At 40.8% G+C, this 576,716-nt stretch overlaps 2 protein-coding genes, 2 non-coding genes and 1 pseudogene across 16 annotated transcripts; 2 read left to right on the top strand and 3 right to left on the bottom strand.

The window, feature by feature from the left end:
* Positions 1 to 137,272: 137,272 nt before the first annotated feature.
* LOC131819059 (U4 spliceosomal RNA) lies at positions 137,273 to 137,415 on the bottom strand. Its single transcript, XR_009349043.1, has one exon. It is a non-coding gene; the product is annotated as a U4 spliceosomal RNA (small nuclear RNA).
* Positions 137,416 to 144,839: 7,424 nt separating this feature from the next.
* LOC131817624 (large ribosomal subunit protein uL1-like) lies at positions 144,840 to 326,442 on the bottom strand (annotated as a pseudogene).
* On the bottom strand, positions 326,084 to 328,371 carry CHD9NB (CHD9 neighbor). 2 transcript variants are annotated; one of them, XR_009348811.1, is made up of 2 exons: positions 327,601 to 328,371; positions 326,084 to 326,133 (listed from the first exon to the last, which is right to left on the bottom strand). XR_009348811.1 is itself a non-coding variant. In XM_059152860.1 (1 exon), the coding sequence occupies exon 1, from the start codon at positions 328,249 to 328,251 to the stop codon at positions 328,093 to 328,095; it is 159 nt and encodes a 52-aa protein (XP_059008843.1). In that variant the 5' UTR covers positions 328,252 to 328,371; the 3' UTR covers positions 327,212 to 328,092. The 2 variants fall into 2 exon arrangements, 1 of the variants encoding a protein (XP_059008843.1); XM_059152860.1 differs by lacking the exon at positions 326,084 to 326,133 and having other exon boundaries at positions 327,212 to 328,371.
* Positions 328,372 to 337,039: 8,668 nt separating this feature from the next.
* Positions 337,040 to 562,666, top strand: CHD9 (chromodomain helicase DNA binding protein 9). Of its 12 annotated transcripts, none has more exons than XM_059152724.1 (40): positions 392,770 to 392,872; positions 415,581 to 415,791; positions 416,959 to 417,203; positions 461,991 to 462,322; positions 473,983 to 474,094; positions 477,833 to 477,979; positions 478,874 to 478,942; positions 479,026 to 479,081; positions 479,714 to 479,831; positions 482,945 to 483,031; positions 483,238 to 483,375; positions 486,491 to 486,612; positions 489,930 to 490,173; positions 494,067 to 494,243; positions 495,487 to 495,630; positions 495,750 to 496,005; positions 497,305 to 497,515; positions 499,552 to 499,747; positions 502,206 to 502,373; positions 503,077 to 503,256; positions 509,709 to 509,819; positions 514,575 to 514,771; positions 515,348 to 515,547; positions 519,479 to 519,638; positions 520,077 to 520,166; positions 525,673 to 525,776; positions 526,272 to 526,389; positions 527,186 to 527,243; positions 530,319 to 530,361; positions 531,545 to 531,764; positions 534,771 to 534,973; positions 537,751 to 538,659; positions 539,676 to 539,839; positions 540,760 to 541,032; positions 541,775 to 541,943; positions 548,354 to 548,493; positions 548,797 to 549,018; positions 552,825 to 552,953; positions 555,624 to 555,728; positions 559,170 to 562,666. In XM_059152724.1, exons 2-40 carry the CDS (start codon positions 415,746 to 415,748, stop codon positions 560,031 to 560,033), a joined length of 7,527 nt encoding a protein of 2,508 aa, XP_059008707.1. In that variant the 5' UTR covers positions 392,770 to 392,872; positions 415,581 to 415,745; the 3' UTR covers positions 560,034 to 562,666. The 12 variants fall into 12 exon arrangements, with proteins under 12 accessions (XP_059008700.1, XP_059008706.1, XP_059008704.1 ...); XM_059152718.1 differs by adding an exon at positions 408,433 to 408,499 and having other exon boundaries at positions 415,581 to 417,203; XM_059152717.1 differs by lacking the exon at positions 392,770 to 392,872 and adding an exon at positions 337,040 to 337,144 and having other exon boundaries at positions 415,581 to 417,203.
* On the top strand, positions 476,119 to 476,255 carry LOC131819047 (U4 spliceosomal RNA). The gene has a single exon (XR_009349040.1). It is a non-coding gene; the product is annotated as a U4 spliceosomal RNA (small nuclear RNA).
* Positions 562,667 to 576,716: the final 14,050 nt, after the last annotated feature.

The following is a 576,716-nucleotide window of genomic DNA, read 5'->3' as shown; positions in this document are numbered from 1 at the left end:
TCCTAATGGACTGAGCCACGCCGCCTGGGTGGCTCAGTCCATTAGGCATCCAACTCTTGTTTTCTGCTCAGTCATGATCTGAGGGGGGGTGAGATCAAGGACTGTGCTGGGTCCCATGCTCTGCACACATCTGTGTGGGGGATCCTCTCCTTCTGCCCCTCTCTCTGCTCATGGGCTCTCTCTAAATCTCTCAAATAAATAAATAAAATAAATCTTTAGTGTGTATATTACGAAGGCATAAATACAAGTGGGGGGCATTGCTGAGTGGGCCACAGGCTCACAAGAAACACAGTTAATCTCTTGGTCATGTCTTTAGGACATCCCTGGAAAAACTGTGGAATGACTATAATTGGGAACTGACTTTTGGAACAAGGAAGAGTGAAGAGTTTATTTGCGGACTCCGGCTATCTTTTTTCTCTCGCTGGGTAGAGTTTGCCTCACAAGGGTTCACTCATCCACACTTCTGATTTGGGTTGCACTTTTGGATTCTGTGAGTCCAATCTCATTAGACCTGGGCTTGGAGCATAATGGGGTCACGCTGAAATGCAGCCTTCTTCCCAGGGGAGGCTGAGATGACCAATCACATTACAGGATGAGCTGATGGTGGCGGTGGCTGAGACAGCTGCATTTCCTCTTCTCTACAGTGAGGCAAACAATGCAGGAGATCCCATCCTGTGTTGAACAGAATGAGAAACTATTACATGAAATGCGGGGCTCTCATCTCATGACAAGGTTCTGTGGATCAGACTGGCAGGAAGGGTAAGGCAGGTCCAATGAGGTACATCCTACCTGTTTCTACACTGGTATCCATGGAAGTCTACCAGCTATCATAAAGGGATATGAGAACTCATGGTAAGAGGAAAGAAGGAGAGACATAATTAGGTTTATGTGGCAAATTATGACTTGGGAGAAGGACAATATCCTTGCTTTTCCATAGTCGTCTATAACTGGAAGGGACCGCCAAAATCATCTCCTCTAACACCTTCATTTGGGGGGAGGGGTAGTGGAGAAGGGTGACATTAACAAGATGTCAGAATAAAAAGCTCTTGACCCTCCTTCCCCATACAAATACAACAAGTCAACAATAATTTGTAAACAAATTCCTTTTAAGAGAAATCCGTTGAGAGGCTCCTGAACGCTGATTGAGCACAGAACCATCCACACTGAAGCTGGTAGGGAAATTCAAGACCTCTTCTTGAATTTCCATAATTCCTCCTTCAGCACAATGCCATAGGATTGGGAGGAAATCCCCCAGCTCCTAACTTCTCCCAGGGGATGAACAGAGTTGAAAAGAACATATCCAATGATGAAACTTTGCTAGCGGCTCCCTGATGAACCAGCTTTAGTCTTACTTGTCCGAGAGAGCTGGCAGGACCTAGTGTTTTCCAGATGCCTGGAGGCAGCCAAGAACAAGTCACTTAGACTAGCACAAAGGTTAGAGACACCTCCAGAATCTCTGGCCAGCCTGATTAGTGCTGGTCTTTTGTATGCGGCCAGTCCATGAAGACTGGGAAAGGAGGCTGTTTTATCTAATACACAGATATCAACAGAGAGTCAAGGAAAGCCAAGAAACAGCAAAATACATTCCAAGCAAAAGGACAAGCTAAATCTTCTGAAATGAACCCTAATGAAATGAAGTTTATTAGACGGAGTATTCAAAATAAACATCATAAAGATGCATGCCAAAGTCAGGAGAGCACTTTGCACAAGCAAAGTGAAAACTTCAATAAAGAGATAGAAAATATAGAAAGTACCAAAAAGAAATCAGAGAGCTGAAAAGTACAATAACTCACATGAAATATTCAATAACTCACGTGAAATGTGAAGATCTGTGCCCACATCTCATCCAACCCTAAGCCCAGGGCACAAGTCACTCTAGTACACTGTGGCCACATGATAAATCACCTTCTCTAATCACCATGAGATGACATAGCACTCATCGGAATCACATCTCTAGCTTATTACTTCGCTTAATAGTGTATTTAATGTGGATTTTAATGCTAAAGACCCATGATATAGAAGCAAGAAATTAAGGTAGCAAACCTGTATTTACTCTGTTCCCAGCCCACCATTCTAACCCATATACTGCATTGGTTTAAATTATATTATATTGTATTATATAATATTATATTATATTCACACATATACCTCTTAAATGATCAAAGTGTTCCTGGTCATAACCCAGTCACTCTCACTTTCAATGACACTGGAAAATCACTCTTTAGGCGACTTGGCATTATACTGATAAAAACAAAAAATCATATGATGATCTCAATGGAGGCAGAAAAAGTATTTTTCAAAATTCAACATCCCTTTATGATTTATAGCTCAACAATTAGGTATAGAGGAAGGTGCTTCCACAGAATAAAAGATATATAGGAGAGTCGCACAGTTAACCTCATAATCAATGAAGAGAAAAGCTGAAATCCTTCCTCTAAGATCAGGAGTAAGACAAGGAGTATCTTGGCACTCCTGTTCAAGATAATCCTTGAAGTCCTAGTCAGAGCAATTTGGCAAGAAAAAGAAATAAAAGCCATACAAGTCAGAATGAAAAAGCAAAATTGTCTCTGCAGATGACATAATCCTGTATATACAAAATCCCTAACAATTCCACACCCAACTGTTAAAATAAGCAAATTCAGTAAAGTTGCATGATATGAAATCAGCATACAAAAATAAGTTGTCTTTCTATATGCTAACAATGAACTATGCAAAAAAGAAATTAAGAAAACAATATTATTTACAATAGCACAAAGAAGAACAAAATGTTTAAAAATAAATTTAACCAAGAAGGCAAGAGACCTATACACTGAAATCTGTAAAACATTAATGAATGAATTGAAATAGGCACAAATAAATCAAAAGATATTTCATAGTTATGGATTGTAAGAATTAATATTGTTAAAATGTTCACCGTGCCTGAAGTTATCTGCAGACTCAACACAATTTCTATCAAATTTCCAATGGTATTTTTCACAGAAATAGAAAAAAAAATCATCTTAAAATTCATGTAGAATCATCAAAGACCCTAAAAAGCCATAGCAATCTTAAGGAAGATGAACAAATCTGGAGGGATCACGCCTCCTGATTTCAAACTATATTACAAAGCTATAATAATCAAAATAGTATGGTACTGGCATAGGAACAGATGTAGAGACCAATGGAGAGAATATCAACAATGGAGATGGAGAGAATAGAGAGCCCAGAAGTATACCCATGTATATAAAGTTGACTAATCTTTAACAAGGGAATACAAAATGAGGGAAAGATGGCCTATTAATAAACAGTGTTGGGAAAACTGGATATCAACATGCAAAAGAATGAAATTGGACCCTTGCACTATATATAAAACTCAATTCAAAATGAATTAAAGACTTCAGTGGAAGACCTGGAACCATAAAACTCCTAGGAGTAAGCACTGGGGGAAAGCTCCTTAATACTGGTCTTGGCAATGATTTTTTGGCTATGACACCAAAAGCACAGGTGACAAAAGCAAAAATAAACAATTGGAACTGTTTTCAAACAACAACAAAAAATTCTGAACAGCAAAGAAACAATCAACAAAATGAAAAGGCACCCTCCAGAAAGGGGGAAAATATTTGCAAACCATACATCTGGTAAGCCATAATAATAAGGAATTCACACAACTCAATAACAAAAAAAAAATTAAAAAATTTTAAAAATGCCAAAAAACCTGGATTTAAAAACAGGCAAAGGACTTGAATACACATTTCTCCAAAGAGGACATGCAAATGATCAATAGGTAAAAGTGTTCCACACTTTTTACCCAAAGGAAAAAGTGCTCCACATCACTAATTATCAGGGAAATGCAAATTAAAACTGCAGTGAGGCATCATTTCGCACCCAATAGGATGGCTCCTCTAAAAAAAGGAGAGAAAGTGTTGGCGAGGATATGAAGAAAAGGGAATCAAAGGCACACTGTTGGTGGGTACATAAATCGGCACTGCCATTTGGGAAAATAGTATGAAAATCCCTCAAAAGTTTAAAAAGAGACCTACCATTTGATTCAGCAATTCTAGTCCTGGGTATTTATCCAAAGGAACTGAAACCAAGTTCTCAAAGAGATACCTACACTGCCCTGTCCATTGCAGCATTATTCACAATAAACAAGAGCTGGAAATAATCTAAATGTCTATGACAACAGATGAATGGATTAAAGAAATGTGGTATTCACATACAACGGAATGTTATTAAGACTTATAAAGTCCTGTCCTTTGCAAACACAGGCATGGGACTGGATGATATTATGCTAAGAGAAGTAAGCCAGACACAGAAAGAGAAACACTGTATCACCTCACCTACATGTGGAATTTTAAAAAGCTGAACTCAGAAGCAGAGTGTAGAATGGGCAATACCAGGGACAGGAGAAGGACGGAACAGAGAGGTGACAGTCAAAGGACACAAGGTTTCAGTTATACAAGGTAAGTCTGTAGAGCTGCTACCGAGCACCGCGCCTATGGTTAATGCTGTGCTATATACTCGGAAGTCGCTAAGAGGGTAGATCTTATTTTGTGGTCTTACCGCAAATAAGGATAATATTATTAACAATAAGAAGAATAAGAATAATTAAGATGGGAAGAAACTTTTGTATATAGAAAATATATACAGCTCTTTAAATGTCAATTATACCTCAATAAAGTAACTTAAAATAGAAAAAAAAAAAAAGCAATTAGGAACAACCAAAGTGAACTATTACAAAAGGTAGAAATAAATGTTTATTGTGTTAAGCCAATAAATAGGATTAGGGCTATGATCTGTGGTAGCGGCTGACATGACCTAAATTAATATCACTTTTGAGCAGTTTGATGATTTCTTTTTGGGAAACTGCTTCTCCCGTGTGTGTCCCCTGCATGGCATGGTAAATCAGGTGCCCATTTTCCATTGTGGAAGCAAAAGAGTCTATGTTTCCTGCCCCCTGCTCAGTACCGCCAGGGAACAAAGACAGGACTTAAAGCTCCGCTAATCAGATGCTTTGTCCTGGGACAGAGTGAAATAAAGGGAAGGTATTTTCATGGTTGGAGGTGGTGGTGACATTCTGGCCACTCTTGTCCCCTATAAGGGACTTCCTGTAAGTCCTATTTTCCTGCCCTCCAGAGTTGCCCTGGTTCCTGTCCCTCCTTGTTCAAGCTCAAGGCTCTCGAAAATTCTGGGAGCTCCTGATATCCTGTCAATAAATTTCCTCTTCTTGACTTAGTTGACATCAGTTTCTGCTGCCTATAATCAAGGAATGCTAACTTATATTATCCCCTCAAAGGAACAAACATTGAAAATAAAATTTACAAGAACCCCAGTTCTGATAGATACTTTGAAGACTGGTTTGGGTAAGCAATGTCAAAAGCAAATCCAGATCTCTTAAAATGTAAACATGCTTTACCTAGATGTCCCTGAGATTTGCAGAAGTATGGGGGGGGGGGTGGTCAGGGAGGGAAGAAAGAATTAATGGTATGGTTTTCCATAAACTGCACTAAATATAAAAACACTACAGTCAAGACAGAGGGACTGTGATTGATTTGTTACATTAGGGTTCCTTAAAAATGTACCACTCATTGTCTTTTTTAAAAACATCCAGTCATTAAAAAAATCTTTGTGGATACTATTTACAACATGGTTATAAGAGATTCTTGACAGGTCTTCATTTTTAATGGCAATGTTATAAACAGGACCCATAATGATTCTGTTTGGGAGGATGGTTTGGAGGCCAGCGACCAAGGGAGCCCAGGCTTCCGTGGTGGCCCCGTGCACAGACCCAGTCTGAAGTTAATTTGTATAGAGGAACTGAGGAATTTGGGTTTCGCACTGTGATGCTGCCGGTCCTTCTTAAAGGGGGCTAGAATACCAAACAGGGCTCTGAAATGTGTTTTCCCTTTTAAATATGAAAGACAAGGAAAAACAACTGAAGTGTCAGATTGTCCTTAAACATCCAACAGGAAGAAATTGTGCTTATATGCAATTCAAATTGGAAGAGAAAGATTGTGCCTCAGGCCAACTGAAGGGAAAATGCTGGTTTTCTAATTTGTAGCAAATGGAGATGAGCTCTCAGCTGGGTTGGCCAGGGTCCCCAAGAGACCTGGCAGCAGGAAAAAGATCTGGGGGTGTGATGAGGGCTGCGTGTCAGCCAGTGCTGTTCCTTTCTGCCCACCACCCACCGTAGAGACTAGTGTAAGAAATCCAGACTCCCTCCCCCACCAGGGTACGGAAAATACCCATAGTGTTTTCGAAATAAATGTATTATGCAAGTGCTTATACCTCAATTCGATTCCACATTTACTGAGTGCTTACTTGGTCCCTGGTCCCCTGCCAGACATTGTTGGGATATAGAGGTGAATAAGGCATAATATTTCCTGACAAGTCAGGACCACAGGGAAATAAGAACAAGGCAGATAATAGAAGGGCTAGAAGGGGGAGAGGAGGCATCTATTGTTTGTACCTGCCCAGCATCCCCTGTTCTTGGGACAAGTACCTTGGATTTCTTTAGGTAAATGGCCCTTCTGTTCAGGTGAGGCTGAGCCCGGCCCTCCTCCACTCACGCTTGGGTTCCGGGGAAGGGTAACGCGAGCATTCCACTCTCTGGGGCCTCGTGGTCAATGCAGGCATGGATGCTTGACCCACGCCAGGCCAACAAAACTCAAGCCTGGGACTTGGGTGGCTCAAAGTCTTGAGAAAAATGTGCTGAGTGCTGCCCGGGGCTGCTGAACCAACAGGAGATGTGAGCCTAGAGCTGCCGGTAAGCACCTTGCCGCTCCGTGGAAATTGACCACGTGTGAAAAAGATAGTGGGGTGCGCAGTTCGGAGATGGACAGAGACAGTTCTGCCTGATGACCTAGGTGGACACCTGCAGCCATCTCTTCCTGATGCCTTCTCAGTCCAGACGTTTAAAAAAGGAAACACCTGCAACTGAAAGTGGTCCCAGCTGTTCCTAGTTCAAGCAGCGTCCCATGGAAGGGAGCAAGTCAGACCTCCAGGAATCGGGCATGGCTGTAGGGCAGGTGGCTTGTGAACTGGTTGAAGGGCCATCTCTCGGATGCCATGTGCCTTTCATGGCCTTGAGTCTCTTCTGGGCTAAGTGGTCACAGGGGATCCTGAGAAGTGATTTGCCTTGGTTTGTGTCACAGGACCCTACGGGCTGCTCACCTGCCCCATTTGCTCTCAGGTCACTTAGCTGCCTTGGCCTGCCCTTTTCATCCCCCATAATTTGACTTCTGCAAATTGCAGTATCCAAGCTTCCTTAATAAAAGGCTTTTGCTAAGCGTTTCTCCTGGGAAGATCCAAGAGGAGACTGAGCAGAGTGAGAGAAGGGGAGGAACTAAGGCATTTATGTTTCATGTCAAGTATTTATACTCCTCTCTCCCTTGGACTTTGTCTTTGGCAGCAAAGTTCTAGCTCCCACAGGATGTCCCACTGTGGCCACGTGGCCCTGGCTCGTGGGCATCCTCTTTGTCCCTCCAGTTCTATCAGCAGAAGCAACGTCCCACCACTACTAATTCTGGGTGGCTTCTCTGTCCCTTGAGTCTTGGGCGTTAAAGACAAGCATCCAATGGAGATAATAAAAAAGACCTAAAGAGGATTTCTTCTGGTGATAGAAGTTGGTGGTGATGTTTTGAAATGGTTGTAACCTTGCACCACATGAATCACGTCTGCTGCCTAAATATCAGTTTGTGTACCCTGGAGGTACACATCCTAGCTTTGGGGAAGCAGTTCGGCTCAGGACAGGGTTGCTTGCAGAGAACAGAAACCCAATTAAACAAGCTTAAATTAAAAAGACTTACTTTTCAGAAAGCAGAGGCAACCCCTTTACCACCCCTCTCTCCAGAAGAGCTTCTCTGCTGGGCCACCAAGCAGCTATCCCAATTGCCCTGAACTCTTATCCTTCACACCCAGATGGCAGGCTCTGTCTGATGACACATACTAGACACCCAATAATTCAGTCCTGAACTTGGAGGAAAAAAAAAATCCTATTGGCCCTGCTTGGTGAGGCATTCAGCTCTGACTCAGCCAGCCGTCCAGCTCTGGAGGGGTGTGGCCCCTATGGGTAGCCACCCTGAAAATACTGAGCCCCAGCCTTGGAGGGAGTCTCTAGTGGTCTGGAAAGCCACTGTGGAAATTAGGAAATCAGCTCTGTCCAGGGTACTTTGCAAAGCCACTAGCAATATGGAGAGAGCCTGAGGCACTGTAGCTGCTGTAGGATTCAGAATTATGATGACTAAAGCTTCAGGTCCCCCCTAAGGTCACTTGCGTCCTGTAATCCGTTGTTGATGGAGTTAGGGTTTTGCGTATTGTTGCTCACCTCTGGGTAAACATACCAAGAGGAATGCAAATGTTCTCTTTTGCAGCTACTGAAAGTTTATTTTAAAATGCATTCTCTTTTTGTTTGTTTATTTGTTTCCCTCTACATCAGGTTGTTCTTATATTTTCACTACCTTAAATTCCCAGGAGCAAAAAGTAATAGTGTCTTACACTGTGTCTTGTTTTGACTTGTCAGACTGTTCAGTTCTAGGCTCAGCAAGGGATGCTTGGAGGAAAGTAATTAGAGTGATTTTAGCTAACCTTCCTGCTCTCTGTTATTAATGATAGCAAAGATGTTTCAACAGCTAAAATGACAACCCCTTTCTCGTAACCCCTAAATTCCTGTTTATGTTTGCCTAAAAGTTACACCACTTTGTCCTTTTCATAGTGGTTGGCAACATATCATTATATCTTTATCCCTCCCCAGCGATTAGTTGGAAAATTGATCCCCAGCCTGCAACCATTCAAGAACCTGGATCAGAGACCCTTAATGGGTTTCATTTTACATACCAGCTCGGATCAGTGGTGGAGGCCACCCAGAGAGTTGTGTTGAGAAAGACTTTGAGGTCACAGCCAGGTTAAGGAAGAGTGTTAGCATCGATTGGTGATGTCTGCCACCGGCCAAGAATGAGAGTGTAACTTCATTAGCGCCTGTTTGCCATATCAAATAGACCCACATCAACATCAGTCCAAATCCAACTCCTTAGAGTATATGAATCACACTGACTTTAAAAGATCCCATTAGGGGTGCCTGGATGGCTCAATTGGTTAAGTGTCTGCCTTCAGCTCAGGTCATCATCCCAGAGTCCTGGGATCCAGTCCCACATTGTGCCCCTTGCTCAGCAGGGAGCCTGCTTCTCCCTCTGCCTCCTCCTCCCCCTGCTTATTCATTCTCTCTCTCTTTCTCTCTCTGACAAATAAATTTTAAAAAACTTAAAAAAAAAAAGAAAAAGAAAAAGATCCCCTTAGGTCCTCACAACACCTCAAAGAAGTTGGGAGGGCTGAAATTTTTATTCTGACCCTTTGATAGGCGGGGGTGGGGGAGACTGAGACACTGAGCTCCCCCAAAAGAACAGCCAGGGAAGTGGAATTCCTGTGCACTTGACTTCTGAGAAAGAAGTCCATAGGGGTATGGGACAAGGTCCAATGCTGAGCGTCCCATAATATCTTGTCATTCTTCTCTGTTCTATGATACTCTCCTGAATTAATTAATCATTTAAACAATTGAATCAGGCAACAACAATCATGGAAGGTACAGAGTTGCCCTTCCTCCTCTTCCACACGTGGTCTCTGCTGCACCCTGCCTCATGCCCCTGCTTGCAATAGATCAGAAATATTCTCTGGGCCACCTCCTCATGTAAGTTGGAGTCATGGACCACAGCCCCATTCTCTTTTACTCCCCAGGAAAACTGCCTGGGGCTGTGCATGCAGTGGGGCTTAATTAGTGCATAGTGAAAGTCAGAACCATCACCTCTGGGGCTATTTAAAGGGCAACGGTAACATAGGACAGTCCCTGGCAGCCCCAGATTCATTTCCAGGATCTTTTTACCAATGAGGAGAACATGGAATGAACTTCTTCCCATTTATCCCAGCATATGTTTATTACTTTCTGAGCCATCCCTCCCAGAGGTGTTGATGATTGAAGATCATCACGGGAAGAGGAGGAGTTAAATGTGTATTCTCACCCTAGTTTGGGTCACACAAATCTGATGAAAACTGTGGATTCTCTCCTTTCAAGATTTGTTTCTGCTGTGGATGACAGGTACCCAGTAGAATTAACATACCCAAAGAAAGGCTATTTATTGACTCAAATATCCAAATTTAGAAGGGGCATGAGTGAAGCGACCAAAGGGATAATCAGATCATTGAGTGCCATCAGCATGCTTTTGTGCTCCCTCTCTGGCTGTCCCCCTCCCTTCTGCTTCTGAATGATACCTTTATTCCCTCCTATAGCTGATGGACTTTTACCACATGACGGAGACCATGGCTGAATCCTCTTACCACCACCCAGAGAAGGAGGTAAACTCTGCCTCCAGATCAGTTGGGAAACTCCCAGGGAAGAACTCTGATGGGTCCAGCTGGACTCAGGTGTCCACCTCTTGAGTGTGACCAGGATGGTGATGATTGGTTTAACCATGCCCAAACCTCTGCTGGCTCAGTCATCAAAAGGTGGGGGTGACCTCTCCAAAAATTGCTGTCAACTGGGCAGCCAACCCCAAATCTACCTATAACAGATCCTTACATCCAAAAACACACATGTTCATATATATGCAATTGTTCACCCCAAATTTCAGGGAGTTGATAGGCCCTTCAAACGAACCCTTCAGACCCCTAAGTTAGCCCTGTTTACACACACACACACACACACACACACACCCACACACACACACAATTTGAATTGCTAGTGGAAAAATTCCAAATCTGACAATCTGCTAAGGGAGAAGCCCCCCAGGTAGCCCCACCAGTCCCATCTGGTTCCATTCCTCTAATCTGCTCCCTTTTCAGCGTGCCCTGCATTTTCATGCCATTTCCTGTCTTCCTTTCCTCCTTGCCATCAGTCTCTGTTCCACCCCTGCTAGGACAATGGGAAGCCATTTCTGCACAGGGACTCCTGGAAAGAACTGCGTGGTATCTATCAACTTGAAGCATCCCCAGGGAGTTATAACAATGGCACCAAATTACAAATTATAGAGGTAGAAAGACAGAGTTTTGTTTTCAGAAAAGAGGGTATGGGTTCTTAAAAAAAAAAAAAAAAAATGTAGAGGAATGTTTCTCAACATTTCATAAATAGTCATTTGAAAACTGCCCTAGAGCAAATTGGAAGTCAACACAATGCCCAGACATTCACTTGTGAGACCCCGAAGAATGTGCACACACGCTGCATTCTTTACACACACATATTTACACACACTCTACATAAAGAATGATCTTCTCTCACTCCTCCCTTCCCGTGCCCGCCATGGTAACATTTACCAGAGATTTTATTACAAAAGCCACAAAATGAAATTCTAATCAATAATAGTTTGCAGGATGGTGGGGAAAAGAAAGGGACTGAATACATTCCTAGGTAAAAGATGTTATTATCTCAGTTCAGTGACTATGAAAGAGAAATAGATGAAAAAATCTGGGTTTTATATTAAAAACCGGCACAGCTGTAGAGTTACATAATAAAGTATTGCCTGTATCCATGGAAATGGAGAGTAATTGATGTACCACAAGTTATTTTTATAAACCCAAACAAAAAAATTCAATCAGAAATGTCTTTCCCCGTTTGGGGGGCATTGTATATTTTGTATCTGTACATAATGCACACATTCAGAGTGTGAATGCACTCATTATTGATCAGCCCTGTTGAATAGGACATGCTGCTTTCCCTGAATATTCAAGATTAGAATCCTGCGGCCCAACTCTCCTTCTTGAAAGACTTCCTCTGCATAAATTGTGCGGGGGAGGGGGGGTTAAAATTCAGGCAATTCCAACTCAGATGAATAAAGGAGCCCCTCTCCTGGTTTTGGAGGTAGTCTGGAGGGCCCAATTTCGAAGACGGGAAATCTGCATAATGCAATTACTTCACTTGCCCCAAATACAGACTGTCCCCTCTCCCACTACCCCAGCACACACACAGTGCTGAGCACAGAGCAGGCCCTCCAAGAAAGCCAGGACACACAGCTCCGTGCGATTTTCCCTATTTGCTTGTTAATTTTCCATTAAAACACAGATCCGACCCCAACCCCTTGTACAGGATTCTCTGGGGCAGAGATGTAGAAATCTACAAAATCTATGTACCTCCCCCAGGAAATTCTGGTCATTAGGCCAATTGGAGAAACAGAGATACAGGGCTATCTTCCTAGGTACGTGAATCTGTGCTGCCCAACTGGGCCCCACACTCAAGAGGTTTTATTCTTTGCTGAATGCTCTGCTGTCTTCCCCTGGAAATTCTTAATAATTTTTTAACAAGAGGTTCCAGATTTTCATTTTGCACTGGGTGCTACAAATTATGTGGCTGACCCCACATAAATGGAGTGGTTCAAAGCATCAATTTAGCAAATAGACTTGGATAAAAATTTCAACTCTGCCACTTAACTGGTTAGGAGATCTTCAGCAAGTTATTTAAACACTGTGAGGGGCGCCTGGATGGTTTAGTTGTTTAAGCATCTGTCTTTGGCTCAGGTCGTGATCTCAGGGTCCTAGGATTGAGCCCCAGGTCAGGCTCCCTGCTCAGCAGAGAACCTTCTTCTCCCTCTTCCTTGTGTTCTCTCTCTCTCTCTCTGTCAAATACATGAATAAAATCTTAAACAACAACAACAACAACACTGTGAGTTTCTGTATACTCATCTATAAGATGGGAATGATAATCATACTGATCTGCTGATCTCCAAAGTGACACAGTGTTTGTTGAGTTGTTCACTACTGGAGGAGAAGCAAAGCTTCACTCAATGGACACCATTAACATTAGTTGAGCTTTGAATTATTGAGTTGAGTTGAGTTGAGTTGAGTTGAGTGAAATAAAGACCCGGAAGAGAGGGGACAGTGCAGCTGGTTGCTGGAGGAGGGTACTAATTAGCCTTCCTGAAGTTGAACCACTGTCCAAACTGCCTTACTTAAAGCGTCTCCAGTGAGCATCAAGCTTTGCTGCTACCACCAGAGGACTAAACTCTAATGGTATCACCTTCATCTGAGGATCTGCTCAATGTCTTGCCAAGAATAATAGCCCCACCAGAATGAAATCTACTCCACCAGCCCTTCTAGATCCACTGACCACAGCTGGGACTGAAGCTGGGGTAGAAAGGGGTGCTGTGACGGTGATAATGAGTGGGGGGCTAGAGTCCTATGAAAGCTTTTCCATCATCTGTCTCAGATCTGTCCACTTCTTTTCATCTCCACAGCCACCCCCTCTTCTATGCCACCATTATCTCTCACCAGGGTTATGGCATTCGACTGGTTTTCTGCTACCATTTTGTAAAGTTTTAAAAATGGTATTATGTACATAGGATTCACGTATCATGAAGTCCACCACTGGAGGTTTTAATTCAGTGGCTTTTGGTATATTCATGATGCTGTGCAACCATCCCCTTATCCATTCCAGAACATTTTCATCAACCCAAAAAGAAACACTATACTCATTAGCAGTCACTCCAAATTCCAGCCTCCCTCTGACCACAGGCAACTACTAATCTACTTTCAGTTTGTACAGATTTGTCTATACTGGACATTTCATACAAAGGGAATCACACGAGGTATGGTCTTTTGTGTTTGGTTTCTTTTACTTGCATAGTGTTTTCAAGAGTCATTCATGATGTAGAATGTATCAGTACTTCATTCTTGTTTTATTGCAAATAATATTTCATTGTATGAATATATCACACTTTGTTTATCCATTCATCACTTGATGAACATTTGGGTTGTTTCTATTTTGGGACAATTTGGGGTCTGTTTTTTAAAGATTTTATTTATTTATTTATTTATTTATTTGAGACAGAGAGAGCAGGGGGAGAGACAGAGTGAGAGGGAGAGAGAGAATCTCAAACAGACCCTGAACCAAGCATGGACCCCGACATGGGACTTGATCTCACCATCCTGAGATCATTTCCTGAGCCAAAACCAAGAGCTGGATGCTTAACTGACTGAGCCACCCAGCCACCTCATCTGCTTTGGGGCTATTTTGAATATGGCTGCTATGTGTCCTTATGTTCAAATTTTTGTGTGAACATGTATTTTCATTTTTTGGGGGTTAGGTACTTAGGAATTGAATTACTGAGTCACATGATAATTTTTTTTTTAATTTTTAAAGAATGGTCAACTGTTTTTGCATTGTAGGTATGCTATTTTACAATTCCTCCTCAAGGTATGAAGGGTCTAGTTTCTCTATATCCTTACCAATACTTGTTATTGTCTGACTTTAAAATTTTAGCTATCCTAGTGTGTGTGAAGTGGTATCTCATGGATTGTGGATTTATTTGTTGTTGTTGTTTTGTTTTTTACACTTCCCTAATGACTAATGATTTGAACATCTTTTCATAAGCTTAGTGGCCATTTTTGTATCTTCTTTGAGAAAATGGTACATTCAAAACCTTTGCCCATTTTTTTTTAATTGGACAAAGACTACTCTTCGTTTAAAGAACTATTTGTTAAAAACTTTTCTTTCCCCATTGAATGATTTTGGCACCCCCATCAAAAATCAATTGGCCATAATATAAGGATATAAGATCAGACTCTCAGTTTTATTCTACTGATGTGTGTTCATCCATATGCTAGTACTATCTTGATTATTGTAGTTTTATAGTAAGTTTTGAAATCAGGAAGTGTAAGTCCTCTGACTTTTTTCTTTTTCAAAATTGTTCTGGCTATCCTGAGCCTCTTACATTTCCATATAAATTTTAGGATCAGCACGTCAATTTCTGCAGAAAAAGAAAAGGCAGCTGGAATATTGATAGTGATTGCATTGAATCTGTAGATCTCTTTGGAGAGTATTGCCATCATAACCATAGTAAATCATTCAATCCATGAACATGGTATATCTTTTGATTTATTTACATCATTCAATAATGTTTTATGATTTCCAGTGTAAAACTCTTATATTTCTTTTCCTTAATTTATTCTTAAGTATTTCATTCTTTTGGTGCTGTTGCAAATCGAGTTGTTTTCTTTAATTCATTTTTACAGCCTTCATTGGCAGTGTAAATACAACTGATTTGTGTATCTTGATCCTGCATCCTGAAACTTTCCTGAACTTGCTTATTAATTCTAATGTTTTGTTTCTTGTTGTTGTTGTTGTTGTTTTTGCAAATTCTTTAGGGTTTTTAGATACAAGATCATGTCATCTGCAAATAAGGATAGTTTATGCCTTTCTTTCCAGTATGGATGCTTTTTAATTATTTTTCTTGCCTAATTATCTGGCTAGAGTCAGTACAATGTTGAATAGAAGTGGTAAAACAGACATCTTTGTCTTGTTTCTGATCTTAGGTCAAAACATCCAATTTTACACCAAGTATGATGTTAGATGTGGATTCTTAGTGGATGCCCTTATCAGCTTGAGGACAGTTCCTTCTATTTCTCATTTGTTGAATGTTTTTCTAATGAAAGGGCTACTGCCATTTTTGTCCAAACTCTGCCCATTCTCCAGAGGCACTCAGAAGAATCTTTGAACTATAAGTCTTATCAATTTATTTCTCTATTTAAAAATGCTCAGAAACTCCCAAGAGTCATTGGGATAAAGTCTAAAGCCCACAAGATAATACATGATTTGGGGCTTCTATTGTCTTATCCTATCTCTCTCTCTCTCCTTCCTTGTGCTCTGGCCACATTCACCTTCTCATCTCACTGCCTTTGTGCCTGCTCTTCTCTCTACCTGAGATTTCTAGACACTGCCCTTTCAGCTTGGTAACTTCCTACTCATCTCTCTATTTCAGTTAGTTATTTGTGAAGGCTTCTCAGGCCCTCAGACCCAGTCAGACCACAGTGCCATGTTCTCAGACCTCCTTTTCCTTTATAGCCCTACCACAGTTTGACACTGTGTAGTCATGTGATTATTTGACTGATATCAGTCTTCTCACAGAACACATGCTGCGTGAGGGCCAGGACTGTGTCTCTCTTATTAACCACTTTATTCCCCATTGTTTTAAGAGTACCTGGCCTAAGAAAAGAATGCTTTCAGGAAATATTAAATGAACAAGCTCAACCAAACCAGCCAATCTATATAGAGGTAAAATGGGGGTGGTAATCTCCAGACACAGCTCTTAGCTATGAAGACCCTTAATGTTTCATTCCTTTTTTTTTTTTTTTCTTTCCATGGCCTAGTCAAGAATGCTTCAGAAGAAAAGACCTATTTTATATGCTAAAGTGGCGGGGAAAAGTCTCTTTAGAGATGATTTTTAAGCTGAGTCGATGCTATAAATCCTTCCCATTCTCCATGAAGCCTTCCTGATTACTGCCAGTCACAGATAATCTCTTCCTTCTTTTCATAATATCTCGGGTTCTTTATCCATATCCCTTTGAAGAGCATTCATGATTTTCATTGTGTTATCGTTACACATACGTTAGTCCTGTTTTTCCTACCATTTGAAGCTAAAAAACCATAGATGGTTTAATCATGGTATCCTCCCATCTCCTGACTTAGTTCTTGGCAATGTGTTAAACATACAAAAGAATGACAATCACTGTGAAGTACAGAACTTAAAGACTGAAGAAAAAGATAGTTTTGTTCAATCCAGTTTTATTCTCCAGTATATGTTTTTGTGTTCCTTTAACATTTAAAATGTTATTGCATTTTAATTCTTCATAAAATCAAAATTTGAGCAAGTCTATTAACCAAAACTTCTAACTATCCACATGTGGCCATGGTAAACCTTATACTTTAGTCAGATGGGTCTATATGCCATCCACATCTGCCAGCATCACATTTAACATTTCCATCTTGCTTGCTTAAGGCTTTTGCATCCACCCCAAAAGTTTGCCTGCCTTTCTACCCATCTTTTGAGGACCATTTGAAATCCTATCTCATCCTTAAAAACATTTCTGATCACCCTTCCACTTACTTAGCATTTGCTTCTTCTGACTTTATTATAAGCCCCTTTTCCCTGCATGTTTAGTGGCTCTTCAAGCCATCTGCAAGCTCCTTGAGATCACAGGCTCTGCTAAAGTCTCTTTCCATGGTCTTGGCACACCCATGCCCACAGTTATTGGAAGCGGAGATATAAAAATCTCCACAACCACAGTTCCATTCCAGAATTATCTCATTCCCCAGACTTCAGTCCTAGAATATCTAGGTCCAGGTTCCCACCATCTCCACCAGACTTCCTCTTGCATTGGCTTTTCTTGATGCATACCTTCCTTGACTTTAAATCTTGTCTCGTGTTTTTATTCTAGCTCTACCTAAGTGGCTGACTCGGGCTAACCTATTGCTTCCTATGGCTATTAGCCCCACACATCACAGTAACAAGCCTGAATGCCCATGCCCAGATTCTTCCATATATTAACCTCTCCTCCTTTCAGAAGAGGACTATCGGACAGTGTGAATTAGCTCTCAGTCATGTTGAATGCGCTCTATCCCTGGCAAAATGCCCGGTGCACTACAGGGTCCCAAAATGGATATCAGAGTATTAATTCTAATGTGTTAAGAGTCAGAGTATTAATTTAAAGAGGGAAGGCAGTGTGAAAAGAGTGTAATACTCAATAAAGTTGAAAATGTGTTCTTTGTGTAGACATAAACTATATGACAAGGGCCTACTTATGCTTGGAAAATTAGGGTAATGTCTCTTCACACATATTGTAAAATAATTTTATTGATGAGAGATGGAGTCCAGAGTGAGTTCCAGGCAACAAAGGACAGAATTCCAACTCACTTGGTCCTATAGCATTAGCTTAGGATTTGTTTTCTGTTATTTCTGCAAAATAGAGGTTCACAAATTCTCGAGGAACCAACGTTTCCTGGGTACTGGATTATATGCAGAAAGCCAGCACTCACTCAAACAACAACAAGAAATAACAGCCTTGATTTGTTGTGTTTGTCGATTTCCACCAACTATTTCCACCAGGTCCACCACAGCCGATTTCAAGCTATCAGGAATGTTACAATTGCCTTACAAATTTCCTGCAGCTTGCCTAAACCTACAAGTTAGTTCCAGCACCCCATGAGGCAAGTCATTACACCTGGTGCTGTAAGATACAAAGCCCCTCTCCTGACCTCAGTGAGCCTATAGCCTAGTGGAGACACAGACCTCCCCCTTTGACCAATTGCTTTGGTTTTTTCCAAAAGGAATCTGTATCAGCCATGTTATTTATTGTTATTTGGAGCCCATCAAGGTAAATACAATGAGTTTCCCAAAGGCTTAATTACCAAAGACTGATAGGCCACCAATTTGTAATAATGCAGCTATAAGACCATCTACTCTAAATGTTCTACCTAATTACATTTTCAAGAGCCACCCTCTAACAGAATTCTTGGGTAATTTCTTTTACTCAGCATTAAGGCATTCGTGGCTAGACACAACTAGTCTTTCAAGATATTTAAAGATCATTACCAGGAAAAAAAATCCCCACTCCAACAGAAATTGTTTTGATGGAACAAGATAAAATTCCTCCATTTACTCTCAGATTTTGTATTATTTATGAACAAATTACCAATCACAGGGAGAGGGCAGCAAATAGAGATGGAAACACATTGCAGGAACACATGCTGATGTCATGTACAACACATACTGAAAATACTTCCCCAGTCCTTAACAGGACATGTGAAATATCCCTGTGGTAATACAGTTCACTCAAAAGCGAAACTTGTAAAGAACCTGCAGAGATTTCCATCTCTGGTAATGGGTGAAGTTTTCAAGGTTTAGATTTGTTTTGTAAGCAGATTGTAGGAGAAAAGCAAGACTAAAAGTAAGAATGGAGAGAGTCTTCCCTTAGTAGGTTTCATTACAAAGGATCCTTTCTCTGATAACACCATATATGGATTCAAGGGACTGAACAAGTAAAGGGAGAGAACATCATGTTCCACACAGTCCATTTTGAATTTGGTCACTATATTTTTCTTCTTTTGTGTTGTGCTCAGCTATCCTGTTGTGGCCACCATATCCTCTCTCTTTCTAGATCATCTTCAGCATCTGTCCCTCTGGGACTGGATTCTCTTGGGAGTCTAGAAGTCTGGAACACTTGCTCTCACACAACTTTCATACAGATGACGATAAGCGGACATTTATCAACTTTCACTCCCCCACACTTCCACAACTTCTGACTCCCTCTGAGAACTTCCTCAGCACCCTTTAGCATCTGCCTGGGAAAGTGGACAAGTCCATGGGACTTTGTTACCAGGTGTATATGTCTGGATTAAAGTCCCTTCTCCCACCCTTTCTCCATCTCTTGTATCCCACTCCTTAACATAACCTGGAGCAATTTCCTCAGCCTTCTGAATAGTTTTCCCATCTCTAAAATGGGTACAGAGTCATACTTAATAAATGTTGTTTAGTGTTGTCCATTTAATGAGTTGGTGAAGGTTTATGTAATCTCCCCAGCTAGAGGGAATCTGTCCCATTTCTTGGCTTCTGATGGACTCAGTTAGGTATGTGCCTCCTTGTTCTCACTAAATAGGAGCCTACTTGAGGTGGCCCCTATCCGTCATATTCATAGTCATTCATCACTGTCACCTTCAAGTGCCTGACAATGCCTAGTAGAGTGCATTGCCTGGTGGCCCCTCCTTAAGGACAGATGACATGGCAGTCTTGCTTGCCACTTCTGTGTTTCAGCACAATGCTAATAAAAGCTCCACATGCAAGAGATGTTTGTTAGAGGAAGAATGGGCACATAGGTTTCAGCTTAATATACATGTTTTGTAAGAGATGATGCATAAATCAATGGTAGCCAACTACAAGTTCTTGAAAGTTCTTGTTCACCATGGTTTGACTGGAGTTCACTAGAAACGTGCTCAGTAAATGATTAGTGAGTGAATTATCCAATGAACCCATTGATCTGGTGACATAGTTTCTCCTATTGCACCATGGAAGGCGACTTGCTGCCTAAAAATACAACTGGGTAGTTTGAGTAACATTTTGCTATTAGAACCAATGGGACAAATACCACAAACACAGATGCGTTTTCCCTAAATCAGTGATTCCCAAGCAGGGAGGTTTTTGCCCCCCACCCTGTCCCCAGGGGACATCTGGCAACGTCTGGAGACACTGTTGGTTGTCAAAACTGGGAGAGTACTACTGAGCCTGCTAAATGCCCTATGGGATGCACAGGACAGTTCCCAAGACAAAGAATTCTCTTCCTCAAGTGTCAACAGAGCAGCACTTGAAAAATCCTGCTCTCAATGATCAGCAAGGGGGAGATTCCTTTTTTCCATAACAACATATTAAAACGTGGGTCAAGATTACTGAGATGGTCTGTATAAATCCCACCTCCTTCACAGAATCACAGAAAGTCAGGATTGAAGGGAACACAAAAGATCATTAAGTATCAACTCCTCACTTTACATCAGGGACCTGACAAGTCCAGAAAGGGAAGCGAAAGCTTGAGGCTGCACAGCTGGTAAGCCAAGAAGCCAAGTTCCCAGTGCCCAGGATTTTCCCTCTCCCTTTTCAATATATCTGCAACTGAGCTTCCTTTTAACTCCCATCAGCAGGTTCAGCTCCAGCCCATCTGGTAAGATGGGCGGCTCCAAGCCAGCCGCCCATTTTACCCCTAGATTAAAGCACTGTTTTCACTCAATTTCCATCATTCCCATCCACATGGATGACTTTTGCCAGGTCCTTGAACCATCAATACTATTATTTATATAATAATTGTATTTAAATGGACATTGACTTTTTCCCTAAATAAGTTTAATAAGGAAATCTTTTATCGGTACTGTAAGTAAAAACTGGTCGGATTGCCATGATGAAAAGGGACCTAAAAATTGGCACCACGCAAACAAAAATGTTCAGCATTCACTTGCTTCTGTTGCATCTTTAAGGATCCAAGCCTGAGCCTCTTTGTTAAAAAGGGAGATTCTCAAGTGTAGGAGGTGTTAAGGACATATTGGCACCAAACTGAGACTTTCTCCTTAATGTAATAAGAAGTATTAAAAAAGAATTGAAAAGGGAATGCATTTCTCACTGCGTGCTTCAATATTATTTATTACGTACTCATGCACCACTGGAAATCATCTTGTATTCCCTCAGTGGTATATTTATTTTTGGAAAGCCTGGATTAGAGGAATGAAAGCGACCCTGATCACTTCCGCCCTCTTTGATATGAGTTCCTTCTTTAGCTTCCCAGACTGAAGGAATGCAGGCATCCTGAATTCTTCTGTGTTTCCATGCCAAATGCAATTAAGTAGGGAAATGAAAGAGAAGTTGAATGAGGAAGTGTTCACTGCTTTGCAAGCTTGGACAGGATACATTGAGGTTGTTGAAGGTTGTAATAGAATTCTAAGATGATCCCCAGTGACCTGCACCTTTGTATCATTCCCTCCCCTTTGAGTGTGGGTTGAACCTATGACTATGACTATACCACACCTGTGATTGTTACCTTACATTGCAAAATAGTGATTGCTCTGGGTGGGCCTGGCCTAATCATGCAAGTACATTAAAACCATTTTTCTTCAGCTGGTAGCAGGCAAGGAGGTCTGAGAGATGGACTGCAGGTGGCTTGGAAAAAAGTAAACCCCTATGTTGTGCAGTGCCACTGGAGGCCACTTGGCAAGGACCTTGGGGCAGACTTGAAACTGTAAGCAGTTCCCAGCTGACAGCTAGCAGGAAAATAAGAGTTTAGTTCTATTATCTGCAAGGAAATGAATTCAGCCAACAACTAATTGGCATACAAGAGGACCCTGAGCCCAGACTTCTAGACCTAGGAACTGTGAGATCATCCCTTTCAGTTGTTTTGAGCTCTGAAGTTTGTGGAACTTTGTTATATAGCAAGAGAAAACTACAGTAAAGGGATTCAGAGATGAGTATGATAGATTGGCTGGCATCAGGAGGCTTATATTCTAGTCCTGGAGATAAGATACATGTGGAGGCAACTGAAATATTAATCAGGGTATACAAGCTGATGTCTGCGAAAGGTACAAACAATGTGAAGAAAGAAATGTGGGTTGAGAAGAATCAGAGAAGGCTTCATGGAGGAGGTGACATTTGCGCTGGCCTTAAAGGTCAAAGACAATGTCGCCAAACAGAGAGGTGCACCCAGTGCAAGCACCTACTGGACTGATCAGGTTCCTGCTCAGCCTTGCACACACAGCCATGCAGAGTACCAGTCCTAGGTTTAATTGCTTAATTTCAGTTCTGCCTTCGCCACTTAGAATAAAGCCTCCACTCCTCATTGTCCTCATTGGAGAAAGAGAGGACACAGTGTCTACCTACAGTTGACAAAATCCCATAGCCAGAAAATGGCAGAGCCTTCTTTCCTTGCATGTGTTACCTCCACAGCTAGAATCTCCCTAAGTGGACTTGAAGCTTCTGACATTGAACACCTTCCCTGAGGCTGCCTCCAGCATTTATAGGGCCCAAGGCAGGACTACAAATAGAAGCCCACGTACCGTATGGCTGGATATTGACAAGTTAGAAATCAAGCTAACGGCTTGTAAGTGAAATAAATTCTCTCCTTCTACTTTGGCAAATACACTTTCATAGTGACAAAACAGAAGGCAAAAACAAAAGTTTTAAAAAGATGGGATCATCATGCTGCCTTGCCTCCATTGGGGACACTTCTGAAGGGCCCCGCGAGCTTCAGAGTTGTGACCTTATAAAGGACCAGCTTCTCCCTTTGCCCAGTCCTACCTTCCCACTTGATGACCAAAATGTCTCCTGAGAACATTCTCCTGGAAGCCTTCTGCGTGACGGTATGTTTCCCGGGGACCCTGTCGAAGACGGCTGCTCTCTCACACCTGATCGCTTGGGGATGTCGGATCTTTCACCTGTAAGAGAAAAACCTTTTTCTAAAAAGATTTATCTATTTATTTTAAAGAGAGAGAGAGAGAGAGTGGGTGTGTGTGTGTATTAGAGTTGGGGGAGGGGCAGAGGGAGAGGGAAAGAGAATCTCCAGCCCAATCCCATTGAGCGAGGAGCCCAATGCAGGGCTCAATCCCACGACCCATGAGATCACAACCTGAACCGAAATCAAAAGCTGGATGCTCAGCCGACTGAGCCACCCAGATGCCCCCGTAGGAGAAATTCTAACCTGTACCTTTAGCTCCTGGACCCATCTCCCTAAGGCACTGTGGTCTACACCGGATGGTTCAAAGGCAGGAGCCATGGTTAGGGAGGGAAACGTTGTTGCTGTTATCACTTTATGAAAGCAAAGCAGGGCTCCCCCTTTGGCAGTGTGCCCCGTGAGCGCTCCCCCCCTTGGGAGGACCAGCTCTGTGTGCCGATCGCATTCGGCATTTGAAAAAACATTTAATTACGTGCAAAGAGAGAGTCTATGTGTCAGTCTTGGGCTGGGTTTGTTTGGGACTTTATTATCATACATACCACTGTAGCCTATTATTCCCGGACAGATTGGACAAGTTTCAAGGTTAATAAAAATGTTCTGGCAAATTGTTATTTTGAAAGTGATTGAAGGAAATGTCCCACTTGGAGCATATGTTTGACCTTTTGGGGGAGGAAAAGGAAGAAAACGCTCACAGAAGCCTCGTGCAGCTTGAATCTTTTGACAGCTCTAAATTGTTTGGTGCGTGCCGAGGGGCTCAAAGCACCACAGGGACTGGCATTTCCTTCCCAAGTCTCTTCCCTCCACTTGGACGCGTCACTTTAGGTAATCATGATAATAATCATACATAAGTTGCATTTTTTCCGTCAGGCCCAGTGCGATGCGTTCCATGGGTATCATCCCATTCAGCGTTCACAACCCTGGCAAGTTAGGACCCCTTCCACGTCTTCTGTGCCGAAGAGGGAAATGAAATAACTTGTCCAAGGTCACAGCAGAAGTGGTGGAATGTGGACGGAAACCCGGGTCTGTCCATCCCCAAATGGCCCAAATACTACTTGTCTTTAGCCAACCCTATAGGATGCCACAGGCCGTGGTGGCACCCAGACTGTCCACTACTATTTTGTGGCTAGCTGCCACCTGCCAGCACCTGTGCCTCTGTGCCTGAGGGCTGGCTCTCCTATTTTACTGGGGCATCACTGACAAATAAAAATTGTATGCACTCGAGATATACAACATGATGATTTGGTATTCATGTACATTGTGAAATGATGACCACAACTGAGCTAATTAACACATCCATCACCTCACATTGTTAACTGTGTGTGTGTGTGTGTGTGTGTGCGCGTGTGTTGAGAGCACTTAAGATCTATTCCCTTAGTAACTTTCAAGTTTTCTATACAGTATTCTTAGCTATAGCCATCATGCAGCACATGAAATCCTCAGAATTTACTCATCTTCTAACTGAATGTTTGTACCCTTTGGCCAACTTCTCCCCATTTCCTTCTCCCCCGAGATCCTGGTAACCACCATTCTACTTTTGGCTTCTGTGAGTCTGATAGCTTTAGATTCTACATATAAATGCAATCGTGCGGTATTTGTCTTTCTGTGTCTAGAGTGTTTCTATTAGCATCCTATCCCCCAGGTCCCTCCAGATCCGCAGAAGCCACACTCCCTGCACTGAGCAGGCCAGAAATGGTAGGGAATTAGATCCCCAGCAGAAGCCATAGAATGACAATTCTTGAGCGCTGGTGTATAAATATCCCAGCTCCCTCGTCCCTTGCAGGGAGAGGATACTCCCACTGATGTCCTTGGTACCTCCCAAATAAACTACTTGCACTTAAATCTTTATCTCTCTTTAAGATTTTTTTATTTATTTGAGAGAGACAGAGAAAGTGGGTGGGGGGGGAAGAGTGGGGAGGGACAGAGGGAGAGAATCTCAAGCAGACTCCCTGCTGAGTACCAAGCCAGACACGGGGCTCCATCCCACAACCCTGAGATCGTGACCTGAGCCAAAACCAAAAGTGGGATGCTCAACCCACTGAGCCACCCAGGTGTTCCTTTTTAGTTCTTTTGGAGTCATTTGGAGTAATCTAAACCAAGATAGGGAATCCTTAAAAATACCCTTGGGCATTGGAACATCTGTGTGCTGTAGAGACTGAGGAAAGACAGGTGTTGGATGGACCTCTGCTGCTCCCAAGATGATCCCATGGACTTTTGAAGATTCTATCCCTGGTTACTTTGGTCCTAATACTAGTAACTGGAAGTTGACACTCAATATGCATTTTTTTGGCAGGAAAATTAGATTCCAGATAAAATCTTCCCCAAGGAAATGTGTAACGAGAAGTTATACATTTAAGACTTCCAGAGATGTTAAAGGACACAGACAGCTTCAGGTAGTGTGCAGGTGGTAGAGTCCATCGTGCTCACATCAACAGGCTCTGCCCTCATGCTCTGTGCCCCCTGGGTTTGCATCCTGGCTCCAGTACTTAGAGGCTGTGTGATCTTGGGCAAACATCTTCATCTTTCAGTGACTTAATATCACTGCAAAAGCATGACAATAGTACTGTCTACCTCATGAAGTTGTGAATATAATTCATTTCCTATGAAGAGTTTGGACAGTGCCTAGAACATAGTAAGAGCAACATAAATATTGCCTATTGTTATTATTAGAACCTTGAGAGGGATGTGGGATTGGCACCCAACGAATGTGAAGTTATTTTTCCAGGTTTTCCTAAGTCTCCTCTTATAAGCTTCATGTTTATATGTATAAAACCACAATTTTAAATTTTAAACTTTAAAATCCACAATTTCAAGTCATCAACATGGGTAGGTTTGCTGATGGGTTTGGGTCCCTCTCTGCCACGCATTTGTGCACACCTGTCCATGCAGGATATTACAATGGTATCCCAGATCTGCTGCAAAAATAAGCCAAGGAAGTCACTTTTCTAAAATAACTTTTATTTTTCAGATGATGACCCTGTTCTGTCTCACCAGCCAGGCCCACCATGACTAGGTTTCACCTCCGCTGTTCAACCTTGATCACAACTGCTTTCTGCTCCCGGGATGTTATGGGTGCCAGTACCCCAGTAACATAGCACTCTGTCCAGCTGTACCTCTGTGCAGTTGTTCTTGCCATTTCTCATGTGAAGGCCAACCATTCCTGGAAACTCTATTCGAGGGTGCCTGAGAGTTTCCCTTTCTGCAAAAGCTCATTCATTCCACTTGACCCACGCCCTCCATGATGACTTAACTCCTCATTATCCTCTTCCTTCCTGGCTTATCACCCATACACATTGGCCATCCATTATATTTTGTCTCGTGAAAAGGGAAATGTTCTGGGTTTGTGGTCAAAAGACCTAGGCACAAAACTCTTGTAGCTTGGCCAAGACACACAAGCTCTCTGAGACTTGGTTTCTGTACCTGTTGCCATCATTCCTTCATCCCTCAGTCAACAGACATCTCCGACCAGATGTTATATGCCAGCCATTGTGCCAGGCACTGGAGACGTGACGTAAGTGAGACCCCCACCTTTGTGGAGCAGGGAGAGAAGCAGGGGAGACAGGCCCTAACCAAATAATAACACCATCCAACAGCTACGTAATCAACTCTAATTTTGCTAAGTAGCAGAGTAGGTGCTATGGATGGTATGTCCACAACCTTTTTCCACCTGCAGATCACCTGTAACTTTGAGAGACAGCTGACGGCTGTCTCTCAGAGAAGAGAGAAAAAGGAGTCTGTGAACAAGTACCCCAACTTCCTTGCCTATTGATGAGACAGTTCTGAGGTATGTTCTGGAGCAGGGTCAAGCCAGCTTTTTCTCAAAGAGCTAGACAGAAAATATTTTAGACTTTGTGGGCCATGTGGGCTCTGTCACGACGGCCCTACAGCGGATAGAGCATGACAAAGGAGCATGGCCATGTTCCAATCCAGCATTACAGAAATAGGCAGGTGGCCCTCAAGCCATAGCTGGCCAATCCCCATTCCAGACTCTCAGAGAGGGGAATTGGGTCCAATTACCTATAGCTGTAACTTATCCACTAACACACTATTCGTCTGGACTCCTTTTCTGCCTCTCCACACCTCTTCCTTACCACGTGGGCTGAGATCACCTCCCAGATCACGGTTTTGGTTCTGCTTTGGAGGAAACCCAAATTGAGACCAAGGGCCATGAAGGAAAAGTCTAAGAAGTTATAAGGCCACATAACAGAAAATTCATCCAGTCTGATGGGGTCAGAGAGAATATTCCAGGCAGAGGGAATAGCTTGGAGCAGAAAAGAATCATGGCTGCTTTGAAGAACTCAAACAACAGCAGTTGTTGTTAGAGCTTTGGAGGAAATGAGAATAACAGAACCAGAGAGAACAGTGGACAGAGAGAGAAAGAGGAGGAGCTGGACCCTACAGGACCGTCTATGCTCTGCTGAGGCCTCAGGACTGGACCATGGGGCAGTGGGGAGCCACCAAAGGGGTTAGGCAGCCCAGCAACATAATGAGCTATGCATATGCAGGTGGAGCTCAAAGGGGCCATGAGAAACTCCACCCCCATCCCCGTGGCTCTGTGAGTGACCTTCTCCCCCTGTGCCACTCACCCCCATTCACTCAGAATTCTAGGCAGAAAATCAAAAGCATCACCCTTAAACAGGACTCATAAACAGTTGAGTACCTTCTATCAACAGGGAATAGAGGGGTAAATACCCAATAAAAATACATAATAAAACAACTACAGAGCAAACAGAGCTGCCGCACTCAGGCCCTGCCAGGTTATTACTTAGACTAGGAGGAGGATTTTGTGGCAATATTATTTGATTTTTCTGGCTCCTGGCCAATTATTTCACAATGCCCTTTATTCCTTCCTACTTGGTATCTTTGTCTTAAAGAATTGATGCTCTAAATCTTCCATGGGAAGTCCTGGAAAAATAACCCCCCCAACCCCATTACACAGATAAGAGGGAAGGAAATGTCACTGGGAGTTTTCTATGTCTTTGTATTTCTTCCAGATAACCCCCTTCTTCTGGGGCTGCAAGCACTTTAGAACAGAGCAGTCTCCTTAAGAGATAACCCTGTGTTTCTGGTGGGCAGAAAAGACTATCTACTATCCTTCTATAGAAGATTCCACTCCAGTATTTGGAATTTGAGGGTGGAATAAGTACACAGAGATCTAAGGAAGCTCTTAGAAGCCTCTTGGCATGCTGACCAGGTTGTCAGGGGACTATTTTCCCAGGAGAGATTCAAGGGGCAGCCACTTGGTCCCTATGGGTAGACTCTGTAATAGCAGCCAGGCCTTCCAACAGACTTCAAGACAAACTTCTGCACTTCTCCAAGACTGAACTCACTCAGCCCCAAGCCATATCCATGCTTTATAAGCATGTGCAAGGCATCCCCCCAATCTCTGAGCCCCTCCTCGCGTCTTGCCCCAGCACGTGAACAGGTATTTGTGCGCATGTTGCCTGGGCTCCTTCTGGGTTGTTCTGAGGAAATCGTACTGCTCTTCGAAACAACATCAGGGTTGACATATTCATAGACCCAAAGGAAAAGCCAGTTCAGATATCTCCACCAGAAGTAGTGCTTGCGTTCTGACATTGGATAGACCTTTCCATTTTTTCTTTTATTTCTTCCACTATTCTTTTGACAGTGGTGAACTGAATACATTCCCAGGCCAAGTAGTTAGGGAACCATACATTCCCTAAGGGTAGGAGTGCCTTTTTTGGCTGATGTATTAGATTTCTCTTGTGTTCTACTGAAAGAAAATCCAGCTCAGACCTGCTTAAGCAAAATGGAAATGAAGCAAACCCAACGGAAAAGACCAAAGGTAAGGCTGGCTACAGGTGCCTCTTGGTTCCTTCTTTTCTTTTCTTTTCTTTTTTTTAACTGAAAAATATATTGTTTAGTTTCTCTCTTGTTAATCATCAGACATGATAGATGTCAGTCATTATACATGAATTTTTAAATCACTGAAGGATCTAAAGAAATAGTTGTTCTCTATACAGGAAGATGTTACCAAAATTTTTCACTGACTAGCTGCAACTTTAAAACATTTTTGATCCCTGATAGTAAATGCATTTCATTGTAACCCAGTTATTCTTGCTCATTCTCTCTCTCTCTCTCTCTCTCTCTCTCTCTCCTCTCTCTCCTCTCTCTCCTCTCTCTCTTTAATGCTGGTAGTGATCCTTTGAATTTATTTTTACAACTCATTAATGGGTTATGGCTCAAGGTTTGGAAAGCATCATGTTAGGATATTCTGCTCAAATTTTTTTTCTTTCTTTATTTTTTTTTAAGATTTTATTTATTTATTTGACAGACAGAGATCATGAGTAGGCAGAGAGGCAGGCAAAGAAAGGGGGGCAAGCAGGCTCCCTTTTGAGCACAGGGCCCAATGTGGGGCTTGATCCCAGGACCCTGAGATCATGACCTGAGCTGAAGGAAGAGGCTTAACCCACTGAGCCACCCATGCACACACTCCCCCCTTTTTAAAGGTTTTATTTATTATTTATGCTCAAATTTTCTACTGAACTCTCTGGACAGCTAGGAGAAGGGACCTGAGTCGTGGGGACTCAGTTTCTCTCTCTTTCAACCGAGTCTTGCCTATGTTGGCTTCATCCTCTGGTTCTAGATAAGACCAAAATGGCAACAGTTGCTCCAGACTCTATGTCCTTTCTGCTTGAATGCTGGCAACCTATGGCTCTCCCAGCCTTTATTAGACCAAGCACCATTCCTCAGCCAATTACCGTGTCCAGAAGAATCCTATTTGCCAACTGGCCTAATGATGTGCTCCATCTATGACCATCTGTGGAGCTCTATTCAAACACATGAGCTTAAAGTTGGGGAGAATCAGAGCATGCTTATAGAGGAAGGGTAATAGGGAACAGAACTGCAAAAACAATAGATGTCCTCTACAGGGTTACTCCTAACCACCTAGGGAGGGTGAAGCTAGCAATGAACTTGTGATTGGCAAATGTGGGTAACTGCACCAAGTGTGGCCCTTCCTGACTTACCAATGCTTGGAATAACTTTAACAGAGGTCTGAAACTTTCATTTCACAATAGAAGATAAAGCTTAAGGTACTAAAGCGACTAAGAAAGAAGAGTCAGTTCAGACAAAAGTGTAAAGAGCTGATGCAAAAATCTTCTTTTGAATGGGGTGGAAGGGAAAAGTATTATAGGAGAATTCATGCCATGGAGTAGAAGAGCAGCATAGCTAAGAAAGGTGCAAAGAAGAAGAAAAATATCTATTTCCATCATAATTTAGCCTAAAGGTATCCATACCCTAGTGTACTGGGTAAACCGTCATATCTTAAGTCCAAAAGGAGCTTCCACATTGTGCAAATAAAGCTCTTCTTGCTACTAGGAGTAGAAGGAAGAAACGGAAGATATATTTTCAGAAGAATTACAATTTCCTTGGGAAACAGAATCTATGATACAAAATCAGGATCACCATTTGTGGTGGTGAGGTTGCACTGTGAAGGGCAGCCCCTGAGATTGTGCCTGGGACAGCCAGGGAAACCACACACTCTGGTACTGTAGGAAGATTGAAAGTAAGTCATCAACAAATCTAAATCAGCTCAGGGAAGCATTCCCCAATCTGTGCTCTCTGGAATACTAATTCTTCAGAATTTTCATAGGTATTGGTTCATGGAAAGTTCATGGAATTAAGGAGTTTGAGAAAGGCTAAGTTCAAAAGGACCTTTGCCAGACCTTTCAGAGTTGTTGGTATACTAACATGGGTAGTAAATCTCTAAGAGGGAAGTACAGAATGCAACACTATCCAAACATATTTGATGATAGAATTCCATGCACAATTTTGTGCAGTGCAAAAAGGAGTAGCAAACATTTTTTCTTTTTCAAAGATTAGTTATATTCATTCATTCTTTGAAGCCTATTGCTTGGTATCAGGAAATATACCAAGTGTTGGAGATACAACAGTGAAGAAAGACATAGTCAAATTTCATGCCTCTGATACTTACAGTCCAATGAAAGGAAAGATATTAAACAGATAATCGCACAAATAAAAAATATATGATGTTCCTATAAATGATATAAATATGCATTGATTGAGCTGACACATATATATGTATCACTATGCATATTCACATTACTATGAATATGTGTATGTATTACTATGCATATATATGTATCCTTATGTATATGCACATATGTATACACAGACACACATATATATGCATATAAACATGGAGTTATTTTTTAATTTTTTATTAACATAGAGTTATTTTTTAAAGAAACTAAATCCAGTACATCTGATTCATTAGAAAATTCCAGTACTGGCACAGATTGCAAAGATGATCTGGTCTAACTACCTTCTCCATTTTAGACATGCTCATTTATCCAACAAATATTTATTGAGTACCTGCTATGGCACGATTTAGACACAGGATACAGTCCCTGTCCTCAGGGAGCTTATAGTCTAGTTGGAAAGACAGACATGGATCAAATAATCATACAAATTAATCTATATGAAATGCATCTTTTCAACAACAACTTATTGAGGTGAAGACCAAAGCTATAGGGAAATAGACCAAAAAGATTCTAGCCCAGCCCTCCAAAAGCTTACGGCAACATGGATATCTGGATAACGATTGACATATAAAAAGAATAAGCACTGAAGTGGAAATTCATGCAAGAGAAACTGGGAGCAGATAGAAAGAGGATATACCTCGGTGGCTCTTAAGGGAGAACTTGGTAGAGGAGGAAGCATATGAACTATGCTTTAAGAAATGACAAGATAAAGCCCTAAAGAAGTGAAGTGACTATGAAGTCACATGATTTAATCATGGCAGATGCAGAAGAAAAACACCGGGACTCCAGAGCTTATAAAAACTATGGGAGGGCCAGCAGCCAGAGCTGACTTTTCCAGGGTTCTGGAGGAGAGTTTTGGACCCGTATAGAGTGAAAAGCATTAAGAGAGTAAGTTTGAACCAACTCCCCCTCCCGTGGCAGCCGTCTAAATCTGTGTGCATCTGGTAAGCCCCTGCGCAGAGCTGAGAAGCTCTAAGCCTTGTTGGTCTTAGCCAAAGAACAATCTGGCTTCAGAGGTGTGTTTGCTAGTAATTCAGATTACACCTTCCACTTGAAGAGAGAAGCTGGGACAGATGCCAAACCCACTGCAAGCCACTCTGGTCCTTAAAACGGCACTTACAAGGGCTGCAGGAAATGTAAACTGGATCAATCACTCAGGATAGAACAATCATAATGGTAAAATTCTCATTGGGCTTGATTCTACTGACAGTAACAAAGGGATGAATCTTTATCAGCTCTGCCACCAACTAATTAAAAGTATTAAGTGTAATAAAGATATAGATAGAAGTAGATATAAAGATACAGATATACAGATATGATATACGTATTTATCCAAAACATCAATATACAGTTCAATAAATTATCTCAAACTAAACGTACTCACGTAACTAACCAACACCCACATTAAGGGGCTCCTGAGTGGCTCAACTCGTTAAGCATCTGACTCTTGGTTCTGACTCAGGTCACAGTCTCAGGGTTGTAGAATTGAGCCCTACCTGGGGCTCTGCATTCAGCATGGAGTCAGATTATTTCCCCCTCCCTCTCCCTCTGCTCCTCCCACTACTCAAGCACTTTCTCTCAAATAAATAAGTAAACCTTAAAAAAAAAAAAAAGCAGCACTTACATTAAAAAAGACAGACCATTACCAACATCACAGAAGCCCTTATGCTTCTTTCTAGTCACTCCCCCAAGGTAGACTATCTTTACAACAACAGCATAGATTTGTTTTGCGTGTTTTGTGCTTTTGGAAATGGACCATGAAGTTATCACTTTTGTATGGAATCTTCCTTTAACCATCGTGTACGTGAGCTTCATTCATATTGTTGCATATGGTTGTATAGTCTTCACACCCAATGCACAACGTGTCCATGCTGCCGCTGATGGGCATTCCAGTAGCTTCCACCTTACAGCCGTTACAAATTATGCTCCTACACATATGTTAGTACATATCTTTGGTTATCATGTATATGAATTTCTCTTGAGTCCACACCCAGGTGTACAACCGCCATGTTGTGGGATATAAGCAAGTTAGGCTTTAGTACAAACTGCTGAAGACTTTTGCAAAGGGGGCATCAGTCGGCACTGTGATTTACAGTGTTCCAGTTTCCCCACGTCTTTACCAGCTCTTGGTATTCTTTGTCTTTTCCATTTTCGCTCTTCTGGCTGGTGTGTAAGTGCCATTGCATGGTAGTTTTAATCCTCTAAACTAGATGCTTTAGTGAAATGTACTACTTTCTCATATGCTGATTGGTAATTTAATATCCTTTTTAATGAAGTGTTTGCTCATTTTTTTTATTAGGTTATCTCTTTCTCTTCCATGTTGATTTGTAGTTTTCAGTATATTTTCGGTATATTTTTGGAAAAGGGGTTTTGTGAGTATACAAAATGTTTTGCCTTTTCATGTTATTGTGACTTTTGAAGGATGGAAGTTCTCAGAATTAACATACTCCAATTTATCAATTGCTTTTCCTTAATGACAGGCGATTTTCATGTGCTATTTAAAAAATCTTTACCTACACTAAGGTCATTGATATTTTCTCCAGTTTTTTTCTAAAGGTGTTATTGTGTTGCCTCTCAGACCTCAGTCCACCGTGTATGTGGAATTAATTATTTTGAATGTTGTGAGGCAAAAGTCAAAATTCATTTTTTCCCCCACAGCGATATCTAATTTGCACTTGACGGGTGTTAATATTGAGGTAAAATAAATACAAACAAACAAACAAAATCTTAAAAACAACGAACAAATACTCAGGTAAGACTAGAGGATTTTTTTTTAATAAACATATGATATATTTTTATCCCCAGGGGTACAGGTCTGTGAATCGCCTGGTTTACACACTTCATAGCACTCACCAAAGCACATACCCTCCCCAATGTCCATAATCCCACCCCCCTTCTCCCAACCCCCTCCCCCCAGCAACCCTCAGTTTGTTTTGTGAGTTTAAGAGTCACTTATGGTTTGTCTCCCTACTAGTCTCATCTTGTTTCATTTATTCTTCTCCTACCCCCTTAAGCCCCCATGTTGCATCTCCACTTCCTCATATCAGGGAGATCATATGATAGTTGTCCTTCTCCGCTTGATTTATCTCGCTAAGCATGATACGCTCTAGTTCCATCCACGTTGTCGCAAATGGCAAGATTTCATTTCTTTTGATGGCTGCATAGTATTCCATTGTGTATACATACCACATCTTCTTTATCCATTCATCTGTTGATGGACATCTAGGTTCTTTCCATAGTATGGCTATTGTGGACATTGCTGCTATAAACATTCGGGTGCACGTGCCCCTTCGGATCACTACGTTTGTATCTTTAGGGTAAATACCCAGTAGTGCAATTGCTGGGTCATAGGGCAGTTCTATTTTCAACATTTTGAGGAACCTCCATGCTGTTTTCCAGAGTGGTTGCACCAGCTTGCATTCCCACCAACAGTGTAGGAGGGTTCCCCTTTCTCCACATCCAAGACTAGAGGATTTTTTTTTTAAGAAGCCAGCATGGATGTAGAAAGAAAACCTGGTTAATCTGAAATACATCATTAGTGCAAAAGGAGAAAAGTCCATATTTATATGTTTGTACTGAAGGCTTTGTATAAGGGTTCTTTAATATGAGATGAGTCTGTTTTTTAATCTAATGTCTCACCATCTTTCTCACAAGGCCAAAGATCCAGGGACCAATGTGGCTGCTCAAACACACCATGCTTACTGATGCTGCCATGCTTTTGCACATGCTAATCTCTGTATGGGATGCTTTTCCTAGTTCTTGTTTACTTCCTCCTACTGTTTCAAGACTGTCTCCAGTGCTCCTTTGTCTGTGAAGAGGTCCTTGATTCTGTTCCCACAACAGTTAGTATCTCCCATCACATATTTTACCTGCTTCTGTGATTGCAATTATCTTACCTGTTTTAATTAATTCTATGACTCATTTCCATCATAACACAAAATCTTTGAAGACAGAGCTTGTGATTTATCTTAGTGTCCCCACCATTCAGCACAGTGATTGGTCCCTATAAGATAGCTTAATTTGTTTTGATTTCACTAATGTTAAATAAATCACACTAATAGGAGGAATGCCTTTGATAGAGGTATGACAAGATGGAAATGGGACCATGTCTTAGACAGTAGAAGAACATGGTAAATATAATGTTATAACAATATCACCCTTTTTGAATAGGAGAGGAAGCCAAGAAGGGCAGAGGAGATATAGCAGAAGCAAAGGAGGAAAACAAAAGAAAGAGTAGCTAGCACTCATCAGAAATTGCTATAAAGCTGAATAAAATGGTAAGACAACTATTTTCAAACATTAGGCAAAATGCAGCACAGGAATGTGAGAAAGAAGAGATATACAGGAAGTGAGCCCCATGTTTACTACACTCTCTGTATGGGGACAGTTTCCTGACTGTGACACAGGAAGGTGAAGTCCAAGCAAAACAGGATGTTCCTCCTAAGCTGAGGAGACAGAATCTAGACTTTAAGACCAATAATGCAGTTGGAACTTACAGGATGGGGCTTTCTCACAGAGAAAGCATCTCCAGAAGTTTGTATAGAGGAACTCCATGTGTGGTTGTTTAAGAGTTTTTTTTTTTAATTTTTTATTTTTTATAAACATGTAGTTTTATCCCCAGGGGTACAGGTCTGTGAATCCAAAGGGGCACGTGCACCTGAATGTTTATAGCAGCAATGTCCACAATAGCCAAACTATGGAAAGAACCTAGATGTCCATCAACAGATGAATGGATAAAGAAGATGTGGTATATATACACAATGTGTGGTTGTTTAAAACCTGGACTGAAGAGGGTAAGATTCCACAAGATCTAGAAGAAAACAATAACTGTACCATTGAGTCGTATTCAGGTTGGACTGGACATCCTCAAGGTCACATGTAAGTTAACTGCCAGGAAGAAACCAAACATTCTTTAAAGAAATACATCATAATTCAGATTCCTTGAAATATATTATCTACCATGTTCAACATACAATGAAAGATTATTAGACATGTGAAGAAACAGGAAAATGTGACCATGATCAAGATGAAACCCATCAATAGAAAAGGCACTGCGATGACACAGTGTTGGAATAATAGTCAAGGACTTCAAAGCAGTTATAAATAAACTCAAAGACTTAAAAGAATATGGTCTTATAGAGTAAATAGTAAATTTCAAAGGAAAACAGAAGCTATTAAAAGAACTAAAGGGCTATAACTTAAAAGTATAATATCTGAAATGGAAAATTCACTGGATGAGCTGGATAATAGAAAGGGAAGAAAAATAATCACTGACCTTAAAAACAAGGTAATCACAATTATCCCATAAGAAGATCACATATTTTTTTTTAAAGATTTTATTTATTTATTTGACAGAGAGATAGATCACAAATAGGCAGAGTAGCAGACAGAGAGAAGGAGAAGCAGGCTCCTTACTGAGCAGAGAGCCTGATGCAGGGCTTGATCCCAGGACCCTGGGACCATGACCTGAGCTGAAGGCAGAGGCTTATCCCTCTGAGCCACCCAGGCACCCTGAAGATCACATATTTTTAAAACTAAAAAAATTGGAGAACGTCCATGATCTGAGTGACAGTAATGAGACATGTGTGATTTCAGTAGCAGAAAGATGGGAGAGATTGAGAAGATGTGGTGTATATATATACAGTGGAATATTATTCAACCAGAGAAAAGAATGAAATCTTGCCATTTGCACAACATGAATGGACTATGGAAAAGTATTTTTGTTTGTGTGTTTGCTTTTTAAACAATGGTATCAACAAATGGTGTTAGGAAAACTGGATAGCCACATGCAAAATAATGAAATTGGACCTCTTTCTTATGCCATACACAAAAATAAATTCTAAATGGATTAGAGACCTAAACATGAGCCTGAAACCATAAAAATCCTAGAAGAGTACACAGGCAGTAACTTCTCAGCCACAGCAACCTTCTTTTTCTAGATAGGTTCCTGGGGCAAGGGAAATAGAGGCAAAAATAAACTATTAGTACTACCTCAACATAAAAACTTCTGCACAGCAAAGGAAACAATCAACAAAACTAAGTGACAACCTATGGAATGGGAGATTTTTGCAAATGACATAGCCAGTGAAGGGCTAGTATCCAAAATATATAAAGAACTTATACAACTCAATACCCCAAACCAATTAATCCAATTAAAAATGGGCAGAAGATGTGAACAGACATTTCTCTGAAGAAGACATTCTGATGGTCTATAGACACATGAAGAGATGCTCAATATCTTTTATCACCTGGGAAATACAAATCAAAACCACAATGAGATATCATTGTAAACCTGTCCGAATGGCTAAAATCAACAACACAAGAAACAATAGGTATTGGTGAGGATATGGAGAAAGAGGAACCCACTTGTGCTATTGGTGGGAATGCACACTGGTACGGCTGCTCTACAAAACAGTATGGAGGTTCCTCAAAAAGTTAAAAATAGAACTACCCTGTGATGCAGCAATCACACTACTGAGCATATATCTAAAGAATACAGAACAGTATTTCAAAGGGACACATGCACCTCTATGTTTATAGCAGCATTATTTACAATAGCCAAGATATGGAAGCGGCCCAAGTGTCCATAGATAGATGAATGGATAAAGAAGATCTGGTATATACAATGGAATATTATTTAGTCTTAAAAAAATGAAATCTTGCCCCTTGCAAAAACATGGTTAGAGCTAGAGAGTATAATGCTGAGTGAAATAAGTCAGTCAGAGCAAGACAAATACTATACGATTTCATTCATATGTGGAATTTGAGAAACAAGACAGATGAACAAAGGGAGAAGGAGAGAGAGAAATCAAGAAACAGACTCTTAACTACAGAGAACAAACTGAGGGTTACCAGAGAGGGGTGGAAGAAGATATGGGGGTAATAGGGGACTAAGGAGGGGATTTGTAGTGATGAACACCAAATGATGCACTGAACTATTGAATCATTATTTTGTACACCTGAAACCAATAGAACACTGTATGTTAACTAATTGGAATTAAAATAAAAACTAAAAAAATAAAGGTGTAAAATTTAATGAAAAACAGATCTAAGAAGCTTGGCGAAACTGACACAGGATAAATTCAGAGAAACTGCAACTAGGCACACCATTCTTAAGCTCCTGAAAATGAAAAATAAAAAACAAGAATCCCAAGCAGCTGGAGAAAAACCAACACAGTACATAGAAAGAAATAATGATATCAACATTAGCCAACTTCTTATAAAAAACTAAAATAAGAGATAATAAAACATCTTTTCAGTTGTGAAAGAAAATGCAGCCAAGAAAGGAGCAAAGTGGCAGAGGTGTAGGAGACCTAAATTTCATGTGGTCCCAGGAGTTCAGCTAGATAGTTATCAAACCATTCTGAACACCTACAGACTCAACAGGAGATTGAAGAGAAGAAGATCAGCAATACTAGGAACAGGAAAGTGACCACTTTCTGGGAGGTAGGATGTGTGGAGAAGTGAATCTGAGGCAGTATTTGGGAGGACAGACTATTTGGGGGAGTAGGGGAAGGAGGCTCTGTGACCTACTTAATAGCAGGTGAGAAAGCAGCAGGGCACAAAATCAGAACTTTCAGAAGTCTGCTCCATGGAAGAACATCACTCCAATGGCTAAGTGGGGGGTGGAATACTCATGGGGACAGTGTGGTCTCAGAGCCTGTGGGGTCACAGAAAGCCCGGGGGTGTCTGAGTGTGGCAGAGCTCCCAGGTATGGGAATGGGGAAGCCGGTTGCAGAGATGGAGCCAAGGAGGGTCTCTCAGCTTGGGGTTGCCATAAACCATCATCCACAGCACAGTTGGGCCACTGCTCTTTGAGCATGGGCCCCATAAGTGGCAGTCCAGGGAGGCCTTTCCCCCTTCCTCCATTGGGAGAAGTGGTGCGGGAGCACGCGGCAGGAATCTGCTGGGTTTGGAGACTCCAAATGGTGCCATGCACCACAGACAGAAACACCTGATCACAGGCCAGGTGAGCTATGAGGCAGCCAGAGACCAGGGAGATGGGAGGGATTGACTGGCTTTCTCTGAGGGTGCACGGAGGAGTGGCGCCCCGAGCTCTTGGCTCTCCAGGCTGGAGACTGGCAGGCCACCATTTTCATTCCCGTCCTCCAGAGCTCTACTGAATATTCAGAGAACAAAATCTCTGAAAGCAAACCCAAGCAGATGACTTAGCCCAGACCCTGGCAAGGGCAGTGTAATTCCACCTCAGGCAAAGACATTTGAGAATCATGCCAGCAGGTCCCTACCCCAGAAGATCAGCAAGAACATCCAGCCAAGACCAAGTTTACTGATCTATGAAAACTGAAAAAAAATCAGTGTTAGGGGAATAAGCAAATAGAATTCATGGATTTTTTTCCCATATTCCTTTGGTCTCTCAAAGGTGAATTTTTAAAATTTTCATTGTTTTTTTTTTTCTTTTTCTTTTTTTGAATTTTCTCTCTTTCCTATTTTAACCTATTTTAACTATTTTATCTTTTCAATACCTTTTTAAAAATCTTTTTAAATTTTCTTCTATAGTCATATTCTACCCCTTAGTTGTGTTTATTTAACCTTATTTTTTGTATACATATAAGTTTTTCTTTCTTTACAATTTTGGGATACAGTTTCTTCTAACAGACTAAAATACACCCTAAATCTAGCATATGGCTTTGTTCTAGTCTCCAGCCTGATCACATTCTCTCCTTCTTCTTTTTTCAACTAACTTTTTATCTTATCAATTCCCTTTTTAAAGTCTTTTAAAATTCATCTTTACACTCCTATTCCCTTCATCATTTTACCCTTATTTCTGTATATATAAAAGTTTTCCTTTCTTTAAAATTTTGGAAGATAGTTTCTTCTAACAGACTAAAATACACCCAAAATCCAATGTGTGGCACCATTCTATTCACCAGTCTCACTATATATTTTTTTTCCCTTACTTGTCACCCCACTTTCAGGTTCTTTCTGATTTAGTTGGTGTACATTTTTCTGGGGTCATTGTTACTCTTAGCATTTTATTCTCTCATTCATCTGTTTTTCTCTGAACAAAATGACAAGGCAGAAGAACTCAGCTCAAGAAAAAGAACAAGAGGCAGAACTAAACACTAGGAACTTAATCATTATGGACATTAGTAAGATCTTAAAACTAAAGTTTAGAATGATGATTATAACGATGTTAGCTGGGCTTAGAAAAAGCATAGGAGATACTAGAGAATCCCTTTCTAGAGAAATAAAAGAACTAAAATCTAACCAAGTTGAAATCTAAAAAGCTATTAATCATGTGCAATAAAAAAAAATGGAAACTTTTACTGCTAGGATAAATGAGGCAGAAGAGAGAACTAGACAGAATTAGTGATATATCAGACCAAATGATGGAGAATAAAGAAGCTGAGAAAAAGAGAGATAACAACTACTGGATCACAGGAGGAGAATTCAAAAGATAAGTGATATCATAAGATGAAACAATATTAGAATAATTGAGATACCAGAAGAAGAAGAAAGAGGGAGAGGGACAGATGGTATATTGGAGAAAATTATAGTAGAGAACTTTCTAATCTGGGGAAGGAAACAGGTGGGAAAATCCAGGAGGCACAGAGAACCCCCTCTCAAAATCAATAAAAATAGGACAACACCCCATCACCTAACAGTAAAACTTACAAGTCTCAGAGACAAAGAGAAAATCCTGAAAGTAGCTCAGGACGAGGGGTCTATAACTTACAATGGTAGAAGTATTGGATTGGCAGCAGACCTATCCACAGAGACCTAGCAGGCCAGAAAGTACTGGCATGATATATTCAGAGCACTAAACAAGAAAAATATGCAGCCAAGAATACTATATCCAGCGAGGCTGTCACTGAAAGTACAAGGAGAAATAAAAAGCTTCCAGGACAAAGAAAAACTAAAAGAATGTGCAAACATCAATCCAGCTCTACAGAAAATATTGAAAGGGGTCCTCTAAGCAAAGAGAGAGCATAAAAGTAGCATACCAGAAAGGAACAGAGAAAATATACAGTAACAATCACTGCACAGGCAATACAAAGGCACTAAATTCATAACTTTCAATAGTTACCCTGAATGTAAATGGGCTAAATGCCCCCAATCAAAAGACACAGGGCATCAGAATGGATTAAGAAAAAAAAAGACCCATTGATATGCTGTCTGCAAGAAACTCATTTTAGACCCAAAGACACCTCCAGATTTAAAGCGAAGGAGTAGAAAGCCATTTGCCATGTTATTGGACATCAAAAGAAAGCTGGAGTGGCAATACTCTTATCATACAAATTAGATTTTAAGCCAAAGACTATAATAAGAGATGAGAACACTATATCATACTATATCATACTTAAGGACATTATATCATACTTAAAGGGTCTGTCCAACAAGAAGATCTAACAGTTTTAAATATCTATGCCCCAAACATGGGAGCAGCCAATTATAAAAGCCAATTAATAACAAAATCAAAGAGACATATCAACAATACTACAATAATAGTAGGGGACTGTAACACCTCATCACTGAAAGGGACAGATTATCTAAGCAAAAGATCAACAAGGAAATAAAGGCTTTAAATGACACACTGGACCAGATGGACATCACAGATGTATTCAGAACATTCCATCCCAAAGCAACAGGATACACATTCTTCTCTAGTACACATGGAACATTCTCCAGAATGGATCACATCCTGGGTCACAAATTAGGTCTCAATCAGTACCAAAAGACTGTGATCATTCCCTGCATATTTTCAGACCACAGTGCTTTGAAATTGGAACTCAACTACTAGAGGAAAGTTGGAAAGAACTCAATTACATGGAGGCTAAAGAGCATCCTACTAAAGAATGAATGGGTCAATCAGAAAATTAAAGAAAAACTAAAAAAATTTATGGAAACAAATGAAAATGAAACATCTGTTCAAAATCTTTGGGTACAGCAAAGGCAGTCTAGAGAGGAAAGTATATAGCAATACAAGCCTTTCTCAAGAAACAAGAAAAGTCTCAAATACACAACCTAATGCTACACCTAAAAGAGCTGGAGAAAGAACACTAAATAAAGCCTAAACCCAGCAGGAGTAGAGAAACAATAAAGATCAGAGCAGAAATCAATGAAATAGAAACCGAAAGAATAGTAGAACAGATCAATGAACCTAGAAGCTGATTCTTTGGAAGAACTAATAAGATTGATAAACTCCTGGCCAGACTTATCAAAAAGAAAAGAGAAAGGGCCCAAATTAATAAAATCATGAATGAAAGAGGAGAGATCACACCCAACACCAAAGAAATACAAATAATTATAAAAACATATATTATGAGCAACTATATGCTAGCAAATTTGACACTCTGGAAGAAATGGATGCATTCCTAGAGACTTATAAACTACTAAAACTGAATCAGGAAGAAATAGAAAATGTGAACAGACTGATAGCCAGCAAACAAATTCAAGCAGTCATCAAAAATCCCCCAAAAAACAAGAGCCCAGGGCCAGATGGCTTCCCAGGGAAATTCTACCAAACATTTAAAGATTAATAGCAATTCTCCTGAAACTGTTCCAAAAAATAGAAATGGAAGGAAAACTTCCAAACTCATTTTATGAGGTTAGCATTACCTTGATCCCCAAACCAGACAAAGACCTCATCATAAAGGAGAATTACAGACCAATATCCTTGATGAACATGGATGCAAAAACTCTTACCAAAATACTAGCCAATAGGATCTAAAAAAACATTATAAAAGGGTAATTCACCATGCCAAGTGGGATTTATTCCTGGACTGCAAGGTTGGTTCAACATCCACATATCAATCAATGTGATACAATACATTAATAAAAGAAAGAACAAGAGCCATATGATACTCTCCATAGATGCAGAAAAAACATTTAACAAAGTACAACATCCTTTCTTGATTAAAACTCTTCACAGTGTAGGGATAGAGGGTACACACCTCAATATCATAAAAGCCATCTATGAAAAACCCACAGTGAATATCAATCTCTTCCCCTAAGGTTAGGAAGACAGCAGGGATGTCCACTATCACCACTGCTATTCAACATAGTACTAGAAGTCCTAGCCTCAGCAATCAGACAACAAAAAGAAATAAAAGGCATCCAAACTGGCGAAGAAGAAGTCAAACTCTCTTTGCAGATGATATGATACTTTATGTGGAAAACCCAAATGACTCCACTCCAAAACTGATAGAACTCATGCAGGAATTCAGCGAAGTGTCAGGATATAAAATCAATGCACAGAAATCAGTTGCATTTCTATGCACCAAGAAGACAGAAGAAAAAGAAATTAAGGAGTCGATTCCATTTACAATTACACCCAAAACCATAAGATACCTAGGAAGAAACCTAACCAAAGAGCCAAAGAATCTACTCAGAAAATTATAGAGTATTCATGAAAGAAATTGAGGAAAACACAAAGAAATGGAAAAACATTCCATGCTCATGGATTGGAATAATAAATATTGTTAAAATATCTATGCTACCGAGAGCAATCTACACATTTAGTACAATCCCTATCAAAATACCATCAACTTTTTTTCAAAGAAATGGAACAAATAATCCTAAAATTTAAATGGAACCAGAAAAGACCATGAATAGCCAGAGGAATGTTGAAAAAGAAAACCAATGTTGGCAGCATCACAATTCCAGACTTCAAGCTCTATAACAAGGCTGTAATCATCAAGACAGTATGGTACTGGCACAAAACCAGACATATAGATCAATGGAACAGAATAGAGAGCCCAGAAATGGACCCTCAATTCTATGGTCAACTAATCTTCAACAAAGCAGGAAAGAATGTCCAATGGAAAAAGGGCAGTCTCTTCAACAAATTGTGTTGGGAAAATTGGACAACCACTTGCAGAAGAATGAAACTGGATCATTTCTTTACACTGCACACAAAAATAGACTCAAAATGGATGGATTTCAATGTGAAACAAGAGTCCATCAAAATCATTGAGAAGAACACAGATAGCAATCTCTTCAACCTCAGCTGCCACAACTTCCTCCTACAAACATCACCAAAGGCAAGGGAAGCAAGGGCAAAAATGAACTATTGGGACTTCACCAAGATACAAAGCTTTTGCACAGCAAAGGATACAGTCAACAGAATCAAAAGACAACCAACAGAATGGGAGAAGATATTTGCAAAAGACATGCCAGATAAAGAGGTAGTGTTGAAAATCTATAAATAACTTATTAAACTCAACACAATAAGAACAAATAATTCAATCAAGAAACAGACAGAAGACATAAACAGACACTTTTGCAAGGAGGACATCCAAATGGCCAACAGACACATGAAAAAGTGCTCAACATCACTGAACAGCAGGGAAATACAAATGAAAACCACAGTGAGATATCACCTCACACAAATCAGAATGGCTAAAATTAACAAGTCAGGAAATGACCGGTGTTGGGGAGGATGTGGAAAAAGGAGAACCTTCTGCATTGTTGGTGGGAATGCAAACTGGTGCAGCCACTCTGGAAAACGGCATGGAGTTTCCTCAAAAAGCTGAAAATAGAGCTACCCTATGACCCAGCAATTGCACTACTGTGTATTTAGCCCAAAGATATAAACATAGTGATCTGTAGGGGTACATGAACCTGAATGTTTACAGTAGCAAAGTCTACAATAGCCAAATGATGGAAAGAACCTAGATCTCCATCAACAGATAAACGGATAAAGAGAAAGTGAATATATATATACATATATATATATATATATATATATATATATATATATATATATAATGCAGCCATCAAAAAACCCTGAAATCTTGCCATTTGCAATGATGTTGATGGAACTAGAGGGTATTATGCTAAGTGAAATAATAAGTCAGAACAGTACAATTATCATATGACCTCACTGATATGAGGAATTTGAGAAACAAGACAGAGGATCATAGGGAAAATGAAAAAAGGTGAAACCAGAGCGGGAGACAATCCATAAGAGACTCTTAATCTCAGGAAACAAACTGAGGGTTGCTGGAGCAGAGGGTGATGGGAGGGATGGGGTGGCTGGGTGATGGACATTGGGAAGGGGCATGTGCTATAGTGAGTACTATGAATTTTGTAAGACTGATGAATCACAGACCTGTACTCCTGAAACAAATGACACATTATGTGTTAATTTAAAAATAAGAAAGAAAATGTTGTCAAATCAGAATTTTTTCTCCAGTAAAATATATCTTTTGATAATTTGGGGGAAATTAAAGGCATTTTTGGATAAGCAAAAATTGAGGCAGTTTGTCAATAACTATCTGTATTATAATAACTAAAGAAAATTCTTCAGGCTAATGGATTTGATCCACATAGAAACTCAGATCTACTCAAAGAAATGAGGAGCATCAAAAATGTTGACTATAGGGGCGCCTGGGCGGCTCAGCGGTTAAGTGTCTGCCTTCGGCTCAGGTCGTGATCTCAGGGTCCTGGAATCAAGCCCTGCATCGGGCTCTCTGCTCAGCGGGGAGCCTGCTTCCCTCCTTTCTCTGCCTGATTCTCTTCCTGCTTCTCTGCCTGCTTGTGATCCCTCTCTCTCTGTCAAATAAATAAATAAAATCCTTAAAAAATTATTTTAAAAAATTTTAAAAATGTTGAATATAGAAGATTAGATTTCTTTTTCCTTCTCTTTGTTTTCTTAGAAATTAAAAGTGGGAGGAGGAAAGGAACAGAGGAATTTAGAATCAAATTTTGGCTCTGCCACGTACAAACCATATGATTGTGGATCAGCTGTTAAACATCTCTAATCTACTTCCTTCATCCATTCCTGGGTTAACTCTTACCTTTGTATAGTTGTTAAGAAATCGGGGAGAATATCCACAGAATGGCTAGCACAGTGGCCAGGGTATAGCAGGTAGTTGGGGAGAGGAAATGTTGCCATCGTGAATGTTAGGTATTACATAAGAAGACTCAACACTTGACACTTGGTATAGTGATCAAGTTTCTTAATCTATAATAATCTATTATGGTTTCTTAAAACCAAGACAACAGTGGTTTTATACTATGAGACTGTTGCAGGAATTAGGTGTAAAACATATTTAAGACATTTAGCAAAATCATTGACATATGACATACATACATACATACAAAATGATTAATAAATATTTGTTACTAAAAAAAATGGAAGTTCAGACCTGTCTTGGCTTAACCAAGGATATGTAAAGTTTTACATTTTCTCTTTCATGTTCATTTATATTTCTCTTTCTTCCTAAAGTAAAAAATCACAAATGCACATAGAATTCATGTTGGTTTAATCAACTTAGGTCTATATAGTCAAAGATATTGAATTTCAGAACCATCAGTTATTGCCAAGCCCAGTGCTACAAACATCATTTAAAAATCTCTGGAAAATGTGTGCCTCAGATGCAAGTAGACTTTAAAGTGTGCACAAACTTTTATCAATGACTAAAGCAGCAAGCCGTGCTGCTTGTCTCTTACTTTCCTTATAAATATTACCACTATTTACTCATAACCTTAAATGAATCACTATTCTTCTACTTAAATTAATTTCAAAAGGCAATTTGGGCTATTAGTAAATATGGAATACTAGTATCCCTGAAACTATACAGTAAAAATAGAAATAAAACAACACAATGTTGTTACAATTTATTTACAGCTTATTGCTTTCCAGGGGCTCTGAACCTGGGCTTTATCTTTGTTGAGGGTAAGAAAGAGAAAGCTTGGGAAAGAAATTGATTAGCCAATGTTGCAGAGGTGTCAAAAACATACTAACTCCTGAGAGTTCTTTGTTGAAATCACAAGGAATGAAACAATTTAAAAGAGAATAACTTTCTCCATGGGCAATTCAGTTTTATTAGTGATCTGTTTTTAGGCTTTTATGCTCTCATGTATTAAAAAAATTGAAATAATCATAGCACCTACTTCACAGGTTTGTAGTAAATGATAGGGAAACAGTATATGGAAGCCTCTTAGCCCTGTGCCAGACACAGACGATACTGAAGAAATACATGTGGTGACTTAAAATAGTACATACACATTCGTTAGCCATGTATTTCTTGTCCATGGGAAAAACACTGATGGGCTTCTTGATAGTCATCTTTTCTATTTACATGTTGAAATTGGTGGAGATACGGTGAAGGGGGGGACCCTGGCAGGGGAAATCACCATGGTCTAGAATTTTAACTTTTTTTTTTTTTTTAAGATTTTCTTTATTTTTTGTCAGAGAAAGAAATCACAAGTAGGCAGAGAGGCAGGCAGAGAGAGAGAGGGAGAAGCAGGCTCCCCACTGAGCAGAGAGCCTGATGCAGGGCTCCATCCCAGAACCCTAGGATCACGACCTGAGCTGAAGGCAGAGGCTTAACCCACTGAGCCACCCAGATGCCCCTAGAATTTTAACTTAATAGCTTTGTTTAATTTTTAAATTTCTGAACTAAATATAGAAAGGAGCTATGTTACTAAAAGATATTAAGACGAGCATTCCCTGCCACATGGGTTTCTGCATTCATCACTCTATGCTATTACTCTACTTTTTCAGCCTCTCTCTCGTTCTCTCAGTCCATTTGTCTGTCTCTCTTGCCCCCCCCACAGCCTACCATCACAATGATTACTTAAGCGCTTAATTAATATCCGTATATTGTGAAAATCTTCTCAAAGATGGAAGCCCCAGGTCTATCTCATTTTCAAAAGACTTTCTAAAAAGGAAAATGTGGCAATGTGACAATGGTTATTTCCCAGTTTAATAATAAAATCTTTGATTCTGCTGAAAGTAATTTCTAGGAGCAAATTAAAGAAAACTTTTTTAGTAAAATTTGAATCCAGGAAACAGGAATTTGAATTCCAAAACCCATAAACTTCTAGAAATAATGGTGTATTTATTCCTGGTAGAAGAATCTAAAACTCACTACATCTAAATACTACAGCTTTTTCTTCCACTGACACAAGCTGTTAATTAATTGTACCTTTTGCTATCAAAAACAATAAAGAACAAACAACATAAAAGGAGAATATTGTCAAATGATCACCATATATCAGGCATAATTTTTTTTTACTTTCATCAGATCGTTTCAATCCATCAGATATGTTAATATTTATGGAGTGTTTATAGAAGAAATCTGTTAGAATTAATAAATAATAGAGCTAATGTCTTTTTAAAAAGTAAATCAAGAATTCCATCATAAAGTTGCTCATAATTTACCATAGCAATATAAAATCAGAAAAGCCATAAGCAGGCAGGATTATATTCCATTACTCAGAATAACTAACACCAAAGTGTTTTTGTTGTCCTTTTTTCTTTTTTTTTAAATGAAATAAAATACTTTGACAACTCCAACTTGTAGGACTTCTTTTCATCAAACTGTGTGGAGCCATTAGTGATTATACAGACATAGGAATTCATGCTAAGGGATTTTCTTTTCTCCTGATTTGAGCCTGAGACATTATATTATATTTGCTAATACATTATTCAGGATTGTAGTCTCTGTATTCCAAACTAAGACTTCTTTTCTTATTTTGTGCTCTTTTATCAGTTTTTAGTATTAAGATTATGCGAACTTCTTGATTATGTAAACTGCTATTTCTATAACTAACATATTGATAAAATATTCCCTGACTTCATCATAGTGATACAAATAGTTGTATTGCTCAAAAATTCCTGGAAGAGGAAGGGGAAATATAATGCCTTAAAAAATTCTTTTCCCATCAAAAGGGAGTAAAAACAGTTCAAGTTTTTGGAGCAAACATTTTTTTTTTTCCATAGTAGAACAGTGATTAAAAAAAAAAAAAAAAAAGTATTTCGGTACATACCAATAGACCTGAGCTCTGGTTAACTTTTATTTTTTTCACTCCTTTAATTCAAATATAATCTCTCTTTGTTTGGGCAATAACCATGTTCTTGGGGGTAACAGTGTTAGTTTTCTGTGTAAAATGCAATATTTTCAAATCTCTATCCTAATAACTGAATTGGATCAATTGCAGAGCTGATGTGGTGTGAATACACTGAAAAATATCCCAATTTGATCCAAAATATTCACTTAGTAAACACATGCTACCTACAAGTTACTGAGATAGAAAGCGTCTATGTTGCTTTCATTTTATTTTTGTTATGGATTTTCGCCTTTAATAAGCAGCTTGCCAAATTACTTTACAAATGTATTAGATAAATTTTTACTGACTTGAGCAAGATATATGTTTTTCAGGGTTTTATTGTTTCAAATGTTTACCAGTGTCAAGTATTTAAAATGAATTTCTTATAGACAGCATCTGTTGAATGGTGTTTTTTAATCTACTCTTCCAATCTCTGCTTTTTAATTGGTGTAATAACATGTATTTTTAAGGAAGTTGTTGATATGTCAGGACTTAAGTAAGTTCCAAATAAGTTCATGAATGTCTTTTCTCAAGATACTAATGTGACATGAAGGTTAGGAGAAATGGCCTTCTGACCAACCAGATAACAATTTCAAGTTGAGCAATAAATCACGCTGTACCTCTCACCAGTAGAATAGCCTTCACCCTGGCTTGGGTTTATATTGTGAGATGTTTTAGGAAAATGATAAACAAACCTACTAATTCATTTATTATAGAGAGGGTGGGGTTTTTTGGTTTGTTTGTTCATTTTGTTTTGTTTTGTTTTGTTTTAGTATACTGTCCACTATATTCAGGGTCCTGTCCAAAAATAGCAAATCAAAATTTTATTTTAGCCCTCACAAAAAATGTTTTATTCTCTTGAGGAGTAAGAATAGATTTTTCTATGGACACATTGACTTTGGAAATAGTAATATTTCCCTATTTTGCTTTGGCTTCCAGGAAGCACAACACCTATTTTACCACCTTAAAACTATAGCCTTATAATTGACTAACCACCCCTACTCTTTTTGTTATTGTGATTTTATATTAAACTTCATATGCTATAAATACCATAAGATATGGTTATACTCCTTTAAGCAATCAATAATCTTTTGCATGTACTCATATATGTATCTTTTCAAGAACACTTTGTGACTTCCTGCAGTTCTTTCCTTTCAACTGGAAATAGTTCCTTTAGCCTGAGGAACTTGATTATCCCTTCACCTGCTGAACATTTCTAGGTTTTGCTGCTATGAACATTTGTGATCTCTCCTGGGACACGTTTATTCTCTTTTGGTTAAATACCTGAAAGTGGAGTTACTAGGTCTTTTGGTAAGTGTATATTTAACTATACAAGACTGTATCAAACTGTTTTCCATACTTGCGCCATTTTACATCTCAACAAGCAATGTATGGCAGGTGTATGGGTGTGTCTGTTTCTATTGGCTATTTTTTCTCTTGATTATGGATTGGAGTTTCCTGTGTCACATTTTTATTGAATGTTAGACACTTGAGTGAAAGAAATTAGAGACTATAAATTAATATTTACTTTCCAATGCCAGAAAAATTGGTTGAGAATCCCCTGACCTTGATTCAATCAGGAATTATGAAGACTGGCAGTTGGGCTATAACTAAGTTACTTTTAGTCTACCTGTAATTTCAATTGTCTTGGGGGTAGGAGACTACTATGGTCATTGCTAGCCCCTTTCTTTGGCAGATTTATTACTATTAAGTACGGAGACTAGGTGATTTCACTTTCCTTTCAAGGGTTCTTTTGAAAGAACCCAGTCCTTGGGTTTTCTTGCTGTGCTAATTCTCAACAGAAGTCCTGTGGAGGAAAACTGACAGATGGAGAAATTCAATTCCTTGACCCAACTCACTTTGGATAACTATATTATGTTAATATGGCTTATTCATTTTAATTTCCCCCAGTTTTTACACCCTAGTCTACCTATATTTCAAGGTCCTGAATTTTTTTCTATTTTATTTTATTTCTTATATTCTTTTAAGTTGCTTCAAATGGCTGCCAACCAAGATAGACAGGACTTATATATAAATAAATAAAGTTAACCTACATTTATTGCATTAATTGTATCACATCACCATATTTTTAAAAGTGCTCTTTAAGCTCTTTAATCTGCTCTAAAAAACCCACAACAGAAGATTATTTTTTTCTTCATTCAAACTTGGTTTTTTCTAAAATCCTCACTGTGTTCTCAAGGGTGCTATAAGAACCAACATACAATTTACTAGCAGAATCTACAGTGGATGGGCAATTGTTGGCTACTGAATTGAATTCATTTTTCTAACCAGTCTCTTTAATGAGAAAAATGAAGGAAATAAAATGGGACATTTAAAAACTAATAGAAATCTTGAATATAATAACTACTGACAAAGGCAATTAAGGAACACTTTTAAAATTTTTAATAAAAAAAAATGAGTGTTCAAATGAGAGGCACCCAAAGGAAAGAAGGAAATTTGTTAAATTTAACTATTGCATTACTCCTAATTATTTTCCCTAAATCAAAGAAAACATTTTATAATTTTTTAAAAGTACTATAAATATTGATTCCTGAGTTTATCAGCAAATAAATATGAATTAACATTGCTTCTTGTATGTTCCTAATTAAGCAACATTTTACCATCAGACTGTCCCATATTGTATTCAGAATCACATGGCCATGTTTTGTGACATGGAGAAATGAGGAAAAGTCAGATTTGAAAGTTCTTTTTTTTAAAGACTTATTTATTTTAGAGAGAGAGAGAGAGAGAATAAGAGAGAAGGATCAGGGGGAGGGACAGAGGGAGAAAGTCTACGAGTGGACTCTGAGTTAAGCTCCACACAGGGCTCGACTTGGGGCTCAATCCCATGGTCCTGAGATCATGATCCAAGCCAATACCAAGAGTTGTATGCTTAATCGACTATGCCACCCAGGCACCCCTGAAAGCTCTTTTCAATTGATTAAGGAGGTTTTTAAAAGGGAGAAGGAATCCTATTTGAAACTGTACAACCTCCATCTCTTAGACACCTCTTTTCAACCGCCATTTTACACTTCTATATAGCATATAGAAACATAGACTATGTAGAGACCCACATAGTCTAATGATACTTAGAAAATTTTCAAACATCACATACTAAGAGGGAAAAAACTACTCTAAAATGCAGTCAGGTTCATTTAAGAGCAAAGAGAGTTTGCCATGAATTTCCAGTGATACAAAGTGTTTTCTATACTGGCCAAGTAAAAATTTCTCCAGATTTTCCATTTCAGAGTAGGAGAAAGGAGAGTTGCAGGGGGAGGGAGACTGTATAGGGTAATGTTCTTGAAAATCATCTTCATAAAGGTCTTCATGCTCAATGACCTTTTTACTTGCTTGAGGTTCAAACACAGAACAGTAATACCTTCCCTTTAGTCAATAATTACTGATTACAGTCATCTGCCCATATTGGTGGGGAGTTCAAGTACCTCTTCTAAATGCTTCTATTTAGCTGTCCATGAAAACCATGTCTTATATTGGTAAGCATCAATATCCTGCCACATGGAAAGAGTGTCACTCTTGAACACCAATCTTACACAATCACATACCTATCTTGCAGCCAGATTGTGCAGGACATAACATGTGAACAAAGCACCAAGCCAATACAGACTCATCACAAGGCAAGATCACCTAGGTCTTGTGTTGGATTATCTCAGTCTAGCTGGTAGGTTCTAATAATGCTGCACCTCAAAGGGAGTTGTGTCTATGAGGTTTTCTAGAGTATTTTCCCAGGAAGCTCAATGGGCCCTCTGCCAAACTCCTACTCCTTCTCCACTATGAGTTCTTTGGGAGAGGCACTTTCTGACAGGCCAAAAAAAATCCTGCAGTATTTGTTCTAGATTGTGTTTACCTTACGCTTACGTGAATACAGCAAGTCTTCAAGAAGAGACTTCATCTGCCCCAGAAAGGGTAATTACTGAATGTTACACATAAAAAAAAGAAGCCCAATTGTCCATTCATACTAGGGATGGCTGCTATTAGGGAAAAAATGAGAAGAAATTTGCCTCCGGTGTTCCCATTTCTCCCAGTGCAATATTTTCATGCCAACAAGGCTTTGTTTCTGTAGGGTTCCATCTTGGTCCTCTTCCCTTCACAGTCTAATTAGTCCTGCTCAGTTCCATGTAGTCTCCTGCCATCTGTGTGTGTCTGGATAACTCCCAAATCTGATTCTCCAGCCAAGGTCACTTTCCTCAGCCTCACATGTGCACACCTAACCCTTCCAGATACTTCCACAGAGATAACTCACAGACATCTAAAACTTGCCATGAAGGAATACATCATTATCAATCCATGCATCATGGTTAACCCACTGCTGGAGCACAGACATGGCTGGAAGCCATTGTTGCCTCTTACCCTCCCTCACTCCACATCAACTATTTCCTAAATATCTCTCAGGCCACCACTCCATGGTCAGATTCCAGCCATTATACTTTCCTAGGTCACCAGTTGCCCCTTGTTTGGATGACTCCAACTGCCTCTTAAGCCCATTTGCCAAATTACCTGCTCTGCCCTCTTTAACTGATCTTCTGCATTGCAGCCAAAATGACCCTTCCCAGAGGAAATCTGACCTCCCACCCTGAAGCAATCCCCATGATACCTAAAGCTTGTTCTGATTTCCCTAAGGATAATGTCAAAAATTTGTAACAAGTCTTTGCAAAGCACATGTTGATGTGGCCCCTGCGACTGTGGCCTTCTCCTCCTCTTTTCCTTCCTCCTCCTCTCCTTGCCTTCATGCTTCTCCCTCCACTATCCCATCTTTCTGGCCAATTTATAATCCTTTCACTTTTGCCTCCAGGCCTTTGCACATGTTGTGCCTCCTGTCAAATCCCTCTTCCTCACTCTCCTGACCTAAGAACATCTTATGCTTCTTTCGAAGCTCATTTTCAATGCCACTGGCTGGGGAAGCTTTCTTTACCCTCTGAGGTTAGATTAGGTACCCTCTTAGAGGCAGGTACTCCCCCTGATCAAGGTATTTTCTATCTTTTATTAATTAAGTCAACAATATTTGTTAGGGACCTACTACAGGCTGGGCACTAGAGAGATAGAAGGCTCATTATAGAGATATTTATTTATTTATTTATTCATTGTAGAGATTTTGGAAGCAATAATAGAACTAACTAAAACTTGATTTTCTTTCCACCATCACCATGTATTAACAATTCTTTGTCAGCAATAAATACTCCTGCCTGAAGGTCTTTTTCTTTTTTCAGTAACAGCTTTATTGAGATATAATTCATGCACCATACAATTTCGCACAATTCAATGGTTTTTAGTATATCCATGGAGTTGTGTGACTTTTACTACAATAGATTTTAGAACATTTTCATCATTCCCCAAAGAAACCCTGCACTCTTTAGCTATGGTCCTTCCAGTTCTCCATTCCAAGACAACTACTAATCTGTTTTCTCTTCCTATAGATTTGCCAAATCTGGACATTTCCTATAAGTGAAAACACAAAATATAAAGTTTTTTGCATCTGGCTTCTTTTTCTTAGCAAAGTGTTTCCAAGGTTCATTTATATTGTAACATGAATGAAGTCTTCATTCATTTTTTAAATAAAAATTTTATATATTGAAGGCATACAAGATGATGATTTGATATGAAGATTTACTACATAGTGGACTGATTACTGAGTCAAGCAAATTAACATATCATCTCCTCACATAGTCAACCACTTTCTTGTGTAGTGACAGCATCGCAAATCTATTCTCTTAGCAGGTTTCCAGTGTTTATTTTGTACATTATTATTAACTATAGTCATCAAGGTACATTAGATTCATAGATTTATTTATCCTACATGACTATAATTTTGTAGCCTTTGACAAATATATTTCCCCATTTCCCTACTTCGTCCTCACCAGCCCCAGATAATCACCATTCTGCTCTGTGCTTCTGTGATTTCAACTTTTTAAAATTCCACATATAAATGAGATCATACAGTTCTTGATTTTTTTTTAAAGTTCTTGATTTTTTTTTCATTTCACTTTTTAAAAAATTTTTTATTTTTTATAAACATATATTTTTATCCCCAGGGGTAAAGTTCTTGATTTTTTAATGCCTGGCTTATTTCACTTAGCATAAAGTCCCCCAGATCCATCCATGTTGTCAGAAATGGCAGATTTCCTTTCTTTTTAAAAGCTGAATAATATTCCATTGCATGGACATACCACATTCTTTTTATTCATTCACCCATTGATGGACATTTATGTTGTTTCAACATCTTGGTCATCATGAATGATGCTACACTAGAACATGGGACCGAAGATATCTTTTCATCATCCTGCTATTTCCTTTGAACATATACCCAGAAGTGGAATTGTTGGATCATATGGTAATTCTATTTTTAATTTTTTAGGGAACCTCTATACTGTGTTTCATAGTGGCTGCATTAATTTACATTCCCACCAATATTATACCTAAGTAAGTCCCCCTTCCATATTCTCACCAATACTCATTATCTTTTGTCTTTTTGATAATAGCCATTTTAACAAGTAGGAAGTGATATATAATTGTGGTCTTGATTTGCATTTCCTTGATGATGAGTGATGTTGAACACCTTTTTATATATGGGCTGGTCATTCGCTGGGTCTTCTTTCGAGAAATGTCTGTTCAGGTACTTTGCCTATTTTTAATTGGGTTCTTTGTTTTCTTGTTATTGAGTTGTTTGAGTTCCTTACATGTTCTGGATATTAACAACTTATCAGATGCATGATTTACAGCTATTTTCTCCCGCTTCATAAGTTGCCTCTTTATTCTGTTGATTGTTGCCTTTGCTGTGCGCAAGCTCTGTAACTTAATACAATCCCATTTGCCAATTTTTGCTTTTGTTGCCTGTGCTTTTGGGGTTATATAAAAAAAAGCATTGCCCAGACCAATGTCAAGAAGATTTTTCCCTTCTGTTCTCTTCTAGTAGTTCTACAGTTTCAAGTCTTACATTTAAGTATTTAATATATTTTGGGATTAACTTCGTATAGGGAGTGAGAAAAGGGTCCAATTTCATTTTTGTCTGTGGATACTCAGTTTTCCCAATGCCATTTATTGAAGACATTGTCCTTTCTCCCTTGTGTGTCCTCTGCTAAATGTGTGGATTTATTTCTGGGCTCTCTTTCTGTTCCATTGGTCTATATGTCTACTATTAGGCCAGTACCATGCTCTTTTGATTACTATAGCTTTAAGGTATATCTTGAAATCAGGTGACGTGATTCTTCTACTTTTAATCTTTATGCTGAGCATTGCTTTGGCTCCTTGGGGTCTCTTGTAATTCCACATGAATTTTGAGTCTGTTTTTCCTATGTCTGTGAAAAATGCCTTTGTATTTTCTTTTTCATTTTCTTTTTAGAGAGAGAGAGAGCTGGGGATAGGAGGAGCAGAAGGAGAGGAAAAGAAATAACCCCAAGCAGGCTCCATGCCCAGCATGGAGTCAGACCTGGGGGCTCGATCCTACGACCCTGAGATCATGACCCAAGCTGAAATCAAGGGTCCAATGCACAACTGACTGAACCACCCAGGCACCTGCATTTGTATTTTTGATGCGGATTGCACTGAATATGTAGATGGGTCTGGATAGTATAGACATTTTAATAATATCAATTCCTTCAATCCGCAAACATGGGCTATAACTCCATTTATCTGTGTGTTCTCTGGCTTTGTCCCACAATGTTTCACGGTAAAAAAAAAAGATCTTTTCTTAGTCTAAATTCTAAATAATTGTTGCATTATCACTTGAGTTAACAATATATATGTAAGCTTCAAATTAGCACATTTTTATCACCTATGGCCTCATAAATATTACATTCTAAACATGAGGTAATTCAGACCAACTCTGCTTCTGCACCCCCCTTCACGTTGGAACTCAGCTACAGGGTATATCTCAAGAGAATAATTCTGTGAAGTTTCCGAATTGCTCCAGTTTGCTTCTGATGTGGCGTGTGTCTCTAACCCCTAGAGTGTGACACATTCCAACATTTATATGGTAGACTCAAACTAAACAATGATATAATGAGGGATGCAAAAATGAGGAATTTCAGTGACTTCAGTTTTGTCATTCCTTGTGACAAATAGTTTTCATTTGTGTGTAACATGGTGAAACAGTACAAACAGCTAGGTGTAATTCTTTGATTTGGTAAAAACAAAGTTTGATTCACATGTGAAATATCTCACAGAATTGGAATAATACTTTGAAATTGAAATCTAATCTTTTAAAATTCCTTATTGTTTTAGAGCTAAAGGACAAATACAAGAAGGATGATTGTAGCCATTTCATTAACTGTTATGTAATTATTACTGAAAATAATTTTGCTGTATGGAAAAAAGATATATAAAAGTGATCTACTTCATATTTTTAAAGATATTAGGTGTGCCACTAAATATGAGACTTATGCTTACAACAAACTGGAAACTATTGGCTGCTTGCTGTGTACCTGACACTAGGTACTTTGTACTTATTAAATCATTTACATCACATAATAACTTTACAAGGTAAAAATTTCATTATCACTATAGTTCCCATTTGTAAATAAAGAAATGGAGCCGTGTGGGGCATCTGAGTGGCTCAGTTGGGTAAGTGTCTGCCTTTGGCTCAGGTCATGATCCCAGGGTCCTGGGATCGAGTCTCCCTACTCCATGGTGAGCCCGCTTCTCCCTCTCCCTCTACCCCCCAATCCCTGCTTGTGCTTACAGGCTATCTCTCTCAATCAAATAAATAAATAAAATCTTAAAAAAAAAAAAAAAGAAAAAGAAACTGAGTCATGAAGATGCTGTATAGGAGGTAAAGGTGAGAAGAGGACCCAGGTGGTCTCAGTCCATAGACCCTGCTATGAACCACAACATGGCACTGCCTCTCGTTAACTCACTCAAACAGTCATCACAAGCCACCTTTTAGTGAGCTCCAGTTTTGTGCCAAGAGCTTTGCCTACATTATCTCATTTAATCTTTTTTTTTTCCTAGAGAAAGAGAGAGCACAGATGGAGAGCAGGTAGGCAGAGGGAGAGAGAGAGAGAATGCCAAGCAGACTCCACGCTCAGCATCGAGCCCAACATGGGGCTCAAGCTCATGATACTGGGATCATGACCTGAGCCAAAATTTAGGATTCAGCCTCCCAGGAGCCCATAATCCTTTAATCTCTATAACAACCCTATGGAGCATTTATTATTTTCACATTAGAGATTAAGGAAACTGAGATTCAGAGAAGTTCACTAACTTACCTAAGGTCTAAGACGTACACCTGGCAGAGAGGGTATTCTGATTCTGCCATGCCTGGCCACAGAACCCCTCCCCTTCCTAATGTTCCTTCCATTCGTTGTACCAAAGAAAGGACCACAGGCTTCCAAAGGGCTAGAAAGGGCTTCCAGATCAGCAACTGCAACCTCCATGGGAGGATCAGTGTTTGCTTACTAAGTATAACCCTATTGTTCCTTTCCCCATAGCCATAGGAGAAGGAAAAAGTAGAAGACACATCTTGTGAGTAATAATGTCCTATAGAATCAGGGGTTTGACACTCAGGCAACCTAAGAAAGGAGCCCAGGTCAGAGAAGCCCAGAAGTTAGGGCAGCAGGGGGAAACCAAGCCACACATACTGAGCTTCAAAGTGCAACAGCTAGAGAGATGAGTAAGCATTCTCTTGATTCATCAGAGAAAAAGCTCTGCCCAGCAAGATAACGCAATGCCCAACCACATGGAGACAAAGGAGTGGGGCCCAAGGACAGGAGCATGAAGTGCAGCTCTGCGTGGGTTAGGCATGGCTGGAGCACGCCACCACCAACAGGTCTCTGTATCTCCCCTTCCATCTAATGATGTTCGTCTTGGGCAGAGTCTCCTACAGCGACGGCAAGGATGGCCTCCTGGAATTCCTGGCCGCCATCCTGCCAGCCGTATAACCCTAGCAGAAGGAGGGGTTGTTCTTTCCAGTAATGACCGCAAAATTCCCAAGCCTGCCATTTCCTGTCCCAGCTTTGGTCACATGCCCACCCTGAAACAATCAGAGAAAGGGACATGAAAACCCTCATATGTCAAGTCTGAATTATGGACCTCCCCCTGGTTCCACGGTACGGAGTCAGCCCACCTGAACCACATGAATTAAGTGGGAAAAGACATTCTATTGTTTCCAGAGGAAAAGAGAACAAAAGTGTGCAGACAAAAATATGAAAGCAAAAACACATGTTCACCCTGACAGTCATCTTAACTGCCAAACCTATTGAGTCTCTCTCAGTCCTTTTCTGATTTGTCCTTCTGGTGATACGTCACCCTGTTGGCCATCTTACACTTGACCTCTTGCTCACAGCTTGATCTTGGGATCATATCAACCATTAGAAATCAAGGCACATGCCTGTCCAGTGGCTACTGTTGTATCTATCAGTCACCCTTCCAGGCCACACCAACTTTATCACTCCAAAGGCTTCATCCCCTCCGTCTATTTCATGTGATGGAAGCCATTCACATGGTGACACATCTCCCATGAGCATTATGACTGAATTAGCCATAGCTATAAGCTACTCCTCTTCTCTTACAAAAGTATACAGAAATGCAAGCCACAAAAAGGATCATCATTACAGCGGTAGTATTAATTCTTTCCTTGCTTATTTTTTCAAGGCATTTAAAAATTACATTTCATGGGACACCTGGGTGGCTCAGCTGGTCAAGTATCTGCCTTCAGTTCAGGTCATGATCCTGAGGTCCTGGGATTGAGCCCCACATCGGGTTCCTTGCTCAGCGGGGAACTTGCTTCTCCCTCTGCCTCTGCTGCTCCCCCTGCTTGTGCTTCTCTCTCTCTCTCTCTCTCTCTCTCTCTCTGACAAGTAAATAAAATCTTTAAAAACTTTTTTCATTTCATACTTATCAGTCACTTTTTAAGACATCTCTGAAACAATTGTGACAAATAGGAATGTCCAGGGAGCCAAGTCATATCCAGGTAACTTTAGTCATTTTGTCATTCCACTCATAGCTTTTATCTGTAGCAGACATTTGATCATGGATTCATATCCTGTCCTGCATTTTTATTTGTGTGTGTGTCTTACATAACGATTCCAAGGGTTATAAATACAAATTCCTACTGGAGCAAAGCAAGTATAGCCAGTGGGAGCTCTGATGAATTGGAAGCTATTATTTCTCAATAAAAGGATGTAGCCACTATTCAGGTCCGGCTGGTTGTTGGCACGAGGGAACACGGGATCTGTGTTTCTGAATCATCTGATATTTTTCAAGAGGAGTCTGTACTTTCAATTTTCAAGTGAAACATCTCAATCTCTACATTCTGACAACAACATCCAAATTCAGTTTTCCTGTTGTGTATTTACATATTAATGTAAGACACTATCTACCAAACCAATTCTACCTACCACCTCGCAATGTTGGGTCTCTGTGCCTTTCCCCTCATGAAGAGGGTACATTTCAGGAAAGATAGAAGGACTAAGTATTTTTCTGCAAAGCTTACAGCACTTTTCACATGATGGAGCTCATGGCAAGCAGTCAATAAAAAAGAGAAATAAAGTAAGTCTTGCTGACAAATGTTAGACACACACAAATGCTGTAACAGCAATTGTACAGAGCATTACGTCAATGTGGATTTGGTTTTTTTTTGTAGTTGCTGTTTATTTATTTGAGAGAAAGAGAGAGAGAGTGTGTGTGCACCGGAAGGGGGAGGGGCAAAGGGAAAGGGAGAAGCAGGCTCCCCACTGAGCAGCAACCCTGAACTTGATCCCAGAACTCTGGGATCAGGACCTGAGCCAAAGGCAAACACTTAACCAGTTGAGCCATCCAGGCACCCCTGGATTTGTCTTCAAAGATGTCAAGTGGCCTCACCAAAACTTTCTTTCAAACAAAGTTGGTAATTCTGAAGAAGTTCCCTCTCCAAGCAGATGAACTCATTTAAATCAGAGTCACTCTAACAGTGCCCACAATGCGGGGTCCCACTGTCTGTAGGCTGCAGCAGGACTGTAGGCTCTGAATCAAAACACTCAGCCTCCAAAAGCTGCTCATGGCACCCACCCCATATTTCTCCCAGCCTTCTCTCATTTTCTATAGAGCCCCTAATCTGTACACTATACATACCAATGAGATTTACATATGATTTTAGCAAATTTCTAAAGCTATTCTGCTACTGAGTTTTATGTGTCAAAAGCAGGTTTTAAGGAGCTAAGATTCCCCAGCCAAGCACAGATAAGGAAGCCCAGCATGGCCTTGGTTTCTGAGTCTATATCTGGAAAGGCCTCGGTGATGATTCGTTTAGGTGACAAAGGTTTTAAATGCCCATTGATCGAGCAGTATTTGAGAATCGCTTGAAAGGAAATGGCACATAAAATCAATATTTAATTGATTAATTTCCTTTATGCGTCAGTGACTGGCAGGTCGAGAGATGGACATAAATGGAAGCCTAATGCCAAACTTTACGCCAGCCGGCTGCTCCACATCCACCTCCAGGCTGAGGATTAAAGTCAGCGCAACTCCTGAGAGTGTTTAAGGGCGCCTGGGAAAGATCTTTGGTGGAGGGAAAGTCACAGACGTCCCTCTCCCTGTTCCAATCCTCTGCTCATGGATCCTTTCAAGAGAGTCAGTGGGGATGCTTCTGCTTTTGTACCCTGCAGGGCACGTGGTGCTCTGCAGGCTCCGCCCACTGGGGAGAGGGGCGGGGTTGAGGGCAACACCAATAGTACTCAGGGGGAAAATGTTATTAAGAAGTGCATGGGGGACGCCTGGGTGGCTCCGTTGGTTAAGCAGCTGCCTTTGGTCATGATCCCAGCGTCCTGGGATCGAGTCCCGCATCGGGCTCCTTGCTCGGCAGGGAGCCTGCTTCTCCCTCTGCCTCTGCCTGCCATTCTGTCTGTCTGTGCTTGCTCTCTCGCCCCCTCTCTCTGATAAATAAATAAATAAATAAGTAAGTAAGTAAGTGCATGGGTGGGGCGCCTGGGTTGCTCAGTGGGTTAAGCCTCTGTCCTCATCTCAGGTCAGGATCTCAGGGTCCTCGGATAGAGTCCTGCATCAGGCTCTCTGCTACGCAGGGGGCCTGCTTCCCCTCTGTGTCTACTTGTGCTCTCTCTCTCTGTGTCTAATAAATAAGTAAAATCTTAAAAAAAAAAAAAAAAAGAAAGAAAGAAAGAAAGAAAGAAAGAAGTGCATGGGTGAGGAGGGAGAAAAGAAAGTCAGACGGCCCAAGGACAGGGTGAAGAGGCTCATTCTTAGGAAATGACAAGAGCAGTAGCATGATCACGTCTCTTAACTTATTTACTCTTTTCTTGCTTATTACTTATATTCTCTGCACTTCATTTGCTATTTTATTTTATTTTATTATTTTATTTCATTTGATTATCAACACAGTTTGAGAATGACTATATACATATATTTTTATGGATGAGAAGCTACCTCAGAGGTGACGAATGATGACGGACTTGCTGAGTTGGAAGGGTCTTTGGATGTCATGAATCTTATCCCATTTTACACACATGGAATCTGAAGCCCAGAGAGAATAAGTTACCTGCCCAAATCCAGTGGGTGAGTATTAGCAGAGACCAGATTAGGACCCAGACTTTCAGAGCTTGCCTTATTTGCCCTGGGGCCAACGTTACTCAGGACCCTGCTCTAGTAGTTAGTCTTTCTGTTGTCTCAACGATAAAGGTTTAGAGGTAACAGGGGCAAAGTCCAAGGAAGGTTCATCTGGAGGTCTTCAAAGTCTTACAAAACAAAAGTAAATCACAAAAGAAAAGGCAATGTAAATCAACCCAATGCCTTAAATATGAACTTTTAAGAACTCCCTGCTTGTTCAATTTCATCCCTCTAATACGGACAAAATTTTGCTAAGTATGGATACCCAACAGACCAATATTAATGAATAGACCAGGATTACTTATAATTGACCTATTCATTGTTCCTATGCAGATGGTTCTACTAAGTATGTGAAAACAATTTGTTCTCTTAAATAGGTTATATATTCCCTACCCTCGATCTTGTTTACACTATTAATTTGCTTAGCAAACCCTTTTTTCCATATCTAGTACAAAGGTAAACTTCAGCTCAGCTAGAGGGTCTGAATTATTCATACATTTTAAATTAGCAGGGTCCAGATTAATGAGGTTTTACTCTACTTTTTATCCTCAACTACCTTCCCTTGGGGCATAGAGTCATTGCTATCCTCTCTTTCCTTCCCTATTATCATAAGCTATATCCCCCAAGTGATACTCCTTTAAAGGGGCACCTGGTTACAGTCTCTCTAGAGTGGCTCCAAAGGCACAATGCAAGAAAGACAAGCACAAGCGGTCATGTGCTGCAAATTTCCTATTGCCCCATCCTTGGTGCAAATTCTTTGTGGTAAGTAGCTACTGGAAGCTAGCAACTGGCTTAATGTCACTTTCTCCCAAATAAAATATTTTTAAAAAGGACTTGGGCACCATGAGGCCATTAGCCAGGAGGACAGAAGCAGAGAAAGCCTTGTGGGACTTCTCCAATGGCCCCCCTGGTGATCATGTACTTAGAGAGAATTAGAACTCCAGCTCCACCGGATAGTATGAGAGGGCTGGCTGGTTGATGACCTGATGACCATACCCTGCTCTTTGGTGTTAGATGGGTATATGCATTTTAAACACTCATCTCCATGCACAATTCATGAACAACAAACACCCTCCTCCCCACCCCCCCAAAAAAAATTACTGCAGGAAAGGAGCTCACTCTCTCTCTCTCTTTCAGCTCTGCCAATGTCATCTTTATGATGTGAAAATAACTATTTTGAGATTGGTGCAATCTGTGAAAACGAAAAGCAAAGAAATTATGTGTGTTTATCCAAGGTAAGTAGGCAAGCACCGGGAACATAAGAATACGGACACTGTTGAGGGTTAGCCGAAAGCCAGTCGCAGTATGCACGCTCATTTCCTCTTTTACTGTTTAATTCCCCCATGATGCCATCTGATCAGTTCGCGAATGTCCCCTGTGTCTTTGCCTTAACAATCGAGCCTGGTAGGCCATTCCACACATTTGTGATTCTCCGCATGAAAAAAATGCTTCCTGACATCTGTTCTGAATTTGTTTCTCTTTAATTTCCATTTATGCTTCCCTTATCCTAACATCTGTGTCATTCTGAAAACAGTAACTCAGACTGACGTTATCTGTGCCATTTACAATTTTATATTCCCCAGCTAGAAGTTCCTCTTAACCATGTAGTGGATGTGGAATTCTGGTTGATGTTCAATCCAGCGAGTGGGGCTCAGCTGTGATTTCAGATGGCTCAGGAGATGTGTCAGCCCCCAATCCTTTCTCGATAGCTGTTTTGAAAGAGAAGCTGGCGGGGGGTGGGGGGGGGGGGTCAGACCTGCATAAACAGAGTCTTTCAGCTGGAAACCTTTCTGCCGAGGCTTCTCCCTTGGCCCCTCAGTGCAAAGGTGGACTTTACTCTTAGTTTCCTAAAGCTTACCTGCCCTCTCTTCTAAGTCACTTTCTAGCATAATCCACACAGAGCCTAGGGTGTTGCATACACCCAAGAAATGTTTGTTGGATGAATGCACAGACCAAAGAAGGTAGGTAGGTGGGAAGGAAGAACAGAAAGGAGGTCGACTGTGTCTTAGAAAACAAAAGGGGGCAAGATCTAAAACTCAAACCCAATTCCAAAATAATCATGTTCTTCTGAAATATCATCTGCTTCTCAGAGCTGTTATTTGGATGGTCAAAATTCCACCACCACCACCACCCCACCCTGCAGTCCCCACTGCTCAGGTAAATCTCTCTCCAGTGGGCTTGACACATCCATTCTGTGCCCTAGTCATTTACATAAATTCATGGCTGCAGAAGGCTGTTTTCTGGAAACTGCCGCCATATTTGGGCTCACAATTCCCACATGGGCTTTCCCCAATGTCATCTCTTTCCCTAAGCTTGAAGCATGCACCTGAAACATGTCCTGAGATCCAAGTGCTCCCCCAAAGAGGTAAACATTCTTTAGTTTTCAAAAAATAATACAGTCATTCAAGAAATTTTTATCTGTTGCCCGACTCCCATGTACCAGGCACTGTGCTACATGCTCGGAATACAATGGGGAAAACCAGACACAGTCCCCAGCCTGATGGAACTTAGAGCCCAAGGAGAGAGGCACCCCAAAAAAAAAAAAAAGGCACAGATAAGCAAGAAAATCAAATTAACCTCCAACTGTGCTTGCGTCCAATGTTATGGAGGAGAGGGAGGCATGAGAGAGAATAAGGGAACAGCTGTTTTTAGACTGAGTGATGGAGGAGTGTCACAAAATGTAATATCACAATACGCGTGGCCCCAAAGTAGCCAAAGTCATCATGAGCAATGAGCTGGCCAAATGGAGAAGTTCATAGGAGCTGCATGTTGCTGGAGAAGAGACAGGAGCCAAGAGAGGATGGCGTCCTCTAGCATGGCTACAGATGCATACCCCTGGAGCTGTGTTCATGGGCGTGGAGAAGCAAAGTCTTCGCTTGTTTTCAAATATGGAACAAATGGCAAAATGCCGCCATTAGAGCTCAAGGAAAGGAGAGCTCCGTGAAAGCTGGAAACGTCAGGGAAGGTTTTAAGAAAGAGAAGAGACGTGGGCTGGGCCAGACAGTTATCCTACATCCGTTCTGGTCCAGGACACCACCATCTCTCACTTCAGTGACAGCTCCAGCCTGTACTGCTTCCCCTGATGAAGCCAGAAGGACGTTCCTCATGCATCAATGTGACCCTGTCCCCTCAAACCCTTCCATGACCCCCACTGTCTTCAAGATAAAAGCTGACATTTTTCATGGGGATCCCAGGAACCCTCATCATCTGGCCCCTGCACTTACCTAGTCACACCTCTTGGAAGCTTCTACAACCCACTCTGCCCCCTCAATTTACATTCTACTTCTATCAACTTCTTTCAACCCCGTGAGTATGTGATGCCCCATTTGTTCCTTCCACCTGGCTCTCTCTCTTCTTAGTTCTCCACTCGACAACCTGCTGCTTGCCCTTCAGAGGCAAGTGAGGAAATTGCCACTCTGGGAGGCCTTCTCTGAGCCCCCCCATGTCTGAGTTGGGGGGCCCCTGGTATGTGCTCTCACAGTCACAGTCCATAGTGGGATAGCATGACCCTATCTCACTATTATAACTTCTTGTTTAATTGGCTCCCCAGCCACATCGTAAGTTCTGTGAAGGCAGGGCCAGTATCAGGTTTGTTCCCCGCTGGTTCTCAAGAACCAGCACAGTGCTTTCTAGAAACAAATAATGTGTGAGCACTGGTAAAACTGTTGAAACCACGTTGCTGAATTGAAAGAAGCTTTGACCAACAGCGCATCTAAATCTTCCCTGGAAAAAAGAGGATATTGACATCATTGACCAATTCCAAGCTTCCTCATGGAAATCATCCCCATTCAGAGATGAATCAGCCTCCCCAACATTTATCTGGCTCAAACTAGAGAGCCCTGATGCTAGGGAGCCCAGAGTTCTGCCTACCTATTAGTGTCCCAGAAGAAATTACTGGGAGATAGGGGGATAGAGGAAGAGGGAAGAGGTGTTTCAGCCCCTCCCCAAATGACACCGGCCTTGACATCAGAAAGTCCAAGAAAAGCACAGCTGCCTTGCTCCCCCTCCCCCCAAGTTATGATGAACTCCTTGCGTCAGGATTCCATTTCCCCCTTTTGGAATTATTTATGTGTCACTGGGCTTAAATAAAGAATCCACTCTTTGGAGGAAAACATTTCATTCCCCCCCCCCCCAGTTTTTTTTAAACATTTGATATACTGATCCTGTTTTTAACTAAGCTCCAGTCTGTGAGTAATTGGTAAGTTTTCTTTCCTGGTTATATCATACTAAAGCTTATTCAGATGTGATAACGTTTTTGCTGCTGTATCTTGGCAACATGATTTATTCTGCAAATGCTCAGTGTTACCGTCTCACAAAGCTGTACCATCTGGGTTGAATTAATAGGCTACCCAGAGAAATAAATGAGAATGGTCTCCCATAATTAACATGTAGGTAAAGTATATTTAACAGATTATTATAATTAATATGTCAGTTACTGATTTCATGCTAAATAGAATTGTGAACACAAGATATTAAGATTAGTTACCCTCTCTGTGCGTGCCTCTGAAAAAAAAAAAAAAAGGCAACAGGGAAAAAAAACAAGGGCAGGGGGTTCAGTATCAATAACATTGACCTTAACATTAAGAGCATCAGATACCCAAACTCTAAGCAAAGAGTGACAATGCCAGGCATTATAAGCTGGGAGCAGCAAATTACTGGTTTCATCAATTCAGAGTTTATACCAGAGATGTCCAGAATATCCCAGATGTGACCTGCAAAAAGCACAAGAATGTGCTTAATTTATACACAGCTGAAGGCGGCTATCTAAAGGAAGGGGGGTGGGGCGTGGGGGGAGGGAAGACAAAGAAAGAAACCAGATTTGCGCCTAATGCCAGTCTGCATTCCCTGCTACTCAGTACTGTATGCAGAATGCCAGTGTGAGAGAGAAAAACCCACAAAGGAGGCCTCGAGGCGATGGGAACTCAGGGAATAGAGGCATCTGTGCTGCGCGCTCATGGGGAGTGGATGGGTTTGAGTCGCCGGGCATGGATGGCCATGGACGGATGGACGGGTCGCTGGGAGCAAGGCAGCGGGGGCTGGGGAGACGAGCGAGGGTGACTCACTCTCTAATATGCCTTTCATGACAAATTCCTCCATCGAGATTTTTAAGTTCCATTTCTTTCAGAGCTTCTGGGGAAAGGAGAGATTCATCTTGGCGGAGATTCTCAAGGGGATACTGAACTGAACTGTTAAGTCACCCAACCGCAGAAGCTACTCTTCCTACAGGTTCAGCCAGGTTTCCCCATCACGGGTGTGTCCCTGCCGCACACCGCAGTGAGGCAACAAGAAATTGGTTTCAGTGTGTGTGTGTGTATGCGTATGTGTGTGCAACTGAAGAAAGAATGTGAATTTATTCCCTTCTGCCTAGCTTTTCCTCGTCATTGGAAGGAGGTGATTTTTCCCGACAGTCCCACTCTACCTTACGCCTCCCTAGGACCCAGGGATTGGAAACTCATTGGGAATTGCCTTACTTTCTCACAGATCTTGAGATTCTAGGCCTGGGTTAAATTACAATTCTGATTTCAACTGGCATGTCCAAGTTGTGCCTTCCTTGGCCTCCAAGGAGAGACCACATTTTGAGGGAAGTTTCTACAGGGGGTGTGGGCCACAACTCCCGACGCCCCCAGCAGGGAACCATACAGAAGGCCCCACTCACAGAGCGTCTGCTTCCAGAGCTCCCTAATTGATGAACAAATGGATTCATGAATCCTCCAAGCTGAGCCTTCCTTAGGGAGTCGCTGAGGATGGAGTTCAGCACGTTTCCAAAATAACCAGGCCATCAGAGAAATGACAGATAGAGCTAAACAAAATCACCTCCCAAGAATGTGTCTGTGTAGGCCTTAGGAGCAGAATGCAAAGAAGTTTCCCCATTGCCCTTTTCCTCAACAAGGCAAAGGAAGGAGCAAACATTGTCATGATGGGAGGGGGACAGGGAAGGAAAGGCAGAAAGAGGTTAGTTTAAGGGAAAACAGGTTAGAAAAATACAAATCCAAACCACAATGAGATAGCACCTCCTGCCTGTTAGAATGGCCATTATCAGAAAGACAAGATAACCAATGCTTGGATGTGAGAAGCAGAAACGGGAGCTCTGCGGCATGGTTGAAGGGATTATCAACCCGCACCCGTCACTCTGGAAAACAGTACGGCCCTTCCTCAGAAAGTCACAAAATACAGCTACCCTATGACCCATCAATTCCACTTCTGAGAATACACTCAAAGGAAATGAACACACTGATTCAAAAAAGATACCTGCGCCCCATGTTCATAGCAGCGTGATTTACGAGAGCCAAAATATGGAAATAACCTAAGTGTCCGTTAACAATGAGTGGATAAAGAAGTTGTTCTATATATCGATAATGGAATATTATTCAGCCATAAAGAAAACCCAAAAGAAACCCTACCATTTGTGATAACATGGATGGACCTTGTCGGCATTATGCCAAGTGAAAGAAGTCAGATAGAGAAAGTCAATACTGTATGATCTCACTTAATATGTGAAATCTTAAGCAAACAAACTAAAACTTAATAGAAAAAGAGATCGAACTTATGGGGACCAGAGGCTGAGAGGTAATTGGAGGAAGGGGATCAAAAGGTACAAACTTCCGTAAGATAAAATACTAAGGGATATAGTGATCAACGGGACGACTATAGCTACCACTGCCGATTCATATGTAGGAAGCTGCTGAAAGCATAAATCCTAAGAGTCCTCATCCCAAGAAAAAAACATTTTATTTATCCTTTTTCCTTTCTTTTCTTTGCATTGTATCTATATGAGAAGACGGATGCCTGCTGAACCCACTGTAATCATTTCATAATATATGTAACTCAATCCATGACGTTGTACGCCTTTAACTTACATGTGATGTTTGCAATTATTTCTCAAGACAGCGGGGGGATAGAACAGGGATCTGTTCAAATGATCCAGGAAATGTTCAGAGCACCCAAGAACAGGAAGTGATCTTGATCTCAGGAGAGAATTCTAACATAAAAGGAGAGACTCTTAACTGTAAGGAACTGTGGGTTGCTGGAGGGGAGGTGGGCGGGTCACGGGGTGATGGGCATTCAGGAGGGCACGTGATGGAATGAGCACCAGATGTTGTATGCAACTGGATGCATCACTAAACTCTACCTCTGAAACTAACAATACAGTATACACTAATTAAATTGAATTGAATTTTTAAAAAGATTTTATTTATTTATTTAACAGACAGAGATCACAAGTAGGCAGAGAGGCAGGCAGAGAGAAAGGGGAAGGGAAGCAGGCTCCCCGCTGAGCAGAGAGCCCGATGCGGGGCTTGATCCCAGGACCCTGGGGTCATGACCTGAGCCAAAGGCAAAAGCTTTAACCCTCTGAGCCACCCAGGCGCCCCTGAATTTTTTTTTTTTTTTTTTTTAAAGGAGTTCACCTCTCCCGCTCTCTCTCTCAGGACTACATTGTATCCTTCTTTGCTTTTTACCTTCTCCTTACTTCCTTCTCTCTTTCTTTGCAGAGTCAACCCTGTTCCATTCATGCATGGGCTGTGACAGACTTCCACCTTTTAAATTCACCCCAAATTACACCCTCCCCAGAAAGGCTGACTTAGGTTCAGCGCTATAATTGCAACTCCCCAGGAGAGAATCTGATTGCTGAGCTTGAATCAGGGCTTAATCCTACCTAGTCCATCAAAGGTGCTGGTGCCCAGAGTAAAGTGGCCCAAGTGGTTCCCTTAGCAGGGGTGAAGGAAACAACCCTGTGAGGGAGGGGGGGGGGATAAAGGCTAAGTGATTAACGCCATGTGATTTAATGTTTTATCTTATCAATACCCTGTTGACTTACCACTGCAGAGTGTCACGTCCTTTGTTGGTTTCAAGGGGAGTTCATCTTCACTCCACCATGGGTTGATTCGTTCTGGTTTCCAAAACACCTTCTCAAACTCAAGTTCTGTTCTCCGCGTTTCTGAGACAAAAATCCAAAATTGCGAGGAGAAGAGCTGTACACCTCTCTATTGTTAGAGCTGCTATGAATAGGGAGCCATCTGCGGTTTTGGTGACTTATTATATCCCTGACTCCTGTCTCAGTGCTTGGCTCATGGTAGATACTGGAAAAAAAAAAAAAAAAAAAAGAGAAATCTGTTAAAAGAAAGGAAACAATTAATGAGGTTTTGCCAGAAGCTGTAAGCCTCCAGCATCCGTGTCCTGAGGAGCCAGTCTTAGGAACCTCCCTTTCATTCTTAGCAAACAGTGGCAGCAAGATGGTTCAGATTTTGGCCATGGGCATCACTGAGGTATCACCAGTCCCTGTCTGTCCGGGCAGCTGCTCCCAGCCTCCAGTGGGGTCTGCAGGTGGGCAGCGTGTGTTTGGAGGAGAGGTGTGCACAGGCTGGGAAGCTGGCCCCCAATTTGCCACAAGACACATAAGCCCAGGAAGCACAAGGGGAAGACAGCACTCAAGACGAGTTCTTAAATGTAAAGGGGGATCCAGAGGGAGTAGGACAACCAGGGCAACCGAGAGGGCACACCGTCCCCATGCCCAGATGATCCTAAGCACAGGAAAAGGAGCTAAACCCAGCCAGCTCTAGGGTATTTCACCAGAATCTCTTTAATAATGCCCAAAATGGTGTCTCGTGCCTTTACTTTCAATTACAGAATCAGGTTTGACCCTGCCATTCTACTTCTAAGGACCTGTTGCAGAGAAAGATCCAGAGTTGTGAGCAAAACTACATTGACAAGGGTATTCACTGCAGCAGAGTTTAAGGTAATAATTTTTTTTTTTTAATTGGGTGGGGAGGGGTAAAGTAGGTGAAAGGGATTAAGAGCTACAAATTTCCAGTTATAAAACACATAAGTCATGAAAAGTATAGCATAGGAAATATAGTCAATAATATTGTTTAAAAAAAAAAAAGGAAGCAACTGAAATGCCCATTAGTCAAGGAATGATGGAACAAATATATATGTCCGTATCTGTAGATTAAATGTAGCTGCTCATCCACAACACTCAGGAGATAGATCTACAGGTACCTCTGACATGGAAAGGTGCCGAGATAAATGATTCTATTTTTGTTTAAAAATAAACTCTACACATGTGCTTCAGGAAGACTAGAAGTCCACAGAAAAGAGCCAAGAAAACGCACACCCAGCTTGAAAACTGGTCCCCTCTGGGGACTGAGAGGGTGAGAGCCAGTGTTACAGACTGCTGTCCATTTCTGGCTTGAGAGTTTAAAGCATGTTTTGCTTTTGCGATTTTCCAAAATATTCGTAATAAGGAAACTGGGAAAAAATATGTAAATGTACCAACCACATTCCCCACATAAAGCAGCAGCTTTGGACACTAAGTAACTTTTAAGTCATTTGTCGCATGTGAGATGGGAATCGATGTCCTCCTGTGTCACCTCCATGAAACAATGTGTTTCAACTGTGTCATGATGCATTTAAGTTAAATGTAAAGATTCAAGCCATTATAGACTGGTATGCATTGTGATCCATTAGAAGAGTAATTTATAAAGTCAGCGAAGTGATTTAGAATGTGGCCTCTTGTGTCTTCTGGACCAAGGTTTGGCTTTTGCTCCCTTAAAGCTTTGTGACCTTGAGCACAGAACCCAACTTCTTGTATTTTTGATTACTCACTTGTAAAATTAGGATAGTAATAGCATCGACCCTACAAGTTGTTGTAAAATATAAATACTGTATGTTAAGTACAGTGCCTGAGGCAAGTCCTTAAATGTCTTAGCCAGTAAATATGTATCACTCACAAGAGATCTTATAAAATAGAAAAGATAAATCATTTGCCTTGGTTCATCAGGTGTGATCCAGAATCCTTGGGGGGGGGCGTATAACTTTTCTGTGAATCTGTGAGCCCCCCAAAATTACACAGAGAACTCTGTGGGAAAGAGCATCTTACTAGGGAGGTTATAATCTTATCACATCCTTAAAAATATCCCTACTGGCTAAGGATCCCTGGCTGATGTCTACTTCTTCCAAACAATCTCCCACCAACACAGCTTAGTCCCGGATAGCAGTCCTTGGCACCAGCCTATACCCACAGCTCCTCAGATCCACCCCTCATCCCTGCTGGGGGCGTCTTATGGCCACCCTCTTTCATTGGAGGGTGTCTGTCCCAGGCTGTCAAACCAGCCCGTCTCACTAGGTTGGAATAATCTAGTCTAGCAACAGGTTGATACATCCATAAATACATTTTATCACTGAATTGGCCAGTTGGGCTTAATTAATCAGCTGGACTACTGAATTAATCAGAACCATTTCAGTTTCAAGCGATGGAAATCCAACTCACACTCGATGAGACAGAATGGAACTTCCTCACCCAGACAAGTCCGGGAGTGCCTCTGATGTGAAGCAAGAATGTATCCAAGTGCTCAAACAGTATCATCAGGAATCATTCTCCACCTCTTATCTCTACTTTCTTCTGGGTTGGCTTCAATCTCAGGTGATCCAATGGCAACGATGAAACCCAGCAGCTCAGAGCCAGTAACCCCAGCAAAAAAAAAAAAAAAGAGAGAGAGAGCTCGTCTTTCTCAACAGTTCCAAACACGCTTCCAGACCCTTATGCATTGGCACACCTGGTCATTGGTCCACCCCCGAACCAACTGTTGCAGCCAAGGAGATAGACAGCTCTGATTGGTTAGTCCCGGCCCCTCCTCTGGAGCTGGGCGATGGAATCACCCCCATAGAACCGCATGGAGTAAGAGTGGGGGAAGGATGGTTTCCAGAGAAAATGGGTGTGTTGTTATCAAAAGAAAGAGAGATGGATTTTAGTTGGACCACTGTTTGCTAACCTGTTATCAGCCATCTCAAAAACACAGCCACTGTGTTGGTGTAGCCGAGTCTTTTCTGAGGGAGACAGCCTAGCCCAGTCCTGACTCAGCAGCACCAAGCCATTGGTGTGGGCAAAAAGACGTCCCAGCCCAGGGATGGCTGCTGTCTTCTCCAACAGATAAGCCACACAGACGGGCTTCTGCTACTTACCTCCACTCATTGTCTCTCCACTGAGGTTTTCGAGCTCCTATTATTAGCCTGTCAGAAGGAAAGGATTAACATGTATTTTGATTTCTGTTGAAAACACGTTGTTTCAGAAATAAAGTTGGCATGGCAGGCATCTTGGTTGATTTAATCTCTGACACAGAAGCTTATTTATAGCATCACAGCCTTTTGAATGTTTAAAAACTCGAGCATTATAAGCCTGCTGTGCTTTTCCTGTGAAGTGTGGAACAGCACTGAATGAATAATGCCACCTGAGCCAGGCGCGCTCCAGAATCAAACACAGCTTTCATGGGCTCCTGGTGTGCGCGCACTCCCTTCTGCTGACGCTGGGTCCGTCCTAGGGGATGTTTCCCGGGGCCCCAGCCTGCCACCTGGGAATGGAAGTCCTGAAGGGAATGGGCGGTCCCTGGACCCCCCCTTTCCAGCTGGCTTCCCACCCTTCTCTTCTGAATCCTCTCCGGGATGGCTGGGCACATCCCTGGATTGGATGAGCTTCTCTGTGCTGCGTCTCCCTTCAAGAAAACCCCTTCCTCCTGGCCGTCCAATTCCATCAGTTCTAGCGTATCAAGAATATTGTTTGAGAAAATGGTATTAAAGCACCTGAAGCCACTCTCCTCATTTTGCAGGTCAAAGGGAATCTCACCCAATACATTAGCCACGCCCACAACTAAATCTCACTAAAAGTACCTACCGGTGGTAGACCTGGGTTAATTTAACCCAGTCTTCCTGTCACAGGAAAAACTGATCATACTCAGTTTAAAAGGTAGGTTGTTTGGTGTGTGTTTAAAACTGCCAGGCAATGACATCCTTTGGCCAGAGGATCCCCAATGGCTATGACAAGCATAAACCTTCTATATTAGTTTATAGGCAAACACCAACAGCCTCGATGCTCTGACCTGTGAAGGCTGTATTTTAGTGATCAAGGATCAGAAGGGTTTTTTCTGTTTGTTTTTGTTTTGGGATCTCAATTGTCAGAGGTTATGGTTTTGACATGAAGACAAAAAACAGACTGCGTACATTTTAGATCAAGCTCACACCCCCTCTCTGTGGAATTTGGATATAAAAATAGGTATTGCATACCAGGACTTTTCTGTAAGACATAGAATACAAAACAGCTAGAAAATCTCCATTCTTAATCACAGGTTGATTACAGAAAGTTCTCATCAGGGGAGGAAAGTTTTTACAGCCACCCAGGCCAAGAACTTCCTGGAAGAAGCACGTGACCGCCCTGGTGAATTACTAACACCGAGTATTATCACTACAGTGGCCACGCTTCAGAGCCAAAATTCAGGCAAGTGCATTGAGAAGCATAAACGTTCTTATGGGGTCAATACTGAAAAGAGGACCATCACAGAAAATGCTGAGAAGACACAGAACAGCATCTACAAGAGCATCAGTTATGTGACCATGAGCGAGTCCCTCTTCCCCCAACAAACGTCCATTTCCACATCCGTAATGTAGAGTCTGTAATGGCAGTAATCCTCTTACTTTCTTCCTGAGGTTGTCATGAGATACCGAGTGGTAAATAAGGTTTCTCTGTGTCATGGAAAACCCTAAGATTTAAGACAATAAGGGGTACCTGGCTGGCTCGGTCAGCCACGTGGCCGACTCTGGATTTCAGCTCAGGTCATGATCCCAGGCTCCTGAGATCAAGCCCTGCTATGGGCTTGGAGCTCAGCAGGGAGTCGGCTCAAGGATTCTCTCTCTCCCTCTCGCCATGCCCCTCCCCCGCACTTGTACTGGATCTCATTTTCTCTCTCTCTCTCTCAAATAAACACATCTTTTAAAAAAAATTAAGATAATAAAATAGATGTCGAATCACCCCTGTGGAACATGCTTAAGAAACTGTAAAACTGATTTTTTAAATACCATTGGCTCATCAACAACCTTGAAGAAAGGCAAGAACTGTGATTGAGAAGGCCAGTACTGAGGTTCTAGAAAAATCTCTAGTGTGCACTAAAAATATTGAGCATCAAAAGCTGTGGTACCAACAATTTTCACTAGAAAGAGCAACCCATAGAAAGATAAGCAATGGGTAGTTTTGGAGGGCGTCACCAGCATGGCTGCCTTTGGGTCATCTCTGGGGATGGACAGTATGGTCCCAGTAAGACACAGCAGAGAAGAAAATGGCTGGTACACAGGGCAGGGGTGCCCAAGAGAGCAAGCTCTTGGATCTCACAGGATTCCTCCTAGATAGCTGTTTAGGAGGGCTATGATGGGGCTGGATATCCCACAGGGCACATCCATTTAGAGCTAAAGCAATGTGGTTGTTTGGAAACTGACTTTTTTCTCCATGCTAGTGTGGCCCAAGGAATGCAGATTCCAGTGGGTGTGCAGATGCTCGACTTACAGAAAATGTTCTGAGATGAAAGGGAACAGCTCACTGAGGTAACCAGCTGGCAACATCTGTGTAAGCAGGGGCTGTGACCCACAATAGGACCCAAAGCCTGGAAGGGGAAGAACGGGGATGGAGCCCCCTTGAAAGAATCAATATCACTTGGAGGCAGCAAGTCTCTTTCAGAGGCGATAATGATATGGCCAGAGATGGAACCTGGAGAAAAATGTGGCTATCAGCAGTTGCCAGAGTTTTCCATGAGAGCACCAAAAAGAATGGGGAAACCCATAAGACTTAAGCTTCTTAAGAGTTTAGCCCCTTTCACAGACGCTCTCAGTGCAAATATAAGCGGAAAGAAATTTCTCCAAAGGAAGAAAAACCTACATGCAGACTCCTCCAAAGCATGAGAGAACCTGGGTAGATGAAGCAAGTCAACCAAGAATGGAAGAAGACAAGAAGAGGAGGTGAAGACAATTAAGAGGCTAATTCCTGAGGACGGGAGAATGATCATCGCAAGGACCCAGGCTCTCTCAATGACAGCCTTGCCTCAAGAAGCCCAAGGACCTTCATGGCGACCACATTGCTGGGGAACTTAGAAGGTCTCTCTCCCAGCCACTCAATATTGGAAGCTCTAGATCCAAAAGGAAGTTCAGCCAGGGGTTTAAAAGAACATGCGCAGGCATGACCGCTCCCAACCCTACCTATGTGCAGGTGGCTGGGGGGTGGGGGGGTGGGGATGGGAACTGCTGACGCTGTGCTTTACAGAAGAGAACCCCACCATTGGTTCTTTTAAACCCCTGGCTTGTGATGCTTGTTAAACAGAATATCAGGACTGGAGAGGCTGATCTCACAATCTCCAATTCGAAACCAGAAACAAAAATGTGCTTGGTATTTCCTTTCCTTGCTAATGCATCAGTGCAGACACTTTTAAAAGCACCCATCTCAGAGTTGGCCAAGGAGCCTTTTCCTATTTGCGACTTCTACTGATAAAAAGTCTGACTGTCACTTATTCTAAAAAATGCAAATTTTATTAGACCAAGGAAGCCTTAAAATACAGTTCTGCAGCTCCATCTCCTAAATCAGGGGTCAGGTAACCAAATCCAGCTGCCATCTGTTAATAAAGTTAATAAAGTTTTATTGAAACATCGCCATGTGTATTCATTTCCATATCGTCTGTAACAGTGCTAAACAGTTATAAGAGAGACCATATGGCCCACAAAGCCTAAAATATATACTCTCTAACCCTTTACCAAAAAGCCTGCTGGCCTCTGACCTAAATCATGCATTTAAAGTACAGTCAGAAGATTTGTTCACTCTATAATGAAAGACGTGATGGAGCAGAAAAATTACAAATTTGTGAGTCAGATAAAGCAACAAAAAGGACACGTGACCCCTCTTAAGTGCTCACCCTATGCCTGGCAGTAGCTAAGTGTCTAGTGAGCATGACCTCCCTCAATCTTCATAACAAGCCTGTACATTAGAATCATTCCCATTTTACAGATGCAGAAACTGAGGCTCAGAGAGGTCAAGTAACTGGATTAAGGTCCCACAGCTGGAAAACGGAGAAGCCAGAACTTATACCCAGATCTGAAGCACTTTCTACTAACCCTTCCAGCTGCTGCCTCCAGGTTTCAAAGCCAGCTTTGTTCCCTCCCAGCCAAGCAGGGAGAGTAACTCGAGTCCTTGCTCTGGCTCAGGGTAGCTTCAGGAGCAAATGAGTACTAATGGATGTCATTGCCAACTTCAAAGCATCCTCTATTCTCATTTGCCCTTCCCTTTTCCCACTTTTCTTTTCTTTCCAAAGAAAAAGGGCAAGCCAGTCCCTCCCCCACCCTCCCACAGCCAGAGCCCTTGGTGTTATAGGAAAGCAATGGAACAGATAGGAAATCAATATGTAGATGGGGGACGTGTTTTTTCCCCCAAGTTTGTACTTCAAAGTCACTTGGGTCAATTGTCAAAATGTCAAGTGTACGTTTTCTCTCTTTTTTTTCTCTCAGTCCCCTTCTCCGCTTCCTTGCATTTCATGGTGTACGATGTTTTTGTTGGCCCTGGCTCCTAAGGAGGGAGAAATCTACCGGTTTCATTAGCTCTTTGAAAAACGAGGTGGGACGAAGGTGGCGAGGTGACAAAGGTCACCAAGAGTCATTTATCATTTTCGATGAGGCATAATGAACTCCTTGAAGCTGGGCTCTAATTTAATTGTCTTCTACTTAATTGAGGAGAAGGAAGCCAGTTCCAAGGTACTGACTGAAGGTGTTTTTTATTGAAACATGGACCGTTCTTACTTGTCTCCTTTAGGCGACAGAAAAAACAGCTTCTGCTTAGGAGGACTCTCTCGTATTCAACACAATCTGTATTTCGTGTCTAGTGGAGTCTAGATTTTCCTCCCCAAACTGATTCATCCCCTTTCAGTAAATGGCACTGCCATCCACGCCACCAACAATAAAGGAGTCGACCTTGATCTTCCACACCCCGTATCCTCATCAGAGAGTCCATCAGCAGATAACATCAGCTTCCCCAAAGCTGACCATGTCTCACTATCGCCGGTGAGAACTTCCCCAATTCATGCAACACTCACCTGGGTACCTACCAAGCTTTCTCGATGTTTCCCTTGTTTCCAAAACTTTTACCCTCCAACGTTCTCGGTTCACCCAGCAGCCCAAGTGTGGAAAATCTACATCAGATGATACCACTTGAATTAGTTATCTATTGCTGTGGAACAAATTACTCCAAAATTTAGCAGCTTAAGATAAAAAATAAACATTAATTATCTCACACAGTTTCTGAGGATCAGGAATTTGAGAACAGCTTAGCTAAGCCATTCTGATTCAGAGTCTCACATGAGTTTCCAGTCAGTAGGGTGGGCTAGGCTGCTGTCATCCGAAGGCTGGACTGAAACTAGAGGGCCCACTGCGAAGGTGGCCCGTGCACAGAGCTGTTGGCTGGGGGGCCTCAGTTTCTCACCACGTGGACCTCTTCTAAAGCTGTTTGAATATCCTCACAGCATGGCAGCTGGCTTCCACAGAGTAAGTGAACCCAGAGAGAGGAAGGCCACTGCTTCAGTGTCTTTTATAGCCTCACCCTAGAAATTACCTATGCCATTTCCACATAGCCTGTTGGTTACACACCAGTCTTATTCAATGTGGAAAGGAATAAATACCAGGGAGCAAGGATCCCTGGGGGTCACCTTGGACAGTAGCCATCAGATGCCTTCCTTACTTAAAACCCTCCAATAACTTCCAACTATAATTAGAATAAAATCCCAACTTGTTATTATGGTTTACCAAGCCCTGTGCAACCTAGCTTCCCCTTACCTTCCCCTTTCCCACTGGGCGCCAGCTACTGTGGACTTCTTCCTGACTTCAAACACATTCCTGCCTCAGGGCCTTGGCACTTGCAATTCCCTCTGCCTGGGATGTTCTTCTTCCAGATTTTCACATGACCAGCTCCCCGTCATTCAGGTCTAGAAGCAAATGTCACCTCCTGAGAAGCCTGTCCCACCTTTCCTGGAACTCTAACTAGAGTCACCTTCCCTGTGCCCATCCTCCTATTGAGGATTCAAGAAGGAAACCTACTATATGTCAAATTTGGTTCAAAGCATATCCTGGCCTGATCATTTAGTTGGAATGTACATTTCCAAGTTGAGCTCAGATGCTTGGGTGTCTTCCCTTTCCCCCGTGTATCTCTGAGCCTCTCACCAGACTCTCCAATGAACTGAGAGCCCCCCAAAATGAACAACTCCTGGGAGCCAAGTGGATAGCTATAAGCAGATTCCTTCCCCCAATCCACACGAATCTAATCCTTCCAAACTCTTTGCAAGTGTATGTGTGTACACCTGTGCTCTTACAGTGCACACAGGTACATCAGGGGTGATGCAAAGCACTTCATAACTTCAGAAACAGTGTCTCACATAATTCTAACAATAGACACGTTTAAGTCTTATCTCTGCTTCACGAATGAAGAAACTGAGGCTCGCCTGAGACTCTACATTGGTTAAATGGCAGGAGCCAGAATTCAAATCCTGCTTTGACTACAAAGTCTATAGTCTTGACATTTCATTACATTACCTCTCTCAAGGTTTACAAAGGCACTGTGTGTAGTCATGGTAATCTAATCTACCGCATTTCTCTAATCAATTTTATATTACTACTGCCACTGACTCACAATAGCGTTGACTTACAATTTTTTTTTTTTTACTTTATGATTTTTCAACTTCATGTCAGTATGCAAGTGACAGGCATTCAGTGGAAAGTGTACTTTGAATTTTGATGTTTTGATATTTTGATATTTTCCTGGTACCACCCTCTCCTGTGATGCCAGACAGCTGCATTGAGCCTCGGCTCTCAGTCAGCCACGGGATCACAAGGGTCAACCACTGATAAACTTGCAACCATTCCATACCCAGACAACCACCCTGTCTTTCACTTTCGATATAGTAGTCAATACATTACATGAGATATTCAACACATTATTATAAAATAGGCTCCATGTGAAATGATTTTGTCCAACTGTAGGCTAACGTGAGTGTTCTGAGTGTGTTGAACGAAGGTAGGCTAGGCTGAGCTATGATGTTTGGTTAGTGAGGTGTATTTTGTGCCTTTTCAATTTCCTATGTTTTCAACCTCTGATGGGTTTATTGGGATGTAATCCCATCATTGTCGAAGAAGACCTGTATATGAGTTTTTCTGAACCTTAAACAATATTTATCAAACATCTGCTCCGCAGTCAGCGCTCCGCTAGTTACTATGGGGATCTTGAAAAACCTGACAACTCCAGCCCTCAAGAGGCTTGCCATTATTCATTGGCTTCAGCCATTTCCCTAATATTTGGAAGAGTGACAACATTCCTGAGATGGGTTAGAAAGCGGGGGAGGGGCACTTCAGGTCAGAAAGCAAATGGAGTTTGAATCAAGCCTGGAAGAAGAAGCAGGAAACAAACAGCAGAAGGGAGGAGAGCAGGTATAGCAGGCACAAGGACATGGACGGGGGAGAGAAAAAAAGCAGAAAACAGTGAGACGGCCAGGTTGTGAGAACCTAAGGCTGCTTGCCAAAATGCAAATGGTGTAAAACCAAAATCTAACATACAAAGAGAAGGATGTGAGGATAATTAACTTACTAACTGGGCAGGTGTCAATATCTGTTGAGTGAAGAAGGAATGAGACACGATAGAGAACCAGTCCTTTCCCAAGACAATGTCATTGGATAATTAGCCTTACATCCTATTTGCCTGCTCTTAAGTAACCCAAATATAAACTTGAGAAAACTGAATAGCCACGTGTTTTCAATCAATCATGTATTTGGAGTCAGATAAACAGGGTACCCACATTCTTTCAAATTTTTCTGTCCTAGCACAGTCCCGGAGAAGAGACTCCTCCCACATCCTCAGGACTTTGAACGGAGTCCAACAGAGCTGGTTTCTAACCCTGGCTCAGCCACTTCCTGGTTGACTGATATGATCGAGGTAAATAGCTTTTCTAAGTTCATCTGTAAAGTACGGATACCAGTGCCATATTTACCGGGCTATTGTGGTGATTTGTCTGAATAATATCCATATTTTATAGGTACTCAACCCTGACCTTTTATTCTATAAGGCAGATAGTTCAGGGATAGAGAGATAGGAAGGGATGACGGACACGGGCATAACAGGTGGGCGTGACCTCATAAACAGGCATTATGGCGGACATCAATTATTTTGGCTGCCCAGAAAAGCAACACCACTCCTTTCCTGGCTCTGCTCCATGCCCCTATCCTAATCATGGGACAGATCCCACCTTCCTGGCCACAATTCTCATGGGAGGAGCTTATCCTAAACCAAAATGGGCCAACCACAGGCTCAATCTCTTTGCTACAACCACTGGGCCCGAGATGAGTGCTTGATAACAAACCAGATCAATCAGAACTCTTTCTTGGAATTCTTGAACCTGGGGTCCGGAAAGAGTGGCTGAGTTTCAATTTCCATCCTCTGAAATTCCCTACCCTAAAGAGGAAGTAGTTCCGCAATAATAGAGAGTCTGAATATTCACATCTAGAGTAGAGAAAAGACCGAGTAGAGACCACCTTGGAAACACTTTTGGTTCCAAGGTCTTCCTGAGCCAGATATCCAGCTGTCCCTACCTTCCTGCATCTGGGAGTCAAGAAGTTTCCCCTTTCTGCCTAAACAAATCTGAGCTGGGTTTCTGGCACTCACAACCCAAAGAACCCTACACCAGAGCAAAGAAGGAAACAAGCTCGTCATGTCTGAAGAACACCAAAAAGACAAACTTCACTGGAACAAGAAGCTTATTTTACAGAATCGTGAGGTTGGAACTGCCACACCACAAGGACTCACCAAGGCTTTTGAGCATGGAAGCAACTTGGCGAAAGCAGTCCTTGAGGATGAGTACAGGGGAAATGAGTGGTCCATAATGAATAATAGCAGGTAGAGGCTGGAGGCAGGGAGGCTGGCTGGGAGGCTGTTGGAAGTATGGCGGAAGAGCAGGTCACATTGTGTCAACCTGCAGCAAGCAGTGGAGAGATCCTGGCTTCACCTTTTTGGCACATGAGCAGAACGCTGTAAGCTGCCTCAACCTTTGGAATTTCACTTGACAATGGCCTCATTAGGGAAAAGCTCTATCGACAGTCCCATCAATAACTAGATGTGTAATTAACTTAGATTCCCACCCCTCCCCCAGGGGGTCGCAGGGGGGCGGGCTGAGAATACAAGAGCTCCCTCACATAGTCAAAGCTTTTATGGATGTGTCTTCCTCCAGCGGGTGCCACACTGACAGCACGGCTAAATGTGGCTTAATTTGACAATCCCAACAATCCATTGTTAACGACATGCCATTGTTGTAATTTGCATTTCGTAAATGCAATTTTTAGGCTATTTGCTCTCCCCTAGCTTTCTCTTCTGGGTTCCTGGCCCACCGAGTTCCTTGTGGGGGGCGAGGGGGTAGGCAACACCACAAATACCATCTCTGCTATTGGGACACAACAGTTAAATAATGTGAAATTGCACTGATGCCAGTGAAATAAAAGTGAGTTTTACAAAACCGAGTTCCTTCCCTGAACATAATAACAGTAAATTTCTAGGGTCCTATAGTGTAATATCCATTAGATTTATTATGTTGCAATTCCCAGTCCCACTAGTTCTGCCTGAGGGTGAGTATATTACATTTCATCACAGTTTCATTTTCTCCTACAGATGAGAAATGGGAATGCGATTGCAGTTATGTAGCATGCATGTGTTAAATCTGATCTCTAATAAAATCAAACACATCACAACTCAAAGCACTTTAGCACAGTGTCGGCAAAATGAAACACCATCTGTCATCATGTAGAGATTGCCTTATTATAACACAAAATCAAACTACTCAGTGTGAACATTGTTACTTAATAAATGGGTAAATGAAAACTGATAATTATGATCTTATTTATTTTAAATGATTACTTAAAGCCACCAAAAGTGCAACATAATTTGTCAATTAGATGCTCTGGACCCCATAACAGCAAATAGAGCAAACACCCCTCCGTAAAAATGGTAAATAGACTTTACGAGAAACAAAAGAGAGGGACTGAAAGGAATTTTCGAGAACGGCCAGACATGGAGATGAGGAAGGGTTGAGAAACCATGGCCAGTTCTGCTCAGGTGATTACAGTCACTACCCCAGGATTGCCCAGGATTTTCACTTGGAGAAAAAACAACAACAACAACAACAAACTTTCGAAGGTGCTAGAAGACATGGTGGCAGACTGGTGGCCCAGGTTTGGTTCCCATGAGGCTCACGTAGTCGTGATGTTGTTTCCACCTGCTGGGTACAGTAGGCTGTAACTTGGTTTTCATCTTTCATTTGAATAGAACTCTATGAGTCTAGGGGTAGTCATTTCTAAAGCAGATGTTAAGGTAGGTGGGAAATACACAATTTGGAACAGAGGATTGTAAAAGTTAAACGAAATCAAGGGCACTGGGTATTGTGACTCTGCTATAATCTGTGGGAGGACTTTGCTCTTCTCTGGAAAAGAGAAAATGGAAACATCTAAATGACTGGTTGTGATTGTAGATACACAGTGATGTCTCTTCCTAATGCTTTTACCTATAATCCTGATTATCTTCCCTGATGAAATCACAACCATTCCTGGGATCTTGTGAGATGAGACAAGAGTCTGCAAGCCCAAGAAGATACAGAAACCCTTGCTGTCCCCCTGCTAAGCAGTTTGATGGAGGTGTACTATGCAGGAATTAACAGTTCTGGATTCTTCCTTTGGCACGACATACAGGTTTTTCAAAGAATCTTGCAAATACTGCAAATTCTCTTAGTGCCCAAGCAATTGATAGAAGAGTTTACAGATCTCCCTAGGTGTCTCAGACTTCCTCCCATCGCAACCTCCCCAAGACCTGGAAACAGTATCTTATGTGTCAGGGAAATAAACTGAATCTGAAAAAAAAAAAAAAAAGAGTCTACTGCCATTTTACCATGCCCTCCCCCACCTCACACCCCCACCAACCCCTCCTGGCATTTTAAAGGGTGGTTTCATAGAGAGTTTGTCTTACTCTCCATCCCAAATGATTTAATTTTCAAATTTCAAGAAAATGTTATTACAAGGTAGTTTTATCTCTAATATTCAATTAGGTAAATATATTTGGAGCTCTTGCTATATTTAAATCAATGAGGTGATTTAAATAAATAAGCAGTTTGCATTAACATGTAATTTGCAACCCAGTTAGAGCAAACTTGTAACAATAATTAGAATTTGTTTTAAGTGAAGGTAAAGTTAAAGTTATATTCAAAGAAAAACAATCTTGGTAGCAGTTTAAAGGTGGGAAGTATGGCATCTGGAATGGACTTTGAAGGACTCAAGAGGTAAAGAGGATGAGGCAGAAGGAGAGGCATGGCTGGCAGATGGTAGTCAGATGGCCTTGTGGTATAAAAAAGTATTTGCTCTTTGTTTCAAGGTTCCTGGCATAGAGCTTGAGACTTGAGCTAATATAGTCACCAGAAAGACCAATGATATGAATAGAGAGGGTCAGGACTTTGAGTCAACAGTAGAACTTTGGACAACCAAGGAGTAGAGGGAGATGGAGATTGAGTTTGATCACATGGTCAATGATTTAATCAAGTATGACTACACAACAAAACCCCAATAAAAACTCTGACCACGGAAGTTCGATGGATGTTCCTGGTTGGTGAACGCATGGATGGGCTGGAAGGATGACATATTCTTGATTCCAAGGGTAAGGGCATAGAAGTTCTACAGTCCCTCTCATACCTCATCCTGCATGTATCCTTCCTAATAAAACTGGAATTGGAAGGGTTGCTTTTTTCCAAGCTCTGAGTCATCTTCGTGAATTACTGAACTGAAGGAGATGATAGAAAACTCCGAGTTTAAGCCAGTCTCTCAAAAGGGTGGGTGGCCTGGGACTTCACCTGCAGCTAATATCTGAAGTGAAATCAGTCATGCAGAGGATTTTGACTTTAATTTATGGAAAATATTCCCGGTGGGCCTGACCTGTTCAGGTGATCCCTTATAAGGAGTGAAGCTCCAAGTGGCAAGAGAGCTGGAAGCATCAGAGGGATTCAACAGGAGGGACATTCTCCATTGCTGGCTTTGGAGATGAAGCAGGTCATGTGGCAAGGAACATGGCAGCCTCTAGAAGAGTCCCAGCCGACAGCCAGCAAAGAAATGGGACCTCGGTCCTACAACTTCAAGAAACTGAATTCTGTCACAACCATGTAGCCTTGAAAGAGAACCTTAAGCTCAGAATGAGAGCCTGGCTGACACCTTGGTTGCAAGCTTGTGAAACTCTAAGCTGAGAACCAACCTACGCCACACCCAGACTCTGACTACAGAAGCATGAGCTAATAATTAGGTTTTGCTTTAACCCACTAAGTTTGTGGTAATATGTCACACAGCAATAGAAAACTAATAAAAGAGGGCCGTGAAGACGGTGTCATGAACCTCATTGTCGTACTGTACAGCCATATTGTTTTGTCTGCTCAGCTTCTCTGATTAGCTGGGAGTGACTCCATTTCTACCCACCCACTCAATCCTCACAGCCATCATGGGAGCAGTCATTTTGAAAATGTGGCTTGCCCCTTGGACACAGCTGCTTGGTCCAGAAGGGAGACCTACATTGGCCACAGTTCTAGAACGCCTCTCTGAAACCCAGTGGGGAGAAACCCCTGCAGTGAGAGAACAGAATGAAGTCAGCACAGAGAGAAGCAAGGACAAGAAATGTTGTGGCCATATTTGAGGTCTCGATTCCTGTTGATCCTTAGGTCCAGATACAGCCCATCTTAAGGTTCTGAGAGATAGTCAAGTGTCTTTTACAATAAATTCCTTTTTGTTTAAGCCAAATCAAGTTGGGTTCTGACTGTTATGATGAAAACAGTCTTACTTAATGCTACGGTATTAGTAAAAATTCATCGTTTTCTGATTCCTACTAGGCCAAGCCTAAATTCTGCTTGTTCTAAGACAATGTCTCTCTTCCCAGAGTATTTTCATGAATACCTCACAGATAGTATATCGGGCTCCCCAGACACAAATCCAGAACGCCTCAATTTTTATCTTTTGGACATTGTTCCCACAAGATGCCAAAATCATTGATTTATTTGATCCATGCAGGAAACATGTTAATTATATCTACATTTGTTAAAACATAATTTTGCCAAAATTGGTGCATTGAATTGGCCTTGCAGATAAGCTACAAACATGTTGTTAAAACAAAAGATTTGCCTGAGTTACCACATAGCCATCCTTCACAGGATGAAGAACTAAGGGGCTGCAGAGATTCTAAGGGCAGCACTTCCTTTATATTTCCCTCATTAGCTCAAAACACTGAACGCAGTCACTTCTCCCAGACTCCCTCCAGTAAGTAGGGGTGTTAGCCAGCAACTCCCTTCTTTCATCTGTGATCATGTCTACAGAAGTCCAGGAGAAGTTCAAGACAATTGTAGAGAGTCAGAGAAAACAGTGGGTGTTGGGGGAAACTTGGCATTTTAGACCTCCTTTCCATTTTCACATCAAAATCAAATAGAAATGCCACAATCATGGAAGGAGGAGCAGAGTCCTTTCCCTGTTGCAACAGATCAAAAAACAAAACTCAACTTGTCTTCAGAAAAAGGAACTTGAGTAGCTGGAAATCTGAGAGGTTCGTCAGCATTAAGCGGCGACCTCCCTGACCCGAGACTCCAGCAATGGCTTCTGGATGTGGGGTTCCTCCCTCTCTCCCCTCTTTGGTTCAGCTTTATTCTTACTCAGTTGCCCTTTCACGTGCCGACTCCAGACCAGTCCAGATATTGTCCTCAGAGCTTTGAATCCGGCAGAAAGAGAGATTCTCTTTTTCTCCAACTGTTCAACAAAAGCACACAACTTGAATACCGGTGGACTGACTTGGGTTACGTATCCATCCCAAGCCACTGTACAGGATTTAAGAAAGCGTCAATCGATCAAGCTGAAATTCTGCCTCAAGTCACTCTTGCTGGTCTTCTGGCTCTGACCCCACTTCATATCCCAGGATCCCTGTTCCCTAGGCCTCCTTGCCTTGGCCACCTGCCTTGGGGGTCTCCATTCATTCAAGACATGCATTGATCCTGCCTTGCTTTTGAGAATTTTGTCCCAGAGCCTGGGTTGGAGCCCCAGTCCCTTGTGGGGCTGCATGTGGATGGACTTCCATGATGCCAGAATGGACGTCAGCCAGCTTATTATGTATTCCTAAACTCTCTGCTATCATGGTCCACTTGCCTATTCTGTCATCCCGTTATTTCCTGCTGAACCCTCAAAGTCTATCCCTAATCCAGACTACCCCCTATCCTCTACTGACTAAGGTCTGGTTGCTGGGCATAACATTGTTCAATTATTCCCAGCTATGTCTGTTTCAAAAAAAAAAATTCCTGCCTGTATGATGTATTTTTTTATATTTCCCACCAGCCGCAAACTCCCTTTTCTACAATACCCCAGTTTTCCTCTTGGGAAACTACCCCATCAATCCCCTGGCTTGTTTGCCCTCAGATCTGCTCCTTACCTTTCCCTTGATCTAGTCTGCATTTCAGGAGCACTGATCCCTACAAGCTGCATTTCCCCGGCCCCAGTGCCTGCTGGTTTCCAAATGGATTAAGCGAATAAGAGACAGTGACAGTGGAGGAGGGGAGAAAGGAGGGGGCAGGGCATTTCTCTCTCTCCCTCTCTGCTTGAGTGATGTCACCAGCGTTAGGGAAGTGGGGGGGGGGGGGGGGGGCTTCTCCGTAGCTTCAGTTCCTGTGGTTCCTGCTTCCACCAGTTGGACCTAACCCCAGAGTTCTGGGAATGCCACTTCTTCCTCCCTCTGTCCCTCTAGCCAAACTGCAGTTAACCTCAGGAACGCTTCGCCATCCGCGCTTGGCTACACCACTCTGCCATCACATGTGTAACCAATCTCCCGCATTAAATTACCTCTGCTTTAAATATTGAGAGTGGTTTCAGTTTTGCTAGTTGGGCCCTGACTGATCCTGCCCTTTCCCCCATTCTCCGTCCCTTTTTTGCTTCCAGTTAAGTTGACTCCACCCCCCCACCCCCCCAGATGCAAAGGTGGACAGATGACTTAGAGCTGGCCAATCAGAAGATCTCATCCTCTCGGCCATGGTGATTGGTTGAGGAATTTGCATATAACACAATCACAGCCAGTAAGAAAAACCGTCAGGAATGATGCTGGGACTATGGGGAAAGAGACAGATTCTCCTTTTTCTCGTGGACCAGCATGCGAGCCCAGATGCTCCAATAGGCCTCTTGCTGCCTTATGGAGAGAGCCGTGCCAGAGAATGAAACCAACGTGGGTGATACAGCAGTGTTGAGAGACAGAGGGAAGAAAACTGTGTCTTCATATCTTCATATCTTGAGCCCCGAGAGTATGAAGACAAAAGAAACTGCCTTATGGGGAAGGGGTAGAGAAGGCTGTATCAGTGTCAATTTATCTATATCTATCTGTCTACTTACTTATTTTTTTGTTTGTTTGTTTTGTTTTGTTTTTTAAGTTGCTGAAAAGGCTAGTCAAGGCTAGATCCAGGGGTTCAAATGATCATCTCAGAGCAAAGTCTTTTTCTTGGCTCTCCACCATCACCTTTTCCTGGTTCTTATCGGCTTGGTTTCATTATGTGCCCAGATCTAACCCACTGTGACGATGGGTATATGAAACTTCATTGCCCTGCATCTACCCCCCAGGAACCTGGGAGAGGAAGGGGTCAGCCCCACCCAAAACACATGGAAAGAATTTGGGGTAAAGTGGCTCCCCGAAAGGGTTGCCAGTGTCCTAACTTCCACACGAGCAGGAGGCCATAGCGTCTCTGACCCATGTCCAGAGCTGTCCTTTGGTAGACAAGAAAACTGAAGACAGATGAAACGAAGTGCCCTAGGCCACACAGCCCCAAACCTATTTCCTCGGTCTAGCGTCATGGCAGCTAGAGACCTCCTTAGCCTCCTTCCACGACAGTTCCCCCAAAACACCCTCCATGATCTTCAAGCAACACCCAGAACGTTCCCAAACCTCCCCGGTTCATGGTCTCTTTGGAATCTCAGTAGTTAATACCATTGCCTTGAGGCCAAAAAGAAATAAGTGACAGTTTCATTTATTTAATTGTTAGACCCAATCAACTCAATAAATATTTATACTCTAGTGATAGTAACCACTTGAAAAAATAGTACTGCAAATACCTTTCAGTTCATTCTTTTCATACCTACAGCCACTTCTTAATGGAAGCCAGGTTCCCATGGGACACTGTACAATTTCTCAAACTTTGGAAACAGACTAGGCACCACCGCCCTCATTTCCTATTCCATACTAATGTTCACAACCTTCTTGCTTTAGATCATAGTGACTGTCAAACACACACACAGAGCTGCACAAAGATATGACATCACAGAAAGAAATGTAGCGCCATTTACTACTAACTACCTCGAGGTAGTATTTTAGAGATGCCCACTGTCATTGGTTTCCTTCAAAAATGTCACCATTTCCTTCAAAAATGTCAAAAGTGCCACCACAGTTTGGCCACAGCATTCTGACACCCCTCGACAGTGTGGGAACCACAGCTTTAAGCTAGAGGCCCATGGCCTGCCCCCAGGGTAGTCCTCCACAACCTTCAACAGCAGAGGGAAGCCATGGAGAATGAAGGAGCTGCTAGCAATTGGCCAAATTTGAGGAAATCCCATGCCCTCCGATCAAAGGAGACATCCTCCCTGAGACTAGCTGATCAGAGAAAAATAGCAATGCCACCCCCAGTTCTAAGGGATCAGGGTGGCTACCTTTGGCTTCTTCCTCAGGACAGTGGGAGAGGACTTCACTGCCCTCAATTACCATTTGCAACATGACGAATTGCCTCTAAGATGTTTGTTTGTCCTTGATTTATTTTCCTGTTTCATTTTGCATCTCTGGCCTATAATCTCATGACAAACAGAGCACTTGTATTATAAATGCCTTCAGAAAGAAGCAAACCTGTTTAAAAATTATATTTTTCCCCCAAGTGAAAATGGATGCTGTTTATTTTCCCTTTCAATGTCCATTCACCTAGAAGCATAGCGATCTGTGCTCTCAACATGCCTCTGTCATCCCCTTGCTGTGTGATGCTGGCACAGATATACACCCAGAAAAATAATTTAAAAATAGAGTAGGGGGGGTGTGGGGAGCAGATTTTGAGATTTTACCAACAAACAAAATTGATAATGTTTTGGTGATTGAACCGATGGCCAAGGTTTAATTTCACCAAAGATGAACCCGAAGCAACTGCTATCTACCATCACCATTATTTTATAACACAAAAGTCATTTGTTACCAAAAAAGGAGGAAGCAAATATCCCCAAATAATCTCCATTTTAATTTTAAGATATTTTATTTATTTATCAGAGAGAGAGGAAGAAGCAGACTTCTCCAGGAAGCCTGATGTTGGGGCTCAATCCCAGGACCCTGAGATCATGATCTGAGCCAAAGGCAGTTGCTTAACTGACTGAGCCATCTAGGCGCCCCGATAATCTCCATCTTGAAAGACTGTTTCCTCTGTTTTGTTTTTTGTCTTTTTTTTTTTTTAGAAGAACTCATTTTTGTCCTTTTCCCATTTTGGTTCAGACTGGTGAACACATCATCACAGATCAGCACAAGTTACAAAGGAGGGTTCACATACATTCAGGATCTCCAGCTGCCCCCTGACTTTACAGACATTCACTGCAATAACTTAACTTTCTGAGCCTCGCTATCCTCCTCTGTCAAATGGGCACGGTGAGACCTGTCCTGTTTCCTTCCCAGCGTTGCTAGGAATGTGAAATGAAAAAGTCAATGCAAACATGCTTTAAAAAGGAAAAAAAAAAATGAAGATATCAACCCCAGCACCATCTTTTGGAAAACTGTATGTCCCACCCAGAATTAAGGCTGAAATTATAGACCTCCAACTTTCCCTCTAACTCTCCAGCCTTGGCTGGTTTAAGTTAGACCCTAAACATTAGTTTAACAAAGTGCTTTCATGTTTATTATATTGGATTAGCAAATTATAAACTATCATATGAGGCTTTCAAGAACACCCAGACAAATGGCCTGCACATAGGGAACAGTCATACAGTCACCATATGGGTTTCATTTATTAAAGCTTTGGACCCCGAGCTTGGGGAGAGCCAACCTCTTTACAGAGGGACTCCTGAGGATTGGTTGCTAGGAAGCTACAAAAGCTAGTGTTTTTAATGAGATTTAAAGTATCATAAATTATATATTATTTTCTGCACTTAGGACATTCATAGCTCTTTGGTTTATTTTGTATTTCATTTTGCATTGGTGACATATAATCCCTTTACATAGAAAATGCCTTGCATAAGAATTCCCTCAGAAATCAGAGCAAAATTACATTTCGAAATTATTTTTTTCCTCCCTAAAATAAAAGTTCACGTTTCTTTGTCTCCTTCTGCATGTCCAAGGCAGGCAATTGCTAAGAATTTATTTTCTCCAGTTAAAAAAAAAAAAAAAAAATTAATCCCAGCCTTTACCAATAATAATTACTCAAGTGAATACTGTGAGTTCAGTCTGGAGCTGCTGTTAATAAGAATTCTCATAATTCCATTTTCTGATGAGAGTTAATGTGTGTTCTGCGGGTTTAATTCCACAGATAATTACGAAGGCAGTATTTAAAAAGCCTGTTTAGTCGGTACTCTTCCTCAACTGCTTCAGTTTTCAACATTAAATAAAGAGGCAGCCATTCCACAAAAGAAATTAAAAACTATTTGGTTTAACTGCCCATCTTTAAGGAGGCGAGGCATTATGCAAATACGGCGCCCAGAATTGGCTTGCCGGGCTCTGCCAATCTGCATAATAAAAGACAGCCCACCCCCCCTCACACACCCCCGCCCCCGCCGGTCGCAAAGAGCTGGGGGCTATTTCTACTGACACTGGCCACTGATAAGACAAATTAAGACAGTGGTTTTGGATTAAGAAATCATTTTGATCAGGGATGCTTTGTGAAATGAGATTTTAAGATCTTTGGAAAACCGTGCTCCCTGAGAAGCTCCTGTTTTCTCTTCACTTCCCCTTTGAAACTTTTCTCCTTCTCCATCAGCTTCTCTCACTGGAGGCTCTCCGTAGTGTTCTTGAGATTTCTCTAGGCTGCTTTCGGGAACATCTCCGTGATTTAATTAACCAGGCTCTATTTTTTCACTTGTTAACAAAAATTAAGGACTCTAACAAAGTGCAATTAATCATCTCCAGGGAAAGTTTTAGGACATTTATAAACTGAGACCAGGCGAAATCTGTGAAGCAATGAACAGTATAGACGGACATCAGCAATTGGACCCAGGACCATGGGGCCCAGGCCTTCTTCAAGTGTTGAAGGTCATCTTTGTCTTGTCGGTACACTAGCCGGCCTGCACACTGCTCCCGATAGCCTTCCCAGAGAGCAGGCGGTTTGACAGAGCTAACTCTCCCAGCTTCAAGTTTCTGATCTCCCCTTTTGATTGCTTGATGTCTGGATTCAGTTTACCCTTCCCTTGGCTCATAGCTGACCAGTCAGAAGCCTGGCCTCACTTAGCATCCAGGTCCCACTTTCCTTCTGCCCTACTCTATACCAGAATGCCTTTTCCGGCCGGTTGCCCGTTGCTGCTCCACTTAGAAAGTATGTCCTTTAGCTATGATTTCAAGAAAACCACGAGAGAGTGGAAGGATGACATGGAAGGCTGGAACAATGGAAAAATGGGAAAAAATAAGATCTTGTTGACAGAATCAAAAGGCACTGGAAATAGGGGAAAAAAAAGAAAGTCTGAAAAGAGATACATAGAATGATTGCAGTGGCTATATGTGATGAGTTTTGATGGTTGATATGTATTTTCTTTTCTTTCCTTTCCTTTTCTTTTCTTTCTTTCTTTCTCTTTTGTTGTTGCTTATTTTTTCTATATTTTCTACAATGATCATTCATTACAATTACAAATATTTTGAAGTTTGGTTTGTTTGTTTTTGTTTTTTTAAGCATGTACTGATTTCCATTGCGAATATGACTAAGTTGAGCCATCCAGGTCAGCCAAGCTGAATGCCTTAAACAAATGTCACTCTCCTGACTTCAGTTTCCTACTTTGTCAATGAAGAAGTTGATTCCAGGGCTCATATGTTGAGTTATCTAATAAATACGTTTCATCCTAAGGACAAAATAAGAATAAGGAAGCATAAGGATAAGGAATCAAAATAAATCTTATTCCTACAACTCAGCAATACTAAACCTGGAGATCTTCCAAAATGTTCTTGTGAAAGAATTGTTTGGAAAGAAACATTCCACTAAAGGGAAAAAGTGGTTGGGAACCTCTGATCTATTTTCATGCCTTAGATAAGAAATCGGTGGCTCAAGGACATGCTGGAAGGACACAGAGCTAGGATTAGAACTTCGGTGCCTTAGATCTGTCTAGAGCTCCTTCTGACCAAATGATGTACTATCTTTAATTTGTGATATTTCCTTACTTGACCCTTGAATATTTCCTTACTTGACCATTCATTGCAATTTGCCCGGAATCAGCTGGGTTCATGGCTGTGATCCCAGTGTAATTATTAATAGCATCTCTTTTGCTCTCAAAAATGTCTTAAATTATAACTTTTATGGTCGTGTCATACCCCTTAGCTGGATCTTTGCCCCTCACACGGCCTGATACTTCACCTGTGACAGAGCTTGACCTGGGCTTCCTCTCTGCCATCTGTCTTTGTCAGAGAGAGGACTGACCCTAATAGCTCAGAGTCCATATTCATTCATGGGTCAGCTTATGATCTGGATGACAAAAGCGATCCCAGGAGACATAAGCAGGTGTTTGGCCTCCCACCTCAGGAAACAAACTCCAACAAATCATGAAACACTGTGCAAAGAAAAAGCCAGCCCTGTTTAAAAGGACCCCACAAGGCCTTCATGTGGGACAGACTCTCTCTACCTAAAAGGAAGGATATTGTATATGAAATGGCACAGATCCCCATAGGCAGTCTTCCCAACCAGCCTCTTTTATTCATTTCTCTGTCAATCATGATGTCAGTTTCCATGTTAGCTCTTGAGGAGACACAGAGATTGCCGAGGCATCATCTATGTTCCCTAAAAGTTCACGGTCTGGTTGAAGGGTAGAAGGTAGGAATGCAGGTTTTACGGATCACCTGCTTTTGTGATACATAATTGTGTACGTAATATGTAATTACATAATACGTAATACGTAATACCTAATATCACGTGTTATGACCCACTTCATTCCTTTTCATCTCTTCCAGACAATGTACCATACAGTAGGTATGCAAAAAGACGTGTTGAATGTGTGCATGCATGAATTGATGCATTCATTAATATCTTCTTTTCTCTAGTTGCGTTGTATGTCTATTTCTCATGTCCCAAGAGAGGGAACCAGATTATGATAGCATGGTAGACTGAGAGACACAGTAATCTGTCACAGGTGAGAGCGGAGTTCCTGGGCTTGAATCTTGGTTCTGCCTTCTGTTAGTTGCACAATTCGGGGCAATTCACTTTACCTCGCTGTGAGTTTAGTCTAAAAAGGAGGATAATAATAGTAGCTGAGGGGATTGAGCTAATGTGTAGTGACCGTGCCTAAGCACAGTGTTGTGCTGGTAGATGTTTAACAATCAGTTCTCTGTTGATGGAGGGCAGGCCCGATTTGTACCATTTGCTGACTTCAGTGGTATAAATGTTCTCGCCACCAGTATGGAGTCACTGAATCCAGGGATGGGAAAAAAAATGTGTCCCACCGGTTCTGAAAACCAGCGCTCCCTTGACTTACGTCTAACGAGATAGCCTATGTGTAAACTTTATACATGTAAGTTTGCTCTACTAATCCTTTTTCCAAGTTTGGTCCCCATTGTGTTAAACAGTTAGTAAAGACATGGAAGCAATGTTCTGAATAATTACCCAACTACGCTCTCCAAGTCTGGCTGAGCACCGATGAATGAGGGAGGTCCCCTTCTCAGCATGATCCACTGTGCACAGAATTTCTTTAGAATGATGCTATGATAATAACACACCCTTTTAAAACACTCAGTATATTCTAAAAATATACTGTCGGGTGCCTTCAATATATCACTCCATTTTATCCTGGCAACTTGGTGAGATTGGAAGTGTAACTTCCAATTTACAGATAGGGATACTGAGGCTCAGAGAGATAGACAGCATTCTCTGATTCCGCCATGACTTTTTCAACCACTACTACGTGATAACACTGGGATTCCACCCCGGTCTGTGTGATGCCAGAACTCACATCCTCCAACACCACGCTCAACTGCCAAGACTCCTTTGAAGTTGAGTTGAAGTTCTAATACCATTCTAATTTGTCTATTGATGCAAGTAGGCAACACATCAGAGTGGCTTAAGGGGAGAGACTCTAGAGCCAAACTCAGTTCAAATGTTACTCCGTTCTCTATCAGCCATGTGACCTCGTGCAACTTAACTTCTCCGTGCCTCAGCTTCTTCATCTATAAAATGGGGATACATACAGGATTGACTTTAAAGGGTTATTAGGAGGATTAAATGAGCTACTATGGATGAAATATCTATAACAACGCCTGGCATGAAGTTCTATGGATGTGTTTATTAAGGGAAAATAAAGTTCTTTTAGATAAAGTGAGAAATTCCTGGAATTTCAAGACAGAAAGGGTGTGAAATTGACTCTTAGATCCAGTAGCCAAACTGCTTAGGGAAGATCTAGTCCAATGATACCAAACAACATTGGGACCAAATATGGACAAACACTAGCTCTATGACTCCCTGTGCGCTGATTTTCCATGTAAACAGCCTATATGGAAACCACAGGCATCACAGGTAAAGCACAGCTCCCAGTTTTCTAAGCAGATTCTTTAAAGGTGACTATTAATGCCCCTCAGAGGACACAGGATGGCAAGAAAAAAGAGGTTTTTATATGGTGATAAACTCAGGACTCCAGCAGCCTTCCCTGTGATAGGGAACCCCGCTCCACTCAGCTATCTAACTCTGAACATGGCTCTCCTTCACAGCCCTCCAAATAATAAACACTCCTGTTGAAAGGCAGAAGCTTTTGAAAAATCTAATAAGGATACAGACCCAGGTGAGTGTGCTCTATCTGCCAAATGAATGGCTCACCAAAGGTTCCTGGAGGGTTTTTATGGAATTCTTCTATCCCTTCCAAAAGATGTAGTTCAAGGCAGGGGCAGCATTACGAGGCTGGGTGACCCAAACATGCCCCCAAAGGACACTTAGATTGGACAGTACCCTTCGAAAACTTACCCACATGTATACCCACTTAGCCCCTCACCCCCAACACTGTACTTAACACGTTCTCCAAAAAATTACGTTTTTTTAGGGATCACCCCTTTTATATTGAAATGTATAATGGGATTTAACAATTTATAAGATCAGTGGTGAGAGGAACGTGGTAAGTGATACCACCCAGATGCGACCAGCAACACTGGGGGATTCCATAGGATAAATGACCTGGTTTCTCCAATGAAGAAAGAAGGTGGTATAATGGTCGGGGAATTATTACAGATTAAAAGAGACTTCAAAGCCTTATCAACCAAATGCAATGCGAGGCCTCGGTTTTGGATCCTACTCTGAGCAACCCAATCACAGAAAGTCGTTTTGACACCATCTGAACACTGACTAAATATTTGATAATGTTAAGGAACTCGTGTTAACATTTTTTGGTGTGTTAAAGAGATTTATGTTTTTAAACAGTTCTTATGTCTTAGAAATACATACTGGAGTATTTATTGTTGAAATAATGGCATATCTGGTATTAGCTCTGAAACACTCCAGGTACAGGTGAGGGGTGTAGGGTGGGAAAATCAGTACTGATAAGCCAAACTAGTTCTATGTTTATAGTTGTTGGAGGAAGAGTACATGATGGTTTATTACACTGGTCTCTCCACCTTGGATATGTTTGAAGATTTCCATGATAAAAAGTCTTTCCAACTTTCTGAATCAGAAACATAGGAATCTGTTCTGATTCCTCCCCTGCCTTCTCGCTTCTTCTCTGCTGCATTCTGCCACAGGGCTGGGGTGTTCTACATACTACAGACTGCCCCTCCTCTTCATCCAACGACAGCTGCCTTTGTCAAACCCTCCTCTTTCCTGCATCAACGCAACTTCCTCCTCACTGTCCGCAGTCTCCACGTCCCAAAGCCATCATCCTCCCTCCTACCAGAGTCCTCTTGCTAAAATGCAGAGCTGATCAAGGCACTCCCCTGCTGACAACCCTTCAATGGCTCACCTTCACCTACTAGGGAGTCTCCAACCATGATCTTCAAGGCTACTCATGATTGCTGCCCTGCTTGCCACCCCAGCCTCTTCTTCTCATCTTGCCTTCAAATATGGCAGGTTCCAGCGATACTGGGCTACTTGTCATTCATTTGACAGAATGTACGGGGCCCCTATGATAAGATGAGCCCTGTGCTCATCATCAGGAAGACAGTGGCAAACACAACAGAATCCCTCCCGCATGGAGCTTCCATTCTAGTAGGGAAGACAAACATTACATCAACAAATGAGAGATGGTGGTAAACAGGGGATGTACTCACTTACCATGCCCTGAATTTGCTATGCTCTTAATCTTCTATGTCTCTGCATATGCAGTTGCTTTGATTCGGAATGCCTTCCCACAACCAGCTGCCTTCCATCTGCTAAAATATCCACCCATCTAATGACACCATAAGATTCAGCCAAAGCATTGCTCCCTCTGGGAAACCATCCCTACTTCCCTCAGGCTGGGCTGTTTAACATTATATCACCAATATCTTGCACATTGCCTAGGTCAAAGTCGGTGTTTAATAATGTTTATTTAAAAAAAAAATGAAAGAATGGGTCGGTAGTTGGATTTCTGCCTTCCTTAAACTGGTTTTCTTGGGGGGGTTTTGAGTCCTGAGTGTTAAGAGTTTGTATCTGAGAATGATTCTATATCCTGAAGCACTTGAGGTCTGGTTCACTTTGTTAACCAAAGTCATTGAAAATGGATATTTGCCTAAAGCAGATTTTCCCTACATGTTTCCACTGAATCGTGTTACACGTGAAAGAAGTTTCTTCCGGGAAACACATCGAGTTAAACAAAAGTTAGACTGGGTTGTTGTTTTGTTTTGTTTCTTTTTTTAACTCCAGGATTTTTCGGAACCTTTAATATGCTCATTTGCACTGTGACCCTCCAGAATGAGACTTTATGCAGTTTTCCAAAACATAATTGGCCAACAGACCCTTTCGTTGTAAAGGTGTCTTAACTGACGAATGTCCTCAAGGGCATCTTTCAGGAAACATTGATTTGCCTGCTGCCCTGCCCATAAGTACGCCTTTACTTGCCCATGTGACTTACCTTATATCTTCTTTTCTTTTTTTTTTTTTTTAAGTAATCTCTACATGTATCATAGGACTCAAACTCATAACCCCAAGATTGAGAGTCACATGCTCTACTGACTGAGCCAGCCGGCACCCCATGATTTATCTTAAAATAAGATAATGAACGGTGCTATGACTCAGGACCTGTGCAACAACAGGAAAATGCTGACGCTCTCTGTTCCCTTGCCTCCTTGTCGGTTAAACTACAGTATTAACGCATGTTGTGACAGATGCACCACAATGATGAGTACCTTACACGGATAGGACAAAGAGATTTCATTGTGGTCGTGTGTCATTATCATTATTCGCCAGCTTTCACCTTTCTGTCTATTTCTCAGCCTATACACTAAAAGTAACAATGTCTTAGTAATTGAAACAATGGCATATCAATCGATGCTTGTTAAAACAAACATACAAAAAGGAAAACCTCTAAGGACAAAAATCAGTCGCTTCTAAGGCTGCTTCTAGATATGTGAGAAATGAAATAAGAGTAGACAATATGCCATTTGGGAGAAGGGAGTTTCTTTTAACACAGTGGTTTACATTGTTTTCAAAAACACAAAGCACGCAATAAAAGACATGTGAATGTGTGATTTTACACATGTACATGAATCGCCATCTTCCACTATTGCGTGAGAAAATAAAATGGACAAGGGTTTTCTTTCCAGCCTAGGTTTTGGTAGCTTAAATGATGACTAATCTCAGAGATTAAATCCGATCACTGGATTATTGATATTAATTCTTTGTTTGGCTTGACAGCTGTAGGATGGAAATGTCATAGGAAACACACTGAAATTGACTGAGCCCAATTAAGCAGGCAGGACCTGAGCGGACACATAAAAAATACATCAATCACAGCTCACAATTTTATTTTTAAGTCAGAACATTTTTGTAACCAAGGAAGTATATTTAGAATGGTATATTAATAATAGTCTTATTTTACCTGATGATTTATGTGATGATTTCAACTTTATTCCATTGTTTTAGACCTGATCTGTAATCAAATAGTAAAACATTTCTTAAGCCCCTTTAAAGCACGGTTTGACCAAGAAATGTTCAGGCGTGGAGGGGGCTTTACCATCTTCGGGATTTTAACCCTGCTTTTAGTTAAAGCTTTTAGTTAAACAAAGACAAATCTAATCTGGCAATTTGCAAATAGGCTCATTTCTACACCCGTTCATTAATGTGCTGATTAGAATCATAATGTAGAGTTGGGGGCATCTTAAAGTCAACTCATTTATGGAAATGCTCATAAATTTAGCACATGATTGTTCAAATAGAAACACTCCATGATTATAGAATGTAGAGAAGAGTGATTTTAAGCAATCGAGGATGAAAGAGCATTACAAAGTTATCTATACTGCAGTGATAAAACGTAAAATCAGAACTGAAAGATATTCAGTATCAGTAAATGGTAGAACTGGCAGATTCCAATAAGATTGGTCCCTATCTGAGTGCAGAAAGCAACAGGAAAGAAGGACAGGGTTATGAAGGGTTATAATAAGACAACAAGAAGGAAGTCATCAGGCAGGAGTAAGGTTGGCCATGAGCTGATTATTTTTGAAACTAATTAATCAACACGTGGGGTTTAAGACTTCTATATCTGTGCAAAACTTTTCATGATAAAAATGTAGAAAATATATATTTGACTTCTAGCAAGAAATAGACAAACTTGAATTGCACACAAAAAAAATCAAAGGCAAATCAAGAACTATGAAAGGAATATATTAAGAAGAAAGAAAGACATAGAACTTTCTGGAGAACAGAATAAAGATGGTATTAGGAGTATTTGGGGGGAAACCAAAGTCACCACTACCACCAGCACCCCAACCACAACAAAATGGTATTTATGTGAGGTGAAGGACCAGTTAACTAACCTTACCGCAGTAAACATGTTGCAATGTATATGTGCACTGAATCACCACATTGTACATCTTCGACTTACACAGTGTCATATGCCAGTTACATCTCAATAAAGAGATTTAAAAGAGAGGGGGGAAAAGGAAAAGAAAACCAGAATGCAGCAGAATGATTGCAGATGTGTTTTGATAGATAACACATTTTTCAATTTCAAGAAAAACAATCATTTTTTTAAAGATTTTTATTTATTTATTTGAGAGACAGACAGAGACAGCAACAGAGATAGCGAGAGAGAACATAAGCGGAGAGGGGAAGGAGAAGCAGGCTCCCCACTGAGCAGGGAGCCCAATGTGGGGTTCGATCCCCAGACCAAGCAGAAGGCAGACTCTTAATCGACTGAACCACCCAGGCACCCCTCAAGAAAAACAATCATTATTGATCGTTTATATATCTATATATTGTTTAATATCTATATATCGTATATATAGTTTATATAATATATGTATATTATATATTATATATCATTCTTTATATATCTGAAAGAATACTGAGGAAAAGTGTACAGGCAGAAGAGTACATCGGTGGGACAAAAATTATAGAAAGTACTTCATTAAAAATTTTCCTGAGAAGAACTAAAGTAAGAAAAATAAATTAAAATGTTTACTACTGAAATAAAAAAGAGGGAATATAAATTTCCACATGTGAAGCACGGGACTTGTGGAGGCAAAAAGGGTACTTCAGAAAATTCCAAGAATTTCTTTCCTCTCTAGGATGGCATGAATGTCAACCCTTGGCCAGCCACCTACCCCTGTGCAGCCTGTGCCTGTGATACATCCCTCAGTGTGATTCTAAGTGATCACAGAGTAGAGCCCGGGGGGGGGGGGGGGGGGGGCGGGATGATGTGCACTTCCGGGTTCTACCTCACGGGGGTGGGAGGGGGGATGCTGGGGACAGGTGCAGGTGTGCCGCTATGCTGTTGGGAGCCTTAGAGATCTTTTGCTATTCACCTTTTTTTTCTGAGCTTTCAGCATATTCCTTGTGTCTGGCAGAATGCCTGGCATCTAGGCATTATTTTCCAGTAAATATCTGTTGGATGAATAAAGAATGGGTGGATGTATTAGAACGAATGAATGAACTGTTGTACTTCCCCTGCAGGACGCTGTCTCCACTAGACATCCGGGTCTCATGAGCTGTCAGCCGCCTCCATTCCAGCTCATCATGGAATGAATGCATCAGGGAACTGGTGGCTCCGGAATCCCCCTCAACACCTCCCTGTCCCTTGATTTTCCTATCTAATCAGTCCCCAGTGTCCATGCCACTTCCTAAATATCTCTCCCATATACTCCCTGTTCCATTGTCTACTTGGATCTTTATCATTTCTCACTTTGTCTGTGTCAATGGTTTCCTACCTAGTCCTCTCTTCAACCTTTCTTTGCTCCAATGTGGTCCTGCATAGCTACAGGTCCATCATGCGTCTTCCAATTTTTAAAATGTCCACAGCGGGATGCCTGGGTGGCTCAGTGGATTAAGCCTCTGCCTTTAGCTCAGGTCATGATCTCAGAGTCTGGGATCGAGTCCCACATCGGGCTCTCTGCTCAGCGGGGAACCTGCTTCCCCCTCTCTCTCTGCCTGCCTCTCTGCTTACTTGTGATCTCTGTCTGTCAAATAAATAAATAAAATCTTTTTTTTAAAATAGTTTAAAAATAAAATAAAATAAAATAAAATGTCCACTGCTTCCCATATGTGATAGGATAAAACCAAATGTCCTCAGCATAGCAAAGGCTTTCCATAGTCTGGGCGGGCTTTTCCTACCTGGGCTTCCTCCACCCACCCACCAGTTCCCTCTTCCCTCTGCTTCCATTCTATAGAGCTCTATTTGTGAGGGGTCACTCTCCCCTTACAAATGTCTTCTTTTTTTTTTCCCTAAGCAAACTCGACTCCCAATGTGGGGCTCAAACTCACAACCCAGGGATCAAGAGTCACCTACCTGCTCCACCAACTGAGCCAGCCAGGCAACCCTCATGCACAATTTTCTTATCCCAGAAATGCTTTTCTCTCGTTTTCTCCAGCTAGGACACTATAGAAACTTCTGGGACCCTTTCAAATGTCACCTCTGAAACACTCACCAATCATCCTTTCCTCCGCTCCCTTCTGCATTCAGGTCACGGGCTCTTACAACACCTACCTGTTTATCCTAGAACTATTGGTTGACTTATCTTTTTTTACCCACTTAAACAATGAGCTCCTAGATGGCAAAATCGATGCTTATTCTGGTCATAGCCTGCCATGCCCAGCGGACATCTGACATATTGTAGGTGTTCAATATGTGTTTGTCATATTAACATAATTTACATTTGGGAATGAGGTTAAGGACAGAGAAGAGAGTGGCCCAAGAAAGAGTCAAGAGAATGCTGTGAAAAATCCCTAAGTTCCTTGAAAAGAACTTAAGGGAAGGTACTGAGCACATTAAGTCCCTAAATTAGCAAATGTTAAGAAGGTAGCAAGCCTTCAGGCCAATTACTACTCTACTATTGGGAAAAATAAGAGCTGTTACCTGAGTTCTCCCTCTGTGCAATATGCTTCCGCCCCAAAATAATTTTTTCCCTCATCTGGCCAAAAAGAAAAAGTGGATCTAAGAGGAAGACCGCACCAAGATGTGAGATTTGAGTCATGTAGGGGAAAGGGGGGAAGAAAGAAAATAAAGAAGTGAAGGAAGAAAGAAGGAAGACAAGGAAGATCTAAAAAGATAAATGCAACGATCAGTTCCATCCTTGGTTTTATTTACCGAGTTTTGGGGACCCAGTATTTTTCATGGCCTGCTAATAATAAACATCAGCCTGGAACACAGACACCAAATTGCAGTGATGTGATCTGCTTTCTTCCTGTTTCCTTCTTGGCTAAAATGGCCTTGATTCCTGCCCCTCCCCCCCATTAATTGCACTCTGGTTCTTCTAACATGTAGAATATCTTCTAAATTACGCGTTGGTGTGAGCGGTAATGCAGTGTGTGAGATGAATGAGACACTCAGCTCCTCAAAGCTCCCCAAATTCTTTCTTTCAAAAATGATGCACTATTTTCTTAGCTTGAACAGTCTTTTCATACCAACCTCAGTGACTACCAAAACAGTTTAATGTTATTAGAATATCATCAAGTTTCATTATGTTTAATAAGAGATGGTGACAAGAGATCATTTTAAATACATTTTCACCAAAATTAAAATCACAAGTTGTAAAATTAATCCTAGAAGCGTCAGTTATAATGTGATGTAATTTCAATCTCTTTAAACTTATTCTCGTTAACTGCTCTGGTATAGAGCTCTAGCAATAAAATTATAAATATGGCGAAGAAGCCAGGAGATCTCAAATACCCATCTTCATTCTCAATAATGAAAATTGTGGTTCGCTTCATCAATTTATTTGCCACTTTAAATGGATTATCTAAAGGAAATTGATTGGCATGATCAAATATCTCATTGTCTATTCATCATTCAGTGTGTATTCATTAAGTATTTATATGTAGAACATTACTGGGAGGCCCAGCGTGAACTAAGCAAGGCAAAAAAAACACTGCATGCTCACTTTCCCCCATTCTCTGTGATTAACTCAGAGACTAGCTTAGAACAGTATACAATTAAATGTGATTTGTATTTATTTATTTATATCCACTGTCATGTCAAAAAGATTTTTGAGTTTTCTTTAAAAAAAAAAAAAACCTGAAATACAAAAGTATGAAACAAACAGAAGGTTAAACTAGGATGAAAGGAAAATGAAGGGGAGCCAACGGTTAGGTGAGCATTGAAAGAGGTGGACTGTAGGGGCACCTGGGGGGCTCAGTCAGTTAAGCATCTGCCTTGTGCTCAGATCATGATCCCAGAGTCCTGGGATCGAGCCCTGTATCAGGCTCCCTGAAATGGGGAACCTGCTTCTCCCTTTCCCTCTGCTTGCTTCTACGCCTACTTGTGATCTCTCTCTCTCTGTGTCAAATAAATAAATGAAAAAGAAAGAGGTGGACTGTAAGTGAGGCACAGCACTTGCTGAGGGCCACTGCAGAGAAACACACAGACATGCACACATGCCCTGAACTCTTAGAGAAAGCCAAGCTTTTCCAGAACTAAAACTTAAGCCATGCTTTCATGGAACATACAAAGAGATGCTATAGTGTTTCCTTAACATGAACATCTCTGTATCTAATGGCATGTGAGTTTCACGTAACCTAGCTGATAGCAAAATGGTAACAAGAGGCCAGAGCAAAAGGGCTAAGCTTGGTGCCTCCGAATTCCCATCTCTCCCCATTGTTAGGGTCACCGAGGGGTGCATTCAGAATGACCGTCCACATGAGAAGACATCATTTCATACGTACAACGTATCAAAAAACCACAAAGAAAGAGGGGACCCTTGAGCAAAATTCTAAAGGAGGAAGAGGAGGGAGAATTGGCTTAGACAAAGGGGAGCAAACTAGTGGGGCAGAGATCAGATCTGACCCTCCACTGTATTTTAATAGTTTAAAGAAGTTGCTAATATTTTAAAACTCAGATTTCCCATTTCTCTAAAAAATACTGGAAGAGGGTCAGCACAGAACCCATATCCCTGAAGTATAAAAGCTGAGACTAGCAGCAGCTTCCTCTTTAGACACAGCGAGCTCTCTAGTTTCTCCCAAAACCCCACCCAGTCGGCTTCATTCATATGGTTCATTGTCCTTAGCCCCATGGACATTCAAGGAATAAGTGAAGAAAAGGTATCTGGGTTTAAAAAAAAAAAAAAAAAGGAGTAACAGAACATGCAAAGGTATGAGACAGCATGGTACCCTGGGAAAACTGGAGTGAAAAGTGTAGTTGGATGGGGAGGAAGCTAGGGAGGCCAGTAAGAGCCAAATCCCATGCAAGACAGTATTTATTAATGTGTTACACGTGTTCTTTTGCTCATGTGGTCCACTGACTCCACTTGCTGGGAGAAGCTCTTAGGGTCTAATGTTGCTCTGGTTGTAGAATTATTTTCTCAAGATTTTATTTATTTATTTGAGAAAGAGAGTGCAGGCCCATGCATATGAGCAGGGGGAGGGTCAGAGGGAGAAGGAGAAGGAGACTCCTCACTGAGCAGGGAGCCCGATGCAGGGCTGGATCCCAGGACCCTGGGATCAGGGCCTGAACTGAAGGCAGATGCTTAACTGACTGAGCCACCCAGGTGCTACTGGTTGTGGATCTTCAATGGAGAGGCTGGATTAGGTATTTAACACACTCTTCTATGAGGAGTTCCCTAGGAACATTGGCATTCAAACACTTACTCTCAGTCTCATTTTTGCAACAGGGTGAGTTCTCCACTTTCATGGGACAATCATAAACAGTCCTCAGGAATCAGTGTCCTCGGGACATTTCCTCTGTATCTGGAAACCCATACTATGGACAATCTTCCCCACTCCTCTCTGTAGACCCAGTAGGCAGTGCAAAGGCTGCCTCCTCCATGAAGCCGTCTGCCTTTTACCTACCTGGAGGTGAGTTCTCCCTCCTTTGAATTATTTGTGGCCCTCAGTACTTGCTTTCTTTGTATCAGCAAACTATGTCCCAGAGATCAGATCTAGCCCACCATTCATTTCGTAGGGCCATGAGCTAAGAAGGACTTACATTTTTCAACTTAGTAGGGAAAAAAATCGAAATCAAGTAATATTCACGGCATGTGAAAATGATATAAAATTCAAATTTCAGCTTCCATAAATAAAGACTTAATGGAATACAGCCACACCCATTCACTTACCAGTGGCCTATGGTTGCTTTTACCCCACAGCAATAGTTGGCAAGTTGCAACAAAGACTATAATGCCCACATAGCCTAAGATATTTACTGTCTGGTCCTTAATAGAAAAAGTTTGCCAGCTCATCAACTAGGCTGTAAGCTTCCAAAGGTCCATTCATTTATTCAACAAATATTTCCTGAGGGCCTTCTCGGCCAGGCATTATGTTAGCTTCTGGGGAAACATGGCAGGCGAAGTCATACAATGGCAGATTCTGAATTCCAGTAAAGCTACAGTAAATACTTGGTGAGAAAGAAGGCCGTTTTCTTTGAGATCAAGGATTTACAAAACTCTTGCGACCTGTGGCTCCTTTCCAGTGAACAAAGGCATCTGGCCCCATTGTTATCAACCCAAAAAAGAAGAGAGAAGCTGGATCCTGAAAAGTGACCAGCTTGTTATAGAAATGTAGCCAATCAGCAAAATCTAAAGGCTCTGAAATATGTTGAGTCAAACTTTTTTTCTTCGGAGAAATTACGAAAAAAGAAAATGAAGTCCTCAGAAACAGAATATTATTTAGCAAGCGATGGAAAGTGTTCTCACTGCACTAATGAGTCATTAAGTGAGGCGTTTGGGAACTGGGGAGGCGCTATAATTAGGTTATCTGTATTTTTAACACAAGAAAAATAATCCAAAGCGGCATTAACCAATGCAGCTGTATTGGAAGGGGGACAGCTCTCTGCAAGTCTCCAAACAGAGGGGAATCATTTTTAACAACTCAGAACTCAGCTGAGCAGTTAATTTAACAAAATGCTTAAGAACAAACCCCCAGCCATTGGTAGCCATCCTTAACTATCTCCTAGCTAGAAAGCAACACCCCATTCCAAAACACCAGGCCTATACAGATATCAGTTTAGATGGAGTGGAAACAGCAAATCTGATCACAACAAAAGGGGAACAGAAATGATGTGAGTGACGGGTTAGGGATTTCACATAATTAAATTGTCAAAGGCCACAAAAGGAATGTGAAAATCAGGGGATATCACCATCATGGGGGAAGAGAGAGGGGATTTAGTTATAAATACATTTCTGAGGAAGATGAAGAAAAGATAGATGTCCAGATTGCTCATTTTTGGCCTAATGAATAAATCATCTTGCCCCCACCCCCACCCCCAATGCACCTGCTGCTTTGAAAAGTCCTTCCACACCAACCCAACAGTAAATGCCTCACAATGGTTCCAAGGAGGCTGGAGTCCCGCCAATGAAAATTACCACTCTTCAACCAAGATAAACATCATATTACTTCATTACCCTTTTAAAACATATGCAAATTAAACCCATTATTCTTTTTTCACCCAGAAATGAAGTTCGTTTGGCTGGAATTCAGCGATTCCTTTTGTTGCACTTGACCATGAATGGATGAACTTCATGTAGATGGTGCCCACTCCCCATCTTTGAATCAAACATTAATACCATTTGACAGTAATAAATAACACTTATCACAATAGGGATGGAATAATGATTTTCCCACTCAGCTGGCTCATCAGAGCCTATCAGCTGACAACTGCATAAATGAGATTAGCATAACAGCTGCCTATGACAAATGTATCTAAATCCTTCTAATGCCAGCTAGTGCTTTGATCTCCCTATCAAGTCGATGCCAAAACCCAAATCCATTTCTGCAAAATACATCTTGTTTATTATAGATACATATGTATGTCCCAGCACAGTCTGCAATCCCAAGACATCCTTAATTAAAAGAATTTGGAATATTGATTGAAAATTGTCACCTCTGGCTTTGTACTTCCTCCCATGACTTTGCTGAATATTTTAAGAAATGTGTTTTCAAAATGGAGTTTATGCTTCGCCTTCCCATACTTCTTGAGTCGCTCACCGGAATGTAATGAGGTACCATTCTGATGTTTTCAAATGAAAATAATTACCGTGGTTTCATTTTGATTATTGCCTTTCAGAGGTATCAGGTTCATAAAAATTTAAATCAACTCCAAGTAACATAAGCCACGGTCCTTTACTTCCTATTATACAATCACAGTGAAACACAGACTCGTTCTTTGTTAGGGAATGCAAATGGGGAATGAGATCAAACCTGAACCATAATGTCTTCATTTATCCTCCTCAGCAATCCACACTGCTGATGAGGGTAATATGAGGAGCAGTAAATACACATTTTCTGGTGTCCAGGTCCCTGCAAGACTCAATTTGTTTCTCTTTCTGAACTTGAAGTGGAAGCAAGACAGAAAATCCAGTGTCCAGGGAATAACACATTAGATATTAGGGAGATTAGAATGTAAAGAGTTGGAGATTTCCTTAAGAAAAATGAGTCAGTTTGGAAAACAAGGCAAACCCATGCATCAAATGTGGGTCTCACTATTCTATCGTGGTGGTGCTAATGGCAATGGCTAGTAATATGTAGTTTAATTCCCACTCCTCTGAGCATTTTAGTTGTACGCCATATCATAACCCTCCTCCAAACAATTATATTAGTCAGTCGGTCAGCAGTCATTCATTCATTCATACTAGAAATACTTATCAGGGGCCTGCCATGTTCTATTATCGGAATATCACAAAAGCTAGGGAAACAAGGTCTTGGCACTCATGGGATTTCCATTCTAGTGAACAGGTATCAGAAGCTGTTGAAAAACCAAAAAATCTATTGAAAAACAACTGTGTAGCAATAAAGAGGGTCAGGACACTTTTCATATCACACATTATCAAATGTATGAATCTATTTCAACATTTGCTTAAGGATGGGCAGTCATCAAAAAAAAACAGACATCAGGGCGCCTGGGTGGCTCAGTGGGTTAAGCCGCTGCCTTCGGCTCAGGTCATGATCTCAGGGTCCTGGGATCGAGTCCCGCATCGGGCTCTCTGCTCGGCGGGGAGCCTGCTTCCTCCTCTCTCTCTGCCTGCCTCTCTGCCTACTTGTGATCTCTCTCTGTCAAATAAATAAATAAAATCTTAAAAAAAAAAAAAACAGACATCAGTGTTTTAGGCAAATACTATAAAGACTACATTTTAGTTCTGACTTTTGAGTAATTTCTGGAGTGAGGTCAAGATTCCTCTACAGCTAACGAATCAGTGCAATATGGAGAGCTCAATAGGAAATAACATAAGTACTCATGAATTTATTGGACAAATATGTGTTGACTAGGCACTATCTGTGCTGAGGATACAAACACTTACATACAATGCTGAGTCTCTGCTCTGTGCCATACCATCTTCATAGTTAAAATTATGAGCCCGATCATGATGTCAGAAAAGCAGATAACTACCAGGCTGGGCGGAAGCAAGCAAGGCCTCCATGAAGAAGTGGTCCTCAACTCAGACTAAAGGATTTGGGCTGGGATAATGCTCAAAAGAGTATCAGTGTGATGTAGGTTGACATCAGACAGTAACAACAAAAGGCAGACAAGTCAGAGCAAGAGCTTTACCAAGATCCAGTCAAGAAGGCCTTGGCCATTAACACCAGACACCATCTAGTTGTCATCAAATTACTTGTCGTTGGCTGAATACACATTCTTCATGAACTCTTGGTAAACCATCTTTGTTTCACAGTATAAAGTAGGTACAACCATGAGTGAGCGACTCCCCCAAATATTACAAGGGCATGACTTCATATCCTGCCCAGAGAAGGCAGATAAGAAAAGTAATCCATTCAACTGGAAGGTGTTGAAATGGGATCTAGTCCTTTGTTTTGCTGCATAAAAGCAAGACGTCGGAAAGATACTTGTTAGTCAATTGGAATTTATAGCCATCGGAAAGAACCCCCAAAATCCTATATACCAAACGCATTATCTGTTGTTGGAATAAATAGTATGTATCACACAACCAAATTCTGCTGTTTTTCCAAAATACATATGTAGAAGGTGTTATGACTAATAAGATAGGAGAGATTTTTAAAGCATCGCTGAATTAGTCATAACTCTATTATTGTGTATTTTCTTCATCTCCAAACACAAAAGTACTACTTTCATAAAATTAACATTAAAAATAAGGTGGTCAAACTGTGAGAAATGACAAACTTTTGGTCTACGTGATAAAAATGCCATATCGAAAAATGATCAGTTCTGTGTTATTGGTCTTAACTAGCTAATGATTCAGAACAACCAAGCCATTGATCCACTTGAGTTCAGTGAATTCCTACCTTAATGTGACCCCAGAGACTCCTATTTGATTCATATCAGCATGCCATATATCCAAACTTGAAAATAAAATAATGGAATCAATATAGCCAGTGTTATTAAGAAGCTCATACGTTTCCGTTTCAACCTTGATTGAAAACTCTGACCGTGTTTTTGGTGTGTTTATCTGCATTCCAAGCACTTGCTATGTGCCTGGCACTTGGATAGTGTCATAGAAGATACAGTAACTTTTAAATCATGTTCCCTGACTTCAAGGAACTTGCAGTATAATTGGGAGAAAAGATTTATACCTAAGTTCCAAGATAAGACAGGAAGAATTGAGTACCACAAGAAATATGGGCATGCAGAATGGGAAAATTGTCCCAAATACTGGTATGATGAAAGTCTGCTGGAGAACCTGGGTGAGTCTGGGAGACTGGGCTGCACACGGCTTCTGCAACACTAAGTGGTCTAGATTAGCTAAAACTTTCAGGGACTGAGTGGCAAATGGGAACCCAAATTTTAAGACGAGTTGCTGGAGGTCAGTGGGCTTTGGGGAGCCTTGATCTATGTGTATGTTTAATAAAATGACTGAATAAGACTTTTTATTAAAAAGAAATCCACATACCAAGAAGTCTGGAGGTGGGCAGTCAAGGACTGGTGCCACTACGTACCCTGCTGTCAATTTCTTCCTATCTTTTTGTCCCAACATCTTTTTTTTTTAATTGTGTTAAAAAAAAAAAAAAAGCCTACATAACATAAGCCATTTTAAGTGTACAGTTCAGGAGGATTAACTCTACTCACATTGTTGTGCAACAAATCTCTAGAACTTTTTCATCTTGCAAATACCGAAACTCGTATTATACCTGATGGGGGATGACTCCCTCCTTTCCTGATAACCACACTTCTGTTTTTTGCTTCCAGAAATTTGACTACTTTAGGCACCCCATGCAGGTGAGATTTTGCAGTATTCGTCTTTTTGTGACTGAGTTATTTCACCTAGCGTTGTGTCTTCAAGGCTCATCTATGTGGTAGCAGGTGTCAGGATTTCCTTCCTTTTTAAGGCTAAAGAACATTCCATTGTTACATATACCCATTTTCATTGTTAACAGACATTTGGGTGGCTTCCCTCCACCCCACCCTTAGCTATTGTGAATAAAGCTGCTATTAACCTGGGTGGGCCATCATTCAGTTTTGAAGTGGGGAAAGTTATCACTTTCCAGTAACCACATAGACATACAGACATCAAGATTTGAGAATTTTTACTTTTCTCAAGCTTTCGTCACCTATTAAATAATAATATGTGAACAGAAGTTAACAATATGTACAACTGGCTCTTGCCCAGATACATTTGACTGGAAATACCCCGGACAATAGCCTGTCCAACCAACTTTCTCCTGCTTCCTTCCCACACCCAGTGGACAGAACTTTCCAGATCATGCCTACTGATCAATGCCTACTGATCTCAAGGTCCAGGCTGGCTGGATTCACATGACTTCCCCACTCCCTTCTTCAAGGGTGAAACTTAGAGCTTATCTGTTTGTTTGTTTGCTTTGTTTTCTCCAACCAATACTGGCATTGCCATTATTCAATGTTGACATACAAGAAACATGATTTGTAACTGGGATCCCTGATTACAGACACTCGAGATAGTTAGCAAATATAAATGTTGAATGAACAGTACTGTTCCTACTTCCTAGAAAAAGAAACTTCTGCCATGAACTTCAAAGGAAAAAAAATTTTTTTTTAAATTATCAGCCTGTTTTTTGGGGGAGGGTTCATAAACTCAGATATAAGCCTGCAATATCCACCATTTCCTCCATGGCTTTCTTCAGGACTTTGCTCAGGTAATACCTGCTCAGAGAGGCATTCTTGACAAAACCCTTTAAAATTGCCCCTCTCCAACCTCCTGGCCCTCCGCTTTCCCCTCCCTGATTGATCTTGCTTCATAGTCCTAATCACCTTCTAATCTCCCTATTCTTTTTATTTATTTTCTTCTGTCTCGCCACTCTAGAATGTTCCACAAGGATGAGAATCATGTCTGCTTTGTTCTTTCAGTGAAACTCTGTTCTCTGCTGTATCCCTAGTGCCTGAGGCACAGTCAGTACTCAGTAGATACATGTTGAATAATGAAGGAAGGAATACATGGGTTATCCTCTGAAGACAAGTGAAGTAATCATCTTTCCTATAACAAGCCCTTTTCTCACAGAACTAACCTGATCCACAGGCCTGAGCCCTGGCAGTCATGCCTGGAGGACATGAGTAGTCCCCCATGGTATGGCCACCACTATGTAGACCAGGAGAAGATATGACCCTAACTGTACTTATCATATAACCTCTCCTTGAATTGACAAGGGGAACTGAAGGATGCTAACCTGAAGCTGTACATATGGTCACGATTAGAGTGGCCCAAAGCAAGGCCACAGGGTAGACCCATGAAGAGAGAAGAAGCAAAAAGCACCCAGCCTCTGCCAGGGAGTGAGGGGGTTAGAGAGAGCAAGGCAGAGATGAGAGACCGCAGGACCCTGAAGGGAAGGAGACCGAAAGAATCAGTCTTGATTCTGGATGGTTTTCTCAGTTTTAATCCCAGCCCCTTATATATTCTCTCCCGTACCCTGTGCACTTCTAGTAAATTCCCCTTCTTGCTTAAACCAGCTGGTGGTGGGTTTCTATGTCTTAGTGCTAAAACAGCCCTTATGGGGAGATGGACATAAAACATCTCCCAGTGCAGATGATAATGTTTTGCATTCATCAAAGTGATTTTCTGGGGGTTCGTGGTCAAGTAAGTGCCCTCACCCCTTTTGCACTTGGTCGCTTTTTCATATGATAATGCCGAGTAAACTTTCAGCCCAACCCTCTATCAAATGGACATCATCTTAAGAAGATATAATTGTTGGGACACCTGGGTGATTCAGTGGGTTAAAGCCTCTGCCTTCGGCTCAGGTCATGATCCCAGGGTCCTGGGATCAAGCCCCACATAGAGTTCTCTGCTCAGCGGGGAGCCTGCTTCCGCCTCTCTCTGCCTGCCTCCCTGCCTACTTGTGATCTCTCTCTCTGTCAAATAAATAAATAAATAAAATCTTTAAAAAAAAAAAAAAAGAAGAAGAAGAAGAAGATATAATTGTTGCAGCTAATTTGCTGGCTCTTAACTGAGGACAAAGTAAACTGTGTGCTAAGAAATTGTATTCCAGTATGACACTTAGGACAAGTCAGGGAAGAGGGTCAGCCAGCACAGAGGCACTGAACAACCCATGTGTGACATTTTACCCCCAGAGGAACCCCACACATCCCCCCTTACACACACTGAAGGTTCACAAGAACTGTTGTGTATTTTTTTTTTCTTGCATTGGGTGGATTGTGATTGCTTTAACAGGTTGTGGTATTATTAGTGCTGGCATATCCAACAAATCCTAATAAAATAAGAAAAAAGAGTTTCAATTAGCGGTGAATTATATTCAATAATGGCCACTTAAATACACTAAAGCAAACTTAGGTAAAACAATTGCTTTGGGATTTGTTTTATTTTTGTCTGATTTTTTTTTCTTTTAATTCAAGTTTAACCACCCAAATTCACGCTGGAAATTTAGATCTGCCAGTGAAGATTGAGTATTTTGGTAACCTTGACCCTTTTCTTCTTTTTCTCCTTTTTGTAGTTTAAAATTGCACAAATGTTACAACATGGCAAAAATGACTAACCACAGTAATGTATTCTCTCTTAACGCCATGATCAGCGAATGAAACGTAATTAGAGAACAGTTGGTCTGCCGTCCAATTATTTATCCATCTCTGTTTGATAAGAGAGCAATGGGACTTGATTCATCCTAAAACCGGCCAAGCTGCATTACACATGTTCCATCGTAAAATAATTGTGTTTTGAACTGCAGTAGATGGGTTTGAAAACTGGGACATGAGAGAGAAAATAATTTCAAGTAATACAAGAGATGTGTGCCAGTGGAAAACACTCTAGTTCTCCTTCTTCTTGCCTTTTTTCTTACCTCCTCCTCCTCCTTCAACTTTTTTTTATTTCAAACACGACCAAAGGTTCACTCACACAACTGGGTTTGTAGGTAAACACAACCAACGGGTTCCCATCGAAAAGACACTTTTCCCACTCTTCAGCTAATAATATTTCCCTTCTGTTCTACCTCATTACTTTCAGCTTTTCTCCACTGGTCTCAGTAAGCTAAGTAATTTCTCTCCCTCTTCATTGTCTGCACCTTTACAAATATTTGCAAATGGTTATCATCCCCTATCCTGCTACTTAACACAAAGTAAAAATCTTCAGTGTCTTAGATACTTAATAACTGGGCCAGTGTCTTAACTATTTTTTTCCCCTACAATTTCAACTGTCTCACATGTAATGCTAATTATCTCATGCACTCCTCTGTCACACGATGTTGAATTCAAAATTTAATTCATGTCGCTTTTTCTTAGCCAATGCTGTCTTGGATGACACTGCTTTAAGAGGTTCTCAGGGGCAGAGAGCAACACTGCCTAAAACAGTGTTTTAGTTCAGTCCTAAACAGAAGATCTAGGTCATGAGATCTCTTTCACTGCAGTCTTATCTCTGCCACTCTGTGGCTTTGGGCAAGTCACTACTTTTGATGGATCTCACTTTCTTTTCCTATGCAGTAAGGGTTCAAATAGCTTGTCTGTAAGGGGTCTTCTAAATCCTCGACTTGAGGGCTAACCTACATTTCAAGGTCTACTTTTTAAAACCTAAATCTGATCAAGCCACTCCCTTAAGAGCATTCAGCTGCTTCCTATCATATTTAGAACGAATTCAAACTTCTTTACAGAGCGTACAAAGCATGGCATGGTCCGGCCTCTGCTACATCTCCAACCTCAACTTCTACCACCCTGTCCATTGGCCTGTGGCTGGGTTCCTCCAAATGAGATGCTGAAGTCAGGATATGAGTTCAAGTAGCTTATTCAGAAGTGAAAGGATGAGGAAGAAGGGGCAGAAGGCAATCAAGGGAAGGAAGCCAATATAAGGCATGTTATCAAGCAACTTACTACAATGGACCGAGGGTCAATCCCCTGGAGGGCTCCTGAGAGATGGGGAAAGTACAGAATATGCCTCCTGGTAATTCCTCGCAAGGGATGGGAGGCTGGGAATTTCATCTACCAGGTCTCCTTTGCCAGAGGTTGAGAACAGGTCCTGGGACATCAACTTCCTGGACCCTCACGCCCACCCAGTGTGTTGACCTAACTTTCCTGGGGAAGTGAGTAGTATGTTGACAAATCTGATGCTTTACTAGTCCCTAAAAGACAGCCTTGCAGGCCTTCCAGTTCCTCAGACTTATTGCTCCGTCTCCTCTTTTAGGGTCTCTATGCAGACCTCCCCCTGTGACTCAGACCCTTTGCAAGGTTCCCTTCTTCTCAGTATGAGCAAATTTTTTCAAGCTCCCCTGAGATCAGTCACCCCAATCACCCTAATGAAGTTCCCCTCCCTCCTTTATTTTGTTAACACTCCATGTTTGTTTCCATCATAGCATCCTTCATATTGTGTAATTATGTTACTGTTCTAGCTTCTTTTACAACTGTATACTCCACTGGAATATGTGTTGTCCTCAGGTATAGGGACCACATCTACTTTATTCATCAACATAGAGCCAACATCTAGCTCAGTACCTGGTAAATAGCTGTACTCACTCAACTGTTCTCATGCAAGTAAATTTTTAAAAGCCCAACGTTTGCAAAAACTATTTATGCTCAACAGCCAAACATGTTTTGGTGAGCTAGAGAGAAATGTTCGGATGCATCATTCTTGCACTTTGCAAAGCCCTGATTTTGAGGACCTCCTAAAGAGGACCATACCATAAAGTCCCACAGGCACTTTAACTTTAGTAACTCATACACACACCGTAATAGATAGGAACAGGGATTCCACATTCTAAAGCAGCCAGAAGACAAAATTCCAGTCTTGGCCTCCAAGGCTTATATGCTGCAGGCAATAATTGTGACTTCCTGAGCCTCTGGTGTATTTGCTCTCTGTTTTGGAGTTTTTAATATTTTTAATTAAAAAAATAATAATGAAAAAATCGGATTATCTCTTAAGTCTCCCCTTAAGCCTCAATATTCTCTCCATCTGTTAATGAGAAACATAAATATGGTCCTTGCATATTATAGATGTTCAACAAATATATTTTTTTTAATGCTTGGAATATGGATAGCTGAACCACAAGTACACTGATGTGAAATTCTCCTAACTGAATCTGCTTCCTTATTTGCAAAAAGAGGCAGTTTTATATTAGAGTTAGGGATGGCAAATACTTGCTGTATCACTATTACTTACACTGTGCTCCTCACAGACATCACTAATCGATTGCCACACTCTTTACCAATGATCCAAAATGTGGCCTGGGAAACCCCAGAAACCTGACAGATATGACTTTAGCAGAGAGATCAAGGTTCACACTGCCAGTGATAAGTCACATTGAAAGTGGGATAGCATCATATGCCGGGAGGAGAAGGAACTACACCTCTGTGGTATTCTTCCCCAAAACCCAGAACCCCAGTCTAATCATGGCAAAACCATTAAGACAAATTCAAGTTGAGGGACACTCTACAAAATACCTGACCAGTACTCCTTCAAACTGTCAAGGTCAGAGTGTCAAGGTCAGATAAACAAGGGAAACATGAGAAACTGTCATTCATGCAAAAAACAAAAACAAAACAAATAAAATGTGAGTAAAGTCTGGAGTTCAGTTAAGAACAATGTGCCAGGGGCACTTGGGTGGCTCAGTGGGTTAAGCCTCTGCCTTTGGCTCAGGTCATGATCTCAGGGTCATGGGATCGAGCCTTACATTGGGCTCTCTGCTCAGCAGGGAGCCTGCTTCCCCCTCTCTCTCTGCCTGCCTCTCTGCCTACTTGTGATCTCTCTCTCTCTCTGTCAAAGAAATAAATAAAAATCTTAAAAAAAAAAAAAAGAACAATGTGCCAGTGTTAATTTCTTAGTTTTAACAAATATACAATGGTGATATACAAACAGTAGGTAAAAAACAGCAGGTTTATGGGAACTCTCTGTATTGTCCTGGCGACTTTTCTGTAAATCTAAAATTATTTCAAAGTAAAAGCTTATTTTTTAAAAAGTCAGTGAGCCAGACCCCCTCACTATTAATATGTTTACCCTCTTTCTGAGATTCCATTTTCTCATCAGAGTATCTTTTATCTTTTCAGATATGTTAATGCAGATACAGAAGATTGGAATTAAAAGCTAACGGTGAAATGGTTGCAGTTTGAACACCTTGCTTAGGGCATACAATAGGAGATAAATGATCCCACCAAAACCAGTGTTGCTTTTTTCCCACTTCCAGGCAAGTTGAATTGCTATGCACATGTAGACTTTCCTAAGTTAATGCATTTTTACGTTTTTCATTAATGTTCCAAAGCATCTTTTACTTACATCCAAATTTAATTGCCAAGTCTGAGATCTGGGCACACCAAGAATTTGTTGAATGTCTTTTTTTTTTTTTTTTAAGATTTTACTTGTTTATTTGAGAGAGAACACATGTGTGAGGACAAGGTGAAGTTGCAGGGGCAGATGGAGAGGGAGAAGCAGACTCCCCGCTGAACAAGGAGCCTGAGGATATGGGGCTCGATCCCAGGACCCTGAGATCATGACCTAAGCCAAATGCAGATGTTTAACCAACTAAACTACCTAGGTACCCCTTATTGAAAGCTTTTATGCTAAGGAACCACTGTCCCTAATGCTAACAATCAACTAATTTGCTACAAATCTTCTCATAATACCCTCCAGATGACATCAGGACCGTGGCTGGCTTTGTTCGAGTCATACAGCTTTTCCCTTGAAGACATATTCCGAGTGCAGGATTCATGCTTTTTATGTACTTATAGATCCCATAATTCATTGTCTAGGTGAAATGGGCTGCTTTTGAAAACTTGGAGACTACAGCCTTCACTTTTCAAATTGTGTAGCTAGCAGATTTCATTTACAGTATATTGCAACAAGTCCCTGGGAGTTTCCACTGAAAGCCATAAATCAGAATCAGTTAAGAAAAATGTTCAAGAGAATTTCCCATTTCTGCAGATAGACAAGGTTGAGAAATATCAGAGGTAGAGTTATATGGTGTGAAATGACACTTTCTAAAGGGCTCTTTTGAGCAATTTATTAAGAATTTGTCAAAGACATGCCAAGTGCTCATCAGTGAATTAGGCATATGTTATAATGCTTATTGTAGCATTTAAAGATCATGATACTTATCACTTAGACTGTACTTAACACGCTCAAAACATTTTCAGTTCTAATTAAATATTCTCCCACATGTATCTGTGTAGAGAAATAACCATTTGTAGGAGGAAGAAGTACCCAGGCTCACAAATAAAAAATCCATCAGTGAAGGCTTGGGAACTTGTGTACAGTATTAAATATGTAGGCAAATGTATAACATCTTGAGTTTCAGCCAGAAGTCTAAGCTGGTTCCCCAAACAACCATTTGGAGTTCAGTCTTCTCATCAAAATGAGTCTTCATGCTTTTTTTTCTTTTTTTCCTGAAGTTTTAGCTGCCCTAGACGGAGTCTTTTGAGGTTTAGGCTAATTATATGGAGCCAAACAGGGAAACCAAGTGATTCCATTTTCCCAAATGTAGGGTTTGTCTTTTCAGAAACAAAGCTCCAAGAATATGGGTTAAACATATTCCAGCTTCATGACCTCCTTTTCCTCAATTTTTCTCAAGTTTTTTTAAAGGACATTACTATTTCCCAATGGGATCTACATTTCAGTAGGGGGAACACCCAAAAAGAAAGTCTGTCTTCACACGTAATAATTTTGCTATTTGAAAATATGGGGCAAGATATTTTGCTGAGTGAAGTTTGAGATTCAAAATTCAAATCTGGCTACTCAATGAAAAGCTTTAATTTTAGTGTTCAAACCAGGAGCCCCAGCAGTAGGCAAGATGGCAGCATTTATCCAAAAGGAACAACACATATTCTTTGGTCCAGGGATGGAATTTCTAGGAATCTACCCCAAGGCCATTCCATAGATGAAGTGTATGTACAAATGTGTTTATTGAAGACACAAATGTGTTCATAATAGGACAAAGCTGGAACTCTCCAGAATGCCCCCTGATAGTGAAATGTTTAGTTTTTTTTCATTTACTCCAATACAATCCTGGAGAAGTGTTAAGTTAGAACTAGGGTCCCACCAGCTGGCTATGTTCCTATCCTTCTCCTCCATGGACATCCAGCTACCACAACTTTAACCAGAAGGGGAAAGAAACAAGAGTTAGAGTTTTTCAAAAGCTAAATTACTTAGGGTACGACAGAGTGCTTTCATTACGTTGCATGTGAACAGCAGAGCCAGATGATACGAGTTCAAATCCCAGTGTTCACCTTTATGTGACCTTAGTCTAGTTATGGATAACCATGATCTTTGGTTTCAGTACCTATGACATGTGGGCGATATTAACAGTATCCTCTCCGTAGAGGTGTTCTGAGAAGTAAATGAGACAACACATGTATCTTAACACAATGCCCATCACACAGGAAGTACTCACTAAATAACACCTACAGTGATACTATTCAGATAATATTCAGCTAGAAGGGATCTTGGAGCCCTGTTACTCAAAGGGTAGTTTGTCAACCAGCAGCAGTAGCACGTGGGAGCTCGTTAGAATGCAGAATCTCAGGCCCCACTTCAGATACACTCAATCAGAATCTGCATTTTTAACAGATGATTCATGTGCACCTTATAGTCTGAAACTAGTTAATTCTGGAACAGAGTCTGAGATTCTGCATTTTTCCCACAAGCTGCTTGAGGAACACATTAAGTTTGAGAAGCCCTGCCTTAAAGATCGCCCAGCTCTGCCCCCTGGTTTTATAGGTGAAGGAACTGAGTTCTGTTGACTGACTTGTTCAAGTCACACACCAGTCAAAACTTAATCTGGGACCCAGACCTAGCATTCCTCACCCTGAACCTTACACCCTGAACAGAGGTTTCGAATTGTAAATGATCAGACCAGCCCACTTCCCCCAGCGCACAGTGGATGGTTTGAAATGGGCTCATGATCCATTTCTGAGAATCTGTACGCATGTCAAGGAACGTGAGACCCTAAATGGTTGTTATAATGAATGCAATGTTATAATTCACGCAGAGTCACTGTTGTACCTAGCAAATTCATAATTAGAGGTAATTTTGCACCTGCTGTCATGAGAAGATGGCATTTCCTTTAATTTAGCTTGATGCCTTGATTATACTGTGGGAGCGGCAGGAGACAAGGCAATCTCTCACTCGACTCCTGGAGAAAACACACAGCCTTTGGTTTACGGTTATGATTAATAAAGCCATTTAGCATCTTTGGAATCATCAGCTGCTGTTTCTTGTCATATTGATGCAGAATCTTCCATGAGGCAGGAGCGCTTGTCACCATCCAACCTGTTGCAGAAACTGTGAGAGGCTACCGGGTTCTTTTTAGGGTAAACTGTCCCTTGAATCCCCTTCAAAGCAACTTGGAAACATCATCATTGAAGTGGCTATGAATCGCAGGCCACCGCATCAATGTCAGAACAAACATAATGTGAACTTCCTATAACTGAACCTTTCTAGTTCAAGACCTTGTGTCAGGATGTTGGGGAGTACCCCCCCCACCTTTTTATGGGCTGCTTTAGATTTTGAGAACTGATCTAGAGCCAAGTTGTTAAGGATGCAATAGTTAACTGTAGTGGTCAACTTGACGGAGCTAATGGATTCCCAGCTAGCTGGTAATAGATTATTTCTGGGTATGTCCATAAGGAAGATTCTGGAAGAGATTAGCATTTGAATTGATAAACTGAATGAAACAGAAGGCCCATCATCTGATTGTTGAGGACCTAGATAGTACAAAAAGGCTGAGCAAAGGCAAATTCACTGTCTGCTGGAGCTGAGGCATCCATCTTCTCAAGCCCTTGGACATCAGGGCTCCTGATTCTCAGGCTTTCAGACTCAGATCAGGATTTATACCATCAGCCCTCACCCCCCAATCCTCATGCCTTTGGACTCAGACTGAATTACACCACGAGCTTTCTCAGTCTCCAGCTTGCAGATGGCAGATTACAGGACTTCTCAGTCTCCATAACTAGATGAACCAATTCCTATAATAAGTCTCCATGTAGGTATATCTATATAGATAACCTATTGTTTTTCTGGAAAACACTAATGCAAGAGGAGAGCAGCATCTAGACATGCTGACATCAACTGGGAGGTCCCCATCTGGTACTGATCATTAGTCCCCTGGGGTCCCCATGATGTCCCTTTGGAAGATTTGCCCTGTCTCTCAGTCATTCTCAGACCCCCAGACTTCATTCTGCTCATCTGTGCCAGCTGGAAGACGAGGGGCTAGGTGAAGCTTGCCCTTTAGAGACACCACAAAGCCACCACATCTGCCCTCCTGTCGTGCTGAGAGAGTATGGAGAAGTATGGAGTCTTGCCAGCTTGAGATTCAACTCCAGCTTTAACTAAGGCCAAGTCGTGCCTTAACCACCACATTACTGAGCCCCTCAGTTTTCCCTTTAGTGCTGATCACAGCAGGAGGAATACCAGGGTCCTGGCTATCTATAAGATACACAAAGCCCATTGGGCATTCTAGGGAGGAAGGAGGACTGTCAGATTCGGGAGCCAGGAAAAGATACCAGTATGATCTGGCACGAGTCCCTTCCTTAACCTGTCTGACTACCCTTCTTTGGTCCTGACATTTTTCTCAGTGGTTGGGACACAGTCTATATGGGCAGGTGCCATCCTTCATTGCTTTAACCCCATGCTGATGAAAAACTGGGTCATTGGCATTTGTTTTCCATTTTATACAAAGCTGTAGTGGACATTCTTTATCAGATATCTACTCAGTCCATGCTCTGATCACCAGGGTTTGGAACTGAACATGAGGTGTCACAATTAAAAAGCTGGAACCATCTGGAACTGGACGTCCTTCCACATTCATACAACCCATTCCCCATTCCCACTTGGCTGTCTCTTTTGAATGACTGTCCCACAGTGGTTACAAGAGCATACTTTAGGAGCTGGAAGATTCAGGTCCACATCCCAATTTTTTCACTTTCTTGACCTCTCATAGTCATAATGTTCTCACTTATAAAATAAAAATAATGCCTTCTTCTCCAGGTGGTGCTTTCAAAGGCTATAAGAGATATGGTAAGTAAAATACATTCGAAGAGTTTAGCACTGTGTTTCACTCTTGGCAAACACTCAAAAAAATGGTTTGTGTATTATTATTTTGACTCGGATGATGGGGGGAAAGAATATGAGCAGGAAACCATTTAAGGAAGAATTAATTCTTCATGGACACACTCATCAGGTAGTGCTGTGCATCTGCTCAAAAGTAGCCACCAAGTAAGACCAATAGCCCCTGCAAGAGAGTGGATGAAACTTCACCTTCCTGGCCAGATCCTCTATTCATGCCAACATCTCCTCACCTCCAGGAAAAAGGGAGTCCATCTGGGATGACTTGAGAAGACTCTGGACACACCCAAGGAGGCAAATTACTACTCAAGTATGTTGAATTCATGATAACTTGCTGGTGTAGACATATAAATTCAATGTGAATTCTCAATGAGATCCAATGAACTTAATGCTATTTGAGTAAATAAGAGATTTTGCTCTACGTGAAAAAAACTCATGTTGACTTAAAGCCAAGGTACATTCCAAAAGAGTATATCTTGTTTTGGGCTTGGGGTTTGCTTTTCAAGTTCAAATAGTAAGGTGGGATACAAAATTAGGGGACACATAATTAAAGGGTAGAATTATTGGGGGTGGGTTTTTATTAGTTTCTACTTTTTTAAAGATTTTCTTATTTTTATTCTATTTGCCTCTCATGAGATTCAAACTACAATTGAGACTGGTATTAAAAAACAATCATTACCCCAAGCCCAGAGGATGGAAGACTCAGCGTGTTGCCTATGAGCCACTTGATTTCAAGTGGTGTTAAGAGGGTTTTTAATTACTCAGCTTTGGACTCAGGTATCACCTTCCCTGACAAAACAGCAAGAGAAGAACTACTTCCTCACTGGATTACTTTCCCCGCCACCAGCCCCATGACCGGGAGCCATTGTGCCACACAGGAGAAGCTATTTTAAACCAGCTCATTAGAGAGGGCAGGAAGAGGTGCTATTTAGAGTTCCTCAAGGCCTATGGGGACAAAGAGAAGAGGAAAGTAGATAACTCTTCACATTCCCCCCCCCCAAAAGTCTGCCTCTTTCAAGGACGTTACTGAAACCCTATAGAACACCTCAAACCCTACAGAATACAAAGACCCGAGTGCCAATGTCAGCATGGGCACCTGCAAGTTTAGACAAGTTTCTCCGGGATTTTAGACTCACTTTCCTCCCATATAAATATTAACAATTAGTAATATTATTTGCCCCCAGAGAATTTTTGTGAGAATAAAAAAAAATTTTAAGTATGTAAAGGTCTTGGCATAGCACTTGGTCTCCAGTAGTTGTTCATAGGTAGCGATTTTACTTAGGGTTATGACGATGGTCCATCTCGTCCTTGATCTACCAAACCAGTGTCATACAGTAACTTCATTCTTGTCATATCCTAAATTATCCTTCAATGGAGCACGTCTACCTCCTACTCAACTTCACCATGGCACCTCTGAGAAGGACCCCACACTCACACAATCCATGATCACCCTGCCTCTTCATTCCTTTCTCCACCCCACATTCCCAGTGCAGACGTCCTTTCTAACTTGCCCGTCGTCTTTCAAGTACCTATACCTGGAACACAAAAGACAGCAGCAAGTTCGAAGGATGGAAAGTCAAACAGGTGCTACATCCCAGAAATCCAGAAAGAGGCAAGTTTTCAAAGTAGGTAGGCCCAATGGTTTGGGCTCGATTTCTTAGGATGGGAAGGGGTCATAATGACCAAAGAGGAAGGGGTGGCTTCATAAGCATGGTACCTCTACAGTCACATAGGACCCCATACTTAGAAATATCCCACACTTGGTTTAACATTGCATTGTAGCCATCCTGACATTTTAATTTTTTTTTAATAGGGGACCCCATGTTTTTATTTTGCACTGGGTCCAACATCTTCTAAGGGGAAAGAAAGTGCAAAGATGAAGGCTGAGCTGGCTCCCTGTACTGGTTCTACTATTCTACTATATTCTAGACATATGACCTTGCATGAGCTCACCTTTTATTCTACACATATTTCATTGATTATCTCTGATCTCAGTGTTCTCATTTATAAAATGGGTATGATGATATTTACACCAGGGTTGTTTTCAGAAACAAAAGTGTGCCTTAAGGCACTTAGCATTAGGTGGCACATAGTAAGTGTCCAATAAATACCATAATTATATTAACAAGAAAATTAGTCCAGAGATTGGGGTAGGAAGGAAAAATGGAGCTTCCAGCCAACTCTGAGAATGAAAGAAGTCCCATCTTCTTTTTAAATCAGTGTATATCCTTTGAGGCACTGGAAAGATACAAAACAAAATAAAGAGAGATGTAATGGATACAAATAAAGGGAATGAATGAATCCTTTCTTCCTATGGGTCATAGGTGTTTGGGTGAGTGCCAGAGGAATCACTTACTCACATCATGATGCTACAAGATAGAAAGTAGTAAAACTGTGAGCAAGTTACCAAAAGGTTTAAGGATGATTAGACAAGGAAGGTGAGAAAGGTTAACCTTTAGAATAGCTAAGAACTCTTGAGATTTGAAGAGAAAAGAATGGCTTGGACTTTGAAAGTAGAAAAGGTACAGAGAGCAGCAGATCGTGGAGGGAAGAGTTTACACAAAGCCCCAGGGTTGGCAGGATGAAAATGGCACTTGGGGAATGGCAGGTAGGCTGCATATAATGGGTATACATCTCCTACAAGATCTGGCATGCTAGAAAAATGGTGTTTTCTTTCTTTCCTTTTTTTTTTTAAATTAATTTATTTATTTGAGAGGGATGGAGAGCTCAAGCATGGGGGAGGGGGAGGTGCAAGGGGAGAGAGGAAAAGAAATTCAAGCAGACTGGGCACTCAGCACAGAGCTGGATGTTGGGCTGGATCTCACAACCCTGAGATCACAACCTGAGCTGAAACCAAGGGACATTTAACTAACACACTGCACCACCCACGCACCCCCTTCTTTCTTTATTTTCTTTTAATCAATTGAAATGTGAGTGACTACAAGACCCCATCCCAGCAGGCCAATAGGAAAGTCAATCTCACTCATTACTGGGGCTCTCTCTTCAGCCATCAGAGTGTTCCAAAGCCCAGGAGGTTTCTACAGCACTTCTGCCCATGGTCCTTGATCTACACTGGTTCCTACTGAAATAGCCCACCCCATCAGACTCACTAAACTGCCTGTTTTGGGGTGAGATCCATGAAATGCATGACCCGTAGAGCGGGGAGAAGCCCATAACTCCAAGAAAAGTGGAGTCCATCTATTCATGCTTCAAGCGGCCACTGATGTTCAGTCATTCCTGATTTCAACTTAATTTAGACATTGAGGGTACATTCATGAAATCCCTGAAGCTGGCTAGCTGCCCAGGAGGCCATTCTGTTGCAATTTCACTATGTACCATCTGTGGAACTTTGGACAAACTACTTCATATCTCTGAGGCTCACCTTTCTTATCTGAAAAATGGGAATATGAATTTTATGGCCTTCTTAGGGTTGTTGTTAAGATTACATGAGATAATACAGGCAAAGAACAAATTGGCAGAAGCCAGAAGCAGAAGCATCTATCATCGTGACCATCTCCATCCTGAACCCAGGATAAAATTATAAAATTCTCTTAAAAGAGATGACATCCTCCTAACTATGATAACAATTTCTGAACTAAATGACCTAGATTCAAATCTCAGTTTAGCCACCAGTTAGCTCTGTCATCTCGGGCAACCTACTCATTTATCCTCTGGATTTTGGTTTCCTTATCTGTAAATTGAGGTTTATATCAATACCTTCCTAACAGTTCTGGTCACCAATTCCAATGTGAAGAGGAAGATCTCCCCACCACCCAACCAACCCCACTAAGCAATTCTCAGACAGCAGCTGGGTGTCCTACAATTCAACTCCATTCTGACACTATTTGGCGATGGCATTAGATTCTGCAGTCCTATAATAGTGCACTCCATGGTAGTCACCAGTCCCAAGGCTAGGCTGGCTTCTGACAGACTGGCTATAAACCAGAGGTTCCCATGATCCCCGCCTTGGATTCCATTATTTTGCTAGAGCCATTAACAGAATTCACGAAACTCATTTACTCACTGGATTACCGATTTATTACACAGGATATTAAAGGATATGAATCAATAGGCAGATGAAGAGATACTTAGGGCAAGGACCCAAACAAAGGGGCTTCTGCCCTTGTGGAGTTTGGGGCCCAGCCTCCTAGCACCAGGAAGCATTTTGTTTCTCTAACCTGGAAGATCTATGAACCTCGTGCCTTGGGGTTTATATGGAGGCTTCATTGTATAGGCATGATTCATTAAATAATTGGCCACTGGTGATAGAACTCAATGTTCAGCCCCTCTGCCCTCCCTAGAATGGGGGTGGAGGGAGGTGCTGAAAGTTCCAAACCTCTGATCCCATGATTGGCTCCACAGGCTACCAGCCCCCATCCTTAGGTGTGCTCTAAAAGTCACCTCATTAACATAACAAAAGACTCAGTCACTCAGGAAATTCCAAGGTTTTTATGATTTCTGCACCAGAAACAGAGCAAAGACCAAGTGTGTGTGTGTCTGTGTGTGTGTGTGTGTGTGTGTGTATCCTACTATAAATCACAATGTTTCCCTACCTTACAGGACTGTTGGGAGAACTGAATGAATTCTTTCATACAAAGCACTTAAAGCAGCATTTGGTAAAGGCTGGCTATTTTTGCTTTCTTTTATTGTTCCAAATACGTGTGCATTCATTCAGTTCTCAGAACCACTGTTGTGAGGAGAGTAGGACATGATTTACTGGTGATGTTTAGAAAACTATCCTCCTACCAGAATTCATCTTTCTTCTTCTAAACTTGCATCAAGTAGGAAGTCAAAGTCCCCCTCAATGGTCACCTGCCCAGAGGAAGAAACTGTAAACAGTTGGTGTGTATCCTTCTAGATGTTTCATAAATGTAAATACATAGAAATGGAATCTTCTTTTTTAAAATTTAACAATAAATTATAGACATCAGTTGTATCAGTACTATTGGATCTATCTTGTCTTCTTCAATGGCTCATTATATTCAATGGCATCCATGTACCATACTCTGTTCAACCAGTTCTCTGCCCATGGAAAGGTAGATAGTTCCCAATTACCTGGGATCCTGCATTCATCACCATTTTAAATACATTTACACAAATGTATCTGAATATTTAGGGCAAATTTCTAAATAGGGAATATCCAGATCAAGGAGTATGAATATTTAAAATCTGGATACCTATTGCCTGAATGCCCACCCCCAAAATGATTTTTATTGTATTTCATCTGCTTTATTTTCACTTTCTTCTAGCTCTGACCACATTTTACCTTGGGTTATATTTCACTTCCATCTATATTCTAGTTTGCTAGGATGACAATAACAAAGTACTACAGACTAGGTTGTTCAAATAACAAAATTTTCTTTTCCTATGGTTCTGGAGGATAGAAGTCTAAGATCAAGGTATCAGTAGGTTAGTCCCTTCTGAGGTCTGTCTTATTGGCTTAGAGATAGCTATTTTCTCTCTGAGTCTTCGTCTCATCTTTCTTCTGTGTCTATGTCCTCATCTCCTCTTCTTACAAGAACTCCAGTCATACTGGGTCATAACTGACCCTAATTTCCTCACTTTAGCTTAATTACTTCTTCAACGATACTTTCTCCAAAGGATCTTCGGAATGTATGTCACATTCTGAGATACTGGGGGTTAGGACTTCAACATATAAGTCGGTAGGGGTAGGGGGCACAGTTCAGACCATAGCTTTATCTGTAATCTAATGCTTCCTCTTTGAATTTCTGGAAAATCTAGTACAAAAGAAGAAGGAGGAGAAGACGGAGGAGGAGGAGGAGGAAGAGAAGAGGAAATAAAGAAGAGGACAAGGGGAAGAGGAAGGAGGAGGAGGAAAAGGACTAAGGACTAGCCGAGGAGGAGGAAGGAAGGGGAAGGAGAGGGGCAGGAGGAGAAGTATTCCATGATCTCCTATTAATTAAATGCATGTGTTTGCCCAGCACCATAGCTGTTGCTCATGGTCCACAGTTCTGAGCACAGAACAAGACAGGCACTAGTCCAAACCCCTCAGGGGGAATGCCAACTTTGCCAGTCAATAGCTCTGTGACATCAAGCCAGTTGTCTAACTTCTCGGAGCCTGCTTTATCATCTATAGTAAGAACAGCATTCAGTCACTCCGAAGAATTACTAAAGAGTTCAAATGAAAGATCCATGTGAATGTGCCTCGTAAAGGGCTAAGCATGGGGTAAAGGCTAGTGGCAGTTGACAACCCGCCTCTTCTTGTCTCTGCTTCTCCCACTACTATGTCCATGCATCCCCACCTGCCTTCGCTTCTGCAGAGTTTACTTCCCCAAGAAGAGGCTTGCTTCCTGTGCAAACAGTCCCCAAAAGCAATTAGGGTTCACCCTCCCTCCCCAGAGTTTGTGAAACTCTACACGTTCCATGCTTCTAGGAACATTAACCATGACTTGGTGACACTGTCCCAAAGGGGACCAATTGGCTTTGGGATAGCAGACGATGACTTCATTGGGAAGGCCATTAATCATAATTATGAAAGAATGAAATGGCTGTCAATTTGCCCATGCTTAATAACACCTAGTTAATAAGAGGGTCTTTTTCTTTCTCACAGTGGAAATGGATGGCAGAGGATACTGTTTCTGGGAGAACATTACACGTCTTGGATGGCTGAAATGCCGTGGCCAGTGGAAGTCACTCGACTTTTGGCTGGATGCCTCAGCAGCACTCTCTGAGCCGTGCAATAACCTCTCTGAAATGCACTGCTGCTCCTGTCTTATTGCTTAATTAATCCACTTCTAATTGATATGGCTATGCATTACCATGGCTGCTTCCCCGCTGTGAGAGCCCATAAAAACAGATTTGGCTTTTTTAACAGGACTCTCGAACAATGTCAAGAACATGAACTTCTCAATGACATCATACTTGGTCAAGAAATGTAAGTCCCGGGCGCCTGAGTGGATCAGTGGGTTAAGCCGCTGCCTTCGGCTCGGGTCATGATCTCAGGGTCCTGGGATCGAGTCCCACATCGGGCTCTCTGCTCAGCAGGGAGCCTGCTTCCTCCTCTCTCTGCCTGCCTCTCTGCCTACTTGTAATCTCTCTCTGTCAAATAAATAAATAAAATCTTAAAAAAAAAAAAAAAAAAAAAAAAAAAAAAAAAAGAAATGTAAGTCCCATGACTTTGGCCAAATAGGATCCTGACATCTAATAAAAATGTCCAGGTCTACTGAGAGCAGTATCGTATTTCAAAGGATTTATATTACAGGGAGGTGGGGATGAGGGGAGGTGGAGGAAGACAAGAACTAATTGGAGTGGGGGGCGGGGACTAATATTGCCTCTCCTGGTGAATGCCACCCTTTACTCCTTCCCCCTAATACTGTCACAAAAATGCCAAAGCTTGTATCAGGGACCTGAGTAGTACGTTATGCGAACCACTGTCCTGAAAGATAGGTCATCTCTATCAGTCAATTCTTGATGTTTGTGAGAAGTTCCAAAAATACACTGAGTTCAAATCCCAGCTCCATCCCTAGCAGGATGCCCTTGGACAAATTACCTAACCTCCCTGGTAGCCAATTCTCTCACACATTAAAAAAAAAAAAAAAAATTCACATGTAACAGCATGTTAGACTAGGGTTGGGAACAAAGTCTTTCCAAATTACATATAATCAAAGTCATTTTTAGAAAATCCTTTAAACCACTGTTATCTCCACAAATCTATCTACAGCAATCCTCAGGGGCATCCAACCTTGAGAGCTCCCAAAGGAAAGCCTAGACGATGGGCTGGCAAATTATGGACAGGAGTCAAACCCAGCTCTTCATCTATTCTTATAAAGTTTTATTGGAGGGACACCTGGATGGCTCAATTCACTCTTGGAGCATCCAACTCTTGGTCTCAGTTCAAGTCATGATCTTAGGGTCATGGGATCAAGCCCCACATCAGGCTCATGCTCGGTGGGGAGTCTACTTGAGATTCTCTCTCTCTCTCTCTCTCTTCCTCTGTCCCTCCCCCACTTGTACATGCATGCATGCATGCTCTCTCTCTCTCTCTCAAAAATAAATATTTATAAAATATAAATAAAGTTTTATTGGAACACAGACACATTCATTCATTTACATATTGTCTGTGGCTGCTTTCCCACTGAACCAGCAGAACTGACTGGTTGACACATAGGTCATATGCCCCACAAGCTTAAAATACTTACTATCTGGCCTTTCACAGAAGTTCACTGAGTCCTGGTCTAGGCACAGATGTGTGTCCATCCCACCTCCTCTGCCTTTAAAATAATTGACCAAATACCTCTCACTGTAAGGAGAGACATGAAGAAATCTAACCTACACCGCCTGCCTGTAGGGTAGTCACCATTCGGCTGTGATAGTAAACCTTTGCTGTTCTCATTTTGGATTAATGGCATTGTTCACTGACTTCAAAGGAGTCTTGGGGTAGGAGTTAGGTTCTAGACATCTGTTGTAACCACACTTGGGATTTGATTTCTCTGAATACAGTGCTCCCCTTTCCCAAACAAAGTGCAAGAGAATTGGAGGGGTGGTCTGCATTCCCCTGGGAGCCGGTGGAGTGAGTGATTGAAGAATTCTCCATGAAAGGTGAATCGGGACTTCTCATCTACTGGCTTCACAGGAGCCTTTGACAGGCTGGCTCTGTCCTCAGTAGAACGCAGGCAATTCCCAATTTTATCCCCACCACTTTGCCTGTCTTCTGGACCGAGAGCCTTCCTCAGAGCCCAAGTGGATTCTAGTGCCTTCGTTCCTGCACACGGCTGCGAGCACACATCACAGGCGATATTAATCATGCTGATTAGGCATGACCTCCTCTTTTGTAAACTCATGTTGATGGCCTCAAACCAATCAGTACCTGTCGCAATGTTTATGGTCCCTAAATGAGGGTGGGAGACAGTGTGAGGAGAGAGTGCTTTGTGTGGGAATTAGGAGCCCTTCCAGGCCAGGCCCACTGGTGGCAGCTAATGCTTCTGACAGAAAGTAGTTTCCAGAAATTTCCTTATTCCCCCACTGCCAGATTTTTTGAGGTATGATTGACAGATAAAAGCTATATATATTTAAGTTGAACAACATGATTTTTTTTTAAGTAGGCTCATGCCTAGTGGCTTGGAGCCCAACGCATGGCTCGAACTCATAACCCTGAGATCAACACCTGAGCTATGACCAAGAGTCAGACACTTAACTGACTGAGCCACCCAGGTCGCCCCAACATGATTTTTTTTAAAGCACACAAGGTGATGATTTAATATACCTATGCATTGTGAAATGATTAACACAATCTGTTTTTTAACACATCGTCTCCTCATAGTTATCTTTTTGGCTCCATGTGTGGTAAGAACACTTCAGATCTACTCTCTTAGAAAATTTCCTGTGTACAGTACAGTATAATTCACTATCATACCATGCTATATATTAGATCCCCAGAACTTCTTCATCTCACAGGTCTTAGGGTCTTTATTCATAGGGCTGACCCTGTTGGTGAAAAGAAAATCACACTCTTTATTAGCTCCTTTTCCTGCTTGCATTGTCTCCACAGAAATGTGCTAGAGACAGAACTGCCATCTTGATTCAAATTGCCAGGAAATGAATCCCACGTGCCTCTTCATAGCCAGTGACCTTGTAAGAGTGGGAACTGCTTTATACCTTGGTTAAACCATCTGCAAATGGGAAACAGTAATAAGGCCAGCTTCATTCATAGATGGGGGACATCTTCCGTTGCATAGAACCCCATGTTTAAGGGGGCTTATACATGGTGTAGCGCTCTGTTGTCCCTATCTTGAAATTCTTAGTAATTTTTAAACAAAGAGTCTCACATTTTCTTTTTGCACTGGGCCCTACTAATGTTGTAGCTGTCCTAAAGAGAGTGCTGCCCTTGTAGGGGTAACTGGGATAGATGAATGCATAGAAAGATCTCAGCTCAGTTCCTGGCATGCCGTATGCCCTCCCTAAATAAACTATTATTATCAGTGGTGTTTAATCTGATCACACAAGAGCCTTACGAGGCAAACCAAACTGAGGGTATGATTTAGCCAACTGTGTAATTTTACTTTACAAATGAAAACATGGAGGCTCGGAGAGGGGGACTATCTCCTCAAGATCATGTAACTCAGCTTAGATCGATATATTTTCATTCATTCATTCACTCATTCATTCATCAGAAAATGCTTGCTGGGATCCAACTCTGTGCCCATGGGCTTCAGGAGGCTGGTGAGCAAGATGAGCCAGTGCCTGCTCTCATGCAACAGACCATCCAGCTCTTTAAAGCCACTAACTGGTCCTTGAGGGAATCAAGTTCTGAAAAACCCAGGGTCACTATCCTCCAAGGTCAGGAGAGCCATTTCAAGGGCCTTCCCAGTCATAGTTAAGATCAAAACACCCTTGGTCATATCCCCAGGCCTTCTGGGAATTTCTTGGGAGCATGACCCTGCCTCAGGTTTGGCCTCTGTGTTAGCCTCCAATGTCATCTGTCATTCTTAGGCTCTTTTTCTGGAAGGACATCCCAAGGGATGGTCTTTTGCTTCACTGTAAGTTCTTTGCCCATGGCGAGGAAGCCTAAGGACAAACACTGCTCTGCCCAGCCCCATGCTCTGGGCTTTCACCCGTTAGAGAGGGGGATGAAACCATGGTCACCTAGGACCTTGTCCCCTGCTTGTCAGTCCTGACAGAGCCAGAGTGAGAACTGGAGTCTCACCCACTAGTCCACCCGGCCCCCCTGATAAACCAGTTCCTTTCCTACGCCCCCTCCAGCTGTTCCCAGCACCCATCATCGCTCAGTTATTCAATTTGTCAATGCCAAGAACTCACAACCTTGCTTCTGCCTCATGCACCCTCATTATGGGGGTGCATCTATGGAAATAAGATGGGGGTACACCAGAATTCCCCCAAACTTTGAATCACTCAGACTACTTTCCATGCCCATGTCCACCTCTCTGCAATGTACTTAATCATTTTCTTCAAGTTGCCTTTCTAAAAATTTAAACTCTATTTACGTTAGATACCTAAATTTATTTAAAATGAATTTTATATCTGTACCATTGACCAGTAGGCCTACTTGCCTTAAACAAAAAGTGACTGCCAGGAAAAACAACATAAAATAAAACAGGATCCTGGGTTAGACTGCGTGGGTACCCCCTACAACCATCTTCTGCACCACCAGGGCCGGTGTGGGGAAACACAGGGTTAAACTTCTTCCCAGCACTGCGTGCACAGCTGACAACACTTGAGTATCCTACCCATTTGTAGATATTTTCATTTTTATAGGGGATTCTTGGAAACATAATGCTTAACCCATAGAAATAACATAGGAGTTCTAGGCAACTAATAATAGAGGGAAGATAATTTTGCTTAGAGCAGGGCTTTGCAGTAAGGCTGAAATCTTCATGCATGGGCATGAAGTCACCTTACTCATCTGTGAGTGACGCAGGCCCTGGACACTCAGAAGTGGGATCTGGACTCCCTAGAGAGTGGAGGAAGAAAGGTGACCTGTTTTCCAATGAGCTCCAATTGCTTTCCAGGTAAAACCAGGTAGGGAGCTGCTGTCAGGTTCTCTGGTCATTAGAATTGCCGGGTGGAAGTGAGAGTTAAGGAACAGATAATCCAACAGGTATCTGCCGAACAGAGATGCTCAAGTCCTTCTCTGCTCATTGCCAGGGATGGCCGACTGCAAACTGGAGGAGACTCTGCTGTTTGTCAGCCAAGTCTTTCTTTTCTATCTTGGATTTGCCCTGAGGGCTCATGATTTACCTCCACTTCTCAGGGCTCCACCCTCTCCCAGTGCACTAGCTAAATAGGACTGCCCTGATCCGTTTCCCATGGGACCTGCCAGGTAACACAGTTACAACAGTAATACCCCTGATGAGCACTGTAACTTACAACCTTCATTATTGCCATGGCATACAAAGCTTTCTCACTTTCTGCCTGAGATTAATCACTTCCCTGGATGATTGACAGTGGGAACATTCATTTCCTTCAGAGAAAAACGCTCTTTCCACCCACTGGGTGTCATCCTGTCACCCAGGTTTCAAAAGACAGCCACAGAAGAGCCAGCCATTGGTACATTTCACAAGGTCTGGGCTGTCCGGTCTTATTCATGACTAATTTGTTCTGCTATGTAGACCCTTCCAGAGACTACAGATGACTATTGTTAAAATGAGATGAGCTCGAGGAGAGAAGACATGAGAATGAGTTCTGGACCAGATAGAAGCTGCGGAGAAAGGTAGAAGGACCTGGTATCAGCCAGAAAAGAAAATTATTTTTCTTTTCGTATGCAAACTACAGTGAATCCAAGTCCCTATATGCTTGTGTTATTTGAAGTCCAGCCTTTCCTTGGGGGTTTCTCCCCAAATATTATGACGGATCCTCATGGTTGCTTAACCAACCTGCGAATGAGCCCCTTTGAGGTCGCCCACTGCCACCTTCCAGCAGAGAGTGACTCTCTAGTGTCACTCTGAAAGCACGACAGCTTCATCTTCTTCTCTTGGTTGCCCAGAAGCCCTTCCCCCCTACCATGGCCACAGTAGTCCTATAGCTAGAACCTGAACAGCTCAAGAAATCCAAAGAAATGCCTTGGAAATTGATTACCATCACCAATGCCCTGCTTGTACCCCAACCACGGAGAGAGAGCAGGCTCTGCTGATTGGCTCAGGCTTCCTGGTTTGTCAAGTATGAGAAAGGGTGGTCACACTCAAGGAAGTCCATTGGCAAAACTGCCCCAAACAGCAAAACAGCTTTGTGTGAAGTAAGAGATGAGGTAGATGTTAGACCAAGGTGGGGACATTTTTACAGTATTGCCAGACATTTTGCAAATGAAGGCTATTGCTCCAAAAATGATCGTGTGAGTAAGCAGCAGCTTGGCTTGGATCTTTTCACTGGGTCAAGACAAGCTCAGGCTTTAGACCTTTTCATCTGCAAATACAGCAGCACACTAAGACCCACCCAGATTAGGCAGTTTGATTAGAACTACCTGTTCTACCAAAATGTGTGTGCTTCCACTACTATGGTGGCTATAGGGCTGATAAAATGAAATTCACAAACCCACATTGCCTCTGTCTTCCCTGAGGTCTTATTTGGGGGGAAGGGGGGTGTCACTTATGATAGAACAGCCAGGCAGTAAAATTTCCCCAGCCCCCAACATCTACCCCAGACAAATGAGACATAGGTAAAACAAAAATAATTCTGAATGCCTTGAATTCTTAAAAAAAAAAAAAATATATATATATATATATATATATATTTAAAAAATAAGTAAAAAAAAAATAATAAACCTCCAAACAAGATTCTCCTAGAAGAGGATAAAAAAAAATACAACTGAAACGAAGCCTTTTGGAAATGAAAAAGAAATGGCACATTTGACAAGGGTCAGCTGGCCAGGCTCCTGTGATGACAGCGTTCTGGGAGTATTAATATGTACCAAGAGCTGTAAATGGTTGCAAAAATGTACATGGATTCCTTGACATAATGTACTAGCTCACACCATCTGCCACTTTCAGCCGTCATGGGCTGCATGCTTGAAATCCTTTTTAATCACTTTCACTTAACAAGAAGCTGAGCTCAAAGCTAATCATTGAAAATCTGCCACTGGAGTGGTTCCTTGAGGTTGCTGCTCTGGTGACCTTCCAGGACATCTAAGATGGGCAGAAGTCTACCCAAGAATGCCAAGAATTTTGAAATTTCATGTGCTGGTCCACACTGGCTTCTAAATTGATCTTCTTTTATGCTAATGCGGCCATACATAACAGGCAGACCAGTAGAATCCCCACCTACAAACATGCAGTTTCCACACAGTCCATTGAATGTGCTCAGGGAGCAAAAATATATAAAATAAAAATTTTAATATAATGTGGTCCCTACACATAAGCCAACTATTTCTCAAGAAATTCAAGATCTGTTCAACTCAAGAAACTATGAGTCCAACACTTCAAGGAGAATATGGACATTCTGGACTCGTTAAGGTCTCCTACAATAAGCCCCAAACCAGATTTGCTATATGTCCCAGTGAGTTTAAAATATTTTTCGATGAAATTTTTGATTCCACACACGTCTTGCCTTATGCCTTTGGAGCCTAACATGAGTCTTCAGAGTTAACCCTTCTTTTGACATTCAGGTTCACAGAAAGCCAGCCTCTCTTTGGAGACTAGTGGGATTATGTGTAAGGAAAGTGAGAATAACCATAGCTGATAGGTGTAGTGATCTGTGAGATGGACACTCCAGTGTACAGTTGGGTTGATCTGTTTTCCCAGGGAAGTGTCCTCTTGACAACATTTTGCCAGAAAGTCAACTTTAAGATCCAAAGAGCCAGACTTTCCAAGAGGGAGATAAAGACCTTTCCCATCCTTCAAAAAGAACACAGGAGAGAACAAATCCAAGATCAGAGCTAGGTAAACGCTGTGTACCCTGGGAACGTACAAGCTGGAAACACACACTGGCATCAGAATAGGGACAGTTATGTAGTGAGACTTTTACTTATAAGCCAAGGGCATTTGTCCCTCCTGCGCTGTAATGGTCTTTGGAGTCTCATTGGCTAAATGGACTGATTTTAACACCTGATTCCATCACTCTGTCTTGGCTCCTAGATTTGTTCATCATAGAATTAATTTATTTCCTGCCATGCCTCAAATGCATCTCATGACAGTCAATCTTATGTCTCACCTCACCTGGGCCATAAGTGCCCAGATAGTTAGTCAAACTTTTTTTTTTTTTTTTTTTTTTTTTTTTTTTAGTGTGTCTGTTAGGGTGTTTTAGGGTGGGATTAACATTTGAATTGGTAAATGGAATAAAGCACATTGCCTTCCCTGATGCAGAGGGGTCTCACCCAATCAGTTGAAGGCCTGAAAAAAAACAAAAACAAAAAGGCTGAATGAATGGGACCTTCTGCCTGAGACCTTGAGCTGGGACTTGGGTCTTTTCCTGCTTTCAGACTAAATCAACATATTGGCTCTTCTTGGATCTCAAACCTGCTGGCTTTTAGACCAGAATTTACACCATTGGCATTCCTGGTTCTCAAGCTTTTGGACTCAAACTAGAATGATATCTTTGGATCTCCTGGGTCACCAGCTTGGTGGCCGTAGATTTTTAAGATTTTTCAGCCTCCATAATCATGTGAGCCAAATTCTTATAATAAATCTCTTTACACACACACACACACACACACACACACATACAGTGTAATCAGTTTCCCTGGAAAACCCTGACTAAGACAGACTTCTGTAGCCAGAACAATCCTTGCAGTTTGTGCATCAAACTATCAAACTAGGTCTCAAACTGATTACATATATCAATTAGCAATAATCGCACCTTGGATAAACCTCATTGGCTACAATACTGCCACTGCACAAAGCTCTGATTACATATATCAGAATAGGCTAAAATGTGCTCTAGTAAGCAATTCTGAAAGCTCGGGGACTTCGAGCCATAGAGGTCATTCACAATGCACACCCATCCTAGGTCAATAAAGGAGTTTGTGTCATTTGTCACTGCAGTCATTCAGGGATGTAGGCAGATGGAGCAGTCACTCCCATTTCCCCCAAATCTGGTTTGCCATGGTGCCAGGGCCAAAGGAAGCTCTGGGCAGTCTTGCACCACGAATGAGACATTCCAGACTAGAAAAGACAAACATTGCTTTCACTTACCCCCTCATTGGCCTGAGCTGGTGCATGGCTCCATCCAACCACTAGAGGAACAGAAAGCATAATCCTACCATGTGCCTACAAGATAGAGAGCTGCAAATATTTAGAAAGGACCGCTATATTCATCTAAGACATGACTCTCATTTCTGCTGTCTTCTCTAGGTGTCTTAAAAATCACAAAGCAGTCTATTTGACTTTGGAGTTTCATTGGCTATGAACTCATTGCTAGAGCAGCAAAGAAATAAACATACAAAAACCACCTTGGATAGGGTTTTCATTGAAATAATCAGGTCAACAAGCAAATAAGCAAACAAAAGTAAAACCCTCAGGGTGATGGCCTAAAATGTTTCTTGGATGCTCCAGTTTTGCTGTGCGGGTGCAGAAAAGCATTAGTGCCCCAAAGGAAGTCTTGTTTCTTTCAGGGTTCTTTCTCTTCTCCATCCCACCTTGTGAGTAATCACCTTTCCAGAATTCTTCTCTTCCAGTCTCTGCTCTTGACTTGAATTCTCTTACATTCCCCCAAACTTCTCTATCTTCCTTCTATTCCAAGAACTGTTATTTTATTCAGGTAGGACATACCATTTATCTCAAGAGCGTTACTCCATAAATCATAGAGCAAGGCAATGGGGAGGCTTAAAAATCAGTGAGAAAAATTCCTTTAGGTTATGAAACCATTTCATGGAGCATTTGAGTGCAGCTGGGTCATACCAGAAAATCACCACTGACTCATTCCTTCAGAAGGTGCAAGGAGAAAACAGAGGTTCCTACGGCATCAAACACATGCTTACTATTGACTTTTCCCCTATGGATAGCATTTTCCCAAAGAGTCATAAGAGGAGAGCAAAAATCAAAAGATAAATAGTATCTCTGGCCTTAACCACCCACCTCTTGGTAAGTACAAATTGCATTTGAATTTCTCTTTCAGCTCTTTGATATTTGACATATATTTAAAGTAAATATCAGTCCTATAGAACATCTACATAATCTTGGAGAGGGTTATAGTCATGCAAATAATGCCGCTAGATTAGGGGCTGGGGGATAAAAGCAGTGTTAACTCTAGGTCTTAATCTGAAAGGCTAAATCTGTCACCTGTCACTCTAATTACACTAGTCTTCTGTCCTCCACAGGTTTCCTGATTACGCATACATGTGTGGTGGCTTTCAATGGAAGGCACAAAGCATTTTAGAGAAGCCACAAAAGTGCTCTTGTCAATTACAGTGGCTATTAATACTAATTGTGCTTTAGAATTCTCACCAACAACAGCGTTAGAAACCCCAATTAATATACCACAGTTCAGAGAGACACGATGGGACCTGAGGTGTTACTGACACCAGCCTAATAACTAGTCCAGTTGTGGTGTGAACTGGCTCAGAGTTAGAATTTTAAGTACTACACAGAAAAGAAATTAGCATTCTTCAGTCTCCTGTCGTATCGGGGGTGTAAGGAGCTGGCCAACAAGCACAACTGTGGTTGGAGGTACATAAAGCCTCTGAAAGGGGAGTCTTGCTTTCCAAAAAAAAAAAAAAAAACAGAAGGACCTTACCAGTGTTGTCAGTCTGGGTGAACTTGCACAATTGGGTTGACGAGAGCAGGGCGCTTGGCCCAGGAATGTTCACTTCTATGGTCAAGCACCAAACAGGAGAGTTACAAGGACTTCCAAAGGCCAGCTTCTGCTCACCTAGAAGACAAGACTTCTAGAATGCAGTCTTCTAGAAGAGAGGAGGTATCTCTCCTTTTATTTATAGAATTGAGAGCTTGCCATGGGGTGGGGTGAGGGTTGTACCTGTAAATAGTTGCTTATTGTTCATACTTGTGAAACCTACATGCACACACACCTGTTCTAGCCACTCTCTATAGAGTAATGGCCCAAATTTACAGAATTTTGTCTCCGTTCCATTAGTAGAGTTCCTCTTTTCACACATCTCAGAGGGCCAAGAGACTGTTCCAGATGGTAAAATAAATTCCCTTCATTTAACTTGAATTGGTATCAAGATTTTTGTGCAATAGATTTGGACACAGAGGTGACTGAGTTAGGGGATTTTGTTTATCTACATGTGTTATTTCCAGATGCCTGCTCTTCTTTGGCTTCAAACCTCTGCATCCTGCTACACACCTCTCCCTGCACAGACATTACAATTAGGGACTTCTCTTGGACATCCACAAATGCACGCGATCACACTCTCAACAGATATGGTATCACTGACTTCTTCTCTTGCGCAGGGTTAAAGCAGAGTCAGGAGGTCAAGCCTAACGCAGTTACTGCCTTTAGTGGTATGGGCCACTCCGTTTTGGCCAAAAAGGGGTACTCATTAATGCCCCCTGTTCCTCCCAAGGATGTGATAGAGAAGAAAGAATAGGAATGTCTTTGGAAGGGGGAAAGGTATTTACAAAAATTGGATGCTATTAATCAGCTAAAGAAGAGGTTTAAAACAAACAACAGTGGGTACGCCTCGGGTGGCTCAGTCGGTTGAGCAACTGACCCTTAGTTTGGGCTCAGGTCATGATCTCAGAGTAATGAGATCGAGTGCTGCATTGAGCTCTATACTCAGTGGGGAGTCTGTTTGGGATTCTCTCTCTCCTTCTACCCTTCCCCCCATGCCCATCTCTCTCTGTCTCTCTCCCTACAATATATAAATAAATCTTTAAAAAAAAAAAAAAAAACAGTGGAGGAGGGAAGAAGAGAGAAAAAGACAGGGAAAGAAAGTATAAGCATACTCATCAATAGAACCACCCACCATCAGAGGAGTTCTTGGAAACTGTTGTCAATTTCATGTGATATTGGTAGGTGTTATGTGATAAAAAACATTCCAGCAATCCCATCCTTGGGCCAGACCAGAGGGGCCCCTGACCTGGGACTTAACAGGCAGAGGCCTACCCTCATCCTCCCTAAGCTGTGCCCTTTGGGACAAGGAGTCCACAGATCCAAAGGGACTTGTCTATTCAGAACATACTCTGGTCCCGCTAGCTTATACTCTGCATATCCAGAGAGCTCTCATGCTCATAGGGGAAGGAGCTTGGATGTGGATGCACAACTGGGGGTTCACACACGTCTGGCAAGGGCTCCTTGTACTATGGGACAAGGGATGGGTACGGAAGACAGAAGAGACCATGAGCTGAGGGCCAAGCTCTCCCCATACAGAAGTCCAAGGTATCCAAGAATTCTGAGTTCAAACCTGGATTTCCAGGTAATTAGTAAAGAATATTTGTCAAGATAACAAGATACTGTATATATTGCATAATATTTTGTTAACTTATAACTTAGAATATTGAGATGTTGTTGTATAGGCTTCTGTTTACACTCTTTCAGGGCTCTGAAAATTTCATATTAGGATTGGGCCCAGATTACAGGGTCAGTTAAGTTTGGGAAACACTGGGATAAATAGTTAAACAGACTTTTTTTTTTTTTTTTTTTAATGCAGGATATCTCAGAGCCTTAAATATGCATCATGCATTATGCATATCCTAGAAGGGATTATGCCATATTTCCTTCTGTCCAAAATGCACTTTTTTTTCCCCACATTTTAACATTTCTGAAATCAAAATGCATCTTACAGTTGTAGTCAGCCAGAAAACAGCTGTGCCCGAACATATGCATTAAAATTTTCAAAGTGGCTGTCAGCGGCTTGGAAGAAAATCCCAGAAACAATAGTGGAGCATGTTTTTAAGAAATGTTGCAGTATCCAAACTCTGCAGAGAGAGGAGGAGAAGATACTTTGTAAAAAAAAAAAAAAAAAAAAAAGACAAACTTCAATGACTTGGAGTCAAACAAATGATCAGAAGGGTTCAGTTCAACATGAGAGGAGCCTAAACAACTTACTTTGTTTACATTTTCTTCTTTAATACTCAAGAGTGATTATGATAAAATACATATATCTACATAAATATTATAGAACTCTTTCAATAAGCAGAAAATAAAAATTCCAAGTGCTAGGAAAAGTTATTTCATGGTTTAGTTGGCAGCAATTTGTCTCTCTTGGCTGAGCACAAAGTAATGGTATGTCTTTATTTAATGGCATTTTAGATTCTATGAAATACAATAGTAGGCAAAGTTTCCCAAATATCTTTGAATGGGGAGGCCCCCTTTTTCCTAAATCATTACATTAGATTCATGCTTTCTTAAGCATGCTTTGAAAAGGCTGCCTTAACTCATGGAATACTGAAATATAAGGGCTGGAAAGGGCTTTAGAAGACCCAAATCCCTCATTTTGAAGACAGGAAAAGTGAGGTGCTCTCCCAAGATTACCCAGCATACAACTGGCAGGTATAGACAAGAACCAGCTATCCTGACTCTCAATAGACAATTCTGATTCCTCGATGAATTTCCTCTTCTTGGTTTTACCAAACCAGTTGTTTCTGTCCCAACCACATTTAGTAAGTGAATATTCTGTTCTTTTGTGTCTTGGCACAATCAAAATTTGTTTCTGATTTACCTGTCAATAATCAATAAAAGAAGCTAAAAAGATTGACAAAGAAAGAAAATTCATCCAGAGATCCATACGCCAACAGATCCAGGAAGCTCAATGAACCAGAAGGGAAATGCGCTTAAAGAGAACTGCACCAAAATCCCATCATCCAGTTGCTGAAAGTCAATGATTAAAAAAAAAAAAAAAAAAACTCCAAAGCAGCCAGAGAAAAGGAATATAGATAGGTTAAAAATAAAAGAATAGGAAAAAGACATGCAAATGCTAATTAAGTGGAAGGTGAAGTGACTTTACTAATATTAGACAAAGTAGACATCAGAACAAGGAAATTACCCAGAATCTGCTAATGACATTGCTGACATTATAGTATTATAGTATCTCATGTCTAATGACATAAGTTTAAATCATCAAGAAACTCTAACAATTCTAAACAGATATGTCCGATAACAGAGCTTCAAAGTCTCTGAAGTAAAAGCCAACAGACTAAAAAGAAAAATAGACAAATCTATAGTTACTACTGGAGATGTCAACAATCCCCTCTCAGCAACAGACAGAGAAAATCGGCGAGAGTACATCCAGATGCACAGCAATGCATGTACACAACTCTTTGGAGAAGCCCAATTTGAATCTGGGCTTTGCCACTGAAAAGTAATGACATAGAATCCCAAGGTGCTGCTTGGTCTAGGGTCTTGTCAAGGGAAATGGGTATCATATGCTTCTCAGCTTATGATAAGATTGAAACAATTCATGCGTCATTGATAATGGGCTCTTCACTTCTGCCCAAAGTATTGAGAAGCTGAGAAGAAACTGTGTGGGGAGCTTCTGCTTAAATGGTTGAAATGTGTGTGGCCTCTTCCTTGGGAACAACAACTTTATGAGGACACAGGGGGCACAAAACATTCATACTCCCTTTTCTGTATGATTTATCCTAGAGAATGCTAAATACATGCTAGATAAATCCCCATGTGGTACATGGGTACAGTCGTGGTCCCCAGTGAATCGTGTCTCCCTCTATCTATGCCCATGTATAGGTCATCCCAGTGGGACTGTTGTCTTGGTCATGTGACCTTCTTTGCCAATAGGATGGTCAGCAAACATGTTCTGGATAGAGGCTCAAAAGGCACTTGGAAATTAGGGTTTTTTCTCTCTTTCTCTCTTGCTGCTTTTAGAACCCAGCCACCATACAAAGAAGCCTAGGCTACCCTCCTAGAGACACATGACCTCAGTGACAGCCAAGTATCAATCACCAGAAATGTGAGTTAGGCCATCATAGACACCCAGCTCCAGACAAGCAACCAGAAGTGACCCCAGAAGAGATGGGCTAAAGCCCAGCCCAGACTGCTGACCCACAGAATTGTGTACAATAAAATGGTTGTTTTAAGTTTTGGGATGGTGTACTAGACAGCAATCGATCATTTGTTATACCCAAAGCACTGGCCAGCTCTGCACCAAGAAAGGCAAAGGTAGTAACTACTCCTTTGGCTACTCTTTTGAGTACAGAAAATGTCTCATTATATTGCCTGGAACTTTGGGCTTAACCTCTGCTGACAAAGTCCCTCTCTCAGTCCAGCAAATCAATGCGAATGAAACACATGTGCTGCAAATCCCCTGATGCCCTTCTAGGCAGAAGTTTTTAGTTAGGAAAAGAAAAAGAAACTTAATTTGAAGCTTTAATAACCTCCCAATTAGGTTGTTTCTGCTAGCATTAATATTTAATCATGACATTACTGTGACTATTTTAGAATTGAACTGAAATTAAGTATAAATGTTTGATCATAAATAATTTCATTATTAAAGATAATCTCTGTTATATATGTTTCTGTGCCTATCTTTTATTAAGTTTACTTTTCATGTTGACATTTTTAAGGGCATAATTGTATGTTTTCGTTCTTAGTAATATTGTTACCATATATTAATTATGGCATCATGCCAGGAACACTAGTAATGAAATAATTTGGTTTTTCTACTTTAAGAGCCAGCAGTAGGCTCCCACTCTTATACAGCTAACAAATAGATGGTCAGCTTTGAGCTCTTTGAGCTCTACATCATTTCCCTGAATTATTCTTTCTCTCTCTTTATTTGTGCATAAGCATCATTGCTCTTGATTTACAGAAAAAAATCAGTGTTAACGAGAGTGGGAGGGATAGTTTTCTTTGTCCATTTTCTAAGGGGTTTCTTGGAGTCCACATACAGCAGCAAAGAAAGGGTGTGTGTGGTAGGTAGAATAATGGTCTTCCAAAGATGTCCACATCCTAATCTCTAGAACTTATGAATATGTCACCATACATGGCAAAAGAGACTTTGCAGGTGTGATTAAGGACCTAGAAATAGAGAGGTAATCCTGGATTATCTGGGTGGGCTCAATGTAACTGCAAGGGTCCTTAAAAGTAGAAGAGAGGGAGAGGAGAAAGAAAGTCAGGCAAGTAGATATGACAATGGAAGAGGGTTGGAGTAATATTGGAGAAGGACTCATCCCACCATTATGGACCTTGGGGATGGAGGAAAGGGACATCATCAAGGAATAGGGGCATCTTCTAGAAGTTGGAAAATGGAAGGAAATGGATTCTCCCCTAAAAACTCTGAAAATGGTTGCAACCCTGTGTGAGACCCAGGTCAGACTTCAGAACTGTATGATAACAGATGTGGGTTTTATTTTGTTTTGTTTTGTTGTTTTTGTTATTTATTTATTTATTTATTTTGGTAGAACCAAGGGTTATTAAGCTGTGCCTTGGTACAGGTGCTGGAAATTGCCTATGATGTTCTTGAAGTATAAAGCCTGGATGTTCTGCCAATTCTTCTTGAGCAATGACACCAGGAAATTAACAACTACATGAAAATATCCACATGAGCTCATCATCTGTCATCTTCATGTGGTCAACGGCCACTGTCAGACACAGCACCTTCTTCATCTGGAATTTGATCATGGACTTCACTTCATCTCCTTAGCCACCATGTTCTCATTGAGGATCAGCAAGGAAGGAAACTTGCCTGCCTTATTCAGGCCTGAGCCCAGTATTCATGGGATCTGCTTGATCAGAGATTCTGAAGCCAAAAAGATATCATACTTCTCGGCCAGCTTCTGAATTCATTTTTCATTCTTGTTGAGTTTCTTCAGTGCCTCACTGCCCAGGTGGGGAATAGCCACAGCCTTGGCCTCATCACAATGATGCTGGTCCCCCAAAACATGTACAGAGAACTTGAGGCAGGGAGTGGACTTAAGCTTGATGGTGCCCCAAAAGCATTTGTCCTTCTGGGGGTCATCATTCTTCAAGCTGATCTGAAGCTCCACTGTCTCCAAAAACTTCTGGCACTTGAGCTCATTCCCGTGCCTGACTCCCCACATGGCCTTGTGCAGGGTGTCATGGGAGACTTTGCTGCTTGAGGTGTCATGTGCCACAATCACTGGAAAAGAGCTAGGTGTGCATTGTTTGAAGCCACTGTGTTTGTGGCAATCTGTTACAATAGTCACAGGAAACTGATATAGGAGGCATCCCCCGGGAGCACCCCAGTGGGATCTGGGCAGTCCCACTTTACAGGCTGTAGCAGGAAGCAAGTTGTTTGACCTCTGCACATTGACACTTTCTAGTCAATAAAGGGAGGGCAAAAGTTACTTCATAAGGTTATTGGGATAATTAAATGAGGTAATTTGCATAAACATCTTAGCACAGTATCTAGCTCATTTTAAATGTTTGTTAAAGGTCAACTATTTTTGCTGTTATTAAACCCTGCTGTGGCCCACTGTTATTGTTCACACTTTGTTGTGCGCTGCCCTGGTAGGGGTTCCCACTGCCTGACAAGTGACCTGCCCAGCCTTCCTGGAGGTGGTGTGCGCTTCATGCCTCATTGTTAGGCTTGGCCCTGGAATGTCTTTGGCCAATGGACTGAGAGCAGACTCCAGCCAAGCCACTTTCAAGGGGAAGCTTTGGGAGCAGGTGCATAGTTTGGCTCAGCCTCTTGTTCTTTTCTCTTTGTGACAAGTAAGACATTTCCCATATAAGGGCTTCTCCTTCCACCTGAGTCCTGGCTGAGAAGACACATGGCACAGAGCCACAGCACATGTAATGTGAGATGTAAATGTTTATTGTCATAAGTCATTGAGATTGGGGGGTTGTTTGTTTTCATAGTAAAGTTGACAAACATACCTCTCATAGATACTGTTTAGAGAGTCTGCCAGCTCACACACACATGCATACACATCTCCCTCCAGACTGTCTACAAGAACTACACTTGGCCCACAACGACTCTGACACTCATGTTAGTGTTCTATAATACTAATACTAGGAATCCCGGAGGCCCTAACCATAATTAAGCCAAGCACAAATGGACACTTGGCCCCATGTGAGCAAATAAAAGCTTATCCCAAGAAATATGGAATTGTGACCTGAAGACAGCTAGAGAGATTTGCTTAGGTCTATAAATAAGAGGGAAGATTTGGGAAGAGGGGGGGATCCTAGAAATTATGGCTTGATCATCTTGTGCCTTGCAGTTGGAGAAGCAAAGAGAGAATATCTACAGGGTCAGAAAAGTAGAGATGCAAGAGGAGAAGACATGGCAGCCTGAGCCCATCACGATTTTCTACTCCCTGAACATGGTCTACCCTGAGGCTCTTGTGCTCCACAGGATAAGCTGTGGGGATAAGCTCCATGGGATAGTCTCCTTTCAATAAATCCCCCCTCCTACTTAAGTAATCTCAAGTTGGCTTTTTTAACCTTGAACTGAAAGTATCTTGACTGAGATGAAGTTCTAGGGGAAGGTCTTACTGTCAGGAGGTAGCAAGGAAAAGTTTCCATCCATGAGAATGCCAACAGTCCTGAGGAATCGGTCTGCACATAACAGAGGATACAACCTCTCCTCTTCTCTGTCTGACTGAACCCCATTGGTGCAAAGCTCAAAACTCCCCACTTGCTGTAAAACTGAGCTCTCCTGGGCACATGAGTCAGAGAGGTAGAAGAAGATGGCTTCAATACAATTAGTTCGCCATTAAACATAGATATCAGAGTCCTCTCTAGACACCATGATAACAGGAGAAACACAAACAACATAGCCCCATCCTGCCATTTATGAGCGTATAGCTTAGTGGAGGATAAGAGGGTAGCAAAGAAGCTCAAAGAAAAGGCTCCAGGTGGGAGGCTGGGCCCCATCTCTGCCACAAACTAGCTATGCGGCTTCAGGCATCATTCCACCACTCTGGACTTCAACCCCCCGTTGACAAAATGACGGGCTAGATTAAATGATTTTTACAGGTTTTTCCATGACACTTGGTCCATTGTCACTATAGCTAAAGTCTGATGAGCAAAAAGGAGCTGCTGCCCTTGGACTGTCAATAATCTCCACTTACAGTGTGAGGCTGGCTTCATCACAGCCATGTGTGGAACAGTCTAAAAATGCAGATTTTGGGAGCCTCAGCTCCAGAGTTCTGATTCAGAGGGGCCTCACCTTGGGTAGTGTTGGTTTTAATACATGGCCCAATTTGGGAACCACTATCCCAGGCTATTGTAGATTCTACAGAAATGTCCCAGCCTCCCTTAAGTTCATAAACAATCCACAGTGTAATAAACTGATAAACTGTACATTAATTGGTAATAGTAATTCTTACCCAGCCTAGCACTGTACTATGCACATTATAAGTAGTATGAATTCATTTAATCCTAACAACCCTGTGAGGTAAGTCTTTGACTCTCCCTGGAAGGATTTTATTTATTTATTTATTTTTAAAGATTTCATTTATTTGTTTGACAGAGAGATCACAAGTAGGCAGAGAGGCAGGCAGAAAGAGAGGGGGAAGCAGGCTCCCCGCCGAGCAGAGAGCCCGATGCAGAGCACTATGCGGGGCTCAATCTCAGGACCCTGAGACCATGACCTGAGCCGAAGGCAGAGGCTTAACCCACTGAGCCACCCAGTCGCCCCTCCCTGGAAGGATTTTAATTGTTTTATTCATCTCTTCCCTCCCTGGTGCAACTACGGACTTTGATCCAGGCTTCCCTGTAAGAGATTGATTTAAATAAATAAATAATCAAAATTAAATAAAATAAATAAAAAATAATCAAAATTAAATAAAATTAAATAAAACACTAAAGGAAAAGTAATTCATTTAGAAGCTACCTGCTCTGTGAGCCAATCTCCTGCCCACACTTCTTCATGACCTCCTGTCATCATCCACCACGCCTCCAGTAAACTGTGAGGAAAAAATGACAAAGATAGTATTTCCCAGGGTATGGTGGATAGTACTTCCCGGGGTAGGGTGACCTAATGCAATGGAGTTTTAGTTGTGGGCTTATTCTGCCACTGACCTGGGTGCACCAGATAAGGTAGAAGAAGGGACCCGAGTGGATGACCTTGAAATTTTATGATCAGATATGGTATCAGATATTTACATTCTGGTTAAGGTAATAGTCTGTGAATATGGAGGAAGTAAGGAAAAGGTGTGAGGAGATAAGCCACTTAGGATTTTATTGGATCTGTGGAGGTTTCTATCTCAAGGAGAAATGATAGCAAGTGATAGTAGTTTTATTTTTTTTTTAAAGATTTATTTATTTATTTGACAGAGAGATATTACAAGTAGGCAGAGAGGCAGGCAGAGAGAGAGAGGAGGAAGCAGGCTCCCTGCTGAGCAGAGAGCCCGATGCGGGACTCGATCCCAGGACCCTGAGATCATGACCTGAGCCGAAGGAAGCGGCTTAACCCACTGAGCCACCCAGGCACCCGTGATAGTAGTTTTAAAAAGGCAATCAGTTATTTCACATATCTAAGTATGGAGCTCGGTGTTCCTGCATTGGTCCAGCATTGCATCCAGGATCCATATTATTTTCTATCTTTCGTTCTTTTACTCCACCACCCTCCACATGTAGATATTCACTAGCTTATTACTTCATGATCACAAGATGGCTGCCATCACCCTGGGTATTATATCCTAATACTGCAGCATCCAAAGCAAGGAAGGAGAGAACAAGCCCTTTCTTTATACACCTCTTTCTGTCACCATGCAGGAAAACTCCTTCCATAAATAACAGTCCCTCTATGTCTCTTTGATTAGGACGAGTCACTTGGCCACTTGTGAGAGTCAAATTGTGCCTCCCCAAAATTTATGCTTTGAAGCCCTAACCCCCAGGTCCTCAGAGTGTGACCTTATTTGAAGACAAAGTCTTTATAAGAGGTAACAAGTTAGGTGAAGTCTTTAAGATGGGTCTCAACCACCAGTGTTCTTATAAGAAGAGGAGATTTGGGGGTGCCTGGGTGGCTCAGTGGGTTAAAGCCTCTTCCTTCGGCTCAGGTCACGATCCCAGGGTCCTGGGATCGAGCCCCACGTCGGGCTCTCTGCTCCGCGGGGAGCCTGCTTTCTCCCCTCTCTATGCCTGCCTCTCTGCCTGCTTGTGATTTCCCTCTCTGTCAAATAAATGAAATCTTTAAAAAAACAAAAAAACAAAAAAACAAAAAAAAAAAACAAAAAACAAATGGTTTAGGGGCGCCTGGGTGGCCCAGTGGGTTGAAGCCTCTGCCTTCGGCTCAGGTCATGATCCCAGGGTTCTGGGATCAAGCCCCGCATCAGGCTCTCTGCTCAGTGGGGAGCCTGCTTCCTCCTCTCTCTCTCTCTGCCTGCCTCTCCACCTACTTGTGATATCTGTCTGTCAAATAAATGAATAAAATCTTTTTAAAAAAATGGTTTAAATTCACCAGGATCATCCATTTTCTTCAAATGCAGTACCCTTGTCCATGCAAATAACAAAGACAAAAAAAAAAAAAAAAAATCACTGAGTCTGTATCGACAAAGCACCAAAACATTTAATCCATCAGATCAAGTTGGCAAACAGCCTGTCACTCTGGTCAAGGGAGGGGAGAATCTGCCAAATTAGATGTTTGACTGAATTGACAGGCTGTCTCGGTCAAAATAAGTCTTTTTTATTAAATGTTGAGAGATCATAGTATATCAAAAAGAAAATCTACACAAGCCACTTTTCATCTATGTACACAGTAAAATCAAGGTGACATATTGGAAATCTCTACATAACACTTTGTCTACATAAAAGGGTGTAATTCTTTGGGTCAGAATAAATTAGGAAAGAAAGTCTCCTTTTCGAGTGGAAAAGGATTGAGGAACTAAATTGCCTGGAGACAGTGTGTTTTCTCTATCAATATGATTTCTTACCACCTCTACCATTTCACACTGCTTGTGTGGTGCCAGCTCCATAGACTGAATGACCATCATGCTGTTTCCTCTTCATTATCTTATTTAATCTGACCAAAAATTCTATAAGGTGGGGACTGCTAGCTTCATTGCAGAAAGAGGAAAATTGTAGCTTATGTGATGTACATAGCTTCCCCAACTATACACAGAAATTATATTCCAGAGAGGAGACTTGAACTTATGTCTGACTTCAAAGCTGTTGCCTTCTAAGATTATTCAACTATTTCTTCCTAGCCACACAGCTGGCATCTTTCTCCCTAGGGCTGACTCAAGAATTCTAGAACCTTCTCTTCCAATTGTTCTGGGTCCAAAAGGACCTCTTTTCATCAGTACCCATAAAAGTAAAAATGCCCCCTCAACAGCCCTGGTTACAAAATTCCTTAATCCAACCTGCCCTTACCTTTCATGGAAGCTCAAAGCCACGGAGTCCCATAGGGTCTACCTTGCCCTTTTTAGCATTCTGTTTTCCATATGCAGTGTGGGTTTACTCCTTCTGCTATACAGTCTGTTCTTTGAGAGGATAACATTCGTACAATAGTATGTACACGATAGTTATCTCCTGCCTTCCTTTATTTAACTCAAGCACCAGGGGGCTGTTTCTATGAGCACAACGGTTAGATTTTTATTGCATTGTCATTGACTTTTGTCTTATATTTACGATCATGGCTTCAATTCCTCCTTTAATTTAGAGAACAAGAGCTGCTTGAAAGTCACCAAGGCTGGTTACTCAGTGGACTGTCTCCTGCCACTTCTTGATCACTCCTTCTCTTTTATTCATCCCGACTTCAATTTCTCTTTTGTACAATGTGACCAAAGCCCAAAGGGAATCACAGGACATGAAAAAATGGTTTCTAGTTGGCCCTTTCCTTCAGGGACAATAGCTCAAGGAGTATGTAGAACACTTTACAGCACATGAACTCCTTTAAATTCTTTGCCTTTAAGGGGTCTGACAGAAATTAGTAAGAAGGAAGAATGACCTTCCCATGATCCATTTTAGTAAAGCACAAAAAAAATTTTTTTGAACAACTGCTTCAACAGGCTGAATCAATTCCTTTAAATTCTAGACCCCTGTTTTTCCACACTTATCTCTTAGACAAGCATTATATGTAATTGAGCTGAGCTCTAGGATCAGACCAAGAAGTAAAATAAAGTCATAAGAGAAATGGAAACTTAAGTTCCTTCTTTAAAAAAGGTGGGGGGGGGGGGGAGAAATCTTCACAAGAGTGTCCAAACTTCTGGTCTTTGATCTCACCTGTCTCTACTCTTAAAACTTAAAAAAAAAAAAATTGTAGTTTCTGTAATTCTATTTTCCCCAAAATTTATATTGACTTTCCAGGACAAAGGACAGGACAGTGGTGAAATAAAACATGCCCACAGAGGGACGCCTGGGTGGCTCAGCTGGTTAAGCGTCTGCCTTCTGCTCAGGTCATGATCCCAGGGCCCTGGGATCACGTCCCCATGGTAGGGGGGAGTCTGCTTCTCCCTCTCACTCTCCTTCTGGGTTTTCTTTCTCAAATAAACAAATAAAATCTAAAAAAAAAAAAAGCATGCTCACAGACTCATCTGTCCCAAAAGCTATCCCAGGTGTCCCGCCTTCCCCTACCATAACACTACTCTTAGGTTTGCACTATTTTAGGACAAGTAGCTTAACCTCTTCTCCCTCTTTCCCAAAAAGCTTTTTTATTAAATAGATGATACTCTTTCTAATCCATGGCAATTTAAAATTAAAACCAAATAATCCTCCTGACTCTCAGGCCAGGAAACGTCTATTAATCTATTATGTAATGTTTAATATATTTTACAAGTATTATTTTGTATGTAAATCATGAGGGATATAAGAAGACGAACACCAGTGAGCCCATGACCCAGTGTGTGCTAACCACTATTGTTATGTCTCCTCCTGGGTATCTTCCCTATCCCAGCTCACTGCCAACCCTAGAGGCAAGATTTTTCACTGTTTTGGGTTTTTTTTTTTTTTTTTTACCCTTTAGTTTTTATGTGTATGTCTTCTTAAATATATTGTTTAATTTTGCTAGTCTTTGAACTTTATAAAAATACTAGATGATGTCTCCAATGGCCTGCTTTTCCATTAAATTTTAGATTTATAAGATTCATTTACAGCTGATCTACATTATGGTATTTCATTTATTGTCTTTGCTACATAATATTTCGTTCTGTGACAACACCCTAATTGATTTAACCATTTTCATGCGATGGATATTTGGACCATTTCCCATTTGGGTTCCTCCCAAGCATTCCTTTACGTGTCTCCTGCTAAATACATCCAAGGATATTTCGGAGACACCTACGAAGGAGAGAAATGCTAAATCAGAGAGCATGCAAACACTCAATTCTATAAAACAGGACCAAATTATTTTCCAAAGTGGTTGTAACAGTTTATACTCCCACCATTCCTTGCTGCCACTTTTACTTCAATATTATAGAAAACCAAGAATAGGACCAAGAGAATGAAATAGAAGATGAACAGAATTTGACACAAGTCGGGAACAAAAGCAGACTGTGCATGGGGTGCCACCCACACCAGGCTAGCCACACTGGAATCCTCTTCCTGGCTGGGTCTAATGACTCTGACCCAGCCCCACCCACAGCCATAGGTAGCCCATAAGAATCCACAATGACTGCTGTTCCTCAGAACTTTCCCTCACACCTGCTCTCTTGGCAGGGTCTAGCAGGTTCTGTCCTTGGTCTTATTCCTGAATATAATCAGTCTACAAGGACTGCTCGAGCACCTATCAGATGCCAGACACTGGAGGTATAGAAGGGATATGACAGATAAGGGAGTGGCCTTTATATTCCACTGGAGAAAAAAAGACAATAAACAAAAGATGAGTCCAGATCGTGACCATTGTCATTTGCCTTATTTGTTTCCTTTCTAGCAAGTGAAGAGCTTGGGAAAATCATTCCAGGCAGAGAGCAAGTGCAAAAGCACTCAAGGTGGATAGGAAGGGTACACCCAAGGGTCAGAAAAGAAGTTGTGCAACCAAAGCCTTCCAGAAAGGCAGAGTGGTACAAGAGGAGACTGGAGAAATAGTCAAAACCAGACTATGTGGCGGGGTGGAGGGGTGGGGGGTGGGGGAGGAAGGGAGATGTTGCAGGACAAGATAGTGAGAAGTAGCATGGGGGCTGCTGGAGAGAAGCAGATAGATCCAAGATAGATCCACCTGTAGGGGAGAGAGAGAGAGGGATGGGGGGGTGGTATAGGGGAGAAATGGAAGGTGATATCTTGGGTTTTTTTTTTTTTGTTTGTTTGTTTTATCACAAAACAGTTTAAAATAAAACATTTAAAACATTTTTGTTTTATCACCTTTTAGATGATTAACTAACACTTATGGTCCATGTGGTTTAGATTCTGCATTTCCCTGGGACATGGCTTCCATGGTGGCTGATGGGGAACAAAAAAACAACAAAAACATGGTTTCTCATCTTTCCACCTCCCCAATGAGTCTGGGTCACCACTCAGCTTCTGCCAGATGAAGCCATGGCACCAAGGGGAGGGCCTAACATGGGAATTGCGGCCCCAAACTTGTTACTTCTTAACAATGTGACCTATGGACAAGTAGCTTAACCAAGCCTCAGTTTCTCTAGATGTAAAATGGGATGAAGGAGGGGAGAGACTTGAAGTACCTAGTGCACATCAGGCACTCACTGTACCTACTTTGTCTCTTTCAGTCCTGAGAGTAACACCACTTTATGGATGACCAAGCAGAGGACGAGAGATGTTCAAAGTACCCCTTCCAAGGCCATGATGCTAAGATTCAGAACAAGCTTCTCCAAGACTCTACAGAGCACTGCCCCAGGGGCATCCAAGCACAAAGTAAGAGAATATATGTGAAAATATTAGTTGGGCTGCAGTGTTCTTTACAAATGTAAGGTATAATTACTATTTTTTTAAAAACTCATCTCAAATTACTCTCCCACGTCTCCCCTTCCAGAGGTTTCATGCACTTTAACTAAGGCCTTTGCTCATATAATTCCTTTGGCCTAAATACTCTTCCCTGTCTTACCCATTACGTATCAGGCAATCAATTATTTTGTTTGCAAAAAGACTTGCTCAGTAATCTTACCCTTGTTCTGCAAATGAAATTGATTACCTCTTCTTTTAGATTCGAATGGTAAGTAGTACATACAGAATACCTGCGGACTATGAGCTATTGGCACAAAAGCCTGTTAATGTCCAACCCAAACCTCTGTGACTTCAAACAACAACAATTTTTTCACAAAGCAGGGAGTTGGCTGGGAGCCGGCTGATCTAGGCTGGGCTCAGCTCCACACTGCGTGTTGAGTCCAAATCTACTCTGTCTAAGCACTGCTTGGACTGACTCCACAGAAGGAAACTCTTTCTCCAGTGCAAAGAGATGTAGCATCAAATGGTAAAGAACAAAGATTCAGGGATGGGCGAAGATTTGAGGTCAATGACTCAATCTGTCACACATACCTATTAGAATGTGGGCAGAGCCACTCACTTGACTCTTTCTTACTGAGAACCTACTACGTCCACCAAGCACTCCTCTAAGCTCTGTGGAGATAGCAGGAAGCAAAATCAGAGACGGTGCCTATCTGTACAGAGCTAAAATTCTGGCAGAAGAACAGAGACAAATTGAAAAAGAAGATCATTTCAAATTGTGCTCAGGATGGTGAAAAGAATAAAACCCAGGCATATGATAGGATAATGTCAGCAACAGAGAGAGGGGAGTAGTCACCTTTGGTGGCATGGTTGGGAAGGCCTTTCTGAAGAGTTGACTTTTGAATTGAAATGAATAACAAAGCAAAGGGTATCTTACAAATTGCATGGAGATCAGGGTAAGAGTGTTTCCACCAGAAGGATGTTAATGGTGTCCGAGGAAGAGAAAGATGCCAGTGTCACATCAAAATCACCTAGAAGGCTTGTTAAAACACAGATTGCTGGACCTCAACCCCCAGAGTTTCTTAATTGATTGATCTGGTGCAGGTCTAAGCATTATATCTCTAATAAGCTCTCAATGATCCTAATAGGGCAGGGACCACACCTTTGAAACTCATGTACCTGTGTGATCAAGAGAGTGTGGCACAGGATAAGACCCTTTGGGCCATAATAAAAAATGTGCATGTTATGGTATGTGCAAGGGGAAGCCCCTGGAGGACATGCTCAGGGGAGTGCTGTGACCTGATTTAGGTTTAACAGAACACTCTGGCTTCTACATGGAGAGAGTGTCATGAGGGAATGGATGTGGAAGAAGAAAGTTGAGATACTTGTTATATTCAACCATTGGCTCCCCAAGGTTCCTACTTGGGATGATTGGACATGTGGTGCAGCCACCCAGAGAATGGTGAATCATGGTGGAGAGAAGTTTTGGGAGGGAGTGAGGCCAACCTTGAACTCAATTTGAGGCCCCTCTGGGACATCCAAAACCTATAGGATGCACAACTCCAGGGGTGCCCTGCACCCTAGTGTGAATTACAGATGCATAATATGACAATGTGGACAGCCCCTGCTGGAATTGTGTAATTGTCAGTCCTGGAATATCCTCCCTCCTCTGACCCTACATTCTACTGATAGGAGGCAGACCATAGGCAAGCAAGATACTTTCAAATGGCATTCGTGCTGCAAAGAAAATAAACTCCCAACTCTATAGATCTGGACCACTCATGTTGCCATGGACTCACCATGGACTCCTCCCCGACAACATGGCTGGGGCATCCTGGGACCTCATTCCTAGAAACCTCTTGGTTAAAAAACACATAGAATGGTAACCTGAAGATAATAATTGTAACTAATGTACCAAGACCAATATGCTCTTTTCAGGACTTAGTTCACACAATAATCCTATTAGATGTGTGTAATGATTATCCCCATTTTACAAGTGGGAAAATTGAGGCATGGAATGGTTTAGTAGCTTGCCAGAGGATATATGGCTAAGAAGGGACAAAGCTAGGATTCAAGACTAGGGAGGGTAATTGAAGAGCTTGCTCTCTTACCCATTTGGCTATATTGGTTCTCACTTAGCTGCTGACAGAATCTGTCTGAAGGGGTCTACATCACCCTTACGCCCTGTCCAGGTTCTGATATTACCAAAGAGAAAAGTCCAGCCTTGCCAAGCCTATCTTCTTTGCCAGTAAGTAGCTAGAACTGTCAGGATGTCTGCAGCCTTAAAGAAACTCCACGCCCAGATCTATGTGCCAGACCTTTTACACAGAGAAAATATGGACATTTTCTTTTAATAATGCTACAGAGAAATAATGAAATGGTACCATTACAAAAACATAATTAGGTCTTCAAAAAAAAAATCTCCGCTGGAGTCCTATAAAAAGACCACAGGTGTTCGTCATTACTTTTTATTTAGCAGACAGTTTTAGCCATTGTTTGTTTTTTCCCCCATTTATTAAGTTCTGGTATTTTAAGATGATTTGTGTATAATAATAACAATAATTTCCTGTTTGCCTGTCAGTTGTGAGCCGCTTTAATTACAGATATTCATTTTCACAAGTTAACTTGGTAAACATGCTCATTTGTTATGTTGCCTGTTCATTAAATCAGTTAGCACAGCTAGTAACTATGTTAAGTATCTTGCTGTCGGGTTTCAGCAATGGATCTTCATTGGTTTCCAGCGCTATGTCTTACAGAGACAGACACAGACTTCCTGAGAGTCTTTTCCCCTTGGTTTGCGGGTGCTAAGTCTTCCATTTCTACAAGGCCAGGTGTGTTGGATGCCCCCAGTGGAGGTGTCCAGTAGAGGTTTGGTGTATCACAGTTACATTGTTGGAGTTCAGTACTGGTTAACTAAAGGCAAGATACGGGATAAAGGAAGAGTGACACCCTGACCAGGGAGGATTTGAGCACACATGTTAGGAGCATCCTGGACCACAACCCTCCCCTTGGATGCCCCCCACACCTTCAAGCAGACCTGCAGACAAGAAGGGCCGGGGACCACAGTTGTACCAAATGACTCTGAGATCACCGGTTGTCTCACTCAAGCATTTGAAGGAGGGATGTCAGGTTAGAGATATAAAATTCAGATAGAATCCGAGCGGAGTCTCCAAGGCCATAATAGCCCCAAACCACACACAAGCTTGCTGTTAGGAAAAGTATGAAGAGATCAAGGAAGAGGACCCTTCTCAGCAATGAAAGAGCATGCAGCCAGAAAGGAAAAAGCTGATGGAGAGAAGGTCACACTGAAGACCTAGCCTTTCCCAAGAAGCCTGGTTCTTTGTTTCTTTGAGACTTTAGTGCATCTTTACAATAAATCTGTTACCTTGCCGACTTACTGGGTATCTTATTACTTACAACCAAATGCCCTCTGACCAATACATTCTTCCTCATATGACTGGAATGATGATGGTTCCACAAAGGTCTCACATCTGGTAAATTCCAATTTCTCTAGGAAGGAGCCATGGATACCAGTTGATAGGTCATTGGTCACCTGCCGATTGGATATTTCATTCAAAACTTTCCTTTAAGCAAGTGGGGACAACTAAGAAGCTGACATGCCAAATTGAGCTGAAGAAAAAAGAAAAGATCATAAACTACTCCTAGTAGCTGAGTCACAGGTTCAAGAGGAAGTAGTTCATTTAGGGCATGAGTCAGGATGGAGAATTCTTCTCAAGGTGCTCAAGAGTAAATATTAAGAATAAAATGTCTGTGAGTTGACCATGGTTGACTCTTTTTGATTACTCTGCTTTGTTTCTTTGTTCACACAATAATCCTATTAGATGTGTGTGATGATTAGCCCCATTTTACAAGTGGGGAAATTGAGGCATGGAGTGGTTTAGCTTTACAAAGAGAAGGAAGGTCCATTGGTTGTAGTTGGACAAACAATGATGAGAAACTGAGTGAGAAAAAGGTTTGATGTAAGTATGAGGCAACTAGAGAAGATGATATGTAGTCATACTGAGTTTAAGGTGGGTCATCTAGATGGAGGCATCAGACCCTGAGGGATACCATTAATCATCAGAGGGCATAAGCCACCACATCTAATAAATCTAAACCAATCTGGTAAGGATTCTTCAAAGGGCTCTGGAACTAGTCCCATACTATTTTCTCCATGATACAGGACATCATTCTGCATTTCTTTCTCTAATTGGCAATTTCAATCCCTCTTTGCTTCGCTTTCCTATCTGATCATCACCTGCCCACCTTTTGGTTTCTCTCCTAGGTCTCAGTTATCCCTGAGGATATCCCTGAGGATAAAAAAGGATTCTCCTTTTTTCGAAGAGAAATCCCTAGGTCAATGCTGAAAAGAGACACTAGAATTTAAGATAAAGCTGAGGGTCTCACGTTCTACCCTGGCGGTAAAAATGGAACAGCACCCAAATCACAGATTTATGGGGATGTAGGTTAAAGAAGGAATTTTTGCAGCAAGACCCCAAAGGAGGTGGATGACGATCAGACCTGGAGTGTATAGGAAGAGTTAGAGTCTTAGAAGAGAAAGACACTTTTTAAATGGAGGAGAAATGTTCAGGGAGAACAGAGGAGCCATAAGGGATTTCTCTTTAGACATCCTCATCCTCCCTGTAAAGTAGAAGTATGCTGGGAGTACAGGGCTCAGGGATAGAATTACAGGAGTGGTAAATATTGGGAGAAGGCAATGCTTGTGTACTTACGAGACTTGCTTTCATAAGCAAATAGTCATTTGTGTCCTGGAGCTCTGTAGGTTTTGTCTAATGTGCACCCTTTCCCCCTCATATGATAATAGCACCTGGCTTTGATTTGGAACCCTCAGTGGATACAGTTGTATTGGGACTGTCAATCAGAGTGAGCCATCCTCCCCACACACACTAAGGCATGGGCAGGTGACCTAAGCTAGACCCATCAGAGTTTCCTCCTTAAAATCTGAATCATAAGTGCAGTAACACAAAGCCTGAACACTCGTGGGGCTGATTCATTCTGATGGTGGCTCCCAGAAGACACTGCCTCTGCCTTTCTGCCCTCCAAAGGCAAAGAGCCACTGTGAGGCCAGCCCTTCCAGAGATCTGGTTCTTCAAGTCTTCCTGTGTTTTTGTAAGCCACCCATATCCTTCCAAGATGTTCCTTTTTTGCTTAAATTTGGTCAGAACCAGGTTCTGTTGCTTATAACCTAAGAACCCAGACAAGGCAGAAGTAGGATTACCAGTGTTGAATAAAAAGTAAGACATGGCAGAAAAGAATTGAGAATTCCAAATCCAGGGTTCCACTCCTGGCACTGCCACTGCCACAAAGATGCTGGGCAAGTTGGAGCCAGTCTCTTACGCTCACCCAGCTTCATCTGTTACCTCTAAAGCAGAGGTTGAAACAGAGCCTATGTAGAAATAGTTTTTCCCACATCTCAAGAACTTTAAACAGTCCTTAGTCCTTATTCCCTGCCATCTGCTAGTACTGCCTTCAGCCATTGGGCTGAAAGGACTCTAAGCAAAGGAAAGAACAGAAACATCCCATTTCATCCCAATAGCATTCATCAAAAGAATTCCAATTCCCATGTGATAAGCCAATTTTCTTAAGCAATATAAATTGAATCTGATTGTATCGTTTTTTCATTCTTTCATTTAGCACCTGCCAAGTTCCTCGTACGCTTTCTTTGGGGTCTAAAAAAGGAAGTCAAAGACGGTCCCTTCAAGAAACTTGAAATCCCTAGACAATATGTCCAAGAGTGCTATAATCACATGCCTAGCACTGTGCCGGTGTCATGTACAAAGTAGGGGTTTTATAAACACTTGTTGATTGAATGAGGGATAACACACATGTCCATACTGTTATACAAACTAAAACCTTAGAAATTCAGAATGAAAGGGTGCCTGGGTGGCTCAGTGGGTTAAGCCTCTGCCTTCGGCTCAGGTCATGATCTCAGGGTCCTGGGATCGAGTCCTGCATCGGGCTCTCTGCTTAGCAAGATCCTGCTTCACCCCCCACTCTGCCTGCCTCTCTGCCTACTTGTGATCTCTTTCTGTCAAATAAATAAATAAAATCTTTAAAAAAATAAAAAAGAAATTCAGAATGCTGAAAAGAAGATGAATATTTATTTTGCAACTACTATGAATTTCTACGATGCAGAAGATTACCATAGGTTTCAGTTCTGCAGATGTTACTCCAATGAATCAATTGCAGTGTGATTATTTGTGTTCCGAACATGAATATATCTAACTTGAGAAAAAAGACTTCCAGAGCCAGCCATGTTTAAAAATAGATTTTTCCTCATGCAGAAGGAGAAGATCACATCTACAGTAAGTGAGGATAAACCTGAACTTGACATGCCAAAACATAACTCCACCCCAAAACTTGGCTCTGCCCCTTAGAAGCCTGTAGGATGGAAGTTGACAGGCAGCAGCACTAAGCAAATGAAATTGTCAAAGCCTCCAGCCCCTCTCCAGGCCTGTCAACACTTAGAGGTCTGAGTAACACAGGGGACTCGTGTTTCAAGAGGCCAAGTTCACCCTGAAGATTACAATCCATTAGGGAGTAATGAGAGCCTTCTGGCTCAGCCAAGTGGATGAGACTTGGGAAAATCTGGGCAGTGAATGCAGTAAAATTAAAATGCAATGGGGGTGACCTGCCGTGGCAGCAAGCATAACCTTCTTGGTGTCTTTAGCAGCGTTAATGGATCTACTTATGGCCCAGATGGTGGTTTTCAGAAAAGTCATTTTTTTCCTCTAACAAATTCATGACTAAACTAAAAAGACCACTATCAACTTCATTATGCTTTCCAATTGACTTGCTTTAAGGGTTATTCTTTTATTATAGCTCTTAAGCTCCCATTTCTTTTTTAAAGTACTTCTTTTAATACCAATTTTCACAGCACTAAGAAATTTAACACTCTTCAGTGGTTATATTATTGGCAAGTAACTGTTGCAGACTGGAGAGAAGCATGAAAGATTGTGCTGGTGGACTGGTCATTTGTTATCTCCTCTACTACCAGTGAGGAACCTGCATTCTAGGGGGTGACAATCAGTTTGCCACTGGGGAGAGTGGGAATGAGAGAAAGCAGGTGCCATACCTCCCTAGGGGGAAACAGTTTTCCTCCCTACAACATGAGGATTATGGTACATGGCATATTCCACATTCCTCTTTTCAGGCACAATTCTACAACAAGCCTCTCCAATCCAACTGTACCCACTCAGCTCTTTCAAGTGACCAGCAGACCTAATTTGGGGTTGGAGGTGCAAACAAATCCATAAGCATTTTACAAACATCACCATGAGTAACTGTAAACATGAAGATAAAACACAGTTTGTATACCATGGGATCAGCCAGAGTTCTGGAGGATGAACCAACTAAACAATTTTATTTTATTTTTTCAAAGTGAGATTGATGTGGAGGGAGACCAGCTTTCACAGGAATGAAGATATTTATTATAATATTATTTGTAAAAGAGTAAAAATTGGAAGGAATTTTCCAGCAATGGGGAATAATGAAATGTATTTGCTTGGCAATTTAAAAGGGAGGTGGGGGTGAAAATGCGTAAAGATAACAAAGGAAAATCATTACAATGCTAAGAGAAAACCTGAGATGTCAAATATCCAGACACAAGAGCATACAACTACATACAACTGATATATAGGGAAAGTTCGGGTAGAAATAGATTATAATACCACCAATAGTTGTTCTGTGGTGGTGAAATGGCACAGGTATGCTCACCCACCTTTTTTCTGTTTTCCAGTCTTATTTGCAATGCATCTACTTAAATTCATAATGAAGAAATTTTAATACTGTATCTCATTGAAGGCTGCCTTCCTTTTGGCTGTAGAGCTATTTATAACATGATGTCGAGAAATCATATTTAGCATCAACCCTGGTCAAAACAGTCAAAGTAAGGGTCACGTGCTCCAATCCTTCCAATTCCCAGGTGGACAAACTGAGATCCCAGAGTTCCTTACCTGAGGCCAAGAAAGACACTTCTTCTTTGGGCTTCCTCACTTCTCAACCCAATAACTCCTTTCAAGGCAAATCCTCTCTCAGGGTACAAATCTGTAAGTCTTTCAAAGGAAAAAAAAAATTAAAATCTAGATTTCACTTCATCAGGTGTAATCAAATTTTTTCATGATCCCTTGCTATTGGTTTCCCAGAGAATCCCAAACTCAGCAGCAAGATTAGCTTTAAGGAGATAATCATAATTCTTAATTTATAAGAGAACTAACATGGCCTCCAAAGCCCACTTTTTTGAGGTCAACTTTTTTTTTTTTTGGAGGCCCACTCCTGGGTCAAGGGGCTGTGTGATGGTATCACATGTTTGGACCCCCTGTTTAAATGAGAAAAGTCTGGAACCTGCCTTTGCCACATCTCACCATGACGTGGCCTATGCACATTCCCAGGCAGATGGAAAAACACAGAGCAGTCTGCCTTATCAGGAAAACAAGGCCTTGAGTGAAAACACTCTAAATTTTGTGCTTGGTTCAACTCATCCCATCCTGTGGGGATAATAACGTGTTGGGATAGCTGAGGAAAATTAAAGTGCTTTTCAATGAAAGGTTGAATTTTTTTGAGAAAGTTTTCTTCCCTCTTTTTCCTCAGAGATATTGCCTCTTTGGAAATGAAGAGCAATTATTTTTTTATTCAACTTGTCTTTAATTTTTATCTCATGTGAAGAAAGAACAGTGATCACTCACAAAGAGGTTTTAATGACAGTAAAATGGTTTTGTGATTGATCATTTCGTATCGCGCCTTCCCCCTGGAGCGCCCACAGATCGCCAGCATGGGAGAGCCTCTTCAGTGCAAGCCAGGGGCAGGCCTCAAGGGCTTGGCATATGGGGGGTATTCCTTGAACAAAAAACACAAGGGGAAAAAAGGGCCACAATTAGAGAAGCGCCTTTAGAAATGGGGAGAAATAAAGACTCAGAATGTGAAATATTTGAGCACTTTTGAATGTACTTTAAACTTTTAAGCTCTCCTATCATTTCTCATATCCTGATTTTTAATGAGGAACTCTGCAGATAGAGAGATACAAAAAAAGGAAAAAAAAATCTGAATGAACAATCAGGAGAGTCCTTAAAAATCAGAGACATTTGAAAGAAGTTACAGATATTTATAATTCAACCTTTTAGTTAACACAATGTTGAACTACAAGAAGGAAACTGTCTCAGCAAGCGAAGTTTCTCACTAAGTAGGACAAATGCAATATTTATTTCATTTCGATTTTGATTTCCCAGCACAGTTTTCTCTGTAGCTGTGTCTGGGATAGAAGGGAACATCATGTATACCCTCTCAGAAGGTTTTACTTTCCCTCCATGGACTTCAATTTGGCATGGGGGTTAACCGATATTCATATTCCAAACTTCCCAGTAAAATGCCCAGAAAGATGTACAAAAGGCCTAGAGTGTCCATAACATTGGAAACCAAAGACTGGGGGGCAGGGAGACTACAGACCCAGTGACAGAGTGACCTGACTCTTGCTGTATCATTAAGTGTGACTGATTTAGAAAGACATACATAGTCTCTGAATCAAAAGAGGTTAGCTCCAAAGAAGCTATGAAAAATATATTCTCCTTCACTATCTATGGCCCAACTGCTTAACCCAAGAGCTGAACTGACAGAAAAGCAATGGCCCATTTTTCCACCCCACAACTCCTAAACTAGAGCTCTAACCTTGTCTTTGTCACCTTCCTTCTCCCCATCCATTCAGAGACATCAAAAACCAACGCATAACACAGCATGACAGATGTTTTCACGAGAATAGCTTCGGAAACAGGTATGGAGAGCAAAGAGGGCTGGGAGTCATGGAAGGTATTAGGGAGAGGGTAGTTTTGGCTTCATACACTACTCCAAATATTGAAAATGGTCAGCACTCTTGAAAGTTTTTAATCAAACTGCAACACAATTTCTAAAACAGACAAAAAGAGTGTATGGGCCAACATACAAAAATTCATGTAACATGCATGCAAGAAGACACATCATGTGTGTTGCATATGTATATGTGTGCATATGCAACACACATGATGTGTCTTCTTGCATGTATGTGCGCACGTGCGCACACACACACACACACAGCTCTTCCTGCTGAATTTTTATCACAAAAGAGCTAAGGGCAAAGTCACAACTATAAAAGCATGGGATAGGATGTTGGATTCTTGGGAAATACGAAAGCTGAAAGAAATAGCAAAAGCATCAGTCAGAACTCACTGAACTGATAAAAATTAAATCCTGGATAGCACTGAGGGATTTCAGTTCTTAGCATTAAATAATTGTTTAATAACTCCCTTTGGCTACCTCAACAACTGTTTCCCCAAAGTGACAAACGGGTCTTAACAATCAGCTCTCCATTTGGCTTCAGTTTCTCATCTGAAGACAGGAATGTGATTATGACATTTCTTGAAAGACTACAGTGAAGAAAAGGCATTAAAATGGCTCAGAGAGTCTGCCTAGAACATTCTCTAAGACTAAGAGGAAGTCATACAGTTTTATTGTACAGCCGAAGTAGCTAATTTGAGAGGGGTCGGGGATGGGTCCTGCTCAATGGATCCCTTCGCTTCTACAATATTAACATTTTTTCTGTATGACCTAAACAAACTCTCAGTCTTGGGGAAGAAGTCTTTCCTCTGATCTCATTTTGCAGGTAAACATCTAAAGGAAGGCAAGCCAGTGTATATTCCTAGGTACAGCGGAATCTCAAACACCTGATATTCCTGACTTGTGTGCCTTTAAAACCTAAGAGTATAGAAGCTCCCAGGAGGAGCATTGCCTTGATAAGTCTTTAAGAAATCCAAGTCACTTTATTCTCTGAGAGACTTTTACATAGAGCTAACTTAGAAATACACATTCTAGAATAGTCACTGTTACAAGTATTACACAGGAAGGTATGTTTCCAGAACAAAGCTGCTGCTAGAATTTCAAAGATACAAAGCAGGTGTTTTACTGAGATAATCTTGTCTACCCACTGTCCAGAAATGTCCTGCTGCAAGAAAAGTCCTAATGCTGAAGGGAAGATTCATCAAAATACAGTCAACCAAGATTTATGGAGTCCTTTACTAAAAATTTAAGGGAATGAATTCTACAGTTTCTAGGGATATGTGTGGAAATCCCGTTACATAAGGTTCCAAAAGGCAGCTCACAAGAAAAGAAAAGAATCTTAATGTGATCTTGGAGAATCTAATAATCATAATAACCACCTCAGGAATTGAGTGTCTGCTAGAAATGGCACCAGGGAGTTGTGGGATCCAATGTTCTCTCTCTCTCTCTGCAATTTCTCTACCCTCAGAGGCTTCTGACATGGTTCATTATGCCCACTGTGTTGGAAACCTTCTCTTGGCTCCAATGGCCCCACATTTGCCTAACTTGCCTCCAATCTTAATGGCTACTCTTTTCGATTTTTCCTCAAGGCCATCTCTAAACATTGCTGCCTGGTGGACTTTAAACTCTGAGGCTTTCTGTTCTCCACCCACAAACTCTCCACAGGTGATCCTCCCCGCCCAGTCCCATGGCTTTAAGCAGTCCCTATATGCAGAGAAGTCCCGATGTCTCACCTGAGCTACAGACGTGATCCATCTGCCCATTGGTTATTGTGGCAGTTCCTGGTCACATCCCTTGCGTGACATACTGCTGGATGCCAGCCCCTACTCTCTCCAGTATCTAGGGGCCGCTCCATCTGCCCACATAGCAGCGGAGGTGCCAGGAAACTCTTTCTCCCCCAGGAACAGCCCTCAATCAATGGCTGTTGGAAACTGACAGATTACGAAACCCAGCTTCCTCACCACTTGGGTGGAATAACAATGAGGTACAAGTTCTGCAACTGACCCCCAGGGTTCTCCAAGGGGACTTGCCAAGGTTGGTAACTTGCTTGATCCTGTGTCCCTAGTCGGCTGCCTTCCCCTCCTGCCTCACCCCCCTCCTCTTGCATCAGTGTTTCCTGGGATCACCTCCATGATAACTGAATAATGCTCCAGTCCCTAGCTCAGAGCTTCTTTCTATCTGCCTCCCCATTTGTTTCCATTTCCTTCTCTAGTCCTACCACCCACCACGTTTGTCCCGGCTATGGTAACAGCCGTGCAGCTGGCCTCCCTGCTTCTCCTCTCCACCCGGGCTCTATTCACCACAAGGCATCCACTGTGGTCTTATAAAACCTTAGATCAGATCCAGTCCCTTCCTTGCTTAAGATGTTATGCTGGTCTCCCAGCTCAAGATGGTTTGAATATTAAGATGGTTTTCCCAGCTTCCAGGCCCTTCACAATCTAGGCCCTGCCACAATTCACTGCTTACTCCCTCGGTCAGCACACACCAGGGCTCCTTGCCCTCCTCCAGAGATGCCAAGCTCATACCTAACTGAGGATCTCGGGTTGGCATTCCCTCTGCCCACAGATATTTCCAGGACAGATCCTTTGTCTTCCAGGAGTCTGGTCCCTGTGTCCCCTTTACAGAGAGACATCCCTGGATTGTCAGTCTAGGAGTGATCCCTGGCCCCCACCACCTGGAATCCTTATTTCTTAAATTGCTTTGTCTGCCTTCTTCCAACAGAACATAAGCTTTTGTCTGCCAGAGCACCATGGTAACCTCGGCCCCTGGAACAGTGCCAGGCACAAAGCAGATGCTCAAAATACATCCTGAATGAGTGCACACTACATGTGAAGGATCATGCTAGGTGCTTTGCAGCATTGCTTTCGACTTTTTCCACTCTGACCTTCAATTTCCCATCTATAAAGTAGCTTGCCAAAGATCACTCAACTAATTAGTGGGGATAGCAGCTACTCAGGGATGCTGAGGAGTCAGGAATGAGGACTTGTGGCTAATTGTTTCAGTTGAAACAGCTCAAGTCATGAACAGCGGCCACGTCCAGAAACTCAAATAATTAGGTCACACGTTTGGCCTAAATTTCCTAACTTCCTATATTCACCTTCAAAGCTACTAACTTGGGGATAGCAGGACCTTGGTTGATAAAAAGGCATCTCGCACAGAATTGTGAACGGATGCGTTCTCATGGAAATCCTTAAAATGCAAACATATTGTCCTTTTGTTACAGAGACAAACTTCATCAGAAATGATGAAAAACGAGATTCCATTGATATGGAAGATACCAAATTACAGTGGGGCATTATGACAGTGGTTTTATCAGAAGCTACACTTCAGAACCTCTTTGTGGATGTGACTATTTTTAGCAACCTTTTGATAGATTAGGCTTGCTGGATGTTCAAGGCCCAGTAGGAGGCATATATATATTTATAAAGTTCTACATTGCTCTTAGCATGTTTTACTATGATAAAGTGCACATTTACCGAGCCCTCAAAGGACTTTCAGAATTTAGAATTCCAGGCACAGTCCACCTAAAGCCATCGTATTGTCTCCTATTTAATAAGGGAATTATTTGAACTCAAAAAATTGTTTGGATGTCTAATCATACTTTGGTTACAGGAGATTCAATTTTGATTATGGATGTACTTCTTGGCCAGAACAACGCTCTGTGGGAATGTTCAGGGTGAGGAAGATTATCTCAAAAGAAGCAACATCAAAACTCAATGGGGAGAAAGAAGCCTTTTAACAAATTCGTAGCACTTTTGACAAATTCATAGCACTAATTTGTGTGGATCTTACCCAGCACGTATTTTATTAATAAGAGTTAGAGGAGAAAAAAATGAGTAAGGAAACTATGTCCCTATAACTACCAGGTATAGTAGAGCTTAAAGCTCTACTATAAAGTATACAGATATCTGAATACTGAATACTTTAAAGTATTCAGATATCTGAATACTGTGGACATGCCCTGGGTAACTGTGCCTTTTGACCACTGCTAATCCAGCTCTTCAGTAGGACAGGAATCCACGGGTAAATACCCCTCACCTCCTATCCTTTGGGTGGGCTATTTTGGGAGATCCTGATGGAAGCAAACCTCCATTGGCCAGACAGTAACCTCAATGACACACGTATGTTGATTTTTCCTCCTTCCTTGTTCCCTACCCCCACTGTCCTAGTAGAATATGTCCCTAGAGCTTTATCTTGGTCTCTCACAGTAACCTAATCTAGAAACCATTCGCTGGGGTTTACCTACGGGACCTAAAAATGGTCCCCTCCTCTATTTTACTTAATACTTGACTTTTCCCAATTTCCAAAGAAATATCACAAATTCCCCTCATTTGGATCTCTTCAAAAGCATCAGTGTTGTTAATGGAGAGAAGGCTATTTTGCTCACTTGGGCATTTGAAGAAGTTGAAATTCAGAGGTAAAAAGAGGATTGGCCAAGATTATAGGGGTCATAAATGGTATGTTTGGACAGGATCACCAACCTGGGACTAACACCAAGTTCTCAGCCCTGCCCAGTGCACTGGGATTTTCCTCACACTGACTGCAACACCATTCCCATCCTCATCTGCCCAGCACCCTTCATCTATTTGGCCTGCAAGAGTTGGTTCCAGCCTCATCCACTCCAGAAAACCTGCCCTAAGCTCATCTAGGGAAGATACCGAGTCTTACTACTCTTAGTATCCGGCCACAACCTCAGTGCCTAGTTCAGAGTCAGTACAATGCACCTGTTCCTTAATGAACATTCAGTCAGTCAATGGATTAACAACTCACTCTCTCAGGGCATTCTCCTCCTGCTCTGAGGAACTGCCTGCCCACCAGTCATCACCCCCATGAGTCTGTGGGCCCCTCCAGAAACCATGTTAGATGTCTTCAAAGCTCTGTGTCACATACAAATTGGTACTTAGTAGTATTTCCTGAATGAATGAATGGGCAGGAAGGAATGAGTGGGCAAAACTTCATTTTCCTGAGAATACTACGGGGCTAGGCAGAGGATAAACTGGTTAAAGAGTCATCTTGAAGAAAATTCTAGAATGAGGTTACAGATTAATCAAATCCACAGAAAAACAAAATTCTATCCCAAGCTTTTACTAGGCCATTATTGGTTATCTTACTCTAATAATTGAAATCTAATAGTACACCAGAATTGCTGATAACGATGTGTGCCCCATGATGATGGGTTTTTCACAGAAGGCATATAATTAGACAGGTTTCATGGCATTTGTGTGCCTTGAGTTTCTCATCAACAACAATAATAATAATAAAATAATAGCTTCATCTATCAAGCACTGACTTGGTACCAGAGCTGCCACACTGCATTATAGTGTATGTGACCAGCACCCTCTTGGGTTGTACACAACTTGCATGGCTGTACTTGGCAGCCCTACCTTGTGCTAAGCATTCCATGTGTGTTATCTTATTTAATCCCCTCCCAAAGACTCTGAAAACTATAGAATTACTGGTTCCATAGCACAAATAAAGAAACACATCTGGAGGTGGTAAGAGATTTGCCCAACGTCACACAGCCATGACCCATGAAACCAGGATTTGCAACTGTGGAGTCTGGCCCTGAGACTCCCAGTATTAACCTCATGTAATACTCTGCACTATTCCTGCAAAGTTGTTTAAAAAAAAAAAAGAAAAGAAAAACACTCATAGGTCAGAAAGAAACACTTTTGCAGAGGATAGAGCCAGAATGTCTTTTAAAATCATTTTTTATCCTTACTTTTCCTTGATGGTCAACCCCTAATGGTCAAAACCTGAGAGGTTTTATAAATAACCTGGGAAAATTTCAAAGCCGTCTGTACAAATTCATATTTTATGATGTGAACATAAACTATATCTGAGGGAAAAATAGAATAAATCCCAACCATTATTGATGTTCCTTATCAATAATGATAAATATAGAATGATTCAGAGCAAAGGGGAGAAAGAGCTAGAATCTGTTGAATGGCAAGTCATAGAATTTCCTTCCTTTAAAAAGGTCCCGGAGAATGTACTGGAAAAAAATCCTTCAAAGGCATCAACTCAGCAGCAGCCTGACTGTTGAGAGGGATGTATTCCCAGGGTCCCAAGCTGGAAACAACCAATTTCCCCCCAAGTTTAGCAAGAGTAGTCCAAGATATTCTTTTTTTTTTTCCCTAGGAGAACACAATTTTCAACCATCAGCATGAATTGTGAGTACATAAAGTACATTTTATCATTTCACATAGATTGCTTTAAAAACAGGGGGTTATGTAGATTTTGAATGTTCTCGTAAGCCCCACAGAGATTCTGTTCAAAGCTCCATGTAAGCTGGTTTTGTTAGCTAGTCTCAAATTTAAAGTTTAAAGAATCAAAGATAAAAAATATAGCAGCACTATTTTTAATTTTTTGAAGATCCTTCATACATCTTCCATAGTGGCTGGACCAATTTATAATCCCACCAACCGTGCAGAAGGGTGGCCTCTTCTCTATATCCCCACAAGCATTTGTTAAGTCTTGTCTTTCTGATGACAGTCACTCTAACAGGCATGTGGCTTTCATTTGCATTTCCCTAATGACTAGTGACATGGCACATCTTTTCCGGTACCTGGTGGCCTTTGGTGTATCTTCCTTGGAGAGATGTCAATTCAATTCCTTTGCTCATTTTCTTTTAATTGGGTTATTTGTTTTACTGCTATTGAGTTGTAGAAGTTATTTGTAGATTTGGGATATTAACCCACTGTCAGATACATGGTCTGATATATGATCTACTATAAGATCCAGCAATTCTCCTTTGGGATTATAGGCAAAGAAAATGAGAACAAGAACTCAAAAAGATACATGCACTCCCATGTTCATAACAGGGTAATTTACAAGAGCCAAGACATGGAAATAACCCAAGTATCCATCAATAGATAGATGAATAAAGAAGTGGTGAGATATACATAACAGAATATTACTCAGCCATGATGAATGCGGAAATCCTACCATCTGTGACCACACAGAGGAATCTTGAAGGTGCCATGCTAAGTGAAATAAGTCAGAGACTGATAAATACTATATGATCTCCCTTCTGTGTGAACTCTAAAATAAAACAATAGCAACAACAAAAAACTCAGCAAAAGAGATGAGACTCAGGATAACCAGAGGCAGAGGGTGGGGAAGAGGGGGGTTGGAGGAAGGTGGTCACACGTGCAAATTTCCAGTCATACGAGAAGTACTAATGATGTAAGGTACCACATGATGACCATAGCCATCACCAGTGGACAATACACCAGAAAATTGTCAAGGGCATAGATCCTAAGAGTTCTCATCACAAAGAAAAATCATTGTCCTTTTTCTTTCTTTTTTTGTGTGTGTATATCTATATGAGAGGATGGATGTTAGCTGAACATAGTGCATTCATCCTTTCCACCATGTGCACATCAAGTCATCATACTGTAAGCCTTAAACCAATACAGTGCTGTATGCCAATGATTTCTCAGTAAAACGGGGAAGAAAAATTTGGTAGCATTTCAAGAGCCACAGATTATGAAAAATGGAGAATAATAAAAGAGCTTTTCAGATACCTGATGTCTACCACCTTAAGTATACCAGAGTTCCTTTTTTATTTTCACCTATTTGGGGTAGCTCTCCCAAATATGTCCCCTAATTCTCTGTCTTTGTAATCAGAACATACAGGAGACAGTGTAATTGTTCCTGGAGGTTGTCGGGTCACCACGGCAAATCTCAGTTATCACATCTGACCATCAATCATATTGTTATGCTCGCAGAACCCTTTCTTCCCTCACGGAAGGGCTCCGGATGGGTGTACTTTCTGTAAGGTTCCGTCTGCCTCGAAGAGATTGTTTCACCCTTGCTTCTATTTAACAGCTCTTCCTTCCCTCTATCCTCCCCAAGCCCTGTTGCTTGTAATCTGCCGCTGCGTTTCAGACCAGGGTGGGCAACCTTACAGCCTGTGGGCCAAATCCAAAGAGCTTGTTTTGTAAATAAAGTTTTGCTGGAAGACAGCCATGCTCCTTCCTTTCTGCATTGTCTGTGGCTGCTTTCATTCTACAACAGGTCAAGTTAAGTAGCTGTGATTTGAGACCACATAGCCTGCAAAGCCTAAAATATTTATGATCTGTTTTTTACAAAAAAAAAAAAAAAAAAAAAAAAAGTTTGCCAGCCCCTGCTTTAGATTCATGGATAAGTCGGTGTCTTTTGGAAAAATCTCACCCTCTCCTTCTCGACAAAATGCTGTGCTTGCCAACAACTGTGTTCTTAGCAGCTGAAAGACCTTTTTCATTTACAACCATGTTTCCAGATGTGCCCTGGGCGGTTGAAAAGGCAAAAAAAAAAAAAACCCTGACCTTCAAATTTAGAAGTAGTTGCCAGACTCTTAAAAGTTATACAATTTTTATGTTTATACATATGTATGTGTATATATATATGTATATATATATATATATATATATATTTGTATATATGTATATACACATTATGTTTGATGGTAGTTTACAATGTCCTAAAAAGAGCCTTTGTGCATAATAGAGTTTCATCTATAGGCTTCAAGCGAGGTATATAAATATCACTGTCCTTCAGGTTCTGACTCCTCAAGGAACTAGACCCTTAAAGCACAGCTGGACTCACTGACTTTAATAATAACGGGAAAATGAGGTAGAAAAGAGAGAAGCAGGAAGTCTGCCAGTTAAAAAAAGTAAAATAAAACTACAAGGAACAACAGCTACATCAAACTTCTCCTGGAGATTTAGAAGAGAAATCAACCAGAGACATGGTTTAAAAACCAACATGGCATCGTAACCCAGAGCAGCCTTCCAGCTAGAGGAACTCCAGCATATGGCATTTCACACACAAAAGGTAATTAAGAACTGCCTTGGAAAAGAGCATTTGTAGCCACCTCATCAGTGACCTAGCAGGCTGGTTTGTATCAGTTACTATTCATTACTGTCAGGAAGAACAAAACAGGGTATGATTAATGCAGTCCAGTGCAATGAATTGCAGCAGAAGATGACACCTCAAAAAAAAAAAAAAAAAATGAAGTTCAGGGAAAAAAAAATACCACCATTTAACTAAGGCTGGGGATTCTATCTGCATTTTGTATTTTTATCATTAGAGTATTATTATAATTAGTATTATTACTAACAAAGTAATGAGCACTTAAGCCTTGCTAATACTAGTCTATGGGTTATGCACACATTAGCTTGTTGAGCCCTTGAGAAATTCAATGAAATGGATGTCAACATTATCCCTAATCCACAGGTAAAGAGACAGTCTTCAAGAGGTCAAGTAACTTGCCCAGTTAGAAGGTCCTAGAGCCAGAACACATACCCAAACATGAGTGATTCTGAAACCACGCTCTGAATTCTGGTTCTATGATTCTTCTCCACCCATTTTGCTTAAGATTTGAATTTTATATATAGACACAATCTATATCAGGGCTGTCCAACAGAAATAGAGGGCAAACCATGTATTGTGGCTTCATTTTTTTTTTTTTTTTTTTTTTTTTTTTTGTTAAGATTGAGCTGGGGGTGGCGATGGGCAGAGGGAGAGGGAGAGAGAATCTGAACCAGACTTCCACTGAGCGTGGAGCCCAACATGGATTTCCATCCCATGACCCATGAGATCATGACCTGAGCTGAAATCAAAAGTCAGATGCTTAACTGTCTGAGCCGCCCAGGCACCCTGTGACTATGCGTTTTCTAAGGAGCCCCATCCAAAAAGGTGAAGAGAGATAAGTGAAATTAATTTTAATAATACAGTTTTACTTAAGACAATATATCCATATTATAGGTTTGACACATACCTAGTATGAAAATATTACTGAGGTACTTTACACGCCACATCTGTTAAATCTGATGAGTATTTTTACCCTTAGAGACTGTCTTCATTTAGACACTAAGATTTCATCAAAAAATACACAATCTATATTTAGTATCATAAAATTCATGGTTGGAATAAACAGGTTCACATACCCCTATTATTTCAAACATGCTTAAGGGGTTTTCAATACTTAAATTGAGTATTCAAATTTTGCTTCAATTAATTAAAATTAAATAAATTGCAATTTCAGTTCCTTAGCTGCCACAGCCACATTTCAAGTGTTAAATAGCCACGCGTGGCTAGTGACTACTGTGTATCGTGACACAAGTCTGACGTAGCCTACCTTTCACATCCTAAGGATTGAAGTACTTTGAGCAAGTGATCGATGGCACTAGGGAGGGGCAAAAGGGAAAAAACAGAGTAGGCCTCTTGTGTGATTTTGAATGGGCAGGAGATTAACCCTTCTAGACTGCTCTTACTCCCTGGGTAACAATCGCTCTTATATCTCTCACCTACAGTTTTTACTTAACTCAAGTTAAGTAAGATGGTATCTTTGAAAGGAGTCAAGCCTTCAAATGCTGTGTCAATGTAGATCCCATGAAAATGCTATCTACTTTTCACGTTTAGCTCTGAGGGTGCATTTAAGTGTCAGCCCAAGCCAGGTCAGCAGAAATGGTCATTAAGGTTAGAAAAAGGCCAGAAGAGCAATCATCAGAGTATTGCAAGTTTGATTCACATACCATGATCTCTGTATGCTTATTTCCTTAAGGTTAGGAGCTATCACAAAGTAGCGACTCAATAAACATTTGTTGAGTTCATGAATAAATAATGGAATGCATGAATAAATAGTTAAACCAATCTTCCTGGTTTAAATATCAGGTTTATCTTAATTTGGTTGCCTAGCAATCTAAATGTGTGTCTAAAATACTTACATTTTTCCTGCCAGATACATAATGTCTATTTCACAGATGGCTCCCCATGGATGGTCCTTTACAATATGGCAGACATAAACATCTCCAAGGGTACTGTGACTAGAGGTGGCCCCAGCCTGATCACCTGAAACATGAGAGCATTACTTCCTTCCTAGAGCAGAAGCTGGCAAAGCATCTTCCTAGTAGACTAACAGGTGTTAGCCAAAAAACCAATGCCATGGCCAAGTAAGTGTTGGAAAGCAAAGCTAGCCAAATTTCTCAACTTCAGAAATTGTGAGAGATGTTAATGTGCTAAAATGCATTGAGAATCACCAAGTGGAAGGATCTAGTCCAGAGAATTTAGCAAATTCATTTGACCATGAAAACACTTTTCTTCAAGCAATATTGCAGGACTACGAACCTGAGAAATGCACGCTGGAAAATATTGTTATAGAGAAAGATGAATGCATCAAAATGGGGGGAAATACTATAAATGTATCAACACAAACTGGTGTGCCAAAAGAGAAAAACCAGGGAGATTTATTCTCATTGAGAATGGATCTCTGGTTTTAAGCACAGCTGAATTCTGGAGCTGAAACACAGCAATCAGAATTCAGTTCCTCTCATGTCTGCACATCTCCAACCATCATGTGGACTGCATTTCCAGGCTTTACCGGGTGACCCTCGCTGCTCTAGAGCCTTCTATGTTCAAGATCAGGGAAGTGAATGCTTCTCACTTGCTCGAGCAAAGACCCCAAGATGTCTCTGATTGAGCCTAATTAGCTTGACTTACACCCACCTCCTGATCCCTGACCCCTGACCCAATCATTGCGAGCTGAGGACCAAAATTCATGTACCTTTACCACTGCAATTCATCATAGAATAAATACTTCCCAAAGCACAGAGCTGAGATTAGAGTTCAGGGTGAGTATCAAAGGGGAATTTGGGGTACTTTTACTAGCAGGGAAAATGGATATTGGGAGGCTGAAGTGACAAGTCACCAGGACAAAGAGGAATTCCCCAGGATTTCTAAGATGTAAGTAGCTTTCTGACTGGTTTGCATATTAACACTTGGCTAAAAGTCCTTAGATAACACAGAACCTGAAGAGGAGATAAAGTCTCCAGAACTTGATCTTCCAATTTGTTGTTCTTTATCATTTCCGTGGCTATAGTCTTATCAAAAAGGACAGCAAAGTACCATCAACTTCCTATTTTTCTTCTAAATGTTAATCCTTATTCCCACAAACAAAAGAATAATCAGTCTCAGAAAACCAAATATATACCCATTTCCTTTGGCAAATTCCCAGACTAAGTGTCCCAGTCCTGTAATCTAGAGTGAAGTGTCTGATTTCACCATAGTGATTTCCCTCTTGTTTACTATCATACCTTTTAGCACTGCATTGCAAAAACCATTCAAAATTAAAGGCTATCATGTTCTCTTTTTTAAAAAGATCTATTTATTTGAGAGAGAAACAGAGAGAATGGAAGAAGGGGCAGAGGGAGAGAGAGAATCTCCAGCAGAGACCCCACTGAATGGGGAGCCCAACACAGGGCTCTCAGGAGCCCAAGATCATGGTCTGAGCCAAAACCAAGAGTTGAACGTCAATGAACTGAGCCACCCGGCACCCCAGATTATCCTGTTCTTGACCTGCATAACAGCTAAATCTCCATCTGCCTAATAGGACGCCTCTGGGTCAGGGCTTTCAGAGTGTCCGCCAGCCACATGTGGGCTATGAAGCACCTGAAATGTGACCAGTGAGGACTGAGAAATGCCCTAGGAGTAAAACACATAAGAGATTCCAAAGACTTGGTACAAAGAAAGTAAAAACATCTCATTAATAATTTGGATATTGATAACATATTGAAATGATAACATTGGAATATATTGGGTTCAACAAAAAATATTAAATTATATCAAATACATTAACATTAATTTTACTGGTTTCTTTTTACTTTTTAACAATGTGGCTACTAGCTAAGTTAAATTACACACATAGGTTTCATTATATTTCTATTGGATATCACCAATCTAAGTCACCTCTGTCCACACAAATAAATAAGAGTATGAGTACTTTACAGATACGGGGGCAAATATCAGAAGAAATGGTTGAAACCATTAAACATGAGTGCCTCTAGAAGCAGGGATGACAATTTTCATGTTAAGCCTTTTCAGTAGAATCTAAATTATCTTTAACTATGTTCATTCAGCACTTAAATTTTTAAAATCTAGGAGACAGCAAAATAATAATTAAGCATGTCAGGGAGACTTCATTGAGACATTTTAGAGATGGAGTTGTTTGCAATTTCTTCTTCTCCTTCTCCTCCACCTCTTTCTCCTCCTCCCCTTCCCCCTCCTCCTCCCCCTCCTCTCCCTCCCCCTCCTTGTCCTCCTGCTGCTGCTGCTGCTGCTGCTGCTGCTGCTGCTCCTCCTCCTCCTCCTCCTCCTCCTCTTTCAATTTAGTGCCTATGCCTCTTAACCAGGAGGATGCTTCAGAAACACCTGTGGAGCTTTAGTATAAATGCTTAAGCCCAGGAACCAGTCTAGATGTGTTAAGCATGTCATTTTTTTTTTTTTCCCCAAAGATTCATGGTGATTCTGTCTCACAACCAGCAAAGAACTTCAGATCATAGAAATTCTGGTGTAGAACTCTGGGACCTCATAGCAAGTGTTAAAACAGAGCCAAAATGATCTATTGAGAAAAATCTTGGCCCAACCTATAGGTATCCTATAGGTAAGACATCCACTTTCCCTTGGAACAGACACCATCTTAAAATCAGGCATCTCCTAATTAAAATACTCAGCTCTGCCCATGAGAATTCATGACTATTAGACATATTATGGGTTTGGGCTTGCCATTTTCACAGCACAGCTACGAAGCTGGTCCTTATCACATTATTACCTCATTGTGGTTACTCGGCACATATCTAATATGTGTTACTCAGCACATATCTAAATCCCAATTCAGGGAAATGTTTAGGAAGGTTTCCTGAGGGTTATAGAATCTGGCCCTTTCTCTAAACCAGTGCTTTTCAGAATATTGTCCAGAGACTATCTGCACTGGAAGCAACTGGGGTTCCCATACAAATACAGATTCTCTTCTTCCAGGCTTCAGGTGGGGTGCATTTTCCTGTCTCCTTTGAAGTCTAGCATGACCAGGTAACTTGCTTTGACAATGAAATGGGCTTGGGAATTAACATGCCTGTCTTCCAGGTGGCAGCTTTAGAAGAAAATCTGCAATTTGTCCCCATCTATTTTCTGTCCTGGCAATTGTGAAGGCACAAAGACGGAGCCTTCCTTAGTCTGGACCCCTGGTACAGAAGCCATAGAGCAGAGATGCCCCACTCCCAGCCCCCATCCACTTCCCCAGCTGACCTACCATGGTTATGAAGCATGAGCAAGAAATACGCCTTTGTTGTTTTAAGCCCCTGAGATATTGGAGCTGTTTGTTTCTGCAGCATAACCTGGCTTATCCTCACATGTGATGGAAGCAGTAAGGCCTGACAGCTTGGACTTTCAACAAACTGTTGGGTAAATCTTATGCACAGTGCTTTGAGAACCACTGCACAGACAGGCTATCATCTCTTCTTGGCTTAGGTGAGGCAAAGAAAGAACTGCCTAGGCCACACATTTGGCTCCTTAGAAATGCTTTTGCTGCCTGATGCTGTGCCATTGGTCTTCAGGGAGCTACAAGTATAAGGAAAGGTCCAACTAATCGATTGTATTTCTTAAGAATATTGCCAAAGACCTTTGTCCTTCAGTTACAGTGTTCTCTTGCTGAGGACCTAGAGGGGAAATTCTCTCCAGTGTCATTACCAAGTGCAGTTTGGCTTCTCCTGAGTCATTTACATGTCTCTAATCTAGGGGCTACTGGGAAGTATGGCATTAATCCTACAAGGATCCTCTAAGCCAAATGCCTGACTCTCCTCTTACCAGGTGCCTGACCTCGTAGTGTCCGCTTATGCATCAACCCCATGCCCTCGCTTAGTCTTCAGAACTGATCTCCCCCATCCCAATAATTTTTCTGACTCATTTGCTTTTATTTTATCTTGAGTTATGTATTTTTGCAAACTGCCTTAATTCTTTTCAGGAGAAAGGTAGCACGTGAATAAAAATATATATGACATCCACGCAGGCATGCATAAATAACAGGCCCTTATTTCCAGAGCTATGATAATGAACCTCAACTTGCTTTTTAATGATGCAAGGACAGGAGGAAAGGTAAAAAAAAAAAGGGAAGGGAAGGGAGAGGGGGTTGGGCAGGAGGTGATGCCTTGAACACAGTCTTCGAATTCTGGCTCCTAGTTAATAGGCAGCAGAGGAAGGCAACTTTATCTTCAAGATAAATGTTATAAATTGCATGTAATGAAATAAGGTCTTATTTTCCCACCTTTTGCTTTCTTATTTTTAAGATATACAGTCCTGTGTCAACCAAAATATCTAGACTTATAGCACACAATTCTATTCAGCTTGTAGAACAAATTCACTGGCACAGTCGATTTTTATTTTAATTATTTGTATAGAGTGGAAAAGAATGGCCTGATTTATTACTGAGTTGGACTCCAATGGCAATATTATTATAGTTGCAACAGATGAATAAACCAATATATTTCTTAAAGCCATAAAACAACCAGCTACATGTCAGAGAAAATTGTTCTCCAAAACAACTGCAAAAAAAAAATAAAAAAATAAAACTAAAAAATCAAGGGAAATAGTAGCCTCCTTAGCCTCCCAAAACCATTCCAAAGAAAACAGGACTCCTGCAGACCAAGGAAAACTCATTTCAACAAACTTACTTTCCATCTACCCACTGAAATTAAGAGTTCACTGATATAATTTATAATATTGTCTCTGGCACTGATGTGTTTATTCCATTCGAACGTGCTTTAAAAAAAAAAAAAAATGGTAGCCACAGAAGATCATTGTTCTCCCATAACCCAAAGTTTGACATGCTGATGCAGCCTTCGGCAGCAAGCTGCAGGATTAAGTTGATCAGAACTCTGTGCTATGATGACATTTTAATGCCTGATCAGAACAGAACTGTTCTTCGCAATTTGCTTTGAAGGGGGAATGAGGAGGGAGGGGGTAGGAACGGGAGGAGGGTTTTTACATTCCATCTTCGCTTATCTACAGCAAGCATGCCATGCCTGCACAGGCTGAGGACAATGAGAAGTGACTGCAGAGGGTGGATGGAAATCAAGTCCAGCCCCAGAATGCCTCTCTTGCAAGGCTCTCCTGGATTAGGTGAACTCAGCCCACGCTGACTGTCAGACCATGGGGTAATCAGGGCTCCTCGATGCTCCCTTGTCCCCCGAGATGCTAATGGTGATTTTCTGATGTATTTTCCCACTTGTATCTATTTCAAGGAATGCCACATACCTCAAAATACGTAGAACTACCCCGCGAATGTGCAATGTGTGTTTTCCAGAAATGTGTAATAGTTACATCTTGGGCTCCAGAATCAGGAAGCTTTGAATGGAGATCTGGTTCCACCTGTATCTTGTGGTGTGTCCTTGGACAAGTACATGGAGCTCTTTGAGCTGTGGCTTTCCTCACCTGCTAAGTTGGAGTCAAGCCTACTTCATACCATCATTGAGGGGATCAAATGCAATAATACACTTCACGCAAGACCTGGTTCACACTAACAACAGCAGAAGCTCATACACTTCACACAGGGCCTGGTTCACACTAACAATAGCAGAAGCTCCCAGCGGTTATCTCCTACACATACAGAGGTTTTTATCTGTCACCTGCCACTTGCTAATCCAATAGCCAGTTCCAAATGGTCTCATCAGGTCTGGGTCTTGGTTGTAAGACAATTCTCTGCAGGTACCCAGAGTTTCTTAAAATGTCCTATTTGAAAGTTATGTCTTTCAAAGTGACCACCTCAGTATCTTAATTCAGAGAAAATAAAACACTCAGTGAGGAAACACAAAATGTAAATGCTCTAGACCCAAAAATAAAAGTGCACCCCTAAGGTGCCTCAGAGCTGGCAAAACATCAAGGCTTTTTCTCTTACGGGCAGCAAATCTGAACACTGGCTTTTCAGACAACAACCACCATTAGTAACATTTATAAGGCACTCACTGTGTGCCAGGCACTATACTAAGGCTTTTTCCGTGAGACAGCTCAGCTAATCACCAGAACATTCTTGTCCAGCCATTATTAGCTGCATCCCCATTTTACAGATGAAGAAACTGGCTCAGAGAGCTCAAGCAACCTGCTCAAACTAGGAGGTGACTGAGCACAAATTGAAAGCCAAGTCAGTCTCATTCCACAGCCAAAGGCTTTAAGCAGTCCTTAGGGAAAATCCAAGATGGTGGTCCCCACATTCTGTTCCTTCCCCATAGGGTCCTTGTTGCTCCTACTAGTCAGGGGCAGGGGGAAGCTAATACAGCACCTCTCACCACTCCAGGTGGCACAGTTCCCCTTTCAAGGAGCCCATTCAAAAGGCACTATGATTAGGAGCAGGAATAACCCTAAGGGTGGGGACTTCTGGCTTTGGAGGAACACATTCTCTTCTCCATCACCAAGACTACTTCAACCCATGTGGTTCAGGCACTGCGGTGATAGACCAAATTATTAAAAAGCTGGCCCCTAAAAAAAAAAAAAAAACAAAACACCACCTGGTCTCTGCTCTCAAGGAGTTCTCATTTCAAAACAAATGCAGAAATGAAAACGCTCCCCCATTTATGAATGCCACCCCCACTTAGAGGGAAACATACCACCAGGATCCAAGTGAAGAAGACTTCTTTTTTCCTGAATGCTGGCCTTCCCTTGGCATAAGTAATTAATTTTTATAGCTAGAAAACCTCCAGCCTATCCAGACTGAAGACCCCGTCTCTAGCTCAAACTAGACAACAACCAAGGGATAATCAAAAGATCAAAAATGTGTGATTTAAACCTCTCTCCACTGTGAAAGAAGAACATTCATGTTTATTTATTCCTTATTCAAAAAAAAAAAAAAAAACCCAGGATTTCATTTCTAACTCTAAAAGAATTCATAGTTTCTTGAGGCCATTGTTCTGATTTGGAACAATTCATCACAGAGCGATAACACACTGATGATGTGTTATACTAATACATCCTTACATTGGTAATGCTCTAATGATCTGGCAGGCTCCTAAATCACCAGAGAGCTGTCACTCCTGTGATGTGTTACTCAGAGATACGGCTCTGATCGGAGAAAGGCATCCAGGAACTCAACAATGGGAGAGTTATATTTTTTGACTTCAGAATTTCTTGACTATAAATAATAACCTCTTTCATAAAGAATAGAAAACTCAGCCTGAAATCATGAGAAACAGCAACATTTCTTATATTTTTTTAAAGACGCCAGAGATACAAAGATGAGCATACATTTTAGTGGCAGCCTGGGCTGTGTGGCAGAGGAGGTCACTGATAAGAAAATGATTTCTGAAGTATCAATGGGGTTGCTGAATTTGTTTCTGAAAGATAATCAGTGAGGTGCTTACGGACCCATCTATCACAGAGGTGGCTTCCATCAATGCCCTAAAATAAACAGTGTTAAAACCCGACTTAAGAGAAAAATAACAGAGTGGGGGAGAGGGATACCCCTCTTCAACCACTGTTAACTGGAGAGTAAGTTGATATAACCTTTCAGAGGGCAATTTGGCAATATTTATCAGAATTTAAAGCATGCATATTCCAGACCCAGCAATTTTGTTTCTTTTTTTTAAGATTTTATTTATTTGACAGAGATAGATCACAAGTGGGGGAAGAGGAGCAGGCTCCCCACTGAGCAGAGAGCCCAAATGCAGGGCTCGATCCCAGGACTCTAAGATCATGACCTGAGCTGAAGGCAGAGGCTTAACTCACTGAGACACCCAGAAATCTATCCTATAGACATTCACACACCCACAGAAGAATATTTTTGCGTAGGAACATGTCCGGCAGCAACTGGGGCGGAGGGGGGGGGAGGCAGAGATGGCAAGAAAAAGAAACAGTGTAAATATCCATCAGTAGCAGAGAGCTTAAATACATTGTGTGTGTTCATTCCATGAAGTTTGTGTGGCTCTTAAAAAGTATGATGTGGGTCAATGGCTTGGAAGCTTGCAGAGAACTGCAGAACTGTGGCTGTCAATTTCCTGTGTGCACCAGAATCACTTGGGGGACTAATAAAGTAGGTGAAGGCCCTGGGCTCACTAAGATAGAATAAGACCTCCATGTTTTTATCCAGTTTTCTAGGTAAGGCATCAAAGCATCCGGATCCCCATCCTAGACTCACCCAGAGAAGCGTCACTCGTGTGTGTGTGTGTGTGTGTGTGTGTGTGTTTCTTTACTTAGGGCTCTGCAAAATACTTTTTTAACAGGGTTGCACCGCCTTAAACAATTGGCATTGCAAGATCTCAAACATGATAGAGGGCTTGAAATGCTTTATGGCCATTGTCATTTACTTCTTGTGCCAGTGCAATGAGGTGGGTCCTATTATGATTCCTCATTGGGCAAATTAATAAATAGAGGCACAAAGAGAAGGTGAGCGAATTCCTCCAGATCAACAGAACTAGTGATCCTGGAGCTATGATTTGAACCTAGGCAGGAAGATTTTAGGGCCTGAACGCTCTGCTTTCTGACTCCGCTGTGTATGTAAACCTACCGATCTGTTGACTTGGAAACAGGTCCACGATACATCAGGTTTTTCAAAAGCAGGTGAATAAACAACATGTGCGACTAAATACCATTTCACTATATAGTCACAGGAAGGAACAGATGTATTATGTGCATGTACGGTGGGTGGGGGGGTTATATATCTGAAATGAAGAAAATGAGAAGCATGGATAAGCCCGCCGAGGAGTGTGTCCTAAAGATTCTGAGTTTGGTATTGTCTATGGTCCCAGACATTATTATGCCCCTGCCTCAAGACCTACAGGGCTGGGTTACCCTTCAGAAGCCTATATGTCCTGCAGCCATTTGTGTATGACTGCTCACATTTACAAGACTGGGATGTATTGGGTGTTAGGGGCCCACGAGGGAGGGGGATCCGGTGTAAGCTTCATGCAGACAAGGATGCCAGAGTCTGACTTCTTTTGTGTCTTCAGAGCCTGCTCAACAGTGGGCACATAATTCATGATCTGTAGATAGCTACTGAAATGAGTAAGTGAGTTTTATAAATATAGAATTGGTTTTTGGAAAAATATAAGGGGGGGTTCTTGGTATTTTAAGACTTTTTTGGAGCAGTTTTAGATTCACAGCCAAATTAAGAATAATTTCCTGAATGCCTCTCACCCCCCACACCGGCAGAGCCTTCCGTGATTCACAACCTCCCCACCAGTTCACTCTTGGTGACATGCAGTCAGGGTTTGGACAAGTGTATAATGACATGTATCTACCATCCGAGCATCATACAAGTAATTTCACTGCCCTTAAAAAATCCTCTATATATTCAGACTCTTCATCCCTCCCTCCTCCTTAACTCCTGGCAACCACTGATTTTCCCCCTGTCTCTATAGTTTTCACTGTCTCCATATCTTTTCTAGAAAGTCTTCTAATTGGAAACATACAGTAGGTGTCCTTTTCTGATTACCTTCTTTCACTTAACATGCATTTAACTTTCCTCCATGTCTCTTTGCTATCAGATAGCTTATTGCTTTCGAGCACTGAAAAATATCCCATTGTCCAGGTGTGCTACCCATAGATGATCCATTCACCTACTGAAAGACAACTCGGGTGCTTCTAAGTTTTCGCAACTATGAATAATGCTGCTATAAACACCCCCACGTGTAGGTTTTTGTGTGAACCTAAATTTTCAATTCCTTTGGGTAAACACCAAGAAGCATGATTGCTAGACTATACATTAAGAGTTTCTTAAGTTTTGAGAAAAATTGAAAAAAAAAGAAACAAAGAAAAACACCAAACTGTCTTCCATTGTGGCTGCGCCATTTTGCATTTCCAGCAGCAATGAATGAGAGCTCCTGTTGCTGCACATGCCTCACCAGCATTTGGTGCTGAGGGTGTTCTGGATTGGGGCCATTTTGATAGGTGTGTAGTGGTATCTTGTCGTTTTAATTTGCTTTTCCCTGATACTATACAATGTGAAACATCTTTTCATATGCTCGTTTGCCATCTGTTTATCTTCTTTGATGAGGTGTCTTGCAATGTCTTCTGCCCATTTTTTAGTCAGCTTGTCTGTTTTCTTCTTGCTTCATTTTAAGAGTTCTCTGTGCATTTTGGATAACAGTCCTTTTTCAGATGTGTCTTTTGCAAATATATTTTTCCCCCAGTCTGTGGTTTGTCTTTTTCTTCTTTTGACAGTGTCTTTTGCACAGCAGTTGGCAAAATTTTTCAATCACAACTTCGACACAGGCATGATTAAAGTGTCCTTGTCTTTGTTTAAATCATCTAATCTCGATAAATCAAACTAATGGTTATTTTTAGAACCTACAGATAGAATGAAATTGAACTCACTCAGGAGCCATGGGACAGGTGACCACAGAAGAGGTGGCAGATGGTTCCCCTATCTTCATGGAGCTTACAGGTTCTCACTAGAATGAGAAAACATACATTTAAAGAAGACTCACAAAATGACATAATAGTTTGTAAATCCCATCTTGGCATACACACTGTAGACTGAATTAAAGGAGGAGGAAGAAGTTCAGCAGAGTCTGAAGTGGCAAAACAAACAAACAAACAATCATAGGGTTTTCACTGAGCTCTGAGCTCTTTCAAAAATAATTTGCATTGGCCAGTCTACATAAGTAGAATTTCCATCTCGAATATCTGGATCTCTGGTCCCAACCACAAAGTTCATATTGAACCATTACCCTGGCACAGGGGCACAGCCCAATTTTGCTCAACGTAACATTTTTTCTTTGAATGGATGCACAATTGGAAAAACACATTGCAGCTGTATCTGCCTGATGGACAGTTTCGTTGAGCAGGCAGGAAGACATAAACATGGTCCAACCTGCTGTGAACAGGATTACAGTGTGAGGTCAAATGGTCAAGAGCTTTTGAGCATTTAAGGGAGTACAGTCAAGGCAGTAGCAATTCTACTCCAGTAATGGAGTGGTGCAAAAGGGTGACCACTAACTGCTTTGTAAACACTGGGAGACATTGTTCCTCCGTGGTGATGATTGCATTGTAATTATTCCTAATTTGTTTAAATGTTGTTTCTAGTCTCCTAAACACTCCAAGAGGTCTGCCAAAATTCTGATATGCAAAAGTGTGCCATGAATCCACAAAGTCTGGGAACCACTAATTCCACTGATTTTCCCACTCTCGTGTTTTGCCTCCTTGGACATAGCATTTTCATAACACTAAGCAAAGGCACTTTGGAATTTCATGATTTCCTACAATTATTTAAGTTGAGAAGATACTTTTTCAAAACAACGTTTTATTTTGAAATAATTTAAAACTCACATGAGGTCACAAAAATAGTAGGGTGTGCCCCTATACCCTTCACCCAGTTTCCCCCAATGATTATAGTTTATAAATAACCATAGTATGCTGTCAAAACAAGAAAACTGACCTTGGTACCATACTATTAACCCAGGTTGTACCGTTTACTTGTAAATAGTATTCTCTGAGTATTCAGGGTATCTATGGGATGTGGGTCCACAGGTTTTATGAAATAAATCAAGTCAATGTTGAGTTTCTAACTGAAAAATTTGAGGCAATTAACTCCATATGTTAACTCAGTTAGCAAAAGTGAATATGAAAGTTTACTTTTGATGTCTGAAAATCAGAAAGCATTGCCTTAATCAGCATCTAGTATGTATTAGGCACTGGACTGGTGAGTCAGAGAAACCAACAGACCCTTCCTCCAGCTCACAGGGCAGAAGGAAGAACCAGGAAATGGGCATTGCTAACACTGTAGGAAACATGCTGTGATAATTCCTTTTATTTATTTTTTTAAGATTTTATTTGTCTATTTGAGAGAGAAAATGTGCACAAGCAGGAAGAGGGGTAGAGGGAGAGGGACAAGCAGACTCCCTGCTGACCAGGGAGCCCAATTCAGGGCTCAGTCCCAGGACTCTGAGATCATGACCTGCTAAAGGCAGATGCTTAAACCAGCTGAGCCACCAAGGCACCCCTATGATGCGATAATGCTTAAGAAATGTAGGAAGACACAGGATAGACATCTAACCTGGGTTTGGGAAGTCACAGAAGGTTTTCTGGAGGAAGCTCAGACCTGAAAATTACATAGGAGCTAGCCAGATATAGGAGGGGTAGGGAAGATATTCCAGACAGAGGGAATAACCTGTTCTAAGACCCCCATGGTGAGAAAGAGCATGATCCACCTAAAGGACAGACAGAGGGTCTGTGGCTGGAGATGAGAGACAAGATGCACACGGGAGGGCCATCATCTGAGTCCATAGCCACATATCCAATACAGAAGCACCCATGTGCATGTGGATAGGCTTCCCTGAAATGTGCTGTAAGTCCAAAATCTGTACCAAATTTCAAAGACTTATTACCAAAATAGATAAATATATGTAAGAAAAAGAAAGTATCTCAATAATTTTTATACTGTGTTCGTGTTGAAATGAAAATATTTTAAACATGTTGAGTTCAATAAAATACATTTCCTAGATTAATGAAATCAAATTCATTTCTCCTATTCTTTATAAATGTCTACTGGGAAATTCAAAGTGACACACGTGGCTCACATTATATTTCTACCGGACAGTGCTGTGCTAGAGGGTCAGGAATGACCTCCTAGGGAAAACGTTCTTTAAATGGAGATGTGTGGGATAAGAATAAGTTAGCCGGCAACCAGAGGGAAGGGCTGACATTTGGGGAGGCCCAGAGTGGAGAATGGACCAGAAAACAAGAGCCCAAAATGTAGCATCTTCTAGGTGAGGTTGAGAGTGTAGGCTACAGTGTAAACTTTAATCTAAGGGCAATAGAACCACTGAAGATTTGACCCAGGGGAGTGACATGATGGATTTTCAGCAAAGAGGATCCTTCTAGACCGTCAGGAACAAGGGTGGAGTAGGGGAGACATGTCAGGGGTTGTTGAAGTGTTTCTGGGTTAAATATCTTCCACCTGCCCTGTCCTCAATTCCTCATATCCACCTTGATGCAAACCATTCAAGCATGGATGGGCAGTAAGGTGGGTTCAGAACATACTTGGAAACTGTATTAAAGAAGAAAAAAAACTAGAAATCTTGTCTCTGTAGCTCAATTTCCAAGCTTAAGTAATTAGAGATAAGGTCATTCCTGGATGTACTGGATGAAATTCAAAGTGAATTACAGATTCTGTTTTCCTTGGCCATGTGTATATCAAAGTGAAGTGATCTCAGAAGGACAATTAAATCAACCTCTGTGCACTGCAATTTTTTTTTCAATCTTCCATTTACCTCAGAGATCAGAGCACAAGCATTGACTGTGCCTTCCCAACCCTGTCCATCAGTTCCAGCTATTGGCCAGTTGAGTGACCAGTGAGAGATCCTGCTGCCAGCCCATCAGATAGACCAGATGGTGGCATGGAGGTAGAGAACCTCGGTAGAAGAACCGAAGCAATACAACTCTCAGTGTCCCAACATTGGCCATTGTTAGAGACATCTTTTGGGGCTGATTTTGATCATCGATGCCTCAGTTATGCTTTTTTTCTAGGTTGACTTTGTTGCTATTGTTTATTCTTACTGTTTTCCTATTCCTATTGTCTGGATTTAGGTTTTACTCTCACCTTTTTCATTAGTTTCCATCTTGGGATCATCTTGGAAATACTTTGTAAATGGAAACTGAGGCTTGGAGTTAGCTGTATTATTTGTCTACTGGGGTCCAATGGAATGAATACAAAAGGAGTAAGAAAAGTACCTTGTCTTTTTTTTAAAAAGTAAATAGCCAGGGTGCCTGCGTGGCTCAGTCAGCTAAGCGTCCAACTCTTGATTTCAGCTCAGGTCATGATCTCAGGGTCATGGGATCAAGCCCCACGTCCGGCTACATGCAGGACCTAGAGCCTGCTTAAGGTTCTCTCTGTCCTTCCTCCTCTGCCGCCCCCCCCCCACACACACACTCATATGTGCGTGCTTTCTGCCTAAAAAAAAAAAAAAGTAATTAGCCTAGAAAGATAATGCAAATAGTATATGCAATAGTACAGATAATGCGAATAACATGCAAAGAGCAAGGAAGAAGGTAAATCAAAGGGCACAAATCAGCTATCATCTGGCCACATCTGTCCTGAAGAGAGGTTTGATTGAACTTGAACGGTGACTGTAAAATAGTTTCATTAGCTGCCAGCATTTAAAAATTAGGAAATTTTACTTCAAAATTAACATTTCGGTCTTCTCTTGAAAATAAGCCCTATGCCACGCTAGACCTATCTTCGCCCATGGCGATAACCGGCAGGGGCGGTTTGGTAGCGCTGCCCCTGCCTCTCCAGTTGCCCAGGTTTTCACCCTGCCCCACTGCCTTGCAGCCAGCTTTCCTCACCCATTTGTGTTACTGCCAGGCCCCAGCAGACAGCTGGGGTGCAACCTTTAGCATGAATGCATAGAAAAATGCATGAGGGCTATGCCCCATACTTGAAGAGTGATGGCCTGTGCAGAAAGTCATAAAATTGGAAGACACTGTCTGTTTTCTCATTGACATCCATATTTTTTGAAGGTTTTAGACAAGAATATACTCATGTTTTATTACTCTGTTATAAAACCATGTTTATTAAGAAATTATAATGACAGGGGTGCCTGGGTAGCACAGTCAGTTAAGTGCCTGACTCTCGGTTTTAGCTCAGGTCATGATCTCAGGGTCATGGGAAAGAGCCTCCTGTTGGGTTTGGTGCTGGGCATGGAGTCTGCTTGGGATTCTCCCTCTCCCTCTGCCCCTCCCGCTCATGCTCACTCGCTTGCTCGCTCTCTCTCTCTCCCGAAAATCTCTTCTTAAAAATTAAAAATTACAAATTATCATTTTTAATTATAATTACAAATACATTATGCTGGAATCTCAACTCTGTCCATTCCTTGGCATTTAGCACAACAGATGCTGCATGGGAGTAGTCAACATATTTTTTGCGAATAGGATCCCTGAAATGTAAAATGGCCAAGTGGCCAAATTAGAAGGTCAAACAAGATTAGAGTATATGAAACCTCAGACATAGCAGAGCATATTGAAAGAAAGAAATCTGCCTTGCACCAGTCTATTAAACAAAATTCTAATTACTCTATTAGCCTATCAGCAAAAGTCTTTTTGCTTTTGCTAATATAAAAAATAAGCTGGACCAGGCTTCATATCTATTTAAGATGGGACCATCTGGGCTAGTGGTGCTCTTCCCTACCCCATAGAGAGGCATGAAAATGCATGACCATCAACTGAGCAAACCCCAAAAAGCCTCATTCTTCTCAATGCTCCCCATGCCATAGGAGAAGAGTATGTTCAAATGAATAAACACCCTTTAAGCAGACAGACCTGCCACAATCGATGGCCCTTATTACTTCTCTCTTCTTTGCTTGTGCTCTACAAGATAATTTTGCCTCACGTGTTATGAAAGAACCCTGTAATCAAATTTCATTTTTAATTGTCCATGAAAACCTGAAAGAAGAGACTGGCTGCCATGCTTCTAAATTCCACAGAAAGCAGTGACAGTAAATGCAACAGTCAGCCGGAATGCAGAAAATAAAAAGAAATCACACTCCCTCTCACTCACTTATTTGTAAGGAAAGAGGTCATGTATAAATTACAATTTTTGAATCAATGAGGAACTGCAGTCATTTACCCGTACTTGCAATTTGTGGCTATGTAGACAAACTGCTTGACTTAAAAGATTTTTAGAAACATTCCCTTCATCTTAAAAGAAGTTTGGATGAGATGAATCTGTTAGTCCTCCCGGCTCCGGGATCCTATGTTTTATGACAGTAAATTCACTCAAACAGCTGTTGTTTTTTAAATAACTAATTAGCACTACCATAGCTGGCTACTAAAGTTAATTGGGAGAAAAAAAAAAACAACACAGCAATGAATTATTTCAATGCATGTGATGATTTCTTTATAACATATTATCTGTAAATTTTTGATGAACTTGTTTTACTATAAAAATGACAATATCCATTAAGCATTGAGTGTTTTTACTTGCCAGCCACTTGGGTGGTATTCTCAACCTTGACATCAACCCTTTTTTTTTTTTTTTTAAGATTTTATTTATTTATTTGACAGAGAGAGAGATCACAAGTAGGCAGAGAGGCAGGCAGAGAGAGAGGGAGGAGGAAGCAGGCTCCCTGCTGAGCAGAGAGCCCTATGCGGGGCTCCATCCCAGGACCCTGAGATCATGACCTGAGCCGAAAGAAGAGGTTTAACCCACTGAGCCACCCAGGCACCCCGACATCAACCTTATTTAAGTAGGTGCTATAATTTCTCCCATTTTATATGTCAGAAAACTAAGGTTCTAGGGGTTGAATGATGTTCCCAAGGTCACAAAAATAAGAAAAGATGTAGCCAAGATTCGAACCCAGACTGATCTTGTGCCAAAACTTTTGCTCTTATTCATTACACCATGTAGTCTCCAGACTTAAGGACAAGGGTTTTTATCAAAACAAATTTGATTCTATCCCTTTGATCGATCCATTTACTGGTAGACCAACTAGTCTCTATAACAAGACTCTAATAGGATACTAGGAACCAATTTTTCCCAATTTTTTGCTTTGAATATTTTCATTATATTTCTATTTCCCTGTAGCTATAATACAATGCTCATGTAAGAGGAATCAGAGATCTATAATTATTTTCATCAAGTCTCAAACACAATCCACACTTTTAAGAGAATGCTTAGAAATATGCGTCTGAGGCCTCCCCCTCACTCCCCATACATTGCTTTATTACTCAGCTGTTTGCATGGTTCCTTTGACAGTGTGTCACTCTCATACCTAATAGCTAAATAGGATTGATATGATACCAAACAAATGCCTTTCTGTTCAGGAGAATTTATACTTGAGAAACCATGTTTCCTCTAGGAAGCTCCATTTATCTATCAGAATGAATCATGGGGATGGGTTACAAGGCAGCCCACGAAAGACGATTTGCTCCTCTGCTTTGATTGGTTGGGCTCTCGGCTCTGAAAACATACCTGCAAATGAAGCACGTAGATTATCTTCTCAAAGTCTCCTTCGTTTTGTTCATTTCAGTGGCAGAAGGGTAAGGCAGTGTTTAGACCTAAAACATTTTCCAAATGGAACATGCAAGTTGGATTTTAAACATTTACCAAGAAGGCATACTTTGAGTCCAGTCATATTATTTTAAACAGAAACACTGTTTGGCCAGAAATTACTTCGGGACAGAGCTGATTCCAACATTCACTGTGGCTACAAAAAGGATTCTATTTTGGCCAGCAAATACTTCCAAAAAAACATTCCTAGCCATCCATGGGAAAGGAGTGAGTGCCCCCTGGTGAAAATGTGGGAAACGTTTCCATATGTTATTTTTGGCTGCCAAGAAGGTGCAGATGTCTTCACAGTAAAAATATACTTGCTATGAGAGCTCGTCTCCTTGAGAAGAGTCGGCACCATTTGGAGCTCTGGATCTACAGTGTGGCCAAGACGCACGAAGGCAGGAGGAAAATCAAAACAATCACCAAGACACAGTGAAGAGGGCAGACACTGATATTATACAAGCCAGAGATCGTGGGCGACTCTTTGTTTTATTTTTTATATCTGTTTGGATCATCTCTTTCTGTTCCTTCCGGTTGCATTCTCCACCTATCTTCACCATGCTGTACCCTGGGAGGCTGGCTTTCAGGGACTGTAATGTTAACACCCTCCCTTGCCCTCTGGCTTCTAAGTGGGTCCAACCAAGGTTAAGACATAAGTAGGGAATCAGGGTAGGAGGAGAAACATTGAAGTGTTTATTTCCGGTGCTTACTCCTTTCTGGTATATGTTGGAAGGGATTATATCTCTCAACCTATAATCTTAGATCTGCCAGACAACTGTCTCTTCTACCCATAACTCTCTAGGGTCTAGTGAATGCTCCCTTCCAAAACGCCTTCAAAACTCCTTTCTGTTACCAGCCTGGGAACTTCAACATTCTTTGTCAGGTTTACTTAATCCTACCCACACCTTTGCAAGAAGTCCACGCAGTAAATGTACCCTCTGAGCCTCGGTGAGTGTGTCTCCTCTTTCCAGCATGCACTTCGACTCATGCAGTACTTTGCCATATATTCTAAATTCTCTTCTTTTTTAAAGATTTCATTATTTTTACTCATGTGTCAGACAGAGAGTGAGCATGGGGGGATACCCAGAGGGAGAAACAGACTCTCCCCTGAGCAAAGAGCCCAACCCAGGACTCAATCCCAGGACCTCAGGATTATGATCTGAGCCAAAGGCAGATGCTTAACTGTTGTAGCTCCTCCCGCCCCCAGGCATCCCCTAAATTTTCAAAAATAAGATCTATCCCTGTCCAACTCTAAGTTTACCTAGGGTTACTGGTAGTCCCAAACTTCAATTCCACCAGCACTGATCACTTGGATTGACTGGAGTTTAAGCCAAAGAGTGACAATGTAGGACCCTGTCCTGTGCCCCAGGAAGGTAGTTAGTCTATTGCCACCCTTGTAACTCAAGCCCTTGGCTTGGACTACATGTGCATTCTAAACAGGAAAGAGAAAGGCTCTGTTTACCTTCAGTCTTCACCTATCTCCTTGGAAGGGAAGGAGAACAAGTTGTTCTGTCAGGAGGGATCTAAAAGATTAAGCAAACAGTGGACTGGTTCTGTGGGTCTAGAACTGGCAGGACGGGGCACTCTGCAAGCCACAAGAACAGGCGGCCAGCCTGCTTGGTCAGTTTCCAGGGCATTGGGCCTAGAGGTCTACTTTTGGCAAGAGAACGCTGACGTAGTTAGACCTTGCTGGCTACACCTGTCCTCCAAACACCCGGACTCCCTTCATGAATCTATTATGAAACTGACACCCAAGATTTTGCCTTCTAGAGGCCGTGAATGGCAATGATGACAGAGTAGCATGGATTTAGGTTCCAAAGTTGGGCTCAACTCCCAGAGCTACTCCAACCTTCACTGTGTGGTGAGAAGCAATTCCGTTTCAATTTTCTGGTACTGACCATCCTCAACTGTCAAATGGACATGTAGTACTTAGAACTTGATATACATAGAGGGTGGCCTTCAGGGTAAATGACCACGTACAGGAGGGGCACCATTCCGTGCACAGAGTTGACACTCAATGATTCTGATTTTACCCTACCTTTAACTTCCCAAAATCCAATAATGAGATCAGCATGAAGAAATTTGCTGAGACCTCACGCGGAGATTGAATTGTTCTGCATCAAGGAAGTTCCTCCTTGCTTCCTTTCACATCTGCTCAGGGTTGATACACTAGGCGCAATAAAACTAATGATAAGAGCTAATTTTTGAAGACTCATTACACAACCAGCACTGTGCTGAGGCTATTTAAAATTTCATGTTTATCAAAGATATAAATGCATATATTGAAAGAGTCAAAGAGTTGTATAAATTAATGCAAAACTCAGCAACTCCTTACTTTTTGCCCCACATGCTTTTTGTGGATGCTACCATTTCCAACTCTCTGAAGAGATTATTTGGATATGTATCTTCATATCTCTAAATAACATACTTTGGATCACATTTTTACTTTTCAGTGTTTGACATTGTCTATCAATCAACCCCCTTCTTTGCATGATGACAACTGAGATTTTATTCACTCCCTGGGCCCTCACCACACACTTCCCAGTAAAACTTTCCATTCCCCCAACTTCCCAATATAACTATTTTGTAATTTCACTGAATCAATATTCAATGTTGACATTAAGACTACGCAAATGCTATTCACAGCTGAGTCATGAGCAAACTAATAATTGTGTTTCCTTCCTGTATAAATTTGTTTCCCTGCAAACAATTGTCTTGTTTCCTTATTTTTTTTTTGTTTTCTGTGAACTTAACACTAATTCAACTCCAAATTCTCTGTCTTTTGTCTAAGTCTTTTTTCAAAATATTTAGATGATCAGATATTCTACCAATTTGTTATTCTTGGAGAAATCTTTCCAAGGGGCCTCTGATACATTCCCACCAGAATCAGTTTCCTTCTAGGCCTGGTGTAGAGCTCCTATCCTCGGATCCCCCTTCAACATCTTCATATGGATTCCCCTTGCCTCTCTTGTGTGTTAGACCCCCATCTCTTTCTGGAGTCCCATGGCTTCCTTCTCATTGGTTTATTCCCACGTTTGGGTGAAGCCTACCTTCTAGCAGCTTCCTAAGAAAAGAAATGTGGGAGATAAATTGCTTAAACATTGCTTACCACAAAACATCTATATTCCACTCTCATACTTGATTCATAGATTGGCTCTGTATAAAATTCCAAGTAGGCACAATGTTTCTTCAAATTCTAAAGGCATCTCTCCATTGTCTTCCAACATTCAGTATAGCTGTTAAGAAGGTTGATACCATTCTGATTCCTGGCCCTTAGTGGGTGACTATTTTTCTCTCTCTTTTTGGCCCCAGTGTTCTGAGATATGTGGGTCCAGTGTAGGTCTATTTCTAACCACTGAGCTCATAATTCAGTGGCTCTTACCTGAGAATTCCCCCTCCACTTCTGAGAAATGTTCTTCAATTCAATAAACTGTCCACGTTCTCTTTCTGGAACCCCCATTGTTTAGATATTATACTTCCTGGACTGGTTCTCTAAATTTTCTTACTCTCTATCATCTTTTTACTCTATCTTCCAGGAAATTTTCTTGGCTTAATCTTTTCTTCAGCTTCAACTTCAAGCTCTCCTACTGAATTTCTCATTTCTGCTTTCATTTTTAATTATCAAGGGTTCCATTTTGTTTTCTAAATGTTCCTTTTTTAAAGCATCCTGTTCTTGATTTATGTATACAATAATAAGAGGATTTTTTTTTCTTAGTTTCTTTGCCCTGCATGGTTTCCTTTTTTTTTTTTTTTTAACCAGATTATTTTGCTAGTGTCATTGCCTATTTTTATTGCTATCTTTCAATGTTTAAGTTTTCTCTTGTGTCTGGTAGTCCAGTTTTCTGTTGTATTTAAAAGTGAGGGACTAAAAAACAGATTTGCTCTGAGCAAGACACAATGACTGTGAACTTCACTAGGTGCTCTGTCTATGCTGCTCCCTTGAAAAAACATCCACAGACCATGTCAGATTCCCCTCCAAAAGACTCCTTTCATCTCCTAGGAAGGAATGAGGCCTGAATGTCACTTCTGGAAGCTGAGGAAAGGAAACGCTGGGGGTCTTAGCAACCAGAATGCATTCATTCACTTAAACCCTGTTTTTTTGTTGTTGTTGTTGTTTGTTTGTTTGTTTTTGGTAGGGTAACCCCATCTTCAGGTATGACTGGGGTCACCCAATCCAGAGACCTTCTGTTTTAACCTCACCAAAGAATAAACTTCTGGTCTTCTACTGGGATGAAAGAAGGACAATGTTCTGTCTGGATGCTGGTGGGGAGGGAATAGGAGGTTAGAACAGTTCTCATATAGGTTTTCAACTAATCCTCCTGGACTCTGATCCTCTGCCTAACCCCATCTTGTGTTCCTGATCACAAGCCTTTGGGTCTGTGGTTTAAATCAGGTTGATTTTTAGCTTTTCACACTACAAGTCTTGGGATTCTGTTCTTTCAGGCATGCTAAGTCACTTACCATTCTATTTCTCTGTTAATGGTTTCCAATCATTTTTTGCCACAGTCTCCCCTCCCATTCATTTATTCAAAACAAAGTGAAATACTTTTTTTTAGTATAATATCAGTGGTGTTGAAGAGAAGACGAAAGTAGATAGGTAAAATGAACAAATTCCAAATATTGTCTTACTCAGATGTCCCACTAAGCACTTTGCATCTATTATTCATTTACTCCTCACAAACCCACTTTAAGTAAGGTACAGTTATGATCCCCATTTCACAGATGTGCAAACCAAAGCTCAGAGAGATTAATTTATCCAAGGACACACAACCAATAGGAAACACAACTGGGATTTAAAATCAGATCTGTTTGACTCCAGAGCCTCACTTTTAATTGCCATACTGATGGTCAACACACAGAAATAATATAGACTTAAGGAGAAAAGCAAATGGTTGTGACTCTTGACCCGATAATCTAGTGTCCCCTTGACAGCACACATTCTATGAAGACTCGACTGGATTTGAGTTTAAGTGCATCACACAAGTATTTATAGTATGATGTCTTGGACTTAGGTGAACAATTGTTTGAAAGTTCAGATTATAATTGGCATCTTATTAGATTATAATATCATGGTTAATATTCTATATAAAACACTATAGAGGAAAGAAGACTGAAATGCGAGCTCTTTCAGTGAGCATTTTGATCACAGGAAATAATTTCATCAAAGGTACTTCAGCTGGTAAAATAAAACAGATCTAATATTCAAACTTTTTATAATTTGAGCATGTAAACTTAAATTTTCTCTTACAGTCCCTGACCATCTTTGCTTTTCTTCAAGTGTTTGAGGAAGTGAGAGAAGATTCTTTCTTCTCAGATATGTTGAGAAGAAGTGAGAGAAGATTCTTTCTTCTAGGAGGAGGGATCTATTCCACATAATACCCCGGTCTCTCTCTGCTGCTCTATCTCTAGCCCCAGATGAAGGGGAGATGGGAAAAAAAGAGATGGTTAATATCTAGTACCCATTCTTCCTCTCTGTTTCCTTTTTATATGATGGCCATCTTCTGGAAATATCTCTCCTCATTACTCTAGGGACCAGGACTGCCTGTGACCAGTGTGTAAGTATGTGAATCAGTCAAGGTTCCACCAGAGATCTCCCTGCAAGGACTTGGCTTATGCAGTTGTGGGAACTAACGGAGAGGCCTGTATTCGTAGAACAGGCTGTCCAGGCATGCTAGAAACTCTCGGGCAGGGGATGACACTGCAGTCCACAGGCTTAACCTCTTCTTCCTCAGGGAAACCTTGGTTTTGCTCTTAAGTCCTTTCAACTGATCAGATCAGACCCACCCAGATTATCCAGGTTCATCTCCTTTACATAAAGCCTACTGGTTGTAGATATTAATCACACCCACAAAATACTTTCACAGCAACACCTAGATTAGTGTTTGACTGAATAACTGAATAACAGGTGGATACATAAAAATTACCATCTCCATGTTGCAAGCTCATTGTTCACTCAGACCTAAGTCACATTCTCAAATACCAGCTTTTCTTGGCATGTAGTAGTTGCTCAAGAAACACTTATTTGAATAAATGCATAAACAATGCTCTCCAACCGCTTACCCTTCTCAGTGTGTTTGGAACTCAGTATGCAAGAAAAGATAGAGTCCAATGCAATCCCTCAAACACACCCTGTCTTTCCCCTAATTCCAAGCCGAACCCAGTGGGTTCAAGGAAGGATGGATGCCAAGAGAGGTGGTCAACAAGAGAATGCCAAGAGAAGTATCCCCTATGACAAAGAAGTATCCCAAGTGAGGCTGCCTACAGGTCAAAGAAATGTGGGAATAAAAGAAAGTTCTACCTAATGATGGTTGAACAAACCCAGCAGACTACACTTGGAGCAAGGAACCCGAGAGCAATCAAATGTTGATTATGTTCCCAAATAGGGTGCAGAAAGAGCTGATGAAGATCAAAACAGGAAAGGCTGGGCTTCTGGAACTGAAGGACAACACAGCAGCCTGGATCAATGACCTGGGCCAGATGGGACCCTCCCAGCAGATGACAACAGTGAGCTTTGAGGGTCCAGGACTCAATATCTTTCTCTACAGAACTGTGACATGAGTAGGGGGTCCCACAAACTAGATAGCTCTAAGAGAAATGTTTAGGGATGAGGGGACTCTACCCTGGACTGATTGAGATTCTGTTCCACCTTCCCCAACGCCAACCTTCCTTCTCAGAATGGAAGTTCAAGAAGCAAATCAAGTTTGATTATGATAAAAAATGAGTCTATACTTCCCACCTATCAGAGTTGTGGACCAAAATTCATGCCTGGCTACACACAGAGACTGGTGGTATGGACCACTGGTACTTTAGTCTGAAAGCCCTTTTTCTTTCCTGCCTGCCTACCTTTCTGATTGATTGATTGATTGCAAGATAGAGACTTTGGAATGTTTCACAAATTACACCTACACTAAAAGAGTAGCCCAAGGTGTCTAGGATCTTTCCAGGGATGGAAGAGAGAGTAATGTTTATTATTAGAATAGGAAAAAAATTGTGAGTGGAGTGTCCTTTAACCCCACAGAGGAGAAACATGTGGGTCCTTTGCTTTAACCAGCAAAAAAAAAAAAAAAAAAAAAGAAAAGAAAAGGAAGAGGATGGAAGGTCTAGGAGAGGTTTTTAAATTTTTAACTGCATCCAAAATACATTTTTGAAAATGAAATTCAAATTTGTGTATGAAGGTAGCTGACTATTTGGATGTTCTTTCACATTGATTCAATTAGAAAAGAATCTTTATAAAATAAAATGGGCTCCTACAACACCAAGTACCAGCAAACAGGTACATGCTGGTGGAAATAGAACTTGGGCAACTTTAGAAAGTATTTGGTCATAACTACCAACCTGTGACTCAGCAATAAGGGAAATGTGGAACATAGTCACCAGAAGATACTGTGATCAACTTTGGAAGATGGCCATAATACCCAGCAGCTCCTCCCAAATGTCTATGTCCTGACCTCTTGAATATGGGTTGGCCACACGGTAGACATGACAGTGGGCCAGTTCCATAGCTGAGACCTCAAGATGTCCTACAGCTTTTCCTTTCACCCTCTTGGAACCCTGCCCTGAGACTTCCATGTGAGAAAGCCAGTCCAGCCTGCTGGAGAAGGAGAGCCATGTGAAAGAGATGTGAGATGCCTCAGCTGGCAGCCAACACCAGCTGCCACATGGGGTGGGGGGTGAGGCCATCTTGAACCTTCTAGTCCGACTGAATACAGGTAGCATGGTGAGCCCAGAAATAACCTCTAAAGGAACTGCCAAGCCAACCCACAGAACCATGTGAAATAATACAGCATTGTCGGTTTGTTTTTGTGGCTTTGTACACAGCACTATGTAGTAGATACAAACATGTTCTAGAATATCAGCCCTCTTCATAATAGTCCAAAAACTGGAAACCACTCAAACGCCCATCACCAACAACTCAAATGTCCATCACCAATGAATGGGTAAATAACTTGCAGTATAGTCACACAATAGGACATGATTCAATAACGACCATGAACAATCTAATCTACAAGGACACAGAAGAATTTGGATGGATCTCACAAACATAGAGTTGAATGAAAGAAGACAGAAACAAAGCGAACACACAGTGATGCTTTCATATAAAGTACAAAAATAGGTGCAAATATTCAATGCTGTTAGAAACCAGAATAGCAGCTTCCCTTGGGTGACCAGAAGGGAACACAAATGGAAGTCTGGAGAGCAAGAAGTGTTCAGTTTCTCAATCTGGGTAGCAGGGGCATGGGTACGTTCAGTTTGTAAAGGTTCAACAATCGGTACAATCAAAGGGTATACACTTCCAGTTAACAAGATGAATAAGGCTTCAGATCTAATATTCAGCATGATGATTATGGTTAATAATACTGTCTTATATACTTGAAAGTTGCTTAGAGAATATATCTTACATGATATGACCATAGGAAAAAATGTGTACTTACATGAGGTAATAAATGTGTTAACTACCTTTATAATGACCATCATTTTGCAATATACATGTGTATCAAATGTATCTCAATAAAGCTGGGAAAAATTTAAATAAGTTCAACAAATTGTAGACTTGTTTTGGGGGCACTTCACTGTTTAAATGTAATAATTTAATAAAATGTTAAAAATACATATTTTACAGATTATTGACAACATGGGGGTTGTTGAAAGTGGGACACACCTTTTGGGTCAATGCATCATTATACATGAATTCAGACTCTTCAAAAATGAATTAGCCAAATGTAACTTAAAATTATTATATTGAGCTCTGCTAGCTCTCAGTTCTATTTACCGTTGCCTTAAAATTTAGACAAAATATTTCCTAAGGAAATATAAGGCCAAACCAAAAGTAAAAATTGGAGTCTTTCTAAACTTGAATGTCCTCCATGGTATCTTTGATAGAGAATCAAAATACTGTTCATGCAATAGCCATTCACTAGGTATCTTATTACATCTTTTTTTTAATTTAATTTAATTTTTTTCAGTGTTCCAAAATTCATTTTTTATGTACCATACCCAGTGCTCCATGCAATATGTGCCCTCCATAATACCCAACTACATCTTGAGTTCTGTGCCAGTCCCTGGTGGATGCAGTGGGGAAGAAAACAGGCACTTTGGTTACTCTTAGGGAATTTATGTTCTCGTGGGGTCCACTTCAACTTAACCAGTAGCAGGGAGCTCATTACTTCCAAGGAAGCCTATTCTACTCCCAGTAACGTTCCTTGTTAGAAATGGCTTCCTTGGGATACTTGGGTGGCTCAGTCAGTTAAGCACTGGACTCTTGGTTTGGGCTCAGGTCATGATCTCAGGGGTCAAGGGATCGAGCCCAGAGTGGGGCTCCATGCTCAGCAGGGAATCTGCTAAGATTCCTGCCTCCCTCTCCTTATCCCTCCCCCTCTGTTCCTACCTCCCCCACCTTGCTCTCACGTATACATACCTACATACATAAATAGACTGGCCTCCTTATTTAAGCCAAAATATCTCTCTTTGTGACTTTCAGTTCAGTCTCTGATGGAGCAGAAAAACTTCCATGTCTCCTGCATCTCCTTTTCTCTAGATTGAACAGCTTTGTCCCTTTCCCGGTATCTTGTTTCATACCATTTCAAGTACCTCCACTTCCTAGCCACCCTGATGGGACAAGCTCCGAAGTGGCTGGATTTTTATTCAAGTGTTAAACTCAGAATTGAACACACAATATTCCAGGTAAGACTTTATCTGGAGCAGCTTTCTCCAATACAGCACCACTGGCATTTGGGGTAGGATAATTCTTCATTGCGGGGGCTGTCCTACACATGGTAGAATGTGTAGCAGAGTCCCTGACTTCTAGTTTTGGACAATCAAATATGTCTCCAGACATTGCCAAATGTTCCTTAGGGGGGCAAAATCACCTCCATTTGAAAACCACTGACCTACAACAGCATGATTCCTGGGCTTGCAGGCTGGATGTTCTAGGTCTACCCATCTACCACTAGTTTGCCAATCTTGCCCAGACTTCTCAGGCACCAGCTACAAGGCTGTTCTTGCTTGCTCTTAACTACATTGCCTAAAATAAATACCTACCTAAAATAAAATGGCAATCACCCAGAGAAAAACCAAGATTGCATTGTGGCCCACAAAACAGAAACTCTCTCTCTTTGCTCTTATAAAATAAAGTCAATAGCTTTATCTTGCTTCCATGTCTCTTTCAGAAGAGAACTGTCAAAGTAAAATTAAACAGACAAAACCTGAGTCTCTATGACCAGATACAAAAGAACCAGGGTCCAGAAACAAAGCAGGTGTAAGTTTAATTCCCCACCAACCACATTTCCTGTGCCATTATGGTGGGGCAGGAGGGGGAAAAAAGTTTATGGGAAGGAAAGCGATCTGGCAGACTATCGGGTTCTTAGAATCTTCAGGAGTCTTACAAGTCCAAATTAAAAATCTGGTCTTGTCGTCTGCTTCATAAGCAAATCTTATTCTTATTTTTAACTGAATGAAGATCAGCCCAGTGTGTAAAAAGCATACACTGAGAAATAAGACTGGTGGTGCAGTTTTTACCAAAAAAGTTATCTTCATCAGGCTGAATTTAGTTTAGGTGGCAGACTTTTGAAATGGGTAACAGACTGGATCTCAGTTACTTGGTGAGCTGTGGAACCTAAAGTTTGTTACTGTTGTTGGCTTGACCCTTCTCTGTTGGTACATACGGGAATCCTCTTTATATGATGAGATCACTTCCGGAATAGAATGGTGTCAGCACTTATCACAAGAAGGTAAACCAAGTGATATTTTCTTGTCTTCCTGCCTGGAGGGAAGGCACTCCGAGCTTTCCTACATACTTAGGAGGATGGGGAAGACACATTATTTTGTTGTGGGTGTGCATAACTAGAGGAATTCCTTAAAGCTTGGGGTGGGAAGCAGGCAGTGAAAGGCCGGTGGTTGCTTCTTTTGTTTGGTTTTTATTGTGCATGACTAAATGTGTTAGACATGTTGGATCAGAGAATATGGATCTGTGAATCACAGTGCTGTGGAATTTGGATGTGTTTTGCCTACTAATATCAGTTGCCCTTTCCAGCTACAAAAGGCCTCCCTACGAACATGATATCTGAATTACTTTAATAAAATTAGAGACAGGGCAAGCTACGTTGACTTCTCTGTAAGAAATGAGAGATCATTCCCAAAGCCTTTCAATATTGTGATTTTCTGTGATTTGTGTTTTCTTCAAACACAAAATAGGAAAAGATGGGGAAGTAGGAACCACAGCACAGGAAGGGCGAGGGGGGAGTTGATGAACATACGAGGTTTTAGAAACAACTCCTCATAGCCCACAACAAACTACAAGTGAAAGTACATTCTGAATTAAATCTTTTCAACAAAATGCATTGAATCTCTACTATGAGAAGGGGGTTTGGCTTGGCTAAGTCATGCTCCATATGGTCTCTGGAAAGCCATTGATTCAAAGGATAGGCCATTCTTTAAATATTATTTGGGTTGGTTTTTATTCTTCTGTGGATGGAGTTGTAATAAAGTACTGCACTGGGCTACTGCTGGACACCAGGGTAGAAATCCAAATGTCATATGGTCTTTCATCAGCTTTATTGTCATTCCTTGGGAGAAGAAAAATGAGATTTCCTTAATCGCAGAAGTATGGCAAATTTCTTTCTTCAAATCTCAAAATATTTTTCAGTGAAGATTTTCCATTGAGAGAGATTAGTATTTAGGGGGAAATCCTTGAAAAGGTCTCTGCTCCATGTTTGAAAAAATCCCTCTCCAAGAGGATTGCTTCTAGCCTCACTGGTGTGTCACAAAACCAGTTCTTTGTGTTTAAAACAAAAGTAAAGGCAGTGTATGGTGTACTGGAAGGAGCCCTGGACAGGGAGGGAGGAGTCCACCTGTGTCCTGACCGTCCTTTCATCACGTGACCCCAAGCAAGTCATTTTCTTTCTCTATGCCTTGGTTTGCCCCATTCACCAAAGGAGGGCTTTGGGCTAGATTATCATTAAGGCCCCAAGAGCTCAGAGAAATCTTAAGATGAAATTTGTTCCTGCCTGCCAGCCAGATGATCATTCTGAGCAAACATATTTGCTCCGTTGAATGGCTGTGTTTCCCCATACACATAATTGAAGGTATTTTATACCTGAAGTTGCAGTTTCATCTCTTGCCCACCCCATATCATTTAAGGTCTCCTCGTTCTGCTTTGAAGTTCAAAGAAAAGAGAGGACTCTGTATAATGAGAATGGCCCCTTTGAAATGCTTCCTTCGCAGCTGCAGGCTCCGTGGATCTTGCACTGTACGAAAGCTATTGTCATGCAGATGTGCTCCAAAGTGCGTCTGTAGCGAGAACATTTCCATGGGTCTTTACTATATTTCTTCTATTATTCATAGAACACAATGTAAATGAAGCCATAAATTTTACCCCCCACGCTAGATGGAGAAAGAAGATAATGGAAATTGTGAATTATGAATGAATCACTGTTATTGTAATTCCTTAAGGATTCTGATGGAGATGATTAAATTCAGGCAAAGACACAGATTCTAAACTTTTATGCCTGAGTCCTCAGTCATGCTGCCTGGAAGTTTACAAGGAATGGAACAGAGATGGTCTCGGTTTCGCACTTACTTGCCAAATTATCTCACAGAGGATCTACCTGGGCCTGGACAGATCATCTTATTAAAGATGAAGAATTCTTTCCTGTGGTGGGGGTTGGGGGTGTTGCAAAATGTATGTGTCTTCCAAACATTCAGACACTAGTGCTTAGGATCCTAAATACAAAACAGTTGAAGCCTTCAACACTGGCTTTATTCTCCCTCTTAGAAAACTAGAGGGAGGAAATACAAAGTAATTAGGAGCCACTACCCTCCTGAAAAAGATGATCTGGTAAAGTCAAGGTCTAGTAAGGTCAAGGACACAGATATCTTTTTGTTTGTTTGTTTTCCTTCTAGATTTGTTTTGCTAACCAGCATTCTGGTCAACATTTCTTCTCTCAGCCATGGTATGCAGTTCCTCTGAACCATGAGGGTGGTCCATGAGATTCAGAAGCCGTTCTGTTTTAGACAATGATGGGAAGTGATTAGAAGGCTTTGTCTCGCTGATGTGAGACAAAGCCTCTGGAAAATTTCAACCTTAATCCACTTTAGTCTTCGGCCAAGCTTTTAGAAGGTTAGAGCCACCAAAATGAGATTTGAGATGATATTGCGCAGTTCGAGTGTCATTCCAGAAAGAGCTATCTTTTGCAGAACCCTAAGGTAAATGGTTGACATTTTGTATTACCGAATATGCATGAACGGGTACAGATATAGGTATGTGCATATTTCTTTTCAGTAGCTGCTCTCTGCTGTCAAACACAAAAGAACTGAAAATTTAGAATATAGGTGATTCTGTGGTATGTAGAAAGTCCCAGTGGCAGTTCTCCATTAAAGGGCTAATAGTCACCAAAATGGAGTAGACACAGGATGAGCTAGAAGTTCTCGCACTGCCAAAATCTCTTCTTCCATTCTCAATATCCTTATCTGCAACCTCTAAGGGAATTTCCAGCTCTAACTTGCTTAGTTCTTGAGTAGAAAGCAAAATGAGATGCAAATGTTCTTACTGTATGGGGCCTGGGTTATAACATACTCTAAATGCTAGGACCACATCCTCTGTCCTGGGATTTCAGGGTGTTCTCAAGGTCTAGAATGAGGGTTATCTACCCAGAGCCAAGTTTAGGGGACACAAACAAGAGCACCCCAGCTACTAGCCAAGAAGAGACTTTGCCAGTTCCCAAAGGTAAGGACAACTCTAGTCTAAGAGTGTTAATTCCCATAGCAGTGGGTGCTGGGATCCATTGTGCTCACTCAAATAGGAGCTCACATAGAGGCCAGCCAATGTGTAAGAGAAACTTCTGTCTGGTCCATATAAGTATTTCAAATCTTCTGCCTTCAGTCCAGGACCCATCCATTTCTCTTCTTTTTGGGTGGGCCCTCCTGACAACTTCGGGGTGTCAATCAGCATTCAGTCAGGGTAACAGAATTGAGGCCACACTGAGGGCATGCAATGTGGAGAACCAGTTTACCAAAGTGTTAGAAAGGCTGACAGGTGTTACCAAGAGACACTGTGGCAACCTCAAGAGTTGGGGAAAGAAAAAGACAAAGAGAAGAAGTAGTGTTCACAGAGCCCAGATCCTCCCCCACAGGCTGGAACTGGAGAGGAAATACAGCTGCCATTAGAGATGCCACCAGAAGCAGAGACAAAAGAGGGAGATATGCCCTGGTTCTCCCTCCTCTCACCTTAGACACAAGGTCTGGGCCAGGCCACCATAGACAAACCTACCCAGAGGCCATGTGCACTAGATAGCCTGGGAGGGCGGTGTACCAGGGTCAATGCTGAGATGCAAAGCAGAGCAACAGAAAGGCAAGAACAGGGTCTCAGAGAGAGCGGGCAATGACCCACACACCTTGGGACCCTTTTCTAGCATTAGAAGCCAGAAGTTTTCTTCCAACGCAACTCAAATTCTTCCTGTTCCTCTGAGGCCTTGGGCTTTTGAAACTCAAATCCAAGAAGGGACATGGCTCTTCTGAATTTCTGCTAAGACAGTGAAGATGGAGAGCCTGGCTGGCAGAATGGAGGTGTGGCAAGAGCTGGAGACAAGCAAGAATCCACAAACGCGCGGCTAATACTTTAAAAATGTTACAGCATCGTGTTTTTCTCCATGGCCATGGTGGCTCTTCTAGGCCCGTGGCCTGACGCCTGTCACAGCAGCCTCCTAAATGAGCGTCCCGTCATGGCCTCCCAGAAGTAAAATGGATTTCCTTACATGTCTTAAAAGTCCCATCAACTTTACTCACACTATGGTCATATTTTGAATGTCAAAATGGACACATCAGTTATTTCTCTTCAGAGAGAGGATATTCTGAGAGTGTGAGTGTCTGAAGAATATTCTGAGAGGGTCAGCATCCCAGACACAGCCTGCATTAATTCTTTGTGTATTCTAATTTGGTAACACCGAGAATCAACTGTCCATGACTCATCCTTCCAAACAACCGGGGTAGAAGTTTCTGGTCACCCTCATTTCTTACTCACAGTGTTGGATCATGTTTCCACAGTGCCCCTCACTTCTTTTATGACATGATTCACCCCCATAATCACCCATTCAAAGCCTATCTTTCCCTGCAATAATATATGCTCTCGTACATGCTATGGTGAGTGCTGTGAAGTGTGTAAGCCTGATGATTCACAGACCTGTATCCTTGGGGCAAATAATACATTATATGTCAAAAAAATAATAATAATTAATTAAAAAATAGCATATGCTCTTACTTTGTAGGGACTGTGTCAGCACGATCACCAAAATGTCCCTAGTCCCACGGTGTCTGACACATTGCAGGCATTTCATAAATATTTGAGGAGCGAATGGTTGAATAAATGAATCAAGCCAACTCCTAAGACCGCCTTCAAGCATGCGAGAGAGATATTTTCCTCTCAGGAAAGACGGATTTTCACATAGACAAAGAAAGAAGAGCAAAAGATTTCATGGGTCTGAAAATCACCTGCCTGCTGGCCTGCCACGGTTACCGAATTCTCTACAGATCAGTTTCTCAGGGTTCCCATGCATAGTCCCCAAGTAGCTCCCATCAAGGAGTTCTTCCTTACATGACACATTTAGGTTGTCTCAGAGAAGCAAGCAGTTGATAGGGATGAACTGAACTGAGCCTTCTGAGGTTATAGGAGAGAAGGGGATCTGGGCTTGGGAATAGCTACCTCAATTAAAATAATTCTTTTCAAGTCCAATTTGCAAAATGTAATTTTTATGTCTGACTCTCCTCGAAAATCTTTCACCTCTTTATGACATTTCCATAATTACTTTTTGAGAGGAAAGTTTCCTTTTCCAAAAACTATGACTTTCTGAAAAATCAATGATTCCTACCACAGCCCCCACAGTCGTTAAACGAAGAAGCAGCAATGAAAATGAACTTCTGGCACAGGCTACGACATGAGTAAAACTCTGAAACCATCATGCTGAGTGAAGTAAGCCAGACACAAGAAGACACATTTTGCAGGAGTTGGGTTCTTAGAATAGGCACATTTATAGAGAGCCCGAAAGAAAAGCCTAAGTTAAAAGGGGGTTTGAATGGAGAGTTACTGTCTAAGAGAACCAGAGTTTCTGCTTGGGGTGATTTAAAAAAAAAAAAAAAAAAAAAGTTCTGGAAACAGTTGCACAACATTGTGAACATACCTAATGTCCCTGTCTTTTACTCTCGAATGTGGTTTTCATGGTTAGAGCACACATGTTCACACACAGCCACGACCCAACTGGATAAATCCCAGAAGTACAGGAATGGTTGGTTTCATATTATAAAATCCATAAATGGGGGACACTGGTTGGCTCAATGGGTTAAAGCCTCTGCCTTCAGCTCAGGTCATGATCCCAGGGTCCTGGGATTGAACCCCACATCGGGCTCTCTGCTCGGCAGGGAGCCTGCTTCCTCCTCTCTCTCTGCCTGCCTCTCTGCCTATTTGTGATCTCTGTCTGTCAAATAAATAAATAAAATCTTTTTTAAAAAAATGGAAAAGACAATCCATAAATGGAACTAATTTTAATAGACGAAAAGAGATAAAACATTGTTTAAGTCCTGCTATTGCCACTGACCCCAGAGTTATTTCCTAGGCTAATAACTCCCAGTTAAGTCTGCTTGGAGTTTTTAACCCAACCATAAAGCGAGGCATCAAGAGGACACCATAATAAAAATGGAACCAGAGGTGCCTTGGGTGGTTCAGATGGATAAGCCTCTGCCTTCAGCTCAGGTCATGATCCCAAGGTCCTGGGATCAAGTCCTGCATCGGGCTCTCTGCTCAGCGGGGAGCCTGCTTCTCCCTCTGCCTCTCCCCCTGCTTGTGCCTTCTCTGTCTCTCTCTCAACTGAATAAATATTTTTTAAAAAAATGGCACCAGATGAGGGTCATTTGTAGAGTTTTCTATTCTTCTCTTTTACATTATTCTTCCGTTTGTCCAGGCAAATCAATTCAGTAAACATACGAACTGTCTTTTCAAATGTGATTTATGGGACTATGTAAGTACTCATCTCTGGAGGCTCTTTTTCTTCCCCCCAGCCCCTCTTTCTCACTAGTCCCCAAGACTTCAAATTGCAAATGTTTCAGACAAGTAAACTTTCTAATGTACGACGGATTTCAATTTTGTTCCCATTGCATATAGCGTGGAGTTCCCCGCTCACCTGTAAAGAGACTTCAACAGAACAGTTCTCTTCAGCTTTGAAAGAGGAGAGATGAAACAGTAATAAAACCCCAACCCGTATGAGTCTGCAGAGGGATACTCACCAAATTCCGGAAGGCCAAAGTCAAGGGAACGCGTGCTTTTTCTGTGTCGAAGAGGTAGGTAAAGAACCCACAGGAATAAAATAACTCAACATGCAGTGGTATAATGAATTTACATTGTTCAGACTCTGTGTGTAAATACTGCCAAGGCTTCGGGTAAATTTCTAAATGACATCGTCATTCTGGGTTCTTCAATAGCTACTCAGTGATTGTTAAGTATGTGTCATTTAAGTTTAAGTAACTTAGAATGAATAATATTTTGAGAGACTGAGGTATCTGTGTGACATTCCCCCCCTTCCAAGGAGCTTCAGTATTAAGGAAGGCTGGATTCATTCATGGACCAACACCGCAGTAATGGACAGCAACAGAAAGAAGTCTATGGGTCACCTCCAGTTACCAACTGGGAAAATCTATAAATCCAACCACAGTGCATTCAGATCTTGGTAGCTTTGCCAAAGAGAGAATCGTGTCCTGCCCCTATGTTCACTATGACCTATTCCCACTGGCCTCTCTGATTCTGATAGACCAGGTTCCTTCCTACCTGGGGCCCTTTACACGTGGTGTTCCTTCCACCCAGAATGATCTCCCTGGAGAACTCTGCGTGTTAGTATGAGCTGTCTTTCACTGTCTAGTTCAGTGGCTCTTCTTCTGGTGGCTTCACTTCCTGCAAATGACTAGATCCCTCTGTCTCTATTACATACCCTCTACGCATACCTGTACCTGCTCTTAAGTAACCCTCATCCCAAGTGGAATTAGCTTCTGCAATTAATTTCCGTCATTAGGTCATGACGTCACTAGGTTGTCATTAGGCCCTGCTAGCCTCTAAGCTCCATGAGGGCAGAAATGATTGTGTATTTATCAGAATAGGCTACATATTTTGCAGGGCCCAGTGCAAAAGGAAACCATGGCGCCTTTTGGCTGAAAGTTAGTAAGAACTTCAAGACAGCAACAATAGAGGCATGAGCCAAGTCTGGAAGCCTCCTAAGCCTGTGGCCTTGGGGGAATCCCATGATTCTCACGCCCATGAAGCTCTGACCTTTATCATTCATCACTGTATCCCCAGCTCCCAGCACAGGGCCTGGTACACAGTAGGTGCCCCGTCAATATGAATTTATCTATGAGCAGACAGAGCGCAGGAACTCTCCGGAACCCTTTTCTTCCTTTGCCTACCCAATTCCCATCACTTCAAGCCAAGAAACACGGTTCCTGCTATGGTCACACCTTGGCAACCAGCTTTGCACAGCTTCTTTTAAAGGCTAGAAACTTCTCCAGCAGTCTCATCCAGAGCCTCCAAGACCAAGATTTCTCAGAAGTTCCAGCTGAGAAATGTATTTTTATGTTCCCTTAAAGGAGACTCCAGTGCATCCTTCAGTGAACTGTTCTTGAAGAGAAGGGGGAAAAATCAATGCTTTCAGATAGCATTACCTGGCCCTGAATAATCCTGAAGCTGCCCATGACTTACTGTAGAGAGTATAATTGAAGTGAGGATAAACTGCACACCATTTCAAAGTCTACTAAATTGAAACCGTTCTTTTTGTTGACACATGCTTGGGAAGCTGTAGATAATGTGATTTAAAATAAATACACTGGCCCAGGATACTTATATAATTGAAATAAATATGGAATAACCCATAGAGTCCACGGGCGGTTGGGTAAATTAACCCCTTGCGTGCCGGGCGATGAGGCGTCGGCGCAAGGAGAAGGACACGGCACTGAGTAAATTGTGGGGGGAAGGAGGACGCACACCCTGAAATGAAACGCACACGTCCAAATGTTGAGTTTTCAGAGACTCGGCCTGAGTTGGGGGTGGGGGGGGGGGATCGTGCCCGGTGATGAATCCTCTCTTGATTCCTCTACCGTGCAATTCTGTTGAGTCAATATTAAGGGCTTTTGATACCCTAGGGTAATAGCTACAGTGGATTTTTTTTAAAGTGGGGGGGGGCGGGCAACGGATGGGTTTTCTTTCCTTGCTTGGTTCCTAGGGAGCAATAAACAGCAAAACACCAAAAGCTGCATTAAAATGCTTTTATCAGAGCCCTTTCGAGCAATCTTTGCATGTGCAATTTCTCAATTAGGATGAACCTGAAGACGGGGGGGGGGGGGGGGGGGGGCGGGGGGCTGGGGTGAGGGGGCTGCGGGGGTGGTTGCGGAGTCCCCGCAATTCTAACTCCAATTCTGCAATTTGCAGAAAACCTAGAATTTAGGGTTTCATCAGAGGAGCAAAGACACCATGAGTGACAGACCAGCTCTGTTAGAAGGTTTAGGTCACCAGTGATCCCAGGAACTGGGTAGCAGTCTGTGAAGGTCTGCTGGCCTGTGTCTGATCCTGAAGTCAGCAGGGTCAGCCATTGCAAAAGGAAGAGGGACATGGGGCGCCTGGGTGGCTCAGTGGGTTAAAGCCTCTGCCTTCGGCTCAGGTCATGATCCCAGGGTCCTGGGATCGAGCCCCGCATCGGGCTCTCTGCTCAGCAGGGAGCCTGCTTCCTCCTCTCTCTCTGCCTGCCTCTCTCCCTACTTGTGATCTCTGTCAAATAAATAAATAAAATCTTTAAAAAAAAAAAAAAAGGAAGAGGGACATGCTATGAGGAGGATACGGCCATAATGCAGCCAGAAGAACATTCTGCAACTGGGAGGAGGAACTAGAAGGAGTGTCTGACTCTCGTAAGAACCCGTGCTGTCTCTAGCCACCTCCCCACCTACAACACCATTGATACATGTGACCTGCTAGGGATCCACACATGACCCTGACCCAGGGTTCAGAGAAGCTGAGGGAAAAGCCAGTGGGAGGGAGGAAGCCATAGGCCCTGCTGCGGGTCCACACCAACCCTATGCCTGGTAGACCCAGCATCCAGTGTGAGGGCAACAGCACCTGACCCCACACCACCTTCCTTCAGAACAAGGCAGCCCTTTCACTCCTTCTTCCAAATCTCACAGAGGCTTCTCTCACGGCCAAGCCTAATCTAGGACCACACAAGGAAATGTAGCCCCAGCTTAGCCAAAGGTGATACAAATCCCCAGGGAACAATCATTAGCAGAACACCAAAAGCATGTTTCATCAATTCACACACTCTCTCTCTTTCTCTCTCTCTCTCTCAAACAAATAAATACATAAAATCTTTAAAAAAAAAAAGATGTAGCCAGAGAGGTAGGTGGGAGCCAAATGACATAGAACCTTACTGTGTGGTTCTCCATCCCATAAGGATCCCATAGAGTTTACACCCATTATTACAGGCTGACATAGGATTTGTAAACAGGAGAGTGATTCAAATGAATGTGCATTTTTAACTTTTTTTAATTTTTAAGATTTACTTATTTATTTATTTTAGCAGGGGGAGGGGCAGTGAGGGGGGTGGGAAGCAGACTCCCTGCTGAGCACAGAGCCCGACATGGGGTTCTGTCTCCCTCCCAGGAGACCATGACCTGAACCAAAACCAAGAGTCATCGCTCAACTGACTGAGCCAAGCAGGCGCCCTCAAATGTTTAAAAACCACTCCTGGAGATGATGTATAGAAGAGGCACAGGGTGGGAACTGGAGGAGACACGAAGGGAAGCAGGGAGACCAGTTACAGATGGAAAACTGATGACAAAAGAGAGAAGGAACTTGTTCAGGATCCGGCAGCTAGACAGTGACAACTCTGTGAACGAGCCCACTTCCCTCCTTTCAAGAGGAGAGCCTCCTGCTCTAGCTGGAGAGAGGATACCCACAGAAGCCCTCATCCGTGGCAAATAACCAGCCCTCCCCCGTGCCACATAGCCTCTGGGCTGCCAACAAACATTCATTGTTGGATTTTAAAATGTTTTGCTAAATGCGTCAAAAATAAAAGACTCATTTTATTCAAAGCAGCATTTACAGTCACTTTACAGCTGGTGGCTGCTAATTGTCATCTGTTAGGTTGGGCATCAGAATGTGGCATCAGAAAATCTGTCCATCTGTCCTGGGCTCTACCAGGCTTCCTTATGCTTCCCATCCACAACCTGCCTTCTTACCATTCTCTCCAGAACCAACCCCCATGTCTCTTGGCACTTATGCCAACCCTCTCCTAGGGGGAAAACAAATTCTTATTCATGAGGTTCCATTGGCTGGAGAAGTGGAAACAGTCACATGAATTCAAAATAAGAGTCTCAAAATGGGCCCCCCCCCCCCGCTCTCGGTTGGTTCCTCACTGGCTGTGACCGCCCCACGCCTCCGATCCTCTTTGTACAGAGTTTGTTAGAAAGAAATCATTACATGAATAAAGAAAGAAATAGATACGTGAACTCCCTCCCCGAGCCTTGTCTTCCCCTTTCGTCAAATTCTCATTTTAGTAGAGTGAGAGCGTGAAATATGCACGAGGAAAGATAAAGAAAGATACACATCAAGGGGTTAAGAGTTTCTATCTCGGAGAGATAAGACTTTTAAAAATTCTTTTTGTTGACCTGTGTTTGGGAACATTTATATAGGAAACAGGCATCTTTTTTTGCAACGAGAAAGGAAAGCAATCAAAGCTTTATTTTGAAGTCAAGACAGTAAGTACCACCTTGCCCACTCAAAGGGCTGGTGGGAGAAGAAAATGAATCACATCCATGAACGCACCTCATGAACAAGGATGCCCAGACACACGTAAAGAATGATGGACGTCCTTATTAACCAGCATGAACACCTGGGCTGTGACCCATGGAACTTTATCCAATATGTTGTTCATTTCTTCTCCCTTCTTCTTTTTCCTTTCTTTCTCCCCATTCTTCCTCCGTTTCTCTTTGTTGACGTCTTGGCCAAAGAAAACAGTGTTTTCCATAGGTCTTACTTGGCCCAGCTGGGATTCAGAACTGAAGAATGCCCAGGCACAGAGGGTGCCCCATTAAAATCTCAAATAGTGGTCATTGTCTATGGGGTTTCTCTCCCTCCTCGGCCTGCACCCCACCTCTCTGAGAATCCGGCATCAGGATATTCATGAACACACCTAGGATCTACTCCAGTTTCTTAAAGCCAAAAACGTTTCATCCCACCTATGCCATAACACCATCTTCTCTCATCCTTCTTTCATTCAAGGATTCATTTGGGATTTTTTAAGGGTCTTTTCTATGCCAAACACTATGCTGGGAGCTAAGCATCCCAAGAAGGCAGGGTGGGTGCGTTTCCTGTCCCCATGGGACTGACATTCTGGCAGGGGAGAAGAATATTAATCAGTCGCATGATTACTTAAGCTCAGTAAATGATTGAAAATTAAAGTACAGGGTGCTACAAGAGGGTGCTTCAGGGGATTGTGACCTAATCTGGGAGGCTATGAAAGCTTCCTTGAAAACAATTATGGTGACCTAAAAAAGGAAGGTAAATCAAGAGAAGTGAAGAATGTTCCAAGCAAAGAAAACAGACGGTGATATGTTCTTAAATCTAGAGAACAAAGTGATGGTTACCAGAGGGGAGGGTGGGGGGTGGGGGTGGGAGAAATATGAGATGGGGTTTAAGGAGTGCACTTGTGATGACCACTGGGTATTGTATGGAAGTGGAGAATCATTATATTGTACACCTGAAACTAGTATTACACGGTATGTTAACTAATTGGAATTTAAATAAAAACTTATAAAAAATAAACACTAAAATGTAATTTGTACAACAAATTAAGATCATGTAAGGGCAATAGAGAGGGCAAGTAGATTAGGGGGGGGGGGGAGCACCACCCAGCATGAAGGCCTCAGGCCATGTGAGGGTCGTGGTTTTAATCCAACCACAGGGGAGGCTATGGAAGGCTTTTCAGGAGGAGGATGACCTATTTACACGTGTGTGTGTGTGTGTGTGTGTGTGTGTGTGTGATGTCACGTGGCAAATCACCAATTGTCTCCAAATCCTTCTTCCCTTTTTTCTGGGCACATTTCACCCAACAAGGGCCTCTATACCCCAACCCACTTCACCCAGGTATAGCAGGAGAAAATAAAGAATTGCCATACCACATGAGCACCTTTCCTGTGGGCTGGAATGTGGATGTGGCCGTAACCCCCCATCAACCAAGAGGACAAGGACAGCACCCTTGGTAATGGCAGAGCAAGAGGGGAAAGCTACCTGAGCCCACAGACCCACTCATCCACTTTGGACTCCTGCACAAGAGAAAGAAACAGGGGCCTCTGGGTAGCTCAGTTGGTTAAGCAGCTGCCTCTTGATTTTGGCTCAGGTCATGATCTCAGGGTCATGAGATCAAGCCCCGCATCAAGCTCCACACACAGCATGGAGTCTGCTTCAGGATTCTCTCTCTCCCTCTGCCTCTCCCCCTGCACATGCACCCTCTCTCACATAAATAAACAAATCTTTATTCAGATAATTAAGTATTTATTTAACTAAATAAATAAATCTTTAAAAAAGAGAAAATTAGATGTCACTTGAGACACTTTTGGAATCTTAGTTATAGCATCTTAGTCTATATCCTATTTAATCTGTGAACATTGAGTAAAATTCTTTGGTTGTAAGCAACAGAAACTCAGGTTAACATAAGCTTAAAAGAGCAGTTTACTGGAAGGCTATGGGTCAGGGCCCAGAATCACTGGAAAATCTAAAGACCCTGGCTCAGAAGCAAAAGTTCATGAGTAGTGTATTTTGGCATGGTCAACAGGATGGATAACTGCAGTCACTGTCAGTGTTTACCACATTCTGCTCAAAATCCAAATTCTGGGGACAGAGGACAGAGGATCTGCATGCCAAGAATGGGTCACATGCCTACCTTGGGCCAAATGAGTGGGCTGGAAGCAGTGGAGAGCAGTAAGACTGTACCCAAAGGAACTGGATAACCACACACACACACACACACACACACACACACACACATCATGGTGTTATAACCAAGAAAATAGGAATAAATGTTCATCCCAAGAGAGCAGGAGTGAATGAACATAGAGCAACCATTTGGGAGCTATGGTGGCAGTCCCACCAAGCATTGACTGATGCTGTCTTGGAGAAAGAGGATAGGAATTATGATACAAAGAAATACATAAATGTACATATATTTAAGAGGTAGAATCAAGAGAACTTAATGTGTCTTTACTCAGATAATGAGTGTCTGGCTTTTAACAGAAGTAACTTTTGAACTACAAAACCCCAAATCGAGATCACATTTAATTTAATTTAATTTAATTTAATTCACATTGGATTTCCAACTTCGTATATGTTGGAGTAATTTATATCAGATTAACCCTCTGGCATTCACAAATAAAAACTTTGAACAAAATACACACACAAAAAAATGATTTGCATGTGATGATGTTCTTTATAGTTATTGAGGAAAATCTAAATACAGAGCAATATGAGTACTATTAGGGAAATTAGTATAGGTAAAATGGGGGGCTGCTGAAGGATAAGGAAACTCTCTGTACTTTTCCCTCAATTTTTTTTCTGTAAATCTAAAACTGCTCAAAGAATGTAAGAAAATCTATTAATTTTTAAAAATCAATTTTTAATTAGCCCCATAGAAAAATTATGAATAGTAACATAGATTCCAATTTCGGGGAATGGCATTGAAGGAGGGCTAAGTCTGCTTTATCAAGTTGTAATGATCTGCTAGGAAAAAACAAAAACTCAGGCAGAAGATTGGGAAAAAAGAAACCAATGGCCTATATAAACCCATAAAATGTGTTCATCATCATTAATCATTGGGATATGGCAAAACTGAAATCATAGAGAGATATCACCACACGCCACTCCAGTGGCTAAAGTTCAAAAGACAAACAAGTACCAAGCATTAGTGAGGATATGGAGCAACCGGAACTCTCATACCTTGTTGGTGGGAATGTAAAATGATACAACTACTTTGAAAAACAATTCCATTAAAAAATTAAGCATTGCTTTCTACTCTAGGACCCACTCATTCTATTCCTAGATATTCAACTTAGAATAAACATACAACCACAAAAAGATTTGTACATGAATATCTGGGGCAGTTTTCTTCATAATAGTTCCAGGCTAGAAATAACCCAACTATCCCCCAGCAGGTTAAGTGGATAATAACATTTTGGGGTATATCCAGCCAATGGAATACTACTCAGAAATAAAATGGGCACACAACAACATAAATGAATCTCAAATACTAGGCTGAGTGAAAGCAGCAGATATGAGAGAGTCATAGTCTATTTGTGTAAGTTTCTAAAACAAAGAAAGCTGAATACATTGGGCTTTCAGCTCAGCAGGGAGCTTGCTTCTCTCTCTCCCTCTGCCTGCTGTTCCTCCTTTTCATGCTCACTCTCTCTCAAATAAATAAATAAAATCCTTAAAAAAAAAAAAAAAAAAAAGGAACAAGAAACCAGAATAGGTACAAAATATCAAGGAATGAGGAGGAAAGAATAAAAGAGCTCATTCAAAGTATCACCAAGAAGACTTTAATTTCATATGAAGTTGAGACTGTGATAAATAGGTAATTTCCTAAGAAAACATCGTCACAGCAGACCCAGGAAGAGCTAAGAACCCAAATACACTAATTTTGTAGAGATTTATTAATTTATTGTAACACTTTTACATCACAAGTGTAAACACATACAACTACACTTTTTCCGTTTTTAGATATACTAATTTTAGAAGTAATTTAGAAAGGAATCAAAGAACTAACCACCTAAAATGTAGAAGACCCAGATGGCTTCACAAGGGAAAACTACCAAAACCTCACAGAATGGATGACTTCTAATGCCACTTCAAAACATTTCAGAGTCTTCAAAGATCATTTCCATCCTCTTTTTATAACACCAGGGAAACTTTGATACCAAAATAGGATAAAGATAGCATAATAAAAAAAAAAAAATACAGAGTAAATCGCCCTTATGAATAGTAATGTAAAAATCCTGAATAAAATATCAGCACTTAGGATCTGGCAGCACACTAAAAGAATAATATACCAAGATTTAAAATGCAAAGATAGTCCAACATTAGGGACTCACTATAGTCACATATCAACGAAGAAAAATGATATAATCATCTTCAAAAATACTGGTAAAGGTATTGGATAAAAAATAACATGCAGTCTTAGTTGACAAAAATAAACTCCTTATGAAAATATAAGGAAATAGATACATCTTTAATATGATTTTTTAAACATATATATAAAGAAAAAGTCATCATCATGTATAGTAGTGAATTAACAAATCATTCCCACTCAAGTCTGGAATGAAATAAGACACCACACCAAAACAGTTTAACATTGTTCTGGATGCTTAGCAAGCCATGAAAATATGGTAGTTAAAACTAGATAGGGGAAGGCAAGACAAGGATTATTTGTACATTATGGGATTTTATATAGTACCTAGAAAACTCAAGAAGATCCTCTAAAAAGCTATTAGGAAAAAAACAAGAACTCAAACAAGTGAGTAAGTTTTATATATGAATAACACTAGCTTTCTCTATATAGATATCCCAATGAGAACCCATCATGGAAGGAAAAGTCTCATTTATAAACAGAAATTTTAAAAGATAAAATATTCAGGAATACACTTTAAACTGTAGGCATCCTTGTAAAATGTGCGGAATCTTTGTAAAAAGAAAACATGAAGGCACCCCTAAGGAACATGAAACAAAACTCAAATGAATGGAAAAACAACCCTGTTCTTGGAAGGAAGGTTGAGTATTATTTGTAAAGATGTCCCTTCACCCTAAATCAACCCATAAATTTTATGTAATCTCAATACTATATCAATAGACTATTTCTTGGATGAGTAAATCTTATTCTACAGAACTAGAAAGCTACAGTAATTAAAATAATTTGGTGCAGGTGTATAAAACCAATAGAAAAGAACAGTGAGTCTAGAAATAAATCTAAGTACCTTTGAAAATGTATTATGCACCAAAGGTGGCACTTCGGTTGGTGGAGAAAAAAATAGAACCTTTTCAATAAAAGGTATAATGACAACTAGCTAGCCATCGGGGAGGGAGGGATGGAAGAGACAGATTCCCTAATTCACATCTTACCCCAAAATAAATGACAAGTAGATCAAACATCTAACCATGAAAAATAACATAAGAACAGTAAGAGAAACACAAGGGAATTTTTTTAAATTTTGGAATAGAAAAGACCATTTGAATCATGATGTAAAACCCAAAGCCACAGAGAAAAGTTTTACATTTTTTTTAATTTATAGTTTAATTCCATAAAAAAGTAAGATGTCTGCACAATGAAATAGTCACCATAAACAAAGGAAACAAACAAACAACAAAAAAAAAAAACTGGGAAAAAGTATTTGGGACATATCTGGCAAAGAGCCAGTTTTGTCTAAGAAGTTTTTTATAAGTTAATGAGAAAAGTTCAACAGCCCAATAAGTAAATGAGCATGAAAGATGCAGTGTGGTTCACAGGGTTAGAAAAAAATGCTTTTTAAAAATATATTGAACATTACTCATAATTATGGAAATGTAAATTAGACCGTTAAAAAAATGTGCCATTATTTTAACCTATCAGATTGGCAAAAACCAAAGTTCTCCTACAGATATGACAAAAACTTACATCCTTAAAAGCTACAGCAACATGTATTCATTAGTAGAAACTCATACAATCTCCAAAAATTTCCTGGGTACATAATCTTGGCCCAGCAATTGTTGTTCTAGAAACATATTTAAGAATTTATTCTAACAGGTTATTCACATATGTGCTCCAAGATGTTTGTACAAAGACGTCCATTGAAGCAGTCTTTCTAATAGCAAAAACTGCAAACAATCTAAATGTCTTTCACTATGGAAATGGTTTTAAAAAAAAGTAAAGTAAAAAAAAAAAAACAAAAAAGTAACATGTAGGTAGCTTTTACAAAGAATGAGGTATCTCCTGGTGTGCTAATATGAAACTACTGCCAACATGTAGTGGGTTTAAAAGAAAAAAGTGAGGTCCAGAACAGTGTATATTATACACCCCATCTGTTCATACAGTAGCCATGTCAATACAGCACATCTCCACAAGGCATCACAAGCAACTAGCAAGGATGATGCATTCTGGGATGGGGAGCTTGGACCTAGAGGCCAGATATGGAGGGAGACTTATTTTGCATTGCACATGTGCTAATGTTGTGTGAATGTTTTACTGCGTGCCCACATGACACGGAAAAAGTACACACTTCAAGAAAATAAATAACAAGAAATCTCCTTGAACAATCAAAAAAAAAAAATCAAGAAAATAATTCCATTTACAACAGCACCACCAACATAACAACAACAAAAAAAAGCCTTAGGAATAAATTTAACCAAAGAAGCAAAGAGTAGTACCCTGAAAACAACAAAACATTGTTGAATGAAATTAAAGAAGATACAAATAAATTTTAAAATCCCCATGTTTATGGATTTGAAAGCTGAAGATGTCAGTACTATCTAATTCAATCTACAGATTTAATACAATCTTTCTTAAAATCCCAACGACTGTTCTGCAGAAATAAAAACCTCCATCCTAAAATTCATATAGAATTTAAAGAGACCCTGCATAGCTAAAACAATCTAGAAAAAGAAGTTAGAATCCTCACAGTTCTTGAATTCAAAACTTACTATGAAGCTACAGTAATCAAAAAGTGTGGCACTGACATAAAGATAGACTTATGGAACAATGAGAAAGAATTCAAAACCCAGAAACAAACTCTCACATATATGGTTAAATGACTTTTGATAAGGTGGCCAAGACCATCAAATGGGAAGACTCTTTCACTAGATTGTGTTAAGAAAAGTGGATGTCCATGTGCAAAATATTGAAGTTGGACCCTTACCTCACACCATATATGAAAATCACCTAAAATGGATCAAAGACCTAAGTGTAAGAAGGAAAACTGTAAAACACTTAGAAGAAAACATAAGGGAAAAGCTTAATGACATTGGATTTGGGAAGGATTTCCTAGATATGAAAAAGCCCAGGAAATAAAAGGAAAAATAGACAAATTGGACAAGAAATTAAGATTTCTGTACATCTAAGGACATAATCAACAGAGTGAAAAGGTAACCTCCAGAATGTGAGAAGATATGTGCAAGTCATATATTTGATAAGGAGTTATTATTTAGAATATATAATAAACTCTTACAACTCAATAACAAAAAAGCAAATAATTCGATTTAAAAAACAGACAAAGACTTGAATGGACATTTCTGCTAAGATGACAGAGAAATGACTTCCAGAGCAAGCATCTGCAAAGATGCTCAACATCACTAATCATTGGAAAACAGTGCAGTGGTTCCTCAAAAAATTAAAAATAGAATTTTCATATGACCCAGCAATTCCATTTCCAGGTATCTACCCAAAAGAACTGAAAGCAGATTCTCAAACACACATCTGCGCACCCCTGTTCATAGCAGTACTATTCACAATAGCCAAGAGGTGCGAGCAAACCCAATGTCCATCAACAGATGAATGGATAAACAAAATATGGTTTATTCTACATATGCAGAGGAATACTATATTTTTTACCCAACCCCCACCCACTCACCTCCCCTCTGGTAACCATCAGTTTGTTCTCCATAGTTAAGAGGCTATTTCTTGGTTTACCAAGCTCTCTCTTTTTTTCTCCCCTTTACTCAGTTGTTTTGTTTCTTAAATTCTACATATGAGTGAAATCATATGGTATGTCTTTCTCCGATTTATTTCATTTACCATTATACTTTCTAGTATATATCCATGTTATTGCCAATGGCAAGATTACTTTTTTTAACGGCCGCATAATATTCCATTATATATATATATATACCATATTTTCTTTATCCATTCCTCAGCCAATGGACACTTGGGCTTTCATAATTTGGCTGTTATGGATAATTCTGCTATAAATCAATCTTTTTTAAAAAACGAAATTCTGACACATGTTATAACATGGGTAAGCCTTGAGGACATGTTGCAAAGTAAAAACAAACAAACATAAGTCACAAAAGGACAAACACTTCAATGAGGCACTTAGGGCACTTAGTCCCAAATTCATAGCAACAGAAAGAACGGTGGCTGCCCAGAACTAGGGAGGAGAGGGAAATCGGACTTTTTTATAGGTAGAGCTGCAGACAGACAAGATGAGAAAGTTCTGGAAAGCCATCTCACAGCAATGTGAATATCCTTAACACCATTGAATGTACACTCAAAGGTGGTTAAGGCGGTGAATTTTATATATGCACTTTGTACCACAGTAAAACAGTGTTTTAAAAAGCTGATCTTGGTGGGGGGGGGGGTGCGCCTGGGGGGCTCAGTCATTGAGTATCTGACTCTTGGTTTCAGCTCAGGTCATGAGCTCAGGGTCTTGAGATGGAGTCCCAAAACAGGCTCCCTGCTCAGTGGGGAGTCTGCTTGAGATTCTCTCTCTCCCTCTCCCTCTGCCTCTCTCCACCACTTGCACACACTCCCATGATCATGCTCTCTCTTTCTCTCAAATAAAGAAATAAATATATATATATATATATATATATATATATATATATATATATATATATATGTATTTTTTTTTTTTTAGTTGATCTTGGGGCACCTGGCTGGCTCAGTCAGTGGAGCATGTAGCTCTTGATCTTACGGCTGTGGTTTCAGGCCCCACACTGGGTACAAAAATTACTTAAAAATAAAATCTTTAAAAAATAAAAAATAAATTAATCTCCACACCCAAGGGTTTTCCAAGGAATTCTGTTTCTAGGTCCAGTGAGATACCATGTTGGTCATCATTATCATCATCATCATTTCTGAGTTCTTACTAAGCATATGTTGACTTATTTAATCCCCAAAATAGCCCCATGAGGTTGCTGGATGGACGTTATTCTACAGGAAACTGAAATTCAAACGAGTTAATTAACTTGCCCAAGATCAATGTTTTGCAGAGCTTAGACTTGAATCCAGGTCTGTCTTCGTTCCAACCTTAGTGCATTTAACGAACCACTCCACCAGTTTGACACACCTTTCTATTTTGTCTCCCAGGAATTGGGATGTGGAGGTGGAGAAGGAGGCAGGAAAGGCAGGCAGGAACTGTCCAGTGGTTTGGGTTTTCAGGGACTTTCGTTTTCATGGCCCTCCTGCACCTTAACCCTGCCTAGCCATGGGAGGTTTCAGGTGAATTAAATCAGACGCGTGCGGCAGCCCTAGAGAAGTAGACGAAGGTTTTATTGTATTAGTCATTTTTCCTGTCATCTTGAATTAGTGTCATATTAGCTTAATGCAATACTAACATGATACAGAAATGTTAGCATATTACAGACTACTCAGTGTGTCAAGTAAGAACTTTATCATATTACTCTGCCACGGATATTTCAAAGAAGAGGCGAAACATGGGTGTGCCCATAAAACAAGGCCAGTTCATGCCAACTCCAAGCAAAACCCTCCAGCTGGACCTTGAGCTGGAGAAAGGGGTGAGAGAGTGTGTTAGGATATCTGATTCCAGAACCTTTAATCCCGATAGATATCAAAGAAAAATAATAATTAACGTAACAGGATAAAACCTTGTGAATTGGGCACCTTCAATCTGGTCCCCCTTTGCCCTAATTATTGACAAACAACAGACTTTTTTTTAAGATTTTATTTTATTTGACAGACAGAGATCACAAGTAGGCAGAGAGGCAGGCAGGGGTTGGGAAGCAGGCTCCCCACTGAGCATAGGAGCCCAATGTGGGGCTCGATCCCAGGACCCTGAGATCATGACCTGAGCCGAAGGCATAAGCTTAACTCACTGAGCCACTCAGGTCCCCCCGACAAACACAAGACTTGAAGGGAAGCGATGGGCAAGGGAATCTGTGAACCAGAAGAGTCAGATCTTTGCTTCTCACATGAGGTCTAAACCTCCATGTGGCTAACACCTTGGGGCTGGGTAAATGGCAAAGCTTCTCCTCTTGGATTAAATAAACCCATGGGCAGTCCACCATTGATTTTCAGGGAGTGAAATTGTACCTAAAATTGTGTATGCAGGTGGATTTTTTTTTTTTTTAGAAAAGGTCTGAAGAGTCTTTTTTTTTAAAGATTTATTTATATTTCAGAGAGAGACAAAGAGTGAGCGAGCACAAGCGGGGGGTGGGGGGGAGCAGCAGGTAGTGGGAGAAGCAGGCTCCTCACAGAGCTGGGAGCCCAATGTAGGACTCTATCCCAGGACCCTGGGATCATGACCTGAGCCAAAGTCAGCCAACCAACCAAGCCACCCAGGTATCCAAGATCTACAGATTCTTAAAGGTGAGCCCCACATAGGTAGGCACCACTGCATTAAAGGAAGACTGGGAAACATCAAGGCAGAGAGAGACCAGGAAATACTGCAAAACCCAGGGTCTAGTCCAACTCTGTCTTTGACTGGCCACATAACATTAAATCACATCTGCCTCAGTTCCTTCATCCAGGCAATGAGGATAATTATATCTGTGTTATGTACTCCAGGAGGTTTGGGTGAGGATTAATCAAATGATGTGTTGGAAGGAACCTCAAAAAAGAGAAATCCTTTAAAAAAAAAAAAAAAAGAAGATCAAATATCATATGATCTCCCTGATATGAGGAAGTGGTGATGCAACATGGGGGCTTAAGTGGGTAGGAGAAGAATCAATGAAACAAGTTGGGATTGGGAGGGAGACAAACCATAAGTGACTTAATCTCACAAAACAAACTGAGGGTTGCTGGGAGAAGGGGGGTTGGGAGAAGGGGGGTGGGGTTATGGACATTGGGGAGGGTATGTGCTTTGGTGAGTGCTGTGAAGTGTGTAAACCTGGTGATTCACAGACCTGTGCCCCTGGGGATAAAAATATATGTTTATAAAAAATAAAAAATTTTAAAAAAAAAGAAGAAGAAGAAGAAGTAAGCTATTCATATTTCCTTTTAAAATTACCATCAGCTGGTGAGTGCTGTGAAGTGTGTAAGCCTGACAGTTCATAGACCTGTACCCCTGGGGTAAATAATACATTACATGTTAATAAAAAAAATTTTTTAAGGAAATAAAATTTTTTAAAAAATTTGGATTTGAAAAAAAAAAAAATTACCATCAGCTTTCAATGGGAAGAAATTTAAAAAAAAAAAAAAAAAAAGTCAGCAACTTTGGCCAAGAGAGATCAAGCCAATTTCTCTATTTCTGGAAGTGAGTCCAAAGCTCCATGTCCAGACCAGGGGAAGGATGTTGAGCGCAAGGCTGTACAGCTCTACAATAAATGTTCCCCTTAATTAAAAATCTATTAGCAAATTTCCTGATAGGCCGATGGTATTTACAAATATAAACCGATAGCTGTTTATTAGAATGTTTATTCTAAGGCCTTAAAATGAGTTTTCCCTTGTAGTGTGATAATTGTTCAGATGGCTTCCTGCTGATTTAATTACTTCAATTAACAAGGATTCTCAGAGACTAGTTTCCCTTAGCTTTGGATTTTCTCTGTTGTTATCACTGGGGCCTCATTTTTTGTAGCTTAAGGGCCAAGCGTGCTTTTATGCCACTTACCACCAAACACCAACGTTAAGAAGTGCAGTGGGAAGAGGGAGGAGGCATGGCGTTGCCTGTGCGAGCATTTCCTGGGCCATCCTCTGCACACACAGAATGCTGCCGGTCCCATGGCATGAGGTGGGGTTTCTCTTGGTTCAGAAGCTGGGGCTAGCTGTGTTTGACTGCCTCCATGTTCTGCCTCTTGCCACCAATGACATACTTTGAAGCGGTCGATGAAGCTGGTGGAGAGCTATATGGCCCCCAAAGAATGAGCCCCAGACTCTGATTGATGACTTGGGCGTGGTGGTTTTAAAAGCTGTCCAACAGTTCTTCAACACACTTCCCTCCAGAGTGTGTCCAGGGCTCAGTGAGTCTTCAAACACATACAATAAGGCCGAAGTGACCATGGGTGCTGAGATCATAGAAAACCTCAAGCTTTCCCCTTGCTCTCTCTTAGATCACTTGTTCTGGGTGAAGCTAGTTTCAATGTCATGGAGAACTCCACAGAGAGGTTCCCATGACCAGGCACTGAGGCTTCCTACCCATCCGTGAGTGACTCACCTCCCTCAAAGGGGCTCCTCCAGCTTCCTACCAGCCTTAGAGGACAACGGCCTGGCCAACAGCCCAACTGCTACCCAATGGGAAATCCTGAGCCAGAGCTACCCCCTTTTGTTCATCAGCAAGCATTGACTGAGCACCAGCTACATGCCTGGCAGTGTTCTAGGTTCTAGGAATGCAGCAGGCACGAGTCCAAGAGAGCACCTGCTTTCATGACAATGGCATTCTAACACTGTAAATCAAGGAATGGATAAGAGCAATCAGGCCCATTTCAGAAGATGAGAAGCGTTGCAAAAGAAATGAAACAGGGTAATAGGGTGGAAAATGCCTGGTAGGACTGGTCTATCTGGGGAGGCCAGCTTCTGCTGAGGGGTGATATCTGAACTGAAATTTGAAGAAATAAAAGATTCAGAAAAGAATGTTCTGGATAGGGACGCCTGGATGACTCAGTTAGGTCTGGGTCCTAGGACTGAGTCCCACACTGGGTTCTCTGCTCCACTGGGAGTCTGGTTCTCCCTCTCACTCTCCCTCTGAGCTCTCCCACTCTCTCTCTCTCTCAAATAAATAAATAAAATCTTAAAAAAAAAAAAAAAAAGGAGAAGAAGAAGAATAAGAAGAATGTCTTAGATAGAGGAAACAGCAAGGGCACAATGGCTAAGGGAGGAAAGAGTTTAGGAAGCTTGGGAATAGGAATGCCAGGGCGCTGTGCAGAACGTGGAGACGGGGTTCAAAAGGGTGCTGGAAGACAGCAGAACTTGGAGGGCCCTGGAAACCAGTGGAAGGAGGGTCTGTGATTCCAAGGGAAGTCGACAGAAGGTTTGAAGCTGGGGAGTTGACAATCTGATATGCAGCTTTGAAATATCACTCTGGCCCCTGGGCAGAGGAGCATCACGGGAGGGGCCAGATAGAAGCCCTGAGACCCAGAGCCTCACCGGCTCCCCCAGGAGGTCAAAGGCCATAGCTGGTCTGCAGTGAAGGCAGGAAAGCTGAAGAGAAGACCCAGGTTTGAGCAAAGTTTTTATGTGGAATGGATATGAATGCTGAGAGATTGGACTTTGGGGGCAACAGATAACAAGGAATCAAAGATGACTCTGATTGGGGCTTAAACAACCGAGAGGAGAGAGGAGCCAGTGACTGACATATTGGGAATTCAGGTGGAAATAGGTCTGAGTCCCACCTGTGGGTCTCAGCTGATCACACTCCACAGCCAACCAGACCAGGCTTACAGGTGAAATTTTCCTGTGGGCCCAAGAAGGTTGCTGTGTCCTACAGGGCTTTATAATTTGTGGAAAGTGCATTAATATACATTACTTATTTGATACCCACATTTCTATGAGGTAATCCAGATGAAGGCTTAAATCTCCATTTTATAGGATGAGAAAAACTGATGCTCAGAGAAGTTAGGTGGTTTGCATAACACCCCCAGTTAGAAAGAAGGCATACAGGCTTCTTAAAGGGGGAGCTAGTGGCATTTTGGACAATTCTTTGTGCTGAACTGGTTCCTGGTCTTCGGGCATCCTTGGCCCCTGCCCACCATTGCCGGTGGGAACCCTCTCACCCACATCCACCCACCCATTGTGCCAACCAGATGTATTTCCAAATTCTCCTCAGGGGGGCAGCACCTGGCACACGTCAGGTTAATTGATGATTGTCGTTAACTGCTAATCCCCTCCCCTATAAAGGATGTACACACACACACACACACACACACACACTCCTTCAAAAATAAAAATTAAAATAAAAAATAAAAACCTTACCCAGCTTCCCCCTCCCTAAATTAAATTGTTTATGGGGTGCTCCCTCTCTGACACACTTGCTGGGTACGGAGAATACATGGATGGTTACATTTGTACCTCACCTGGATGACCTCTCAGCCAGGTAAGGAGCTCGTGCTTCCTGCAATACCTAGAGAAAAAATTAGGAAGCTTTCCCAGGCCTGATCTCATGCAAAATTTCCAATATGAAAACATTAATTCCTTCCTGCTAGTGATAAACAAATATCAAGAGTCTGAATATACAAACACACCCTACAGAGGAGGATTCTGGAACCTCGGGCAAAATATTATAATATTTTCATGGGCTGCCCAAATTCCAAGCATTAGATTTGATGAACAGCTTTATTGAATTTTGTGGATAAATATTTAAAGCCTTCAAGGGCTTGTGTAAATCACACCTAGGCAGACGCACTTGCTCACAGCTCCATCTGCTGGCAGCTCCTGGTATAGTGCAGGGGAATGAACTGGTCGCGGGGACGCCGCCGAAAATTCAAGCCCTTCCAGGAGACCCAGGCCATCCGCGGCTGCCCCAAGAACCCAGATCTTGTGCAAACGACCCTGAGGCACCAGTTCTCGGGAGCCTCAAGGCATCGAAGAGCAAAAAAAAATTTCAAAAACAACGTGAGATGAAGGAAGCCAAAAGAAAAAGGATAGGAAAAAGATGCAAGAGTTTGGTTTCAGAAGAATTTTGGAAACATAGTGCCCTCCAGAGGTCATACAATCCTTCCCCCTGTGTCAGGCAAAAATGTACCTGGAACCCACAGGATTAGGCAAGAGAGCTCACAGCCCCCACCCCGGGGACGATCTGCCAGGGTCCTTTGTTCCATTCCCTGCCTGACACTTCTCACATAGAGGATTGCAGCACAGATCTTTAAAAATCATGTCCTGGCAGCATATGGACAGACTGTTCACACAGACTGTATGGGGGAAAATGACAAAATAGCATGTGCGCCTATTTGCATGCATGTAGAAGGGAAGGCTGTGCATCAAAATATTAGCAGTGGTTATCTCTTGTGGTGAGAATGGGGTGATTTTTTTAATTTTTCCTCCTTGTGGTCTTGTGTATTTTCCAAATTTTCTCTCATGGACACATCTCACTTTTGTTAAGAAAGAAAAGAAATCAAGAAAAATAATACAACCCCAGGAATAAATTCCTCCTTTCCTCCCTCCAGCTGTATTGTAAGTTCATTTCCTCCGGTTTTACCCTCGCAGTAAGTAGATGAAGGTAATTACTAATAATGATGATAAGAAGAACTCACAGTTGAGCATTTACTACGAAAGGTGGTGCCTGGAAAAGCACCTAGCTCAGCATCTGATACGTAGGGAAAGCTGAGTTAATGTGACCTAATATTATTAATAATAACATTATTATTATCATGATTAACCTTCCCTAAAATATATAGAACACTGACCTCAAAAAGCTCACAGTGTAAATGGAGAGAAAGAAACAATACATAGCGGGTAACTAATAACATAACAAAGAAAGCGACATGATAAATCACGCAGCAAGTGATGCACCTTAGGGTTTAATTCTAAGCTGGTTTTTTGGTTGTAAGAAAGAGATTCACTCAATCTAGCTCAACCAAGGACTAGTCTCAATAGTGTCTCCTTGGAACTCAAAGGTAAGAACCAAAGCACAGGTAGGCCCCGTAGGAACTGAAAATGGGAAGCCAGGAAGAATCAAGGCTCCTCCCCCTGTCCTTAAATCACTCTTTATTCTATACCCTACTCTCTTACCAAGCTGCGTTTTCCTGCACAGATATCCACTCCCAAACTATTCCTAACCTACCTCTTTCCCCCTCACTGTGCACAACAGCTAACCTGCTCAGTTTCTGTCTCATTTCAGATTCCTGAGTGGACAATCGCATGGACCCAAATGCACCATGTTTCCACACTCCATCACCAAACCACTTAGCCCTGGCCAGCCGGTGGATGAACTACCCTTGAATCAGGTACCTACCATTAGTAAAATTGACCTAGTAAGACGAATTGGGTCACGTGGTACAAATACACCACTGCCATTGTCTTTCTAGGGCTAGAGGTAAGGGTATGGGCAGAGAAAGCAGTGACCAACATTTGTTTTTGCAAGGTTTCCTTCCTGTCTGTCCTCATAGACCTCTTCTGTTTGTTGCTTGAATGGTAATGGAAAAGACTTTTATCACGGATTGGATTTCCCAGAACGTGGATTCTGAGATAGAGGTTAGGGAATGGGAGGCTGATTAAGAATTATCGGGGGGGGGGGGGCACCTGGATGGCTCAGTGGGTTAAAGCCTCTGCCCTCAGCTCAGGTCGTGATCTCAAGGTCCTGGGATCGAGCCCCACATTGGGCTCTGTGCTCAGCAGGGAGCCTGCTTCCTCCTCTCTCTCTGCCTACTTGTGATCTCTGTCTGTCAAATAAATAAAATCTTTTAAAAAAAAAATTATCGGTGGGGTGGGGCGGGGGGGCGCCTGGGTGGCTCAGTCGGTTAAGTGTCTGCCTTCGGCTTGGGTCACAATACCAGGGTCCTAGGATCAAGTCCCATATTGGCCTCTCTGCTCAGTGGGGAGCCTCTCCCCCCTGCTTTCCCTCTCCCACTCCCCCTGCTTGTGCTTTCTTTGTCAAATAAACTATATATATATGTATACACACACACACACACACATATAAAAGGAATTATCCTTGGGGTCAACACCAGAGAAAAGAAAGGAAGAAAACAAGTTTGGTTCAGGGGAGAGGTCAAGCTCTGATGAGATCTCAAAAGAAATTTCAGCAACTCTGTAGGGAGTCCTAAAGGTGGGCATACCCTACAAGACTCTCCCTACCTGAGGCAAGAAAGACTTGTTACCTCCATCTTTAAATAGTCAAACCTCCAAACAAGTTGAGCCATGAGAAATGCTGTTGATAGGACATGCCCTTAGTTCTTCATAAGTTTTTCTCTCTCACCCTCTAGAGTACAATTATCAGAGTAACGCCTCTAACATGCTGGTCACTTCTTGCGAATCTAGTTGGATTATCACAGTTTTATCAATATAATGGAGCAGTATTATAGTCTGTGGAAGGCCCGGACAGTCTACTCCGAATATATTATGATAGAAGGGAGCGAGTTAACATAGTCCTGGAACAAAACTATAAACACATATTGTTGGCCATTCCATGTGACGAGCAGGCTGTTTCTCATCTTCTGATAAACGAAAAGGGCACTTTCACCAGATCAGTGACCACATACTATGCACCTATATCAGCCATGTCTTTTCTGTATTCTGATGCTGTGACATCAGAGCCCTTGCTAACCCTGGAGGGACTGTCCCTCCCAACTAGCCAATTCCTAGTGGAAGTAAACAACCCACCCACTAGCACAATTTTCAAATGCAAACCAACCAATCCAGTTGGCCATACCCTCAACCACCTCTTTTTTTGGGCCCTCACACTCTGGGCCTCTACCATCCTGGCCTAATCATCCCAGGCCAGGTGTCAGACAACTAGGGAGAGCCCCTGTGGCCTAGAGCCCACTGAAATCATGCAAACCGGCCAATTCTAAACCTACTTGCCCTGCTTCACCCATTCCTTCCTGAAGAAAACCACAGCAAAGGCATTTCCCCTCCCCCCCATCTCCTGACAACACTGGTGCCCCCCACCCCTTCTGGCATTTGGTATGCCTGCTTTTCTTGGGAACTGTGACTAACAAAGTGTCTTTCCAATAGTGACCATCCTGAGCTCTTGACCTGACCGAACCTCAAATGTTCTACTACTAATACTATATTTTAGAACATTGTGGCTTTGTTAATCTGCTCTAGGAAAGAGACTACAGACGACATAAGTAGCTGCACTGGTTGGAGGTGGGATGGGTACTACTTGGTCTCCACTGTCTATTCTGGAGGCCACCTGATTTTTCCAGGAGCCAGGCTAATGAACTGAATGGGGATAGGATGAGAACCACTGCCTCTGAACTCTTTAGGACTTTGCCAGCATTAATCTCTGTTATCTCCCTTAGATGAGATACTAAGCATTGACTATCTCTGCCAGCATTGGGAAGTAGGGGGTAGAGCCTTTGACTTGCCCTTCCTCACTATGGTAACCCCTACTATGTAGACCAAAGATAGTGTGGATGAAACCAACTATGGATTATGTCTATCCCAGTAATACTTTCAAAACCTGGGGCAGGACAACTGGCTGAGTCCACAGACCTCGTACATTGTGGAGCTGGACTATAGTCAAGGACCTCAAATCTGTCTCCTATGCTCTAATAGAGGGGTCATGACCATGCTTTGACCTCTAGGTGTCAATTCCAGTTGGGATCCTGTGTCCACCAGTCCTAGAAGTGTTTGGCCATTAGCCTTTTCCCAGTGTACAGTTACTCAATTAAATGGCTATGCATCCCTTTGGGGAAAGCCTGGAAGAATCATTAACGGTTCTACTTATGGGGCAAGGGTCTTCCTTGTGGAGAACTGTCCTCTCACTGAGTTTCAGGTTCCAAAACGGGCCCAGGTCGTGATCTCAAGGTCCTGGGATCGAGCAATGTGCTGTGTCCTTTTATTAGGAGTGATTGCTATCAACCTCCTGATCGGCCACCCTTGATCTCTTTCAATCATACACATTTAGTAGTACTCTTGTTGGCTCCCCATCTTTCACCCTTGGAGATGTCATTTTCCTTTAAGCATCTTCATAATGCTCTGTAAGAAGGGCCTTCCTGGCTGCAGCTCTGACCTTTCAATTCATTACAGTAATTGTCCACCTGATGCTCAGTGTCACCATCTGGCCTCTGTTTCCTAGTGTGAGCTTCCCTGTTGCTGTTGGTAAGCCTAGTCCTGTCACCATGTATCCTAGAGTTAGCCTTGGCTAAGCCCCACCAGGCTTCCAAGGGATGCTACTGTCCCACTCACTCACCCACACATTCCTCATCTCTTTACAAACATACCTTCTCCAAGCCTTTCCATGGCACACAAGCACCTGGTGGGTTCTCTGGCCTTCTTCTGAGCCTTTCAATCCATTTCCATCACCTTCTGTGGAAATTCTGGCATTTCCACCTCATTTATCACGGGCCATTTCTTTTTCCATGCCTCTAAAAACATCCTAGCAGCAGGTCCGCATCATCTCCTGGGTCACTGCCTCCTCCGCTGTTGGCTTCTCAACAATTCCATCATCTGTGTAACTACTTTCTGCATTAAATTCCCTCATTTGAAATACTTAGAGGTGTTTCTGTTTTCCTGGTCAGACCTAAGTGATTCTCCATTCAACATCTCCAGATTAAAACTCCCTTAGGGAAGGAACCATCTGTTCTCCATCTTTGAGGCATCTAACTAAGCACCTGATATTTAATCAGTTCTCAGTAGAAGTTTGATTAATTTACTGGACAATATTTACATAGAGGATAATTTCTCCAGCTACAAATGTCTGCTGTGTGTGGAGTGAAAGGTAAGCTTCTGAACATATTGCAAAGCTTCATCCTTTGAGAAAAATATTAGAAATATTCCTGCCTTCAATTGAAAAGAACATTTTAAATTCCCTCTTTTTAAAGATTTTATTTACTTATTTGAGAGAGAGAGAGAGAGAACACATGCAGGGGGTAGGAGTAGAGGGAGAGGGACAAGCAGACTCCCTGCCGAGCTCAGAACCCAATGCAGGGCTCGATCCCATGACCCTGAGATCATGACCTGAGCGAAAACTAAAAGTTGGACACTTAATTGACTGAGCCACACAGGTGCCCCTGACAAACTCCCCTTCTACTATAGCTGCATTTATAGGTCAGTTTTGGTCATTAGCATTTCTTCAGAAAGCCAAAACTCCTGAAAATCAATTTCCAAAATCAGCCCACAATAAAAGCACAGTTTCCCCTTCTCCTTGACCCTGTCCCTGTTGCAAAATGTTTCCCTTTGTGCTGTGAAAACTTGAGCTACAGAAAACTTTAGCCACTCCCTAATCCAATCATTTTATTTTCCAAGTGAAGAAGCAAAAAGAGCCAAGGAAGATCAATGACTTGTCCAAAGTCACAAAGCTGTGACAAAGCTAGAACTAAAACTTTGGTTTCTTGCTTCCTTACATGGTTTTCTTTCTACCAACCATGACCCACCTTCCTGGCATCACCCAGCAGTGTAGCCCAGCAAAACACCAAAGAGAACGATTTTCTTTTCTTCTAAGCCTCTGAAAGGCCAGTCTTTGCTGGTGGGACTTTGAGAAAGGGCTCTTACCTACCCAGTATACACTCATTGGGTGACTTCAATTACCAGACATTGTGCTGGACACTGGATAGAAGGTGGTAAATAGTGGTAACAGTAGAGAGAAGAAGGAGAAAGAGGAGGAAGAGGAGAAGCACAAGACAGGGAGGGGAAGAAGAAGTAAAGAATAAGGAGAAGAAAAGATATGGCGCCCGCTCTAATGAAGCTTCCGGATTAGAGGTTGTTTTGTCCATAGAAACATTTCAGAAAATAAATCTTATAAACAGTCATTCTGAAACACAAAAAAGAAGGGTCAGCCTAATTCAAGGATCGGCCAACTGTGGCTTATGGACCAAATCCAGCTTGCAGCCAGTTTTGTAACCCACAAGCTAAGAAGGTTTCAACCTTTTTAAGGAGTTGTAACAGAGGGACCCCTGGGTGGCTCAGTCAGTTGAGCGTCTGACTCTTGATTTATGCTCAAGGCATGATCTCAGGGTCGTGAGATTGAGCCCCACATTGGGATCTGCGCTGGGCATGAAGCCTGCTTAAGATTCTCTCTCTCCCTCTCCCCCCACCTCTCAAGTAAATAAATAAAAATAAAGGATCAGAATAGAAAGAGAGAGCAAAGTGTGATACAGACCCTGAATGGCCCCAAAGGATTAAATATTGAATACTCTTTCTCCTTTAAAGTAAAAGCTTGCTGATCCCTGGTCTAACTTCAAAGAAGCAATGAGTCTCTGTTGACTTTGCCATCCCAGCATGCATTTACTTTCCCCATTCTCAGCCCTTGGCTCTGGACAGGACTGGTCCCACCCCCACATCCAGCACAGAGCTTGAATCCATACTTTAAGAAATCCTCTTACCTGTGGTAATGGTTCTGCAGTGGGTACAGAGCTCCATTCTGGCAAACAACAGGCTCCAGCAACTCTTGGAATCCATTGGAAGCTCTCCTTCTCAAGGCGCGGAAGCTGGAAAGATGGAAGCCTGAAGCCACTGGGGTTGGTGATATGGAGACAGCCAATCTGAAGAAGGAGCAAACCATACTTTGTGTCTCCTTTTCACTTGATAGGTTTACATCACTTGAAGCCCAATCTTCACCATGTCTGGAAGAAATCATGGTAAATAACATCTATTCCCTCCATCAATCAAATTATTTGTAATCCTGGAAACTGCTAAAGACGTCATAGACCAATGGAACTACAAGTTCTGGGGACTCTTGCCTTTGTATTTACCTTTGTAAATCCTCAGGACAGTTCCAAAGTTTGCTGACAGCTCAGAAGCTGAATCGTTACAACCCATTAGAACTCATCAAGCAGGGGCACCTGTGTGGCTCAGTGGGTTAAGCAGCTGACTCTTGATTTAAGTTTAGGTCATGATCTCAGGGTCCAGAGATCCAAGCCCTTGTCTGGCTCCCCACTCAGCAGAGAGTCTCCTTCAGATTCTCTCTCTCCATATGCCCCCCCCTTTTTTTAAAGAAAGAAAGAAAAGAAACTCATCAACCAAGCGTCCACCCCCGCCCCCCTGCCCCATTTCAACGAGCTTCACCGGGATCATCCCCAGGGTTTAAGTAACCTTTGTAGAGCGCTCTGAAATGGGAACAATCTCGAAGATTCGATTCAACCCTCCAAGTAGCCTTTTAGCCCTAATTCCTCAACTGGAAACACATCCTGTTATTTGGTGTTTTTAGTACCAAGAATCTTTCCTCGTTCACAGCAAGATTTTGCCTTTCCTAATCATGCAATTTCAGAACGTTAGAGCTGGAAAAAACATTAGCAGTCATTCACTCCTGGGTTTCCCAAAGTGTGGGAAATAGAACGCTGATGGGCCTCAAATTAATTTCAGGGGTTGTGCTAAATGCCAGTTAAAGGCATTAAACATTTCTGAAGCACATCGTATAAAGTTATATTTCCTTCTTAATTTCCTTTCCCTCTTCTGCTTTTAAAAGAAAAGGAATAGCATAGGCTGGTGTTACTATATCTTTAGTGGCTTTCCTTTGTATTCATTTTTTTTTTCTTCTCAGTGACTTTCAAGACATTTCCACAGAGACCCAACCTCACACTCAGCCACAGTATCCAGCTGAAGTTCTGACCATTGGTTGGTTTTCATGTAACTACTTTTACACTTCCCTTGTATTTACCAGGAAAAGGTCAGAGTTTTCCATTGATGGTCGTGATATAAAGCTTCCTTTTTAAATAAAATATCTGTGTTTTCAATGGAACTATTTTAAAAGGATATTAAGTACACTGTCTAGATGTTCTCCACATAAAGCAAAGGTTCTAATATACATAATTTGGTCTTTGGAATCCCAAATGCAACTCTCCCTTTGAGATGAGTTAATGATGATCTTTGGTATCACTCGGTTATCAGAAGACCACACAGACCCTCATCTTGTTAATTTTTACTTCTGGATATCTTGCCCTTTTTTTTTTTTAAGATTTCATGTATTTTTTTGAGAGAGAGAGAGAGCATGTGCACATTTGTAAGCAAGCAAGGGGAAAAGCAGAGGAGGAGGGGAAGGAAAAGAGAAAACTTTAGCAGATTCTGTGCTGAGCTGAGGACCCAATGTAGGGCCAGTGTGGGCGCGATCTCATGACCTTGAGATCATGACTTCAGTCAAAACCAAGAGTCGGATGCTCAGCTGACCAAAAACAGCCAGGTGCCCTCTGGATTTCTTACCTCTTAGTCCAAACCCCTTTTTGGTTCCCTTTCACCCCAGAACAACAACCTTATGATGTTTTTGTTAAATACGCTCAGATTTGTTTGTGCTTCTGAAAAATAAATAGCATTGTTTTGTATAGCAAATCTGTTCTGCTAGATTCCATTCTGGTTTTTACTTTTTTCACTCAATGCTGTTCTTATGATTTATTTACGTTCACTTCCTCTAACTGCTGCACAATATCCTACAATATGCATCTACCACATTTGTTTGTTTGTTTTAATCTAGACCCATGTTGATGAACATCTCTGGTGCTTCCACTTCCTTCCCACTTCTCAACACTATGATGAGCATCTTTATGCATTCTCCTGGTACACTGATAAACCAGCGTTTCTAAGGCTTTTACTCAATAATGGGATTGCTGGGTTGTACAATGCTTAATTTTACTAAATACTGCAGTCTGTGCTTAAGAACAGCTGAATATGTTTAAATATTCACAAGTAGAACATATAATTTGCCAATTCTCCACAGGCTTGCCAACATTTGGTATTATCCAAATACATGTTTTAATGTTTACAAATTTTATGAGTATAAAGTGATATCTCCTTGTCGTCTTAATCTGTGTTTCTCTGATTTCAAATGAAGCCATGTATTAGTTCACATACTTTCCCATCTGGAAATTGCCTGTTCAAAATCTTTGCCTAGCCTTCTTTTGTGTTCCCCATCATTTTCTTTTTCATTAAAAAGAGCTTCTTGTATATTCTAGATATTGACATTGCAAATATTATCTCTATAACATATAACATAATGTGTAACTTCCAAACTAATAAAAGGAGGAGAGAAAATAATAAATCATCAATCCAAAAGAATATAAGAAAGGAGATAGATAGAAATAAACATAAAACATGTAGAATAAGTTACATAGTAAGACTGAGGATATATTTATTTTATTTTTTTCTTATTTTACTAATACGATGAATTATTTGTTTCCGGGTTACAGGTCTGTGATTCATCAGTCTTACACAACTCACAGTGCTCACCACAGCACATCCCCTCCCCAATGTCCATCACCCAGCCACCCTCTCCCCTCCATCCTCCTCCATTCCAGCAAACCTCAGTTTGTTTCCTGAGATTAAGAGTCTCCTATGATCTGTCTCCCTCTCTGGTTTCATCTTGTTACATTTTTTCTCTCTTCCCCAATGATCCTCTGCCTTGTTTCTCAAATTTCACATATCGGAGAGATCATATGATAACTGTCTTTCTCTGATTGACTTATTTCACTTAGCATAATACCCTCTAGTTCCATCCACATCATCGCAAATGGCAAGTTGTTTTTTTGTGGTGACTGCATATATATATGAAAATTATCTATATATTATACCTTATATATATAATAATAATATATAATTATCTATATATTATACCTTATATATATATAATATATATATCTATATATTATACCTTATATATATAATCTATATATATTATAGATTTAGATTATATATATATATCCTAGATTTAGATTATATATATATATATATCCTAGATGTCCACTGATGTTCAAGATGTCTAAGATGTATATCACATCTTCTTTATCCATTCATCTGTCAAAGGACATCTAGTTTGTCCATCTAGTTTGGCTATTATGGACATTGCTGCTATAAACATGGGGGAGCACATGCCCCTTCAGATCACTACATTTGTATCTTTGAGGTAAATACCCAGTAATGTGATTTCTGGGTCATAGGGTAGCTCTATTTTCAACTTTCTGAGGAAACTCCATACTGTTTTCCAGAGTGGATGCACCAGCTTGCATTCCCATCAACAGTGTAGGAGGGTTCCCCTTTGTCTGTATCCTCTCCAACATCTGTCATTTCCTGACTTGTTAATTTTAGCCATTCTGACCAGTGTGAGGTGGTCTTGGTATGTATTGGGGTCTTGGTATGTATTTCCCTGATGCTCAATGATGTTGAGCACTTTTTCATGTGTCTCTTGGCCATTTGAATGTCTTCTTTGCAGAAATGTCTGTTCATGTCTTCTGCCCATTTCTTGACTGGATTATTTGTTCTTAAAGTGTTGAATTGTTTGTTTGTTTTTTTTAAAAAAAGATTTTATTTATTTATTTGACAGACAGAGATTACAAGTAGGCAGAAAAGCAGGCAGAGAGAGGAGGAAGCAGGATCCCTGCCAAGCAGAGAGCCCAATGCGGGGCTTGATCCCAGGACCCTGGGATTATGACCTGAGCCAAAGGCAGAGGCTTTGACCCACTGAGCCACCCAAGCACCCCAGGTGTTGAGTTTAATAAGTTATTTCTAGATTTTGGATACCAGTCCTTTATATGATATGCCACTTGCAAATATCTTCTCCCACTCTTTCAGTTGTCTTTTTGTTTTGCTGACTGTTTCCTTTGCTGTGACAAAGTCCAAATAGTTCATTTTTGCCCTTGCTTCCCTTGCCTTTGGCAATGTTTCTAGGAAGAAGTTGCTGTGGCTGAGGTTGAAGAGTTGCTATCTGTGTTCTTCTCAAAGATTTTGATGGATTCCTATCTCACATTTAGGTCTTTCATCCATTTCAGTCTATTTTTGTGTGTGGTATAAGGAAATGATCCAGTTTCATTCTTCTGCATGTGGCTGTCCAACTTTCTCAACACAATTTGTTGAAGAGACTGTCTTTTTTCCATTGGACATTCTTTCCTGCTTTGTCAAAGATTAGCTGACCATAGAGCTGAGGGTCCATTTCTGGGCTCTCTATTCTGTTCCATTGATCTATGTGTCTGTTTTTGTACCAGTACCATACTGTCTTCATGATTACAAGCTTTGTCATAGAGCTTGAAGTCTGGAATTGTGATGCTGCCAACATTGGTTTTTCTTTTTCAATATTCCTCTAGCTATTTAATGTCCTTTCTGGTTCCATATAAATTTTAGGATTATTTGTTCCATTTCTTTGAAAAAAGTTGATGGCATTTTGATAGGGATTGTACTAAATGTGTAGATTGCTCTTGGTAGCATAAATATTTTAACAATATTTATTCTTCAATCCATGAGCATGGAACATATTTCTGTTTCTATGTGTCTTCCTCCATTCTTTCATGAGTGTTCGATAGTCTTCTGAGTACAGATTCTTTGCCTCATTGGTTAGGTTTATTTCTAGGTATCTTATGGTTTTGGATGCGATTATAAATGGAATCAACTCCTTAATTTCTCTTTCTTCTGTCTTGTTGTTGGTGCATAAAAATGCAGCTGATTTCTGTGCATTGATTTTATATCCTAACACTTTATTGAATTCCTATATCAGTTTCAGCAGTTTGGGAGTGAAGCCTTTTGGGTTTTCCACATAAAGTATCATATCATCTGCAAAGAGTGGGAGTTTGACTTCTTCTTTGCTGATTTGGATACTTTTTATAACTTTTTGTGGTCTGATTATTGAAGTAGGACTTCCAGTACTATGTTGAATAGCAGTAGTGATAGTGGACATCCTTGCTGTGTTCCTGATTTTAGAGGAAGAGAATGATATTCACTGTGGCATTTTCATAGATGGTTTTTATGATATTGAGGTGTGTAGCTTCTATCCCTACACTGTGAATAGTTTCAATCAAGGAAGGATACTGTACTTTGTCAAATGGTTTTTCTGCATCTATTGAGAGTATAATATGATTCTTGTACTATTTATTATTAATGTAGTGCATCACATTGATTGATGTGCAGATGTTGAACCAACCTTGTAGCCCAGGAATAAATTCTTGGTTGTGGTGAATAATCCTTTTAATGTACTGTTGGATCCTATTAGCTAGTATTTTGGTGAGAATTTTTACATCTGTGTTCATCAGGGATATTGGTCTGTAATTCTTTTTGATGGGGTCTTTGGTTTTAGGATCAAGGTAATGCTGGCCTCATTAAATGAGTTTGGAAGTCCTTCTTACATTTCTATTTTTTGGAACAGTTTCAGAAGAATAGGTATTAAGAACTCCCCTGGGAAGCCATCTGGCCCTGGGCTCTTGTTTGTTGGGAAATTTTTGATTACTGCCTCAATTTCCTTGCTGATTATGGGTCTATTCAGCTTTTCTATTTCTTCCTCTTTCAGTTTTGATCATTTATATGTCTCTAGGAATGCATCCATTTCTTGCAGATTGTCTAATTTGTTGGCATATAGTTGTTCATAATATGTTCTTATAATTGTTTGTATTTCCTTGAGGTTTGTTGTGATCTCTCCTCTTTCATTCATGATTTTATTTATTTGGGTCCTTTCTCTTTTCTTTTTCATACATCTGGCCAGGGAATTATCAATCTTATTAACTCTTTCAAAGAACCAACTCCTAGTTTCATTGCTCTGTTCTTCTGTTCTTTTGGTTTCTATTTCATTGATTTCTGCTCTAATCTTTATTATTTCTCTTCTCCTGATGGTCTTAGGCTTTATTTGCTGTACTTTCTCCAGCTCCTTTAGGTGTAAGGGTTAGGTTGTATACTCGAGACCTTTCTTGTCTCTTGAGAAAGGCCATGTTGCTATATACTTTCCTCTTAGGACCGCCTTTGATGCATCCCCAAGATTTTGAACAGTGGTGTTTCCATTTTCATTTGTTCTGTGAATTTTTTTTTAGTTCTTCTTTAATTTCCTGGTTGACTCATTCATTCTTCAGTAGGGTGCTCTTTAGCCTCCATGTATTTGAGTTCTTTCCAACTTTCCTCTTTGATTGAGTTTGAGTTTCAAAGTATTATGGTCTAGAAATATGCAAGGAATGATCCCAATCTTCTCATACCAGTTGAGACCTGGATATGATCTATTCTGGAGAATGTTCCATGTGCACTAGAGAAGAATGCGTATTCTGTTGCTTTGAGATGGAATGTTCTGAATATATCTGTGATATCCACCTGGTCCAGTGTGTCATTTAAAGCCCTTATTTCCTTGTTGATCTTTTGCTTAGGTAATCTGTCAATTTCAGTGAGGGAGGTGTTAAAGTCCCCTACCATTATTGTATTATTTGTCAATGTGTTTCTTTGATTTTGTTATTTGCTTATAAAATTGGCTTGCTCCATGTTACAGGCATAAATATTTAGAATTGTTAGGTCTTCTTGTTAGACAGACCCTTTAAGTATGATATAGTCTCTTATTACAGTCTTTGGTTTAAAATCTAATTTGTCTGATATAAGGATTGCCACTCCAGCTTTCTTTTGATGTCCATTAGCATGGTAAATGGCTTTTCACCTCCTCACTTTAAGTCTGGAGGTGTCTTTGGATCTAAAATGAGTTTCTTGCAGACAGCATATTAATGGGTCTTTGTTTTTTAATCCATTCTGATACCCATTGTATTGCCTCTAAGATCACTGTTACTGTGTATTGTCTCTGTTCCTTTCTGGTCTATGTTACTTTTAAGCTCTCTCTTTGCTCAGAGAACCCCTTTAAATATTTCTTGTAGGGATGGTTTGGTGATTGCAAATTCTTTTAGTTTCTATTTGTCCTGGAAGCTTTTTATCTCTCCCTCTATTTTCAATGACAGCCTAGCTAGATATAGTATTCTGAGCTGCATACTTTTCTCATTTACTACTCTGAATATATCATGCCAGTCCTTTATGGCCTGCCAGGTCTCTGTGGAAAGGTCTGTTGACAATCTAACGTTTCTACTATTGCAGGTTACAGACTCTTGTCCCAAGCTGCTTTGAGGATTTTCTCTTTGTTTCTGAGATTTGTAAGCTTTACTGTTAGATGTCAGGGTGTTGATCTATTTCTATTGGTTTTGAGGGGGTTTCTCTGTGCCTCTTGGATCTTGATGCCTGTTTCCTTCCCCAAATTAGGAAAGTTCTCTGCCATAACTTGCTCCATTATACCTTCTGCCCTACTCTCTCTTTCTTCTTCTTCTGGGATCCCAGTTATTCTAATTTGTTTTGCTTTCTGGTATCACTTATCTCTCCCATTCTTCCCTCATGATCCAATAGCTGTTTATCTCTATTTTTCTCAGCTTCTTTATTCTCCATCATTTTGTCTTCTATATCACTAATTCTCACTTCTGCCTCATTTATCCTAGCAGTTAGAGCCTCCACTTTTTGTTGTATCTCATTAATAGCCTTTTTTATTTTGACTTTGATAGATTTCTCCAAAACAGGATTCTCTAGTATCTTCCATGCTTTTTTCAAGCCCAGCTAGTATCTTTATAAATGCTATTCTGAACTCTAGTTCTGATATTTTACTAATGTCCATGTTTGTTGACTAGCTCCCTGGCAGTTGTTACTGCCTTTTTTTTTTTTTTTTTTGTCATTTTGTCCAAAGAAGAATAGATGAATTAGAGAACAAAATGCTTAAAGGGTAACAAGAACCCCAGAAAAATATATACTAAACAAATCAGAAGAGACCTGAAACCAGTGGCAGGGTAGGGGTGAGAAGAATATGATCAGGCTGGTGAATAGAACAGAACCACACACTTTTCGGTGTATTTTATACACTTTTGGGTGTATTTTGGTTTGCTAGAAGAAATTGTTTCCCAAAAGTTTAAAGAAAGAAAAGTACACACACACACACACACACACACACACACACACAGAGAGAGAGAGAGAGAAGGGTAAATACAATGAAAGGATGGAATGTGACTGTAAACATGAAAATTAAAAAAGATTTTTTAAAAGGAATTGATAAGTTTGTTGAAAAAAGTAAGAAGAAAAAGTAAAAAAAAAAGAGAGAGAGAGAGAGAGAATGTGGTCAGGTGGGTGAACAGAACAAAGCCATACACTAGATTTAGGGTATATTTGGTCTGTTAGAAGAACCTGCCTTCCAAAATTTTAAAGAAAGAAAGGCATATATTTACCAAAAACAAGGTTATATACACTGAAGGGATAGAATATGACTATGAAAATGAAAATTAAAGATTTTTTAAAAGAAACTGATAAGTCAGTTGAAAAAGGGAAGAAGAAAAATTCAAAAAAAAAAAAAGAAATAGAAAAAGAAAAATGAAAAAAGAAAGAAAATTTTAAAAATTAACTTTGGGGGCGCCTGGGTGGCTCAGTGGGTTAAGCCGCTGCCTTCGGCTCGGGTCATGGTCTAGGAGTTCCGGGATCGAGCCCCGCATCGGGCTCTCTGCTCAGCGGGGAGCCTGCTTCCTCCCCTCTCTCTGCCTGCCTCTCTGCCTGCTTGTAATCTCTTGTCTGTCAACTAAATAAATAAAAAAAAAAAAATTAACTTTGAAAGACTAAGGAATCATGGGGGGAAAGCCATGAATTCTTTGTGACTATTTCCCTAGCGCTGGAGGTTTGAAGTTCTCATTGATTGTAATCTTTGTCACGGCTGGATCTTACTGATCTTCTGGGGGAGGGGCCTGTTGCAATGAGTATCAAATGTCTCTTCCTGAGGCGGAATTACACTGCCTTTGCCAGGGGGCCCAGCTAAGCAATCTGCTCAGTTTGCTCTCAGGAGATTTTGTTCCCTGAAAGCATTCTCTAGAGCTTTGGAGGATGGGAATGAAAATGGCAGCCTCCCAGTCTTCTGCCCAAAGGAGCTGAGAGCATGGGGCCCCACTCCTCAGTGCACCCTCAGAGAAAATCAGTCAATCCCTCCTCTCTCCCTGGTCTCCCGCTGTGCTCTGAGCTCATCTGATCTGTGACCAAGCATTGTCATCTCTGGAGTCTCCAAACCCAGCAGATTCCTGCCCCGTGCTCCCACACCACTTCTCCCAGGGGAGGAAGAGAAGTTCCCCAATCCAGCCGCTTGTTGTGTCCCAGCTGAAATAGTAGTGGCCTAACTGTGCCTCAGATCACAGTTTATGGCAACCCTGAGCTGAGAGACCTCCTTGACACCATCTCTGCAGCCAGCGTCTCTCAAGGAGGTCTCTCAGCTCAGGGACCTCCTTGACACCATCTCTGCAGCCAGCGTCCCAGCTCTGATACCTGGGAGCTCTGCTGCACTCAGACACCCCCGGGGTTTTCTGTGATGCTGTGGGTTCTGGGACCACACTGTCCCCACTAAGATTCCACCCGACCCCCACTTAGTCACTGGAGAAACGTCCCTCTGTTCAGCAGACTTCTAAAAACTTTGATTTTGTGCCCCACTGCTCTCTCGCTTGCTGGTAAATGGCTGTTGGAGACTCCCTTCCCGCTCCTGTGCCCGCCCCATCTTCCTGTATATCACCTCTGATTCAAGTCTCTGTATGTCCTACCTTCCAGAAGATGGTTGTTTCTCTGTTCATAGAGTTGCTGCTATTCTTTTCTTCGACCTCCTATTGAGTTTGCAGGTGTTCAGAATGATTTGATAACTATCTAGCTGAATTCCTGAGACGAAATAAGATTAGGTTTCCTAGGCCCCCGCCATCTTGGAGCCTTCAGGACAGTTTACTCTTAAATGGCTCTGAGCACCTCTGAAAGTGTCATTCAGGTTGTAGATTTAAACTCAAATATATCAGTAATGTAGATGGACCAATAATTCCAATTAAAAGACAAAGAATTTCAGCCAGATATTTTTAAATTACAAGTTGTTTACAAGAAGACACCTAAAATGTAAGGATGCAAAAAGTTACAAATAAAAGGGCAAGAAAAATATACTACCTAAGCATTAAATTTTTAAAACCTGGTATACCTGCATTATCAGACAAAGCAAAAACCTTAATGATGAAATTTTCAGTTCCTCCTGGAGATAGAGTAACAAGACATGTGTGTACCTAAAATAGCCTCAAAATACATAGAGCAGAAATTGACAAGATACAAAAGAGATAAAAGTACTATCATAGTGGGAGATTTCAGTGATAGCTTACAGAATAAGTAAAAATCAGTGAAGATCTATTTAAATAATACAATTACAAAGTTGTCTTAATGGACAGCTATCGACTACAGGAAACTAGTGACTAACTAGTGACAACAGAAAACACAGATTCTAGTGACTACAGAAAACACATTTTTTTTTTTTTTATTTAGTCAGAGAGAGAGAGCGAGAGCGAGCACAGGCAGACAGAGTGGCAGGCAGAGTCAGAGGGAGAAGCAGGGTCCCCGTGGAGCAAGGAGCCCGATGTGGGACTCGATCCCAGGACGCCGGGATCATGACCTGAGCCGAAGGCAGCTGCCTAACCAACTGAGCCACCCAGGCGTCCCAGAAAACACATATTCTTAACTAGTGACTACAGAAAACACATATTCTTTCCAAGAATATATGTAATATTTGTAAATATTTCTGGTCCATAAACCAAGTCTCAAAAAATTTCTAATGATTTAAACCACCAGACTATGTTTTCTGGCCCTAATACAATGAAGCAAGAAACCAGTTACAAAACAAAGGCTAAACAAACTTGTAAGTTTGAACATTTCAAAATATACTCCTAAATAACCTGTAAATCAAAAAACTACTGTGGTAATTCACATATATTTTAACCAAATGATAATAGATGATATTTATATATAGACATAAATTTATGAGCAGCAGATAAACCCATACTTTAAGAAAAATACATAGTTTTTTTAGAAAAAGAAAAAGATGGACAAATAGCTAAACATACTTGTCAATAAGGTAGAAAAACAAAGAACAGATAAAGAAACATAGGAAGATGGGGCACCTGGGTGACTCAGTCTGTTAAGTGTCTGCCTTCAGCCCAGGTCATGAGCCCAAGGGTCCTGGGATGGAGCCCTACATCAGGCTCCCTGCTCAGTGGGGAGATTGCTTCACCCTCTCCTGCTCCTCCTGCTTGTGCATGTTCTCTCTCTTTCTCTCTGTCAAAGAAATAAATAAAATCCTAAAAATAAATAAATAAATAAGTCTAATCATTCCACTGGGCTTAAAAAATATATATAGGAATATAAATTAATAAAATAGTAAACAAACATCAATGAAAGAAACCAACAAGATTTATTTTGGGGAGGAACTACCAAAATTAATAAACTCATGATAAAACGCCAGGAAAAGTAGATACAAGGCACAAATAATCAAAGTCAGAAATTTAAAATGAGGCATCACCACAGATTCTGTAAACATTGTATGTCATAAGAAGGTATGACCAAGAACTTTATGCCAGTAAGTTTGAAATAAATTTAGTTGAATGAATAAATTCTTTTAAAAAAAAATTAAGAAGAGAGGGAAATAGAAAAGTTGAATGATCTCAAAACATTCACTTAAAAAAATGACCAATCTGGAGCACCTGGGTGGCTCAGTCATTAAATGTCTGCCTTTGGCTCAGGTCATGATCCCAGGGTCCTGGGATCCAGCCCCCCATCAGGCTCCCTGCTCAGCAGGAAGCCTGCTTCTCCCTCTCATATTCCCCTTGCTTGTGTTCCCTCTCTCACTGTCTCTCTCTGTCAAATAAATGAATAAAATCCTTAAAAAAAAAAAAAAAAGACCAATCTGTAACTGGAGTCTTCAGTCCAGATTGTAGAGAAAAAACAAACTGGTGGTCTCTGGGTCAGCTTCTGTTACAGATGTTTCTTAATCGTCCTTATAGTGTTTTACATTTTTCTTAACCCTGAATGCCTTTAGACTAAGCATATGTTCCTCAGTCCACCATAGATCTTACCTAGCGCTACACTTAGCTTATCTACCTGGGCCCATAAGGTATTTTTTTGCAACCCCTGAAATCACTCAAACCCATTAAGATTGGTCTAATTTCAAATGGATGCATAAAAAAGATGTCTACCTAATGCTGATTTTCCTAAACTTGTCAGATTTAGACTATTTTACAAGTACCTCCAAGTAAATTTTCTTCTTTTGAAGGACTTTTGAGACCAGATATCATTGCTGTATATAATGGGACACATTTGCATGTCCATAGACCCCTTTTGGTTGGTACTTAACTGTAGTTATCCAAAGTGCAATGGTAAGGGAAAATCATCCCCAAGACTCCTTTCACTTATGACATCAATTACAAGTTTGAGGGATTCCCAAAACAAATCTCTCTAGTATGGCCAGCCCGGACCCCAAGACTATCGGTATGGCTGGTCTCACGCTAAGACCCAGTGTGGCCAGCCTCCACCTAAACAAAGACACTCCAATCATATATGACAAAGATTACCTCCCAGAAGCTGAGGGCAAAGCCCAACATCTCTTTGGACATGGCCACATTCTTTACTACAGAGTACAGACATATAAATGATGGTTCTTAATTCAGACTCTCTGGAGTCCAACCTATCGACCACTTACATATGGACAGGAACCAGTTTTGATAAAGGGACCAGTTTTGATAAAGGGGCTATTTAAAAAAAAAAAAAAAAAAACAGAGTAACCAAAATGCAAAGTAACATCATCTTACTATATTCTCTCCATAGAAGATATTGTTTCATGATTCTTAATATTATATCCCTGAGTAACTCACTTGAGATCCCAGCTGGTTTTCTAAGGCAATTTCAGCAAAATAAAAAGGTTAAGACACACTGAGAGCTTACCCTGCCTCTTCCTATTAGGTATAGTTTTAGTATCTCTTTTCTTCCCCTACAATCTATGTGGAAAACTAAAGAGATCTTTACCCCAGAATAAACAGCTCTGTACCTTTGTTTTGTGGCTGACACCTTTCAGAAGAAAAAGAAAAATAATTTAACATGTCTCTTCTATTTAAGTTCCCTGACAACCAGACTACCCAACCACAAAGAGATTGGGCTGTCATAGAAACAAGCCTTGGAATTTCTCATAATACTAGTCACCTAATATCCCTCAATAAAGTGGCCACTCACCTTTTAAATATCTAACTTAAAAATCCTCATTTCTCAGTGATTATATATTCTCCAGAAACATTAGTATAAAATTCTTTGAACAGCAAGCTCTCCTAGTGCATTCAAAATCTGATTTACATACGAGTTTTCAGGAGCATCATGCAATATATAGTGAGATCTACCTTGTTGATTTGCTTAGCAGATTCCTTCTCCCCCCCGCCCCCCTGCCCCGTAAACGGCATAATGGTAACATTTAGCCCAGGCTGCACTGGAATTATCATAGATTGTGACTTAATGGCATCTCTGTTTGGCATAGTATCTCTTGCACAGTGAGTGCTAAATAAATATTTGTTGTATTGAATTGAATTTGTGCACGTTTTATTATACATCCGTGTTAAAGCTCTCAGAACTTGAGATAAGAACCTAATGGGGCTGAGAGTGTAAAATGAGTTCAAGGGTTTAATATCCAGGAATCCACATGAAAGAATACCAAATCCTCGGCCATGTGGTTTCTTGAAGGAAAGAGCATCTGATCAGCCCTGATAAGACAACAGAACGAGGGGCACCTGGGTGGCTCAGTGGGTTAAGCCGCTGCCTTCGGCTCAGGTCATGATCTCAGAGTCCTGGGATCGAGTCCCGCATCGGGCTCTCTGCTCAGCAGGGAGCCTGCTTTCCTCTCTCTCTCTGCCTGCCTCTCCATCTACTTGTGATTTCTCTCTGTCAAATAAATAAATAAAATCTTTAAAAAAAAAAAAAAAAAAAAAGACAACAGAACGAATCATAGAGCCTGTGTCACTTTTTTTTCCAAATCCGCAGTAACATATATATTCATCTTGTCAGGTCGCTATATAAATAGATGAGGTAAAACAACATGGCATTTCCTGTACTTCAATTACTTTCTTGTATAATGTCAAGAAGTAAAAGCTAACAAACCATAACTTTTCTTGACATTTCCTCCCTCAAGTGACCAATGATGGATTTGCCTTAAAAAAGCATTCATCATTTTAAAGAAGGGTAGAGACAGTAGATTTCTTTGTGTTACCTTTTTTTTTTCCATTTTTTTAAGCCAGTGGTTAAATTGAAAAGCCCAGCTCTCCTGCAGATGGGAACCAAACCTGGTTGATAAGATTACATGTTTCTAATCCTGTGGGATGTTTGAAATCATCCAAGGAGAGAGAGCATTTGCTGTCATAAATGGTCTGGAGATGGAACTGAATTCCCAGACAGACCAAGAGGCCACCCTCACCATTACAGCCCCTCCCTTCCCCCACCTCCAACCCACATTCCCATTAAACAGTATATATTTTTCCAGACAAATCTTTTTACGTGGCCAGATCTGACTGCCCAGTGTGACTGTTAGAACCATTGGCATTTGAATTTGAGGGACGTAGTTTCAAATACCATCTCCTCCATTTATCAGATCCGTGACCTTACTCAAATTATTTAAGTTCTGTAAACCTACTACCTTGTCTGTAAAATAAAGACAACAATATCCCATTTCTCAGAGTGACGGCAAAGGATAAAATTAAATAACATGCTAAAAGAGATCACTGTAAGGAGTGCTCAAAAAAAAGGAAATACTATTAGCAAACTCATTGTACGCTTCATGAAGACCAGAACCATGTCAGGCTTAGTCACCATCTAGGGCCTCGGGGATTAGCACAAAATTTGGCCCTTAAGTGTTCAATATTTGCTGAAGAAATTAATATATGGATGTGGTGGTGATGACTTTTATCATTAGTATCTTCTTTGGATGCCAGGGATCAGCATATCAAGGTAATAGATAACACATGTTGGGCGCTGTTAAGTCTAGGCATCTATGATTTCATATGTGTTCACTTAGGCATTACACTAGTCCTAGGAGATGGGAATTATTATTATTATAATTTTACAAATGAAGAAATTGAGGCACAGAGAGGGTAAATAATTTGTCTAAGATTACACAACAAGTAAACAGTGGAGTAGGGATTCAAGTCCAGCAGCAAAGCATTAAATTACACTTTACTAGGAGGAAGAGTCATTATTTGAATAATAATGATAATAGCTACTATTTATTAAACATATATGAAGTGATCATCATCACTTTTATTTAACACTTCCAGTGATGGTTAGAGTATCATTACTGCTATTTTCCAGATGAGGACTGGGACACAGATTGGTTAAATAAATTACCCAAGTGTACACAGCAAAAAAGCAGCCTAGCTAGGATTCAAGTCCAGGTCTGTCTAATTGCAAAACCATGCTCTGTGATCCCCATATTTGAGAACATGGTAGAATACTTAAAGAATGGACCTTGAGTTCCATTCTCAGATTTTCTCTTACGCTAGATGTAGGAAAGACTGCCACCCATTCACCGATGTGTTTCTTCTTCTTTCTGGGCGCACGACTGTTATTTTCCAACCTCACTGGTAATTGAGTGTTATCAAAAACCTGATTTCTAGCCAATGGACATGAGGGGAAATGATGTGTTTTACTTCCAGGTCTGCCCTGTGGAAAACTTCCACATTTGCTTCTCTATGCTCCTACCCTTTCTCTACTAGATACAGAAGAGAATGACCAGACTCTGGTGCAGGGATAAGCAAACTATGCCCCAGGGCCAGATCCAATTCACCACCTTTTTTTTTCTAAATAATGTTTTATTGGAACCAGCCACCCCATTAACTTGTTTATTGACTATGGCTGCTTTCATGGTACAATGGCAGCATTGAATAACTGTGACAGAGACTGTACAGTATGCAGAGCCTAAAATATTTACTATCATGTTCTTGGGGAAAAAAAAATGCTAAGCGCTGTTCTAAGGAATGGCAGAGCCACAAGATGGAAGGAGTCTGTGTTCCTAAGTGAGTTGGTCAAAGGAAGCCACTCTGACAACATGAACACCAATTCCCAGAAAACTAATTACGGAGCAAGAAATATGCTTCCATAATGAGCCATTCCATTTCCAAATGTATTTGTTACAGCAGCTATCCCACTATCATTTATTCATAGGACACTCTAGTTAGGAAACATAATAACATCCCTCCACATTCAGAAAGGATAACCTCACTTGTGCTTCTCAGAATTGTCCCTACATTGACTCACTGCTTCTCTGTATCACTTAACCCTGGCATTCAGCCACCACACCCAGTAATGAAAACACCTCCGCCTTTGTGAGAATGTAGCATACAAGCATCCCCATCACCCCAGGAGAGACCTGCCAATGTCACTGTTCTACCTGGCGTCTCTGCTTATTGGCAATTTTTTGGTTTTGTTTTTAATTTGGAGTCTCAGCATTCCAAAGAGAGACAGAATTACAGCACTTAGGCAATAATTCCCTCTCTGTTGAGAAATAGGATTCTGGCAAGCATCAAAAAATATTTTTTTTTTATTAGGATGTCCAAAACTAGAATGTAATAAAACACAGACCTTTCAGAAGCAGAGGGGAAAAAAAAAATCTTTCAGTTAAGGGAGGGAAAGCCAAGAGCAGATTACTTACTGTTACAGAATCCAATATTGGAAAGTACTTGTTTCCCTTTTTCTATGCCACATTTTTAATGTCTCCATGAGCTCAGTGTGCTGTGACTATCAATCACAGAAAACTACTGACATTATGAAACTTCTTTTAAGATATACAGAGTTTTCAAAGCCAAAGTTGTCTGAAGAATAAAAATTTTCAGAGCTTGTGTATTTTCAAAAGTACCTATTTGATACACCAAGCTGAGTGATGACCAGCTGTCTCCACTCTATAAATGCATAACAGAATGTATGAATATTGTTTTGTGGAGAACATTAAATACAGGAAATACAAATTTTTTATGAGGATTCCTGGTTCTGCTACTGTCAACCTTTGTGGTCTGCGGGCAGCAGAGGTCACATCAATGCCTGGGTGCTGAGAATGGACAGATTAGAATTACATTAATTAGTTAATCAAAATACATAGAGGACTATGTCCTCTAAGTTCTACTTTTTTTAAACAAATAAAAGTTGTATATATTTAAGTTGTACAATGTGATTTTGATATATGTATCCATTGTGAAATGATTACCACAATCAAGCTAATTAACATAACTATCAGTCATCATTTGTGTGTGTGTGTGTGTGTGTGGTCAGAAAACTTAAGATCTCAAAATATAGGTGTCATTAACTATAATCACCATGCTTTACATTAGGTCTCCGGAATTTTGTCACTCAGGAAATTTTGATGTTTTTCAGACACATAGGGATATGAGTCATGGAGCCAAGGGTGTGAGGGTAGACTGGAACTGGTGGAAATTTGCATCTTCTTCTCAGTGGCCAATCTGAGGAAATAGAATCTGGTCAGCAAGCATTACTATGAGCATCAGTTATTCTTTCATTCAACAAATTCTGAGTTACAGGTGTATACCAAACACCATCCTAGACACTGGGGACATGATAGCTAACTTAACAGAGTAAGTTCCTTTCTTCATGGGGATCACATTCCAGAAGGGGATTATAAGGAATAAATAAATGTATTATGGATATTGAAACGGAGCTATATTATATACAGCACAGTCTCTGATGACAATACAATATAAGTAAAATTCAATAATAAAAGGGAAACCACAGAAACCTTGTTTTGGAAATGTTTATAAATATAATGAATTCATGGGTCAAAGTAAAAAATTACAGTGGCAATTGGAAAGCATTTCAAACTTAGTAACAATGAAAAATATTACCAACTGGGACATGTGGAGGGTAATAAAAGCATATATATGTGTGTGTATATACATATACACATACATATATGGAAAGAAAACTAAAATTTAATGAACTAAGCACTGAGTACCCCCCCAAAAGTAAAAATATGGAAAGGGAGCCAGAAATATAGATATAGCAATAACTAAACATTAATAACAGTGTGCTATAGACATTAAGTCAATGCACTTGAAAAATTTAGATGAAATGGACAAAGTGGTAGAAAAACATAACTTGCCAAAAATAATTCAAGAAGAAGAAAAAATAAAGTTGCAAATGAATAAGTTAAAATATACCCACAAAAAGAAAAAAGTTAGATGATTTGCAGGTGAGTGTTACCCAGTCTCTAGGAGCACATCATTCCTTGCATATAAACTTAAAGAGTAGAACAATAGCAATAATAGCTAAACTAAAAGGTATCTTGCTATGTTATGAGCATTGTTCTAAGTGCTTTGTTATTTTAACTGTTTTAACTCTCAAAACATCCCTATGATATCAGCATTTCCATTTCCCAAATTATGAAACTGAAGCAAAAAGGGATCGAGTCTCATTGTCATAAGCCACTAGATTGGAAAAGGAAGGAAGGAGTAAACCTTCTCCATTCATGAGACTCCCATTTCATGAGATTAATATGATATCATTTGATATTAATATGATATCATTTGATATGAAAACCAGACGAGAGCAGTGCAAGAAAAGGAAATTATACATCAAATTCACTTATAAAGATACAAATATCTTAAATGGAATCAACAAAGCAAATCCAAAAATGCATAAAATACTTAAGATGCTAACCAAGTAGGGCTTATTCCAGGAATGCAAGGTTAGTTTAATATTAGAAAATCTACTAACATAATTCATCATATTTACAAACAAAAATGTATGATAATCTCAAAATATGCAAGGAAAAAACTTTTTAGTAAACTTGGACTAGAAAGAGAACTTCCTTAAATTGTAAAAGGTATCTTCCAAAAACCTATAGTAAACATCATATCTAAAGCTAAAGCATTATATACATGCGGTCTCTTTAAAGGAAAAAACAAAGATGCCTGTTTCTTCTTTATACTTAACATTAAACTGAAGGTCTTAACCTGTATAATACAAAAGGAAAGAAATTTAAATATACACACACATACACACACACACACATACATACAAACACACACAGAGATAAATATATGGATAGGTAGGCCTTGAACAACATGTAGGTTAGGGACCCTGCTCCCCTACACAGTTGAAAATTCACATGCAACTTTTGACTCCCTAAAATTTAACTATTAATAGACTACTGTTGACTAGAAGTCTTACTGATAACACAAACAGTTGATTAACACATATTTTTTATGTTATAGGTATTAGGTACTGTACTTTATAATAAAGTAAGCTAGAGAAAAGAAAACATTAAGAAAATCACAAGGGGGTACCTGGGTGGCTCAGTTGGTCAAGCGATGGCCTTCAGTTCAGGTCATGATTCTGGAGTCCCAGGATCGAGTCCTGTATCGGGCTCCCTGCTCAGCAGGGAGTCTGCTTCTCCCTCTGACCCTCCCCCCTTTCATTCTCTCTCTCTCTCTCATTCTCTCCCTCTCTCTCAAATAAATAAATAAAATCTTGTTTAAAAAAATCATAATGAAGAGAAAATATATTTATAGTCCTGTATTATAAAAAAAAATTCATGTATTACTACACCTCAAAGTTCAAACCAATGTTGCTTCAACTATATTACATATGTACAACAAATGCAATAAACAGCACATTAAATGTTTGAGATACAAAAGACTCTGCTGTAAGAGAAAGAATTACAGAAGAGCAAAAGGACAACTGATGTTAAAACTAGCAGAAACCATAACTGTTTCAAGTGCTCAGTCGGTTAAGCCACTGCCTTCGGCTCTTCATGAGGCCTTACTCCAGATCTATTACTTGGGGCCTATCTAACCTCCAAAGAGCTCAAAGAACCTCACAAATGTACTTGAGTGAGTCATCAGTATGTTAGCCAAGTGCTGGAGGAGTAGATATTTTGCTCTTTTTTTAACAGAGCAACACAAAAAGCGAAATGTCAGGTTGGCCTTGAATTTATTTCTCCTGGATCTTAGTCTGGTTTCTCCTTTGGGCCCATCTATCTCATTGAAATGTGGATTAACATGTCCCTTTCCATATATACTCAGATTATTCTTGGGGATAAAGAATCTTTATCTAAATCTAGCACTGTAATAGCTGTTGAAAAAAGTTAGATCATACTATGTGCATGAAATTCCAGTATGGGAATAGGGATATAGGAAGAGGAAAAGCTAAATACTATATGAAAATTATCTAAACCTTTGTCTGAACTTTACAGATGAGGAAACACGGGCTAAGGTTATATGCCAACTCTTATTTTTTCCTGCTTTGGGCATCTCTTTCAAGAAATATATATATATATGTATATATTTCTTGAATATATATATATACATACATACATACACACACACATATGTATACATATATAGCCTATATATAGAAAGAATGAGAAGACAAGCCACAGACTGGGGGAAAATATTTGTAAAGACATCTAATAAAGGATTTTATCCAAGATTTGCAAAGAAGTATTAAAACTCTAAGAAAACAAACAACCTGATTAAAAATTGGGCAAAAGAGATATCCCTGGGTGGCTCAGTCGGTTAAGCCTCTGCCTTTGGCTCAGATCATGATCCCAGAGTCCTGGGATCAAGTCCTGCATCAGGTTCCTTGCTTGGCAGGGAGCCTGCTTCTCTCTGCCTCTGCCTGCCACTCTGCCTGCTTGTGCACTCACTCTCTCTCTCTCTCTCTGAAAAATAAATAAAGTATTTTTTAAAAAATTGGGCAAAAGAGTGGATTAAGAGTATACCTATTGTAATGAGCACTGTACAGAATTTTTTTTTAATTTTATTTATTTATTTGACAGAGATCACAAGTAGATGGAGAGGCAGGCAAAGAGAGAGAGGAGGAAGCAGGCTCCCTTTTGAGCAGAGAGGCCAATGTGGGGCTTGATCCCAGGAACCTAGGAACATGACCTGAGCTGAAGGCAGAGGCTTTAACCCACTGAGCCACCCAGGTGCCCCGCAATGTACAGAATTTTTTTTTCTTTTTTTTAAAGATTTTATTTATTTATTTGACAGAGAGAGATCACAGTAGGCAGAGAGGCAGGCAGAGAGAGAGGAGGAAGCAGGCTCCCCGCTGAGCAGAGAGCCCGATGTGGGGCTTGATCCCAGGACTCTGGGATCATGACCTGAGCTGAAGGCAGAGGCTTAACCCACTGATCCACCCAGGCGCCCATGTACAGAATTTTTGAATCGCTATATTGTAACCTGAAGCTAATATAACACTGTACATTAATTATGTTAAAATTTTAAAAATTAATTAGAAAAAAATGGGCACAAGATAGGAACAGAACCTCACCAAAGAAAATATGGAGATGGCATATAAGCATATAAAAATACATTTTGTATCGTATGTCATTAAGGAATCACAAATTAAAACTATGTGATGTCACTGCATACCTATTAGAATGGTTAAAATCTGGAACATTGACAATGCCAAAAGCTGGTGAGGATGTGGAGCAACAGGAACTCTCATTCATTGCTTGTGGGAATACAAAATGCTAGCTCCACTTTGGAAGACAATGTGGCAACTTCTTAAAAACTAAACACACTCTTATTTATCTTATCCAGCAATCCCATTCCTTGGTAGTTGCCCAAAGGAATTGAAAACAAGTCCACACAAAAACCTCTAAATGAATATTTATAGCAGATTTATTCACAATCACTGAAACTTGGAAGCAACCAAGATGTCTTTCAGTAAATAAGTGGATAACTGTGGTACATCCAGACAATGGCTAAAAAGAAATGAGCTATTAAGTCATGAAAAGATGTGGCAGAATCTTAAATGCATATTATTACATGAAAGAAGCCAATCTAAAAATGCCACATGCAGTATGATTCCAAATATTAGACATTCTAGAAAAGACCAAAATATGGAAACAATAAGAAGATCAGTAATTGCCAAGGATTAAGGGGAAGGGAAGGAGGAGTGAGTAGACTGAATATAGAGAATTTTTAAGGCATGGAAATTATTCTATATGCTACCATAATGATGAATATTTACCATTACACTTTTGTCAAAACCCATAAAACATGCAACACCAAGAATGCTACCATAAACTATGGACTTTGGATGGCATGGATGTATGTTCATTGACTGTAACAAATGTCCTACTCTGGTAGATATTGATAGTGGAAAGAGTTCTATGGCAGGGAGCAGGAGGTATATGGGAACTCTATACTTTCATCCTAAAATTCATATGGAATATACAGGGACCTTGAATAGCTGAAATGATCTTGGGAGAAAAAAAAGCAAAGCCAGAAATCACACTTCTTGATTTTAAGACTTACAATAAAGCCATGGTAATTGAAACAGTATGGTGCTGACATAGAGACAGACTTATAGACCAATGAAAGAGAATAGAAAGCCCAGAAATAAACTCTCACACACATGGTCAAATAACTTTTGACAAGGGTGCCAAGACCATTCAATAGGGAAAGGACAGTCTTTTCAACAAATTGTGTTGGGAACATTGGACATCCACATGCAGAAGTTAAAGCTGGACCCTTACCTTGTATCACACCAAAAAATAATTCATAATGTATGAACACCCAAACATAGGAACTAAAATGATAAAACTCTTAGAAGAAAACCAGAGAAATGTTCATAACATTGGCTTTGGCACAGAATTCTTTGATCTGATAGCAAAAGTACAAGCAACAAAAGAAGGAATAGATAAGTTGGACTTCATCCAAATTAAACACTTTGTATACACTCTCAACAAAGTAAAAAAGAAACAGGATGGGAGAAAATATTCAAAATCATATATCTAATAAGGGATTGATATCCAGAACATATAAGTACTCCCACAACTCAACAATAAAAATTCAATTCAAAAATGAATCTGGACTGGAATAGATGTTTCTTCAAGAAGATATACGAATGGCCAATATGTAAATATGCTCAATATCACTAGTCATTAGGGAAATGCAAATCAAAACCACAGGATACCACCTCACACCCACTAGGAGGCTGTTATTATAAAGCAAGAAAATAAAAAATAAGAAAACAACAAGTGTTGGCAAGGATGTAGGAAATCGGAAACCTTGCACATTGTGGGTGGGAATGTAAAATGATACATTGGCTGTGGGAAAACAGTATGGTGATTCCTCAAAAAAATTAAGCAGAGAATTACCATAGGATCCAGTAATTCCATTTCTGGATAAGCATCCAAGACAAGTAAAAGCAGACACTGGAAAAGAATCTCTGGACACCCATGTTCGTAGCAGCATCGTTCACAAGAGCCAAAAGGTGGAAGCCACCCAAGTGTCCATCAGTGAATGAGTGGAACAACAAAATGTGGAATAGACACCCCATGGACTATTACTCAGCCTTAGAAAGGAAAGAGATTCTGATCTAAGATACAATGCAGATAAACCTTGAAGACAATATAAAGTACGTTAGTCACAAAAGGACAAATATTTTCCTTCCTCCTCTATGATTTTCTTAGAGTAGTCAACTTCATAGAGACAGGAAGTGGTATGGTGGCTGCCAGGGACCGAGAGGAAGGAGAAAGGAGGAGTCAGTGTTTCATGGAGACAGAATTCCATTTGGGGACAATGAAAGGATTCTGGAGATGGATGGTGATAATGGTATAATGGTTGCACAACCATGTAAACGTAGTGCCACAGAAGTGAACACTTAAAATGGTTAAAATTATAAATTTTGCATTATATATTTTACCAATGTAAAAACAATTTTAGTGACTAAATTCTGAAAACATTTCCATCAGTTCCCACAGATTCCTTTCCTAATCACAGTGGCCAGTCCCATATTTTTCTCACAGCATATCCCATTGAGAGTTATATTATTATGTTTTGTTTCCTCTGCATTATACATGAGCATTTCTCTTTTTTTTTAAGATTTTATTTATTTATTTGACAGACAGAGACCACAAGTAGGCAGAGAGGCAGACAGAGAGAGGAGGAAGCAGGATCTCCACAGAGCAGAGAGCCCGATGCCGGACTCAATCCCAGGACCCTGGGATCATTACCTGAGCTGAAGGCAGAGGCTTTAACCCACTGAACCACCCAGGCGCCCCTAAATGAGTATTTCTTAAACAAGCTGTATGGATTCCTGAAGACGACTGTGGATATATTCTCAGCCTTTAAATATCTCTACGATATTTTAAATTGTGTTTTGTAAGCAGGTTTCGTCTCGGTCACCAAGATAACCACATTTGACCTACCTGTTTCCACACTATTTATGTGCCTAAGTTGACATTTAGGCATTATGATAATAGTGATCTATCAAGGAAAGGGTAGAGGCAGACTTCATTCTCAAAAAATACTGTCGGCATAAAAGCAGATGGTTGGGAGGGGAAAAAACCTACCCACAGCAGTGTGGCCCAAATTCATTCTATGTGTGACAATGTGTTTTCTGTGAAACTGTGTTCTCTACCACCTTGAATTCATGGGTTCATGGAACATCATTTAATTTGTGGTTTCCTTTCTAATTAATGTGACAATCTATTTTGATTGTTATATGGACACAAGTCAATCACTGAACGAATCTATAAATATTTTATATATATACTCATTTATACTTGGGCAGGTAGCATAGTAAAGCCACTTTCAGTTTGAAAAATTTTTAAATGAAGAGAAAGGATGTATGAAGATTTTCTAACTTGCCTCGAGATCGGTGGGCAGTTAGCGACTCGGGTACAGTATTTATAATTGCATTATTAGATTTGAAACTCCTTTAAGTTTGAAGAGTCTGGATTTAACTGACAAGGAAACATGCGAGGAGGAATGGAAATGGATTGTAAATGTCAGCATCATGTTTGATCATAGCAAGGTGACCTTAAAATGCCATCTTATCCACTTTAATTTAACAAGGCTGATTTCCTAAAATATCAAATATTTGATATAACCAAGAATATATATTGAACTACTGGAACAAATAGCTAGAAGATATTTTAGTTGTCCCACTTGAAAAAGCAAGATGTAGGCAAACCCTTCTCCACACAGATCATGGCAGGGGAGGGGGCGGTCTTCCCGAAGTGGAAAGTTTTCCCTTTCCTCTTCATTGCAAGTGGGGAGAGTCTGCCTTGTACAGGCAAAAAGAGCTTCTCCTCTACAAGACCAAATGAAGGGCTCCTGTCTCCCCAAATGCCGACCCTTCGGCCCGTCATTCCTTTACTTAGACCTCACAGCTCCTTTTTAAAAGTGCAATTTCCCGGGGAAGATGAGATATATTAAACCCCTAAAATCTTAATGAACAAGCATTAATCAAACTGAGGGACACTGGTGAGGGGATGGGGTCCGTGGGTGATGGGCATTAAGAAGGGCACGTACTGGGGCATCTGGGTGACTCAGTGGGTTAAAGCCTCTGCTTCAGCTCGGGTCATGATCCCAGGGTCCTCGGATCGAGCCCCACATCGGGCTCTCTGCTCCGTGGAGAGCCTGTTTCCTCCTCACTCTCTCTGCCTGCCTCTCTGCCTACTTGTGACCTCTTTAAATAAATAAATAAAATCTTTAAAAAAAAAAAAAGAAGAAGAAGAAGAAGAAGGGCACGTACTGGGTGTTATAGGCAACTAATGAATTACTAAATTCTACCCCTGAAACTAATACTACACTATATGTTACCTAATTGACTTTATTTTTTTTTTAAGATTTTCTTCATTTATTTGACAGAGAAAGACATAGCGGGAGAGAGAACACAAGCGGGGGGAGTGGGAAAGGGAGAAGCAGGCTTCCTGCTGAGCAGGGAGCCTGATGTGGGGCTTGATTCCAGGACCCTGGGATTACAACCTGAGCCAAAGGCAGATGCTTAACTACTGAGCCACTCAGGGGCCCCACCTAACTGAATTTAAATAGAAATTTAAACACACACATACACACACACACACACACACACACCACAACTAACTGTTTTCTTGCCTAAAATGATGGGCTGGCCACACAAAAATGAAAGGGAGGGGCTAAAAATATAAAATTTTAAAATGATCATTTTTTGACAGCTAATTCCTTACCACATACCCTAGGGGCGGTTTATACTCTCTAATCCCTACAACTGTCTAAAGATTTCATTTACCCATTTCACGAATGAGGAAACTGAGGTAGAAAATTCAAGTCACTGGCCCAGGAGTCAGGATGTAAACCCGTGTCCAGCTCCATTGTCTTTCCTCTGAGCTCGCTGTGCATTCACAGAACACTAAATGCAGTCAAATTGTCTACTGGGCGCTAAGGATAAGTGTCTCCTATATCAACATCTCGCTGAGCACAAATCCCAGTTGGGATGCCAATCAGCTGACCTCCTCTCCCAAATTTTGTCTGAAGTGGGGTTCGGTCACTGGTGAGAAATGCCTCATCAGGATGGCTCCCCTGGAAACTTCTGTATCTTGCAAAGAGCCTCAGGGATCAACATCCATGAGGACTGAGGAGATGGGGGAGCACAGTGCAGGGCAGACCTATCAGAGTCTGGGCCAAGGGTGTGGGGAGCCCTGGAGAGTGTATGGCCGCTCAGTGTGGTCCCACAGTGAGCTGAAATGCTTTATACACCTGCCGTCCCCTGTCACTGGGTGCAGGCTGCCCCGGGAAAAGTGAGGTGGCTCTCTGCTGTTGACAGAGCTGGCAGTTAGATGCTGTCTGCAGTTAGATGCCACCACTCTGAGGACCGGGGAAACAAGTCCTCTGAAAGGGGGAAGGGGTCCCTAGGCAGGAAATGTCAGTATTCACCACCTACCACATATGACGCTGCTCCGTTCCACTCCTTTGGTTTTGTTCAAGATGCTGTTCCTCCAGGATTTCAATAGGCCTCCCGGGGGACCTCAGAGATGAAGATTAGTGGGATGGAATACAGACTCCACCCTCCCCGGCAGCTGGTCTCAGAGCCACACTGATACTGACCCTCTCCCTCTACCACTATCCATTCTAGATTGCCCTCACGCCCAACTAACACCTCCACTGGTCTCTGTGACCCACCTGGTGGCAGAATGCAGACCCTCAATGCTGAGGGATATGAGCTTCTGGTCACCATGCCCTTCTCAGGCCAGGGCTGTTGCCCTTGACCCTTTAACATAAGCAGGGGAGTACCAAGAGGCATCAAATGGGTGGCCCGGTGCCACACTTGTTCCTTCCTGCCTAGTGTGGAAGAAGCAACCCTACCTTCTCCTGATACTGAGGTCCATTACTCTTCCCCAAATGGTGACTCCTTTCCTTGCCACAACATTCTCTAGAACACAAGGAGCCTTAAAGTTCTCCGGCAGCAGCTATAGCTTACAGTTCGATGGGACTCCTGCTGTGTCATTTTTTTCTGACATCAAGGATGGGGGTCGCCATGTTGTATGGTCACATGGCTGATTGCACCACAGCCTGGACTTAGCTGCAGAGCCATTGCCTGTTCTGGGCACCACTCAGAGCTGGCAGCCTTTTGTGACACCTGTTATATGGGCCATAGCAGGATTCCCAGGTGTGGAATAAGCTTCCTCCAGATTTAAAGGGGTTTACCAGGCCCTGGGCTTCCTCCTTCATGATAGGATGCAAAAATGTATCTTTTTGCTTTGGCGGAACTTCCTGGCATTTCCCCTTATTCACAAGTCCCTAGAAACCCCCGCCCCCGCCGGCCCTTATTGAATCTTCATAGGTCTGGTTTCTTATGCTCTGGAACAGATCCTCCAACATTCAGCTCATCCAGCCTGATTAGCATAATGTCATCAATATCATCCCAATCATCAATAGTGGATTAATGTGATATTCTGTAGGATGTCCAAATGATCAGATCTTTCCAGGGTCTATTATGACAGAGGACAGGAGAGTTTAAATAGCCCTGGGGCAAAACTCCAAGTGTGTATCATTGCCTATCGTTTTTTAATGCCCTGTATTTCTCATCAGAAACGGGACACATTCACCAAATTAACGGCTGCAGTTTGCATATCTGAAACCAGGATATTTGGTTTCAGCAAAGATAAAACTTTGACATGGTGACTGCAACCAGGAGGAGCCCTTGGTTATTTTCATGGAAGTCTACTGTTATCCCCAAGGATGCATCTTGTTTCCACAGGGGCCAGACTGATGAACTGAATGGAAATATGATAGAATCTCCAAACTTTAGATCTTGAAGGGTGACACGAATTCCCACCCTCCCCCTTATCTTGAGATGTCATATTGTTGTTTATTTGCCATCTTGGCCGGGGATGGAAAAGGGAGCCGTTTCCACTTGGCCTGCCCCACACACCCCACAGATTAAGGACCCAACTACCAAGTATGTCAGTCTCAGTCATACATCCAAGGACCAGAAAAATAACCACTGGGTGGGTTGGCTGAAGCAATGGATTTCCCTTACCAGGTTTTCACATGCCCCCACTCTAAAAGGAGGACCAAGATGGTGACATAGGTCTCTGGATAACAAGGTCAACTTAGATCCTACATGCAGCATTAATCAAAATGTTTGGGTGTTCCCTTTTCCCCAACGTGCAGTCACCCTAGTTGGTGGCTATAGATCCATTTGGAGGAAGACTGGGAGAATCCTTCCTAAGTATATTTGCCCTAGTGTTATTTCTTTTTGGAGACCTCACATATTCTTTAGTCAGTGAATACTGAGACAAAAAACTGGCTCCAATCTGGAAACAAAGCAAGAAATCATTATTTCTACCTCAGCCTCCTTCTGATCACCCATCTATGATTTCTTCTGGTGGTTGATACAAGCTGAATGGTACTTGTGTTGGCTGCATATTTTGATTCTGCATATTTTTGATTCTGTCTGTAGGAATGCCATGTTTTATTTGCCATCCCCCCAACTCCCATAGTCGCTTCTCTGCCAGCATGCCAAACCTGCTACTGTCTATGACAATTGTATCCATTTGGCACGGGAAATAGTCATCCAACTGCATTGTTGTTATAGTTTTGATTTCCAGCACTTTCCAAACACCTGATGCATGACACAAGGTAGTAGATTTCCTTTGCCATCCTTCCTAATTCATCACTGGTAAGAGTTTTCACAGTAGGACCTCCCACCTTGTTCCACAGGCTACCTGGGCTCCAGTGACCACCAGTGACAAAGCCCTCACTGCCAGCCAAATGGCAAGTGACCTAATTCCCAGATTCCATCATACTGCCTGCCTTCTCAGACTTTCTCAGACCAACCGGCACATGTTGGGTTCCTGGAAGCAGACACAGAAATAGAGTTTGATATGCAGAATATTCATTAGGAAGGAATTGTGTGGAAGGGAGGGGGAAGAAGTAGAGGAATAGGTTGAACCACAATATAGGCTCATTGAAGCACGGACAATATATACCACATGTGTCCAAATTGTCCCCTGGTGAGCCAAAGTGGCTGGACCTTCATATCCTGCCATGATAGTCATGGAACGTTGGCCACCTTGGGAATGGCATGCCAATGGTTTCTGCAGCTGAGGCAAATCCTGAAGAATCTGAGGACAGAAAGCTGTTCACAGACCACATTCCTAGCAAGAAGTTCTTCCTTCAAGGAGCTTTGACTGGTGTACCTCCATCATAGACATTATGCAGCAAAGAAAGACTATAATACAGTACAACATAATACCAAATGCAAGAAGCTAGGCTCAAGTGAGTACATACTGTAAGATCCCATTTATATAAAATTCAGAATATTGTCAAAATGGATTGATAGGGGGGTGCCTGGGTGGCTCAGTGGGTTAAAGCCTCTGTCTTCGGCTTGGGTCATGGTCCCAGGGTCCTGGGATCTAGCCCCAAATTGGGTTCTCTGCTCAGCAGGGAGCTTGCGCCCCAGCCCCTCTTTCGCTGCCTGCCTCTCTGCCTACTTGTGATCTCTGTCTGTAAATAAATAAAATCTTTTTTTAAAAATGGATTGAGAAGATAGAATTAGAAAAGTGTTTTCTTTTAGAGGAGCAGAGGGGGTAGGAGGAAAGCTTTCTAGGGAGCTGGTCCTGTTCTATTGCCTGTCTGGCACTGGTTACATGGGTGCATTTACTTGGTAAAAAGCCATCAAGCTCTACATAGATGATTTGTATACATTTTTAAATATCCATATTATATTTTAATAATATCCATATTAGACTTCAATAATTCAATATTATATTTCAAAAATAATATTTCTTGATATTCATCAAGAAATAAAATAAATGTTAAAGATTCCTTTCAAGGCATAGAAAATGTGCCATAATATCAAAAACATGATGGATTTCCATACCAAAGAAGAAAAGTTGATTATTTTTTTTTAATATTTTAAGAAATGAATTGCTTGAGTGATATGGGGATATCTCAAAACACTTGATGGTGGTCCTTAAATAACTAAAGTTGGGCAAACTCGAGGCCTAATATAACACTGCTTTTCTAGAATTTTCCCCTTCGTAGTGCAGGTGGCCCCAAAAAGCAGTGAAGCTCTATATCTTTTGTAAAAGCCCTTTAGGTGAACAGGGATATGTCTGTTTGACTCCTAATTCTGTTCGTCACTTAACACTGGACATCATGCAATCTTAGATCATCTCTTTTGTAGAGGAAAGAGAAACCAAAATGTAAGGACTGGCCTATCAATCTATCAGATTTTCTCTCCCTTTTATCATCTTGATTTTTTGAAAACCTTGACAGCAAAGAAGTTTCTCCCTTAATTTTTATATCTTTTCATTTTTCGGTCCACTTCTGAATGCCACGAGGGAGACAGGCAAAAGAAGAGAGGGAGAAAAAAGTACACTTTAAACATTCAGTATTATTTTTACCACCTCTGGGGAAAAGAGTATTCAGAAGGCAAATATAGAGACCCATGGGATGTGTATTGTGGCTGAAACTTGTAAGACACAGAGTGCCTGTCTTCCAAGTTCTTGGTCACCTTTTTGTGACTGAGCTCATTTCCTCTCCTGCCTCTACCCTATGAACTCAGCTCGTGGCTCAGGACCCAGACCTCAGGTGGCACCTTTGTGAAGCTTTTCTTACCTGTTCTAATCCTGACATTATTCGTCCCAGCCCCTACCATCTTCTGTTGCTCTACAGAAGTTATAGTTTATGTAAGAATAGTTATATAATAGAAATAATCCCTATAAGAAAGTGTAACTCTGGATGATTGCTTAAACAAAAATTTCCAGTTCCTTCCTTCCTTATCCCAGGATGGTGGGGATGAGGGAGCAGGGCAGGCCTAGGACCTACGCTCAGCCCCGCCCATCATTCACACCTGGGACTTCATCTTGAGAGCATCAGGAAAAGGTGGAAAAGTGGGATAGAAGTCAGTTACCACTGTACCCAAGGAATCTTGATCACTCTGCTCCTGCAGCAAGATTTGTTTGATTTTCCTAGGGCAATAGGTGTAGTTTCCTAGGATAACAGGTTACACAAACTGGGGGGCTTAACACAGCAGGCGTTTATTCCTTCACAGTTCTAGAAGTCAAAACACTGAAATCTGTATCACTTGGCCAAAATCAAGGTGTCCACAGAGCTGTGCCTGCTCCAGGGGCTGTGGGGAAGAATCTGGTTTCTTGCTGCTTCCAGCTCCTGGTGGTGACCAACACTCCTTGGCTTGTGGCCACTATCACTGTAGTCTTCAAGGCCAGCATCATCAAAGCTCTCTCTGACACATTGTCACCTTACCTTCTCCCCTGTGTGTAGCAAATCTCCCTCTGCCTCTCTCTCTCCTAAGAACGCTGTGCCCAGGGATGCCTAGCTGGGACAGTCGGGTTCGTGTCTGATTCTTGGTTTCACCTCAGGTTGTGATCTCAGGGTCGTGAGATTGAGCCCCATGTCAGGTTCTGTTTGAGAGTCTCTCTCCCTCTCCTTCTGCCACTCCTGCTCATGTGTTCTCACTCTCTCTCTCTCAAATAAATTAATTAATTTAAAAAAATAACAGTGTGCCTGTATTTAGGGCACACACAGATAATCCAGGATGTTCTACCCATCTCAGAGTCTCTAATGCAATCATATCTTTGAAATCTTTGCCATATAGGGCGATGTTTACAGGCTCCAGGGACCCAATAGCTTTGGGGGCCATTATTGCAGCCTACAAAAGGCTGTGACAAAAGTTTTTGAGATGTCTGGGAATTCTGATATGGCCCTCAGGATTTAGGGCAGAAAGAATTTATTCATTCCTACATTAAACCATCTAGGAAGTAAGTAAGAATGACCCAAAAATGGTGAAAAGAAACTTGCAACTTATCCCCAAGCAGTGTTCATCAGGCTGGAGGGGCCCAGACTTTATGATACAGTTCATCCACTCAGTCTCTTTCCCTAAAGCAAATATTTCCCAAACTCTAGCATTCACACAGCACTCTTAAAATTTGGCTGGGGGACAGGGAGAGTGGTATGCCCGGATCTCTCAGTCAGTGAAACGTCCTACTCTTGGTTTCAGCTCAGGTCATGACCTCAGGCTTCTGGGATTGAGCCCCCCATTGAACTCCATGCTCAGTTGGATTCTCTCTCCTCCTCTGCCCCTCTGTCCCTTCCCCTGACCCTGAAGTAAATAAATAAATAAATCTTTTTTTAAAAAAGGAAGTCTAGGAATTCTTGCCCCTAGCAAAAAGGAGTTTCCAAAAATCTACCCACCTCACCGCCCTTGAGTTTCTGTAGTATCCTCCATCTTGGATGTCTCTGATCTCTGCAGACACAGACATTGCACAGAAGGGTGATTCATTGCCTCCTCCGCCACTCTGGACCTTGATTTCTTCATCGGCAAAATGACAGTAATAATAGAGCCTCCCACAGGGTTGCTGTGGGAATTAAATCAGTTAAAATATACAAAGTACATATTTAGATTAATAGCTGGGACATAGTAGATATTATGTAAGTTTCTGCTATACTAAGAATAATTGTTCCTATTGCATTCCCGTCAGTTAGGTTTATGGTTATTTATGGCCAGCATTGGTTGTTTTTTGTTTGTTTGTTTGTTGTTTTGCCTTTTGCCTTTGGTGGTGACGAGAAGAGGAATACGCCATAGTCTTTGCCTTCAGTGAACTTATAATTTCACTGGAGAGGTGGGTGAATAGCACACAAGACAATAAAAGGAAACAGTTCTATAGCAATTTTTTTTAAGATTTTATTTATTTATTTGACAGAGAGAAATCACAAGTAGACGGAGAGGCAGGCAGAGAGAGAGAGGGAAGCAGGCTCCCTGCTGAGCAGAGAGCCTGATGCGGGACTCGATCCCAGGACCCTGACATCATGACCTGAGCCGAAGGCAGTGGCCCAACCCACTGAGCCACCCAGGCGCCCAGTTCTATAGCAATTTTTAAAAAGCTGACCCTAGTTACTAAAAATCACACTAAGATAAACCCTGGCTGGTTGCTCTCCTTTCGATTTGCCTCCAAGAATCTATTCTTTGCCCCTCTCTCCATGCTCTGTGCCCCCAAGGAGCTAACCCCTGGGGTTGACCTCACCCCAATCCATTGCTCTCTAGATTCCAGTGAGAAGCAACCAAGCCAAAGCACCAGCAGGAGGTCAGCAGGTGAGAGGAGAGAAAGGCCAGGGCACTTCTTCCCCACCTGTCCTGCTGTACCTGTGCTTCTAGAAGCCGCCTCCCTTCTATGACTCTGGCGCCCCTGGGCTCTGGCCACTTGCTTTCCCTTTGCCACTTCGGGCTCCCCACTGGGTGGGGTCTCTAGAGATCCCACGGTCCTTTATTGGTCCCTTACCTCTGCTCACGCTCCTGTACACAGTCCTTTCACTGAACTCTCTCTAGTTAAATCATTTGGAGGAAATTCTGTTTCCTGCCAGAGCCATGACTGATCCAAGAGCTCTAAGACACCAGTCATCTGAGAATTCCTCTAATATCTCTAAAAGCTACCTTAAGAAACATTAAGAACCTGATGTAGAAAATAACAGAATGATCCAGACTTTCTTTATCCATGAAATTATCTCACAGCAATAACAGGGATGGCTAACACATTTTTTTTAAAAGATTTTATTTATTTATTTGACAGACAGAGATCACAAGTAGGCAGAGAGAGAGAGAGGGAAGCAGGCTTCCTGCGGAGCAGAGAGCCCGATGCGGGGCTCGATCCCAGGACCCTGAGACCATGACCCGAGCCAAAGGCAGCAGCCCAAACCACTGAACCACCCAGGCGCCCCTGGCTAACACATTTTGAAGGTTCACTCTGTGACAGGCACTTTGCTAAGCCTTTTTCTGCCTCATCTTCTTTACCCTCCCCAAACACAAGGAGCTTAGTAACTTTAATTTTAAAATAAAGAGATCTGGAGGGGTTAAATAACCTCTCCAGCTGGGAAAGGGCAGAGCCAGAGTATCATCCCAGTTCTGCCTGCCCCGGGGCTAAACTTACCTCCTGATACTCTCCATGCAGCCTTCTTCCTTACCCTAGAAGTGAGAAGGCGCCTCTAGGCAGGAGACGTCATGGATTTCAGACGACCTGGAGAAAAAACACCTCCACTGCCTTTTTTGTGGAACATGTGTATCTGCAATTTTTTTAAATGTCCGTTGTCCAAACAAACATGTTATTTACTACAAATCCTCAGATTCGTTCTCTCTGAGCTATTTGAGAAGATTTGGGTTAAAACACACAGGTAGGGGAAGGAAATACATGTATATTTCTCCAAGTTTGTGAAATCACTGAAAATCACATCATTTGACTCCATTTGCTAATTTGATTACCCAGTTACTCGCTAGGTAGCTTTACACTATGCACCCATGGATGTAGCCGTCTTTCCAGACAAGGATCTCTCTCTCTCTTTCTCTCTTTCTCTTTCTCTCTCTCCCTGCTTCTCCCCACCTCCCACTCCAGGCTTTATTTCCATCTACCTACATCTCCCCTAAACAGCAATTTTTCTACCTATTTTTTCAATTATTACAAGAGAAGCTTTCAACTTAAAGAAAACAATACCGCTTTCTTCCCAAAGCCAGCCTTTCCCTGACACAAAGTAACAGTGATACTAAACATTGCTAGCAATTGTTATGAAAATGCATTTCTCTGTATCCTGTTGTCATGGCAGCTAAAGATCAAGACATGCCTGCTACATACAGCAATTTATACTGATTTGAAAGACTGTTTGGGGGGAAACATTAAAATGTATAATCGAATGCATTTGAAACCATAGCCCGACAAAGTACAATATCAGTTATTCAAATAACATTTCTAAAGCAGAGTACATCATTTATTCCAATCAATGTTGTGTTCATTATTTATGCTCATGCAGTTAATTTCCAACACATTGGCAATTTTATTATTTTTCTCAGCATCCAGAATCTTCACATTACCTTTGCTCAGGCACTGGCCAACCTAACAGAGACAACAACATCTGAGTCCCATCGCGAGACCCACAGCTCCTACAGCATTTTTTTTCTATTACTTCTTTGTTTGCTGGACTGGGGCATCCCTTAGGTGAATTTCTCCCTTGGACTGCAAACTGCTTGAAATGTCACGGCATAGCTAATTCTCTCCTTCACCCAGATTGCCATTTTATTGCAAGATATCGTACCATATATGTCATGTTTTTGCTTCTCTATGGGGGTGGGGAGAAAAGTCCACGCATAAGGGGGGGGTATGCCAGAGAGAGAGTATAAAGGGTTTCGATGCAAAAATTGAGTACAAAATGCCACTTTTATTAACAATTTGGATGGTGGTTCTTGTCCCTAATCCTTTTCATTGGTTATCCCTCAAAATCTCCCAGGGAGACCTCTGGCATTTGGCAGGAGGGAAGTAGAGGCATGGGGGGATTAAGGGGGGGTGATGGCAGAACAGATCAGCAGCGGAGGGAGGATGAGAACCCAGAATTCTGACATTCCAGAGCCATTGTTCAGCCTGTGACCTGCTGGACAGAGGCCTAAGGAATTTTACTGAGATTACCTAAAGCTTAACTGACTGCCACTCCTCCAAGGATAATTAGTTACATGGCTTTTCCCACAGCTGGTAACACACACACATTTTGGCCTTGACTCTATGAAACTGACTTTTATCAGTTTCCCATCCATCAGAATGGTAACTCATTTCATCCTTTCGAATCCTGCCCCCTTGAAAACGGGCATCCGCCCGCCAGAAACAGCTAGTCGCCTCCCTTAAGGTTAAATTACGCACCCAAGTCAAATGTCTACATCCACACCTGCCATGGAGATGGCATTCATGTAAAATCACCAGTTGATTGCATTTCTCCTCTCGTCCTTCACCCCAAATCAAAAGAATCTGGCAAACATAGTCATGTCGTTGAAAAGAAAAGCGTCAAAACCTGTCACTTCAGACTGTGTCCCCACATCAGGGGCTATCCGAAGTGGTTTTTGTTTGTTTTTTTTTTAAGATTTTATTTATTTATTTGACAGACAAAGATCACAAGTAGGCAGAGAGGCAGGCAGAGAGAGAGAGGAGGAGGAAGCAGGCTCCCTGCTGAGCAGAGAGCCCGATGCGGGACTCGATCCCAGGACCCTGAGACCATGACCTGAGCCGAAGGCAGCGGCTTAACCCACTGAACCACCGAGGCGCCCTATCCAAAGTGTTTTGTACATGATAGCTTTACAACAACACGCTGAACTAAGTTATTATTATTAGCATTATGTCTGCAATGAGGAAACAGACACATGCAGAGCTTAAGTTGTTTGCCCCATGTAACACAGCCAGAAAATAACAGAGCCCAGATGTGAATATTGTTGCTTGAGTCCAGACATGAATGCTCCCCTACTAAGCTGAAACTGTCTCTGGGACAGGAAGTTGCTAAGAGTTTAAGGCTCTGGCTACCTGCATGGTTTGTTGTGGTTTTTTTTTTTTTTTTTAAGATTTTATTTATTTATTTGACAGAGACAAAACAAGACAGGGAACACAAGCAGGGGGAGTGGGAGAGGGAGAAGCAGGCATCCCGCCCCTGAGCAGGGAGCCTGATGTGGGGCTCGATCCCAGAACCCTGGGATCATGACCTGAGCCGAAGGCAGATGCTTAATGACTGAGCCACCCAGGTACCCTACCTAATCCATTTGAATAGAATGCTCTACTAGGCTCCAGGTTGATATGTTGTAACAATTACTGTTAGATTTTGCTGAATGAAGTCATTAGCACCGTGCCTGAGAACCCTCCAAAAATGTAAGCTGCTCATTCTAAGGAAGGAACAAGTTCAGACCAAAGGGGCCAAGAGTTCTGGCCCACGGTAGAGTAGACCAAGGCATGTGGGGAAAAGAATGCCTTCCCCATACACAGTCCAGCCCCTTTCACTAAAGAGTGAGCAAGACAGGAGAAAAATGGGAGCAGAGGCATGCCATGACCAGGGAACAGGGGAAGGTTTTTCAAGTGAGAGAGCACTGGCTGTGCTTTGGACAAATTAAGATAAAGAAGGGCGCCAACCCAAGACAGGCTCTCAGGAAGGAAGATTCTCTAACAAGGACCTAGTTTGAGGCAGTTTCTTCCCAGGGTGATTAAATTAAACACTCCCTTCAGTCAAACAACTAGTGTAACTGATTTTTTTCTGTTTACCAAGTCCTTGGTTGGCTGAATTTTATAACTCCGTGGTGCAATATGATCACTTTTCTTTTCTGTCTTTTTCTACTGGAAGCCAGAAGAGTTTAAATTTCTCTTTGCGGAGGGGAGTGAGGGGGACACATTTCCCTTCCAGGAAAGAAGCGTTCTCTCATAGGAAGCCATAGAACCAGAATAAAATCTCTGTGGCCAAAAACTGGACAGTCTTGCCTAGGAGTCAAAGGCTTGAAGACTGGAAGCCAAAAGCCCGCAGAGGAGTCCAGGCTCTAGTACTCACTGCTTAGCCCTGGGCGTCTCATGTCTCTTCCCTCTATGTCTGGTTTTCTCATTTATAAAATGAAAGCCTTTTATCTGCTTTAAGATTGTATGATTTGGGGGAACTCATTCTATGAGAAAGATATTCTTTGATCAGTAGATACTATCCATAGCATGATTTATTATTGGGGGGAGGGGGGATATTTTCATGGTTAGTGGTTTTATATGATAATCACCAGTCCCTAGGGACTTGGAATAATTTCACCATCAAAATTTTCCATTATAGTGGCATTATAGCTCTGTTTCAACAAGCTTACTCAAGTAACTTTTCTATTGCAAATTCACATGATAATAGCATTATAAATGGCATCTCCAAAGACTTCAATTAAAATTGATTTGTCATTGTAATCTTAGCTAATAATGGTATGGTAATGGCATTATAATGAGGAGATCAAAGACTTACACTGAAATTATTTTGGCATTGTTATCCTATATTCTAAATGGCTTTGAATGGGCTGCTCTATACATAGATTTGAAACTGTTGTGTCATAGGGATATTATAAACTAAGAGCATAGACAATGGAATCATCCACTCCTTTCCTCCAAAGCCCAGCTTCGAATTTCTTCTCTCTTTGCATTTCCCATAAAGGTCAAGTTCAAACAAAGCTTCAGTGGTAATTCTTCCTACCTAGTCTTACAGGTAAAAGGCAAGACTGAAAGAATGCTGATGGGTGCCTAGAAATACTGCTCTCCGGCGAGCCTGGAGCCAACCCAGCCGCTGTCCCGTAACAAACACGGGGCCTAAGTGCTCCTCTGCTCTCAGCTGAAACTGGGACATGCTGACCTGAGAGAAAGAAACCAGATCTGAGGGGTGCCTGGATGGCTCCACCGGTCAAGTGTCCAACTCGTGATTTCAGCTCAGGTCATGATCTTGGAGTCCTGAGAATCAAGCCCCGCATTGGGCACTTCACTCAGTGCAAAGCCTGCTTCTCCCTCTCCCTCTCCCTGCTTGCTCTCCCTCTTACTCTCTCTTTTAAATAAATAAAATTGGAAGGAAGGAAGGAAGGGAAGAAAGGAGGAAAGGAGGAACCAGATCTGAACCAAGGGGTCTAGTGGAGACAGAATTCTCACCCCTGCGCAGGTGGTCATGCTATGGAACTGGAATTCTGCAGCTTCTGACCTTTAGTGCCTCTTATCTCTCATCCCTTGTGGCTTTGTAGTGACCACCTTTGTGGGCTTCGTGTGGACTTGAATCCCTGGCACCCAGCTTTCTGGATATGAAAACAGCTTTGTGTGTGGTTGTTTTGTGTTTACTTGTTGACTCTGACCAGGGGCGTTACCTAAGTCTAGTGAAATAAAGACTCAATCCATATTTAACTCAAAGTTCTAACATTCTACTTTAGAGACTATTATTATTACGTTAGTTGACTTTATTTTCTTTATTTCTTTTTTTTAAGATTTTATGTATTTATTTGAAAGATAGCACACAAGCAGGTGGGTGGAGCAGCAGAGGGAGGGGGGAAAGCAGGCTCCCCGCTGAGCAGGATTCCATCCCAGGACGCTGAGGTCATGACCTGAGCCAAAGGCAGAGGCTTCACCGACTGAGCCATCCAGGAGCCCCACATTAGTTGACTTTAAAACTAACAATTGTAGGGGCACCTGGGTGGCTCAGTGGGTTAAAACCTCTGCCTTCAGCTCAGATCACGATCTCAGGGTGCTGGGATTGAGCCCCACAGAGAGCCCTGGCTCTCTGCTCAGCAGGGAGTCTGCTTCCCCCTCTCTCTGCCTGTATCTCTGCCTACTTGTGATCTCTGTCTGTTAAATAAATAAGTAAAACCCTTAAAAAAAAAAAAAAACTAACAATTGTAGAGTTCTTATTATCCCATAATGGAAGCTATCCTAAACATGACAAATATTTTTGACTCTTGTTATTCATGGTAGTCATGTTCTGTAATGGCATCACAAACACTGAGTCAGTGCATACGAAGTCGGTACTCCTAGGAGAAATACAGGGTTAGGTTCCTATGAGCCTCTGGCCACACTCTTGTCAACAGATTGGTATAGAACCGTTTTCTGTGTGTTTGTGCTTAAAGACACCTTATTTAATGTATATGGTTGACTCATTCACATTGAACTCATAGCCCACGACACTATAATGTGTACCTGAATGAAGCTTATCGAACACATGAAATTTCTCCATAAGGTCCACTGCAGCCCTTTTATGCTTAGGAACACAAGACAGCATTTCAGCACTATGCTGGAGGGCCATGTTAAACAAATCACCAGCAAAAAGAACAAGCACGGGGGAGGCGAGAATCCAGTGTGTCATGGTTTATTTAATCTCTACTTCAACCCCATAGGCTAGGTACTATTATCATCTAAACATCATAGATTAGGAAACTGAGGCATGGGGATAAGAAGTAACCTGCTCAGTGTTCAATTTTAATTCAAACTACTTGACTTGGTTTTCTTTTTAAAATGAAATAAGTTGGGATGCCTGGGTGGCTCCATGGGCTAAGCATCTGCCTTCAACTCAGGTCATGATCCCAGGATCCTGGGATCGAGTTCCACATCATGCTCCCTGCTCAGCAGGAAGTCTGCCTCTCCCTCTCCCTCTGACTGTCACTCCCCCTGCTTGTGAACAATAGCTCTCGCTCTCTCTCTCTCTGTCAAATAAATAAATAAAATCTTTAAAAATAAATAAAGTCATATGCTTAGTATTTAGGTTTTGTTTTTTGTTTTGGGGGGTTGTTTTGTTTTGTTTTGTTTTGTTTTTTGGAGACCAACTCTGGAAAATAGTATGGCCCTAGTTTGGGGATGAAAAGAAGTATCTTTGGACCTCCAATATTTCAAGCCTTTCAACCAGGCCATGTTGGGGAGTGAGCATGTAAAAACATTCAGCAGGCACTTCTGGTGTTAACCCAAATTTATTCCTGCCCCTCTTCATCCTAGCTGTTAGAGTGCTAACCTTCTGTGTGGCTCTGCACTGGGGACAGGACCCCTCTGCTAAGCCAGGAGATAAATCTCTATTGATCTAAGCCAATCAGAACAATTCCATTTTCTTGTCAAACTGGTTTAGGAAAGGGCATGTGTTGTCATTCTAGCCAATGAGAAGTGAAGGAAATATACTGCAAAGACCCAGGGGAAAAGCTCTTCGAAGAGATGTCTGAGAAGAAGCAGTTCCTCTCTTGCCTCTGGTTGTCAGTGTGTAAGAATGTGATAGCTGGAATGACTGCAGCCATCTTGTGACCATGGGGAAACAAATTGGAATGGCAAAGTTGAAAGCTGTCACTTAGGCACAGAATCAAACCCTCCTAAAGCCACCCTCCCTCTAGCCCTTTTGCCACTTGAGATAATAATACCCTAGTTGTCTAAGCTTCTTTAATAAGTAGAAACTGAAAGTCTCCTAACAGATACAGGAGTTTTGCTTGGGAACCCATTATAATGGAGAACTGGGAGACACTAAGTACAGAAATTATACAGACAGAAAACACAGAGGTTGAAGAAGCACAACATATTGGTTGCTAAGAGGACATAAATGACCAAGGAAATTTCCCCTACTCAGAGACAGCTTATAATCTAGTTAGCTGAGAAAACCAAACAGAGCCAGCTCAAGAATTCTTGTGCAAAGAAACAGGCAAATTCCATTTAATTCTGCCAGCTTTAATCCTGAGGTACAAGTAGTAGGAGCCTGTTGATGAATTAGACACACTCCCTGTCCTCTACAATCCAGTAGAGAATATTAGTCTGATAGGTGATTATAATTCAAGGAATATTGTGGAAAGAGGCTTTGGAAGGAAGGTAAATCGAGAGATTAATTTCTTTTGGCAGGCTCAGGAAAGCCTCATGTCTCTCCTGCTTAAAATTCTTCAGTGGTTTCCAGTTGCACTTCATTTATTCAACAAATATTTATCAAGCAATTACTCTGGGCCACACTATTCTAGGTGTTGGGACACAGCCATGAGCAAAACAAGGTCCCTACTATCTAATGACTTGACATTCTAATTAAAGGGAGAACAATACAGTAAACAAGTGAGTAAATATATTTTATGTCAGAGGTACTGTTATCAAGAAAAATAAAGTACAGAGGATAGGTACTGTTTTATATAGGATGGTAAGATGCTGGCATTTGAGAAGAAAGTTAGGGAGTAAGCTCTGTGTGAATATCTGGGGGAAGTATTAGAAGCAAAAAAATAGCAAGTGCAAAGGCCCTGGGGCAGAGAATGCCTGGCATACTTGAAGAAGCAGCAGGTCAGTGTTCCTGAAACAAAATGAATGAAGGGAAAGCTGTGGAAGGTGAGAACTGAGAGGTAGTCAGGAGCAGAGCCAGAATGACTATGAACTTACTAAAGTTCTGGCAATGTGCTCAGAAAGTCATAGATTTTGGTATTATCCGGAAAAGTAAGATCTTCTAGGCACAATGGGTTAGAACTGCTGTCTCTTTCCATTCTGACTTTTCCATCACATTTCCCTCCAGCCTGGGTCTTTAGAAAGGCTGCAGATATTTCAGGGAGCTGGCTAAAAGGAAATTATCTTAGGGGATATATCTAGTGTTGGGGTAGTGAGATATATTTATGTGGGTTATAGTCACATGACTAGCTATCCCTGAGCAGGAGTGGCTTCCAGAAATACTCCTCACCTAAAGATGCAGAGCCAGAAATCCAGGGAGCGTATGGATATGTCATATGATGCCCAGGTCTGGAACTCTGTGAGTAGCAAAAAGCAACAAGGTATTAAATATACACAACAGGAAGTTAGTCTTTGGAAATTTCTCACAATGTGTAAACTCCTAAGCAGAAGTTTCAGTCTTCCCTGACACCTAATCACAGTGGAAGTGTTCTCCCTTAAGGGGTAAATTCAAGAGTGCAGAAACTCCAGTGATTAATGCACCTCTGTTGATGGAATCTTGAGAAACAGAGTTTATCAGACAAGGGTACAAATCCAAAGCAGTACAATAAATAGCATGTTTATCTCCATGTAAAGTCACCCACCATCAATTATAAGAAGCAAATTTCAAACAGTCATCCAAGAGGAAAAACTGAATTATCTTTCTACTCTCTCTGTCAAACATGCTATTATAGTATTTTTATCAAATGAGAAGGCAATCAAAACATATGCAGATAAAGAATTTAGAGGGGAAAATATGACAGAGGTGGTTCAATCCACTCATTAGTACAAATATTCTGTAATTTTGCTAGATTTTGTGATGTTTGGGGTGTGCGTCAGCTTTTTTTTTTTTAAGACTTTATTTATTTACTTATTTACAGAGCATGAGCAGGGCGAGGGGCAGAGGGAGAGGGAGAATCTCCAGCAGACACCCTCCTGAGCATGAAGCCTGCTGCAGGCCCCAACTCTGAGATCATGACCTGAGCCAAAATCAAGAGACAGGTACTCAACTGTCTGAACCACCCAGGCACCCCTGCACTTGGAGGTTCCTCAAAAAGTTGAAAATAGAACTACCCTACAACCCAGCAACTATACAACTAGGTATTTAAACAAAGGATACAGACATAGTGATTCTAAGGGGTACCTGCACCCCAGTGTTTATAGCAGCAATGTCCACAATAGCCAAACTATGGAAAGATCCCAGAGTCCATTGACAGATGAATGGATAAAAAAGATTGTGGGGGGTGCCTGGGTCACTCAGTGAGTTAGGCCTCTACCTTATGCTCCGGTCATAACCTCAGGGTCCTAGGATTGAGCCCCACTTCAGGCTCTCTGCTCAGCGGGGAGCCTGCTTCCCCCTCTCTCTCTGCCTGCCTCTCTGCCTACTTGTGATCTCTCTCTCTGTCAAATAAATACTTAAAATCATAAAAAAAAAAAAGATGTGGTGTAGATATATAGTGGAATATTACTCAGCCATCAAAAAGAATGAACTCTCGCCATTTGCAATGGCATGAATGGAACTAGAGGGTATTATGCTAAGCAAAATAAGTCAGTCAGAGAAAGAATAATATCATATGATTTCACTCATTTATGGAATTTAGGAAACAAAACAAGTGAACATAGAGGAAGGGGAGGAAAAAAATATAAGACCAAAACAGAGGGAGACTAACCATAAGAGATGCTAAACCCTGAGAAACAAAATGAGGGTTGCTGGAAGGGAGAGGGATGAGGGATGGAATAACTAGATGATGGGCATTAAAGAGGGCATTTGATACAACGAGCACTGGGTGTTACATAAGACTGATGAATCTTTGGGGCACCTGGGTGGCTCAGTGGGTTAAGCGACTGCCTTTGGCTCAAGTCGTGATCTCAGGGTCCTGGGATCAAGCCCCCACATTGGGCTTCTTGCTCAGCAGGGAGCCTGCTTCTCCCTCTACCTCTACCTGCTACTCACCTGCTTGTGTTCTCTATCTCTCCATCAAATAAATAAATAAATAATCTTTTTTTAAAAAGTGGATGAACTTTAAAAAAAAAAAAAGACTGATAAATCTTTATTTTATTTTATCTTATTTTTTCAGTGTTTCAAGATTCATTGTTTATGCACCATACCCAGGGCTCCATGCCATACATGCCTTCCTTAATACCCACCACCAGGCTCACCCAACACCCCACCTCCAACCCCTCCAAAACCCTCAGTTTGTTTCTCAGAGTCCACAATCTCTCATGGTTCATCTCCCCCTCCACTTTCCCCCAAATCACTTCTCCTCTCCTTCTCCCAATGTCTTCCATGTTATTCCTTATACTCCACAAGTAAGTGAAACCATACAATAATTGACTCTCTCTGCTTGACTTATTTCCCTCAGCATAATCTCCTCCTGTCCCGTCCATGTTGATACAAAAGTTGGGTATTCATCCTTTCTAAAGGAAACATAATGCTCCATTGTATATATGGACCATATCTTCTTTATCCATTTGTCTCTTGAAGGCCATCTTGGCTGTGTCCACAGTTTGGCAACTAGGGCCATTGTTCCTATGATCATTCAGGTACAGATGACCCTTCCTTTTACTACCTCTGTGTCTTTGGGGTAAATACCCAGTAGTGCAATTGCAGGGTCATAGGGTAGCTCTATTTTTAATTTCTTAAGGAATCTCCACAGTTTTCCAAAGTGGCTGCACCGACTTGCATTTTGACCAACAGTGTAAGAGGGTTCCCCTTTCTCCACATCTTCTCCAATACTTGTTGTTTCCTGTCTTGATTTTTGCCATTCTAACTGGCCTAAGGTGGTATCTCATTGTGGTTTTGATTTGAATCACCCTGATAGTTAATGATGATGGACATTTTTTCATGTGTCCGATAGCCATTTGCATGTCTTCTTTGGAGAAGTGTCCGTTCATGTCTTCTGCCCATTTTTTTATGTGATTATCTGGTTTTTGAGTGTTGAGTTTGAGGAGTTCTTTATAGATCTTGGATATCAGCCCTTCGTCTGTAGTGTCATTTACGAATATCTTCTCCCATTCCATGGGTTGTTTCTTTGTTTTGTTTTGTTTGTTGATGTTTCCTGTGCTGTGCAGAAGCTTTTGATCTTGATGAAGTCCCAAAAGTTCATTTTTGCTTTTGTTTCCTTTGCCTTTGGAAACATGTCTTGAAAGAAGTTGCTGTGGCTGATGTCAATGAAGTTACTGCCTATGTTTTCCTCTAGGATTTTGAGATTCCTACCTCACATTGAGGTCTTTCATCCATTTCGAGTTGATCTTTGTGTTTGGGGTAAGAGAATGGTCAAGTTTCACTCTTCTATACACGGCTGTCCAGTTTTCCCAACACCATTTGTTGAAGAGTCTGTCTTTTTTCCACTGTATATTTTTTCCTGCTTTGTCGAAGATTCTTTGACCATAGAGTTGTGGGTCCATATCTGGGCTCTCTACTCTGCTCCACTGGTCTATGTGTCTGTTTTTGTGCCAGTACCATACTGTCTTGGTGATCACAGCTTAGTAGTAAAGCTTGAAATCAGGCAATGTGATGCCCCCAGTTCTGTTTTTCTTTTTCAACATTTTCTTAGCAATTTGGGATCTCTTCTTGTTCCAAACAAGCATTCCATGGAATGGAAGAATAAACATTATTAAAATGTCCATACTGCCTAGAGCAATCTATACTTTCAATTCCATCCCAATCAAAATTCCACCAGCATTTTTCAAAGTGCTAGAACTGATGAATCTTTAAATTCTACCTCTGAAACTAATAATATACTATATGTTAATTAAATTGATTTTAAATTAAAAAATTTTTTAAATTGCTCAGTGAGGGGTGCCTGGGTGGCTCAGTGGGTTAAAGCCTCTGCCTCAGCTCAGGTCATGATCCTGGGGTCCTGGGATCAAGCCCCTGCATCAGACTCTCTGCTCAGCAGGGAGCCTACTTCCCCCTCTCTCTCTACCTGCCTCTCAGCCTACGTGAGATCTCTGTCAAATAGATGGATGGAATCTTTAAAAAAAATAAAATAAAATAAAAAAATAAAAATTGCTCAGTGAGAAACAATACAGGACATGTATAGAACTTTCTACCTTTGGGTTAAAGAAAGAAGGGAAAATAGGAATATTTATTAGTATTTGTTTAAAGAAAATGTAACAACATGCAATTAGGTGTTAATATGGGTTCTTGTTTGGGGGGTGATTTTTTTTTTTTAAGTGGAAACTGAGGACATGGTGACAAAGGTCAAGGCATTTTGCATATAATTTTATATGTTTGTATCTTAAATTGTATGAATGTATTCAAAACATAAGAATTGTATGAATGTATTCAAAACATAAGAATTGTATGAATGTATTCAAAATGTAAGATTTGAAAAAGACAAAGTGTATAGGGAGAACATTCATGGCACAGGGTACAAAAATAATGGAAGTCATTATGGTTCTTATTACTACTAGCATCATGATTCTAGCACTATTTCCTAGATCTGCACTGTCCAATGTAGTAGCCACTGGACACATGGTGGCCAGTAAGCATCTGACATGTGGCTAATCTAATGGAGATGTGCTGTCAGGGTGAAAACCACACCAGACTTCAAAGACTTAGTGAGAAGAGAAGACTGCAAAATATCCCATTAAGAACTTTTACACTGGGGGCGCCTGGGTGGCTCAGTGGGTTAAGCCGCTGCCTTGGGCTCAGGTCATGATCTCAGGGTCCTGGGATCGAGTCCCGCATCAGGCTCTCTGCTCAGCAGGGAGCCTGCTTCCTCCTCTCTCTCTCTGCCTGCCTCTCTGCCTACTTGTGATCTCTCTCTGTCGAATAAATAAATAAAATCTTTAAAAAAAAAAAAAAGAACTTTTACACTGATTACATGTTGAAAGAAAAAAAATATTTTTGATAGATCGTATTGAATAGGTTATATCATTTAAATGAATTCCATCTGTTTCTTTTTTTTTTTTTCACCTACTAGAAAGCTTAAAAATTGCCCATAGGGCTTGCATTTGGGTCTCACACTATTATTTCTATCAGATAATGTTGCTGCCCTGTGCACCAGGTTTTGGATTCATACACTGGAGCGGCTTCATCCATGTTTGTTAAGGGCATGAGTGAATGAATATCCTGTGACAGTCAGAATATGAAGGAGAAGAGTTAGCCTGTTAAATGGCCTCTTTAGGTTGAAAGCATGAGAGCAGAAAAGAACTCCCCTCCTTGTCAGGACCACTGACGGCGGTCATCGTGGGTACACACGTGTAACTTTAATTTAACAAATTAAAATGTTCTCTCAATTATAATCAGCAATTACCCAGCACAAAGAGGATGTGTTTGCTTCTTGGACTGAATTGTTTGGAGTTTTTCAAGCACAGCTGCCTGTAGAAAATGCTCCCCTTCCCCTAGAGGTCTGTGAAAGCAGAAAGCACTTGCAGAATCCTATCTAGAAAAATACTTTACTTTTTTAGTTCAGGAAATTAATCCATCTTGTAAACCTCACAGATAGCACACACATCACTACATCCGATGCGGAGCAAATAAAGGAGGGAGAATAGTGGCTTTGGGGTCAGAGAGAGCGAAATTCAAATTTAGGCCCTGTATTGGTTTCCTAGGACTTTATCAAAGTACTCTAAATTGGGTGGCTTAACAGAAATTTACCATCTCATAGTTCTGGAGGCTAGAAACCCAAAATCACGGCATAATCAGGGTTGGTTCCTTCCAAGGGTTTTGAGGGAAGGATCCGTTTGGCCCAGGTCTCCACCCTGAGCACAGAGATCATCAACGTCAACTTATCCCTTTACGTTGTCTTTCCTCTGTGTACATGTCTATACCCAACTGTTCCCTTTTTATAAGGTTTGGATTAGAGACCATCCTACTGGCTTCATTTTACTTTGATTACTTCTGTAAAGACCATATCTCCATGGGGCACCTGGGTGACTCCACCTGTTAAGCATCTATCTGCCTTTGTCTCAGGTTATGATCCAAGGGTCCTGGGACAGAGCCTCACATTGGGCTCCCCGCTCAGCAGAGAGTTTGCTTCTCCCTCTTCCTCTGCCCCTCCCCCCACTCCTGTGCTCTCTCTCTCGCTCTCTGCCTCTCATATTCTCTCAAATAAATAAATAAAATCTTAAAAAAAAAAAAAGTATCTCCGCTTAAGTTCACACTCTCGAAGTTAGGACTTCACCATATGAATGTGGGGGTAGGGAGTCACAATTCAACCCACAACAGGCTTTGTTCTTCCTTGCTGGGCGACCTTCACTCAACTTCCCCGAACCTTGGTTTCTTCATCTGTAAAATGGAATAACACGTGGCAGGCTTGCCGTGGAATGGAAGATTATATATGAAAATCAGTGAGCTACGCTGGTAACCCTGGACTGCTGGTAGTCGTCCTTGCCACCAATTGGGGACATCTTGTTTGAAAATAAAGCCAAAAGCAAGGACACCAGGGATGGAGAGAGAGACAGTGCCTGAGGATGTTAAGCACCTAAATCCAGCCATGTCTGGCATCAGGATGTCCATGGAGTTTTCAGATAGGGGAACAAGTTTATTTCCTTTTTCGCTTAAAAAAAGATCAACAAGCATAAGGAAAAAAAAATTTGTCACTGCCTATGACGTAGTCAGTCAGCCTTTATAAAATGATGTGTATTTTTCATGTTTGACATAAGAGTAGGTAGATCACGGTCAGGCCCCACACGGAGTGACCTGCGATGACCGGACCCTAAACTTTTTTTTTTAAAGATATTATTTATTTCAATTTCAAGTAGGTGGAGAGGCAGGCAGAGAGAGAGAGAGAAAGAGAAAGAGGAGGAAGCAGGCTCCCCACAGAGCAGAGAGCCCGATGCAGGGCTCAATCCCAGGACCCTGAGATCATGACCCAAGCCGAAGGCAGAGGTTTAACCCACTAAGCCATCCAAGTGCCCCATCCCCTAAACTTTTAAAGAAAAGTTCATCCTTTCTGGGGGCTCCGCAAAGACACCAATGTTCCTGGTATGTTTCAAACACCCTGATGGGGACCCAAAACACTTACCTACAAAAGCAGATAGTTGCCTCTATTCTGTATCTTTTCTCTTTCCTCAAACATCCTCTCAGGCATTCAGGAACATGCCCTCTACCCTCTTTATTCTAACCAAAACCTCCTGATTCCCATCCCTCATGGATCCTAACAAATAAACTATTGCGAAAGACAACATTTTCACCGACAGGTAACTAACCAACAGATCCACCAGAAATACATGCACTTTCCCAGGGAACAAAACCCCAAGTCTCTGAGGGTAGAACTGTGGACAGAGAGTGGGGAAAGTACCACGGGCACACCAAGGCCTTCCTGCTTTCAAAAAGAGAAACCAAATGGAGCAGGATTATGCTGTTTGTGTGCTTCCCGCCAGACCCTATCATAAATTATCCCCATTTCAATTTTTACACATCCGATAAAAATAAAAGGACTTACAAAGTTGCCATCATGCCCACTTTACAGGTGTAGGCACAGCTCAGAAGACGCAGTAGAAGAGCTGGGATTTGAGGTCAGAACTCTCCGCATACAGAGAGCATCTCACCTTACTGACCAAACCTGCCCATCTGTCGGGACGCGATGACCCTGCCCTGCCTCCCTCCTAGAGATCTTCAGTCCCGAGTGTCCAAAGCTTTCTGAAAACACACTGTAAAATAAGTAGGAAACGTTCTACAAATGCTAGACACTCGTATTAGACCACAAGTCAACTTCCCAGATTGGTACTCCTATTGGAATTGGTGGTACCCTTATTGGGTGTGGTATCCCTCTTGGATGTGGTACCCCTATTGGGTGTGGTACCCCTATTGGAACTGGTGACCCTTTCAGTCCCTCACAGGCCCTGAGCTTTCTATAGCCATATATCCTGGGGCTCAGCAATGTCACCAAGACCCAGTTTCCTCCTTTCAGCCCTGCCTTCTTCAATTCAACTACATCTTAAAACTGGCTGCCCCTACGGACCCCAAATGGCAGCTAGCTTGCTTCATAGTCAAAAGAAAAGGAAGAGTCTTGTTTTGGGATCCCCTAAAAGGCCTTGAGATTCATCCTGATGGGTCAACCTTAGACGACGCGCTCGCCGCCGCTGAACCAATCACTGTGGCCGGAAGCATGACATGTAGCCCTTGGCTCCCTAGATCCTAGGCTGGACTCTGGGAGCCTGAGAAGGAACCGTTCACTCAAGATGAGAGCCTTTCCCAGATACACATTAGAAGCTACTGGAAAGGAGGAAGGAAAAGATGCTAGAAAAGCATTCAAAAGATGTCTGCTGTGAAGCGTTTTTAGCCTTTCTGACCCCATAAAGCCTGATTTGGCAACTGGTTTGAAGCTTCCAGAACACCCTGATCAGTCCCTAATTAGATGGATTGCACCAGATTTTCCCATCCCCATCTCTGCTCTGCTGCCTGAGCACATCAGTCCTCCACTTACTCACTTTATGATTCAAATTAGTAAGACCCTTTCAATAGCTTAAATCTCTCCACAGAACAAGCTTGTCTGTTATCTGGAAATATATGGTCACATGAACTTATTCAAAACACAACATTTTCTCATTATAATGAGACATGATTATTAATGGCAGAGTGCCCATCAGAAATGAAACTAATCCTTCATTTTGTTCAAAATAAATGTGCTCTAAAAAGTACAGAGATGGTAAAATTAATTTGAGAGTAATCAATTCCTGCATTTTAAATGAACATAATTATGTAATCATTAAATTATTTAATGGGCTTCATTAGGCTTATTTCTGGCTTGGGTGTCACTTTTTTTAACCCAATTAGCTCAAGTGCTAAAATTAATTTTTTATTACTGGTAAGAGTACTAATCCAAGTCAGGATGAATATAACTGGGGCCTGGCTAGCCCTACTTGGAGGCTAAGCTAGGTCATCCTTCCCTTAATGGCGAGATTCTCTGTATCTGTACAAATACAGCCAATCAAGGTGCAGAGAAACAGCCCAAGCTGGTCTATGGCAAATGTCTGATCTGTTTCCAACTATACAGGACACTGTCAGATTCAACTGGGTGCTCTTCAGAAAGTCTTGCAAAAGGGATGTCTCCCAGAGGAAACCAACATGGTAGCCGCATGTCAATGTCGTATGATCACCAAGTGTGGGGCCAGGCACCGTCTAGGACTAGAGAAACTTGGGCATCTCACAGACCTATCTTGAAATCTTGGTTTTGATAGAGGCAAGTTACATGACCCAAAACAATTAATGTGACTTCTGTGAGCCTCACTTTCTTCATCGGTAAACAGAGATGATGAAATAATAGTTACTCGGGGTTGATTATGATTATAGGATCAGCAATAATGAGTAGGGAAGGGTCTGCCATATAGTATTCACTCAATACATGGTTCTCATTCCCGTTATCACAATCAGGCATCCACTTGGGGCACCTGGGTAGCTCACTCAGTTAAGCCTCTGACTCTTGATTTTAGCTCAGGTCATGATCTCAGGGTGGCGAGATTAGGACCCCATCAACCTCTGAGCTGGGCTTGCAGCTTGCTTAAGATTCTCTCTCTCTCCCTCTACTCTTCCCCCTCCCCCTCCACTCACACTCTCTGTCTCATTCTAAAAAAACAAGCAAACAAACAAAAAAACAATCAGACATCCACAGATTTACTTTTCAGTGATGCTAAGATTAAGACAAAGACTAACTTTTTCAATCTGAATACTAATGATGAACTCTATAAATAATAAGGGATTCTGAGTGGTAGTGTTACCAAAGGAGAGATTCTCCAAAAAAACAATTATTCTTTTAAGAAGACATTATAGATTGAAGGCATATAAAATTCCCAAGAAAGAGAGAGACAGGAAGGCTGGGGATTAAATGGGTGTCTGGAGGCAGACTGTCTGGGTTTAAGTAAAACAACTTTTTTTTTTTACTTCCTAGCTACAGGACTTCAGTCAAAACACTTACCATTTTGAAATCATGGGTTCCTAGTCTAAAATCGAGGGTAGTAAGGGAATTGAGTTGTTGCGAGGGTTAAATTACATAATGTGTAGAAAGTCAGATGCCTAGCAAGCACACAGTAAACACGTAATATGTGTTATCTATTACCAGTGTTATTCATTAGTAATAGTAGTTGTACAGAAATACACTGTGAAATGTGTTTTCCAGACTTAGGAAAACAAATAATCTAAATTCATATAAAAAGACAGATTTGCTCCATTAAGCCCCAAAACAGATTTTATCCATTCATTCAACTAACATTTATTGGTACTCATTCTCTGTCAGACACTGAATTTAATGACATAACAGGAGAAATATTGTGAAATTTTCCAAGCTTATTCCTCTAACCTGGCCTTTCATACCAGCCAAGTCAGAACATTTTTCCTAACATCTTCTCAGAAGCAGGTGACAGGAAAAGGTCGTGGGTAAACCATTCGGAAAGCTACCTTCCCTGTTCATACATCAGACTAGCCCTCAGGTCACAGTTAGAAATGCAAATGAGCAGCTCAGTGTCACAGCCCGCATGGCTTTTCAGTAACTCGACATAGCCACACCAGGGACCAAGTGCCTCTGTGTTCCAGAACAGGGTCTCTTTGTTTGTCTTACCATATTACATCCATTATGGATGTCTAACACTGAAGGGATCCATCAAAATTTAAATTACTCACAGAAGCCTAAAAAGCAGCAGTCAACCTTTTTTTTTTTTAATCTTCTTCCTCTTCCTTCCCTTTCCTCCTCCTGCCCCCCCCCCTTCTGTGTGTTTCTTTCGTTTTCTTTTCTGTTCTTTTTCTTTAAGTTTAAAAAGCCAGAATTGCTCCCAGAACTCAGAAAGAGTTTCCCTAAATCAAATCAGACGCAGATCTTGGGCAGCTGGATGGCCATGACGTTGGGGAGGAAAGGGACGGCTGACGGACATTTGCCTAACACGAGCTAACCCTGCACTGACTTCTCTGTGAGCTCTGCTTTAGCAGGAGAAAGGCTGAAGCTCCGTCCCATTGACCTGGGTTGCCAACAGTCACACCTGCCAACATTAATTAAATAAACATCCATGGGCAAAGGGAGGCCTAAGCAGTTCATATGACCAGTGCTAGGGTGTGGTGAAGCCTCAGCTTTCTGACTGTCCAGGTGCTCTCAGCCTTCCCTGTAATGAAAAGTTTACTCAAAGAAGATTAGCAGCAGATTTCTGCAATCCCTGGTTAGAGTCCTGTCATCAGAAATCCTCCTAAACCAATGGCAAGACACAGAGCTGATTAAGGATCCAGTTCAGATCTATCCTTATAGGTACAGCTGCCAGCCTTGCTGGGCTCATGCAAGGAAGGGGAATGTCTCTAAACTATGCTCCAGCTGCATGTCTGGAGCTCATTTCAAACAGTCATCAAACTAATTAACACTCACTAGATTTGCCAATAAAAGTCCATTTTTTTTAAATAAAAAGCCATTTATTTCCTATAGAAAAACACACAAAAGAAAGGCAAGGAAGGAAGGAAGAGGGGGAAAAAAGAAAAGAAAGGTCCATTTTTTGATACCAGTGTGCTAATTAGCAAATCTGTTGCTGGCCATCTCGAAAGGATGGAGGAAGGACATGAGGTGGCCACCTCTGGAGTCTGGCTCTGTGGGACAGAATGGGAACTATCCCCCGAGACTGTGCGCTGAGAGTGGGTGACCTGACCACCAGGTCCGTTAACTGGCATGTGCCTACCACCTCATTAATTATGCTAAAGTAGGGTGTCTGGGTGGCTCAGTGGGCTAAAGCCTCTGCCTTCAGCTCAGGTCATGATCCCAGGGTCCTGGGATCGAGCTCCGCATCAGGCTCTCTGCTCAGCAGGGAGCCTGCGTCCCCCCCGCCCCCCGCCTCCGCCTGCCTCTCTCTGCCTACTTGTGATCTCTGTCTGTCAAATAAATAAATAAGATCTTTTAAAAAAATAATTATGCTAAAGTATTTTATATTTTTAAGATTATTTATTTATTTGAGAGAGAGAGGGAGGAGGGGCAGAGGGAGAGAATCTCAAGCAGATGCCAGGCAGAGCTTGGCGCCCAATGGTGGGGCTCAGATCTCAGCCCTTGAGCTGAAACCAAGAGTCAGTCGTCGCTTCACCAGCTGAGCCACCCAGGCGTCCCTATGGTAGAAAAATTTTCTTTAAAAAGAAATTGGCAGACATTGTAATGCTGGAGGAAGAATGCCTGCATTGATTGGCTTTGCACAAACCAGGCAGAGACAGCAGCCTCAAGATCAACTCCAACCCCAGAATCAGAGGTCACCAAGTTCTAAAGGCAGAGAGAAGAAAATGTCCCCGCAGCCTCCTGAGGGATCTAAGAGCTAATTAAAGTTCAGAAAGAGACACAGAGGGGGGCGCCTGGGTGGCTCAGATGGTTGAACATCTACCTTGGGCTCAGGTCATGATTTCAGGGTCCTGAGATGGAGCCCCATGTCGGGCTCCCTGCTCCTTGGGGAGCCTGCTTCTCCCTCCCCTCCCACTCCCTGCTCTCTCTAGCTATCACTGTCTCTCTCGCTCTCAAATAAAATCTTTTTTTTTAAGATTTTACTTATTTATTTGACAGAGATCACAAGTAGGCAGAGAAGCAGGCAGAGAGAGAGGAAGAAGCAGGCTCCCTGCTGAGCAGAAAGCCCCATGTGGGGCTCGATTCCAGGACCCGGGACCATGACCTGAGCTGAAGGCAGAGGCTTTAACCCACTGAGCCACCCAGATGCCCCTCAAATAAAATCTTTTTTAAAAAAAGAAAAAAAGAAGGGAGGAAAGCATGGAGGGAGGGAGATTTGAAGGCCTCTTTCCTGGGCTGACATGACATCTTTCACTGCCCTGTCTCCGAATTTCAGGAACTGAGCTAAGTCTCATGGAGGAGCTTCCCAGGCCCTTTCCCAATGCACTTATCATCTAAATCCCTTGTTAACAAATTAAAAAAAAAAAAATCACTGGGCTGGATTCTAAACGTTGGTGCCACCAGGACAGACCCCACCCACCATCTCCCCAGGTGTTTCTCCTAACCTGGGAGAAGTCCATAGCCCCGCAGAATCACTATGTGTCAGAGAAAGAGGCAGCTGGAAGATGGGTCACATCAGGACTAGAAGACTATTTTTTCTCTTTTTCCATTTTTATATATCAACACTCCAGCTTATTTTAGCCCTGTTCTTATTTCTGCGTCTTTTATTTTTCAGAAAAAAAAAAAAAAAAGTTCTCTATTGGAGATGTTGGAATATTCCATTAATTTGAAAGCTGTGGAGGTTGTCACATTTTAAAGCAGGAGAGTCTAATAAATTCATATGGCACTAAAACTCTTATTAACATTTCACCCAACAGTTAGCAAATTTTAATAAAGATTTACTGAGACCAAGATTCCAACAGAGCTGAAAGGAGTTTAAAATAGTGGAAGATACTTTGGAAATACTTATCAAGAGCCTTACAAGAAAAAAGACAAAACAAAGCAGTTTATTCCCATTTGATTCACTAAATTCACCTTGGAAGCTATCTTCAGAAATGTTTAGAAACGTGAGTAAAGGTTTGTTTATGAACATACTCCTTAAAATCACATTAATCATCAGGGCAAATTAGAAACATTTCAAATGTGCAGGAATAGGGAAACCAGTAAAGAAATTATGGCACAACCATTATGTCTTTAAAAAAAATAATAATAAAGCAAGAAAATGTTCATGGGATAAGATCAGATGAAAAAGTCAACCTCAAACTCCAAACATTACACGATCCTTATTTTTTTTTCATCTGTGTGAACACATTGTGCACATAATTTTTAAATATGGGAAGAAAATACCTCAACACATCGGCAATCAAGCTGGAATTAATGGCAGTCTCATCTCTGTTTGCTTCTTGGATTGCTCTGTGTTTCCTAAATTTTCTCTGTGACCATACCATGCACTTTACATGTGTGTGTGTGTGTTCTTTAGTGCTTAAATGCTCATCCCCTTTGATGAAATAATTCTAGGCCTAAGAACACATCCTAGAAAAAAGAGATATGAACAAAGCTTTATGCTTCCCAAGGTCACGTACTGCCTTGCAATGAAGCACACGTTATTGTGCTTGGGCTATATTGTATGGATACTTCTATTAACGGGGAATTCTGGTTAAACACAAAGGCAGATGATAGAGAATAAGTGATTCCTTCAGAAGGCTGCTGAATGTGCTGGAAAGTACAAACATTACACACCTCAGAACTGACAGAGACCCTAGAGATCATCTACTCCAGTGGTTTCAAATATTTTTAAACCAAAGAATTCTTCTTTTAAATAAAATCCTGGGAGAAATCTGCAATACATAAAACTGACATCAGAGCAGCTACTCTGGATGAAGAAAGGGAGGCAGGTGGAGAACTCCATTCATGTGACCTCTGCCCTGAGGAAGTACAAGCCTCTGTGGAAAACCTTTTGAAGGCCATTTGGGACGGGATAATCTAGCGATCCGTTAACTTGTACTTGCTCCGTTCATATTTTTTCCAAGCAGGTCTTGGTCCAGTTGGCTCCTACCACAGAAAACCCTACTGGGTGGTTTAGAAGCAACAGCAATGTATTTCTCATAGTTCTGCAGGCTGGGAAGTCTAAGGTCAAGGTGCCTCCAGATTCCATGTCTGGTAGGACCCACTTCCTGATTCACTGATGGCGGTCTCTTTACTGGGTCCTCACAGTAAGGGGCAAGAGAGCTCTCTCAGGTCTCTTTTATAAGAGCGCTCATCCCATTCCTGAAGGCTCTACCTCATAACCCAATCACATCCCAAAGGCACCACTTCCTAACAGGGATCCCATTGGGGATTTGTTTTCAACATATGATTTTGGTGGTGGTGGTGGTGGTGGTCGGGGGAGACCCATTCAGTCTATGACAATAGGCCCTTTTGCTTCAGGAGTTGATGTTGGAAAGTCCACACTCAAGCTGCCTGCAAGATACTTCTCTTCCCAGATCTTATAAAGAGCATTGATGAGATTATACCAAGTGTAGTAGGAGGGAAGTATGGAGGAGAGAATCCCCAGATTGGGGACAGGATGGAAGTCAGTGAGTTGAGTCTCAGAGGCTATTTCTTCAGGTGGGTGAGCCTCAAGTTGCACCCAGAATGAGTGGGGAGCAGGCTGCAGAAGTTTTCTGAATGCGAATATGGCACCTGAAAGGAACCACGCAGGCTGGGGAAACGGGCATCCCAGGGATGGCATTGAGAACCAGCAGTGTGGGCACTGGAGCAGCCTGCCTGATGGGGGTGCATTGTGAGATGCCACGGGCTTTGACTACAAGGCACAAGGAGATCTCCAACAAGCAGAGTGAATTTCCCACCAAGCAGCAACGTGGGGAGCTCCACAGCCTGAGAATCAGGCTGATTTAATCAGGTCCATTAAAACAAAATCAAGGAAGTGGTGTTTTTTATTCATCTGAAATTGGGCACTGCCTAACAAGCTGCGATGATTAATTTTATGTGCCAAATTGATGGGGCCGTGGGGTGCCCAGATTAAACATTATTTCTGTGCCTGTTTCTAGATGAGATTAACCTTTGAGTCAGTCTTCTCAGTCAAGTAGACTGCCCTCTCTCCTGTGGCTGATTATCACCCCAATCTATTGAGGGTCTGAACAGAACAAAAAGCAGAGGAAGGGAGGGTCCCATTCCCTTCTGCCTACCTGTTTGAGCTGGGACGTCAGTCTTCTCCTCCCCTTAGACTGAATTTATACATATTATTGGCTCCTCTGTTATCAACCTTCATAATTTCATCAGTCAATTCCTCAAAAGAAATGTATGTGGTTTGTTTTATATCTCTTTCCTATCAGTTTTGTTTCTCTGAAAAGTCCTGACTAACATACACAAGTCCAACCCTTGGGCTATAGACATGAGTGGATTCTTTCCCAAGGTCACATACAGGACGAACTAGCGTAATGCCCAGCCTGGAACCCAGCGCCTCTAATGCCCCACGCCAGACCAAGGTCGTTTATGAACAGGACAAGCATTTTGTTTTTTGAGATTTATTTATTTATTTATTTATTTTAGAAAGAGAAAGAGAAGGTATGAGCATGCTCATGAGTGGAAAAGGGGCAGAGGGAGAGAGAGAATCCCAAGGAGACCCCCCCGCTGAGCATGGAGGTCAAGGCAGACTTGATCTCACCCTGAGATCATGACCCGAACCAAAATTAAGAGTCAGACACTCAACTGATGGAGCCACCCAGGCACTCCCAGGACAAGCATTTTAAAACAGAAGGAAGGGAAGGAAAAAAGCACAGTTGGCATAATAGCAGACCCTCTCATGTCCATGTCTTCAACCTAGAACCTATGAATATACCATCTTATGTGACCAGAAGGACTTTGCAAAAAGGATGAGGTGAAGGAAGTGATTATCCTGCATTATGCAAGTGGCTGGATGCAATCACAAGGGTCCTTATATGGTAAAGAGGAAGACAGGCGAATCGGAGAAGATGTGACAAGGGAAGCATAAGTCAGGGTGATGTGAACGGCTCCTTGAGCCAAAGAATGGGAGTTAACCTCTAGAAGCTAGAAAAAACAAGGAAACAAATCCTCTCCTACAGCCTCAGCGAAGAACACAACCCTTTCAACACCTTGGTTTTTTAGTAAACTGAAACAAACATTTGTTTTTTAGTTTATTTGAGAGAGAGAGAGTACCAAAAAGTCTGGGTAGGGGGTGCAGAGGGAGAGGGAGACAGAGAATCTTAAGTAGATGCTGTGCTAAGCTGGGACCCCAATGAGGGGCTCCGTCTCAAGACCCTGATATCAGAACCTGAGTTGAAATCAAGAGTCTAGTGCTTAACCTCCCAGGTGCCCTAATCCACTGAGACTTCTGACCTACAGAACTGTAATGTAACAAAGTTGTGTTGTTTTAAGCCAATATATTTGTGACCATTTGCTATAGTGGCAACAGGACACCAATACATAAAGGAGGGAAGGAGGGGAAGAACATAGGAAAGGAAGATGGTGAAGAAAGGAAAAAGCCTATCAGGTCTCCCCAGGGCTCTCAAGGTCACGATCACATGAGCCCAGCATCCAGCCTGTGCTGAGTTCACAGTAGGTCTTAGGTTCCCTGAATCAAATATTAGCAAATACATATGCAGCCATCATGCCTTGCCAGGCATGGTCCTACGGGCTCTATTTACATTAACAGGTTCAGTCCTCACAACGCTAGGAAGAAGGTACTATTATTGCCCCCATTTTACAGGGGAGAAGACTGAGGCATTGAGATTCTGAGGAGCTTTCCCAAGGTTACACAGCTAGGTTCAAAGCCAGGTTCAAATACAAGCAATTTGGCTCAAGTTGGGTTGTTTTTTTCTTTTTTAAAGATTTATTTATTTATTCCAGATAGCGTGGGGGATGGTAAAGCAGAGACAGAGAGCAAATCCCAAGAAGATTCCCTGCTGAGCACAGAACCCTACACAAGGATTGATCTCATCACCCTGAGATCAGGACCAGAGCCGAAACCAGGAGTCGGACATTCAACCGACCGTTGAGTATTGTATAATTTGTTGTATAATTTTTTCAATTTCTTACTGCCACCTCTGGAGGGAGGAAAGGAAGATAAGAAGAGAGGACAAGAAAGATAGGGCCTTCTTTCCTCCAATGTTTTTCAGTGTCTGTCTGGTTTCAAAGGCCGTCTCCATATTGGACCCACTCCATCCAACAGGTCACGGAGCGCAAGGCGTGAGCCACTCAATTCCAAGGGTTCTATCAGCATGCCTGCTGGTATTTACTGCCCCTGTCCAGCTGCCTGGGAGGGGCGGAGGAGACCCTGGCACCCAGCTCTAACAAGCGTGTGGAAATGGATGGGTCACATATAAGCCAATTACAGCTGGCAGCCAGGTTTGGGGAAATCACTTTCCCTGGAACCAATTGGGAGCCCGTTTTGGAGATAAAAGGGACAGCACATTAGTCTCTGTGGTCAGAAGCAGCTTTCATGCATTTCACGGAGCAAAAGGAACCTGAAACATTTTGAAATGAGAAAATGGGGTACGGCCAAATTGCTCAGTCAAGGTATTTAATGGGGTCTTTAGCGTGACATTCTATACAGGACATCGTAGCTTGTTCAAGCATGCAGGTAGAAACTAACATCTGTCCGTCTATGCATCTGTGCATATTACTTTCCTTACATGTCTCACATTTGTCATTTAATGTTTTTGTCATTAAGACGTTCCATTACATACCCATAGAAATAAGGAGTAGGGAAGCCCTAAACTATTGAAATTCCCAGGTAAGCTGAAATCTCTTATTTGCAATTCAACTTTCTTTCCCATCTGAGTCTTTTACCAGCATCAATTTCAGGAAGTTAAATACTAGCACTTCAATAAAAGCCTATGTTACAAAGCCACGGACTCAGAGAATCTTCTACTTGGAAGGAGTTAGAAATCATTAAATCTAACTGACAGAGAGAGCCAGATTGAAATGTTTGGGGGAAGCTTCAGGGCAAAACTGGTGCAGTATGAGAATTTTTAGCTTAGACCTGATTTCTTTTTTATCTGAGAACAGTATAGTGCCTATAATAAGTGGTCAATCAGCTTCTGCTTGAATGCAACCAGTAATGGGGAACTCATTACTCAAAATGACCCAGTTCAATCCTGTACATCTCTAATCTAAAGAAGAAAAAAAAATCTTTTCTTGTAATAACCACTTTGAATATCGTCAATGACGTCATGACTTCCTAAGGACCGACTGACTTTCAGAGGTTGTCTCTAAGATGTACTGTTAGTATCTCCCCAGACTCAAGGCCAGAAGTGTAGCCACCAAAATATACACACACACAAAAACATATTCTCTCTCTCTCTGTCTCTCTCTCTGTCTACTGGCCTAACATCTCTGCAAATGACCAGCCCAATTATAACATCAAAAGAAGACAAAGAATATCACTTGGCACTTGGTAAGGGCTCTACAAGTGGCAGTGTTGATTGTTACCTTCCATCTGTCTGACCTATCAAGATATAGAGAAGGGGAAAGAAGACAAAAGAAGAAAGAAGAGTGGAAAAAAGAGAAAGAAGGGAAGAGGAAAAAGAGAAAGAGGAGTAGAAAGGAGATGGGATGGCATGCAGGTTCAGAGAATCATGTGGACCCTAGCTGTTTTGCCCTATAAAAGGGGAAAGGGGGACCTGGAAGTATTGTCATTGTCCATAGACATCCAGTGGAACACCTCACAGTCTTTTACAAAAATCATATTTTATGGGGGACCTGCGTGGCTCAGTAGATTGGGTGTCCAACTCTTGATTTTGGCTCAGGTCATGATCTCTGAGTGGTAAGATGAAGCCCCACATCAAGTCTGCTTTTCCTTCTCTTTCTGCCCCTCCCCCGCTCATGCTCTCCTTCACACACACCCTCTCTCACTCTCAAATACATAAATAAAATCTTTTTTTAAAGAATTTATTTATTTATTTGACAGACAAAGATCACAAGTAGGCAGAGAAGCAGGCAGAGAGAGAGGGGGAAGCAGGCTCCCCACTGAGCACAGAGCCCGATGTGGGACTCGATCCCAGGACCCTGGGATCATGACCTGAGCCTAAGGCAGAGGCTTTAACCCACTGAGCCACCCAGATGCCCCTAAAATCTTTTTTTTTTAAGGGTGCCTGGGTGGCTCAGTGGGTTAAGCATCTGCCTTAGGCTCAGGTCATGATAGCAGGGTCCTGGGATCGAGCCCCATGTCAGGCTCTCTGCTCAGTAGGGAGTCTGCTTCTCCCTCTCTCTCTGCCTGCCTCCCTGCCTACTTCTGCTTACTTGTGATTTCTCTCTCTGTGTCAAATAAATAAATAAATAACCTTTAAAACATTAAACCCAGGGATGCCTGGCTGGCTCATTCAGTAGAGCATGTGACTCTTGATCTTGAGGTCATGAGTTCAAGCCCCAAACTGGGCCCAGATCTTACTTAAACAAGTTTTTTTTAATTTTTTGAAGAATTTATTCATTTAGTTGAGAGAGAGAGGGCATGAGTTGAGGGAGGGATACAGGGAGAAGCAGACTCCCCACTGAGCAGAGATCCCATCATGGGGCTCGATCCCAGGACACTGAGATCAAAACCTGAGTCAAAGGCAGATGCTTAACCAACAGAGCCACCTAAGCACCCCAACAAATTTTATTTTTTTTCCCCAGGGACAACTTTATTAAGCTGTAATTCACATACATAGGATTCTAAAAATAATAAAAAATAATAAAAAATTAATCCCATCCATTAATGAAATGGAGACATTCTGTACTTCTGGTCTATTTGCTAAGTTATTTTTGAAATGGGAAAATGGGATCCAGCTGTTTGGGGGTCACCTAGAACAGAAGAACGTCAGTGGCATAAAGTGATTCTGTGATGATCTCACTGAACTCTTTCAGAAACATTGGAAAATTGAGTCCCAGGAAGATAAACTGACTCACCCAAACTCACATAGCTATAGTAACTGGCAAGTCTCCTGCCAGTTACTGTAACCAGTAAACCAAGGTCATGACCACCCAAAGCCAAAACACTTCTCTCATCCAAGCAAAGTATCAAAAATTGAATTCATGAGGCACAGGGAGGAGTCTAGAGGGGTATCCCTTCCAGGTCAAGATGATCCGTAAACATCTACAAATCTTCATGCCCCATTTTAACAAGGTCCAAATTGTGATGGGAGCCTTTAAGCACTCAGACCACTGGCCAGGATTGGGGCATGTAGCCCTAACATGACGAAGACAGGCCATCTGACTATGGCTAACATCTAAATGCCATTTACAGAGTCTTTGCCGTTAGACTGTTCAGCAGTCGCTTAAGGATGTAAGGAATTTTTTGTGGACAACAGACAGCAAGGCTAGCTCCATATAATCATTGCCCTCCAGAAACCATCCTGAAGCTTCCCCCTTGAGCACCAAATGAGAGACATCCAAAGACAGAGGCATGATAACTAACACGCTAACTCCCCTTAAATGCTGCAAGTCAAATCTACAACAGGTTGCTATAGAAGGTGAAACTAGTCTGTTTCAAAACTTGCTTTCTGGGCACCTGGGTGGCTCAGTGGGTTAAGCCTCTGCCTTCGGCTCAGGTCATGATCCCAGGACCCTGGGATCGAGCCCCACATCGGGCTCTCTGCTCAGCAGGGAGCCTGCTTCCCTTCCTCTCTCTCTGCCTGCCTCTCTGCCTACTTGTGATCTCTGTCTGCCAAATAAATAAATAAAATCTTTAAAAAAAAAAAAAAACTTGCTTTCTAATCAAAAGCAAAAATAAAACCATAGTCACTCCATGGCAGAACTGGACAGGATCTTGAAAACCATCCAGCCCCTCCCTTGCTTTATAGATGAAGAAGCTGAGATCCTTCACTTCCTCAAGTCCCTAATCCTGCACCCCAGTACCCCCATTGAAAGACCAATGTCTGAACTCCTACCAGACTATAAACTCCAGAAGAACGGGGACCATGTCTCTCTCGTTTGCCGTGATGGATGCATGGAAGGATTCCAAGATTACAAAGCACATTAATGTCAGAGCTGAAGTTAGAATCCAAACTTTCTCATTTTCAGCCCTGTTGTTCCCAATATTTTCTAGTCAAGCCTCATTATGTTCAGGAACAGTGTTGTGCAGATTGGTCATCTACCACGTCAACATACTTGACTTCAAAGCGCTGTTGGCTACTTCCAGAAATGAAGTCTACCCTCGAAGGATAAAGACTTTCCACTCGTTAGATTTTCAAAAGAAACATACATTTATTCATTCATTCAAAAGATATTTTCTGAGCACCTAATATGTGCCAGGGACTGTAACAGGCACTTGCCACATTTTATTAAGGAATTGAGATTATAGGGGTGCCTGGGTGGCTCAGTGGGTTAAAGCCTCTGCCTTCGACTCAGGTCATGATCCCAGAGTCCTGGGATTGAGCCCCGCATCGGGCTCTCTACTCAAAGGGAGCCTGCTTCCTCGTCTCTTTCTGCCTGCCTCTCTGCTGATTTGTGCTGTCTGTCTGTCAAATAAATAAATAAAATCTTTTTAAAAAAATAGGAATTGAGATCATATACGATGTTATTTTCATTTCTTTATATGAAATTATTATTATATTATAATATAATATCTACATTTATAAATTCAAAAAGTATCTTCAAAAAAATCCCACAATAAATAACATTCTGTATGTTCTGCAATTTTTTTTTGACTTGCATAACACTAGCAATATCTTGGGCATGACATGCCAAGTAATTACTAGAGGACAAAGTTCATGTTGATTCTAGTGTGGAAAATGGGTCTCGTGATCTGAGATGTGTCTATCATATTCCAGCAACAAAACCTATTTCCTGCACTTGGGACCAGTCTTTCCTAATCCCATAGAAAGTGCCTCTGTCAGAAGGTGCCCAACCAAAGCCAGATACAGGAGTGTCTGCCGGGACTCAGCGTAAGCATCGCCAAGGACAGCAACTGCTGTTGCTACTGACTGCACACAATGCACAGAGTTGTTCTTTTTTTTTTTTTAAGATTTTATTTATTTGACAGACAGAGATCACAAGTAGGCAGAGAGGCAGGCAGAGAGAGAGAGGGGGAAGCAGGCTCCCTGCTGGGCAGAGAGCCCGATGCGGGACTTGATCCCAGGACACTGGGATCATGATCTGAGCCGAAGGCAGGGGCTTTAACCCACTGAGCCACCCAGGCACCCCTGTACAGTCATTCTTACTTAAAGATCCTAACAGAAAGGATGAGCATTTTTTCCCCAAGGGCTTGAGAACTAAAAAAAAATAGATGAATGGACAAAGGGAGGAAGGGAGAGAGGGAGGAAGGAAGGAAAGGAAGGATGGATGGATGAACACGTGAGTTTTGAGAAAATCAAAGGTAGTTGAAGAATGCCAGAGAGGTCTTCTGGCCATTGAAACTCCCCTAAGCACCTAAAACTAATCTCTCCCTGCAATTCTTCTCCTTCCCGCTGGCTAGTCCACTTGTATAGCCAGCCCCATTGCTTTAAATAAGGGATTGGCAAACTACAGCCCACCAGCCAAAGCCCGCATTCTGCTTTGTGAATAAAGTTTTATTGGAACACAGCCATGCCATTGCTTTATGGTCTATGTCTGGTTTCACATTATAATGGCAGGGTTGAATGCTTGCAATAGGGACCCTGCAGAGATGGAAAACATGTACTATCTGGCCCTTTGCAGAAAGTTTGCTAAACCCCACTTTAGACTATTCTCTTTTAAAATATTATTGGTATAGTAACACTTTATCAGTCAGTTAGTTATACTGTAGTGTAACCCAAGGGTGCTTTGCTGTTTTGGTAGAGGAAAGGGAGAGAGAAGTTGTGGATGCTACTAGATGTGTAGGAGAGAATGTCTGAAGGCAGAAAATGAGCACAGAAAGGAAAAAAAAAAAATGGGAGCACGGTAAAGAGATTCTATCTAATTTGCAGTCCTGCTTGCCCTGAGATTAAAATGGAGATGAGGCTAAGAACTAAGAACTGTCAGGGTCTGAACAGTGAGAATGTCAGACTTCAGAATCCAACCCAAATGGTCCTCTTTTTCAATTAAAAGAAAACTCAATATTCTGATTTTTCTTTCACATAACCGGTCTGTCTGCTTTCAGACAAGTCACTTTGCTTCCATTTCTCTGTGGTCCCAAGCGTTAGGGAAATTGTTTTAGATTCCACCCGTCCCAAGTTACGCAGTTCTGATTTTTTTTTTTTTCCCTCAACTGACCTCATTTAGCAGGGTGGAAGGCAGCTTTTCCTAGTCTATTAAGACTTCAATAAAATCATCCATTTCTAGTTAACTGGAATAGTATTCACATTTAGACCTGCATATTAATTGGCTGATAACGAGATGATAAAGCTGCTTTTCTCTGCAGGTGTACCAATCAATTTCAATGAAACTGAAAAAATGAGTTCTTTTCTTGTTGCATCTGAAATTAAAAAGTGATTTATATTTTCTAATAAAGTGCTTTTCATTGATCTCCTTCTGAAAATGTATGGTTTCATTTGCACCCTTTTAAATTATAATAGTTTCCGTTTGTAAAAGAATGATTTTCCAATATCATTCCTGACTTTCAATTGATGATTAACTTTAATATAGATTTGAAGGAGAATGTTGGGGGGGGGGGTAGGTTATTAAGAACCTCTATCCCCTCCCCCCCAAAATAACCCTGCTATTTTTAATGACCTTAATATCCTCAGACTACAGAATTCTCTTCCTAAATAGAGTGCTGTCAGTGGAAGTTATGTTTTTCCCCCCAAGAAATTCGTTTTTCTATTTCACAAGTTTCTTTTTGTCATAGAGCTTTATGCCTGTGCCAACTGTTTTCCATTTCTGTTATGTCAGCCTGGCTTCAGGGCGAATGTGGAAAGAAGAGGGGTTTTTTGGTGCTGGTAGTGGTGGTTGTTAATTTCTTCCCCCGTCACTGACAGCAAATTCTGACTTGAAGATGCTCATAGAATCCTGTTGTTATCAGCGGAATTCTGGCAGATGTGAAGACTGGCAGAGCAATTCTATTTCACTTTAATTTAGTATAATGGTCTTCTGAGCCATAATAATTAAGCAGCCATGAGAGGAAGCTATATTCTGAACATGTGATGGAAAATTACAGAGTCCAGGGCTGGAGAAAGCAAGATCATCTCACTTCTCCATTAACCAGAGGCACCTGAATTCATATTCAGGCTGGGGATTCTTTGCTAACAGGTGTGGAGTGAAGAGACCATGAGGGTATAAGAGTTAATTTAGAATAGATACCAGGGGTTTTGTCTGTTTATCCACATGAGAGATAAATGTTGGCTGATGAATGAGTTAAAGGATGGATGGATGATGGATAGACAGATGAATTTATGGAAAGAAGATTATCTTTGCAGCTCCCATGCACAAATCACCTTTGTGATATAATTTGAGTGCCCCCTACCCTAAAATACTTCCCTCTTTCCAAGTCTTACAGTACCTAAATAGACCCCATTAGTCCCAGATATTTGTGTTTAGGTCCAATATTACTCTCTTCTAAGTTCTTTTTTAAAATGTTCTTGGGGGCATCTGGCTGGCTCAGCCCAAAGAACTTGCAACTCTTAATCTTGGGGTCATGAGTTCGAACCCCATGTTGGAAGTAGAGACTTAAATAAATAAAACTTTTTAAAAAAATGTTCCTTGGGGCACCTGGGTGGCTCAGTGGGTTAAAGCCTCTGCTTTCGGCTCAGGTCGTAATCCCAGGGTCCTGGGATCAGGCCCCCCCATCGGGCTCTCTGCTCAGCAGGGAGCCTGCTTCCACCTCTCTCTCTATCTGCCTGCCTCTCTGCCTACTTGTGATCGCCGTCAAATAAATAAATAAATAGTCTTTTTAAAAAAATAAATAATATTTTTTTAAAAAGTCTTGTCCCCTTGAAGGGACAAGACTTGGATGGCTAATGGTGCAGCATGGATGAGGTCATCACCTGCCTTCCCATGTACCAGGAACCTGGACTACCTAATAATAATGGGCATGAGAGCAAGACAGGGAACATGGCAAAAGATGAGGAAAAGTGGCACAGGGCTGAGCCGTGCTGAAGAAATCTTCTCAGCTCTGCAGAGGACTCTGTTTCTAGTTCTGCTCCCAGGCACTATAGATACATACATACATACATACATACATACAAACATACATACATACATATGATCCCAGATGCTTCCTTGGTCTCTAGACATCCTTTATCTTTCAAAGAATTGTCCATCAATTTCTCAGATCCTTGACAGTCAAGACTCAACCAGGACTGAGGACTGATGACTCTGCTTCCAAGTTTTTTAAAAATAAGAAAAAAACATAAATAATTACATTAAAAAATGTAATTGTAATTACAAAATATGCATTATAGTGATATATAAATCATGTTATATATGCATATATGTTACATAACTATATAAAATAATATCATTAGACAGTATAGAATAATATAAATAAAAATAAATTATAAGTTATAAGAAGATTAAAAAAAAGAGAAGAAAGTTTTATTGAGCACCTTTTGCATGCCATGCACTTTCTGTGCATTATCTGACTCAGTCTTCAACATAGTGCCCCTCCTGTGTCCATCAAGGGAGATGAGCTATTTCCCCAGGGCTGCACAGCAAGTAAAGGATAACATCAGGATTTGAACCCAGAAGAAGCTCATGACTCTTCAATGTTCATGCTCCAAACTCCACTCTTCAGGCTACTATTAAAAATAAAACACTTTAGGGAAGTTCTAATAAGGCAAATAACTCAGATTTCATCCACAAATGAATTCCAAGGTTGCAAGGCAGGGGGAGGAGGGGTGCCTGGGTGGCTCAGTCGATTGAGTGATAGACTCTTGATTTCAGCTCAGGTCATGATCTCAGGACTGTGGTATGGAGCCCTGCATCAGGCTCCCTGCTCAGCAAGGAGTATGTTTCTCTCTCTCTCCCTGCTGCTCCCCCAAAATTCTCTGTCTCTCAATAAATAAATAAAATAAAATATTTTTAAAAGAAAAAAGGAGGGAGGAAGAACCTTTAAATTGAAAAGAGACTAAAGAGATCTATCAACTAAATGTAATGTGGGTTTTTCTTAGATTCTGACTCAAACCACTTATCTAAAGAGAAGGAAAAAAGTTGGGGGTGGGGGATGCCTAGGTGGCTCAGTCAGTGAAGCATCTGACTCTTGATTTCAGCTCAGGTCATGATCTCAGGATTGTGAGATGGAGCCCCATGTCAGACTCCACTCTGGGTGTGGAGCTTGCTTGGGATTCTCTGTCCCTCTCCCTCTGCCCCCTACCCCCTCTCCAAAAAAATAAAAGAAAGAAAAGAAAAGGAAGAAAGGAAGGTAAACAAAAAAGAAAGGACTCCCCGGGTATTGGATGGTGTGGCTATCGGATGATATAAAGGCATTATTGTTATATGTTCTGCTTGATAGTAATATCCTGCTTATTTTCTTAAAAAAAAGAGTCATATTTCAGTAGTATTTGCAGTCAAAGTGACATGATATCTGATATCTGCTTCCGAGTCAGCCAGTGGGGAGGGAGAATATAGATAAAGAAGATCAGTCTGTGTTCGTAATTGTTGAAGCAGGGTGCTAAGTACCAAGAGCTTACTTACTAGTCCTTCGATTTGTGTATGTTTGACAATTTCTATGATGGAAAGTCCATAAGAAAAAAATAATAATATGGGGGAAAAGTGAAAGGAAAAATGACACTTTTATAAAAATGGATTGATGTCCAACTCTATGACTACGTTAAAAAACCCTGAATGCAACACTCCAAAAGGGTGAAATTTACAGGATGTGAATTGGAGTTCAGAAAAGTTTTCTTTTTAATGATGTAAATAAAGAGCCTAATGTAAAGTACAGCCAATCACATCATTTTCCTCATTTTTCATCTAATGTCTCTTAGTACATGATTCTTAATAAGTAAAGTAAAGAGCACATATACTTGGAAAAAGAAAGAGAGAACAACTCTGCCCTAATCTGGACCATCTCGTTAATTCTAGACTCTTACTGAAATGCTTTCCACACATCTACCACGATGTCTTTGGGAACTTTAAATAAATTCCCAAACCAGAAAAAGAAACACACAGTTGTTAAAAGCACATACTCTTCTCATTCCTCTTTGAGAAGGGAGGAGCTGGTGGGAGACTTGCTGTGCCATCGCTAAGAGGCTGGGAAGAAAATGAGCTAAGAGGGTGACATTGTTCAGTACATGTCCCCAGCAGCTAGAGGAACTGCTAATGTGCCCAGCCTGCTCAGGGAAGGAAATCAGTTTCTGTCTGGTCCAGCATCCCTTGGAGTTGCCACCTCCTGCCTGTGGATGGTAATAACTTCCTAACGGGTCTTACTTCACTGTGGCCAGTGTACTCACATCGTCCTCCATCACACCCTGCACTAATTAAAGCCCTATTAAAGGGTCTTTATTGTTCTCAAGATAAAAAACAACAGTGTAACTGTGGCCTAAAATGTCTAGCATAGTGTGGCCTCTCTTTCTCCGGTGTCATTCCGTACCCATGCCTGTCTGTTTCTGAGCTCCAAGAACACTGAAATTGTTCCCCAATAGACAAAAGTCCTTCCACCATAGGGCCTTTGCACATGCTGACCCCTCAGCATAGTTAATACCTAATGACCCTTGAGATATTGAGATCTCAACACCCACAAAGCTTTTCTCAAAACAAGCTTCTCTGATGCCCTGCAGTCCAACTCCCCTATTATTGGTCCCAATACATTTGTCACAGTTGGAATATCACATTTATTTATTTGACTACTTGCCTAGTGTCCCAACAAGGCTATAAGCCATAGACTCTTACTGAAATGATAGAATATGAAATTCTATCTCTTTTTGCTCACACCTGGATCCCCAGGGTCTTCACAAAGTCTGATATATGGTGAGCACAGCTATCTGTCAGCTAAATAAAGGAATTAATAGAGGAAGAGAGAAGAAGGGGATTGAACAATGAAATCTCCAAACACTGACCACTGTGATCACTGTTAAGAACTTACACAGGCTCCGTGAGAGTATGCCTTCTTGCAAATTTGAGAATTTTTTTCTAAAAATACCTAAAAAAAAAAAAAAAAAAAATCCATGTCCAAAACAACCCACGTAAAAAGAACTCATCAGTGGCCTTCTCTCTGTGGCACAAATCCATTTCATGGAAAAAATTTTTAGTACTTTAATGATGCCTTTCTGCCCTATAGCATATGACAATACAGAGCAATTAGCTCTACAACTATAATATGAAAAGGTTGAAATGCATTGAAATTGGAATTGATTCTTGTTTAATCCGTGTTTTCATGGGTAAAAATTGGGCTTTCCTGAGCCAGCCCATTTAGAAAGGACATGTTGCTAGGGCTTTGGGATGTTGAAATTCCTCCTTTTCCAGAGGAGAAGGGCCAGAACTCACCTTTGTTCCAGTTTGACTTTCCCTAGAGTTATTGTTCTCTCTCCAGGTATGCCCTAAACTTGGACCTTGACTCACCTGGGTCATAAATGTCTGGTCTCAACTGTGCGTACCCCTTCCATCCTACCCATGACATTCATCCTGACTGGGGTCATTGCCCTCAGAGACTCTAGCTTTGTATGCTCCCCCGCAGGTGCCCCGACACAACTGGGTACTTTCCTACATCTTAGTTTCTGCCAGGAGCAGTCAGCGACAAGAGAGGAGCTGAGTGGGCAGTAGTCATGGCCTTATGCTTCAGTCATTCTGGATAATAAAGATACTATCTCTTGTGAAGTGCAGGTGTTGTACACTCAACACATGCAATGGAATCACCTATGGAGCATTTTGAACCCTCCACCTTGGTCCCAAACCAGACCTGGAGGGGGGTGACTAAAGGTCTGCATGCTTTTAAAGTAGCCCAGTAGGGGGCACCTGGGTGGCTCCTTCTCTTAGGCCTTTGACTCTTGGTTAACTTCAGGTCATCATCTCAGGGTCCTGGGATCAAGACCCACATCAGGCCCCCAGGCTCAGCGTGGACTCTGCTTGGGATTCTCTCTCTCCCTCCCCCAGCTCGCACTGTCTGTCTCTCTCTAAAATAAATAAACAAAAATGTCCACAATAGCCAAACTGTGGAAGGAGCTGAGAGGCCCTTCAACAGACAAATGCATAAAGAAGATGTGGTCCATATATCCAATGGAATATTACACAGCCATCAGAAAGGATGGATACTCACCATTTGTATCAGCATGGATGGGACTGGAGGAGATCATGCTGAGTAATTGTCTTTCTCTGCTTGAAATAAGTCAAGCAGAGGAAAGACAGTTATCATATGGTTTCACTCATCTGTGGAACATAAGGAATAGCATGAAGGACCATAGGGGAAGGGAGGGAAAACTGAAGAGGAAGGAATCAGAGAAGGAGACAAACCATGAGGGACCCTGGACTCTGGGAAACAAACTGAGGGTTAGCGAAGGGAGGAGGGTGGGGGATGGGGTAATGCCCAACACCCATCCTCAGCTGGGTGGATGGGTGTTGGGCATTAAGGAGGGCACAGGTTGTGATAAGCACCAGGTATTATATACAACTGATGAATTAGAGAACACTACATCAAAAACTAATGTTGTACTATATGCTGGCTAACCGAACATAACCAAAAAAAAAAAAAAAAAAAATCTTTAAAAATACCTAAGTACCCCAGTGGTTCCACTAATGTTGAAGGTCACTGATTGAGGAGTCTACATCTTGCAAAGAACTCTCACCTTAATCCTAAAGGGTTAACTACAGAAAGTAATGATCACCCTCATTGTACAGATATGAAAACTGAGGCTCAGAGAGGTTAAGTGACTTGTCCACGGACACACAGCTTGCAAGTGGCCTAATCTAGACTCAAACAAAGATTTTAGCTTCCAAGTCCTCTAGTCTAGAATGAGTGGAGGATGGTATATACTCAGTAACTAGCAAGAATGATGATTAAAGACTAAGTAGCCTGAGACTGCTTAGCTGTGTTATAGTAATAGCTTGGTGGTGCCTTTAACTCATTTTCAAGTATTTTGGAGAATAATCCAGTTCTTGTCAAGGTTCTAAAGAAAAAGGCCACAAGGTGTTTCTTCCATAAAGTTTTGGTTAATATTGTATGGCCTCGTCGCCCAGTCCATACTGGTGATAGTAGCAGGCTGGACATAAGACCACTTATAACAGATGGATGGTGATAAGTCCTTGTTCACTACCTGATCGCTACTGATCAGCAGCTCAGAACAGATTTAGGCGTAAAGTATGTAAGGGCGAAGGCCTGGGAAAAGGCGGCAGAAGGGAAGAGGCAGTTGTTGGAAGTCAAAATTTGAGGGGGAGCCATTGGAAAAGAAGCAGTCTGAAAACCCCCAAGTCCAACAACATCACAAGATAAAGGACTAGCAGTTGCCCATTTTTAAGGGGCGACAAGATGGTGAGGTATTATGGCTGTGACTGCATCCAGAAACCATTCCGGTTCTCTGAGACCCTGCTGGTGTGACTGCTCAGATTTCTGTCTCCTTCACACATTTCTGAGTATTTTTAGATGACACATACATACTATCCTCCTTGTACTGAAAGTACCGACCAGCACAGTTAGGGAATGGCAATAGTAAGGCATGTTCCCCGAACACCTCACAAGAAGCTGCTCCAGTCCCTGGACTCCAGAAGGATGTCTGGACGGCATGGAGCTTCCCAGAATCCTTTGCATCTCCGAGAAACTGCTGGGCATCCGCCGTTTTCCTGGACCACGGCCTGCCGGCTCGGCTCTCCGTTCCTTTGCCTGTACTGCCCTCTAGTGCTCACTTCCTTACATCTATCTTGGGACAACAATTCTCAGCTGCTAAGTTTAAGAATCCAAAACCCCGAAAGAAACTTCTTCTAAGTCTGTCTGTCCCTTTGTGAAAGTCGACTGAACACAAGTGATATGTTCGCTTCTCCATGTGCATAATAGCCCTCCATGCAAAGTATTCTAAAAGTCTATCTGCACATCGATCTATGAAGTATTTATTGAGTGCTACCATAGGAGAGGCCCCCTTTTAGACAATAGAAAACACATGTAGGACATCCAAGTGGATGTGAGCCCATTCTGGTCTTCATGGAGACTTAGGGCTCCAATAGATCTCACAAGTGACTGGGAAATGACCGCTCTGACGGGGTTGCAAAGACAGCTTTGTGGAAACCTCCTGAGGAGGGGTGTCAGGGAAATGAAACAGGAGGGAACAGCCAGAGTTACAATGTCCAGAAGCCTGGAGGAGAAGCAGAGGCAAGGCCTCAGAAGGAAGTGGGAGTCAGGTAAAGCAGCAAACGCCATTCTGGGTAAGTTGGATGTAAAGGGTAGGGCTGTAAGCCTGGTGGGAGAACAGGCAAGAGGGAAAATTGAGAGACAGTCTTTATACAGCCTTCAGTAAGAATTTTGACCATGATTAGCACCATCAAAGAGCCTAGGTATCTTGTTCATATTGTGTTGTTGGCATCAGATCGTGTGTGGGTCATCAGACGTGTGTTTTTTTTTTTTTTTTTTTTTTTCTTAAAGATTTTATTTATTTGACAGAGAGAGATCACAAGTAGGCAGAGAGGCAGGCAGAGAGAGAGAGGAGGAAGCAGGCTCCCCGCTGAGCAGAGAGCCCGACGCGGGACTCGATCCCAGGACCCTGAGATCACGACCCGAGCAGAAGGCAGCGGCTTAACCCACTGAGCCACCCAGGCGCCCCCATCAGACGTGTGTTTTGAAAAGAGCCCACTGCTGTGGGACGGGCTACAGCTGGGTTCAGCTTCATCAGAGACTAGTTCAAAGGCTGTTAATACAATCCAGGTGCAAAAGAATGGTAACTCGGTCCAGGTGATTTTGGCAGAAGTAGAATGAAGAAGATGGAGTCCAGAGGTATTGAGAGAGTAGCTGGGCTTGGTGGTGGATTTGCAGCGGGAGGAAGATGAAGGAGGAGATGCATCGAGGATGAACTCAGATCTTCGTTTGAGTAACATGATGGATTTGGATAAGCATCAGTGTGAGTTTTGAAATGGATCTTTTTAAATGTTCTTCAAAAGAGACAGTAACGATTGAAGTTCCTTTATAATTAATCTTAGTTCAAAGATGGTCGTTTTGATTTGTTTGGGGTGGGGCGGGTGGGGGGGTGGCAGGCTCCATGCCCAGCGTGGAGCCCAACCCTGGGCTTGAACTCAGGACCCTGAGATCAGGAGCCCAGTGCTTAATGAACTGAGCCACCCGGGTGCCCCAAACATTGTCATTTTTTTTAATGTCACTCAGCTAAAATGGGCCTCTGAAGCAGTGGGACTTAGGATTGCTTTCGGAGTTCTCTGTGTACTGCAGGTACTAATATGGAGGTGCATATTAGTTCAAGGCATCTAAAAAACCCAAAAACTGCATTCAAAGCAAACCAGGATATACCACTCCCAAATATCCCAGTTGGGCATAAGAATTATTTCCAGCTGAAGGTATTTAAGCTCCTAGAATCCCTTATCTGCCTTGTTAAAAGATAAGCTGAGGCATATTAAAATGCTCGAGATTATTTGCGCAAAAATCAATTCAGATGGGGCAGCACCAAACCAGAAGTGGTTAGGAGCACTCCTCGGACAGGAGCCAGGGAAAGACAGACAGAAAAGGTGAGAAGGGAGTACCTGGCTGGTGGTTAGGCATCCACTCTTGATTTCCACTCAGGCCTTGATCTCAGGGTACCGAATTCGAGCCCCACTGTAGCCCCACTGTAGCCGCACTGTAAAAAAAAAAAAAAAAAAAAAAAAAAGTGGAACCCGTAAAGAAAGGTCATAATCTGATTGGCTATAGCTTCAAGCTCTGACTGTTCCCATTAAAGGAAACTTAGTGGTTCTCTTTCATAACTTTGAGGGGGTTGTAGGCTTAGACTTTGGTGTGTTTCTATCAGCCACCTGCACATTACAGCCCTCTCAGTCCAAAGACCTCCTTGTTTAATTGATTTAATAGCCTACAAGCCAAACCTCCGCCAAAACCTAAATGTCATAAATCCCCTCCCCAGAGGCAAATCTAATCCCTTTTCCCCGCCACATCCAAACCCACTGTCAGAGAACCGTCCCAGCTCTCATTCATTCTCCTAAAAGCTCACTGATGTCTCAAAAGTCATCTATGTCTCATCAGTGCCCTTTCTTCTTCCAGCCCCCTAAAGAGTCACCCATTCTCCCAAAAGTGCTTCTGTGCCCCTCCCTATTCCCTATTATATAAGCCTCAAATTCTAATAGTGTCCTTGAGTCCTATCTTTCTGTGAAGTCTCCCATACCCACGTGAATGAAAACCTGGGGGGTTTTTTAAGATTTTATTTTTTCGGGGTGCCTGGGTGGCTCTGTGGCTTAAGCCTCTGCCTTCAGCTCGGGTCATGATCTCGGGGTCCTGGGATCGAGCCCCACATCGGGCTCTCTGCTCAGTGGGGAGGCTGCTTCTCCCTCTCTCTCTGCCTGCCTCTCTGCCTACTTGTGATGTCTCACTCTGTCAAATAAATAAATACAATCTTTAAAAAAAAAATTTTTTTTTTCAATCTCTACACCCAAGTTGGGGCTCAAACCCACAACCCGGAGGTCAAGAGTCACATGCTCCAGCAACTGAGCCAGCCAGGCTCCTCAAAAACCTGTCTTGCGACAGGAAACAACACGTGTTGGAGGGGATGTGGAGAAAGGGGAACCCTCTTACACTGTTGGTGGGAATGCAAGTTGGTGCAGCCTCTTTGGAGAACAGCATGGAGATTCCTCAAGAAATTAAAAATAGAACTTCCCTATGACCCTGCAATTGCACTCCTGGGTATTTACCCCCAAAGATACAGATGTAGTGAAAAAAAGGGCCATCTGTACCCCAATGTTTATAGCAGCAATGGCCACGGTCGCCAAACTGTGGAAAGAACCAAGATGCCCTTCAACGGATGAATGGATAAGGAAGATGTGGTCCATATACACTATGGAGTATTATGCCTCCATCAGAAAGGACGAATACCCAACTTTTGTAGCAACATGGACGAGACTGGAAGAGATTATGCTGAGTGAAATCAGTCAAGCAGAGAGAGTCAATTATCATATGGTTTCGCTTATTTGTGGAGCATAACAAATAGCATGGAGGACATCGGGAGTTAGAGAGAAGGGAATTGGGGGAAATTGGAAGGGGAGGTGAACCATGAGAGACTATGGACTCTAAAAAACAATCTGAGGGGTTTGAATTGGTGGGTGGGTGGGAAATTGGGGTACCAGGTGGTGGGTATTATAGATAATGAATACTGCTATGCCAAAAATAAATTTTAAATAAATTTTTAAAAAAACCTGTCTTGTGAGAAGGAACAGGGCATACTACCCTAAAATATGGCACCTTGGGATACTGAATATTATAAGCTAAAGGAGTATGAGAGAAGAGCAGAAACAGAAAGATCTCTGATCCTCCATCCCCCTTCTCTCTTGAAGCCGATCATAAAACCATCATGTGAGAGGATGCCCTCCAAATATCTTGAGAAAAAGAGCATCTTTATCTCCTAGATAATAAAACACCTAGGAGGGGGCGCCTGGGTGGCTCAGTGGGTTAAGCCGCTGCCTTCGGCTCAGGTCATGATCTCCGGGTCCTGGGATGCTCAGCGGGGAGCCTGCTTCTCTCTCTCTCTCTCTCTCTCTCTCTCTCTGCCAGCCTCTCTGCCTACCTGTGATCTCTCTCTGTCAAATGAATAAATAAAATCTTTAAAAATAATAATAATAAAACACCTAGGAGAATCTGAAAAAACCTTCCTGGCATCACCATACCCAGGGCCATCTAAGTTTTCTGTTATGTTTTAGGAGATTTATAATTTTGCATTTTACCCTTAGGTCTATGATGCATTTTGAGTTAATTTTTGTAGATGGTGTAAGATCTGTATCTAAATTTATTTTGTTGGGCGCCTGGATGGCTCAGTCAGTTAAGCATCTGCCTTCAGCTCAGGTCATGATCCCAGGAGCCTGGGATGGAGCCCTGCTTCGGGCTCCCTGCTCAGTGGGGAGCCTGCTTCTCCCTCTGCCTCTCCCTCTTTATGTGTCTCTCATGAATAAATAAACAAAAATCTTAAATAAATAAATAAATTTTGTTGGGGTGCCTGGGTGGCTTAGTCAGTGGACTGTCTGCCTTCGGCTCAAGTCAGGATCTCGGGGTCCTGGAATGGAGTCCTGCATTGGGCTCCTTGCTTGGCAGGGAGCCTGCTTCTCCATCTCCCTCTGTCTGCTGCTCCCCCTGCTTGTGCTCCCTCCCTGTGTGTGTCTGTGTGTGTGTGTCAAATAAATAAATAAAACCTTGATTAAATAATTCATTTTCTTGCATGTGGAGGGTTGTTTCATCATCATTTGTTGAAAAGACTCTCTTTGCTCCATTGTACTATTTGCAAACTGGTCAAAGGTCAGTTGGTGATATTTATGTGGCTCTGTTTCTGGGCTCTCTGTTCTCTTACTGATCTATTTATCTATTCTTCTGCCAATACGACACTGTCGTAATCACTGTAGCTTCATAATAAGTCTTGAAGTTGGGTGGTGTTGGTCCTTTCTCCTTCAATTTTGTGTTGACCCCTCTGGGTCTTCTGGCTCCCCATATAAATGTTAGCATTTGTTGATATCCACAAAATATCTTGCTAGGATTTTGACTGGGATTTCAGTGAATCCATATATCAGGTTAGGAAGAACTGATAGAGCGTCTTCCTCTTCATGAACATGAGATACCTGTTTATTTAGTTCTTTGATTTCACTCATCAGAGCTTCATAGTTTTCTTCATAGACATTGTACATATTGTGTTACATTTACACCTAAATATTTCATTTTGGTAATTAGCATGCCTAATGTAAATGGTATTACATTTTCAGTTGCAGATTCCACTTATTTCCAATATATAGGAAAATGATGGAAATTCGTGTAATAATCTTTTTTTAAAAGATTTTATTTATTTATTTGACACAGAGAGAGAGGTCATAAGTAGGCAGAGCAGCAGGCAGAGAGAGGGGGAAGCAAGCTCCCTGCTGAGCAGAGAACCCGATGCAGGGCTTGATCCCAGGACCTTGAGATCATGACCTGAGCCAAAGGCAGAGGTTTTAACCCACTGAGCCACCCAGGTGCCCCTGTCTAATAATCTTTTATCTTGCAGCCTTACTATAACTGTTTTTTTAGTTAACTTTTTTTTTTTTTTTTTTTGAGAGAGAGAGTGGAGGAAGGGGAAGAGAGAGACATAGAATCTTAAGTAGGCTCCATACCCAGAGCAGAGCCCAACTCAGGGTTTGAGCCCACGACCCTGAGATCATGATCTGAACTGAGATCAAGAGTCTGAGGCTTAACCAACTGAGTCACCCAGGTGGATTTTTTTCTGATTTTTCTGCATAATTATCTCTGTGAACAAAGACAATTTTTATTTTTCCCTTTTCAGTCTGTGTATCTTTATTTCCTTCTCTTATTCTATTTTTATCATATTTCATTAACAAGGATTTCCATTACAATGTTAAAAAGGAATAGTAAGAGGGAATATACTTGCCTTATACCTGACCTTAGTGGGAAAACGTCAAGATTCTCACTATTAAGTATAATGCTAAATGTGGGGTTTGTATATATTCTATATCAAGATGAGGACATTCCCCTTTATTCTGAGTTCACTGACTGGATACTGGATTTTATCAAATCCTTTTCTTGCATCTAATGATATCATCATGTGATTTTTCTTTTTTAGATTGTTGATATAATGGATTACACTAATTGGTTTTTGAATATTGAACCATCCCTGCATAACTGGAATAAATACCCCTGGTCATGGTGTATAATTTGTTAGCGTTGCTAATATTTTTTGAGGATTTTTGTCCATGTTCATGGACATATTGTTCTCCAATTTTCTTATGTCTTTTTCTTGCTTTGGTATTAGGGTAATACTGTCCAATAGAATAACTTAGGAAGTATTCTCTCTGCTTCTATCCTCTGAAAGAGATTGTAGAGAATTGGTATCATTTCTTTTTTAAATGTTTGATAGAATCAACCAGTGGACCCACTGGGTCTGGTGTTTTCTGTCTTGGAAGACTATTAATTATTGATTCAATTTTTAATAGATATTACCTGTTTATGTAATCATCCATTCCTGATAATGAAATAGGCAAAAGGGTAGATCAACTATTCTGATCATCTATATCTTCCTGTGTGAGTTTCGGCAGATTGAGTCTTTCATGAAATTGGTCCATTTCACCTAGGTTATCAAATTTGTGGGAAGAGAGTTTTTCATAGCAGTCTTTTATTATCCTTTTAATATGCACAGGATCTGTAGTGATGTCTGCTTTTTCATTTCTGATTATTAGTCATTTGTGCCCTTTCTCATTTTTGTTGTTGGTTAGCCTGGCTGCAGGCTTTATTGATTTTACTGACCTTTTTAAACACCAGCCTTTAGTTTTATATTTTTCTCTATTGATTTCCTGTTTTCAATTTCATTGATTTCAGCTCTTATTTTTATTATTTCTCTCCTTCTGTTTCCTATGGATTTTACTTGTTATTCTTTTTTCTACTTTGTTAAAGTAGAAAATTAGATTACTGATTTTAGACTTCTTTTTGAATACGTTTTCATTGTTATAAATTTTCCAAGTGCTGCCTTTGCTACAGCCCACAAATTGTGTAAGTTGTGTTGTCATTTTCATTTTGTTCAAAATATTTTAAAATTTCTTTTCAGAATTCTTCTTTGACCCATTTCTTCTTTAGGATTGTGCTATTTACTCTCCATGTATTTTGGGATGTTCCAGTTACCTTTCTGTTATTGATTTCTAGTATAATTCCATTATGGTCTAAAAATAGATATTTTATTATATTCTTTTAAATCTATTAAGGTATGTCTTATGGCTCAGAATGTAGTCTCTCTGTGATTTTTCCATGTGCAATGGAGAAGAGTATGTATTCTGCTGTTCTTGGATGAAGTAGTCTATAGATGTCCATCATATCTAGCTGATTAATGACACTGTTGAGGTCAACAATATCCTTAGTGATTTTCTGCTTGCTGGATCTACCCATTTCTGATAGAATAGTGTTGGCATCTCCAACCAGGATAGTGGATTTCACCCATTTCTCCTCAAAGTTCTATCCATTTTTGTCTCATGTAGTATGATGCTCTATTGTTAGGCACATACACATAAAAATTGTTATATCTTTTGGGAGAACAGATGCCTTTATTATTATGTAATGCCTTTCTTTATCCCTGTTAACTGTCCCTGCTTTGAAGTCTGCTCGGTCTGAAATCATTATAGCTACTCTTGCATTCCTTTAATTAGTGTTAGCATAATTTCTTCATTTACTTTTAATCTATATGTATCTTTATATTTAAAATGTGTTTCTTATAGACAATAGTTAGGTCTTGTTTTATGATCCACTGTGCTAATCTCTGTCTTTTAATTGGTGCATTCAGACTATTGACATTCAAGGTGATACTAATATACTTGGGTGAATATCTACTGTATTTACTTGTTTTCTCTTGCCCTTTGTACTAATTTTTGTCTTCCCCTCTTTTTCTGCCTTTCTGTGGGTGTTTTTTTCCTTTCTGTGATTTTAATTGAGCATTTTATATGATTCTATTTTCTCCCCTTTCTTAGTACACGAGTTATACTTCTTTTTATCATTTTTTCTTTGTTGCCTCGAGTTTGCAATATACATTTACAACTAACTCAAGTCCACTTTCAAATAAGACCAGGCTAGTCTGAAAACAGTTATTTTAATCAATTGTTTGCAGTCAGTTACCGATTGTAGTCATTGTTCTACTCTTTCCCTCTTCTCACTACTGCACTTGACTAGTCTTTAAAACACACACACACACAATACCATAAGTAGTGTGTACCTTATAATAACAAAATAATCCTAATTCTTACCTCCCATTCTCTGTACCATTGCTATCATTTATTTCACTTATATAAAATAACCACATATATAAACATATATATATATTTACAAACATGAAACATACACAAGCATACATAATTGAGTACATTATTATTATTATTACTTTGAACAAATTGTTATATGTTAGCTCAACTAAGAATAAGAAAAATAAAACTTTTTCTTTTACCATTACTTAATCTTTCAATCCTCTCCCTTTCTTTGTGTAGACCCAAGTATCTGATTAATATCATTTTCTTTCTCTCTAAAAGAACTTACTTAATTCTTCTAGCAACCCAGTTCCACTGGCAACAAATTACCTCAATTTTAGATTATCTGAAAGTCTTTATTCTTCCTTCACTTTTGAAGGATAATTTCACAGGGTACAGAATCTTTGGTTGATCACTTTTTTCTCTCAACACGTTAAATATTCACTCCAGTCATGCCTGGGTGGTTCAGTGGGTTAAAGCCTCTGCCTTCGGCTCAGGTCATGATCCAGGGGTCCTGGGATGGAGCCCTGCATTGGGCTCTCTGCTCGGCAGAGAGCCTGCTTCCTCCTCTCTCTCTCCCTGACTCTCCACCTACTTGTGGTCTCTGTCAAATAAATAAATGAAATCTTTATTTTAAAAAATATAAATAAATAAATAAATATTCACTCCATTTCTGGTTTGTGTGACTTCTGGGGAGAACACAGAAGTAATTATTTCTCCTGTTCCTTTTTCTCTTTTTTTCTCCTGGTATTCCCATTATGTGTATGTTATACCTTTTGTAGTTAGCCCACGGTCTTCGGATATTTGCTTTTTTTTTTTTTTTTCCAGTCTTTTTCCTCTTTGCATTTTAGTTTTCAAGATCTATTGCTACATCTTCAAGCTCAGAGATGATTTCTTCCAGCCATATCTCATGTAGTAATATCAATTACAATGTAGTAATATCAATATCAAAGGCAGTTTTCATTTATGTTTCGATGTTTTTTATCTCTAGCATTTTGGAGGGGGGGTTCTTTTTTTATTTTTTTTAAGATTTTATTTATTTATTTGACAGAGAGAAATCACAAGTAGATGGAGAGGCAGGCAGAGAGAGAGAGAGGAGGAAGCAGGCTCCCTGCTGAGCAGAGAGCCCGATGCAGGACTCGATCCCAGGACCCTGAGATCATGACCTGAGCCGAAGGCAGCAGCTTAACCCACTGAGCCACCCAGGCACCCAAGGGAGGGGTGGTTCTTTCTTAGGATTTCCATCCCTCTGCTTACACTGTCCATCTGTTCTTGCATCCTATCTATTTTATCCACTAGAGCTCTTTACATTTTGAACATAGTTGTTTTAAATTCCCAATCTGGGGGTGCCTGGGTGGCTCTTTGGGTTAAAGCCTCTGCCTTTGGCTCAGGTCATGATCCCAGGGTCCAGGGATCAAGCCCCACATCAGGCTCTCTGCTCAGCAGGGAGCCTGCTTCCCTTTCTCTCTCTCTCTCTCTGCCTGCCTTTCTGCCTACGTGTGATCTCTGTCAAATAAAAACTATATTAAAAAAATAAAAATAGGGGCACCTGGGTGGCTCAGTAGATTAAGCCTCTGCCTTCAGCTCGGGTCATGATCCCGGGATCCTGGGATCAAGCACCACATCGGGCTTTCTGCTTGGTGGGGAGCCTGCTTCCCCCTCTCTCTCTGCCTGCCTCTCTGCCTACTTGTGATCTCTGTCTGTCAAATAAATAAATAAAATCTTTTTAAAAAATAAATAAATAAACAAAAATTTTAAAAATAAAAATAAATTCCCAGTCTGCTAATTCCAATGTCCCTGCCATGTCTGGTTCTGATGTTTGCTCTATCTCTCCAAATTGTGTGGGGTTTTTTTCTTTTAGTATGTTTTAATAGTTTTATATGTGTGCATATATATACATATACACACATATGTGTATATACGTATATACACATATATGTATGTACACATATATGTGTGTATACATATATGTATATACACCTGTGTGTGTGTGTGTGTGTGTGTGTATCTAGACGTGATGTACTAGATAAAAGGAATTGTTGTAAATAGGTTTTTAGTAATGTGGTGGTAAGGTGTGAGAATAGGGGAAACATTTTATAGTCCTATGATTACCTCTCAGTCTTAGTATGTGTACTGCCAAAGTAAGCGTTAAGTCTCAGTCTTGTAGTGACCCTGTGCCATTAAACTGTGAACTTCACAAGTGCTTCTCAGACTTTTTTCCTTCCCCCTTGAGTGGGACGGGATGGCTAGAGTAGGTTGGAGCATAATTTTTTTTTTAAGATTTTATTTATTTTTTTGAGAGAGAGAGCGAGCACACCAGTGGTGGGGGGGGGGGGGACAGGCAGAGGGAGAAGCAGGCTCCCCACTGAGCAGGGAGCCCAATGTGGGGCTTGATCCCAGGATCAAGGATCTGCAGGATCATGACCTCAGCCGAAGGCACACACCTCACTGACTGAGCCACCCAGGCACCCCTGGACTGGAATGTAATCATCTCTTCTCCCAAGAGGACTACAACTAACTGGCATTGAGTATTTCTCTTCCCCAGGTCAGTTAGAATCTGATAATACCCCAGCAAGTTAAGCTCTGGTTAATCAGTTTCCTATGAGGATAGACCTTGTTAACACAGTATTCTGGCATATTTCACAATGATTCCTTTCCCCCGCCCCCTCCAGGAAGGGTGAGAGGATTTTTCTCTGATATTTAACTAGTTGAGTTCTTAGAGGTAAAACTCATGAAAGCAGAAGGACCCACCCATAACTGGCTTCCTCTCCAGTTTTTAACTCTCAGACCTGTCCACATTGAGGCTCCAGCAACTCATCAATTACAAGTTCAGGTTTTCCTTCCCCTTCACTGGTTTCCAAGGCAGCTAATACCCACATGTCTCTCTTCCAGGTAAGCTGGGACTCCCTGCATAAACCTGTCTCTTCAGTCTTCGAAGCTGCAGCTTGCGCTGTGTCCTCCCCTTGGGGATCCAAAGTGTTGTTGAATTTTTTTTTTAATTTATTGTTTATTTATTTTCAGCATAACAGTATTCATTATTTTTGCACCACACCCAGTGCTCCATGCACTCCGTGCCCTCTATAATACCCACCACCAGTCTATTTAGTTTTTTACTTGTTAAGACAGAGTGACGACTTCCAAGCTCTTTACATGTGGAACTGGAAAGTGGAAGTTTATTTTGCTTTTCTTGAGAAAAAATTAAGTTCATGTAATAATAGAGAATTTCAGCATTTTCATTAGCATAATGAGGGTGTTTTCTCATGTTTTGGGGGGTGCTGTGGGGCATTAGGAAGAGGAGGGGACAGGCAGACTTTCCAAAAAGATTTAGAGGGAGAAAAAAAGTGTTAGGAAGTTGTTTGAGATTTTTAACTAATTATTTTTGATCTTTTTTTCAACATCTCTGTTTTGATGCTCTATTTATGTGCTGCTCCTTTTTTTTTTTTTTTTTTTTTTTTAGGATTTTATTTATTTATATGGCAGAGAGAGATAGTGAGAGAGGGAACACAAGCAGGGGGAGTGGGAGAGGGAGAAGCAGGCTTCCCACGGAGCAGGGAGCGCAGAGTGGGGTTCCATCCCAGAATCCTGGGATCATGACCCAAGCCAAAGGCAGATGCTTAACGATTGAGCAACCCAGGTGCCCCTATTGGCTGCTCCTTGATGCAAGTTAGCTAGTCCCTGGACAGAGTCAAAGTTGCTCTTTTCTCTTTCAAAAGGTGCCAGGGATGGGACAACACAGGCAACTTCTCTAGGCGGAAACAGCTGGCCATAGATTCTGAAAGGACCTGCTGGAATTACCCTCTTATGGGAAGAACCTTTTCTAATTACCCTCTAACCCCTCCCACCCACCAGCCCAACCACAACCCCCACACAACAGAAGAAACCTGACTTAAGTCTCTCCCTAAGGAATAACGCTCTTGAGAGAAGTCGAAGGCCTAAACATGAAACATTCTCTTCATAATCAGGGGCTAGTGACAGCCATGGTGTGGTGAGTGACAAAAACACTCTCTCCTTGACCTACCTAGTCAGACTCCTCCAAGCCCTCAATCTCTGGCATTGGTGGTTTCCCTGGCCACTTAGTCCAGTTTTAGCAAGAATCTTGTTGGGTCGGGGCGCCTGGGTGGCTCAGTGGGTTAAAGCCTCTGCCTTCGGCTCAGGTCATGGTCCCAGGGTCCTGGGATAGAGTCCCACATCGGGCTCTCTGCTCTGCAGGGAGCCTGCTCCCTCCTCTCTCTCTCTCTCTCTCTCTCTCTCTGCCTGCCTCTCTGCCTACTTGTGATCTCTGTCTGTCAAATATATAAATAAAATCTTAAAAAAAAAAAAAAGAATCTTGTTCGGTCAGTTCAGCAAAAATCCCCCCACTCTTGCTATCTGATCAAATGACCCCCACTCTTATCACCCTTGTCTGCCTTCAGCAAGAATCTTATTGATTCAGTCAAGCAAGAATCCCCCTAGGCTTGATGTTTCCTCTTATTTCCATCCACTAACCCTTACCTTGTTATTTGGCAATAAATTTCCACTTGCCCTTGGTGTAGTCAGAATTGAACCTCATCTCTCTCTCCTACTACAAAACCCCATTTTAGTAGTCCCCCCTGAGTACGTCTGTCTTACCACCTTCAACAAATATCACGAGTAATTTTTTCTTTAATGAGAGGAATAGGAAGAAAGCCTCTGCAAATCAAGAGGGGGCATTCATACCATAGAGAAGCCTAAATGTGATTCAGACACACACCTCTAAAGGGGCAGGTTCTACCCTTCCCCAACCCTGACATGCCATCTCTCCTCCTGGAATTCACTGACATCACTCTCTTTAAAGTCTTCTACTCTAAGAAAGCCAGTGATAGCACAGTGGTTGTCATACTTTGCTAGGGCTGCCATAACAAAGTATCATAAACTGGGTGGCTTAAAACCACAGAAGTTCATTCTGGAGGCTACAAGTCCAAAGTAAGGTGATAGCAGGGCTATATTCCCCCTGAAGGCTCTAGGAAAAAATCCTTCTAGCTTCTTCCAGTTTCTGGTGCCTCCAGTTCCTTGGCTTGTGATTTGTTGGCACCAACCTCTACCTCTGTCTTCACATGGTCTTCTTCCCCCATATCTCTGTATCCAAATCTTTCTCTCCTTTCTCTTTTAAAGACAGCGGTCATTGGATATAGAGCCCGCTCTAATTCAGTATGACCTCATCTTAACTTGATTATATCTTCAACTCTTATTTCCCGATAAGATTACATTCCAAGGTTCAGGTGGACATGAATTTTGGGAGGAAATTGTTCAGTCCATTGCCACCATGGTTAAAACCATCGCCTCTAGGGTTCCAATCCTTGCCCTGAGACTAATTAGCTGTGTGGTTTTAGACAATTCACCCACTCTTCATAAATGTTTATCTCACCCGTAATGTGTGAATTTTACCTGCCTTATGGAGCTATTATGAGGAGTAAATTAAATAATTTTTGTAAAGTCTTTGAGCACCACGCCCGGCACTTGGTGAGGGCTCTACACAGGACAGTGTTGATTGTTACCTTCCATCTGTCTGACCTTTTGTCTGTCTTGTTTCTTTATGGCTTTTCCAGCACACCACCCTTTATATGTTGTTTTTTTTCCAGAGATCTTCCCTTGTCATGTGCTCTTCTGCTCTGGGCGGCTCCTCCCCCTCAGGGTATATGTGTGGAGGGAGAATGTACAGGAAGTTAATCTACTCCCAGACTTCAACTGAAAGTGTTCTGAAGACTCTGTTGGGAGGAAAACTACCTCTCCCAACTTGCGCCCAGTGTGGTTGGAGGCCTGCAAATTTTAACAAAAACAATATAGATTAATAGAAGAAAAGATTTATTTTCACATGTGCATGCAAGAGAGCTCCAAGTAATGAACAACTCACGGAGTTGCCCAAAGGAAAGGTGTATGTATACCAATTAAAGAAAAGGAGGTTTTTAGGGCTTCAGTGGGAGAGTGAGGAAGTCTCTGCTGGGCTCTTTGATGCCAATGGAAATGGGCAATCTACCTTCTTGGCAAATGAATTTCCAGGAAACTCCCTAGAAGGGAAATTAATAGCAGTTGTATTTTCAGGAGGTCTACTTTAAGTGATAAGGGAAGTTCAGATAAGAACTTCCTAGGTGGGGGTGTCTGGGTGGCTCAGTCACTAGGCATCTGCCTTTGGTTCAGGTCATGATCCTAGGGCCCTGGGATGGAGCTCCGTATGGGACTCCCTGCTCAGTGTAAGCCTGCTTCTTCCTCTCCCACTCCCCCTGCTTATGTTCCCTCTCTCACTGCGTCTTTCTGTCAAATAAATAAATAAAATCTTTTTTAAAAAGAAGAAGAAGAACTTCACAGGTGGAAATTAGTCAGTGAAGCATGTGACTCTTGATCTTGGGGTCAGGGGTTCAAGCACCACATTGGGTGTATAGATTACATTTTAAAAAATTTAAAAGATTTCTGTCTGCATCTCTGTGTTCAAACATTTTCACTTTTAAATTTTTTATGAAGATTTAATTATTCATTTAAGTCAGGGGAGGGGCAGAGGAGAGAATCTCAAGCAGACCCCCCGCTGACTGGCAGGCCCTCCCTTGGACTTGATCTCACCATCCAAGAGATCACCACCTGAGCCAAAATCGAGAGTAGGAAACTTAATCAATGGAGCCACCCTGGAAGCCCTCAAACATTTCCACTTTAAAACAATTGTTATACCAACTCTGGGGTGTCCAAGAGTGTTCCCATAACTCACCAAAAAATTCTCCATTCTCAAGTGCTAGGCAACAAGCTGTTTTTAGCGTTGTCCTTGCTAGCTAAAAGACCTGGGATAAATGATTTACTTCGCCGTTTTCATCTGTACAGTGAGGATAGGGTGGCTGTGAGGACTGGATGAGACCTACATGTAAAGCATTTGGAACAATGCCCAGACAGAGTAAGAGTGATAGAAATGTTTGCTATTTTTTAAATTTAGATATAATTGACATATAACATTCCTTTAGTCTCAAGTGTACAACATAATGATTCAATGTGTGTATATATCACGAAATGATCACCACGATAGGTCTAGCTAAATCAGTCACCAAGTTATTATTTTTGTTGTGTGAGCATCTCCAGCTCAACCCTACCGACACTCAACTCCTCCTCCTCCCTCCAGACCTAACCATCTTCCTGGAGTCCCTTTCTCATACTGTGGCACCATCATCAGCTCATCAGCCCAGCAGAAACCTTTGATTCCCATCTCTTGCTCAACCCTGATGAAAAATCAGTCACCAAAACTGGTTCACTTTACCCCCTAAATATTTCTGGAATCTGTCCTTTTCACTCTATTCATTTTGTGTCCTAGTCGATTATCACTAACAAATATTCACTCCTCTACCCTCCATGCAAAAGGATACTTCCTTGGACTCAGTCTCTTGTGCTGCTACTACTTGTCATGTGACCACTCTCAGGTAGTCACATGAGCCTCAGTGACCCACAGACATGTGATCAAGACCAGAAAGTCAGGGCGCTTGGGCGGGGCACCTGGGTGGCTCAGTGGGTTAAGTCTCTGCCTTCAGCTCAGGTCATGATCTCAGGGTCCTAAGATGAAGTCCCTTATCGGGTTCCCTCTGAGGAGGGAGCCCACTTCTCCCTCTCCCTCTGTCTTCCTCCCTGTTCATTCTCTCTCTCTCTCTCTCTCATCCTCAAATAAATAAATAAAATCTTTTAAAAAGAGAGAGAGAGAGAGAGAGAAAATCTATGCTTGTGTGCTGCTGAGATTTTGTGGCTGGCTGTGTTGCAATAAATAGTCAGAGCTACCTAATACAGCTTTCTTAATTTGGGCATGTCTTCTAATTGGTATTCTTGCTTCTAGTTTTATCCCTCTCACCTCCATCTTTGAAACAGCTACCCAGTTACTCCCCCTAAAATACAAATCTGAGTTGATCTGATATACTCCAAACTCTTTGAAAATGACAAAAACCAAATTTAAACCACTCTCAGCAAGGAAAAAAAAAAAAAAAGTGAAAATCTATTGGCTTGTGTTAACCACCCAAGGATAGTATTAGCTTCTAGCGTGGCTGGATCCAGTTGCCCAAACAAGTTCATCAGGAATAGGGTCTCCACTTCTCTCAGCCCCAATCTCTTCTATGGTTTCATTCTCAAGGATTTCCCCAGTGGGGAGTGCCACTAAGAGATTTCAGACTTAAATCCTACAATTGTATTAACCCCCAAAGAAAGTGGATACTTCTTTGCTAATGGCTTCAACTATTGGGTCCATGGTCAAAGGAGCGAGACTGGTACAAAGCGAAGGTCAATCAAAGCTTTATTTCGTGCCAAGCATCAAGAATCAAACTGACGGCCAGGGTCATCTCTTGCAAAGAGGTGGCCTCTCTCTGCCTTACAGACTAGCTTTTAAGGGCAAAGGCCATATGGTTGGGCCTGGCCACGCACAGGTGGCCAATGAGATTGTAATACAGAGAAAGCTGCACAGTCATGCTAGGTCACACTTAAGTGACCAATTGAATTACAATTTACCCTATAGTAGATATTTGAACTAGCCTATCACCTTGGTCAGAATTGGCACCCAAAAGGCACCCAAAGGGCCAGGCCCATACTCCTTGGTAGCTAGGGAGACAGTATGCGCCCCCACGGATTGAGTGCCTCCACCTGGCCTGACCCACCCTTGTATTTGGGCTTTGTTACCTGGGACTGGTTTCCAGGACTTGTTTTTAAGTAAGTCCCCTGGAGGTGGGGGGGGGGGGGGCAGGGACAGTTTAAGTTTTCCTGCATAAACAACAAAATCACTGTTTAACCACATGGCATCGCTCTGGTTAAATAGACCCTCACACAACAAAAAGTCTGGACTGGTTTGAGCCAGATGACCTCCTCTGAACAAATCACTTTGACCAGGTACAAGCAGTGCTCGGCATGGAGCCTGAGAATGGGATCATGTATACTGAGAATGGAAAGAAAAGGGTCCTGCCAGGGGAAAAGATAGGCTTTGTTACCAGAAGCCAGGATACCAAGCAGTCATCAACAATTGATGTTCTAGCTTAGTTCCTCTGCCTGAAGTCCTTCAGTGAAAATCAGCATACTCAGCAGTATTCGGATTAACTCTTAGCCTCTTGGTATAAAAGACAAGACCCTCCACGAGCTGATCCTTTTTACTTGCCAAGCGTCACCTTCCTAACTGCCTAACTGCCACGCTGGTCAGGCTCCCGTAACACTGCACAACACACCCCATGCAGCTCCGTCACACCTTCCCCTTCTCCTGAAACACCCATCCTCTTTCCCTAGCTGATCCCTACTTAGTCCTGAAGCTTCAATTCAGGCCTCCCCTGGGCTGGAAGGATTTCTCTGGACCACCCTTGTTCCCGGCTGTGCTTCCAGAAAGACACACTTTAACCTTTTATTAACACGGAGGAGTTTGTCATAGAACAGCCTCCCCGTCACTGCGGAGTGAGCGAGTGAGTGAAAAAGAAAGAAAGAAGTGATAGTGTAGAGTAGAAACTCAATTAAGTGTTTAATAAGTGAATTTGGATTGAATTGGAAAATTATTGCCTCGGAGAGATGAAAAATCCAAGGGAGAGATGGATGGATGGATGTTTGGATGGATGGATGGATGGATAGAAAGAAATAGATAGATGCCTGGATGGCTGGAAGGAAGAAAGAAAGGACAGGCAGAAGCCTATGTAGATAGGTGAGTTGGCTAGAAAACAAACCCCTCCCCTTCCAGCTGTTTGGGAAGTAGCCCAGAGCCCTGGCATTCAAGTGACGGGCAGAGTCTGTGCAGACCTGTCTTTGAAAAGGTTCAAGTTATGTTTGAGAGCACATAATTCTGACCACTTTCCGCAGGCACTCGAGCCTCAGAGGGAGACAGATGAGTGGTCCTGGGCCCCCATGGAATCACTGAAATGTCTTTAAAAAGAAACTGGATCCTTTTTTTTTTTTTCCTTTAAGGATGAACTTCCTGGCAAAACGCAGCAAACCCGTCCAGCCGAAGGCGGATAATGCATCTTGTTTTTAAAAGCCCTCAGAGATCTTGAATTTAATGAAACAAGCATTTTGCCCCATCCCAGGAGGAATCAGAACAAACCACTGTCTGACGGTCGGTCAAAGGACCTGAAGCCTCCTTCCTTTGTTTGATCTGGTGAGAAGCAGAGTTGGAGTCCCGCCTCTCGGTCACCAGTGAGACGGGCACCACCCAGCCCCAAAGCCTCACCAGCCGCTGAGAACTTTTTCCAGGAGTCCTGAGGATGCCCTCTGAGCAGCGTCTTCCCACACAAAGCCCTGTTTTGAAGGGTGAATTTCCATTAGGAGGGAGGAGGGCGAAAAACAGAATTGTCTAAAAAAAATTAAAAAACTGAAAGCAGTTCCCCGAGTTTGGCCTATCCCCAGTAAGCTGTAGAAAGAGGCCCCAAACTTCCTGATCCCCAGCTGCAAGCCCGGGCCTGTTTCCTGGCCCACTCGAAGTTTACCACCCCCAGGGACGGAGCAGGGCCCTGGGCCAGCCGACAAGGCCCCGTTTCTCTCGCGCTGTCTTTGGAAGATGACAGCCGCTGCTGAAGCAAAAGGAACCTTTTTCAGGCTGAAGTCCATTTTCAGGCTGAACTGCTTTACCTCTTGTCCTTCCTTCTTTTCCCTCTCCTCAGCCTGGTTGTCTTCTCAAAAGAGTCCCATTCCATTTCTGACATTTCTGTGGCCAAAAAGCAGGGTCATTTCCAAAAGCCTGAGCTCACGCTCCAGCTCTGTCTCTGCCCCTGGTTCCCCCCTCACCCTTCCGGCCCCCTCATCCTCCCCACCCACCCCTTCCCCCACCACCAAAGCGAAGAAAAGAGAAATCCTTCAAGGCGCCCAGAATATGCAGGGCATGGACGCCTAGTGGACCCGTTGCCGGCCCTTCCTAGGCGGTTACATCCGAATGAGGAAAGAGAAAGGGTCCCCATTAAGCACAGGCTTGAATTTCTGTGCATTCCCAGGAAAAGACCCTCCCCTTTAAACAGGACTCGGCAGTGATGAACAGCATGAATTCAGGAGCCACAAAGCCTGGCTTCAGCTCTGGATTCTGCTCGGTCCTGAAGAGCCAAGTTCAAGCAAGTGCCTTAACCTCTAGGTCCCTCAGTGGCCTCATCTGTAAAATGGGAGCGGTCGCGCCGGTTACCATAAACCACCCCCTGTAAACTCGTCAGTCAGCGTGGTGCCTGGCACAAAGAGAAGACTCTCGAGCTTCTCTTCTCCCTTCTCCCCACAGACTTACACCCACCCCTTCCGGCTGGCCCTTCTCTTCGCACATCCCCAGGCCTGTCTTTCAGATGTGTCTGTCATCACGTATTTGCAAACATGTCCATTTGATTTCAAATTTAAATGCTTTCGAATTAAAAACAAGATTTTAATTCACACGCGGGGTTGGTGTGGCGGGGAGGGTGGGTGAGGAAGAAAGGCTGACAGGCATGTTAGTAAACAGCGAAATATTTTTGAGGGCTGGATTCAGAGAGCTCAGACGCCAGAGGGTCCAAATTGACAGACTTTTGATATGAGGAGACTCAGGGATAACGGCAGAGGGGGCATTTTTTTTGGGGGGGGGGGACTAGAAAACCAGAACAGGCACCCTCTGCCTTCCTTCCAACTAGCGCCCAAGGCTCCCCTTCCGGGATGACCAGGCCCATTTGCCTTCCATTTGCTCCCATCACCGCCTGATCCTGATTGTTCCCATAATTCATTAACATTTCTCCCAGTGAAATATTAAATTATTCATACCGACAGTGTGGAGCGAGCCAAAGGAAAACGTCCCTGCTAGGGATGTTGGCTCTTCGGTGAGCTCTTGGGAAAAAGGAGAGGAAGAGAGCAAACCGACACCCGCACGGCCCAGTGGGCGTTAGGGGAGGTCAGAAGGTGAGGCAGGCGGCTGGGGGAGGGGGGGGGTGTCCCTGGACAGTCACAGCTCAGCAGCACCCGGTTCTTCCCCGGAGCCAGAACAGCCCACCACGGGGCTCGCCCATCTCCAGAAGCTGTGCGAAAGTCCCACGACGTCGGGTGAAGGCTCCTTCTGTCCTTTCCACGGAAGCCCAGGGAAATAGGATTCCTCACAGCTCCAAAGAGCAAAGCCTGAGGAGGGTACGTGCTGGAAGCAGAGATTTCTCCCTCCTTCTGTTTGGAGGTTCTCAGGACTGGGCTTGTCTCGGGCGTCCTTGGCCAAAGGCGGTTCCCGGAATGCAGAGAGGGTCCGGACTGACTCCAGAGGAAAGCAGCTCAGCTCTTGGGCGCAGGGCCCCCATCCTTCAGTGAGATATCTTTGCCATCTGCCGCCTCAGCGCCTGCCTCCGGATTTGGCTCTTCTCCCTCGGGCTGTTCTCCGGGCTTCTGGGACTCCCCCACCACCTTGCTGCTCTTGCTCGTGTGGCACCCCATGTCCCTGGGGAGCAGAGGGCCCAGGGCTCTGGGCTGTTCTGAGGAGGGTGCGTTCTGCGGCCGGTCCCGCCGCTCCAGACTTAAGTAACCCTTCCTCAGAGCTTTGTTGCAAGAGAACTGGTTGGGTTTCTATGGTCACGGGGAGAGGCCTAGTCCAATCTGCATAATAAACCCCAGACCCCCATCTGGGAGGTGGGCAGGGCCCAGGAGGCTGTCCCTCTTGACCTCTTGACAACCCAGCTGGTTCAGAGCACCGGGTCCCATTCACCTCCCCGGAAGAATTCCCTTCCTTTAACCTTTAACTTCTTTACAGATTATAACCCCCCACCTGGTTACCTGTAAACAGCAGCCTGTCTCTCCCCACACAAAGAAGGCCCTGTCACTACGCAACAGAGCTGTGGCCTCCTTCCCTGTCCCAGGGTCATGCTCAGTTCCAGGACTCACAGACCCCCCACTTGGAGACCATCCCCTACCTTAGAATGCCAACTCCACCCAGAGTTGAAGAATAGGGAGTCCGAAGACCGTGGACTCCAGGGGTTACCCAAACATGCCATGAAAAGAACCAGCTAGCCTAGCGTGCTACCCCGCGCCAAGCAAAGCGTACAGTTATTATCTTGTTGAGTCCCCACAACAACCTGACGAGGCAGATTATATTACTTAAACATCATTTAAGGGATGGAGCCACTGAGACACAGAGATAGCAAGCAATCTATTTAAGGCAGTTACTAACAGCCAGAGCTGGGATTCGAACCCATTTTGTCTGGATTCCAGTCCCTCCATCACTGTGCTAATCATATCTATTTGAAAGACCCCATCAGGCCATCGTCACACACCGTCCTAGAGGTCATCTGTTTGGTAAACCTGTCATTGCTCTTTTTTTTTCTTTTTTAAGATTTTATGTATTGGGGTGCCTGGGTGGCTCAGTGGGTTAAAGCCTCTGCCTTCGGCTCAGGTCATGATCTCAGGGTCTTGAGATCGAGCCCCGCATCAGGCTCTCTGCTCGGCAGGGAGCCTGCTTCCTCCTCTCTCTCTGCCTGCCTGATCTCTGTCAAATAAATAAATAAAACCTTAAAAAAATAAAATAAAAAATAAACCTTAAAAAATATATTTTATGTATTTATTTGAGAGAGAACAAGGATGAGAGCGTGGAGGGTCAGAAGGAGAAGCAGACTCCCTGCTGAACAGAGAGCCTGATGCAGTCCTCGGTCCTGGAACTCGATTCTGGGACTCCAGGATCATGACCTGAGCTGAAGGCAGATGCTTAACCAACTGAGCCACCCAGGAGCTCCTGTCATGGCTCTTTTAATCTGGACCACACAGGTAAAGGTTTCTGAAGCTGTGAGTGAATAATTTCAGATGTAAATGCTTCTTGAGTGAAGCCCACAGGGTATGGAACTGAAGTTAGCCACCCCAGGGCTTTCTATTACTTCTGGTTTATTTTCTGATCACCAGGCTTTCCTTTTCCTAAATCTAAAAGGAGCCTGATTAGCAGCACCTGGGTGGCTCAGTCAGAAAAGCATCTGAGTCTTGATTTCAGCTCAGGTCTTGATCTCAGAGTCAAGAGATCGAGCCCCACGTCAGGCTCCATGCTCAGTAGGGAACTTGCTTGAGCTTCTTTCTCTCCCTGTCCCTCTGCCCCTCTCCTCACTCACACATGCACTTGCTCTCCTCTCTCTCAAAAAAATAAATAAATCTAAAGTAAAATAAAAGGAGCCTGATAATTCTCACCCAGCTCCTAGGAAGCTGGAAAAAGGATCAAGCAGGTCTGTGGAGAGGCCTTTCAGAGAAGCACAAAATTCATTCTTTCCCAGGCATGCGCAGAGCCGTCAAAAGGGACATCCATCCCAGTGCACTTACGGCGGGCGGGCGGATGACAAGTCAAAGCCTTCTTGTTGACTCCATACGATCCAAAGGGTCCTATGGGGAAGCATTATCAATTCCACTTCAGAGTTGAAATGCTTGAGGCCAGAGCAGTTAAGTCAGTTGCCTGAGGTCACGCTCTTACTTGGCTGCCACCTCTTGTTGTTCTGTCCAAAGCCTGTGACCTCCCCACTCCCCGCTCCTTCCCACCCTTTGCCCCCTAGTGCCTCTGGTTGAAACCATTCATCCTCCTGGACCTGGGCATTCAGTGATCTGCTTAAATGTAGTAAAACTCCCCATAAATCACCTTCCTTTGAATGAGCTTCTTGCCAAGTGGGCTGGCGGAGAGACAATTAGAAGACATTATTATAATGTTGCTGATTTATCTCTCCAAATAAAAGCCCAAAGTACGAAAGTACTTTGGGGGAAGTCAGGATGGAAGAAGGAGCTTCCATTTGCCTTCCAGTTAAGAGGCCCTAATTAAGGCAAATCCAATGAGTATCCTCATTGGGATACTGGGATCCTAGGGCAACCATCCTCTTGTGAAGCCTCTGAATTAATCATGCTTAACCCAGCTCAGCACGAGGACCCAGGGGCCAGGTGTAACCCTCAGGTCATGCTTGGCTTAGGTTAAAAATGGGGTCAGTAGGAGAAGAAGATGACCTTTTGCTAAAAGACCCGGTTAAGGGGCTTTGCCCTGCCTGTGACCTCCTACACCCAGGACAGGCTACATAATTTGTGGAGGTCCAGTGCAAAATTAAAATGTGAAACCTGTATTCAAAAATTATTAAGAATTTCAATATAGCGGGTGGCTCAGTTGGTCAAGGTCTGCCTTCCGCTCAGGTCATGATCCTGGGATGGAGCCCCACATTGGGTTCCTGCTCAGCAGGGAGCCTTCTGCTCCCCCTGCCTGTACTTGGTCTCTCTCTCTCTCTCTCTGACAAATAAATAAAAATAAAATCTTAAAAAAAAAAAATTTTCAAGATGGTGACAACAGAACTTTGAATGAGGCACAGGGCTCCTGAGAGGGCCCTGCACACACCCACCCTCTTCTGGAACATTCTCAGATGTGGGTTCACCTCTACTGAGGACTCTAATGTACCACATCTCTAAGGGCTCTGAAGGGGACATTGCTCTTGGGATAGAATGAGGCCAAAAAAAAAGAGAAGAAAAGAGAAATGGGGTATGGATAACCCTAAAGATGGACAGGACCTCGGAAAGATACTTCTAAGATACTTTCAGCTTCAAACAGCTTCCTTGGCTACTGCTACCTATAAAACCTAACACATAAAAAAGTATCAACACAAATGACAACTCCCGACAATACCTTATGTCGACAAGATTGCAGAGCGACTGGAACCCTCATGTGAGACAGGAGGGGTGAGGTGGGGGTGCAAAATGGTTCAGGCACTCGGGAAATCAGTTCGGTCGTATCTTACAAAATTAAACGTACACTTACCATATTTAGAATATTTAGTTGTATTAATCTGCTCAAGCTGCCGTAATAAAAGACCACAAACAGGGTAGCTTAAACAATAGACATTTTCTCACAGTTCCACGATCAAGATGCTGGCAAATTTGGCTTCTGGTGAGACATCTCTTCCTGGCTTTCAGAGGACACCGCCCATCCCCCCACTCCCCATCCCCCACACCTTGCTGCATCCTCTGCGCTCACAAAGAGAGAATGTCCTAGTGTCCCTTTCTCTTCTTATAAGGACACATTCATTAAGATTTGGGCCCCACACTTACGACCTCATTTCACCTTTATTACTTCCATAAAAGCACTATCTCCAAAGCAGTCACATTGGGGATTGGGGCATCAATATACGAATTGAGAGATGGGGGACACACAGGCTATAACAGTGTCCAAGGGAAAGAAGGACAGTGTTCACGCGAAAACCTACACACATGGATATTGAGAGCAGTTCTGTTAATAAGCACAAACTGGAAACAACCCAAATATGAACGGATAAATAAATTCAAACATTCGTACAATGGGATACTACTCGGTCATAAACAGGAATGAACCATTTCTGCATATAATAGTTTAAATGGATTTCAAAGACATTATGTGGAGGGAAAGAAGCCAGTGTTAAAAGGTCACCTGCTGGGGTGCCTGGGTGGCTCAGCAGGTTAAGCCTCTGCCTTCAGCTCAGGTCATGGTCTCAGGGCCCTGGGATCGAGCCCCGCATCAGGCTCTTGGCTCTCTCTCCCGTGCCTCTCTGCCTACTTATGATCTCTCTCCCTCTTTGTCAAATAAATAAATAAATAATCTTAAAAAAAAAAAAAAGGTCGCCTATTGTTTGATTCCCTTTATATGATACTCTCAAAAAGACAAAAATGTAGGGATGGAAAACAGCAGTGGTCTCACTACAAAATGATGGTTTGGGGTAGTTTTGAGAGTGGTAGAGTGGTTCTGTATTCTCTCTCTTTTCTGCATGAATGGAACCCATCATGGGGCTCGAACTTACCACCAGAGTTCAAGACCAAGATCTCCTGACCGAAATCAAGACCTGAGCTGAGTTCAAGAGTCAGACGCCCAGCTGAGTGAGCCACTCAGGGCCCTGGAAGTGTTCCGTATTCTAATTGTGGTGGGAGTTACCCAAATCTGTACATGTGTTAAACTTCATAGATTCATAGACCAACCTTCTGAGAAGTCAAATTGACTGTATACTAAGGAAGATTATTTTTTAATTTTTTTAAAAGACCATTCGAACAAAAAAAATAAAATAAAATAAAAACTGTTTGCCAGGAACCTAGAGGCTTTTTTTTTTGCCATCTGGCCCTAGTTCCCAAGATCATTTAAATCCTTTTTCTGGGGCTTCTCACTTACTCACTTACTCACTCACTCCCTCAAGCAAACAAATAAATACACCTGTCCCTAATTGAGCTCAACAGCTGTTTACCAAGATATATGCTACGAAGTTCCATTTTGGGTGTTGTGTAGCTTCTAGAACCTTAGTAAATGGCACTTAAGGAGGCCTGGAAATGGAGGCGGAGAGGGCTGAATGCAGAGTATCACCTTACGGCTATGACTATAGGTCAGGAGAGTGGCCAGCCCAAGGCATCCTACAGAAAGGGAGCTGGGGACATAAGGCCCTAACCCATTCTCCTCCCTCCCTGTGGTCTCTCTCAGGGCTCTCATTGGCCAAACGCAATTTGAAGCCAGTGGGCATAGAAGCATTTGGTCCTGCCCATCTAGGTCAGCTTCCCAGAACTAAAAGCAGGATGGAGAACAACAGAAAGTGGATTTGGAAAGGCAAACACGCACTCTAGCACGACCCACATGGCCGTTGCTCTCTAGGGGCCCTGAATCTGTAAGGGGAGACAATATCTTTGCAGGGAATTAAACTATGAGGTAAGCACTTTAATACAGGGAAAAGTTTACACTGGAAAGAGAGAATAGGGAAGGGCTTCCTTGAGCTAGACCTAGAAGGATGAACAGAATATTAGCCGCCAGAAGAGGGCAAGGACATCACGGCCAAGATGAAGAAATGCAAATCCCTCCCGAGAAGTTCAGTAATTCACACTCAGTTATGGAAAGGCAGCCAATGGTCATGGTTAGAAGCACCAGTTTCAGCATGAAAGGAACCTGGGATTGAATACTAACTCTACAGTATACATGCTGTGTGACCTTCTGCTAGTTCCTTACCATCTCTGACTCGTAGTTTCCTGGACTTTGGGAAATCAATGAAATGACATATATATTTTTTTCTGCCATTGTACCTCATAACATCTGGCAGGGTTTGCAGGTACAATTCATAACCACAAAGTGACCAGACTTACTCCTGCTGACCATAGACCCACTCCCAAAGTCAAATTGCCATTCAGTCCACGGGGCCAGGCTGCCAAGACCAAGTGGCCTTGGTCTCTTTAGCATTCCTACCTCCTTCCTTCTCTACTCTTCCTTTGCCAGAGTCTTGATGCCCCTCTGCCCATGGCTCCACTCCCCGCAATGTGTGGGTCCTTCCATTTTGGATTCTCACTCTCTTTAATGGAACATTACTCTGGAAGGCACATATGCCCATTCCTAATAAAAATAGCTTATAGCTTATAACTATGAAATTATTTTAAAAAAACAAAAAAATACAAAATTCTCTCTTTGAAGGGAAGCATGGACAGAACAAGAGAACAAGAGGTTAAAAATGAGACTCCTTTGTCCCTCCTGTCCCATATCTAAAACAGTGTCCAAGTAGGTGCTTAATAAATATTTAGCAAAGTACTCCTAAGGTAAATATTGTGCAGTGGGGCAAGCCAAACCGAAATCCCAGCCACACCATGGGCTCTCTTCCACCAAGGGCAAATTACATCATGAATCTCAATTTCTTCATCTGTAAAATGGGAAACCTAATAGTGCCTACTTCACAGGAGAATGTGAGGTATCAAGTCAATAAATCAGTAAGTTTCAAATCATGTGGATTATGTGAGGTTTCAAATCAATAATCAGTCTGAAATTCTTTTTTTTTAAAAGATTTTATTTATTTGTCAGAGAGAGAGAGAGGGAGAGAGTGTGAACACAGGCAGACGCAGAGGGAGAAGCAGACTCCCTGCCGATCAAGGAGCCAGATGTGGGACTCGATCCCAGGATGCTGGGATCATGACCCGAGCCGAAGGCAACTGCTCAACCAACTGAGCCACCCAGGCGTCCCTAATCAGTCTGAAATTCTTAATGCCTAAGCCATCACCAGTAATAATAATACTTCTGATTACTGTCAAACACTGTGCTGTCCCTCAAGGAGACCCCTGACGGAGAACCCACGGAGAAAATGGACCTGTTGATAATTGCAGTTTCTGAAACATTGTGATTAGTGAAATTAAAACAAACAAACAAACAAACAAAAAATCCAGCAGGAGGGGCGCCTGGGTGGCTCAGTGGGTTAAAGCCTCTGCTTTCGGCTCAGGTCATGATCCCAGGGTCCTGGGATCGAGCCCCACATTGGGCTCTCTGCTCAGCGGGGAGCCTGCTTCCACTTCTCTCTCTGCCTGCCTCTCTGCCTACTTGTGATCTCTGTCTGTCAAATAAATAAATAAAATATTAAAAAAAAAAAAAAAAAAATCCAGCAGGAGGACTCAGAGGGAAAGTCCTTAGGAAAACCTTTAACCTCATCAGGTGATACCTGACGTCAGAATCCCAGAGGTGGTGATCTAGGACTTTGCCCAGGCATGCTCTGGGGCATAGTGGGGTGAGGAGGAGGCAGCTCTTGCAAGGACTGGGGCAAGAACAATCTGGAAATGACTCAGAGACACTTTAAAGTGAAAGAATGGGAAATGTCTCTGTCAGCGCTTCTCTGACCCATTCACCTTCACCAGAGCACCAGCCTGTCATGTGTAAGCTGGGGCCTGGCCTTATCAGTCACACACGTGTGTGCACGTGCGCACACACACACGCACACACTAACCCTGCCCCTTGCCCTTCCAGGCAGTACTGACAGGTGATACCCCTCCTCTGTTCCTCTGCCCTTGAAGGTCACTTGGACCACATCCTACCAGTACAGAGACGTCAAAAATAAAGTAGACCCCTAACACAGGTCCGGGGAGGGAGGGTTGTCACAGACCTTTCTTTCACAAAGTATCTCTAATCTTTCCACTGGTGATGCTATCTCCAAATGTTACAGTGCAGAGAAATAGCCAAGATAAGAAGGCATTTCCCATACAAACTTGTAACACTTGTATCCATCACCAGGCCGCTCTGCCGTGGGTACCCCAGACACTGACTTTTTTGGTATGGTAAATCCTGTACTTACCCTGTGAGGAGCTCCACTGCATATTTGTGTGGGCTGAAAGTGATCATTTGTTACGTTCAATGTGAATTCAATGAGGACAGAGATTTTGGCGTGTTTTGCACTTCGTTGTATCCCTCCATTGTAGAAAACTCTTTGACTCCTAGTAGGTACTCAGTTGACGTTTGCTGAGGGAATAAAGAAATGAAATGTAAACACTTTTAATAGTCCATCATCTTTGTAACCCTGTTTTGGCATGTTTTGATTAAAATAATAATAAATACGGGAAGCCTCAGGAAAAGGAGGTGGCTTAGGGTCCCCACCGCTCTCAAAAAGCCTGAGAGTGGGACTGCTCTGGATATTGTTTAATTATCAGCTAACAGGTTCTTAGCCTTAGGCGGTTCCACTCTCCCACTCCCCACGGCCCCACGTCTCCCCACCCCCCACCCCCCAGCCCCGGGTTGGGGGTGGTACTGGCATTTAGTGTCAGGGAGTCATGGGAGGTTAGAAATCCTGCGAAAGCCCCAGGAAAGCCCCAACCAAAAAAAAAAAAAAAAAAAAAGCCATCGGCAGCTGGCCGAGAAAGATGACCTGGTTTGCCAGCTCCTAAGGGACCTGATTGTGTCTCCCAGCTCCGCATAGGGTCTGACACTGACTAGGGGAGTCCAATCAACTTCAGCCAAAGAGAGTGGAGGGAACAAGGTAGGAAGGAGGGCAAAGAGGTGGGCGGGCGGGGTGGCAAGAAGAAGAAAAGATTGGTGGGAGGGAAAAGGCCTCCCAGGGCTCGAGAGAAACCCAGTCCCTTGCATCTTCGGATGCTTCCACATTATTTCAGAAAGAGGCTGCTCCAAACTGGGGTAATCTGAAAGCTGCCGGCTGAACAGAAAGATCCCCCTGGGTGCAGCCAGGAAAAATCCCAGGATGGCTTCCAGACCAGGAGCCAGGGCCTGGCTGGCCCGCCGGTGCTCCCCCGAGGAAGTTGAGCAAGTTCGGGTCCCAGCGCCCTCTGGGGAGGGAAGGTGGTCGGGGGCGGCGGGACATCGCGCGCGCGCGCGCGCGAGGCTCGCAGGCGAGCCGGACCGCCGCCCACGTGGGCAGGCCGGCTGCATTTCCGCCCGGGCCGCGCTCGCTCCCACCTCCCCTGGCCGCGGCCCCCGCGCCGCCTCCGCGCGCCCGCTAGGTGGCGCCTGCGCTCTAGTGGGCGCCGCTCGGGCTCGGGCTCGGGCGCGGGCGAAAGCCACGGCGGAGCCGGGCGGCGGAGCGAACCCGAGCCCCAGGATTCCGGGGACTGGAGGGCAGCGGCGGCAGCCAAGGTAGGATTCCTGAGCCTCGGGCGTTTCCCTCGAGCCTCTGCGGTCGGGGTGGGCAGCGCGGCGGCTGCCGAGCCCCGCGCGCGGTCCGCGCCCAGAACCGGAGAAGTCGGAGCGGCCACACGTGTCGTTGCCTAAAGGGGACCCGGAGCCCCGCGGTCTCCAAGCTGGGCCTAGGGGCAGAGCAGAACAGCAGGTCGCCGGCACACAGACGTCCTCCGCTTAGCCTCTGCCTCGGGAAAGCCTGCCCGAATTCCCCGAACGGCAAGTCTGAAAAGGAGAAAAAGAGTTGCTGAGGCCCAGAGCGACTCCAGCTTTGCAGCCCGGTGCGGATGGGAGCCAGACACCCTTCTCAAACTTGGCGGCACGTTGGGATCCCTTAGGGAGCGCTAAAAAAATGCTAGTGCCTCCAGTTCCATCACCACCAGCGCCCCCCCCCCTCTCCTCCCCCAGACTCAAATGTAAGTGGTCTGGGTTGGGGCCTGGGCATTTGGATATTTAAAAGCTTCCCAGGAGATTGCAATTAGCCATTAAGTTTGAGGACCCTTGATGTAAGGTTGGAGAAAACCCGAGAACGTTTGTTACAGAGCCTGAATGCTGATTCTTCTTCTTCTCATACCTCCCCACCCCACTCCCCGCCTCTCCTCCTCCTCCTTCCTGCTTTTGAAGCAGGAAATACCTCTGCCTTTGAGCTGTCAAAGCCAAGATAACAAACCAACTGGGCTGGTTCTGAAAGGGTTAAACTCAGAAGTGGGCCAGGAACAGAAATACACTGATATGGAATGTGAGAGAAAACTCTTCAGCTACCCCCCCCTCATTTTAGTAAATGCAGCTGAGGAGTCAGAGTAAGCCCCCCCCCCAGTAGATAATAAAAATGATAATGTATTTGCATAACAGGCAAAGTGGTTACCAGCATGGGCTGGGAGTCCCCGGAGCTAGCTCAGGAATTCATGGAACCATGCCTGGCTTCAGTTTTCCCATCTGCAAAATGGGTGTGATGGTATAAACCTCTTAGAGTTGTTGTGGGGATTATTAACAATGAAAGGTCACGTTTCCTGAGGGTATACCTGTCCAGGTGCTGCGTTAAGTGCTTTCTGTGCATTTTCAATTTTGACTTCCCATCGTGGCCCACGGGAGAGTCCTGTAATTACCCCTATATGGGTAGAAGAAGCTGGGTGTCAGAAAGGTCAAGGAACATGCTCAGGGTTATATAATTACGCAGATTCTGGGCAGTCTGACTCTAGGGCCCATGTGCAGTAGTAATCTGTTTTCCCTCATTGAGAGAATGTAGAGAAAACACTTAGCACAGGGCAGCTCGTGGTGCATTTTCCATTAACCATGGCTGTCACTGCCTTTGTCACAACAAAGCACTTTCACTGAATTGGCTCATTTGTTCACGATCTATTCGTTATTAAGAGCCTACTATGTGCCAGGCAGCTTCCCAGATGCTAGACCTAAAATGGTGAGTAAGACAGAGAGGTCAATGGGCTCTCAGCAAATTCACACTCCCATGAATGAGAGAACTGAGAAAAAGTACAGTAGATCCTCACCTTTCGCAGATTCTGTAGATGTGAATTCTCCTGCTCGCTAGAATGTGCGTGTAACCCTCAAATCGATATCCACAGCGCTTCTGTGGTCATGCGTGGACATGAGCCGAGTGGCCAGAAACTGGAGCTGAGGTTAACTTAAGGCAAAGCTCTGCCTTCGGGTGTTAGCTCTCATACTGTAAGCAAGTGTCCCTTTTGGGGTCTATTTTGTGCCATGTTTTATGCATTTTTGTGCACTTCTTTTCTTTTGGTGATTTCTCTGTTTGAAATTGCCCCCAAGCATTGCGTTCAAGTGCTGACTAGTGCTCCTAAGCCTAAGAAGGTTGTGATATACCTTACTGAGAAAACATGTATTTGATAAACTGTGTTCAGGCATGAGTCGTCATGATTTTGGCTGTGAGTTCAATATGATTAAATCAACAGTGTATATTAAATTAGGTGTCTTTAAATAGAAACACACATAACACAAGGTTAGGTATTGATCTGTTGATGAAAATATGACCAGAGGCTCCCAGAAACCTAACTTTAGGTTTTTCCCTGGGAGCAATGGTTCCGTATTTGCTAATTTCATATCCATGGCAACTTTATAGAACATAGCTGCTATGAAGAGTGAGAACTGACTGCAGTTAGACTTCACCCCACGTGCAATGAAAAAATCAAGGTGCAGAGGTGTACAGAAAGGGCCTCCCTTAGATTGGGTGTCAGAAAGGTTGGAAGCGGCCAGGGATGGAGTGGGTGGATGAGGAAAAAGTGTTTCAGGCAGCGAAAGTAGCATGTGCAAAGGCCTAGAGGTCACCAATGGCTTGGCAAGGTGGGGAAACTCAAGGAGAGCCAGTGTGCAGGGAGTGTAGTGGGCAAAGAGAACAGAATTGCAGCGACAATAATAATAATAATAATAATAATAATAATAATAATAATAATAAGCTGGAGACAGAGGCTGGGGCTAGGTGGCACTGTGTTTTTTGTGGGCAGCTCTCATTTCATCCGATTAACACAGTAGTCCTGGCAGCCTGGGCTGGATGGTTTCCCCCTCTCACAGATGAAATTGATGCCCTGTGTGGTTAAATACCTTATCCAAAGTTACACAGCTGGTAAGCAGCAAATCTGACCTCTAGTATCTCCCTCTTAATGTAATGCTGAACAGACATCTGAGTATTGATCCAAGACCTTAGAACATAGTCCTGGGCTAGAGATTTGGTTTGGCCTGAGGAGGAGTCGTAATAAGTGCTGCAGAAGCCATAAAGCATGGGTAAAACTACTTGGGACAGTGCACGGAGTGTAGAGAAGAAAAGTCTTCATGCCCTTTAAAAATAAAAATAGTCCTGATCTAAAACCATTAATGCCTCAATGACAGAGTCCAGTTGCCTGCGGGGGCAGAATAAGTAGTGAGGGTGGGCACAAAAGTGTAGAAAAAGGAAGTGTGAAGGTCTGACCCAAAGGAGCCCGAGAATACTAGGTCTGGCACGGGTCTCCGCATCCATGGGGCAGCCAGTCTCAGTCTGCCTCTTATCCCTGAAGGACAACGATCTTAAGCAAGGCTCAGCAAACCTTTTCCTATAAAGGGCCAGATAGGAAATATTTCGATCTTTGTGGACCATATGGTTTCAGGTGGCATCTTCTCACCTCTGTGGCTGTAGAAGAACAGCAGCCTTAGAAGGCATGGAAATGAGTGTGTTCCAATACAACTTTATGTAAACCTTTATTTATGGACACTGAAATTTGGATTTCATATGACTTTAGTGGGTCACAATATATTATTCTTTTGATTTTTTAAAAAATGTTTAAAAATGTAGGGCACCTGGTTAGGGGTCTGCTTTACAACTCAGATCAAGATCCCGGGGCTCCTTGCTCAGTGAGGAGTCTGCTTCTCCATCTCCCTCTGCCCCTTCCCCTGCTTGTACACTCTCTATCTTTCTTAAATAAATAAAATCTTTTTAAAAAAATTTTAAAAATATAGGGGCGCCTGGGTGGCTCAGTGGGTTAAGCCGCTGCCTTCGGCTCAGGTCATGATCTCAGGGTCCTGGGATCGAGTCCCGCATCGGGCTCTCTGCTCAGCAGGGAGCCTGCTTCCTCCTCTCTCTCTCTCTGCCTGCCTCTCTGCCTACTTGTGATCTCTCTCTGTCAAATAAATAAATAAAATCTTTAAAAAAAAAAAAAAAAAAATTTTAAAAATATAAAGACGATTCTCAGCTCATAGTTGCACAAAAACAGGCTGTGGTCCATGGGCTATAGTTTGCTGACTGTTTATCTAGAATCATGAGACCTGAGGGCCATAAGAATACTAAATGTCTATCTAGCTAAATCTTTACTTGACCCATGAATCCCCATCTGCTGTTCTCAGCTGTTTCTTGAGTTCCCCCAATAAAATGGAAATCACTCACTGGGTAACTCATTCCATTGCTAGAAGTTTGAACTATACCTAGTTGGGACTTCCCCAAACCCAGATCATGAGACAAGAATTTGGGTGTCAGGGGGCACCTGGGTGGCTCATTGGGTTAGGCCTTTGCCTTGGGCTCAGGTCATGATCTCAGGGTCCTGAGATAGAGCCCCGCATCGGGCTCTCTGCTCATCGTGGAGTCGGCTTCCCAATTCTCTAGGCCTACTTGTGATCTCTCTCTCTCTCTCTGTCAAATAAATAAATTTGAAAAGTCTAAAAAAAAAAAAAAAAATTGGAGTGTCAGGACTTCACCGGGGAAGTGATCCCAGAGAGCCCGGAGAGAGTGCTGTGGCCCCTGGGAAAGGAGGAAAACCAATGAAGGATGTGTTGGTAAGTGAGTTAGCACCAGCACAGTGGCTCAGTCTCGCCAGGAAACCCTTGGAGAGGTTGTGTGTCCCCTGAAGAGGCTAGGGAGCTGGGGGTATTTCCCTGCCTCCTCAAGGCCTCCCCACTTCTGTACTCTGTCCGCGGTCCACCGCACCTCCCACCCACCCCCCTCTCCGCCAGAAAATGCCTTCAGAGGGAAAGGGTGCAACTGGAAACTCTCTGCAGGTGGCCTCAGAGGAGCACTGATGAGCACAGGTGCCCTACAAAGTGTTTTCTGATTTGGGTTTTTTAAGCATGCACCGCATACCCCTGGGGACCTCTTGAGATGATCTGGCATGGCATGAAGTCTCAGACTAGGAAAAGTGTTCGCTTTGTAAACTGTCTCTGTGCTCGTGCCCTGCTGCTGTCTCTCCCCAGCCCAGGAGCCCCAGCCACACTGGCCTGGTACTTCCTGGAACTTGCCAGACTCTCTTCTGACTACCGTCAACAAAAGAGGTCTAGTGAAGGACTAGACTGGCTTGTCTCTCTTATGGAAAAGACAGAAGTCCTCAAATTCTGGGCACTGAACAGACAAGAGCGGTCAGCTAAAATTTAAGAACACTGTTTTGTTTATTCATACAGTTTCCACCTATACAGGGCAAGTGTTTCTGGCTCCACATTCACAGTTGTAATATAAGGTATTTTCTTTAAAATACATATACAAGGGTGCCCAGGTGACTCAGTCGGTTAAGCATCTGCCATCGGCTCAGGTCATGTTCTGGGGGTCCTGGGATCGAGCACCACATCCTTGGGGCTCCCTGCTCTGCGGAGAGTCTGCTTCTCTCTCTCCCTCTGCCCCTCCCCCTCTCATGCTGTCTTTCTCAAATACATAAATAAAATCTTTAAAAAATGATAAAATAGGGGTGCCTAGGTGGCTCAGTGGGTTAAGGCCTCTGCCTTCGGCTCGGGTCATGATCCCAGGGTCCGGGGATCGAGCCCCGCATCGGGCTCTCTGCTCAGCAGGTAGCCTGCTTCCTCCTCCCTCTCTCTCTGCCTGCCTCTCTGCCTGCTTGTGATCTCTATCTGTCAAATAAAATAAATAAAAATCTTTTTAAAAAATGATAAAATACGGGGCGCCTGGGTGGCTCAGTGGGTTAAAGCCTCTGCCTTCAGCTCAGGTCATGATCCCAGAGTCCTGGGATCGAGCCCCACATCGGGCTCTCTGCTCGGCAGGGAGCCTGCTTCCTCCTCTCTCTCTGCCTGCCTCTCTGCCTACTTGTGATCTCTGTCTGTCAAATAAATAAATAAACAAAATCTTTTAAAAAAAAAAGATAAAATACATTTGCATAATGCATCTACTTAAAGAAAAATATGATAAAAATGATAGTGGCCGTTTACTGAGCACTTACTAGGCACTTGACGTTATTTGAAGCCCCTGGAAATGCATAATTTAATTACTTCTCACCACAGTTGCATGGGTTCAGTCTTACTTGACGCAGGTACTATTATTAGCTGAGAAAACAGGCATAGGGAAGTTCAGTAACTTGCCCAAAGTTACATAGCCAGTAAGTGACAGAACTGGAAAGTAAACCCTGATTGTCCTGCTCCACTTTTTTTTTTTTTTTTAAGATTTTATTTATTTATTTGAGAGGGTACGAGCACACTCAAGCTTGAGCTGGGGGGAGGGGCAGAGGGAGAGGGAGCAGCAGGCTCCCCGCTGAGCAGGGAGCCCCAAGGATGCGGGGCTCCATCCCAGGGTTCCAACCTGAGCCATCCCAACCGAGCTTCCCAGGCCACCCACAGTTTGTGTTCTTAATGGCAGGATGACACTGCTTCTCACAAATGTGACAGAGGAAAAAAAGAAAAAATAAAGTGAAATTATTATTTTGGCTTACCGATGGGAGAGGAAACCTCCCGTAAGAGGTTCCTCCTTCTCACCCAGCTGAAATCTGTCTCCCTGAGACAGAGAACAAATCTGTCCCCTTTTTGTCCCTGCAGGCCTTCAGCTGTCTGATGACAGAGAACCTGCTGGCCCTCCCAGATCTTCCCTGTTCTGGGTTAAATATTGCCAGTTCCTTCTGCTTCTACCCTCGTGTGTTCTCGGCATCTCCCCCCAAGCAGAGGGCCCCTTTCTTCCTTTTTCTTGTGTGTCCCAGAACTTCCAAAGTTGTTTTTGTTGTTCTACCTTTTTTTTGTTTTTTTTAAGGGCCCCTACAGTTCATTCTGGGCTTAGAGTGGATGGCTGTGATTGGGGTGATGGGTGAGGCAGAGAGAAGCTAGATAGTGTTGTCCAGAGGGAGACTGTCACTCAGAGAAAGCCCCCCCAGGGCCAGCATCATGGGGTGGGGGGCGGAAGTGGGAGGCTGGTCAGGCTCTTTCTTTGCAGGCCAGAGATGGAGCTAATCAGGCCAAAAGGGACACACTAACCAAATTCACAGGAGCCTGGTAGGGAAGCCAGACCACAAATATATTAAATCACAATAGGACAAGCACTGCGAGGCAGCCTGAAAACTTTATGTCAGCCTGTCAGCACATTCTTTCATCGGTAGGGAAGCCCGCATAGGAAGCCAAATTCTAGTGAGAAGGTTGGTATTCACAGGCCCAAGACGAGGTAAGCAAGAGGAATGAGTTTAATAGCCAGGACAGTCCAAGGGACTTGTATCCGCTGAATGATAGGTCCATGGTGGCAGCCGTGCTGACCTTAGTCCCCTCATCCTTGTGCTCATGGTGGACGTGACTGAAATCAGTGACCAAATCTTTGCCTTCCTACTGCTCCTGGGACCAACCTTAAGATCCTTATCAGGAAGGCGCCTGGGTGGCTCAGTCGGTTTAAGTGTCTGCCTTCGGCTGGGGTCATGATCCCAGGGTCCTGGGATCGAGTCCTGCATTTGGCTCCTTCCTCTGAGGAGAGCCTGCTTCTCCCTCTACCCTTCCCCCGTGTCCATGATCTCTCTCCCTCTCACCGTCTTTATCAAATAAAATATTTTTTTAAATGATCCTTATCAAGAGGGGATTCCAGGCGGCTCTGGCCCTCTGAGCTGTCTGTAACGCTCAAGAGTTTCCAGAAATCCCGATGCTCTGGACAATGGGAGATAAGATAGACTCTAAAGACTTCTCTTTTGTATCATTTTTGCTGAGCTCCTCACGCTTGACCATCTCTGTCTACCTAATATTTCCTCGGCTTATGTTAATACAATTCGCCTTTTTTTTTTCCTTCTCATTGTCAAGTCTTGATTTGATTTCCAGACCTTGCTCTTCCTGCTTTGTCCAGAGGCGCATCCTGTCCTGTCTTAAGAACTTTCGCAGATCAGTAATTACAGATACTGTGTGTGGATTCCGCTGATACACACTCCCCACATTTGGCGGTGACTTGCTGTATACCTGCCAGTAATAACCTCTTGCAGCGGAGAAGCGGCTCTCTGGGAGCTCTGTTCTAGAATTGGCAGGATCATCATGTTACACTGTTGGTACTGTTATCACTTGTCCATGCCTGAGGCTCGATGGGTCCTGGAAAGGCAGCTAGAGCACCAAACCCAAGAGATCATTGAGTTTGCTGTTACGAGCTTTGGTTATGCTCCTCTGAGCGTTGGGAGACCTATTTTCGCCGGCTTTCAGAAATGTACATTTTGGGACACCTGGTGTGGCTCAGTCTGTTAGGCATCTGCCTTCAGTTCGGGTCATGGACCCGGGGTCCTGGGATCAAGCCCCACATGGGGCTCCCTGCTCGGCGGCGAGCCAGCTTTTCCCTCTCTCTCTGCTTGTGCGCTCTCTCACTCGCACACACTCTCTCTTTGACAAATAAATAAAATCTTTTTTTAAATTTTTTTTATTTTTTTTTTTTATTTTTTAAAGATTTTTATTTATTTATTTGACAGAGAGAGATCACAAGTAGGCAGAGAGGCAGACAGAGAGAGAGAGAGAGGAGGAAGCAGGCTCCCTGCAGAGCAGAGAGCCCGATGTGGGACTCAATCCCAGGACCCCGAGATCATGACCTGAGCCCAAGGCAGCGGCTTAACCCACTGAGCCACCCAGGCGCCCTGACAAATAAATAAAATCTTAAAAAAAAAAAAAAAGTACGTTTTTGTCCAGGGCCTTTCCTCCCTCCTGGCTGAAGAATCTTGACTTCCCGAAAAGGGAGACAAAATGCATACAGAGAATTCGTGGCACCTGGGGCCACTGCGGGAGGCCTTCTTCAGATCCTCCAGAGGAAAACTGGGCCCTAGCCTCAGGGGAAGCCGCGCTGCCCAGTCTGAGAGTGGAGATCTAGTTCTTTTTTTTTTTTTTTTTTTTTTTTAAAGATTTTATTTATTTATTTGACAGAGAGAAATCACAAGTAGATGGAGAGACAGGCAGAGAGAGAGAGAGGGAAGCAGGCTCTCCGATGAGCAGAGAGCCCGATGCGGGACTCGATCCCAGGACTCTGAGATCATGACCTGAGCCGAAGGCAGCGGCTTAACCCACTGAGCCACCCAGGCGTCCCGAGATCTAGTTCTTATACTAGGAAGGCTACCAGTCTGATGAGAGAAGAGCCATCCCTAGCCTCAGGGAGTCCGATGGAGGAGAGGCATACAGTGTCCTTGGTGTGAACGATTTCGCCAACCCTGAAGATATCGCTCTATCTGCGGCTTCTCTCGGGTTGGTCAACAGGCAGGGAAGGGGGCCTGCTTCATTCACAGCTCTGATAGACTTGCGCAAAGCCACATCAGAGGGCCACGGCTTCTGAGCGTCAGCCTGGGGATTGGATTTTATTTTGTTTTATTTTATTTTATTTTTTTGAGAGAGAGACAGAAATAGTGAAAGAAAGCACAGGAACAAGGAGGAGAGGGAGAAGCAGGCTCCCGCAGGGAGCCCTACAGGAGACTCGATCCCAGGACCCTGGGATCGTGACCTGAGCTTAAGGCAGATGCTTAACCGACTAAGCCACCCAGGCACGCCCATTTCTTAATAGACCTTTTCAGACCAGTTTAGATGGACAGAAAAACCGAGATGATATCCCAGAGAGTTCCCATATACCCCACGCCCAGTACCCCCATTACTGAGATGAACACTATGGTTCATAGATGAACGCTATGGTACGTTTGTTACAGTGAACAAACCAATATTAATACGTTCTTAGTAACTGAAGTGCATAGTTTATTCAGATTTTCTCGGTGTTTACCTCCTGTCCTTTCTCCTTGCCAAGACCTCTGCCAGAATCTGGTATCCTGTTTCCTTGTCACAACATCTTATGTATTTGCTGGCTGTGACGATGGAGCGGATTTTCCTTGTTTCTGATGACCTTCCCAGTTTTGAGGAGGACTGGGCAGGTATGTGGTAGAATACTCCTCTGGTGGAATCTGCCTGATGGTTTTCTCAGAATGGGACTGGAGTTCATGGGGTTTGGAGAAGAAAGCCTCAAGAGGTAAAGAGCCATTTTCGTCACATCATGGCGGGCACCCCCGATGTCACCACAACCTACCGCTGTTGACCCTAAGCTCAATCATCCAACTGAGGTAGTGTGTGTCAGGGGTCTTCACTGTCATGTGTCCTGTTCCATCCTGTTCCATATTGTTCTCTTGGAAGGCAGTCCTTACACCCAGCGCACGCTTGAGGGACTGAGGAATTCTGTTCTCCCTTCTTTGGGCAGTGTATCTACAGCCCTTTTTTGGAACTTTTCTGCACAGGTAATTTGACTCTTTTCTCCCATTTATTCATTTCTCTTTTTTTGTTTTTTGTTTGTTTGTTTTGTTTTGTTTTAAATAATAGCAGGGACCCATGGGTTTTACTTTGTACTCCGGGTTATAATCCAATACTGCCTTATCTTGTTGCTCAGATCATTCTATCTCTGGCCCCTGGGAATGGAATTTGTGAGTTTGGATTTTTTTAAGATTTTATTTATTTATTGAGGGGGGGAGCATGCAAGTGGGAGAAGCAGACTCCCTGCTGAGCAGGGATGCCCATGCCCAATGCCACCCCTGCTCCCCCACCCCCACACCAGGAGATCTTAACCTGAGCCTAAGGAGGAGGAATGCTTAGCCAACTGAGCCACCCAGGCACTCTTGCAATTTGTGTTTTGTAACCAGCTCCTGCGGCCATTTCTTGTACGTATGAGAGTTCAAGTCCCACGTAGATCTGGGTTCCTGGCCCCAGTTCTCCCGCTGACTGGCCCTGGGCGGGCTCTTGGCAAGGCCCTGAGCCGGTGGGGCCTCCGCGCTCTCAGCAGAGACTGGAGCTAATGCTGTTACCTAGCACGTGAGGTTATTGAGTAAGAGGCGCCTAGTAAGTCCTCTGTGCGCAGACCTTGTTGTTCTTGTTAGCTTGGCATTCACATTCCTTCTGGATCGGCCCCCGGAGGTTACACACCGAGGCTAAATATGCCTTCCCAATGCTCACCTTCCAAGACCACGGCGCTGTGTGACCTAGATTCCAGTACCTGGCCCCCCATCTCCCCCGTTACCTCCTCTTCCTGGTGAACCAGCATCGTCTCCCACCTTCTGTCTCTCAGTCACAGCACATACCAGACAGACAGACGACCCATCTGACATGCCCTCTGCCAGTTCACACAGACACACATCCTCATTCCTTTCAAGCCCCCTAAAGCACCACTTCCTCTGTGACACCACCCGACAGCCAGGCACGAAGTCCCCTCTCTTCCTGTCAGCTGACGGAGGGGCCCCTGTACCCAGTCTTGCCTCATAGCCCTTATCCCTTTAGACAGTGCCTGGGAGCAAGGGGACGGTCCTCCCTGAGCAGTCCTCATCTCCGTCCGTCTTTCTGTCCCGCCTGCCCACGAGGGGCTCCCCACACCAGCTTGTGGTCTTACTTGCACCTCTGTAAGTTTCGACAAGACAAAGGGCGTAGGGGGAAGGACATACCCTGGGTGCTAACTGGGCTTAACTGGACAGACAGCCTGTGAGGGCAGAACTTCTCAGAGGTCGAGAGGCTGACCTGGGGTCGTGTGTGTGTTTGTGTGTGTGTGTGTGTGTGTGTGTGTGTGTACACTCATCATATCACAGCAGGGAAGGGGGTTAATATATATATTAATTATGCAAAAATATACATGACACAAACTTGGCCATTTTAACCATTTTTTTTTTAAAGATTTTATTTATTTATTTGACAGAGAGAGACCACAAGTAGGCAGAGAGGCAGGCAGAGAGAGAGGAGGAAGCAGGCTCCCTGCTGAGCGGAGAGCCCGATGCAGGACTCGATCCCAGGACCCTGAGATCATGACCTGAGCCGAAGGCAGCGGCTTAACCCACTGAGCCACGCAGGTGCCCCCATTTTAACCATTTTAAAATGTACAGTTCGGTGACATCAAGTACCTTTACACGTCCGTAGAACCAACCATAGCCACCACCCATCTCTAGAGCTTTTTCGTCTTCCGAAACTCATGAAACAATGAGTTTAACTGTTGCCTTAGTTTTCATTTCCTCCCTGATCCCTCCTTCCGTCAGCCTCGGACACCCATCTCTCTCCTACCCGTCTCTACGATTTTGACGGCGCCCTAGGTACCCTGTACCCACGGTATTGTGCGGTATTTCTTCTTCTGTGACAGGCTTCCTTCGCTGGGTATGATGTCTCTAAGGTTCATCCATGTTTGTAGCAGGTGTCAGAATGTCCTCCTTTGTTTTTTGTTTTGTTTTTGTTTAAAGATTTTATTTATTTATTTATTTGACAGAGAGAAATCACAAGTAGATGGAGAGGCAGGCAGAGAGAGACAGAGGGAAGCAGTTTCCCCGCTGAGCAGAGAGCCCGATGCGGGACTCGATCCCAGCACCCTGAGATCATGACCTGAGCCGAAGGCAGCGGCTTAACCCACTGATCCACCCAGGCGCCCCAGAATGTCCTATTGTAAAGACAGAATAGTCTCCTATTGTATGCTTATGTGGCATCTGGTTTATACATTTCTCTGTCCGTGGACACTTGGGTTGCTCCCACGTTTTGGCCATGGTGAATAATACTGTGATGAGGATGCAAATATTCCTGCCTTCAGTTCTTTTGGGAATATATCTAGAGTGAAATTGCTGGATCATAAGGTAATTATTTTATTTGGGGGGAAATTGCCATAGCATTTCCACAGTGTTTGTACCATTTTACGTTCCCACCAGCAATGCACAAAGGTTTCTATTTCTCCACATCCTTGTCAAATTTGCTACTTTCTGGTTTTGTTTTGTTTTGTTGATAATAGGCATTCTAATAGGATCTCAATGTGGTTTTCATTTCCATTTTCCTGATGACTGAGATCATGAGCATGTTTTCATGTGCTTATTGACCATTTGTGTATCTTCTTTCTTTTTAAGATTTTTTTTTAAAAGATTTTATTTATTTATTTGACAGACAGAGATCACAAGTAGGCAAAGAAGCAGGCAGAGGGAGAGGAGGAAGCAGGCTCCCTGCAGAGCAGAGAGCCCCACGCGGGGCTCGATTCCAGGACCCCAGGATCACAACCCGAGCCGAAGGCAGAGACTTGAATCCGTTGAGCCCCCAGGCGCCCCTAATATTTTTTTTTAAAAAAGGTTTTATTTATTTATTTGACAAAGAGCAGGAGAGAGAACAAACAGGGGGAGCAGCAGAGGAAGAGGGAGAAGCAGGCTCCCCACTGAGCAGGGAGCCCCATATGGGGCTCCATCCCAGGACCCCGGGATCATGACCTGAGCTGAAGGCAGATGCTTAACTGACTGAACCATCCAGGCACCCTTTTTAAAAAGATTTTATTTATTTATTTGACAGAGAGAGAGCACGCACAACTAGGCAGAGTGGCAGACAGAGGAAGAGGGAAAAGCAAGCTCTCGGCTGAGCAGAGAACTGGACGTGGGACTTAATCACAGGACCCTGGGATCATGACCTGAGCCAAAGGCAGACACTTAACCCACTGAGCCACCGAGGTGCTCCCATTTGTCTAACTTCTTTGGAGAAATGTCTGTTAAGTTCTTTGCTCATTTTTAAATCAGGTTGAGTTTTATGTTTTTGTTTTTTGTGCTTTTTTGCCATTGAGTTGTAGAAGTTCTCTATATATTCTGGTATTTATCTCTTGTCAGATATATGATTTGTAAGTATTTTCTCCCATCCCATCATTTCACTACGTTGATAGTGTCCTTTGATACACAGAAGTTTTTAATTTTGATGAAGCTGTTTGTCTATTTTTTCTTTTGTTGTCTATACTTTTGGTATCATCTCCAAGAAATCATCAAATCCAATATCATGAGGCTTTTGTTCAATCTGTTTATAGTTTTAGATTTTATGTTTAAGTCTTTCATCCATCTTAGATAATTTTTGTATACGATGTAAAGTAGCTATCCAGTTCTCCCGGCACCATTTGTTGAAAAGACTAGCCTTTCCTCATTGAATATTTTTGGCCCCCTATTGAAAATAATTCAGCCATACATGTGAGGGTTGACTTCTAGGCTCTCTATTCTATTATGTCGGTCTAAATGTCTGCTTGTATACCAGTAGTACAATGTTCTGATTACTTTGTTTTGTTGTAAGCTTTGAAATCAGAAAGTTTGTGTCCTCCTGCTTTGCTCTTCTTTTTCAAGATTGTTTTTGGCTATTTGGGGTTTCTTGAGATTCAGTATGAATTTCTGTATGGATTTCTCTATTTCTGAAAAAAGCATCCTTGGCATTTTGGTAGAAATTGCATTGACTCTATAGATCGCTTTGTGTAATATTGACATCTTAATGTTGAGCTTCCCTCTCTATGAACACAGGATGTCTTTCCTTTTATTTGTATCTTCTTTCATTTCTTTCAGCAACATTTTACAATTTTCTGTGTATCAGTCTTTTGCCTCCTTGGTTGTATTTATTCCCAAGTATTCTTCTTTGATGCATCTTTCCACTTTTTGAGGATCTTGATATATTGAAAAATGAAGAAATACAAAACAAGGTACCAGACTGGTGGTCACCTTAAACTGTATGGTCCTCTCAGTGTTTCTCAGGGGCAACATACGTAGACAGTGATAGAATTATATAGTGTCAATGGCCTAATTTCGAGTCCCTTCATCAGTGTGAGGTCCCCCGTCCACTTACCCCCACCATGATGGGAGGAAAGTGGCTGGGCAGGTCCTCTTACTGGGCTAAGAGTGAGAATAGCATAATAGTCCCCCAGGTGGGCCCTGCTGAGGGATCCCACAAAGGCCTGAAGTCACCATAAGCCAAATCAAAGCATCTGTCCAGCATGTGATGCTGAGAGCACTGAGACCCCTTCGAAGCTTCCCCGAGGTCATGCAGACTTTTTACCTGGAACAGAAACAGTCCCCCAGAAATGCAGATGAAACAGAACAGCCAGCTTGCCCACCCCCACAGCCTTAACCAACCCCAAGGGGATTTTGCTGGCCCACATCAGTTTCAGTTTGAGGAGTTGTGTGAGGACAAAAGGTGAGGGAGCACAGAGTTAGAGGGCCAGTCCCTGCTCAGGCATTTCCTCACCCCCTGGAAGTCTTTGAAATAGCAGGCCTCTTCTCTTTGGTCATTCAACTGTTTTCCGGCTTTCTTGACCTCAGAGTCTCCTGGTGAAACTCTGTTCTTTCTCAGGCAGTGATTTATTTTGCTTCTTGGTCATTTTTGGCCTGTGGGGATGCACATGCAACACACACACACACACACACACACACACACACACACACACGTGTCACTCCACATGTCTGCAGAACTCCTAGGCTTCAGGATCTGGAGACATGGTCCCTGTCTCCTCTCTCCTCTCCTGAAGCCTGTTGTTGTCTTACCCCCAGCCGGAAGCCCCTCTGTCACAGGGCCAGTCTCCTGGCCACTTGTTCTACTCCAGCTGCTGTTCCTGCAGGCTCCAGCCAACTCCAATTTCCATAGCAACTGAAATTCATTTTCCATCCCTGCAGTTCCACTTTGGAAAGGAAACCCGTAATAGTCCTTTAAAAGAAAAAAAAAAAAAAATTGAGCTACATCTGGCATCGTCAACTTGGACTATTCAGAATTCCTTGCTCCCCCCTCCAACTCTCTGGTCCCCTAAAGACCCTCCCTTACTTCCCGCCATCAGCCTCCACCCCTCTGACTCCCCGGGGCTCCTGACTCAAAAGCAAGTCCAAGGAGAAGTCTGTGTGGGCTCTTTCTCTCTGGAAATTAATGCAAGATGACTTTGTGCCTTGGCAACCCAAGAAGGGGAGGTTAGAGGCTGTATTCTACTGCGTCAGGTGATTCTGACCCACTTCACCACGGATGCCTGTTTGCTGCCCTCCTGGGCTGGAAGGGCTCCAAGAGTGCCTGAACATGTCGCGTCTGTCTGTAAAGATGAGGTTCCTACTCACTGACTCTCAGGCAGTTGTCTCCAGGTTGTTTGAGCAAGATTTGATGCTCGTACTCCCAGAATATAGGTGAGGTTCAGTGGGGTGGAGTCCGGAGCCCCGTGACTAAGAAAGAATTCTTGAAACGCTGCCAACTGGTGGCTTATTAAAGCACAGGGACAGGACCCATGGGCAGAAAGAGCTGCTTCCCCGGGGGTTGTGAGGGGTGACGGGTTATAGACTATGGGGTTAGGGGAGGTAAGGAAAAAGGGAGTTGTCAAGGTTGTTTTTCCCTCAAGCGAGGTATTAATATAAGAGGGGGGATTCCTGGAAGAATGTCACACACGTTCCACCCAGGAGTGGGGGTGTGGGTTCTTCTGCTTGTGCTTTGTCCTCAGCTAGCCTTCTGTTCCCTCGTCAGCTTGGCTGGCATGACACGTACAGGAGCCTACGAGTATGATGTGAAGGGGTCTCTCCCCTCTCCTACCCCCAGAAAGACTTCCCTTATTGACTGCCTCTGTTTCTGATGCCTAAAATTCCACCACTGGCCACACATGCCATTGGGCTCACACTCTGTTTCCTATTAAAAACGCCAAGTGCCTGTCAAGTTGTGGTCCGCTTGGATACTCCCACGCCTAGTGCTGTACCTTGCCGGTAGTAAGTGCTCAGTAAATGTTCCTTAGATTGAATTCATGTTTTAGCATAGAATGCTTCAACAGACAACTTTTCTAATCTGACATCTGGCCCCAAGCACTTCTGGGCACATTTCGGCAAGAAGGGAATTATTTATTTTTTTAATTGACCACTTCCCCCTCCCCTGCCCTCCCCCACGGTCCGTATGGATTGGATAACTGAGAGTCACAGGCAAAGTGCGGTTACCAGTTTCCAGAAGAGCGGTTTGTTCTGACGGCTGCTGAGGAAACAGTGTGTGCCTGGAAAATGAGGAGTGTCATTAAACACCTCCAAGGGGGAGACGCTGTTTGTCTAAATACGGGTCTTTATCTCTAAAACATGCCCCCCCCCACCCCACTCCCGCTGCCCATGTGTGCTGGGCTTTTCCAGTCGCTGGCGATGTGTTTTGGAACACAGCGTGGGGGAAGAGCCCCCATGGGCCGTTCAGCTCCGGCTATGAAAAATACAAGCTGCGTTTGACGGAATGACAAAAAGAAATCTGTGGAACCAGGAAGCGTAGTAAATACCGTGACTCTCTGCAAATGTGCACAGCCCAAACAGATTTTTCCAGTCTGGAAAAATGAAGAGATTTGTCTGTGTGAAACCCGCCAGCTCTCGGCCCCTCCTCCCTTTCCCCTGCTCCACCCCCACCTCCTGGCAAGGCCGCCCACCCTGCCCCAGACATTCAGTCATCCGCTTTCATCCTTTGTGACTTGCTTTGCCCCAGGAAATAACACTGCCCAGGCTCTGGGGAGATACCCCAGCCTCTCCCAAGCATCTCTGAGAGTCGTCTGTCTGGCTGGGTGTTGCCGGTCATTTCTGACCTTGGCCGGATGCGGCTCAGGGCTGAACCGTCCAGGAGGCAGTGGGTCTGGTGTCTCCACTTGCTGGGCTTTATCCTACCTGTCCCAGGTCCCCCACCACACCCCCCCTTTCCTTTTGAAAGAACCTTTTTTTTTTTTTTTTTTAAGATTTTATTTATTTGACCGAGAGATCACAAGCAGGCAGAGAGGCAGGCGGGGGCGGGGGGGGGGGGGAAGCAGGCTCCCCACTGAGCAGAGAGCCCGATGTAGGGCTCGATTCCAGGACCCTCAGATCATGATCTGAGCTGAAGGCAGAGGCTTAACCCACTGAGCCACCCAGACACCCCGAACCTTTATCCCGTCCCTTCTTCCGTGAGCCAGTGTTTAGAGAGAGCACTTGCAAAAGGTGAGGGTTTAAAAGCCCTCTCTTGAGGCTAGTCAGAGGGTGGAGGTAGAATAGGAAAATTTTCAGTGACTCAAAGACAACCACAACCAGGACAACCATTGGTGGGGATGGCTTCTGTATGGGAGGGACTTGCAGAGAAAATCTGAGCTGCACCTAGCCTAGGAGATAGACTTGCATAGCAACTGTGGTGTGTTTTTTGATGGTGTGTTTGCAGGTGGGGGTGGGGCGGGAAGAGGGGTGCTGACAAAGACTATGGGGCTGTAAACACCCACCCTCCGGAGTGCTGCCCTGAGACCATATATCCAGCCTGCAGTTCAGTCTGTTGAAAAGGGCACTGGGAATCAGAGCAATGGGCTTGAACCCTGGCTTCTCTCATTAGGGAGTAGCTGTTAGTCACCTCTCCATCCGCAGCACCTAGGACAAGCCTGCCGACAGCAGGCGCTCTGTTGCTGTTTGTGGAGTCGGTGAGTGAATGAATGAGCCAGTAACCTTGGATCCTTTTCCATTGTGAGCTTCAGTTTCCTTCTCTCTGAAAAATATTATGAAAAATCTGACACTTACTCTGCCTAGCCTGCCAGGGGAGAGTGAGAGGGGGTGGGGGGGAATGAGAATGAGATTGTTGGGGTGGGGGAAGGAGAGAGCGAGAGAGCAGACGGATGAGCATTTTTTATCCTCTGTAAATTGGAATTTCGGAGTCAGTTTGGTCTCTGGTTCCATGGCTCACCTTTAGTGTTTATGTCCTTTATCAGGAAGAAGGGCTGTACTCCACAGTGTCCCTCGAACACTTCTCCATCCTATCATCTGAGTACCTTAAGGACAGGAGGATATTTTGGGTGCTTTTAACAAAGCAGTTTAGGGGCGTCTGGGTGGCTCATAGGGTTAGGCCGCTGCCTTCGGCTCCGGTAATGATCTCAGGGTCCTGGGATCGAGTCCCACATTGGGCTCTCTGCTCAGCAGGGAGCCTGCTTCCTCCTCTCTCTCTCTCTCTCTCTCTCTCTCTCTGCCTGCCTCTCTGCCTACTTGTAATCTCTGTCTGTCAAATAAAATAAATAAAATATTTAAAACAAAAAAAAAAAAAACAAAAAACAACAACAACAAAAAAAACAAAGCAGTTTAAATCTGACAACAATACCTTTTAACATCCTCAGCCCTGACAGGGCCATCGCCACATCAGTCCCGTACTTGGTCCCAGAACTCCCGTGAGACCCTCCCGAGGAATGGCCTGAGCTCAAACAGGTGATTTTCATGAAGAACTGGAGGGGGGGTGGGGGGTGCTGGGAATCTGCCCCCAGATCTTCGCCCGTGCTGGCTCCTCTGCCTGCAACACCCGCCTTCCCTTTCCCAACTGGTCCAATACCTACTTGACTTCCAGATCTCCACTTAGACCTCATTTCTTCCAGAATACATTCCCCCATTCCTCCCCCTCTGTCCTTCAAGCTGAGCCTCCACCTACCTGCCCTCTCTGGGTTCACCTCCCCTGTCCAGCTGCTCGCCAACTGAGGTACGGTCACCCATTCACCTGTCTGCCGCGCTCTTAAATGAAATGTTGGGCACCCTGAGGACGAAGACTGGGTCTTTCTTGTTCACTGTTGTAAGCTCACTGCCGGACCCCAGGACGGTGCCCTGTACATGTATACTGATGAAACGAATAGCCACAGTGTGTTGGGGGAGAGGGGAGACCGAGACCAGAATCAGGCAGGTTCTCCTAGAAGGGTACTCCCCAAAGCCTAGAAACACTTCTGCTACCAAAATGGCTTGCATGCAAACTAAGCGTGTGAATCCGTCCACACCCAGAGATGTGTGCACACACTCCGTTGCCAGCAGTCACTGGCGCAGAGCACCCCGCCTTGCTCTGAATGGTCTCTCCGCCATCCCCTCTGACCCATCTTCTTCACTCCCCATGCATAGGAAAATGCACGAATCAGACTCTAAGTGGGTAAGTGGCAGAGTAAAGGTAGCCAGGGAAAGAGATTTGATTATCATACCTTGGCCTATAATCTTTCCTCATCTCTCTCTCTGTCTCAGCATCACAGATTACATCTCACTGGAAGGCAATTCTACTTATTTCTCTTCTATACAATTCAAGAAGACACTCAACTTAAAAAAAAAATAAAATAAAAATAAAAAGCTCAGCAAACTGTTTCCCCCAGCTCTTTGGAGCCCTGCCAAATAAATATATCTTTAGGCAAAGAGTTTTCAGCTCCGTGCCTTGGTTTCCCTCTTCTCTCTCCCATGGAGACGAGGAACAGAAGCTATCCTTCGAGCACAATATGTTTCCTGGGGGTGGGGCGGGGAGAGCTCCTTAAGTACCCAGAGTCCCCAGTCACGATTTTGTCACGGGCACGCGAAAGGACGGTGTTGTTTGGTTCTTCAGTGGGCAGGTGAATTTTAAGTTGTTTGGAAAGTTGACTCAGATTTGGTCAGATGTGGAAGCCGTGGCCTGCCCTACCGAAAGAGAGCGTTCAGGAACTGGCCGTGGAGAGGAGAATTTCTGAAGCTGGTGGGAGGGTTGCTGGGAAGGACCCAGCTGGCCGCAGATGCAGCGTGATAAAATAACAGAAGTCTGAAAGTGTTTCGTGAGCCCCGGGAACAGCAAGCAGCCCTACCTCCTCAGCATGCTGGCCAAGGCCCTTGGCCATGTGGCTTCATCTGACCTCCTCTGGCCTCCTCCCAGCGCGGCCTGCCACGTGGCAGGTGTAGAGGACCTGCTTCCTAGGTCAGGGCGGCAAGCGGGGTCTTAAGGTGAACTCAGACCCTTAGAGAGGTTTTATGTGGCCACTACCATCAGCCTTTGCGATATCTGTCACTTAAACCTGTTGTCAAGTTAGGAGACTTCATGTCAAGTCCTGGTCTCCACTTCCTTGGAAAAACAGAAGATCTGGCAACACGGAGCTCACCTTCTTGAACAACTGTAACCAGGCGGAGGTGGGAAGCTGCAGCTCCTTCCAGAGAGGACTTGCTGGCCTCAGTCCCCACTGCCACCAGCCATTGGTCCCCCCTGGGCAGAAAACAGGGTCAGCCGCCTTTTATCACCTTGCCCCACGGGCCATCATTGTTACCTGCTGTGTAGCCAAAGGCACTGGCCTGTGACCTCTGCCTGGGTGAGGACCTCCTGTCCCCTAGGCCCCTGCTGATGCACAGACCCAGCCATCCTCCCTGGCCCCGGGGTGGTGCTGATGTGTACAGTTGCAGTGCTGAGGGTTGAGCTTTTTCTGCCTTTAAGGGGTAAGGTGCCATTATTGTGAGAAAGTGCAAGGCCACGGGCTACGGAACAGGCCAGGACCGGTTCCTCCCTTCCCAGATAACACACTCCCACTTCGGCAGCAACCTTCTGGGAATCGTGCCCGCTCGTGACTTTTCCTTTTTTCTATTCTATTAGTGACTTTCAAAAAGGACATTTCAGCCAGCTAAAGGGAGCAGATGGCACTGTATCAGGCCTCCTGCAGGCTGACTTTGGGGTGGGGGTGGGGGAATGGGGGCTTTCCTGTGATTAGTTCTTGTACCTGGTAAGCTTTGATCTCTCAGGCTGTGGAGGTGGCTTCTCCTAAGGAAGGAATCAGGCCATGCTTAACCTTGATCACCGCAATCACTGTTCTCCTTGTCCTTCTTTTATAAACAAGGAAATTGGAACAGAGCTAAGAGAGGCTTTTTCATACACTTTAGGAAAGAATGAGCAATGGAAAAAGGAAATTGAGAGCTTTGGGGAGTTTATAGGAGAGAAGCATTGGAGTTTGAAATAGAAGCTGGGAATCCATATGTTGGGAGGAAAGAGAAGAAAAGAACAGCCACACGCACACAGAGCTTCAAGGGGAAGTGCGGAAATCGTTATGGGAAAGGGGGCAGGGAAGCCCACGTGGGTCTCCCTTTATCAGCCCCAGATGTTCAGGCAACGGCCCCCAGGATGCCCATGAAAGGGTCCAGAGCCTATGGTGCTAGACTGAGTGTTTTCTTAACTGCCAAGGAGCACGTGACTTCGGTGGCAGGGAGCTTTCCTCTGTGTCCCCCATGACTCCCCGAGGCCCTGCGAGGTCTGCACCACGCCAGGCAGATACAGACGGGGCTACCTCTAGATTTGGAAGTGGGCAGCCACAGTTCACCTCGCACGGATCCCTGCCTGTCTGCCCCCATCAAGCCTAGGGCTGGCCCAACCTGCCTCCGTTGACCTGTGCCCCAGAGTGACCTAGGTCCGGCTGGCAAATTCCACCTGCATAAATGACTTAGCCTCTCCAGCCTCAGTTTTACCATCTTTAAAATGGGAGGGGGGGTGCCTGGGTGGCTCAGTGGGTTAAAGCCTCTGCCTGCAGCTCGGGTCATGATCCCAGGGTCCTGGGATCAAGCCCCGCATTGGGCTCTCTGCTTGGCAGGAAGCCTGCTTCCTCCTTTCTTTCTCTCTCTCTCTGCCTACTGTCAAATAAATAAATTAAATATTTTTAAAAATAAATACATAAAATGGGAGGGGAGAACGAACCATCATTAGTGAGGTGCATAGCAAGATACATGTAAAGGGCTCTGGGAAGAATAAAGCCCAAAACATGGGGTTTTTTGGTTTTGGTTTTTCTTTGTTTTTGTTGTTTTTGTTGTTGTTGTTTTTCTTTTTCTTTTTTTTTTTTTTTTGGTTGTTCATTACACTTTTAAAAAAAAATCACTATGGAAAATTTCAAACATCTGGGCAAGTAGACAGAATACAGAATAAAGCCCCATACACCCGTAACCTAGCTTCCATAATGATAAGTTCATGGCCGATCTTAGTTCATCTCTATCCTCCACGTTACCCAGCCCTCTGTTATGTTGAAGCAAATATGGGAGGTATCTGGGAGATATTTTATTATTTTATCTCATTACCAAACATGTAATGGCCGACTTGCTCCCCCAACCGGTTGAAACTTACCCTCCCCCGAGATGTCCCTTTTTGTACCTTTTCCCCTCTTCCAGAGGGCCACATCTGCCCTCCCCGCCGGGCACCAAATTCATCTCAATGTCATTCTTCCTGCAAGAATCATGACTGATAGCAGCTCAGGTTGTAAGGCCCCAGGAGGCCTGGGGTGTCTTTGCATTTTACCAGACTCCAGTGTTTTCTTAAGAGATAGCGGAGCTCTAGAAGGGGGACGTTGAAGCATCAGTTCCCTGGAAGGAGAGGCAGGTATTGGGCCATTTTGAGCCCTCCCAGCCTTTGACATCAAGCTTAAGCCCTATAGGAACTGGCTAAACACCTGGTCTTATTGGTGCCTTTCTTCCAGGGAAGGGGCACCTGGGGTGGAGAACACCGGTGAATTATGTCCTCCCTTCGGCCTCTGGCTGCAGGAGAGGGGGCTCTCCTCTCCCAGCAGAAGCCCTAATGCTGACTGAAGCTTGCGATGCAGCTAGGAGACTCACTTCTTCTCAAAGCCTGGTGGAGGGGATAGAATGCCTGCTCCAGAGACCAAATTCAAGACGAAATGAGCTAATGCTGTATCTACTAGGATTCTCTTGGTCACAAGGGATGGAAAATCCAACCCAAGATGCCTTTGGAGGAAAAAAAAAAAGGGGGGGGGATTGGGGGCTTACCTTGAATCAAAAAGTCCGGGGGTGGTACCAGGGATCGGCACCCACCTTCTAACACATGTTGGGGTGGGGTTATGGTTTCCCCACACCACCAAGGAAGTCTCCGGGACATCGGCTAGGCATCCTCCAGTGCAACTCCATTCTGACACTGTCTACATGGAGGTAGTGTCCAATCCCACAGTTAGTTAAGCGCTGTCTTACAAGACTGCGCACCCCCCCAACTCCAGAGGCCAGTCCCTAGTTCATGCTGTCAGCTGTGCCTCTGATGGATGAGCTCTGAACTGGAGGTCCCCACAACTCCTTCCTTGGGTTTGACCAATTTGTTAGAGCAGCTCTCAAAACGCAGAGAAACTGTTTACTTAGTAGATTATAGGTTTTGTTATAAAAGGCTGTAACTCAGGAACAGCCAGATAGAAGTGACCCATAGAGCAAGATGTAGGGGAAAGTGCAGAGCTTTCATGCTGTTTCCCAGCACACCAGATTTCCACGTGTTCACCCTTCTGGAGGCTTTCCAAACTCAGTCCTTTTGGGTTTTTATGAAGGCTTCATTACATAGGCACAATTGATTAAATCGTTGTCCATTGGTGATTGAGTCAACCATCACCCCCAGATCCCCCTCAACGTCCCTGGAGGTCAGGGGGTAGGGACTGAAAGTTCATACCCTCTAATGGTCTGATCAGCTCCTCTGGCAACTAACCCCTTTTCTTAGGTGCTTTCCAAAAATATCTCATTAACATAACAAAAGATACGTTGCCCCGCCCCCCATCTCAGGAAATTCTGCAGGTTTTTAGGAGTTGTTATCCAGACACTATGGTGATGAAATACCAAATCTCTACTTACTATTATGAATCACAGCATTACAGGTGGACATGACTGGTATTTGGGGTTCAACTGTTAAAATCAGGCCTGGGTTTCACTCTACCTCTTGGCTCCAGATTTATTTCAACTTTCATTTGGGGTTAATGTGATAACAAGGCAGCAGCAGCATCGGTTTTTGCCCCTGGATCCTTTGAGGGTCTCCATAGAGAACTTTTTCTTTTTTTTTTTAAGACTTATTTATTTGACAGAGAGCAAGAGAGGGAACACAAGCAGGGTGAATGGAAGAGGGAGAAGCAGGCTTCCTGCCAAGCAGGGAGCCTGATGGGGGCTCGATCCCAGCACCCTGGGATCATGGCCTGAGCTGAAGGCAGATGGAGCCACCCAGGTGCTCTGAGAATCTCTTTTCCAAAAGTCCTAACAAAAGTCTCAAGGACCCTGATTGGGACACATGACCATCCCTGAAAGCAATCCCTGTGTCCAGCAGAGTGAGAGGGGCTCACTTGCTCAGGCCCTGTGATTAGACCTACTGGGACTGAGAGGGTGGCAGGAGGCGTGGTCCCTTGGAGGGCATGGTTACCAAAATGGGGCTTGGATCAGTACCGGTGATGAACAGAAGATGCTCAGTCTTCATGCTTAGCAAGTCTCTGAGTACATTATGGAAGCTCATCAAATGTTAATTCCCTTCTAGCTCATGGAGACTTTTTTATTCCTTTTCAAATAAGTTGTACATATTTGATCTCATAACAGTCCCTGAGACAGGAGTGCAAGGAGTATCTTCCCATATTAAAGATGAGGAAATCAAAGCACAGAGCAGGTAAAATCTTTGCCCATGGGGGTGCTGGGTGGCTCAGTTGGCACGTCATGATGGGGGAGGGAGGTCCAGAGATTTAGCCCGGAGTCAGGCTCCCTGCTCAGCGGGAGCCTGCCTTCCCTCTGCCCTACCCCCAAGTGTCCTCCCTCTTGCTCTGCTCTCTTTCTTTCAAATAAACTGTTTAAAAATTTAAAAATTAAAAAAAAGTGGGCACCTGGGTGGCTCAGTGGGTTGGAGCCTCTGCCTTCGGCTCAGGTCATGATCCCAGTGTCCTGGGATCGAGCCCCGCATCGGGCTCTTTGCTCGGCGGGGAGCCTGCTTCCTCCTCTCTGCCTGCCTCTCTGCCTACTTGTAATCTCTGTCTGTCAAATAAATAAATAAAAATCTTTAAAAAAAATTTTTAAAAAAGACTTTGCCCACAGTCAGAAAGCAATGTAGTATGGACCTGCCCTGGAGTCCCACGGAGACATAAAGGGCTTGGAATTGCCGGGCAGATCCACTGGAACTGGAAACTGGGATCTATGAGCCTTATCATATAAACATGGACTTTATTGATATCAACTGCCTGGGTTTGTCCCCAGGTTAGTCAGATAGACTGGTAGCAGGCTGGGGGGTCAAGTACCCGTTGATATGCCCTCCCAGGTGGCAAGGGAAGATGTACATAGGCTGAGACGCTCCTCCCCAGGGAAACCCTCTCGTGACTGACTTCCTTTTACCCCAGGGAACTGTGTACAAGACTTGGTTTTCCTTGTCCCGGAAAACACACACACACACACACACACACACACGCACAAACACCAGTCCAGAAAGAAGTGTGGAGTGGGAGAGGCCGTACTAGTCGCAGGGCTGACTCCTAAGGGAAATTGGTCCTGGAGCCAAGAGTGTCCTTTGCCAAGACATAGAGGGACAGCAGAAGCCGCTGGTCAGATGGGAGTGGTTTAGCCAGAGTTCTCAGGATCCTCCCGAGTGTCTTTGGGATCTCTGAAGAGCTGTCCAAATAAACAGCTCCCCTCCTCTGCATCCAGGTTTTGAACACATTGAATAAGAAAGAAGAAAAAGGAGTGGCAAAGAGCCAGAGTGCCCCCTTCCTTGTCACTAAAGCTAGCATGGAGGACGTGGCTCAGTGGGAGGACAAAATTGACTTCCTAAGGGAGCCTAGAAGGAACTGGGCCAGAGCAGATCATCATAGATGGCCTTCCCGGGTATTCCAATCAGACAGATTGTTCCATCGCTGTGGGTAGTGAGAGTAAAGACGAAAAAATGAGTTTTAGGGAAAATCCCTCCTCATGGAAACCAGAAGCTAAGAAGACATGTGACCTTGGCGAGTTATTCCTCTCTTGGCATTCTTCTCTTCTTGGGTCAAATGGGCATGATCACAGTATGTGCCTCACAAGGAGGCACTGGGAGTTTGAAGGGTTAACTACGTAGGACAGCCCCGTCCGGGTTCATGGCGGGTGGCCCTGCTGCTTTTTTTCTCCAGCACGAAGCCCAGGGCCCCTGGGTCCTGCTGTGCCTGCCTATCTCTCTCTCTCGCTGTAAAAATTCATGCGGATGTCGGTGTGCAGGGGCTTTTTGGTTCCTGGTCTCTTCCCAGGCTGTGTTCTCCCCTTTGGTCGGGGGTGGGGGGGCCGTGAAGGGGGCGGCAGGGAGATGGCAGAGACATCCTCTTCACCGTGGTGAGCGCGGCTGCCACCTCCCCATGCCCTGTTCCAGCAGGTCCTGGCTCCAAGTTCAAAGCCAAGGTGGCTTTGTTGAGTAATTCAGTGACACTGCCTGCCCACCCGCCATCGGAGGGTAAGTCTCACGCCCACACACCCATCTGCTAAGCATCTGCTGCCCTGTGTTTTGTGGTGTGGAGGCTGGGAACAGGCACGCCGCCCCAGCTGACCGCGTGGAGGCTGGGCTTCCTTCCTCCCCCTGCTGCCCTTGGGCTCGGTCGGTCTCGGTCTGCCTCTCTCTCTCTCTCTCTCTCTCTCTCTCTCACACACACACACACACACACACATACACACACACAGCCCCACTCAATGAGGTTTCAGATCCGCTCCCAGGCTGGTTGGCGCTGACTGCATCTGGATTCACACCAACCTTTTCCTCCTGGGGGTTCAGAGTGTTCTTGGAAGGAAGCCTGGGAAGGGAAAGGCCTTCCCCAGCATTCCCCCTGCCGTGGCTGGCTGACAGCAGAGTCGGGAGCTGCCAAGAGCTGTGGAGTCAGACAGACCTGAGTTCAAATCCCTGGGTGACCTTGGGCAAGCTGCTTTCTGCTTCAGTTTCCTCATCCATAAAAAATGTGATAGTAACAGGATCTATCTCACGGGATTGGGGCCAGGATTCATCGAGATGCTAACTGTGTAGCACTCGCCCCAGGTCTGGCCGGAGGGAAGGGCTTGAGGCGGGGGTCGCCCTTGACCATCAGCGGGGGATCCCCTGGCTTCCCGGCTGGGGGAGGAAGGTGTTCCTGGAGTGGGAGAGAGGGCTATCTCCTTGGATCCACCCCACCTCCCACATTAGACCCTTCCCACAGTTACGCCCCAGGGGACCAAACAGATTTGCTCTAATGCAGAATGTCTCATTTGTCCGGTCACTCCCACGCCTGGTGTGGTGCCTGGAACTTAAAAAGCACTAAATGTTTGCAGTAAACAAGTGCAAGGAACAGGGCAAGAGACTGTCTGGCAGACGGCCTCGGTTCCAGCACTGGTTTCTGAACTCCAGGCTGTTCTTTCTGCCCCTTTGGCCTCCCTTCCCCGCCCCCCCCCCCCGCCTCCCCTCCCTCCTGCTGACCTTCCTCTTCAGACCTTGCTTTCTTTTTTTCTCGGAAGGAAATAGCTTCCTTCTTTCCTTTCCTTGTAATATCCAGGCTGTGAGAGCATCCCTTGAGAGCCCTTCACCCAGCCGAGAGCCGCGATTCCTCTTTCAAATTGAGTCTGTCCCCTGACTCATTCATTAAAATGCATAGGGCATGTGACCAAACTGCATAATGAGTCTCTCCCGAGGAGGAAGGCTCAGAGGCAAGCGGCAGGGAGATGCTGCCAACTGCAAAGCAACGCCACCCACCCCCCCTGCTGTGGGTCAGGCTCATTGGCCCGTCGTGCCCTGGGAAGGCTGGGGGCTGCCATTCATCCTCAGTAAATCAGCCAAGTCCTGGAGAGCTCCAGCCTGGCAGTCTTGGAAGCTGTGTTGCTTTGGAGAGTCCAACCCTTGTGACCTTTGCTCAACCTTCCCCCACTCCTGCTGCTTGAGTCTTTATTTAAATATATCTCTTAACGATCCAAGGAACGTGAGTATATTTTTATCACAAAACATTCAAACATAAAAGCAAGCCCCTTTAATAACTCCCCCATACCACTCCCCCTCTCCCAGATGACCTTCTGGTCATCCAGAGCACTTCGCCTTCCAGGGTTTTGGCTGCCCCTTGAAGGCGATCTGGGGGAGCCCAGACACCCTTTTGCCCTCCTGAGGTCCCAAGCCAGTTCTCTACAAAGCTGTCAACGTGCATCTTGGACACCTTCTCAGCCCCCTTCCTGGCAAGTCCCTTGTCTGTCATGCAACCTCCAGGTACCCCACCAAATCCCATCCATGCAAGAGAGCCCTACCATATGCAGTAAGGAAGCCAGACCAGATGATTCCTAGATGAGAATTTCAGGTCTAGGGGCTCCTGGGTGGCTCAGTTAAGCATCGTCTACCTTTGCCCCAGGGTCCTGGGATCGAGCACCAGACCAGGCTCCATGCTCAACCAGGAGCCTGCTGCTCCCTCTCCCTCTGCTGCTCCCCCTGCTTGCGCTCTCCTGCTCTCTGTCAAATAAATAAAATGTTTAAAAAAAAAAAAAGTAATTCAGGTTTAACTGCTTTCCAGAGACATCTGCACTTGACTGTCAGAGTCCTGAAGAGTGCAAATGGTATCAAAATGCAGTGATCTTCATGGTGGCCTCTCTCGGGCACTAAGGGCCTCCTGAGCTCTACTTTTTGGGTGGTGAGGCTCTCTGAACCCACTAATTCATTTCACTTGAGTAATGACCTATCCCACAAACTTCCCTGAATCACAATAACCCACATGCAGAGTGGGAATCAACTCTCATGCTGCCCTCATGGGGTTAGGAAGTTTCAGTGGAATTAGCTCCATAAAGCCATCCATCAGCCTTTCACCTGGCACATGATCAGAGAATGCAAGTAATGTTAGTAATTGTCATGGTCATCATGATTTTTATTCTGGTCTGTAATACTCCATTCATTCAAGGAGTATTTGTATGGAGGACCTTCTGTGTGCCAGGCACTGTTTTAGATCCGGGGAGGAAAGCAGTGAATGAGTCAGACACACTTCCTGCCCTCAGTGGGCTCATATTCTAGTACAAATGTATTGTACCCTTGTGTTTGGTAAGGACTTCATCTCCTATTATGTCCCATGGTCCTCACTCATGTCTTCAAGCCATGCAAAGGCAATATGAGTGTCCCTATTGTGCAAATAGAAAGCCACGGTTCAGAGTAATGGGACAGGTAGAAAGTGGCCAGCTACGTACGACCTGATCTCCAGGTTCTGACTCCAGTTTCTGTGCTCTCTCCCAGTGGGCACTGATGGTTATTCTGGGCTGCAGGAGGAGGAGGGCATGTAAGCAGTTCCCAGAGCTCAGGAAGCCTGACCCTACCAGCAGGAGCACAGAAAAGAGGAGGGACTACCCTTTGTGTGCCTTTGAGAATCTCAGTTAGTTCTGTCCATGAACTGAATCAACTGGGCCTAACCAAATATTCCTCTGCCTGGTGCCAGTTTCAGAGGCCTGGAGGAGGTTTGTTCAGTGAAGAAGCACTTGCTGGGGTGCCTGGGTGGCTCAGTCGCTTAAGCATCCTGCTCCTGGTTTCCACTCAGGTTATGATCTCGGGGCTGTGGGATTGAGCCCACGTCGGGCTCTGTGGGGACCCGCTTGAGAGTCTCTCCCTCTCCTTCTGCCCCTCCCCCCACTCTCTCTCTCTCTCTAAATGGATGAATAAACAAATAAAATCTGAAGAAAAAAAAAAAGGAAAGGAAAAGCACTTGCTCCAGGCTGTATTCTGTGGGGCCTGGCCATAACAGCAGCAGCTCAGAGGTCTGAGAGCACTTCCCCATGGGGTTCTCACCAGGCAGGAGAGGATGGCCAGGACTGTGGGCTCAGTGAGCAAATTGCATCTTCTTGGGGTTAGCACCTGGAACCCCTGGTTGTAACATACCCAGCATCCCCCCACGCCCACCCTGGTCGGGCTGTCTGAGAACATCACGCATAGGAACGGGAAGTCTGTCTTGGGGAAAGTGGTAGGGGTAGGCCTGGGAAAGATCCCAGGGAGAGGGCAGCAAGCGCCAGCCGTTGTGTGGAGAGACCCATGACCTCAGTAGGGCTCAGCCAGGGCCTTTCCCGGACCCCATCCCAGTGACAGCTCATGCCTACCCTCTGATCATGGGGTCTAGTACTGAACCCGCACAGCAACATGTGACTAAGGAAGGGGTCCCCACCTCCAAGGCCACCGCTGCCTAATCCTCATGGAAATACTTCTTGAGAGTCCTTTACCTGCACTCTCTCTTGACCTGCCCACACCCTCCAAAGGTATCTCTGTATCTATCCCAAGAGTAAATTTGTTTTTTTTTTTTTAAGATTTTATTTATTTATTTGACAGAGAGAAATCACAAGTAAGCAGAGAGGCAGGCAGAGAGAGGAGGAAGCAGGCTCCCTGGTGAGCAGAGAGCCTGATGCACGGCTCGATCCCAGGACCCTGGGATCATGACCTGAGCCGAAGGCAGAGGCTTTAACCCACTGAGCCACCCAGGCGCCCCTGGTTTTTTTTGTTTTTTGTTTTTTTTTTTTAAGATTTTATTTATTTATTTGACGGAGAGAGAGAGCACAGGCAAGCAGGGAAAGTGGCAGGCAGAGGGAGATGCAGCCCAGCCCCACCCACCAGCAGGGAGCCTGATGTGGGCGAGGCTTGATCCCAAGAGGTTGGGATCATGCATGACCTGAGCCTAAGGCAGATACTTAACCGACTGAGCCACCCCGACCCCCCTGTTTTCTTTCTTATTGAATCTAAGCACACAGGATTATTCATGATCTTTGATAAATGACATTCTTTCATCTTAAGTTATTTATTACTTATCTTGAACAAGGTTATTTATTACTTATTTGTTTACTTATTTGATTATAATAAGGTAAAGACCTGTGTACCCACCACCAAATTCTTTGTGTGTTCCTGACTTTTCCATCACTTTGCTTCCCTCACCCTATCTTGAATCTTTTTTTTTGAAAGATTTATTTATTGATTTATTTATTGAGAGAGAGAGCAGGGGGAGGGGCAGAGGGACAGGGAGAGGGAGAATCCCAAGCAGATCCTGTGCTGAGCATGGAGCCGGACGCAGGTCTCCATCCCAGGTCTCCATCCCAGGACCCTGAGATCAAAACCTGAGCCAAAACCGAGAGTCAGATGCTTAACTACTGAGCCACCCAGGTGCCTACCTGCCCTCCGTCCTGAATCTTGAGTTTACCATTCCTTTGCTTTTCTAATAAATCATCTTCTTTATTATAGTTTTCTAAAAGACTATAATAAAAATCTAAATAATCGATTTAGATTTCATATTTTTACCTTACTTAAGAGAACGTTCTGCTGTAGGTAATCTTCCAGAAGACCATAATATTTTTTTCTCATTATATTGCTAAAATTCATCCATACTGTATCGTAGAGCTATGGTCCATTTGTCTTATATAATATAATATAATACCTATTATAATCATCTCTATTACATTCCATATGTATTTATTTATTCTGTTACTGGACATGTGAGTTGTTACCAGCTTTCCGCTACTTTGAGCGTTCTTGCACATGTCTCCTGGAAAACCATGTGAATGTAGCAATTTACAATCCCAACACCAACAAATATATGAAGATCCTATTGATCCATATCCTCTCCAACACTTGGCATGATCAGACTTTGTAACTGTTTCCAACCAAAATGTTATTAAGTGGTATCTCACTGTGGTCTGTTTATTTTTACTGGCTATCCAAGTATGGTTTAGAATGATCAGGGCTGAGGTGGGGATTAAACCACAAGGGAGCTTTCAGGATTTCTTTTCTTTCTTTTAAGATTTATTTATTTATTTATTTGACAGATCACAAGTAGGCAGAGAGGCAGGTGGGGGTGGGGGAAAAGCAGGCTCCCTGCTGAGCAGAGAGCCCGATGTGGGGCTCGATCCCAGGACCCTGAGATCACGACCCGAGCCGAAGGCAGAGGCTTATCCCCACTGAGCCACCCCGGCGCCCCAACTTTGAGGATTTCTTAAAGCACAGTATGCTTGCAAAGCCTCTCCTGATTAGGATCATGTCATTGTCTTGGTCACCTCTGGGTCCCCAGTAGCCTACACAGGGCCTGGCACCTCATCATTATCATTGTTATCACCATCAAAACAACAACAAAAATAAGAGATAACATTTACCGAGTACCAGGGCTCGTGGGTGGCTCAGTGGGTTAAAGCCTCTGCCTTCTGCTCAGGTCATGATCCCAGAGTCTTGGGATCGAGCCCCGAATAGGGCTCTCTGCTCAGCAGGAAGCCTGCTTCCTCCTCTCTCTGCCTACTTGTGATCTATCTCTGTCAAATAAATAAATAAAATCTTTTTTAAAAAATTTACTGAGTGCCTACTAAGTGCCAGGTGTTATGCTAAGAAACACCTTTCTTTACTTTCATTAGCTCAATTTTATTGTTCCAGAAACCCTACAAGGTAGATTCTATATTACTCCCCTATGAAAGACAAGAGACTGATATTAAGTATCTTTCCCAGAATCACACAAGTAGTATAGGATGGAGCCAGGATCCGAACCTTGGTATCTGACACCCAAGCCCTTACCTATTCTATCAGAGGTGTCAGATCAGTTCTTCTTGAACGGTGCTTTTACCTTTCCATAACCAGAGGCAGGGTCAGCTGCTGTAGCCTGTTTTCTCTCCTATCAAGTATATTTAAAATGTACACACACTTTGCCTATAAACAAAGCTTAAGTATTTTTATAATTTTACTCTAGTCAAATATAACTCATTGAATTTATGATTGGCTAAAATTCTTGGCAGTCATTCCACACAGGCAGAGAACTCTCACTGTTCTCAAATGTCATGAAATGTCCTCCTTTACCAACAAGTCCCCCCAAATCGTTGTTCTATTGTTTTTCTTGTCAGTCGCACTTATTATCTCTAACAGACCTTATCATTTACTAAATATTGTATCGTACTATTGATGTGCAGGGCAGGAGAATTTGTCCACTTAGTTCTGTCTGTATCTTTAATGGGTTTAGTACTTATGTATCCCTAGTGCCTTAGGTTGAGCCTGGCACAAAGCAGCAGCTCAGCAAATGTTTGTTGAGTGAATGGAATCAGGGTGTGCTTCTGCGAATGAATGAATGAGTGAGCGAATGAGTGAGTGAATGAATGAATGAGTGAATGAATGAATGATTTGTGTGTGAATGAGTGAATGAGTGAACAAACCCATGCTATTTTGTCATTTTATTTTTCATTTTGGAGCCAATTATTTTTTCAGTTTTCGGGTTTCAAACTTTTCTCTGAGCCTGGGAGGCCTGAGATTTCATGCCCAAACACCTGCAGGATAAAACATTCCTAAAGGTCCAAAACAATGTTTCATTGCCTTCTCCTTTATCTCTTAAAACACCAACATCCACCACGAGCCGCCTGCCTCAAATGAGGCTGTTTGGCAACGAGGCAGGAGGCTCATCAAAACAAAACAAAACGAGAAATTCCTGGCAGCTTGACTGTAGCGATTTTTCCAGCCGTGTACATGGGCGTCCAGGTCCAGCGCACCTCATTACGGGCGCACGGACTGTCTGTCAGATGTGCGACAGGCTCGAACCCCTGGCTCTTACTCCTCTTTCCAGACTGGGGTGCGGCAGATAAGGGCATGGCTCAGGAGCCATCCCTCCTCGTCCAGCGTCTGTGGCTCAGTTCCCAGAGCCGAGCCAAGCGGGTAATTATAGCTTCCCTCAGCGGCGTGCGGGGCAGGAGGCTGATTTAGGAAAGGAAGCCTGCTTTCTGTCTCCAGTCTGGCTCTGACTCACGGAACCAGGGAGTCCCAGAAGCGCTACCTGCAGAGGGCGGTGAGCAGCTGGGGGGTGGGAGGTGAGGGTGGCCAGGCGAGCCAAGCTGAAAGCCCCGAGAAGGAGGAAACTCCCCGCTTGGCCTGGAAGAACCTGCAGCTGGAGCTGGAGGAAGTGAGGTTCAGAGCAGCTGCTGTTCCAGCAAAGGCACGGCCAGGGCTGCCCCCGTGCAAGGGGGCCCCCGGCCATGTGGGGACGTCAAATAAAATGGGCTAGTGATTCTCATATTCAGAATTAATTGGGGGGGGGGGGGGAAACCCCGAATCGCCACTGGAAGGAAGGCTGCCTTTGTATGAGATGCCGGTGGCTTTGGTTACTTTGACGGGGGTGGGTGGGGGGGCGGGGCGGGGTTGGGTTGATGGAGTCTGGAGTGATGAGTTCTCTGCTCATTTGCTTTCCCTCTTTGGCAAGAGAGGCGGCTAATTAGGTCTTTACAAGCCACAGAGGCAGACTGACCTGGGAGTGGCGTCAGCTACAGGGAGGGTAACAGGCCACTCCGGGAGGGATTTCGATGCCACCCTAGGTGGGTCACCGGAGGTCATTTGCCCCTCCTCCTGTCTCCAGCAGCTTCTCCTTATTCCCCTGACAAGCAGCCAGACCTGACAGCCAGCCAGCCAGAGACAACTTGACCTCCTCCTGCAGGCCCTGCGGGCCAGGAGATTCCGGTTCCCATCCCTCCCCCTTCCCGCTGAGTCACCCCCCTCCCAGTCAGGTGATCCTCCCCTGGGCCCTTCAGAGAGCACCTTGACCTATATTGCAAACTCTCCATTACAGCAGATTCTCATTGTCCTGAGAGAGGGCCTGCCAGGCCAGTGGGCACAGGGCCCGAGTGTCGCTGGGGGCAGCCCCAGGCTGCAGACAAGGCACCCGGGCGGGGTCGTCCCACTCCAAGAACCAGAACAGCACCAGACAGGCCTGAAAATGGAAAGTCGGGCAGGCGGCTGGAGGCTGTGTGTGCAGGGCAGACAGAGGCAAGAAGGGGTGGCGAGACTTAGCTGGGAAAGCTGACAGCCACTGGGAGACACGCTTCTTCCCCTCCTGCGCTGGGCTCCATGGCTCCGGGCCAGGCCCTGACTGAGCAGACTGCTGGGGACCAGAGGTGGGGGACAGACATAGTCTCCCTCCAGGGCTGAGTGACGTCACTGCCCACAAGGAAGGGGAGAGGTGGGAAACAGTGCAAATGGTAGCATGAACTTTGATGACTCATCCAGATCACCCCCTTTGAGAAAATGTTCCTCCCAACAGGGAACACGTTCTTGTCCCCAGATTATCCACAAAATGGCCTCTACTGACTTTGTCTATGGGTTCTTTGTGCCGTGGTTGCCTGGGCAGTCTTTGTGTCCTCTGGGTGTGGGGGTAACAGCGGGGGGTGGGGGGGAGCTGTAGGAAAGCATTAAAAGGGAACTGTTCAGAATCAAACGTTAAGCCTCATCCTTGGGCATCAAGCCTGTACAAAGCGGTATTAAGTGAAAATTGCAGTTCCTGTCGAATTAGAAAGGGCACTGAACTTGGAGTCATTCTTCAAAGCCTGACTTTACCAGCGAGTAGCTCTGTGACCTCGGCAAGTCACTCTAAGCCTCAGTCCCCAATCTGTCTTAATGGGTGTATAAATAAAACCACTTTAGATCAGGTGCCATGTGTAAAAATATTCTATCAATTATACAGAATGATGCGTAGCTATGTGACATTCTCTAGGTTGTTAAGCCCCTCCCCACTCCCCATCTGAGAGGATGGTTTTACTTGTTGGATGGCCCAGGCGTAGAAGAGCCTGCCCCTGTTTATAAACATAGATAGAAAACCATAGCCCCAGCTCGAGTGGGGTCTACCAAGTCTAACAGCCCATGTAGTGTGTTTGCCCATCACCCACAGATTACTTGTACATCGTTTTCTTCTTTTAGATCAAGAAAAGCTATGCATGTATCATGACTTGGATAAAAACCTGCAGAGCGGAGCCAAGTCCTGTTTTTAAATCAGAATGTAAACGTATGAAGTTGCTGCCTGGTGCACAGCAGAGACTAGTCGTCAGAGTTGGGGCTCGTGAGCTGGATAGAAGGACAAAGGGTCGAAGAGGGATGGAGTGGAGGGAGAAACGAAGGAAGTTCAGCTGGAATTACCAGGAAGCTCATTATGCTCCAACTTCAGGACGTTTCACTTACATGTATCCCTTCCAAGTCCTGGCCTCTCATTTTGAATTCATGTATTCCTTTTCTAAGGAGAGCCCCCAGTATTGAGAGCCCCCCCACCGCCCGCACCCCTACCTCCAAACCTGGATCTGCCCCCTTTTCGGTAGGTCTCCAAGAGACCTAATCCTTGTTCATGCTCAGGATTCATAAGCGCAAAAGAAATGCAAGTGGTGTAGGGGCTGTGGTATCTTCAGGTCATCTCCACCATAAACTCCAGGCCTGCAATTTGCAGGAAGATCCGTATCTTCCTGGGCAAGAACAGCACTGTAAGGAATGGGATGTAGAAAGAGGGTAGAGGTCAGCAATGTGCAGAATTACAGGACCAGTTCCAGCTTCCAGAATCCCCCTCTGGTAGACCCAGGACTCTTCCGTTTCCTGGCTTGAATCTGATTGCACGGCCTGGAGTAGAGGAGAAATGGCTTGCAATCTGGAATTCTCTCAGTAGTCCTGACTACTCTTTCCGGAGTCTTCTTCACTAACCAGCTGCCGTGGCCTTGGAGTTACTTAACCTCTCTGGGCCGACCATGGAAGATAATGGCAGGTGATTGCACAGCAACTCGCTGAAACACTGCCTCGTCCACCCCTGTATTCCCCTGAGTACAATGTCTAGTAATTATGGTTTTATGTTAAGAGCACAAATTTACATAGTGCTTGCAGATGGACGAACTGAAGTGCAGAGCTGTTAGAAGCCTTTCCCCCAGATTATCCAGCTAGAAAGTGGCAGAGCTGTGATTCAGAATCAAGCAGTCTGGCTCCAGAGTCCCCCTTTCCCAATCACTATGCCCCATATGCTCAATAAATAACAAAATCAATAGACTTTGCTTTTTAGAACAGTTTTAGACTTACAGAAGAATTGAGCAGATCACACAGAGAGTTGGATGAATGAAGTAAAACAGCAAATGGAGAGTCCCTTGATTGAGATCGTGATTCATTATCTAGGGTACGTGGGAATGGAGCTCATGCTTGTGAGGTCTCTGCGTGCACAGGATTTCAGACAGATTGCCCCATCTAATTCTCAGAGCAGCCTCATTAAGTAGGGAGCATTCATCCTATCTTGCAATGAAAAAGCTAAGGCTCAGAGAGGCCCTGGGGCTTGCCCTACATCACACAGCAGATGAAGGGCTAAGTCTAAAACATTCTGATATGTCTGACCCTCAAGAACACATTTGCCCTTCTGACATCAGCAGCAGCAGCAGCAGCAGCAAAAGATATTTTGTCTCATGTTTATTAACCTCACACTGCTCTCTAGGGCCTTATAGTTTCAAAAATACTTTGTATCTACTTTTGTCTTTTGGTCCTCCCTACTGCCGAGAAAAGTAGGTAAGGCAGTGATCATGATTCCATTTGATAAATGAAGCTACTCAGACTTCAAAAATTAAGGTCATATGATGGGGGTGCCTGGATGGCCCAGTCTGCCTTTGACTCAGGCCATGATCTCAGGGTCCTGGGATCGAGCCCCATGCTGGGCTCCCTGCTCTGCAGGGAGTCTGCTTCTCCCTCTCCCTCTCCTCTCTGTGTGTCCGCTCTCTCTCTCTAATAAATAAATAAAATCTTAAAAAAAAATTAAGGTCCTATGTTAAGTGTTGAGGTAGAGTCAGAAAAGAAACACAAATCTGTTGACTTTTTTTTTTTTTTTAAGATTTAATTTATTAGAGAGAGCAGAGAGGGAGAAGCAGGCTCCCCACAGAGCAGGGAGCCCAATGACGTGGGGCTCAATCCCAGGACCCTAGAATCATGACCTGAGCTGAAGGCAGTGCTCAACAGACTGAGCCACTCGGGCGCCCCCAAATCTGTTGATTCTTAACCTACTCTGTGTTCCTCCCTTCTCACGGAAGCGTCCCTCCTATTATATACCAGTTCATGGTACGTCCACTCTTGCTAAGCCCACACAGAGGAAATACCTTCCTTGTTAGATAGAAGTCCTCAAGGGGCTGCCCCTCCTTCCAGGAGTCTACCAAGAGAATTTTTCCAAAATCCAAGCTTCGATTGCTGAAATGGCCTGTTTCTCAGTGCTGACCCCACTTCCGCTCAGCATGTTGGCCTGTTAGATCAGCACCCAGAGCGCATACACTTGGCCGGCCTGAGCTGAATCTGAGCTGGTCTGGGATCCACCAGGCAATTTACACGCTGATCTTGGTGCCCAGTTAGAACACTTGAACCAGAAGTTCGGGTTTCATAATGTTTGTATTTGGGAAATAAAACGAAGTTTCCCAAGTGTGCTGGTCAAAGAATTCAAAGAAGCAGAGTGAAAAGGTATAAATACCAGCAAAAAAAACCCACCCCACAATAAATAGCTCTTTCCCCAAGGACGGCTGGAACACGTAGTGCTGCAGGCTTAAGTAGCAGGGAACACCCACTGCTTCATTTTCAAATTAGGTTTTACTACGTGCATTTACTAGGACACAGTTCAGATGAAGAACTGGGCTCCATCACTGTTAGCTCAGAGGAAAAGAAGAAAGGTTCATGATCTAGTTAAAGGTACAATGCCACACTACACACACACATACGCCCATGCACACTCCCCACCATCACACCCCACACCTTACCCATGGTGTGGGTATACTGTCGCATTTGGGGGGGAAGAAAAGTCATCTCGTTTAGTGTCCTGCTTCCCAGATGGGCTACCCTACATCTATTCTAGATTTTCTTTTTAAAAAGAAGACTATGTTTCATCTCTGAGAGTATTTAAGAAAGGAAATGTATATATGTTCATTCCAAAATGTGTGTACATAAAGGAAAGACAGTGTCCAAACTTTTGAGGTCCCTTCCAGCTTTTAAGTATTCAGCCACTCTTGTCATCAAGAAGTGCTACTTTGTGTGTGTGTGTGTGTGTGTGTTTATTAAAGACTTTATTTATCAGAGAGAGAAGGAGAAAGCACGGTTGCGTAAGCAGGAGGAGTGGCAGGCAGATGGAGAAGCAGGTTCCCTGCTGAGCAGGGAGCCCAATGCTGGTTGCAGTCCCAGGACCCTGGGATCATGACCCGAGCTGAAGGCAGACACTCAACCAACTGAGCCACTCAGGCATCCCTACTTTGTGTCTGTTGATTGTTGAAGTTAATTGTCACCCTGAGGCTTGGGCCTGACCAGTTCCTTTATTTAACAAATCTTCAGTGAGCATTTAACACAGACCAGGCACCACCCTGGCGCTGAAGAGGTAAGGCAGACAGAAAGCCTTACCCCATGGAGCTTATGTGCTAGTGAGGGTAGAGGAGAAAAGTTAGTAGAATATGATAAGTGCATCGTCTGACATAAGTGATAAGGGAGAAGAATGAAGCAAGGAAGGCACTAGGGAATGTGGGATGGAGGGGGGAGGGTCACAATTTTAAGGTGGTTAGGGACAGCCTCACTGAGAAAGTACTGTCTGAACAAAGTCCTGGAGGAGGGAATGATACAGAGGTGGCCCTTTGGGTCAAGTAAATAAGCCCTATGGCACTAATTTGAGAGGAAGGCCTTTTAAATCTCCAGATGTCCTTTTCACTTACTAATCACGATCCCTAAAATTCTGTTAACGATCATACACACTTTTACATTAAAAGGCTAAAGTAAAAATAGACAGTTACCAACTTCAGAAAGCATTGTGTGAATTTACCTGATACTTTTGTAAATACTAAAGAGAGAGGAGGGCAAGGTGATTGGACCGGAGGAGGTGTGTGTGGAGGTAACAGATTTGGGGAAGTGTGGAGAGGAAGTAAGAACCTGCTGGGAGGGGACACCTGGGTGGCTCAGTTGGTTGGACGACTGCCTTCGGCTCAGGTCATGATCCTGGAGTCCCGGGATTGAGTCCCACATCGGACTCCCAGCTCCACGGGGAGTCTGCTTCTCTCTCTGACCTTCTCCTCGTTCATGCTCTCTCTCACTGTCTCTCTCTCAAGTAAATAAATAAAATCTTAAAAAAAAAAAAAAAAAAAAAAAGAACCTGCTGGGAGAACATGGATTGTCACTGCCAGGAGAGCAGGACTGGATCCCTTTCCTGTCTCCTACCGCGATCATATGGCCCCCCATGCCGGGAATCGTCCTGGGGCCCTCCTCCTGCTCCTTCTCACTGTGGTGGTGAGTGAGGTGGCCTGGGATTCAGGAACAGACTGATGTGGGGTTTAATAGTGCAGCTTCTGAGGGGCTTGGAGCATTTGGCGTTGTGCTGTAACTAGGGACACATGGGAAAGCGGCTCTGGGACTTGTAACTCTATTAGTCTATGGTTAATTTAACAGCCCGCGGAAAATAAATGAGTCAGGAAACTGTGAACGTTTCCTCTTTAGTCAGTGCAGGAAAGCAGCATCATTTATGATGACACCCACCTCATCTTTTGAATGAGATTGTCCCCTATCGCTGTGTCCTAAGTTTACCATGGTTGCCATAAGCTCAGTCCTCAAAACTGCTTCTGTAGCCGTAGTAAGCAATAGAAGACCGTGGGTCACAAACTCCAACACGTAGAGGGAACAAACAGCAGTGGGCACAAGTAGTGGGGACCAGTGGGGACTACAACAAATGGGAGAGCACATGCCTCCCTTCAGCTCCTGGGTATGTGATCAACTGAGTTGGAGAGCTCAGTGTTGCTAGAATTTCTCAGTCTCAGTAGAAGGTGGAAATCCAGATTTTTAGATAGGACCTTCTGATTTTTAAATGTTGGCAACTCTCTGCCTGCCTCTCCGCCTACTTGTGATCTCTGTCTGCCAAATAAATAAATAAAATAAAAAACAAAAAATAAATGTTGGCAACTAATTCAAGATAGTGGGATACACTGTGCAGGCCAATTTTTTTTTTCTTTTTTTCTTTTTTTTTTTTTTTTTTAAGATCTTATTTATTTATTTGACAGGGATCACAAGCAGGCAGAGAGGCAGGCAGAGAGAGGGGGAAGCAGGCTCCCTGCTAAGCAGAGAGCCGGATGCAGGGCTTGATCCCAGGACCCTAAGATCATGACCTGAGCTGAAGGCAGAGGCTTAACCCACTGAGCCACCCAGGTGCCCCACTCCCCTTTTTTAAAAAAATATTTTATTTATTTATTAGAGAGAGAGATCACAAGCAGAGAGGCAGGCAGAGGGAGAGGGGGAATATGTAGGCTAATTTCTTAATCTCTACTACAAAACAGATAATTTTGGTGCCTTGTGGAACATGATAGGAAAGGTGGGCAAAGGTGGGACATCTGATCAACCTGACAGTTTGAGAAGGTACATTTTTTAGGGAGTTGACTTCTGCCAAGTGGACCCCTTTATCAAGGTTCACCCTCATCTATTTAACCCAATGGGTTATTCTGGAAAAACTAATTCCATCTGAGTAGTCCTAGTGCAGGGAGAAAATGCTAAGCTTCGAGAAGCCACAGGCTTTGGTCCAAATGTTGGTTCTCGCACAAACTCACTGTGCAAACTTGGTTGGTCTCAGCCTCTCAGGGTTTCATCTTTTCATCTGCAGAATGAGGGGCTGGATTTTTTTTTTTTTAAAGATTTTATTTATTTATTTGACAGAGAGAAATTACAAGTACACTGAGAGGCAGGCAGAGAGAGAGAGAAGGAAGCAGGCTCCCTGCTGAGCAGAGAGCCCGATGCGGGACTCGATCCCAGGACCCTGAGATCATGACCCGAGCCGAAGGCAGCGGCTTAACCCACTGAGCCACCCAGGCGCCCCATGAGGGGCTGGATTTAAGGGTTTTCAAAGTATGTCCCTCCAAGCCCAGGAAGACTTCAGAAATGCCTGTGAGGGGTGGGGAAGGTTGGAAGGATCCCAGGGCTTGCAGAAAGACAGTTCAGCCTTTGTTCTGTTTTCTCTTTGGGGCTTCTGCTTTTTCTGTGTTTTACATCTTGAGATTCTGCCAAAAATAAAAAAAAAATTAAACTTTTTGAAGAAAGAGTTTTCCTGCTTTCAAAAAAGCTTCAAAATCGCCGAATTAGTTTATCAGCTCTAGTATAAAGCGTTATCAGTAGAGGTTTGCACTATGGAGGGCTGCCGCTCACCAGAAGGATAGTTCTTTCCTCCTTTTGCCTACCACTGCTTGTCTGGTTACAGTTGCCGCTGCTGGCTCCAACCTTGGGCATAAATTAAATCAACAGGTAGCCAACAAATATTAGAGGGGAGAGTCTGACACATTACCCAACTCAACAGCTTGCTTGGGGGGGATTTTCTTTCTTGGTTTTGGTGAACAGATGTGTGCTTTTTGTGATATTATCTTGATCGTGTACAATACAGTCGTATTTGCTACTGAAAAACTTTCCCTGCTTCACACGATTTGGCAAATACATCAACCTTTCACAAGTTTGAAAATCACTCAGCTGACTTTCAAAAATGAGCCCTAATTTACTGATAACCTAATAGGTACTAACTTTGTGGATATCACCACTAAGCTTCAGATTATTAACCCTGCAAAGGAGATATTTTTGTTTCTGTTTTACTGATGAATCAGGAAGCTAAGGGGAGATAAGGTTCAAGATTTACCTGGATCACACAGGTTTTCAACCCATACCTGTCCCAGCAAATTCTCAGCCAGATAATCTACTGAAGGTTGTTTCTAGCCTTGAGAAATTAGGAGGCAGGGGTTCTGGGTGTTTTAAGCTGTCCTAGGATCAACTGCAAAACTGCTGTCAATTTTCCACCTTCCCAGAGCCTCTCATCTACTGAAAACCTTGAGTGGAAGCTTGTTGAACTCACAACTACTCAAGTTTGCTGTCCTAATCTTGACTGACTGGAGAGTCTCTGAATTTGAATAGTCTCTTCCACGGTCTCAACATCACCATTGGGAAATGAAAAAAATTTAGATCTGGGGGTGGAAATAGACTTTTGGGGATGAATAAGTGGATTTTTCAGAGTTATTTCTGTGTTTGGCTGAGCTGAGTTTCCCCTGCTGCAAAGGAAATGGCTTTCCCTGTTTGTTGATCTACCTACCGTTCTGGTCTAATGGATTCAGTTTCCCTAGTAGCTGGTGTGTGCCAAGAGTGTGGCACAAGGCAAGCATTGATTGTATACAGTTTTTGTTTTGTTATGTTTTTGTTAAGCACTTTGCTGGGCACATAGTATAACCTAGATTAGTGTTTCTAATTACTGTAACCACTGGACATTTTTTTTTTCTTAAAAGCTCACCTGCAAGACAAAAGACCAGTAATTTTCCTTTGCACACTGTAACATTTCCAGGGAATGTTTATGAAAAAACAACAATGGAAACAGACACCAGAGGTGTTATGATTCTTGATTCTCATCTTATGGGCAGGAAAAAATTGCTGATCATTTATTCTCTTGGCCAGTGGCAGAGCCTGGACTATAACTCAAATATTTCTACTTCTAATCTTGTGTCCTCTCCATTTTATTAGAGTCATTTGGCTTTTCTTACTGGAGGGGAAACCGATGGACTTTCATTCAGCATTGACCTCGCTTATGTTAACATTTCTGATGGTGATTTTTGAAAAATAAAGGAAAAAAGCCTCTTTCTTAATTGAATGGCTTGATGCAAAAAAAGTTTTTCTTTTTTTTTTTTAAGATTTTTTTTTTTTAAAGATTTTATTTATTTATTTATTTGACAGAGAGAAATCACAAGTAGATGGAGAGGCAGACAGAGAGAGACAGAGGGAAGCAGGCTCCCCGCTGAGCAGAGAGCCCGATGCGGGACTCGATCCCAGCACCCTGAGATCATGACCTGAGCCGAAGGCAGAGGCTTAAACCACTGAGCCACCCAGGCGCCCCAAAACGTTTTTCCATTAAAAAAAAAGTGGAGGTCCCAATCATAAATAAGGTCTTAAAGTTTAGAGTTTGCCATTACGAAAACTATGGGCAACTGGGGCGCCTGGGTGGCCCAGTGGGTTAAGCCACTTAAGGCTCAGGTCATGATCTCAGGGTCCTCCTGGGATGGAACCCCGAATTGGACTCTACTCAGCGGGGAGCCTGCTTCTTCCCACCCCCCCCCCCACCATCTGCCTCTCTGCCTACATGTGATCCCTCTCTCTCTGTCAAATAAATAAATAAAACCTTAAAAAAAATATGGGCAACTGTTTCTGAACCTACTACTACCTGGCCTCTGATTCCTCCAGAGAAGAGAATGAAATTTGGATAGTTCCCTCTTCTGGAAGCATTGTTTTTTGTTTGCTCTGATACTTGATTGCTTGATTGCCGGCGACTTCTAGAGCTAAGTGAAGGGGTTTGTGTGTGTAGCTTTCTTTTTTGAAGGAAAAAAGGTGTGCGCTGGAACTTGCTCCCTTTGCTAGGAGGTTTTCAGAGCAGATCCTAAGAGATGCACCTCGATTACTTGGATGCCTTTTCTCTTTCCTTACAGGTTCATTTTTCAAATGGTTTGTGCCTAATTCTGCCCCTCTGTGATAATGAGCCCTGTATTTAGAAGATACAGAGTCGTCTGAAGAACACTTTGGGTTGCCCTAGACAGAGGTGACCCTGTCACCTAGAGGATGAGACCTTGGTAGTCAGGTAACCATTCAGTTCCATGTCACTTACAGCCCTTCTTTGCTGCCTTGGTGACACAAGTAGTTATACAAAGAGCTTTTCAAACATGCTAATGCCTGAGACTCATCACCCGTCATTCAGGGCAAGATCTAAGCAAAGGTCATTTTTAAGTTTACCAGGTGATTTTTTTTTTTTTAAAGATTGTATTTATTTATTTGAGAGAGAGAAAGAGAGCACAAGCAGCAGGGCGGAGCAGAGGAAGAGGGAGAAGCGGGTTCCCTGGGGGCTCCATCCCAGGACCTTGAGATCATGACCTGAGCCGGAGGCAGATACTTAACTGACTGAGCCACCCAGGTGCTCCTCCCAGGTGATTCTAATACACAGAAAGATTTGAGAATCTGTGATAGAGGCTTCCAGTGTCTTGTTCAAAACCAGATGGGATAATCCCCAGTGACAGCAATTTATTCTGTTAGCACATTATAGGTATGTTGGGTCAACAGTTCATTCCGTAATAAAATACCCACTTACTGAGCACCTGTGTTCTAGGTGCTGAGAATTCTTCCAGGAGCAGCAAGACAGCCTGTCTCTGCCAACAGATGCTTGCTTTCTACTGGGTGGAGACAAATTAAATAAACACGCAAACAGACGGTGATACATGTTAAGAAGGCAGCAGACTGTGACTAGGGGGTCAAGGAAGGCCTCTCTGAGAAGCCATTTCTGTAGGACCTAAGGGGAACCAGGGATAAGGCAGAGGGAATAGAAAGTGAAAAGGTCCCGAGACAAGGAGGGTGGTGTGTTTGAGGAAGAGAAAAGACTGCAGTCACTTTCTTTTATCTAGAAAGAGGAGGGGCAGTCAGTGAGCCAGCCCAACATTTCAGAGAGTTCACACAGATCACTCAGTATGCTGTTTTTGGTTTTTTGGATTTTTTTTAAAGATTTTATTTATTTATTTGACAGACACAAGTAGGCAGAGAGGCAGGCAGAGAGAGCGGGGGAAGCAGGCTCCCCGCTGAGCAGAGAGCCCCGATGCGGGGCTCTATCGCAGGACCCTGAGATCATGACCTGAGCTTTAGGTTAAAGGCAGAGGCTTTAACCCACTGAGCCACCCATGTGCCCCCCACTCAGTATGTTCTTGCCAAATAGGACACATTCTGCCAAGGAAACACAAAGAGAAGTATCCTCCAGGAGCCAGGGTACTGTGTGTTGGACAGAGAGGGCTCCGCGGTATTAGCCAAAAATTGCTGAGTATGAGAAAAAAATTCAGCAGTCCTACATGCCGCTGAGATAAGCTATGAAAAGGAAAAAATTTCAATTGTACATTTGATATCCAGAGGATCTGGCCTCATTCTTCACTCTTGTGTCTTGTTGCTCACCATCACCTGAGTGCGCCCTGTCGGTGTGGCAGAACTCGCCTCGTTTCAGAACACATCCGGTTCTCTGACAACAGTATTTTTGGGGTCTCTACCTAACCGAACTTTCTGGAAGACAGAATGTTTGTCTGATATGTGGAAAGCTGGAGACATCAACTGTGTGCCCATAGGAGACCTAACTATTCCTATGACTTTCTTGTGTTAAGAAACACAGACCTGGGGGCACCTGGGTGGCTTAGTGGGTTAGGCAGCTGCCTTCAGCTCGGGTCATGATCTCAGGGTCCTGGGATCGAGTCCCACATCGGGATCTCTGCTCAGCAGGGAGCCTGCTTCCCTCTCTTTCTCTCTCTGCCTGCCTCTCTACCTACTTGTGATCTCTCTCTGTCAAATAAATTAAAAAAAAAAAAAGAAAGAAAGAAACACAGACCGGCTCCCATCCTCGTTTTCACACAAGACTTCTACGTAAATTGTGCAAGCTAACTAACTTCTTAACACCTAATGGCAAGCAGAGAAAAGAGCTGCACTAGTTTATTTTTAAAGCTTGCCTGCTTGCTCGCTTGCTCGCTCGCTCGCTTGCTTATTTATTTATTTATTTATTTATTTATTTTAGTGATCTCTACACCCACCGTGGGACCCAAACTCGTGACCCCAGAGATCAAGAGTCCCATGTTTCACAGACTGAGCCAGCCAAGCACCCCAACACTGATTTTTAGCAAAACTTTTTGAGGTCTCTCTGCTATTAAATTTAAATTGTCTTTTCAATCATATAACCTGGAATTAATTTTCAGGGTTGACATGTCGTTACTCAGCCTCCATAAAACAAACCATGGGGTTCAATGCAAAGAAAATAACTATAATTAATATATATCCTCAACCCAAACGTCCAAGAATTCCAATAATTTCCAAATGCTTTTGCATAAGAGATCATAATGATGCCTTGATAAAATAGAAGTACTTTAAAAGATGATCTTAATGGGAATGATAGCCCTTCTTAAATTCTTATGAGGCAAGGGAAAGCTTACCCAGTTATTTAAAGAAAAAAAAAAGATTATGGCAATTGTTAAAGGATTTCTTTTATTTCTAACAATGTGAGTTTTATAAGCTCTTCCCATGGCATAAGTAGGACCATGAAACTCGGCTAGTGGGATCATGGAAAGATGGTGACATCATAGTCATGGCTAGTACGAATGGAGCAAAACAAGTCAAGAAAAATTCAGAGGGAACCTGGTACAAGTTTCTCTTTTTTGGAGCTTAAACAAGACAAGATGGATTTAAATTGCATTAGGATGGTTTTTTCTTGAAATAAGATTTCCCTAATGCCTATAAAGCAAACTAGTTGATTAGACATCTTAAAGTCTCTGGTTTCCACCAATCCTTCGGTTATATGGTACAGATCACACATTTTTTTTTTTTAAGCACAACAATTATGATACCTGTAAATGAAGGTTAAGTATTACCAAAGTTAATAAAAATAATTAATTAGTGGGTATTTACATCACAGAATGTGATGGCCATGAGGCCAGAGGACCATCTCTGTCTCGTTCATTGTCTTCCCAGCACCCAGCCCTGGGCCTGACACTTTATAGACACTCTTGGAATATTTGTTGAATGAACTCATTTTTCAAGTAGCAGCTGCATTGCACGCATTTGATCTCTCCAGACTTGATTTAGAAGTAACTCCTCCAGGAGTGCTTACCTTCCCCAAAGAGAAGCAGACTCACAAAGAAAGGGAAGGAGATGCTCAAGGAAGAGCAAGGAAAACAGCAAAACCTCTTTTCTCCTGAAGACCTTTTAAGATTAGGACAAGCAACTGTTTGTGAAAGCAGACCAGTGGAAGATCTGAACTGTCAGGCAGGATCGTGCTTTGAAATATATTCCTGGCTAAACACGGGAATAAACTAGATCAAACTTACAGGCCCTACAATCTGTCCCAGATTAAACAGATAGGCCTCAAGAGCAGGAGTGTGAAAATTGGCTGCCTGGCTGAACATATCCTTTGGATATTGTTATTAGCAGCAGCCTCCAGATTTGAAAACAGTGCGAAACTCGCTTTCAAATGAGCTTTGAGGTGCTTTAAGCTACGGCTGAAAGCTTACCTACCCTTCTTTTCTATTTGCTTGAACAAGAGCCTGAAAAGAAGGTTAAAGAGCTTTCTAGTGATGTCCTTCACTCCTGCCCTAAAAAGAACCTCTGTTCTTCACTGAGTTAAGGAGATTTCGCAACTCTCAGAGGATAATGTGAAGTTAGTTTTTGCTCACTGCTGAACCAACTAAAGTTCCTCTCAAGATTCTTTTCCTGGACTGGAAAAGTGTCTGACCCCTTCAAGCTACTACTCATTATTGCAGAAAGGTGGACATTATGTTATAGTCTATAATATCAGGGGGCATAAAATATTTAAATAAAAATTTAAATCAACATAAAATGAGTGAAAGGTTAAAAAAGCATACCATAGCCTTTAGAAGTACTTATCATCGGTCTGTGAAAGAACATTTTCTTTTTTTTTTTTTTTTTTGAAAGAACATTTTCTTTAGTGCCTCAGCCTGTAAGTGAATGTTGCTAAAGATGAGCGAGAAGATATTTTATACACATATTTTTCATATTTATTATATGACACATTTATTATTAATAATTTATTACTTATATAGGGATATATAAATATCTCTCGTAATTGACCCTGCACCCAGCCTCGTACAGATATATGGTGTAGGTATTTAAATGCATGGAAATTAAGTAAATTATACTAAAGTCACAGTACTGGCAAGCACAATATGAGAAATAACAGTGCCACTATCAGCAATCTTCAGACTTAAAAAATTATTCGCTGCTTAACTAATTTGATAAAAGTAAGTAAAATGTATCTGTTCCTGGCATGCCTGGGGGGCTCAGTCCGTTAAGCGTCTATCTTGGGCACAGGTTATGATCCTGGAGTCCCAGGATCAAGCCCCGTATCAGGCTCCCTGCTCAGCAGGGAGTCTGCTTCTCCCTCTACTGCTCCCCCTGCTCATGCTCTCTCTGTCAAATAAATAAGTAAAATATTAAAAATATATATATATGTATATATATCTGTTCCTTTTGTCTCAACATGTGTTCATACATATGGTTAAGTGAATATATATACACGCAGTCCATATATATGGATTTAATGTATATAATACTTATATAAAAAGTTGGAAGTTGCTGGCTAGGCATCACTTTTTAAAATAGCTTTATTGGGGTAGTATTCACTTACCGTAGAATTCACACTTCATTGCTGATGTGCAGCCATCACCACAAACTAATTTTAGAACATTTTCATCACCCCCCAAAAGTACTATTAGCAATCACTTTCCATTCTTCATCCCCTTTCCTCCAACCCAGACCTTGGCAACCACTAATCTACTTTCTGTCTTTGTAGACTTGCTTATTCTGGACTTCTTACATAAATGGAATCCTACAACATGTCGTCTTTTGTATTTGGCTTTGATCTCCCTGCATGTTTTCAAGGTTTAGCCATATTGTAGCATGTATCAGGACCTAATCTTTTTTTTTTTTTAACATTTTTTTTAACGGTCTTTTTTTAAATAAAGATTTTATTGATCTATTGGAGAGAGAGAGAGAGAAATCACAAGTAGGCAGACCAGCAGGCTGGGCAGGGCGGGGTGAGGAAGCAGGCTTCCTGCTGAGCAGAGAGCCAGATGCTGGGCTCAGTCCTAGGACCCTGAGATCATGACCTGAGCCAAAGGCAGATGCTTAACCCACTGAGCCACCGAGGCACCCCCTAATCTTCCTTTATGGCTGAATAATAGTCCAGTGTGTGGAGAAACCATTTTTGGTTATCCATCAGTTGACGGACATTTGGTTTGTTTCCATTTGGGGGCCGTGATGAATAATGGTTGCCATGAACATTTGTGTCCAAGTTTTTATGTGAACCTGTTTTCATTTGGGGGGCTGCTGGGTCATCAAATAACTGTGTAATTTTTTGAAGAACTGTTTTCTGAAATGACTACACCATTTCACATGTCTACTAGCAATCTAAGAGGGTTCTGACTTCACGTGCTCCCCAACACTTGTTATTGCCTGCCTTCTTTATGAGAGCTATCCTAATGGATGTGAAGTGGTATCTCAGGGTGGTTTTGAGTTGTGTTTCTCTAAGAACTAATGCTGTTGTGCATCTTGTGCATATTGGCTATTTGTCCATCTTCACTGGAGAAATGTCATTCGGAGTATTCAAAAATACTTTGCTTATTTTTACATTGGGTTATTTGTCTTTTTATTATTGAGTTGTAAGAAGTCTTTGTACGTTCTTGATCCTGGACCCTTATCAGATGTGTGATTTGCAAATATTTTCTCATTCTGTCGGTATCTTTGCATTTTCTTAACAGTATCCTTTGAGTCACAGAAGTTTTTCTATGTTGATGTTCAATATATCAATATTTTCTTTGGTTTCTTTATTTTTAACAAAGCTCAATTTATATTTCTTTTCATTCTTTATGCCATAGTATCATGTACTCTACACAGAACCACTGCCTAACCCAAAGTCCTGAAGATTTACTCCTATGTTTTCTTCTTAGAGCTTTATGGTTTTACCTCTTAACATTTAGGTCCATGATCCCTTTTGATTTATTTTTTTTTCTGTATAGTATAAGTTAGGGATCCAGCTTCATTCTCTAGCATTTGTATCTCTAGTAGTCTCCTTGATTTACATCTTAGCACTCTTTTGAAAATGATTTGACCAAAAAAAAAAAAAAAAAGAAAAGAAAAGAAAAAAGAAAGAAAGAAAATAAATTGACCATGAATATAAAAGTTTACTTGTGGACTCTCAGTTCTATTCCATTGATCTATATGTCTATTCTTATGCCAATTCACAGTGTCTGGATTACTATAGCATTGTAGTAAGTTTTGAATCAGGAAGCATGAGTCTTTCAACTTTCTTTCGCTTTTATGAAGGATTAAAAAAAATTATTGTTTTTGTTGTTTTTTGTTTTTTAAGTAACCTCTGTCCCCAATGGAGGGCTCAACCTCACAACCCTGAGATCAAGAGTCACATGCTCTATGGACTGAGCCAGCCAGGTGCTCCAAAGGATTTTTTTTTTTTTTTAAATCCAGTGTAGTTAACACACAGTGTTGTGTTCATTTTGGTCTTTTTTTTTTTTTCAAGGATATTTTGACTATTCCATGAGTGTCACTTTAGGAGGTCTCACTGAGATAGGGTCTACTGCTTAGTTTTGCAGTTCTAGGCCTTTGAAAAAATTATTGAGGTGCAATTAACATATTGGTTTTAGGTATACAACACAATGATTCAGTATTTGTATATATTGGGAAATGATCACAGAAAGTCTAATTAACATCCATCACCATACATAATTACAAACACTTTTCCTCTTGGGATGAGAACTTTTAAGATTTATTCTGTTAGCAATTTTCAAATATGCAATGCAGTATTATTAACTAGAATCACCATGCTGTACATTACATCCCATGGCTTATTCTGTAACTGGAAGTTTGTATCCTTTGCCTTTTTTTAAAAGATTTATTTATTTGAGAGAGAGAGAGAATACTAATGGGAGGGGGAGAAAGAGAGGGAGAGAGAACCCCAAGCAGACTCCGTGCTGAAGGCCGAGCCTGACATAGGGCTTGATTTCACAACCCTGAGATCACAATCTGAGCTGAAACCAAGAGATGGCTGCTCAACACACTGCACTACCCAGGTGCCCTGGAAGTTTGTGTCTTTTGACCCTCTTCACCCATTTTCCCACCCACTTCCCCCTCCTCTGGTAGTCGGTTTTCTGTATATATGAGCTTAGCGGGGCTTTTTTTTTTTTTTTTTTAAAGATTTCACATATAAGTGAGATCATGTGGTATTTGTCTTTCTCTGTCCGACTTCACTTAGCCTAATACCCTCAAGGTCCATGTATTGTTGCAATGGCAAGATTTCATTCCTTTTTATGGATGAATAATATCCCATTGTATATACATACCACATTGCCTTTATCGGTTTCTCCATTAATAGACACTTAGGTAGGGGTACCTGGCTGGCTCAGTCAGAAGAGTGTCCATTTGACTCTTGATCTCAAGGTCATGAGTTCAAGCCCCACACTGGGTATAGAGATTTCTTAAGTAAGTAAATAAACTTAAAAAAAAAAGTTACACTTGGGTTGTGTCCATGTCTTGGCTATTGTAAATAATGCTACAGTGAAGTGAACGGTGGTTGGGGGCAGGGTGCAGATATCTTTTCAAGCTAAAGGTTTTGTTTTCTTCAGATTAAAAACCCAGAAGAGGAATTGCTGGCTCATTTGGTAGTTCTATTTTGAATTTTTGAGGAACCTCCATACCGTTTTCTATAGTGGCTGCACCAATTTACATTTCCATTGACAGTGCACAAGGGTTCCCTTTTCTCTGTTACTCTCAACACTTACTTCTTGTCTGATAATAGCCATTCTAACAGGTCTGAGTTGAGTTTTAGGATCTTGAGTATATCAGTTTCCCACAAAAGTGAACAGAGCACTGGTTCCTATTCCTCAAACTTGCTAGAAAATGTCATTCGATGTATGCGTTTTGGGATATTCCTTTTTTGGTGTCCTTACCCAAAATGCCCGTGGGGCAGTTCCCCCTTCTTTTTTATTTTTATTATCTATTTATTTATTTGAGAGAGAGTAGAGAGAGCATGAGAGGGGAGAAGTTCAGAGGGAGAAGCAGACACCCCACAGAGCTGGGGGCCCAGTGTGGGACTCAATCCCGGGACTCCAGGATCATGACCTGAGCCAAAGGCAGTTGCTTAACCAACTGAGCCACCCAGGTGCCCGCAGTTCCCCCTTCTAAGATGCCAAATTCCTAACCAGGAGGTTGCTTGCTAAATATGGAATTCAAAACTACTGCTTAAAGGAGGAATGTAATGTAATGGTTAAGAGTTTCAGGCTTTAGGATCAGCCAGCTCTAAGTTTGAATCTTACCTTTGCCACTCAGTGATTGTGTAACCTGTGGAGCAAGATTTTGGACCCTATTCATCTGTACAGTGGGAAAAACCAGCCCTTCCTTATAGAATGGTTGTGAAGTAAAATGAAATAATAAATGTAAACTCTTAACACACCACCGAGGACTGATGGTACCTGTTGGGCTTATGGAATGTTTCCTTCAGAGTGTGGAGAACCACTCTTTGTCATAGCACAGGCTTTGTGGTGCCTTGAATCATTGTGTCTGCAACTAGAGGACCTTTTTGGTTTGAAAGGCAATGGATAGAGAACTGCTGGAGCCAGTTTTACTCTAGAGTGGGATAGAGGGACCTGGAGAGCATTGCCACCACCTGCCTCTGGATATTCCATTGCCTGAAGGAAATGGTAGGTCAGTGTTGCTAGATTTTGTTGTTGTTGATGATAATTGACTTTTGTTCATTTAAACTGGCTCAGTCAGAAGAGCATGGAGGTCTTGACATCAGGGTCATCAGTTCAAGCCCCACATGGGGTGTAGAGATTACTTAAATAAAACTTTTAAAAAATAATTAAAATAAATTGCAGAGGGTAGTATTTGCTGACCCAGCCTCTTAATTCTGGGATTTAGAGCCATCCTTTGCAATAACTTCTTCAGAGTCCATATATGCAGAAACCTCAGTGACTGAGAATACCATTGAGATTTAAAGAAATAAGTTGACCAGTCAAAATAGATATCACAAAAAGTCATGCACTTCAGCCATAAGAGAATCCTACAGAAAATTTTTACTCAAAACCTGAGAGTCACGGGGGCCTGGATGGCTCAGTGGGTTAAGCCTCTGCCTTCAGCTCAGGTCATGATCTCAGGGTCCTGGGATTAAGCCCTGCATCGGTGTCTCTGCTCAGTGGGGAACCTACTTCCCCTCCTCTCTCTCTGCCTGCTTCTCTGCCTACTTGTGATCTCTCTGTCAAATAAATAAAATCTTAAAAAAAAAAAAAAAAGACAACCCCAACTCTAAACTAATAAAAGTTTATCAGTGTGTATTCATAGTAGAATAGAAGCAGAAAGAAAGAAAGAAAAGAAAAAGGAAGGAAGGAAGGAGACTATTAGGTGGAAAAATAGAGAAATGTCAATCCAGTAATGAGGAATAAGACATAGAAAAAGATGGATGTAAGTTTAAAATAATAACAGCTTTCTAGAGACCATTTTTCATTAGGATAAACAGGTCTACATACTTCTGAGGGCATTCTTGATCATAATAGAATACAATAATGCCCATAATGATGCTCTTTAAGCACCAAGTATAAGTAATGTTCAAAGACTCAAGAAAAGGTGAATTTTCTTGGGGAGAAAAGTTCTGAAAAAGTAGCTAAAGTTTTAGACAAAATACGGAATGTCTTATTCTCTAACATCTCTAAATGAGCTGTTACTGGCCTTAAATTTGATTCAACAGGTTGAATTTGCAAACAGAAGCAGTATTCAAATAAGTAATGTAGGGAGCTTGGTGAACTGTTTCTGTGCATTCTTATCCTAGTATGTGGTTGTTATTAAGTATCCTTGAGAAGAATCAAAGCTGTAATTGTAACTTCTTTCTCAGCAGGGTTACCTCCCAGCCCTTTCCATATCTGAGCTAAATAGACTTGTGTTGATCCACCCTGGAGGGCCTGCATGGGGGCATATAAAGAAAGAAATTACCTGGTAAACTAGCACTCTGTATACCGCAGCCATTACCCTCTGGTCAGGCATAAACAAGCACAGTGACATTGCTCTATGCTTCTTTGTGGAGTCTGAAATTCAAGTTTTCTGTCCACTGTAAGATGAATGCTAAATGTCACCCACAATGGATTTGAAACTGTAAAGTTTCCAACAAACATAAGGTAGACAGACTGAAGTCCTAGCATCCCATTATTTTGTCTATCTCTCATTCTCGCTTTAATCAGGTATTAAAGCCAGACCAGAGTCTGAAAGGCATCCGTAGAATTTTAGAGCTGGAAGGCTTTTAGGAAATTTGTCCAGCCTCTTCGTTTTACAGAAGGAAAAACCGAGGCCCTGGGACATGTTATGATTTAATGTAGGTCACACAGTTAATTAGAGACAGAGCGAATGGGAACCCAGGTGTCCCCACACCTTCGTTGGACAGTGGTTTTCTAGTAGGCCACCTGCTCCTAGACCAGTGTCCCCCCTCCTCTCCGCCCCCCCCCTCCCGTTTGTTCTTTCTTTCCCTTCATAGCTGTGCAAATCAGAACGTGGGCCTGAACAGCGGAAAGACTAGGTGTCAGCCCCAGCTCTCCACCACTTGAGGTGCGCGCTCGCTCGCTCTCTGCATCAGGACTTGGGGCTGGGTCTTTCCTAAGCCTGGCGCCTTCTCCATGGCAGGTGCTTAGCACCTGGGCTGAATCGCTGCATCATCGCGGCGCCACTCTCCTTGCTCCGGATTTTACAGCACAGGCGTGTGTCACGGCGGTGTCAGAGCGTAAGGAGGACGCGGGTCCGAATCCACGCCTTTGAAAAGGGAGGCTCAGGACACCGTCTCGGTTCCCGGCTGGCTCCGGGCTGGCGGAGAGATGCCCAGCGCGTGAGTGACCTCGGCGCCGACCCCGCCACTGGCCGGGGCGTGCCTGCCGGGCCTGACGTGGCGGCGGGGCCGCTTGGAGGGGAGAGGCCGTCGCGAGGGCGCGGCCTGACGTGGCGGCCGCGGCGGGGTGGCGGGGCGGCGAGGGGAGCCCGGGCCACTGCACTGCCCCGCGCTCCGGCCAGAGGGCGCCCGGCCCCAACACTTCCCCGCCCTGAGGCCGCCCGGGGCTCCAGCAGTAACCGCACCGGCGATTGGGTCGGCGGCGCGGCGGGGCCATGTTGGAGCGGGGCGACGACCCCGCCTCCCGCCGCCCTCCGTCCCGGGTCGGGCCGGGCCGCGAGGCTAGGGGAGCGGAGAGAGGGATCCTCCCTCCCGGGTCGCCCGACGCGGCAGGAGCGGCGGCGGGAGCGGCCGCAGTCACAGCCGCCCCTCTGAGTCCCGGCCAATCAGCGGCGCGGGCACAAATATGCAAATGGCGCGCCGGTGCTGCCGGAGTGCCGCTCGCAGGGGCTGGTGGGGTCGCGCTGGGGGAGTGAACTGGGCCAATCAGGCGGGTGCGTGGCGGCGCGGGGGAGGCGGTGCCCCTTCACTCCTCCCTCCTCTCCCTCCCGGCCCCGCGCTGACAGGGGGGCCTGGCCGCGCCGCCGGTAAGTGCCGCCGCCGCCCGCCGTTGCCACCCGCCGCCCCAGGCGTTGGGAGGAAGCCCGGGGGCACCGCGGGGCAGCGGCCGCTGCTCAACTGGTGGGGAGAGGCGGGGGCGGGTTCTGTCAGCCGGGTGGTCGCCTGAGGCCGCCCCCGCCCGGCCAGCCGCGCGTGTCAGTCTCGGTCGAGGCGGGGGGCGGCGGGGGCGCCTCAGTCATGGCGAAGCCCGAGAGCCAGCGAGCGGCGGTGAGTACGTGCCGCCGCCGCCGCCGCTCGGCCGGGGGGGGTCGGGGCAGGCCGGGCCGCGCCGCCGCCGGCGGCGGAGGTGAGGGGCCCGCGCCCGGGGACGGCGGGGAGGCTGGGGAGGGGGCGCTGCCCGCACGTGCGGCCCAGCCCGCCCGCGGCCCGCCCCGCGACTGTCATGGCTGCGGGCTGCTGCCCCCGCCCCCCCCCGGCCCGCAGACCCTGGGGTCGGGACCTGGCCGCCGCGCCTGTTGCGTCGGGCGGAGGTGAGGGCAGGGTGGGCAGGGCCCCGCTTCCCCGCCCCGCGTGAGGTCCGGGCCTCCCGGTCCGCCCGCTTCCCTCCCGAGGGTCGGGCTTCCCTCCATCCTGCAGCCTCTTCCCCCGCCCGCCTGCTTTCTCGCCTCCGTGACTCATGACAGGGCGTCCCGCGCGAGCGCTGGATGTCCCCGAGCCCGGGACGCCCCCGGCGCTTTCCCGGGCCTTGCCTGCCGGGTTACGACCGCACTGCCTTCCCTGTGATCCTTCGCCCAGAGGGGCAGCCCTGAGGGTCTCTCCACGTCTGCAGCGGGGCCGGGACCCTGCGGCTGCTGCCGCTTTCTTGGGCTCTGGGTGTGGGACGTGATGGGTGGTTCCAAGGCTGTCTTCGCGGACATCCATCCCCAAGCCAAGCACGACCCGGAAAGCCTGGGTGTCTTACTGGCCTGTCGTCGCAGTCGCCAGCTCAGAGTGCTTTCTGTTTGTTCCTTTTTTGGTTCTGTTTTGCCCTTTTTTTTTTCTTTTCTTTTTTCTTTTTTTTTTAAAGAAAAATAAAACTTTTCGGAACAAAGTAGACAAAAAATTTTCTTAAATTGTGATATTAACAGTGTTACATAGCTACTTTCCTGGGAGTCTGGGGTTTGACACTACTGTGACTTTTCTCCATTATGTGAAATACTCATAACTACCTAAGGATTGCCCCGTACTAAATAAAGTTTATTTTCATTAATAAAATCACTATCACAATTTAGTTTCTCAGTTTTGCATGCTGCTTTTCACCTTTTCCTTTTCTCTGATTTCAAACTCCGGTTCTACTTAACTGACTAGGATCTTGAACAGAAAAAAGGGCTTACCTCGTGTAATGTTACTCTACCTAAACTGTGCATAATTGTACAGGTACTTTTTTAAAAGAAGGGCTAGGTCTGCAAACACTTAAATGTACAGCAGGTACTTACCCCGTGGGGGTGGGGATTCCACATTGCAGAGGGAGGGAGGGTGTGTGTGTGTGTGCACGAGTGTGTGTTTTAGTTTTGGGGGCAGGGGGTTTCAGTGCAAAAGGATGAACATAGTGTTTCTTCATTTCTGTTAGATTTACAGAACTTGAAATTAAGTGGGACTTTGTGCTAATAGCAGGGAGCCTTCCCTACGATAGATATTGGATAAATATTTGCTCTAAGCAAGTTAAACATGAATTCTGTATCTTCCAAGACTGTGTCTGCTTTATTGCTTAGACACTTCACATTAAGTAGCTATAGTGTTCTACAACCTTTAGCAGCTTGGTGAGTTTCCTGTAAACTATAGGTCACATAATATAGACATAATATGCTTGGGTGGGGGAGTAGTTGCCTCCCAGATTTGATTGATACATCTTTGTCATTCTGGACAGTTTCAGGAGAGTGGGTGTTGTAAAGTTAAAAAACAAAAACCTTGTGATTGACTAACTAGGAGAAGATGATGTCCTAAGGACATAAGAAATAGCATTAGGGAAAATGTGCTGGTGTAACTGGTAAAACCTTCTTGGAAGAAGTTCTGATTGGAGAGAGTCAGAACTTTGTCACTTTACTCAGTGTATAGCTATAGTCAGATTTCTTAACCTCTGTGAACCCAAGTTTTCTTGAATTTATAGTTCTCCAAATCTGAATATTCCATTAGATCGGTCCTTTGAAATATAAAAGTTATATCTGGTTTTAGGTATAAAAAAGGCAGAGGTTTTGAAACAAACAGTGGTAAGTTGGCCTTACCCTAAAAGAACCTTTTTAAAAGAATAAGCTCAAGTAGGCAGGTATGAATAAAGAAAGCAGTATTGGGACGCCTGGGTGGCTCAGTTGGTTGGGCAGCTGCCTTCGGCTCAGGTCATGATCCCAGCGTCCTGGGATCGAGTCCCACATCAGGCTCCTTGCTCGGCGGGAAACCTGCTTCTCCCTCTGCCTCTGCCTGCCATTCTGTCTGCCTGTGCTCACTCTCTCCCCTCTCTCTCTCTGATAAATAAATAAAATCTTTAAAAAAAAAAAAAAAAGCAGTATTAAAGGAAAAAAAAAAAACTCATGACAAGATTAGATTAATAAAATCCTAAAATTTTGAACTTGGAAGTATCTTTAGAGACTTGTTAACTCCAAATCCCATTTCTAATGTAACTGAATACCTTCTATAAGACATTAAACTAGACTGGCAGTTTACCTATGGAAACCAGGTAGAACTAAAGGAAGGGCTTACTGTATAAATTTAGGGTGTAGGAACTGGAGAAGCATTACAGACTTAGAGGTAAAATTCATTGTAGTTTCAGTAGTAAAATAAAAATTTTGGTACATTTGAAGATTATAGATACCCTGAAGGGTTATATGTGTTAATCACTCATATAAATGTAGTGGAAGAAAAAGTCAGTGAAATAGAGAAGACAAAAATGAAATCTTAGGTTAAAGGATAAAGGAAAATTGAAATAATAGATCTACTGGGAAAATTCCATTATATATCAGTATAGTGAATACAGAACATTGGTAACACTATGGAAACTTAAGGCATTTGATTAGAGTGAAAATTAATCATGAAACTATTATTGTCATAAATGTTTGAAAAACTTTGAAAGCCAAAAAATTGGAATCAGAAGAGATTTATGGACACTGAGGAGACAGAATGATTTTGTTATAACCTTTTAAATGTCTTGTAGCTATTGTGGTCTTAGGGTGATTAACCCGTCTTAACTATTCAGATTACTTACATGATAGAAGACTTAGATTTTTTACACTTAACCTACTTTGTGAATATAAGTTGCCACATTCCAGTTTTATAACTGCCTTCTGACACTGTTTCCTTTTACTTGTTTGGGCTTCCCTCACATCCGTTCTACCCCTGAGTTTTACCAGTCTGTGAATACTCAGGTCAAATTCCACCTTGCGAATAAGATCATTTCTTGTCATTGTAGCCCTTAGGGATTTCTCCTTCCCATGAGACCATAGCATTACTATTTGTCTCACTTATTTGACATCACGTAAAACTTCCTGACCTTATCTCCACTGTATTTCTTTTAATTTTGTGGGAACACCTTTTGCTCTTCCCTTTTAGAAACAGTTGGAAAGCTGATTAAGTGATAAGGGAAAACTCAGAGAAGGGAAAGCCACTTTGAGCTGTAATTCATTCTCTGAACTCCAGGTCACTCACATCCATTTGTTTTAAACAGATTAATTTATTGATTCCTTTATTAATCAATTTATTATTTAACAATTTATTAAGTGATTCCTACCTTGTAGAATTTATAGTCTAATAGTGGAAACAGATAAGTAAATAACAGGGAAAGTAATTAGCAGGGAAACAGGGCAAGTAAATAACAAATGTAAAATTACAACTTGTAGAGAACTCAATAAAGGAAGAGACTAGACTGCTGTGGAAAAAAATGGGGATGATCGTAGATTGTGTGGTCAGAAGGTCTCTCTCAGGTGGTGGTATTTAAGTGGAGACAAAAAATAAGCTAGATAGGGAAAGACTTTCTTGGAAAAGAAAATAATGTATGAAGGCAAGAAAGAATAGGTTGGAAGAAATGAAGGAAGTTTAGGGCGGCAGGAGTATAATAATAGAGGAAAACCATGCAAGGTGAGAAATAGGCAGAGAGCAGATCATACAGGACCTTACAGGGCATTTTGAAGACCTGGATTTTACTAAGGATGTTGCAGTCAATCATTGAAGATTTTGACGTAGGGGAGTACTGTGCTTTAGATTTCAAGAATGACACTTTGGTTAAGAATGGATTAGAGAAAGGCAAAGATGAAAGCAAAGACTACTACCACACTTGTTGGGGTAAGATGATGACGGCTGGCACTAGGGTAGCAATATCATCTGATTTGATAGAGACAGAGAGGAGATGGGAATGGCAGGGGCATTGACAACTTCATGACGGATTAGATATTAAAGAGAAGATGTCAAAGTGACCTCTAGGTTCCCGGCTTGAGGACCTAGAAAGATGATGGTGAGATTTACTGAGATGAACATGGGGAAAAGAAAAGGTTTGGCAAGAAATTAAGTTTTGAACACCATTCCCAGGCAAGACCTTGGGAAGGTAGAAGGCTGGGGGTGGGGGGCTACCTTTATCTGAATGATAGTGGTCTTCGTTGGAATAGGTGTAATTATGTATATGGCACCATATTACAACGTACTTATAAGGTGTGTTTTGCGACGAGCAGGCTTCATATTTGTGTTAGAAAAATTGGTAACTGAAATGATCTTTTTAACAATGCAGTTTTTGAAAGTATTTGTGAAGATTTTCTTAATACAGCTTTTATTAGATAAGTTTTGAGAAAAAATCTGTAGTATTAGATGGGTTTTGGTATTATTTGGGTGATGGTGCAGAATTCAGAAGTCTTACAATCTTGATGTTCTCAAGAAAGTTGGCACTCTTTAAAGTTACTAGCTTGTAGGCAGCCTGATATTATATTTATCATTTTTAATGAGGCTTCTGGTGTTTATGGGTAAAAATTATAAGTGCAGGCCATCAAGAGCTATTTATCAAATAACTATAGATACTGATGTTTCTGTTATAATTTGTCATTAACTTAGCAAATATCTTTTTTTTTACTGTACTTTTAAAACATTTTTTAACCAGTAATTTTAAATATTGTTATTGCTACAAAGGGACACAGTTGAAATCTGAAGAGAAAAAAAAGAAAGATTATTTTTCTTATTCAGTGGTCATTTCAGTTTGGTTTACCTGACTTAAGCAGCTACAGTATAAAGTGTATTAAATTTTATACTATTGGAAATCAATGGCTATTCTTCTGAATGATAACTGCTAATGTATCTTATTCTTTTATAAGAAAGAGGAAAAAAGGGGTGCCGGGTGGCTCAGTGGGTTAATCCTTTGCCTTCAGCTCAGGTCATGATCCCAAGATCCTGGGATTGAGCCCTGCATGGGGCCCTCTGCTTAGCAGGGAGCCTGCTTTGCCCCCCTCTCTCTCTGCCTGCCTCTCTGCCTACTTGGGATCTCTGTACGTCAAATAAATAAAATCTTTAAAAAAAAAAAAAAAGGAAAAAATGACTAGGATAATGGTTAGGTTTCGTGTATTTTACATAAAGTTTGTTTCATCTTAAAATTTTGTGCTTTATTACACATTACTAAGTAAATTCAAAGTTACTCTTTTTTTCATGGAATTAGCTGGAATTCAGTATATTTTTTTCCAGTTATGTTATCTTTTACAGTGTTTATCTTTAAAATGGCAATTAAATATTTATTCATTAAAAATTTTTCTTCAATCAAGGAACTGGAAAGCTTTCCCTAAAATAAATCTAGGGATTCAAGATTCTACATTTAGTGTACTTATTTAGTCCATTTTATAGATGAAGAAACTGAGCTACAGAGAAACTGAGTTGCCTCAGCTTTCTAGTATTAGGGAATATATCAGGTTACATAAATTAGTGAATTCACTACATATCAAAATACAAGAATACACTTAGTTCTGATTTGGTGAATGTGTGTTCAGATCAGTAGTAAAGTTTACATAAATCATTTCAGAAACCATCCTATATTTACTTACCAATATTAATTTGAATGACGCACTCTAAATGGTGACTTAAAAATATTTACTTATGATTCATCTTGTTTCAGTTAGGTTTTTAATTTTTTGATAAGTTTCAGAAAAGTATATGTCATAAGTTTATAGCTCTATGATTTATTATAAAGTAAACATCTCTGTAACCACAACTTAGGTCAAGGAATAGAATGTTATCGGCAACCCCCAAGCTTCTCTCCTACTCCCTTCCAATCATCACTTCCTTTCACCCTCCCAGAGATGACCACCATGCTGACTTTGAAAATCATAGAGTAGTTTTGGCTGTGTTTGAACTTTATATAAGTGAAATTATATAGTATGTGTTCTTTTGCTTAATATTGTATTTTATAATAGTAATATTTTTAAAAGATTTTATTTATTTATTTGTTTGTTATTTATTTATTTGACAGACAGATCACAAGTAGGGGGTGGGTAAGCAGGCTCCCTGCTGAGCAGAGAGCCTGATGCGGGGCTCGATCCCATGACCCTGAGATCATGACCTCAGCCAAAGGCAGAGGCTTAACCCACTGAGCCACCCAGGTGCCCTGAATATTAATAACATTATGAGACTAATCTGGTTTTGTTTTGTTTTTTTAATTTTTAAAGATTTTATTTATTTATTTATGTGAGAGAGAGATTGAGGGAACAAGTGGGAGATGGGAGAAGGGTCAGAGGGAGAACCAAACTCCCTATGGAGCAGGGAGCCCAATACAGGACTCGATCCCAGGACCCTGGTGTCATGACCTGAGCCAAAGGTAGATATTTAACCCACTGAGTCACCCAGGTGCCCAATTTGTTTTTTTCCATGTAGAAGTAGTTCAGTCATTCTCATTGCTGTTGATTCTAATGTAGGATGAAAACATTTTCAGTTTGGAACTGTTGTAATACTGACTGATGAACATTTCTAACATTTCTGTACATGACTTTTGGTGTGCACACATTTCTGTGGCATATATATTTCTAGAAGTAGAAAAATTGGTCAAGGATATGCATATATTCAATTTTACCAGTAAAGCTATATCATTTTCCAGATTTGTTGTTCCAATTTATACTTGTTTTAGCAGTGTGTGAAAATGCCAGTTGCGTTATATTCAGTTATGTGGTTTGATTAAAATACCACTCTAGTATTTGAAAAATCTTGTGTTCTTTTTTAAAAACCTCCAAATATGAATTGATGGGTAGGTATTTCTACCTAGTAAAACATAAATGAGTACCTCTGTTATGCCTGTTGGATTATGGCATATTCAAACAAAGCATAGTTTTTTGTTTTCAAATAAGAGATCTTTTCTCTATCCTTAAAAATGTTTGGTTTTGCAACACAGTGACTAGTACAGCATTTTAGGGGATATGGTTTGGAAAGAATGAAAAAAATAACATATCTAATTTAAGAAATCTTAAAGGAGACAGGAAAAAAAAATTCAGCAAAATGAATATGGTAACTATTTGGGGACGTGTACATGGTACTTAGAAATAAGGCCCTGGGGAAGGAGGAGGAAAAGTATTATAAAGATGTATATCATTCCTGAGATGAATAGTGTTATATCAGAAATGGCCAAAGCTCGCAGGGCTACTAACAGGGTTATATATCATTATGTATATAGGGACCCAACGAATTGCTTTCCTGGTATATTCTTGGTCAGAGACCTCAAGGAAGGCAATGAAATGCTATACGGTCTCATTAAGGTAGTGAGAAATTGAGTTTTATATCTTTATTATATTCTAGTAGAAAGAAAAAATGTTTTAAATAATTTATAGTATTCCAGAAAAAGTGGAATTGAGTTTCTCAAGGATTTGAATGTGAAATCGCATCTTAGAAGATGTATTGAGGAAGATGTGTCAACATTTGACTGAATTCGAAATGCTAAGTAAATGGATTTGATAGAAATGAAGTCACTGCATAAAACCTTATGTCTATTAAACTACTTTAAACGAATCAGAAAGGCAAGGAAAGCTATAAGAAAGAAAATCCCAAGATAGTGTAGTGTCATAGAAGCTGAGAGAATTTTCAGAAGGCAGAGGGTTACTTGAACTGAATTCAGGAAACATTTCTACAGCTTTTGTGATAGGCCAAGCAGACTGGTAACTGGTACTGCAGATAAATAAGTCATGGGCCTTGTTCTTTAAGCATTCAGTGCCTAAATGGTGTATGTATCATAGATGGGAGATGCATGGATGATTGGAGGCTTCATATAGAAGATGGCATTTTTTAGTTCAGCTTCTGTCACTTTTGTTAGTGATGGCAAGTTTCTTAGTGGTCAGATGCAGGTTGAGAGAACATTTGGATTTGCCTAGGAGCTTTAGTCACCTTTGGAAGTATAGTTTCAGTAATTTTATCAGGGCAGAAAGTGAAGTGCAAGAGGTTAACAAGCAAGTGGGTATTTGATAAATGAAGACAGTTGATCACTTATTCTCAATATTTGTCACTGTATGGAAGGATAGACATAAGGTGATTTTGTGTGTGCGTTTTTGTTAAGGTAGGAGAGACCTACTGCCTAAAGTTAGAAGGGAAGCAGGTAATTGCAAAGGGATGATTAAAGATCCTAGACAGAGTTGGAATGTATGTGGGTGTAAGTTGCTTAAAAGCTAGATGGAATGGTATTAAGAGGCGAAAGGTTTATCTTTGGAAAAAAGTCATGCTTCCTCTTCTGAGAACAGCTAGAAGAAAAAGGATAGAAGCAAAGAGAGAAACATGCTTCTGAAAAGGTGACTGGCGAGTTTCAACTGGAAAATTCTTGGAAGAGTAAGTAAGAGGCAGGATTTTCCTGGGGTGAGATGGGGGTAGTTAGGATTGAAGGCTTAAGGAGATAGCCTAAAAGCATAGGGAAATGAATTTAAACACTTTCTAAGCAAAAACAAGGACCACCTTGTTTTAATACTGTGCCATCCATATAACAAATATTATAAATATGCAGAAATGTTAATTGAATTGGGCTGAGGTCTGGAGGTCACATTACCTTGGTATTGTTAATAGAATATGGTAGGTTGAGTGAATTGAAAATGGTCACAAGGATATTGAAGCAATAGAGATTATTAGCAAAAGAATCGGAGGAGGTCTGGAGAAGCTTAATAGTCATGGGAGAGTTTGAATGACTCTTGGGAAATCAGAAATGAGATGACAGGTGTGAGAGGAAAAGCTGCATTTATTAAGTGCTTTCTATGTTTTAGGAACTTTGAGTGTATTTCTAAACTGTATATATTTCTAAACCATTCAAAAACCCTGCAAGTTAGGTGGTGGTAATCCGCCTGGGTCTCAATTTTTAATGTATTTCAAACTTTGGAAAATTGTGCATTTAAATCAATTTCCTGTTTTTAACATTAATTGAAATTTATTTAGTTATATAATATATATTTATACTTCATTTGGTTAGGGGTATGATTGATGTTCAGGACTGCTTCAGATAGACAGCTTGACCTGACTCATTAGCAACTGGGAAACTTAAAATCTGTTTTCAGCATCAGCCCAAAATTAGTTACCCTCAGTCGTCTTTTACCAAGAGTAGTGATGAGATTATGTTTTAAAGATTTCCCTTTCTGTGAGATGCAAAGCAAGACTAAATTAAATGTGAATGCCAACAAAGTAAATAATTGAATTTAGGAAATCACTATCTGCAAAGGGAGATGTTAATATAAACATTAAATGAGTGCTATTTGGTTTTCAGGTCTTTTAAAGCAAGGAGTCTTTTTTTTTTTTTTTTTTTAAAGATTTTATTTTAAGTAATCTCTACACCCCATGTGGGGCTCATACTTAACAACCCTGAGATCAAGACTTGAGTGCTCTACCAACTGAGTCAGCCAGGCACCCCTGAATCCTTTGTTTTTTGAAAATCCTACTGTGAAATAATCCACATAAAGCACTGTGTAAATGGTTTTCAATCTGGGCTCTTTGGAGCACTGGGTAATCTTTAGCCACTGGAAGGAAGAGAGGGCTTTAGGCCTCACCTTCACCCATTTCCTCACCAATAAAAGATTTCTCCCTGAATATTCAGCTTTTATAGATCTTACAGATTTAGATTTTGAGTAGGATTTTCTCTCTCTCTCTCTCTCTCTCTTTTTTAAAAGACTTATTTATTTGACAGAGAGAGACACAGCAAGAGAGGGAACACAAGCAGGGGGAGTGGGAGAGGGAGAAGCAGGCTTCCCACCGAGCAGGGAGCCCAATGTAGGGTTCGATCCCAGGACACTGGGATCATGACCTGAGCCAAAGGCAGACACTTAACAAACCACCCAGGGATCCCTCAAGTAGAGGCTGTGCCATTTTACATTACTAATAGCAATGTATGGGATTGCCAGTCTTTCCACATCCTTTCAAACACTTGTAATTTTTCTTTTTTTTTTTTTTTTAAAGATTTTATTTATTTATTTGACAGAGAGAAATCACAAGTAGGCAGAGAGGCAGGCAGAGAGAGAGAGAGAGGAGGAAGCAGGCTCCCTGCTGAGCAGAGAGCCCGATGCGGGACTCGATCCCAGGACCCTGAGATCATGACCTGAGCCAAAGGCAGCAGCTTAACCACTGAGCCACCCAGGCGCCCAACACTTGTAATTTTTCATTTTAAAAATAATATTCTTAGTAGTTGAGAAGTGATATCTCATTGTGATTTTGATTTGCATTGTCCTAATGACTGCCATTGAGTATCTCTGTTTATTGGCCATTCCTGTATCTTCTTTGGATAAATGTGTAGTGAAGTCCTTGTCCATTTTTTTTTTTTTAAGATTTTTATTTATTTATTTGACAGAGATCACAAGCAAGCAGAGAGGCAGGCAGAGAGAAAGGAGGAGGAAGCAGGCTCCCTGCCAAGCAGAGAGCCCGAGGCACGGCTTGATCCCAGGACCCTGGGACCATCATCCGAGCTGAAGGCAGAGGCTTTAACCCACTGAGCCACCCAGGCGCCCCGCTTTGTCCATTTTTAATTAAGTTGGGTTGTTTATAGTAGTGAGTTTATGGGAGTTCTTTATTAATTCTAGATATTAAACTTTTATCAGATATATTATTTGCATATTATTTTGTCCCATTCTGTGGGTTATCTTTTTACTCTCTTGATAGTATTCTTTTGTGCACAAGTTTTTAATTTTTTGAAGCCCAATTTATGTTTTTTTTCTTTTGTTACCTGTGTTTTTTATGTATTTAAGAAACCGCTGCCAATCCAAAATCATGAAAATTTGCCCGTAAGTTTTCTTCTAATAGTGTTACAGTTTTAGCTTTTAAATTTAGATCTTTGATATATTTCTGTTGATTTTTTTTTTTTAATGGTATAAGGTAAGAGCTCAGCTTTATTCTTTTGCAGGTGGCTATCTAGTTTTCCCAACATCAGCTGTAGAACAGACTGTTTTTTTTCCCTACTGAATGTTCTTGGCGCCCTTGTCAAAAATTAATTGACTATGTGAGGGTTTATTTCTGGGCTTTCTGTTCTGTTCGTCTCCTTAGGCCAATAACACTTTGTTTTGATTAATGTAGTTTTGTAGTAAGTTTTGAAAGTGGGAAGTGTGGGTATTCCAACTTTGTTCTTTTTCGAGATTGTTTTGGCTATTCATGATCCCTTTCAATTCTATATATTTAAAGATGAGTTTTTCTATATATGCAAAAAATCATTGGGATTTTTATAGGAATTGCATTGAACGTGTAGATTGCTTCGAGCAGTATTGTTGTCTTAACAATATTAAGTCTTTCGATGCATGTACACAGGATGTCTTTCCATTGATTTAGATCTACTTTAGTCCCTTTCAGTACTGTTTAAAAAAAAAAAAAGATTTTATTTATTTATTTGACAGAGAGAGATCTTAAGTGGGGAGGGGGTGGGGAGGAGAAGCAGGCTCCCTGCTGAGCAGAGAGCCAGATGCAGGGCTCGATCCCAGGACCCTGAGATCATGACCTAGCTGAAGACAGAGGCTTAACCCACTGAGCTACCCAGGCACCCCTCAGCACTGTTTTGTCTTCAAAATGATCTAGTTTTCAGTGTATACATCTTACATGTGATCCATTAAATTTATTCCTATTATTTATTTTTAAGATTTATTTATTTGAGAGAGAGTGAGTGAGAGAGAGCATGAGAGGGGGGAAGGTCAGAGGGAGAAGCAGACTCCCTGTGGAGCTGGGAGCGGGATGCGGGACATGATCCTGGGATTCCAGGATTACAAGCTGAGTCAAAAACAGTCGCTTAACCAATAGAGCCACCCAGGTGCCCAATTTTTATTTTTTTTAATACTATTGTAAATGGAATTGTTTTTTTAAATTTCCTTTCCGGAATGTTGATTTGCTGTCTTAAAGAAGTGCAACTGATTTTTCTGAAATTATCCTAGAATTTTGTTGAATTTGTTTATTAGCTTTAGCAGTTTACATGCATGCGCGTGTGTGTTATTTACAGTATTCTGCATATAAGATCATGTTATCTGTGAACAAGATAGTTGTACTTCTTCCTTTCTAACTTAGATGTCCTTTATTTTTCCTTTCTTGCCTATTTTCTCTGGCTGGATTTTTCAGTACTATATTGGATAGAAGCGGTAAGGGTGGGAATCCTTGACTTGTTCCTGATCTTGGGACAAAAGCTTTCATTCTCTTACCATTGAGTTTGATGTTAGCTTTAAGTTGTTCATACATGGCCTTTCTTTTCCTGTTTTAGTCAGTATTCTTTTTTTTTTTTTTTTAAAGATTTTATTTATTTATTTGACAGAGATCACAAGTAGGCAGAGAGGCAGAGAGAGAGAGAGGGAAGAAGCAGGCTCCCTGCTGAGCAGAGAGCCTGATGCAGGGCTCGATCCCTCTACCCTGGGATAATGACCTGATCTGAAGGCAGAGGCTTAACCCACTGAGTCACCCAGGTGCCCCTTTAGTCAGTATTCTAATCATAAAAGGGTTTGGAAGGGCGTTAGATTTTGTCAAATGCTTTTTTTTGCATCACCTGATATGATATGCTTTTACCTTTATTAATATAGTATATTACATAGATTGGCTTTTGTATGTTAATTACCTTTACATGCCTAGGATAATTTCCACTTGTTCATATAATATACTCTATGTGTACATATATGTATATGTATAATATGCTGCTGGATTTGGTCTGCTAGTATTTTCTTGACAATTTCTGCATCTGTATTCATAAGAGATATTAGTCTTTAGTGTCTTGTTGTGTTTTTGGTTTGGGGTTTTTTCCCTTGTAATGTCTTTGGCTTCATTATCAGGGTAATGTTAGCTTCACAAAATGAGTTATAGAGTACTTCTGATCTTTCACTTTTGTGGAAGAATTTGAGAGTCATTGGTGTCAATTCTTTAAATATTTGGTAGACTTCATCATGAAAACTATCTGGTCCTGGGCTTTTCTTTGTTGGGTGTTTTTTTTTTTTTTTTTTTTTAAGATTTTATTTATTTATTTGACAGAGAGAGATCACAAGCAGGCAGAGAGGCAGGCAGAGAGAGAGAGGCTCGATCCCAGGACCCTGAAATCATGACCTGAGCTGAAGGCAGCGGCCCAACCCACTGAGCCACCCAGGCGCCCTTGTTGGGTGGTTTTTGAAGACAGATTCAATCTTACTTGTTTTAGGTCTATTTATATTTTCTACTTATTTTCTTATCAATTTTGGTAGCTTATGTGACATACAGTTTTTCAGTTTCATCTAGGTTTATCCAATTTGTTGGTGCAGTTCATATTGTTCTTACAATAGTATTCTTCTATCAAAAGGACTTACTGTGGGTACCTGGGTGCTCAGTGGGTTAAACCACTGCCTTCGGCTCAGGTCATGATCTCGGGGTCCTGGGATTGAGTTTCCGCATCAGGCTCTCTGCTCAGCAGGGAGCCTGCTTTTCTCTCCCTCTCTCTCTCACTCTCTCTCTCTCTCTGCCTGCCTCTCTGCCTACTTGTGATCTCTGTCTGTCAAATAAATAAACAAAATCTTAAAAAAAAAAGGACTTACTATGCCTATATAAAAAGAGCTTATAAGGTCCTTATATAGACTTGTAAAGTCTATATTGTAAAGTAAAAGTATATATATATATCTTTTTTTAAAAGATTTTTAAATTTTATTTATTTGACAGACAGAGATCACAAGTAGGCAGAGAGGCAGGCAGAGATAGAGGAGGAAGCAGGCTCCCTACTGAGCAGAGCCGGAAGCGGGGCTCGATCCCAGGACCCTGGGGCCATGACCTGAGGCTTTAACCCACTGAGTCACCCAGGCGCCCCAGTAAAAGTATATATTAATATCCTCTTTTGATCCTGTTTTTAGTAATTTGGATCTTCTCCTAGACAGTCTAGTTAAAGATTTCTGAATTTTCTTGATTTTCTCAGAGAACTAATGTTAGATTTCATTGATTTTGCTCTATTGTCTTTTTCTTTATTTCATTTCTCTACACTCTAATCTTCATTACTTCTTTTCTTCTCCTTCCTTTGGACCTAGTTTGCTCATTTCCTTAAGGTGTACAGTTAGGTTAGCAATTAGATTTTTTTGTAATGTAATTGTTTACAAGCATGAGTTTCTCTTAGAGCATTGTTTTTGCTTTATCTCGTAAGCTTTGCTATGTTGTATTTTCAGTTTTATTCATCTGAGGGAATTTTGTAGTATCTCTTTTTATTTTTTAGATAGGATTTTTCACATTTCATTAAGCTGGAAATATTTTGTTTGTAGTTTTGAAAAGAGAAACTGTAGCGGAGACCTAATTCTTCAAGAATTTGAAGGTTGTCATAATTAAGTTTATTTAAACAGTCACGAATTAGATGTCTAGGAAGGCAGGAAGAAAAGTGAATTTTTAAAAAAACTTTTTATGTAGAACCAAAGGTGAAATCTAAGAACATTCGATATTTTATCCTACCAGACAGCTTACCTCTGGATACACTACTTGTGGATGTAAAAAAACTTTTTAACAGGTATTAAATATACCTTAACAGGAGTTGTTCTAGAAATTCAGATACCTTTTTTCTTTTTTTTTTTTTAAATGAAGAAATGGTGAATTCAAGTTTGCCAGCTTTTTATTTTGCCAAATAAAGATATTCTTTTAAATGACATATATCTCCTATTGTTATCATTTTAGTCATAAAAAATGTTTCTGGGTACAACTTAGGTGTTTTGGTCACTGCCAATGAGAGAGTTTCTATTTGCCATCTTAAAATAACTAAATGTTTATAACCACCAGTGATAAGATTTTACCACAGTAAAAATGTTAGTCAAGCCAGAGAAGAAATTTTAAACCGTGAAATAGCTCCCTTTTGCCTCTAGGATAAAGTCCAGATTTCTTAACATGGCTAATTTAAAGCCTTGGATATCTGACCTCTGCCTGCCTTGGCATCTCTGGCTAGTAGTATGCTCTAGCCACACTAGTCTATTAAGTAGTTCCTGAAATGCTATGTCCTCCCTCACCTCTGGGCATATCTTGCAGTGTTCTCACTGTGCTCTTACCAGTTTTAGGGATAATTCGAGAGAGTGATGGGATTATAAAAGACTTGTTTCCTATCCTAATAGGGATTACCGCTTCCTTTATTTAGTGCTTTCTAATCCCCCTTTGAGGCAGACAGGACTGTAGTTAATAGTTTGTGTTGTTTTTTTTTTCCCAGATGAAAACAAATCATATGTGATCTTCTCAAAGTCCTACAGCTAGAAGGTAGAAGAGCCAGGACTCAGGTCTATGTTTTGTTTTGTTTTTATTTAAGTATCCTGTTCTTTCTAATTCCTATGCAGACATTCACTGATTTAGCAAAAATTTATTGTGTGCCTGCTATGCCAGACAACATACTAAGGAAATAAAGAGGACAACGGTGTTCCTTTTTTCCCCCAGGCCATACAGCCTAGTGGAGAGAAAAGAAAAATATAATTCTTACTATAATGGAGTGTTATTTGTAGTATGGACAGGTTATAAGACAGACAGTTGAGTCAGAAGAAGCCTTCTATAGGAGGTGAATCCCAAACTGAATTTTCCCCAAGTATAAATTTGAAATGGCTATGGGTAATTCATAAACAAAGTAAAAAGTAATGTAACACAAATTTAATACTGCGCAGAAATCCTGAAGGGATGACTAATAGAAAGCTGAATAATTTGGTAGGACTCAGTGCTGCTCATATTAAATGGGATGAAACTCTTGAATGTGTTGAGCTTACTGGGAAGCCTAATTCATTTAGTAGAAATATACTGAGGGATTTATTTGGAAAATATAGAGATGTCTTGAAAAAAAAAGCAACTATTAGACATTCAGGAAGTCAATTTACCTCTGAAGTAAGTTTATATGTGTATTATATACACATATAATATATGTATATATAAATCCTGTTTGGGAACACAGTCAACGATGTTATTTTTTCTCTGAAGGCCCAGTTCAAATGTTGCCTCATCTCTATGCCTTTACCCATCTTTTCCAGAAATAATTAATTGCCACCTAATATAACATTGTGCCGTGTATGCATCTCTGCCAAGGCATGCATCTCTGCTTGTTTACGTGTTTTCTTCCCCTCTGCATTATGAACTTTGGGAAGGCTAGAGTTCTGTCCCATTGATGTACAATCCTCATGTCATTGGCATCAATAAATGTAGAAATGAAGATCGAGAAGTAGTTTTACTTTGATTCTAAATACTTGTCTCAACCTTAAAAGAATTCTGTCCTCCATATATTTTATTTTACTGTACTGGATTGAGAAGGTCCCTACAGCAGTACTCCAGCTTACATTTCTGCCTTTACTTTTTACTCTTCCCGTTTGCATGCCCATGGCAGTACTCATCCCTTTCCCTGAATACGTACTTCCTCCCTCCCTTGGGGCCCGTTTCTTTTTTTTTTTTTTTTAAAGGTTTATTTGACAGACAGAGATCACAAGTAGGCAGAGAGGCAGGCAGAGAGAGAGAGAGAGAAAGAGGGAAGCAGGCTTCCTGCGGAGCAGAGAGCCCGATGCGGGGCTCGATCCCAGGACCCTGAGATCATGACCCGAGCCGAAGGCAGCAGCCCAAACCACTGAGCCACCCAGGCGCCCCTTGGGGCCGTTTCTTTATTCCTGAAGCTTTTCCTGAATAACTTGCTAAGTATGCTCTCTTCTCTTTATAAATTATCTTAACTTGCTAAGTATGCTCTCTTCTCTTTATAAATTATCTTATAGATGAGCTTGTACCTCTCTTAGACAGTTACCATATTTTATTCAATATATGATGTGCTTTTCTTGTGCATTACCCCCTGCCTCCTGCGTTTAGATTCTGAACTTCCTGAGGGCAGAAACTTCAGTTTCTGCAGCGTTGCTTTGGATATAATGGATAGTCCATAAGTATTTGCTTAATGAAATAGCAAGTTAAAATTAGATTGACATGATATTTTCTTTTTTCTTTTTTTTTTTTTTTAAAGATTTTATTTATTTGACAGAGAGAGATCACAAGTAGGCAGAGAGGCAGGCAGAGAGAGAGGAGGAAGCAGGCACCCTGCTGAGCAGAGAGCCCGATGTGGGACTCGATCCCAGGACCCTGAGATCATGACCTGAGCCGAAGGCAGCGGCTTAACCCACTGAGCCACCCAGGCGCCCCGACATGATATTTTCATCAAGTTAGAAAATGCTACCTTTACAGAATGAATTACAGCAATAGATCTTCAAGTGGAACTTACATGAGCATTGTGTCATTTGTAGAATGAACTGTTCAAATAGAAAACATGGCTTATGAGATTTTACAAATCTCATAAACTCTTGAATGTTAAAAAAAATAATGTAAAAAATATTTTTTTGTAATTTGCCTTTAGTCTCTATTTGTACTTTTTTTTTTTAAGATCTTATTTATTTATTTGAGAGAGAGGGAGAGAGAACACAGAGTGAGAGGAAGAAGCAGACTCTCCTCTGGGTAGACAGCCTGATATGGGACTCCATCCCAAGATCCCGGCACCATGACCTGAGCCCAGGGCAGACGCTTAACCAAGTGAGGCACTCAGGTGCCCAATCTCTATTTTTATAACTAAAGTCAACTATTTACAAATATCTTTTCACATATGGAATGTGTATCTTCATAATATAGTGTTGGTATCTATATTCATTTTCTTAATCATTAGATGTTCCTCTTATGTACTGACTTTTAGCAAAGCACAAGTAACATGTATTGATAATCTTCTATTTACATGTCAAAATTCCCCTTCAGAGATCAGTTATTACTCATCTTTCAAGTGCCTGAAGTTCTTTATCAGTTAATATTCATTGGATGATAAAATAGCAAAATTATTTTCTTAATTAAAATTTTTACTTCTCCCCTATTTTAGATAAGCCTCAGGTTACATAAATGTAGAAAACATTCTGCTTTAGCACAGTCTACCGTCATGTACAAAAATTCAAGGACTATACCAGTTCTTTCCTATATGGACTATTACTGCTCTGATATATCATTTATTTATTTCCAAAGCAGACTCCTAAGAATTGTTGAATGTGTTTTGAGAATTAATGTATAAGAGGCACCTGGGTGGCTCAGTCATTAAGCATCTACCTTTGGCTCGGATCGTGATCTCAGGGTCCTGGGATCAAGCCCCACATCAGGCTCCCTGCTCTGTGGGAAGCCTGCTTCTAGCTCTACAACTCACCCTGCTTGTGTTCCCTCTCTCACTGTGTCTCTCTCTCCCTGTCAAATAAATAAAATCTTTTTAAAAAATAAATAAATGTATAAGCATGTAGTAAATCTGTATAAATTCAGAATGTTTTATATTTTTGTTTAAGTTCACTGTTAATAGCAGAAGGTAGAAATATATACAATAATGTGATATCCTTCCAGTAATTTATTTTCAGCATTCAGTTGGGCGGTAGATTTTTATAGTTGTGGGTTCTGAACTCTTGAAGTAATACATTCTAATTATTCAAAAAATTACTTTAATCATTCTAAGATGCTTATATTTTCCACTTTTAACATCTCTAAAATCTTGGGGTGGGGGCGCCTGGGTGGCTCAGTGGGTTGGGCCACTGCCTTCGGCTCGGGTCATGATCTCAGGGTCCTGGGATCGAGTCCCGCGTCAGGCTCTCTGCTCAGCGGGGAGCCTGCTTCCCTCTCTCTCTCCTCTGCCTGCCTCTCCATCTACTTGTGATTTCTCTCTGTCAAATAAATACATAAAATCTTTAAAAAAAAAAAAAATCTTGGGGTGGTGCCTAAGTGGCTAAGTCAGGTAAACCTCTGACTCTTGGTTTCAGCTCAGATTGTGATCTCAAGGTTATGAGATTGAGCCCCGTGTTGGGTTCTGCACTCAGTGTGGAGTCTGCTTGAGATTCTCTCCCTCTCTCTCTCTCGCCTCTCCTTCCACTCACTCTCTTTCCTTCTCAAATAAATAAATAAATCTTAAAAGAAAATCTCTGAAATTGGGATGTGTCTCAGTACCCATGTGCCAGGTGGGGGTCATGGAGTACTTACCTGTGTGTACACACACTTAGTCATAGTTGTTTATATTGCCATGACCAGTTGGGCTATGTACATTAGTACTACATGTGCGTTATTTAAAATGTCTTTTTTGGGGGGCGGTGCCTGGGTGGCTCATTGGGTTGAAGCCTCTGCCTTCGGCTCTGGTCATGATCCCAAGGTCCTGGGATCAAGCCCTGCATTGGGTTCTCTGCTCAGCAGGGAGCCTGCTTCCCTTCCTCTCTCTCTACCTGCCTCTTTGCCTGCTTGTGATCTCTGTCTGTCAAATAAATAAATAAAATATTTTGAAAAAAATAAAAATAAAATGTCTTTTTTTTTTTTTTTTTCAAGTAGGCTTCACGCCCAGTGCAGAGCCCAACAGAGAGTTTGAACTCACAACCATGAGATAAAGAGTAGAGCACCAAACCAACTGAGCCACCCTGGTGCCCCTAAAATGTCTTTTTAAAATATACTATTCTCCCGTATTTAACCAAAATGTTGTTGATTGTGCAGAGAGGCACAGGAACAGAATAGCAGAGCATAATTTAATATTAGAGAAGCAAATATTTGTCCACGAAGGAATGAGAGCAGTTCACATTTACTTACAGAGCAATAATCAAGTATTTTATGGACCAAGCAGACTATCTTAAGGCAGAAGAAATTATCAGATCCTTTTGAATAAGACTAAGTCTAAAATCCTTTGAAATGGTATAGTGCCGTAGTGTAACTGGCAGCATTTTCTTTTCTTTACTTTACTTTTTTAACATTATATCAACGAATGATGTACCTCATACTTGATGATATACTGGATTTGGTAACTTTCATTGTATTTCTTTTTTTGTGTTCCTCTTCATAAATAATCATATAACCATATAAAATCATAAGACATTGCTTTCCTGATTAATAACTTATAGATGTTCCCCAGTCTGGAGTCTGAAGCAGAAACTAGTAAGATACGTTCCAGAGAAGTGAAGTAACCTACCTTCTATTTTGCCAACGGCCTTGTTCAGTTCAGACCACATAGCCTTTCATCTGCTCTGTCTCACAATTATAAAATCTGGAAAAATAACTTTTTCCATAATTTTCTTCTTCCAAAATCATATATTTGTTAAAGGACTTAGGTACATACCATTGTGATTAATAATAAGGCAGTTTCCTATGGACATTGGGGAGGGTATGTGATTTGGTGAGTGCTGTGAAGTGTGTAAACCTGGTGATTCACAGACCTGGGGATAAAAATATATGTATATAAAAAATATATGTTTATAAAAAATAAAAAAAATAAAAAAATAAAAAAAAAAACCAAAAAAAAAAAAATAATAATAAGGCAGTTTCCAATTAAAGTTAACATAGGGGACGCCTGGGTGGCTCAGTTGGTTGGACGACTGCCTTCGGCTCAGGTCATGATCCCGGAGTCCCGGGATCAAGTCCCACATCAGGCTCCCAGCTCCATGGGGAGTCTGCTTCGCTCTCTGACCTTCTCCTCGCTCATGCTCTCTCTCACTGTCTCTCTCTCAAATAAATAAATAAAATCTTAAAAAAAAAAAGTTAACATAGAATTGGGACCCCTGGGTGGCTCAGTTGGCTAAGCCGCTACCTTCAGCTCAGGTCATGATCCCAGGGTCCTAGGATCAAGTCCCACATCGGATTCCTTGCTTAGTGGGAAGCCTGCTTCTCTCTGTCTCTGCCTGCCACTCTGCCTGCTTTTGCGCTCTCTCTGTCTCTGACAAAGTCTTTTTTAAAAAATTAACATAGAATTTTTCAAAAGTATTTGTATATTAAAATAGTGAGCATTTTCTTTAAGAAATTTCTGTTTTCTAATATGGACCTCCCAAAATAGAAGTTCTGGAAAAGTTTCTTAGGACTTTGCTAATATTTGATTAAACTAATATGTAGAGCAGCAGGAACCTTCATTTGTGGTTCTCTCGGCAAGACGGTAGAGCACAGCCATAAATTACCTTTGTTAAAAGTATTTGGAAAGCTACAGATCTGGAACAAAATGAGCTGGCCATTTCATATTAATGAGTAACCTATTAGATCCTTTCCACACATAAATAGCATGTATGTGTGTGTATATGTACATATATTCATGTAAATGTAGTCATTTTTGCTCTTCAGACTGTCATAAAAATAATTCATTGCTTAGCTCAAGCTACTGTTTATATTTGCCTCAGCTTGATTGTCACCACACATTTATTTACACAGTTTAGTAAATAAGCAGTATTTATATTCCAAATGACTTAATGAGGGCAGGAGAGAGACTTAGGGACAGAGTAATGAATATAACCATTAACAGAAAGATTCTTGCTTTTGCTACATGAATATCTAAATCAATTGGCTGTTAGGAAGGCTGATCTTCCACGCAGATGAGCCGTGAACCATGGTAGCAGTATGTGGGAACATCCCAACCATCCCCTGTCTGCATTGTCTGTCAACTGACCAGATGCTTAACTCATCTCATTTGGCCCAGTTTAACATGATCTCATGCAATTGTTGTTGTTCTTTAAAAAATAAATAAATAAATAAATTTATTTATTTATTTATTTATTTAAGAGGGAGAGAGAGAGAGAGAGAGAGAATCTGAAGCAGACTGCACACTGAGCGCAGAGTCCCACACTGGGCTCAATCCAACGACTGCGAGATTGTGACCTGAGCTGAAACCAAGAGTCGGTTACCCAACCAACTGAGCCACCCAGGCACCCCATACAATTGTTCTTCTTCATGTATTTCTGCATATACTGTATGAAACAAGAAGATGCATCTGCTCAAGAGGTCTAGAGCAAAATATCACAACACACTAATCTGAGAAAATCTGGTATCAGCTATGTTAACAAGCTGTTACTTTGAAGTGTTAATACGTATATATTTTTAAACATGCCATAGCTGCTGGGGAGTGATTGTCATTTCATGGTAGAGGAGAGAGTCTGACATACCATTCTTAGGTTTACATTCTTTCATCAAAATATATGAACTTCAGCAGCACCTGGGTAGCTCAGTCAGTTGAGCATTCAACTCTTGATCTCAGCTTAAGTCTTGATCTCACAGTTGAGTTTGAGCCCTACGTTGGGCTCCATGCTAACTATGGAGCCTACTTTTAAAAATATGTGTACATATGTATGTATGTGTGTAAACATATATATATGAACTTGAAATTGAAGTATTATGCATTATTAGTTTCAAATACATACAGTCATGTCCCATGCACCCGCATTTTTTTCCTTGTATGGAATATCAATGAGCTTTTTGCAATTTTTAATCATTCTACCAAAAAATACTGTATACCAAGATTGTATGTTTTTTACACCATATATAAACTTTGTAGAACTTTAATGAATTCTCATCATTAAACTTGAATTGTTTTTCTTATTTTCCTAGGATTCTGACACTTCATGACATGTCATTATCTAGAGCAATAATGAACATTGACCTGTTTCGGATTAGTTGATGACCTTTGGCAATGATCCAGTAATATCCACTACACAGAAGCCGAATATACTTCATTTGGAGTGAATAGCCCGGATTGTCACTGGATTTTTCAAGATGACAGATCCAATGATGGACTTTTTTGATGATGCCAATCTTTTTGGTGAGACCTTAGAAGGTTTGTCAGATGATGCATTTGTACAACCAGGACCTGTTTCACTAGTTGATGAATTGAACTTAGGTGCAGAATTTGAGCCTTTGCACATAGACTCACTGAACCATGTTCAAGGTACTCCAACACATCAGAAGATAACTGATTATGAGCAGTTAAATCAGTTTGATTCAATGAAATTTCACCAAGTCAATCAGCCTTTTGGTAGCCCAGCTGAACATGTGTTATCTCCACACTCTCAGTTTAATTGTTCTCCGATCCACCCCCAAAACCAGCCCAATGGTTTGTTTCCAGATGTAGCAGATGGCAGTCCAATGTGGGGCCATCAGACAGCTACCAGCATTTCCAATCAAAATGGGTCTCCTTTTCACCAACAAGGACATTCTCACTCTATGCATCAAAATAAAAGCTTTGTGGTACACCATGACTTTGCCTTATTTCAGGCCAGTGAACAACAAACACAGTGCACTTCACTACGCTCACAGCAAAATAGAAATAATCTTAACCCAGGGCAGAATTCTCTCAGCCAGTCTAAAAATTTTATGGATGTTAATGTTTCTGGTCCGCACAGAGTCAGTGTTAACCACCCTTCACAAATCCCTAATGCATCTACGTCGCAACAGTCTCTTTCGATGCAGCAGTTTTCCCAAACGTCAAATCCTTCAGTTCACTTCCTCAAGTGTAGCAATCATCAAGAAGGGAATTTCAATGGACCTTCTCCAAATATGACTTCTTGTTCTGTCAGTAATTCACAGCAGTTTTCTTCACATTATTCCTTTTCCAGTAATCATGTCTCACCAAACAGTCTTCTGCAGACCTCTGCAGTGCTTGCACCTAATCACACAAATCAGACTTTATCCGATTTTACCGGAAGTAACTCCTTTTCACCTCATAGGGGAATCAAGCAAGAATCCACTCAGCATATGCTAAATCCCAATACATCGTTGAATTCAAATAATTTCCAAATGTTGCATTCATCACATCCTCAGGGTAATTATAGCAATTCAAAATTATCTCCTGTGCACATGAACTTCCCAGATCCTGTTGACTCAGGAACTCAAATGGGCCATTTCAATGATCACGTAGAAACTAATGGCTTTTCATCTTTAGAAGAGAATTTACTTCATCAAGTGGAGTCTCAAACTGAGCCGTTTACAGGACTTGACCCAGAAGACCTCCTCCACGAGGGTCTCCTTCCCCAGTTTGATGAGGCCGCATTTGGACAAGATCATTCAAGTCATGTTTTAGATCATGACCTTGAACGGCAGTTTACTTCACATCTTGTAACTCGGCCTTCGGATATGACTCAAACACAGCTGCATGGCCAGGCTCGGAGTTGGCACTCTTCGCTTTCCAATCATCAACATTTACATGACAGAAATCGCCTATATTTACAGCGACAGGTATGTGGCTCTTTTATTTTGGTGAGTTGGGATAGGATGGGCTTTTTTTTTTTTTTCCTCTTTTTTTAAAGTTAATTTTATGTGAGACATATCCAGGATTTTTCAAACTTAGGCATATTTTGACATAGTTTCTATTGCTTTAACAGTCTTATATTTGAAAGTGATTTCTTGATGTGTTCAAAGCAATACATTAACTTCTATATTTAGAAAATGATAAGGTTTTAGGACCTTTTTTGTAACTTTGAATTATAATTGCCTTCAACAGAATGATTTATTATCAAAAATGAAAACTTAACCATAATTAAAAGGTACAATAGACTGGGAACATTTTGTCACAAATGTAATGAACATAGTGCTAATATTCCTATAAAAAGCTCATAGGGGCACCTGGGTGGCTCAATGGTTTAAAAAGCTCATATAAATTGATAAGCAAACTTTTAGAACTTGATAACTAAATAAAGCAGAGGAGCTGGAATTCACAAAAGGGTAAGTTGAATTAGTAAACAGAACACTCAGAATAATATGCAACTTTAATAATTCAATTTGCAGCCTGGTTTTATTTTTATGTATTAGAAAAAAAATGTTTGGTTAATGCTGACACATTTATGGTGACATTGGGACTTATATAGCTTTGTTAATTGACACAAATATTTTGGGAAACAGTTTGATAGTAAATTTTAATATAAAAATACTTTATCACAATAACCCAAACACAGGAAAAGTAATATACCCAAGGATATTTTTGTTACACTATCTATACAGGACAAGTGGAAGCATCATAGTTTATTATCATAGAGTATTAGATGGACTATTACAGGCATTAAAAAGTTTGAAGACTAACACTGACAATATGTTAGTGATGGGGAAAAACCATAATTCAAAATTAAGATCACAGTAAAGCGGTTAAGAGTATAAGCTCAGGTACCAAACTACCTGGATTAGAATCTTGGCTACTGTTACTTACTAGCTGTGTGACTTTTAGCTAGTTAAGAGAATTTTATTCTTTCTCATTTGCCTTATCTTCTAAGTGCGGAGTACTAACAGGATCTACTTAATAGGTCTTTGATAAAAATTAAAAGGGTTGTAATATGTGAAAATACTGAGAACTGTGCCTTGCATATAGTAAGCACTTAATGTTTTTATAATTCTTTTCATAGCAGTATGAAAATACACATGGAAAAAAATATTGAAAGGAGATAGATTGTTTTAGGGTAGTACAATTATACTTTCCTTTGTTTTCTATAGTTACAGTCATGTTACTCTGTTGTTTCTATAATAAAAATATATTTAATGTAATATTTTATCACTTACCTGAAATCTTGTCGAATTAAGGATTCCTAAAATGCTTCAATACCTTGGTTACCTGTGAGATCTGGTGGACAGTGTAATATATCACAGTACTTGAAATTAAACGTTTAGGGACCATTTATTCATCTCAAAGCCTTGAAACGTTTGAAGAAGATAAACTCTTTATCTTTTCCCTTAGTTTGATTTTATTTCTGCTTCCAATGTTATTTTCAGTACATTTTTTGAAATGTCTGGTAGATTTTAAGATAGTTAAAAGACACTCTTAAACCTTTCCTCCTCTTTTGTGGCCTGAATAGAATATTATGATTTTGCTCCCTCTACTGGAAGAGGATCAAGCATCTTCTTTAGAAGGACCCTGGGAAAAACCTCTACTTGAACCTTAAGTCATCTATCCTCTTAATATGAAGTTTTCTGACTAGTTGGGACTAGTCATTTTGTGTAGCATATACTTGAAGGTGTGAAGCCCGAAATTTATTTATTTTATACTTTTGTTTTGCTAGGTCCTTGTCATCATTGTAGTTTTTCTTTAATTTATGTTTTCCTAAACATGTTCTACTGGCTTTGAAAGAAGTTGTAGATTTGGAGTGAATAAAGAGTAATTTTAAATAACTAAAGTAGTTCCCAATGCTGGCATGTAGATGGTATAATCTGAGAGGAATTTTTTTCAGAACCATCCTAAGCAACCTTTCATATATCATCTTACTCTACTGATAAATTCATAAGGCTTTATTTAAACGTACTTACCTTTTTGTTTCAGAGTTTGTTTTGTTTTGCTAACTTCTTGTTCTTTATGTTGAAAAACAGATCAAGGGCAGTTGGTTTGGGATAATTTTTTGACTTATTGAAAAACTATTCTTAAGTTTCTGGAATTTCTTAGTGTTAAGAATGATATTTGGGAGTTGTTGATTGTGGGGATGAAAAGGAGGGATGGATTTGGTAAAGAGGGTAAAGGATTATTATGATTTAGTTTTATGGATTGTATGTAGGTTTTATATGTACTGAATTATAGGTCACATATCCTACATATGTGAAATTCGAATGATTTGGTATGTGTAATGTGTCATAAATTTTGACAGAGCTATACAAGTTTATTTTGCCTGTGTAATTTTTGGCATATTCTGGATGGTTATGTTTATTACATAGCAAAAATGTCATATTAATAAGGACTTTTGTTATGGTCTTTCCCCAGATTCTGTGAAAATAAAATTTTTAAAAGATTTTTTTTAACTGTCTGTCTTAATTGCAGTAATTTCATTTCAGACTAAATTAGCATCGTTAAATATGTATAGATGTTAAGAGATTAAAAAATAATAAAGTGGCATAATTTTTGGTATATCAAAATTTAAAAATAAGATACATTTTATACAGCCGAAACAAGATATTCTTTAACCCAATGTGTGAAAATTCACGATGGCACTCTATTCAGAATTCCGGAAAGCTTCAGTGAGAATGTTGAATATGTAAAGAATACTTCTAAGCCTTGCTTTTACTTATTTCCCAACTGAGATGGGGTGGTTTTGGTTATAATTTCAGATGTCTTTAAGTAAGGACTCTGTGTCAGTCCTTAAAAACAGTGAATATTGCTGAGAATATTTCTTGTATAACTAACTCTAGAATTTTACCACTAACTAAGAGAAAAGAGGGTGCCTGGGTGGTTTAGTGGGTTAAAGCCTCTGCCTTTGGCCCAGGTCATGATCCCAAGGTCCTGAGATCGAGCCTCACATCGGGCTCTCTGCTCAGCGGTGAGCCTGCTTCCCCTGGCCTCTCTCTCGGCCTGCCTCTCTGCCTACTTGTGATCTCTGTCAAATAAATAAATAAAATCTTAAAAAAAAAAAAAAAAGAGGAAGGAAAAAAGGTAGGAAGCTAGCACGTGTTCCTAAATGTAAGTGCTCACTAAACATAGTACAGAAAATACTAGCCTTATTTTCATGTGTAATTTTTAGAGCAGAGGAATTTTGAGAAAAAAAATACCATAAACTTTTCATTGCTCCCTTGTGACAAACACTTTCTTCTATTTTATAACACAAAATCTTGCATTTTTGTCTTATTTGTGAAGTAGAAATCACAGAGGATTATGTGATCTCTCAATGTTTATAAATTCAACTTACTATAAAATTTTGATAGAGAAAAATATGTGGGATAGCTGAGATAGCAATCAAAACAGAAAATAGAATTTTAGGATAGACATAATGACACATAATTCCTTGTTGGCTTTGTACTGTGATGAATTCATCACTTTCCTTAGTATCTTGAATTTTTATTTCATTTTCTTCCTGAACATAGGGAATTTGTATTACTTACAAGATTTTAAAGAAAGTAGAGAAAGACAGGTTTGAACAACCTGTGTAAGACACATTTTAAAACAATGGATCATTGTCTGATAAAAAATTTAGTATGTGGGGACGCCTGGGTGGCTCAGTGGGTTAAAGCCTCTGCCTTTGGCTCGGGTCATGATCTCAGGGTCCTGGGATCAAGCCCCGCATCGGGCTCTCTTGCTCAGCGGGGAGCCTGCTTCCCTTCCTCTCTCTCTGCCTGCCTCTCTGCATGCTTGTGATCTCTCTGTCAAATAAATAAATAAAACCTTTAAACAAGTTTAATATGTGTTTATTAAAAAATTGGACCGTATAGAAAACAAAAATAAGTTGTAATAGCACTAGCACTGTTGACATTTTCTGTAGGAGTTCCTAGTGAGATCTGTTGTCTCTCTCATCCCTGTCCTCCACCGACATATTTCTGCGTTTTTAAGAAATAAAGTTGGAATCATTATAGTTCATGCTTTTTGGCAAATGGCTTTTTTAACCTTCCAGTTAATATGTTGCAGACATCTTTCATGTCATTACCTATTTTTCTGAAAATGATTTCGAATACCTGAATAGTTTACCCTTGTAAGGTTGCTAAAGTACCATGTAAAAAATAAGGTTGTTTTTGAGACCTGGAAAAATCTGAATCAAGTTTAATTAAAGTATCTTTTTATTTTTCTTGCATGTATTACCATAATAATCTAGTTTAAAGGAGGTGCATAGCAATAGCAAAAATTCTAATGACTAACACATAGGGCACTTACTTTGTGCCAAGACTATTCTAAATTCTTAATAATAACACATTGATCCCTCACAACAGTCCTTTTATTTGGTTATAGTTGTTTCCTTGAATTTCCATGGGAGGAGACTGAGGTGCAGAAGACTTAAGTAGTATACTTCAAGTCACACAGCCAAAGTGGGGATAGCCGGTGGCCAAGACAAGATTCAGACCAAGTTTGATTACATTATATGTGGTTGTAACCACTTTCACTTTCCTTCAAAGTGTGTTAATACATTGTAATATAGAGTAATAATATACTAAATGATTTTTCCCAACTCCCTCCTTCTTTCAAAAATGTATCCTACTGATGAGGCAAAAACTTGCTTTAAAATCTCTAAGTGGAAAAGAGCATACATCTCATGGTTTCTGGCTGTATCAGCAATCATTTGTCCATTACAGAGGTAAAAACAACCCCGAAGCAAAGAGAAGTAAAGCAGAATAGCTGTTGCTTCCAAAAGTGTTGAGATATTTTTTATAAAATTGTGTATAAGATGATAACAACAAATGTCCTGAAGGTAAACCTGATCATTATCTTTAAGTGTTTGAAGAACCTTACAGGTCAGAAATAGGCCTACTAAGTGAGTCACAGAAAAGCAGATTGTCATGGGATATTAAGGAAGAAGTTTGAAATAAATGTCTTTCCATGAAAGCTTAAATAGAATGGTCCAGATCGGTTACAGAAAGAAGTCCTATAGTGAGTGTAAGATGCATTAAATTAGTAGGTTCTTCACAACTCTTTTTTTTTTTTTTTAAGATTTTATTTATTTATTTGACAGAGAGAAATCACAAGTAGATGGAGAGGGCAGGCAGAGAGAGAGAAAGAGAGAGAGAGAGCGCGCGCGCGAGAGAGAAGCAGGCTCCCTGCTGAGCAGAGAGCCCGATGCGGGACTCCATCCCAACACCCTGAGATCATGACCTGAGCTGAAGGCAGCGGCCCAACCCACTGAGCCACCCAGGTGCCCTGGTTCTTCACAACTCTTAAGACTGGTTGCAATTTTGGGTTGCATTGCAGGATGTATCATTCCTGTTGCCTATTTAGTTCCTGAGTGGTGTTACAAATAATGAAGAAAGGTAAAGAAATATGACAAGTTCTCTGCTATCCAGCAATGTCAGGGATTTATTACAGATGAGTAAAGTTTCCAGATAGTTCAGTTGTATTCTTTAAAGCGTGAAATTCTTTAATTATATAGCTCCCCCTCTGGCCCACAGAGGGCGATGGTGATGGTGGTAGAATGCTTGACTGGGAAAGATGAAGAGAAACAGTTTTATAGGGAAGTCTTGTGTAATGGTAAGAGTGTGTAATGGTGTAATGGTAAGAATTCCCACTTACTTAAAAATTTATTGGAACACATTAGATATGTGAAAATTATCTTAAGTAGATACAGCTGATTTTGTGTATAAGTAAAGTCGTTTTTAAAAAAGAGAGAAGGGAGGCGCCTGGGTGGTTCAGTGGGTTAAGCCTCTGCCTTCGCTCAGGTCATGGTCTCAGGGTCCCGCATCCGGCTCTCTGCTCAGCAGGGAGCCTGCTTCCCCCTCTCTCTCTGTCTGCCTCTCTGCTTACCTGTGATCTCTCTCTCTCTCTCTCTCTCTCTCCCCCAAATACATAAAAATAAAATAAAAAGAGAGAGAGAAGGGGCACTTAGGTGGCTCAGTTTGGTTAAGCATGAGACTCTTGATTTTGGCTCAGGCAGGTCATGATATCTGGGTCACAGGATCAAACCCCCTCTTGGGGTCAGCGCTGAGTCTGCTTAAGATTCCCTCTCCCTCTGCCCCTTCCCCAATTTGCATGCTTGCTCTCTCTCCCTAAGATAAATAAATAAATGGGATCTTTATAAAGAGAGGAAAATCTATGTAAAACGAGACTATGTAAAACTAAAGCAAGGGATTCGCTGTATGTTGCTCATATTCATTGAACTCAGAGGATCTCAAGCTCTTTACCAGGTTGTTTTTTTTCTCCCAGTGGTAACTTTGTTTTTTTTTTTTTTTTTTTTTTTTTAAAGATTTTTATTTATTTATTTGACAGAGAGAGATCACAAGTAGGCAGAGAGGCAGGCAGAGAGAGAGGAAGGGAAGCAGGCTCCCCACTGAGCAGAGAGCCCGACGCGGGACTTGATCCCAGGACCCTGAGATCATGACCTCAGCCGAAGGCAGAGGCTTTAACCCACTGAGCCACCCAGGCGCCCGACTTTGTTGAAGCCAAAAAAGCAACTGATGTATGAACAATTAAAAAACTTGTCACTCCACTTGTGCTCTAGACAAAAAGAGAAAAAAAAACTAAGGAATTCTTAGGCTGTCTCCTTGAACTAATTAAAAATCTTATAAAATACATCCCTCAATTTATCTGAGTTTACTTAAATCTTTATGCATTTGGCCTGGTATTGCCTATAAGAAGCTTCACAGTTCTTAGTTGTATATGCCAGAAACACAAAAGAGAAATTCTGAACAGGAATTTCCCATGTAGTTGCGCTTCCCCCCACCCCTCAGTTAAAGTGGGCTAGTTTTGGTTTTAACATTTTCTGTCATGTCCTCAGGATTAAAATATTCTGTTTGAATGGGGGAAATTTGTATAATATTAGCTAGCTCTAGAATACAATCTTAAATATTAAACCAGATACTATAACTTGTAGAAAAGCGAGCTCTGCACCGCCTGTCAAGAATCAGAGTAACAGAAACTCCAGTTCTTAGCAGTAGCTTTAAGGCTGTTGACCTCTCACATGCATACTTAAGGGTGAGAGGTGAACGGGAAGTGAATTCCAGGGGTGGGGAAGAGGCAGGCAGCAGTTGGTGAGAAATTTGTGGATTAGTGCAGTATGTGAAGAGCATGAGATCCAAGCCAAACTTCAAAGTAGGTCTAATGAAATTTTGTTGTATTTAATTTTATTGATGAGGTGCACTCCCAACTATCTTAGGACTACTCGATCATTTACTTCTTATTAATGTCTGAAATGGAGAACAATGCATTAGGGCTCCTGAGCCATTAAATTTTATACCTATTATGATAACATAAATACACAGTTGTCTAGGATACTTCAGTATGGGTGATCAGGTTTCTTCATTTGGGTATTTGGACTGAGACTATTTTAAATTAAGGAAATATTTTAATACAATGTGTTGTGGTAATATATGAAGAGTTAAGTGCGTAGCTGGGAAGTTTGGACTGCAGTTGGAGTTAAGTAAGATCTGGTAATTCGCTGTGCTTGACTATGCAAATACTACCTTGCACGTTTATTATGCAAGAATACCTTGTGAATTACAAAAGAAGAGCAATCTTTAAAGCAATGTTTTTCCTACAGGTTTTCTTTTCAGGTTTGTGTACCTGAAAACAGTGCAGTTTACATGGACCATTTCATGAAATCATAGGATTTGGGAGCTGGACAAGATTTTACTCTATTCTCAAATACACAGAAAGGCAATAACAGTATTAGAGAGTCATAACGTGCTTGCTAATTAGTTAGCAGATTCCTTTTGTAGTTTAAACGTGATCTGAAATGAGAGTCGTACCACGCTATGGTCAGACATTAATTTTACATTTACTGTGTTGTATTATAAAGCTTAGTTGTCTCCAAGTTGAGAAATACGGTAAGGTTTAGGGGGTTTTTTGTTTGTTTTGTGTAGGTAGCTTTTAGTGTGTCATAACTTTTTAACTATATCTTTATAGTTAGGTCTAAAAAATGCACCCTTACTATTATTTGTCAGATGTAGGTGTAAATTATATATACTGAATTTTATGTAACATCTGTATTTTGGAAATGTTGCATTTTTAGTGCTTTTATTTGTTCAGACTTTACTGTACGTCTCCCAGGTGTATGAGATTATGCAGGCCATGAGGTTGTGAAAATGAATATGTCCTTTGCCTTTGAAGAGCTCCCATTGAAAATTGCATCATACTTTCCCATTGATCTATGTTATAATTTCAGAGCTGTTCTCTTTTCATTTCTGATTCAAGTTTGTTGGATAGTGGTTTCCAGCACTTTCCCTTAGTCCTCCAGCTAAGTGACTTGGAATGAGTGATTTACAAACAAAAAATTAATTTCTTTGACCTATCCTGGTTAAAGGAAGTGCTGTAGTTTCTAGGTTAGCTCCTTGTCCCATGACATTTTAGCAATCATTATTTGATTCTTCATATACATATAATAATATATGTGCGTATAATATACAACTGTCTGAGTCTAATTGCTTTTGTGAATGGCAAAGCCAAGAAAGCAGGCCCTTTTCTTTTGAGCTTCTAATCTACTTAAATTTATTACAAACTATTGCTGAAGTCTTACAAAACTGTGTTGTGTTTTCAACTTGGAGCCCTGTTTTTTGTTTTTTTGTTTGTTTTTAAAAAAGACATAACTAGTTACCAAGAGATATATTATACTTACAAGATGATATTACTAGATAAATATCCTATGGCTTTTTTTTTTTTCCTAAATACCTCAGGTGAAAGTTAGACTTAGAAGTAATATTTTAAAAACTACTATGGTAAACATTAAGAGTATGATTATAATGAGTTTTGGAGCATTGAAAAAAAATAAAATTTAATTAAAAAAAAAAGATCCAACATCAATTTTTAAAAAAGAGTATGGTTACAGATAGAAATAGTAATAACATTTGTATAGTATTTTGAAAAATGGCTCTTTTAACATTGAGTCTTTGGTAATAATGTGGGGTATATGCAAGTTAGTAATATTTGCCAGAATCTGCAGATGAAGTATTTGAAGTGTTGAGAGGGAGAACAACCTGTCTAAAATTAGACCACTACTAAATGCTTAGCAGAAACAGCACATGTTGCTCGAGCACCTGCTATTTGTATATCAGGTGCTGTGCTAAGTACTGAAAGTACAAATAGAGACTTCTAAGGCTAGTCCTGTACTTTTGTTATTTTACAAGGAAAAAAAAAATTGGGTCCAAATCAGCTTCAGTGATATTAGAAATGTCAATGGTATGAATTTCTTCAGACTGTTTATTTTGAAAGTATCATTTATTTTTTCTAACTTTTTATTTTGGAAAAGTAATTTAAACTTACAGAAAAGGTGAAAGAATAATACAGTAAACATCCATATTTCCATTCATACAGACTCACTAATTGTTAATTTTTGGCATATTTGCTTTACAGTTTTATTTTTATAATAAAAGTTACTTTTTTTTCTAATAAAAAGTACTTTTACTAAGTGATAAAACTTAGCATCACCAGTAACTAGATATCGTGACACTTTACCCCCAAATACATCAACGTGGCTCTCCTCAGAACAGGTATATTCTCCTACAAGTATGCAATCCTTTTATCATAATCAAGAAATTAGCAGGGGCGCCTGCTCAGTGGGTTAAGCCTCTGCCTTTGGCTCAGGTCATGATCTCAGGGTCCTGGGATCAAGCCCTGCATCGGGCTCTCTGCTCAGCGGGGAGCCTGCTTCCTCCTCTCTCTCTGCCTGCCTCTCTGCCTACTTATGGTCTCTCTCTGTGTGTCAAATAAATAAATAAAATCTAAAAAAAAAGAAAACATAAAAAATATTAAGAAAAAAAAGAAATTAACAGATAGTAATAATAAATACAATGCTGTATAATCCCATACAATCCTATACAAATATAAACAATCCAAATCCAAATTTTTTAAATTATTCCATAATATTCTTTAGAGACGTTTATTTTAACATCCAGGATCCAGTCAAGAGTCAGGCAATGCATTTAGCTCTTCTGTCCCCTTAAATGTTTAACCTCATACAGATTTTCTGGGCCTTTTTGTTATTCTTTCCTGACATTGACATTTTTTAAAGTCTAGGCCAGTTGCCTGTATTTGTCTAATTGTCCTTCATAACATAACTTAAACATTTTTTTATAACAATGTTGTGTAGATGATGTTTGTATATCTCTATTGACTTACATTATGAAGTACGATGTTAGTTTGTCCCATTATTGGTTATGCTAAGTTTTATCACTTAGTAAAAGTACCTTTTCCCCTTTATAGTTAATAAGTGGAATTTTTCTATCAAGGATTGGACCCATAGATTTGGAAGAACATTAACTATGTTATAAGCCATTGCTATGCGTATTCTTTTTGAATATTTGGCTACTGGGAATCCTTTCAGACCAACTCCATGCCTTTTTTTTTTTTTTTTTTTAAGATTTTATTTATTTATTTGCCAGAGAGATCACAGGTAGGCAGAGAGGCAGGCAGGGGGAGAGGGGGAAGCAGGCTCCCCACGGTATAGAGAGCCAGATGTGGGGCTCGATCCCAGGACCTTGAGATCACCCCTGAGATCATGACCTGAGCGGAAGGCAAGGCTCAACCCACTGAGCCACCCAGGCGCCCCAACTCCATTCCTTTTTAACATGTCCTCATCAGTCTCTAATTACTTCTCTACTTTCTGGTGCAAGAAAATGTTTCTAATTTCCCTGCTCCAGACCTGGAATCAGCTGTTGCTTTAAGGAGCTCATTTGCTTTGTTTATCCTATGTAATGCCGTGACATCTCCGAGTATTATTATGTAATTTCTTAGCTGTGTTTTGTGTTGGAAACTTGTGATCATATGAACAAATTCTGGAAATTTTTGATTCAGTTTCCTAACTGTCAACCTCTATGATTTTTGCATGGTGCTATGCTGTGTGTGAAGTTAGCAGTGGTCCTTTCTTGGCATTTGATTTAGGTACAATATACTTATATTGAACAGAGGAATTTAAGTTTTTTAAAAGGATAGATACAGATTTTTGAGAACATGCTATATGCTAAGTAAGCACTGCGGAAGTTGTAATTTTAAGACAGTTTTATCTATAAGATACTCATTTGTTGATGAATTCAACAAATGTATTTTTAGTACCTGACATATTTAAGGCAGTATGGTAGGCATTCTGCTTTTTTGGTAACTTACAGGGGAGATAAGACCCTTATAACAAATAAGCATGAACCTCCCAAATAATATATTGTCAGCAGTGTATGCCTAGATCGATAAATAAATAATCTAAAATGGTAGCAGATACTAAAATATTAGTTTATGTAGCTTTGTAAGATATTTCATGTGTTTCCTCTTTGGGAATTTGTAATAGTTCAAATCTGTTAATGAAAGTGATTTCTGGCATCTCCTGACTGCCTAGTTTGTGAAGAGATACAGACATTTGACAACTACAGAAGTAAAACATGTTCATTACAATATTTAGAAAAAATTTAGAGAGCACAAGCAAGAGGAATCATGCTTCATCACACCAACTAGAAATAATCCCTTTTTATATTTGGGGGCTTCTATGCTTTCAGTCTTTTTTGTGTATGTGTATTGAAGTTGACACACTGACACACAGTTTATGTTTTTAATCTTATATGCTCTGTTTACCTGTTTGTTTTCTGTATCAAATTTTCAGCTTTATTTAGATAAAATTGATGTATAATGAACTGAACATATTTCAACTATACAGTTTGCTAAATTTTGACGTGTATACACCAGTCATACCATCATCACAGTCAGGATAATGAACATACTTGGGCCACCTGAGTGGCTCAGTCTGTTAAGTGTCTGCCTTAGGCTCAGGTCATGATCTGCAGGTCCTGGGATCGAGCCCCACATCAGGCTCCCTACTCAACAGAGAGTCTGCCTCTCCCACTGCTCATGCTCTCTCTCTCATGTGCACTCTCACTCTCACACTTTCTCTCTCAAATGAGTAAATAAAATCTTTAAAAAAACGAAAAAAGATAATGATCATACTCATCACCCTGAAAGGTTTCCTGTTGCTCCTTTCTTCATTTCCTACCACCTCCACCACAGGTAACCACTGATCTGATTTCTGTCACTATAGACAGTCTGCATTTTTTAGAAATTTATACACATGAAATAATGTAATGTATATTCTTTTTTATCTGGTTTCTTTTACTCAGCATAGTTGTTTTGAGATTCATCTAGTTGTTGCAGCTATGGTCATTCATTCCCTTTTGTTGCTGAATAGTATTCCGTTATATGGATATACCATAATTTGTTTACCCCTTTGCTGGTTGGAAGATGTGTTTCTAGTTTGGGATTATTATGAATAGCAATGCTATGAACATTTGTGTATCATCTTTGTGAGGGCATACACTTTTGTTTTTTCAGGACTAGGAGTATTTTATTTCATCTGCTGAAAGATTCACATCTTTCCTATTTTAAGACCTCTGACACTGGAATGTGTCTTTCAGTCAATGGCATTTTAGAATCTGTCTTAGGGAAGCCAAAGTTGCGAAGTGGTAGAAGTCACCTGTACATGCATTCAAAGTGTCAGGGTGTCAGCGGCATGGAAGAAAATCCTGGAGACAGGAGCGGAGAGCACTCCTTTAACTGCTGGAAACCAATTGTTGTTCCAAGTGCTGGCAATATTTCTAGAGCCAGAATCAAAGAAAATTAGCTCTGCATAATTACAGAACCACGTTCAGGAGGCTCTCAGCAGAGGCTTTTTGTGATATTACAGGTTATTTTAGGAAATACTTCATCACTAGCTCTTCTTATGGCACAGAGGATAATTTTATGTGGCAGAACTTGGATATTGACTCTAAGTGGAAAAGTGATGAAGAATTAGGACTCAGAATTTGGAAGCAGTTTTAGGAATACCTTCACTGATTTATTTCACTTACATTTTCCTTTGTATGTATGCACAAAGGTGTGACTTATAAAAAAATCTATGTCTAATTGAGCCAAAACTCTACCTTTCATTTTGGTTTTTTTTTGTTCTGTTTTTGGATAGTTTTTATTTGAATGTATTCACCACCCTTTTCTTCTGTTGTGTAATCCCCATCCAGCGTGTTTCTTAAATCTTGTTTTCTTTCATTTTATGTCGTACACGTCTCCACTTAACATGCTCAATCTTTCCTCCAACTTACTGAACATTTGGAGGATAATTATAATAGTTGTACTACTATCCTTGTCTACTGCATCCATCATTAATGTCATTTCTTAGTCTGTGTTTGATGATTGATTTTTCTCCTCATGGTGGTTTGTGTTTGCTGCTGCTTTGCATGCCTGATAATTTTTGAATGGATGCCAGACATTTTGAATTTGACCTTGTTAAGTGATGGAAACTTTTACATTCCTGTAAGTATTCTTGAGTTTTGTTCTGGGATACAGTTACTTGGAAATTGGCTTATCTGTATAAGATCTGTTTTTAGGCTTTATTAGGCTGGACTAGAGTAATCTTTAGTCTAGCGTTAATTTTTCCCCACTACTGACACTATAGCCTTGTGAGTTCTCTGTCCAATACCTTATGAAATACAAGCTTTTCCACTTGGGCTCATGGGAAGATGAGCTATTCTTAGCCCTAGTGAGATGTCAGCTGCTTTCAAGTACTTTGTTCTGGGCTTTGGGTAGGTTGTCTACAAACTAGTAGCACCGACCAGTACTTACCTAAAGCAAGCTTTGAGAGGGGACTTGCTGAAGATCTCTGGTGGTGTTTCCCTGTGAACTCTCTCATCTTGAGAACTTTCCCCTGCAAACAGGTTTCCTTGGCTTTCTTGAACTTCCAGCTTTGTTTCCTCAACCCCAGGAGGCCATAGGATTGCACGTGGCTTCCTACTTTCCCTGTTCCGAAGTCTGGAAACCCTCTCCCTGAAGTAAGCTGGGATAGGAGGCAGTCTTAGCTCATGTGTTTTCCTTTTCTCAGGGATCACTGTCTGGGTTACATGTTGTCCAGTGTCTAAAAATTTGTGTTATACATTTTGCCTGGTTTTTCAGTTGTGTCAAGCATGAAGGTAAATCCAGTTCTTATTACTCCATCTTGGCCTTTATTGGAAGACTTATACTGCCACTTTAATGACTTTACAATAATTTATAATGCAGAAGTCCTATAATTTATTTAACTTGTTTATTATTCTTATATAGTATAATAAACATCTTTGTAGATAAGTTGTTGTATATACCCATGATTAGACAGATTCCTAGAAAATCAAGGTAAATATATATAGACTTTCCTTTGAAGACTTGTGTAATTATGAATAATAATAAACATACAAATAGCCAGTAAGTACTGAGCATTTATACTGACATTCATGGCTTTACATATATTTTCTCATTTAATTGAAACAACTGTGAGGTAGATCTTACCATTTACTCCTACAGATAGGGGCTTGAAGGATGGGATGGTTAAATAGTTTGCTCAGCGTCATGCAGTAGAATATGGCGTGGCAAGGTTTCAAGTAGGACTCTGGAGCTCACACTATCCTCTGTTGCCTTAAGGTTTGGAAATATTGAAGCTGGAAGTGACCTCTAGTCATATAGCAGTTTTTCATTGTTACTGTAACAAATAGTCACAAATCTGCTGTCTTCGGACAACATAAATTTATTATCTTATAGTCCTGGAAGTCACGGGTCTAAAATGGATCTCACTGGGCTGAAATCAAGGTGTTGGCAGGGTTGCATTCCTTCCTAGAAACTGTACAGGAGAATCCATTTTCTTGCCTTTGCCAGTGTATGGAGGCTACCCACATTCTGTGGCTTGTGGCCCCCTTCCAGTGAGCGCTGGCTGGTCAAGTCATTCTCTAATTGTATGACTGTCTTCTGCCTCTGTCTTCCACTTACAAGGACCCTTTTGATTACAGTAGATCCTTGGACAATCTAGGATAACTCTCTCTGTGTTAAGATCAATGTTAATTTCATCTGCAGTCTGAATTCCCTTTTGCAATATAACTGAACATGTTCGCAGATTTGGGGATTAGGAGGTCGATATCTTTGGGGTCATTATTCTGCTTTCCACAACGAATGAGGCCATTTAGAAGATTTTCCTTTAGGGAATGAATCAACAAGGGCCTCACTTTATGAAGCTTCCCTGTTTGAGGATCTTCTCCTTCTGTGTGTCCTCTCTGCTCCTCATTCTAGGAATTATCTAGTGATCTAGACTTCAGTGATTTAGAGTTGGCTATCCAAAACTTACAGTTTTAGATTTCCTAATAATGCATATTTAACTGATTTAAATAAATTCAGCAGTTTTTGAAAAAAAAATTGTTCATTCAATAATTACTTAGTAGGCCCCTGTCCTGTACCAGGTATTGCAGTAGGCACTTTTTATATGTTATCCCATTTTATCTTCACAATGATGTCATGATGTTAATAGTGGCATCTTAATTTATAAATGAGCAACCAGACTTAGGTTACCATAGTTTATAAATCACAGACCTAAGATTTGAATGCAGATTCAAGAAAAGTAGATATTGAGAAAAGATAAAGAAGTTATAATTTTATAATGTATAATCTGGTAATTTTACTTATTTTAATAATTTACATTACTATTGACTACAAAATAATTTTATACAATTTCAAGTTAAATCATTAGGTACTGTAGTACTACACGACTTGGTACTATTTTTTTCCCCAGATAATCTGATTTCCAAAGTGTAGCCGTGTTTTATTTTGTAAAAAGGCTGTCGTTGACTCTGTTGCTTTATATCATGTGCGTTTAGCACTTTCTTAATGTTATTCATGTGGTTGTATTTTACTGAACTGAGGCCCAATACTAGAAAGTTGAAACTCTGAATTTTTGTCATCAGATAAATGAGCTATTTATGAAGGAGAAGAATAAGATTTTATCTTTATTCTTGGCATCCGTCACTTGTTTCTTAGTTCCGGTATAGGACAACAGATCTTCTAGAGGTGGGTCTTTGGGTGTAAGTTTCTTTGATAAAGTAGAAAAGGCAGTGCATTTAGCATCTGGAGGGCTGGGTTCACGACACTGTCATACTGTTACAGGAGTCTTAGGCAAGTTACCCTCCCTGCAGCTTTCTCATCTGTAATAATATGAATACATATTGTTGGAATTTCTGATTAATAAACTTGAAATGAATTTGAAAATGCTTTTATAAATTATTAAATCAGCTTGTTTAATGATTCCTTGCTTTAAGGATTCTTTTTAGCTTTAGAACTAGAAGTAGTTTTCATATGAATCATTTTTTAAAGTTTATATTTGCAGAAACTGAGAACCAGATGTAAAGTTTACATAGCTATCTAGTGGCATAGTCTAAAAAAGATTCCCTGATCCTATTTCCTTTTTATTGTTTTTTTTCCCTTATATAGCTGTTTATTTTGTATGCAGCCTTGTCCCTAATATTTGTGGGTCCCAGAGAAAGAGTACAAATGGAAGCTTTCATTTTTGCATGTCAGAATATTTAAAAGTTGTAAACAAAGCCAATAAACTAAGTATGTTCTGTCCTTCTTCCTTGACAAACAGAAGCATTGGTTTGAATTTAGAATTCTTGAATTCTCTGGAGTTGGACATCCAGAATATAGCAAAAGTGGACTGTTCTACTTCCCTTTCCAGCTCTGGTTTCATCCTACATGTCAAGGAGCCTCATGTACAAATGTAGACTTCTCAGCCTCCATCTTCAAGCTCCACATCCCTCTCTACATCTCTTTGTCCTAAGCAGACACATACTGGCAATATATATTCCTTGCCCTACAAGGAATTCCTTGAGAGAACAGCATAGGGAATAGACCCAGACAGACTCTGCAAGGAGGTGTGAGACTGTTTTAGGTAGAGAATTCCTGCATTCCTAGAGCATGTTTTGGGGGAGAGGAGGGATAATATATCTTTTTGGCCATGAAGTGGGGTGTGGCAAAGGAACCAGACCCTCCAAATCGTGCTGCCGGAGGAACTAAAGGGAAGTATTTTTCTTCATGAGCATGGCATGGATTTGATAAGTTAGTTGGTGAGAGCTAGTAAATTGGTGAGAGATGGTGGGTAGTTTGCTATAACCAGGAGAATTATTTTCTCCCTGTGGAAATTATTATCTGTATATTGGGCTCTGTATCAGTTAAAATATTGTTGATTTATGAAATACTTCTAAGAGTTTATGGGTGATGGTACAGTTTTAAATTTTTCCTAAAAACAAAGCTGTCTGTGTTCTTGGGATTCCAGACTTCAAAGTTAAATTGTCTTGTGAAAATGTGTATTTCCTGTCAATGAGTTGTTGGTACCTAGGCAGTAAATCAGGAAAGCTATTTTCTCTGTTTCTTTTTTTTTTTTTTAATGAAAATTATTCAATATCAAAAAGAAAAAAGAATATTCAGTATCCAGAAAAGTTAATAAAGAAGATTAAATAAATGCCTTTCACTTCAGTAATTCTTAACATTTTGCCATGTTTCTTTTATTTTTGTTTATAGATGAGTACCTAGTTTTGTTGGTTCTGGCTCTATGATTTGAAAGTAAATTGTAGTCATGAGATTTTACTTCTGAATACTTCATTATCCATCTCCTGAGAATGAAGAAATTCTTCTATGCAACCAGTATCATACCTGTTAATTAATAATTTTACATATCCTCTGAAATCTGATTCATATTCGTTTCCCCACTTATTAGGACAAGCTTCTTAATTTTTTATCATTTTCATTTAAAATACTCCAATGAAATGCTTTAACCTTCTAGTTTTGATCATAACATGGGAATTAAAAATATGTCCAGTCTTACTATTTTGTCATTTAAAAAAATTACTAAGTATGCTGGCATTCAGATTTTTGTGTATTTTCTCCTTGCCAGGGTGTCCTTTGAGGAGCAATAGTCTGTAAATGACTGAGTTCCTCTCTGACATTCTTGAAATATGTTCCTTACCTTTGGTTTAATGTACTTTCTAAATTTACTTTTTCTTTCAGAAAAAATGTTGGCTAAGACTGGGATAAATTAAAGGGATTTGCGTAATTTGAGGAAGACAAGTGAGTTGCCAGTGATCTCCTAGATTTATTTTACCTTGAGGGTAGAGAAGAATGAGAGAGATATATATCTGAAAACAGTTTTAGTGATATATCAAGGGGAAGTAAAGATGACAGTACCTTTGGTGGGGAGAAAGCATCTAGACTTGTTAAAATTTACACAAGGGATACATTTGGTTTTCAGCACTATGGATTTCTGAAGTGCGCAACAGTATCATTCCCAATATTTATTAATAATGATATGGTTGTGAAATGGACATCTTTAATGAGTATGAAAGCCCTGAGTTTCTTGTTTTAGAATTTTAATTTTTGGCTGAAGCCAGAGATAAATAAATTACACTTGTCATGTAAATTTTTTTAAGAACAGTAATTACTATCATGTAATAACTCATATACTTAAGCAAAAGTTGGAATGCTTATATGACAGTTATAGGAGAAGCAGAGCAATACAAACATTAGAAAAGATTACAACTAAATGAATATATATCTTTTGCTCATTTGCTTTGTAAACTAATTTTTTTTACATTAGCCCAGATACACTTCTGAGTATTAAATTGGCTTAATGGAGGAAGCAAGATGAAATACTTGTTTAAAAATATTTTCCTGGGGCGCCTGGGTGGCTCAGTGGTTAAGCCGCTGCCTTCGGCTCAGGTCATGATCTCAGGGTCCTGGGATCTAGTCCCGCATCGGGCTCTCTGCTCAGCAGGGAGCCTGCTTCCTCCTCTCTCTCTCTGCCTGCCTCTCTGCCTACTTGTGATTTCTGTCAAATAAATAAATAAAATCTTAAAAAAAAAAAAAAATAAAAATAAAAATAAATAAATAAAAAAAAAATATATTTTCCTGGGACACCTGGGTGGCTCAGTCGGTTATGCATTAGACTCTTGATTTTGGCTCGGGTCATGATCTCAGGGTCCTGAGTTCAAGCCCCACATTAGGTTCTGCTCTCACCACAGAGACTGCTTGTCCCTCTGCCTCTGTTCCTCCCACCCCTTCAGGGACATGCTTGCACATGCACGTGCTTGCTTTCTCTCCCTCTCTCTAAGAAATAAAAATATTTTAAAAAGATAATCAAATAAAAATTTTTCTCTGTGTGAAACAAGCTTAATGTCGCAGCATGATATTGGATGTGTTAACATCTAAAGCACTATTTAATTCCTATAGTTGATGGTAATAATCCTGGAAAAGTTGTTGAGAAATGTTATCTCTAATTAAAAATAGTAAAACAAATATTTTACTATGCATAATTAACTTACCATGTACACTCATTATAATTTGTTACTTTAATTATATCAGGGTATTCTCTATTGTGAAAAATTTGATGGATTTACTTTGTTTTTAATTTTTGATTTTATTTGTAGTTGGTTAGTCTGATTTATTATAATAAATATTTTGGAGACGTTTTTGTAGAAACTGTTGTTGTTTTGGAAGAGTATCAATAAGGACCGTATATTTGGGTTTATGCAATTTGTGTTATCATTTCCATAGTATATTTTAGTTAAAGTTCCTTATATTCTAGGTGAGCCAAATGTTTTTTACATTTCTCTTGTTTAGAAAAGAACTTCATTAATCAGTCTTCAATATTTACTTAAATGTACATAGAAATTTGAGCCGCAAAGAAGAAATCTGGTCTAATTAGATGGAAAAAAACTGAGTTTATTTTTTATAATTATTTAAAAGGAGATTTCATACATTCATGTCCTTAATTCTGTTAATAAAGCATTAAATATATTAAAAGACCTATTTTTCATTAAAATTTATTTGTGGAATTATAAGTCCCCAGTAAGATTAAATATTTTAAATTAATATAGTATATATTTGAGAATGTGTTTATCAGCTAACTTTGGTTTTGTTTGATTTATGAACACAAGTCCTTTCAACAGTTATATTCAACAACTGCCCACCTACTACGTACTTTTTTTTTTAAAGCTATTGGGATCAAAATTATGTGCCATTTAAAGATATCTATTTCTAGACTAAGTCGTGAATCAGCATTAACCTATATTTTGGTACTGAGCTGTGCAAAAATATTAAAGTATATAACTATTATACAGACACCCATAAACCCACCATCTAGGTTTAACAAGTACAGTATTTGTTTGAAACATGTTTGGTTTTTTTTTAGAATAAGACACAGTGAATAACTGCTGAGATCCCCAGTCCCATTCCTCTTTCCAGAGCAAACTACTATTCTCAATTTACCATGTATCTTTTCAATATGTGTTTCTGTAACTTTATTGCAAAGGTATATATCTATAAACATCTGGGGAAGGAAGGAAATGGACAGAAAAGGGATAGTTATATGACTTTATTTAAAAGATAGAGATTAGGGAACCTGGGTGGTTCAGATGGTTAAGCATCTGCCTTCAGCTCAGGTCATGATCTCCAGGTCCTGGGATCAAGCCCCATGTCCGGCTTCCTGCTCAGTGGGGAGTCTGCTTCCTCTCCCTCTGTCTCTCCCCTGCTCATGCTCTCTCTCTCTCTCTCTGTATCTCTCTGTCTTGAATAAATAAAATCTTAAAAACAAAAAAGGAATATTCCTTAAAAATTAAAAAAATAAAAGATTTAAACTAAGGCAGATATTAATATCTATTTAATTTCATGGTAATAGCTTATTTTCTCTACATTAGAAATATTGTATAATTCAACATTAACAATAAAGTAAAATAGTGACTTTGGAATTAGTCAGCTTTGAGTTTAAAACTTGTTTCTGGGGCATCTGAGTGGCTCAGTCAATTTAAGCACCTGGCTTCGGCTCAGGTCATGATCCCAGGGTCTTGGGATCGAGCCCTTCATCGGGCTTCCCACTCAGTGGAGAGCCTGTTTTTCCCTCTTGCTCTGCTGCTCCCCCTGCTTGTGCTCTCTCTCTCTCTCTCTCTCTCTCTTGTGTCAAGTAAATAAATAAAATCTTAAAGAACAAACGACAACAACAACAACAAAAACCTTGTTTTTGCCATGTAACCTTGGGCAAGTTTGTTTATCTTTTCAGATTTAATTATCCTCATCTGTAAAAGGTGGATTATATTGGTACCAACTATGTCAGGTTGTTTTCAGTATTAAAATAAGCTAGTCTATGTAGTGCTTAGTGTGATACTTAGTTAATGTTTTTTGTATGCCTATTTTCTGAATTCTTTTTTTTTTTTTAAGATTTTATTTATTTATTTGACAAGAGAAATCACAAGTAGATGGAAAGGCAGGCAGAGAGAGAGAGAGGGAAGCAGGCTCCCTGCTGAGCAGAGAGCCCGATGCGGGGCTCGAGATCATGACCTGAGCCAAAGGCAGCGGCTTAACCCACTGAGCCACCCAGGCGCCCCCTATTTTCTGAATTCTATAAATTATTCTATTTAATCTTAATATTTTTCAATCACTAGAACATGTGTAGAATTAAAAGGATATGCATCTGCATATCTGTAGTGATTTCTGCTTAGACTGATATTTTTTAAAAATTTTCGTTTATTTTTTGTTAAGATTTTATTTATTTATTTGACAGAGAGAGACAGAGAGAGAGGGAACACAAGCAGAGGGAGTGGGAGAGGGAGAAGCAGGCAGCCTGATGTAGCACTCAATCCCAGGATCATGATCTGAGGCAAAGGCAGACGCTTAATTACTGAGCCATTCAAGAGCCCCTAGATTGTTATTTTTATTTTTATTTTTTTTATTTATTTTTTTTTTTAGATTTTATTTATTTATTTGTCAGAGAGAGAGTGAGTGAGAGCGAGCACAGGCAGACAGAGTGGAAGGAAGAGTCAGAGGGAGAAGCAGGCTCCCTGCGGAGCAAGGAGCCCGATGTGGGACTCGATCCCAGGACGCTGGGATCATGACCTGAGCCGAAGGCAGCCGCTTAACCAACTGAGCCACCCAGGCGTCCCTAGATTGTTATTTTTAAAGGAAGGGAAATACCTTTATTTTAATGAATGAGTGATACTTAGAGTAATGAGAGATGATTTGAGAAGTTAGTTGGGTGCCATGAGTAAGGCCTTGAATACGAGGCTAAGTGAAGACTTTGGGTAGGGAAAAACCTATACCAGATTAACCTACTGTTGGAGTGAAACAGAGCAGAGGCAGTAAAACTACTTTAGGTGAAGAAGTCTACTACATTGCATTGAAAAATGTAACACTAGATTTCAGAAGATACTTACTTGCAAATATATGCTACAAGGTAATAGTTTAAAGGTATGCAACATCATAAGGCCACTGAAGTAGAAAGTATCAAGTGAGAAGACATAGAATTTTGGCCAGAATCTTGGGGAATCTGTACTTGTGGGGCAGGAGGAAAAAAGAAACAAAGAATTAGAGAAAGAATAATTAGATATAAGACCTTGTAGTATTTCTGAAGCCATAGAAAAAGTGATGAGCAACAGTGTCAAAAATTAAGATTATGAAGAGGATAAAAACAGATAAAAGATTATTGAGGGGCTATGAGGAGTAATTGATGACCTTGAAGAAAGGACTTTTTGTAGAAAAAGAATGGAGGAACAGGAACCAAATCAGAAGGAATTTATAAGTGGTAAGAAAGTCAGGATGTCATCTGTAGACTACTCACGAGGTATCCAGTATGAAAGGAAAAAGGGAGTATTCTTGAAGGTTGAAAGATGAGGAAAGTAGAGTATTTTAAATGTTAATATATGTATTCTAAACTTCCAGGAATATGATGTATAATGTACAGAGTTAGTATTGAAAGCTTGTGGGGTGCCTGGGTGCCTCAGCTATTAAGTGTCTGCCTTCGGCTCAGGTCATGATCCCAGGGTCCTGGGATTGAGGCCCATATTGGGCTCCATGCTCAACAGGAAGCCTGCTTCTCCCTCTCCCACTCCCCTGCTTGTGCTCCCTTTCTTGCTGTCTCTCTCTGTCAAATAAGTAAATAATCATTAAAAAAGCAAGTAAGCAAGCAAGCTTCTGATTACTGTTTTGGGAAACTGAGAAAATGCATAATGCTGTGTTTTTGCAGAAGAAATTGATCTTGGTGTTTTGTGCAGTCTTACTTCGTTTTACCATATACTTGAGTAAGTTGCAGTCTTACTTCGTTTTACCATATACTTAAGTTGCAACTTCTAATTTGAGATAAAGGTTATGTAGAAAGGCCCTGTAAATGAACAGTTTCTTTTAATTGCCGGTGAACTCGGTTAGGATTTAGGTGACTAAAAGAATACATTAGAAAAAGAGGAACATGGTTATTTAATTAATTAAATTTATTTATTAAAGATTTTATTTATCTATTTGTCGGTGGAGGGGAGCATAAGCAGGCAGAGTGGCAGGCAGAGGCAGAGAGAAAAGCGGCTCCCCGCTGAGCAAGGAGCCCAATTCAAGACTCCCATTCCAGGGTCATGACCAGAGCCAAAGTTAGCCGTTTAACCAACTGAGCTCCCCAGGTGTCCCAAACGTGGTTATGTAAACAACCATAACAATATTTTATGGGAGTAACAACATAAATTCAGTGTAACTTTGCAATCCTCAACAAAGCACTGATAATAAAGTTATTTTGCTTCTATAGAATTCATTATTTTAAAAAATTATTTTTAAAAATTAGTTTTTTAATTTTAAAAAATTAAAAATGAAATTTTAATTCATTTTTAATGAATTAAAAATTCATTATTTTAAAAAATTTTAAAATTCATTATTTTAAAAAATTTTAAAAATTCAAAAATAATTTTTGAAAAAATTATTTCAAAAATTGAGATGTAGTTCATGTATTGTCCAGTCTACCCACTTAAGGTATAAGAATCAATAATTTTTAGTATATTCACAGAATTGTGAATTACCATGATTGATTTTAGAACATTTTCTGTAGCTAAAAAAGCCCATATCTGTTAACATTCATTCTCTAGTTCTCTCACTGCTCCAAGCCCTATACAACTACAAATTTTACTTTATGTCTGTGGATTTGCCTATTCTGGACATTTGAACTAAATGGGACCATATAACATATGGCCCTTTCTAATAGGCTTCTTTTATTTAACATAATGTTTTTTTTTTTTTTTTAACATAATGTTTTTTAAAGTTCATCCGTGTTGTGGTATGTGTTGGTACTTCTGTAGTTGCCAAATATTCAGTTGTGTAGCTATACCACATTCTGTTTAACCATTCCTTAGTGATGGATATTTGGGTTGTTTCCACTCTGGCTGTTATAAATAATGCTGCTACAAACATTCATACAGGTTTCTATTTCCCTTGGGTATATGTCTAGGAATAGAATTACCGGATCATATAATTCTGTGTTTAACCTTCTGAATAATGTTTAGACTATTTCCCAATGCAACTACGCTATTTTGTATTTCCCACCAGCAGTGTATGAGGGGTCCAATTTCTCCATACTTAACAACACTTACTGTCTTTTTGGTACAACACAACCCTAGTGGTTGTGAAGTGGCACTTCATTCTGGCTTTGATTTACATTTCCCTGATGGTTAATGAGGACTATCTTTTCAAGGGCTTTTTGGTTATTTATATTTCTTCTTTTGGAGAAATGCCTATTTAGATCTTTTTCACATTTTTATTTGGGTTATGGATCATTTTATTATTGAGTTATAGGAATTCTTTATGTTAATGTAGATATGTCTTATCAGACATATTAGCAAATATTTACTTAGGTTTTTTAAAATATAAAAGATGTCTTCTGCATATAGGGTTGCCTTTTGCTTTCCAATCTGTATGCTTCTTATTTCTTTTTCTTTCCCAATTGCGCAGCTAGAGTATTCAGTACGGTGTTGAATACAAGTGGCAAGAGCAGACATCTTTGTTTTGTTCCTGATCTTAGGGAAAGTATTCAGTCTTTTACCATTAGGTATGATAATGGCTGTGAGTTTTTTGTAGCTGTCTATTACCAGGTACGGATGTTTCCTTCTACTCCTAGTTTGTTGAGTATTTTTATCATGAGATGTTGGTCTTCAACATCAAATCCTTCTCCTACACTATTTAAGATGATTTTGTGTTTTTATTCTTTATGCCATTGATGTATTGTGTTGTGATACTTGATTTTCAAGTACTTTGCATTCCTGGATGAATCCCACTTGCTCATGAAATATATACTTATATATATTTGCTATTATTTTGTTAAGGGTGTTTGTCTCTATATTAATAAGAGATAATGGTCTATAGTTTGAATCCATTATTTATACCAGTGTTTGGATTTTTTGTTTGTTTTTGGTTTTAATAGGTACTCCTGGAAGATTGCATTAAACAGAATAATTAGCAAAATGTATTTTTAAATATTTTATTTGTTTATTTATTTGACAGACAGAGATCACAAGTAGGCAGAGAGGCAGGCGGAGAGAGAGGAGGAAGCAGACTCCTCTCTCCCCGCTGAGCAGAGAGCCTGATGCAGAACTCAATCCGAAGACCCTGGGATCATGACCTGAGCCAAAGACAGAGGCTTTAACCCACTGAGCCACCCAGGCATTCCCCCCGACTTTTTTTTTAGTATTTTATTTATTTATTTGACAGAGATCACAAGTAGGCAGAGGCAGGCAGAGAGAGAGAGGAGGAAGCAGGGCAAAATGTATTTTATAGCCTTTGTCAGAATATAATGCAGTTGTAGATGGTGCAGTTTTTTTCATGTCTTATGGGATGATGAATAAAAGAGGTATAAAGATAAATTCATTTTTCTTTAAATATTTAGAATCAACAAAGTAGATTAAAAATATTTTGTGACCTATATTTAGTTATTTTTTTAAAGATTTTTTTTATTTATTTAGAGAAGGAGAGAGAGAGTGGAAGTGGGAGCAGGGGCAGAGGAAGGAGAGAGAATCCCAAGCAGACTCTGCACTGAGCACAGAGTCCAACATGGGGCTCTATCCCAGGACTCTGAGATCATGACCCGAGCCAAAACCAAGAGTCTAACACTTAATCACCTGAGCCACCCAGGTGCCCCTAGTTATTTTTGTATTTGTATTACAGGGGTATACTTTAATATTAAATTTTTCATTCTCTCAGGACGCCTGGGTGGCTCAGTTGGTTGAACGACTGCCTTCAGCTCAGGTCATGATCCCAGAGTCCCGGGATCGAGTCCCATATCGGGCTCCCAGCTCCATGGGGAGTCTGCTTCTCCCTCTGACCTTCTCCTCGCTCATGCTCTCTCTCACTGTCTCTCTCTCAAATAAATAAAAATAAAATCTTTTAAAAAAATTTTTTCATTCTCTCATCCTCTTATTTAAAAATACTCTGGCCTGTTCTCAAAGTGCCCTATTTAACTGTGGTTTATACTTCCTCCTCCCTCCGTCCATACACACACACACACAATTAGAATCGAACCAACAAACTTCTGGTACACATTGGTCCCCAACTCATTCTTCAGGCTTCCTTCCAATGCGGAAGGATAAAGTACTGATCCCTTTATTGCTACTAAAGATAGTAGCAGTTCATAATATGGCTTTCTATTGGGGGGGGTAGAGATGAGTGGGGACAAACCTAATTTCTTTCTCAACTTTTAAAAACATTTTGTACTGTAAAAAAAAATAGCTTTTAGGGCTGCCTGGGTGGCTCAGTTGGTTAAGCATCTGCCTTCAGCTCCGGTCATCTTCGGACGGTCCTGGGATCAAGTCCTACATCAGGCTCTTCCCTTAGCAGAGAGCTTGCTCCTCCCTCTGCCTGCTGCTCCCCCTGCTTGTACTTTCTCTCTGGTAAATGAATAAATAAAACCCTTTTTTTTTTTAATAGCTTTTAAAAGATTTAACAGGGTCGTTGTTGTTTACACTGAGAAACAAATTTTCATAATTTTGCCCAATCAATTTATTCAAGGTTAATTACTATTAGTTTTCTTTGGCTTTCTCAGAGTAAGCTTTTAATAAATTAAACTTTATTATAATGCTCCAAGAAGGGGAAAATACAGGGCAGCATTGTAGAATCTTCCTTGAATATGAATATTTTCACATTTCACATTTCTTGGAATACAGCTTGTGAAATAATGTTCTACACAAATCTTATTTCAGTTGTTATGCCTTTTTCATGCTTAGCTCCCTCTCTTGACCATCTTCTCATTATCTCTTCATTATAAAAATTAACTTATTCCTAGATAACACAGACCCAAATGTCCTTTTCCTCTATGATTCATATTGATTTAGCTGTTCCCCCAAACATCTGATTATTGTTTTGCTTCCTTTTCTCATATATGAAGTATGATCTATATATAATTTATACAGTAAGAGCATGAACTTTTTTGTGGATAGCATTCAATCTCATAATTCTTTCTGTCCCTCAGAGAGTCTGTTGTTGAACATAATGCCTGTATGTATCACCTATTTTCTAACTTGGTTATCTACCACTAGCCAGTAGACTAACATAAATTATAGAAATTAGGATAATATAATCTAATTTTAGTTTGTAGTGAAGTAATTAAAACTAATTAAGGAAGAAGAGTTATTAAATAGATAAATGAGGGTAAAATTAATCCTGTTCCACTTATGTTCATTTGATAAGTACATTTTAAAAATTAATTTTATTAAGGTATAATTTACATACAATAAAACATGCTCATTTTAAGTTGTAATCTGATGTATTTTGACAAGTGTATACACCTATATAGTCATGACCACAATCAGTATATAGAACATTTCCATAATCCCCAAAAGTTTCTTTTCTCCTTTGCATGTAGTCATCCTTTCATCTCTGGCTCCAGGCAATCACTGATCTACTTTCTGTCACTATAGATTCGTTTTGCCTGTTTTAGATTATATATAAATGGAATCATATTGATGTGTACCCTTTTGTGTCTTCCTTTTTTCACTCTGCATAATATTTTTGAGATTTATCCGTGTTCTTCCATGTATCATTGGGGTTTTTTGGAGATGTAATTTAAATATCGAAAAAAGTCATTCTTTTCAGCACATAGTTCTGGCAAATATGTTTAGGTGAGTAACCACCACCACTAATCAAGCTACAGAATAATTCCATAGTCTTCCCAAATTCCTTTGTCCATTTTCGTAGCAACCCTCCTCCAATCACCAACTGCTGACAACCCCTGAGGTTTTCCCTTATATTTTTGCTATTTTGAGAATGTCACATAAATGAAATTATGTAGCCTTTGAGTCTGGCTTTCTTTTACTCAGTATAATCCATTTGTGGTTCAGTTACATTGTTGTGTGAGTTAGTAGTTTGGTCCTTTTTACGGCTGACTAGCATTCCAATTTATGGTTATACTACGGTTTGGCCATTTACCTATTCATAAACATGGGGATTATTTCTAGTTTTTGGTTATAATGAATAAAGCTTCTGTGAACATTGAACTTCACCTTTTTTGTGTACATGTTTTCATTTCTTTTGCATAAATACTAGCAGTATTAGCTTCTTAATATGGGAATAGAGGTCTAAAGAACATAAATCTTTTCTTTTTTTGCAGGTTTATTGAGATACAGTTGACATCCAGGAAAATTCATCTTTATTAATGTACAGTTCTCAGTTTTGACAAATGAGCACATCATGTAATAACACCATAATCAAAGTTGAGAATTTCATAAGCCCCCAAAATATTCTCTCATGCTTCTTTATAGTTAGTCTTTCCCCCAAACCCAGACCCTGGCAACTAATAATTAATTTTCTTTCTTTGTAATTTTGCTTTCTTGAGAGGGTTGTACAAATGGAATCATGTGACATGTTGCCTCTCTAGTCTGGCTTCTTCCACTGAGCATAATGTGTTCTTTGTTGCACATATCAGTAGTGTGTTCTTTCAGGTGGCTGAGTAACTTCCTCATAAGAATATGCCAAAGATCGTAAATGCAGTCACCAGTTAAGGACATCTGGGTTGTTTCCAGATTTGGGCAATTACGAAGAAAAAGTCTATATAAACATTTGTGTTCAGGTTTTTGTGTTACTAGATGTTTTCATTTCTCTTGGGTAAACATATCAGAGTGGGATTGCTGGGATCATATATTAAAATGATCTTACACTTACCTTTATAAAAAGCGGTCAAACAGTTTTCCGAAATGGCAGTGCCATCTTGCATTCCTACCAGCAGTGTGTAAGATCACACCACTTAGTACTGTGAATTTCTTTTTAAATTTTATTTATTTGTTTGACAGATCACAAATAGGCAGAGAGGCAGGCAGAAAGAGAGAGAGAGGAGGAAGCAGGCTCCCCGCTGAGCAGGGAACCCGATGTGGGGCTCGATCCCAGGACCCTGGGACCATGACCTGAGCTGAAGGTAGAGGCTTTAATCCACTGAGCACCCAGGTGCCCGTGAATTTTTTTTTTAATTCATTTTCTACCCATGGGAATAGGTGTGTAGTTGTATCTCATTGTGATTTGCATTTGCATTTCCCTAATGTCTAATAATGTGCATCTTTTCTTGTGTTTACTTGCCATCTGTTTGTCATCTTCATTAAAGTGCTTAAGACTTTGGCCCATTTAAAGAAATAATTGTTTTCATATTGTAGAGTTTGGAGACTTCTCTCTTCTTTTTTCTTTTTTCTTTTTTTTAAGATTTTATTTATTTATTTGACAGAGAGAGATCACAAGTAGGCAGAGAAGCAGGCAGAGAGAGAGAGAGGAGGAAGCAAGCTCCCCGTTGAGCAGAGAGTCCGATGTGGAACTCGATCCCAGGATCTTGAGATCATGACCTGAGCTGAAGGTAGAGGCTTAACCCACTGAGCCATCCAGCGCCCTGGAGACTTCTTTATATAAGGACCATTTTTCTTGATCATAATGATTAACACTAATATTTACTGAATGCTCTTTTATGTCAAATACTCTTCTAAGATCCTTGAGTTCTCTCATTTAAATTCACAGTGGTTAAGTTAGATACTATGATTATCCTCATACAGATGATGCAACTATATCAAACACTGGCCAGGTTTTAGAAATACACATTGAATATGACTTTGACTTATAAGTGACTACAATATACTTTGGTAAATGGAGTAGCAAAATAATTTTATCACTTTCTTGGAAAATAGAAGTGATATCTGAACTGAGTTTTGAGTAGACGTTTGCTAGGCTACCTTTTGGGGAAAGGGCACACCAGACAACCTTAAGAGGTTTTTGGGGTTTTTTGTTTTTTTGGTTTTAACTGAAAGTAGTTCAGTTGGAATATAAAGTAAATATAAAGTATATTATATAAAGTATATAAATATATAAAGTAAAATAAGTGTTTGAAAATTGGACATGTAACTAGAGAGAGAGAGATGATCGTGTTATCCAGAAGCATAGCCTCATAACTGAGTACAAGCTTCAGTGTTCTCTTTCTGTTTTCTGTCCTTCATGTTTTGACTGGGTTTCAAGGAGCTTCCTTTGCTTCAGCTCCACGCTTCTCATCACTAATAACGTTGATCTAAGTTACTCTCAAGCCTCTTGCTTCATTTTATGGATTGCTCCTACTATTAGAAGAAATATGTAGTATTAAATTTCTCTTTACTGTTTTCTTTCTGAATGAAAACCATCTGAAATATCATGCTGGGGTGCCTGGGTGGCTCAGTGAGTTAAAGCCTCTGCCTTTGGCTCAGGTCATGATCCCAGAGTCCTGGGATCGAGCCCCACATTGGGCTCTCTGCTCGGCAAGGAACCTGCTCCTCTCCCCCCCCCCCCCCTCTGCCTGCCTCTCTGCCTACTTGTGATCTCTGCCTGTCAAATAAACAAATGAAATCTCTAAAAAAAAAAAAAAAAAAAAAAAAAGATTTTGAAATATCATGCTGATATAAGAAAGAAAAATTACTTGTTTTTTTGTTCAATATATCACTGTATTAGAATAGTTTTTTCCTTAAATATCTGCATGTAACGAATTGTTTGCTCATAAACAATACTTAGGTTTTAGATTAGTAATAGTCTTAATTTTGAGTTATAATCTTTTAATGCAAATTTTGATTGAGATATACCTACAGAAGAGTACACAAATTATATGTGAATATGTGAACAGCTTGATAGATTTCCAGAGTGTGAACTTCCTCTACATAGCCAATACCCAAATCAGGAAATAGAACATTATCACAATCGTAGAAGCTTCCCCAGGCCTCCTTCTTGTCACTACTTGCCCTCGCCCTCAGGGTAATCATCATTGTGACTTAGAACTCATAGATTCTTTTTGTTGGTTATTAGACTTTATATGCATTTGTGTTGAGTATGTATCTGGGAGTGAAGTTGTTCAGTTGTAGGTATATGAATGTATTAGTTATGCTGTCTGCTAACAAATTAGCCACACATTTAAGGGCTTAAAATGGTACCCATTTATCATCTCATAGTTTCGTGGGTGAGGTGGCTGGGTACAGCTTATCTGGGTTCTCTGCCCGGGGTCTCACAAGACTGTACCCAACATGTGCATTGGGGCTGCGATCTCCTAAGATCCATAGTCCTCTTCTAGGCTTACAGGGTGTGGCAGAAGTCATTTCCTTGCAGCTGTAAAACTCATGGGAGCTTGTTGCTTCAAGGCCAGCAGGAGAGTGTCTCAGAGCTCAGGAAAGGCCTAAGCCCTCTAGTTTTTTATAAATTAAACTTATAATTTTAAGACAAATGAACTTCTGCTTGCAGATGTAAAAAATAATACAGAGAGATCCAGTGGATCCTTCACCCAGTTTCTTGTTACATGGATGTTTTGCTGTATACAGATTTTTTTTTTAGACTGTTACATAGGAATATTTAGGGAAGTAGTTTTCTCAGTTCAGATTTCCAATGGATGAGCCTCTGGTAAAATGGAATCATTACCAATCAAAATTTTTATTCTTTCATGAGTCTTAAAAATTTTTTGAAAAATTTTTTAATTGGAGCTAACATTTGAAGATACTTTTAAGATCAAGATCTCTTTCTCAGGTGCCTGGGTGGCTCAGTGGATTAAACCGCTGCCTTTGGCTCAGGTCATGATCTCAGGGTCCTGGGATCGAGTTCCGCATCGGGCTCTTTGCTCAGCAGGGAGCCTGCTTCCCTCTCTCTCTCTGCCTGCCTCTCTGTCTACTGTGATCTCTCTCTCTCTCTCTGTCAAATAAATAAATAAATAAATAAAATCTTTAAAAAAAAAAAAGATCTCTTTCTCATCAAATTTTCTTTTTTCAGTGAATAGTATTACTCAGTGGTTAGTCACACTGCAAAATTAACACAAATCCGAACCTGTCCACACTTCTGATACCAACTAAAAACTCAGGGGGTTCCCAAAGCCACCTTTAGTCTTAATAATATGTTAGCAGTTCTCACAGAACTCACTGAAAGCTATTATACTTGTGGTTATGGCTTATTATGGGGTACGCTACAGGTTAAAATTAGCCACACACACACAAAAAAAGCTCATAGAGCAGTCTTGGAAGCTCTGTGCTTCCACAAAGCTTTCCCCATGGAGTCAGGTCCCAGCATTGATGTGTGATATTAGACATAGAGTATTGTTTACCACAGCAGCTCACCTGAACTTCGGTGTCAAGAGCTTTTATTGGATGTCCCTCAAATAGTCATGACTGATTGCCCACATGGTTGATCTCAGCCTCCAGGTTGACTAATAATAGATGATTCAAAACCCCTCCCCCCAAGTCATGTGATTGGTCTTTCTGGTGTGACCAGCCCCACCATATGATATAAAATGGCTAACTCCTGACCTTAAAGACATTCCTATCAAGTATGACCTGTGTTACCTCCCAGAAGCAAAGGGAAGAGGCCACATCTCTCCTTGGGCAAGGCCAAATTCTTTACTATGTTTACTGTTAGAAAAACAAGTTTTCTCAAGGTTTATTCAGCCTTTACTCATTCATTCATTCATCAAATGTTTTTTTATTCTGTGTAATATATAGGTTGTTGGTCTCTGGGTACACACAGATATCATCCCTGCTCTGTAGAGCTTGCTTCCTAGTGTAATTGTGCATTGTGATTCTGTTAGCTAACACCTCCAAAACACCATAGACCAAAACAATAGTCTAGGTTGAACTCTCCTATGAAATGAAATTGAAACATTCGTTAACCTATTATAACAATGTTTTTCAAACTTTTTTGACTAGGACCCAGTATAGAAGTGTCTTTATAAAATGTTTGTGGAATATGTATTTGTAGGGATGTGTGTCTGTTAAGATATAACCAACATTTTACAAAACACTGGTCTGCTTCACTTATAAAGAATGTTAATGACTATTCACTGAATTAATGATTCAAAAGGAGATTTCAACTCACAGTTCAGAAACATCGTCTTGGGGTGCCTGGGTGGCTCAGGCCATGATTCCAGGGTCCTGGGATCAAGCCCCACATTGGGCTGCCTGCTCAGCAGGAAGCCTGCTTCTCCCTCTCCCACTCCCCCTGCTTGTGTTCCCCCTCTTGTTGTGTCTGTCTCTCTCTGTCTCTGTCTCTCTCTCTGTTAAATAAATAAATAAATATCTTTTTAAAAACCCCAACATTGTCTTAAACAGTGAGATCATTGAGAATACTGATGGCCTATTACTAGAAGGAATCAGCTTACTAGGAGGAATTGAGGTGCAAAAGTACCCATTTCCGTCGGATAGTCTCTGGATGAACAGCCTGGGAAGTATAGTATGGCTAGTAGTAATATTATTCAGTAGGGAAACTTAGGAAGACATAAAACCAGTATGTTGTTCTTTCTGCTTTGTAGCTGCTTTCTCATACTCGCTTAAGATGATCTCTGCTTCATCTTTCCTCCAGAGACTGCTCGGCTAGTCTTTCCTTTCATTCAGATTTCCGTATAAAATGGCCTCCCTCAGTTAGACCTTCCCCGAATCCACTCTAAAATGATCACCCTACCACTTCTAATCACATCATCCTGTTTTCATTCTCTGCATATCCTTTACCTAATGTTTTTCCTATTCTCTCCACTCCCTCTCTAAAATCTGAGCTCCATTAGAGGAGCAACTTCCATCATCTTGTTTTACTCTTTTATTCCCAGCACATGTAACAATGTCTGGCACGTAGTATGTACTCAAATAATACGTCCTGTATGAGTGATCTAGCTCATGTTCCTCTTAAACCCAAAACAGAAAACATTTCTCTTGGTGAAAGTAGAGTATACTGTAATTATCTTGTTCATTATACCACATTTCTGTTTGTGCAGTCTAAGATTGAATTTGCTTTTTTGGCAAGCTCATTATACCATACACTCATTTCATTTACAGTGAGCTGAAATTCCCTGGTATTTTTCACATGAGCTGCTGTTAAGGCATGCACCCATTTATTTTTTTACTTAAGTAGTTGTCTTGTGTATGTGTGCAAGCATGCCCGTATATAGATTCAGCCTCATAAGACTTTTTTTAAATCAGCATTTTTGGGTATGCACTAAGAGGAAGGCTAATCAAGAACTAATTGTAGGGTGGCTGAGGAGAGATTAGGCTAAAATGAAAGGCGGGTAGGAACCCAGGAGACTGACCAGATGGCACCAGTTCACAAATTTAAACTGAAAGTACTCATTTGAAGGGGTTTAGTGCAAACTGAGGAAGTAGAATCAGTTGGATAAATTTTGGAGGGGCTCACTTGACAAGATTAGGTTTGCTTTTTCCTATACTTAAAAGAAATGTAGCATGACTCTGCCATGTTGGGATTCAACATCAGGATGACACCCTTTCCTATCTGAATTATGTTCTCTGTCCTCTTTCCCCTCCTTCCCTACCCTTCCTTTCCCATGCACCCCGCCATCCCACACGGTGCCTGCAAGATCCTAGCTGTTCTGGTTCAAAACAAGGAGGGGAACATTTAATTGCCCTTAGTCATTTGTCAAACCTTAAGGCATTGTGGACTTATCAACAGTATTACAAGTCAGTGCCTTTCATGTTATTACTAATTCTGTTTCTGTTCTATGCTCCTTGAAATCTGAATGGCTACAACCAATATTTTTAGACGCTTTTTCCCACCTTAGAATCACTTCTGCTTATAGTATTGGAACTTAGTTTTTGAGTCCTGACTTGAGGTTCCTACCTTACTGATCTGCCCATCATTTTATAGTTTCAGGTCATATGATGACACCTTTTTTTCTTCTTTAACTTTAAAAGCTCTACCTTTATAAAGTCAGAGACACACAACTGCTATGCCTAGATGGTTATAGACCCCAGGAGGGCCTGTTTATCATTCTCATTCAGTTCTCATCACTTCTGCTTCCACGAGTAATTTTTTCTCTTGTGATTAGAATTGCATCTAGAGACACAATTCCTCACGTTACTTACTTTGCATTCTGCAAGGTGAAATTTTAATATGGCAAAATTACATATACTTTGTGATTTCTATAATGCTTTTGGCTCTTTGTATATAGCTACTCTTTGACATCAAATAAAATTCTATTTCTTTTGCCTATGACTGTAGATGAGGTTTAAATACCTTATTTTGTCCTTATTGCAGACGTATCTATGTCAGCCTCCCCTTCATATCATTTATGTTTGTTAACAATCATTTGAGTATTCTAATAGTTTTTTAAAAATTATCTTAGGATTCTGAAAATTAACATTGGTTTTTCAATGTAGTGTATACAAAAACTAAGTGTCTTTCAACATAACTGATGCTCAATTTCCCCTTTAAAAGACGTGGAAGAGTTGTTTTCCTTGGTATTTATTTTATTAATACATTCAGAGACGTTTCTAGAAGAATGAGATTGTGGTGGTTAGTGTTACCAAGCCAACTCTGTAACTGCGCGGTTAATTTCCTTACGCTCTTGCCCTTCCTCTTTACCAGGACCCATCCAGGCTGTAAGAGTGTCCTTCACCTTGGGTTCTGTCAGAATGCCACCACCAACCCCCAGCCTCTTGCGCTAGGGGAAAAAACCAGTGACGGCGACTTGATAAACTGCTTTGGAAATTGGAAAGATTACTGATTCCTAATAGATTATCATAAATTTTAATGCTTCGTGAACTTTGGATCAGTTGTCACCTATGTGGGAATGGTAGGCAATACTTAAACAAAATGGTGCTTTGTGTTTTTTTAAGAGTTGAACTCTACTCTTGTACCAGTGTGATAGACGTGTACTTATCTCATCTGTGCCTGACCTCTTTGATGTGCAGTTAGAAGTAAGATTTGATTTTATTTTTAAGCACATAGGAATATCATGAAATGAGATAAGAAAATTCACCAGAAATTATGGAAACATTTGGGCTGTAAAATGGTTTGTAAATTAACATATTCAACAAGTTTTTCGAAAATTTCTTTTCAGGACACCCATCTGGCTCAGTCGGGAGAGTATGTGGCTCTTGATCTCAGGGCCCTGAATTCAAGCTCCACGTTGGTTACAGAAACTACTTAAATTCACTTTTTTTTTTTTTTTTAAAGATTTTATTTATTTATTTGAGAGAGAGACAGTGAGAGAGAACATGAGAGGCGAGAAGGTCAGAGGGAGAAGCAGACTCCCTATGGAGCTGGGAGCCCGATGCGGGACTCGATCCCGGGACTCCAGGACCATGACCTGAGCCGAAGGCAGTTGCTCAACCAACTGAGCCACCCAGGCGCCCCAGCTTTTTTTTTTTTTTTTTTTTTTTAATTTTTTTCCCCTAAGAAGAATTTTAGGAAAGTTGCTATAGGAAGTTAATATGATTTACCAAAGTGATACTTATCTGTAATATTTTTATTTTTTAATTGGGGTGATATTTTAAATTGTTATCTGGCAATGGTCATGCATATTCTACATGGCCAAAGTTGGGGCAATTTGAACAAGTAAATAATCATAGTACCAGATTGTAACCCATAGAATAAAATAAATATCCATGAGTCTATATAGTGTAGTATATGCTATATAAATATAATAATAGTATAATTATAGTATGTATGTTATTAATATGTTGTAATTATTATTAATATGTGGTATTATATATTAATTTATAATAATATGCTATATATAAATAATTGAATGAATGGAGAGAAGAGACAGCTTTATTTACAGTAGAATTTCGATTAAAAACGTGGGGAAAATGATAGGAATAGAAAATTTGCATACCAAAATAATTGTTATAGGCAACAACTGTCAATGCATGCTAAAATTAGTGGGCAAATGCATATGAGAAACAAGATATTTGTTTACTCTCATTAGATACTTATTAATAAAAGGAGAGATTTATAGTAGAGATCATGGTAGACACCACTTTAACCAAGCAATCAAAGTCAACATCCCTAGTGAATAATAAGGTATACTGACATCATACACCCCCTGATATAGATGATCCCTGAGACGGGCACAGTGTCACATCACAGCAACAACAGTAATACTAATCTCTGATTGTTTGTTTGCCAGACACCACAGTAAGCACATTTTCGGCTGGGCCTCACTATAGCCCTAGTATCACAAGGTAGGTGCTGTTATATCTCCATTTTACAGATGAGGAAGCTGAGGCCCAAGTAAATGATGAAACTAGGACTAGAACCTGGGGCTGGCTGACTCCAGAGCCTGTTCCCTAAATAACAACATTATGCTCAGCATAACTTGTAGTGTCGTAGCTAATTTATGGACTGATTAATGCAGTATATTCAATATTGTCAAGTAAGTAGTAAACTTTGTGAGGTTTCATGGTTTGATGGAAGCAGAAGATGAACAAATACAGCATTGAACAATACAGCATTGAAAAAGCAACACACACTAACATAAAAGGTTAAATATTACTTGTTTTCATATCATGTATGGCCTTTTAATAAATGAAAGTTTTCAAAAATAAGTAAATGAATAAAATTTTTCATCAAGTATTCAGGTATTATTACTAAAACTGCCTAGCAGTGCTAAATCTAAAAAATGGATACCCTTCTCTATATTTAATCATTTATCTATTCCCTCATTCCTTCTGCATAAAGTCCAGATATTTTAACATAACATATAACACTTTTGATAATCTAAACTATTACGTTTTAGTCCCTGTTGCTTATCATTTTTTTAATATACCTTTTCTTGTTATGCCAAGCTACTTGTTATTCCCAGAATATAGCTTCTTAAGTTTCTTTATTATATAACATTTCTTTTTTCTTTTTTAAAGATTTTATTTTTTATTTATATGACACAGAGAGAGATCACAAGTAGACAGAGAGGCAGGCAGAAAGAGGGGGAAGCAGGCTCCCTGCTGACCAGAGAGCCCAATGCAGGGCTCAATCCCAGGACCCTGAGACCATGACCTGAGCTGAAGGCAGAGGCTTTACCCACTGAGCCACCCAGGCACTCCCTCCATTATTTTGAAGCACATCTCAGTCATATTACTTCATCTATAAATATTTCAACTTAAATAGCTAGAAGTCTAATACTTTTTGTCTTTAAAACACCACTGTAAAATCAGTTTTATACCTAAAAAATAATTATAATTCCTTCATAATTAAGTATCTGGTCTAAGTTAAAATTCCCTAGTAGTTTAATAAATGTATTTTTACAGTTGATCTTTTCAGGTACCTATCAAAACAGGGGCTACTCATTACATTTGGTTGATACGTATTTTAAGTGTCTCTCTTTTTTTTCTCTTTTATCATTTAGTCTTAAATCTCTTTGTTTTCTTCCTTTGCTGAAGAGACTGAGTCATTTATATGTAGAGTTTCCCACATTCTGGATATTGCTGATTACACCGAATGATGTCCTCTAACATGTTTCCTCTCTCTCCGTATTTGCTGTAAGTCATAAAACAAATTAGTATTAAGAAAAATACAACTTTTGTGAATATGTACTACTTGCCTGAATTGCTGTGTGGATGATTAAAATAAAGGCAATACTTTTAATAGTATTACCTTATCGATGTAAAGTTCAAGATTGATGACACTAAAAAAAGAAATGAATGTCATGGTTAGCTGAACGGGAGACCTGGGTACTAGTACAGGTCACGAGATGAGAGTAGGCCTTTTTAGTTTGTGAACATGGCACTTCACAGATGTGAAGAAAGCAAGTAAAATAATTGCTTTGCTTCCACCAAAAACTCTGAAAATAGATCTAAGGGTAAAACTCAGAAATAGTCTTTGACAGATTATAATTTGCTCTTGGGCCAGTTTTTCCCCTTCTTTTCTCATTTAAAGCAGGTCTTTATTGGTAGTTTGTGGAAAAAACATGTTCTATGCAATAAATAAAATCCAGAAGAAGTCACCACAGTAATGTTTGGCACATATTATTAAGATAAACTACAAATTTATTGTTTTTAGAAGGTTGGTTTTATATGAATATTTAAGTAAATAATATAACTCTTCTTAAAAAGGTTTGAAACTAGCACACCAGCTTATCACAAGCAATTTAAGAGAACTAAAATGCTTTGTAAGTTTTAATATCATATTACTATATTTGCTTTCCTTTTGATTGCAGAATTTTTAATGCTCTCCTCTTGGCTTCCATGACACCACCCTTTTGCTGAGACTGACCTTACCATTCTTATGGTTGCTGTTTGTTTTCCTTCATTAGCTCCTCTTCTGCAATTCCTTGAACTTGGTATTTTGGAGTTTCCCTGTTGGCTCTCTTGTCCGCATTGTCTCTGCAGGCAGTAACACTCATTTTCACTCATGGCTTGCTATCTCTGTTCTGTTTAAATTGTCTTCCATTGGAGCCTCTCTGTCCACTCTCACCCCTGGACCTGAAGCTTAGCGGCCCTCTCTCCTGAGGAAGGTTGGAAGATTTTTAGATATCACACAGTTTTATCTGTGTTGTTGAAAATTCCTTTTTCTTTGTTTTATTCTTACTAAGAAATTGCTTCGGTTTTAATATTTGAGACCTTGTAGTCTTTCATGTTACTTTAAAAATATGTGAAATGGGAGCTCCTGGGTGGCTCAGTGGGTTAAGCCTCTGCCTTCAGCTCAAGTCATGGTCTCAGGGTCCTGGGATCAAGCCCCAAGTTGAGTCTGGTTCTCTCCTTATCTCTGCCCCTCCCCTGCTTGTGCTCACTTGCTTGTTCTCTCTAATAAATAATATAAATAAGTGTGTAAGTAAGTAAATAAATAAAAATATGTGAACTAGAACATTCGCCCAACAGAGGAGACTGTCACCTATAGTACATGTGAGTATAGCCATGTGATTATTCTCCCCTTCCTCTTGGAAATTTATAATTTCCATTCCTGCCAATAATAAATTATTTGTATGCAACTAAAATATTTGAAATGGACAGATTCCCAGTGTGGGTTGGGTGAGTATGTGGGATAATCATTCCATCAAGAAAGGAGAGATCTGGCTTCACCCTCAGATTTTAGCACATCTAATTTCTGGAACAAATCTCTTTGCGTCTTTCTGTCATAAAGGAAAAAAGATATAACAGGTGGCATGAAAGCTTTTTAATTTTCTAATATGTGGCATTCATAAAGGCTGGCGATCATACTTTTTCATTCTGTTCTATTTCATGTTTTTTAGTGCTGGTCTGGACCCACTAAATTTATATCATGAGTTGCTATTAGGTCATGATCTGTGGCTGTGGTTTAAAAACACTCATACCATAAATCCTTGAGTTTACCCCATAACAAAATATGATATATCAGATCTTCCATATATTCCTTTCAGTTGCTATCAACATAATTAATATATCACATATGAGATCATCATTATGTTTCACTTTGACTTCTTTGTCTTATAAAATTTAGATATGATATTAAAATATAAGCCTTTTTGTTATGTTTGGGTTTTTTTTTTTTTTTTTTTTCATTTATCATATAGGTTTGGGGGGAGTATGACCTCTGCCTTTATATTTGATTTTTAAACAACTTCTGTTTAAAAAAAGTAATTTGAAACTATGACAACCTTACAGAAAAGTCAGAGGTGAAGTACAAAGAAATTCTTCCACTTTGTAAAGAATTGGAAAGTAGATTGCAGACCTGATATTACATCACCACTGAAGACTTTAATATGTATTTACTACAGATAAGGAAGATATTTTTCTGTATAACTACAGCGTAACCATAATAAGTGGAAAGTTGATACAGCAGGAGCTGTGGAATGGGGAGAAAGATAGAACAAAATACAATTAAGTAGAGCTGACAATTTAATGAGTAAACACTCATAAGGGAAAAGAGAAAGACTGTGGCACTGAAAAAAGCATATCAGCTACCCTTTTGCATGTTTGTGGTATATGTGTGGATTGGGAAATGACCTACATTAAAAATGTTTTACTTAACACCTCAGTATGGATGTTCTGTGGGAATATAATTTTAAAATACTATCTTCTCGGGGCACCTGGGTGGCTCAGATGGTTAAGCATCTGCCTTCAGCCCAGGTCATGATCTTAGGGTTCTGGGATCAAGACCCGAATCCGACTCCCTGCTCAGCGGGAGGCCTGCTTCCCCCTGCCAGCCTCTGCCTACTTGTGATCTCTCTCTCTCTCTGTCAAATAAATAAATAAAATCTTAAAAAAGAATACTGTCTTCTAATAGCAGAAGAAATATTTGACCATGGATTTCATTATTGTTGTTTACTATTAAGATTTATTGTTAAATAATTGGGACTTTGAGTCAAGTAATAGAATGGAAAAGCTTTAATGGGAGAAATGAGATATTTTGGAAATCATCCTCGGTTCTGAGGATAGTATCAGTGAGTTAAGGATATTGAAAGAAAACAAGAGAACTGACATCTTCCATTCCAGCCCTGACCTCCCTGAGGATCCGATCTTCAAATTTTCAGTTACTAGAGCTTTTAAACTTACTGCATACATATATGCATCCTTTCTTGACTAGATAACCTGTTTCTTTTACCTTCTGCTAAACCAGCACTTGGTCTAGAAACTAAGCATTTACGCTCCCTGCTCTTCACCTGCCTGTATCTAATTGATTTCTACATCTTGGAAAGGGCACAGGAATAAAAATTCATTTCATCCTAGCTTTATTGCTAGTGTCTCTGCAATTTTGAGAAAGCTGTTTGGCTTCTTTTGTATTCAGATCAGTCTGTGTACATTATGCTGTTTGAACCACATATGATTAGGAGGCTGGTGCTCATCATGAGGCTCTTTGCCTTTTAATCCCTGCTTCACCAGGTGATCTGGGGTGAGTTACTTCTTCATGTATCAGTATCCTCAGCTATAAGTATATATATACCTCACAGGGTTGTTTTAAATATTGAGTATATATATATATATATATATATATATATGTATATATATATATACACACACACACACACATAATGAAGAATAGTGCCTAGAATGCAGAAGGGATTAAATATGTGCTAGCTCTTACTACTATTGTTGTCATTATGACTTTTTTTGCTTGTGCTCAGGTTGTTCCAGCATTTTGTAATACTGCTGTAAGAGTACATCTATCATTTGCTACTCCTCTTCTCTCCATTATTGCCATTTCCCTGTTACTGTTACAGATTAAGTGAGTTATTATGTGAAAAATACTTAGAGTAGTACCTGGCACTTAGTATGCACTAAGTGTTAAGCCCTTACTCAGTGGTTCTTGTGAACGACCTCTCAGGATGGTCAGGTCCTTTCCTTGCCATTAGTGGTTCTCTAAATTTTAATTTATTCCCCTGCTGGCCAGATTGGTCTCTCCTGGACATTGGTCATATAATGTTGCTCCATTCTGAGACCTTTGGTGCTTAAAGGGAAAGAAACAAACAAAAAAAAAATGTTCTTTGATAGAAATATCATATAACTTTCCAGGACCAACTGAAAAACATGGTATTAATAAAGAAGTAAACTTGAATTTTGAAGCAGTGAAAATTTTGTTTTAGGTATGTTAGGGCATTACTTATTAAAACAGTCTCAACTTTTTACAGGAAGAGAAGTTCCTGAACTTCAGGAGGACTTGTTATTTATTTTTAGCCAGCAACTGAAACTAGAATTTTATCTGAAAAACTCCACTGTTCAGTTAAAATAGATCATGAAGGGTAAAGGTCAGGAAGGTTTTATTAGTCTTTTTATGTTAGGAAAATAAACTAATGTATTTCTCCAGGTTTAAATAAGGAAAAAATATAAGTGTTGTTATTTATTCTCTGTGGGTGTACTGACAGCTCTCCAGTGTTTTTATTGAAATCTTAAACTTCTCTTTAGAATTTAAATGAAAATAGCTTCGTCTGTCTGTTAGCTTTTTGTTAGAAGAATCAGAAGAGAACTTATCTAATTTCTTAAAGAGAAGTCACTTGTTCTGTGTTCATTTGCATGACCTGCTCCTTAACCCTTCACTCCTCGTCGGCTATTTTCCTACTTCCAGTATTTTATGGTATCCTGGAGAAAAGTAACTTTCTCCAGTAAAAATTGCACCGGATTTTGTTTGTTAATATTGATAGCTATATAAAGCCGTTTCACCACAGTTTTAGTTTTCAGATGAGCTCTTAAAATCAGGTTTTAGGTGTTTTTTAAAAAAACTTGACTGCAGGAAGTGGCAGAGCAAGAGTTAATGTGTTACACGGAGGGAAGAACAGTCCATTGGGGGTTAAATTGCAGAGTCTAATGGAATAATAACTGGTAGCACCATCTGCTGGCCTACTTCCGCAGAAGGAGTCAGTATTTTTAACGACATCTCTAATATTCATGCTGATGCATTTTGATGCTTTGTGCATTCATTTCTTTCTGTGCTTTGTTGGAATCTGGCTATCTGCTTACAGCTATTGAGGAAACTCAGCTCTTCAGGAGGGGTGTACGGCCTTTTTCATACCTAAATAGGATGAACAGTGGATATAAACTTGCCAAGGCAGAAATGTGTTGATAAATCACAATGTGTGTTTGTGGAGGGTTGTGCATCTCTTGGTTGCAGCTTGCTAAATAGGCCATTTAGGAATCTTCTTTCAATGCTTTTTTCTTGAGCACTGCCTGGGGTGGTGAAAAAGCAGAGGGCAAGCCTTTGTCTGACGCCAAAAATGTCTTCAGTGAAGAGGCCAAGAGGAAGGGTAAGTGAAAGCCTGAATGAGTGGGAGGAGGAGGGGTTCTTTGGGCTAAAAGGCTAATGGGATTGAATAACCTTCCTTATTACTGGCTGCTGCTGCGGGAGTCGTACTGCATCGCCATCTTGAGCTTGTTGCTGTTTTCTCCAGTCTTGGTTATTTGTTATAGCCTGTAGGCCTTAAGGTGGCATTTTAGTCAGCGTTCTAAACCCTCCTTCCTTTCCCAGTGCTGCAGCACTGCTATGAAACCTTTGATGAGGCAGGTATAGAAAAGATATCCAGTGAAGCACACTGGAACCAGCATGAAAATGTGTGTGGAGATTCCTGGTGGTTTTTTCCTTTGCTATAGTCAGAGGCATGTTTACGGGTAAGAACATAACAAAACTGTGATCTAAGTCTCTGTGGGTGAATGCGTGTTTGAAGAAGAGATTCTTTTTTTAAATGCTGTTGATCTGCTTCCTGTGATATTGCTAAAATATTAATAATTTTAACGTCAAACTGTAAAACTTGGGGTTTTTTTTCCAGAATTGCTTGAGCCAAATAATTATGATATAGAAAGAGAGGGGAAAAAAAATCACATTTAACTCCTTCACGGAAAAACTAAAACTTTCTCTAATTTTAAGTATGGGAATGTCTGTTTACTAACTAGCTATGTTTCTGCATAGATTGCACATTTAAAAAATGATTTAAGTGATTTCAGGTTCTAGTTCTAATTTCGTGTGAAACAGAGAAGCTTTAGATTTCTAAAAATTATAATAAACCAAGGAGTAGTCACTCTAAATTAAAATTGCTATTTTAAATTTATTAATAATTTTCAGAGTTCTGGAGTCCTGAGGAGGAAAGAAAAGACTTAATTCAAATGCACAGAGTGTTTACAGGACAGAATTTGAATCAACTAATCAAGAACGCTGTGAAAATATCAGTGAATCTACATTATCTTTCTTTAACCTTCATTTTTAAAAGCAGTAGTTGAGCTTTTTATTTTATACCTACACTAATGTCCAGATCAGCAAACTGTTTTAATTTTAAATTTGTTTGTAGCACTCACATACTGGCTCACATATTTTACTTGAAGCATAATTTTAAATGTTTATTTATGTTAATTGTTAATTGTTTTGGTGTACTTTGATACACTGTATAAAAAGTATTTTGATTTCTCTAGCCTCCATCTTCCAAGAAGAGTGATGGTTCTGGGACATATACTAAGTTGCAGAATACCCAGGTGAGGATCATGTCCGAGAAGAAGCAGAGAAAAAAAGTGGAATCAGAAAGCAAGCAAGAAAAGGCTAATCGGATAATATCAGAGGCCATAGCAAAAGCAAAGGAACGTGGGGAACGCAATATTCCTCGAGTAATGAGTCCTGAAAACTTTCCTAGTGCTTCAGTTGAAGGAAAAGAAGAAAAGAAAGGTAGACGGATGAAATCGAAGCCAAAGGACAAAGAGAGCAAAAAAACAAAAACTTGTTCTAAGTTAAAAGAGAAGACAAAAATTGGGTAAGTTGGTTGAGAATTAAACTTAATTCCTTTGTATTTTTTTATCAAAGCGCAGTCTGTTCCATCTTTTACTTTTGATTTGTGTGTAATGTATTAACTCCCTCTTTGAAGTTTTAAGTTGTTAGATTTTGTGTGTACCTTATTTCCTTTTTTGAATGAATTGGGGAATATTCCAAGATTTACTGAATTTTACAGTTCTGCTATCGTAGCTTATTGTACGTTAATCTTAGTAAAAGGCATTTAAAGTAGAAAAATATTTCATACATAAAATGGAAAAAGGAAAACAAAACAAAACCCATTGTTGTGCCCATTCCAAATTCACTTTCTTGACAGAAAGTGCATTGAAATCCTGGATAAGATTTCTTTACCTCTTAGTTGTACTTCATTGGGCAGCTTATAGTTTGGAAATGTGAGATCCAATCTTTTCTCATAAACCCACAACTTTGGACTAAATGGAATGACAAGAAAACTAAGACCATTTAAATCAACTCTGAGTAGGTCTCAGCTCTTCCTGGTCTACTCCCTCACTGTCTTTCTGATTTACTTTATGTAATAAAGAGGCCAGGTGAGGATTAATGCTCCAAGACAATTATAAGGCCAAGGAATTGCTCTAGAAGGCTACATTAATCTTTGGTGTTTTTATTTGACTACTCATCTGATACATTTTCAAAAAATAAAATATAATAAATGTTAATATTTGTGTTGTATTTAAATTTTTGCATGCAAGGGTAAAAATAGCCCAAGGTCAACAGTTTAGAATTATTTTTGCAAGAATATTTTGTCATTTTTGAAGGCGTTATGTGAAATTTTAGATAAAGTGTTTAATCTGGTTTTTTTCCACACAAAGTACATAGTAAAGAATTTCTTTATTATGAAAATCTTCATTTGCTTAAGAAATAATTGATACATTATATAGATATTTAGAACTAATACAAATTTGTAAAAAAAATTAATTCTCAGCATTTTAAATGTAGCCACCAAACTGAATTATATTGTCATATCCTGAGGCCTTTCAGTCCAAACCATTAAATAACATGGGCTCTCTTGTCATAATAGAGCAGTGAGTAATGTTTGTGATTTTCATATTTTATTTGCAGACAGCAAAAATGAAATTTGAAAGTTAAATTTGTGCTCCTGTTATATTTAAAGGTTTTGGCATGAAAGTATCTTATTTTTCCAATATTATGTCTAGTTTTAATTAGGAAATCCCATATTTAATCCTTTAATGTATTAAGAACTAGTATAATTTAAGTTTTCTAGTTTCAACTTATATGGAGACATAGGCAAAGTGCTTGTATATACTATTTGGACGGGCATTAAAAAAAATAGTGCACAAACTAAGAGAAACTGGTAGGGAAACTTCAAAAGTTACAATAAGTTTAAATTTGGGAGGGAATAGGTGGAGGCAAAAGATACCAGAAATGAATGTGTTTCAAGAAAACAATGTACATAAGGGGAAATTAGAAACAGTCATAACAGAGAGAAACTGGATTTTTGAAACATGTGAATATGATAGGGAGTAGTAATATATTGCAGTAGAATGTCTGACTTATTCTGTGATCTTTATATTTTTGTTAGAAATAGGTAGATTATTAGTAACATTTTAATATTGCACAGCATTGGTCAATTTAGTAGTTGTGTTTAGAGTGTTTGTGAGAAAATAGGTGAAAATTGTATTGGAAGGATAAATACATGGCAAGACACTGAACAGTTGCCAGAAAAAAACTTATTGAGAGTGTAAGAGCATCCTTTTGATAAAGGAATTTATAAGTTGCAGCCCCATAAAGTAAAATGGAAGTAGAATGGAGGTTTGCCTTATATATTGTTTATAAGCTGTTGCAGTAAAACAGTGACTTCTTGGTCATCTTTATCAGATAAAGATTATCATGTTGGAGGAACATAGTTGGAAATGAAATTCATTAAAACCTAGAGTTCCTATCCTAGTCAATTGAAATGTTACTGTACTTTCCAATAAGCTGGTATATTTAAATTTTGAATTTTTAAATTTCTGTGAAGTCATTTAAATAGTTAAGTTTAGGTTGTGTAATTTTAATTAACAGCATTTTATGATATATTAAACATATTTGTGTGTGAAAATTTTATTTTTGTTCGTTTGAGAAGAATTGGGCTATTGCCACTATCAAAAGACAAATGCCAGATAAAGTTGAAGGGAATGTATGCTGGAGCTTAACCGCCAGCAGTGAAACAGAAATTCTGAGAGTAGCTAAATTTGTAAACGCTAAGCTATGGTTGATGTATAGTCAGAGCTGGTGTTCATTTCACCCACACTTGTAGTTTGATATGGTCTAGAAAGAGGAAAACTAGTACTGCTTCTGCTTACTAGTATGTTTGAAACCTTTCTATCATTTCTGCTACTCTTGTAGATTAATTTTTAAAAAAATACAAGGAGAAAGGGCCCTTTTTAGAGCCCTTGAGTATAGTCTCCTTTCATCTTTACACCTCTGTGAGTTACATTGGCACACAGTGTGCTAATTGGATTAAGATCGTTGGCTTTGGAGCCAGGAGCATTTGTCCAAATCCCAGTTTTGTCACCTACAAGCAGTGTGACCCTGGACAAATACTTAACCTCTCCAACCTTTAATTTCTTCCTGTGTAAAAAGGGGATAATGATAGTACTTGCCTCATGGTGTTATTTTAGGGATAAAATGATTTAACAGCATGTAAAGCATATGGAGCTGTACCCAGAATTTAATAAATGTTAGTCATTATTTTCTGAAAACATAAATAGCATGCAGCTATTTAGGGAGAAGGCTGCGGCCAAGAGCCACACCCCTTTCTTCAAGCCTAAAGTTTCACTGGTCTGCCTAAGTTCTCTATCCATTAAGGCTCTTTTCCAAGATAGGACCAGTTAAAAAGTTAGGCAGACAGTGTTCACTTCGGTAGCACGTCTACTTAAACAAAAAAAAATCAAGCAGAAAAACTAAAACAGTTGCTAATTGTTAAGAGGGGTAATAGTTTAACTTTTTTAATGTCTTTTTAAGCATGCGAGCATGCTTCTGTTTATCAGGTAGCTAGGGTAGCATTTAAGAGAGGTAAATTTTATTTGCAATTTGCAATTATGTGGAAGGGAGTGAGTTGAAATGGCAAGCGTAAAATAACGAAGTGATGTAGGGTAACAGCCTTTTTCTACTTTAATGTTGGTCATGATCTTGGCAGTCAGGTTCTAACAAGCTGCCTTTCAACCTAGAGTAGCAGATATTTCTTTAGTATTAAGATGCTCCATGAATGGAATGGCATGAATTTTATGGAATGAATGAATGAGTAAGAGATTAAATATTAAATGTTACCAAATGGCTGAATTTGATTTGTTAAATCAAAAATAGAAATGGCAAGCTAATCCTTCACTGAAACCACAGGGACATAGCTAATGGTTTAAGTAATAGTAGAGCATTAGAGTCAAAAATAAATTCATTCTAAGACTTTAGAATTTTCTTATGGTTCTATTTGAGATTATATAGTAGTATATCACATGATTTAATAAGAGCATTTTTAAATTTATGGTTTATAACTTTAACATTTAAATTAATGTTTCCATGTTGTCAATTAGAACTTACTTCTGTGTGTTACAGATTGTTGGATTGGCATAGGTAGAATGATTTTGATACTTAAAGTGTTTTGTGGCTCTATAAATTTAATCAGCCCTTCATGATTAGACTTATTTTCTTTTTTGTATTCATAATTATTCTTTCTGTTGCTAGGCATCAGGTGGCTAGAAGTAGCTTTTCTCTTGAGTGAAAGCAGAAAACTCTGAGTTAGGAAGTATTTATCAAATTCAAGCAGAAATTAAGGATGTTGGGACTCATGGGTGGCTCATTTGGTTGGGCCTCTGCCTTCTATCAGGTTATCATTCCAAGGGCCTGCAATCGAGTCCTTCATTGGGCTCTTTGTTCAGCCAGAAGCCTGCTTCTCCCTCTGCTTGCTGTTCCCCCTGCTTGTGCACGTGCTTTCTCTCTCTCTCTGGTAAATACATGAATAAAATCTTAAAAAAAAAAAAAGGGAAGAAGGAAATTAAGGACATCATATTATAAGGAAAAACAATAAAACATAATTCTGAAATTATATTGTGCCCTTTTTTGCTGTAGTTTGTTTGAGTCCCCAAAAAGAAAGAAGGAAAATAACATTTATTAATTACCTTGCATTGTATATATACATATATATGTATATGTGTTTTTAAAATAAAACTAACATGTCAGTTTGTCCATATGCATGTCTGTAGAGATACATTTACATCTAAATAAAATATATAAGGGAAAATGAATTAACAAACTCTGAGGGAAAATATAATGGGTCATCAGAAATTGGGAATTTTCACTTCGTAGTCCATGTTGTTAATAAAGTAACAAATGAGACCCTGATTGCATGTATTCAAAATAAGAATTTAATATCTGGATAAAATACAAATATATTAACTAATTGTTTCTTGGCATCTGACCAAAAAAAACCCTGAAAAATATATGGTATAAATTTATTACATTTTTTAAGATTATTAATCATATACAATTAATAGTCTTTAGAGGTTCTATAATTTTTAAATGTCAAACAGGTAAAATGTTTTATTGACTTCCTTCCTTAGATCTAAGCTTAAACTCAGTGAAAATCTGAAACACATTCATCTGTAGAAAGAATTGATACAGCCTATAATATTTGTTATGAATTCAATGAAGATTTGCAGTTCCATTTTTAAGAACTATATCTTTACATAAAATGTATTAGTAAGGCCTGTTGTTAGCAAACAATGTGTTGTTGTTTGCTAACAACATTGATGTCATTGATTATAATGCTTGCCGTTATTTTTTTTTTAAAGATTTTATTTATTTATTTGACAGATGGAGGTCACAAGTAGAGAGGTAGGCAGAGAGAGGGGGGGAGAAGCAGGCACCCCATGGAGCAGAGAGCCCAAATGTGGGGCTCGATCCCAGGACCCTGGGATCATGACCCGAGCCAAAGGCAGAGGCTTAACCCACCAAGCCACCCAGGCGCCCCAAGGCATGCCATTATTGTATGTGTCAGTAAGAAAGAAAAAAAATATTGCCAGTTAAAACTATGGCTCATGTTTGAGTATTAAATGAATCTTGATTTCATAGATGTTAATATGTGGGGAAAATATGTATCTTAGAACCATGTAAAGTTTTCGATTTAATGCTCCTACTCTGTCCATATTTTTCAACATAAACACCCTTCTCTTTTTAAAAAAGAAGTAATTTTTAAGAATAAGAAACTGTGTTAATATATTGACCATGATTATTAATACTTAGCTAATACTTGTATCCCTAGTAACTGTATGAAACAACTCAGTGAATTCAACTTTTTTAAAAAATCCTATCTGCCCTTCAACAGGAAGTAATTTATAGTCCAAGTTACCAAGAGCATACAAGACAATGTTACTTTCACAAACTGAAGGATTAACTAAAATAAAGGACCCTTTTAAAACTTGCTTTTCCCAGAGGAGTTTAAGCTGGAGTCTTGAGTTGACCCTTAAAATGGAGAAATTTCACCAGATTTAAAGTGTTTCTTTTTTTTTAAAGTTTATATTTTATAACTTTAAAAATAGCCACAGTGTCTTTCTTTCACTTGGCTTGCAAAAAAAAAAAAAAACAAACAAACAAAAAAAACTTATAATGTGAAATAGTATTTTTGCTTGTTCCCTTCACTTATGATGAATTGGATGCATTAATTACAACAAATGGATTAATTGGGGAAGATTCATTGTTTGTCCAATTATTGCAATGAGAGAATCAACAGGGGGCAATTACAGATTGACACTGTAGAATGCAGCTTGTTACCCAGCCTCTACTAATAAACATGTGGGCAGGATTCAGATGAGTGCATAAATTACATCTGAAAATCAAATATAGATGTCAAGTATAAACATGGAGATTTTCTAGTGCAAATGAATTAACATTTCAAATTTATACTTAGTTTGAAATTGCCCTTTGCTGTCTGAAACAAGCTATGTTTTGATATTTAGTTCTTTTACTTGCCGGAGTATCTATTGCTGCAATTTGCTGACATTGATAACAGAGCCCTTTAATGCTTTAAAAAAACAAAACTTGCAAAAAGCCTTTATTATTCACATATTCTGTATTTGGCACTTTACTTAGGTGATATTTCTAAGAATAGCAAACTGTCAGTTTATTTGAAGAATGTATCTATAGTGAACTTTTAGTTTCATTTATAATGATATTTTATAATTTGTATAGTAGACTCTTTGTGATCCTTGTTGGAAGAATGGAATGCTCTTTGGTAATTGGGTATTTTATTTAGCTGATTTCATTTTATTTTTCTACTTTTGGATTATCTGATTTCTCTCACATAATATTTATGGCAAACATTTGTCCTAATACAGGCAGTAGAGGTTTCTGGTTGTTTGAAAATCAGATAAACTTTAACCTTAATAGTTTACTAAGAGATAATAATAGTTTCATATTTGTTGGTACCCCTTAAGCTATGTATATTTATTAACTGTAAGTATCTGCTGACTGGTTGAAATGCAGTGTTATTTTATTATAAAATCAGTAAGATATTGGAAATAGTAGACTAGGAATAAAGAGACCTTTGTTGTCCTTTACTAAACTTGAGACTTGGGCATTTTATTTCACCTTTTGGAGCTAAACCTTCCATATTAGTATATTGGGACTAGCACCTTATCTATCTCAGCGTTTTTCTCAGGATCAACCAAGATACTGTAGGCAAAAGCACTTTGGTGTGTTTTAAGTGCTCTATAAATATAAAATCACTATATTATCCTGAATATTTGTTTTCAGAGTTTTCTATGATAGTAACCCTGAACCAGTGGTTCCCAAACCTGGTGGAACATCAGAATCTTTTAGGGAATTTTTTAGAAGTCTGATTGGAATCCCACTTAACTAGATCAGAAACCTGAGGTTGGGACCAGCAAATCTGTATTTTTCTTTCTCTTTTTCCCCACTTTTTACTTTGAACTAATCTCAGAATTGCAGAAATAGGTCAGAGTTCCTTTAGGCCCTTCACCCAGCTTCCTCAAATGTTAACATCTTATATAACCAAAGCACGATTATCAAAAACCCAGAAAAAAACACTTGTGCAATTCTATTAACTTTGATACCTCACGCACATTTTGTTAGTTGTTCCATTGTTTTGGCCAAGATCCTACATTTCACAGTGTTGTCATCCCTCCTTACACTCCTCCAATTTGGGATGATTCCTCAGTCTCTGTGTTTTATAAATTTGTGTGTGTGTGTGTGTGTGTGTGTGTGTGTGTGTGTGTGTGTGTGTGTGTGTGTGTGTGTAGAATGCCTCTCTGTTTGGGTTTGTCTGATAATTTCTGATTAGGAATCCTTATTTTTAACCGCCTTCTAATGAAGCCTAGCTCTCACACATTTAGGAATTACTCATCAATATCAATCTAATCTTTGTTCCCCTTTGTAATGTCCCCTATATACCATTTTAGAACTGTACAATAAGCCAGTATGACTTCATTGTTTTCAAGAGTCAGTGTTCCGTGTTAGCAACCCTAGTTTTTAAATCTTAAAATATGTCTGTATTTTACTCAGAAATAGATCAGTCAAGCATGACTTAATGTTTTAGAATCGCCTTTTTCCTACCATGGAAATGTACCATTTTTTAACAGAAAGGACATGTGTAAATATTTTGAACTCTGTAAGGCTTAATAGGAAACTACTATATCTGAAATATCTCTTAAAAAGTTAGGATTTAAAAAAGATTTTTGCATAGGTTAAGAATGGTTGATGAGTTTATGAAATAAGATGCTCTTCCAGGCCTGTAGAACAGCTTGGAAGAAAATACAGAATATATGGAAAACATAATTTAAAAGGTCCTTTTTTGTGTTGAAGAACATTTTCAAGTAATTAGTATAATGAAGGTTTATCCTAAGGTATTATGGGCAATGTTTTTACTAAGACCTACCCTCCTCTGCAAAAAAGGGTAGGTATCTGAGATTCATAGGGGGGCACGGCACTTCTTTTCTAGAGATTTAGGTAATATTTATCTATAAAAATATTTGAGCAGATGGCAGAATGCATCCCATATATATTTCTACTATCTAATTTTACTTAAGAGTTATCCCTGATCTTTCCACTGAATACCACCTGGGCAGGTGCCTTGGGCTTTATTGTGTAATCACAAGGAGCATCAAGCTTACCCATCAAGGAGGAGACTTCCAGTATTGTTTCTTGATCTAGAAGCTGGTTACACATTTATGTTCATTTCAGAAAATACACAAAGCTGTTCTCTTTTGATGTGTGCACTTTTCTGAACTTACATAATACTTTCATATTAGAAGACAGGTTTAGGAAAAGTGAGGGGTTGCCTTTGGGAACATTTTGAGAGCTTCGGTTCAAGCTCTGGAGTGAGGCATACGTAATTTTTATCTCTAGTCTTACTTTCCGTGTGACTTTGAGCAAGGCATTTAACTTTCCTCAGCCTCCATTTCCTCCTCTTATAAAATGCTTGTATTCACTTCTTGGAATGGTATGAACATGAAATGAGAGAATGCATGTTAAAGTCAACAGAGACCGCCTCCATAAACAATGGCTAAATGGAAGCTTTGAAGATGTAAAGGAGTTCCAAGAGGTCAGATAACCGTGGGTTGAGGACTGAAAATGAAATAGTCCATATAGGCAGACGAGGAGGAGGAAGAACAAGATCCTGTGGTATGTAACAGTAGATAGGACCTCAAGGGAGAGTTTTATGTGAGCAGGGAAACCCGAGTAAGGAAAAGAGACCAGAAGAGGGAAGAAGTGACCAGTGAAAGTGGTGAGAGGGAATGAAATACAAGCATGGTTGGTTCCTTCATGTTGTTTCAGGAGATCTTTTCGTACTCCCTCTGAGTTCCTAGTTCCAACAGGAGCTGCGTTTGTACTCTTACTTGCTTTCTTCACGAAGTCCAAAGAGTGCAAGTGAGATACCCAGTAAAAATCATCCTTCTCCTGTTGAAGGTGGTAATCATGCCATACAAGAAGCATGTAGGTGTGACTCTTTCCAGAGGTTTCTTGCCTCATATCCAGTCATCCAGTCAGTGAGCATGTCTGTTGATTGTGCCTCCATAATAAAGTTATGCTTTTCTTCTTCCCCTCCCATCCACACAGCGTGGCCCTGTGTTGCACTCTTTATACCTCACTCGAGTTGTCATCTTCCTGACTGCTGGTTTCCCTGCCTTGCGTTTCTCTTCTTCTGGTTGCATTGCTCTCTTGTTTGAAATTCTTCCCCCCACCAATTTTATTGAGGTATAATTGACATATAACATTGTGTATTCATTTAAGGTGTACAGTCCAGTAATTTGACATATGTTCCTATCGCAGAGCTGTCGCCATCACCTCACTAGTTACAAATATTTTTCTCATGACGAGAACTTTGAAGATTCATTCTCCTAGCAACTTTCAAATACACAGTGCAGTATTGTTAACTGTGATCACCATGCTGTATGTTAAATCCGTAGAACCTATTTGTGTAAAAGTCTCATAGCTTCCAAATGCTTTATTACTTTTTTTCGTGTATTCAGAATATCTCCAAGCCGTTTGTTGTCAGTGGCAAACAAGACATTCTGTTTCAGGGGCGCCTGGGTGGCTCAGTGGTTTGGGCTGCTGCCTTTGGCGCGGGTCATGATCTCAGGGTCCTGGGATCGAGCCCCGCATCGGGCTCTCTGCTCCTCAGGAAGCCTGCTTCCCTCTTTCTCTCTCTCTGCCTGCCTCTCTGCCTACTTGTGATCTCTGTCTGTCAAATAAATAAATAAAATCTTTAAAAAAAAAAAAAAAAGACATTCTGTTTCAGTTCCTGCCCTGCGGAGCTTAAAAGCTGGCCTTAAGCTAAAATGTTAATTCCTTACATGTCATACAGGATCTTCTGTGATCGTCCGCCTGTCTAGATGACCATCTCTCTCTGCTTCCTCCTCCTGCAGTGCTTTGTGGCTCTCTGACATGCTCTGGTCCCTGTGTATTTCTCTCATTCTTCTCTAATACCCCCCTGCCTGGAATGCACCCTTTGTCTTCTTTCACTACCAGTTGAACTCCCTTTTATCATTCATTTCCTGTCTCCAACTTTACCTTTTCTGTAAAGGTACTCCTTTACAGCAGACAGAAGCACTTCTTTTGTGTTCACATTCCATCCAGTGCTAACTTCCAGTTCTGCGTTTGAACCCTGTTCATATTTTAACCCTGTTCATATTTAACGTTAGGGACTGTGTCTGCTTGATCTTCAAATCCTAGAACCTGGAAGTGTCTGGCATATAATAATTAGAGGTTCGTTCAGAAAGCACCGTGTCAGGACTTTGCTAAGAACTCATTTGCATTATCCCACTTACTTCTCAACAACAGTAGAGGTAGCTATTATAGGATCCCTGTGTTCCTGGAAGGGAAACTAAGGCTAAAAGAGATCTAACGATTTGCCAGGTGTCTTACAGATAAGCAAATGGTAGAATCACATTTAAAATCTTTGATGCTGGTGCACCTGTGTGGCTAAGTTGTTAAGCGTCTACCTTTAGCTCAGGTCATGATCCTTGGGTTCTGGGACCCTGGGATCGAGCTCTGCATCAGGCTCCTGCTCAGCGGGAAGCCTGTTTCTCCCTCTCCCGCACCCCCTGCCTGTGTTCCTCTCTCACTGTATCTTTGTCAAAGACATAAGTAAAATCTTAAAAAAAAAAAATCTTTGATGCTATGATTTCAAAGTGTGTGCTCTTAACCTTCAAGTTCTCCCACATCAATAAGTAATTGTTGAAGAAAATTCTTCTATGTTTCTGATACATCATACTTGAAAATATTTGGGGAAATTTCCTCTGTTTGGAATATAAATATCTAAAATAGAATTTCCCTGATTAGCAATTAGCGTGGTTTATGATTAGTATGGTGCTTCAAAATCATACCCTCTCATCTATTTTACCAGAATAAGGAAATGTCAGAGCTCTGTACTTTCTACCTTGATAAGGAAAAAAAACTAAAAGCACATTTTCTTTTTAAACATTAGTATTTCGTGTGTCTGTGTATACATACTAATATGTATACACACATATGCATATATATATATATACACATACATATATATATATGAGAGAGACAGGCAAACTGTGGAAATAATTTTTAAAATGAAAAAAGAGTTTTTAACTCTTTAGGAACATATAGTACAGCTAGGATAAGCCGTAGCATAAATGAAATAATTAAAGGACAATTCATTTTTAAAGTGTTTTAAGTAAGGGAGAAATTAGGGAAAAAATAGTCAAGGCTTCTAGGGAATAAGTGGGATATAAGGACATTAAGTGGAATTTGAATTTCGTAAGGGGTAGAAGGGAGAAAACCCCATTCCAAATCTATAAGACAATAAGCGAATTATTTTAATTAGTAAATACGGTTGTAGCACTTGACCTTTTTTCTCCCATGAAAAATAATTTTGAGCTTGAGAAATAAGGGATAGAACTTGAGTGCCCTTCTGTGCTTAAAAGTATGTTAACTGTAACATTGGTTTGTGTTTGTTCCATTAGAATGCAGTTCTTGTCTTGAAAACGCCATTATGGATTTCATGATAATTACCCTCTGTGGTTGAACATTCATGTGATATGAAATGGAAAAAAGTTTATCATTGCAATCTTAATATGACAACAAATGGAAAAAGGCAGAGAGTTCATACTGTTTACTCTTTTCCTCTTGAAACAGCAAACTCATTATTACATTGGGTAAGAAACAAAAAAGAAAGAATGAGTCTTCAGATGAGATGTCTGATACAGAGCAGATGCCACAGCATACGTGCAAAGAGGAAGACTCTCAAGTGAGTACTGCATTTGTTTTCTGAGAAATGAAGCACGGATAGAATTATCTAGACAGCCTAAAACTGCTTTATACTGTAGTTTAGTAGGAAAACTACATTTTATTAGATGGTAGAACTCGAAGACAGCATTATGATAATATGCTCCTAGTAGTATTACTGTAGAATGTCCAACCTGGGAGGAAACTTACGTACCCTCTCTAAACCCTTATTTTTCACACAGTAAAACCAAGTCCCGGAGAGGTTAAGTAATTGTCCAAAGTCCCTGATGGCTTTTAGCATGGAGAAATATCTAGTGATATTATTCTGTACTTATAGAGTGCTTTTGAATGAACTTAAGGATGGAGATCCTAAGTTTTAGAATCACATACAGTGATAGAGCAAATGGCTCAAATCATTCCTAGAGATAATTCCTTTGGTCTGCTTCTGTCAAAGAAAAGATAACCAGTTCCATTAAAAATCCCCTAATGTAGACAAGCATACTGTGCATTTTGCCTTTTTTTTTATAGGTGGTTATTCAAACTAACCTTGTGAAGTTTAAAAAAAAAATGTTTATTTATATATATTTATAGGGAAGGTCATAATAATTCAGGCCACCCTCTGCTCTCTAATAATTTAAGTACAACTCTAGGCCGTATGGGTGGTGGCAGTTGTTGAATTACGGGGCCAGAAAGCCCCTGAATGGCCTTTCTTCTTCCTTATGCAGCTTCTTATCCAATGGGAGAGTAGTGGCTCAAGGCTCCTGGGCTGCTGCAAGAGTTGAGGTAAGGGCAGTAACTGAGCTCCTAATATTATATGGCCTGGCTTTTTTGTCACATGTTATCCTTCACTCAGGCAGACTTACAGTTACCTTATTCACCATGAGAAAATTCAGTTTAATTTTTAACTAGCATAAGGCTGGCCATTTTTCCATTATGTAATTACCAAACAAAGAAATGGTAGAATAGGTTAATGTGCACATTTCTTCCATACCTTTCATTACAGTGTTAGTTGTTTGACAGGCATGTTGCTTTAACCCAGAAATTTAAATGGAGAAGAAAAGAAATATTTTATAGAAAATGATTGCAAATCTGTATTATTGATATATTTAAATGTATAATATGAATGATGGAGAGGTCCGTGTCGTTTTCAACCACCAGGGACCATCAAGATTTGAAAGCTGAAAAGTAATTTAAGTTTCAGGCTTGGAGTCTGGTGGAAATCTAAAAATCTGAATGTGATAATTAATTTTTTATCTTTAATCTTAATACACAGTACTTCAGTAGTTTGACTGTATTTGCAGACTTCATTTAAAAAAAAAAAACCTGCAGCACATTATATTAGGATTATTATAGGAAACAATGTGTTACCATAACAAAGTATTAGGCATATACGAGTGTATTTCTGACCGCTTACATGAAGTGTTGTGGACTGATCCATTGAAGCCTCTAAGACAGAAGAAAAAAAGCTGGAAAAAAGACATTCGAAGAAAGAATTTGTCACTATTTTAAATTGTACTTTGAAAACATTAAGAGAAAGAAAGCCAGAAAAAAGCACATCAGCTAAAATGTATACACCAAATTAGTTTTTATATTTTTAAAGTAGTAGCGATACTACATGACAGAGAAAGTAATTTGATGAAAATGGTGCCTCGTTTGGCTCTGCCTGATGTGTAACTGGGTACTTTAGGAGAATATAATTTATTCCATTGTAATGATTCCAGCTGTAATCTTATAATATCTATGATAACCTTATAATATTCCAGCTATAATCATATAACTCAGACTTTTTAATTAATCTTTTAGACTGATAAAGTCTTCATGAGGGTGCAGTTTACAAATTTATTGCTCTCGTTTTATCTTGTGAAGAATCAATTAAATTTGCACTTTTGAGAGTTCAAAGGATTCTTTCAGGCCACTAATTTACAATTTACTGAAGACCTAAGTGAGCCATCTCAGAGAACTAATAGATGCCTAAATGACCAGAAAGGAAACTTAAATGCTGAAAACATGAGACAAAATCTTCTAAGAGTATACTGAATTATTCTTAGCTTTGCGCAGTGGCAGTATCGTAGCCAATGAGGTTTATCCAAGGCGCGATTATTGCTAATTGAATTATTCTTAAACTTCATTATTTAGAAGATTTATGCCCAGTGAGACATAACATTGGTAATACATGTTATTGTTAGAACAATAAATGCCATTGTTGGTTTATTAATTTAAACTATTCTTCAACATTCAGAGCCATATGATAACTGTTGTAGAACTCTAAATATTCCTGTAGCCTTGTATTAGACTAGATATCCATAGACTTTTTCTCTCAAGTAATAATAAAAATTAGTGTTTTGTTTTGTTTTTGTTTTCAAAATAAGATGTGGGAAAATTTGGGTTTCTAGAAGTCCTTTTATTATAACTTTTATAGCCACCTTCCCTGGCTCCCATATTAACAGAAGTGTAACTTTGAGTTTTGAAAATGTAAATGTCTTCATGGCCAAGAGATGGTGAGACCCATCCTAAATGAGCCATGAAGTTATCTGCTCTATTTGGCTAAGCTAACTTACCATATTAGTGCCTTTCTTTCTCACCATAGTCCACAACTCAAGAGAAAGAAGCAAAGTAAGGTCAAAAGCCACTGTCAATTTTTTGGATGCAGATAACAGTTTCTCCCCAGCCTTCTGTACTGACTGAGCCATCTTTGTCATGGCTGTGGAAATAGGAAAGGCCTGCCAAATTGAGGATTTGGCAGAAACCAAAAAGAAAATACGTGGGTTATTTTGCAGGTTACATTGTGGGGAAATGTCATGGGAGTTACTAAACATGTAAAAGAAAAAGAAAAAAAATGTAAAAGAAAAAGGAAGAAGGGGTAGATTTACCAAATATTGAGCAATAGAAAAGTTGGCTGAGATGCCTCCACCCATGAAATTTTAAAGAGGTGAAAAAAAGCAAACCTAAGTCTTTTGAAATTGTCAGGCCAACGTGAGATTCTGATTTTGTAGTGAGGAACATCAAATATTAGATCTTTAGGGAGGTAAGTAAAACCATGTGTATTTGATACGTGATTTAAAATCACTTAGTTTATTTTAAAATTATGGTACTACATGTAATACTTTTCAAAACACTGGTTCCTCTTTCATACACATTTAATTATTTGGTAGATTTACTTGATTATTTTGTGTATCTCTTCGAAAACATTTTATATTCTTTTGTTTTAAACACCAGGGATTTTGTGGCAAATATTTGATTTACCCTTCTAGTTTTATGTCCCCGATTAATTATTTAGCCAGTATTTATCTGATGCGCTTTTAAGGTTTGGGGCAGAAACTGTGACATTATTAACAGTTTAAAATATGTGTTGCCTAAAGTGTGAAATAGCTAAATAAAACATGTTTTTACTCTTCATAATGATAGTTTCTAAAGGGAGATAATTAGGCAATAAACTTATTACTAATAAAATCGGTTTTGTCCAAGCTATGAAATAGTTAAATAAAATAAATCTTTTTATTCCTAACAATTTCTAAAGAAAAGTAATCGAGGTATTACTAATCTTTGTTATTTGAAACTTTAGGAAGTAAAACAAATTCTAAGCCTGTGGCAAAGGGCAAGTTATAATGTTCCTTTAATTGAAAGGAAAAATGAGAAAAGATGACGGTTGAACACAATTTCAGAAATTTAATGTACAAAATTACCACACTAAAAGTAATTATTTTAAAAATCTCGCCTTGAAAATCGGTCATATAAGTATGTTCCTTATGGTTCATTGCAGAAAAGAAGATCAAATCGTCAAATTAAAAGAAAAAAATATGCAGAAGATGCAGAAGGGAAGCAATCTGAAGAAGAGGTTAAAGGTTCTATGAAAATAAAAAAGAATTCAGCTCCTTTACCTGGCGAACAGCCTTTACAGTTATTTGTGGTAAGACATATTTGGATTATGACTACAAATATTTGAAATCAACATAGTTTAAGATACTTTCCGTATCTTTCCTCCTAAAACCTACTCTAACTCCTGGATTCGCGTTTTAGTTAATAGAACCAGTAATTATTCAGATCAGAAACCTAGGAATTCATCCTCTCATTTTTCTTCCTTTGCCTCATCATCCGGTTTATCACCACCTTTTTCACCCCCTAAATATGTATTTCTGAAACTCCTCCAAATTCTATCTTTTCTGTAGAATATTTCTAAGTTACAGGACTGATCATTGTACTGCCTATTAAAGTTTCTCTTAGAGCTTCCCAAGTCTTAGAAAAAATAATGATGCCTTCTTAGCACATCACATAAAGCCCTTTGTATGGATTTTTTTGGCCTTCTGTCCAACTTCTTTACAAGCACTGAATCCTCTGACCTTATGAACATAGGTGCACTCTCTGTCTTTGCATATTGCAATTTCCTCTCTTAATCTTCCTTATCTGGATTGTGAACTAACTACTCATCTGCCAGCTGAGTGATTTGCCCCCTTGGGCGAGTACTTAGTCCTCTATGCCTGAGCTTCCTAATCTGTACAGCAGAGAGATGACAGTGGCACAGTGTAGTTGCAAGGATTAAATTAGTTAATGTGTGCCAAGTGCTGATAATAACGCTGAGCCAATTAAGCAGCACAGTGTGTTTACCGTGATGATGATGACGCACATGATGACGAGGACAGTAACAGCAGTGATTTCATTTTCCATTTTTTATTCCTAACATTTGACACAGTGCCTGACACATGTGCTAACTAAACTGAGTTTCAGTGTGTTCATAAACATACAAAGTGGCAGCTAAGGGAATTTTTGGAATGTGACATTGTATCTTCTTTCCTCCTTCCCATAGGAGAATCCAAGTGAAGAAGATGCTGCAATTGTAGACAAAATACTATCTTCTAGAATTGTAAAAAAGGAAGTAAGTAATCGCACATTACATTTTACCCTTTATATTCCATGGCCTTATTCCTAAAATCATAAGTATTGATTTTATTTTCTTAGGTATCACCTGGAGTAATGATTGATACAGAAGAATTTTTTGTAAAATACAAGAATTAGTAAGTATCTGAGTTAGAAAATGCAGATTTATATATAAATACACTTAAACATATTAAGTTAAATTATTTCTTTTATTTTACCTGAATTTTAAAATGTTTTATTAGTTCAAAATCTTTTGTGGTAAAATTTAAGTGAATTTTTTTCAGGTAGTATTAATTATTAACATCAAAATGCAGGAATCTTTATAAAATGTTCTTTTACAAATGATAGACATTATTATATTTATATTGTTGAATTTTTCAGATTTTATTCACATTATTCCTACACTTAGGTGAAAAACTGTTTTTAAAAGAATTAACACTGATTTCAAAACAAGTTAACTTTCTGATCATTACAAAACTGCTACAGTGAGGAAATAAATGATAAATCACATCTTGTTACCTTTGTGATTTGGTTTATCATTCTGTTTCTCTGTGGCAAATTGTACATCTTTATACTACATCCTTGAGATACAGTGATCACTGTGGCTTTATAAATTGAATGGAGTCTGTTAACATTAAATGAAATGATGAGCTACCTGTTCATAAAGTTGAATATTCTGTATTAAGTGCTGTGATTAAAAATAAATTTTAAAAAACCAAAATGTGTTATTCTATGTCATTCTAATATATTGCTTTTATACAAATTTTAGCTCCTATCTTCACTGTGAGTGGGCCACCGAGCAGCAGCTTTTGAAAGATAAAAGGATCCAGCAGAAAATCAAACGATTCAAATTGAGACAAGCACAAAGAGCACATTTTTTTGCTGATGTAAGAAAAAGAAATAAATGAAACTATTATGTGTTGAACTTTGAACACATGCAGTATTTATCAAAAATTTAAGTATTATTCATTTTAATTCTTAGGCTTCCAAGTTTGATATTTGAATACAAATGCTATCTACTTCACTCCCCAAATTTAGCTTGGAAACTAGCTGAAACAGGCACAGTGATAATTCAGAGTGGTAGATAACTCTTGTATTTTTAAATTAGCATGTATTTCAGTACTTAGAGTTAAATATGAGTGGGTTAATATCTCAAGAATTGTATCAGCAAAGTTACCCAAGTAATGGAAATGGTAATATAGCAAATGAATGGAAACTTGAGATTTTTCAGAACGTGAGATACATTACATATTTTCTGTGCCAGGTTTGTGCATGTATGAACAAATCATCATAGGCATAATTCATTTTAAAGGCCTCACCAATTACTTTGATGTCCTTTCCTGCTCTAAATTTTTCTCTTTTTTCTTTTAATAGGCTTGTTTTAGAGCAATTTTAGATTCATCTAAATTTTTTGATGTTTTAATTTGAAGAGCTTTTTGAGTTTTTATTTTGAAAAATCTAAGTTGCGAAAATAGTACAATGAATTCCCATTTGTGTGTGGGGGGGTGCGTATTTCACTATCCTTGACACACAGTGTTAAATTAGTTTCAGGTGTACAACCTAGTGATTCTCCTAGTCTGTGTCTTATACTATGCTCAGCACAAGTCTAACTGCCATCTGTCACCATACAGCACTATTACAATACCACTGACTATATTCCCTATGCTGTATGTTTTATTTTCCTACGTATATTTTGATAAGATTCCCTTAATGTTAATATTTTACCATGTCGGCTTTGTTCTCCCTCTGCCTCTGTCCTCCTCTCTCTCTCTCTCCCCGTCCCATGCACATACATTTCTTTTCTAAACCATTTGAATGTAAATTGCAAATAATTCAGTATTTAATTTTTTAAAAAATTCTGTCACATAATAATGGTATAATTAACACTGAGATAGTATTAGCTCATCTGTAGACCAACCTTATTCATATTTCACTAATTGTTCCACTTTTTATAGCAAAAAAAAGTGTTTTTGTGTTTATGGTGGTCCAGAATCCAATCCAGCATCATATGTTGAATTTAGTTGTCATGTCTCTGTTTGTCAGTCTTCTTTGTGTTTCATTACTTGGACATTTTTTAATAAAGAGTATAAGTGGTTTATTTTGTAGAATGTCCCTCAATTTGGGCTTGTCTAATGTTGCCTCAGGATTCAAGTCATGCATTTTTTTAAAAGACCATCACTCTATTGTACACCCAAAACTAATATAACACTGAATGATAACTACACTGGAATTAAAATATTTTAAAAATAAAAGACCACCACAGAAATGATGCTGTACCCTTCTCACTGAAGGAGGAGGAGAGTGCTATCTGTTTGCCCCATTACCTGTGGTGGTAACTTTACTCACTCGATTATGGTGGTTTCTGGCAGATTTTTTCACCATGAAGTTATGGTTACTTCCTTTGTAGTTATAAAATCTCCTTGAAAAAATTTGATGACCTACTCAGTTTATGGGTGTTCGGAGGCCAAAAATTTAAAGACTTAAGTTTTTACTTGACTCTGGTACAATGTAAATTGGAGCTATGCAGATTGTCTTAAAGTACCTGGTTACCATTCTGATGTTGGGCAGTTATCAAGAGATCCTGAGATGATACTGTCGTTCAGGAAGGATTTGAGACAGTGAACAGAATTAAAGACAGAACTGTGAAGCTCTACAGTATTTAGAGGTTAAGCAGAGGAGGAGAGACAGCAGAGATAGCCAAGAAGGCTGGCTATTGAAAGTGAGGCGTTCAGGAAGGAATAATAAGCAGCCAGGGAGACAAGAGAAGGAACAGCAGTCTGTTCAGAAGAGAGAAGGAGGAGTATAAAAACATGGAGGTGTGTCATAACATGGAATTTGAAAAGCATGTGTTTTTGTACTTTGAAAGCATGAAATCTGGGGCGTACCAGTGCCAATGATAGGAGATGAGGCTGGAGGACAAGGTAGGATCCTCAAAACCAATGTGGGCCTGATCCCCAAACAAGGGAGGGTCAGTGAAGGATTTGAAGCAGCGGAATAGATAAGATTTATATTTGAGAAACATCACCCTAGGGTCATTATGAGAATGGACTAAAGGGAGGCAGGAAGGTAGTTGAAAATTAGGCGGTTGTTGAGATCCAAGTAAGAAGTGATGAAGCAGTGAGAAAGAGGAAGGAGGAACCACTTTGAGTTGTAGTTGAAGACAGAATCTGTAAGAATTGATGACTTACTGGATGTGGAAGATTAAAAAAGAGAGAGAGAGAAGGACTCTGAGCTGACTTCTGCATTTCTGACTTGTGTAACTGGGAAAGTGTGGAAGGGGTGCCGTGTTACCGTTAACCTAGTAGGAAACTATAGGAAAGAAGCAAAGGTTGAAGAGTAAATGAGTGCAGTTTGAGGTAGCTCAGATAGAGTTGACATCCACTGGAGTAACTGGGTCCTGAGCCCAAGAGTCATCAGTTGATAGTGTTTGATAGAGGGACTCCTGGATGGCTCAGTCGGTTGAATATCTGCCTTCGGCCAGGTCGTGATCCTGGAACTCCAGGATTGACTCCCACATTGGGCTCCCTGCTCAGCAGGGAGTCTGCTTTCCCCCTTCCTTCTGCCCCTCACCCTGTTCATGCTTTCTCTCCCTCTCAAATAAATAAATTAATTTAAAAAAAAATAATGATGCAGCTGAGAGATGAGGTGGAGTGATTGGTCTTCAATGCATAGACCTGAAGAAAGTGGCACAAGAAAGGTGCAGAGGCTCTTCTAGGACAATTTTAAAGAATGTATCTTCGAGAGGAAGTCACTTGTCTGAGGTATCTTATTTCATAGTGTTATTCAGTTGGTTTTATTACACATAACGTGATGATTCATCATATAGACAAAGTATCCTAGATATCTTTTGAAAATTAAAAGGGAAGTGAGTCACTTATTGAAAACCTAATCGAAATCAAACTTCTGCTTGTTCTAGAAAATAGCTAGTAAATTTGTTTATTTCACTTTTATCTTTCTACTTCTTTGTCAATTATCACTTAAGTTAACTTTTTAATTTTAGATGGAAGAGGAACCATTTAACCCAGACTACGTTGAAGTAGACAGAGTATTAGAAGTCTCTTTTTGTGAAGATAAAGATACTGGTGAGGTAAATATTTAGGGGAAAAATTTTTTAATTAGGAAGAACCTCAAACTTTCCAAATATTAAAACTTACTCCTTTTTAAAAATCAATGACCTTAAAAACACTGAAAAATGTTTCATTGGTTTTTATTGATGTAGGTTAAGTATATTTAAACTGTTTTTAAGTACTCTTTTTCAAAATAGTAAAACGAAAAAATAAATTTTTTTTACAGCCTGTTATTTACTACTTAGTAAAGTGGTGCTCATTACCATACGAAGATAGTACATGGGAACTAAAAGAAGACGTAGATCTTGCAAAAATAGAAGAGTTTGAACAGTTACAAGCTTCAAGGCCTGACACAAGACATTTGGTAAGAATCATGTCTTAGACAACTTCATAAAATCTTAGCACTTCTCGTATTCAGCAGGTTTAATGTAATCTTTGCATTTTTAATTGTGATTTTGCTGTACAATGAATACCTTACTTTAAAAATTGCCGCATAGTATCTTATGTATGTTAATTTGACTATTCCTCCATTAGCTTGTGTTCCAGTTTTTTGCTCTCATAAACAATCCTGCATTGAACATTGAACCCATGTGTACAAGCCTCTGTAAGACAAATCAGAAGTGTAATCACTTAGTCAGAGCATATGTGCATTTATGATTTTGATGAGTATTTCCTTCAAATTTCCCTCGGCAAGTTCCAAATGCTTCTGTCTCATCTCTGAATTTAAGAGTTTCCCACTACTGTTTCTCTCAGGTCATGTATAAAAATATCAAAAATACCAGTTTCAGCTCAAGTTGGAGTTAATTAATTCTCTTATCTCTATAATAAGGAAAAATCCTTATTATACCCACCTTTTCCTACTTTTCTAAAAACCAGTTAATTCTCCATAACTAAATAGTTACAGTTCATCTCCTTCCATAGTACTCTTATTTTATTTTAATTTTTTTGACAAAGAGAGATCACAAGTAGGCAGAGAGGCATGCAGAGAGGGAGGGGGAAGCAGGCTCCCCTGTGAGCAGAGAGCTTGATGCGGGGCACCATCCCAGGACCCTGAGATCATGACCTGAGCCAAAGGCAGAGGCTTAACCCACTGACCCATCCAGGCGCCCCCATAGTAGCTTTATTTTAAAAGAACCTTTTTATATGGAATATTATTGAAAGCCTACATAAATTCAGTATGTTGATTTTTATTTTTTTAATTATTGACTACATGCATATCTTTTCCCTGGTCAAAAAATAAAAAGTATGCGACACCTGAGTAGCTTGGTCAGTTAAGCATCTGCCTTTGGCTCAGGCCATGATCCCAGGGTCCTTGGATCAAGTCCCACATCAGGCTCTTTGCTCAGTGGGGAGCCTACTTCTCCCTCTGCCCACCTCTCCCCCTGTTTATGCCCTCTCTTCCCCACCTCTCTCTCTCTCTCTCTGACAAATAATAAATAAATAAATCCTTAAAAATATTTTTAAAAAAATAAAAAGTAGATTATTAACTTTTCTAGTACAGAAACTATAGAATTTTAAAAGGCTATGGCAAGTTGTGCTATTGTTGATAATTAATGTTTTATTTTCAATTCCTAAAATTATTTACTTTCAATCCTAAAACATAGGATTATTGTCATATGAATTCAGTTTTGGGGAGCCAACCAAAGAAATTTACCATGAGGAGACCTATTATGATTTTATTGAATATTTTGTCCCATCCTTTTTCAAAAGTAATTTGGTCATAGAAATTTCTTATTTCACTAAAGAGGGAATTTATACATGAAAAGGCAGGAGCACTTGACTTTTCCATTAGCATCAGAGTAAGGAAAAACTGCCATGAAAAATGTGGAGGTGCAACAGAAGAGAAGGAATGAATTAGAATTGTTCATGAAGTAAGTCATATTTTGGTTTTGAGGGGGCTTTTTAAAAAAAGATTTTATTTATTTGACAGAGAGTGCACAAGCAGGGAAACCAGCAAAGGGAGAAGGAGAAGCAGGCTCTCCACTGAGCGTGGAGCCCAATGCAGGACTTGATCCAAGATCCTAGAATCATGACCTGAGCCAAAGCCAGACATTTAACCAACTGAGCCACCCAGGCTCCCCCATAATAACTTTTTCTGATAGCCAGTATAAGTATTCATCAACAGGTGAATGGATAAACAAAGTTATTATGAACATTAGTGTACAAGTCTTGGTCTAGTCATGTGCTTTCATTTTTCGGTAAATAGCTATGAGTTAAATGGCTGGATTATATGTTAGGTATATGTTTTATTTTTTAAGAAACTACCGAGCTTTTTCCAATTGGTCATACCATATTACGTTCCCAACAGCCTTGTGTAAGAGTGCTAATTACTTCACATCCTTGTCAGCACTTGGAACAGAGTTGTTGTTGTTGTTGTTTTTTTAAAGATTTTATTTATTTGACAGAGAGAGAGAAATCACAAGTAGGCAGAGAGGCAGGCAGAGAGAGAGAGGGGAGAAAGCAGGTTCCCTGCGGAGCAGAGAGCCCAACGTGGGGCTCGATCCCAGAACCCTGGGATCATGACCTGAGCCGAAGGCAGAGGCTTTAACCCACTGAGCCACCCAGGCGCCCCTGGAACAGTGTTTTTAATCTTAGCAATTCTAGTATATATATAATGGTATGACATTGTGATATTGGTATGACATTGTGATTTTCATTTACATTACCTACTGATTAATGATGTTGAGAATCTTTTCATGTGCTTATTTGCCATTAGTATATCTTCTTTAATAAGGTGCCAGTTCATATATTTTACCTATTTTTTATTGGCTTGTTTGCTTTCTTATTATTGAGCTCTAAGAATTATTTGTATGTTCTAGATGCAAGTCCTTTATCAGATATATGATTTGCAAATGTTTTCTCCAAGTCTGCGACATGTAGTTTCACTATATTAACAGTGTGAAAGAACAAAAGTTTCTAATTTTGATGAAGTCCGGTTTATCTGTCTTTTCCTTATGGATCATACTTTTGGTGCTATAGCTAAGAAATCTTTGCCAGAAGTTTTTTTAGTTTTAGGTAACGTTTAGGTCTATAATGAATTTTGAGTTAATTTTTGTATATAGTACATATATGAATCAAAGTTCATTTTTTGCTTATGGGTATCCAATTGTTCTAGTACCATATTGTGGATAAAACCACCTTCCATTCCTGGGGAAAATCTACTTGGTCATGATACCAAGGATATTGGTGTATAGTGGGTTTTTTGTTTTGTTTTGTTTTGTTTTGTTGTTTTGTGTTGGTAATATCTTTTATTTTAGTGCCTGGGCTTCGTGGAATGAGTTGGAACATGCTATCTTCTTCAATTTTCTGGAAGAATTTGTGGAGAACTAATGTGGTCTTTAGACATTTGTAATATTTCACCATAACACTGTATAATTTTATGCTTCTATAATTATTTTAAAAGCAATGTTTTTACTGTGTATGAGGTTTGTGCAAGATTAGAAAATCTGGAATACACCATTCTTTGTTTTCCCACAAAGGATCGTCCTCCTGCTAATATTTGGAAAAAAATTGATCAATCCAGGGACTATAAAAATGGCAATCAACTCAGGGAATATCAACTGGAAGGACTCAACTGGCTCTTGTTCAATTGGTACAATAGGTATGTAGTGTACCAACAGAAAAAAAGTTAATGTGTTGTTTTTTTAGTATGTGTCAAAATATGTTAAGTAAAATAGTTACTGGTGTTGCTATATTATTACTGTCATGGAGTCTTTATTATTGAAAGTGAGGTTATCTCAGGAAGATGTGTAAATTATAATTTAGGATTTTGACTTAAATTGCTTCACTTAAATGTATGCCAGTCAGAATAGAAGAAAGTTGATAAGATGATTAATAGTAAAATTTGAAATGCCTTTCTCACCATCATAAAACATTTGTTATGTTATGGGTTATTTTTCAACTTATCAGCTTATACTGCTGTCTGCCAGTAATTGAATCTAGTTAGTAAAGTGTGAGCAATTATATCAGTAAGAATTAAGTAGGTCTATTATTTAAGTCTTTAGAGAAGCAGATTATCAGCAGTTGATGAGGAATAGAAATCAAAATATAAGAACCTAGTAATGAATTTATGCTTTCTATTAATTGTTTATTTTCCAAGTTCAAAATGCTGGGTGGAACATTAGCTCACTTTTTTACAATGAGAAGATAATTGCAAAAGAAGTGAAAAATGGACCCATGATTTGGAAAGTATAATGGCATATACAAGAGAGCAAGCAAAGGCATTGTGATGAGTAATAACAGGACAGTTTGATGACACTTTTTATTCAGAATCATTCTTCCTTGTTTTTACTTCTCACATGATTCTTCTGAGTCGTTGCACTCAGTAATTGTGAGTCCTGAGACTCACTCATGTGGAGTTGGGGGACCTGTTAACTCCACACTGAGCTCTTTCCTCTAGAGCTCGTATTTTCTAAATGTTTATATTTTCTAAATGTTAACCATCATTTTCTAAATGTTTATATTTTCTAAATGTTAACCATCATTTTTCCTAAGAGATCCTTCCAGGCAAAATATGTTTTGCTTGAATCCCCTCGTTGCTGCCCTTCCTCATTGCCCACATTGCTTGTTTTAAACTTCCAGCACTTTCCTCAGGCCATCTGTCACAACCCTACTCTCTTCACCCCAACGCGACTGGTCCATAGAGAAGCCCAGGGCCCGTAGGTGAGCTTGTTCAAGTTCTTGCCTGCCCTCACAGCCAGGCCAACAAACGTATCTCCATTCGTAGCTTTTCTTAGCTGTTCTCATGTGCCAGAAGTTAAAAGGTGCCTCCACAGCCAAGACTCATCCACACCTCTGTTCTGACGTGCCGCACAGCCAGGTTTCTCAGAGCCTCACTCCATCAGCTGTCCTCCTGCACTCTTACACCTTCAAGCCTTCCCAAGACTAGTGCTGTCCCTTCACTCTGCAAACAAATCTGGGTCAAACCTTTCATAAAAATGCAAGAAAGAAAAGGATAAGCCTTCTCTTGTTGGTTCTGTTTTTCCTTCTAGCGCCCTTGAGCCATCAGTAGTTTCGTGGAAGAAAGCCAACAGGAGCTTCCTCATCGCCAGCTCGCTTTAAACCTTTTGCTTCGATGTGATAATTTGTCTTTGAAACGTGTAACTTCCCAATCCAAGGGGTAGTTTTCACCCCTAGTTTGCTTTGTCCCTGCTGCTTTGGGTTGTGGTAGCTCCTGCAAACCTTCCCCTGTTCTCACCCCCAGCAGCTTCCACCGCGGGACTTTCTCCAGACCCTGTGACTTGGAGATCTGCTGGTTTCCCTTCCTCTGCTTGCCCTTTCAGTGTTGCATTTTCCTCCTAACAGTGCTCTTTTGCTCTTTCCTTGTAGTACAGTTTTGTTCATCCTAAGCCATACTCTACACAGCCTGTGCCTTCATTTATCAATAACATCCTAATGGTCTGTATCTTTATCTCTAACTTGAGATATCTCTAACTTGAACTCCAAGCCCATATTTCTGTTTGCCTCTTGCTACTTTACAGTCTATCTCACTGTTCTTTTATCAACACAAAATTCAAAATTAACCTTTTCGTTTCCCCTTTCCTCTGTACCAAACTTGTTCTTCCAACATATTTTGTATTTCAAATACAAAAGGGGCCCCTGACTGACTTGGTCAGTAGAGCATGCAGCTCTTGATCTTAGGGTCATGAGTTCAAGTGCCACATTGGCATGGAGCCTACCAAAAAAAAAATAATAATAATAATAATAAGTAAATAACATGATTCATTTAGTCAACAAGACTGAAATCTGGCTGTCATCCAATAACCCATATATCTGGTTGGTCACTAAGTCCAAATCATTCTCAGTCATAGTTAACTTTGGAATCCATTCTCTCCTCCTGGTCCCCTCTCTCTTAGTCCAAGTGCCCACCATTGTTCCCTGTGTTACTGCAGTTAACTTTCCCACTCAGTGTTCAGCTTCTACTCACTTCACCTTCTAATATCCACAGTAGAGCCAGAGTGAACCTCAGAGTACAAACGCGATTGCGTTGGGTTTCTTTAAAAATTTAAGTGACTCCCATTGCATAACAGAATGATGTCCAGCGTTCTTTATTGTGACCTCTTCGTATCAAAACCCTTTTACCCTTGTCTCAAAACCACGTTTGTGGTCTCCCAGTTGATCGTGTTCTTTACACCTCTGCTCCTTTGCTGTGCTCTCTGGCAAAATCCTACCTATGACTGACCTCTTCCCTGAAAGAGATCGCCTTTCCTACCATCTCTTTTTGCCAGAGTTGGACACTTAACTCCTCTGAGCTTCTTTAATAAACTTAACCCTGAGGGTCCTCAACTGGGCCTATATTATAATCATTTGTGGAACTTTAAAAAAAAAAATTATAGCTGCTTTGTCCTACTCCATAATGTGTAGGGGAGAGCCCTGGTTATCTGTGTTTCCTTCAGGCTTTTAGGCTCTTCTAATGCACAGCCAGAGTTGAAAACCAGTGCTTTGTTTGTGCTTCCATGATAGGACACTGTATGATTTTTATTCACTATGTGCATGTCTGCTTCTCTAATAGATACAAGCCCCTGGAAGGCAGAGAACATGTTCTGTTTCTTTTGTATCCCATCTTCTCATACTGTCCCTGAGATAGAGAAGGTATTTAATCAATGCTTCCTGAATAAATAATATATTTAGTTTGTCTTACTCCTGCCATTCTTTAACAAAATCATACCTCTAACAGGTGTTATCTTTGTTTTGGAGCTACAGAAATCTATAGTTTTCCCTTTGCGGGATTATAATGAGATTACAGTTTCATATATTTACAAAAGGATTTGCCTCGTCTACACTTCAGCAATTTTTATGTTTTTATAAATGCAAGTATTTAACTTGATCTTTGATTATTTTTATATATTTATCATTAAAAATGTTATAGTGTACAGAAAAACCCACTGTATACATGGATAATATATTTGTTTATTTCAGACGAAACTGCATTTTAGCAGATGAAATGGGTCTTGGCAAAACCATTCAATCAATTACATTCCTCTACGAAATCCTTCTGACTGGTATAAGAGGACCTTTCCTGATTATTGCTCCGCTTTCTACTATTGCAAACTGGGAGAGAGAATTTCGTACGTGGACTGATATTAATGTTGTGGTTTATCATGGGAGCCTGATTAGCAGACAGATGATACAGCAATATGAGATGTACTTCAGGGACTCACAGGTGTGTTACTGGTGATTTTGTTTGTTGTTTGAAAGGCCAAGTTTGAAATTCAAAGCCAATTATTACGCATTCATTATTTTCAAATTTGGAATGAATTTTATTTGCCTATGTATATCTTAGTTCAGTCTCTTTATTAATCATCTTTATTCTATCTTAGTTCAGTCTCTTTATTAATCATCTTTATTCTACAATAAACTTGAGTAGCTCAAGAGAACAGGGACAAGGAATTAGGATCATGTTCTGGTTCACTATCTAGTATGCTGATTTATACAAATGTACTAATTTGATTGTATCCCTAATTTTTCAACTAGAAATTTTTCAACTAGAATAATTGTTTTACTAACTGCTTTAAAAAAAAAAACACACATTAAATTTATTTTTTAGAATACTACCTGTCTCTTTAATCAGACTCCAATTTTCTCCCTCCATTTTTAAAATTCAAATCTTCAGTGAACACCATGGGTTTAAATGCCTCTTGAGATGAAACCGTAGGTTCTCTTTCATGTTCAAAGGATTTTGATTTTAGACACATCTTAAAGTTTGGTTTGTTTGTTTTGTATGCAGATACAAGCATACCTCTCTGTTGTTTTCCCCCTTTGGATTGATTACTCCAGTGCTCTGGTGATAGGGTGGTTTTCTTCTCCTCTGTATCCGGAAGGCACATTTTCCATTTTACTTTGGCCTCTTCAGTAGGAAGCTTAGTAGAAGATTTCTTATTTTTCAGCTAAATACACACATCATAAAATTAAGGGATATCATTATAATAAAAAATTTTCTAGCAGAAAGTTAAAATCTAGAAAGCATTAAGTGCCAGTTGCAGTTTTGAGCAGTTAAATAGGACTCTTAAATTAAGAATTTTATTAAGAAATAATGAACAAGATTAATAAAAACACAGTTCACACAAAGTTATACTCTTTAATTGGAATAGGTTTATTGCCTAACATTTGGCTTCAGTGGCACCTTAATACTTTATTTTTCTTTCACTAATTCTTTTGTTTTATAAGGATCATTATAACATCTGATGTGATAGCATCATGTGATATGATGCAGGTTGAAGTAAGTTAATGTGCCTAGCCTTGTACTACTTTTCTTCCCAGTTGTAATTGATTTTCTACCTATTCAGAATGGAAAATGGATGAATTAATTGATTTAGTCCCTCTTACTTTATGGTTGAAACAACTACATTCCTATGAAATTAAGCATCTATATAACCCTTTAGTTATTCCTCAGTTTTATTTTAACTATCACCTTTGTACCTTTCAAGCCTCTGACATCTCAGATTATAGTTTGATATCCTTCCATAGTGTTTTATTCTTCTCAGTCATACATCTGTAGAATTTAAGAGCTGTGTGGTGATCATAAAAATGATTATGATCGACTTAGTTCAATCTCATTTTTTACAGAAGGTATGATTAAAATATTGGGATTTTGAGTGTTTAAAAGGGTTATAGTTTTAATATATGTCTCATATGATTTTGGTATAAACACAATAGTCAAAAAGCTAAAAGATTCTTAATGGGTTAAAAACTGAATAGTATATATTAAATATTATATTTTGTGGTAAATGTTATATACTCTAGAAGAATACTATCTGACAGGTTTAAAATTTAAAAAGGTAAAAAATGTCTCCTCTAAATAGATCTGTGCTTTGGATACATATTTAACTTGGAGTTAACTCTTTCATGTAATTTTAATATAAATTAATTAATTGAATATTTAACTTCTGCTTTTTCAAGTTATTAAATAGCCTGATATCATAGCAGTAGTAAAATTACGCTAAGATTTTTCTGAATTGTCCTGAAAAAAGTAAAGATAATAACACTAATAATCACATTTATTGAGTATTTACCATGTGCCAGGCAGTATGCCAGATATTTTAGATATGTATTTCCTTTAATCTTTGTAATGTATACCTTGTAAATAGGTAATAACATCAGCCCCATTTACAAATGAGGAAACTGAGGTAAAAAGTTATGTGGTTTCCTCCAAAATCCTGGCGAAACTGGGATTACTTAGAATCAAAAACCTTTGTTCTTAAACATTGTGATATCACTTTAACTGAATGCATCCTGTCCCCAGTTGTTAGAACTGTATAAATGGCCTAGACATACACTTTATGCCTTTTTTAATAGTATTCTGCTGGATCTATTATTCAATGTAATGGCCATTGTATATAATCAATATGAATTAATCTAATTAAGTTAGTAGGAATTAAACTCTAAATCAGAATACATGATCTTTCTTAACCCTTCATTTCTCGTAGTCCATGATAATTTACAGTTTTCAGTCCCATTTAAATATTCTCTTGGCTTGGATTCTAGGACTTCATACTGTCCTATATCACCACTTATTCCTTCTGAAGCTCCCTTCTTATCTTCCCTATCTAAACTTGGGGGTGACCCCAGGGCTCAATCTTCAGACTCTCTTATATCCATACTCATTCCATCAGAGGTTTCATTCAGTCACATAATTTGAGTACCAGCTATACTGCTAGAAACTTCCCAAGTCTTACCACCAACTCTGACTTCTTTCCTGAATTCCAAAGTCCTCTCCAAATGCCTATTCAGCTGTTCCACTTGGATGTCCACTAACTGACTCAAACACAACATGTCCAGAATCCTGAATTTTCTCATTGTAAGTAAGTAGCAACACCACCTTAATTGTTCAAGATGAAAAAATTTTACAGTTAAGCTTGAATCCTCTTTTTATCTCACTCTACACCTATCGGTTAGCAAATCCTATTGTCTCTGCCTTTAAAATGCATTCAGAACTGAATACTTCTCATGGCTTCCAATGATGATCTCTTGCTTGGATTACTATGACAGTCCCTTAACTGGCCTCTATGATCTGTCCTTGGCCTCTTCACGACAATTTTTACTACAGCAATGCAAGGGACTATAATCATAGCACTTCTTGTCTCACAACGCCCCAGTAGCTTCTTGCACAGAGAAGGAGCCAATCCTTGGCACACTTTCAAGTCCCAGTACAGCTTCATCCCTCCACACTCCATGGGTTTCAACCTCTCTAGCATTCTTATCATGCGAAGATTGCCACAGATACTTCCACTTTAGGGCCTTCACACTTGATACTTCTTCCAAGAATATTCTCTGCCTTAGATCTCTAGGTATCACCTGGATCTTCCGGATCTCTCTCATCTTCAGGACTTTGTTCCAAAGTCACCTCTCAGTCATGGCTTCCCAGCCAATCCATAAAATTTCAGTGATCACCTTTGACCCCATACTTATTCTTCATCCCTGTTTTATTTTAATCCGCAGCTCTATCACTTTCTGACTTTTTTTTTAGTTTGCTTTTTTTTCTTATCGACTATGTCCTACATTTGAATCATTGGACTATAAGTTCTCCTTGGATAATTATTTTTGTCTGTTTTGTTTACTATTATCTCCAGCATCTATAACAGGTTCTGGCACATAGACACTCAATAAATATTTGATAAATAAACTACTCAGGTGGCTAATTTTGATAGTAACTATTGATTTGCTATTGTATGTGTAAACTCACGGATATAAGTAATAAACACTAAAACTGAAATTTCATTGTCCAAATTTTGTAATGGTCATTTCTTTCTTGATCTGAAATTGTTACTATAACACCTAATATTTATAACACTTTATCAGAGAATACTTATTTGAATATAATTATAAATTAAATAATTGTGTTGGCACAATTTTTTACATTCTTGAAAACACTACAATTTCATACAGTTTTAACATTAAAATCCTTCATTTAAAGGGCATGTGTGCATATATAAAAATTCAAGTGGAAAATGTTTTATAGCAGATGTCATTAGATGTATTTTTATGCTATTTGACAGGAATTAAAAATTGTGATGAAGACATTCTAGCAAATTATTGTATTTGATAATAAATTTCTAGGGGCGTATCATTCGAGGAGCTTACAGATTCCAAGCCATCATCACCACTTTTGAAATGATTCTTGGTGGCTGTGGAGAACTTAATGCAATTGAATGGCGATGTGTGATTATTGATGAAGCACATAGGTTAAAAAATAAAAATTGTAAACTTCTAGAAGGTCTGAAACTCATGAATCTGGTAAGTAACTTACCATTATTATTACTTAGTGCAGTTTCTTAGCTACATGGTGAAAGGTCAGATAGAGACAGAGAGCTAATATTAAACTCACTCCTTTTTAGAGTATATATCTATCTGAATTTTATCTTTGAGTTTTGTTGCATTTTCTTTTGTTTTAATTACTAAGGAAAAAAATTCCATATGCTCTGCATATGTTGGTTATAATTAATAAATGAGATTTTTGAAAGTCTTCTTACTAGTGTGTTTGCTTATTCCAAATTAGTCTTTTGCATTTTTAATAGTTTCATTTAATTACAATGACAGAATTAGTAATGAACACTTGAACAAATAACTCCAGTATGCAGAACTACATTCCATAGAACATGGAAGCACCCTTTTTTACTTCCTTTCTATTGATGCCCATCCCCAGTTCCACTGCCCACTCCAGGATTTACAGACTGATGTGTATCTTTCTAAACTAAACTTTTGCCAGTATATACATACATATGCATATACACACATACATATAGAAATTTAGAGATTTTATTAATTTATTTTTTAATATTTAGAGATATTGTTAAATATTTAGAGATATTTAGAATAAATATTTAGAGATATTTATATGAGATATTTAGAATATTTAGATATATAGATAGATATTTAGAAATATTTAGAGATATTATTAAATTTTAAATGATAATTTATACTATCATCAAAAATATTTATTTCTATTACTTTTATATGTAAGGTATAATACAAGTCTAGTGTAAAAGCATATTCCAATCAGCTCTTCATAGTGTTACATTATAGCCTTAATGATTTGAGAATTGTCCTTGTGTGAAAAGTCAAGTGATGATTAACCAAATTATAAAGAATGAGAACCATTTTGTATACAAATTGCCATATCAAGAATTGTTGAGTACAAAAGAAACAAATACCTTCTTTGTTCTTTTTCAGGCCTGTTTCTTTGAGAAAATCTAAAATATGCTTAATTATTTAGAACCTTTCTCTTAAAAGCATTCTTGAATAGGTAAAAATAGCATGCTAAGTCAAGTATTACAAGAATGATACAGAGTTTTTAAAAGGTGATTAAGAAAGTAAATTAATGAAGATTCTTAAGTAGAGATGTATTTTGAATTGACTCTTAAAAATTGAGTTAGAAAAATACTTGCTTTTGAAACACTGAATATTTAATAACCTATATCAGTTTTCATATAACTTTAGTCCTGTGGTGTTTGACATGAATTATTCTTGATTTATGTAGGAACACAAGGTGCTTCTGACTGGCACACCTCTCCAAAATACAGTAGAAGAACTGTTCAGTCTTCTTCACTTTCTGGAACCTTTAAGGTTTCCTTCTGAATCAACATTTATGCAAGAATTTGGGGATCTGAAAACAGAGGAGCAGGTATCCTCATTGGTCTTTGTAAATAAGACCATCAACCCTCTTATCACTGTGATTGTGTATGTGAGTTTGTAACTGCATGTGCATATGTGTTTACATCTTTTCATCCTTTTCTTATGCAGGTGCAGAAACTTCAGGCTATTCTAAAGCCAATGATGTTGAGAAGATTGAAAGAAGATGTGGAAAAGAAGCTGGCACCAAAGGAAGAAACCATCATTGAAGTGGAACTTACTAACATTCAGAAGAAATACTACCGGGCTATTTTGGAGAAGAACTTCTCATTTTTATCCAAAGGAGCAGGGCAGACTAATGTCCCTAACTTGGTCAATACCATGATGGAGCTCAGGAAGTGCTGTAATCATCCGTATCTTATTAAAGGTAGCTAAAAAGGATTATTTCCTTGAACAAATACTCATGAATTAAAAAAAAAATTTAAAAACCCACTACGGGAGGCACCTGGGTGGCTCAGTGGGTTAAAGCCTCTACCTTCAGTTCAGGTCATGATCCCAGTGTCCTGGGATTGAGCCCCACATCGGGCTCTCTGCTCAGCGGGGAGCCTGCTTCCTCCTCTCTCTGCTTGCCTCTCTGCCTACTTGTGATCTCTGTCTGTCAGGTAAATAAATAAAATCTTTAAAAATTAAAAAAAAAAACTTACTATGCTGCAATGGCTGTTACAAGGAAAGGCAGCAATGCTCTAGCTCCCCACTCTGGTGCTCTGAGAGGGGGTACAGGTGTTTCAGAATGAGGGCACCCCATGATCAGTTGCATGCCAGCCTACTGGAACTGGACTCGCATTCAGTCTAACCTGGACTGGATATCCTTCTCCAGTTGAATCCTCCTCCTGGGCAAAGACAGCAGAGTCTACCTTTGGGCCTCCGGATTCCTCCTCCCCCCACACCCCCTGGTCTCTTTCCAGCCAGTCCAGGTCTCCAGTTAGTGTCTCAGCTTTTGGACTATAGTAATGTTACTTTTTAAGGTCTTATTAGGTTCTTTGCTAGTGTTCTCTCTGTGTATCTTTTCACTCATTCCTGAGAATATATTTCCATCTTTATCCAGGACCCGTGGTTTCTTAGCCCTGGAGCTCACTCTCTTGCAATCCTATTACTTAATGACCAGATGGGTGGAGGGAAGGTAGAGAGCCTTTAGTGCTGATTGGACTGTCTGAGGAAGAATGCATCACAAAGACCTACAACTTGACTTCCCTTGTTTCCTTGTTTTGATGGCCAGCAGGATACCCATAGACACATCCAGATTGACTGTGATCACCCTTTCGTGAGGATGACTGTTTTATTGGTGTTTAAACAGGAGGTGTTTGTTTAAAAATACATGTTCACTCATGTAGGTTAGAACCACACTTTCATTAATTCTTTCCCTAATAGCATTCATTAAACTTTTAGCAAACGTAAATTTATATAGGGCATTAAGCCAGAGGTGTGGAGAGATCAAAAGTTGCTCTAGGACATTGTCCACATCCTCAGTGGAATTATAGTCTAGTGTTGATGGGTGTTTAGCCACAAACATAAATAATTCTAATGAAAACAGTATACTTGTCATCAGAAAGTTTTAATGTATTACAGAAGCCCAGAGGAGCACTAATAACCATTTTTTTAAAAAGAAAGCAACCAGGGGTTGTGTGTATCTGTGCACTGTTGCTATCTTCTTACGTTTCTTTGGCAGGTGCTGAGGAGAAAATACTTGGAGAATTTAGAGATACATATAATCCAGCTGCTTCTGATTTTCATCTTCAAGCAATGATCCAGTCTGCTGGTAAATTGGTCCTTATTGATAAATTGCTTCCCAAAATGAAAGCCGGAGGTCATAAAGTGCTCATCTTCTCTCAGATGGTACGCTGCCTGGACATCCTGGAGGACTATCTCATTCATAAAAGGTAAGGCATAGGATTCATCTACTGAATTATACTGTGAATTACACGAAGGATATGCTATTCAGGATTTTGCATCATTGTACTGTAATCTGTCTTTATGCATCTATTGCTCTTTATCTAGGTAAGAACCCATTTAAATCTGAGTAAAGGTAGTTTACAATTACGAGTCAGGTGTTCCTCTAACCTACATATGTTGCAAATAGTAGGCGGGGCTAAGGAGATTGATGAAGAAACCTTTGTAAATTGACAAGTATTTTTTGACTTAAGAATGGGTTTATTAGTGTCCATCTTACTTGATGTAAATCTTACAGTAATGACACTTTAAATGAACCGTCTTCAAAAATTAAAAAAGGTTCAGTACCTTTTCACATCTTTCATTGTTGTAATGAGAACCTGAACTTGCTACACTTTGACTCTCACTGTATACCATTTGACCCTTGTTCATGCTTTCAGTCTTTTCTCATTTGTTTCATGTGGGGTTTGATTTTGTTTTGGTGCGCGATGGCAAGATAGTCTTCAATACTGTCTAACTAGCATCTAGATGAATAGGATATTCATCATGGGTTATTTTCTCATAATGTTAGTGCTCCAGTCAGATATCAACATGTGACCCTGAAAGAGAATCTAAAGATGTGACTTTAGATTTTGGTTTTGACCCTTATATATAAGTAAAGGTCTGTAGTAATTTAGATTATCAGAAGTTGTGCAGTTCATTTTTATTTTTCATTTATTTCTAGTTCTGTTTTTAGTGTCAGTGTTTTATTCTTTGGTCTAATTCCAAAATGTATTTTATTCCCAACTTCATATCACATAAGTAAGAAGGAAGATAAAATTTCAGTATTCCTAAAAATACCTATTCTTACTTTTTCTTGATTTCCTGATACAAAGAACTTCATAAAATAAAGATGAACTTCATGGAAAACCCCAAATATCTTTAATGTCACATTATTAGAAGTCACACCCCATCTCACAGGTACTGGAGACAACAGTGAGCTCCTCCTGAGACTCTAATAAATTCTTTTTGTAAAGAAGTATCTTGAACCAGAAGAGGTGTGGCAAATATCCTGTGTATTCTTCTTCTAGTTTCTAAATTTTTATATATTTTAATTTTATTAATGGCTGTCCATTTCTGAATTTTATGTAAATGAGGAAAGATAAAAGAAGTTAAAAATTAACTGCTTAACAGTAATTCACTCTAAAGAAATGGCATTCTACAGCAAGTTTTAGAATGTTCTAGAGAACAGGGTTTTTTACCTAAATTCTTAATGTTTCAAATATTGTTAATATCTTGAAAATCTGTTAAATGAGGCAAAAAGCCTTATTACTATTTTCAAATCCTTTCAATAAGTACTTATTTAAAAAGTTGAAAAAAATATTAGTATTTCAGTTCGCCCTTGGTAGATACAATTTACAATCAAGTATGTCTTGAGATGGGTGCCTGGGTGGCTTAGTGGGTTAAACCTCTGCCTTCAACTCACATCATGATCCCAGGGTCCTGGGATTAGCCCCATGGTCCTGCTTCCTGCTCACCGGGAGTCTGCTTCTCCCTCCCTCTGCTTGCACTTTTTCTTGCTCTCTCTTGATCTTTCAAATAAATAAAATCTAAAAAAAAAAAAAATAATAAAGTATATCTTGAGAGATTAACATGATTGAGACAGAGAAACATTGGTAGGCTTCTTGAACTTCTATGAAAGTCTTTGCTTTTTATTAAAAAAAAAAAGTCATTATATACTATATCATAATGAGGTCAGTAAGGTAGTTTTTGTGTGTTTAATTCCAGCTTCTGAAAATGATATTCATTGTGATGGCATTTTACCTATACAAGAGGAATGCAAAGATTTTGTATCTTTATATTACTTGTGTTTCCTCCCTACCACCAGCACTGAGAATTATAAAACCGTAGAAACTAGTTGGGGTGATATTGCCTCTTAATTTTATAGTAAACATAATGTTGCAAGGAAACTGACTTTACATTTGATAAAGTGTGTCTTTATTTTCATTATATTCATTAACTAAATTTATGACATTTCATTTGATAGATACTTATATGAGCGAATCGATGGAAGGGTTAGAGGGAATCTTCGACAAGCTGCTATAGATCGATTTAGTAAACCTGATTCAGATCGATTTGTTTTCCTTCTGTGTACCCGAGCTGGTGGGTTGGGCATCAACCTAACTGCTGCTGATACGTGTATAATTTTTGATTCTGATTGGAATCCTCAGAATGACCTGCAGGTAAATACATTGCTTGGCAAAAGAATTAAATTTCTTTTTTCATTCCTAGAACTGTTTTTGATCCTCAACCTCTTGTTTTTTTCTGAACAAACGAACATGTATGTTTCCCTAAGGAATATTTCTGCCAAATCAAATAGATTAAATTATCTTAATTTTAATTTAATGACAAGAAAATATACTTATCTAGATTATGTGTCTTCTAAGTAGGTTTATCTACTTGAGTACAATATTTGTTTGAAGTATATTATGTAAATTTGAGAGAGGCCTAAGCTTTAAGAGTGACTTCTTTGTGGGGCACCTGGGTGGCTCAGTTGGTTAAGTGTCTGCTTGGTTTCAGCTCAGGTGCTGATCTTAGGGTGGTAAAGATTGAGGCCTACCTTGGGCTCTACACTCAACGTGGAACCCACTTGAGTGTCTCTCTCCCTCTGCCCCCTCCCTTGCCCCACATGCACAAGTGTGTGCTCTCGCTCACTCGTTCTCTCTCTCTCCCCTTCCCTCCCTTTCTCCCTCCCTTTCTCCCAAATAAATAAATAAGTCCTTTTTTAAAAGTTCTTTATAATAAATAAAAACTTCAGAATCTTTCTTTCTGAAAAATAAGCACTTATCTTACTTTTATCTTCTCAATTATCAATATAGTATCATCTGCATAGAATTAAGACCTAATAGACTATGCCTTTTTATGAAATACTGTAAAAATTTAAGATACATGTCTAAGTTAAGATAGTACTTGGACCTCATAGAAACAGGAGTATTAATATTAGTAGGGTGATGAAATAGCATCAAAGTTTGTAGAAGATAAGCATCTGGGATAGATATGAGAACAAAGATTAAGAAATTCTTTTATTTTTCATGGTAGACTTTGTTGTATTAATATTATTACTTTAAGCTGTTATAATACCAAATACGGTAAATTTTTACTGAGAATATACCTAGCTCAATAAAAAATAAGGTTTTAACCTCTCATTTGTGTAACTATATGTAATCTAGTTCAAAATATCAAAGATCCAAAATTAATAGACCAGCGACAAACTCTTCCTGTAAAAGGCCAGGTAGCAAGTATTTGAGGCTTTTGTGGATTACATAAGGAGTCTGCCATACGTGCTTTGTCATTTGTGTTTATGGTCCCTTAAAAGCGTAGAAGCCATTCTTAGTTGGCAGGCCAATTTTGGTCCACAGGGTGTAGTTTACCAATCTCTAAGAGAAACCCAAATTATAATTTTTTGCCTTTTGGATGCATGTTTATACTTACACAGTCTACAGCACATTTGATGTTCTAAAAGTTAATCTAAAATAAAATCACATGATAGAACCTGAGGAGAAACGGGAAAAACTATATCAGACTCCCCAATTTCTTCCTCTCACTTGATTTTTTCGTACTTACTGCTAATGTAAATCTAGCCTTCATAGACCAATGAAAAATTTGGCCTCTTATACTTTCCCTACACCTGGAGCAAGGTTCTTCACCCACAGTTCTGAGTATACATATACAAAGAGTATATGATAGAATAAAGATGTCAGCAGAGTATAGCATCAATGCCACCTGTAAGTTTAAAGCCACAAATTATAATTTAGTCTTCTGAAGATAATGGGAAGGTGATTAGCAATTTGTGAGAAAGCCACTGATTCCTTGAAACCTTTAGAGTCTAAATTTAAAACATAAATTTTAAGTTTTGTGGAACCCCAAGATAAAATAAGAAGTTCTTGGGGCACTTGGTGGTTCAGATGGGTAAGCGTCCAACTCTTGATTTCAGCTCAGATCATAACCTCAGGGTTGTCGAGCCTCAGCCTCCAAGCTGATGTGGAACCTGCATAAGACTTTCTCTCCCTCTCCTGCCCCTGCCCCCCTTTCTCTCTCTCTCACTTTCTCCCCCGTCTCTGAAAAAAATAAAGTTCTTATATAATCTCCGAGGTCTCTACTTCCAATGCATATGCATATTAAGTAATTAGTTCTTTTCTTGTTTAAGTAAAATTATGTCTCTGGAGATACTCACCTTAAGTTTTTATCCCCCTCCAAATTACCCAGCATAACTAAAATGTATTGAAAAGTTTATTGATAATGTAGTAGAAAAAACTCGAGAAATTCAGAGTTATGTTTTAAGTTTAAAGGTTGAGTTGTCAGCAGCTAAAAATAATCTGTTCATAGCAGTTTACATTCCTGTCTAAAGGTATTTTGATGATACCCTCTTTAAAAACATTAATTCTTCATGGATTTATTTATATTCTCTGAAATACAAGCTTAAATTTTAACTTACTGCTGATTATGAAATCATTTCTCATTTTAGTAAGCACTACCTTAATTTCTAGAAAAAGGTTATAGCTAATTCTATAGCAAGAGTTTCTAAAAATTCTTCCATACTTTTATATTCCATTGAGATAGTTTATTGTTAAATGCCTTTTGTGTAATCCCCTTTGTGCTACTTTGTAAAGTAAACTGAATCTGTAACTTCATTTTTTATAGGCCCAAGCTCGTTGCCACAGAATTGGTCAGAATAAAGCAGTTAAAGTCTACCGACTAGTAACTCGTAACTCATATGAGAGAGAGATGTTTGACCGAGCCAGTCTGAAACTGGGTCTAGATAAGGCTGTGTTACAGAGCATGAGTGGAAGAGAAAGTAATGTTGGTGGTGTATGTATATTTTCTTTTCACTTGTAGTGTTTGTGTTCTTACTTGCATTTAATTTTAACTTCAGGTAGTATATCATTTAATTTTGATCCATACTGAATGCAAAATACTTTCATGTAAGGAGGCATTTCAGAATAGACCTGTATTTAGTTAATGCTTATGAATTCTGTCCTGTCTGTATTGCTCCAGTGCTCATGAATTCTAAGAATGTTTTCAAGGCTGAACTTCTTTGCTCTGCTTTTAGGATGTTTGTATCATGGCATAGCAAAACAGAATTTGTGAATTTTTCTGCATTATTTCTATAAACAGCTTTTTCAAATTTTTGTGTCAGACTACTGGCATTGGCTTTGTTTTGTTTTATATGATTTTGGGGAGCATGTTTTCCCCTCAAGATTGTTACCCTATATCTAGTGCTTGTAACAGCTATAGAATGCTAGTACTAAAAAGAACCTTCAGAGGTTATCTGCCCCATAGACTTTGTCATAATTGAAGCTATTAGAGGCACATGGCAAATACTACTTTAAAGATAATAAGAAAGAAGTCAGCAGCTTCAATGTGTTCTTTCAGAGAATTCTCTCTTGTATATATGATAAACCCCAGAGGCAGTTTAAACTTGACTCCGTGTACATTTTGGAAAATTTGGGGGATGGTTTCTCATTTTAGGAACTGCATAATAATACTGTTACCAAAATTATTTTCTCTTTAGATTCAACAGCTTTCCAAAAAGGAAATAGAAGATCTGCTTCGAAGAGGTGCTTACGGTGCCATTATGGAGGAAGAAGATGAAGGCTCTAAATTCTGTGAGGAGGATATCGATCAGATTTTACTACGTCGGACAAAAACTATAACAATTGAGTCAGAAGGACGTGGGTCAACATTTGCCAAGGTAACAGTGAGTGATATTTTATAAATATACTCGTAATGTTGACAATTTAAAAAATTTCCCTCTTTTAGTCTATTAATTATTTGCAGAGTATATATTAAACATACTTAATATTTAAATAAAGTAAATTAGCTTAGAAGCAGAAGGTTATATATTCTTTTCCTTCATTTTTTTTTCTGACCTCTGATATCAAATTTCACATGCATTCTTCTGATCCTAGTGAAATGGAGTAAGTATAATAACCAAAAATCGTTCTATGCATTAATCAGAATAGAACATTTAAAACCAGATTTAGAAATTAAAGAACATATATGCTGAAGCCAGAGCAAAATGTGGGTAATAGTGTAGGAGGTTAACTCATCTTAAATTAACTGACTATAATTTAAAGTATTTAAAGAAGAGAAAGAATTTCTAATTTCATCTTAAATACTTAAATCTAATTTGGGGAGGGTAAAACGAAATTTGTGTCTTGAAAGGAAGTGTTCATAACAGTCTACCTTATTTTGGGAAAACATTTCAAAAGTTTACTAACTGCCTTTATATTCACCCCCCCTTTTTTTTTATAAAGAGATATGGGGTAAACCTATATCTTGTATTTATCTGAAGAGTTTCTTATTACAGAATTCTGTCGCCTGCAGTGGTTCATACAGGTTTTCTCTTTTCCCCTTCCTTTCCTTTCTGTAGCCTCCTCTCCACTTTCACTCCAGAAGAGTCTCTTTATCTTTAGGAGAATTCTGTTTTAGAGCAAGTACTGTAGATACTGCACCCAAAGTAATACCAGTCTTCTAGTGAAAACTTTTCTCTTGCATTCAATCAGCAAACTAATGAAATCATGTGTCAGGTACCTTGCTACATCCTGGGAATACTAGAATGAAAGGATTCTAGTTGCTGAAAAAAAGCAAAGAAGGAGATGATTAATTTTGCGTAAAATAGAAGAGCCAGAGATTCAGGAAAGCCTTTGCAGAGAAAATCACATCTGAGCTGAGTCTTGAAGGAAGCGTGAGTTTCACTGTGTTACAGGGAGAGTCACAGAAATGAGTCGTGTGTTCCTAAAGTACAAGTAAGATTTGAAGGAATATGGTACAGGCATTATAGGTGCACGGGGTGAATTAAATGGAGATAAAAATGAAGGGATTAGGGAGGTCAGACCCAAATTGTGAAGGGCTCAAAAAAATTCCATTTTGAGGAATTTGAACTTGATCCTGAGGCAGTTAAAAAGCTTTTAAATCCCTTCAAGCAGAAAATGGACATAATGAATGCAGTTGAGGAGTTTAACTCTAGCAGCAGTGTGGAGAATGAGTTTGAAAGGAGAAGAACTGGAGGCAAGGATACCAGGTAAGAGGCTTATATCGGATATGGTGATGGGTGAGTAGGGTAGTGGAGCACCACTTGAATCAACGGGAATTGATGACCCGTTAGAAATGTATGGAAGTGGGGAGTCAAAGGGACTTGAAGATTTCTGGCTCAAATAGTATGGAGGGTCATGGAATCATTAAGTAAGCTAGAGAATTCACGAGAAGGAAGTTTATGTGGAGAAAACAAAATACCGGAGGCTGTTGTATCTGTGGCACTTACAGGGGATTCAGGTGGAGGTGTCCAGGAGAGTTGCCTAGGAAACAGATTTGAGAGTTCACAGAGAAGAAATCAGAAGAAAGTAGTATTGTGGAAACAAAAAGAATACTGCAGAAGAATAAGGCTGAGAACTACAACTGGTCACCACTGGACTCTAACTGCTTTCATGAGAAATCTTGTTTACTTGGGATTCCTTGGCTATACCCAAGTTGTCAACATACTGTGCAGATAGTACAGAAATCACCTTTGTTGGTTACGCTGCGCCTAGAGATACTTTCCTTAAAGGTTTTTTTTTTTTTCTATTGTAATTAATGTAGACATGAGTAAAGTGTTTAATGACCACAGGTGATTCCAAGTTTCCTCATGTACAGTGTTAATGAAAATCATTATGGAAAACCAGTACACTAGAGTTTGATTTCTGACTCATAAGCCGAGTGACCGTGGACAATTAACCTTTAAGAGACTTTCTTGTCTTTAAAGAGGAGAGCATCATAATCTTGCTTGGCCTTTTCCACTTTATAGTAAAGTGCTGTATGAGTATTATTTTATTCAAGTATACTCTAATCATAACCAGCTGTGCTGTAAGAATGTGAAATACTTAAACATTTAAATTTCTATTTGAAAAACCCTCATACCATGGAGTAATTTGTATTTGAAAAGAAGGCTGACTGAAGAGGCACTTCAGTGGTTGAGGAAGTCCAGAGAGTTTGCCTGTAGTTGTCTTGGAATTTGTTCATTTCCACTGTTGTGAGCGAATGCCACTGTATGGTGGACATTTGGCATATTAGAATACGGCACCTCTGTACAGGGGTACCGAAGGTGCAAAGTTGATAGTATTTTATGCTTTCTCTGGAATTTCCAAAGATTTCCTCTATGTTTAATTGTTTTAAAGTGGTTTGGATACATGAAGTAATTTCAGTCTTTCTTTGCATTATCAAAGTTTTTTTTTATGAAAAGCTCTATATATGCAGAGTACATAATAAGACTCTTTATTTAGACTTAGTACCTATCCAGCAAATGAAACTCAGTATTGGTAGCTTCGTTTGTAAGTGGTTCTATCACCTAAACCTTGTTTTGAGATACTTTTGTAAGGGCAATCAGGTGGACCCAAAAAATAGAGAAAATTTTTCTCATTTGATTTCTGTATTTTCTGGTAGAGAACAAGACTTTGAATCGCTTAATTCACAAAAACAAAGCAGTCTATGTATCAAGCTTCAGTGAATTGCTTATTTGTAAGGGCCCTTCTGTGGCGCCCACTGTCCTTCTGCTACCTTCTGATGTAGGAAGATGGATTTCTGCATTTAAAAAGTCTTCCCTACGCAAACAATGAATCATGGAACACTACATCAAAAACTAATGATGCAGGTGCCTGGGTGGCTCAATGAGTTAAGCCTCTGCCTTCAGCTCAGGTCATGATCTCAGGGATCAAGCCCACGTCAGGCTCCCTGCTCAGCAAAGAGTCTGCTTCTCCCTCTCCCTCTGTCTGCTGCTCTGCCTACTTGTGTTCTCTCTCTCTGTCAAATAAATAAGAAAAAATCTTAAAAAAAAAAAAAGAAAAAAATGATATATGGTGACTAACATAACAGAATTAAAAATAATAATAAAAATAAAAAGTCTTCCCTTGTAAATAATAAAAGGATTTAATGATTGAGGGAAAACATTTAAAGAAAAATATTTTTAGAGGAATTAGGATATTAAGATTTAACATTTGGAAGTAATCAGTATACCTGTACGATGACATCTTCTACAATAGGAATTTTATTTCTGTAGGCATTCATTACAGTCCTTGAGAATTTTGGAAGTCATCTTCAAAATAAGTTGTATGTCATTTAACAATAGTGAATAGAATTCTTTAGAAGTTTTTTTTTTTAAATTTTATTTGAAAAATAAATATATCATTTTTCTTATAATGAATATAACAGAAGCTACTGAATTGTGATGTATAGTTTCTTCCAGGCAAATTATTTTAATTATCAGTAGTTATGTGGTAGCAGAATAAAAGCAATTATCTACTGCAACATAAAATTATTTTAAGGTTAGCAACCATAAGCTTGATTTCAAAAATTTAATTGTTTCTCTTTAACGGCTTTTCGTATTCAATGCCCATGTAAAGCAGATGCTCATTTGCCAGATCTGTTAAATCTCAAGAAGCAAGTGTCAATGAAACTATAATATAAAATAAAACCCTATGAACTTCAGTGAACTTTTCAGTGTTTCTGGAAATTGAAGAGTTTATAGTAATGAAAGTATGGATGTCCTATGTCCTCACTTAAGAAAAATTCATTTCTGAATTAATAAGTAGACATCCCCTCATGGTTTAGGAATTACTTGAGTAAAGTTAAATGTCTATTCCTTATATTCAATCATAACACTTTGATTGTCATGCAGATGATAAGGGCTACTACTTTTCATTTCATTAGGCGAGTTAGCCTGTATTCTTTTTAAGTTGGATATGAGTTTGTATAATGAGTGGTTTATCATTAAGAGGTATCTCATTGTATTATATCCTGTTGCCCCTGTAACAAATAACCAGAACACAAATTATTCTCTTATACTTGTGGATGTCAGAAGTCCAAAATGAGTCTTGTAGGGCTAAAACTCAAGGTGTCAATAGGGCTGGTTTCTTCCGATGCTCTAGGGGGGAATCTGTTTGTTATCTCTTCCACCTTTTACAAGTGCCTGCATTTTGTGGCTTGTGACCATATTATTCCAGTCTCTGCTTTTGTTGTCACAAAAGTCTTTTCCTCTTTCCCTCTTATAAGGACAGTTGTGATTATATTTAGGGCTCACCTGTATAATACAGGCTAATCTCCCCATTTCAAAAATTATTAACTTTATCACATCTGCCAAGCCTCTTTTGCCATAAACATTCACAAGGATCCAGGATAATATTTCACCACTTGTTGTACACAAGCATCTTAATAACCTAGCCTCAAAAGCATGTTTGATGGAAGGAACATACTTACTACTTGGTAAGCAGTGTCATGAACAGAATCTTAAAGTTCAGCAAGAAGCACTTAGGATTTTAATTTTGTTCCTACTCGTTAGGTGCAATATTAAAATTCAGACTACAAATATAGACAGTGGTATAATGAAACCTATGCCCTTGTCTCCTAGCTTCATTTATCAGCAATTATCAACTCATGCCAAGTTTGCTTCGTCATTACTCTCTCCATCTTTCATATTATTTTAAAGGAAATCCCAGACATTATATATACAAACATATATATAAGATCTATGAAAATTTCTTCAACACAGCCACAGTACTTATTATGTTTAAAAATAGGGTCTCCTGCATGGCTCAGTTAAACGTCTGCCTTCAGCTCAGGTCATGGTCCCAGGGTCCTGGGATCGAGTCCTGCATCAGGCTCCCTGCTCAGCAGGGAGCCTTCTTCTCCCTCAGCCTCCTGGTTTCTCTGTCTCTCTCTCCAATAAATAAATAAATAAATAAAATCTTGGGATGCCTGGGTGGCTCAGGTGGTTAAGCGGCTGCCTTTGGCTCAGGTCATGATCCCAGCGTCCTGGGATCGAGTCCCACATCGGGCTCCTTGTTCGGCGGGGAGACTGCTTCTCCCTCTGCCTCTGCTGCTACTCTGCCTGCCTGTGCTCTCTCTCTCTCTCTCTCTCTGGCAAATAAATAAATAAAATCTTTTTAAATAAATAAATAAAATCTTTTAAGTTCAATGAAATAATAAAGATAAAATTATCAGGGCCCCTAAGTGGTGCAGTCAGCTGAGCATCTCTTTATTTCATTCAGCTCAGGTCATAATCTCGATCAGTAATTCGTCGTATCATCGGTTTTCCAGTGTTCAAATTTTCAGAGTTCCAGTCTTCTTTTGAATGTCATAAATAGCTTGCTTGTTTATAGCTGTTTTATTATCTCTTTAATGTGTAATTTTCTGCATTTTAAAATTCCATCAAAATGGGTTTTTTAATGAAGATTTTTATCATTTGATTATATCCCAGATAATTAGTCATTATCTTAAAGCCATTTACGAATTATATTCTCCTTTGAAAATTATGTGACTGTATTCTTCCCTTTAATTCTTGTAAGTGTTACCATGCGTTTTCCAGGCTCTTTCTTTTTTAAAGCACCATGTATCTTCACTACTTCTTTATAAAGCACTTTATAAAGCACTTTAATGACTTTCCTTGAAGTAGCATATCTGTTTTCAGGAACTTAAGTTGCAAATAATGGTTATTAGTTTTTAAGTTCCAGTGTTGAGTTGTAAATATCTAGTTTCTTCCAACTAAAAGACTGTATAATTTATACAATATTTAAGAAAGTAAATCAGTTATTTTTTTCTTTTGTTCCTCTGTAATCTCTTAAACTTTTACAATGGCTATGCAGTATTTTTGTTGTAAGGAAAAGTATTTTTAATGTAAAGACAGATGGTGACTTTTTTCCCTCATATCCTGTATTACATTTTCTTTAGGAGGCACATCTATCTAAAAATATGATAGAAATAAAGTAGTATACCAGAAAATGAACTGTATGGGGCAAGCAGGTTTGAAATTTCTTGTGCTAACCTAATTTCTTAATACTCATATAGCGTTTCTAGAAAGCATATCTCTGTCCTGTGTAGTTTCTTCACCAAAAGGATTTGATCTTTACTTACCAAAAGCTTGAGCTAAACAAAAGTAATAACTTACTTAATCTTTTCCTAAATCCACAGCCTGTGTTGGCAGTGAGGCTTTTGCCTTAGCATTTGCTGTGCTGCGTTTCAGGCCATCCCATTTGGCACATCTTTTAAATGTATGTGTGTATGATGAATTCATATTCTATCCCCAGTAAAAGTGAAGAGATGATGTTGTGAATATACTGTGGTAGATTTTCCTCTAAGCGTCATAACATTTTAAGAAACTGCCATTATGTGTTTCAGGCAAGCTTTGTGGCATCTGGGAATCGGACAGATATTTCCTTAGATGATCCCAACTTCTGGCAAAAATGGGCTAAAAAGGCAGAAATAGATATAGATGCCATCAGTGGCAGAGTAAGTATTTCTTTCCCTTTAAAAAAAAAAATTACCTATTGGGATACTTCGGTACTATTATTGTAATATTTTAAGGTATTCAACTGTGTACTTACTGAAATAAATTTATCTGAATAAATAAATTGATGTGCGGTATTAAAATGAGCACCTGTTGAGCCAGACACCGCTTCAGTTTAATACCTCCGATATCTGCCGTGATTGGTGGTAATGCAGGGGAAGTTTAAGTTCGGATATGTATATTCTTTTTTTTTTTTTTTTTTTGTCAGACAGAGATCACAAGTAAGCAGAGAGACAGACAGAGAGAGAGGAAGGGAAGCAGGCTCCTGGCCAAGCAGAAAGCCCAATGTGGGGCTTGATCCCAGGACCCTGGGATCATGACCTGAGGCGAAGGCAGAGGCTTTAACCCACTGAGCCACCCAGGCGCCCCCGGATATTTATATTCTTAAAAGTACAATGTTTTTCGATTTTTAAAATGTCTTTAAATCATCAGTTACTTTGATTTTGCTCTTTAACTTTGTTTTCTTGGAGTCTGCTCCCATTAATGATGATCAGTCAGATATGAAAGGAGATTCCCTTAGAATTAAGAAAGGACCAAAAAGCTAAAGAACAGTTTGTAGAACTGATAATAACATAACTGTTTACTTCATAAGACATCTAATTACTGTGTAGGAATCAGTGTTTGCAGCTTACGAATTATCAAGATAATATAAAAAAGAATATAAAAAAGAATTTTATATTAAGCATTGGTGCATGGGATCTATTTTAACAGCCTTTTAAAATGTAAAACTTTACAGTGAGAAATAACACCACTACCATACATCATCATTATTACTTAATATATTTCAGAAATAGAAGTAATTCTATATGGAACAAATAAGTAAATTTGAAAAGATATTTATAAAACATCATTGGGTATGCATGTTTATATGCCTAAAAAGGCAGGGAAATCTTAAAGCCATTATCAAAATTAATAAATGAGTTTAATGAATTAACTGGATGAAAAATAAATATGCCATTTAGTCTTCTTAAATATCAGTACTAATAGAAGTAGAAAAATACAATGGAAGAAAACATCTATTCACTGTAGAAAAAAAGTTACAAAACATTTAGGGGTATACCTACTGACAGATGTGTATGATTTTAGTAAAGTGAATTATCAAATTTAATTGCAAGATTTCTCCGTTGGAAATTGAAAACTACATATTTTAAACATTTTTAGAATTTATAAGCATAGAAATGCAACCCAAATTAAAAGCTAACAGTTGTTTCATATAACCAAATGATATCTAAACTTCCCCTGGAAAAATGAATTGTCAAAAATATTAAATGGACTTTTAGGAACCTGTCTTTCAGCAAAAATCGTACATGTACAGTGATGATACAGTACAGTGATGCTCATTGCCACATTCTTTGTTTTAGAAAAAATGTGCAAACTAATTAAATTTCTTATGATAGAGGATTAATACATCTTTTACTATTTAATGCAATAAGTAAAAATAATCATGTATATCCCTATGTACTACTGGCCCAGAAAGACCTCCAAAACAGTTAAATTTTAAGAGAGGGAGATGTGGAATGATGCTTATAGCATATTTATTTATGATTTTTCAAAAGGAGATATTGGGGGGCGCCTGGGTGGCTCAGTGGATTAAGCCGCTGCCTTCGGCTCAGGTCATGATCTCAGGATCCTGGGATCGAGTCCCGCATCGGGCTCTCTGCTCAGCAGGGAGCCTGCTTCCCTCTCTCTCTCTCTCTGGCTGCCTCTCTGTCTACTTGTGATTTCTCTCTGTCAAATAAATAAATCTTTAAAAAAAAAAAAAAAAAAAAGGAGATATTGGGAACCCACAGACATTCCTATGTATTTATGCAGTAGTGCAGCTAGAGCATACTGTGAGTCAAGGACCATTCTCACAGTAGGGCTCATGTGCACAAGACAGATCAACAACTGCTTTGATAGAGCTTACGGATTCTGGTGGGTGAGACAGAAATAGACACATACATAAGATGATATCAGAGAGGGAAGAGAATAGAATAGTCAGATGGTTGGGAATGCTGGGAGGTGTGACAGCATGAAATCAGGTGGTCAGGGGAGGTCACTGAGGGGACAGTTGTGCTAAGATTGAATGACCAGAAAGAGCCAACAATGTAAAGACTCGAAGAAAATCTTTCAAGGTGCAGGGGATGGCATTGAGCTGCTGGTGGAAATAAGCTCCGTTGTATTCCAGAAATAGAAGTGACATTGTGGCGGAATGTAGGCAGTTAGTGAGGAGGTGATAGGCAAGGTCAGAGGTCTCTGACCTCTGGGTCAGGTATGGGTCATAGCATAGGGCCTTGAAGATTACTCTGAAGATTTAAGCACTTTATAACTAAACTTATGTATGCATGTATTTACTTAATACTTGTATAATTACATTTTCTTACTTATATTTCACCAAAAATTTTAAAGTTTTTCTGAAAATTAAGTACAGAGAAGACAGACTAGTGTTGTTTATTACATGTTAAGCCATTATTAAAATATTATAAGGGAAACATAATTAAAACAACATGATATTGAGAAAAAGTACAAAGAACAAAGAACAGAAAAAAGATCAAATTATATGTTTTAGTAAAGAAATGGTATTAGAGAAAAAGGAATTATTTAATAATCATGATTAGGACTTTGACTTAACACTGGGGGGACATTATAGTGATGTACTCCGTGCCAAGTAAACTCCAGTTTGTGATGAATTTTTTTTTTTTTTTTAAAGATTTTATTTATTTATTTGACAGAGAGAGATCACAAGTAGGCAGAGAGGCAGGCAGAGAGAGAGAGGAGGAAGCAGGCTCCCTGCTGAGCAGAGAGCCCGATGCGGGACTCGATCCCAGGACCCTGAGATCACGACCTGAGCCGAAGGCAGCGGCTTAACCCACTGAGCCACCCAGGCGCCCTGTGATGAATTTTTTAAAAATTTTTTTGAAAGTAGGGCACCTGGGTGGCTCAGTCAGTGAAGCATCTGCCTTCGGTTCAAATCGTGATCCCAGAGTCTTGGGATCAAGCCCCACATCAGGCTTCCTGCTCAGCAGAGAGCCTGCTTCCTCTTTCTCCCTCTGTTGCTCCCCCTGCTTGTGTGCTGGCTTGCTCTCTGTCTCTGTTTTTCTCTCTTAAATAAATAAAATCTTAACAACAACAAATAAAATAAAAATTTTTGAATAGAAAAACTAGATTTCTGTTTTATCAAATACTTGGTGAGAAAACATTCTAAATTAAAAAAATATCATGGGGCACCTGGGTGGTTCAGTTGTTAAGCTGAGGTCCCGGGGTCCTGGGATCGAGCCCTGCATTGGGCTCCCTGCTCAGCAGGAAGTCTACTTCTCCCTCTCCCACTCTCCTTGCTTGTGTTCCCTCTCTTGCTGTGTCTCTCTCCATCAAATAAATAAATCTATAAAAAAACACAAAGGAAATGATTGGCATATTCATATATAAGACTAAGAAGTATATAATGGACAACAGAAAGGCAGTCAGACTAGTGAGACTTATTTATAGCAGAAGTGTACATGAAAGTTAATATCTTTATTATATGAAAGCCAGTATAAGGTGATCAGAATCATAGCAAAATCAAGGGAACCTGGATGGCTCAGTCGGTTGAGCGTCTAGCTCTTGATTTCAGCTCAAGTCATGATCTCAGGGCCCTGGGATCATGTCCAGCATTGGGCTCTGCACTCAGCAGGGAGTCTGCTTGAGATTCTCTCTCCCGCTCTGTCCCTCTTCGCGTTTGCCCACTTTCTCTCAAATAAATAAATCTTTAAAAAGGAAACATACCAAAAAAATCTCAAATGATTGTGGGCAAAAGATGTTTGAAATTTTACTCAAAAAATACAGTTAGGGTTTTGTTTTGTTTGGTCTTTTATTTTAATTTTTAAAGAAGCTGGGGCAGGGCAAAGGGACAACTCTTTCTTACTGAAGAAGGTCAGTTAACAGAATAAGATACAGAAGGAATAAGAAAACAATCCTACCATTGGCCTACCACAGCCATAACGGCAGCGGACGGGCCATTGATGAATTCTAAAATTAATGGATGAGACTGAGGGAGAAGCAGACCTTTTATATATTCTCAAAGTATATCTTTCTAACTTAGAAACTTTTCATTAAAGGTAAAAAGCATATCACCTTAAAAGTTGTTTTGAATGAATTAAATGGAATGAACATGATGAGGTTTATATACTTATTACCTTGCTTTTTGTATATTAATTTAACTTTTGGAAATGACTAAAACATGTTTCTGGATCTATAAAATATTTATACCCTTTGACCAATATTTCAGTCCTGGATATTTCCCCTTTCTGGGATTTATCTCTGGGATAAAGTAAGGTTAACAAAGATTTATTTGAGCATTATTTATTTTTAAAAAATTGAAAACAATCTAAACCACAAATTAAATAAGGAAAATTAAGATGCATAAATGTAGTTTAATAATATATTTTATAGTTATTATAGAAGCATAACCCAATAACTCATTTTAATAATAAAGCCAGATACCAAATTCTTTTCATCCTGTGACTGTAAAGTCACAATATTTTATGCATATGATAATAAGGATTATAAAGGAATATAAAAATTTTTAAGTTGATTTGGTAGCTTGATGAAATTGTTAGTAATTTCTGTTTTCTGGCTTTTTATAATTATTCTCTGTACCATTTGAAAGGTGAAACTGTAAAAACACCATTGTAAGCAAAATAGTAAAATGACCATCAAGTAATACCTATTAAATTTTACAGAACAGCTTGGTTATTGACACTCCAAGAATTAGGAAGCAAACAAGACCCTTTAGTGCCACAAAAGATGAATTGGCTGAATTATCTGAAGCCGAAAGTGAAGGAGATGAAAAGCCCAAACTCCGGAGACCCTGTGACCGTTCCAATGGCTATGGAAGAACTGAATGCTTTAGAGTAGAGAAAAATCTTCTAGTTTATGGGTAAAATACTATTTTTTTAAATTTTTTATTTTTTATAAACATATATTTTTATCCCCAGGGGTACAGGTCTGTGAATCACCAGGTTTACACACTTCACAGCACTCACCAAAGCACATACCCTCCCCAATTAAAATACTATTTTTAATGTTTCTTGTTAGTAGTATGCTATATGAAGTTACAGAAAACATATAATATATTCTACTGTATTTTTTATCTTGTTAGAATCAATAAAATCTGTTTAAAGTACCCTAAATTTGTTATGTTTAACATATATTTATTAGCAGAATGATGGAATATCCTTAAGTTGTAAATTATAAATGTATCACTGAAGTCAAATTCCTTCTTCTGAGACTTGCATATTTAGTAATATTAAATGGATAATCTTGTTATCCATTACTGAATAAGATACACTTGAAATCACTCTCCCATGACTCTGCATTTTACTCACAGAGGTGGGAGGAAGGCTTTATTAGATAAATCCTATTAATGATAATATGTGGGGTTTTCATGCCAACATGTGGGCAGTTTTCTGTAGAACTTGACTCAATATTAATGTAAATATACTTTTTTAACCAGATGGGGCCGATGGAGAGAGATTCTGTCTCACGGCCGTTTTAAAAGACAGCTGAACGAGCACGATGTAGAAATAATTTGCCGAGCCCTTTTAGCATATTGCCTTGTTCACTACCGAGGAGATGAGAAAATTAAAGGCTTCATATGGGATCTCATTACTCCAACGGAAGATGGGCAGACACGAGAGCTACAGAATCACCTAGGTAAGAAGATTCTTGCTTCTTTGCAAATTTACTTTTGGTTATGTAGGTAGCACTTACCATAGTACCCTGTAAAATATGGAAACACTATAGATAACATTACAGAACCCTTACACTTCCCTCTCCATGCAAGTTCCAACTTAGAAAATGCCAACTTCTCAGTTTGGTTGGGTTTTCCACGCAGCTTTACCTGCAGCTCTTCATCACACGGTCTTCCCGTCTGTCATCATGTAGATCCATCTCATTTTTAAAACTCCTTTTTAGTAGTTCGTAGTGCCGACATCCTGTAGCTAATTATTTAGCATCTGCTTTAATGACGGGCACTTAGGACATCCCCAGTTGTTGGACAGTTTTCCTTCTGCATGGCGAACAAATTTTCCACTGAGATACCTACCAAGAAATGGAATTGTTGAGGTACAGCATTTATACATCCCTAACACCGAAAATGTAGTCTGGGGATTGATAGTATCAGCATTTCCTGGGAGCTTCTTCAAAATACAGAATCTTAGGCAGCACACTTATTGAATCAGAACTTACATTTTAGGGCGCCTGGGTGGCTCAGTGGGTTAAGCCGCTGCCTTCGGCTCAGGTCATAATCTCAGGGTCCTGGGATTGAGTCCTGCATCAGGCTCTCTGCTCAGCGGGGAGCTTGCTTCCCTCTCTCTCCTTCTCTCTGCCTGCCTCTCCGTCTACTCTCTGTCAAATAAATAAAATCTTAAAAAAAAAAAAAAAAAAAAGAACTTACATTTTAACAAGTTTCTTCGCAATTAGTATGTATATTAAATTTGGGAAACATTGATATACATTTTAAGTTTTCATCAGTACTTTAATTTGCCACCAGATATGGCTGTACCAATTTACAGTTGTGTCAGAGATACATATATAAGCATTTTTTCTCTACATCGTTTCTAATAGAATGTTCTTTGCTGCTTGAAGTAATTCTTTCAGAGCATAAAGTAATTGAATTTTCTGTAAAGATAAAAAAAGATTACTACGCCCTGAAATTTGTGTTACAGTTTTGTTCTATTTAATCAACACATACCTGCTACAGTGCCTCCTATATGCTTCTTGTGCAAGGTATTGAGAAGAGAAGAAGAAGCAAGACCCCTGAGCTCAGGAACTTTCCATTCCAGCCAGGTAGATAGACATAATAAGAAAGTAGATAAATAATTTCAGAATGCGCTAAGCATTGTGAAATAAGTAAGTGCTGAGATGGAGAAGAACAGAAAGCACCTGTTTTGAATTAGGGTGGTCCCTGGAGGCTGTCTTAATAGGGGGCAGTGAAATTAGTAATGTGAAGAGTGGACTTCTGATAAAGACGGAAGATTGACACAAGTGTATCACTCTTGAAACTCCACTTACATGTCAATAATGAGAAAAAAATTAAGGCATTACGCTTGATCTATTCTACAGGCAAAAGTCCTAGTTTCCTCAACAGACAAAAGGGTTGGATAGAGAGGCTATCTATAAACCAGTGGTTCTCAACCAGACATGATTTTGCACCCAGTCCTGCCACCATTCAGCGTTGTCACTGCTTTGAGCATGTTACTAGCATCTAGTAGGTAGAGGCCAAGAGGGCAAAGACCCTCCTATGATGAAGAATGATGCAGCTCAAAATACCAATAGTACTGAAACTGACAACCCTGCTATCACCTAAAATATTTGCGAGTCCTTAGCCAGTTGCAGTGTGGGGGCCTGATCTGGATCCTGACTAAGACCAACAACCCAGAGTTGTTTTTAAATTATTGTTATTATTTATTAGATAATAGTAAATGTGAATATCAAGTATTAGGGAAGTATTATTGCATTTCTTAGGGCCAGTCATGGTGTTTTTTTAAAAGGAGGCCATGTACTATCACTAAGAGATACTCAGATGTTTATTATCAAAATGAGTGATGTCTTAGATTTACTTCAAAATAATGTGGAAGGTTGGGGAGTGAACAGGGTATGGATGAAACAAACTTGCCATCAGCTGGTAATTATTAAAGTTGGATGATGGGACATAGTGATCTGTCATATTATTCTGTCTGTATTTGAATATGCTTAATTCCATGATTAAAAAATAAATAGGCATAAACCCTCAAAAGAAGAGCGAGAGGGGGAGAGGAAATAGCAACACAATTTTGGAAGAAAATAGGTGAGTGGCTACTAACTCAGGCAACCAGAGAGAACTAAATCTCACGTTAGCAGAAGAGGACTGGACTATAGAACAGTATTTGTAGTAACAGAGTATAAAGTACAATTTAAGGTGAAAGGCATTGATTAGGTTAAAAAAGAGATCCATAAAAGAACATATAACAGGGGGTGCCTGGCTGTCCCTCCCCCCTAAAAAAGAAGAAGAAATAACAAGTACAAACTTCATACACTAAAGAAAATAGTCTCAAAATATAAATACAAAATTGCCAAAATTTTAGGAAGAAATGGACAAGTCCACATCAAGCTTCTATTTACCATTGTGAAACTCCTAGCTGGTGGAGTATAGCAAGGAAAAGATATAGGAGATACGAACTGAAAGGAATCAAAAGTGTGTTTTTTAGTAATTGTTAAAAATTGTAAGTGAAATAGCTCTAGTGTCGTTGAAGATTCATAGGTAAGCAGTGGTATACATGCAGTGACAGTCGTGCGGTACATTTTTACATGGCAGGAAAATAGATAAATTATAGCCTCATGAGTCAGCAAGTATAAATATCAAAAAGATACCAACATAATCAACAAGTTGCCGAATTGCTTGTGTTATATAATGTCTGAAAACTTAAATATTCCTCCAACTCACACGTACGGACATGGAATGACTAGACAAACTCAGGATAGTGAGTTAGGAAGGAAAGAGTGAGTTGGGCTTCACTGTGTACTTACTTCCTTTAATGAAAAACGGACCAGATATGGAATACGTTATGATTAAGAGTAAGAATACTTTGTATTTCTGAACTATTTCAGGGGCACGTAGGTGACTGAGTCGGTTAACTGTCCAACTCTTGGTGTCGGTTTAGGTCATGATCTTATGACCCACCTTGCGGGGGGTGGGGGGGGTCCGTGCTCAGCAGGAAGTCTGCTTGAGGGTTCGCTCCCTGTGCTTATTCTTCCCACTTCTGTTTGTTCTCTCTCTCTCTCTCAAATAAATAAATCTTCAAAAAAATGAATGTTACAGGTCCCCAGCTGGCTCAGTCAGTAGAACATGTGACTCTTTTTTTTTTTTTTTTAAGATTTTTATTTATTTATTTGACAGACAGAGATCACAAGTAGGCAGAGAGAGAGGGAAGCAGGCTCCCTGCTGAGCAGAGAGCCCAATGCGGGACTCGATCCCAGGACCCTGAGATCATGACCTGAGCCGAAGGCAGTGGCTTAACCCACTGAGCCACCCAGGCGCCCGAACATGTGACTCTTGATCTTGGGGTTCTAAGTTCAAGCCCACGTTGGGTATAGAGATTGCTTAAAATCTTACACACATACACACAAACACACAAAGAAATATTTCACAAAGGGTTCAAAGAAATGAATTAGCTCTCTTAAACAAGAACCCACAATGATTAAACCTAATCCAGTTTTGAAAATCAGGAGGCCAAAACTTACTATTTTATAACTAGGGAAGCTAAAAGTAAAGCAGAGGGACAGGCTGAGCTTTTTGGTTTTTACATCTGGAAAAAAAATGATGTGTTTTGGAACAAAAAGTAAGTTAGAATGATTAATTTCAGATACAGAATTGTTGGGTTCTTGCAGGGGGAAACTGTTAATATGTGTCTACTGTTATCACATTGACTTAACCTTGCGATTGGGTCAGCATTGTTACTTAATATGTTAAGATCTCTGTAGAGCCTGCACAGACCTCTGGAAAGTCTCCAGAAATTTCTTGTGTTGAAAAAAAATTTCTTGTGTTTCAAATTACAAACCTTTATACAAGTTATCCCTGATTTCATGTGTCTTCTCATTTTAACAGGCCTGTCAGCCCCTGTACCCAGGGGTCGAAAAGGGAAGAAAGTGAAGACTCAGACAAGCTCATTTGATATACAGAAAGCAGAATGGCTTCGAAAATACAATCCTGAGCAGCTACTTCAAGACGAAGGATACAAAAAACATATAAAACACCACTGTAATAAGTAGGTAGTAGGGTGTTTTTAACACAACTCATTAAAAGTTTATATTTCTGAATTTATTAAAAATCTTAAAGCATGCTGATTTTGAGTACAGAGACAGTGTGGTCTAGGACCAATCCTAATCTTAATCTTACAGGGTATCCTTCAGCAAATCATGGTACCTCTTGTGTCACTGTTTTCATCAACAGAGAGAGAAATAAAACTGGCCTCCAAATGATCTCATTATATCTTACTTGGATATTAAATTATGATGATTGTGAAGATTTTGGAGAAACCTATTTTACTATATATGGTAGTAATGAGATTTATTTAATCAGAAATAATTATTATTTAATTATAAAAATTCTGTATAAAAATTCTTTTCCAATTTTAACCTCATGGATGAATTTTCTTTAATGATTAATATCTTTGTGTTTTTGATTTCTTTTCCCTCACTTTTAGGGTTTTGCTTCGTGTAAGAATGCTGTATTATCTAAAGCAAGAAGTCATTGGAAACGAGTGTCAGAAAGTATTTGATGGAGTCGATGCAAGGTAAATTAAATAACCTGCTGGCATTTTCAGTAACATGATGAGGCAAAAATTATAGGACCAGAAAATTGTACATTAAGTGGCTTTTTATTCAGTGAAGTTCCCAAGAAGAAAATTCCACCAAATGTAGAGAATTCACCTTTGCCAATTTACAGCCTTTCCTCCATTAGTCTCAGTCTTAGGCTCTGTCACTAAAAGCTATAACAATAATAATAATAATAACAACAACAACAAAAACAGCAGCAGCAGCAGCAGCAGTAGGAGTAAGCTTCCTGCCGCCAAATCTGTAACTTAACCTTTCTGTGCTCATTTTTTCTCTGCCTTCTTAATCCAGTGGGAAGAGGTTTTATGGCAACTGACTTTTATGTCCACATACGATCTGTCCGACGCCCTGGTCTCTAAGCTCCTTACTCTATGTCTCCCTTCTTGCAATGCTGTGTCCTTTTTTTTTTTTTTTTAAACTTTTTTTCTTTTTTGAAACACTGTCTTCTGTAGGCATCCATGCAGCTTTACCCACGAGGTGTCCTTTTTCTTCGCTGGTCTTTCCTCTTCATTCTCCTGGTTCTCACATTGGATTGTCCAGGAGCTCTGCCCTCAGCTCTCCTTCTCGGCTATACTCTCCTTCAGTAAACTCCTGCAGTCTCATCAGACCAAATCTGGTCAAGAAACAGACGACTCTCAAACTTAGGTGTTCATCCTAGCGCTCTAATCTGAGAGCTGCCTCCTGATATTCCCACTTGCTGGTCAGATTGCCATCCCAGAGTTTCCCTGGCTCGCCAGATCCACCCCCAGCCCTTTTCCTCCCACCTTCCCACACACAGGCCTTCTTCATCCTGCTCAACGGACCACCCAGATGCTTGGATGCCATTCTTGATGCCTCCCCTCCCCTTAAATCCCCCAAGAGGACTTGTGAGCTCTGCAAAGTACAGTGTACGCCCAAATCTGAGCACTTTTCACCACATCCTCTGCTAAACCTCTGGTGCCAGCCACCACTATGCCCCGTTTAGACTTTTGCAGCGGCCTCCTAATTGGGTCTCTCTGCCTCCTCTCTACAGGCTGACCTTCACACAGCAGCCAGAGTGATCTTTCTGAAGCGAAAATCAGGTCATGGCACTCCTCTCCTTCCAGATTCTTCTCATTTCTCTTAGAATAAAATCGGTGCTCCCTGTGGCCCTACATAACCTGTGACCACCTCCTTCATTCGGTCCCTCTTCCACGATGCTGCAGCCACGCTGGTGTTTCTGTCTCCCTGGTGTGTCAGGCTCATTCTGGGCTCTGCCTCCTGGTATGCTCTCACACTCGTCTTCTACAGACCTGTCTCTGGTCAGGCCTCAGTTCACGTTTTACCCCCTCCCAGAGGCCCTCCCTGGCCTCCACCCCTAGTCACTCACTACTGCTTGACCTTATTTCATCTCATTCATGGTGCCTATTAAAGTTATATTTATTTGTGTGTCTTTTCTTCTCCCATTATAGTTGAAGCCTCTTGAAGGTTAAATACGCTATCTTTCATCTTACTGATCTTTGTTTTCACAGCTCCTAGAATCTGGGACGTATAACACCCAGTAAATATTTGTTGACTAAATGACTCCTTTTTTCCCTTGGCCTGATGGGATCCTATCCACTTGTGATTTCCTAGAAACTACATTCTGTGAATTAACCCTACATTTTCCCCTTTTGTTAATCTCCCCCACTCTGGCTTCTCGTTTGGATTTTCACATGTTGACATCTCCCTCAGCATAGACACACACACACACACACACACCCCACTTTTGGATCCAGTATCTCCTCACACTGCCACACGATTACTCTCCTTGATTTCACAGCCAGACTCCTGTATCTGTGTCTGCTTTTTCTCCTCTCCCATTTACGACGTGCTCCCCACCACACTTTAGCCTCTGCCCCTCACTTCACCACCTACTCCAAGAAGTTCCTCACCAATATTCTTTTTTCTTTTTTTAAGATTTTATTTATTTATTTGACAGAGAGAGGGAGATCACAAGTAGGCAAAGAGAAGGGGGATGCAGACTCCCTGCTGAGCAGAGAGCCTGATGCGGGGCTCAATCCCAGGACCCTGAGACCATGACCTGAACCGAAGGCAGAGGCTTAACATCTGAGTCACCAATATTCTTACAGCTGAACCCATGGATATATTATAGTGTTTTTCTTACTCCCCCTTTTCTTTTTATTTAAGATTTATTTATTTATTTGAGAGTGGTGGTGAAGGGCAGAGAGCACACTCAAGCACACTCCCCGCTGAGCATGGAGCCTGACATGGGGCTCGATCCCACAACCCAAGCCGAAACCAACAGTCAGACGCACAACCTACTGAGCCACCCAGGTGCCCCTGTCCTACTTTACCCTTCTTGACCACTTCCCTCTTCTTAAAAATGCTTCTGTAATAGCATTCACCTGTAGAGAGAGGTTCTTTCTAGCTTTCTGCTTGCTGCTTTGCAGTTCCTCTTCAACCTGTCTCTTAAATGTCTTCTCATAGGTGCCCTCTTCTTGTCACCTCCTTTTTTTGGATGCTGTCGTCTTTTCTGCGGTGTCAGTTTATTTCTGTACTATACCCCAGGCGTTTGCAGCCTTGCTGGAATATTTTCTTTCCCCCCTTGCCTCCATAGTCCCCCCCATCCCCCCGCCAATGCTTATCTGGCGTCAGCTCAGCCTTTCCTGGCCTCTTAAGGCCGGGTCAGGCACATATCCAAGGTCGACTGTCACAGCACTCACCATGCAGTATTGCGGGTACCTCTTCACAGGAGCAGGGAGTGTCTGCCCAATTATTTCTATTATTGGCACATAATGAGTGCTGTTCAAATATATTTTGCATCAATGATCTAGTCTGGGGAAGTTAAAGGCGGCTTTTTGCAAGAGACAAAACATGAACTGAATCTTTAAAAACAGAAATCAACCACAGGAGCACATGCACCTTGTGTTCCTTTCCCTAGCAGTTAACCAACATTTGCATGCACTTGGCACTTACACTGGAACCCTGGGTGGGTATATGTTCTTTATGAGCTGGAAATCTTTCCACCGCTGACGATCGTTCCAGTGTGTTGGGCTTAGAGTGCCACCTGATGGTCGGTGAGGGCAACTACGTGACCCATTTTGTTTCCTCTTGCCTTCATCTTTGGGTTTTTATGCTTTCTTTAGTTCTGGTCAGGGAATCAATCAAAAATAAATACTTTCTTGGGCGCCTGGGTGGCTCAGTGGGTTGGGCCGCTGCCTTCGGCTCGGGTCATGATCTCGGGGTCCTGGGATCGAGTCCCGCATCGGGCTCTCTGCTCAGCAGGGAGCCTGCTTCCCTCTCTCTCTCTCTGCCTGCCTCTCCATCTACTTGTGATTTCTCTCTGTCAAATAAATAAATAAAATCTTTAAAAAAAAAAAAATAAATAAATAAATAAATAAATAAATACTTTCTTTAACTGTATTTTTCATTATCACCTTTTAAGCTTTTGTTGTATCCCAGGAAAATCACTCTTTCTCTATTTTCCTACAGTAAGCTAGAAAATACTGTAATGATAACCCTTTTGTTTTTTAAGAAAAATTAAAGGTAGATGTTCATTTAAGTGCAGAGATTTTCTTTAAGAACCTAGAAAAATGTCTCCATCCTTTTCTCCGTATTCCTTGGACTAAAAACTTTTTTCTGCTGGTAAACACTTATGAAAAACAAAAAGTAATTTCCTATCTGTACTTCGTGTTTTATTTACTTACAGGACTTGTAAGTCTTCTGTTTTCATTGCCACTCTCTTTTATTTCTGCTGTATTAGTAGCTAAATATCGGGTTCTTGTGGGCGTGCTCAGGAACATATTGACCATTTATCAATTTATTTCTATATGAAAATTTATTTTGAGTTCCCAAATATAATTTGTGAACTCACAAATGAATTTTTGCTACACAACTTAATTTTAAGTAGGAAACTTCCCATTTTTTCAGAACGATAGGCCTGTTTATTAACATGAAATTTTGGTGTTAAGACTAGGAGATGAAATTCTACTTAATTTTTTTATGTTCTATCTTCATTCTTTGAAAATTGATAATTCACATATATCATATAGCTAAATTCCCAACTAGAAAATTTGATTTCCCAAAAAAAAAGAAAAAAGAAGAAAAGAAAAGAAAATTTGATTTCCCAAGATAATTTATCCCAACCAATCTCTACCTGGCTTTTTTTTTTTAAGATTTAGTTACTGGAGCAACTAGGTGGATCAGTTAAGCATCTGCCATCTGCTCGGGTCATGATCTCAGGGTCCTGGGAACTAGCCCCTCCTTTATCTCTCTCCTTCTGCCCCTCCCCCTGCTTGTTCTTTCTGTCTCTCTCAAATAGATAAAAAAAATTTTAAGAAGATGTATTTATTTATTTGAGGGGGCAAGGGGCAGAGGGAAAAGGAGAAAAAGTAGACTCCCCATTGAGCATAGAGCCCCATGTGGGACTTGATCCCACAGCCCTGAGATCATAACCAGAGCCAAAATCAAGAGTCAGATGCTTAACTGACTGACCCACCTAGGTACCCCTCTGCCTTCTTTGTTGAATAAAATATAAGAATGGTGTGTTTGTGTGTGTGTGTGTGTGTGTGTGTAAAAATGATACCTATTTGCTAATTAATTATTGTCAGATGTTAGCTATATATGCTAGGTAGGCTAAGGGAGACAATAACGTGAATCACTATGTACAAAAGTAAACATTTCAGTCCTCTGCATGGCATATTTTCATTTTTAGTGGTGATGTATGTGTTATTATAAAAGCTTCCTGGGAAAATAATAATTTCAAATGATAAGCAAAGAAAGTTATGTTTGCAGAATTGTAAGTGCACTTTAGTGGTTGTTTAATACTCATGAAAACAGCCAAATTACCAAAGTATTATGGATTTATTATAGTTCATTCTAGTGCTTTATCATATTGTCATTTTTAGGCATGATATTTATATACAGCATAAAAATAGCACTTTGAGTGTTTTAGTCAAATTATGAATCCAAAACTTGCCATTTTCCTCCACTTGTAAGCAATGCTTAATTTGTCAGTGGAATTTTCTTACTAGTAGCAGTCTAGAAAACATAGGACTTGTTTTGCAGCCTAAAGCAATTAGTTTGCCCATCTAGGGCCCCAGTCTCCTCATATACAAAATGAAATATTTGAACCAGCTGATTTTTGTCAAGCTGTTTGCTGACATAAGACTGTACTCTCCCATAAAATACTTCTTTTATGTATAAAGGAAATCAGTGGAAAGAGTGTGATTCCTTAAGAGTTAAAGTAAACCTGTTGAAAAATGTCTTTTGTTGAGGTTAAGGATATTAATTCATTTTTTTAGTAACTGTGTTGATCTTGTACAACTTTGTAATTTTAACTGATGGTAATTGTGGAAAATAAGGAAAAAAATCAATGAAATAAAATCATAATGTCTTTTTCTTAAAAGCCATAATGCTTTTTACAGGTTAGGTAAAGTTTGCCTCCTCTTTGACTTGTTTGTAATAATTCATAGTGCCATGTATTGTGATTTTTTTTTTTTTAAGTGACATTGATGTTTGGGTCCCAGAACCAGACCACTCAGAAGTTCCTGCTGAATGGTGGGATTTTGATGCTGATAAGTCACTTCTTATTGGAGTCTTTAAACATGGTAAGTGAGAAGGAAGGTAGGTAGAGTTGTCTTCTGTGTATAATGTAATTCTCTCAGTTTCACAATTTCCACATATAGCATCATTCCAGTAGCACTGATGTTATTATACATACCATGTAAAGCACAAACAACCAAATTTTGTCTGTCAGTCCCCATACTTTTTCACAGAAGGGGGTGGCCTACATGACCTGCCCCTCCTGGACAGAAGTCTCACTAACTTCCCCTCAGGAAGAGTTCTTATGTAAGTGTATTATGTATGATCAGTTTTCCTCTTTTTCATTTTAACTATAAATTCAGTCTAAACTTTGAAATATACCTATGCCAGACCACATAATATTTTGGTGATAATTTCTAGAACACCTGCCTTACCCTGTACTGTTTTAATATACGGTCCCTTTTGTCCAGGAGCATCACCTACTGTAAATATGAGTAATTCTTATATTCAACTATCTTTTTTCTTATCCTTTTTACTTTCATAATTGGTGATCCCTCCAGGTTATGAAAAATATAACACCATCCGAGCAGACCCAGCATTATGCTTCTTGGAAAGAGTGGGAAAACCTGATGAGAAAGCAGTCGCTGCGGAACAGAGGGCAAATGATTATATGGATGGGTATGTGACTTCGGGGACTTGATTTCTCTGTGTATCTCTGTCAGCAGCAGTATGTTCTGTTGCTTATGTGTATCTTTAAGTAATGTAGTAGTGGGGCACCTGGGTGGCTCAGTCATTCGGTGTCCGCCTTCGGCTCAGGTCATGATCCTGGGGTCCTGCTTCTTCCTCTCCCACTCCCCCTGCTTGTGTTCCCTCTCTCGCCATGTCTTTCTCTGTCAAGTGAATAAACAAAATCTAAAAAGAAAGAAAAAGTAGTAGTAAGGGAATTGGAATTTACAATCTAAGACTTAATGAAACTCTAATAAGTTAGTGTTTATCCAATGGTGTGATCAAGAAAAAGACTCCACCTGCCTCATACCCATCCTTGTGGTGAGTCCTTCATTTTTCTATTCTTAACAGTCGTGGCCATGAAAGCCATTAAGTTCTAAGGGCATTAGAGGGAAGAAGACAAAGAATATTACAAATGAAGAGAAATGGGATGTTTGTTTATTGTAAATGTTATAAGGTCTTTATTATCTTTGTTTTCTCACCAAAAGGGAAAAGGAGGGGACTGGGTTGAAGTTAATATTACCACATTTAAAAGCGAGCTTGGTAGTAAGAGTCAGTTAGAAGCAGGTTTCTTCTGACTTGCCATATAATGTCTTCATGCTGTGACTCGGGGTCCTTAGGTTAACGAAGAAAAATTTCAGCCTGAAAACATGCTAAAAAGTCCTTCCAACAAGACTCCACATTTGTCCTTTCAGGAGAAATTTTAAGTCCAGCACAATAATCGTAGCATCTGTTGGTATTTCTACAGGGATGTGGAAGATCCAGAATACAAACCTGCCCCAGCTCTCTTTAAAGATGATATAGAGGTATGCTTTGGATCCAGCTTTAAAGTCCTCATTTCTGGTGATTCCATGGTTTCTTTTGTGTGCTTTTCCTTCATATGTTTTTCCTTATACATAATTCTGTCCTTCAGAAGGTTAGCTAAATCAGTGATCCACTTAGGCTGACGGTCATCACAAACAGTCCTTCAGAGTATGCCTGATCTCCCTGCTAGACACACGGGAGGCCAGGTGGACATGTGGATGAAATGGAGCTTGCCCCCATGCTGCACCACTAGGAGCTAGGTACACAGTGTCGGGGACAGAACCCGGAAGCCGAGGGAGAAGTAGGCACTGAAAGTACCCAGAAACAGATGAAAACTAGACCTACATAAAGGGTTAAAAAGAGAGGGTAGAGCCTAGAGAAATTCTGAGCTGCTAAAGCATAGTTCTGAGTGTTCTGCTTATAGAATGTCAAAAGGAAGAGGCAGAGTTGGGTGAAAATACTCTGTGGCGTGAGGCAAGGATGTGAAAAGGGATGAGGGATTCTATAATACGAAGGCATAGGAAAGGACTCGACGGTGCCGTAGCTATCAGGTAGGGTGTGCTGGTCTTGGTGGCCAAAGGGCTTCACTAGAGAGGGCTCGGGCCAGTGTGTGGCAATGAGGATGGAGATCCTGCGTACAGTGAGAACCCTCAGAGAGCGGTACTCTCTGACAAACAGCCTAGGGCAACAGCAAGGAACTTCATCTGCACTGGCTAGGGAAAAAATTGTTTCCTCTGAGATATCATAGCTATAGGCGTGCTTTCTCTTGAGCTTACAGTTTGATTCTTTTACATCATTTGCGTGGACCAGGAACTCTCGAACCAAAAATATAATTATAGAAAAGGTCCCAGGCTAGTAATAACCCTGAGGTATCTAGTAGAAACAAAAAGAAGGGACGCCTGGGTGGCTCAGTTAGTTAAGCAGCTGCCTTCGGCTCAGGTCATGATCCCAGCGTCCTGGAATCGAGTCCCACATCAGGCTCCTTGCTCGGCAGGGAGCCTGCTTCTCCCTCTGCCTCTGCTGCCACTCTTGTCTGCCTGTGCTCGCGCTCTCTCTCCCTCTCTCTCTCTGACAAATAAATAAAATCTTTAAAAAAAAAAAAAAAAGAAAGAAACAAAAAGAAAAAGAATTGTGGAAGAAACAGCATCAGCGTAGACCATACTTGAGTCCTAAAGGTAAAAGCCATCCATGAAATGAGGTCAAAATCCAAAAATTTAAATATGAGGGAAAAATCTACCATGAGTGAATGTTAGCAAACAAAAAACAAGATTGGACCTCTAAGAACCTCTGATGGCGAGCTATTAAAGTAGAAAATAAGTAAATTTTTAAATGGTTAAAGACATTAAAGATACAAGAACAAAAGAAAGAAAGATATATGACTTTAAAAGTTGAGGGATATATGAAAAAACGATTTTGTGTAACATTAGAAATGGAAAATACAGTCATTGAAAATTAAAACTCAACAAATAGGTTAAACATTGAGCTGGGGAAGCAGATTAGACACAGATCTTGAGAGAAGAAATGATTTAGAAAACAGATTTGAGGAAAGGATCTATAAGGTAGCATGACGGCTCAGTTTAGCCCAGTTAGGAGAGAGAAACCACCTAGTCCATTAAATAGGGAAAGTTCAATGTAAAGAATTTTTGACTCTAGTAGGGGGACTGAAGTGAGGACTAGCCACTGCACTTAGGGCTGTCAGAGCAGCCAAGGAAGAGCCCTATCCCTGGCAGGGCTGAGATGCTGTTTTGGTTTGGTTTGGTTTGGTTTGGTTTGGTTTGGTTTTGAGAGGGCATGGCTACACCTCGTTGGATGGCAGAACAGTTACTGGGATGCCCTGCCGGCACAACTTGCTGGAAATCCACCCTCCAGGGTTGCTAAGGGAGCTTTTCCTGGGGAAATGTCTCACGGAAGGAACTCCACTGAGGCCAAGGCTGCTAGGGAAAGCTGCTGGCCAGCAGGCATGTAAAGAAGCTGCTGAAACTGCAGAAGTGGGCACTGGGGAGGCTTCTCTGCTGTGGGAGCTAAACCAGGGAGGAGTTCACCCAAACCAGAGAAGTAAAACCCTTTTCTTCCTGCCGTGCCTCTCTGGCTGCCACAACTGAGAAAGCTTAACATCATACTGGCTGGCAAAAAATATTTAAAGAGCCCAGATCCATTTTCTTAGAGCCAGTAAAAGGTATGGGAGGCAGTAAATCAATATGAAAAACTCTTTGGAGACAAAGAGGATGGCATAATAAATCCTGGCACATGTCTAATAGGTAGCCCAGAGGGAGCAACCAGAGAGATTAAGGGAGAAGACCTGCTCTGAGAGGTAACGGCTGAGACGTTTTCAGGCTTAAAGACACGAATCTTGAGATTCAAGAAATAAAGTGAATCTTGACAGGGTTAACAAAATTAAATCCACTCCAAAAAACATCCTGGTGAAATTACAGAATTCCAAACAAAGAGCAGATGTTAAAAGCAACCAGAAAAAAAAAGACCCACTTACAAAGGAATGATGAGAATTCTAACTTCAGGCTTTTCTAAAACGACAGAAAATAGTAGTCATTGGAATAAAACTACTATTCCAAGTAGTGACTGTGTTTACAGTAATGTTGGAATACCTGATTGGAGATGCTCTCTTGACAGATAAAAACAAGATGTATAGTACAAACAAACTGTTCAAGGCTGAAAGAGAAAAGATTTGCAGGTTGTCTGATAATCAAATATAAGAATGAATAAGCTATGAGAGTTGGTATATAGAACAAAAACAAAAACAAAAAAACCTGTTATCAATAAAACCTAGGGTGTATTTGCAATTAGAGGAAGGATGGAGGAAAAGCACCTGGCCTAAGCATGATCATGGAAGGGGAAAGTTTTAGTGGAAAATAAGTGGACTGAAGTGTACAAGGCAATAGAGAAGTGTAAAAGAGTGGAGATTGAGAACAATATATTAATTTTTTTTTTTTACTAAATACATCATTAAAAATTCTGTTGCAAAAAGTTTTCTGTTACTATTAAGAAGCTTGATTCCCTTTGCTTCTTTAATGTATTGTGACCCAATCACCCTATGACAAATTTCTGTTTTCTTTTAAAAGGATGACGTGTCTTCACCAGGAGATCTTGTTATAGCAGATGGAGGTAAATTGCATTTCTCTCTTTTTTACTTAGTGGAAACTCGCATTCTCAGGATACCATTAAATCAATAAACTGTTACGCTTCTATGATGTTTTAGATGTGTATGAAATTTTTATTGAAGACCATCGTAATCTTTATGGGACACACTAGTTGACTGGGAATTTAGCAGTACTTTTAGTTGCAGATCTTTATGCCATGACTCACTGAGCTTTTACAGAATCAAAGCTTTGATGATTTTATGGTGTGATTATTAAACTTATGTATCAGATTTCATCATTAACATGTTGATTCAGTAATCCATTCAACAGCTTATTAGTGCCATATTAGGAACCATATTAGGAACCAACTTTTCTTACACCGCTCTTTTGCACAGCCTTTCTTTACAGGATCTTGCTTCTACTTCCTTCTGATTATCAAGCTAGAAACAGGCTGTCAACAGAGTACACTCACCCACTCCCGGCTAACACCCAAGTGGGATAGGGCCTCATCCTTTCATAGTTTGACTAGGAAGGAAGGAGTAGTACTTGCTTAGCATGAATGATTACCGCTTAATTATGGTATATGTAATTATAAGATTATACCCTAGAAATAGAGAGCTAGATCCTCTACTTTATTAGGTGAATAAAAGCTTAAAACTGATAGCATTGTCATAGGGAATTTTTTATAATATATGTTCCTCACTAATGACCTTTAAAATTGTTTTGATTCTCACATAAATGGAGATAAATTTAATATAGAAAGCAGCTTTAATTAAGAGTTTACAGTTTTCAACTTCTCAGGGATTTCATTTGACTTTTAATTCGTCTAAATGTAAGGCATTTGAATATTTGCCAGCCAGTAAAATGTATTAGACCTGGAAATGCAGGAGTTGTGTTTCCTGTGCAAGGGATGTTCAGTAGATACTATATGGTTCTTTAGTGCCCTCTGACTTACTTTGAGCTGTTCTTTAAGTTTGTTGCAATGTTTTTAGAGCTGTAGTTAAAAGAAAACTTTTTTTATAATGAGAGGTTTGGCTTGTGTGGGTTTTTCCCCACTTAGGTGGAAAGAAAAAGATTTTGAGTAAGGGAATTTTGCTGTTTTTATGAGTTTCATTTCAGTATCTATTTAGTCTTCGGGGGCGGGGTTGTTTTTGGTTTTCAGCTGGGTTTTTTTGAATTATTACTGACATGAGTTTTTTTAAATATAGATGGTCAGCTGATGGAAGGTGATAAAATTTATTGGCCGACTCAGTCAGCTTTAACTACTCGTTTGAGGCGTCTCATCACTGCATATCAGCGTACTAATAAAAACAGACAAATCCAGCAGATACAGCCTACTTTCTCAGTGCCTGCCAGTGTAATGCAGCCTCTTTACGAAGAAGCCACTCTCAATCCTAAAATGGCAGCCAAGATAGAAAGACAGCAGAGGTAAGACAATAGCACTAAATTTTTAATATTAGTATAATTTTATAAATATAGTTACTCATTCAGAAGGCTGTTAGAGTGTGATTATCTCATTTTGTGAAAAACACATATAGGGAGAGAAGTTGGCCAAAGCGAAGTGTTTTATGCATGCACACACATGTGCACAACAAATATGGTCAAAGATGATTGCATTTTATAGCTCCTGGCCATGATTCATATTCAGTCATTATTTTGTCATGCTTACGAACAGGGAGTTATTAAAAAAATGAAGTTGCAGGGCGCCTGGGTGGCTCAGTCAGTTAAGCGGCTGCCTTCAGCTCAGGTCATGATCTCAGGGTCCTGGGATCAAGCCCCACATCAGGCTCCCAGCTATGCAGAAAGCCTGCTTCTCCCTCTCCCTCTACTTGCTGCTCTGTCTACTTGTGCTCTCTCTGTATCTGTCAAATAAATAAATAAATAAAATCTTTTTTTTTTTTTTAATGAAGTTGCAAAGCAAACTCAAGAATTAAATTATTAATAAAGCATACATTTAAATTACATGAAATAAAGTTCATTCTACCTTATTTTTACATTATGACATTTATGAAATAGAAGAATGTATGAAAGACAAGTCCATTTATGCTTTATACAGAGGCTGAAGCCTTGGAACTGCAGATATCAAAGGGGAACAAATGTAGACCTTTTTGCAAGAGAACTTGTTAAGAAGACAGGCACACTTCTTCCTCCCAAAAGCTTTAACTTCTCAAAAAGGATAGAGAATGTTGAAAAAAATTACAACGTTCTGTAATAACCTGGCCTCCATGTGTTAAGCCTGGGTCCTTGGATATTCTCTGGAAAATACATCATTTTTCTTTTGTATTATTTGCAACACATTCATTGTAACCAGAATTTAGTTAGTCTGAAACTTAAGATTTTTAAATGTCCTAGGCATAATCTTCTTCAAATACTACCACCTCAACAAATACACTATTTCAGTTATCTATAATTGCATAATAGCCGCCACCCCATAATATGGTGACTTAAACATCAGTTTTTTATTTCTCACGATTCTGTGGGTTGACCAGGTGGTTCTTCTGCTCCCCATGGTGTTGGTGGGAGTGCTGAGAGGGCCAGACGGAGAAAGTGGCCTCACCCACATGGCTGGCAGTTGGCACTGGGAGTTTGAATAAGGGAGCAGTCCCAGTGGCAAAGGCAGAAGACACTGGGATTTCTTAAGGCCTAGCCTCAGGGTTACAAAGTGTTACTTGTGCCACATTCTGTGGGTCAAAAAAAGACACAGGGCCAACCAAGATTAAAGGGAGAGGGAAATAGATTGCGTGGGAAGAGTGGCAGGGAATTCATGGCCATCTTTAACCTCCCACATGCATTTTCCCTTGGCTGGTGGGTTCTGGATTAATCTTCCTAAAATCTAGCTTTGTCGTGATAGTCCGGGTTCCTTATTTACTACAGGTATGAAGTTTGTTTTTAAGCTTCGGTTCAAGAGTCTCTTCAGTTTCAGCGTCACCATGCATTTCTAATTCTATACAGTACTGTTCCCTCGGCCATAATGTCCTATGTATTCTTGACTCAATACCTAGCTGATGTTGTTCCTATCACCTGGGACACTCTTTTTCCTACTCCTTACTCCAAACCTAACCTCTCCTTCAGAGCTCAACATCTCTCCTATCTCTTCTAATAATTTTTTCCTCAACCAGTCCAGCTCACAGTGTTCTTGTTTACTGCACTCAGATAGCACTTATCCAAGTAAACTACACATTGTCACACTAGTAGGAAATGTTGTTAAGGACATTGATCTTTGCCTTTCTATGTCTTGTCTTTCTAAGTTATAAACTCTTTGATGGTGGATACTGTGTCACATTTCTGTGTGTCCTATGTGATCTTTTATTCCATCTTTTGTATTCTGTTCCTACTTTTGTCCCCCAGATGCAAGTTTCTTACGATTTGACTGGTTTCCTAGGCTCTTTTTACATCAGTATTACATTAATCTTCTTAAGGTAGCACTATGATGAAAACGACCTGTTGGTGTTTTTCAAAGGTGTCATACATTCTTTCTCGTTCACACAATTCCATAACTTAACGAGGAAAAAGTCTCCATAAATTAGACTGGGTTTGGAGATCTTTGGTGTGTGAGGATAATATTGCCCTCTTAAAGCTGAACAGAGACTGTTTTTAGTCAAGTATATGGAATGTTTCATACTCTGACCCCAACTTTATCTCCTTCTGTCCCCAGTATGAGCCATATCCTTGTCAATCTGGAATGCTCATCATACGCCCAAAATGCAGATTTCTTCCTACTTTGCTTATACCGTGACCTCTTCCTAGAATTCCCAAGCTGATCTTTGCCTTGTTCCATCTTATAAGCCACTTATTTCTGTGATGCTTTCTTCATCACTCTAGTCTGAAGTGGTCCTCCTGTCTTCTGTGCTCTCCTAAAATTTTTGGTTTCTATAACGCATACAACTATAACCTACTACCTTATGCTAGAAATGTCTTTGAAATGTTTTATCTTTTCCCTAAAGGTAAGGTCATTGTGTCTTACATAATCTTGTATCCCCTGCATATTTTCGTACAGAGTAGATGTGCAAAAAACTATTATTACCTGAAGGAAAAGAAGTAGGGATGCATAGATGAGTCAGCTAGCATTTTTTTTAACACTTTATTTATTTGAGAGAGAGAGAGTGTGTGAACGCACGAGTAGGGGAAGGAGCAGAGGGAGAGACTACCCAAGGAGACTTCTGCGGAGCGAAGAGCCCAACACGGGGCTCAATCCCATGAGCCATGGGATCAGGACCTGAGCCTAATCTAAGAGTCGCACGCTTAACCGACCATGCCACCCAGGTACCCCTCAACTAGCATTTTTAAATGTATATGCAAGACAGTATCCTGCACTTAATCCTTTAAAGTGTTAGATACTTGAAATGTTTTTAATTTTATTATAGTCATTATAGTCAGCATTAATAAATATTTTAGTAACCATTGTGACTTTTTCTTTAATCTGACTCAAAATAGATGGACAAGAAGAGAAGAAGCTGACTTTTATAGAGTAGTGTCTACATTTGGAGTGGTATTTGACCCTGATAGAGGCCAATTTGATTGGACAAAATTTAGAGCTATGGCTAGGCTGCATAAGAAAACCGATGATAGCTTGGAGAAGTATTTGTACGCATTCATGTCTATGTGTCGGAGGGTTTGTCGTCTTCCTTCCAAAGAAGGTAGGTATAAAATTTCTGTCTTTCCTGGTTTGGGTCAAAGAAGCAAAAAGTACTAAAATCCAGAAATCTCCAACTTGTTTATTTCTGCACTAATTCAGCACATCAGTAATTTTTCAAAATTGTAAATAAACTATGTTCAGAGATCTCCCTATTTGTAAATCATGCTATTAAAATGAGATCTAAAAAGAATAAAGTTATACCCTTAGTTTTGAGGAATAGCCAGTGCTTATTCAGTATTAGACTGATGATCGGGGGAGGTAGTTATGATACGGTAGTTTTTAGTCCATCTGCTAGGAACTGTGTTGGAGGGCTTATTTACATGAATAATCTTGTAAGGAATGAGTCCTTCGCTTAAAGAACATTTTAAAGAGTTTTAGTAGGAGGAGGAAAAAAAATCACCCAGAACCTTAAAAAAAAAAAAAAAAAAAAACTAATCAGATGGGCTGATACTCAACCAAGGCCCTGTTCTGGGGTGAATTTCATTGTCTTCGAAGCCCATAAACATAACTCATCCTGTCAGCAACTCCTCTTGATGATGCTGCTGTAAGTCACTATCTCCATTCTTTGTTGAATATGATTTCTGACTGCTAAACCCAGTGGCTTCCTACTCCCTGTTTCATAGTAAACATATAAATGGCTAATAAAAGGACATAAATTTCATGTGAGTTTGTTTGCTTGTTTTAGTTTTACGTCCTAACAGATCTGCTGTCAGTTGGCTGAATAGAATAGCCCATTACTTGATTACCCAAATATCAGATGATTCGGAGTAGGTTTTCGTCTACTGAAATGTCTTCGTAAGACTAGCAATGGGTTTAAAAAGACAGATAAAGCAAAGTATTGTGTCTTCTATTATTTATGGTTGCCAAGAGCCCTCATTTCTTTTTTTATTTTTTTAATTCCCATCAACACTGCAAAATGCAGTGAATAAATTGACCACTTTGGACTCCAGTTTTAAAACAAAAAGGAAGAGTTAATTACTAAATAATGATTGAAAACATAGTATTTTCCTGTTGGAAATGGGAGTGAAGTTTTACTTAGATCAGTTTTCCAAACTTCCTCAGGTCACAGAGCCCTCACTGTCTCTAATTTTTTGCAACACCTGAGGCCAAAAGTTCTGTTTAATGAATAATTAGATCCAAACAACTTAATAAGTATTTATGTCCAACAATCTAGTGATTGTTTGAAAACATAATATAAATTGAAGAAAAAAATACTACTTTCTTAAATAACCACACTTACTTACCAATGAGATGTGTACACCTACAGGCACCATACATCTCTCAAACCTTGGAGATAGAATGGATACTCCCACTCTTGTTTCCTGTTCCATTACTTCTTTTTTTTTTTTAACTTTTTATTTTGAACTACTTTTAGACTTTCAGAAAAGTTGCAAAAACCTTAAGAAGTTTCCATGTATCTCTAACCTTGCCTCTCATGTGACTAATTATAGTATCATTATCAGACCAGGAAATTAACATTAGTACAATGGCATTACCTAAACTGTAAAACTGGTCAGATCTTACAGTTTGTCCACTGATGTCCTTTTTGTTCCAGGATCCCACATTCTATTTGGTTGGTCTTCTTCCTTAGCCTCCTGTAGTCTAAAAGAGATCCTCAATTTTTCTTGTCTTTCATGGCTCTGATACCTTAGAGAAATACTGATCAGTTATTTTGCCACAAATCCCCCAGTTTGGATTTGTCTTATGTTTTCATGTGGTTGCAACACAGAAGTGATGTGTCCTTCTCAGAAAGCACCATGGGTTCAGAATGTCAGAATGTCCAACACTGATGGTGTTGCCCTCGATCGCTTGGTTACAGTAGTTTTTGCCGTTTCTCTGGTGTAAAATCACTACCTTTTCCCCCGCAGTTAAAAGATATCTTGAGATACTTTGAGACCACACAAATCCTGTTTCTCCTCAGATTTTTCACCCATTGACTTAAGTATCCATGAGTAGGTCCTTGTGTATAATAACAGTTTTTACTGTGGAATTCTGCTGCAAGCAAGGACTGTTGCTTCCGTTTCATCTGCTGTTCAATTACTTACTCATATCAGAATGGACTCAGATATTTATTTTGTCCTACAGGTTATAACCCAGTACTCTCATTATTTTGATGCTCAAATTGTATGAGCTCCTTTCAGTGACCCCTGCATTATTTCAACAAACCCTTATCTTTTCTTGAATATTTCTAAACTGCCAGTATTTCCACCCACAAAGATATAACCCCATCAGAAGGAAGAGCACAAGATCTAATGTTGAAACTGAACCAGCTCAAGCCATTACTTCACATAGCATTTGACGATGTTCCTGCATTTCCCTCAAATTTTAAGAAAGCCTTTGGTGTTCCTGTGAGTTCTAATGCACTGAGTTACTTGGGGCAGCTAGGGATACGTGGACTTCGGTTTGTTTGTGGGGTAGGATTTAACAGTTGTCATTTGTATTTATAAATGAGTTCAGGTAAGTGTTTTTCTCTTTGATCAAGACACAGATTAGTAAAGACAGCTCCTAGGGGATTTCTTAAATTCTTATATTCACATACTTCTAAAAAATATTATGTTTTACTTACTTTCAGAAGATCCAGTGTTACATATCATATGTATGGATTTTGGCACTTCTTTTTAAAATTTCTATTTTTCCTCATTTAAAAATATTAAAAAGAAATTCTGGAAACTACACAATGATACTGAGTAGAGGTACATTTTAGAAGTTGCATTATTTGTTCTAACTCCACAGCAAAGTGTTTTTGAGGTTAATGCTTTTGTTCTCATTTTAACATAGAATTGGTGGATCCAAATATTTTTATCCAGCCAATCACAGAAGAACGTGCTTCTAGGACTTTGTACCGTATTGAACTTCTAAGGAAAGTACGGGAACAGGCCCTCCGGCACCCGCAACTGTTTGAACGCTTGAAGCTTTGCCATCCAAATCCAGACTTACCAGTCTGGTGGGAATGTGGCCCTCACGATAGGGACTTGCTCATTGGAGCTGCTAAACACGGGGTGAGCCGAACAGACTATCACATTCTTCGTGATCCTGAACTCTCCTTTATGGCAGCTCAAAGGAACTACAGTCAAAGTAAGATGGCTCATTCAAGGACTTCTACCCCACTTTTACAGCAATATCAAGTAGCACTTTCTGCTTCTCCTCTTACCTCTCTACCTAGGCTCCTAGATGCTAAAGGTATTATTCTAGAGGATATGAAAGTTAAAAGTGAAAATCTTAAAGAGGAGCCTCAGTCTTCTGAAGAAGAATCTATGTCTTCTGAGGAAACCAGGACACTAATAAAGTCTGAGCCTGTAAGTCCAAAGAACGGTGTTTTACCGCAGGCCACTGGAGACCAGAAATCTGGTGGAAAAGGTGAAACAGACAGACGCATGGTTGCAGCCAGAACAGAACCCCTCACTCCAAACCCAGCTTCTAAGAAACAGCGAGTCCACAAAAGAGGATCCGAATCTAGTTCTGAGTCTGACTCTGATTCTGAGAGATCATCCTGTTCTTCCAGATCATCTTCTTCCTCGTCTTCCTCCTCCTCTTGCTCCCACTCTCGATCAGGCTCTAGTTCTTCCTCATCCTCCTCTTGTTCTTCAGCATCGTCTTCATCCTCATCCTCATCCTCTTCCTCCTCCTCCTCCTCCTCATCTTCATCAGAAGAAAGTGACAGTGAAGAAGAAGAAGTCCAAAAGCGAGGTATATGCATAAAGTGCTTTTGCTATTTTAAGACATTTCAAGTGAAAATGAAAAGCATTTGGTTCAGATAACTTAAGCTTGTTTAAAATTGTTGACTGCAATGTTACATGTCCGGCTTTGCCTAGAGAAGCACGAGTGAGAAGGAAACTAGCATGACTGGTACACACTCCCTCTTCAGTGTTCAAGGCATTGCAAAATGGGTTAGTCAATCAGAAATTAGGCATTTTACACACTAATCTTAGTTCTTTGTCATTACCTTGAATTTAGCGTTACATTTTTTTCTGAACAAGTTGATCAGTGAATGAATCGGGATTATGTTCTCTAACCACCGCCAGGATTTTTAAGTTAAGCAGTCAGACCAGCAAGAGTATCCTAGGCACCGTTTGGCAGCTCTCTACTCAGAGCAGTATGGCATAGAACTACAGCTCGCCCCCAGGGTTGTGTCAGGTGGCCCTCTCCTGAGTGTGCGTGCCACAGCCCACAGTTCATGTGCAGGGAAGAGTTGACACTTGGGGGTGCAGGAGCCAGAGTCCCTTGTGACAACTCTAGAGACGTAAGTCTCAGGGTGGCCACAAGGATGTGCCCCATCGTAGGAATCCCCTCCTTAGAGAACGTTAGTACACCCATCAGGTATTTAAATGGTCCCCAGTCCAAATGCAATTGATCAGTCAGGAGTTTCTCTCTCTCCAGCAAGCAGACCTACAGAGTTTACTGAAGGTCACATTTTCCTGCAGAAAGGATGTTTTGTTAACCTTTTCCCCGATAAGCTCCTTAATGCCCTTATTTTGCTTGTGTGCTAATTTTTTAAACAATGAATACTTAATTGTATTTTAGGTGATTTAAACAATGAATACTTAATTATATTTTAGGTTAATTTTTTCCTTTTTTTTTCAACTGTTTGTTTTGACTTCTCTTTTCTTTTTAAATATATCTGAATATTTACATAAGTTTTGAAAAGTATATATAAACTTGTTTTATGCAATAAGTCTTTTTGAAACAGTTATAATTGTTCTTAGCAGAAGGTACCCCTCACGTGAAAGCCTATGATGAGGAGAGTGTCGCGTCACTGAGCACTACCCAGGACGAGACCCAGGATAGTTTCCAGATGAACAATGGGACGCCAGAATCCGCTTACATCTTACAAGGGGGATACATGCTAGCAGCTTCATATTGGCCGAAGGTAAATGAATACTGTCCTGCTGGAAGAGGTTGTTTGTTGAGTATTTTTCTTGTTGCTTTAATGGGAGATAACTCTTCTCATATGGAAAGATAGGTTGCCATAAAACAGAGGGCCACATTTTGGTATTAGCATCAAAAGTATCAACTGCTGTCATCAAGTAAATAGGTGTACTTGAATGTGTATGTTTCTCAACCTAACCTTAGAGTGTTTAGAATACGAGATAATGAACACTTAGGTTCATGTACAAGTTATGAAATAGGTGCTTTGAGCTGAGTCTCCTTGGAGAAATTTATCATAGTCATTGGTGACTTGGGAAAAAAGTTCACTTAGGTATGTAGGCTTTCAGTGGTAGAAGTTCAGGCTGGATTCATACAATTCTTTCAGTATGTGACTAGCTAGAACAAGAGTACTTACCTTTAGGAGAACTACTCTCATCTAGTTCTGAGTCATTTGAATTTTTACAAGGAACCTGTACTGTATAGTTATAAAAATAACAGAAGACTATATCATAAACATTTTTTTTTTTTTAAAGATTTTATTTATTTATTTGACAGACAGAGATCACAAGTAGGCAGAGAGGCAGGCAGAGAGAGAGAGGAGGAAGCAGGCTGCCCACAGAGGAGAGAGCCTAATATGGGGCTCGATCCCAGGACCCTGGGATCATGACCTGAGCTGAGGGCAGAGGCTTTAACCCACTGAGCCACCCAGGCGCCCCATATCATAAACATTTTTGAACTCCGGTAGAAATTTATACTTGAATTCTTACAGAATTGTGATATGCAAATGTATGCAAATTTGTATACATATCGAATGCACATATGTTGTACCAGGGTTAAATCCATCAAGGCCCTGAGCCATTTTGTCTCCAAGGGTCTGGCCTGATTGTTAAAATCACACTCTCATGTGACATGCTCTTCCAGGACCGCGTGATGATCAACCGGCTGGACAGTATTTGTCAAACAGTGCTGAAAGGGAAGTGGCCTTCAGCTAGAAGAAGTTATGATGCCAACACAGTGGCTTCTTTCTATACCACAAAACTGCTGGACAGTCCTGGCGCAGCTACAGAATATAGTGAACCCAGTGTACCCACTCCGCCAGGTGCCGGTGTTAAAGAAGAACACGATCAGTCAACACAGATGTCAAAGGTGAAGAAGCATGTACGAGAAAAGGAGTTTACAGTGAAAATCAAAGACGTATGTTTATTTTTATTGCCCTAGGACCCGATTGCGATTACGTGTGCAGCATGCTTTTTCTGCAAGTGGCTGCCTGCTCTCACTCTTACTTCCTTCACATACTTGTTTTCTGGTATTTGGATTGTTTTCTTTTTGATATCCAGGTTATTAAACTTGAATATTCTACTAGAAGGATCGTCATTTAATATGTTTCTCTACCTATACTTCTGAACATAGTCCTTCTGCCGATCAAGAATGCTTTTCTTAAACAGTCTGACAAATTCTAATTGTTATGGTTTTTTTATATAATGTTTAAATGGTATGTCAGTGCATTTCCTCTTTTAAACATTTAGCATGCCCTGTTATCAGTAACATTTCATTTTTCAGTATGATTTTTGAAGCTAAATGGATTATTCCGTGTCTAATACATGGGTAACATCCTCTGAAATATTATTTGAATAATGTTTCTTAGAGATGTATGTCCGAAGCTGATCGTGTTATAAGGTAGTAGTCACATGAACAGCTTTGTTTTGCTCAGACAAATGTGTATAGTACCTGGATTTTTTTCTTTTAAGGTAGAAAACTTAATATTCATTAGAGAAAGGAGTTGTTTTTTTTTTTTTTAGTTGGTTTCTGAATAAGGAGAGAAGTTAAATAATGTTTCAGTGTTTTTATTTCACTTTTTCTAAGTAAAAAAAATTCTCTTAATAACTAAAATGAGTTTTTTAATTGTTTCTTTCTCGATAATGGTGTTTGTTAACAGGAAGGTGGTTTGAAGTTGACATTTCAGAAGCAAGGGCTTGCTCAGAAGAGACCACTGGACAGTGAAGACGGTGCTCTGGGACAGCAGCAGTATCTGACTCGGCTCCGGGAACTGCAGAGCGCGTCGGAGACCAGCCTCGCCAACTTCCCCAAATCCACACCAGTATCAGGTGAGTGTGACGACAATAACTGTCTAGGCATGAAATACTCCTGCTGTCATTTCCAGATGCTCTTTTATTTATTTCTGTTTCTGTATATAATCTAATTTTAGATCTTTAGATCTTAATAAATACCTGTTGAGGCTTTTAATATAATATTTTAAAGCAGGGTGCAACTTTGTTTTGAGGTCCTAAATACTTGACTGGAAATACACTGTCAAGTCGTTTTATATCGATACAAGTTCAGACAGCATTTCAACATGAAAGCAGATAGTCAGTGTAAAAGGCAAACACCTAATAGTGTAAAAGGCAAACACCTAAATCACAAATTAGTGATGATTAGTAGAAGAAGTTAGAATGAGAAGTTCTAGAAAGACTTTAGTGATATTGTAGTTCAGTCATCTACAGGATACAGGAATTGTTACAACTAATCCCTGAAAGATAATACTTCATTCTCGTGGAATATTTGCAGGAAGATTGTGCTGACCTAAAACAGCCCTTTTTATTACTGGGCAGCTCGGATCATCACAAAATTCCTTCTTACTTGGAAGCAAATTCTGCCTGCAGTTGGTTTTTCTTAATGACCGAAATTCGGTCTTTATAAACGCATTGCAGAATCAGCCTATTCCCATGTCTCCATGATAGTCTTCACATTTTGAAAGCAATGATTGTATCTCCTCCTTCCAAATTGGGACTGTCTCTCTTCCAACATTTTGACACTTTGAATCAACAGTTTTTATTAAATACCAAATTGGAGCCGTGAGTTGTATGCTCTGTAGGCATTAAGGAATCAATAAGAAGCTTGTTTTGTTGATCTTGGTATAATGTGATCTTGGTATAATGTGCTTTAATTTGTCTGTGTCCCTTTTATAAAATGGGGTATCAAAAAATTGAGAATTTTACTCATGATCAGCTGAATCTTTAAAAAGTGGAAGGTGTTGATTAAAGTCCATTAATGACTTGAATTTCCATTATACCTTCTATATACATAAAGCTAAATAGTTTGTTTCAGTATTCTGCTAAATCCGGTTGCCATGCAGTACTTGGAAACATTTCAGAACTCCTGTTGTGCATGTGCACGGTGTGTGGAATTCCTAGGACTGGGGAACATAATGCTTTATTATAAGTGTTAAATTGATAGCTATTCCCAATTGCTGCTACCGTGACTTTTTAATTATAAATTATAATTAAATTATAAATTAGTATCATCATCATTACTTTGGTCTCTTACAGATTCATTAACCATTCGTTGTAATTCTCCAGTTACTAGACTTTGAAAGATGCGTAGCTTGCAGTTCAAATATGACCCAGCCCTGCTTCTGTCACTGAAACGTAACTTCCCCAAACTGTGGTTTTCCTTGACGGTATTGTATTTAGGGGAGCTCTGATTTTTTTAGAAAAGGGCGGGGTAAGTGCCTGGGTAGCTCAATCGGTTAAGCATCTGCCTTTGGCTCAGGTCATGATCTCTGGGGTCCAGCCCCACATCGGGCTCCCTGCTTCTCCCTTTGCCTCTCCCGCTGCTTGTATGCTTGAGCACATTCTCTCTCTCTCTCTTTCTCCCACTCAAATAAATAAATTCTTAAAATCAAATAAGAGAGGAGAGTGTAGGAGGATGGGGTAAATGGGTGATAGGCATTAAGGAGGCAATGAGCATTGGATATTAGATGCAATTGATGAATCACTGAACTCTGCTGAAACTAATATACTGTATGTTAATTAGTTGAATGTAAATAAAATTCTAAAAAAATAAGAAATACCACTGCTTGTACTCTGATACCACCATTATAAATGGGATTGACACTTCTGTCATCTGAATATTTTACTGCTATTGCAGCTGAAGGTTGTACAGCCTTCACCTTCAAGTAACCCTTGGGTAAATAACATCATCGTTAATAGTATTAGCAGTTATTGTAACACAGTCTGCAGCAAATCAAAATATTTAAAAGCCTTAAACATTAAAACCAGATAGAGTTATTATCTAAGCATTACAGCTCATCCATCTTAATAATTGCAAATGTGAAATCTAGATTTGTCTTCCAACACAACTCTTAGGAAATCTGTTAATAATATTTTGCCTTCCAAAAAAAAAATAATAATAATAATAATAATAATAATATTTTGCCTTCCTTTTCTTGTCTATGAAATGAGGCATTGGGGTAGGAGAAGAGGTAGCCTTGTTGGGTGGGTTAAATAATATATGTAGAGTGGCTACTACGGAGCCTGGCACTTAATTAGATGCTAAACCGATGTTAAAATTTAACCGATGTTAAAATCCAAAACCTCACAGTTTTAGAATTAGATACTGAATAAATGCTACTATTATAGTTACTAATGTCCCAAAGCCGAAACCCTTTTACGTTTAGGTGGGTACCCTCTGAATTGTATCTGTAAGTTTCAAGTAAAGATACAAGTTTTCATGTAATGAAGGGAAGAGTAAAATAGCATTAAATTACAGTAGGACAAAACTAAAGAACCCATTCCAAAAACTACCTAGAAAGGTGAACAGAAGAAGATGGTAGAGCCGCCACACAGCCTGGGGCTGAATTCTGTCATTTACCAGCTGTGACATTGGGCTAGTAAAACTTAATGTTTCTGATCTCATTTATAAAATAGGCTTAATAATACTCTATATTTTTGTTTTGTTTTTGAAAATTTAAGAAAACATTTGTTAAACCTAGCTCAGTGTACGGCACCTAGTAGGCATTCAGCGAAAAGAAGCTATTTTTAGTATTGTTATAATTACATCTAAGATAAGTATAATACAAGCTTTATAGAATAGATAGGTTAAATTTTCCATTTTGGATTCTAGCTTAAAATAAACGAATAATGTTTCTAAAAATAACTCTTAGAAATAAGTCAAGGTAGCTGGGTTGTTTGTTTTTTGTTTTGTTGTTATTGTTGTTGTTGTTGTTGTTGTTGTTTTAAGAATTTATTTGAGAGAGAGGGTGAGAAAGAGCATGAGAGGTGGGGAGAGAGAGAAGGAAGTTCCCCGCTGAGCAGGGAGCCCAGCAGAGGGCTCCATCCCCAGGACCCTGGGATTATGACCTGAGTCAAAACCAAGAGTCAGATGCTTAACAGACTAAGCCACCCAGGTGTCCCAGTAGCTGGATTTTTTTTTAAGAAAGAAAATAAAAGACATTACAATAGTACCTAACTGGCCAAATAGAGTACGTTTATAAATGTACACTGTGGTATGTATATAATTGTTTTTTCCAGAGAGAATTATAGTAAGTACTTTTTTATATAACACTGGAATAGCAATAAAGGGAAAGTAGAAAGTAAGTAAGACATGGTCTACCTTTCAGTTACTTGGTAGACCAAGACCTAAATGTTAAAATATTAGCCAAGATATTTTAAAAAAACAAGATAATATGTTTTGCTACACAGCACATTATAGTTAAAAAGTACTAGAGAAGGGGCGCCTGGGTGGCTCAGTGGGTTGAAGCCTCTGCCTTCAGCTCAGATCACGATCCCAGAGTCCTGGGATCAAGTCCCTGCATTGGGCTCTCTGCTCAGCGGGGGGCTTGCTTCCTCCTCTCTCTCTGCCTGCCTCTCTGCCTACTTGTGATCTCTGTCTGTCAAATAAATAAATAAATCTTTAAAAAAAAAACGTACTAGAGAAGAGGGAAGTCACTGCTGTGTAGAAACTTAGGCGAAGTCCTCTGGAAGAGGTAGAAGCGAACAGGATCTGTAAGAGGAAGGTCAGATCGTGGAAAGTGACGTTCATGGGAGAAGGGGGAGAAGGGCGGGGACCAGCGTGGACCCAAGCTTAATAGTGTGGCTTTGGGATAAGACTGACCTAGCTAGTGTGTAAATTCCTACTGGAGAGAGATTTTTGTATGAAAGCAGAACCTGCTTAGAAAAGGTGAATCCACATTATAGACAACATGAAAACTGAGCTGGGACAAGAATTAGGAGTGGGGAGGTCATGCAGGAAAGGGGCTGATGAAAGCCATCTCATTCATATTAGAATAAGAAACCATGAGAACGTCTTATAAAATATAATGATACTCTTAAAAATGATACTTTGGGAAAGTTGGTTTATTATTATAGCTAAAAGGTACTACAGTGAAAGTATTTTTAAATCATGTTTATAAAATCTGGTTATAATGAAATTCACTTTGTAGATAATGAAAACTTTCCTTTTTTTTTTTTTTTTTTTTTAAAGAAGTCATGTCACATTCCTAGGCAGAGGATCATAGGGGAAGAGAGGAAAAAAATGAAACAAGATAAAACCAGAGAGGGAGACAAACCATAAGAGATTCTTAATCTCAGGAAGCAAACTGAGGGTTGCTGGAGGGGAGGGGGCTGAGAGGTTAGGGTGACTGGGTGATGGACACCAGGGAGGGGGATGTGCTGTGGTGAGCACTGTGAATTGTGTAAGACTGATGCATCACAGACCTGTACCCCTGAAACAAATAATACATTATATGTTAATAATTTTTTTAAAAAAGTGAAAATTTTTTTACTAAAATTAAAAAGTTATGTGACATTCCTATTGTGTTTTTATATGCAAACATGGTTTTTAATTATTGTAACTAGCTATTCCTTACCAGATGAATTAAGGTACCATTTTGAAACTGAGATGTGGCGAATATAAGTGGCCTCCATAAGGTTACATGACCAGCCAAAAGGCTACTTCTTATTCAGGGATACACTGGACTTGCTCTAAAAATTCTCCTTTGTGGTGCCTGGTTGGCTCAGCATTAAGCATCTGCCTTTGGCTCAGCTCATGAACCCAGGGTCCTGGGCTCGAGCCACGCATCAGGCTCCCTGCTCTGCAGGAGGCCTGCTTCTCCCTCCCCTACTTCCCCTACTTGTGTTTCTGCTCTCAATGTCTCTGTCTCTGTCAAGTAAGTAAATAGAATCTTTAATAAAATAAAGGGAGTGACAATCAAATTTGTCTAAAAAATAAAAAAATAAAAATTCTTGAATGATTCCAAATGCATTTCTCACTATAAGCTGTGACATGTTTTAAAGAAAAAAAAAATTCATCCTTAATAATTTCTTTTTTCTTAAGATTTATTTTATTTTATTTTTTCTAAAGATTTTATTTATTTATTTATTTGACAGACAGAGACCACAAGTGGGCAGAGAGGCAGGCAGAGAGAGAGGAGGAAGCAGGCTCCCTGCTGAGCAGACAGCCCAGTGTGGGGCCCGATCTCAGGACCCTGGGATCATAACCCAAGTCGAAGGCAGAGGCTCTAACCCACTGAGCTACCCAGGCGCCCCAAGATTTGTTTATTTATTTTAAAGATTTTATTTATTTATTTATTTATTTGACAGAGAGAGAAAAACAGCGAGAGAGGGAACACAAGAGGGGGAGAGGGAGAGATTGTCTTAAGCAGACTCCATGCTAAGCAGTCTTACTTGGGGGACCCAATCTCAAGACCCTGAGATCACAGCCCAAGCCAAAACCAAGAGTCGGAGCATAACCAGCTGTGCCAGCCAGGCACCCCAATATTTTCTTTTAATAAGAGAGTTGTAGATTACGTACTTCTTGAGAACAGGAACTGCGTTTAACCCATCTTTGTACCATCAGAGTATCATTCATACCTCTTAGATGCATTTTCATTGAATCTACGGAAATGAGGAATGATAAAGGTCAATTTGACTTGGCAACTAAAAAGTTAGTGGTGATCTTAAAATACCTTAAGTTGGCTGGCACGGGAATGGACTATGGGACATTGAAGAATGCACTGGTCATGAAGAAAAGGAGCACAACAAAGACCAACCTTTCGAAAGTTTTGAAAGTTATAAAAAGGCTGAAAGAGGTTTATTTTTTGTTTGAGTTAGGCCATGTTTTTAATTTGAGGAGAAGACTCTAGAATAAAATATCTTGGCACACAGGGCACCTGGGTGGCTCAGTGGGTTAAAGCCTCTGCCTTTGGCTTGGGTCATGATCCCAGGGTCCTGGGATCGAGCCCCGCCTCGGGCTCTCAGCTCAGCAGGGAGCCTGCTTCTCTCTCTCTCTCTCTCTCTCTCTCTCTCTCTGCCTTCCTCTCTGCCTACTTGTGATCTCTCTGTCTATGTCAAATTAATTAATTAATTAAAAAAAAAAAAAAAAAAAACTTGGCACCAGAAAGTAAAGATAGCCGAAAAAACAAGCTTTCAGAAAATGTAGGAATTAATGGATTCAAAGAAAAAGGAAGGATTTGTCTTTTTATATGAGAAAGACTTGCTTCTTCCTCTAAAAGGGAAAGATAAGATGTGTGAATATCTGGGTAAAAAATTTGAAGAGACAAATCAAAAAGTTACTTATCGTTTTAAATGAGGAATGGGGGTGTTTTTAGCCCAAAAATTGCTGGACTTAGGACCTGTAAAATAAGAAATAACACTTTCATATATTTAGAAAGTAAGTACTTTTAATTTACTTAAGATCTAAATTTTGATCACTATTTTACATGTTTTTATTTGATTAGGTACTTCCATTCAGTCAACCCTTGGTGCCAATGGCGTTAGATTAGACAACCAGCCTATCGTCAAAAAAAGGCGGGGAAGAAGGAAGAATGTAGAAGGTGTTGACATCCTCTTTTTTAACAGAAATAAACCACCTAACCATGTAAGTAAAAAGTACTGATCTTTGAGTCCAAAATTTGAGTCCAAAGTATGTAAATATATATATTGCTATTTTGCGAATGTCTTAGAGAGTAAAAATATTAATTAGGAAATTAGAGTGTACTTCTAGATTATATCTCAGAGGAATCTAGCACTGACCAAGACTCGTGAAAATCTTAAACTTGGAAAATTTGTCAGAATTTTAAACAGCTTACTTTTTTCCTCTTCAAAAAGATTTTCTTTACTGGACAAAAAATCGAATGATAAAGCATAGAAATAAAATTTTCACTTGTTTTTTTCTCTCCAGGTTACTTTGGGCTTAACCACCTCACAGATTTCTACAGGGATGACTCCAGCACTGTCCTACACTCAACCTCAAGGAATTCCTGATACGGAAAGTCCAGTTCCAGTCATTAACCTCAAAGACGGGACAAGACTTGCAGGCGATGATGCGCCAAAGAGAAAGGATTTGGAAAAATGGCTTAAGGAGCACCCAGGTTATGTGGAAGATTTAGGAGCTTTTATTCCTGTAGGTGATGCCTTACAGATCTTGGTATATTTTATTTCTGTGGTTTATCAAATCCATAATGATGAAGCATATGTTTTTACCCACTTATGTAAATATGTGTTCTGCCCAAGGGTAAGGAAAATAAACAGAAAAAAATAATGACCGTTTTTCCCCCCGATAGAACACAGTGCCATTTCCATTTTTCCATTCTGCATTTAATAATGAAAATTATCTCCAATATACAGAGTACTATGTTAGACCCAGTGTAGGTTGTAAAGGTATAAAATTTCCAGTCCTTTTCCTTAGGGAGTTTACTTTAAATTACCAGTGATACCAGTGATCATATTAAACATTTATTGAGACTTAACCGTGTTCCAGGCATTTTACTAACATACATTATCTCATTTAACACTCCTAACACCTTTATCAGAATGGCATAATTGTAACTATTTTCTGGATAAATTAAAACACCGAAATTGGAAGTAAGTAGTCCAGGGCACAGTCTTAACTCCAGTGTCCAAACTGCTACTCGTAAGCTCTTCTTCAAGCTGCTGCAGTGCTGCTGTTGTGTCTCTGCAGGTGCACACTGAGTTTACTCTTATCAGAGCGAGAATTGTTTTAGTTCATTTGCATTTTTTGTCTCCTGAGATACTCTGTGCTCCCTGTCTCATAGGCATATGACTTTCTTACTCACAGAAATCTGTCACTGCATTTTGCAGTACTTTACTATCAGGTGCTGATATACCGAATTCGCATCAGATCCCCCAAAGAGCAAAGGTAGGAGGCCTGTTGTATCTGCCTTCATTAGAATGGAGAACCTAGCACAGCTGTCTAGTACTCTGTGAGCTTCTGAAGGACAAGATCCTATTCACCTTTGTATCCCCAGGACTTAGTACATAATTCCTGATCCATAGAATAGTATCTAGCTTCCTATAAACATTTACTGAGCCAATGAGTAAAAACTGAAAGTCCTTTGAAGACAAAAATCTACTCTATAAAGGTAAAGTTGTTATTTTATTAACAGAAAAAAATTACCTTGTTACTTTTTTACATTAAGGAACCACAAAAGCTCCACACTTCAGTCCCTACAGTGGTCTTTGTGTCTGTAATGTGTACTTTGTCTAGAATTTTACATCGCTGTTATTAACATCAGGAAATAACCTGGTCATCTACACCAGACTGCCTCAGGCTTGGCGTTCAGATGCCTTTCATATCCCTGGTCTTCTTTTTTTTTTTTTTTTAAGATTTTATTTATTTATTCAACAGAGAGAGAGATCACATGTAGGCAGAGAGAGAGAGGAGGAAGCAGGCTCCCTGCTGAGCAGAGAGCCCGATGTGGGACTCGATCCCAGGACCCTGACTGAGATCATGACCTGAGCCGAAGGCAGCGGCTTAACCCACTGAGCCACCCAGGCGCCCTCCCTGGTCTTCTCTAAGGATGCCACTAATTCTCAAACTTTAAATACTTTTGATTTTTTAAAAAAACAAAGTTTTTATAATTATGAGGGGAGGAGTTTTCACTAAATATGATGGGTAAGCATAGAATGAATACTGCAGTTCTAACAATAATAAGAATCATTAGTTTAACCCTGTAACTTAACATGTTAGAAAATAACATTTTATTCAGTCAGTAGATTTGCATTAACTACTCAGTGCTAGTTCTTCTTTTAAGGGATGGAGGATAAAACCACAAACAGTATAAAGTTCTTGCCCTTGTGGTACTTCCACTGTAGTCTGTAGGGTTTCTCTGTCTTTCTCTCATCACTGCAAAGGAATCTTTATTAATTTTTTAAACTTAAAAGCCATTCATCATTTTCACTGCTAATAAAATTATCATAATTTTTTAGGTAACATTATAGAATATTAAGATTTTAAAACAGCATTTGTTGTGATAATACAAGATGATTAGTTTTGGTTTCTTTTTTTTTTTTTTTTTTTTTTTTTTTTTTTTTTTTTTTTTTTTAAAGATTTTATTTATTTATTTGTAAGAGAGAGTGAGAGCGAGCACAGGCAGACAGAGTGGAAGGCAGAGTCAGAGGGTGAAGCAGGCTCCCTGCGGAGCAAGGAGCCCGATGTGGGACTCGATCCCAGGACGCTGGGATCATGACCTGAGCCGAAGGCAGCTGCTTAACCAACTGAGCCACCCAGGCGTCCCTTAGTTTTGGTTTCTGAAGGATATCTCACATTAATGATTTCTTAGCTCTCACATTCTGTTGTATCCCTATAGCTAAATAATTATAACATATAGATATATAATAGCGAGGCTATGTATAGAGTACTGTGGAAACATAAAAAAGAGTAATGAGTGATTCTTCCTAGGCAAAGTATCTGGGGAAATGTGGAAAGAAGATAGAGATGACAGCTGTGACTGGTGGATGATAAAGAATAAGTAGGCATTTGACCAGGTTAACACAAGAGAAGGATATTCTAAGCATTATAAAATGAGTAGGAAGAGTTAAAAAGGATAGGACTCTAAGGCATATTCATAAAAGAGCGGGTATTGCGGGGTATGTGAGGAAATCTGTGGGGTAATAGTAACAGGATAGAAAAGGTAAATTGAGGTCCAGGCTGTGAAGGGATGGGTCTGCCACGCTGAAGAGTCTGAGCATTCCTCTCCTGCATTGTTCTCATTGGTCGGAAACACACACCAAGCCCTGCTTTGTTAAATTATAGAAGTGAGCAGTATGGTTTGCTGGAAAGAGTTTCATTACCAGATACTACCACTTGTTGGTTGTATGACCTCGAGGAAGGTAACCTCTCCAAGCCTTGGTTCCCATTCGTAAAATATAAGAATATCTTTTAATATCGTGACGGTTACTTGAGGGGAAATAAGAAAGACTAGTAGTGAGACGAAGAGAAGAGGAAAGCCACAGCTGGCACAAACATGGATTGTACCAGCGCAGAAAAACATCTGATGTTTCAGATGAAATTTATCAGGAGAAGAAGTGAAGAACTGTACGATTTTGAGGAGGCTGCTCCAGTGTTACTGGTAACTCCTTCAGACAATGCTAGGAACACAGTGATCTGTGAGAGCGTTTAAGGAAAGACCTCATTTCAGGAGCGAGAACGCTCACTGAATGATGGTGTTTCAATCATATGATGGCCTTGAATATGTTTTCAAATATGTAATTTGAAGAAAAGATTTATATTATATTTCTTGAAGTCATATTTAATATTTTTATTAGACAGTTGACCCTTGAGCAACACTTGGGCTTGAATTGTGTGGGTCCACTTTTACGTGGAATTTTTACAGTATGGTACTGAGAATGTATTTTCTCTTCAATACGATTTTCTTAAGAACATTCTCTTTTCTTCAACCTTCTTTGTACCAGTAGGTTCAACAACTTACTACTTTGTTGTAAGAATACAGGATATAATATAAATATAACATGCTAAATATGTGTTAATCAACTGTTTATAGCATCAGAAAGGCTTTTGGTCTGCAGTAGGCTATTATCGGTTAAGTTTGGGGGAATCAAGAGTTCTATGTGGATTTTCGACTATGCAGGGGCGGTAGCCTTAATCCACATGTTGTTTAAGGTCAACTGTGTTAAATATAAAAATATTTAAAGGTTAAGTATTTTTAAAGTGTAATGGGTAAATTCTTTAATATATATGTATGTATATATATTATATACTAAAGGTAAAATATGTGTATAATATATATTATCTTCAGTGTATAATATATATTAAATATATATTCTTCAGTGTATAATATATATTATATGTATCTTCAGTATTATAGAATTAAATTAGTTGGATCAGCTTTTTTGTACTGTTTGCACAAGTAAAGATTTTAAAGCTGTTTCTTTACTTATATGTTTTAGAGAGTACAGCTCCATGAAGGGAGGCCTAAACAAAAAAGGCATCGTTGCAGAAACCCTAATAAACTCGATGTTAATAGTCTTACTGGAGACGAACGTGTTCAGCTGATCAACAGAAGAAATGCCAGGAAGGTATGTGTATATTTATTGTTAATTGTTTATAAACAGACCTGGAGATGGGTTAAAACTAGCAGATTTGTGGGGAAAGACATGGACTATAATTTTATGCAATCTAATTTCAATTCCCACATCTTTGGCTAAGCCTTGGGATAAAAATAAGTCACTTGACACATCTGTGTGTAAGCCATGTGACATTGCCCAAGGGCCTGACATCCAAAGCAGCGGTTCTCAGCACGGGGCAGTTTTGTCTTGCAGGGACATTTGGCAATGTCTGGAGGTCCCAGCTTGGGAGGTGAGGAGGTGGCAGGCAGGGAAGGGACGCTACTGGCATCCAGCTGGTAGAGGCCAGGATGCTGCTGAACTTCCTACCGCACATGAGACAGTCCCTCATAGCACCCACCCAGAAAGGCCACACTGCTGAGGGTGAGAAGCTGATGAGAGAGCCACCATTCTCATTAGGCCGTCAGAGATTACATTTTTATCACTGAAATTTCCCATCAGATGGCCTTAAAGTATCTTGTTCCTTTAAATGAGCCTAGTACATAATTTTCTGACAGATGAAAGTAAAATGTCTTAAACAAAGGTACCTTATAGAAAAAAGGCACTGCTGTGTTTATCTTACTGCTTTTTTGACTGATGAATGGTAAGAGTCCAGTTTTTCTAAATTCTGTTTCTTAACCAAATGTGGCTCAACATTTGTTTCCCCAAATTGTTTTCATTTATGGATTGGTAGATGTCTCCTTCACCTCAAAAGCACCCTTCTGTAGGCCTATAGCTCTGATATTTTTATTCTGTTTTTTACTCAGATAAGCATGCAACAAAATAAAATTAAAAAGAGAAAAAGATGGCCTCAGAGTAAGAACAGCAAATTTCTCATTGAGTTCCTTCAGTCACAATCAGATTACCTTAACAATTGTTTTAATATTGTTATGTGCACTAGCTCATTAAAATTAATACTGATTTTCCCCAAGTTTATAGAGCTTATTCAGCGTTTGTTTGTACTTTAAAATGATGTCATAGGGGGATTAGGGAAAAGACAAGATGACATTTTAGTAGCATTTTACTTAATTTTGTGATTATATAGATGGTGTTACAAATCTTAGCACTTTATCTTCTAACAAAAGTTAGCATTACTGGATAGGAATAAATTAGTCTTAGCCAGTTTTAAGGAACTGGAACAATTTTGTGGTTTTACTTATTAGATAATAAACACTCCTAATTTTATCTAATTGTTATAACCTGACAAGGGGTCTGTTCATCTCCCGTAATTTGTATTATTTATTGTTCTGAGTCTGTAGCACACAGGCTAAAGGATTCAAAAGAATCTACCTGCCGAATCCCTATACACCACCCACCCAAAGGGCCTCCGCTTACACTGGAGCTTAGTAAAGGGGGTAACGAAAAGGAGAAGGCAACAGAAACTAAGTAAAAACTACAGAAAATATTAGAAAAGAGTGCTTAAGTATTATAACTATAGATACCTATAACTTCTAGGTGGTGTAGCGACATTAAAGTCCTGTCTGTATTCTACCAAGAGATAGTATATGTTCAGAGAGGTATGGAAAGAGGAATTACCTTTAGACACCAAAGGAACATTAAGTTGGTAGATCCAAATCATTGAAGTTTCAAAATATTTTGTTTTAATGTCCTACTAATTATCATATGTAGTTTTTAAATTTTTTCATATTGTGATTAGTTGGCTATATCACTGTTCACATGCAAAAGATGTGTTTAATTTTATACTTCAGGTTACGTAATAGGTAAGAGCATGACTTTGCGGAACCTGAGTTTAAAAGCTGGCCCTAATGCTTACTAGCTGGCTTTAGGTGACTTACCTAACTTCTCTGAGGCTTAATTCCTTCATTTGAAAAACAGAAATAATACTCTCTCAAAGGATATAGTGAGGGGCGCCTGGGTGGCTCAGTTGGTTGGGCAACTGCCTTCAGCTCAGGGCATGATTCTGTAGTCCTGGGATCGAGTCCCACATCGGGCTCCTAGCTCTGCCAGGAGTCTGCTTCTCCCTCTGAACTTCTCCCTCTCATGCCCACTCTCTCTCTCTCTCTCAAATAAATAAAATCTTTAAAAAAAAAAAAAGGATATAGTGAGAACTAAAGTAAATTTATATACTGAAAGTCCTTAGCATGATGCTTGGCATGTAAGAAGAAGAAGGAGAACTTGGGTGTTTGTTTGCACCAGATGCTGTGCTAAGGCACTTGAATTGGTTTCATTTTTATCCTTATAAAACCCTGTGAGGAAAGTGTTGTCGTAATCCCCTTTTTATAGATCAGAAAATGGAGGCTCAGAGAGATTTACTGATTTGCCCAGTTCCAGTAGCTGGTAAGTCTGACTCTGGAGGGCACATGCTCTTAACGAGGCTGTATGACCTATCCAGCATAGCAAGTGCACAGGAAACCGTGGTTATTCATTTTACTATTTTAGTTACTTAAAGCATTTAAAATTTACATACCACACGTCTGTACGGTATATTAGCAGTGCCTTTGGCATGTGGTAGTCCTTTTAAATATAGTAGAGAACGTCAAAGGTAATTCAAGAAACACATATGTCTTAAATAAACTCTGTATAGCACAGAATAAAAGCAAAAAGGTCTTCATATTTAATATATATAATATATATATAATAAAAATTAATTTTTAAGTGGCTAACAGTCTTTTTCATTTACAGGTTGGAGGTGCATTTGCTCCCCCTTTGAAAGACTTATGTAGATTCCTAAAAGAAAATTCGGAATACGGAGTAGCTCCTGAATGGGGAGATGTTGTTAAGCAGTCTGTGAGTAATTTCATAAATACTAACTCACACATCATCTTAACAATTAGACGCCATCTAGTCAGATTGAGAAAGATAGGTACCATATGATTCCACTCATAAGTGGAATCTAGAACCGAAAACAAAACAAACAAAAAGCAGACTCTGATCTATAAATACAGAGAATAAACTGATGGTTGCCAGAGGGGAGGTGGGTAGGGAGATGGGCAGAATGGATGAAGGGGAAAGAGGGTACAGGCTTCCAGTTATGGGATGAATAAGTCACGGCAGCCTGTGTAAACCTGTCGAATCACTAAGTTGTACACCCGAAACTAATGAAACATTGGGTGTCAGCTATACTCAAAAAAGAAAATTACCTGCCATTTAATGATATCAGAGATGAAGTTTTAAATTAAGAATTAGCAACAGTGTAGGGCACTTGGGTGGCTCAGTGGGTTAAAGCCTCTGCCTTCCTGAAGCTCCAGTCATGATCCCAGGGTACTGGGATCGAGCCCTGCATTGGGCTCTCTGCTCAGCAGGGAGCCTGCTTCCCTTCCTGTCTCTCTCTGCCTGCCTCTTTGCCTACTTGTGATCTCTATCAAATAAATAAATAAATAAATCTAAAAAAAAAAAAAAAGAAAAGAAAGAATTAGCAATATTGTGTAAACATGTGCCAGTGTTTTCACAGTTTTTATTTTGCAGTACACATTACAAATTTCTCAGATGTTTGTTGAGTTAGAATGCAGAATCAATATATACTGATCATTAATCTGTTTTTATTTTAACGTCTAAGATAACTCTTTGAGCAAGGCCACAAAGATTAAGCAAAGATGTGCAGAAAGAGACATAATAAGGATATTATATATAATAGTAACAAATTGGGAATATATTAATGGTCCATCCATATATAGGAAAACTATACAACTGGCAAAAATTATATCTTAGAAGAACATCCAATGACAAGGGAGGGAAAGGTCACGGTGTGTTAAATGGAGTAGTAATTAAGCCCTCGGAAAAGCCAAGCCTGACCATGTGGTAAATGCTGAATAAAGAATAGCTACTATTTCCACAAGTGTCCAAATGAAAAGGACAGGCTATAAAACTATGTTCATTATGATTCTATTTATTTTAGAAACGGAGTGGGGAGAATTGTAGAATCTGTCTATATGAACAAGGGAGAAATGAAATACACACCCTAAAATATTAGCAATGGTTTTTTTCTCTGGTGAAATTACAGATGATTTTTTTCCGTGGTATATTTGTTGTTGTTGTTGTTGTTGTTGTTTTCTGCAGTGAACCCTAATGCTTTTGTGAAGAAAACAATTAAGTTGATGAATTCAAAACAAAATTTTATTTATTTTTTTTTAAAGATTTTATTTACTTATTTGACAGAGAGAAATCACAAGTAGACAGAGAGGCAGGCAGAGAGAGAGAGAGGGAAGCAGGCTCCCCGCTGAGCAGAGAGCCCGATGCGGGACTCGATCCCAGGACCATGAGATCATGACCTGAGCCGAAGGCAGCGGCTTAACCCACTGAGCCACCCAGGCGCCCCTCAAAACAAAATTTTAAAATAGTACCATGAGAGTCTTTGAAACTGCCATCTAGGGGCACCTGGCTGGCTCAGTCGGTAGACGATGTGACTCTTAACCTCAGAGTCGTGAGTTCAGCCCCATGTTGGGTGTGGAGCCTACTTAAAAAAAAAAAGAGAGAGAGAGAGAGAGCGGTATTGAAACTGCTCTGCAGAGGGGTCACAAATGATAGTCACTAAACACATGTAGCTGTTGAGCATTTGAGATGTAGCTGCCTGAATTAGGTTGTGTAAGAATTATAAAACACTGGTTTGGGATTTGGGGGGGGTGAGTATTTTTGACACACAATGTTACATTAGTTTCAGGTGTACAGCGCAGTGATTGGACAGGTCTATACTGTGCTCTCCACAAGCGCAGCTGCCGTCTGTCACCACACAACACTGTCATAACTTCACTGATTTTATTCCCTGTGCTTTTTATTCCTGTGACTCAGGGCGCCTGGGTGGCTCTGTCAGTTAAGCGGCCAAGTCTTGATTTTTGGCTCAGGTCATGATTCCAGGGTCACAGGATCAAGCCCCGCTTCAGGCTCTGTGCTGGGTGTGGAGCCTGCTTAGGATTCTCCCTCTCCCTCTATTCCGCCCCCCTTAATTAATTAATTAATTTTAAAAATTATCCCCTAGGGGCGCCTGGGTGGCTCAGTGGGTTAAAGCCTTTGCCTTCGGCCCAGGTCATGATCCCAGGGTCCTGGGATCGAGCCCCGCATCGGGCTCTCTGCTTAGTGCAGAGCCTGCTTCTCTCTCTCTCTGCCTGCCTCTCTGCCTACTTGTGTTCTCTGTCAAATAAATAAATAAAAAATCTTTAAAAAAAAAAAATTATCCCCTAATTTTTTCATTCCGTAACCGGAGTCTATGTCTTCCATTCCCCTTCACCCATTGTGCCCATCTCCCCACCCTGGTTTGGGATTTTGAAGATTAAGTTTGGAAAAAATAGAAAATATCTTTATTTTCATAGGTTACATATTGAGATGGTGGGATTTTGGTTTAATTATGTTAGGCTATGGGGCGCCTGGGTGGCTCAGTGGGTTAAAGCCTCTGCCTTCGGCTCAGGTCATGATCCCAGGGTCCTGGGATCGAGCCCTGCATCGGGCTGTCCGCTCCGCGGAGAGCCTGCTTCCCACCCCCCTCTCTCTCTGCGTACTTCTGATCTCTGTCTGTCAAATAAATAAATAAAATCTTTAAAAAATAATAATAATTATGTTAGGCTATATTACTAAAATTAATGTCACCTGTTTCTCTTTTACCTTTTTTAATACAGTTGCTAGAAAATTTAAAGTTACATATGTGGCTTACGTTATAGTTCTGCTGGAGCCTGCTAGCCTAGAAGTTCTACAACTCCTATCACTTTTAGGAGTTCTGGGCCCAGAAAGTCATGGGAGAATCACTCAACTATCTTTATCAGCATGGTGCTAGCTCCCTCCCTTACTCCCAAAGTGACAAAGATTCACATGGAGCATCTCACTGTAATCTTAACCTTTCACTTACTTCCTCTGTTCTTTCCTTATCGTTCTCCTAACTTGGACGAGGGGCACTTCTGTAGTCTTCAAGAGTAACTGATGATGCGAAACTGTGAGGGTGCAGAAGTAACCTCATGAGAAAATGTCTTTGGACCTTCAGTTCCCTAGAACTCTTCTACACACGTATGCCTCACCATGTGGAAGAAAGCTAGAGGCCTCTTCCTGCTTTCTTACCCTGTGAGAAAATGAGAAGCGGAGGAACTGTCTCACACCCCTCCTCACTATCTGAAAGAGGCTGTCTCTTTCATAATTGATTACGTTCTTTCAGTACAGACTCGGTCTATGAATAATTACCAATTTTAATGTGATCGCTACTGATTTTATTCTAATGTAGCTATTGTTACTGATTTTTTTTTTCCCCAGGGATTTCTTCCAGAGAGTATGTTTGAGCGCATTCTCACCGGTCCTGTTGTGAGAGAAGAAGTCAGCAGGCGTGGGCGACGGCCTAAAAGTGGAATTGCCAAGGCCACGGCAGCGGCGGCGGCAGCAACTGCCACCAGCGTGTCAGGCAATCCTTTGTTAGCCAACGGATTACTTCCAGGTGTGGATCTCACAACCCTTCAGGCCTTACAACAAAACCTACAAAACTTGCAGTCTCTGCAAGTAACCGCCGGGCTGATGGGAATGCCTGCCGGTCTTTCTTCTGGAGGAGAAGCTAAAAACGTGGCCGCCATGTTCCCCATGCTGCTGTCAGGAATGACTGGCTTACCAAATCTGCTGGGCATGGGGGGGCTCCTGACCAAGCCTACTGAATCTGGAACCGAAGAGAAAAAGGGAAATGACTCGAAGGAACTAGAAGGAAAAAAAGAAAGGACAGAGAGTCAAAATTCAGAGAACGGGGGAGAAAACTCCGTGTCGGGTTCTCCTTCCACGTCCTCTACCGCTGCAGCCGCCAACCCGCTAGCTCTTAACCCACTACTGCTGTCTAATATACTCTACCCAGGGATGCTGCTCACTCCAGGCCTTAATCTCCACATGCCAACTTCGTCCCAGACCAATACTTTCGACGTACAGAAAAACAGAAACAGTGACTTGGGCTCGTCTAAGTCCCAGGAAGTAAAGGAGGAAGAGTCCAGAGGTAGAGACCAGGAGGACAAAGGGGGAACTGAAGCAAGTCCTCTCAACGAGAACAGCACAGATGAGGGTTCAGAGAAAGCTGATGCTTCGTCTGGATCCGACAGTACGTCGTCATCATCCGAGGATTCAGATTCGAGTAATGAAGACTGACTCCCAGACTGCACTTAAATTATGAACTGATTTTGGATTTTTTTTTCTTTAATTATGAATTGTAAATACCCCAGTGTTGAGTGCATCAATAACTTACTGACCGAACATTTCAGTTATTTGTTTAGAAGTGCAAACTGCTTTCAGAGACGTTTTGCATGTACTATTTCTTAAGATCCGTATAAGTTTCTGAACTCGTATGTACTATCAAATACATAAAGGTGTAAAATTACAACAAAAAGGCATTATAATTTTGTTGGGGGTTAATTTTATGAAAATTATGCTCCATGAGAGTTGTATATTTAATATATTTGCAGAGAACACAGCATACTTGATGCATATTTACTGATTTAATTTGAATATAGTTTTACAGCCTCCTTGACACCTATAATTTACAGATCAAAACTCAGCAATAATTTGGGCAGCTAATGAATGTCATGAAAGCTGTAGAGTCTACATCACCATCCACTGCTTTAATTCCATGAAAACGCTCTCGTGTCGTGATGCACTGCTGACGTTTCCAATTCAGGTACAAGTGTGTTTTAAAGAAGAAATAAGTTTCCCAATCAGCCAATTGAACTGGCTACCTGTTACCTCAGCTGAGTTAGTTTAGGAAGTTTACATTCGTTTCTAATTCTCTACTTGTTTTCAGGGGTTTTTTAAACACATCCTCTATATCATGTTGATCTGGCAAGAAATCTGACTTGCTTTCGGCTGAGCTTAACTCTGATATCAGTAAAATTAAGTCCTACAAGAGTCCTGTGTCATGGGACTTTGGCACCCTCTAGACATACTTAGTTTTACTTTTTCAAAGTTTGGCCTCCTCTAAAGAAATCATTCTGTCTCTGATGAGTAATGTCTGTTTCCAGGGTTCAGAAAAGGCAAACTCATGAAATACCACTGAGAAGATCGTTCCACACAGCATACTTCATGTAAAAGAAACTGTTGGTTTGCTTTATTCGTGTAGATTTCTCTTTGTGTTTTATGTCATGGAACTGTTCCAACATGAGCAGGTCTTAGTGATAAAGTAATATGCAGAATAGTCTAAATTCATTTTTTTTTTTAAGTTGCTAGGTATAAGCAGACTAAATGTTGCCCAGAATCAGTGTTGGGTTATCAGTTTATATTAAATATACTGAGTTGGCCCATTTTGAATATGCACTTTGAATGATCTCAAAAAAATTTATACAAGTTATACCTGTCAACCACAAAAATGAAGCCCAAGGCTTCTGATCAATTTCTTAGAACCCTTTATCATGTAAAATTTGTCTGATATTTGATTTGTGATACAGTTTCTCCTGCTAAAGCTGCTATTAATTCCGACAAGATAGAGAGGTCCAGGATCACCTTCATGTACATTAAAAACAATTAGAACTGAATTGGACATAAAATACCATTTACATCCTAAGGAGAGAAAGATGTTAGCATTTTTCTGATACTTGGATAGGTCAGTGATAAAGTTTGCGAGGGGCTAAATTTAGGGGGAAAGTACCCCACTTCTCTCCCACAGAAAAAAATAACTCAGTACTTTTTGATAGAACTTTGTTGTTTCATCATAAATCCAACAATTATATTGGATTTTCCCAGATCTTTACCAGTAAATTATGTTTCTGTATGTAAGATAACTAATCCCTCACTAGAGAGACAGTGTTACATGTATTTACAAAGTCATTTAAGTTCCATTGAGATTGTATTCATTTTTGTATTTTTCCCAAAATAGTACTTTGAATTGATAGTTCTTTATGCAATGTCTTAGCAATAGTCATCCGGGAGAAGTGGGTAGTAATTCTTCATCATGAAAATGATATATTACATATTTAGTATCTTCCCTTTGCAGTATTGCACTTTTGTTTAACTAGAACACACCTATGAGATAGCCAAAGTTTTTCAAACACAGTTAACTTAGTTTGCTGGTGGGGTATTTCAACACCATCCATACTTCCCTCTTTCCCTCTAGTTCTGTCCGCATAATCTTCATTCCTTTCTTTCCCCAATTAAAAAAAAAAAAAAAAAAAAAAAAAAGGGAAAAAAAAGCCCTAGATCTTGTCACTAAAAAGCTAATTTATATCAAATTTATGAGATAAAGTATTTTCCTAATTATGATCAGACGAATTTGGTTAACATATTAGTGATTCTCTTTCTACGTAATAAGGCAATTACAGTTTTTCAAAGCATTAAGGCTAATACTAACGTTAAAGTTTCTCTCGGATTTCAAGACACTTCTATTTAGTATTGATTGGGGAAAAGTTTTCCACCTGTCAGCTTAAAAAAAATGCAAATATGGTTGTGTAAAGATAAGGGTTATAAGGAAAAAAATCAGTAGAATTACATAATACTAAAGTTGCAGTTAAAAGGATATCCAAGTATGTGTTGGTAGTTACTAAAAGAATTATAGCTGTTATTGCCTTGTATTTATAGCCCTTGTTTCAGGTTTCATGATTCAAGTCTTAGTCCAATTCTTCTTTTGGACATTTGCAATATTTACCAGTTGTGTTTTGTGTAGTCTGAATTTGCTTTCTGTAGTTGAGCAAACGTCTTAAAAAAGTCATTTGTAATTTATTAAATTACTTTCTATGATGTTCTATAGAGCAAATGGAAGTTTAATTATTTTTTATTAAACATATTCTTTGACTACCCATGATGTCAGCCTCTGTACATGACAATACTCCTTTTTTTAATTAACTTTTATCTATAATTTATCTTAATCCAGTTGTGAAAGAAACCCTAGTCCTAAATCTCCAAAAGGAAAGTTATACCTTGGGGGAAAAATTTTTTTTTTTTAAGATTTTATTTATTTATTTGACAGAAATCACAAGGAGGCAGAGAGGCAGGCAGAGAGAGAGAGGGAAGCAGGCTTCCCGCCAAGCAGAGAGCCCGATGCGGGGCTCAATCCCAGGGTCCTGGGATCATGACCCGAGTCGAAGGCAGAGGCTTAACCCACTGAGCCACCCAGGCGCCCCACCTTGGAAAAATTTTTAAAAGACAGAAGCTAGCTATAGTTATATCCACTGTATCATTATTTCCTTAAGTTTTCTTCCCCTGACCTTTAAAAATGTCCAGAAAGACTCAAGAGATGTACCAAAACTCATAAAGGAGTACATTTTGGATATCAGTAATTATTTTTCCCCTTGGTCTTAAGTGTCTTTCCTAATTCATCACTCTTGTTTTTAGCGTTTTTGTAAACATGAAAGAAATTTAGTTTTCCCCTGATTAGAAAAGGAGAACAGTAGAGTCTCGTCATACACTCATTTAACTTGGAACCCATTTCCCTTTACTTCTGTGCTTAGAAAACCTTTTTTTCCCCTTTTTTTGTACAATGTAGCATATAAACCCAAATCAATTACTTAGTCTAGTGCTCACCCAGAGGAACAGTAATCTGTTCCAGTGCTAGAAGAAGATTCAGCTATATTAGATGTTTCTGAAAGAACGTATACTATGTACAAAATGATGGATTCTGTGTTTTGTGAGCTATAGGGAGGGAGAGTCATTTTCGACTACAAGTAATGTTCATCCTCTACAACAAATTTAGAACTTAGTCTCTATGTAAATACAACTCAGTACATAAGCTTTTTATTTTAAAATGCAGAAAAGCACAAAGAAAAACTAGTTAAATCATCATAAACCCACCCTGAGATCAATACTGTTCAGAGATACCCAATGTTTTTATATGGATGTTATATTCAAGTAGTGGGTTGAGTCGCGTCATCCAAAAATCTGTGTCAACCCAGAATCTCAGAATGTGACCTCAATTGGAAATAGGGTCTTGGCAGTTACACTAGGTGAGGGTGGGCCCTAGATCCGGTGGCTGGTTCCCAATAAGAAGAGAGGACACCCAGTCCAAGGGAAAAAGGACATGAGCCAACAAGCAGAGATTGGAGTGATACAGATGTAGCTGAGGAACACCAAGGATTGTCAGCAACCACCAGAAGCTAGGACAGCAGCGTGGAACAGATGCTCCTGCAGAGCCTGAAGAAGGAAGCAACCCAGCCGACACCTGGATTTTGGACTTCCGGCCTGAATTGTGGGAGAATAAATTTCTGTTATTTTAAGCCACCCTGTTTGTGATGCTTTATTATGGTAGCCCTAGGAAACTTACACAACACATTTCCTTAATAAAGCAGTATTATATGGGACATAATATTTACTGTTCTGACCTTAACATACTGACCCCATGTCAATAGCATCCTGTGTTGTGATGTTTAATACATACTATTGTCGCCTACATAAGTAATTTATTTAACCATGTACTTAAAAATGGACATTGGGGTTTAAATATGAATCTTTTGTGTCCATCCCGAGGACTTTCTTAATCCCTAGAAGTGAAACAACTTCCTGTGTTTTTCAGGATTTTAATTTGTGCCGCCAAGTTTACAACGATGCGATGTGTAGCCGTTTATACTACCCCGGCAGCATACGTTTTGTGTAAGCTCACCCCAAAATCTTACCAATACTGTGTATTGTCTTTTGAAGTAATCTTTGCCAAATTAATAGGCAAAAAGTACCATCTTGATGAATTCTTAAATTATTCTTTTTTCTTACTAAAAAATAAGACCTACATATTCTAGGAAACAGGGAGGCGGCGGGGTTGGGGGTTGAGGAGGAGTTGGAGAAGCACAAAGTCAACCAAAACCCCCATGATGTTGAATACTCAGAGACAACTGTTAACCTTTGGGTCATTTTTCTTTGCATATACGTATTATATATTATTTTGATAAGAATGGAGTTATACTGTACATACATTTTGTAACTTCTCATTTATTATATCATGATAATATCCCCATGTCATTAAAGAATCTTCCACAGCATTTTTAAGGACTTTCTCATTCCACTATATACATGCAACATAATCTGTACAATGCCCAATTATTGAGCACTTAGAAATTTTTCAGTTTGGGGCTAAGCAATGATATGTATGTAATTAAGTTCTTCATTCACTTAAGTTTCTTCATACATTTTTTCATTAAAAAAAATACCTAGGCATGAAATAGTTTGAATTTAAGACCAATTGGATTGTACTGTTTTCTACCCCAACAGCAGAGCATAAAGCTACTTCTTTCCCTGTGTCTCTTTAGCACCCTTGGGCATTAGAATATTTATTAATCTTTGTCAATTTGATAGACAAAAAAATAGATTCTTGTTTTAGTTTACATTTCTTTGATTATTAGTAATATAAAGTCTTCCATATCTCTTCATAAGGCCATTTGTATGCTGTGTATTAATTGTTCATGTTCTCTGTACAATATCTGTTATATAAGAGGTAAATATTTTTCCCAATTTGCCTATGAATTTTGCTTTTTTTTTTTTTTAATGTGCAAGTTTTACATTTTTATGTGGTCATTTTGATACTCCATTTTTTCCACATTTAAGTTCCTGATGTTTTTCCACAGAAAAATCCTTTTACCCCCAAATTCTATACATGTTTGCTTTTTTTTAAATATCTAGTACCTTTTTTGACTTAGAATTTATTTTAGTAACATACATATGGTATAAGAATCCTAATTTGAACTTATTAATAATTGTGCAGTATCCCAGCATTATTTAAAATATAATGTCTCCACTGATTTGACATGCCTTCATTGATCATAATTGAATAATTCATGTAGGTATATGTAAATTATTTAGATATATATGAATGATTTAAGTCATATAAATATGCATGATGTATCTATGATATATCATGTAAACAGTAAACATAAAACCGGAGAGGCTATACTAATAAAAGATTACCTTAAAAACAAACAAACGTTGCTAGAAATTAAATGAGAACATTTTATATGGTTATAAAGGTCATTCTATCAGGAAAATATAACACTTACATAGACACCTACAACAGACCCACAAAACACAAGCAGCAAAAACTAACAAAACTGAAACTCAATGACAATGCTTGGAAACTTCAAAATCTCACTATCAATAATGGATAGAGCAAGTAGGCAAACGGCCAACAAGAAAACGGAAGCCCAAGCAACACTATAAACCAACTGGCCCAAAGAAGCATTTGTTGAACACACCACCAAATAGTAGCAAAAAAAAAAAAAAAAAAAAAAAAAAAAAAAAATTATTCTAAGGCACACGAGACCTTTCTCCAGAATAGATGAAACAAGTGTCCAATTTTAAAAGATTTATCCATACTAAGTATATTCTCCAGCCACAATGGAATGAAATTTGAAATCAGTTACAAAGCATGGATATTCACAAACACATGGAAATGAAACAACACACTCATAAATAACCTGAGTCCTAGCAATCTCAATCTCGAAGTTAGAAAATAATTTGAGGGGGGCCTGGGTGGCTCAGTGGGTTAAAGCCTCTGCCTTCGGCTCAGGTCATGATCCCAGAGTCCTGGGATCGAGTCCCATGTCGGGCTCTCTGCTCCGCAGGGAGCCTGCTTCCTCCTCTCTCTCTCTGCCTGCCTCTCTGCCTATTTGTGATTTCTCTCTCTCTCTGTCAAATAAATAAAATCTTTAAAAATAATAATAATAATTTGAGATGAATGAAAACAAATACACAACATACCAAAACATAGAGACGTAGCCAAGATGGTGCGTGAAAGGAAATGTGTAAGTGTAAACATCTACAAAAAGAAAAAAAAAATTGAGGGGAGCATGGGTGGCTCAGTCAATTAAGGGTCTGCCATCTGCTCAGGTCATGACCCCAGAGTCCTGGGATGGAGCCCCCAAACAGGATCCCTGCTCAGCGGGAAGCCTGCTTCTCCCTCTCCCACTCCCCCTGCTTGTGTTCCCTCTCTCACTGTGTCTCTCTCTGTCATATAAATAAGTAAAATCTTTAAAAAAAAAAAATTTTTTTTTCAAATCGATGTAAATTTCTTCCTTAAGAAACTAGGAAAAGATAGAATTAAACCCAAAGCAAGGAGTTAGGAAATAAAGACTTGAGCCGGAGGAATGAAATGGAAAGTAGAGACAATTTATAAAACCAAAAGATAGGGACACCTGGGTGGCTCAGTTGGTTAAGCGGCTGCCTTTGGCTCAGGTCATGATCCCAGCGACCTGGGATCGAGTCCCACATTGGGCTCCTTGCTTGGCAGGGAGCCTGCTTCTCCCTCTGCCTCTGCCTGCCACTCTGTCTGCCTGTGCCACTCTGTCTGCCTGTGCTTGCTCTCGCTTCTCTCTCTATGACAAATAAATAAAATAAAATCTTAAAAAAAAAAAAAAAGTTACCACTTGTTAAAAAAAAAAGAAGAAGAAGAAATTACAAATAAATAAATAAATAAAACCAAAAGGTAGGTCTTCCAAAAAAACCCAACAAAACTGAAAACCCTTCAGCTAGACTGATCAGTTTAAAAAAAAAAAAAAAAGATTCAAATTACTAGATTCAAAATGAAAGGGGACATTCCTACCATCCTTAGAGAAATAAAAAGGATCATTTGGAACCTTGTGAATAATTATATGCCAATAAGTTAGATAAAACTAGATGAAATGGAAAATTCCGAGGCACAAATTAGTGACACCGAATCAAGAAAAAAATGGAGACTATAACAAAGAGTATAATAAAGTACTGAGATTAAATTACTAACAGCAAAAAAAAAAAAAAAAAAAAAAACCATGATAAAACCCCTGGATGAGGAGGCTTCACTGAGGGGAGAAGAAAAAAGAGCACCTTTTCCTCATTAGTTTTATGAGGCCAGTATTATCCTGAGACCAAAGCCAAAGACACTACAAGGAAACTGCCCGGTGGACAGCCCTTACGACTATAAAATGCAAGAATTTTTAACAAATTGCTAGCAAACTGAATCCGGCAACATACGAAAAGTATTATACTCCCTGATCAAGTTGGTTTATCCCAGGATTGCAAAATTGCTTCAACAGACAAGAAGCAACCGATGTACTATTAACAGAGAAAGGGGGGTGGGAACCACATAATTATCGCAATAGAAGCAGAAAGAAACCATTTCAGAGGGAAGTGGGCGGGGCCATGGGGTCAATGGGGGTTGGGCTTTAAGGAGGGCACTTGTAAGGGGCACTGGGTGTTGTATGCAAGTGATGATTCACCAAATTCAACCTCTGGAACTAATACACTCTATGTTAACACAGGAATGTAAATAAAACCTAAAAAGAAAAGTTATTGATTAGAAAAAAAAAAACATTTCATAGATTCAACACTGTTTCGTGATTTAAAAACAGAAAGGGTAGGAACAGGAGAGAAATTCCTCAAGCTGATAAAGAGCATCTATAAAATACCCATAACTAACATCATACTTAATAAAGACTGAATTTTTTTTTAAGATTTTATTTATTTATTTGACAGAGATCACAAGTAGGCAGAGAGGCACACAGAGAGAGACAGAGAGAGGAGGAGGAAGCAGTCTCCCAGCTGAGCAGAGAGCCTGATGCGGGGCTCGATCCCAGCACCCTCGATCCCAGGACCCTGGGATCATGACCTGAGCTGAAGGCAGAGGCTTTAACCCACTGAGCCACCCAGGCGCCCCTGAATTGTTTTTTTTTTTTTTTTAAGAGAGAGAGTAAATGAGGGGGAGGGGCACAAGAAGAGGGAGAGAGAGATATCTCCAGCGAGTTCCACTTGCAGAGCCCCATGTAGGGCTTGATCTCAGGACCCTGAGATCAAGACCTGAGCCACAAATCAAGAGTCAGTCGCTTAACCTGCTGAGCCACCCAGGCGCCCTAACAACTGAGTATCTTCTAAGTCAAGACCAGACCAGTGTGTCCACTCCTGGCACTTTCATCGAACCTTGTTCTGGAGGTTCTAATCAGGGCAATAAGTCAAGAAAAGGAGAAAAAGGCATCCAGCCTGGAAGCCAGAAGGAAAACTCTCTATTTGCGGATGACATGGTCTTGTAAATAGAAAATCCTAAGAAATTCACTAAAAAACAAGCAGTCATTAGAAACTAATAAACAATTTCAGCAAGGCTGCAGGATACAAGTTCAATATAGAAAAATCAATTGGGGGCGCCTGGGTGGCTCAGTGGGTTAAGCCGCTGCCTTCGGCTCAGGTCATGATCTTGGGGTCCTGGGATCGAGCCCCACATCGGGCTCTCTGCTCAGTGGGGGGGGCCTGCTTCCTCCTCTCTCTCTCTCTCTGCCTGCCTCTCTGCCTACTTGTGATCTCTACCTGTCAAATAAATAAATAAAATCTTTAAAAAACATATTTTTAAAAATTTATTTATTTGAGACAGAGAGAGAGCACCAGCAGCAGGAAGGGCAGAGGGAGAGGGACAAGCGGACGCCCACTGAACAGGGAGCCGAACTCAGGGCTTGATTCTGGGATGATGACTTGAACGGAAAGCAGACGTTTAACCAGTCGAGCCACCTAGGAGCCCCCCAAATGATTCTTTTTTAAAGTACAAAGTTGGAGGACTCCTATTTCCTAATTTCAAAACCTCAAGGTGGTGTGGCATAGAAGTTGGGATAGGAATAAGGGATCAATGGAACAGAAATGAGAATTTAGAAATAAACCCTTCCACTTAAGGTCACCTCATCTTTCAAAAGGATGCGAAGACAATTCAGTGGGAGACAGGACATTCAGAACAACTATATCTCTGCATACGAAAGAATCATGTTGCACCCTTTCCCAATCCCACACCCAAAAAGTAACTCAGAATAGATACAGACCTAAATGCAAAAGGTAAAACTCTTAGAAGAAAACTCGGGGACAAATCCTTGTGATCTTAGGTTAGGCCAAAACTCGAAGAGAAAATAAATACACTGGACTTTATCCAAATGAAAATGTAGTTCTTCGGAGTGTACCTTCAAGAAAGTGAAAAGACAACCCACGGAACTGGGGGAAATATTGCAAATCACGTCGCTGATAAAGACCTTGTATCAGAAAATAGGAAGAACTCTTACAACCCAGCAATGGAGACAAAAACCTAGTTGTGAAATGGGCAAAAGATTTGAACAGACGTTTCTCTAAGGAAGACATACAGATGGCTAATAAGCACCTGAGATGTTCACTATCATTATCTATCAGATAAATGCCCATCAGAATTAAAAAGAGCTAGAACTTCATGCCCCTCAGGATGGGCAGAATCAAAAAGACAGGCGGTAAGTATCAGCAAAGATGTGGAGAAGTGAGAACCCTCATATGGTGCTGGAGAGAATGTGCAATGGTGCGACAGTTTGGGAACACGTTTTTGCAATCCCTGGTGGTATTGCTGTATGACTCAGCGATTCTATTCTTTTTCTTTTTTTTTTTTTTTTTAGATTTTATTTATTTATTTGACAGACAGAGATCACAAGTAGGCAGAGAGGCAGGCAGAGAGAGTAGGAAGCAGGCTCCCCGCTGAGCAGAGAGCCCTATGCGGGGCTCGATCCCAAGACCCCGAGATCATGACCTGAGCCGAAGGCAGAGGCTTTAACACACTGAGCCACCCAGGGGCCCCTTAGCAATTCTCCCTCTCCCTCTGCCTGCGTCTCCCCCTGCTTGTGCTCTCTCTGTCAAATAAATAAAATCTTCAAAAAAAATTTTTTTAAATAATAAAAGGCATGAAGTATAATACATGCTCCAACACGGATAATCTTTAAAATATTATGTTAAGTGGGCACCTGCCTGGGTGGTGCAGTGGGTTAAGCCTCTGCCTTCGGCTCAGGTCATGATCTCAGAGTCCTGGAATTGAGCCCCGCATTGGGCTCTCTGCTCAGCGGGGCGCCTGCTTTCCCACCCCACCCCCTCTGCCTGACTCTCTGCCTACTTGTGATCTCTCTCTCTCTGACAAATAAATAAATAAAATCTTAAAAAAAAAAAGTTTAAAAAAATAAATTTAAAAAAATTATGCTAAGTGAAAGAAGCCAGTCAGAAAAGATTACATATTGTATGATTCTATTTATATGAAGTGCCCTGAATAGGCAAATTTTCTGTATAGATAAAAAGTAGATTCATGGTTGCCCAGGGCTAAGCGTGTTGGACTGCTACTGGGTATGGTTTTTTGCTTTTTTTAAGATTTTATTTATTTATTTGACAAGTAGGCAGAGAGAGAGGAGGAAGCAGCCTCCCTGCCGAGCAGAGAGCCCGATGCAGGGCTGGATCCCAGGACCCTGAGATCATGACCTGAGCCGAAGGCAGATGCTTAACTCACTGAGCCACCCAGGCACCCCTTGTTTTTGTTTTTGTTTTTGTTTTAATAAAATGTGACAAATATTCCAAGAACAGATTTTAGGTTGTTGCTTAATTATGAGTATACTAAAAACTACTGACTTGGGGGACCTGGGTGGCTCCGTGGTTAAGCGTCTGCCAGGGTCCTGAGATCAGCCCCACGTCAGACTCCTTGCTTGGCAGGAAGCCTACTTCTCCCTCTCCCACTCCCCCAGCTTGTGTTCCCTCTCTCGCTGTATCTCTCTCCATCAAATAAACAAAAAATCTTAAAAAGAAAAAAACAAAACCCTACTGAATTGTATCCTTTAAAGGGGTGCATTGTATGGTAGTGCATTGTGTCTCAATTAAGTTGTTTTAAAACACAGAAGGTGAGGGCACCTGGGTGGCTCAGTGGATTAAGCCTGTGCCTTCGGCTCAGGACATGATCCCAGTTTTTATTTATGTATTTGTGTGGGAGAGAGTGAGCCGAAGGCAGCGGCTTAATCCACTGAGCCACCCAGGCACCCCGATTTTTTAAAATTTTTTAAAAAGATTTTACTTATTTCAGTGAGAACACGAGAGAGTAAGAGAGAGCGAGAGCTCAAGGATGAGCCGGAGGGAACGGAGGGGAGGCGGAGAGAGAGGTGCAGGGAGCCTGCCTACACTTGACCCAGGATCCTGAGATCATGACCGGAGCCGAAGGCAGATGCTTACCTGACTGAGTCACCCAGGAGCTCTAAGGAAATTCTTTTAAATGACAAACCCATAGTACAGGGAGAATGGAGGCAGGGAGGGGGCGGACAGTTGCAGAATTTCGGAAACTGAAGCAGACCACTGAAAATGAACACAAGTCTCCAAAAAAGCGAAATCCCGAATTGAGAGTAGGAGACGCTGAAAACTGGGAGTTCCTTTCTCTTTGCTAAATGGGATGCTGCCAGATTGATGCATTGCTTAGGAAAACTCATCTGATCTTCAGGAAAGAGAAAGAAAAAGAGAAAAGAGAGAAAGAGAAAGAAAAAGAGAGAGAGAGAGAGAAAGAAGGAAGGAAGGGAAGAAAAGGGAAAAGAAGAAAGAGAAAGGAAAGCTGAAAACGAATCCAAGTTACCTTTCTTTTTTTTAAGATTTTATTTATTTGACAGACAGAGATCACAAGTAGGCAGAGAGGCAGGCAGAGAGAGAGGAGGAAGCAGGCTCCCTGCCATGCAGAGAGCCCCATGCGGGGCTCGATCCCAGGACCCTGGGATCATGACCTGAGCCGAAGGCAGAGGCTTTACCCCACTGAGCCACCCAGGTGCCCCCCAAGTTACCTTTCTTTCTCCTGAAAAAGTTTAAGAATTAGCAAACTAAATTCATCTATAACTAAAGATAAAAGAGCGACTATTAACAGAAAAAGTAAAAGTCTTAGAACTACTTCCCCACTCATAGCCCTGTCTCTGCAGAGGTCTGGAGGTCTGTTACATGGAAAGCTGTTTCTGTACTGGGGGGGCACCTGGCTCGGGCAAGGAAGTCAGCACCACATGGAAACCAAAGGCTTAAGTGACTGACACTGCAACTTAATATCCTGAGCCATCTCCCCATAGTTGGCTCCCAGAATTCTGGCATCCAGACTTACATTTCCCAGCAGGAGATTAAAAGACAATTCACTGGAGACTGAGAAAATACTTTATTTTTATTTTTTTAAAAGTTTTTATTTATGTATTTGTGTGGGAGAGAGCGAGCGAGCGAGCACACAAGCAAGGAGAGGCAGAGGCAGAGAGAGAAGCAGGCTCCACATCCCCACCCCCGCCCGGCCCAACCCAGCAAGCAGCCTGACTCAGGACTCGATCCCAAGACTCTAGGTTTCCTGGGTTACCCAGGCATCCCAGCACCACAATCTAATTTTAGAACATTTATATCACCCTAAAAAGAAAACTCATGTCCATTTGCACCCAAAAGATTTTTATTTTCTAATTTCTAATTATGAGCTGATTGCCAAGATCTACCAGATATCAGAGGAAAACTTTTTTTTTTTTTAAAGATTTTATTTATTTATTTGTCAGAGAGAGTGAGCACAGGCAAACAGAGGCAGAGGGAGAAGCAGGCTCCCTGCTGAGCCTGGAGCCTGACGTGGGACTCGATCCCAGGACGCTGGGATCATGACCTGAGCCGAAGGCAGCTGCTTAACCAACTGAGCCACCCAGGTGTCCCCAGAGGAAAACTTTTAACACAGAAGATAGAAATCTAAACAAAGAGCAAGGAACAGAAACTACAGAGAGGAAATCTTTCCAAAAGCTTTCAAAGAGATGAGAATTGCATTCATGAGAGAAAAAAAAAAGAGGGAAAAAATGTATATTAGCATATGTATAATATATATTAGCAATAGAATATATTTATATAGAATTAAGAGAACAAAAAGTCAGTAAAAACGTGATAGCAGAAATGAAAATTCAACAGAACTGTTCAATAGGCATAATAAGAAAATGTCTCAGGAAGCAGGCAAAGAGACGGAAGGTTAAAAAAAAAAAATTAAGAGCAATTTAGAAGGTCCAATATTCAAGAGGGACAATACAGAGAACAAAAGAAAATATCTGTGAACTTAATAATTCAAGAAGATTTCCCAAGATTGGAGGGCACGAGTTACTTCTGAATGTCCAGCACGACGAATAAAAATGAACCCACACCAGAACGGATCATCAAGCAATTTCCAAACACGAGTGTAATACTTTCAGACATGGGGATCACATGGAGGTAGGACAGAGCCACCCGTCCCACTGGAGCAGCAGGACTCAAGAAACTGCCTTGTCATCACAAAGATCCCTGCTGCTGTGATACTCCCTTCGTGATTCTGGGACAGGATGCACTGGTAAATTACCCAGATTCTTCTCTGCACTTGGCTTGTCTTCACCGTGGGCTGATGATGTCCTCCTCTCCCTGTGGCGGATGAGCCCCAGGCTATGCCCTGCTGACCTCAGTCAGTGGAGGACACAAGTCAGAAGCTTACAACTGAACCTACAGAGAAGCCCACTTCCTCGGACTGTTCCTGGACATCAGCCCCTGACCCATCCCTACCCTACCAGACCCTCCAACACTCCTGACCTTGACCACTGACTTCCCAGCAGGAGGCCTTAGAAAGCCACCAGACAATAATAAAGCCAAGACCAAGTCCCTGAGGCCATTTCCCTGCTCCTGGGAGCCTGCATCGAGGAAGGAGAGGCAGGACTCCCCTTTCCTTGACACTGTTATGCTTGTGTTTGCCTTCCAGTCTCTCGAAACACAGCACCCTATTGTTTAGAGAGATATATATAAGCAGTGAAACTGCAAAGAAAAGCAAGGGGGTTATTAGCATAACAATTAAGTTAGTGGTTATGTCTTAAAGAATAGAGAATACTATTGTAGATGGCCTGTGGGGCCCTGCTCAAGTATTTATAGCTCTCAATGTGGGTGGTGGGCACCTGAGTATGGTTTGTTTTTTTTTTTTTTATTCTTTCAACTTCTTTGTGTATATATACTTTGTTTTATACACACCTGTGTGTATAAATTATTTCATAGTAAAATGTGTGTGTGTGTATCTCCGGAATCTGGGCACTCACTACCTCTATCTACTATCTCCATTAATTCAGTCTATTTTACGTACAGCAAACAAGGTGAGCTTTTAAAATTGTGGGGCACCTGGGTGGCTCATTCGGTTAAGTGTCTGCTTTCGGCTCAGGTTATGATCTCAGGGTCCTGGGATTGAGTCCCGTGTTGGGCTCCCTGCTCAGTGGGGAGCTTGCTTCTCCCTCTGTCTCCTGCTCCCCCTCCTTGTGTGCACTCTCTCTCAAATGAATAAATGAAATCTTTAAAGTAAAATAAAATAAAATAAAATCGTAAGCCAGACCACGTCAGCTCTCTGTTCAAAACCCTCCTCTGGCACCCACCGACATCAAAGTGACAGCCAAACCCTTCACCAACCTCCCCATCCCCCTCTGACATGGATTCCTACCACTCTTGTCCTTGTCATTCAGCTCCAGATACGCTAACATCCTTGCCATTGCTCCAACCCTCGACTCACCCTCCCACCTCAAGCCCTTTGCTTTCACTAGTTCTTGTCCTGCAGTGCTCTCCCTCGGGATCTCTGCCTCGCTGGGTCACTGACTTCAGCCAAGGTCACTGGCCAGCTCTGACCATCCTATCTAGAACAGCATGTCTCCTGCCATTGTTAGGAAAGCCGAACCCAATACTCTGCTTATCTGGACAGTGAACTCAACCTGGCTTGGTGACAATGAGGGACTCGAAGGAGGGCTGCAGGTTTCTGGCTGGAGCGAGTGGGTGAGCGGTGGAGGTTCCAGTAAGGAGACGTAATGAGGCTGGGGGTGAAGCGGGTTTGCGGAGGAAGACCCTGAGTGTATTCTGTCCGTGTTGATCTCGCGGCGTTCCCAAGCCCCGCAGGTAGAGGCGCTCAGAAGACAGGTGCACCCCAGAGATGCACTTGGCAGTGGCTGCGCGCTGGAGATCAAAGCCGAGGGAATGGGTGAGCTTGCCTGGGAAGGGAAGGCTGAGTGGCAAGAGAAGAAGTCTGGGGACGGAGGCCTTGAGAAAGGCCCAAACGGGACAGCCGCGGAGAAATCTGACAGGTAGGAGGGAAGCCGAGACGGTGAGTTTCCTAGAGGCCAGGGAGAAAGTGAGGGAAGAGCTTCTGGGGGAGAGACAGTGGTTCCTGCCCACGCTGCTGGCAGACAGAGGGGAGGAACTTGGAAATGGAAGTCCCAGCGTGGGAGGTAAGAAAGTGACAGCGGCAGGGAGAGGTCAGATCAGCGTTAAGGGGAAGCAGGGAGGGGAGACTTTGGTCCAGCAACCGATTTCCTTCGCGGCTAGCCCCCTGGGTGGCTGGCCACGGTGGGTTCCCCCCGGGAGTCTGGGACACCCGCGGGGGCGGGTTTTTATGATGGGAGCGTGGTGAGGGAGGGGTCATCAAGGGCAGGGGGTTCTGGACGGGGGTGAGGAGGTTGGGGGGGGGGTGCGACCAGGGGGTACAGGCAGTGAGTTGGTTCTTCCTGGAGAGAAGGGACTTCTCTCCAGGAACCAGGAATCAGGAGGACCAGGGCGTGCTGATGCCCAGTCATTTCTACCAACACCAAACATGCTCTCCTTTTCTTTCTTTCTTTTAAGATTTAATTAATTAATTAATTTGAGAGAGCTCGAGAGCGCGTGCAGGTGGGGCAAGAGGCAGAGGGAGAGAATCCCTAGAAGACGCCGCGCTAAGGGCAGAGCCCGGTGCCTCTCTCCATCTCCCAACCCTGAGATCACGACCTGAACAGAAGACCAAGAGTCAGAAGCTTAAGGAACTGGGCCCCCCAGGTGTCCCCTTGTTTCTTTTGTCCTAATGCCACAGCAAATGAATGAACAAAACAAAACTCTGCTCACCTGCCGTCCCTCCCCACTTCTGTACTATTTTTGATTCTCCCTTTGGCAGCAAAACTCAAGAATTCCCTGCGTTTTGATTTCTCTCCTCCCAAACCCTCGTACACTTGCCTCGATCTAGTTATGGGTCCGCCGTCTCCATAACTGCTCTTGGCCCACGGGACCACGTTGTCACCTACGCAGCATCCATTTGTGTATCTTCTTGCACCATCGGTGTCGCTAGACAGGGGCACTCACCCCTTTTCCCTCCTCTCTTCCTCC

The sequence above is a fragment of the Mustela lutreola genome, chromosome 16 (genome assembly GCF_030435805.1).
Source record: "Mustela lutreola isolate mMusLut2 chromosome 16, mMusLut2.pri, whole genome shotgun sequence".
Lineage (NCBI taxonomy): Eukaryota > Metazoa > Chordata > Mammalia > Carnivora > Mustelidae > Mustela > Mustela lutreola.
Note: the sequence above shows the minus strand (reverse complement) of the source record. Positions and strands in the feature narration are given on the sequence as shown.

Excerpts from the sequence above, each read along its gene's own strand:
- CHD9NB (XM_059152860.1), bottom strand. The coding sequence starts at position 328,251 with ATGGGGTGCCACACGAGCAAGAGCAGCAAGGTGGTGGGGGAGTCCCAG.
- CHD9 (XM_059152717.1), top strand. The coding sequence starts at position 415,746 with ATGACAGATCCAATGATGGACTTTTTTGATGATGCCAATCTTTTTGGT. Across the intron at positions 494,244-495,486 it reads GTCTGAAACTCATGAATCTG|GAACACAAGGTGCTTCTGAC; the intron begins GTAAGTAACTTA and ends TGATTTATGTAG. Across the intron at positions 539,840-540,759 it reads CAGCTTCATATTGGCCGAAG|GACCGCGTGATGATCAACCG; the intron begins GTAAATGAATAC and ends ATGCTCTTCCAG.